The 576,716-nt window shown below is 43.3% G+C and overlaps 7 protein-coding genes across 11 annotated transcripts; 4 read left to right on the forward strand and 3 right to left on the reverse strand.

The window, feature by feature from the left end:
- The first annotated feature begins 5,191 nt into the window (after positions 1 to 5,191).
- Positions 5,192 to 29,125, forward strand: TRAM2 (translocation associated membrane protein 2). Its single transcript, XM_074895481.1, has 11 exons — positions 5,192 to 5,326; positions 14,932 to 14,995; positions 17,413 to 17,522; positions 18,459 to 18,575; positions 20,281 to 20,339; positions 20,900 to 20,984; positions 21,122 to 21,192; positions 22,468 to 22,572; positions 22,706 to 22,864; positions 24,153 to 24,322; positions 24,569 to 29,125. The coding sequence occupies exons 1-11, from the start codon at positions 5,207 to 5,209 to the stop codon at positions 24,640 to 24,642; spliced, it is 1,134 nt and encodes a 377-aa protein (XP_074751582.1). The 5' UTR covers positions 5,192 to 5,206; the 3' UTR covers positions 24,643 to 29,125.
- A 1,201-nt stretch (positions 29,126 to 30,326) lies between these two features.
- EFHC1 (EF-hand domain containing 1) lies at positions 30,327 to 50,545 on the reverse strand. Of its 2 annotated transcripts, XM_074921497.1 has the most exons (11): positions 50,432 to 50,545; positions 44,969 to 45,190; positions 42,581 to 42,868; positions 40,619 to 40,768; positions 39,027 to 39,219; positions 38,500 to 38,720; positions 37,564 to 37,704; positions 35,451 to 35,664; positions 34,718 to 34,838; positions 32,856 to 33,069; positions 30,327 to 30,950 (listed from the first exon to the last, which is right to left on the reverse strand). In XM_074921497.1, exons 1-11 carry the CDS (start codon positions 50,492 to 50,494, stop codon positions 30,879 to 30,881), a joined length of 1,899 nt encoding a protein of 632 aa, XP_074777598.1. In that variant the 5' UTR covers positions 50,495 to 50,545; the 3' UTR covers positions 30,327 to 30,878. The 2 variants fall into 2 exon arrangements, with proteins under 2 accessions (XP_074777598.1, XP_074777606.1); XM_074921505.1 differs by lacking the exon at positions 40,619 to 40,768.
- A 6,577-nt stretch (positions 50,546 to 57,122) lies between these two features.
- On the reverse strand, positions 57,123 to 72,365 carry PAQR8 (progestin and adipoQ receptor family member 8). 2 transcript variants are annotated; one of them, XM_074895482.1, is made up of 2 exons: positions 72,305 to 72,365; positions 57,123 to 62,630 (listed from the first exon to the last, which is right to left on the reverse strand). In XM_074895482.1, the coding sequence occupies exon 2, from the start codon at positions 62,574 to 62,576 to the stop codon at positions 61,518 to 61,520; it is 1,059 nt and encodes a 352-aa protein (XP_074751583.1). In that variant the 5' UTR covers positions 62,577 to 62,630; positions 72,305 to 72,365; the 3' UTR covers positions 57,123 to 61,517. The 2 variants fall into 2 exon arrangements, 1 of the variants encoding a protein (XP_074751583.1); XR_012632792.1 differs by lacking the exon at positions 57,123 to 62,630 and adding an exon at positions 67,763 to 68,107 and having other exon boundaries at positions 72,305 to 72,349.
- Positions 72,366 to 81,017: 8,652 nt separating this feature from the next.
- MCM3 (minichromosome maintenance complex component 3) lies at positions 81,018 to 93,938 on the forward strand. 3 transcript variants are annotated; one of them, XM_074921518.1, is made up of 17 exons: positions 81,018 to 81,288; positions 82,028 to 82,140; positions 83,876 to 84,084; positions 84,380 to 84,510; positions 85,415 to 85,653; positions 86,863 to 86,971; positions 87,669 to 87,822; positions 88,339 to 88,470; positions 88,920 to 89,128; positions 89,646 to 89,820; positions 89,980 to 90,106; positions 90,437 to 90,587; positions 90,755 to 90,895; positions 91,119 to 91,225; positions 91,687 to 91,769; positions 92,938 to 93,013; positions 93,253 to 93,938. In XM_074921518.1, the coding sequence occupies exons 1-17, from the start codon at positions 81,211 to 81,213 to the stop codon at positions 93,449 to 93,451; spliced, it is 2,433 nt and encodes an 810-aa protein (XP_074777619.1). In that variant the 5' UTR covers positions 81,018 to 81,210; the 3' UTR covers positions 93,452 to 93,938. The 3 variants fall into 3 exon arrangements, with proteins under 3 accessions (XP_074777619.1, XP_074777625.1, XP_074777635.1); XM_074921524.1 differs by having other exon boundaries at positions 85,466 to 85,653; XM_074921534.1 differs by lacking the exons at positions 85,415 to 85,653; positions 86,863 to 86,971; positions 87,669 to 87,822; positions 88,339 to 88,470; positions 88,920 to 89,128.
- Positions 93,939 to 104,525: 10,587 nt separating this feature from the next.
- LOC141967588 (interleukin-17F-like) lies at positions 104,526 to 107,208 on the forward strand. Its single transcript, XM_074921546.1, has 3 exons — positions 104,526 to 104,552; positions 105,407 to 105,651; positions 106,971 to 107,208. The coding sequence occupies exons 1-3, from the start codon at positions 104,526 to 104,528 to the stop codon at positions 107,206 to 107,208; spliced, it is 510 nt and encodes a 169-aa protein (XP_074777647.1).
- Positions 107,209 to 114,611: 7,403 nt separating this feature from the next.
- LOC141967598 (interleukin-17F-like) lies at positions 114,612 to 116,433 on the reverse strand. The gene is made up of 3 exons (XM_074921558.1): positions 116,407 to 116,433; positions 115,586 to 115,830; positions 114,612 to 114,849 (listed from the first exon to the last, which is right to left on the reverse strand). The coding sequence occupies exons 1-3, from the start codon at positions 116,431 to 116,433 to the stop codon at positions 114,612 to 114,614; spliced, it is 510 nt and encodes a 169-aa protein (XP_074777659.1).
- Positions 116,434 to 165,757: 49,324 nt separating this feature from the next.
- On the forward strand, positions 165,758 to 435,183 carry PKHD1 (PKHD1 ciliary IPT domain containing fibrocystin/polyductin). The gene is made up of 65 exons (XM_074921569.1): positions 165,758 to 165,809; positions 166,673 to 166,750; positions 168,114 to 168,258; positions 169,216 to 169,315; positions 172,472 to 172,529; positions 173,938 to 174,016; positions 176,232 to 176,306; positions 177,576 to 177,640; positions 178,652 to 178,691; positions 179,270 to 179,340; positions 181,251 to 181,352; positions 181,645 to 181,740; positions 182,850 to 182,985; positions 183,795 to 183,909; positions 184,753 to 185,028; positions 185,805 to 185,894; positions 186,654 to 186,747; positions 188,847 to 188,989; positions 189,875 to 190,005; positions 190,981 to 191,165; positions 191,531 to 191,669; positions 193,797 to 193,951; positions 195,431 to 195,615; positions 196,634 to 196,756; positions 199,192 to 199,297; positions 199,773 to 200,051; positions 204,074 to 204,204; positions 204,990 to 205,125; positions 208,648 to 208,843; positions 210,283 to 210,350; positions 212,937 to 214,550; positions 214,706 to 214,849; positions 223,532 to 223,745; positions 228,131 to 228,281; positions 252,901 to 253,051; positions 265,814 to 266,026; positions 283,455 to 283,662; positions 284,639 to 284,796; positions 286,408 to 286,602; positions 287,658 to 287,783; positions 290,451 to 290,584; positions 295,295 to 295,407; positions 297,401 to 297,500; positions 298,850 to 298,984; positions 302,154 to 302,289; positions 304,740 to 304,986; positions 316,477 to 316,654; positions 317,172 to 317,367; positions 325,416 to 325,481; positions 327,235 to 327,354; positions 335,881 to 336,018; positions 346,918 to 347,031; positions 349,019 to 349,106; positions 352,560 to 352,714; positions 354,637 to 354,789; positions 355,156 to 356,034; positions 357,186 to 357,348; positions 361,319 to 361,479; positions 404,820 to 405,825; positions 419,030 to 419,165; positions 420,955 to 421,042; positions 424,687 to 424,794; positions 428,970 to 429,125; positions 430,267 to 430,401; positions 434,428 to 435,183. The coding sequence occupies exons 1-65, from the start codon at positions 165,758 to 165,760 to the stop codon at positions 434,781 to 434,783; spliced, it is 12,084 nt and encodes a 4,027-aa protein (XP_074777670.1). The 3' UTR covers positions 434,784 to 435,183.
- Positions 435,184 to 576,716: the final 141,533 nt, after the last annotated feature.

The raw sequence follows: 576,716 nt of genomic DNA on the forward strand, positions 1-576,716 counted from the left end.
AGTTACCAACCCAAGGACCACAGTGCACAGCGTTGTGCTTGGTGGGAATCTCTCCTTGGATGCTCTACTCAAGCCACATCCGTGTTGCCTTTGTCTCTACACTCTACAGTTGCAGTCCTACGTGCTGTAATCATCTGCACTGACTGCAAAAATCAAATGCTTAGTAGATCAAGTGATGGCTACCTAAATTATGGGCTGCCCTCAAACCTGTGGTGGTTATCACGAGGCAAGATCAGGCAGGAAAAGCAAATGTATTCAGGGTTTGCTGTTCTTTCCTGGTCCAGGGCCTTGGGACACGGAAGGATTTACACCATCCTTGCTGTTTTTGTGGGTGATTTACAAGTTTTTCACCCAATAAATACAGGGCTGCTGCTATTAACAGCGGACCACGGGCTTACCAGGGACTGTCGTGAACAGCCATGGGTCTGTTTTACCTGTAACTAAAAATTGCAAAAATTGCTAAGGGCCATGACAATGGTCGGGAGGGCTGTATCCTACAGCTTAAGGGTAGCTCTGTGGTGGCATGGGCTACCAGGAGATGGTAAAGGTCTGACAGCACCGAGCAGCCGTCGGGAAACTATCCCATGGGCCAGTTAGAAAAGAAAATATGGCCAAACAGACAGTTTTAAGAAAGTAGAGAATACTTCTGGGCACAGGAGTCAGGAGTACCTGAGGGTTTCCCAGAGCACATCCACAACGCACAGAGGAACCTGGAGAGGCCCCGTGAGCTGACACCTCTGACCCCAGAGGAGGTGGTTGTTGAAATCCTGGAAGGGTTGAGGAGAGGGGGGAGCCCCGGAGACAGCACCGGAGGGGGCATGATGGCTGGGGCATGGGTGGGGGTGTAGGTGTGGGGGTTCTGTTCCCATGGCTTTGCTCCCTGATGACAGGAGATGGTCACTGGTGAGATCCCGCCGTGCTCCCCCTCTTCTTCTCCACGGCAGCGATGTGAAAGCAAGTGAAATAATGTGGATTATCTGTCTTTAAAGACTTCCAGCCTGTGTGAGAGCCCTGTTGCATCCAGGATCCAAGTCCTGCGTGCTGGCTGCAAACCCAGCACAGAACCCACCTACAGAAATGACTTTGGTTTAGTTAAGCCTAAAGCCCTGTTTGGAGAAAGAGGACTGTCCAGCTGCAAATCGCAGCTCCAGACACCCCTCCTCATCCTCTCCATCCCGGGGGTGGGGTGGGGAGACTCAAGATGCCCCAGTGACCTGGTGCACGTCCAGATTTTTCCCAACGCTGCCAGACTGAAGAAGCCACTCTGGGGAGGTGTTTCTCCCCATAGCTCCTTGTTCCTCAGCCACCAGAGGGAGATGCTGCTCAAGGCCACAAAAGCAGACGCCTTGTTCTAGAAGCTGAGTGCCCGGGTTCTGGGAGGAGAAGGATGCTCAGGAGTGATGCTGCTGTGGCATCGCAGATGGGAGGCAGTGGGAGCAAAATGGGGGGCTCTGGAATACCGGAGGTGGCCGATACGATGCAGAAAAAGTGCCTGGAGGAATGTGACCACAGCTGTAGGAGTCTCCTTCCACCTCCCCAAGCATCACCGGCCATGGGAAAAGTTTAGAAACCCCTGACAGAATCTTGCCAAGGCAGTATTCAGGGCTAGGAAGAGTCATATCCATCTGCAAATATCCCATGGTGATTCCAGGTCCAAAGGTGCACGGGGAGCTGCTACTGACCGCGTTGGACGTGGCATGGGAACCCGCTGGTTTGGTAGAACCAGCTCCAGCTGTCACCACCAGGGTGCTGAGTCCTGATGTTCACCCGTGGGCCTGTGCATGTGCACCCAGGCGGGTGACACAGTCACTCCCTGCCCTGATCTGTCTTCACATCAACCCACGGGGCACAGAGGTCCCACAAAGCCCAGGTCACTCCTCTTTGGGGAGCAACATGTCCAAACGCAGAGCATGAAGCTGAACGAGAAAGCGCAGCTGGGGAAAAGTGAAGCATAAGGGGAAGGAACTAACTGCTCAGAGGAGCCAGCTGATACTTCCTCCAAGTGTCCTAAATGCTTGAGGAGACCCAGCCAGATCACAGAGTCATGTAGGTTGGAAAGGACGTTGGAAGATCATCCAGTCCAACCATGAACCTCACCCTGACCGTTCCCAACTCCCCCAGATCCCTCAGCACTGGCTCAGCCCGACTCTTCAACCCCTCCAGGGATCCCGGGGACTCCCCCCTGCCCTGGGCAGCCCATTTCAACGCCCAACAGCCCCTTCTGCACAGAAATCCTTCCTCAGAGCCAGCCTGACCCTGCCCTGGTGCAGCTTGAGGCCATTCCCTCTTGTCCTAAATCAGATGCTCTGCTCCTTCTTCAGCATTTTCCATCTTCTTTTTGGATGAGATATGTTATCCTGAGCTAGACCTTAGGGTCTGCCCAGCCTTGGGGGATGCTCATCACCAACGTCTGGACTTCAGCCACCCGCAGAAGGTGTGGAGGGGGGGATACCTCCATCCCACTGCACTCAGACAGATTGTCCTGTGCTCTCGCCTGCTCATTTGCTTCCTGTGAACCTTTTTTGTTCATTTTGTTTTTTAAGGAAACCCTCTGTGGTGCTTTAGAGGGGCAAAGGCTCGTGCCCCAGAGCAGGAGAGCTCAGTGCCACTGATGAGAGGAGCTCTCGGAGGCTGCAAAAGGGCAGCACAGGAGCGTAGAGCAGGAATCGACAGAATTTTGACAATGCAGGGAGTCACCCGCGGGTTCCAGAGGAGAACTGGCTGTGCCACTCACCGGGGATCTGGATAAAGGAGTGAGCAGGCAGGAACGGAGGCTACGTCCCTAGTAAATTAAACAACACCCGGGCAAGCTCCTGGGCTTGGGCACGTGGCTGTCCAGCCTGCTGGCACCGTCCCCTTGGCTGATCATTTTTAATGGGTTACTCTCATCCCTTTTTCAAGGTGAAACAAAGCGGGTTGGGAAGGCACTGACAGGGCACGAGCGTTGGCAGCATCCCTGCCCCAGCCCTGCGGGGAGCTTGCCTGCCTTCCAGCAGCACCATTTTCCACCTCCCTCTGCAGCCCAATTTCTAAGTGCTGCCCAGGGGTGACAGGTTTCGGGGTCAGCTTTGCTCCGTGAAAATCATTCTCTCCAGCTCCGAGGTGATGTAACTAACCCCCCCCCCCCGAACTAACCCGGGAAAGATTTACTCAGAAAGCCATTTTTTGGCTTCCAAAAATATTGGAACACAATACTTGGACGTTACAGGAAAAAAAAAAAAAGTTTGCCGTGGGGTTGTTATTTGCTTGGTTTTTCCAAGCTGAAACTTTGGACTTTTTTGCTCCCCCCTAATTAAACAGTTTTGGTTTGTTGTAAAGCCCTTTTTGATGTCTTTATTATTCCCGTAAATGGCTTGGCCCAGGCTGCATCTCCGTGCCCATCGCTCTAAGGCTAAACAATAACACGGAGGGGGGGGGGGGGAGTTTCGCCGAGGGTAAACACGGCTAATCAGGACTTGCCTAATGCGAGCGACTGCTTAATGAGAACCCAGGGACTGTGCTTCCTGTGCTGGATTTGGCTGGAGGAAAACTCTTTGTGCTCTCCACACCAGGTTTGAGACGGCTCAGTTCCCTCCAACGGGCTGGAGCAGCGTTGCCTCCCTCCCGTGAATCCTCCCCTACGGTGACGGGATGGGATCTCCGGCTGTGAGGGATCCCCGGGGATCTGGGGGTGATAAAGGATCCTGCAAGCTCAAGGATCCAGTGCTTGTTTTGCTTGAAGGGAGATCTTAAAACACAAAAATCCGTCTTCGTGCTTTGCTTTCTCTAAGCAAAGCCACCGCAGGGCCCTGCCCTTCATGTCCTTCAGGCTCCCTGGGGAGTTTTGTGGGGCATTTTTAGGGACTGGCTTTGATAAATAGCAGCCCCCGTGCCACTGCTCGGCCCCAGAGACTCGGCTGAATCATTTTTCCATCAAAAAGTGAAGCGTCTGGTGGCGGCTCCTCCGCAGCCCCGGCCGGGATGCGGGTTTGGGAAGGGGGTGGGATGAGGAGGGCACCCCACACCTCTGGCCTCGCCCTGGTTATTGGGGAGGGAGGGAAGGAGATCTGGGGGATGTGGGCTGGGGGTTTGGGGGGGCCTGCAGGGGCAGGTGGGTGTCCGGGTGTGAACGGGGCGGTGGGTGCTGGGGCACAGGTGGGTGATGGGTGCAGTCGTGGCTGGGGGTGTGTGGAGAGAGGGGTGCGGATGTGGGTGGGCACCCAGATGTGCATGGTAGGTGGGTGCAGGTGTGGACAGGTGTCCAGATGTGCACGGTATGTGGGTGGGTGTCCAGATGTGCACATCGAGTGGGTGCAGACGCAGGCGGGCATCCAGATATAGATGGTAGGTGGGTGCAGATGTGGGTGCCCAGGTGTGCACAGTAGGTGGGCTCAGACATGGGTGGGTGTCCAGATGTGCACATCGAGTGGGTGCAGACGCAGGCGGGCATCAAGATATAGACGGTAGGTGGGTGCAGATGTGGGTGCCCAGATGTGCACAGTAGGTGGGCTCAGACATGGGTGGGTGTCCAGATGTGCACATCAGGTGGGTGCAGACGCAGGTGGGCATCCAGATGTGCGCGGTAGGTGGGTGCAGATGTGGGTTCCCAGATGTGCACGGTAGGTGGGTGCAGACACGGGTGGGTGTCCAGATGTGCACATCGGGTGGGTGCAGACGCAGGCGGGCATCCAGATATAGACGGTAGGTGGGCGCAGATGTGGGTGCCCAGATGTGCAGATCGGGTGGGTGCAGACAGGGTGGGGGTCCAGATGTGCACATCGGGTGGGTGCAGACGCAGGTGGGCATCCAGATATAGACGGTAAGGTGGGCGCAGATGTGGGTGCCCAGGTGTGCACGGTAGGTAGGTGCAGACACGGGTGGGTGCCCAGATGTGCAGATCGGGTGGGTGCAGACAGGGTGGGTGTCCAGATGTGCGCGGTAGGTGGGCGCAGACCCGGGCGGGCCCCCAGACACGCACACCGGGCGGGAGGTGGGCGCGGAGCCCGGGGGGACCCTCCTCCCCCCGCGGGGAGCCGGGGGCGGGCGGCGGGGAGGGGTCAGGCGGCGGCGCCTGCGCGGGGCCGTGTCGGAGCTCCGCGAAGTTGCGCGGGGCCCCGGGAAGTTTTGCGGCGCTGCGCGGCGGCGGGGCGGCGGGTGGCGGCTCCCGCTCCGCTCCCCCCCCCCCCGCCCCCCCCCCGCCCCTTCCCCTTCCCTCCCCGGTGCGGCCATGGCCTTCCGCCGGCGGGCCAAGAGCCACCCGCTCTTCAGCCAGGAATTCCTCATCCACAACCACGCCGACATCGGCTTCTGCCTGGTGCTCATCGTCCTCATCGCCCTCATGTTCGAGGTGAGACACCCCCCCGGCACCCCCCACCCTGCCCTCCGCCTTTGGGGGGGGGGTGTGTCTGTGTGTGTCCTGCGGGGAGACACCCCCCCCTTACCGCCCCAGAACCCCACCAGGGTCAACCCTACCCCTGTGTCCCCCCCTCAACACCCCTGTGGCCCCCCCTTGCGGACGGGGAATCCCGGGTGCCCCCCGTTTGCTTCACGGGGTGCCCCCACCCTCCCCCCCCCCGGCTCTGCTTCTGCTCAGGGGGTGTCCAGGGCTCCACACCCCGCTGAAGTGACCCCCATCCCTCTTAGGGAGGGGGCTCTGGGGTGTGGGACCCCTCCGTCTGGGGGTGCAGAGCGCCGCCCCATTCATTCCCCATCTCCCACCAGCACAGAGGTGTTCCCCCCCGCCTCTCAAATTCCCCATGAGGACCCAACCAGGCGCTGGCTTTTGGGGTAGCCCATCCTTCAGCCCCCCCCCTAGCCCTGCCCGGGGTCCCCAGCTGCAGAAGGGGGAGCATAGGGGGGTGGTGACCCCCCTTCTCCCTGCAAACCTGCTGCTGGGGACGGTCCCTGCCCTCACCCCTTCGCACGCACAGAGGGGTACAGCGGCCGCCCGGTCACACGCAGGGAGCAGTCAAGCCCTCACTGATAGTTCCAGCTATTAGAAATGGGGAGAAGACGATTTTTTTCCCTGTTTTGGGTTTTTGTTTTTTTTTTTTTTTGTAACGTTAGCCCTTTTCCAGGTGTTTTTCTCCACAGCCCGCTGACCCCGCATCGTGGGACGAGCACCGGGGGGGGGGCTCCTGGGCCTCGTGTAGATGCCAGTGGCTCCCCCGGCCTTTCCCCATCCCGCTCCACGAGAAGCCATCCCCAGCTCCTCCACGCGAAACCTTCTCCCCTTTGGGGTGACCGGAGCCCCCCAAGAAGTCCATTGCCCTGCCACCGCCCCATCGCCCTGCGGAGCCATGCCGGGAACGCCGCGCTCCGTCTCCTTCCCTCCCAGCTGGCTTTTTCCTCTCCTCTTTCGGGGAGGAGACGAGGGAGAGGGCTGGAGGCCACCACCGTGCAGCTTCGCATTGGCTCTGGGTACCCCAACGTAGAGGCACCCCGGGGGTGCTGCGAGCAACAGCTCCGCCGGATCGGGCCCCCCCCGCCCGCTTCCCCCGCACAAACCCTCCCCTTCAGCTCAGTGCCACGTTTCAAAGCAAATCCGGACGGGAAAGGGGTGGCCGGGGGGCCTGGCGGAGGAGGAAAGGCTCCTTCTGCAGCAAATCACAGGAGGAGGAAATCTATTTCCTTAATACCCTCCCGGTGGCAGCCCCCTTCTTTTTTTCTTCTCCCCCCCCCCATTCTTTTTTTTTTTTTTTTCTGCAAATGAATTGAATGAGCGAGTCTGCTCCCAGTGTACAAACCCCTTTCGATGTGCTTGTGCATATATGTATTTATTTAAAGGTCGGAAGGGTTTCAAAACTAACCCGAGAGGGCCAGCTGTATTCCAAACCCACATGCAAATGCTGCGAAGTTGGGCTGCAAGTTTCGTGCTTAAAAAAAAAAAAAAAAAAAAAAAGTCACGCGGAGATTGCATCTCTACCAGGGTTTCTCCTCACAGCTGGTTTTTTTTGGGGGTGCTGGCGCCTGTGGTTGTATGCTGGGACCCCCATCCCGGAGAGGTGGTACCCGGGGGTCGCTGCCGCGAGGGATTTTCTTTGACGTGATGCTCCGAGGGCAGTTTTGAAATGCGACGTGATGAAACCCCCCGTGGAGGTGGTGGCTGGGGAGGGTTTTGCGGCGTTTCTGATTTTTTTTTTTTTTTTTAATGTCTTTTAATTAAATCTCCCCTGGTTGTTGAGAGGCAGCAGTTTCCTGGTGCTGGTGCCGCCGCTCTCCTGGCAGAGCTCGGGGAGATGGCGCTCACCGTGCCGGGGTGGCTTTTGGTGCTTCTCCCTCTCCACTGCCCGGCTGCATCCCTGCCCAGCAGCATCTTCCCTCATCCTCTCGGCATAGGGTTAGGGACAACTCTTTTGGTCCTTGTAAGATTTTATTTTTTATTATTTTATTTTTTATTATTTTATTTTTTATTATTTTATTTTTTATTATTTTATTTTTTATTATTTTATTTTTTATTATTTTATTTTTTATTATTTTATTTTTTATTATTTTATTTTTTATTATTTTATTTTTTATTATTTTATTTTTTATTATTTTATTTTTTATTATTTTATTTTTTATTATTTTATTTTTTATTATTTTATTTTTTATTATTTTATTTTTTATTATTTTATTTTTTATTATTTTATTTTTTATTATTTTATTTTTTATTATTTTATTTTTTAATTTTTGCTATTATTTTTATTTTAAGAAAGTTTTTTATTTCCTTTTATTTCTTTTTATTTCATTTTATTTTTTCCTTCTGCTTTCTTTTCCCCTGAAGGAGAAACCAGGCTCTGCTCTTCCCCAGCCCTCCAAACCAGCCATGCCCATTTGCACCACCTCTTCGGTGAGTTTTGGCAGCAGCTCAGATATTTCTGCCTTTTGACACCTTTTCAGCGCCTCTGCTGCCATGGTGTGTGGGGCCACGTTGCGGTCCCTCCTCCTCCTCACCACCCTGCTTCCCGCCCTGCCGCCCAGTTCCCACCTTCTCTAGTGCTGGTGGTGGTGACAGTGGAGCTTGGGCTCAGCGGAAATGGCCGAATCCTGCTCACAATAGGCTGTTTCCTGCAGGGGAGGTTTCTTTGGGGAGGCACAAATGAGATTTTTAACCTTTTCTGAGGCAGCCCCCAGGAGTTGAGAGCTTTCTTGCTCTGGCACCCTGCTTGCGGTGGTGCTCAAGGGCTGCCGTGGGTTTCCCCCTCCCCAAACGCAGCACGAGGTACTACCTTGAGCATCCTTTTGGCCGTGCAACCTCTTCCCCATCCAAACGGATCAATGGGCTCCCCCAGCCCAGTAATTTCTCCACAGCAGGGAGCAGGTACCAGTCGTGATAGAGATGCTGTTCACATCCCGCTTGATGCCTGGCTGCGCTGCCAGCACCGTCCCGGCTCCAGGGCAGGGATTTGGGGGCACAGAGCGTGGCACGAGGCCGTTCGCCGGTGTTATGGGTCTGTTGGACTTGGTTATTCGAGGATTGTGTGTGTTTTAGGTGATCGTAGCATCGCTCAGGGAGGGAAGCTTAGGGCATGGAGGGGCTCCCCTCAAAAAGAGGGGTCCGGAGCTGGGTGCTGTGGGGTTTTCTGCCTTCCCGGCCAGCCCTAAGCCTTCAGGGTGTGAAAACACACCCAGTGCACGTCTGTGTGGTGTCAGGGAGGGATTTTGCTGCATGTGCATGGCTGTTCCATCCACGAGCCAAGCTGGTGCCCGGAAAGAAAAATCTCCCCTTTTTTTTTTTGGTCAAAAACCATTTTAAGTGACTGCGTATAGAAACGCGAAACAGGTGCTTTCCATCCTCGCACAGGAATCGTTTTGCATATATTTTTCCATCCTGCTTTGCGGAAAAATTAAGCTAGGGCCAGGCTGGGTTTAACCTGCAGCTGCACGGTGACCTGTGTCCCGTCTGGGACGGCTCCTGTGCGTGGTGTCAAATCGATCACGTGCACGTTGAGTCTGGGGGAGACCTCGCTGGTTTTGGGGGTTTTTCAATATTAGACAGGGGCTGCTGTCGTAATCAGTGTGAGATGGGGAAACTGAGGCTCAGTCTTATTTCTCCTTTATGCCCAGAAACGGCTGCTACAAGCTCACAGGCAAAGCAGGGGACAGCTTCTGATGCTTATGCATGGGCTGATCGTAATGAAGTTATAAAACATTGTATTATGAGAGATGCCGTGCCCTTGCTGGGCTTTCCCTCGTGCGCAGAGCCGTGGCAGTGAGTCACGGTCTCCCAAACTCTGGGTTGTGACACTGTCAAACGAAGGCAGCTGACGAATGAGCTGCTATTTCCAGGCTTCCTGCTAAATATACTTTCCCCTCCCCGGTCCCCTCTGTAGTAGTCTGCAAAAATTAAGGCCTTCCCGTCATTAACGAGGAAAAACAAAACGTGTTTCTGCCTCCCCTGGTCTTTGCCAGATGTGGGAACTGTGAGGCATGCGGGGAGCTTAAGGGCTGAATAGGTGGGGGGGAGAGTGGAGTGGAGAAAAGGGGGGAAAAAAGCAGAATTTGGGTCTGCTTTTAAAAAGAGAATAAACGGGAGGGAGCACGAGGCAACGATAATCGTGTCGTGCTGGGGGAATGAGCAGAGCAGAGGGGCTGTGCTGCCCTTGGGGAGGGTTTTTTTTTTGTCAAAGCCAGCTGTTTACTTTTAAAGGCTTTGGTCCAAAGTTTGGTCTTTAGTTTGCATATAGGGCCTGTGTCAATCCATACGGTGGATCAACAAGTTTTTCTTTCAATAAACACTCTGGCTGGTGAGGGGGAAAAAAACCCAAACCCTAAGTTGTGAGAAAAGCCTTTAGACAGCATTTTATCTTTAATTAGTTTGAGTTGTTTTTCAAGCCCTGGAAATATTTTCCCAGCTCAGGCTGCAGAAACTCCCCCAGCCAGAGGTTTAGAGCTGCTTCCTTCCTCCAAAGCTGTTTTAACCCAGGCAGGACTGTGGGGGTGGCTGCGTGCCTGGGGGCTCCTGGCTAGGGTGAAGACAGCACGGACTCTGCACATCCCACCGGGATGAGGCTTTTGGGAAGGGAACCAGGTTTCCTAGAGTGACCTGGTACCTCTCTGCAAAGGATGCTCAAAAATTATCCCTGGCTCCTGAAAATATTAGGGTGTGAGAGTCGCAGCGGGGAGATTTTGGGAGAGGGGCTGAGCAGCCTGGATGCCCGTGCTTAGATAGCTTTATTAAAAACCTCTTGTATGCAAAAGTGGAATTAGGATTTTAGTTTGGAGTCTGAGAGCGTTTCATGGCAGGGAGGAACCAGCACCTTCTAAAAAGGGTGGGGGGAGCTTTGCCGCTTTGTATTAGGCAGCAAACTCCAGGCTGGCAGGGCTGTGAATTCTTCTGGTCACTGCATTATCAGGGAGTAGATGCACAGTGGTGGATAGTAGATGCATAGTAAATGCATAGTAGTGCTGGGATTGTTCGGCTTCATCCATCGCCCTGCCATCGAGGGCTGTGAGGTGGATGTGCTATTTTGATTTCTGGCTGTATTGCTCTGAGAAACATCCCAAGCCCTGTCCTGGCTGCTCTGAGCATCGAAGGAAACTCTGGTCTTGATTGGCATGTTGAGTTTTGCCTCTTCACCATCCGGCCGCCCTTTGATCCTCCAATTAGTGTCATTGACCACTGGAAACCCACTTGCTGCTGAAGATGCTGTTCCCTCTGCGTGGCTGTAGAGAGCCCCCAGCACCACTGTTTCCCCAATTTAGCTGTTTCAGGCACATCCTTCATGCAAGGCAGGATGAGGCCGGGATGAGGAGCATCTCCCTCACCCTGTGGGGCAGTGGTGGGTTGCACAGAGGTGCCCTTAACGCAGGGCAGGGAGCGAATGTGGGTACAGCCTTTCTTATGGTCCCTGCTCAGCTTGTCCCATGCAGACAAATGCTGCAGTGCTGTGTCCAGCTCTGGGGGCACCAGCATCAGAAGGACACAGACCTGCTCAAGTGGGTCCAGAAAAGGCCGTGAAGATGCTCAGGGGGCTGGAGCACCCCCCTGTGAGGACAGGCTGAGAGAATTGGGGGGTTCAGCGGGAGAGAAGGCTCCAGGGAGACCTTAGAGCGGCCTCCCAGGACTTAGAGAGGCTACAGGAAAGGTGAGGAGGGATTCTTGATCAGGGGGTGTAGGGATAGGATGAAGAGTTACAGATTTAAACTGAAAGAGGGGAGATTTAGATTAGACAGAAGAAAGAAGTTCTCCCCTGTGAGGGGGGTGAGGCCCTGGCACAGGCTGCCCAGAGAAGCTGTGGCTGCCCCCTCCCTGGAAGGGTTCAAGGCCAGGTTGGACGGGGCTTTGGGCAACCTGGGCTAGTGGAAGGTGGCCCTGCCCATGGCAGAGGGGTTGAACTGGATAATCTTTGAGGTCCCTTTGAACCCAAATCGTTCTATGATTCTGTGATAAATCCCTCTCCCACCCTGTAAAAATCTCTACCCAAGTCATGATGATGCTGTGTAGGGTTTGGACTTCAGGCTGCCTTGAGTAAAGGCTGAAGATAACCAAAGAAGCACGCTGAGAAGGTGGCCTCACAGCATGACCAAAAAAATATAATAATACCTGGAGAGACCCAGTTCTGCCCCTGCCTGCAGGAGCATGCCTGGCTCTTCCTTTCCCATACCAGCATCTTGTTTCAGAGCAAACAGACAGTGAGTGTCTTGTGCCTCTGAGTAATCCTCGTGTTGCTCTTCCTGTTACAAACTTCTCTTTTCTCTATCCGCCTGCAAAATGCTCAATGAGAGCTCTAAAGTTTTGCCATCCCTGGTGCTCATTGCTCCTTCACAAGCCAAGGAAACCCGGTTTCTGCCTGGCAGGGGAGCTGGAGGTGGCATTGCTGGAGGTCATGGTTTAAGTGTTCCCTATTTTCCCGGAGGCTTAAGCTGTCTCTGTAGGCTGCGCAGGGCTGTATAGCAATGGGTGCACCATGGATGCTTCCAATTGATGAGGTGGAGGAGATGCTGTGGGGGTTACGGCTACAAGCATGGGATTTTGGAGCCTGGTGTTCACTTGATGGAGCTCAGCTGTGACCTTGGTCAAGTCATCTATCCCTCCCTCCATGCCTGCTGGTAAGGGATGTGTTGTAACAATAGCAAAAAGATCCCTCCGTGGATGTGCAGGGTGTCCTTCACCTTCAGGGATGGAGGGATGTCACCAGTGTCTTGCCCAAGGTGGTTTGCCCTGTGGGTTTTGTGCTCCATCTGCCTCGGGTGCTGGAAACTGTGACTTTGCCTGTCTGAGCTGAGTTGTCTTCATGGTGGTAGCGGGGAGGTGGAGGTGAGCTGGCCAAGGGTGTGCTGGTGGTGACGCTGGTGGCCTGGCGGGTGGTGAGTCTCAGAGGGGAGAGCTGAGCTGGACAATAAGTACCTCAGTCTGGGTTTCTTACGCAGTTGCAGCGAGGAAAACATTGAGGTGCAGGTGCTCACAAAAGGAGATGCAGCCAGTCGTGTGAGCCCTTGGAATGCCCAAGGACCCACCTCTGAAAATGCTGCCTTGGTTGTTAAGGTCCTGTTGGTGCCCACAGGGGAGTGTGCGCGGGGACTGTGCCAGGATGAAGGGTGAAATCCTGCACGTGTTCAGACGTTTCCATGGTCCGTGTCAACTCTTCCCAGCCCGTCGCAGAGGCAAGGAAGGCCTTCAGTGTGCAAGTGGAGACCTTCCCTCCACAAAAGGTCTCTGAGATGCCTCAGAGGTGGGTGGGGAGGTGGAACACCCAGAAGTTCAAATTTGGCCCCCAGAGTTGCTGCTGTGGCCCTTGGCGAGTGACTGCGGGTGTGTGCCTGGGCTCCCCAACCATCAGCTGGAGGAGGGAGCAGTTCTCTGGAAATCGGTCTGTCAGGAGTCTGCCTACATCCAGGAGGTTGGATTTGTCTTAGGTTGTAAAACATTTTAGGCAGGCTTTAGAAAACAACCCACCATCTCTTGGTAATGAAGGGTGAAGAGGTGCAGAGGTGGCCCCTGAAGCTTCTGGTGGTCCTGAGGCCCGTGGGAAGCAAAGGCAGGTATGGAGATGGGACAAAGCATTGATTGATCCTCAAGTATCTATAGAGGAAACCTTCCTACCAGAAGATTAGGAGAGTCCTTGCAAATCATGTCAGGGCTGAGCACCGTGTGGGCATTGCTCCCTGCCCTGGAGATGCTCCGGGGTCATTTTTCCAGGCCCGTAAGTCTGGCTTATGGCCCCTCCAGCAGGTAGGAGACTTCATCTGGAGATGATGTCTCATTTCCAGCAGTTTACACCTCTGGATGTCAGCCAGGCACTTGGGTGGGATGTAAAACCTGCAGTGCCTGCTGCTGTGGGCACATCCGTGACAAGGCCGCCCGTCCCTGCAGCATCACAGATGTGATGTGTTGGTGTGTTTGTTTCATCCCCCTTGCCAGCTTGTCATGAGGTGAAGTCCAGGTCCTGGTTGTGCTGTACTGCTCCAGGATGAAGCAATTTTGCTTTCCTAGCCAGCAAGGTTTGCAAAAGCCAGAAGTGTCTCCTTAAGCCAGCTTGAGGCCAGGCGATGCACTTTTTCCATTACCCCCCCAAACTCTGCCCGTGGTCTCCATCTCCCTTGGCAGAGTGCTTCCTGCATTTTCTCCTCCACAAGCAGAGCACAACGTGTGGGATTCCTTTTTTCAAATGGGGGAAAAAAAATAATTTAAAAAATCCTCAGAGATCATGAAAACACGCCGTGGAGTTTTGCTATCCCCCAGCCAGGGCTGCAAGAGGATGGGCAGCGCTGCCGGAGGAGCGGAGCCACCGGCCGGTTGCTCAATGCTCCTGGGGGCGGGATGAGAACACTTGGCAAAGCCCCCACGTCCCCCCTGCAGCGACGTCCCACAAGATGTGAGGCAATATTTCCAGCCGGGTTTTTAATAGCCTGTGGCTCTGAAACAGTCGAAGCTACGTGTGTGTGAAATGCGGCTCGTCTCCATCGGTGTTTGACAGGCCTGGGATTTTTTGGGGCTGGCTGTGTAGGAGGCTGGGCACTTTCGAAGCTGGTTAGTTGGAGGGATGGCTGAGGAGCCATCAGAAGGATGAAAATCTCTGGTGATCCTCCTGCATGTGTGGGGTTGGATGAGGTGAAGGTATGTTTGGCATTGGACATCTGTGCACTGGATTTTTCTGTGGCCCTGGCTTGAGGGTGCATCGATCTTGGAGATGCTGCTTTGGGGTGTCCTGCAGATGCACTGGGACGGGATGCTCAGCTCTGCCCTGGCACCGTGAAGCCTCCAGCTTTGCTGCTGCAAGGATTTTCCTTGAATTAGGTCTGTAGGGGACCTCATGTCTCATCTCAGGCTTGTTTTTTCCCTTTACGGGCCAGCCTGTGATGCTGGACATGAAGCTGGGATCTTGTGTGTGGTTCAGGTCTTTTGCCAAAGCTGCTTTTCCCCTGCCCTGTAGAACCCTTGTGAGTGCCTGCACAGTCTCTAAAGGGGTCTGGCGTCCCGTGGCTGCTGTTATTAGAGGAGTCTCCACAAAGATGCAGGGGCTAAATGCTCATGGGGCTTTGCAGCCTCTGAGCTTGCTCAGGTGCTGGTTGCTGCCATCCCTACTCAGACCAGGCCCCTGCTGTGGCTGCCCAGAGTGGATGGGAATGAGGCATGGTTTTAATTAACACAAATGGCCTCCTGACTCGGGCTCCTAGTGTCCACCGAGCAGCAGGTCACATGTGATGATGGTCCATGCTCATCCTTGAGGGGAAGTGGGGAGCTTTCCTCGTCAGGCTGGCTGGTGACTTTTACAGCTGTGTTGCTTTTTCAGGTGTCTCTCTCCTTTATACATCCTTTTCATTTTCCCAAATCCCAAGTCCCTGTTGGCAAACCTCTTCCCTAGCAATCTCTTCGCTGAAATGCATTTCTGCAAGTGAAGTTGGTACCTGCACATCTCCCTGGATCATTTGCCTTTCCCAGCATGATCCGAAAGGGGACTATATGGTGGCAGGGGAATGGATACAACAACTGATTTGCTTTTTTTCCCTTCTGTGTGTCTTTGACAGGTTACAGCCAAGACTGCCTTCCTGTTTATCTTACCTCAGTATAATGTTAGTGTGCCTACAGCAGGTAAGAGATGCTTCTGCTGCTCATACCCCAAGGGGAGGATTGAGTCATGGTCTGCCCCAAACCCTTGCTGCCAGCTGGCCTGGGCTCACCCCCTGCTGATGCACTGTTCAGACCCTTATCTGGTAGTAAAGGAGATTTTAAAAATAAGATATGTGGGCGAAAATCAAAGTTTGAGTGGCTCGGAGTGCGCTGATCGTGTCTGCCAGCCCTGGTGCTGCTGGGGTTGGGAAGAAATGTGTTCCAGGTGGTTTTAGGGCCTCCTCCCTACCCTGTTTCTGCTATGGTCAGGCTGCTCTGTGTGCTCTGCAGGGTGAGAATCCTCCTCCAGGCCTAGTCAGGCAAGATCAAATTGCCTGACTGCATGCCTGGAGTAGCTGTGCCTGCCTAGGAGCAGGAGGGATTTAGCTCTTTGCTAAACAGCAGGGGCTGCGCAGATAATTGCCATCTTGCTTTATTTATTAGGGATGGCACAAGATGAGGGTGCAAAGATGCGCGTGGTGCACAGCATCCCTGCTCCAGGCAGCTTATGGTCCTGCTACACACAGAATGTAATTCAAGGAGGCTCTAAACTGGCACAGGTCCGAGCCCGATGGACCAGGGGATGTGCCCCAGCTCCCAGCCAGGAGGCAGCTGGAGGCTCAGTCCCTGTTTGTATTTTGGCAGCTAGTGGCTGTGTTCCTCACCGAGAGCCCCTCTGGGGCTGGCAGCGATCTGGGTACTGGCATGGGGGGAGCAGGAGGTGCTTTGGGTAAAGCTCTGGCCTCAGGACGGGCCAAACGCCTGGGGCACAGAGCCTGGCTTGGTGGCAGAAAACTGCAGTTAATTAAAAGTGTTTGAGTAATCATCCAAAGGAAGAGCGGGGCTGCTGGGATTAGTGAAACTAGGATGAGGCAGACACGCGGAAGATAAAAGGTCTGCCCTTAAAGTCTTTGTACATCATGGTTGAAGAAATTACCCAGCTTCCAGATTAAATTGTGGTCCGTGCTCCCCTATGGCACAGTCCAGACAACTTCCACTGCCTTTGTGCTAAGTGATTTATTCCTCACCGCTACCAGAAATCTCGGGGAGGGGGGCATGTAACCATCTCGCCAGAACCAGGTGTTGGGGTATCAGTGCAGGGCGTGAGCTAGCTGAGGCCGTGGGTTGGGAGACCTTGAGCAAGCTTGCTCAGAGGAAGGGTTATTGCTCACCTGAATTTTTCCAAGGCTGTTTCACATCCCTCACAACAAGGATGCTGTTGCCTGACAGTTGGCAGATCTTACTCTCGTCTCCTGTGATCAGCATACACACGGCTCCTGCTAAAGCAGCTTCTGAAATGCCCTAGAGAGAGGAGGCAGAGCAGTTGCACACATGCATAATGTTGTTTTCTTTAGGCTTGCAATTCTTTTATACTGGAGTTATGACCTCTGTGATACAGGCAATGTTTTTACCTCTGGGTTTACGCAGCACCCAGCCAGGGGCTCCTAAGGATGTGAAAACACCTGGTCCTTCCATCAGGTGTTTTCATAAATCCTACTCAAAACCTTATTCGTGTACCTCAAATCTTAGAAATCTAGACTGAAGCTTTGTTTGAGGGTAAACAGAGCTGGTGACAGACAAATCACTTCCCAGCATTGATATCAGGAGAGAACGGACAGGGTAAGGGACAGCAGCAGCAGGGGGTGGGCTGAGCTTCGCACTGCGATGCTTTCTGCAGCCTGCCACGAGGACAGCAGCTTTCCCAACTCTGCTTCTTCCCCATAAGCTGCAGGGCTGCAAATAGTCACCTAAATGCAGTTGTCTGGGGTATTTTGGATGCTGTTATGTCTGCTGTTGCTCTAGAAGAGCAGGGCCTCCCGTGGGTCCTGTTTCTCATCCACCAACCCCGTGCTGCTGTCTCGGATCTCTTAATAGCATGAGGCATCTGCATTTAGGTAGCTGAATCCTGCTCCAGCAGCTTTCAGGGGTGAGTGGGAGAGTCTGGGTGTTGGATGATAACTGAGGGGGTGGAAATACCATCCCGAGTCCTAATGCTGCCAGCGGGGTGTCCTGGAGGGCGAGAGAGCCAGCTCTGCCTGCCCATCACCTGCTTCAGTGCTGCCTCTGTGTCTTCATCCCTTCAGGATGATGAATTTATGTCTCCAGCCCCTCACCTCTGGCAGGAGAAGCTTGAAGTGTCCTGAGTGTCACCTCCCTTGAGGTGTGTAACTACTAGAGAGGAATCCATCCACCCTCTGCTGATAAACTGACTCAGGCTAGAGCCCTTTTTTCCAGCCCAACGGCCACTGGCACGGTCATGACCTCTCTCTGCCCCCACCTCTGTGGTGGCCCCATCCAAGCTGCATGCTGGGAATAGTCCCCACCACTAACCCTTAAGCCCTTACCTGGAAATCATTTTGGGCCATGGAGATTTGACCCACCGTTTGGCCTCTTTGTAGATGGGGAGCTGGTCCAGTATCACTATGGGCTGAAGGATCTGGTCACCATCCTCTTCTACATCTTCATCGCCATCATCCTGCATGCAGTGGTGCAGGAGTACGCCCTGGACGTGAGTGCCATTCAGCATCTCGAGACACCAAAATATCTCAAGTACCATGGGAATACGTGATCCTGTTGCAGTTAAATGCTGGTCTGCGAGTGGGTGCACTTGGGCCACAACAACCCCCTGTATGGCTGCAGGCTCGGGGAGGGGTGGCTGGAGCTGTCTGGAAGGATCTGGGGGTTCTCATTGACAAGCAGCTGAACAGGAGCCAGCAGTGTGCCCGGGTGGGCAAGAAAGCCAACGGCATCCTGGCTTGGATCAGCACTAGTGTGAGCAGCAGGAGCAGGGAGGTGACAGTCCCCCCGTGCTCGGCACTGGTGAGGCCACACCTGGAGGTTGTGTCCAGGTTTGGGCACCTCAATCCCAGAGAGATCTGGAGGGGCTGGAGCGAGGGCAGAGGAGGGCAACGAGGCTGGGGAAGGGCTGGAGAATCAATCCTGTGAGGAGGCAGGGCAGGAGCTGGGAGTGTTCAGTGTGAGGAGGAGGAGGCTGAGGGGAGCCCTCATCCCTCTCTGCAGCTCCTGACAGGACATTGCAGAGAGGCTGGGGCTGGGCTCTGCTCCCAGGGGATCAGGGACAGGACAAGAGGGAACGGCTGGAAACTGCCACAGGGGAGGCTCAGGCTGGGCAGGAGGAGAAAATGTTTCCCAGCAAGAGTGGTCCGAGAGTGGAACAGGCTGCCCAGGGAGGGGGGAGTCCCCATCCCTGGGGGGGTTTCAGGGCCGTTGGGATGAGCTGTGGGGGAGGTGGGGTAGGGGAGAACTTTGTAGAGCCGAGGTTGATGGTTGGACTCGATGATCCCGAGGGGCTTTTCCAGCCTGAATGATTCTGGGATTCATCTCTGGGGGCTGCTTGGGTTGGGGAGGAGGAGGAGAAGGGAAGGTTATTGACCTGGTGGCTCATGTTTTCTTGTTCTTTTTTTCTCCCTCTGCTCCTTCGCAGAAAATCAACAGGCGTCTCCATCTCTCCAAGGTCAAACACAGCAAGTTCAATGAATCGGGACAGCTGGTTGCCTTCCACCTCACCTCTGTGATTTGGTGCTTGTACGTCGTGGTGACGGTAAGGCACGGGGCTGGCCAGGCTTTGGGTTCCCTCTGTGGGATTTGTGGTTTCTGGAGCACAAAACCCTGATGTAGCGGGGTCCCCAGCCAGTCCCTGTGCCAAGATGGGCACATTTCAGCAAGTTTTCAAGTGAGGCGGGTCTTTCCAGTCACTGAGTGAGGGCTGTCTGGGGGGATCCTCCTCCTGTGCCATGCAAGGCACAAGAAAATGGGCTGTGAAGTATTTTTGGGGCTGAACCCTGGGAATCCTGTCTGACTCTGTCATCTCCATCTGTTGCACTGGGACCTGCCTTCTTTCTCAGCCTTATTGTCCTCCTTTTTCGAGTTCAGTGCTTTGGGGTTTTCAGATGCCCTTTACAGGGGTGTGAGGTGAATGGGCAGGTGGTTGTGCCCCTTGTCCTTGTGATTGCCCTCTCGGTGAGCTGATAGTGAGGGAATTGCTAAGAGCAGGAAACCCACACTGCACCTTGGGTTACATTGGAGATGTTTTAACACAAAACTGCTGGGAGAAAAATTTGGAGTGAAAATGTTCCATTTTGGGGAGGAAGGGGGAGGGAAGAATGGGTGTTGTTGGAGAGATCTGGCAGCATGAAGTGATGACAGTGCTTTTCTACTGGTGACCATTGGGGTCCAGCTGTGGTCCCTGCTGGCACTGGGGATGGATGTTCCGGGGCAGGTCCCCTCCCCACTGCTTGGGGGGTCCTGCCAGCCCCCCTTAGAGGACCACTACCTGCTTCCAAGCCAGCATTTCTGGGGATCTGCTGGCATTTCTCCTGCCCTGCAGGGATGTGGGGAGGGAAGCTTTGGCAAGACAGTCTATGCTGCTGGTTTTGGGCTGCCCTCACCCAGTGGCAGAGCCATCCCTCGCCAGCCACCGGGCTGTAGCCTCCTGTGCGGACCCACGTTGTTGTGCCGTGCTCCCCAGCTGCCCTGTCTGTGCAGAGCAGGTCACTTTTTGCAGCACCTGCACTTCCTCTGGCCTCCCCCAACTGAATAAAGGGCTTGAGGCAGACAGGGCATGGACGACGGTGACAGGTAGGTGCTGGGCAGGATGAATTTCCCATGCCAGCATCTCTTTGCAAAGCTCCATGCAGCACCCCTGGGGCAGGAGCTGTTCAAGTGTGGAGCGAGAAGGGAGCCCCATCCTGTAATCTGCCCTGCAAGCGTAAGGCAAGAGGCTGCAGGTGAATGCAGGCAGGTGGAAAACCAAACTATGCAATGCATATTAAATTATTTTTGTAGGTGTTTTCTGTTCCCCTTTTACTTCAGAAGTACTTCTTTTTGCTTAATTGATACTCAAGTTGGAAATGCCGGTGGGGAAGCCGCCATCTCAGACCATGCGCACAGTTGCTTGGAGCCAGGCTACAGGCATCTTACCCCCCCCACCTCCAGAGCATCCCTCTTGCATTACCAAACCCCAGAACCTGAAATTGGGACCCTCTGTTCAACCAAACAAGCAGCCTTTGAACCCCCAAACACGGGAGCATCGTGAAACTTGAACGGGGCGCTAGAGACCCATGAATGTGGCTGACCTTTGGAGAGCTCAGCCTTGGCTCTCGCAGGGGACACGGTTTTTACTGCAGGCTGAAAGGACTTGGGTGTCATCCCCAATTCCTAGTTTTGCTGTGGCATCAGCCTGCCCCATCGTAACCATGCGCTGCCTCTTTCTTTTGCTGAAGGCTTGCATCTTTTCTCTTTTTCAGGAAGGATACATATCAAACCCCCGGAGTTTGTGGGAAAACTACCCGCATGTTTATCTTCCGTAAGCACTTGCAAGGGCATTTTGTTCTCGGGCTGACCACTTCCTTCCTCTATACGGTTTTCCCTGCGGCTGGGAGGGGGGTGCTGACAACACAGTGCCCTTTGCATGCACCCTGCTGCAAGGGTGCTGCAGTGAGATCCTGGGGAACAGGGGATGTCTCATTTTTGGCCCCGGGGAGGGTGTTCACAGAGGGTTTCCTCTGAGGGGAAGGTCCTGTGGGCTCGCTTTTTTCATCCTGGGTGCTTCGTGCCTGCATCACCTTGGGCGAGTTTCTTTGCTGTTCGTTTTTCATACTAGAAACGAAGTGGGGGATAATCCTCCCCTCTTGGGTTTTTGTAAGAGTGATGTTTGCTGGCAGCATGGAGCCCGCAGCACAAGCATCTGGATAACCTCCAGGCACAGCTAGCTTGGCTCAACATATAATTTCAGCCCAGAAATGATGTATCCTAAATCCTCTGGCCTCAAAGCGGTGGAGGGATTGCCCAATGCTACGTGGCCCTGGGTCCTTGGGGTTCTGCCATGCCCCGGGCTGGCTCACATGGCTCATCCCTGCGTTTCAGGTTCCAGGTGAAGTTTTTCTACCTGTGCCAGCTGGCATACTGGCTGCACGCCCTGCCAGAGCTCTACTTCCAAAAAGTTCGCAAGGTGAGAGCCAGGCGGGTGCTCCTGCCCATCCTGGGGATGCTTGAGGTGGTTTGTCCATGGGCTTTGGGGCAAGCGAGCTCTGGGAGAGGGCGGGTGAAGAGGGGCAAGGGTTTAACGCTGCTTTCTGCCCCTGGCAGGAGGAGATCCCCCGCCAGCTGCGGTGCATCGCGCTCTACCTGGTGCACATCGCCGGCGCGTACCTCCTCAAGTGAGTCGGCTGTCTCGGCATCCCATCCCACACCGTGGATGGGGCTGAGCAGGTCCTTTTGCAGGGCAAGTCACCCGGGAAGCCTCAGCAGGGTTGAGGGGGGGGGGGCTTAAAGGGTATAAAGGCAAGTGTTTAAAAAGCAGGTGGTATGGAAGTTGACTTCCCGACTGCAGGCTGTTAGTCAAACAGTTTTCACAGGCCCACAGAGCTGATTCTGAAGGAGTTGAGTGATGTTATATGAGTGCACAGGCAGTTTCTGTTCACAGGGTGTTGCAAAGCAAATGTTAACCAGGGACCCAAAACACAGGCTGACAGGTGCATCTCCCCTGGGTGTGGGGAGCGCCCTGGGGTGCTCTCCCAGCATGGCATAGGCAGGGAAGCTCTTATCCTTCCTCTGAGTGTGTGCACAGAGCAGTGATGCCAGCAGTGAGGGCTTTTTGTCAAACCCATCCCAGCTCTGCTACTGGTTTGGGCTGTTTTGATGTTTTGGGGACAGGGATTTCCCCCATTGCAGTCCTACCCCAGCTGCTGCAGAGAGGTTCGGCTTTGGGCTGGTGCTTGCTGCAGCTCAGGGATGGCAGAGGAGATGCTGTTGCTGGATATGAAGGACCAGGCCGATGGTATCCTGGGTTGTATCAGCAACAGCGTGGCCAGCAGGGACAGGGAAGGGATCTGAGCCCTGGGCTCGGCACTGGTGAGGCCGCCCCTCGATTCCTGGGTTCAGTTTTGGGCCCCTCACCCCAAAAAGGCCATTGAATGACTCAAGCGTGGCCAGAGAAGGGCAACGGAGCTGGGGCAGGGTCTGGAGCACAGGTCTGCTGGGGAGCGGCTGGGGGAACTGGGGGGGTTCAGTCTGGAGAAGAGGAGGCTGAGGGGAGACCTCCTGGCCCTCTGCAACTCCCTGCCCCAGGAGGGTGCAGAGAGGGGGGATGAGTCTCTGGAGCCAAGGAGCCAGCGCCAGGCCCCGAGGGAATGGCCTCAAGCTGCCCAGGGCAGGGTCAGGCTGGCTCTGAGGAAGGATTTCTGTGCAGAAGGGGCTGTTGGGCGTTGGAATGGGCTGCCCAGGGCAGGGGGGGAGTCCCCGGCATCCCTGGAGGGGCTGTAGAGTCGGGCTGAGCCAGCGCTGAGGGATCTGGTGGAGTTGGGAACAGTCAGGGGGAGGGTCATGGTTGGAGGACTGGATGGTCTTCAAGGTCTTTTCCAACCTTGTTGATTCTGTGATTCTGTGAAGCTTGACCAGCCCAGTGATGTATTTTCCCTTCTCTTCCCTCCTAGCTTAACCCGCTTGGGGCTGATCCTCTTGCTGTTGCAGTACTTGGCCGAATTCTTCTTCCACATGGCCCGGCTGGTCTACTTCACGGATGAGAACAACGAGAAGCTGTAAGCAGGCAGGCTGGCCATGGCTTCCATCCTCTGGTACCTAGGAGAGCTGTCAGCGTGACAGGGGCCTTGCTCTCCTCTTCCAGCTCAGAGCTGGAGGCTACTCCTGCCAACACTTCTTGCCCTCTTGCAGGTTTAACGTCTGGGCTGTCGTGTTCGTGGTCACCAGGCTCTTCACCCTCACCTTGTACATCCTGGTCATGGGCTTCGGGCTGCCGCGGGTGGAGAACCAGGCCCTCGACCCTGAGAGAGGGAACTTCTTCAGCTTTCTCTTCAACAATATCCTCTTCAGGTAGGAATGTCCCCTACTGCATCTTCCCTTGTTGTGTTATCGCAAGGTGTTGAGTGTGGAAATGCCAGTGGGGATCTGATCTAAGTTTCCTTTAGGGAAGGTCCTAGTGAGCTGGGAGGGTGTGGAGGGACCAAGAGGCAGTTAAAGGCAGTGGAGCCACAACAGAGGTGAAAAGCCAGCAAATAAGTTGTTCGTCGAGTGAAGGAATTTATAAAGCACGAGCCTATCATAGAGAAAGGCTTGCAGGCTTTCCTTTCTGCACCTGTAATTGCACTTACGTGGATGTGGTCAATGAAAAGGCATTTTCCCTTCTGCTTGGACATGTTTTGATGTGGGATGCAGAGGATGGGATGGGTTACCCATGCCTTGCAGGCTGTCTGTCGAGACAGGGAGCCCTTCTCACTCATACAGCAGCTGTGGGTTCAGTTCAGAAGTTGCTAGGGCAGGTGCCTGGTCATTCCCAAGCCTTTTGACACCATGGACTGCAGGCATACCTGAGGATTTGGGGGACTTTCTTAGCTCCCTTCCAACCACATCCACTTTTCAGTTGTACAGAGTAGCTGGGGACCGTGCAGACTGTGGTTTGGCCAGTGCTGGTTGAGATCATCTTCTGAGGACCGGCTGAGGGAACTGGGTGGGTTTAGACTGGAGGAGGCTGAGGGGAGACCTCCTGGCCCTCTGCAACTCCCTGCCCCAGGAGGGTGCAGAGAGGGGGGATGAGTCTCTGGAGCCAAGGAGCCAGCGCCAGGCCCCGAGGGAATGGCCTCAAGCTGCCCAGGGCAGGGTCAGGCTGGCTCTGAGGAAGGATTTCTGTGCAGAAGGGGCTGCTGGGCGTTGGAATGGGCTGCCCAGGGCAGGGGGGAGTCCCTGGGATCCCTGGAGGGGTTGAAGAGTCGGGCTGAGCCAGCGCTGAGGGATCTGGGGGAGTTGGGAACGGTCAGAGTGAGGTTCATGGTGGGACTGGAGGAGCTTCAAGGGCTTTTCCAACCCACATGATTCTGGGATTCTGTGACCCTCTTCATCCATTCCTGCTCTAAAGTCTTAAGAGTCAGCAACGCCCTGAGAGCTTCAGAGCTTTATGGTGGGGAGGGAAAGGGAAATGGCTGCCCTGAGCTCAGGAGGTGGCAGAAAGCAGAGATGGTGGCTGGAGGGACAGCACCTGCCTCTGGTGCTCGGTGCAGCCACCCAGGGGGACCTCAGCCATCAGCCCCGGTGTGGGGGGAAAGCTGGGGGCTGGTGGTGGCCTCGCTCCTCTGTTCTCAGCCTGCCTCTTCTCCGCCCCTACCAGAATGAGTGTGCTGCTGTTGGTGTGCCTCTTCCAGGCCTCGGTGATGTGGCGCTTCATCCACTTCCAGCTGCGGCGCTGGCGGGAGTACTGGAACGAGCAGAGCAGTCGGAAGCGAGCCGCTGCCACCGCCGGCACCAAGCAGCAAGCCAAGCCTCTCAAGAGGGACTCGGGTGAGTGCTGGGACTGGTGTATCGTGGGGTGGCACTGTGGGAGGCGTCAGTGGTTCAGCATCCCCTCAGCAGGCCGCTGCCCATGCTGGCAGTGCTGCGGTGGTGCCTCCTGCTCTGTGCGGAGCCCAGGGGGTTCCCAGCAGGGTTGTGTCCTGCTGGCGGCTTTCCCCGTATCTATGGGCCAGCCCCATGAGGGTTAAGGTTTTGGCCTGTGCAAGGGACCAAGTTTTCACTCTCCATCCCCAGGTTATCATGAAAACGGAGTGGTGAAAGCAGAGAACGGCACCTCGCCGCGAACCAAGAAGCTGAAATCACCATAGAAGCAAAGGCTTGGCTCCTGGGGAGGAGGGTGAGATACCGGGACTAAGAAGCAGCCCCTCCTCCTGGTCCTCACAAGCATCGAGCATCGTCTTAAAAGGCTTGGAAACTGGTCATCTTCCCAAGGTGTCTCTCGCTCTCCTCCCTTCCTTTCTTGCTCTCTTGAACCATTTGCAATAAAACCAAAAAGGTCCCTTTCCCTGCTCCCTTGCCCCCATAGGAGCCTTTTCCAACCCTCCTGGTTTTGCCTTCCTCTGTTTCATCGTAAATCAGTGTGCAATTTTTTTCCTTTTCTATTTTAGTGTTTGGTTATTTTGGATTCTTGTTACAAATGCATCACAGATGGTTCAGAACAATCCTTTTTTCTTTTACAGCATATTTCTCCCCTCTCTCTGTGGTGCTTCCCTCAGCCCTGGGGTCAGGGCCACAGCAGCTTGAAGGCACCGTGTGTCTGTTGCAGGAACAGGCTCCTGGGCGAATGCACTGGGGCTCTGTGATCCTGAGGCTTAGGGGTGCTCTCAGGCAAGGGTTGCCTCTCCTGGGACACGTCTGGCCAGTGCTTGGCAAGTGCCACAGGATGGTGGTGCTGCAAATAGAGACCAGGGTCTGAGAGAGGAGTCTCAGCCGTGTCTTGTCTCATGGTGGACCTCTGGTTAAGTGGGGGGTTTCTGACACCTGGTTTTGAGCTAATTTTGGAGAACTGGGCAGCAGAGAAGGGAGAGAATTTCTCTCTTCATATAGGACCCACCTCCTAGCCTTTGCTTGCCCCAGCTCTTCTGGTACAGCTGGGTCCCTCACACCCTCCTGGCTGCAGGAGGTGAGCTAGCCCGTAGTTGTTCTGGACCTCCCAGCCCCAAGAGCTCAGTTCGGGGCTCTGCAGCTCACAGTGCCTTGTTTTGGGGCAGCAGCATCCTCAGGTCCGTGTGAAACCTTGGGTCCTGCCCCGCTCCGAGTGCTGGCCTGGTGCCTGTTAGCCCAGGTCTTTTGCCAGCTTGTGTGTGCCTCGTGGACCTGGTGTTCTCATGGCTCATGACCACATCTAGATGACAAACTGGCTGCTGCAAACAGTTTTTGCATCAGTGGGACTGTCCTTCTCATGCTGTCACCTTAGCCTTCCTTAACCCTACTGTACCAGTCCAGCTGTGCCATCGGCAGCCACCAGCTTCACTCTTTTGTTTCCAAAGGATACAGAGCTTGTATCCACCCAAGGTGCTATCAAATGCAGGGTTTCTTCCAAAAAACCTAGCCCCTTCATCCCTTTCTGAGCTGTGAATGAGATGACAGGGAAGGGGAAGGAAGCCAGGGCTGCAAGGAGCAGCTTGCATATTAGGAAAAGCCTGACCTGTGACGCGTAGCTGTTGGCAGATGGAGTTGTCTCAAATCTACCTCAGAGGCTATCTGTTGCTGCAGACCACTTTCCCTCTTGCTTCTGCCCGCTGCTGCCTGTATATGCTGGCAGGAGATTCGTGGGAACTCCAGATCCCACCGGCTCGATCCCCTGCTGCCTCTGCTGGGGAGCAGCATCTCCTGCCCAGGGTTTTGTGGGTCAGTGCCAGCTTGCTGAGCTCCTTCGGGCTGCTGTGCCCCAGTCTGGATTTGGTAGGCATTCAGTAGACGGGCACCTCTCAGCCCCCAGCTCTCTTCTGGGGCAGTTTCTGTAGCTGGGCTTTGCTGTTGGTGCCTCTTGTGCAGCAAAGCCAGCTGTAGCTTTAGTTCTGCTTCGCCGCAGCAGGAGCAGGCGGGCGGTGCACTCCCTCGGCAGGGGGAGAAGAGAGGGCACAGGCTTGGGGGAAGCTGCAGTGCTCTTCGATGTGCAAGCCAGGATCGAGGTCCACCTTCCTTGCGGGTGAGGGAGGCATGTGATCTGTAGCGTGCCCCTCGCGCAGCCCTTTGGGTAGCTGAACTCTGGCTCTCTCCGAGTGCAATTCTAGCTTGAGGCTGGCACAGTTGTCCTTCGCATCATTTGTGTTTTGGGGAACGAGTGACAGTTGATTTTCTGCCCCTCTTTGAGTTGGGTCGTGTTTTTATCCTCCTTCTGTAGGTGTCTTTTGACCTTTCCTCCTCCTTTCCTTGCTGAGCCCCAGCTGATGCTGGGCACCGGAGGGAGGAAATGTGCAGGGACATGAGGACAGTTGCTGAAATTCCATTTGTTCTCCATCCCCATGACCTCTGAGTGTCAAATGAGAGATACCGGCAGGAGAGGCATCCCCCCTTTTTCAGGGGAACTGAGGAAGGAAATTTCAGAGCAGAGCCCTTGGTGGTATCTTGCAATTGCTCCTCGTAGCCCTTCTCGGGTAGATAATACACATTTTGGCTCAGAGGCAGCAATAGTAACCGCAGTGCAACGTGACTAGAGCAGGAAAAGAACTTTATTTTAGGGAGGACGTGGAAAAGGTCTAGTGTGAGAGGTTTTTCCTTTCTGCTGCCTCTTCCCATCCCCGGCCATCCACTGCCACGTGCCAGAGCAACCGCTGGCCGGCATCTGCAGAGCCTCAGCCCGGACCTTTCTGCAAAGCCGGTGCCTCGCAGCAGCTGAGGCATTGACTCTGTTAACAGGTGACACATACAGTCCCCTCAAAAAACGGCTGCTGAATGATTCCTCCTCCTGCCTGCTTCGCTTCAGGCAGCATTTCCACTTGCACAATCCTGTGTTTCCATACAGTAGCTGTTCATGCTTTGTATCCCAAGTGCCTTACGTTGCCACGTAGTCTCTCGTACACTTGGTCTGTGTACTATATCAATAGCTGGACACCCTCCCTCTACAATGTACGTACAACATATGCTACATTTATGTGGGTTTTGTTTTTTCTTTTTTGATAGAGCTACCAGTAAAAGGGACAGTTTGTTTTGGAAGCATTTCCATGTGCGCTTTTTTTTTTTTTTTTAAACGTATAGATGATAGGGCTTTTTTTGCCCTCCCATGTATTTAGTCCTCAGAAATCCCCATCCTTCTCCTGTTATACCCAAACGTGGCAGGTTTTCTTTTTTTTTTTTTTTGAGCTGAGCCTTTGCTGTAAGGCAATATGCGCTGTTATCCCAGAGATTTCCAATCCACTCTCCATTGGAGGGGCTGCCACAGGCTGCTTCTGTCTCTATCTTCTAGTGCGAGCACCATCCCTTGGCTGCAAACCTGCAGTAATTGCTTCTATGTCTGTGCCATTTCTCAGCAGACCGAGCCTTCTCTTCAGCCCAAAGAGCTTTTTCTTTCCCAAACGGAGTATTTTCATTGCAAGCCCTTAGTGGTCAGTCTTTCCTTGACCACTCTGCGTACAAAGATGCTGAGAGCTCACTTTTCTTGAGTCGATGCTCTTCTCACGCCCCATCTTGTCAAGCCCCGTGACTTCTGCAAAAAAGGCCCAACCCCAGACAGTAGCTTTTGTCCGCTACAGTGCAGAAGGTATTAGAGACTATGCAAAACTCCAACTCTTTGCTTTCAGTGTAACGCTATTGCTTGCGCCCTTCCTGTGGGCTTGAGGCTGCTTTTGTAGTCTGTGTCCGTTATCCAACCTAAGAAGGTCAGGAATTGAGGAGTCTTGTGGGTTTTGGTGTGAAGTGTAGTGTTTTCCTGCCCTAGCCTACAAGAGCTGTGAAATACCAGCAGTAGTTCTCTCTTTTTTGTCTTAGACAGCTGGGGAATGGGCTTGGGAAGAGAAAGGGCTGGAAGAAGAACAGATGTAGCATTTCACATGTAATTTTTGAGTGACTCTTATGGGGCATTACAGTTGTGTTGTTGTTTTTTGTTTAGGATTCTTTCTTCTTGCTCATCATGTTTGGGTTAGTAGTAAAGAAGACAAGTTCCAGTTCCCCTGTAGGTCCCTTTACCCTTAACTCACCATTTTAAAATGTATTTTTGGTAGGCTTCCTGGCTGGAGGGAAGAACGATGCCTCCCCCTTGCCTCCAAGAGACTCTTGAAGCCTGTAGCTACCCTGACTTTGCTGCAGTGCACGGGGGTTTGTTTATGGCAGCCTCAGTCTCTTGCCTTAGATGAAATCTTGGTAGATGGACCCCGACTTGCGTCATCAGTAGATGGAGTTTATGGGGGTTGATTTACAGCCTTCCGGTGAACTTCGTGTGTGTGTAGTAGATGGTTTGTTTGGTAGGTTTTGTACTCACAGTGAAGCATGTCGCCTCGGGGCTGTCTGTGGGGTTTTGCTGGCAGCAGGGAAGAGTGGCTGTTGTAAAAGCCAGGTAGAGGCACATAGTTTTTCTTTGAATATGTTGAACTCAATGAACCAAACTTTAGCAAAGGAACTCGAGGAAAATTTCTGTTCTTCCATATTTAAGCTTTAGTGCAAATTGCCTAATTTTGGAGGGGGTAGGGGGAAGTAACAGTCTCTGATATTTTATCCTGTTTGTTTCATTCTTCCTGTCACTTAAATTTTTGTATGGATTTTGTTTGTTGTTGTTTGTTGTTAAATGACTTTTGTGATAAACTCAACAAAACTATTTTTCTGAAATAAATAAATAAAAGGCATAGATTCTTCCATTGCTGATGTCCGCTGATGCTTTATCACTCCACTGAGCTGTATGCGTTGCAAAAGCAGGCTGCCATGGGTTGTACATGTCTCTCCTGCCATGCCAGACTGGTCTGTTCCCTTTGGTGCAGCATCTTGTGTCCTCGTATCCCCCACAGCTGGGCTTCATCTTCTCACATTTCCCATGACTACAGCATGGGCAGCTGCTTCTGGGTTAGTTATCTCTGGCTGCCTTCATCCCTGGGCGTGGAGGATAAGGGCATTTGTAGGATATGATTTATCTGATGTGGTTGAGGTGCATACTTTATGGTGAGCTAAATTGTATACTTTCTGCAGCTGGCCCCGGGCATGCTACGCGATTTGGCTGAGTATTGGGTTACAGTTTCGTAGCATGTGCAGAAAACAGTTTCTGACTTTCTTTTCTACAGCCTACAGCTCCAGTAATTTCATCTGTAAGTTCTTGGTCTCTAGAAAAGCTGATTAGGGTGGCTGTTAGAAGTCAGCCTTTGTCAGCTTCTGCTTGAAAGGCACCTCATGCCACACCAAGCCATGCTTTGAAAGCCAAGGTGATTCTCGGTCAGAGGGAGCAGCAGCACAAAACAGGCCCAGAAGGGAAGAGCGATGACCTTTCTGAACAAGGGGAGACAGGAGGGAGCTGTCATGTGGAGACTCTCAGCTGTCTGAGGGGAAGTGGGAATCCACAGCACAAAAGCTGATTTAAATAAGCGTTTTGTTGCAGAGCTTTATTCTCTGTGTGCGTGGTAGCTGCCTTTCATCTGTGCTCAATGGCAATACCTGGCAGGTGTGATCTGGGGTGAGAAGGTCCCTGCCACGTTTACCGTCACGGAGAGATGACCAATGTGACTCTAAGTGGAGCACAACTGTCATAACTCTGTTGTTACGCCACCTGCTAGTTTTCCCTTTTCATTGGACCTGTCTGGTAAGAGGACAGGTTGCATAAGATGGGTTTAGATAGTATCTCACTCCTAAAAACATTCTCCCAACCTTTTGTTAAAAAATGCAAAGCTGCTGTCAGCAGACTTGTGTACAGACCCCTGCTATCTCTATAGATACGTGAGAGCTAAACTCACCACTCCATTTCAAATAAACCCAGAAACACACTTTGTGTTGGTTTTTCTTTCCCCCTCACTTTAATCCTTTGCTATTCCAGCCATTTGGATACTTCGATTTCAAGCAAATTTATTAACCCTGTTATAGCAGTCATGTGTACGTTAACATTGCTTATGTTCAGACTAGCAGGTGTGAGTTTATCATGGTCCATGGCAGGGCTCTTAGATCTTCTTGCAATGCAAATAACAATTTAAACCGGCAGTTTTCGCTGCTTGAAGGTGAAAGCCCCCTTTTGACTCTGTAAGAGAACTCTAGAGTGACTTATCACTCCAGGCTTTAGAGAGTTTTAGCCCTAGTGAGCCTTACTGTACTGCGTTAAAAAGTTGAGAGAGCAACAGGAGAACCTGGCTTTGGTTCTCCAAAGTTTTTTCTTCTGTGACTTTGATTTCAATATCCAGCAGTTGAGTTTGAATACCCAGTGAGGTTGAGTTTGGTGGTGACTAAAAGGGCAGGGAGAGGTTAGGAAGGGAAAGAAAATTAACAAAGTGAGGGTAAAGTTAGCTGGCTCTTGTGAGGACAGTGAGTGAAGCAGAGATGAAGACTAGAGCATCCTTTTTAAAGCACAATGTCTTAAAGTCAAGCCAGCTAAGAATTTTATTGCTGATCTTGGGCTTCAGCTTCTGGGCAACGATCATGAGGGGAAGGCTCGAAGGAAGTCGTGGTAGTTTATCTTATCTTCTCCACAAGAACATAGGTCAATCAGCTGGGGAAAACAAAACAAAACAAACAACAAACACCTAAAGAGCTGGAAGAAGCTGCAAATTTGTTTCTTTAGGAGAAAGTGTCCAGAGGTGCTCCTTGTGTGACAGAGCACAAGATCTTACTCCTCTGTGTGGAAAAGTCTACCACTTTAGTAATTCTGAATTACAGGTAACCTTGAATGCTTATAGATGACACTAATCTATGCAAGGAGAAGAGTTTAAAGTGTTTGAGTTTAATCCTGATTGCCTTCTGAGTATCCCCACAGTGGCAACAGATCCCCCCAAAAAAATAAAGCATGGCCACAGCTCGACATTTCAGAAACCCCATAGAAATCCGTGCCAAAAGTGAGATGGGGGCAGCATATCTAACCGTTAGTGTTCGCTGGTGTCGCTTTGGTGTGTGCACATGGCATAAAGTGGAGACACAAGATAATTCAGCTCAGCAACAGCCCTACTAATGAGCCAGTTCTGGAATCCGTGCCTGACCCTGCATTGTATTACAGAGCTATAGCCTTTGTGTGCTTAAGGAGAAGAAAGAGGGCTTTTGTTTCTTTAATTGCATAACTAATCTCCTTCTGACACCCAGGGAGATGGAAAAGGTCTAATATCACAGTTCCTTGAAAGGATTCTTCTTCCTTTTGTCGCCTGGAGACAGATTTACTGGGATTGCTGTTGTGTGACTGACAGCTGTGCTCCTCTCCAGTCCAGACAGTAGTTAACTGTCTGCCATATGTTTAATTTAGAGCACTGCCACACTTCTGAGGGCTCTGGGCACACCCAGATTAAGATTTCAAGAGAGAATCGGGATGCTTTTAGTGTATCCTAGATGGGGATTCAAACATGGGGGTTTAGCCTCAGTTGTCACAGGTTCTCCACATGCTTTTGAGCGTGACACTTCATCTCCCATTCTTGGAGTGGAAGCAGGAAGGACTGTCACCACATTGGAAATTCCTCAGGGCAGAGTGGTCTCTGATGAGCTCTAGTACAGCAAAGCCCTGGGTGCCAGTCAAAAGCCTTTATTCAGTGCACATTCGGAGACATAAATACCCTGCCCGTGCACCTTTCTAACCATCCTGTGATGCTCACAGTTGGTTTAGCAGATTTTTTTTTTTTTTTTTTTTTTTCAGTAAGGGAAATAATCCTTTTGGTTTCTAGATTCCTTTAAACTCTGAGTCTGCCTTTACCGGCCACCGATCTACTGCATATCACATTATGCTAAGAAAGCTAAGAAAGCATCCTTGCTAGTCATATTCCTGAAAGGATCCTCCATCCCCACGGCTTTAATTTTTCTCTTCAGTTTCCCCTCCCATTTTCTGCTGTGCAGACTGTGATCTCCATGAGCTGTTGCTCACAGTGCCCAGCAAGCCTCTGGTTTAGTTGTGTTAACCAAGTGGTTATGGTTTTAATTTCTTCTTTTTTTTTGTTGGTAAAATACTTAGTTCTCGTATCTTCAATTCAGTTGCTGTTAAATCCAGAATGCGTCTAAGCTTTCCTAAGGCTCATTCCCCAAGCACCTCTGTCATCTTTACTCAAGCCCAGGTGTTCTTAAGTCATGACAGACACTCAGTAGCTCTGCAGTAGCCTATGCCTGATCTCTATCATGATATACAACCTCTTCTGCTCATCTCAGATCTGAGGTAGTAAGCATTTTCAGGCTTCATATAACAGAGCAGCCAAACAGCTAATCTGGGGGGCAACCTGGGTAATATATCTTCCCTTTACTTAGAGGACAGCAATTATCTCCTCCTTTAGGACACAGGCTTACTCCAACAGCTCAGAGGCCTTTCCAAATTGGGACTCTCTTGCCCTTTTCTTGAAGCTGTTCCCCTTTGTAGGGTAGAGCAGGTGTTGATCTCACCTGGCTATAGGAGAGGAATTCAATACACACAGCACCCCTTCCTTCTGACCTTGTTAAGAAGAATGGTGTTGGTTGGTACACCCAAGCTGTCACAAAGGGCTAAGACTTCTGCTTTGTCCAGGATGCCAGAGCCATCCTTGTCGCACCGAAGAAACACCTCCTGAATGTTCTTCTTGTTCAAGTTCTTATGGTTCAGCTCTTCCTGAACCTGCACAATTAATTCATCCAGTTCCTGCTTGTTGGTCTGAAGCATGGGGATGTCACTGTAGAAGAAATGAAAAATGGGACTTCATGTAAGAGCTACTTGGGGCAGCCTTGCTGTGACATTTGTGTGCTGGATGTCCACCATGGCTGGCCAGACTATTACACAGAATCACAGAATCAACTAGGTTGGAAAGGACCTTGAAGATCCTCCAGTCCAACCGTTAACCTCACCCTGACCGTTCACAACTCCCCCAGATCCCTCAGCACTGGCTCAGCCTAACTCTTCAACCCCTCCAGGGATGGGGACTCCCCCCCTGCCCTGGGCAGCCCATCCCAACGCCCAACAGCCCCTTCTGGAAAGAAATGCTTCCTAATAGCCAGTCTAAACCTTCCCTGGCACAACTTGAGGCCATTCCCTCTTGTCCTATCACTTGTTACTTGGTTCAAGAGACTCATCCCCCCTCTCTGCCCCCTCCTGGCAGGGAGTTGCAGAGGGCAATGAGGTCTCCCCTCAGCCTCCTCTTCTCCAGACTGAACCCCCACAGTTCCCCCAGTCGCTCCCCAGCAGACCTGTGCTCCAGACCCTGCCCCAGCTCCGTTGCCCTTCTCTGGCCACGCTCGAGTCATTCAATGGCCTTTTTGGGGTGAGGGGCCCAAAACTGAACACAGGAATCGAGGGGCGGCCTCCCCAGTGCCGAGCCCAGGGCTCAGATCCCTTCCCTGTCCCTGCTGGCCATGCCAGTGCTGACACAAGCCAGGATGCCATTGCCCTCCTTGGCCCCCTGGGCACACTGCTGGCTCCTGTTCAGCCGGCTGTCAATCATTCACACCACACACGCACACACACGGTCCCTCTCTGACTGGCAGCTCTCCAGCCACTCCTCCCCAAACCTGTAGCCCTGCTGGGGGTTGCTTTGGCTGAAGTGAATTTCTGAATACACAGGAGGCTTCTGGGGCGCTTGATCTTTATGGCAAGCTCATCTCAGCTTGGACTTGGAGATGAAGCTCAGTCTCGATCTTGGAGCATTAAGTAAACTATTATCCCTTTGCAGGACATTTCCCCCATGCACCTTTTTTTGGTGCTCTGGGACAAGGAGCGTTTCCTTGTGTGCTCCATACAACCCCAGGAGGTGTATGCAGCTCTAGTTTCAAGCACAGCCCCTGAACTACCATGATACTAACAGACTCCAAAGTGTGTTGTGAGGTAATAGGGTTGTTATTGTGTCATATGGGTCCGGACAGATATAAAAGAGGATGTGGTCTACGCTCTGATGGGCTGATAAGCACAGCCCAAACAAATGAAAAAAAAAAAAAAAAAGACTCCACCAACCATCCACTGAGCCTGCAAGCATCTAGTGGCTCATACAGATACTGTTAGCAGCAGCTGTCACAGTTAACTGCTGTGTTTTGGGAAAAGATGACTGTGTCCATTTAGCTGAAAGTATCTCTGCTGCTGAGGCAGAGCTGTCCCACAAGGGTTTTTGGTCAGCAGCAGCTGTGACATTGTATTGTACACACCTGACCCCCTCTGTATGTGTGCAGACACAGGCTCTTGGAGCTGAACAGCCAGCTGGGCAGCCATCAGACAGCAAGCTGAAACCCATGGAGGCTGCTGGAAATCCCCTCAGTTGTCAACCCTGAGTCTCATTTAGCTCCACAACGCCATCCTTTGAAGCCTACCTGTTGGCAGTCTCCTTTACCACCTACCGTGGGCGAAAATGATCCCTCAGGGACTGCAGTGTTGCAGCAGGGAAACTCTTTGCATTGCTCTCCATGTAATTAAGCACATATTCATCAGCGTCAGTGATAACAAACCTGTGGCCAAACACTGGGGAAGAGGCATTAAAGAAAGCAGTGTTACTTGCCTTTCAGCATGGGTAAGTCACTTCATCATCCAGAAGAGAGCATGGTTCCTCTCTTGTGGCTGGGCCTGGGTTTGAGCAAGCTCTGCTGTTTGTTTCAGTCCTTGAAGTGAGAATAGTTTCACTGACTCAAAGGGAGTTTTGCTGCAAGAAAAGCAGCTGCTGAGAGCAAAGGCCCCATGCTTGGGCCTACAATGACTCCCCCATTAGCACTGGTGTGTTTCTAAATATTTCAGTATTACATTTATTTTCATTATAGGATAGATTTATGGCCTTTGCTGCTGGTAGTCATCTGGCATAGCTTTAACCCTGGGAATCCTCGCAGGTCCCAAAATGTAAACTGAACACACAGTATGGAGAACAGAGCTCTTTTCCGAATTATGTCAAAGGTCCAAACATTGACAGCAACAGATTCGTATCAGTGTACACCAGCTGGTGATCAAGAAACTCCAATGAGATGAGAATCAGAAGGAACAGATCTTTCAAGTGAAGGAAGGTATATGCACCGTCCATGCAATAAATGACGTATCAGAGCAGGCACTGAAAACCTACGCTCAGAAAGTATTATCAAATTTTACCTTCAATTGTAGAGCCGATGGTGAGGTCAGAGGGCTCATAGTATGTGGGATTCTCTGTAGTAGAGCCTGGTTTGGCAACTCTGGTCTTTCCTAAGTATTTGCCTCCAATGATGCCAGAGTTACGGACTGGGGGTTCATAGATGCTGATCATGTCATTGGAGAGGAAATAAGAGAGGATGAAACGACGCTTTCTGTCCTCAGGATTTGGTGATTCCTAGAGGAAAGGTAGTGGCTTTGGAAAAGAACATTTGAACCGGGTTTTTTTTTCCTGGGGTGCTTAGAGAGTAGCTAGTAACCCACTCATAAACACCCACAGCTCATAGCTTTTTTTTTTATAGCTGACTAAGCAAGGCACTTGATGTAGGCCAAAAGCTACACATATGCTGTCATAGCATAACAAAGCCCTAGAAAGCATTAAATATCTATATTTCAAAGGTTACTTGCTCTAGTCAGGCTAACAGAAGCAGAATCTGGGCTGCAGTGACATATTCAGTGTTTCCACAGACTGAGTCATCCAAGAGAAAGGAATATCCCATATGGAATGATTCATCACAGAGAGAGACTGGCTGTAAAATTCAGTATTAAAGTTCTATTTTTCACTAGAACCATAGAATCATAGAATGGTTCGGGTTGGAAAGGACCTGAAAGATCATCCAGTCCCACCCCCCTGCCATGGGCAGGGACACCTTCCACTAGCCCAGGTTGCCCAAAGCCCCGTCCAACCTGGCCTTGAACCCTTCCAGGGAGGGGGCAGCCACAGCTTCTCTGGGCAGCCTGTGCCAGGGCCTCACCCCCCTCACAGGGGTGAATTTCTTCCTTAGATCTAATCTAAATCTACCCTCTTTCAATTCAAAGCCATTACCCCTCATCCTATCCCTACACTCCCTCATAAAAAGTCTCTCTCCACCTTTCCTTGTAGCCCCTTTCAGCCCTGGGGGGCCGCTCTAAGGTCTCCCCGGAGCCTTCTCTTCTCCAGCTGAACCCCCCAACTCTCTCAGCCTGTCCTCACAGGGGGGGCTCCAACCCCTGATCATCTCCGTGGCCTCCTCTGGCCCTGCTCAAGCAGGTCCGTGTCCTTCTGCTGTCGGTGCTCCCAGAGCTGGACCCAGCCCTGCAGGGGGGTCTCACCAGAGCAGAGTGGGGGGGGACAATCCCCTCCCTTGACCTGCTGCCCACACTGCTCTGGATGCAGCCCAGGACATGGCTGGCTTTCTGGGCTGTGAGTGCACATTGCTGGCTCACAGTTTTCCATCCACTGATACCCCCAGGTCCTTCTCCACAGGGCTGCTCTCACTAATGAGTGCCTGAGAGAGGTTGGTGCTGCTTCCAGCTCTTAGTCACAGGAAGACACTCCCCTGACACACCGGTAGGTTTACTTGCTTAGTTTAAAATTAAGTGGCTCTGAACTCGTCAGCTGTGACCTTTAGGAGCTCCTGCACAATAGGGAAAAGAAATCAGCCCTTAGTCACCCTGAGTGTTTGGAGAAGGCAAGCACCAGGCAGCACAGGAAATGCCATTGCTACTGCTGGATGTGCCAGAGGCTCCTTGCATAAACCAGCTGTAAAGCTGGCACAAAGGCCAGGGCCCGAATGCTGCTGTGGTGGGTGGAAAGCACCGTCACTGCAGACTCCCCAGGTTCTGCGCTGGCTGCTCCGCTAGCACAGCCCCTTGCTGGCTGCTGTGGCCAGGACTGGCCTGGAGAAGGATGGGTGCTGGGACCCAGCAGCAGAGAGACAGAAGCTCACGCTTGTGGCAGCAGTTGAAGGCAGGCAGGGGCACGGTGCCCAGCTGCAGTGCTGTTTCAGTCAGGGCCATCTGTCACGTGCTGATGTCAGTGGGAGTTATTCCATAAATGGCTGTGGTTTTGTAGCATGTCTGTTTTGTACTTTCTGGCCTTGGTTTTTTCTACCTTTGCATGCCACTAATTGTCACGGCAAACACACAGGAACCCGATGGTATTCCCTAAGGGGGAACTAGTGTTGGCTTGGAGAAGCCTCTTTTCCCACCAGCACAGAGGAGAATTTGCTAACAGTCTTGTCCAAGCAGACTGTTCCTCCCATCCTTCTGACTTTACAACACAAGCTGGCCTTATACTGTCAGGGAAAGCACTTACCAGGGCCACCTGGTATCGCAGCACCTTGTGGTCATTCTCTAGCATCTTAATTATATCTTTCCGGGGAGGCTTTGGAAACAGAGAAAAGCAGTTCTGAAGAGAGTCTTCAAGGACACCAAAACCATTATAGGGAGGAATTACCTGCATCCAGAGGAGAAAACAGCTGAAACTAACAACAAGGCAACATTTGAAGGACAGCTTATCAGAAACCATCTGTTTGGAAAGAAATAAACTGTCACCAGGTAGCAATAGCTGTGACATCCTGCCCAGTAGAGATGCTACCAGCTTGGCCATGTGTTGGACCCCTTACTTACAGAAAATATTTAAGAGAATTAAGAAAATCTGATATCCAGAAAGCCAGGTAATCTCTCTGAATAAAGACACTATGATACTAATACTAATAACTAAACCTTCCTGTGCACAGGAACTCAATCATCTATATGGTTAGAGTGTTAACCTAACCCCCATCATGTTTCTGGTCTAGACCAGTTAGCACTCCAAACCACTCCTAGGCTCAGTCTGGGAGGTGACAAGGGCTGTGACTGTCCCTGGTAGGCAGTTTGGACTTGGCAATGCTGTTTTGGAGAGTGAGGGAGAGTTTAGTAGTATTGAGTGCAGCCAGACTGTGCCAGCTGGCTTCCCAGTCAAAACCAAACCTTGACACTGTTTGATTTTCTAGTATAGACATAACCAGAGTTCTTTCTATCACTATTAGCAAGTGCTTTGTCCTCTACATTATTAGAAATCAACAGTTTCAGAGGATTTTCATTTTTAAATCAATTATAACCCTTCTTGCTTTGTCTTTTTCAAATTCCTTGCTCTTTTCTTTAAGCTGAACTGGTATACTATACGTTCTTACTAAGCTGAGCCTAATCTTTACTATCTTACACCAATTGCTTCCTTCCCTCCCTTCCTTTGAGAAATTGTTTGCAGTACCTGTGGAACTTCCTCAAGTGATTTCTTCTTTATTTCCACTGGCTGGAAGTCTGTAATGCCAAATTTGTCACGATAGAAGTTTCGTGTGAACTCATCACAGTCATAGATGAAGAAGGTGCGTCCAAGGAGGGTGATAGTTTTGCCAACAGCAAAATCTTTAGCTGTGAACCACTCAAGTACCTCCTGATCAGAGATCTCCAGCACACAGCTTGGGAAGGTCTCTAAGGACAAGGGAATAAAAGGAAAAACAATTCAGTCTGGTAGATGTTAATATTTCCTAGTGAAAGGGATACAAAAGCAAGCTGTATAAATAGCTCCAGGGAGCTGTTGGTACTGCTGTCCTGCCACTGTTTCCTAAAAGATATAGAATTTAGTGAGTATTTAAAGAACTTTTCTTTGGCCAAAAACTGATGACACTTGGAGTATTCTCAGCAAAAATTCTCTAGACTCTCTCTGACACAGCTGCCACACATGTGTCTACCCACCAAGGCACTTTAGCACAGACGTGCTGTCCAATCTAAACTTACTTTTATTGTCCGCAAAGGTTTTGGGTAAGCGTTGGCGTTTTATCAGTATTGGGAATGGGTCTCTACCATCATTTTGCTTGTAGACTTCCCGAACCTCCACTGTGTCATCTGCCAAGTAGAAATGGATGACGTAAGGCCTGTTCTCACCAAAGATGCTGTTAGTGTCATCCCACGTGGCGTAGAAACGAAGGACCTGGGGTGGAGGAAAAAAAGGCAGAGAAGACAAACGTGGGTGGGAATTACTAATGCTTTGTCCAAATGAAGTGGGTTGAAATGGGTTGGGTGATTGGAGGCATCTCATCAATCTTCTCTGTCAGGTACAGAAGAACCAAGCCCTCATACTGTGGGTACTGGGATGAATGGGGCAGCAGTGGCAAGGGCAGCAGGGGCCTGGAGAGCTGGACAGGCCTGGCTTACCTTGATAGCAGCAAATGAGAGAACAGTTTATGCTAAGACAACAAATTTAGTTCAGGAAGCATGAGGAAAAATGGGGGGGAAGTGATTAAAAGGCAGAAGAAAATAATTGCCCAGAAATGGGTAGGGAAGTGGTATTAAGGGAGTGATTTTTATACTGAAACTTAATAGAGCAAGACAGAATCTTGTTTTGACTCTTACACCTCCTGGAGATTTCATGACCAATTCTTTACTACTCTCATGCTGAGGAAGACTGAGAGGAATACACTCGGCAGTCCTGAGGAGGCTGCATTCACTGCACACCCCATCATACGTCTGCCTAGAGGAAATATCATCTTTTAATGCCACAGAAATCAAACTCCTCAGTTTGTACCTTCCCAATGTACAGCTCCTGCCCAGTGGACATTGTAGGCAGAGTTGGCCCAGCGCAGACTTGAGTCACTAAAGTTAAACTGGCAGTAAAATGTCAGACATAGCCCAGCTTGCATCCACACAGCAAAGCACACAGCTCCCCGCAAAACAGGGTAACCATATCCAAAATGGCAACTGGGTAGGATCCTGGCCTCTGCTAACAAAGTTTCTGGCCAGGAACTATTTGATTTATAGCTGGCCAGGGACAATATGCAGAACTCAGGTGGTGTCCTGGCCCTGTTTTATTTTCCAGCATAGATGTAGTCTATAGGGTTTCTTACATTGTTGCTAGATGAAAAGAAGATCCAGAGGAGCAGGGAGGAGAGTGTTAGTCGAGTGTGTGCACAGGAGGAATTCAGTCAGAGCAAGTGGCATTTGTGTTTGTCTGAAATTGTCCACTCTGGCACCTGGCATCAGTGTTTCGGAAAGAGAGGAGTGGATGCAGCGAGTCTGTTCATAATAGAACTGCATCTGGCTGCTGACTTCTCGAGGCAGGTGGCTTATCTCATCCCCACAGAAAGCAAGAGAGAAATGGAGGATCTAGAGCGTAGGCTCTGCAATCCAAAGAGAAGGAGTTTACAAGGCAAAAAGCTCAGCAAAAACATAAAAGGTTTTGTTTCTCACCAAAGCCAAGAAAGGAGCAAATCTGGAGTCTGTTCAGCAGGCTGAGATTTTTTAGAATGAGTAAGGTTGCAGACACTCACAAGACTCGTGTTTCAATAACACGTCTAGTCTGCAATGTGGGTGATCACTACCAGCTCTCTCACCTGCTTGTCGTAAGTCAGAAACTGTTTCAGCTGGTCGAAGTCTGAGGGCGTGATGTACTTGCGCACAGGCATCCGACGCAGTTCTGTGTAAGGATCAAAAACCATTTTCTCTGGAGGGTTCAGTTCAAGTCCTTGGCTCTCCAGGAACACCTAGAAAGGTCATCTGAGGTATTAATGCTGCGTAAATTCTGAAGGTAAGAGGTAACTAGAGATGACAGATGGGCTGAGATAAGTGTTGTCAGAATACTGCAAGTTCTTCCCTCACAGACCACCAGGCTGCAGGAATATTAGTTCTATTGCAATAGAAAATACAATAGAAGATGATCAAGATGTTTCTGTTTAAGCTGCTTCTTAGCTTTGTTTGCTTTTTAATTAATCAGAGCAATCCTGTCCTCAACTTCCTAACTCAGATTTTAACTGAGCACAGTTTCCCTTGGCCGTAGGGTTTTAAATGGAGGATAACTGTCAGTTGCTCTCTTTTGTGGAAATGAAAAAGATTAAATTAGTGCATAACCACGGGTGTAGTCAGTCTGAATCTGGAAGAGATCTAGGGTTCCCCAATGTGTCAGACAGTGCTACCCACACTGGGCCCACCAAGGCCCTTCAAGACATGAGGATATATGCATGCCAGAGTGGCAGCTTCATTCCATCTTTCAGGAGGAGTACTTTTCCCACAGAAAGAGGGAGATCTACTCGTTTATAAAGGAATTTTTTTCTTCTCTCAGATGCATCAACAAACTCTAGGTTATTACTTGTGTACTCACATCAGTCACCCAAAACACTGAAGTCAATGGATTTCTTCCCTTTTTGGCCTTGGGAAATGGCCTGTGAAAACGTTCAGCCCAGGAAGCACCTATGCAAACATCTCCAACAGGCATGTGAGATCACCCTGAAGACTCACAAGGCAGGTTCACACTGTCACACTCACTATTTTCTGGTCTAGAGGATGCCAGTTAATGATAAACAGACTAGTGGCCTTGAGATGTTTGAGATGTAGACCCATGTAGTTCACTTCTTGTTTTCCATCAACAACCCACACTAACACGAGGACCAGCTCTTCATTTGATGTGAACTGACTTTAACAGTCATCCAGCTCCAGCAGAGCTGGCCCCACATGTTCTCAACAGCCACATATATACCAATATATCGGGAACATTCCTGGGAACTGAAGCCAGTTGGCAAGGCCTGCATCTAAACTCTCTCAGCCTCCAGGAGAGGTTGGCTGCACATAACTCACCTCTTGGGAATGGTTCCTGGAGCATTCTAACTCCTGGACTGCTCCTGAGATTTGCTTAGAAGAATAGTAGTTGACCAGGGCTGAGATTATAAAGGATACCAGTATACTGGTATTTGTTGTTACTTGTTATTGGATTGTTATTATCTTATTTACTGGTATAGAAATAGCCAGAAATAGAAAAGCAGGCAATGAGTAAGCTCTCATAGAAAGGTCAGTTCATACCACAATTCTCAACCCACAGATCATGACTGCTCTTCTGGCTTGGCTGTAGATGAGTGCAGTTACTGAGGGCATTCCCTTCTCCTACTCTTAACAGAGGAGTATTAAGTTAGAAAAGAGTCAGGATCAGTATTTCCCCTCTCACGTGGGCACAAAAGGTTTCATCTGGACTCTAAGCAGTTAAACTGGTGTACACATAGCAATGAGCTTAGACCAATTCTGTTCACACAGAAATAAGCTTAGAATTTGTGCTATAAGGAGCATTTCTGAGGACAAAGGATGGGGCAGCCATGGGGCAAAAACACTGAGCAGTTAACGTGCCCTCAGCAAATATACCTTGAACTTCCCATTGATCTGAAGAGAGAGTTCTCCACAAAAAGCAAAATGAAAGATTGCAAACAACCTTATTGTGAAAGCTACAGATGCAGACTATTGGATTCTAAGAGGTCTGTCCATCTGTAATTCCAAGATTCCCTGTGTCAGTGCCCTCTGGACAAGCAACACACCTGTGTGAAAGGGTCACAGTCGACTATGCGGTACGTCCTGCCATACATGGTGATGTTCATGCCCCGATTCAGATCCTTCCAGTGGTAATGTTTCCCATGGTCATTCTTGGGCACCCGGTGGCGTCTGATAAGTTTGCCTTGAGGAAGACCAGAGTTCTGCACAACGGGCTCTATGACAGACATGGTGTCATCTTCCAAGTAGTAATAGATACCCACTTGGCGGATCCGGTAATGCTCTTCTGCGGAGAGAGGAACATCTTCCTGGAAATAGGCATCAAACTTCAAAATCTGCCAAAGGGGCAATATAACAAAGGGAGAGAGAAAGAAACAGTCTGAACACCGTGATTAGTCTATCAATACCAATAATTTATTTGTAATTTGTTCTGGCAGTGCAGAATTACTGGACTGTAACCTATAAAATCATCAGCGCCAACTGCAGCCTAATTTGTGACTGGTGGCAGAGGCATCATGAGGGTTTTTATCAAGACCTGCCTTTCCAAGCTTGGTACACAAAACAGGTGTAAAAACTACAGCCTTTTCCCTACTCCTCCTTCATCACCTGCTATTTCACCTACTGCCAGATACTTGGTTACTGCCAGTAAACTTGTTTTCTGACATACATGGCTTTCTTTACTATTGTCAGCTTTGCAGACTCTGATTTGGGGAAGCTTTTAGGAGATTTTGGTAAAGAGTTCATCCACATCTGTGGATTTTAAAATCTGCATCTGAAGTCACATCTATTCAGCACACACAGAATCACATACAGAATCACACAGAATCATTCAGGTTGGAAAAGCCCCTCGGGATCATCGAGTCCAACCCTCAGCCCGACTACAAAGTTCTCCCCTACCCCACATCCCCCCACAGCTCATCCCAACGGCCCTGAAACCCCCCCAGGGATGGGGACTCCCCCCTCCCTGGGCAGCCTGTTCCACTCTCGGACCACTCTTGCTGGGAAACATTTTCTCCTCCTGCCCAGCCTGAGCCTCCCCTGTGGCAGTTTCCAGCCGTTCCCTCTTGTCCTGTCCCTGATCCCCTGGGAGCAGAGCCCAGCCCCAGCCTCTCTGCAATGTCCTGTCAGGAGCTGCAGAGAGGGATGAGGGCTCCCCTCAGCCTCCTCCTCCTCACACTCAACACTCCCAGCTCCTGCCCTGCCTCCTCACAGGATTGATTCTCCAGCCCTTCCCCAGCCTCGTTGCCCTCCTCTGCCCTCGCTCCAGCCCCTCGAGATCTCTCTGGGATTGAGGTGCCCAAACCTGGAGACGACCCTCCAGGTGTGATCAGCAAAAGCTAATCTGTGCTGGAGAAGCAAGGAGACAAATCAGCCAGTCAATCACACCTCCTGTGCTTGGCAGAAGTAGGAGGAATATTTCCTCCAAGATCATTCAGTGCCCCTAAGAGGATGTAGGTGGCCAATCAGGCCTTGCATACCCAGCCTACATCAGCCCAGAGGCCCAGGTAATTAAGTGATGATAAAGCCAGCAAGTTCCTACCAGACAGCAAAAGTGTTTCAAAAGGGACCATGACTTCCCCCAGCAGCGCTGGGGCCCCTGCTGCTACTCTGGCTTGAATGAAGGGGCAGAGAAGTGTCAAACAGATTAAACAGCAACATCTCCGTTACTCTGAAGGAATAGCCTCAGGAATTAACACAGCACATCTGTTCCCCAGCCTGTCTCACAGGCGGCCTGAGGCTTGGCTGCAGACTGGCCTTTCTAGGCCTGCCTGGCAGCGTGCAAACCCCTGCACAGGCTCAGGTCTCCCAAGCCTTGCACGCTCCGCAGCGACAGCTCTGTCCGTGGCTGCGGCTGCTCTCGCCAGCTTGCAAGTCTGTGCCACTGGCACTCTGAAAATCACGGGTCAGCTCAGGACTGCTCCAAGCAGACACACAGCCGCCTCCTGGTCGGATACGATCACCAAGATGTAGCGGAGGAAGTACCGATGGAGCAGTACAGGCTGTAACACGCTGTGGTGACAAGCATAAATAGATAGACCGCAGTTAAACAGTCTAACAGGGTCCCTGTTGCAGACTGTCTTTTGTACTTTAAGCTCAGTTACAATCTCAATATAGTTTTGGAAACACAGAAGGCCAAGTTGTGGTTTACAGGGTTTACGGGGTTATAAACTGAAGCTTTTCAGAGTTAATCAAACTTCTTTTCCAACGCCTGCTGGAAATGCTCTAGCATAACTTGTGGGGAATGTCTTACATCGTTTACGTATTATAATCCTCCTCCCAAGTAAAGAAAGCTTCTTTCAGTCTGGGGTTCAGCTGTCTCTGACTAAGGGCTATGGCATCTCAAAACTGCTGTACACTGTCCCATGAACCCTGGAGCTGACTGTTTATGTCTCCAAACTTGGCCAGCAATATTCCTGGAATAAGCTTCTTTATACCTTTTTGTCAAAAGCCACGTGTGCTGGAATGAAGCCTGAAGGTGGAGCCCGTTTGGCTGGCCCATAGGTCAGTGTGGGTCTCTGGTTGGATAAGTCATCTAATTCAGCCTGAGAAAGCTGATTCACATAGAGTCGCTCCCCGCCGATCCCCACTGTTGGCAGCCGAGAAAAGGCAAATCCATTTTTGTAGCCCAGTGTCTGGGACCGATGAAAAGATGTTTTCTGTGGAAGGAAATCCAGCTGTTAAAATACTACATGAGCCTAGTAGATACAGCTACCAGAAGCACAGAAAACCAGTGAAAGAGTGTAAAATCCAAAATTCCTCCCTCAGATAACCGACTGCAGCAGTTATTTACAATCAGATTTTACACTTAGATCAAGAAGGCTGAAAAAATAGTAAGTGGCTGAAGGAACAAAGCATCAGAGTGAACTCAAATCCTAGCACTGGCACAGACTCGCCAAGTGCTTAAATCACTTAATTTCCCTATTGCCCCCATTCTCAGTACCTAGAATGGGGTGACAGCACTTTATCTGCCCTAGATTTTCTCTCTTTGTTCCCTACTCTGTTATGACAGCACAGAGCACCACGGGACCTCACTCTGTTATTGCCTTACAGTGCTCCCTCGACTATTACACCTTGTGCACCCTCTGTGTTTTCCATCATTATCTGTTTTGTTAACTCTCTCCTGGGGATGATATTCACAGGATTTTCTTCGCTGGGCTAAATCAAGCTCATAGAGCTGCAATTATGAAACGTAGCAAAGCACATCAGCTGTTTCACCATCCCTCTCCACAGCCCATGCAAGGGTCACACATGAAATAACCACAACCACAGTGTAAGACGAGATGAATTCTATCTTTGTGAGCACTGTATAATGTTGGCTGTAGGATTCACCTTCAATTTCTTGCTTTATTGGTTTAATCTTGGTTTTGAGCTTCTCAGGGCCTTTCACCTGTCTCATGCCAGTTACTGAGCCCTTCTTCAAGCTAAATAATTATCCAGATGGCACAGGAAGGTCCCTGTCTTGCTTAAGACACGTAACAAAAAAATGTCAGAGCTGTGAATAGGGCTTGATCTCTGTCAGTCCAGTCCTGTTCTTCACTAGTGATGATTAGGATCAGACCTGAGTGACACCAGGCTCCTTGGCTTGCTGTACAGTCCACCACACCTGGTACCTCACCTGCAATCCTGAAAGCATTTGAAATAACACATGCCTGGCTGGTCCCACTGGGCTGTCACCACTTAATGCTCCAAAGAAAGCAGAAGAAATTGTGAGTCCCTGATAATAAACCCCCTGACTTTACCTTAACTTTTGCCAAGTAAAATGGAAATGTATGCATTTCCAGCATTGACGGAACAAACTTCAGCTCCTTTTCCAGACCCAGACTTGCAATCAGTCCAACCTCAGGCATGTGAACCACTTCTTCTCCACCCCCTCCCTCACTCCTCATGGGTAAACCTCTAATCTTATTTATACCTTCAAGGCCCCACTTGAATTTCACATAGTCGCCTGTTTTCTCTTTAAACTGGTTCTATGGAACTTGCTGTGGACAGAGCAGTCAGGAAAACAGGTTCAGGTAAAAACAAGAGTCTACTGAAGAAATGTTAACAGAACATCTTACAAACATTAGGCCTGCCACAGAACTGCCATTTTCTTCTGTTAAATAAATACCAAGAGAAAGCTGTGGGGAAAATATTCAGGGAAAATCAGGAAATTTGTCTTTAATTTGGGCAATATCAGTGTTTGAGAAGCGCACAGGCTTGTAAGGGCCCACAGTTGCCTAAAGAAAACACCTCTCAAATTCACGTCCCAGAGTCGACAGGCTCTCCCAAGTGAGCATGGATGCCAGATAACATCTCACAGTATCAAGTGACTAAAGTAAATTTAAAAGGGAAAACCCAGAATGTAAACTCCTAATCTCAGTTGCTGCCAGCCCGTATCTGAAGGAATTCCACTGAATGAAGTCCTTTTACTGAGTCTATAATCCTTCCTACAAATGCCATTCCCCCTCCCAGTGCCCGTTCCTCTGTCCCATGAGAACTAAGCAATAATATTATTTTCTTTGAACACAGAGGTTTTCTTCAGTACTTCTCAGCACTCATAAAGTGGGGATGCCCACTTTAGAGACTGGAAAATTGAGGCAAAGTGAGTTGATAGCACTCACTAGGGCTCACCCTGAGGAACAGTGCAAAGCCACATCTGGAGTCCAGATCTCCTTAAAACATTACCAATAGTTCAATACTTCAAGTTACTCTAAAATAATGATCTGCTCTGCTAAGTCCTGTGGGTGTTTCTTACATACACATAGCGCTGCTGAGGTCAGTGGAAGCAGTCACATGACTAAAGCAGGCAGGATTATACCGATAGAGGAAATAATATTTTGCTGGGGCAGAAATCTGCATTGTAGATTTCTAAGACGTTATAAATTATATTGAGGAAATAATATTATTAAGCTGAGAATAATTCTGAGATAGTCTTTATTACTGCATGATTGAAAGGATTCGTTATGAGTAAATGACTCCACTTATTATTGAAGAACTCAGTCGTCACTAATTTAGCAAATAGTTTGTTCACATTGGAAGGCACCATTAAGACTGGTACAGTGGCAATTTATCCTTGGGTAGCCCCAATCCACACATAAGCAGAATAAAGGAGAGGGTCCTGTTTAGGAAAACAGAGAAAAATAGGTTCCCACAAAAGCATCCAGAATGATCTGGATTGGGTTTACCAAAGCCCATCATGACACAGTCCTTCTCAAGAGCACATCATGTCAAGAGCACATCTATCAAACAGATAGTAGTGACAGTACCACCACTGGTCTAAGGAACATAGGACAACTTCCTACAGGAGCACTCGATCCCTTCAGTGTTGTTAAGATCCTTTAGAGGTTCCTCCCCACTCCATCTGAGGCACAATCAAGAGTTATAAAAATTTCTGTTTCAAGGATCCCTCGAAAATACCGTGGTGTCCTCTAGAATTATCAGGAGCATTGTGCTGGCAGGAGATGGAAGGGAAGCTTTCTTCCTTTGGGATAATTAGCATTCCCATTGGAAGATCAATGGGCATGAGGTCTGCGTCCCGTGAAGTAAAGAGGCTCTGTGAGGGACATGGGAAGAACAGACTGGCTGACCCGCAGTGGGGCTCACCATCACCTGAGGATTCACCTAAAGATATACTAGGTTGGTTAGGAGGTTCTCTCTTCTGTAGAGCACAGTCTAGGGAATGTATCAGGAAGACATGGAAGTGCTTATTCTGGAGGTGTCAGTTTTCAGTAGGAATATCAAGGACAAGGAGTACTGTCCCAAGATAAGTCTTTTTTTTTTTCAGTACAGCATGTTCCATAACAAACATTAACATAAAAGTACATGAGGTTCCTTATTCTGGAATACCAGAGCATACTGGGGTCCTGTTCTCCTGATGACCAGACAACTTGGATGTATTGTGAGAGAAGAAGTGGCCTCACTCAGAATAGGGAGCCTTATGGAAATGGAGGAGCCTGTTCTTAAGGATATTAAGCTCCCAAAAACTGTCAGGAGCTTAATGCGTAGGAACAATATACAATATTCCCTACAAAAGTCTGGGAGCATTGCTTCTGCGGGAAACAGTCAGGATATCGGTTTCTCAAACTGACATTCGTACCATTGAGCTGAAGTTGAGCAATGGTGTCAAGATTCAATTAGTTCCCCAGGGAGAAGGAAGGTCAGAGCAGTCAGCTGCCCTGAAACAATACTGGAAGGAACTCAGTATCACTTCTCATCCGTGGTACCGCTTCCTCAAGAGGATGTTGGGAGGATTTGGGGTTAGCAGATCCTTAGTGCGTGGGCCATTGGGAATGGGGAAAAGGAGAGGTTGCTTCCTCATTTAGGTGTCAATTCAAGTGAAGAGGATGAGGATGAAACTACTTCTTCCAAGGAACCTGGCAGCAGCTGAGAGGGTCTCACTTCCTTGGGATGGGCCTGGAGGCTGTGGTGGTATCAGTTCTGTGGAGAGATACCACTTCTCTGAAGATTATCAGGTTCTCACACTCCAGACTGTTAGTTCCCTGTGGACTATCAAGGATTCTTTTCTCCAGGCAATACTGGGTGAGCATTTGTGGAAGTATCAGAGCTTTGAAGAAGGGGGTACCAGGAGGGTGTTGATTGCCTGGGAGACTGGTGACTTTGGGGTGTATCTGTCCCTCTGAGGGTGGTGGGTGGGTCCAGGACATAACTGTACTGGGATGGTGTGGGGGATTAATTCCTGGTGGAGGACTGCTTGAGGTTTGGACAGTGTTGGTTCTCCTGAGTATAGCAAATCAGTTGAGGGGCTGTAAGGTGAGTTTATGGGTCCTGGTTCAGAGCATTATGAGAATGAGCAGTAGGTTCAGAACACATCCCTTTGGGAAAACTGAGATAGTTCAGAGAAATAGTAGTTTTTCCTGGGGGAATCAGGTTTCAAGGCTGTAAAGTGAGTTTGGGGATAATCCTTCCCTTGGGGTATCACATGAACTGGCAGGGGAACTATCGGATGGATTCAGGGGTGCTGGATGCCCATGGGGTGAGTTTGCAGATAGTAGTTCTGCAGTTATAAAGTTTTTGGGGTCTCAAATGAGGCTGGGAGAACCTACCTCTCCAAAGGTATCAGGACAATTTTGGGGTTATCAGATGGGTGCAAGATGCAATGGGTTCCCTGGGGACAAGCTTAAGAGTACCAAGTTCCCTGGAGGGTGGGCTCAGGGATAGCTGGTGCCCTGGTAACAGGCTTTCAGTGACATTGGGAGAATTTAGGGAGAACCATGTCAGCTGTGGGTGGGGTCAAGGGATACCAGGTGGGTTCAGAGAGCTCAAGTCTCCCAGAAGCGAGTTCAGCAGATATTTGTTGGCTTTGGGAAATACCAAGTCCCCTGGGGGAGAGGTCAGTGGGTGCTAGGTCTGCTGGGGAGCATCAGATGAATTTACAGGGCACCAGGTCCCTTGGGGATCATTTCATAGGGTACCAGGTCCCCTGAAGGGTGTCTGGTGAGTTTGAGGGGTACCAGGTTCCCAGGACATGGGTTCACAAGACACCAAGTCCCCTCAGGGATATTAGGTGAATTCGGGAGGTACCAGGCTTCACGAAGGAATGAGGGAGTGGTCTGAGGGAACAAGTGGTTCCCTTGGGGTGGTTTAGGGTGTAATATGTCCCTGTGAGGGAATATTAGGTGAGTTTAGGAGCAACAGGTCTCCTGAGGAGTTAGAGGAGGATCTGAGGGAGCACCAGGTTCCCAGGGGGTGTCTTCAGTGGCTACCAGGTCCCCCGGCAGAGCCAGACAGGGTACAAGTCACTGACGAGTCCCTGGAGCAGGGGTGGGGGTAGAGGCCTGGACCTCAGGGAGGCTTCTCTGGGCCCCGCCAGGCCGGGACAGACCGGGCTTGGGGGTGGCCCGGGGGAAGGGGGGCGGGGGATCCCCGGGAGGCAGGGTTCACCGGACGGCGGCGCTCACCATGGCGTCCCTGAAGGCGCAGCCCGGGAGGAAGGGCAGGCCCGGCTCCCGCCCCAGGCTCATGGCGGCGCAGCCGCTCCCTCCCCCGGCTCCGGTGACGCTGTCTCCATGGCAACCGCCGGCCCGCCCAGTGCGCAGGCTCGCCGGGAGGGGGACGCGCATGCGCACTGAGGCGGGCGGGCTCCCGCGCCTGCGCAGTGAGCGACGGGGAGGCGTTGCCGTGGCAACGGGAGGGCGGGAACGCGGCCGCGGGAGCCGGCCCGAGCCGCGGGGCCGGGGCCGGAGGGGCCCCCCCGGCACGCTGGAAAGGGGGTTCAGGGCGGCCTCGGCCCCGTAATGGGGAAAAGAATCAGTTTCGGGAGCTGTGGAAAGCGTTAATCCCGTTTTCTTACGGGTTTGAGTGCGGTTCGGCCTACTCCAACGCAGGCCGCCGCCATGTTCCTCCTCCCCCTCACAGCCAGCCGGGGCCTTTCAGCATCTCGCAGTGTAAACTCAGTATTGGCTCAGTCAGACCCTCACCCTCTTGGCACAGCTGGGCTATGTCCTTGCTATTAAAAAATTTTGGCCTCCAAAACGGATTTCTGACAGCCAGGCTGCTTTTTGGGAGATATCCCAGCCCTGTGCTTTGCTTAGGGGGAAGAAGAGCTGTAGAGGGCCGAAGGTGTATCAGGAGCGCTCAAAACATTTTAACAGGAAAAGTGATTGTGCTGGCTTATTGCATATATTGTATGTATATTAGCTGTGAAATAGTGCATTTTGTAATATGTAGCACTGACACGGTTCCTTTCTTTCAAGCATTTCTCACCTGTTCCTGAAGGAAGCAGCAAAAAGAAGCAGTAGGGGGGACATCTAGGAAAAGGTGGTTGTGCAAGTCACTCCCAAATGTATGAGAGAAGAGAGATTCAAGTTAAGCGCCGGAGAGAAGAGGTTTTTGTGTGCCTTTCCTTTGGTCTCTTTATCAACAGTACACAAGACAGGCCAGGCTGCGATTCAAGGGCAGGCAGCGGGATCTGAGAATTTTGTAAATAGAAGTCAAGCAGAGAGAAATGCAGCCAGACTGTCTGTCTAAGCATGGTGTGGGAGAGAGAAGAAAGCCAGCCAGTGGGAGATAAAAGAATGAGTCTGATGAGCTTAGAAAGGAAAATAATAGATTGAAGGCCAAGCAGGGCTAAAAGGCTGGATCTAAAAGACAGCAAGCTGCTAATGTGACTGCTGACTCAGATGCAGGTGCTGGCACCGAAGTGCTCTCTCTGATTTCTTCTGCTGTGATATCCAAGCACTGATTAGCGGGTTTCCTGAACTTAGCAAGAACCAGGGCCTTCCTCAGCGAAGGAAACTTATCTCTGTGGGCCATGGGTCATCCTCTAGGAGAGTGACAGCAACTTTTTAACAAGGCCGTGTGGCAGAGTGTCCCTGTGCACTGCTTGCCACGGGAAAGGAGTGCTGCTGTCTCACTTTTTGTATGAGTGGGGAAGTAAGGCCAGGGGATTTATCCAGGGTCATGAAGTAGAATCTTAAGCTCTGAATGTGAGCAGGGACAGGATCAGAAGACTGTGGTCCCAGTGCATTCCTCCTGGGTGTTTTAAGGGAGTTGGGAATGAAGAGGGGAAGATTAAGGAAAGTCATAACAGAAGCTGGGACTCTCTTAGGAATAGCGATCATAAACCAGGATAGTGGGGGAAATGGGAAATAAGGAATTAAAGTGGAACTCAGAACATCTGGATTCAGCATCACCTTTGACATCAACTTCTGTACAGGCAAGTCTGACTTGCCCAGGCTAAGACAAGCCTCTTTAGCCTCCTACATTCCTACTGTCTACTTGTAAAAGGGAAAAGGAAGTCGTTATCAAGATTTCCTATCTCTCATTTGTTTAAAGCTTATGTAATGTAGAGGAAAACCTGTGCTATTACGTGTATGTATGCTGCTGTAATACACGCCAATAAAAATGTCTGACCGGTGTATTCCCATGCAAGGAGAGTGGATGGTGTTTAATACACCCCATCTGTAGTCTGAGGGATCGAAGGATCACTAGTGGGTCTCTTAACACTCAGAAGGCTTGTTGGCTGTAGGCTGAAATTTGCCACCTGAGTATCCACACATTTGTGAAATATTCAGGAATTGAGATCAGACCGCTCTCCAACAGCACTTTCTACGCTGCTTGGTCATCGCATCCAGCGTTTGTTCTGCTGACTAACAGACACCCTGATGAAGCAATACCAGCTTGGATTTTTTCCTTTCTTCCACCCCATCTATTGGCTCTCAAGGGCCAAATATTTGATACAGGTATGCTAGAAAGGATACTGATAAGGAGCAAGTTTAGTGCTTATCACTTCATAGCTAGAGGAACTGTTTTGGATTGAGAGTAGGTTTTACCTTCAGCCAGAACAAACCAAAGAACTATAGGATGAAGGATAAGCCATCACTAGGAACAGCTGCAGAATTTAAGACACAGCAGGTAGCTTAATGCCTTAAACTTCGGGCATGTTCAGTTCTTTTTTTTTTTTTTTTTTTTTTTTTTTCCAGGGCTGTTAAGGCTCCACTTTTCTCTCTGAAGTCAACAGGAGCAGCAGACAGCACTGGGAAGTGTTCTTCCCCTGACCCTGTCCCTGACACTGTCTTCAACAGCTGCTTAACAGAACAAAGAAGGGAACATCTCAGAGCTGTTTGCTAATACTCTGCCTCTTAGCCCATGTTATCAGAGAGCTGCAAGGATAAAGGCCAGATAAAGATTGCCACTGGGTAAAAGAACATCTTCTGAGGCTGCAATATCTGGTGCTTGAAGTAAAAATTTTTACCTTCTCTCACATTCTCTCCTCTGTGGCTGGTGACATGCGAAACGACCGAAACAAAATGCCTCATTCTTCTGACTTGGAAGCTTTTACTTTTTGCATTTAGCTTCCCGTGCTTTGGATAGGCCAGTTCCCTCTTATAACCATCTCCAGCTTTTCACGCATCAAGGATGTGTGTGTAATATCGGATACCGACGGGCATGTAAATATGTTCCCTAAAACAGTATCACCAAGTAGTTTCTTCTCAGCATACCACAAGCCTCTATTTTTGTTCCCGGTTAAAAAAGTTAACAACAGCCCTCAGTTTCTGTTTTGGTATTTTCTCCCATTCCTCTCCAGTTTTTGCTTCATGGAAACTTAAAACTTTGGCATAACTCGTCGGGTGAAATCCCTGTCACTAATGGCGAGGGCGAGACGATCCCTCGCTCAGAAATGCATCTCTCTGCAGAGTTGGCTGCACGCCTGCTTGAACGGAGCATTTTTTCCTAAGCCTGTCTGGGGAGGTAGCGCGGAAGGCTCTGCTTTCGTGGCACCGGGAGCCTCTCTGCTGCCACAGATGAAGACATCTCGCCCTCTGGTGGGTAAAACCACAACAGCACGGAAGCCCTGGTCTGCATGTTGTGTCAAGAAATAATAATTAAAATGATTAGTGTGGTGGTAGTAGAAGGAAAAAGCTGATTTTTTAGAGGATTGACATTCACACCGAGTTTATATGCTGGGGTATGTACGTGATCGCACGTGATCCTCCTGATAAAGAGGGTTTAAACTAGTGATGTTTGGGGGAGAGTTACCAGCAGCCCTGTCATGGAGTGCTGGTCAAGGTCGATGAGCAGAGGGCCTGGAGTGGTGTAACAGAAAGAGATCACAAAATCGACAAAACAGGGCTTAAACGGGGTCACCTCCAGCGTTTGCATGCAAGCAAGGAAGTGCCTAGGAGGCACCAGTACGGAGAAATCCCCCAAAGCCCTTCTGGGAAATCTGTGTGCTGGGGGTGTTTCTCCGAAATGCCTGTAGAGTAACGCAGGCGTGTGGCGAGTTAGAGATCTGTGCGCAGCTGCAGGGCTACCATCCTGCTGGGATCAGGAGGACATGGCGGGATGGCTCCCATGGCTCAAGGGTTGCGACGGAGGGATAGAGGCTCTTTAAGGACAGGTTGAGAAGATGGGGAGTTGGCCTTTGTGTGAGAGAAAGCTGGAATGCATAGAGCTCTGCGTGGATGAGGAGCCAACTGAGAGCTTGTGAGTGAGGATTAAAGAGAAGAACAATATGGGTGATATTGTAGTGGGTGTCTGCTGTAGGCTGCCTAACCAGGAAGAACAAGGGGATGAGGTCTTCTACAAGCAGATGGAGCGGTCTCTTTGTAGGCCCTGGTCCTTATGGGGGACTTCAGCCACCCTGATATCTGCTGGAGGGACAACACAGCAGGGCATAAGCAATCCAGGAGGTTCCTGGAGTGCAGTGCTGATAACTTCCTCCTGTAAGTGATAGAGAAGCCAACAAGGAGAGGTGCTTCTCTGGACATCATACCAACAAGGGCTCAGTGGTGATGTGGAGGTCAAAGGCAGCCTTGGCTGCAGTGAGCAGGAGATGGTAGAGTTCAGGATCCTGAGGGGAGAGAAGAGGGTAAAAAGCAAGCTCAGAACCCTCGACTTCAGGAGAGCAGACTTTGGCCTCTTCAGAGACCTCTACCTGCTTGGTAGAGTCCCATGGGATAAGGCCTAGGGAGGAGTGGGGCCCAAAAAAGCTTCCTGATATTCAAGGATCTCCTCCTCCAAGCTGAAGAGTGGTCCATCCCAATGAGCAAGAAGTTGGGCAAAAATGCCAGCTGGCCTGCGTGATTAAACGAGGAGCTCCTGGCAAAACTCAAACACAAAAGAAACATACAGAGGGTGAAAGCAAGGACAAAGACAGGGAGGAATCCTAGAACCTTGTGCAGGGATAAGGTTAGGAAAGCCAGTTGAATCTGGCCAGGGATGTCAAAGACAACAAGAAGGGCTTCTACAGATAGACAGGTGACAAAATGAAGACTAGGGAAAATGTGGTCCCATTACTCAGCAAGATGTGGGAGCTGGTTACACAGAACAGGGTAAAGGTTGACATACTGAATGTCCACTTCTGTCTTTACTAGCAAGACCTTCAGGAATTCTAGGTCCCTGAGGCCAGGGGAAAAGGCTGGAGCAAGGAAGATGTACCTTGGTGGAAGAGGATCAGGTCAGGGAATATTTAAGCATGGGATGCACCCACGAGTGCTGAAGGAACGAGCTGATGTCACTGCAGGGCTGCTGTCAGTGATCATGGCAACTGGGAGAAGTGCCTGAGGACTGTGGGAAAGCAAATGCCACTGATGTCTTCAAGAAAGGCATGAAGACCCCTGGAACTACAGACAGGTCAGCCTCACCTTGATCCCTGGGATGGTGATGAAGCAGCAAATCGTGGGAACCATTTCCAGGCACAGAAAGGACAAGAAAGTCATCAGGAGTAGTCAGCATGGCTTCACCAAGGGGAAGACACGCTCGACTGACTTGATAACCTTCTGTAATAAAACTACTGGCTTGGCAGATGAGAGGACAGCAATAGCTATTGTCTACCTTGACTTCAGTAAGGCTTTTGACAGTCTCCTGTAAGATCCTCACAGACAAGCTGCTGATATATGGGCCAAATGAGCAGTGAGATAGATTAAAAACTGACTGGGGGCCACCGAGAAGAATCTTTGCAGAAGAAGAGCTGGATGTCCTGGTGAAAACCAGGCGTAACATGAGCCAGCAATGTTTCCTTGTGGCAATGAAGGGGAATGGTATCCTGGGCTGCATTAGACCAAGTATTGTCAGCAGATGAGGGAGGTTATCCTTCCCCTCGGCACTGGTGAGGCCACACCTGGAGTCCTGTGTGCAGTTCTGGGCTCCCCAGTCCAAAGGAGACATGGACATACTGGAGAAAGTCCACCGAAGAGCCACCAAGGTGGTGAAGGGATTGGAGCATCTCTCCTATGGGGAAAGGCTGAGGGAGGTGGGACTGTTTTGCCTGGAAAAGGCTCAGGGGGGATTTTATTAATGTATATAAATACCTGACGGAAGGGTGCAAAGAGGACGGAGCCAGGCTCTTTCCAGCAGTGCCCAGTGCCAGGACCAGAGGCCACAGGCACACACTGAAACACAGGAGGGTCCCTCTGAACATCAGGAAACACTTTTCTACTGTGAGGGTGCCCAAGCACTGGCACAGGTTGCCCAGGGAGGTGGCGGAGTCTCCATCCTTGGAGATCTTCAACAGCCATCTGGACACGGACCTGGGCAGGCGGCTCTGGGTGGCCCTGCTTTATCAGGAGGATTGGGCCAGATGACCTCCAGAGGTCCCTTCCAAACTCAACCAGTCTGTGATTCTGCACAGGTGTCAGCAAGAAGGACAGAAGCTCTAGCCTTGTTTCAGGTTGGCTCATGCCTAAGTGACTGATCTCCTTCTGCCCACCAGTGGTTGTGTCTCTGTACTTAATTTCAAGCATATGCTGAAATGTTTTGCTTGATCATGTACTTGTATTCACAACTTGGCCACTGAAGCTGCACTGCCTTGGTGCCAGGCCACTAAATCACTAGACACCTCTGACAGAAATTCAGGAAAACTGGACACCCAAGTACTTTCTGTGGATGATGAACTTAAACCCCTCTAATCAGTGTCAGGGCAGCCATTCTGCACCTCCCTTGTGAAAAGCAAATGAAAATCAGTTACGGTGAAACCTGCAAAGTGCTTGGAGATGCACAGATAAAACCACACCCGATTATTCATTACTGTTATTATTCACTCTAATATATCCACTGTATAATTATTAACCACCTTTCTTCCTAATGACTCATAACCTTCTGTACTTGTGCATTGGGGAATTTCACACCACACCAATCGTTTTGCTTTTACAGATTTTTTTTTTTCACTAAGGTTTTTAAATAATGATCAGTACAGTACAAAGCTTAAAATATTATCAATACAAAGTCAGCAGATGGGACCTGGGAAGGGGATAGTTAATACAGAACACTCATACCCTTCCCTGTTTCCCAGGGAAAAAAAGACAAATTCTTTTGTACTTCTGTTTAGTAACAAACAGTGCTTAAAAATAATCTTGTCAGTAAAAGATGTAAATTGCAAGGCACACGAGGAACCTGTCCTTGCCTTGTTACACAAATCACTAGGCATAAATATAAGTTTAAGGCACCTCTCTCCATCCTCCCCTTCTGCTCCGTACACCAAGCAAATCCTGTCAGTGGGTAGCAGCTGTTAAGAGCAACCATGGACCGGCAGACAGCGAAGAGGCTGCCTCTGAGCCTCAGGTTCCTTCAGGATGAATCCCAAAAAGGAATAGAATAAGGCACATTGGGATGAATTCTCAGTTGTTCTGTACAGATCCAGGTTGCAAGATCTGCAAAAATACTATCTCAGGACCAGAGATTCCTGGGGGAGGGAGTTAGGACGTCGGTCCCTCCAGGATCTCAGATGTGCTCAACCTTTGGTGCTCAGCTCTTCACCAAACCCTGCCGTGGGCACGTCCCTCCCAGCCGTGCCTCCTTAGCGGAACACTGGGATGGAAGGAGGCCTGCTCCAAGCAGTGAGCCCAAGGAGGAGGCCCTGCGAGGCTCTCAGACAAGCTGAGCAATTATCACAGCGGCATTTTTACTGTCTGGACGCAGCCCTGGTCTCCCTTAAATCAAGAGCAGGTCTTTCAGGAAGGCATCAGCAGCCACATCCTAGTCTTGGCCCGGTTGAGGTGCCGCAGACTGCACGGCACGTGGAGTCTGTCCAGGTAGGCAGCCAGGTGCGTAAGGCACAAGGATGAAGGAAAGAAATAAGCTGGGTGGAGGAAGAGGAGGAGGATGGAGACAGGGATGAAGAAAGCTCCAGTGTTGGTGAGACCCTTGTGACACAAGGGTGCATCATCACAGCAGCAGCGTTGTGTTGAAATTCCCTGCTTAATCAACCCATCATAGTAACCAGGAGGTCGGCTCCAGGTCTGAGTGCAGGGCCACACGGGGATGCGAGTGGCTTCACCTGAGGGGTAACATGAGAATATGGAAAAACACCATCACAGTTTCACTTCTGCCACACCAGGGAGAAGATATATGACCAGCAATACCTTGGAAGGGCCATGTGGGCACCTCCTCTCCCTGTCCCTGGACTAGACAGCGTTAACGTACTCATCCTCCTTTGACAAGGGCAGGACATGTTGTCTATTTTCAAACCCTTAAAGAAGGAAATGCTTGGGTGATCCCTTCCTCTGAGACCAGTATAACTCTAGGTAGCAGCAGAGCAGGGTTTGCCACTAGCAGCAGTGCCCACTCCCTCTCAGTTTTAGCCAGAAAGGAGCTCTGGACCAGCCTGGTTAACTCCCCTTCCTGCACAGGAGCCCAGATCCATCAGCCAGATCCACACTCAGTAGGTTATTCTGTTTTACCTACCACAAAACCAAGGCAGATTAACCTGTGAAAAAAAGCACTGCTCCCACTGGGCATCTTTCCCTGAACTTGGGAGGAGACCCACAAGCAAAGCCACGCAGACCATGGAGGGAGCAGTCCGTCAGTGCAGCTAAGCTACTTGAGCAACCAGCTGCTGTGCAAGGAGGAACTGCTGCTGGCCTCTGCTCCGGCCCTTCCCTGCAGGCAGCAGTGTTGTCCAAGTGAGCCAGCCGAAAATTAAAACCAGTAGAACATTACTGACGTTTTTTCAGTAGGATTGGTTTTTTGCTGGTCCATCTGGCACCAGCTCGCTCTGTGGTGAGATGAGCTTCTGTGGATGGGAAAAGGTACGATGAGGTGTAAGTGGGACCATCCCCACTTGCCACTCCCCTGAGGCAAATTTGTTGTTAGGTCATGGCATGGCTGTACTGTCAAAATACACCATAGGAAATGAAGTAGTTAATTTCTAAGCTGGACTGGATAAGAACCAGGCAGCCTAGAGTGATAAAAAAGGGTGGACTAGATGACCTCCCAAAGGTTTTCCTACAGTTTCTACTCCTGTACTCAAAACTTACTTCCCTCCTGCTTTGTTTATTTGTCAACAGGTCCATGAGTTTCAAATCTGTCCACAAAACATAGGACACAGCAAAGCACCTATTAATAGATCTGTTTTCAGAGACTTTTGTCTGGCCCACATTGCTCCTCCAGCAGCATAGCACTGTTTCCTTCAGGCTAATCTTCACCCAACTAGGAGGCTCTGCAGGCATAAAAGCCAAAAGCAAAACCTTTCTGGATAATAAATCGCGCGCGCGCACACATGCACAAACACACACACATCTCAATCGTTCAAAAACAGATCAAGTGCAGAAATCAGTGCTTGTCGTGACAAATCATATCCCCAACCCTACCCTCTGCCTGCTCAGAACCAGCAATCACAATTCATTTGCCCGCCCTTGGGTTCAGTGAGACAAATCTGTGGCTGGAATAAACCTATGGATTCCTTCGTTTCAGAAAAGATTTATACGTCCTAGGAATTTGCCAGATGTCAAGGCATTTGAGGCTGCAGGTCTTGCACTGTGTCTAGCCGGGAGGAGCCGTACCAGGGTTTACTACGGAAAGCAAGCGATGGGTTGAACAGTGGATATCGAGGCTGCACGGGACCGTATCTCTGCACTGGCTCTGAGCATCCTGTCCTGCAAGTGCTGCCAACTTCAGTGCAACAGCGTGGCTCCATACCTGATATTCCCCCCCGAGCAAGCACAGAGAGACTCATCTAGTGGGGGACACAGTAAACCAACCCTTGCTACACCCTGGACAGAAGTGACCCATGGACATTAAATGTCCCTGACTACTCTGTTACTCCACACAGGAATCACCAAGTCTCAAGGACAAACCCATCCCAAGGTTGCACAGGACCCCGATGCTGTCACCTTGCTCCTGCCTTTTGCTGTTCTGCCTTCACCTAGTGCTGGATTCACAACCTCATTGGTCAGAGAAAAGCAAGCCTGCAGCTTCAAGGCTTTCCCACGAGGCCCACCAAGGACTGCCTGGTGTCCTGAAAAGCACCATTATGATGGGAATAAAGACTACTTCACTTTCATACCCTTTTGGCCATGACCACCATAGGAATGTTGGAGGCCCAGGGCCCAGAGCCTTTCCTGTATCAGACGGGTCACACCTCAGTTACTCCACACTGCATGGACGGTGTTTAAGATCAGTCAGGCTCCCTAGACAGATAATACAGTCAGTCTATGCATGCAGGAATGCATGAACCTGTCTCACAAGCAGCCAAAATTGTGCATCCAGCATCAAAAGCATCTCCCCTCCTGGGGCCAGCGCCCTGAGTGCTGATGGCCTCAGGAGTGCTCAACCTCTGCCACTGCTACTGAGGAAAGCTCAAAACCATCTCCAGCCTGGCCCAGGCCCAGCTCCTCAAAGGCAACTTAGAATGGAAGTGAGGCGCTGCTGAAAACCGGTGTCGTAGGCTACCAAACAGCCATCAGCACTGCTGCTACCTTAGGTCAAATTCAAACTGCTGAGAAAGACCCCAGCTGCTGTTAGCAATCCTTGGGACAGCCTTACTCCTTGGTTTTGATGAGCAGCTCTGCTGCAGATGGTGCAGACACACACAGAAAAGATGGAGCTGACCTAACATCCCCACCTGTGCTGGACCCACGCCAGTCACTGGCAGACACAGGGCTCAGGTTCAAACCCAGTTCGTCCTAGAGGATCCCAGATCAGGCCTAAGTCTCCAAACATGCTTCGCCAAAGCCACCTCAGCAATCTGGTGTTGAGATATTTGACAAGGAGACCGCAGAGAGAACCTGGTTTAGCCCAGCTGGAGCAGGGAAAGGATTATACCAGCCACTGTGCCACACATGCCCTAGAAATGTAGAATCCTCCTGAAACCTTGTCTGCTGCCTTTGATAGTAACAGGTCTCCCACAGATAGCAGAGATGGCAAAACCCAGAGAGGTCATCCCATCCAGCTGTGGTCCTCACGGTGCGTTCTCCACTGTGTTGTGAGCCCTGGCAGACCCCTCTACAGTCCTACAGCCTTCAGGCTGCCCTCCCTGACCTTCAGCAAGATATCACCCACAGGTTTACCAGAACGAACAAGAAACCTCTGCCTATTCCAGCATCCTTGGTTAAATGACTTGTTCTGGCTTAAAACACTCCGTGTCCACCTGGATGGCAAAAGGCCATCCTGCTGTGAAAATGCATCCAGCCCTCCACCCGAGTCCAGGGTCCCGAAGGTTAGTCACAGCGTGTTAGGCAAATAAGACAGTTATGTCTCTAATATGTTATGCCCCTTTTCTTGATTTTCACCACCCCGGTGATGTCATGGCTGTCACATTCCTGACTCTCAGGAGTCCTTTGTAGCCAGGCTGTCCTTGATCCTGCATCGCAGGATGTAAGCTGTGATGGCACTACAAGCCACGAGGCCAAAAAAAGAGATGCAGGAGAGATAAACAGAGAAAGGCCCATGTCTCTTCAGGAAAATCTCCTGCCTGTTCTTGTAATCCAAAAGAATGGCCTCCAGCTGTGATAGGGTGCAGATTGCCAGGAAGGTGTGGAAGATCTGGTGGGCATGGCCGACGATATCGCAGGAGCCAGGGAAGTACTTCTCAGGGACCGGGCAGGAGAAGAAATAAGCACTGATAAGGAAGAACAGTATCTGGTACGTGTGGTACCAAGCAGCATCTTCCTCACAGCCCCCCAGGTGACACACAACCACCCGGTGAGCCACAGGACTGATATCCAAGATGAAGGCCAGGCCAGCTGGGATCACCTGGCACATCTTCCTCATGATGGGGTAAGGCCGTCGGTACCGATACTTGGCGTAGCAGCAGCCGGCACAAGACAGCCAGCCACAGAAAGCAGCTGCCGGCAGGAAGAAAAGCCAGAACTTGTCATACCAGGCTTGGTCGGAGCTGTAGTAGAAATGAGCTAGGGCACTACCATACTGGTAGATGCTGACTCCGACGTAGTCCACGAAGTAGAAGGTGTAGTGGTACAGCTCTGATTTGGACTGCAGAAGGTGGGCCAAGAGGCTGCAGGTCAGGTAGGTGACAGAGGAGAGGACAAAGATGAGCAAAGGCAAGGACCACGCGTCCACAGGTAACTGCTCAGCCTCCACAAACGTCTTGAATCTCAGCAGCACAGCCAGCGCTGCCAGGAGATGAGTCCATACATTGACCACTTCATTGTGCTTCTGGAAGAGGCTGAGGAAGTAGTACCGCCAGTCCTGGCCGGTGGGACGGTACCCGGTGTGGATGTACGGCTCACGGAAGAGCTGCGGCACCTCGCACTCTTTGACCGTGCAAGGCATCTTGGGGAAGCCATCCTCCAGCAGCCTGGGCAGTCGGCTGAGATGCTGCCCGCTGAGGGACAGCGTGCTGATCCGCTCCAGGATGGCTGTCATCTCGCTGCGTGCGGCGGCTTGGAGCCCAGATTTGGGGTACGCCGTCTTCGTGCCCTGCAAGGACGGGAGAAAGAAGAAATGTTAATGGTGATGTATTGGGGGGGAAGAGTGTGCTGCCATTTCTGGGTGGGATTACCATGGTGCTATCGGGACACTGCCTTTCTCTTAGGAGAAGGGTTTTTTTCTTGACTTGGCAGACCTAAAGTCATCGTGGAGAAGGATGGCACAGCCCCGTCCCTGTAGTTCAGCCTAGGTCAGATGGGCACAGCAGTGCCACAAGCCTGCCTTTCCTCCCCAGTTCCTTGGGTGCTCATCTTGGAGCACGTTCAGAAGTCAGTAAGGGGGTGCAAGAAGCAGTTAACATCAAGAAAGCACTTGATGATTTGCGCAGTGGATTTTTCACCCCTTTCCCCAAAACAAACCACTTAGGGACAAAACCGGGGTGTAATTACTCATCAAAGGGATAACCTGCCTTTCTGTACCTGAGTGAAGAGGGTTCCAGGTGAACTGTGGAGGTTGCAAATAAGCTCGGCTTCCCTGCCACACAACTTGCACATGGGCTGCACGCCTGGGGCTGCTGCAGTGCGTGGGACAGAGGGAGAAGGGGAGAAGTCCATGGTCCCAAACCTGCAGCCCTCCTCCCTCCATGTGTAAGAAGCAGCAGGAGTGGGAGATGATGGAGAAATGAGGGGCTCCACAGCAGAGCTGGCTGTGATTTGGGTATAGCATCAAGGCCTTGGGAACATCCACGGAGTCATGCTGAGGGGCTGCCTGGATGCTCAGAGCAGCCAAACCCCAGTGCTGGGCACTCCTCTGCCTCCTCTGCTCTAGTCCTTGGCAACCTCCAGCATGGCTAAGCTCTGGCTGGAAAGATTCAGATTCAGGGCACAGCAGGATCCTAATGTCTGGAGACTACTTCACAGCACTGAATTAATTCCCAGTACCCTCTGTTTCCCTATCACCCTAGATATTTCTCTTCCCTGATGGAGTTACGCCACACAAAATACAGAACTTGTCACACAGATGACCATGCTTGAACTGAAATTGATGCTGATGGAGCCCCACCAGACTCTGCACTCCTGTGCAGCCAAGGCATACATGTTGCAGGAGTGAGGCCTGACTCCTGAACTTATATGAGCCCAGCCAGAGCTGCAGCCAAAAATAAGTAAATACAAATAAGTATTTTGCCCGAGTGTAGGAAATGATGTATTTTTCTTCTGTTGCATCGAAGACTAGCTGCTGCCAGAGGTGAGGCGGAGGAATAGTTTGCATGGGAACATGATGGGAGACCCATCCCGGGGTGGCGACAGAGGATACGACAGTGTTAAACACCAAGAGAGTGAAAGCAGGAGGTGGGACCTGTCAAACAGTCCCAGGGAGAGACACCACAAAGAGCAAAGTCAGAGCAAACTCTGAACTAGGTTGCAAATCCCACTTCCTCTAGCAACCCAAAGCCTCTGATAACAGACAATATTTTCACGTTGCTTCCGTATTCTAGCAGATGGGAGTTGCCATAATTAAGTTACATTTTCTAGCCAATTCTGTCTCTCCCTGCACTTTCCAGGTTTTCTGCCTTAGCATCTCTCAGGGCTGTTTTGTTTTGTTTTTTTTTCCCTTGTTTGCCACAGGGCAATCTGGCTGATGAGTTTGATGGAGCTGCATTAGCAACAGAGGGCAAAATGGTCCCTGCAAATGGTATTTTCGTTTTACAGATGCATAACACAATAGAGCAACCCTTGCTGGGAGGTTTGATGCTGTGCACGTTCACAAAGACTTTGTTTCTCTCCTAAGTGTCCGCAGGGTCCAGATCTGTGGTGGGACATGCAGTTCATTGAGCACCTTGTGTATCCCTGTAGGGATACATGCCAAAATTTAGAGAGGCAAGGCAAATTTTGACCCTGGGGTACTCCTATGAGGGGATGGTGTTCTAACGTACAGCCAGGCTGTTCTGGCTCCTTGTAGCTGGTGGAAAAAGAAAGGCTCATTCATCCAACTTACTCTAGGCCTCACCTTCAGGGTAAGGCAAAGCCCAAGCAAGGAGACCATCCCCGGCTATGCAGCACTGTAGTACTCACCCTCGATTGCCCTATATCTCCTTTGGATGATCTGGCCAGAAATTGGCTGGAAACTGCGCACGTCAGGATGGGAAGGACAGGGAAATTTTATGGATGTGTCTGCACTAAGACAGTGTTTGATTTCCTGGTCTAGATGCACAGACAAGAGCTGCCTTCCCACTGCATCTCCTTCACCCAGACATCTGCTCTCTCCAGCTGATGATCTCCAGGCCTTATGCACAGGTTTGGCCCGTGCAGAGGTGTGAGTACAGACTCTGAAGTGCTTTGTGTGTCCTACTCTCCTCTGCCCTGTGCGTTAACCTGTGTTTTACACCTCTCCCAGCAGTTGCTCAATATAACACAAGCAAGAGGGCTTGGACCCCTGCTCACCATTTCCCAGCTTCCCTTTAGCTAAACATCGTTCAAGGATTTGGGCCCACTAAAGGGGGCTCAGAGCTGAATCCTTATCCCAGTTCATCCCAGCAGGATACTGGAAAACCCTCCAGAAAGATCTTTCGGTCCTGATGTTGGAGATGGGGATGATGGTGGCAAGGCACAAGGAGAAAGGGCATACTGAAGCTCCCCACCTCTTGGAGGACACAGACTAATGCTAGCATGGACCCCAGGACATCAGGAACAGAAATCCAGCTCAGATATGGCACAGACTGGGCAGGTGAGCTGCACGGGAGCAGGATTGGAGCGCTCATCTCCTGCAGAGAGGCGGCAATACGCTGAAACCTGCCTGTAAAGAGCAAAGGCAAGCAGAAGACAGGCGGGCAGACAGCAATCAAGCCTGGGTGTACGGCCGCATGCCAATGCGAGGGGCACATCGCCCCTTCCACCATCCCCAGCCCGCCTGCTCTGCATGCTGACAAGGACACGGGGGAGACAGGCAGCTTCTGTACCGGGCACAGGCTGGCTCCAGCTTGTGTGGTGTGTGCTGGCGCCAGGATTTTGCCATGGTCCCTCATCCTGACAGCTCAGTGTATAGAGCGAGCATCGCCTTTGAGTAGAGGCAGGGAGAAGTTAGATGCTGCAGATCTCCCTGACAGCAGCAGACAAGAGAGATTCTTCCAGGAAGACTTTCATAGCTGGAAAATGCCAGTTTTTAACAGGTCAAGGGAGGGTCAGAGATTTTCAAAATAATAGTCCAAAATCACAAGAAACACATCTGATACTCAGATAAACAGCACTAAATCAGGAACCTGGTAGACTGCTTATTTTAAACCGAACTTGTGACATTAACGAGTGAGAACAAGTTGGCAATTTCCAGCGATCATGTGATGGACAAAGCGACAAGCAATTAACGTTAGAAAAGAGAGAGAAAGAAAAAAAAAAAAACAAAAAAAACCACCAACCCAGAAACCCAAGGTCAGCACTGCCTGTTTCACTTTCACAGAGCCCCTATTCTTTCCCCTTCATGGGGGCGTAGGAGCGGCTGAAAGCCACATTCATCAGCAGGGCGTCTTGTTGAGATTCTGTCCTCACCCCTCATCTCCGGGGGATTCAGTTATTTTGGCTGCTCCCAATTAACGGCAACCAAGTATCGTTTGTTCGGGGAGGGAGCTGCAAGGCGAGAAGGAGGGAGTGGATGATGGCCAGGCTGTATCATTACAGCCACAATAAGAACCGCGGCACAGGAGGAGAACGATCCCGTTCCAATTTTTCTCTCCCTTTTGAAGAGAGTAATTGGAAACCTGAGCTTTTCCCAGCTCCTTTGCTTTTTGGTCACAGTCTCATGGAGAGGTTTGAATGAGAAAATTTCCTACAGAGTGCAGCTGATTTTCCCACCGGTCTGGCCTCAGCGTTAACTGTCTGGGACTGAGGCTGTACCAATATGATATATTTGCTTGTAGAATAGTATCCAGGCATCAGAGGTCAACACAGGCTTCCAGAAAGGCAGTAATTCCTGGTAAACAAAGCAGAGGACTGGAGGACTCAACTGTGGGGAAGTCTTTAATAAATGCATTGCATTTAACATAGAAAAAAAAAAAAGTGGCGGGGGACAGCGTGAAAATAACAGCAGTGATCGTGTAGCAGTGGGCAACATGCCAGTTTTGAAAACTGCAGGTGATTAATTCCTGAATTCCTCTCTTCTGGGAGTTGAGCAAAAGTCCCTGGAGGGAGTCCAGGTCATTTTGAAGCCTGGGGTTTTATTCTGACCCTTTCCTACATGGGGTTAACTTCAGCGTCGCAGCTCCTACAGCACCAGGAATGCAGAGAGTGGCTCAACTCACCTCTCCAGGGCTGGGAGAGGCTGCACCAAGGCTGCACCCAGCGCAGATGCAGTGGGTAAGCCCCATCCCAAAGCCTGCTGCCTGCGGGCTGGTCCTCCCTGAGCTCAAACGTCTCTTCCTAAAACTAAACCACTTACAGAGAGGGCTCAGGGCAAACTCTGAAAGACCAGTTTGGGAGCAGAGTGCCAGCTCCCCCATCCCATTCTGCCTGGTGTTTTGGCAAGGCTACCGGAGAGATGAGAAACTAAGAGAGCACAGACCGGCTCAAGCAGCAGTTCCTGTGTAGTCTTGGTATTACTTGCTCCCTTCTCCTGCCGTACGTTCAGATGCTAATCTTCCTCCTAACTGCAACACAATGCTCAGATCCCCTCTGCAGGGACTTAATGGGATATCGGAGAGATCAGAAACTGGAAGAGGTGGCATTTGATGGTTTGTGCGAGGGATGAGCCCTGCCCGAGCAGGCAGCAGGGTACGAGGGTATGATCTACACTCCAGCATCACAGAAGTGGAAAACCCCACAACCAGAGAGGGCCCCGATGTCTGGGACTTCTGTAACTTGGGCTTGCACTTCCCCATCAATTAAATGGGGATACCAATCCTCATCTGCCTAATGAGATATTGGGCTCTTAATGCACCACAGTAATGCACCAGGCAGTGCTGGCACTACTCAGTGCATTGCACAGAATGTTTTATTTCCCTTGATATGCTTGCACAACCCATTACAGCTACATCAGCCCAATGGGTGTGTTACAAGCGCTCATCCAACAGAGACCTTCACAGGTTAGTATGCTCTGGAAGGTAAAGGTGATGTGATTTACTGGAGACGTTGAAGGGCAAGCCTTAAAATAACCTTATCTGTTTAAGAAAAAGGGTCAGAGTAACCTTGTGGAAAATTTCAAATAAAAGAAACTGGCTCAAATTCTACCCTTCTGTATACACATATACACACACAGAGCACATTGCTGAGGCAGGGTTTGTCCAAGCATGTATTAATCAGGAAACGAACGTCTCGTGATGCTGGCAGATGAGCCATTAGAGCCGGTGGGAGATGGCAGGATCCTCCACGGAAGCCATGGCAGCGTCAGCTCCCCCACAATTTCTGGCCTGGAAGCAAGCTGGGCCAGCAGCCAGCTCAGCCGTGCTGAGCAGCAAGTGCCTCTTGACATGGGTTCGGCGTTGCCTGCACGCTGGGACGGGTCCAGGGGATGAGAGCAGCGGAGCCGGGGCGGTGAATGCTGTGCTTGGAGGGGACAGAGCAAAACAAAGCTGCTGGCAAACACCGTGTCCCTGCAGTCAAGCTGAGGAGGTCCACAGCATCCCACCAAGAAAGGGGAGCCCCCGAGGTCACAGAATCCCAGAATCATTCAGGTTGGAAAAGCCCCTCGGGATCATCGAGTCCAACCCTCAGCCCGACTCTACAAAGTTCTCCCCTACCCCACATCCCCCCACAGCTCATCCCAACGGCCCTGAAACCCCCCCAGGGATGGGGACTCCCCCCTCCCTGGGCAGCCTGTTCCACTCTCGGACCACTCTTGCTGTGGAAAATGTTTTCCTCATGTCCAGTCTGACCCTCCCCTGTTGGAGTTTAAAGCCATTTAAAGGTCCTGCAGTTTTGGGGGGAGCGAAGTGGGGCAGTGGAAATCCAAAGTTAGGAAACTGAAGACAAAGCTGCTGGCTTTCCTGTGAGAGCCCAAACCTTGAGCTAGACATCACCCAGCCCTTGGTTCTGAGGGCAGCTGGGATGGCTTTGATGCTCCCATGCTGCAACACCCTGGCAGTGGGTATCCAGACACAAACTGTCTGCCAGCAACAACTCCTGTTGCTAACTCCCAAACCACGCCAGGGAACGATGTGGGTCACCATGGCACATTTCTGATTTGCTGTTTTAAACACAGCTGCAGTTTCTTCATGTGTAACCACGGTTAAAACTTGGTGATGCTACTGATAACACAGCCAATACACTCAATGTGTGAAAAAAGAAACCCATCTGCAGCACTAGGCAGATGCAAAAACGTTAATATTTGTTGTTTTTACCCACAGACCCTTCCTGAGAACTATCTCCTCTAGCAAATCCATCCCTTCCTTATCAAAAATTGCGCAAGATCGAAGTAATACTCCACAGCTTTTCTTCCTGATCTCACTAAACCTTTGCTGTTTGCTCTTTCCAGATCTGCTCACCGCTTTCTTTTCCTACACAAAATAACACAGCTGCATCAGTTTGGGGCTCAATTTTGGGTGGCTACGAGATCCTCATGGGGAAGCACCCACTCTTACAAGCTTTGAGTACACCAGTAATCGCACAAGACCAGGACACAGTCCCACCCCATGACCTGTTAGCATCAGGTTGCTGAGGTGTTAGCGCACTCCCAGGCACGGTTTTGGTCCAGCCACCCACACTGGTCACTGCCTGCTGTATTCAGTCGTGCAGGGACCACCGATGGGTGGGACGACTCATGCCAAAGCTGGAATTGTGCCAGAGAACTGCCTGGGTTTCCCCCCCCTCGAATTGACTTAAAAAGCTGCCCGGATTTGTTGCAGCTCCATCTCGCTTTCGCCTTCCTGAATTTCCTCCTTCCTTAAATTTTTCCTTCCTTACCGTGGGATATGGTATCCTTCCCTTTCATCCCCAAGTAGCTGTGTGCACGCCCTGCGAGCACAGCATTTCTAAGAGAACCAGTTTGCCTAAGAGGTCACTGCCATAAGCTTTTCCTAAAGCCGCAGGACCAGCACTGGCCGATGGGACAAATCTTTCAGCGTGGAGACGGGAACTCCTACTAGCACAGGGAAACCTCAACGAGGCAGCAGATCCCTCCCTGCTCAGATCTATCTGCTGATGGGACAGCCCAGGAACCCGCTGCCCGCAGGCAGAGCAACCAAACAAACTGGCCACGCACTGTTTGGGGATCCGGGCCTTTGCCAAAAGATCTCCGGGAGCCTACGGGCTGAGGCTGCTCAGCTTTGCTGTCGTCCACAAAAGCTTCTTGCACAAAAACATTTTTTTTTTTTTAAGGTTGTGGATTTTAGAGCTTCGGTCATTAGAAAAAAATGTATATAAATCATGCACACCACCAGTGCTGCGGGCAGAGAGCAGGCTGCTGGGAGCTCTGTGCCAACCCCCTGGAGCTGCGAGCTCTCCTCTTCCCTGCACTAAAAGTCTTTGTCCTCATCTGGGACCTCCTATTTAACCCCGTGGCCTCTCCCAGCGAGGTTCTAGGTTTGCAATGACAGCAGTGCCGCCCTTCCAGGGGCTACGAAGCCCCGAGCAAGGGCCAGCAAGAGCCAGATGGCAGATTCCGCCCCCCCCGCCCCAAACAAGGGACACGGGCTATGCTGCGACCACTTACTTAGAGCCCTACCGGATCCCAAGGATTTCCTGGGGGGGGGGGGGGGTGGGAAAAAGCAACTGGGAGCAAACTTCCACTTGCTACTGCCTGTGCCTGAAGGACGGAGGACATAAGGTATGGCCACATATGTACAGCTGCAGACCGAACAGGCAGCCTCCAAAAGCCTTCCTGGGAATTTATTCCCCTGGAGAAATTTCCTTAGCATAAATGGATACTGCAATTAAAGGGCCATGGGCCTGACCTCCGGAGCGGGGTTTATCACGTACGCTGGCAGCTAAAAATTAAGCTGGTGCATGACTCAAGACGTGCAAGTAGCTGCAGAGCGCACGCACGTGACCGACGATGGCAGGTCCCGGGTCCTCAGCCTCTGCCTGCGCCACTGGCACGTCGCTGCCACCAGCTCATCCCTCCTTCCCTGCCTCCGGAGGGACACAACCCTCAGCCAGGGGCTCCGGCTGCAGCTTCAGCATAAATAAATAAAAGCAATAACGCCCAGAAAACAGAAAATCCTGCAGCGAGCAGGACTGTTAACCCACACCTGTATCGGCTGAGCGGGAGGAAATGTGTAACAGCTTGTGGTTTGGCCTGATGAGCCCGTGGGTTTCTAGGAATTGTTTGCAACACCTATCACCCCCTCTGCACCCTGATGCAAAGGCAGGAGCATGGTCTGCGGGTGTAATTCTGGGCTGCCCAACCCCTCCTGGCTCCGGCAGAGAGAAAAACCAGACTTCAGACCCACTGGATGTCCCTTTTGCACACTGCATACGTGCTTCATCCTTTTTCATCCCCTTTTCACAACTTCACTCTTTTCCAACAATCGCTGCCAGGGTGGCATCACACCCCTCCTCATCCTAACCCCCCACCCGGCAATCCCCCCCCAGCTAACCGCACCTAAAGCACAGCGGGGCATTCCCAACCCCAAAACGATGCTCCCGCAGCATCCGACAACACCCATCTCCATCCCGCGGCGCAGGGAAGAGCCATGTGCTCCAGCCGAAGCAGCCTGGGGATGAACCTCTGGAGCTGCACAGTTATTCACCCAGCAGCGGGTGCAGGACCACTGGTCCTACGTGCGCAGCACCAGTTGATCTGCGGCACTTCCCATCCCGGCACAGCTGCCGGGAGGCTCCGAACCCAACGCTGTTCATGCTGGAGATACAATGCTGAGCGAACGGCTGTTACATGTTTACCCAAACTTAAACTTTTATCTATATATATATATATATATTTTTTTTTTTTGTCAATGAAAACCAGAACAGTTCAAGACCGACTGCAATTTTTTTTTTTTCCCCAAAAGAAGGTGAGATGCTCATGGTGTTTCGAAGAAAAAAAACCCAGATGGGAAGTTGAGGGAATGTGACCAACAAACCCCAAAGTGTCGCGGAGAAGACGAGCAGGGGTGAACCCTTCCTCGACCCTCTCGAGACGCGAGCTGGGGCGCGTCAAGCGACAGGTCGCGACTCCAAAGCGACCCACGGGCGCTGGTTCTTCACCCAGCTCCTGGCTCCGCTGTGCTCGGCTCCTGGCCCTGGCCTCCAGAAACGCCTCGAGGGTCAAAGTCACGCAAGGACAATCCCACCCGCGGCTATTCAAAACAAACACGGAGGAAAACCACTGCCCACCTCGCTCCTTCAGGAAGCCCCTGTGAGGTCCCAGGGGCTGGGGGGGGGGTGTAATTTATGGCAGAAGTCCAATTGTCCCACGCACCCCTCCCCACGCTCCCCCCCACCCGGCCGCTGGACCGACCGTGGCTCGAGAGACCTCGGGTGTGGGGGGGGGTGTGTGGGGGGATAACCACGCATCCCCCTGCACCTCGAGGACCACGCGTGTTTCACCCGCACCCTGCAGGGTGGCCGCAGACGTTGGGGTGTTCCCCTTGCCCCGACTCCTGCGTGACCCACCCCCCCGCGGGGAAGGATGCTCCTGCCGCGGCGGGTGGGGTGCGGGGAGCTGCGGTACCCACGGAAGGGGAGGGCGGAGGGGGGGGTACGGGGATAGACACCCCCGTGCCGGGGCCCCTCGGCGGGGTGTCCCCGCGGGGTACGGAGCTGCCCGCGGGGAGGGGCCCGGCGGCTGCTCCCGCGTTCACTCACCCACCGCCCGCGATCTCCCGCCGCCACCGACTCCCGCGGCCGCCGCCTCCGGCAGCGCCGCCGCCACCGGGCGCCCCCCCCACCCCGCTCCTCCTCCTCCTCCTCCTCCTCCTCCTCCTCCTCCCCTCCCTCCGCGCATGCGCGGCCCGAGCCGAGCCGAGCTGAGCCGAGCTTAGCCGAGCTCGGCCTAAACAGCGTGAGAGAAAGCGGGGTTTAAACTCGTGGGAGAGCCCATGGCCGGTCACCAGCCCGGCGGTGGCTGGACAAGGGGGAACTCGAAGGGAGGCACCGGGAGAGGGACGTAAAGGCACCGCAGGGCGCTGGGAAGGGACCTCCGGAGGTGACCCAGGGACAACCCAGAGCTGGTTGCCCAGGACCGTGTCCGGATGGGTTTTGAAGATCTCCAAGGATGGAGATCCCATGGATGGAGATTCATGGATGGAGATTCAACCAAAAAAGTAGAAAAGACAGGACCAGAGGCCACGGGCAGACACTGAAACACAGGAGGGTCCCTCCGAACATCAGGAAACACTTTTCTACTGTGAGGGTGCCCGAGCACTGGCACAGGTTGCCCAGGGAGGTGGTGGAGTCTCCATCCTTGGAGATCTTCAACATCTGGGTGGCTCTGCTTGAGCTGGGCGTTGGACTGATGAACTCCTGAGGTCCCATCCCAACCATCCCGTGATTCCGAGCTCAGGAGCTGCACAACGCAGCAGAGCAGCCCAGTGTGTAGTCCTTGCTGGAGGTCGTGGTTTCCAGCTGTGACTGTTAGGACAGTGGTGTCAAATAAAAAAAAAAATCCTATTCCTGAGAGCTGTTTTTATGTAGACCCCAAGATGATGCTGGTGGAGGCCAACATGAGGAAAACAGGAGGAAAAATAAAAAGTGCTGCTGCCGACTGCCCAGTTCCTGGGCTCACATCTGGGCCAAACCCCCTGATTTTGCTGCTGTGGACATGCAAGCATGGAGGAGAGGATGATTTTTCCCAGGATTTGCAACCTAAAGACAGTACAGCCTTGAGCCAACCACTAGGTTTATGCCATAAAAACAGCACGGAAATCTGTGGGCTCCAGAAAAGAGGGATTTGCACCTGAATGGCCTTTCAGGAGTGGTCTCTGGGCTCTTGAACTGTGCCTGGGAAATGTCTGGGAGAGGCTTATGCAGCCTGGACCGTACTGTGCCAAAACCATCACGATCGGTTCAGCTGTACAGTCACCACAATCCCCTAAGTGGGTTAATTTACGAATGCAGGGTACCTGTTTCCCCTCCTCTGTATCTGTGTTAGCTTGTTTATGCGGGTTTTGCTTCTCCAGTCTGTCAGGACTGTTCTTTTCTGATGAGTTTACAAGGGGAACAGAAGGATCACTTGTTCTGCAGGGCGAGGATGGCAGGATAGGCAGGCAAGGAGCAAGACTTTCTGGCTCCGATAAGATCACTCCAGCCTGGGTGAAGGTTCAGCACATCCCAGCACCCATTGCCAGCAGGCAGAAGAGCGAGCGCTCCCAAAGAGAGGAGAGGAAACCTCCAGGGTGAAGAAGGTGGGCAGGGGACTGCCATTTTTCCCTGTCACCTCACTCAAGGCTGTGGATGGGGTACGATTGGCAGCTCAGTGACACCTTGCACTCATTTGCCACCCCTCTAAAATATCTCCTCCATAATACTGTATGGAGTAGTCCATAATACTACTTTGTCACCGTCCTTCATTCCTTAAATTGGGAGGGGATTCTCTCCCTCTGCTCTGCTCTTGTGAGACCCCCCCTGCAGGGCTGGGTCCAGCTCTGGGGGCACCAACATCAGAAGGACACGGACCTGCTCGAGCGGGTCCAGAGGAGGCCACCAAGATGCTCGGGGGGCTGGAGCCCCCCCTGTGAGGACAGGCTGAGAGAGTTGGGGGGTTCAGCTGGAGAAGAGAAGGCTCCGGGGAGAACTTAGAGCGGCCTCCCAGGGCTGAAAGGGGCAGGAAGATGAGGAGAGACTCTTGATCAGGGGGGTAGGGATAGGATGAGGGGTAATGGCTTTGAATTGAACGAGGGGAGATTTAGATGAGATCTAAGGAAGAAATTCTTCCCTGTGAGGGGGGTGAGGCCCTGGCACAGGTTGCCCAGAGAAGCTGTGGCTGCCCCCTCCCTGGAAGGGTTCAAGGCCAGGTTGGACGGGGCTTTGGGCAACCTGGGCTAGTGGAAGGTGGCCCTGCCTGTGGCAGGGGGGCAGAACTAGATGATCTTTTATGTCCCTTCCCACCCAAACCATTCTATTATTCTGTGATTCTGTGCTTCTGTGGTGTGTATTTGGGTGGGGAATTGAGGTGTGCAGGATATGTTTGAGGGCACAAAGCCTGCTTGGATCATATCAGATGACTGTGAAGGGTAGGGAGAGCACAGCCTGGTACAACCTAGTCTTAACTGCCTGCTGGGAGCAACCTCCTGGGCAAACACAACCACACCTGGGTTTTGCCTTGAAGGGAACGGAGTGATTCATTTCAGGGTGTAAAATGTCAAAGATAGGGAGTAACAGGGACTGCAGCATGGCAGGATGAGTCTGAGATGAATGACAGAGCACAGCTTGGCAGGTACCGCTAACCTGAGAGCAGGTCATGGAGTCAGCAGTCAAAAAGGTCTCTCTGTGCAGCATCCACCAAGCTTGGTGTGCAAACCAACCTGTTGGCACTGACCCAGGAGAGGAGTAATCTCTGCACAGAGCTGCCCTTTGCCTTCCTCAAGTCTTCCTCAGGGCATGCCATGAGCATAAATAGGAGAAAAACCTTTCATCAGAACAGAAAACAAGGGTGGGTGACCCTGCATCATTGCAATGTGCATGTTGCAGCAGGGATGTCCCACCCCACCATCCTCTTCTGCTTGGGTTGTATTTTTCTTCCCACTTTGTCTCTAGCCTTGCTGTGGCCATCACCAGCACTCAGCTGAGTGTTCCCACTTCTCTCACATGAGCAGTGATAGAAGGATGAGTGGAAGAGGAAAAGCCATGCCGTGACCTCCATCTCACAGCCATGGAGCAACCCTGGAGATTTCACAGAATCACAGAATGGTTTGCGTTGGAAGGGACCTTAAAGATCATCTAGTTCCACCTCCCTGCCATGGGCAGGGCCACCTTCCACTAGCCCAGGTTGCCCAAAGCCCCGTCCAACCTGGCCTTGAACCCTTCCAGGGAGGGGGCAGCCACAGCTTCTCTGGGTAACCTGTGCCAGGGCCTCACCCCCCTCACAGGGGAGAATTTCTTCCTTAGATCTAATCTAAATCTACCCTCTGTCAGTTTAAAACCATTACCCGTTGTCCTGTCACTGCACTCCCTGATCAAGAGTCCCTCTCCACTTTCCTGTAGTCCCTTTAAGTCATTGCAGGCTGCTCTAAGGTCTCCCCGGAGCCTTCTCTTCTCCAGCTGAACCCCCCAACTCTCAGCCCGACCTCCTCTGCTCGAGCAGGTCCATGTCCTTCTGCTGTTGGTGCCCCCAGAGCTGGACACAGCACAGCAGGGGGGTCTCATGAGAGTGGAGTAGAGGGCGAGAATCCCCTCCCTTGACCTGCTGGCCACATGCACCCACCCTGTCATGCAACACAAACCCTACTCTTGCAGGCTGCAAATCACTGGCCCCATTATATTGGGCACTTTGAATTAACACCCAAAAAGAGGAGCTTGTTTTGGGGACAGGGGCCACTGTTCACCAAGATGCATCCAAACACACCATGTGCTGCTCAGGAGGAATTTAGCAGCTTTTCACCAAAGACAACTGAGATATTCACCCAATGGGATACAGAAAGCAGAACGAGTCACCTTTTCCCTGTATTTGCTTGTAATAAAAAATATTGACCTGTTGTTGTCATCACTGGGTAAAAAAAGGCTTTTTCTGCACCCTGCACTCCTGTCTGTTGAACTCCTTTCCACTGGGCAAGAATTGAAGCTCATGGTTTGGTAAGTTTTAGAAAAGATTGTGCAGATGTGTGATACTAACCATGGCAAAATCGACAGTTTTGAAGAGGATATAAACCTTCCTACTTTAAAACAAAATCTCCGGCTAACAGGGCTCAGGAGGGAAAATTTTTTGTGATCCATGACTTTTATGCAGGTGGGTTTTTTTTTTTAATCTTCCTCAGTAATAACACACACTGGCAAGTTTCAGGATGCTGGGTTACATGCATCCTTTGCAATTGCTTTGAATTTTTATATGCTTTTTTAAACTAATAATTCAGAAAAAAAAACACAACAAAACAAACAGCCCTAAAAGCCCTCGCTTATTAAGTCCAGCCCCTTCAATCAGAGAGAAGCACTTGATACAGTTCCGTTTGCCACCTTCAGCTGCTCCCCCCACGTTGCACAAGGGGTATGTGACAATTTGAGGTCAGGACTTTCCTGCCTCTTCATGGCTTTTTACGGAGGAGAGAGCCCATCATGACAGTCAGATGATGATCGCTGATGTGGCTGACACGAATTGCTGCAGCTTCCCATCTTTCCAAAGCTGGACATCGCTTGCTGAATTGACCAGTGGATCCTGCCCTGTTGCAAGTGTGACCTGGAGATCCCGATGCAGAAGTGATGATGCTTTGCGTAGAGATGGGTCATTTCCAGGCTTGGGGGTGGAGAAAATGAGGGGGCAAAAAAAAAAAAAGAGGAACCAGCTGTCACTGTCTTTAGTAACAGCCAGAACTCATGAGAGCAGATGAGCAGACCAAAATAGCAGCACCAAACCTCAGGCGATCTGTATCTGGGCCCTCCGGACCTCCCTGGAAATGTGGTCGGGTTGGCACATTACACAGACACGCTCCCGGTCACACTTTCCAGGGCTTTGTTGATTCAGCCACTCCTCTGGTTTCATTTGCCGGGGGAATTCATTTTTCATTGTGCTTGGAGGCACGGCCTGTGTGGGTTTGTTTTGTTTTTTTTATTAATTGCTGTATTTTCTTCTGTACAGTAGGAGAAGAGAATGAATCACCTGCAGGGTCAGGGGTAGCTGTGCATCAGAACCGGGACTGCAACAAGATTTTATGCTCCCATTGCCGTGCTAAGACCTCATCTGAGAGGAAAAGCAGACCCGTATATGCCAGGCTCCTGCTCTGGAAAGCAAGAAGGTGGCTACGATCCATCCTAACGTGCTGAAGGTCAGAGTCTTAACTTCTTACCCACTTACTGTGCTCTCCTGGTGAGATACCAGCAGCTCCCTGTGCATTTAAGTAAAGAAATTCACAGAATCACAGAATCATCTAGGTTGGAAAGGACCTTGAAGATCATCCAGTCCAACCATTAACCTCACACTGACCGTTCCCAACTACACCAGATCTCTCAGCGCTGTGTCGACCCAACTCTTCAACCCCTCCAGGGATGGGGACTCCCCCCCTGCTCTGGGCAGCCCATTCCAACGCCCGACAACCCCTCCTGGAAAGAAATGCTTCCTAATATCGAGTCTAAACCTTCCCTGGCACAGCTTGAGGCCATTCCGTCTTGTCCTATCACTTACTACCCGGTTAAAGAGACTCATCCCCCCACTCTGCACCCTCCTGGCAGGGAGTTGTAGAGGGCCAGGAGGTCTCCCCTCAGTCTCCTCAGCTGAGAAATTTCATTCATATGCACCAGTAGTTGTTTTCCATGTTTTTCTTCTCTGGAACTAGAAAAAAAAAAGAGCTAGATCAGTTTAAAGATTTACCAGAGTGCATGGGAATAGCAAATACTTCAAGAAAACTATGTCAGAAATGCCTGAGCTGGGTGCAGATGTGATTGGGTGAAATTCTCCAGCTTGTGTTAAGGAAAATGTCAGATTAGAGGATTAAGAAGGGTTCCTTCAGCATTAAATTATATGTCATCCATATGTGGTCCTGAATGGTGAGTCAGGATGACTCTCCTCTCGAGAGAGCAAATTCCCTGGTTGGGGTTCAGCTACTGCAACTGCAGCTGCAGGAGACACCAGCAAGGACAAACGCCTTTTCCCCCTTGGAAAACTTAAAATTTACTAATATAAAATCTCATAGCTGGTCTCGCTTCTCCACATTGTTTCGCTTATAAAAAGGGATCTTTTTCAATCAAAACATTTCATTCCATGTTATTATCCTTCCATTTTATTACAAATATATTTGAAACCTCAACTCCGGTGTGTTGCTTGCTGATATGGTGACACTCCATTGAACTGGGGGTACTGTCCCCCCATTTGTGGAGCTGTGAATGAGCCACAAGCCTCTCCTCTGCCCTCCATGGGTGAGACAAGGTTGCTCAGCATACAGGAAAGTTAATAGATGACAACTTGCAAATTGAGTTGCGGCTTGAAAATTGACTTTTAGTTGTAATTAGGGGGAATAAAAACCAGAGTCTGGGTGGGATCACCCATAAAGGGATCTCAGAAACCAAGTTGCACATGCGGATGCTGACACACAGAGACAGTGAGGAAGGGAGGAGAAGATGCCCTCTAGTGTTCTGGCCAGCACCCCTCATATGTGCAATTCACCCATGAAGTTACCCCTGCACCCACTCGTGATTCTTCTATTTCTCTGCGAGCTCTGCGGCGCTGACCCTCTGTGTATTTAGGTGCTTAATTCCTGTTTTTTTTCCAGTGGATAGGAGGTGCTGAATGTCTCCATGAGCTTGTGCTGCACTCTCCACCCTGCTGGGATGTGGCAGGGAGGTGAATCCCTGGAGATCTTAGGCAGCATCCTAAGGAATCCCAAAAGGCCAGGAAAGCATCCACCTGGCCTGTTATCCCAGCGTTCTCCATCTCTCTTCACCTCTTTGCCCTCCCTGGCCTAACCTGCTCCAATTAATTATTCAGGCGAGGGCCACAGCGTGGCAGCAGTTGCTATCGGGCGCTGTCATGAATAACAACAGGTAGCTATTTTTATCCCTAACTCTTGTTACCTTACCGTCAGGAGCGATGGGTCCCTGCCAACTCTCTTCACACAGAGCTTGCCGTCCTTGGCAGGAGGAGCACCGCAGCGATTTATGACATCTTTATGGGCTGGGATTCATTTTGATCCCCCAAATGTAGGTGAGATCTATGTGCGATCGAGATACAGGTCTCTGTGCACTGCCCGCTGTACTCATAGACTGCTTTGCACCTGTATTTTATTTTTTCCATCCATTTTTTATCTGTGATAAAGCATGCAGATGGTGTTCATTGTTGGATTTAATAGTCTGTCTACTGCAGAGAGAGAAAAACTGGCTCAGAGGTGAAATCGCATGTCAGGTTCTGACAACATACATAGGATAAATTATATTTCCTTTGAGGACTTAGACTGATTCCTCCAGCCAGTTTATATCCTCACAGCTGAGGTGCCCACTTAAATATCTTGCTATGACCCAGTGAGTGTGGTGGGGGCACACCAAAGGCTTTTCACCACTCCTCGTGCTGTCCCCGCTCATACCAGCTGCAACGAAAATGAGGAATCTCCAGAAAATCAGGGGAAGGGGTGGATTTGAGGAGCACGGGAAGGGAAATGTGTGTTGCTGAGTTTGGAGAGGCAGGGAGGCTGTTCTGGCTGTGGAGAGCAGGACAGCCTGGAAGATTAAAAAGAAAAAAAAAAAAGAAATTTTTTTTTTTTAAAAAAAGGAGGAAAAATAAAAAAAAAAAAAGAAGGAAAGAGAAAGGAAGAAAGGAAAGAAAACAGATCATTTTTGCTGACCCACCAAATTTAATATTCTGTCAAACTATTACAGAGGAGGGCCCAAACACCTGAGGAGGAAAATCTGAACTTTGACACAGAACGACGTGAGAAAATCTCGCAGAAGCACGACAAATACCCACGACTTGGGCCACCTTATTTATCCTAAACCAACCACAGCAGTTACCAGCGACATTTCCAGCGATTTGAGAGGGATCTGGCCCAGGCGCACAAACAGAAAAGGGGAACCAGGGCAGGGGCAGTTTCCAGCTGCTCTTCCGAGCAGGTTGTGGTGAGACCCGAGCAGCGACACCGGTTGTGCCTCAGCGTTTTGCACAGCCCAGCAGGCCCCGGGGTGAATATTTACTACCAACCCTGGGAAAACTGCTTTTAGCTGTAATATTATGCAGGGGACACAAAGCCAAGTTTGGGCGCCTGCTACGCCTTGCTGATCAAAATAGCTTTGTCTAGTTCTTTTATTATTTTTCTCTATTTTTATACAGTTTAGATAAAGATTTTTAAGGGATGCTAAAAATAGTATTTAACGGGAAGTGGCCGGTTTCCCCGTACGGAGGGGATCTGCTCTCTCCATTTTCCTGTGATTTCTGCCCGCAGCACCCCTCAGGGGACACATCCCAAATGGATCCTTTTCACTGCAAACGCCACGGGACCTGGTTTTGTGTCTTTAGCCCCTGGACTGGCGCTGGGTCACGTACAAAGGGAAAAGCGACGCTCAGCCCGTATGCTTTGTGGCAAAACCACCCAGAAACGGAGCTCCCCAAAGCGCAATAGAAAAATAAAAAGCTGGGTTGCGGGGTTTTTTGTTTGGTTTTTCCTTTTTTTTAATTAATAAATCGGTGTTTTCAGCCGGTCGGTGACCCCCCAGTACCGCACTGGGACCCCCGGGGCGGGACCCCCCGACCGGCCGCCGCAGCCCACGCGAGATCCGGGGAAGGCGGGACCCTCCCGCCCTCTCCGCGCGCTGATTGGCTGTCCCTGCCACGCATCCCTCCCGCGAACTCTATCGCTGCTCCTCCATTGGCTGGCGCGGGGCGGTGCTGACCAATGAGAGGCGCCGCGGGGAGGGAGAGAGGCGGAACTCGCGGTCGGTGGCGGGAAAGGCTCCGGTTTTGGCGCCAAGCGGGGGTGCCGCGGCTGCCGGGGCCGGACGGCGGGTGCTGCCAGGGCCGGGCCGGGGCGATCCCGATCCCCTCCCCTGGGCTCATCCCCTCCCCTGGGCTCCCACCCCTTTCCCCCTCGGGCGGCGGCGGGATCTGCGCGACCCCCGCCACCCCCGTCCGGCTCCCCGACAACATGGCGGCGGCGGGCGGGCTGGAGGACGCGGAGCTGCGGGAGGCGCAGCGCGATTACCTGGATTTCCTGGACGATGAGGTGAGGCCGGGAGCGTGGATGCGCTGGGGGACGCGGATTCCGCATACCTTTCCCCCCCCGCCCCAGCCCTCCCCCCGTGCCGCCGGCGGTTGGGCCCCTCACCCCAAAAAGGCCACTGAATGACTCGAGCGTGGCCAGAGAAGGGCAACGGAGCTGGGGCAGGGTCTGGAGCACAGGTCTGCTGGGGAGCGGCTGGGGGAACTGGGGGGGTTCAGTCTGGAGAAGAGGAGGCTGAGGGGAGACCTCCTGGCCCTCTGCAACTCCCTGCCAGGAGGGGGCAGAGAGGGGGGATGAGTCTCTGGAGCCAAGGCCCCAGCGCCAGGCCCCGAGGGAATGGCCTCAAGCTGCCCAGGGCAGGGTCAGGCTGGCTCTGAGGAAGGATTTCTGTGCAGAAGGGGCTGTTGGGCGTTGGAATGGGCTGCCCAGGGCAGGGGGGGAGTCCCCGGGATCCCTGGAGGGGTTGAAGAGTCGGGCTGAGCCAGCGCTGAGGGATCTGGGGGAGTTGGGAACGGTCAGGGTGAGGTTCATGGTGGGACTGGAGGAGCTTCAAGGGCTTTTCCAGCCGAGATGGTTCTGTGATTCTGGGTTTGGGCAGCACCCAGTCCCTGTGTGTGTCCTATCACCCTCCCCACCACAGTCTTGGTTGAGTCAAGCTCTGCAGGGTGGGGGATGTCTCAGAGAGTTGGTTGTGCAAAGCGAGCTGTTTTTTTGGGTGTTTTACCCCCACCCTTTCTTGCAGGAAGACCAAGGGATTTATCACAGCAAAGTCCGGGACATGATCAGCGACAACCAGTATCGCCTCCTTGTCAGCATCAACGACCTGCGGCGGAAGAATGAGAAAAGGGCCAGCCGGTGGGTGTGGGGAGGTGGGGTTTGCCACTGGCACCCTGCCCTGGGTGGGCTTTTGGAGGTCCAGCCTTGGTTTTGCATGTTCTTTGTGGCATAGAAGGGCCAAACCTTGTCCTGTGCACCGGGTCCCATGTAAAAGGCTGACCTGCTCTTTTTTCCCCATGACACCAACCCCATCCAGTCATGGAATCACAGACTGGTTTGGATTGGAAGGGATCTCAAAGATCATCCAGTTCCAACCCCCCTGGCCCGGGCAGGGCCACCTTCCACTAGCCCAGGTTGCCCAAAGCCCCGTCCAACCTGGCCTTGAACCCTTCCAGGGAGGGGGCAGCCACAGCTTCTCTGGGCAGCCTGTGCCAGGGCCTCACCCCCCTCACAGGGAAAAATTTCTTCCTTAGATCTAATCTAAATCTACTCTCTGTCAGTTTAAAGCCATTACCCTTTGTCCTATCACTGCACTCCCTGATAACAAGTCCCTCCCCATCTTTCCTGCAGCCCCTTTCAGCCCTGGGGGGCCGCTCTAAGGTCTCCCCGGAGCCTTCTCTTCTCCAGCTGAACCCCCCCAACTCTCTCAGCCTGTCCTCACAGGGGGGGCTCCAGCCCCCTGAGCATCTTCGTGGCCTCTTCTGGCCCCACTCAAGCAGCTCCGTGTCCTTCTGCTGTCGGTGCTCCCAGAGCTGGACCCAGCCCTGCAGGGGGGTCTCACCAGAGCAGAGTAGGGGGGGAGAATCCCCTCCCTCGCCCTGCTGCCCACCCTGCTCTGGGTGCAGCCCAGCACACGGGTGGCTCTCTGGGCTGTGAGTGCACATTGCTGGCTCACAGTCAGTTTTCCATCCACTAACACCCCCAAGTCCTTCTCCTTGGGGCTGCTCTCAGGCCACTCATCCCCCAGCCTGTGTTTGTGCTTGGGATTGCCCCAACCCATGGGCAGGACCTTGCATTTGGCTTGAAAACCCTTGATTTGGCAAAAACGTTTTTCAGCAAGGTGGGATTAAATGTGCGATATAAATCATCTCCTTTTTTAGGATGTTGGGGATATTTTGGACCAGGCTTGCCGATCTGCTCAGGGACATGTGAGGTTTTCAGTTGTGGTTGAGTTTATTCAGCTCCTGGCTGTTGCTGGCAGTGGACCTGACAGAGACCTGTGATGGGCTTTGGGGTTTTTTTGCCTCTTGCTCCTAGTAAACTTGTGGAGCACACGGAGGCATGGGAAAAGTGTTGAGAAGGAAGGCAGGAGGGTCTGTGCTACAGAGGCTCTCATATAAACAACGAACCACCAAAAATTAAAAATTTATTATTAACACAGTTAACTAGCTCTCCATAAATTACAGGTTCCAATGTCTGTGAGAGGAGAACAGAACAACTTCCTAGGGTTTAATGACAGCCCAAAATGCTCTATCACTCACCTGACAAGTGAGGGCTCTCAACCTTGAGGACCTGCTCGGGGCAGTGTCCCAACCCAAGTCACCTCGAGGAGTTTCCTTGGGCAGCGTCCTGACCCAAGGAGAGAGTCACGAGCTCCAAGTGGCTGCCCCAGAGGACTCCGTTTATACCCAGGCTGAATCTGACCTGTAGTCAGTAGTGGCTCCCATTGGCCAAAGACCCCAACTACTGTGAAGCCCTGAGAGCAAAGGCAATCAGGAGCTGCTACACTTCAGCAGCCAAAAAGCCCTATTTTCATTGGGTGGGTGCACCTGTCAGTCTAATGGGTCCACATCATCACCTCCCTCTGTTGCAGGCTCTTGAGCAACGCCTTTGAGGAGCTGATTGCCTTCCAGCGTGCCCTGAAGGATTTCGTTGCCTCGGTCGATGCCACCTACGCCAAGCAGTACGAGGACTTCTACATCGGGCTGGAGGGCAGCTTTGGCTCCAAGCATGTGTCACCGCGGACCCTGACTGCCTGTTTCCTCAGCTGCATTGTCTGTGTGGAGGGCATCGTGACAAAATGTAAGACTGGGGGCAGACCCAGGGGCTTTTTAGGGGTGGTGGGTCCAGGTGTTTGCTGCGGGGGTGCTGGAGTCCCACCAAGAGCTGTGGTACATCCCAGCAACCTGGTCAGAAGGAACAGGGGGCTTGGCAGTTCTTGAGTGTTGGGATGGTCTTTGAGACCTTAGCAGATCCTGGCCATGGTTGACAGTGTGTTGTGTCCCAAGTGTATTTTAGCATTGGAGACCCAGCTGGGGCTGTCCTGACAGAGGAATGGGACATCCCTACCCCTGACTCCTCTCTCTTCCAACCTCAGGCTCTCTGGTTCGTCCGAAGATTGTCCGGAGTGTCCATTATTGCCCAGCTACCAAGAAGACCATTGAACGCCGATACACAGACATGACCTCCCTGGATGCTTTCCCATCCAGCTCTGTCTACCCTACAAAGGTGAGGTGAAGTTGCCTTGTGGGAAGCATCAGCAGGTTCCTCTGGGGAGAATGTGCGAGCTCAGAGCCCAGGGCTCAAATCCCTATGCATCCTTTCTCCCTCTGCCAACATAGCCCATGAAGTAGAAAGAAGACACATCGCACATGTGAAAGTCCCAGAGGGCTGCTGGGAACATGTGAAGAAAGTCACTGTTGGACACAAGGCCACCAGACCTGCTAGTTCAGATGTTGGTTATGATCTTGGTTCTGCTGTAACATGGTTTCTTAGAGGCTTGTCAGCCAGTCTTGTTGCTCTTGGGACTCAGCGTGGGCATGCCTGTGCTGTCCTGGAAGGTGTACACACCCTTAGAGGGTTTGTCCCGTGTTTGGGAACAGAGGAAGGTGGATCTGAGCTTTGTTTCCATTGTGCTCACAGCCTGCTGCATGGGTGATGTGTTACCCCTGCCTGCAGTATGGACAGGGCTTGGGCAGACCTAAAATACCAGCACTGGTGGGTGTTGGCAGCTTGACACTGGGGGGGTGTGTCTGTGTGTGTCTGTGTGTGTCTGTGTGTGTCTGTGTGTGTCTGTGTGTGTCTGTGTGTGTCTGTGTGTGTCTGTGTGTGTCTGTGTGTGTCTGTGTGTGTCTGTGTGTGTCTGTGTGTGTCTGTGTGTGTCTGTGTGTGTCTGTGTGTGTCTGTGTGTGTCTGTGTGTGTCTGTGTGTGTCTGTGTGTGTCTGTGTGTGTCTGTGTGTGTCTGTGATGCTGGGGAACCCTGGCCTCTGGCAGTGCTGATAAAGCAGCTCTTTCCATCAGTCTTGTGTATGGTGGGTGATGCAGCCTGTCTTCCCACTGCTCAGCTGACCCACCTCTTCTCCCTGTTCTGAAAAATGGTGCTAGTTTTTTTTATTGGGGTTCCTCCTCTAGGATGAAGAGAATAACCCCCTGGAGACAGAGTTTGGGCTTTCGGTCTACAAGGACCATCAGACCATCACCATTCAGGAGATGCCCGAGAAGGCACCAGCAGGGCAGCTGCCACGCTCAGTGGATGTTGTTCTGGATGATGACCTGGTGGACAAAGTGAAGCCTGGGGACCGCATCCAGGTGGTGGGGACGTACCGCTGCCTGCCAGGAAAGAAGGGGGGTTACACTTCAGGGACTTTCAGGTGAGCCGTCTTTTGTCTTCACTTTGGCCCTCCCACCCTTTTTAGTTGGGTCATATCTCTGGAAGATGAGGTGTAGGGCAGATAGGTGGCCATCACTGTGCTGGGTCAAACATTGGCTTAAATCTACAGAGAGACCTGGCCAGGCTGGAGCGATGGGCTGAGGCCAACTGGACGAGTTTTAGTAAGGCCAAATGCTGGGGGCTGCACTTGGGCCACAACAACCCCCAGCAGGGCTACAGGATTGGGGAGGAGTGGCTGGAGAGCTGCCAGTCAGAGAGGGACTGGGGGGAGTTGATAATGAGCCAGCGGTGTGCCCAGGGGGCCAAGGAGGGCAATGGCATCCTGGCTTGTGTCAGCACTGGCGTGGCCAGCAGGGACAGGGAAGGGATCTTACCCCTGTACTCGGCACTGGGGAGGCCGCCCCTCGATTCCTGTGTTCAGTTTTGGGCCCCTCACCCCAAAAAGGCCATTGAATGACTCGAGCGTGGCCAGAGAAGGGCGACGGAGCTGGTGCAGGGTCTGGAGCACAGGTCTGCTGGGGAGCGGCTGGGGGAACTGGGGGGGGGTTCAGTCTGGAGAAGACTGGAAGAGGAGGCTGAGGGGAGACCTCCTGGCCCTCTGCAACTCCCTGCCAGGAGGGGGCAGAGAGGGGGGATGAGTCTCTGGAGCCAAGGCCCCAGCGCCAGGCCCCGAGGGAATGGCCTCAAGCTGCCCAGGGCAGGGTCAGGCTGGCTCTGAGGAAGGATTTCTGTGCAGAAGGGGCTGTTGGGCGTTGGAATGGGCTGCCCAGGGCAGGGGGGGAGTCCCCGGGATCCCTGGAGGGGTTGAAGAGTCGGGCTGAGCCAGCGCTGAGGGATCTGGGGGAGTTGAGAACGGTCAGGGTGAGGTTCATGGTTGGACTGGAGGAGCTTCAAGGTATTTTCCAACTGAGATGTTTCTGTGATTCTGTGAAATCACTTGGAAGTGATTTGCACCTTGCTTAACACTGTGCAGCTGTGAGCTCCAGCTGTGCGCAGAGGGTGTTGGATGCTCTTAAAGGTGCTCCATTGATGTCTCAGTGCAGTCAGATAGAGGGGACTACAGCTTTTGAACCTTTCCAGCTCCCTCCAGGACTTCCTAGAGCAAATGATGACTCTCTGGCAGTTGTTGCTGTGACCTGTAGACTCTGTGGGCTTTGCAGACCTGATTATGGCTGTGTCCCTTCTCCAGGACTGTCCTCATTGCCTGCCATGTGAAGCAGATGAGTAAAGACATCCGGCCTCTCTACTCTGCTGCTGACGTGGCCAAGATCAAGAGATACAGCAAGAGTCACTCCAAGGTATTTAAGTCTTACATCCAGAAGACAGGCTTGTGTCAGAGCATGAGGTTTCAGCTAGAGCAGCTTTAAGGCTTGGCATGTGGCTAAGGAGGTGTCTTCTTGCATTGCAAGTAACTCTTCAACCCTCTTAGCACTGTTGCTAGATTTTCCCCTCATTTTCTTCGTGTTTTGTGCTTAGGTTTTGATGAGGTCCTGGTTTTGTTTGGGTTTTTTTGTGGCTGCTTCTGTACTGCTAGCAGAGTATCCTTCCTGCCTGCTGGCAGCTTAGCTGTGCATGGCTGTTGAGACAGAGATTTGTCTGTGTTATGTGTGTCCTGACCCTGCCAGCTGGTTGCTAGAGGATTTCCTCTGCAGGAGAAACACCTCTCTCTTCTCCAAACGCAAAACCAGGTCTGCCCCAGCCTGGTGTTATGCTCAGAACCTGTGCTTCACAGTGTGGAGAGGAGAAAGCCTTGCTCTCACAGGGCTTGCTGCTTCCAGTGACTGGGTGACTGACAGGATGGTCTAGTACTTCAGAGCCCCACTGAAAGAAAACTCTGGCAAATGGTCTTTTCCTTTCTAAATAACCTTCATCCGTGGGATTCTGTGATTGGAATAAGCTCCTTTTTAGTGTTGAAATGGATCTGTGGAGCTTTGCTCCTTGCTTTTATTTGCTACAGTCCATCTGATAGGCCGTGCTTTGCCTCTTCTCCCTTAGGATATCTTTGACCAGCTGGCAAGATCCCTGGCTCCCAGCATCCATGGACATGAGTACATCAAGAAGGCCATTCTCTGCATGCTGCTTGGAGGGGTGGAGAAGGTCCTGGAGAATGGGAGCCGCATCCGAGGAGACATCAACATCTTGCTGATAGGTCTGGAAAAGCTAGGCAGTCACCCTCAGTTGGTGTTGTTGGGGGGTGAGATAAAGGAGCATTTTTCTGGGCTTAGTTTATAGAGTAATCGAGGTTAGATGGGACCTCTGGAGGCCTCTGGTCCAAGCATGTGCGTGGGGCAGAGCCAATGTCACTAATAGACCAGGTTGCTTTGGGACTTGTCCTGTTGCTTTTGAACATCTCCAGGGATGGAATCCCATGACCTCCTGTGGGCCACTATCCCAGTGTTTGACCACCCTTAAGGAGATTTCTACCATCCAGTTGAGATTTCCTGTACTCCCAAGTTGTCCCCATTGCCTCCGTTCCCATCACTGTGCACCTCTCAGCTCTAGCTCCATCTGTATTTCCTCCCATCACGTCACTGAGGAGGGCGAGAAGATCTTCTGATCACCATATTTTCTGTCCCCTTCCTCACACCCCTGCACCGAGGAGCCTCAAACTGGACACAGTATCCAGGCCATGTGTGGTAATTGAACGTGCTCTTCTCCATTTCAGGAGACCCTTCTGTGGCCAAGTCTCAGCTGCTGCGGTACGTGCTCAGCACCGCGCCCCGTGCCATCCCCACCACCGGCAGAGGCTCCTCCGGCGTTGGCTTGACTGCTGCTGTCACCACGGACCAAGAAACCGGTGAGAAGCAGGCTGATTCCTGGTGGGAGCTCTCAGAGGGATGCTTCTTAATACCTGAGAGAGACTCGCCAAGATCCAGGGCTGCCGTTTGTTCTGCAGTGATGCTCGCAGGACTTGTTCCATCCAGAAGCTTTATGGCAATAATAAGGGTGTTTAGGGGTATTTTCTTCACCTCTGTTAGGTGGTGGTCTCCTCTACTCCTCCTCTGCTTGGTGAGGGCTAGCAGCAGCCTGGATCTTGTTGTCTTCCTCATGGGCTTGCTCCTCATCCTAAATGTCCTCCTTCTGTCCAGTTGGGTAGGAGATGGGCAACCCTGAAAGGTGTTGGTGTTCTTTGAGGCTTAGCCTGGACACAGGGGTTGGTGCTGTGGTGGAGAGGCAAGGCAGATGTAGGGGGCTATTGAATGGTGGTCAACCCTCTTTAATTTCTTTTCTTCCACCCCATCGCAGGCGAACGGCGCCTGGAAGCAGGGGCCATGGTGTTGGCTGATCGGGGAGTGGTGTGCATTGATGAGTTTGATAAGATGTCTGACATCGACCGCACGGCCATCCACGAGGTGATGGAGCAGGGCCGTGTCACCATCGCCAAGGCTGGCATCCACGCCCGCCTCAACTCCCGCTGCAGCGTCCTGGCAGCAGCCAACCCCGTCTATGGCCGGGTGAGTGCTGGTGTTCACTGGGCCCCTCCATGGGGAAGGGTGCTGGGAGCTGTCTTGGTGGAGGAGGCAGCTGGTAAAACCCAAAAGATCCCTGAAATCAATGACTTGGTTCTTGCTGGGACTGGAATCCATGGGGCAGTGAAGACCTGGTTAGTTCGGTTTCTGTTTCTGCTTGTATCCCTCCTGGAGGAGAGCAGGGCTCGGGTTTCTCACCCTGTTTCGGTTCTGCCTGGGTGGCTCAGGGCAGCCCAGTGCATCCTTATCCTGGTCAACAACCTCAGTCTTGGTATCTAATATGGGATCACAGAAAATACATGTTTTCCTTACAAATGAGAGCTACACCCATCTTTCAGGGAAAAGAAACCTTACTACTGCAGTAGGCTGGGTTTAGTGTGGTGTCCAGCTGCCTGGGTATCCATCCTTTAAGGCCTGGCCTGAGGAGGTCCTCCCAGCCTTCCTGGCAGCTGAGACTGGCCCGTGAGCGTTTCCTATAACCCCTTATATCGTCCTCTTGCAGTATGACCAGTACAAGACACCCATGGAGAACATTGGCCTGCAGGACTCCTTGCTCTCCCGTTTTGACCTGCTCTTCATCGTGCTGGACCAGATGGACCCCGAGCAGGACAGGGAGATCTCGGACCACGTCCTGCGGATGCACCGCTACCGCAACCCCAACGAGCAGGATGGGGATGGTGAGTTGCTTTTAGCTGCAACCTCCTGCTGCTCAGTTCTGTCCTCCCTTGTCACCCCTTAGTGGCAGCTCTTTGGGTTCAGCATCCCTGGCTTTGTTGAGGACTGCTTTTGAAGGTTGCTCCAAAGGCTAAAAGCCTGTTCTCTGTGACCCTCTCCAGCCATGCCCCTGGGCAGCGCCGTGGAGATCCTGGCTACGGAGGACCCTGATTTCGTGCAGGAGGAGGAACAGGAGCTCCAAGTGTATGAGAAACATGATGACCTTCTGCATGGGCCCAACCGCCGCAAGTGAGTCCTTTATCCCACATCCCCTGGAGCTCTCTGGGGGTTTCCAGCACTATGAGTTGATGGGTTTGGCTTGGGTCTCCAGGCAGTGGCTGATGGCAGGTGCCAGTGATGCTCCAGATGGTCCACGGGGAGGTATGTGGGCAGGATGCCAAGGGAGCCCTGCTCTGGGCTTGATTTCTCATACCAGACAAGTGGGGGAACATCTCCAGGAGCTGAATTCCCCTCATGCCTGGATGCCCACGAAGGGTAAAAAGTGGGAAGCCCACTTCTGCAAACACCCTTTGCCTGTCCCCACCTTGGAGGACCCAGGTGTGCATGGATTCCCCGCAGGGAGAAGATCGTCAGCATGGAGTTCATGAGGAAATACATCCATGTGGCAAAGATGATTAAGCCCGTCTTGACCCAGGAGTCTGCGAGCTACATCGCGGAGGAGTACTCCCGCCTGCGCAGCCAGAGCCAGATGAACTCTGACATCGCCAGGGTGAGCCCCGGGAGCAGCTCCCTCTTGGGCCAGGAGGAGGGAAACTGAGGCACAGGCTCCCCTCTCCCCTTATGGGTGTTTTTTACCCTGCATGTGACACCTCTTGGGGAGGTGGGATGCTGTGGTGGGGGTCAGCCTCACAGAGATGCCTCTCTCTGTCCCCCCAGACCTCCCCTGTCACAGCCCGTACCCTGGAGACCCTGATCCGCCTCTCCACGGCCCACGCCAAGGCCAGGATGAACAAGACTGTTGATCTGCAGGATGCTGAGGCAGCTGTGGAGCTGGTGCAGTTCGCCTACTTCAAAAAGGTGGGGAGAAGGTGTCTCTTGGTTCCTGGCGAGTCCTAAAATTGTCGTGGGAAGGGCTGGGTTTGGTGCAGGCTGAGCACCCCGGGCTACTGGTGGGGTTCTTTCCTGGTGATAAGTGTGGAATGAAGCCACCACGATGGGACCTTGGGCCTCTTGGGACTGGTCCCCTAAAAGCAGCTTGAGTGGAGAAGCGGGCAGAGTCCACCCTCTCTTGGCCCTGCAGGTGCTGGAGAAGGAGAAGAAGCGCAGAAAGCAGGCGGAGGATGACTCGGAGACTGAGAAGGAGGAGGAGGAGGAGTCGCAGCCCAAGGAGGAGGGCAGGACAAGGAGGTAGGAGCTGGAGCAAGGAGCAGGGTGAGATGTCATGCAAGGGGCACCAGCCTCTTCTGAGCTCACAGCAGGCAGCGCTGGCCTTGGGGAAATAAATTATGAGGGTGATGAGACCCTGGCACAGGCTGCCCAGAGAAGCTGTGGCTGCCCCCTCCCTGGAAGGGTTCAAGGCCAGGTTGGACGGGGCTTTGGGCAACCTGGGCTGGTGGAAGGTGGCCCTGTCCATGGCAGGGGGGTTGGACTAGATGACCCAGCCCAAACCCTTCTGTGATCCTCTGACTGTCCATCACCCTTGGGGCTGGTGCTGGCTTGGGTCCCGGGCCAGGGGCAGGGCTGTGTGGCTCTACCACAGGTACTCTGCATGGTCTTGGCCAGATGCCTCCAGCAGCTCAGGGTTTGGGGGTGGTCCTGAGGTCTGTGGTTTGGCTGGAGCGGGGGTGACCCCTTCTTCCTCCACCCAGGAGAAAGAAGGCACGCACAGGAGGCGAGGGGGACTCTTATGACCCGTATGACTTCAGTGATGCTGAGGAGGAGATGCCGGAGGGTGAGTCCCTGGGGTTTTGGTGGCATTTGGCTCCCAAGGGTGCTACTGTCTTCTGCCCTGATAGTTCTGCACACGCTGGGGGGCAGTGATACCTTGGGGGGGTCACTCAAGGTCCCTGGCATGGTGTGGCACCATTCAGCACCACAAGATGGTTTGTTTTTTTTTTGTTTTTTTTTTTTGAAACCTTCATGGCTCTGTGGGACAGGAGGGTTAGTACTTCTGTTGAGTTTGGTTTTTGGTTTTTTTTTTTTTTTGGTCCACTTACAGAATCATAGAATCTATAGAATCATTCAGGTTGGAAAGATCCTCGGGATCATCGAGTCCAACCATCAACCTCGGCTCTAGAAAGTTCTCCCCTACCCCACATCCCCCACAGCTCATCCCAACGGCCCTGAAACCCCCCCAGGGATGGGGACTCCCCCCTCCCTGGGCAGCCTGTTCCACTCTCGGACCACTCTTGCTGGGAAACATTTTCTCCTCCTGCCCAGCCTGAGCCTCCCCTGTGGCAGTTTCCAGCCGTTCCCTCTTGTCCTGTCCCTGATCCCCTGGGAGCAGAGCCCAGCCCCAGCCTCTCTGCAATGTCCTGTCAGGAGCTGCAGAGAGGGATGAGGGCTCCCCTCAGCCTCCTCCTCCTCACACTGAACACTCCCAGCTCCTGCCCTGCCTCCTCACAGGATTGATTCTCCAGCCCTTCCCCAGCCCCGTTGCCCTCCTCTGCCCTCGCTCCAGCCCCTCCAGATCTCTGGGATTGAGGTGCCCAAACCTGGACACAACCTCCAGGTGTGGCCTCACCAGTGCCGAGCACGGGGGGACTGTCACCTCCCTGCTCCTGCTGCCCACACTAGTGCTGATCCAAGCCAGGAGGCCGTTGGCTTTCTTGGCCACCCGGGCACACTGCTGGCTCCTGTTCAGCTGCTTGTCAGTGAGAACCCCCAGATCCTTCCAGACAGCTCCAGCCACCCCTCCCCGAGCCTGTAGCCATACGTTGTTGTGGCCCAAGTGCAGGACCTGGCTCTTGACCTTGTTGAAGCTCACATCCAAACTGCTGCAGAAGTAACAACATTGGGAGTGAGTTTTGGCATCACCCACTGCATCCTAAGGCCAAGTGCTTTTGCTCTGGGTGATTAGACACCAGGCAGGGTGAAGGTAACTCTTCCTTCTGCTCCAGTCCAGGCACACGCTCCAAAGACAGGCGAAGCCTCGGCCACTGGCGAAGCAAAGAAGCTGGAGCTGCCTGAGCCGAGGTGAGTGGGAGCTGGAGGAGTCATCTGTCCCTGCGTGTCCCACCTCACCCTGGCGTGTCCAGGCTGTTGTCTGATGCTGGAGATGCATCTGTGGCAGGTGATCCCAGCTTTGGTGTCTGCTTTCCTGCTGGATGCTGCTTCTCTAATGGGGAAGGGCTGAGGGATCATGGGCTGGGACGGATGGTTTTGTGTGTGTGGTCAGTCTCCAGAGCTGATTACTTCTTGCCTTCCCTGTCCAGGCTGAAAGCGTTCAAAGCTGCTCTCCTGGAGGTCTTCAAAGCTTCCCATGCCCAGTCTGTGGGTCTGAAGAAGGTGATGGAGTCCATCAACCGTGACAACCCTGAGCCCTTCTCGGTGGCTGAAGTGAAGGTGGCGCTGGCCCACATGCAAGATGACAACCAGATCATGGTGTCCGATGACATTGTCTTCTTAATCTGAGTCTCTGGGCAGAATAACCCAAATTCTTGTGGACTCTCAGCTTGGAGACTCTGTTTGCATTCAACTCTTTCCTGAACGCTTCACGTGGCTGAGCTGAACTTGTGGGAGCTCAAGTCTGTGCACTTTACAGTCCTTCCTCGCTGTGCATTGCTGGCACCAAAAAAGCCAGGAGCTCTGGAAGCTCTCTTACTGTTGCTGCCTTCAAACTGGAGTAGTCAGGAAGATGTTTCTGCGAGGAGCTGAAAGAAAATTTTAGGTGCAAACTATCAATGTTCTTAATGTATTGTTTTTAAAGTTTTAGTGGTGATAGTTCCAGCCTTTGAATAAAATCTGGATTTAGAAGTCCAACATTCAATAGCAGGGGTGGTTAAGTAGTGATATGGTGGGTCTACTGTTAATTGAAGCTTTTATTTTTCCCCTTTTTCCTTTTTCCCCAATTATATAGCTTGGGTTTGCTTGTCTCACAAGTAAAGATGCCTAAAGCCTGTCCTGTTGACTCTGACCAGCTTTTTTTTTTTTTCCCTCCTTACCCACCTTGTGGAAGACAATTTCTAGCAATGCATGTGGGGACAAATGTAGTCCTGACCTGCTCCATCACCCATGGCTTGACTTGATTTCTAGATTTCACAGCTCTGCTGGGAGTTTTGGCCCCAAGCAGGTGGGAAGGACCTGGGATGTTCAGAGCTGCCCAGGGACACGTCCCCACCACAGGTAGGTTTGGTCTTCAGCTGCTGCCTTCAGCCTGGGGTTGTGCTTACGTGAATGTAATGGGACCACCACAGACGGGAGGAAACTTGTAGCAAAGAAAGGTCAAAGCTACAAGGACCTGCTGCAAATCTTCCTGCATCCTGTGGAAAGTAACCACAAGCTACAGTCACCATAAATGCCTTCCCTTGATTTTTTTTGGGATTTGTTGGACTGTCTTGCTCTCTGGGAACACCTAAGTAACTCCTTGGAGAAAGGCTGATCCTAGAAACTAGCAAGTTGCTGTCAGACTGCTCTTGGCTGCCTGTGATATCAGAGCTGCTGAAGGTTTTTGGATTCTTTTTAACTTTTTTTTTTTTTGTGTGTGTGTGTCCTGTTGAGTTTGAGGTTAAGCTTAGGAGAACACCCTGAAAAGCACAGGTTCTTTGCTGTCGTTCTTCCCCATCTCTGGGCACCTACACAGTTCAGTGTCCTTGTTTCTGGATGCAATAAATATTTTGAGTAATAAAAATATCTAGGTACTGTTTTCCCCAGGGCTTGCTGCTTGGATTTAAACTGTTCGCCCTTCTGGGGATGCAACCCTGTGCTGCTACAGGAAGCCTTTGGGCAGCTGCCTGCCCCTTCGGGCTCAGGGCCCGTGCTGGGCATCTCCTTCCCCACCACGGCGCCTTTGCCTTGGCGGACCAGGCGCTTGCAGACATCCCCTGGGGGTGGGTGGGTAATCAATGTGGGCAGCTCCTGCCTCTCCTGCTGCAGTTATGTGGCCTCTGCCCACCTGGAGCTACACACCCCAGTGATGTAAGAGGATTTTGTAGTATCTCATTGCCCAGGGAGAGGGGAAACCCCCATTTTTTTTTTCTGCAGGGCAGACCAGTTGAATTATAAAAGCCTGATTACTGAGCTTCCCTCATCCAATACAGTTGTGACAGCAGATTTTTCAGGTTTGGAGGGGATTTTTGCACGTTTGCAACCTCCTAAAGGTCTCTGGCTGGATGTATAGCACTTCTGCAGAGTGACTTCAGACCTATGGCCAGCCTCTGGCTTGTAAAACTGCGAAGTTCGGTGAAGGTGAGTTAAACACACAGATGGTCAGAGCTGTTCTGTCTCTGATTTTATTACACATCTTCGGTCCTGAGCTTTGTGGGATGGGGAGGGAAGCTGAGCCAGCACGCTCTACTCCTGCGTGGCCACCACTGTGGTGGCTCCACACCGCAAAGCCCCTGGGTGGGAGTGATGGGCCAAACCCACCCAGGTGCCTTTTCCAGGGTGGAGGTGGTGTTTTCTTACCAATTCATTCATGGACAAAGCAACCAATTTTTTTCTTCTGGAAAGGTGCCCGGGTGTTTATAAAAAGTTCCCCAATAAGTTCTACTGCTCTGATATTGCCTTGTAGGACTGCGGATACTGGCATCACCTTCCCCTCTCCCCACTTTGACTTTTGGAGGCTGTTCCTCTTCCCAGGTCACAGCAGGGAGCAGTGAAGGCACTTGGCAAGGGTGACTTTCTGGAGCCATCTCTTTTTCTCTTTGCTGAGGCTTTCAGTTTTCCCTGTTGTTACAGCAGGGGAACTGCTAATATTGTATTTCCCATGACAAGACACCAGGAGGAGCTCCAGGGTAGGTCAAGCTCTAGTTTATTTTACTATCCTATAGCCTAGGATGGTAGGATGTAGCTATCTACCTCCCTGGTGTGCTGGTGGCCACCTCGGTATATCCTTTGCAATTGCTCAGGCCCTTGGGAGAGGGGTCTTTGCTGACAAGGGAAAAGCAAATCCTTCATCCTTGAAGAGGAGCTGTCTTGGTGGGGCTGTAGATGGTCCATAGCTTGTGGGACGGTTGGTTTTGGAACCGTGGCTGGTGAGCGGAGCAGCTGGCTGGCAGCCACCAGGTCCTCCAGCATCCCTGGTCCTCAGTGCAAGCGCAGATCCCTGTTGTACGAGGGGCAGGGACAGGACTACACAAGAAGCTTGTAATTCGGGAGCTTAGGAAAGGGGAGGCAGCAGACAGATGGTTGTGAGGATGTACCACCAATGCAGAAGCATCACAAGGGTTGTGAATGCTTAGGAAGACGGCTTCTTCATTTGGCTGCTCACTGGCCCACCTGGGCTGTGTTCAGACCAAGAAAAGTTGCCCCTGAGTGCTTTCCCTAGGGCTCTGCTTTGGATAAACAAGTGTGGCTTCCTTGTCCCTGCCAAAGGCAGGCAGGCAAGAGGTGCCATGTGAGGGTCAGTGAATCGTGGTGGGGGTAAGTAGAAAGATAACTGTTTGCTAATATTTGTATAATATTGCTTGCTATTATATTTCATTTCCAGGCTTCATTACTGGTGATGGAAAAAAAACTGTTTGAAACTTTCAGAATAGATAAAAATGGAGGTTATGATACTTTCTTACTTTTTTTTTTTTTTTTAAAAAAAGGAAGGAGACTATAGAATAAAAATTGCAATTCTCAAGAAACCTGTCTTGAGTAATACTAGGGGTTCAATAGGGAAGATCCCATAGAAAGACCTGGAAAAAGGTTTTCTGTATCTTGAAAAAATAATCTTATATGCAAACTGGGTGAAACAAATTTTGGATTCCTTTAGGTTATAATTCATCCAGTACAGAAGGGACTAAGTCTAAAAAACATCTGCAGGCATTCAGGTTAATTGGGGTTAAAATTAATAAGGATTAATTGTGTTCATCTTTAAATGTGCCTGTTGCTCTCCACTATGTCTAAAACAAGCTTAAAATGCTAAGCTCAGCTCTAAGGTGTCTTGATTTTGAATGACTGAGAACAGTTGAACTAAAGCAGTATATTGGATTCCTTCTGGGAAATCTTGGAGGATGGGCGCAGAAAACTGGAAAGAGGAAAAAAAAAAAAGTGAGAGAGAGAAAAGGAGAAACTAGGGAAAGCCATAGTTCCCAGAAAGCAGTGGGGACACATGATCAAGAGAAAGTCGTGTCACCGCAAAGCAACAGCGAAACTGCAAGGCACAACATGCCAAGGCAAACTAACGCTGCTCCTTGACAGGTTTTGTGGTTGGGAGATGAACCGTAGGTGTGTTTTATCTTGATATTATTAGGCCTTTTGATACAGTTGCCCCTAAGTCTCTCATAAGCAATGCTAAAAAAGTGGTTTCTAAATGAAAAGATGAGGTGGTGGGCAAATCCTTGCTTGGAAAAGCCCTACTTAGAGTGTAGTTGTGATGTGGGAAGGATGAAGAGAGCTGGTGTTTGTCCTTAGTACTGGCCACCCCTTTGGTTAGCAGGTTGGGTAGGGGAGCAGAGTATCTTCCTACTAATATTGGCAGGCTGATGACCAGTTGGGAGAGGCCTTGAACGTTCAAAAAAGTTAGAATGGTGGAAATAATATGAAATATATAATATATATAATATAGAATTCCCAGTTCAATCAAGATGTGTATAAGCCTTTGAATTGAAGTAGGGGAAATCACCTGCCTTAGACAGAGACTGGAGGCTGATGGGGAGATAATAGTCCTTTGGGAAGAGACTTTTTGTGAGTCAAGTGGATCACAAGCTGAACATGAGCCAGTAAATGCCATGTTGGTGTCAAGACCCTGTTTTATTGGGCTGTATAAAATGTTATAGAGTTTCAAAGAAGAAATGAGCTTTTTTTCCTTTAGCCACAGAAGAGAATAATGAGCTTAAATGTAACATGCAGATCTTCAGGAACAGGTTAGACAATCCCCGATCAGGAATGATTCCAGCAGAGGTGCTGCTATGCTGAGGCTGAGTAGGAGGCCACAGATGCACTAAGCTCCGTTCCAAGATCCCTTTCTCCCCGATTTGCTATAACGCACGGGGGGATATAGTGCACAAGGTACAAAAGTATGTGATGTTTCTGCAGCTCTCTAGTCTGTCTACATGATGCCATTCCAAAACACCATGTGCTAAGAAGGGTTTGGACCCAGGCTCTCCAGAGGATCTGAAAGAAAAGGAGGCCAGCTACCTCCATGTCTTTGCGGCCTGACGTATGGAAGACCTACCAGGCAGAAGTTTATAGCATGCACATGCAACCTACACTGCCTAAGGAAGAGCCTGTATGTGAGGGAGAGGTAGCTGGGCTTTCCCCAGAATGGCGCTGATAACGTGCTGACTAAAATTTATCTTGGTGGGGAAAGAATCAGATAGCAAAGCTGATCGTGTCAGTGTGACTAAGACCAGCGGCTGAGTTTTCAGATGAACCCTACAAAATAGGTGAGAGCATAAACTTCAGATCCCACTGGGAAATGGTGAGCGTGCAACCTCTCTTGAGGGACATCGTGCTCCTTTAGAGATTAAAGACCACACGTAATTAAAAAAAAAATTATTTAGGGAATCAAACTTGAGCAAGAAAGCGTTTGGTCTAGTACATTCCCTGTTGCCTTCTCTCAAGTTATGTCCTTAATAATTTACCTGGTCTCATCCCTGCTGCATGGGAGTGAGAACACGAGCCCCAGTTCTGGCCCTGACCCTTGTTTTGGGTTGAGAGGCTCGATACAGAGTCTGCCCACTGGTGCCCTTGTGTATCACCCGTGACCCAGCTCCTCTGTACTTCCAGGGCCGGGTCACGCATCAGCGGTGTGACCGCAGTGTCGAGTTCTGCACCAGGCCTTTTTCTGGTGCCTTATTCATGCATTACACCTTAGTATTATATTTCTTAAACCCTTAGTCCCCTCACTCTTGTCAGGGCTATTGATGGTAGAAATTAAACGCCCTATTTATCTGCCTGTTGCAGGATAGGTGAGCACCTAGGGGTAAAATCCTCATGTCAGCACCATCAGCGTCAACTAATCCCTGCCTCCCACTCAACCCACAGCTCTGGCCAAAGTGTGAAGCCGAGCCAGGAGTGGCAGCCAAAACTGAGGTTTGCCCATTACCCGTAGAGGGAGACCGGAGGTGTCTCTGGTCCCTCCGAGGGTCACCAGCAGTGACACAGCGCTGCGGTTGCTGTCGTGCCGGAGCAGTGCGTGCTGGCAGCCCCATGCAGAGCTTTCTGCAGCTGGTATCTGTGGCAGCCACGTTTTCCCCTCAAAATTTGGTCTTTCCAGTTCACGTCTCTCGGCTGTGGTCTGCAACTTGGTCATGAGTCTTGTCGGTGTGATAAAGCTCTGTCAGCAAACCCTGCCGTGGGTAAGCACGGATGTGTACAGTCAGCCCTCTAAATCAGAAGGTAGGTGACGTTGTGGTGTCACACATCACGAAGGGAAAAACCTGGGGTGGCCACTGAGGCAGGAGTAGGGTGCTGTAGGTAGAGGCCCCTCCTTGTGCTTGTGCTTCATCTGACCTGCTGAGCTCAGCTCTGAAATATTCATTTGACTGACAGCTGGAGCTTTCAGGGCTTGAGATTTCAATCCCAATATCTCCTTTTCTGCTGCAGGCTGTGGAAGGTCCTCTGATGTGCTCCAGCCGAGCTGGCTGAGACACCTGACCCCAAATGCTGACTGTTTTCTTAGCAGAAGTCACGCTGGCTTGCTGGGATGCAGACACTGACACTGGGTCCGATGGACCCCCATCCGTGTGTTGCTGTGCTGGTGGGGCAAAGGGTGCTAGAGAAACACTTCTTCCAGACAAGTCTTGTTAATTTATTACGATTTCACCTGTATCTAGTCTCCCTAGTCCTTCTCTCATGGCAGGCCACGGGCTTCCAGATCAGAAAACGATCATGTCATCAAAGTGTGACTACCAGCTAAGGATATCTGCAGGATACAGCCGAGAAACGGCACTTGCTTTGCCCAGTAGCGAAGTCAGTGAAATGCAGGTCATGCTTCAGTGCCTGATGTTTGTTCCTCCACGTTCAAAGGTACTTGAGTAGTTTTGGTTTCTGTCTGCTCCGTAGTTGTAATTCTGTGTATGTTGGGAGGTGGTACAGGTGCCTCCTGTGATGTGAAAGCTCAAAGAGCAACTTAGGCACACGTGGCATCCAAGACCAACTTGAAATCAGGCGTCTCTTATACCTGAAGCCTCTACAGTGTTACAAAAACCTTAACCTAAGTCTGTAATGAATCCTGCTGCACAAACAGTGATTTTTCTTTATAGTAACTCAAGTGTAGAAGAGTTCTTAGTGAAATTACAACTTCACTTTGATTTCTAAGTCTCCATCCCTGCTCCAAGTTCTTGTAACATGGGAGTGAAAGCTTTTTCCATCAAGAGAAGTGTGGCCAGCAGGTTGAAGGAGGAGATTCTCCCCTGTCTACTCTGCTCTCATGAGACCCCATCTACAGTGCTGTGTCCAGCTCTGGGGCACTAACATAAGAAACACATTGACCTGTTGGAGCAGGGCCAGAGGCCACGAGGATGCTCGGGGGGCTGGAGCGCCCCCACTGTGGGGACAGGCTGAGAGAGTTGGGGGGTTCAGCTGGAGGAGAGAAGGCTCCGGGGAGACCTTAGAGCGGCCCCCCAGGGCTGAAAGGGGCTGCAGGAAAGGGGGGAGGGACTCTGGATCAGGGGGTGTAGGGATAGGATGAAGGGTAATGGCTTTGAATTGAAAGAGGGGAGATTTAGATGAGACCTAAGGCAGAAATTCTCCCCTGTGAGGGGGGTGAGGCCCTGGCACAGGTTGCCCAGAGAAGCTGTGGCTGCCCCCTCCCTGGAAGGGTTCAAGGCCAGGTTGGACGGGGTTTTGGGCAACCTGGGCTGGTGGAAGGTGGCCCTGCCTGTGGCAGCGGGGGTGGAACGAGATGATCTTTGATGTCCCTTTCAACCCAAACCATTCTGTGATAACAAGTTGGGGTTTTTTCTCCCTTATAATGATTCATATTAGGTGACCTCTTTTAGATCAGATTTTCAGAGAACTTCAACTCAAGACCAGTTCAGTTGCAGGAAATTCTAGGTCAAAGAGGGAATCCTTGCTGAAGACAGCAAACGTGAATGGAAAGTGGTTGTCAGGGCTAATACCCCAGTGTTTGACATGACAACGTCATTGCTTCATCTCACGTAAATATTTCCGCTTAGCCCTATACCTGCCAAATCCAACCCATTTTCATGGCACTGCCCTCTCCCTTTCACTGCAAGCACTCGGGGGGGAAAAAAAGGCATTATTTTCTGGGCTGTAAAAGTGGATTTCTGGTAATTCTACCCTCTCTTGTTCTTCCACATTCCGTGTCTCAGTAGATGCATTTGTGGATATATAGACATGAGCAGTCAGAATAGAAACATGTCACAAAATTTATATCATCTTAGGTGAACTTAGTAACCAGAAATATGAAAAATTTAGATGAGATGGGTTGCTGATCTCTGAACTGTTGGTTGAATCAGACCACAAAATGATAACAGCATCCTGCAGTGACAGAAAGCATCAGTCGATAGAGATTTCTGCTGTTATTATTCAAGAGAGGTGTTAGAGGAGGGACCAGATTAGTCCATTCTCATTTGAAAAGGGCATGAATCTGTGAGAGGATCCTAATTTTCTGGAGGCCCCAAAATGCCATGAATCTGTTGATTTTTCTGTAGGACTGAAGATGAATTTGTACGAAGGGTCCTGCACTTCATTCCTCCCGTTCCAGCTTGGCTACCTGGTTTTGAGAGAGGATTCTCTTGGGGCTTTTCTCCACAGAGAAGCTGATCAAACTGGTTACATGATCGTCTTCTGCAATAAAAATAGTTTTTGCTCTCAAAGAGAGCTGCTGGTGCTTTGGGGGAAACAGCACATGCACTGGTCTTTCCCCTCCAGTTTGTGGCTGATTCTTGCTGGATCACAGACACCAGAGTCCTTGCTCCTGCCTCCCCTTTCATTTTCTCACCTCCCTCCCCTGATTACAACATGGCTCCTAATCACGCAAGCTAACAATCCTCATTATTTTTCGTGAACAGAAAGGAACAGAGGCACGGTACCAAGTGGAGGAAGCCAAATAACGTAGTGCCAGCAGAGGCCCTGACCCAGCTCTTTCGGGGCTGTCCAAGGAGGATGGTCAACCCAAGGCCAACTGTAGGACCCACCAGTCAAGCCAATGGGGGACGCTTTCCTACATCACCTTGGGGTGTGGGACACATCATGGTGTGCTGGGAAGAGCATTTAGGGGCTGTGCAAGGCTTAATTAGGGGGTGTTTAGGAGAAGGGGCAAAGTTGGGGAAAAGAAAGGATCGGGGCGGGTCAGTGAGGAACAAACAGGGAAATGAGAGGAGGGATGACAGGGGCTGATCACACGTGAGTGGGACGGTGGTCAGTGTACTTGTCTGCCTGAGTTCTGTGCCGTGTCTTCTTATTAAATCCTTTTCTTAGCTTCTTTTTTTTTTATTGTAATTTCACTCTCTACCCTAAATGCAAGTAAGTGCTGCAAGGTCTAAGGACCAGAAACCAGGGGGTTCAGGGTATGTGCATGTTGTGTGAGTGTGTATGTCAGTGTGGAAACGCTAAAGACATCAAGCCAGATTAACTTCAGGTATTGGAGCAGCAATAAGTCTGAGCAGGATGCTGGAGAGACCAGAGGGTCTGCAAATTGGCTTCTGGGGATACTGGGAGGTCTAGACCAGCTACTGGAGAGATTGTGGGTACCTGGGAGTTGGCTACTGGTGAGGTCATAAGACAGGGAGACCCACTGGTGTGTGTGTGTCTCTGCATGGAGCAGTGGGGAGTTCCAGGGGCAGCTACTGGAGAGATCCATCTTGTATATACGTGTGTGTGTGTACATATATACACCTATTTCCCCCTTACAGGTTTTCATCCTAATCAGCCAGAGAAGGGGACAAGATGAGGTCACTGGTCCTGTTTGTGTTTGCCTGAGTGATGATTTTTGCCTGTGTTGATCCATGTGGCTGGACATCTGCATACATATATAAGTTATTGCATACGTGTGTGTGTATGTGCCTACTGGGAATTTGTGCTTGGCTTTGCTACTGGGGGGGACATGGGGGCATAGAGCTGTAGCAGATTTGCCTCTACTGGTTTTGAATTCAGGGCCACTGGATTTGGCAACCCCAAACAAGGACAGCATTACCTTCTCATCGTTCCAAGGGCTTAAACATATATTTTATTGGTGAGATGCACTGACAGTGCAGAAGAAAAAGCACATTGGGAAAATCCTTAAGGAGCAATTAATCCCATCTAGGCTTTAGCTGATAAATTCTGCCAAGCCCTTACATTGTGTGTGCTGAAGCTTTACAAACATTTGTGATTTGATCGAATTTGGTGGGATTTTCACAGGATCATCAAAAGATACTCGCCGTTGCTCGCCAGGGTACTGACTCCATGTGAGTTTGCTCCAGTGGGAAGCATAGGACCCCCTGTGGTAACCACTGGAGCAACCCACACGCTGTTGTGCCGTCACCATCTACAGCCACTGCGCTTGTGGAAATACAGCTCTTTCAGGCACTTTAAAAATAAGAAATAAAACGGTTTAAAAATACATTATATTTTCTCCAGACCCCTGGCACTCAGAGGAGACCTAGGCAAAATGCAGTACAGTATGGCCATGGTGATGGTCTACCATGTACGTCCAAGGAGTCCATCCAGGAGAAACACTACTCCAAGGACGGTCCAGTAGACAAAGCCAGAGAAGAGGCAGGAAACCAGCACTCCTACGGCATACCTCAAGCAGGGCCTGGCGCCCCAAAGCTGAACTGAAATGGGGCTCCTGGTGATGGGCTGTGGAGGCAAACCCATAGTGGTGCTGGTCAAGTTCAGCATGGACGTTTAGTGCCCTCAGGGCCCTTACAGGGCATGCATGAGTTTTTCAAAGAGCTTTCCAGAAAACGTCCAGATGGGATCTCAGCAATGAATGGGGAAGACATCCCAGCTCCTGGCACTCTGAGGTCCCCCAGGAGGACTTCCCCTGGGCATCTACTCTTCCCCTGCCAGGTCACTGCAGCATGGAGGAATCCCCGAGATGAGGTGGGGGTGGATTGCTCAGCTGAAGCAAAGGGAGGTTAAGCCACGAAGCTCCATGTCCTGTCCTCGTTTTGAAACCCTTGTTCGGTGCTTGACTTTGCAGCATGTTGATCTCTGCCGTATGGTTTGTGTGAGTCACATGGAAGTGCATCCACAGATGTGTTTGTGGTGAGAGAGCTTTAATATTAGAAAGAGTGGGTGGGAAGGGAAGAAAAAAAAAACCTACCTGAACATTTTTTTTTCTCCTTTTCTTCTCTTATCTCTTGATCTGCCTGAATAAAGTGTGTTGGTTGATTTAGGATTCTGAAGATATAAGTATCTGCCCTCCCCTTTCTGGAGGTAGGCGGAAGGAAGTGGGCTAGAAAATGAAATATCAGCTCCTAACCTCGGGTCAGGTAAGCCAGCTAAATGCTGCAATGGAAAGGATGGTAGAGGTTGACATTGACTATAAAAAGGAGATCACAACTGGCTTTGAGACACACGCAGAGTGGAAGAGGTCTCGGAGAAGGAGAACTCTTGTGCTCTACCTCCACGTGCATCTGGCTAAAGCAGCAGAGGGGTTGCTATGGCTTTTGCCAGCTATGCTGCAGTGGTGAGTACTTACATTTGGTGTAACTGTTAAGATATATTTGCTGCAAAAGAAAAAGCAGAATGCAGATCCCACGATGCTGTTATCTGCAAACAGCCCTTTTGGTCTTAGTGGGAGCTGAGTGGGACGCTAAGTCTGTCTGACACAGGTTTCTCTCCTGAGCTTTTGAAAATGGGTTTGGTGCCTGAGTGGCAAGGAGACAAAGGACTATCCGTTATTTATCTGTGAGGGCAGCACTGCTGATGTGGGATTGGGAGAGACAGTCAACATCAGGCAGTATGTTATCAAAAGTGCTGAAATTTCACTGTGAAGTGAATCTCTGCGCATTTAAGTTTCGATATGGGGAGTATCTGCAGTACTGTCAATTCCTGTGATTTTCTTAAAATTTATCTGTCTTCTTTTCCTAAAATCCTAGTTCCTGGAATGGCCCAAGAATCTCAGGTTTCATTGAGAAAAAGGGTTATGCCCAGCAGATGGCTGCTAGGTGGCTAACCTGTCCTGTCCTGAGAATGCATATGGCTTACTACATTTCTAAGCTTAGGCATGGGGTCAGTCAAGTCCTTACCCCACCTTGCAGATCCTAAGGCTTCTGTTTGACTGTGGAGGAGGACCTCTCATAGCTTGTTGGAGAGATGCTTTTCTTGGTGCAGAGCCAACTATGAATCAGAGTTCGAATCAGAGTTTAGCATCTGTTGTGATGAGTATTATTAACATTGTTGGGTTATCTGCTCATGCTGACCTGTCTCAACAAAAGTATGAAGATGATCCATTGATGGCACAGTTTAGTCAGGGCTTGGCTCTTTGTGTTCTCCCTTTCTTGACTGAACTGAGCTAATGACACCTTTTCTCTCTCCCAGTTCAGAGCACTGGTTTTGGTGCTGGTTCTAGCACTCACCGTAAAGAGCTCACCCCGTGGGAGGGTCGGTCATCCTCCACCCAACAAGGACAGTGGCTCTGGAAGGGTTAGTGGAGGTTGCCTGAACCAAAAGGATCTCAAATTCCCTTCAACACTGAAAGTTGATGTTCGTATCAGCAATTCAGATCAAGCCTTTAGGACAGTCCATGATGTCAGAAACAGATCGCTCGCTCCTTGGGATTACAGGTAACTGTTTAGTTGTTGTCTAAATGGTTGGGCTATGGTTGAGCTACACAGATGGTATTTTTGTGGTGGATGGATGTTGGTTCTCAGCATATGCTTGGAGTCCTGTGAATATTGCAAACACTTCTTGAAACGCACATTTTGATGCTGGGTGAGATTTCTTCAAGAGAAACTGCAGCACAGAGGGACATCATTAGAATGGTTTCTAATCATTTTATCAATCTTTGTCAACCATAGAATCATTTAGGTTGGAAAAAACTTTTAAGATCATCAAGTCCAACCGTTAACCTAACACTGCCAAGTCCACACTAAGCCATGGCCCTGAGCAACACATCTACATGCCTTTTAAATACCTCCAGGGAGGGTCACTCACCCACTTCCCTGGACAGCCTGTTCCAATGCTTGACAAACCTTTTGATGAAGAATTTTTTCCTAATATCCAGTCTAAACCTCCCCTGGTGCAACTTGAGGCCATTTCCTCTTGTTCTATCACTTGTTAATTGGGAGAAGAGACCAGCTCCCAGCTCTCTGCACCCTCCTGTCAGGGAGCTGTAGAGGGCGATGAGGTCTCCTCTGAGCCTCCTCTTCTCCAGGCTAAACAACCCCAGATTTCTCATACTTGTGCTCCAGACACTTCACCAGCTTCATTGCTCTTCTTTGGACATGCTCCAGCCCCTCAATGTCAATGTCTTTCTTGTAGTGAGGGGCCCAAAACTGAACACAGTCATCGAGGGGTGGCCTCACCAGTGCCGAGCCCAGGGCTCAGATCCCTTCCCTGTCCCTGCTGGCCACGCCAGTGCTGACACAAGCCAGGATGCCATTGCCCTCCTTGGCCACCTGGGCACATTGCTGGCTCATAATCAGCTGGCTGTCGACAAACTCCCCCAGATCCTTTTCTGCCAAGCAGCTTTTCAGCCACTCTGCCCCAAGCCTGTAGTGTTGCATGGGGTTGAAATGATGATGAATTATTCCTCTAGGAAAATAAGATGTCAGTACACTGTAATTTTACATTTTCTTAACTTAAAGAAATTTTTGAATGCTGAAATAAAAACAAAACCAAACAAAAATCAGTTCTGTATTTCACCCAGCTCCACTCCATTCATCAACTGCTAAAGAGTGATATGGTGGTATTAACCTCCCCCAACTGATTCAGTTTCTAGGAAATAATGCTAAAAATGTTTAAGATAGGGAAACTCTTTGGATGTGACTCATAGTGAGGATACACAGGTAAATAGCATGCTCCTTTCATGGAGATAAACAAGAAGATCCTGCCCAACCACGTTATCCAAGTGTATAAAACCCTTTTGTGTCCCCATCCCCAGGCTTGACGAGGACCCCAACCGCTTCCCCCAGGTGATTGCTGATGCCAAGTGCCGCCTCTCTGGCTGCGTAAACTCACTGGGGCAGGAGGACCATAGCTTCAACTCCGTCCCCATCCAACAGGAGATCCTCGTCCTCCGGCGGGAGCAGGGGGGCTGCCTGCCCACCTACCGCCTGGAGAAGAAAGTCATCACCGTGGGCTGCACGTGTGCTGCTCCAGTCATCCGCCACCAGTCCTAGGAGGGATTAGTATGAGAGACAACATCAGGAAGAAGAAATGTCTCCTATGAACACCTCTTAGGGGAGACGCCCAACTTGCATTCCTGAAATTCAATATAACATTTCCTTTCCAAATCTGAGCAAATTACCTCCTGAAAGTATTGATTCTTGCTGGTTTTTATTTCTGGGAGCTGGTGATGGAAGGGAAAGAGAAGGATGAAGAAAAAGTTTTGTGCGTGACTCCAAGCAGGGAGAGGGTAAAGCAGTGTTTGGGGGGGGGGGGGGGGGGGGTGCGGTGTTTGTTGTTTTCTTTTTTTTTTTTCTTGTCATTGTGGCTTGTATCAGTTTGGTGAATCAAATGAGTTAGAGTTTCAAAAGTTGTCCTTGGCAGTAAATTTCCCTGATATATACATACCAGCCAGCACTGACACAAAAAATACGTCCTCCTGCACCTTCTCCTTCCCTTCCTCATCCTCTAGCTCCTTTTTGTCCTTCCACCATGCCTGCTCACTAGTGTATTACAGTGTAAATGTGACACAAATGCCCCTAGGCCTGGCTCTTATTGCACTCTAGGGGGGATGCTCCCCTGGGGAGCAGTGGCTGACTTATTTCGGAGCATTTGGGGACAGAATTGAGTCCACTTGCATTGAGTGTTAAACCAGCAGAGAACTAACGAGTGTTTATATTTCTATTTATATCTTCTATTTATGACTGTATTTATGGCTTTGTACGTGCTCAGAGTATAAAAAAAATGGTTGATGTTTATCTGTATTTATTCAATAACTTATCTGCTGAATAAAAAGTGTATTTTATTTAAAAGAATGTTGTTTTATGATAGCTCAGAATGAAAGTAGACACAGAGAATGGGTTTGTGCTGCTGTAGCACTGAGAGATTTCAGCAAAGATCAGGCTTTTTCCGGTGCGGGGATATGAGTAAGAGGGGACACAAGAGAACTTGCAGGCTAAATAGATGAAAAGATGCCAAAAAGGTCTGGAAGTGGTGAAGCGAGGTCATACAGGCAGCACTGGGGGAGTTGGCAATATGGAGCCATGTCCTCTAGATCTTGAGGATGGTCTTTAGGTATGGTGGGAAAAGCAGTGGGAGACATCACATCGCAGGGCTGCAGCTGAGATTTGGGACGGGGGTCTAGCCTTGCTCATGTGAGCTGGAAAAGGCCTGTCCTATCCTCTTCCAGACAAGATGTCATCCTTTATAAGCAACCTTCTCCTCCACTAGCTGAATGGTTGGTTGGCTGAGCAGGAATGCAGGGACATGTGCAAAGATGGTTCCGTCTCACCTCTCTTTAGCCAGCCAAATATTAGGTGTTGGGCTTGAAGTGGTGGATAAGGATCCTTCTGCATCAAGGGAACAAGGAATAAACACCTCCAGGGCAGGACAGCCTGCTGAGCTGAGGTGGCCTAACTTAGGGAAGGAAGAATTGCTCTTTCTCTCCCTTAGTTATACAAGGAGCACAGCCTAGCAAGTCCCACTGCTTATTATTTTATCAGATTGCTGCAGTGTTGCCTTTTTTTTTTTTGACATTATTCATCTTTCATCCAGAGCTGAGCCAGGTTCTCAGATGTCTGACTTTGGTTTCTGCTGGTGGAGGTTTTAAGCCCGTATTTCCTTGTTCACCTGCATTTAAACCAGGGTAAACCCGTGTGCAAGCATTGTTGTATTTCGTTTCAGCCACTTTAAATGGGATCCACCTGGTGCAGGTAAACCCTGGGTTTCCTCCCCTGAGTAGGTCAGACAAGTCGTTGGCTCTCAATGACTCCCTTAGTGCTTGTTTGTTGAGTCAGGTGTATTCCCTGCCCCGCGGGTCACTGGGAGCCAGTTCAACAAGCCCTGGGTAACCAGGCAGGGAAACTGTCTCATTCAGTTACGAGTGTATGTACTCATTTGCGGCAGCAGCTGTTTCGTTATGACCACCAAGCTCTTCATGTGGTGGAGTGCAAACCCATGAAGGCATCATCTGCATGCTCTTGCGTAACACCAGCTCTCCTCTTACAGTAACCGCTGACCAGGAAATCGCACGTTGCACACCCTGGTTCTTACTCCTGACCTATTTCTCTTCCTCTTGATAAACTGACCTTGTGGGGTTGTCCTCACTTGTTTTGCGGGGAGAAAACTAGCCTGTATTTCTCCCTCCAGACATAATTATTTTAGTATTGGGTTCGTGGCAGCTAAACAGATGTAAGCTCCTGTGCTGATGCTGTTAAACACCCATCAGCTTAGCTTAAGAGTTGTTCTAACTGGATGAATTATGAAGTAGCTAATTAAAAAAAATGCAAAAGTAGCTGATTAAGGAAGTCTCACCCACAGGTCATGAGGTTTTGGAGCCAGTGCTATTAAATGCAAACCACACACCTCCCAGCGAGGCATGCGTTTGTATGTGGGGATCGTTTCTAAATAAAACAAGTAACGAGGGTTATTTCCTTCTAATGGCATCATTCTTAGAGTGCAGTTGGTTGTAAACACGAGTCTGATTATTTCTTAGGCTGGCTTTTGCAGTGAGGTAGGTGGTTGGCTTTCCCAGCAGTCTAAGAATATGGCAAACAAATCTATGCTTCTTGTAAAGAGCACAGTCATATCACCACCAAAAGTAAGTACAGCTCACAGCTGAGGACCAGCCTTTGATAAAGGCTTTGCTTGGTTTTCTTCCCCTTGCAGCAATGGATCCAGCCCCTGGATGCCCAGCTGGGCATCTCTGGCTCTCAAATGTAGCTTAGAGCAGTCTTCAGGGACTCAGGTTTTTTACCAGGAGAAGAAGACACAGCTGTAGGTGTAGCAGAAGTCCTTCAACGTCTTCTTGTAACCTGCTGGGCTAAGTAACCTGCAGTCACAGGTTGGTGTCTGAGCCTTGTGGCCTTTCCTATTCCTTTCCTCTTCTGCTTGCCTCTCACTGACCTCCTTGCCCACTCCTCCCCTTGGCTGTGCCTGTTCTGGCAGTTCAAGCGGCGATCCTGTTGTGTAGCAGCTCTCAGGGGATGTCGGAGGCAGCACACTGCAGAGACCCTGCATCAGCGTGGGCTGGGAGGCACAGCAGTGCTGTGAACCCGGGTAGATGCCTCCTCCCAGACCTGTGCTTTTACCTTGGATGTGTTGGCCTGCAGGTGTGAGCCAAGCTTCTTCGGACCCTTGACAACAGGCAGATGCTCCTGGGGGTGTTTAAAGGGTCTACAGACCAGGTCAACCCATTCCACAAAATCATTGCTTTTAAAAGTGCACAGAAATGAAATAAATAAAGGATGCAAAGGTTGCAAACTAAAAGGTTGAAACAACCCAATAACTGTTTGTGTTTGCTAAGCTAGAGGAACAACGTCTTGAAAATCCAGAAGTTGACACAGCTTGTTGAGAGTTAGACCTAACAGACAAAATTTTAAGGGAATGAGGGATTTGCTGGTCAGTCCTGTGGGGTTCTGTGGTTCAGTGCCAACATGATGGGTACAGATGATGGGGTGAGTTTCCATATCGGCTGTGAGTTCTGGTTGTGCTGGGAGATGGCCTGACAGATCAGACCAGAAACCTGTTCCCATGTCCCGTCGCAGGGTAGAACGTGAGACTTGCCTCAATCTTCTCTTTTTGCCTCCTTCCCCTTCTTCCTCTTATTTCTTTGCTCTTTGATACTATTTTTAACCTTGTGCTTAAAAAAAAAATCTAGGTGAGTGGGCCAAATATGCATCTTCTACAGCACTGTTTCAAGGTAGTGACAAAAAAAACCTCCAAATGCATAAAATGTCTGTGATTGCCTGATAACTGCTTGGCAAACTCGGAGCTGTTGGTGGGGATGGGACTGTGTGCTGGTGCTGGCTTTCAGGAACTTAGAAGATGCCAACCAGGCTCAGCACCAGAAACAAACCACGGTTTCCATCTTTGCTACTCACACAACCATTTTCTGTCTTTGCTAATTATTCTCCATACTTCCAGGGCTGGATAGTTGCAGCAGCTTCTTGTCCTCAGCTCTACAGATAAATCCATTTCTGCTTTCTGTGTAACCTTTCTGTTTGTTCATTTATTTTTTCCATCAGAAAACTAGCTCAGTTTTTCCACCTATTTCTGTAACTTCAACAAGAGATTAAATATACGTTTAATGCTCTTTGGGGGGTCATGAACTGAGTAGGCTCTACGCAAAATACTGTTTTCTGGGCATAGCTTTCTATGGGTGAGTTTTAGTGGTTTTACCAGTACAAAGTGTCGTATTTCTGCTTTATCGGCAATCTTAGTAAGCACTATGTGTTTGTATCATGATCAAGGTTCCCTGTTCCAGTAAGCGAACAGAGATGGTTTATCTTCTCTCTAACTTGCCCCTATAATTTTTCGGGTTTACTTTTTATTTCAGACTTCTGAAATCTGTACTCCTGGCCTCTTTCATGTTGTAAGGCTTCCCAGACAGTTGAACCTATATCACCTTTTAAAAGCATCTGGTATCTGTCCAGCTTGCTTTGGTAGCTGGCAATGATGAGCATGGTTATCTGATCATTTGATACACAAATCCAATCTCAAACTTCCCTTTCTGGTGCGTCTTACAGCGTGCCAAGCAATCTGGCTGCTGCTGCTCAGATTTTACGAACTGACATGAAACTGAGATAGGGAGCAGTGCTGGACTGGAAACCTTTGTGTTGAAGATTTTGCAGCAACTCCCAGTCCTCCCCCCTGCAATAATATCGTTAAAGGACATCAAATAAGTGGGGAATTGCATTGAAACTCTCCAAAACAAAAAAGGGCAAAGCTTTACCTGTTGAACCTCAAAGAGCTGTGCAAGAGTGAAAGAAGGATTTGGTCTCCTGGTGTGATCATTGTTGACCTGTAGTCATGAACATTTACCCAGAGAAACAAAGGCACTGATTCAGTGACCTCATGGCAGGGTGCATTGATTTGGAATTATTTTGCTCCTTTCCAGCTGAACACAACAATGCGAAAGAAGACCTCTTAGCTCATGATGCCAGGAGTTACAAGAGAACTTGGGGTAGGAAAGAAAATAGTCCTCAGGCCAAATGAATCTGGGTGATCGCTTCTGCAGGAGCGTGTCCAAGCAGCTGGCAGGGGTGAGCATGAAGTTGCCACGAGGCCAAGTAAAAAAAAAAAATGTTTGTGTCCTAAGGCATGGTTTTAACTGGGTTGGTAAATGGTCCAAGGGAGAATGGTGTTGCTGGAAGCAGGACTGGAGGATCTTTGCAGCCCAACAGCAGAAAACTGTCATCATTTTGGTACTCCAGCTGCATCATCTCTTGCTGACCTGGTTCTGACTTTTTCCACATGGTAGCTCTCTCGCAGCATTGCTAACTACTCTCCATTACTCATGTGACAGCTCCAGCTAACGGCACTACCAGGTAATAAAGGGTGGGACTTACCGTAATTTTAACTGTTAGAAGTTACTTGAGCTGCTGCAGAGAATTTGCCAAAGCTCCTCCTATAGCAGGTGTTAGGACGTTGAGAGATTATCTAATGGACAAGGCAATCATCTCTATTTCAATACTCCTGGACTGATATTTATGTAACTCCTTGAAAATATCAAAGAATGAGTGTTCCTCCATTTTTTATTTTTATTTTTTTTTCAGTCTGTTCCCATGCTTAATATTCTTGGAACAGTCATCTGAGTGAACTTCAGGACCTGCAAAAGACCTTAAGGAAAAATAGCTGTAGACAAGGTAGGGAACAAGCTACATTAAGATCACAAATACTACTAGATACTTATATATGGGTAAAATTATATCAGTGTTTGAAGGTAAATAAAGGTGTGGTCAGGAGCTCACTGTTGTCACTGCAGGTACTGTGATCACTCAGTTAGTTAAGGTTTCCTTGGACCAGCGCATATCTGCTAGGTCAAAGGGTGGTGTGAAACCTATGGCCGTGCTGGGAGTTTAGGTTGCAAGCTGACCCATCTAACTCTTCCTGGAGTAGATTAGGGAGGGTTTAGGCTCACTGGCACAGCTGGAGGGAATAACCCCCAGGAGCCAAAGTTGGGATGATCACATCTCCAGTTGGCATGATCACATCTCCAGTTGGCACAGCTGGATCTGCGGGAGATGCTTTCACCTGAGAGGACTTTGACTCTCATTAGGGACTTGTATCCCTGACGTCTGCATCTCTCTAAATTCTGTATTTGCTGTTGCATTTGCCGATGGCATTTTGCCAGTACCCGAGAAGGGTCACACCTCCTTGAGACCGCAGCACACAGCAAAAAAAATCCGCATCTTTGCAAAGCAGCCTGCCTTTTGAAACATGGAACATTTTCATCTGAGCACTTTTAACCCAAGTATGCTTTAAATAAACCCACCTGCTGTGCTAGACATCCACCTACGCAAGTCCCATCATAACCGTGGCAGAAGTGCTGTGTCAGGGTGCTCTACATTTGAAGCACTAACTGCTGGCGGTGAACGTATTGGAAGGACACGAGCATGGAGAAAATTACGACTGCAGTTAGCGATACGCCGTTAATTGCTTCAATGATCCACCTGATTCACTCATGTACTTTTCCTCATGTGCTCAGGTAGCGACCCTGAACCACAGAAAATGTGTTAAAACGGGTTGGAGTGAAATTCTAGACAATGTCAGACCGAAGTTAAAACTTAGCAGTGGAAACGTACTCGCCATTTTAGGGGAGGGAGTTTATTTCTCCACAGAGAAGCATTCAGAATGTTGTACTGAACCTACCTTTACAAATTCCTTTCCAATCGGATAATCAGGTGGATCACTGGGTAGTTACCCACTGCTTATTTTGTCTGTCTTGAAAGTGAATCTATTGGGTGTCACTTGGTAAATCGTTTTCCTCTGAGTATCTTATTTTCTCTATCGGTAAAATGGTGTTAATGATACAAGCCCTAACTTTTCTATGGGCTTTATGTTCTGCTGCGGCAGAGCTAAATGTTATTAAAAGATTTTTAGGGTTTAGCATCATCTCTTATAGAGTCATAATTGAATTGAGTGATTTCTTGACTTATCAAAAAGGCTTCTTTAGAAAGAAGAATACCACAGAGTTTTTTTGTTTTTTTTTTTTTTTTTTTTTTAATGACAGAAGGATAAATAGATACATTATTACTAAATTTTCCACCAGCATAAATAGAATTATATTAATATAATTCGAATATTAATTATAATAATTATATTATATTAATTATATTAATTTTATTAGACATTTCAAAGTGTAAACTAAAGATGTGTAAACAGTTCCCATTGCTTTTTCAGCCCGGCACATGAAGTTCTCTGGATTCTGAATTGATGGAGTTCAAGATTTTCGGGGAAAGCTTTTTTTTTTTTTTAACTGAGAACTACAAAATTTCTAATATATTCTGCTAGATTTTAGCTAATCTCTATGGCTTGTTTCAGTTTTGCAGAGAGTGAATCAGGCCCCTTCACTTCAGTGTTGTTAGGCAATGCAGTTCTCCTCCGTGGCTCCCTGCTCTTACACTACTGGCTTCCCTTAAGCCTGGTGTCGGATCAAGGGGGTGACACATGTGCAGCCCACAGTGATTTCTTTCTTCTCCAGCCGGTAGGACTGGTGGCAACCTTTCCTCTCCCTCCGGAGGACGAGGATCTCCTGTTTGATGGGGACGGAGTTGAGGCTGTGGTCCAGCTTCCCATCCAAATTCACACACCTGGAGTGGCGGCACTTGGCATCGGCAATCATCTCGGGGAAACGGTTGTGGTCCTCATCGATCCTGTAAGTTGACATGAAAGGAAGTCTTTGAAATGGAAATGCTGCTGCATCTCTGGAGACATGATAGTCTGGATCACTATGGGCTCCCTGCTCCGGAACATGTACCCGCTGTGAGAGTGGCTATGAAGGGACGGTAGGCCCTGGTTTTTAAGAACTAAAGTGTAATAAAGTAAATACTGTGGGTTTTTAATATAAGACAAACACGCTAGGATTGCATGCAACTGCCTTTGCAAAGAACTTGCTTCAGATAGACACTAACTTTGAAAGACGGGTTAGAAATTATTTGAGCTTCCTCACTTATCAGACTGACTGACAGACCTAAGGACCTTCAGCTCCCTCCCAAAATATGAAACGTTCTTAGAGCCTGATGCTGATGTTATTAAACCACCATTGAATATGATGCAAGCCCTCTGAGTTATTTTTGATGAGCCGTTAGGTAAATGATGCTTTTGAAGAGAAAGCTTGCCGAGGTACACAAATAAATTAAACTACAAAAATAATTTGCTTTGCCTTCTGTATGTTGACCTAGACCTTTTTTTTTTTTTTTTTTTTTTTTCCTGTGCTCCATTCTGTATTGGTTATCATTCAAAGAGAATTATATGGACTGTGGATACCCTCATATTTCCAAAAATCTCTCAACAGTGAAGCAATGAAAATAAAGATGTGGGCACAGCCTCGGCAGTATTCTTGACCAGGGCAGCATGAGTATTTCTAGACAATAGGGACAGAGATCATACCTGTAATCCCACGGAGCCAGAGAGCGTCTGCTGACATCAGGACTCACAATGGCATCCTGGTTTGAGTTGCCGATGCTTATGTTGACTCTCACAGTCTGAGGGAATGTTGAGTCTTTTTGGGTCAGACATCCAGCATATGCTTGCTTGAAGAGGCTCCCCGGCTTGAGTCCGGGCTGTATCACCTTCCCGGAGGCAGAACTGCTGGCTGACAGCACGGCCAACAGCATTAAGAGCAGGGATCTGAACTGCAGAGAGTTGGTACATTTAGGATAGGATGCAGGTACAGCTGCTGTAACACAGCATGCCTGACGACTCCTCTGTGCAGCTGGGAAATTCACCCACAGCCAGTTTAGCTGGTAGTTAAAGCCTATACTGCAGGTTGGAGTATTTATGGGAAAATGTGTCATATAACACATCCACTCCTGCCTTCATTAACTAATTCTGACAGTGCTGACCGGTAGGGTACACACTCAGTTGTAATTTGGTGATTAGAAAATGTGAATGCTAGAAAATAATTGAATACAGGAGATAACAGAAAGGATATAATAACAAAAAAAAACACCCCAACACCCTAAGATTGAATTTTCAATGTATTTCTTGACTCGCAGTATGTTGCAGTAGCCTTGTTCACTAATATACCCGTACAATCTCATTGCTGCCCCATGTTGGTGCTATTCAGTAATTTCTTCTTTACTTATTTTCAGTTATTAATGGTTTAAACAAGCATTTATAAGGTGCATCTCCATTCCTGACAGTCATCTATTAGCATTAAATATGCATCTGTCTAACTGGGGGAAAAAAAACAGAAAGCAAGTTCTTACCAGAGAAGCACAAAGGATTGGAGACATTTTCCTCCGTTCTCTTGCTGCAGCTGATGCTTATACTGGGCTCTGTTGAATTGAAGGTGTCTGGGCACATTTGCTGCTGGACTTTTTATAAGGGTTTCTGTGCTGTCCTAGTTAATTTGGAGTAGGTGTTTTTTTTCCCAACCTTAACTGTGGTTTCTGACCATAGCTTAAATTAAAAAGTGTATGTATATATATTCCATTAACGCTGGTGGAAGACAGGATATGGGCTCATCCTTTCTTAGATCTGTAGATGATGTCATTCTTTTAGCCATGTCACTCCAGCAGTAACAAAACTCAATGATGATATTAGAAAACCACCAAAAAAATTGACACGCACTGCAGTAAGCGGGTGCAAAGTACACGATTTTAAAATCGGGACTAGAGCTGCCATCTGGTCAAACCTAAGTCGATGTGCTTCGTGGTCTTGACTTGGGATGCTGTAGGTATCAAACCCATTAATGTCACCGGCACTGCCAGATTGGATCCATTTGCTCCTAGGTCAGTCTGATATCTTTTCATCCTGAACTGGGCAGATGTTGCACAGCTGGCCCCCATCCAATTGCTCTCCAATACTTGCCATGTGCTGCCATTTGTCTTCATGTCGGAAGAGCTAGATCCCTTCTGAAGCTCCTGTTTTTTTCCTGAATCTCCTAGTCTGGATCACACTATTTTTACCTCAGGTGTGATACGTCAGTTTTGATCAGAATGCTTTGTGATAGTGCGTTTCCAAATTCAGCCATTCTCCATCTGGGAAAAAAAACAACCCTGTGAACATTGGTTTTGAGCTTGCCACCTTTCTTTTCACTTCAGGCTCTTGTCTGTGAGACAGGGCTCTGATCCTAGGGAAAAGGGTCTAGGAAGTGTGATGTTTGTAGTAAAATCTTCACTTCCTAAGTTAGGAAGAGGACAGAGGCGTTCAAGAGAAACCTTGAGAAGGCTGTGAGATGGAAAATAACTTCTCTTGTAATCAGGAAAACTGGAAGGAACTGCAGACACCTCCTGCATGGGATATAGGTGATAGCGTGTTGCACTTGAAAATATTTGGAGCTAAAATACCTCGTGTTGTAAAATACCAAAGCATTACAACTCCTTGTGTCCCAGCCCTGTGTCCTGGCTGACAGTGATCAATGATCCCACGTAGCTCCTAATCCCACCCTGCTCTCTCCATCCTTGTAAGACCAATGTACTGCAGCTCTGATGTATCCTGCCATGTTGGTATTTAAACATGCAATATTTAAATCCACGTGTTCAAGTGGACCAACTCAACTTGACACGGTGACAGTCAGGATCCCTTTCCCCCATTCAGGGCTGTTTTTCTAGATTTTTCACTAAGATATGGTAAGGGGCTTGCTGACCTGGAGAGGTTGGACTGCTTCAAGGCTGTGCCCCCTCGTGACTTCGGGTCATTGTTGTTGCTCCGGCTGATAGCAACTGCCTTGAGTTTTGTTTGTTCTTAGGCAGATGTCTTGATGAGCCCTGAAGGCTCATTAAAAGCCCTGGGCTTGACCCTGAAAGAAACCTTGCCTGCAAGGTTTGCACTCACTCCCCTCATCTGCTTTCAGGGATTTAAATCAATAGCTCACTGGTAAATATTTTGGTCATGGGGATTTACGGAATGCTCTGGAACAGGGTGCTTCTGTGGCATCATTCCATATCCTTTGCTGAGAGCTCCGAGCTCTACAGTTACGCCAGTCAGCAGCAAAGCAGGGATGTGAAAGTTTTGGATAAAGCAGATACTGGATTAGGAACTAGAAGCTTAAGGTCTCCTCCCAAGCAAATATCCCAACTGCTAGCTGATGTAGTCTTCTTACTTGTTATCTCCAGCAAATACTTCATGGCATAGCTAATTACACCAACTACATCTCCCAGGGAGACTCTCCACCCAGAGTGCTACAAAACCCAGCACACAGAGGGAGGGTTAGGCTCAAATCTGTCAGGCTGCAGCTTCTCAGGTAATGATGCTGATCCTAATCAACGATGTGATAGAGAATAAACCAGCTACTGCCGTCTTCTCTGGTGGAGTTCTTGAAGAGGAGGTGGGCAATGGACAGACACAAGGGTGTTGATGTTGCTTGTAGGCTGGATTTCAGAGACATTTTTGACAAAGCAGCTTATGTTTTAGAGAGGAGGGGGTGAATGTTGAGTCTACCCTTATCTAACATCTCTTTCTTAGGCAATGACTCTCATCACTTCACTCTGACAATGGGGTTACCAGTAGCTAGAATGTGCACCATAAAGTAATACTCAGTGTAACAGCCTTCATCTACTGATCCATACCTTTTCCCATGTTTAATTTTGGTGATTTTTTTAGATGAAAATGATGCAGATAAGGTGTGTTTTTTACATTTGCTTAGCATTTACTTTTAAGTCCAAATTTTACTCAACTTGTGCCATCAAAAGGAGGATATAAATAAGTGCAGCATTTAATTTGCTGTTTCTGGGCTAGCCATGACCTATATCAGCTTATTTAAAAGGTGCTGATGCCTGAAAATTTAAATGTATAACTCAGTTTCCCTCTTAGAGTTAGAGATGTACAGGTTAAAGGAAATGGTTCCCTCAGAAGGGGTTTTCTCTAATGCCGTTTACTGAAATATCCATTCAAAGTGGGTCAATTAAATTTCCAATTTTAGAAGAAAAAATATTTCAAAAGCCTGCAAGGTAGTGGAAGGTCAGGTTCAAGCAGCCTGACCCTAAATCTAGGCTGGTCTACTCTAAATGTGTCAGTGGTTTGGGTTACCTCAGTACTTGAAGGGTGAATATTTAAGCATTCAAACACAGCTAACGTAGTGCAATATTGCAGTGGTGAAAAAAAACTTTCCATGGTTTATTCTGAGCCATGAACGCATTCGTTTGCAGTTGTCATAGGCAAGATGAGAGGGTCTCAGGAGAAAATATACCTCTTGAAATGCATTCACCGGGTCTGAATTACACAAATGAAACTCTCACATTTCTGGTTCCAAGATTTTTTCCAAGTTCCAAATACTTATCTTCCAATTATTCTTGGTCTGAAGTGAAAACAAAAATTGAAGATGATTTTTCCCGTGAGATGAGAACTTACCCTATAGGATTTGTGTTATTCTGACACTCAGCACTCTCTTAGCTAGAGATCTGAAAACTGGGACGCTGACAAAAGCTTATTGAAACAACAAAAAGATGCAGATTATCTAAAGCCTTTTGAAATCAAACCTAGCCATTCTCTTGGCTCTGGTGAATGCTTTCTAGAGTTTAAGTTGCTACTTAAGTACTTTACCCAGCTGAGATCCTTCAGGCACCCCAATCTGAGTGTGTTTCTTCCCTCAAAGTCACAGTGTGAGTCAGTGTCAGAGCTCTGGGTTCCTGACAGAACTTGTTGTAAATTAAAAGAGAAATGGCCTATATCTCAAAATACATTATTTTTTTCTCCATTATTTTTTAAAATTTTTTTCCCCAATAATTATCAGTTAAATTTTGCTACTTCTGGAAAATAAGGAGCTTTTATATTTACATGTAGGAAGATATTTACTTATTTTTTCTTGTTAAAGAGAATGCACTTTCTTCCTCTTGAGTATAAAGCCCTATAAATAAGGCAACACTCTTCCTCTTACTCACATGCATTGCATGACCCACTGTGTGTTGCGGAGGCAATTTCTAGGAGATTAATGATTAGACTGAGCCTGAGGCCAGTAGTTATCTGAGAGAAATTCAGAGCTTGATGGGGGCAAGGCTCAGAGCACCCTGTTAAAACACAGAAGTTTAACTTTAGTTTAGTTTAATTTAATCCTGCTCATCCAGAGGTCTCCCCCTTCAAACTGGTTAAATCGCTGCGTCGACCTCCTACCCCTTGATCTTTGTACAGAAGACATGACAGAAAATGTGAAGGAACCTTTTTCTCTATTAAACACCTCTGCTTTTCCTCCCCAACAGCTGCAGTAGAAATTATCATCTCCTAGTGCATGCCTAAATTTTCCGAACATGGCTAAATTGATATCACAGTTTTCATCAGCTGTGGTTGCTGCCAGTGGTTGACATGTCTGTCACATGATTAATGTCTAATAGATAGTAACTGGGGAGTCAACGTAAAGGAAGTAGACCGCTCAATTAATCTTTTTGATTGCTGGTTGGAGGGACAGGGGAAAAAAGAGAGCTTCTAGATAGGTGAGTTGGACTTAGCAAGAAGCAGGAATTTTATGCCTGCTCTGTGGTAATTAATAGATGATTAATGTGTAACTGTGATGTAGTCTGGGTAAGTGGAGAGGGGCTTTAGGACGCCGGGAGGTGGGTGCAGGATATGGCTGCTCAGATTACAGCCAGATCAGGACCAGCAGCAGTATTGCTACTCGTGTTATTGTAGTGCCCAAGGGTTCGTTGTAAAGCTGGGCCAAGTCAGCACCTGACACCTAATGGAAAGGACAATATCTCCTGCCCAACACAAGGTACTTGTGGTACAATGGTCTGCATGTTAAGTTTGAGAAATGCAGAGTGTCTAATGAGAGATCTACCTGAAATCAGATCATCAGAAGTGGTAAAGATCTCCCGTGAGCACCAATGATTTAATGTTTCTCCTAATTTATTTCTTTTTCTGGTTATCAATGATGTTAATAACCAAATCATCAATTAAAGATCTCTGTCAATCCTTTATTTTCATGTCTTCAGAGACATCCTGTGGCAATACATTTCACAGCCAGTTATAAACTGCACAAGAAGAAACTCTTTATGCATAAAACTGGCTCATATTCAAGCTGGTAGAATGCTTTATACAAACAATTAACTAATTCTGAAATTCTCTGTTTGCTGTGTGACCTGCTCGCATCCTGTGTCTCGCCCACACCTTGGCCCCAGCAAATAGCAGGAAGCAGGGGGAGAAGGACTTGGGGTCCCATCTGCTGCCCCACACCCTGCAGCTCCGGCCTGCAGAACTTTTCAAATGTCCATCTGAAGTTTCACTTGTTGCAGTTTCAGACATTTATTTCCCATCCCCGGTGGGTATAGGGACAAGTTGTTCCAGTCGACCTTCCTTCTTGGGTCATGCTTTCAAGATCTTTTCCCATTTTATTTTTTATCTTGCTCTGCTTGGGAGGATCTCCACTTGACCCATCCATCCCTTGCGGAGTGGTGCTCCAAGCTCAAGGCAAATTGTCTGCATAGTGCTTCGATGTCCTCATGCTCACAGACCCTCTGAGTGTCAGGGAACAGGTACATGGCACCTCTTCACAATCGCAGCACTGAGCAACTCTCCTATTTGCACAGAATGGGTGTCAGATGTCCAGTCAGTTTGTGTCCTACCCTTTGGAAAATATTTATTCTTCCCTTTTGGGACCACTGTAATTAAAATTTAGCTGAAATTAAGTAAATTCTGAATGTTTCCAGGAAGTACTTGGTGTATTTGTCCTTATCTCAAAAGTAATTGCTAGCTGCAAATTTGTCAGCCTGTTCACCTCCAATGACACATCTTCTGCAGTAAATTAGGAGTAGCTACACTGGAGCGTTTGGAGTTTCCAAAACTGAAAATCTGCGGCAAACAGGGAGAAAAACATGTTGCAGGCTTGTCTGGAGAACATCTGGGATTCAGTTCTTTGCACTGTCCATTGGGGGAAAAAAGAGATAAATTCTCCTTGTATAGTTTTATCAGTTCCAGCTGTTTAAATTTGCAAATAAAATTTTCTCATACACAGACATACCTTGTGATTTTAAATTTGTCTTCATCCCTGACTTCAACGGGACAACAAAATGAGGAATGCAGCAGTGCGCGAGGTTATCTGTCCAGTTGTGTATACTGTCCTGGGTGATGCAAGAGAGGAGAGATACCAGAATATGGGATGCTGAAATTGGTCACTTCATGCTCTCAAATGCCTCATGAGGATGAAATTTAGCCCTGTAGCTTGGTCCCCAGTGGGATAAAGCTTACTTCTTTGGGAAGGCTTACAGAAAGAATGGTGCCAATGAGAATCTGACCCTGAAATTTCCAACTGTCTCTGGACGGGGACCGAAGGAGAAGGAAGATGGAGGCAGCGTGGTTAAATAGGAGAAGTCTCCCCAAAGCCTCAGTTCTCATCTGCAAGAGGCACTCTTTGCAGCCCTGGGCTGTGATGATGCCCACGAGGTTTGGAATCTGCCCTCTTGAGCTGCTCGGTGGAGGGGAAGGAGTCTTCATCGTGCAGAGCATCACGCAGTACCCATGAAACCAGCTCGTGGTTTCAGTGGTGGTGCAAGGTGACGCTGTAGGAAAGGGGCTCACGTGGAGCACCGAGAGGTGGGCACTATGTGCTGAAACACCAGTGCTTAGCTGGTGGCTGCTGCGCCACTGCTTTCAAACTAAATTAGGTTCAGAAAAGTAGTTTTATTACAAATGCACTCACTGTAGTTATATCCCACGTCTCATACTCAGAGCTGACAGGCAGGTTTGATAAGGCAGGCTGCAGAAATAAAGTCGTTTCCATTTGCCTGCTGAAGGTTAAAATCTGCAAAACTCGGTCATTCGTCACTTTGTTTTAAGAAGTTCTTCTTCTTTTTTTTTTTTTTTTTCAGAGAAATGGCTCCTGGCCACAACATTTTGTGTGCAAGAAAGTGTCAGAATTCAAAAGTATTAGAGAATAAGTGACTCAGAGTGGTTTTGATGGTTGCAAACATGCAATGGGGATCCTACTTTTCAAGCCCTTTCACCTAGCTGGGGTTTGAGTTGACTTTTTTAAAATAAGAAAAGGAAATTCATCATTTTTCCAAACATATGCAAATTCTGACCAAAGTGTAATGCCGTTTCCAGTATTATCCCAGGCAGAGGTTTCAGAGAATAACCGCTATGGAAGGTTTCCTCCTCTGAGAGCATGGCCTTGTAGCGGTGGGGTGGGGGCAATGGGTGGGTGACAGAAACCTGCTGTCCTATTTTCACCTGAATGATGCCTCTTAACTAGACCTGGTCTAGTATCCTGGTTTGCATCAGAAATAGGGTGGCCAGCAGGGAAGGGATCTTACCTCTGTACTCAGCACTGGTGAGGCCGCCCCTCGATGAGTGGGTTCAGTTTTGGGCCCCTCACCCCAAAAAGGCCATTGAATGACTCGAGCGTGGCCAGAGAAGGGCAACGGAGCTGGGGCAGGGTCTGGAGCACAGGTCTGCTGGGGAGCGGCTGGGGGAACTGGGGGGGTTCAGTCTGGAGGAGAGGAGGCTGAGGGGAGACCTCCTGGCCCTCTGCAACTCCCTGCCAGGAGGGTGCAGAGAGGGGGGATGAGTCTCTGGAGCCAAGGCCCCAGCGCCAGGCCCCGAGGGAATGGCCTCAAGCTGCCCAGGGCAGGGTCAGGCTGGCTCTGAGGAAGGATTTCTGTGCAGAAGGGGCTGTTGGGCTTTGGAATGGGCTGCCCAGGGCAGGGGGGAGTCCCCGGGATCCCTGGAGGGGTTGAAGAGTCGGGCTGAGCCAGCGCTGAGGGATCTGGGGGAGTTGGGAACAGTCAGGGGGAGGGTCATGGTTGGGCTGGAGGAGCTGCAAGGGCTTTTCCAACCCAGATGGTTCTGGTCCTTTCTGTGCTGATGCCATGGCTACAAGGGCAAAGCAAATAGGTGTATGCCAGGCAGAGCTCTTGAGTAATTTCTCTGTTGAAGTGGACCATCGCTGCTGCTTTTAACAGCTCTTTAATCTGGGTGAACTGACTGTGCTGAACCCACCTAGGACTATAAGAAGGAATTGTGGTCCTGCCTGTATTTCAACCAATGTGAAAACCTGCATGATCATTTTTTCCTTCTATAACAGCCTCTCCATCAGTGCTGGAGGCCATCGTCCAGTGCTTGTTTGCAGGCCTCGCTCTCTTAATTTTCCACTGCAAAGAGTAAGCAACAGATGACAGCCAACGAGTTAGCTCCAAAATGGGTACAGGGATGAGAAGGGCCAGTATCAAAGCTCAGCAAACCATATGGGTCAGGGGCTCTTCTTTCCTCAGTCTCTCTTGAGCTCAAAGTAGATGGGACCACAAAAACATTCATTGTCCCACATCAGGAGAAAGAAGCAAAGGTCTGTGGGAATGAAGAGTCTGCAGTTCCCAGGATATAACCAATAGTCAGTTCACTGAATCCTGGTTGAGAGAGAGGATGGTTCTGTGAAGATAAAAGTACTGCATTTTGCTCTCTGACTCAGGGAGCCTGAGATTATATGAGCAACCTTTCAGTCCCTTAAAGGACACCATTCCCTGAGCATCTGTGCCTCATGCTCCCACCCACTGCAGGACATGTACACGTCACAGAGTCCCATAGTGACGGTAGCACACAGCATGCGAAAGAGGCAGGTCTTTGAAACTTGTGATTCTTGTAATATTTCTGTGGCCAAACACTCACGCATCCATAAGGGAGCCGTGGGCTTTAAGCAAACAGTATCTCTACCATGCCAACATGAGGAGATATGGACAAAACTTTAACTGACGGTAGTTCATCCAAGCCATATCCACGGCAGATAATCACAAAGAACAGATTAGGTTGTAAATTATTTGCTTGCAAAAAACTTGATCAGATAACTTACTTGTTTCATCAGATAATATCTTCACAAAACATAATTCAAGTAGCTCTGCCAGAGTGGGGTTTTATTTGTAGCTGCAGCTCATAAGGCTCCCAGCCAAGGAGCTGTGTGGCCACAGTTCTCAAGAATATTGTTTACAAACCCTCCTCGTTGCTAATGGCCCAGTCTAATTTGGTAGAAGTTATGAAGCAGTGTACAGACAGAAGTCTCACACGGATGATGGTGGGATTTCAATAACCATATTTTGGTCTTTGCTTCCCTGTTGCTTCTCTGGGAATTAAGAAATGTCTGTTTTCTTCACCACAGAAGCTTTGGGAAGTGATGATAGATTATAGGCAATGGTGGAAATGTTTGGGCAGGACGGTGCATGAGGTCCTCTCACAGGGCACCCTGAACTGACGGTGTAGTACCTGCTCCTTTTTGATTCCAGATGAAAGACAATAGTACCCAAAATATAAAGGCATTTGTTCGTATTTTCACTCCAGCGTTTCTAATAAATTTTTTCCCTCGTGTGCCCAGATTCTAGACATTCACACAGGATTCTGTTCTCCATCCAAAATCAATAAAAGCAGTTTGGTTTGAAACCAATTTTCAAGACAATTACTTGCATCATTTTCAGTTTTGAACTGCTGTCCTTTTTAAAATGGGTTGAATTCTTCTCGTTAAAAATACGTAAGACCTTAAGAGAAATTGGATTCAATATTTAATAAAATACATTTGCAATCAACCTAGTGAGAGTTTTTGATTTAGTCTATGGAGAGAAATAAATAATAAGGACCACAAACTGAAGTAAATAAACCAATATATAGGAAGTCTGAGTGACTAATACCAAACTAGAATCTAAACACACTTTTCAGTTTCATGAACATCATAAGATGAATCTGTGTATTATTTTTCACAGAATCACAGAATGGTTTGGATTGGAAGGGACCTCAAAGACTTCCAACCCCCTGCCACAGGCAGGAACAGCTTCCACTAGCCCAGGTTGTCCAAAGCCCCGTCCAACCTGGCCTTGAACCCTTCCAGGGAGGGGGCAGCCACAGCTTCTCTGGGTAACCTGTGCCAGGGCCTCACCCCCCTCACAGGGAACAATTTCTTCCTTACATCTAATCTAAATTTACCCTTTTTCATTTAAAACTGTTAACCCTTGTCCTGTCACTACACTCCCTGATCCAAGAGTCTCTCCCCATCTTTCCCGCAGCCCCTTTCAGCCCTGGGAGGCCGCTCTAAGATCTCCCCAGAGCCTTCTCTTCTCCAGCTGAACCCCCCAACTCTCTCAGCCTGTCCTCGTAAGGGAGGTGCTCCAGCAACCTGATCATCTTTGTGGCCTCCCCTGGAACCACCCAAGCAGGTCCGTGTCCTTATATTGCTGCCCCCAGAGCTGAAGCACAGCACTGTAGGGGATGTCTCATGTACTTTTACTTTGCATTTGTAAGCTGCAAAAGCAGGTTTGATAGTTCAGGCTGGTTGTGTATTTATTTGGACACAGTTCCATGACACAAAATTACAACATCAGTTTTATTAATCTGTAACTACTCCACAAGTAAGAAAAATTGTGAAATTATCATCTAAGGACTAAACGGGTTATTCACATACCCGTGACCACAATTATCATGATAATAACAGTCCATAAACTATCATCTTTGTGTCCAATCTTCACTTCAGAATATCTACACCCTTTTAAAAGTGGCAATATTTGAAATTAAGTCTCTCCAGGTACACCAAACCAAACCTTGACAGAAGTTAAACATAGGAACAGAGGAAGCTGTTGCATTATTCGGCCTCTTCAGGGATCTGCTTGGTAGAGTACCATGTGAAAAAGCCCTGGGGGGAAGAGGAGCCCAAGAAAACCGATTAATATTTAAGGATCACCTCCTCCAAGCTCAGGAACGATGCATCCTAAGAAACAGGATATCAGGTAAAAATGCCAAGAGGCCTGCATGGATGAACAAGAAACTCTTGGAGAAACTCATACATGAAAGGGAAGCCTACAGAGGCTAGAAGAACAGATAGCCTTGAAGAAATGCAGAGTTGTCCAAGCAGACAGGGATCAGGTTAGGAAGGCCAAAGCCCTGACAGAGCTAAATCTGTCCAGGGACATCAAGGGCAACAAGAAAAGCTTCTACAGGTATGTTGGTGATAAAAGGAAGACTAGGGAAAATGTGGGTTCTCTCTGGAAGGAAACAGGAGACCTGATTACCCTTGACATGGAGGACACTGGAGTACTCAATTATTTCTTTGTCTCAGTCTCCACTGGCAAGTGCTCCAGCCACACCATCCAAGTTGCAGAAGACAAAGGCAGGGACTGGGAGAATGAAGAACCACCCACTGTAGGAGAAGATCAAGTCTGAGACCATTTAAGGAACCTGAAGCTGCACAAGTCCATAGGACCTGATGAGATGCATCTGAAGGTCCTGAGGGAGCTGGCAGATGAAGTGACTAAGCCATTATCCATCATATTTGAGAAGCTGTGGCAGTCCAGTGAAGTTCCCACTGACTGGAAAAGGGGAAATATTACCCCTGTTTTTAAAAAGGGAAAAAAAAGAAGACCTAGGGAACTAGAGGCTAGTCAGTCTCACCCCTGTGCCTGGAAAGATCATGGAGTGGATCCTCCTGGAAACCATGCTAAGGCACGTGGATTATAAGGTGACTGGTAACAACCAACATGGCTTCAGTGAGAGCAAATCATGCCTGATGAATTTTGTGACCTTCTACAATGGGGTTACAGCATTGGTAGATAAGGGAAGAGCAACCGAAGTCATCTACCTCGATTTGAGCAAAGCATTTGACAGTGTCCTGCACAACATTCTTGTTTTTAAGTTGGAGATACATGGATTTGACAGATGGACCACTTGGTGGATGAGGAATTGGCTGGATAGTCACACACAAAGAGTTGCAGTCAACAGCTCCATGTCCAAGTGGAGAGCAGTGATGGGTGCCATTCCTCAGGGGTGTTGGGACCAGCACTGTTTAATATCTTTGTTGGTGACATGGACAGTGGGGTTGAGTGCACTCTCAAAAAGTTTGTTGATGACCCCCAGCTGTGTGGTGTGTTTGACACTCTGCAGGGAAGGGCTGTGCCATCCAGAGGGACCTGGACAGGCTGCAGAGTGGGACTGTGAACCTCATGGAGTTCAAAAAGGCCAAGGGCAAGGTCCTGCCCATGGGTCGGGGCAATCCCAAGCACAAACACAGGCTGGGGGATGAGTGGACTGAGAGCAGCCCCAAGGAGAAGGACTTGGGGGCTTGCTGATGAGAAGCTCAACATGACCTGACAGTGTGTGCTCACAGCCCAGAAAGCCAGCCGTGTGCTGGGCTGCATCCAGAGCAGTGTGGGCAGCAGGGCGAGGGAGGGGATTCTCCCCTTCTACTCTGCTCTTATGAGAACCCATCTGGAGTACTGTGTTCAGCTCTGGGGTCCACAGTATAAGAAAGAGAGAGACTTGTTGGAGTGAGTCCAGAGGAGGCCACGGAGATGCTGGGGGGGCTGGAGCACCCCCTGTGAGGACAGGCTGAGAGAGTTGGGGGGTTCAGCTGGAGAAGAGAAGGCTCCGGGGAGACCTTAGAGCAGCCTCCCAGGGCTGAAAGGGGCTGCGGGAAAGGGGGGAGGGACTCTGGATCAGGGGGTGTAGGGATAGGATGAGGGGTTACAGATGTAAACTGAAAGAGGGGAGATTTAGATTAGATGTAAGGAAGAAGTTCTCCCCTGTGAGGGGGGTGAGGCCCTGGCACAGGCTGCCCAGAGAAGCTGTGGCTGCCCCCTCCCTGGAAGGGTTCAAGGCCAGGTTGGACGGGGCGTTGGGCAACCTGGGCTAGTGGAAGGTGGCCTCGCCCATGGCAGGGGGTGGAACTGGGTGATCTTTAAAGGTTCCTTCCAACACAAACCATTCTGTGGTTCTGTTTCTGTGATTCTATGATTAGAGGAAACAAGCCAAATGAGGTATGAGCAATGAGCTTTTGGAGAAGAGAAAATAAAAGTTATGGATGTTTAGAAGTTGATTTTCTGAGTGCTCTTCACATTACCTGGATAAGCCACACTGTGCTGGGCAACAGGAAGGTTGTATAAATATACAGGATTAGCATGCACAACTATAAGAAAACTTTGACTTTCCTGAAGTAATCAGTTAAGGATTTGCTAAAAGCTCTTCCAAAATAGTAACTGAATTTACTCTCCCTTTTTTAATATCTTTTTTTTTTTTTTTTTTTTTTGGTGACTGTGAAGATGGAAACATTAAAATGAAATGTGCCTACACTTCCACCCAAGGAGAGAAGTCCTCTTGCCTGCAAGCCTGTAAAGAGTCTTTGGCAGTTCCCACCAGCTTGCAAAGCCTGTAAAAAACCTTTGGCACATCCCCGCAAAGATACATCCCCACTGCTTTCACCTCTGCTGCCTGCCCTGATGCTCAAGCAGTCCCTCTGGGCTGGCTCAGGAGATAGGATTTAGCTCTTAGAGCAGCAGAGCAGGAGATGCCAGATATCAGAAGACTTCTGTGGTGCACAAGTGCTGATGACCGATAAGAAACTTATGAGACAAGCGGAAGGAGGCAAGCAGGCAAAGTACCCAAATGTCTCATCATCCCAGTCTGAAGTTTGTTTGCAAAGGATTCAAGCAGGGTTTTACCATATAAAGTTGCATCAGGCAAAGTGAAATATTAGTCAGATGGTGGGGTGATTGCTTGTCTGTCTTATTTTCTTTCATTATTTTACTAAAGGAGGGATTAGCAGAGGCTTTCTGCATGTGCACAGACGACCTTTGTTCCATCAGGGGCGAGAAAGGATGTTTTACACTGGATTAAAAGATCTCATGCCCTGGCAGAAGTTGGACATGGCTGGTGGAAGAGCAAATAAATGGTAATTGGTCAAGAGGTGGGTCTTGGTCCTTCCTTGGTCCTAACTGAGAGAATTATGAGGAGAAGGGGAGAATGTGATACTCTTCCTCCAGGAAAGCAAGCACCAACAGTGGTCCTCCTTGACAATGATACTCAAAAACTTTTAGGTGATAACTATCTGGTTTTGAAAGGCGATTACATCAAGCTTACAAAAGGTTGGACCAAATGATCCTTGAGATCCCTTCCAACCTGGTATTTTATGATTCTATATCTTCTATTTTGAATTTTTCAATGTGAATACATAAATACATATTTATTTCCTCTGAAAAATGGCATTTGGGGATGACTGCAATAATTCCTGAAAACTGACAGCTGTGATAGTTAATGCCCAATAAAAATTATATTTTATTTTATATTCATAAATATTTTTCAAAATATTCTCAAGGTGGATTTGCGCCATGTTTTCATTTATTCTGAACAGGGAGTTTGCCTAATGCACAATTGCTGAAGGCTGTTTCTAAAGTGGTTTGGACTTTAAAGGGTCTTCAGTAAACAAAAATTGGGTCACTTCTGTACTTTCTGAAGACAAAGGAACTTGGTAATTTCTAAGAACTATTTATTTCTTGAATTTACTCATTGTTGCTCCTTGTTATCTCATAATTGTTTGGCTAATAATGTACGATGGAAGAGTGTCTTTTCCCTTATATCAGTGGAAAAAATCCCATTAGCAGTGATGAAGTGAAATGAGACGTGGTGACAGTCAAATCATGTGTATGGCATATATGTGAAAGTGTTGCTGTCTACGGTCCCCTTCATTTCATCTGTGCCAGGACTAAGTATGATGGATGCTCTTGTCTTACAGAGCTCAGCAGAGAAAGAACTGAGATATTGTCACAGAATCACAAAATCGTCTAGGTTGGAAAAGACCTTGAAGATCATCCGGTCCCACCGTTAACCTCACACTGACCGTTCCCAACTCCACCAGATCCCTCAGCACTAAGTCAACCTTACTCTTAAACCCCTCCAGGGATGGGGACTCCCCCCCTGTCCTGGGCAGCCCATTCCAATGCCCAACAGCCCCTTCTGGAAAGAAATGCTTCCTAATATCCAGTCTAAACCTTCCCTGGTCCAATTTGAGGCCATTCCCTCTTGTCCTATCGCGTTTTACTTGGTTAGACTCATCCCCCCTCTCTGCACCCTACAGTCAGAGAGTTGCAGAGGGCCAGGAGGTCTCCCCTCAGCCTCCTCTTCTCCAGACTGAACCCCCCCAGTTCCCCCAGCCGCTCCCCAGCAGACCTGTGCTCCAGACCCTGCCCCAGCTCCGTTGCCCTTCTCTGGCCACGCTCGAGTCATTCAATGGCCTTTTTGGGGTGAGGGGCCCAAAACTGAACCCACTCATCGAGGGGCGGCCTCACCAGTGCCGAGCACAGGGGTAAGATTTTTCCTGCCATGCTTACTCCATGTCAGAGAAAGCCGAACCCCACTCACTTCAATGCTCAATATTATTTATTACTTCCCAAAACTTTTCTTGGGGGTCCAAAATGACTCACAAATTCACTGGAAAGCAAAGCAAAACAAACCAAACTATTTTTCTTTCTTTTTATAAGATAATTTAGCATAGAAAGGAACTGGATGTTTGCTCCTTAGTGAAGCAAGATATTTTGTTCCAGATCATCATAAACCAAAATTATGAACTCTGAGTATTCAGAAAGACCTTTCTTTTTTAATAGTTGTTGCTACTTTTTATTAGTTTTGATTTATGACAGTGGTGGAAGCTCTGGTTTTGCTAACTGCTGAAATGCAGGAGGAACAAGTCGCGTTGGCCCAAGCATGGGCAGGTGCAATGCAGGGATGTGCTGGGACGTGTCATGCCATACCCTGAGGTAGCACTGGGCTGGAAATGGCATTGTGGGGGATGTCTTCAAATCCATGCTATGGCACATGAGAGTCTCAGCTAAGGGAAATTCAGTTAATTTATTATCAAAAAATACCCCCACCCCCCCACCCCCCAACACATTTTTAATTACTGACTTGGGCATTGAGAAACAAAGGAAAACTTAGTAGACCCTTATGGGAAAACCTCCCCTTCCCGCAGGCTCAGCTTCAGCCCAACCCTTCTCCTCCCCCTTCCTCATCTACAGTGTCCTTATTGTCACCACACATTGTGTTCAGTTCTCCCAGTCCCTTTGGCGAGTCCTTCAGGGTTCTGTAGCCCAGTGTGGGTAAACCACGCTGGCAGTCCCACATAGGTACCTGCTCTGCCACAGAGTGTTTCTGAATCAAGATGGATTGACCAAGCTCCTACACATTATCTTGGTTACTCCGGTCAGATGTTTGTAGAGCCCTTGTTGGCTCTATTTGCCCTCAGCTACAGTGGACAGGGTGGCCATGGGGAGCCCCAAAGCATCCTGCCCTTGTTTCTTTCCGTGAGGATTTTCTCCCCTGCTGGTGTTTTCCCTGTTGAAGCTTGAGTTGCTGCTGAGCACTTGACTCCAGTCTGTTGTGTTTCCTTCCCCATTCAACACAGCTCTGCCCCAAAGATGGGTCTGCAGCCTCCACAGATTGGTGCTGGCCCTGAGAGCTGAACGCCAAGGGTTTGCAGATAAAGACAAACTCCTGGAGAACCCCAAAAGGCAGCTCCTTGCACGGCAAGAGGACTTTAGGGTGCAATGGGTGCTGGTTGAACGTGAGTTATCACATGCCTGACATGTCCCTGCTTTGCAGTAGGGTAGGACTCACTCCTCATTGGTGCCTAGGGGATGTCCTGTGTCTCCCATCAAGGGCTTGGTCCATGACTAATGTGAGCTGGAAGGGTCAGAGCAGGGAAGAGCCAACCATCACTGCTGCCTGCCCACCACTGCTGCCACATCATGGCTGGCTCAGCAAGAGGCTGGGAGGCCCATCACCTCCTCTCCATCAGCCATCACAAATGGGTTAGTACCTGCCCTCTTCCTGGGAAGCAGTTCGAATGCAGAGATGCTGTGGTGGTGGATGTGTGTGGACATGGCCAGGTGGGTCCAGCAGGTCTCAGGGGCAGAGAATGGGCCCTGCCATGAGTTAAATTTCTCTGTCTTCTATGTACCGTGCTGGAACTGTTGGATCTTATATTAGGGCTGTTTTTCATTTCAGATGAGACCATATTTCCAGACAACATTTCCTGCCTTGCAAATTACAACTTGAGAAGTTGAAGATTGCATGTCCTAATGCCTGCTTTGCCCACTAGTGTTAGGAGGCTCTGGATATCCACCGCATAACCCAGTGTACCCTACACAACCCAGTGCTGTACCCTGCAGGTGTACCTTGCACAGAGGTGGTCTTACTGCAGGTCAGTGCTGAGGCTGAACAAACCCATGTTGTGTAGAGTAGAGATGCAGGGATATCTGAGATGTTAAAAAAAAAAAAATAAAAAAAATTCCCTTTTGACTCATCTCTGGGAGATGTTTCAAACCAGGAGCAGTTTGCCTGAAGTGCTAAGAAACCTCCAGGGATTTAGGGCTGTGAAATGTGGTATCTCTGCCCGTGCGGTGGTTAAGACCCATGAGCTGTCATTGATGTCCTTGTTCATAATGAATTGTGTATCTGGCATGAGAAGGAAACTTGGGTATCTTGGAACGATTTGTCTTTTGACCTGAATTTACTAAATCTTTTAGATTCAGTAGTGCCAGCAAACCCATGCAGTGTGGACACCCTTTCTTGTCTCTCAGAACCCACCCCCCTAACATGCGACGGGGACTTAAAAGCTGTCATCCTTCACTCTGTCACACACCTATGATCCTGGCAAGACTGTCCCCACGCACTCTCATCCCTTTGGGTCTGAATTTTCCAAACATCATTGGCCATGGAGACATGGCAGAAATTAAGTTGTGCTCCAGTGCATCCCCATGGAGAAAATGCAGGAAGATGTGACACTCCATGGAGCATCACTGCCCTGTAGCAGAGACCCAAGCTGCTTGGACAGACTGATGCCAGTCCTTATTCTGTACAGGCTGCATCCATGCTCTCTCGTCCCCATCCATCCAGCAAAAAATGAGGGCATCATGGAAAATGAACATAATGAACTTAAGTTGCTAGGTATTTGTTCATTTATTTATTGATATATTTGCTTTTTTTTTTTTTTTTTTTTTGGTGGGATGAAGATAGGGAACAACTTGCTGAGGTGGGTGTCTAAATGTTAGACACCTAAATTCATTGCCTGGCTGAGAACGGGTCAGGTCCTGTCAGCAAAGGCTTTTAGAAGTTATTTAGCTGTTTTTCTTCATTTACTGCAGTATGGTGTGGATGGGAAGATTCAGAAGATACCTTGCATGAAGATGTGTGAGATGATGTGTGTGTTGTGGGTTAAGCGGCTATGGGATAACTGATGTGTTGTTTCCTGTAGGTCACAAACCATTACCCTCTACATTATGGTTATTTACATCTCCTTTTTGTATTAAATAAATAATAAAAGACACGTGGACACAGTGTGCTTTCAAAGTTATGTTACCTTTGTTCTTTTTGATTTTTTTTTTTTTTTTTTTTTAATTTTTAAATACGAATTACTTGGACTGGCAGTGCTCAGCAAAAGGGGGTGTGTGGATGCATGTTTGGTAGGGAAGGGAAAAAAAGAACATTGTACGTTAGGGCCCTGTGGACCCACATTGACTTAGAAACCTGCTGAAGGTAGCAGAGCCATCAAGACTTATGTGTGTGACATTTTGGTCCCGTGGCAGTGCTGGAGCAGGCCCGTGCACGTGCCCTTTCAGGGGCAAGCACCCTTGCAGTGTTGTTTGTTAAATAATGGAAACCTATCCCAAACCTTTTCAGGTGGCTCATCCCCTGATGCACCTCTGGAGATGTTCAGAAGGGTAACAGATCCATCCAGGACGAGGGGCTGTTGGGGTTGAGCTGAGGTGCAGGGAGGTACATCTTCCCGGCTTGATGTTTTCAACACTGCTATAGCTGGTTGAAGGGGACCAAACCTCCGAGGAAGATGGGCTTGGTTCCGTTTGACCAGCCAGAGCAGAGCATAGCTCCTGGCCACGTAACTCGCTTGGTTTCACTGCGCCTTACCTGCAAGGGGAATTAGATAGATTAGACAGAGGGAGAGAAGGGTGGTGCAGCACTTAGGACACCAGTTTAGGAGACCTCAACACTTTCCATCTTAGATGACATCTGGTACATCCATTTTGTCTGAGAACTGGTCTGTGCACAGGGTCCGTGTGATGCCTCAGTTCCCGGGTGGCTGTCTGGACTAGGGTGAATTTCTTACTAATGCAGAAGTCAACAGTATTTAAGGATGGGAACAAATCTCAGGAGCCAAATTCTGGGTTCCTGTCTAAATGTTTCATAGAGTCTGGTCTTGTTTTGGATTCTGGTCCCAGCTCATGAGTTGGGAGATTATGAAAGTCTTTTGAAGCTTGGAGGATTGGCATTTGCCCATCCTGAGCCCCAGCAGCCTGTGTCTGAAGAGTTCTCTTCAAACAGCTCCTTTCTTCCTGCTTCTTTCTCTCTTCCTATTTTCCTCTTTTTTTTTTTTTTTTTTTTTTTTTTAAATTTTTAAATAATTAAAAAAAAGCGTGAGGGAGGAAGGAAGGAGAGATGCCTCCTTTGTCAATTGAAGGGAAGTCACCTGCCAGTTGTCAGTCAGGCATCACTTTTCAGAGCTGCCCCGAGCCCCCCAGCTGTACCTGGGAGCCTCAGCAAGGAGACAGCTGCCAGGGACCATGAGCAGCGGGGCATGGGGCAGCTTCCAAAGAAGACAAAAGCAGCATTTTTCCAACCCCATGCATAGGCCCCTTTCCATGAGCATGTGCTTTTTCAGGGACACGATACATTTTTCTCTGAAAAACGTTTCAATTAGGAGGGGAAATTTTCCTCTTCATTTTATTCTCCCTTTGCCCTCTCAGTGCTCAGTGTTGGGAGGAATATTAACTCAAGTAACCTCAGGACTCCTCTACTTGCTTCACACTTACTCTTTGCTTCATCAGGGCTATTCATTAGCAAGAAAAGCATCAACAATATAAACTCTGTATTTCCTCTGGAGACTTCTACCTTGCTGCCAAAAGAACTGCCCAAGCAAGCCTTCGGGTACAACATTCACTTCATGCACTCTCCCATCAGCACTAGGCTGTTGTAAACTTGGTGGAAGTGAGGAAGAATTAGTCCTGTCCTTAAGCTGTTCGATAATTTTCAGTAGTACCTGCCTAGGTGCAGGTACCCAACCAGAGGGTGGAGGGAGGAGCAGAGTTAAAACAGTGGCCTTGACCCCCAGCCAGGCTATAAGTTTTCCTAAACCTTACCCTTATGTCTGCATGAGTAGTCTGCGTTATTTCTTCTCATGTGTCTTTGCAAGTGTGTGCCTGTAACTTAATCCTGGCCCATGCTGTGCAGCAAGAGTTAATGCTGATTGCAGGCTCCCGTGGAACAGGCATATGCCGGCTGGAGACAGCTGCGGAAAGTAAAGGAGGGATGGGATTCCATCCCAGATTTAAAACCCGAATTCATACAGTCAATACCAGGGATAGGTTCAGCTGACCAGTCAGAAGGGTTGGCTTCATTTGCCAGCACATAAGCATCTGGCACCATCTGAGGAGTCATAGGGTGCCTGACACACCCACATCCGACGTGCAGGTATAGCATAGGGCATACCTGAAGAAGAGCTAGAAGCCAGCGGATTATTCTTAGGGTGTCTCCAAAGTTACTAGGAGCATCTTTTTTAGGCAACTATAAATAAAGTCCAGATATCCACAGACTACAGCATGTCTTCAACACCTTAGGGATGAAGAGACCACCAGGTGCGGAAAGGAATTAGTGTGTTTGAGACACAGGCAACAGGTTGATCAGCAAGCCAGTGAGAGAACAGAGGACAAGATTCACATTCCTCCCGGATCTTTCCATTGCGTGCCCTTTTATCTTGCACAGTTATTACAATTAAAGTAAAAAGAATAATTTTCCTCTATTCTGTTTCTCTTCTGAATTAGTTTTCATAACCTTAGAGTTAGATCTGTAGAAGAAGGACAGGATGAAATAATGTTAGACAAGCACCTTCCTGAATTACATCTAGGAGACCACAGGGCTTGGGTCAGATGCAGAAGTCTTGTTTTTGATTCAGACTGAAATTTTGCAAAGCATCTTGGTGACTGGGGAACATAAATGTCATTGGTTTCAAGGTCTATATTGGTATATGAAATAGTGCTGAGGTACAAGCACAGGAACTCAGTGGTTTCTGCTGTGTTTAGCACAGTTGCTGGCACAGTTTTGACCTGTGTCTGCTAGCACTGACCTTAACAGTTCCCAAGCTCATCTTGGGAATTAAGGCAGGGCAAAGACCATTCCCAGAAGGGAGTTTAAAGATGGCAGTGAATTTAAGAGGGTGATGGAGCTGAATAGTCATCTTTTGCCCATTGGTTTGTGGGCAAGAACACAAGACCTGGAACTATTTAGTGAACTAGTAGTGCAGACAGTGAAACTTGGGCTCCTAGATGCTAAAGCCTCTTTGGATTATGAGGCCATGGAATATAAGCTACAGTGATCAAAACTAGCTGGCTCCAGCACTGTCTACAGCAGAGCGTGGCCAGCCTGAACTACACAACTGACTTGGAGGTTGGACAATTGCATGGGCATGAAATTTGCCGAATTCTGAGGTCTATCTGCTGTTAGAACCTTTCATAGCCAGGTTAAAATTAGGTTATGAACATTAATCACTACAGCACAGATATATCCTTAAGCTTCTAACTACTAAGTCAGGTTTGTTGAGGGTATTTTGTGGTGGAATTCCTACAATTTCCCATGAGAAATAAAGGTCTGAAAACCATTCAAAACTTAGACCATAATGCTAACAACAGTCCCCATCACCGCAGAGCTTCAAAAGATTTCCTAAATGCTTTTTTAAAAACACATTAAGACTGATTAAAAACTGCCTAAAGTTTTGAATATTTGACCTACAGTGGAAGAAGGTGATGTATGAGAAAAGATTAGAGCTCTTCAGCTCTGTGGAACAGGGTACTCAGGATATCCTGGAAATATCTAGTCTGTCCTAGATGGGTAAAAACTGTCTTGCAGCTTGAAGAAAAATATGCTGAACTTATTGCTGTGTGGTGTCATTAGAGCAAAGAGTAAAGCAGTGCTCAGAAGAGGAAGGGGTGTTTGTGTATATGGCAAGGCTATCCTAAATTATGATAATACAGATTTAAGGAAAAAAGCTCATCATTTTTCAAAAGGCTGTGTGCCTGCTTTGCTCCATAGCGCCACATTAAATAGGAGGCAACATTCTGCAGCCTGTTCCATCTATTACTGTATTGAGACAGTGTGTTGAATTCATCTTGATCAATCTCCTACAGCAGTTCCTATATCTGCAGCATTCATTTTAATCCCACTAAAGGAGATCTTGTGATGAATTTCTGCGAGTAAAGAGGAGAGTTTCGTGACTGATGGGAGATCTAGATCATAGTCAGTCTTGCCGCCTGCAAGTCGCTCCTACCCAGCGCTGTTTAACTCTTTCTCCACGTCACTAAATCCAAAGCATTTTCTACCAGCTGAGAATGGATGATGATTATTGAGGCTGTCTGGGACGTGGTGATTTTCAGAATGCCGCTGTAAAGCACTTTCAGGACAGCGTAAACCTTACTGTGTTTAGGTGGACCCTGTAGTCTGATAGGTGATTTTTCCAAAGAAAGATACGCAGAATTAATCTTTGTTATCAAATTTGCATGAATTCAGGAGTTTGCAACCTTTTTTAGATTTCCATGGGCACCAAGGGCACTGTAGAGTGACTATAAGTTGCCTGACCATATTTGACAAAGTCAAATTCAAACAAAATGCATTTACAGAAAAGCATTTCACCCCCTGCGGTAGCTGGAAGCAGAGGACAGTGGCGATGTCTCCCTGAAACCACACACTTCCTTACATTCCATAGCAGCCTAATCCATATGGGGATATAAAGAAGCATGTCATCTCATAAGAGAAGTCTGGATCGTGACCTCCGGGCAGCAGGACAGCTGTCCATCCTCCACTCCTGAAGAGGTAGTGTTGCTCCTCAGATTTGTTTCAAGAGCTGGTAGTCTGCTTCCTCCTCGGAAAAGCAGTGGCAGCACAAAAAACCCCTGTAATTTTGCTGGTGCCCTTGGTCAGTTTGGGATGGTTTAGAGATATTTTCATGTGGTTCACGTTTTCCAGTGCTTGCCAGTTACGAGCATTCCTCTGTGTGTCACGGGACAGTTGCTGAAGGCTGGAATGCCATGTGGGTGCATGAAGGTGCATGTTGGGGTATGCCTTGGGCTTGTTTTATAGCCCTGAAATCCTGAAAAACTGGTTTTCTGTAAAAAACAAGTCGCATGAATGAGAGATTATAGATAGAGTTCTTTCCTTCTGCTTTATTATTATTATTATTGGCATGAAGGCAGGTCTTGAGGACCTGGCTGAGAAGAGATGCTGCTCATACATGCACAGGGAGATAGTCCCTGCCCTGGAGAGCTGCCTGGCCAAGTAGACAATGCATTCAAAACCAGATAGCAGCTCGCTGGAGCTTGGTCTGGTTGTTCAGAAAGAAGCTTTTAAGTTGTAGGCTTAGGTCAGAAGGGACATCTGGAGGCCTCTTGCGTATCTCCTGGGTCAAAGCAGGGCCAGCATAGGTCAGGGTGCTCAGCCTTACGTCTAGCTGAGTTTGAATCTCTCCAAGGATGGAGGTGCCTTAGACTCTTTGGTCTCTGCCCCAGAATTTGACCACTCTTTATGGCAAAAACCTGATTGCTCTTGGAATTTCCCGTGATCCAGCTTGTGTTGTGTCCTGGTGCACCTTTGAGAGAAGTCTGTCATGACAGAGAGCTCAGGACACATGAACAGATTTCTGTATTTGATGAAGGAAATGACCAGCAGAAGTGAAACGCAGGGTACCCTGGTGTCCATTCCTATGCTAAGCTCTCGATCTGGGGCTATTGTTCTCTCTCGTCCTTGGTGGGATGGGCATGCTCAGGGATGCTGGACATGTTCAAAGGGAGTTATGACCATGTTTGGGAAACAGCTGGTTGAAAACAATTTGTTCACGAACCAGATTCACAAAACTGATTTATTTCTAAGTGGAAGCATCTCTGAGGATGGGAAAGGGGAGAGTAGCAGCCAGGCTAGTGATATACAAGTAGGCCACACAGGTATGTAGGACAGGAAAAGAAAATAAGCTTATCTCACATGTCTTCTCTTCCAAAAGAGTCAGAAGGCTAAGGGACTATCTTAGCTGATGAAAAGAACTAAAATCAAGGTGGGAATAACCCCAAGCTTTCAAGGAAACACAAAGGCTCTTTGAAGGCAGTCCCTAGTGAGAGGTTGCTGGCAGGTACAGGCTCCAGACTGCAGAGCAGCACTACAGATGCTCCTCAGAGGCTGCAGGTCTCCCTGGAGCACAGACTCTCCCCAGCTTTGCTGTCACTCTCCAGGCATTTTATTGTGTGCCCAAGAAGTTGGGTCAGAGTTTTTGTCCATGCCTACAGGGTTCTCCATGCTTCCTGTGGCAGAGGTGTTCCCCTGCATGATGCTATTCAGAAAATACCTCTTTTACAACTTCCCCCAACGTCTGACATTACTGTTTTTTTCACATCTCCCATGCAAGCACCTTGGTTTTTCTGGCCCTACTTTTTCTCCCTGTCATTTAATCAGCAGATCTCTGTCATCGCATGATGTCTATCTCCAAAAGAGTTTGGGATAGAAGTCCGTGCAATGGCAGTGCGCATCGTAACTCTCACTTTGGGCTGAACGGGTCAGTAACCTACGTTTTTACTTACAACCAGACTCAAAGGACTAGTTTGTGGCTATGACAAGGCAGGGAAGGGGATTCATATGGTCTGTATGTGTCAGTAGAAATAGTGATGTTGACACACACACGGTTGTCCCGTGGTGCATGGGAAGCTCACAGCAGAAGAGTCCTACTTCTGTGCTGAGCCTCAGCTCAGACCCTCCTTCTCTACCTGCCAACAATGGAGAATAACTACAGATATTTGTAACAGAAATTATTTTGCTGGCACTTTGATCAAGCAGTATTTCAAGCCTTGGCTGTCACTACAATTGACAGGAAACACCCTGGGACAGATAATAGCTTTAACCCTTTAAGTAGCAGCAATCCATCAGATTTCTGCAAGCAGAACTGGGAAAATTTGTGGTAATTACAAATACAAACTCATAGTTCATACAACATAAGTAGCTTTTCATTTCCATGGGTTTAGAGGCTGCTGAGTCTAGGAATGGCTCAGATTTATTTCACTTAAAAGCTTTGCGATTCTGATATTATACATGCTGCTCTCAGTAGTGTCGCTCACACAAAAAGACTTATTGCCTGCAGCGAAGAGATGAGTCGCTTTTGGGGGGAGTTGCTTGTTGGTTTTAATGCAAGAAAAAGGCCTTCCTTTGTGATTTCTAGAACAATTCATGTCAGGGATTTTCACATACTCAGTCATTACTTCATTAACGTCAGTAAGATAAAACAAATGAATGTGAATTTTAGAGAAAGATGAGTCATGCCATGACTCAGTAAATGATATTGCTTAAAGGTTCACAGGATCAGGAGCGGTGTCTGCATGTTCATTGTATAGAGATTTTTACACCAAGTGCAATGCAGGTGTTAAAAAGACCCCCAGCAAAACATTCTTGTTTGTTATTTTTTTTTTTTTAAACGTAAGACAGACCAGTATTGTAGGAGTATTTACTACATTTTGAATTGAGATTAAGAACTCAATGTCATATTTACTTCCCAGTTACATGAAAGCTTTCAACTCAGAAGAGATGAGGAAGCTGAGTCTTGCTGATGTCAGGGTAAAACTCCCAGTAGAGCCATGACTCAGCCTGTGGGTCCCACTCTTTTAAGAGCATAAATCTGTTTACATGAATTATCCACAATAATGAATGAATATATGTTTCTTCTTAACCCAGTTAGCCCTCATGTGGATCTCCATGATTTTTATTATTTATGATTATAAGCACTCAGTCAGGTAGAGAGGACCAACCCTACTTCATCTCTGTGCTACATTTGGGGCCACGAACTGGGATAGGGGCTACAGCAACAGATGTGTATTTTAAGGGATTTTCTCCCTTAAGGAAAAAGGGTGCCTTGGCCAATGATACTCAATTTAGGGTTTCAAAATTACTCCCCAGGTCTTTGACCCCAGATTTCTTGCTTCTCATTCCAGTTGCACAAAAGTTTTTGATTACAAACCTGTGTCAGGCAGAGAAACTGAGGCGCAGCAGAGGGAAGTGGACAGATGAAACCAGAATCAGGTCTCCGGAACCCCCACCCATTTTCTATCAGGTACATTGTTGTACCTTCACACACATGGCTATTAAGAGCGACAGAGGAGCACCAAGAGGTGAGATTCACCTCATTTGGTGTTGGACACCCAGAAATTGTGTGTTTAAGCTCACTAGGGGCTGGACTGTTGGCAGCTTTGGCAGGGACATGTACCACCACAGACCGGCAGTGGGAGGCCAGAAGCTTGACCTAGAGGAGACTGAGGGCAGCAGAGAGGAATCTCATTCCTCCAGTAGGAAAAAAATGGAAATTTGCTATCTAGAAAATAGGGAAGGAAATAACAGCATCAACAAAATTTGTGGGTTAATAAAAAGTTCTGCCTAAAGGTGGGGGGACTAAAAAAAAGGATTTTAAAAAAGGATTGAAGAAAAGGGAGGAAAATTCTCAGACAGGAGTAGTAGTCCTTTAGCAAACCTTTTATTTTGGTTCCTGACTTTTGCTAAGCCATCTAAACCCCTGTGTCCTTATAGGAAAGTCTAGCATGCCTCATGCAAGACTAATACTTTCTGAAGGTTTTCCTTGGTTTTCTGAAATGAACTGAAGAGTTCTAGAGGAAAGAAATTTTGCATAGATGCGTTTTCTAGACTTGTTTAATATATATGGAAAAAATATTGTCCTTCAACAAATTGTACGGGATGTTTATAGCCGTTTATTGGCAGCATGTTCTTAAATTTTTCATAGGCCTGTATCAAAGTATCATACAAATTTTGGGACCAGATAGTGGGTTCAGAGTGGTTTGTGTCGAAACAGACTTAGTCACTTGGAAGATCCTTGTTCCCAACCATGTAGGTAGGCAAATATTCCTTATTTATGAACATTATTCTGGTACAGTTTGTGGACTGTGGTTTTAAAATCTTATGCATGTATAAATGGGAATTTATTGATGATGTTAAAAACTAACGTGAGCAAGATTTGTATTAAGTTTAATGATGTTAATGAAGTGAGACCATTGCAGTAAAGGCTCACTAGGTTGGCTTTCCAGATCACACTGTTCAAAGATTTAGAAAACCCAAACCAGGCAGAATGAATAAACATAAATTGGGAAATTATAGCTAAATTACTAGAAGTTAAGGAGTTGAATAGGACAAATTCTTGAGTATAAAAAAAAGATCAACAAGAATGACAATAAAAGCCTGCAATGGAGGAAGCCAATAGGGTATAAACGCATCCATTTAGAGCCAGTATCATTCTTTTTGACTACCCAAGAATATTATATTCATTGGGAACAGCAGATATGCAAACTAAGAGCCAACAGAGCATGCCTTTTGAGCCACTGAGAGTAACCCAATCATCTGAGGCATATCCAGAGCCACATCTGTCCCTGCCTGGCGTGAGGAAAAGAAGGAAAGAATGGGGCAGCTGTCTTCCAAGGGTCACTGAGATTGGGATGGTTTGCCACTGAGGACGAGATGGGAGGTGATACTCCCGAAATGGTCTCTCTAATACGCCTGGCATTCAGGCACTCATTCATCTGGGCTCTTTGTCAAGTTTCTTTTTCCACCCTGGATTGCAAGATGAATGTTTTCCTGGGAGCAGTTGTTACTGGATGGAGGGAGGCTGCTCAGCCTTTCATTTCTCTGTATACACACACTTGCATAGTGAGGTGCATTGATGTGACGGTAGTTCGAAGAAGGGAATGGGTAAATAAGAGTCATCCTGTTGATTTAAAAGGGACACCCCCCCACACTCCCCAAAGGTGCCGTGATTTCTCTCCCTAATCCTTCCAAATGCTCTCCGCAGGAGGGATTTGAGCCCAAATCTTTGCATGGTTGGAATTTACCACTTTATTGTTCCCTTACCTACATCAAAATGTACTTTGCATGAGGCAAAAACTCATGCAGAGCCTTTTCCTGCCTATCGTGAAAATATTCTGTGTGACCTTGGGCAAATCAGTTAGGTTAACATTTTAGCCTTGAGAGGCAAATTAGTTGTCTGAGGGTGTATTTGTGCAACTGGGCTAATTAGTTTCATCAAAACACTGTCCTAACCACAGCCTCCAGGAAGCTAAAAACTCAGCAAAGCAAGTTTGCATCTGTCTGCAAAATACTGTCTATGTCTAGCCAGAGACTATATTTAGGCACTCAGGTTTTGCAGGTGTTTCATAGGCCTGGGTTTTTCAAACTCTGGTGGGGTTCATGAAAGTGTCTTCAGAGCTTGTTGAGTTTGTTCCATACTCTGTGGTAATGAGCTCTCTGCCTGAAGTCAGTGGGAATACGGCCTCAAAGAGCACTTCTGAAACACCCGGTCCTAGTGTGCTGATATTTAATGCCTTGAAAAAGGAAGGCACTAAGCAGAGTATAAAGCTGGAGAAAATAAGAGAGTTGCCCAAGATTATTTGGAAAGGCTGTGTCGGAATAACCAGCAGCCCTGGCAATACGCCTGCCCATCCTACTAGTCTCCTCGCTTAATTTTCTACCACTTTTAACTCAATATTAAAAAATATTCACATTACAGAGCTTTGAGTTATATTTTCTGCTTATCTGGCCTAATATATGATGCTTTTAAACTGACATCTTGTCTCTGGTTTAGTCCCATCGTATTTTATTTAGCCAGTCTAATCCTTTGCACCAGAACAGAATAACTGCCCTAGAGCAAAGCTTGCTCACCAGTATTCCCAGCTTATGGATGGGGAAACTGAGGCACGGAGAATAAATTGTTTGCCTGGGACAAACTGTAGAGCCTATAGTAATGCCCATACAGGTTCAGCATGGCCTTCCTTGCCCTTGTTTCCCATAACATAAATTCAACTGAAGTTAGAGAATTGTGTAATTTAAGATAACTGTCCCTTAAGAAACTGGTAGGATTTTTGCCACTGGCTTGAAAAAGTGGGGAGTGTCCTTTGTCTTCTTTCTGTGTCTAAGACTGTTTAGCTAGAGATTTTTGGGTCACCTTATATCATGAACCCTTCCCTAGCTTGGAGCTCTCTGCTGGAGGCCAGGAGGCCTAATGGGATGCTCTGGGAGTAGGGTGTGAAGGGTACAACCTTGGGGAAGAGGACAGTGCCCTTTTCCTCTCTTTTCTTTTCTAGTTTGTTCTTTCCCATGTGCTCCAAGTGTAGGGAGCTGAGGGGGATGTGCTGAGCCAGGAGGAGGATCAACCCACGCTGGGCTCTTGACAGCTTCCTTCAGTCATGCATTCCCAGTTAAAATAATCAATACTGCTAACAGGCTGGAAATACAAGGAACAGACACCCATGGAGGGCAAGGACCCACAGAGAGGGCTCAGGAGTTTGTCAAGAGGGTCATTGTTGACTTCAGAAGGAGCCAGGGTTGACTCTGCTCTTCACTTAGACTCCTCACTTAAGGGTCTAATGGTAAGGGAGATGAATTTGGACCTATGCCTGTCTGTACCTCTGCTTTCCATCTGTGAAATGGAGGAAACACTTCATTGTCTAATAAGGATTCTGGAGTGGTAAATATATCAACATCAGTGTGTAGATGACACAGTCTAACAGCTGGCTTTGGTAGACAGGGAGGCACTAGTGGAAACGTGCTGGTGACCACTTATTTCAAGGGAAGAATTAAACTCTGAAGGTCACTTCCCCTGGAAGGTGTTAGTCTCACCGGGGCACCCTTTTCAGTCAAAGGAGGCTCCTTGGGAGCGATCTGAGCCTGCAGAGCTTCCCAGGAGATGACACTGTCCCTCCAGCCTATGCTGACTGGCTGAGGTCCTACAGACACTCCTCAGCAGTCCCTGTACCCCCTGTGTCATTGAACGTTTGCCCTGTGAACTGAGAGATGAGGCCAACAGGGCACCAAACACCAAATCTTCCACCAAACCCTTTTTTTGAAGACGTTCCTGAAAATCAAACACGTCCCTTGGTTTTGTCTGTCCGTAGCTATGAGCCTGAACACATGCACTTTGAAGGGATGTTTCAAAGCCATAGCCACGGGCCACATCCAGGCAGTGTGGTCTGGTCCCTGGGAACTTGGTAGTGAGTCTGGGGGCCTGTCTGGACCATGAGAGCACCCACCTCACCACCATTCCCTTTTCCATCCTCAGCATCTCTTGCCCTGCCCAGAGTTCCTTACGTTTCCTTAAGGTGCTTCACACAACCCCGGACGCATGACACTGGCTCTTGCCTGTGCTCTCTAGGCTTGGCCATAAATATCAGCAAGAGCTATTGCATTAAAAAAAAGTAAATCTCAGACATTACCTTCATCAACGAAGCAGCTGGTCTCTTCTTCCTCCTCTCCTGGATCCTCTGTCTCTTCATATCACCCCGGGGGTGTTGTCTGGGCCAGGATCTTCAGTGAGGGGTGTTTTCCTCCTCGTCAAGGTTTCCCCAAGGAAGCAGGAGCTGGTGTGGTCAGAAATGCTGTCCAGCAAGCAGCCTGACTCTGGGGGTGCCAAAGGCTCTCTTAGCAAAGGCTGAGGCTGAAAAAGCACTTGGAGCAGCTTATACTACTGACCCCTCTGTGTGCATTTGTGTATGGGGCAGTGGGCATTTCTCCCTCTTCCTCTATACCACTGCCTCTGTTTTTTCCTTCTCCCTAGTGACAAACATGTTAAATTCCCCTCCCCTCATTCAGTTTTTTACCGTCTGGGCTCATTTCCCCCACCTTGCATTAGCATCCTCTGAACTCCCTTGCTAGGCCTATGGCTAACGGCTTTCCACTGTTCCTCCTGTCTCACCCCACTCAGGACAGACCAGCCTCCTGCAACCCTGGCATCGGGTTGCCCGTTGGCTCTTCACACACATCCTCCCCTCCCTGCCTTGCTCTACCCCTGAGATGCTCCCTTGCCATCCCTGCGTGGTCCCTGCCCTGGCAGGCTGTCACGGTCCCTTTTGTATCGCCTGCCCCCTGGGCCAGCCCACCCCATCACCCCGTCCTCCCAGCTGCCCGTGTCCTTTACAGCCTGCGGCCGTCCCCGTCCCTCCTGTCCACCTCAATCACCCCACTGACAGCGGCACGTTGAGTGACACCACTTCAGCTGTCCTCTGACGGGAGGGCATGGCTTCATTTTATCCCTTTTTCCGATGCCGCAGCTTGGTCCTGTCATAAAAAAACCCAACAAAACCCAAACAACCCACTGAAGATTTCTGAGAATTGAGGCATTTATTGCAGGTACATCAGTTTGATATTTTAACATCCAGAGAGCTGCTGCATGAGGAGGAGGAGGAGGAGCAGGGAGCTGGATCTGGAGCTGGCCTGAAATCCTGACGGGTGTCTTGAGTTAGCAGAGGTGGTCGGCAGGACGGGAGGAGCTGGGATTTTGCAAGCGTTGGGGTCAGACAACAGGAGCTGAGCTCAACCAGCTTCACAGGTCACACTGGTACAGCCAGGAATGCGAATCATGCCCTGGGTCCTCCCCACCCGGATGTCTTTAGAAGTGTGCCATTAACTATAAATGTCTTTTTTTTTTTTTTTTTTTTCTTCTTCATCAGAGCTGTTTGAAAAACAGCATCCCTGGAAGACTGGGAATGAATCCACTTGTATGGGTGGATGTTTGCAGAGAGATTTTTGACCAATCTCTTTTCTGGCAGATAATATTAACGGAGTGTCTGAGTGACTCAGACCTCTTAGGTCCTCATCCCACCCTGGGAGAGGGAAGTGCTCTCAAAATGTTGTTTATGGTTGGGAAACTGAGGCACGGGATGACACGCTCAAGTTCTTGGAAGGAGTTTATGACACAGCAAGTACATAAAAATATCACACCCTTTACGTCCGAGCTAGTTAAGTAAACACGATTGGCACAGTTCCTTGGCGCTGATGCTAAATGGCGCACACTGATGTTATTAAGGTCTTTTAACCTCCAAAACAGGGTCGTGGAACCAGCTGCCTGTCAGGATGTGCCTTACCCCGTTCAAACTCCTGAACCATGCCTGGAAAATGATGGGAGAGATTAAGCGTTTCATCCAAAACCATGCTGAGGATGTTCCTGCAGTGAGGATGATGGAGCTCCTGTACCCAGCAGCACTCTCTGGTCCTGTTTCATTTACTTGTGGGCGTTGCTCTCTCAGTCAGTCTCATTACAGGCTGATTACACCACAGAGACTGCTCCCTGTTTTTTTTTCCCCATCTGACTATTTCTTTTATCTTAGGTGAGTGTTCAAACCTCTGGAAGTGACTGCAGGGTTATATGGTTGCTCTGCTTTTGACATGAAAAAGTTTCTCTGCTAAAAATCCTGAGTGTGTTTCAAAAGTATTTCTTTCCCCACAGAAGAAAAATGACACTAAACATTGATGTTTTGGTAGAAAAGGCGGGGGGGGGGGGGGGAAATGATATGTACTTTTAAAATATATTTTTACTTAGGTCTCATAGGAGTCCAGTAAGGAGCAGAGTGATGGGTTAACTTTTTAGTTTTCTTCTTTAACTCTGAGAAAGTTGAGGGTGTTTCCAAATTCCAACATAAGGTGCGAAAATTAAAAAAAAAAGAAAAAGGAGAAAAAAGTCTGAAGCTAAGATAAGTCACTTAGGGAGACGTATTGTAACTGGCCCTGTCATGTCTGGTACAATCCTGGCCCCTTGCTCCATGGCAAAAACCAATAATATAAATTTTAAAAAAGGATGTAAGCTGTTTTTTTGACTGAATTCACAAACCATATAACTATGCAAATTTGAAAAAAATAATTTTTTCATTAAACATTTTTGTAGCACTCAGAATTTTTTAGGTAGTAGGGAGGAAATGCTTATTTGATGAGCTTGTGGAAGATATTAGTTTGTGAAGGAACATTCTCCCCCCCTTAAGAAATATGAATAAATTACCTAAAGCAGAAAAGATCCTGCCATTCAGGATGGTGCAGAACCTGCAACGTGTTTGTGGTGCTGCTTGTCCGTGATACCGCATGGGTGGCTCTCAGAGTGCTCCCCTATGGGCTTTTGCTCCTCTGAAGCAGAGTTCAAACCTGGGAGGGTGCAGCACACAAACTGGGGGTTATATAACCTCCCTGAACAGCCTTCATAGCTGGCAGGAATTGCAAAACAGGTGGGTGCCCCCCACGCTGTGAGCCAGACCAGCGAGGGTGCTGCGCACACGGTGTCACCCTTGGAGCTTCTGCAAAAGGCATCTGTGGTCAAAGGGGGAAGAAGTAGCATGAAAAGAAATGGGATAATAAATCTGAGCACCTCGTGTTTGCAGCGTAGCTCAGCCCCTGGTGTTGGCTTTCGCATGGACTCGGTACCCTGGGCTGCATAAAAAGCAGCATGACCCAGCAGGTCCAGGTTGGTGATTCCCCCCCTCTACTCCACTCCCGTGAGACACCTCTGCAGTGCTGTGTCCAGCTCTGGGGCCCCCAGCATCAGAAGGACACGGACCTTATGGCCAAGGACTGCTCAAGTGGGTCCAGAGGAGGCCACAAAGATGCTTGGGGGGCTGGAGCACCCCCTGTGAGGACAGGCTGAGAGAGTTGGGGGGTTCAGCTGGAGAAGAGAAGGCTCCGGAGAGACTTCCAGTACTTAAAGGGGGCTACAGGAAAGATGGGGAGGGATTTTTTATAAGGGAGTGCAGTGACAGGACAAGGGGTAATGGTTTTAAGCTGAAAGAGGGGAGATTCAAACTAGATACAAGGAAGAAATTCTCTACAATGCAGGTGGTGAGACACTGGCACAGGTTGCCCAGAGAGGAGGTGGATGCCCCATCCCTGGAAACATTCAAGGCCAGGTTGGACGGGGCTCTGAGCAGCCTGCTGTAGGTGAAGATGTCCCTGCTCACTGCAGGGGGGTTGGACTAGATGGCCTTTAAAGGTTCTTCCAACCCAAACCATTCTGTGATTCTGTGATTCTGCGATTCTATGATCTTTCTGTTTGACTGTAGCTGAAATGTAGCCGTAGTGGTGTTAGTGCTAGGATGTACACAACTTGTTCCCAGGAAGCACAGCTGGAAAAGCAAGATGATCTTAGTAGGGTGCTGGAGACAACGCCACCCTGTCCTCCCTCTCTCCTCAAGTGGTTGGAATGGATGATCTTCAAGGTCTTTTCCAACCTCGACGATTCTGTGATTCTGTGAAGTTGTAGCTGAGTCAGGTTGATGGGAGCATGGGTGCAAGGTCACCATGGAAAGGAAGAAAAAAGGGTGAAAGCAACAACTTATCTTGTGCATGGCAGCAATACAAGGTTGCAAGGAAGAGGGCATGGCAGGGAGAGGAAACCCTCATGCCTCAGTTTACCCACCTGCAAAAGAGGGAGAAAGATACAGTTGACTTGCCATTATCTTCTTGTAGCTTATCCAGGTTCTACATTAATCTTGCCATGGAACGATTACGTTTGTGTGGTTGGAGCTGATGCTCTCCTGTAACAGCCTGGGTAGATGTCTGGCAGATTTTGGATGCAGCCAGCTGAGGCTGAGGGAGGGTTTGGTGTCACTGGAGCATGCCGGTGCTTGCAGGCAGTGCCGGGTTTCACGAGGATGCAGGGATGGCAGCTGAGCGTAAGCTCGGCATGTGACTTCTGTGGCCATGTGGAAGCTGTAAAAAGTGGATGTTTCCTATTTAGAGCTACTGATACACCTTGTAGCAGTATGGGGAGCAGCAGTTTAGCTCAGGGATCCCACATAGCCCCATGGGATTAACCCTATCTGGCCTGGATTTCCTGTAAGGTATCAGCCCCTTCCTTATGTAAGGTGGTTGTCCCTCTAAACCTTGGTGCATTGCACCAGTTGCGGTTGCAAAAAGTGGAAACTTTTAGAGCAAAATGGATGCTCTTCCTTTTTTTTCTTTTTTTTTTTTTTTTTTATTTTTTCCCCTAAAATCCCACTTATTTGAAAGAAACAAGTTGAATACACTGATTTTTTTTTTTTTTTTTTTTTTTTTTTTGTGTCCTAGATAATAACCTATAGGGCATAAACTGCCCAAACAACGTTAACTTAATTTTTATTTTATTTTGTTTCAACACTTAAAGATTCATTGGACTCTGGGTAAAATCAGTCCTCCACAGTGTTCCAGGTTGATTACCATTCATATAATAATAGAGATGATGGATAACTCTAAACCTGCCAGGCAACTGTACTTCTTGTAGCGTTTGAACCACTGTAATATTAACCAATATACTAATTTCTGTGTAAGGTGACCGACCTCAACAGGAATGTGAAAAGCTTAACCATCACTATAGAAAATCGGTTTGTGTAATTAATGCAAAAGAGCTACTAAAACCTCTATGGGAATTGCACCTATTTGTTTCTTTAATGGCCAAACACCTCTTCTGTAGAGTTGTCAGTAGGTAGTTAAATGAACAGACGCTTAGATCCCGAGTGAAAATGTTCTGCCATGTGGTTGTGTTTGACCTGATAAACTGAGCAGAGTCTCACTGAGCTTTCTCCTGCACAGGAGGGGACAGCAGCATCCCTGCTGCCAGTGACTGGATGAGGAGATTGAGGAGGGGGCTCAGCTCCCCTCTGAGCTGTTGCTAGACAGCTAAAACCTGAATCTCCTGGCAATTTAGTATGGTAGTTCTGGTATTCCTGGCTGATACCAACAGGGTAATTCTGCTTTGCCGCTTTGTTTTCTTTGCCATTGTAAACCTGTAATACCTACCATCACTTTATAGCTTGGCTGGTTGGAGGAAAGCAACCAGCAGTGGTTGTTTCCACATGAGCAGTGAAAAAATTGGTTTTTTTCCATCCTGGTCTTCACTAGAAACTGTCATTCTTCAGAATCCCTTCACTGAAGGTCCTTAAAGTGTGAGGTTAATACAGATGCCATTTGTTTTGTACTGACCTAAGTAGCACATGCTCCAGATACCCCTTTGTAACTGGGTGCTGCAGTGCGCCAAAAACCATTGACTTTTCTCATTTTCATCATTGGTGTAAAGTCCTTGCTAGAGTGAGGTAGAGGGAAATTATATTCAGCCACATAAGATTAATTTTTCTGGGTTTGCTTCAATGGTGGAGGTTGATTTTTGTCTCTGTACGTTTCCTGGAGGGATGCTAAGAGGTTGGAGGGGAACAGATCATCTGCCCTTCTGGCTGTGCCTTCATTCACACTGCCTGGGTAAAAGTGGCTAGGAACAAGGAAAGTTGTGGTGCCTCACACCTGCTTGCATATTTGCGGGGGTGGAAAAGAGCAGATGTCCAGAGCTGCCAATTCTGGGAGTCCTGCGGGAATGCAGGGCCTGTGACAGCTGATTGAGCTGGAGAGGGTTTGGGTGGGGGAGCATGCCTGCATGCTGCCTGGGACAGTAGGTGATGGGGCAGGGAGGTGGAAAGTTGGCGCAGACTCCAGAATGAAAAAGGCTGTTTGAACCTGGAATGCTTATGTCCTGGACGTAGAAACTAAGTCCTCTCCCCTTGGGAGACTCCCAGTCTTAGAGTCTCTGCTTGATTTTGAGTGGACTTTCTGGGTTAATTGATGGGAATTGCTGATCTCTTTAGGTGGCCTGATACGGCGACTGCCAACAGGTATCATCAGCCCAGTTCCAGCAATCAGAGCTTCAACTCCAACCGTTCCTTGCACAATTACTAAGAGACAGCAAGCATGGGAGGAGATGGTAATCTGCAGAAAAAGGCCAAGAAGTAGCCTGGTTTGTACCCAATATTCAAAGAATGTCCTAAACAAAGTCTCCTGGACATGTTTGGGTTGGAGGCATCTGAGTAGGGCTCCACTGAATGCAGAGCCCCTAACTCCTCCCAGCAATGCCAGTAACTCATGTAGCAGGCGGTCTCCTGGTTCCTGTATTAGGGGTTTCCCAGTCTAAGGGATCTGGAGTATTATTTCTTGTTTCATCAGGTTGACGTTCCATCATGATGCCTTTTGGCCCACTTAGTTCTTGTGAAATCAAGGTTCAAACGTATGAAGACTACAATGAGCTATGCAAACAGTGTGGTGTTGCCCAGCTGTGGGCACAGATGTGGTAAAGGAACATGACAAAATTCATAATAATGTAGAACATAACGAAGATGTTACCTGCTTTTGGTGTTGGACTAATGAGAGGAAAATTGCTAATGAGACATTCATTGACTTCACAGACTCATTGTCTTAGAATTCAAGTTGTCACTAATCTCCTATTATTTCTGCTGCTATCCTTATCGCTAGATAAGCCCTGAAGACCTTAAGTGAATTACCGAGAGTCCCCTGTCGGTCTGGGACGGATCTACCTGGCCTCCAGGTGGATCCACCTTTTAGGCCACCCAGTCTGAATTAGTGGAATTACCGCTTTTGGTCTCCAGATACTTTCTGAACACTAGGAAGAGAGAAGAGAAATTGCTCAGACCACACAGTAGTAAAGGTGGGTCAGGTAAGACTGCTGGGAAGGCAACAGTCTTCAATTCTTTGCTCGTCTTACCTGATGGAGGTCAGGAGCACCAGGGAGGCTGCCCTGATGCATGGCCAAGGGCTCATTGATGCATCACGACTGCTAGCCTTTGCCCAAGGTAAAAAGACACTGTTCCACTGACCTGCTGAGTTGGACAGCTTGTGACTGTCTTAATTTATTACTTAGAATAGAAGCAGTGGATTCCTGATGACTTCTCCTCTGTACAGGGATATCTTTCTATGCTGGACAACTCCATCTGCCTTCAAGGCAAGAAAAAGGATCCTGGAGGAGCATTGTTGAGTTCTGGCACATTTTTAGATGGAATAAAAGCAGGAATGCCTCAATGTGGTGTTTTGATCTCATCCCACTGTGGTTTTTTACAGCTAAGCACATTAAGGAGGATCTCATCAAGGCCCAATTCTGCGTCAGGCTTTTGGAAAACAGCCTGAAGACCGCCAGGCACACACATGGGTTGCGTCAGCCTGTGCATCTTTGTCTTTCTGAAGCCAGGGTGTGAAATTTAATGCCCTTGAGTGCCAGAGGATGGGAAAATCTACCCAGGTAATTTCAGGGCTTCATCCAGCAGTGAAGAGTTCACCTCACCCTTTTCTCCCTTCCCCATCTTTGCATCTGTGGAAAGCAAGTGGCCAGGGTTCCTCTGGAGACCCTTGGGGCTGCAGATCCCAAACCCAAAACCCCAACCCAGAGTCCCTTGGGGTAGGCAATTAGCAGATTAACAATGTGTGGTGAAAACTCGTCTTGAGATCTAATTGAGATCTAATTTATGAGCTCGGGGTTTAAATGGGGGTAACACCAAACTTTGTGCAGCTTAAATAACTAGAGTCCCCGCCATCAGGGCAGTGATTTGGAGCCCTCGCAGATGCCCTTTGTTGTACCTCCACCCGGGAGCTGGATGCATCGTCCCTGGCCCCCAGCTGTTGCCCTTGAGGTTTACACAGCTGCCGTGGGGAGTGGGGGAGCGAGGGGTGGGGGGCACAGCCTTGCAAGCGCCTTAGTCCCGCAGCGGGGTCAGAGGTGGACACGTTTGGGCTAAAAGAGGAACAGGTGGGTAAAGGGCTGACAGCGGGAACACTGGTACTTTTATTTTTAATGGCCCTCCCCCCTATACACGCATGTATAGTGCTGGAAAACGCATGACATGACTGTCTGAAATGCATCTGACCGGACTGAATTAGCCCCCCTCCCTAAAAATAAGGAGCTTGTCTTGCTTTTGGGGGTTGAATATTCATTCAATTTGCATTTTAATCCACGCAAAACTTCTAAATTAAAGCTTAACTCATCCACTTAAGCGAGCAGGCTGTGATCAATGCTTCCTTCTTCAGTCCACCTGTGTGTTTTTGTCCTCTCTTTTTCTTTTTTTTTTTTTTTTTTTCTTTGTTGTTGGGTCAATGGGTCTGTGCAGCAAAAGGCACAAGGATATCTTGATTAGAGTTGTGTGAATAATCAGTTATTCAGATCTATGGCAGTACTGAAAAGCTGAGGGAAATAATCTTGCTGTGGTTTAACAGAAGTGCTTTTTTTAAAGACTGGGTATGAAATGGTTTCTTGCCGGTTTCAGGAAGTTTATGAAGACCCTGTGAACGTAAGGAGAGAACCAGAAGGAAACGTGAATGAATTTGGTTTGAGTGGGAAAACAAATTAGGAATCATAGCACTAATAATAGCAGGTGTGCTGGGCAATGACCAACCCATCAGGGGGTCAGAACTGAACCCTGAAACATTACTGACGCCTTCATTTAAGAGAAAAGCAATATGCAGTTACCACATCTGTCCCAGAGCCATACTTTTGCCAACAGTCAGGGCAATTTTTTCTTTAGTGTCCCATCCACATAGGCATGTCCCAGTCTGGTGGAACTGAATTTTCCCCTCTGCTTTCAGGGACTTGAATTTCTGCCTGAAGATGGTTATGGGAATGGCCAAGCTGATAGATAAGCAGAGTTTGTTGTGTGGGCAAGCACCTGAAATACATGAGAAAAAGGCTTTGCTCTTGCTGGGTGGAGTGTAAAACTGTTTGCTCACTGTGCAACCGCTGTTGTTGAGCTAATGTGGGGGGCTCTGTGGCTTCCAGTAACTAGAGATAGCTAAGAGCAGTGGAAATACCGCTCCTACCTGCTCATATTAGAGCAGCCAATTAGTGTGTCCCTAAAAACCAAGGTTGATCAAACCTGTGGTGAAACCTATTCTTTGACCTAGGTGATAGAGAGCAGAATTAAGGTTATTTAGGTACCTGCACTGCTTTCTCATAGTCTAACAAGTTTGTTGTTCATCTATGTGACTTCCATGAGTTTGTGATGGTGATGTTTATTCCTGAGAGAAGGACAATATCCCCGAGAAGTGTCTCACTGACTGGTATGCAAACACGAGTCCACCTTAGTAGGGGTCCATCCTGGAGTATGCTGTGTTTGACATCGGATTCATAGATTTAGGACTGAGAGAGAGCCTTAGTGCTCTGCTCAAACCCACTGTGTGATGACAGGCTGTGGAGCTTCACGCAAGGTGAAAGAATGAGACCAAATCCCATCCCAAAGATCTGATGACAGAAAAAGATCTCATTTTCTTTTAAGTGGCTGGCTTTACACATTTTCCTGCATAACTGGGATCACTGGGGTTTTTTCTTCCTTTTTTTTTTTTTTTTTTTTTTTTCCTAAAATCAGGACTGTGGCAGATCTTACATAGAAGCCAATTTGTGCAAATAATAAAAGAAAAAAAAAAAAAAAGAAAAGTGTCACTTGATTCCAGCCCTGAGGAATACAGTGGCAAGCCACCCCCTCGCCTGGAGGTGAAGCAAAGCCCGGGAGCAGCCTGCTGCAGGCTCTTTTCTTTCATGTGACTAATACACACAAATCCCCGGTCCCTGGGGACTCGGGGATCACTGACAGCAGTGGCAGTCTGAGAGAAAGGGGTGAAGGGAGTGAAACTGTGCTCTCCTTTCATTCACCAGTGTCAGCTGTCCCACCTGTTCCCCCTGCTTAGACATGGCTAGCAGGGACGGAGGGGATGGGGCAGTGGCAGCCTTTAAAATGAAAACTCATTGAACAGAAGGAATTTCGTATTAAAATATGAAAAAATGGGCATTCTCCTTGCCTCAAGGGTAGGGATGAGCAGAAGAAAAGACACTGCTGGACACAGCGAGGGGGTTGGTATTTGCCTGAATCACTCCTCTGAGAATTGGGGCCCAGGCCAAGAGCAAGTTTCCTAATGAAAGACTAATGATGGATGAAGCTCAGTAGGTGCAGGGTTGCAGTTTGATTCAGAAACCCAATCCTCTACCAGCTGTTTATTTAAGCAAATGCCATGGCTTCAGTCTGCAGCAGTGCCTGCCTAGACTTCCCTGGGAGATTTCTTCCATCCAAGTGATGACCCCCCTTGATTTGCACGGGCAGTGCTGCCTCTGGGGTCTGCAGTCCAACCTGTGCAGTTCTCTTGTGGGGATGTTATTCTGGAGTTTGCAGAGTCTGTAGTATGAATCTTTTCCCACAGCCATGCGGGATTGTATTTCTTTGCCCCTATTTAGATCGAAATTTTTTTTAGGCTAGACACTATCTGGTATTCTGTGGTTACAGAACATGTAACACAATGGAGCTGTAGGCTTTCTTGGGTGCTATTGTTGGCATGATAAAAAGCCTGGTAACACAGAGACTGAAGGAGTGATGGTCTGTCACACCGAAACAGAGCTCTGCTTGATGGGAAGCCTGAATGAGATGGTGTCTATGAGCAGCCCAGCAGAGGAAAATCTCTGGGAAGACCTCAATACCAGGACGTTTTTTCACAGTACAGATGCAGCTAGTGCTTTATTCGAAGTTGCTTTTTTTTTTTTTTTTTTTTTTTTTTTTTCCCTTTTCCCCTTCTGGCTGTGTTTTTTGATTTATTTGAGGATTTCCATGCCACGATGGGTCTGGGAGCCAGCCTTGACCTTTGTTTTCTCTGACCATCCCAAGTGCAGATCCCACAAGAGCAGGGGAGCATCCAGTACATGCCGGCAAGAAAACCAAAGTTGCAGCAGGCAAATCCCATGCAAGGTGCTGGTTTGTCCTTACCCAGTTGCCCTTTGCATCCCTAGGCTCCAGCATCTGCCACGGGCAGGCGACTGGGTGACTCGCATCCCCTCCGACCACAGGGGACATGAGCTGAAACACACTTAACCTTGAAAACAAAGAAGCCTCAAACCTGTCATTAAAGCAGCTGCACTGGCAATAAATTTAATATTTAAAGAAGTCCATCGCCTGTTTAAAATGCAGTGAGAGTAGCTATGGGAACAACTTCAACAGAGTTTTATCATGCTGAAAAGTGACCCTGTAAAGACACACAGAAAGTCTCCTGGAAGCACCAACATTTTTCCTTTCGAAGGAAAGAGTTGAATTTGTAAATCAGCAAGTCAGGCAGCTCACTTACAGGCTGAAAATATAAGTAGAAGTAGTGGTAACAAAAGGTTTTAACAACTGAAAAAATTAATAATATGAATGTTAAGATTTTGAGGAAACAAAATGCTTTTTTTAGTGCAAAGGAGCAGGAATAAGGGGAAATTTGAAGGTATTGAGGGTACTGCCCGATAAGTACAAAGGATACTTTTTACTTTTCCACTTCTTAGTTGACTTTCAATCCCCTTTTGGAAAATTTTTATGATGTTCCCTAGATCAGCTCACGCAGTATTCATGCTAATATTCTTTGCCTTTATCATGTAAATAATGACAGGCAAGGGAGCAGCTCAGCTGGGGAGATTATGGCCTGGTGCCTAAAACACCCGTTAGAGATAAGGAGATCTGAGTGCTATTCCTGACCTACCATGGGCTCTTTCTCCTCCTGATTTGGGAAATATTCATGAACTAGCTGTATTGGTTTTCTCATACTCAGATTTCTGCGCCAAGGTGTTTAATGAGGAATTGAATGTGGCAAAACCAGACACCGCTTCTGAAATCCCTCTGCTCATCCCTGGCTGACTATTCTTCTTGCCCTACCTGTGAGCATCTAGACATAAGTGATTCATGATTTCACTACACTGAAACTCAGAAGGAAAGATGGGTTTTTTCTGCGTGTTATTTTACAATACAAGATACACCTAAAATCTCAAGCCATCTTATCTCAGGCCTACTCCTGTGGCTAGGACCGTGATGGAAAGTCATGGTTCTCACTATGGTGGGTAGCTCAGCCTGTTCCAACAAACCCAGGACTAAACACAGTGGCTTGGCAAGGGCAGAGATTTAAGGCTGTGATGCTGGTATCATTTGAAGGATGCTCAGGGCTGTAGAAAGTGGGGAGGAAGTAGGTACAGTCCACCGTGCATGGCGGGACTTGATAGCAGCGAGAGGTTTAGCTGGTCTATTGGATCCTGATGACAACTAAAGAAACCCAACCCCTGCGGGCCCCTAGGGGACAACTTTCAGCATGGCTGATAGATGCCAGATCCCCATTTAGCATTGCTGCACTGTCTCAACTCACCTTCCCATGGGTAGCTTCACCCAACTGGATGCTGAGGGCCAAAAGGAGGAAGGCTGGGAAATTATATCAGAGCAGGGTTTCCAAACCCCCTGAGGTTCCCTTGGAAATCCCAGCTCAGCACCCTGCCTGCTGGTCTCTAACAAGCCTCTCAAGAAAAAAAGACATCAAACTCCAGGATTTATTATTAATCAGTCCAGCTTCTTAACACCTTCTCTTGTGACCTTGGTTGCTAGGAAGTTTGTGTCAATACACAAGAAATGAAGTATTAATAGAAAGAAAGAGCAGCTGTAAGAGCTCTGCACAGAGCAGCATGGCCAGTGCAGTGGCTGCCCTTGCAGGACATGCTAGCCTGTAAAGTCTTCCAGGCTACATGTCTACTAGCAAGCCAACCTTGTAGGGCCTCTTTCCTGCTTCTGCAGCCATGTCCGTGCTATTAAACTCAAAAACATCCTCAGAAACTTGGTCACTGATCAGGAGCAGCCTGAGCTGTGCTGGCTGTGCTGAGTCCTGAACCATGGCTGGGAATTATTTGGTCTAACGTAAGCTGCTCTGGGTCAAAATCATGCAGGGGATCGTGTTTGCAAGTTGTTATCCATGGAGGTGCAATGCCCAAGCCCTTGGTCCCTTTATTTCATTCACAGATGAATCCACAAAGTTTGACACACAGGTTGGCCTGTGGGCAGTGATGAAATCGTCTTCAGAGACTTTCCAAGTATTTGCAGAAGCTGTGATTTCATTTCGGCAGGAAGCTGATGGTGTGAGGGGATAACCCATCTCTTGGGCACACATGGTTTGCAGATTGCTTGGGGAGATGACAAATGTGATCGGTGAGGGCTGGAAGAGGACACTTAACTCCTGACAACGCCAAGCTGGAAAGCACAGAGTTTTCTCCAAGACTCGTGTCTGGACTGAGTCCCTAAGTTCAAACAGTTTCATGTTGTTTTTCCCCACTGTGTGTCCAGCATGGCACACCTGGAGGAGAACCTGCTTATCAACAGACATGTCCAAGAGAAATGTGATGCTGCTGTTCCAAACATGAGCCCCATTAGACTTGTTTCCTCTGGGGTGTTTTATGCTGTATTTACAGGTGTTAGGTGCAGGAATTGTGAGTGCAGGCCTCATCCCCGCGTCGTTCCCTCATAATGATGCCTGACTGCGGTGAGGAGCAGGCAGGAAAGGCTGGTGCCCTCGACTTGGGGTGGTGCGTGCACCATCAGGGCTGGGAGGGAGGAGGGGAGCTCCCGAGCAGTTGCAGACAATATTGCTAAACCTCACCTCATCCCACATTATCCTCCCCTCAGCTGTTCAGCTGGGAGATGCCATGTGGTGTTCAACAACTGCCACATTCTTCTCGCGAGGTGGCTGCCGTGTAACAGCTTGGGGGAGCATGAGAGGAGCCCTTGCTTGGCTCCTGCAAAACTCCTCCATCCCAGAAATGCAACAAATCCTGGGGACGCTTAGTGTTTCCCATGCTGGTACCCTTTCAAAGCACCTGCCCTGAAAAAGGCCTCATGGGCACTGCACTGCCACCCCCGTTTTACACGCACATGACTTGAAGATGAAGCTCTTTGGACCAAACCATGCGTTAGTGAGTGAAAGGACTTGGGAATAGGTCCCACATCTCCTTTTCCTCTGCTTTGCCTGTTGATCGTGGCCTTTCCCTCCAGCACAGAGCGTTAACAGAAAGTGGTCCTGGACCTGTGTCAGACAGAGCAGTGACAGCTTGGCCAGTCTTCAGTTGTGTTTCAAGTGGCAGACAAGTCTTCAACGGCTCCATACTTCCACCTAGTGACGAAGAGCTACTTGCTCACACCTCCCGCTTTTCTCTGTGCCCTTTATGGTTGCAACGCAGGAAAGTTTCTCAGATTCTTGATGCTGAGCCTGTCTGTGAGGCTGTTTCTATTCATACGGCTAAAATCTGCAACCTCCAAATGAATAACTGCAGACAAAGAAAAACCAGATGGCCTGGGGTGATATTTTTGAGCAGAACTTTCAGCAGGAAAAAAAATTGCTTGTACACACGTACAAACATGCACTTTATCATCTGCTTTCCTCTCTGGTGGGTAATCATACCGAAACATGGTCATCAGCTAGTAGTGGGAGAGTATTTACACTTCATATAACAAGACTCCTGTGTGACTCAGCCATTCCTCTCCTGATCTGAGTTATAGGCTTGTGTTTCTGGTTATTAAGGACAATGGTCTTCACCAGCTTTTCTCCTTCTTTTCACATTTCAACTCCTCCAAAGGGTTGGTTGCCTATGCAATGTCTTACCTAATCTGCAACTTTTTGCAAAGAACAAACTCCTTGTCCCAGTCAAATCCTTTGGATCTGCACGCCTAGAACATTTTATTGAGAATTTTGTATGTAAAGCACTTCCTTAGGATTCTATCATAAAATGTTATACAGAATGACTAATGGTCTCTGTGATCTAGAGGGTTTGAGTGAGTATGTTAGGAGCAGAAGTGTCAGGACCCTGAGGGCAGCAATAAAACTTAATAGCCCTGATCAGCCTCACCTGGGACCCCCAACCACACCCTGCTCATGGGTCAGGAGCCCTATTTAACCCATTTGGGTTAGGAGTCCTGAGTTATGTTGTAGGAGTACTGGTCTTCAGTCCCATCTTTAGGCCTGCCTTCTAGCTGGATCATGGGCCCATGTTGTAGTTGAGCGTCCAGCCCTGGTTCCTCTTACTCCTGAGTGGGCTCCCCCTGGATCTGGTCCATCTCCTCATTTAGAGTTGTCGGTGGACTCTGTTATCAGCACCTGGCTCTGTTTGCTCTTCCTTCAAGTTATCATCTTTGAACTGTCTTTCCTTGGGCAATACTTTTTTTTTTTTTTTAAATTCCTTTAAGTCTGCTCTTCCTTCTGGCCATGTTTCAAGTGTAATTCCAGCTAATAAGTAAACTGAGTGTAGACTAGTGAGCAGGATAGGGTTAACTTTCATTGGGTTCCTGTAATCATTTGCTATATGTAGCTGAGACACTGAGGCTTAACCTAAGAATGAACCAAACACGATTGGTTCCACTGCTGGGCAGAGCTCCAGAACTTCCACGGAGGTTGATAACCCATGACTTTGTGCTACTGCGTCTCTGAATTGAGGTTGAGGAAGAACAAGCAAGCCTGTTTCACCTCCCTCTGGGGCTGAGGTAAGAGCATGCATACATGCTACTCCTGTTTGACTGGTGTGTGTGGTAACTCATTAAACTGTAGTTGTGCTATGGTGTCTGAGAGGTTCCTCTGAATTTCAGTGGAAACTTCCATGAAGGCATCCACACCAGTGCAGGGCCTCAGTAACCAATCGCGTTTCTGGTGGCTCCATCAAAAACCATCTGGGCTTCAGATAGATGGGTGCAGAGGTGAGAATAGGGGTGATGTTCACGTAGTTGTTCAGCATCCTATACACACTGAGGTGGGTCTTCCATACAGCTGGTGAAGGCACCTGGCTCTCCACGGGGTAAACGATAACTCTGTGTAAGGCCACGGCACTCTTTTCCACCACTGACTGTATAAAGACCTGCAGGGGTATAAGTACTTGAGATGCGGTAGGGGGGTCTGAACACCCTTTGTGCAGAGTTCCTGCCAAATGCAGACGCTCTTGGGAATGCCAGGAAAAAATTGAATTAAGAGTATGCAAGGAAAACCTGACTTTCACTTGCTGTGAAAGTCACTCCTAGATTGGATATTAACGTATTAAGAAACCATTCCGTTGTTTTTTCTGCCAGGTTGTGGGAGAAAAAGAACATAAAATGGATTCACTGTTCTCCTGTTGGAGGATCTAGTCATATACGAATGGAAGAACAATCCCAGGTTATTCTCTTACAGTCATTAAAGACTTGGAACAAAACAGTTAATAGCAACAAGTTGCTTAGGTTAATAATTAAGCGTGCCCAGTGGACAACTCCGAGCTGTCTGTGACAGGCATTGGGACTTTTAAGAAACTAGTCTGGTGGGTTTTAGCACACTGTGACTGTTACCCACACAGGGACTGAGCTGAGTGCCAAATACAACCTCAGACAGAAGTAGAGCTGGCATCAAAGGGGTGGAGCGTTTATGCTGGTGCCAGAGCTTCTGCACTTCGCTCATCGGAGGACTGGAAGAATAAAAAATTGAGTAAGGTAAGTAATACCATAAAAAGTCCTAATAGGAATAATAAAAGTAAATCTAAATGATCCTTTATGTACCTGTTTTAAAATGCAAGGTTCACATGTATCAGGGGTCTAGACTCTGACCCCTATAAACTGCAGTTATATTAAAATGTGCAAGAAATATATGGAGAGTAGTCACAGTAGGTCTTGTGGTACAATAAACAATAGAAACTTAGAAGCTGGCTTTATGGGGACAGTGTGTTTACCATAGTTACCTGGTAACTAAAGCCTCTGCCCAGCTCTCACCTCTAAGAATGTCACTCCTCCGTGACATCTTTTCTAGGGTGCTAACCCCCCACTTCTTCCACCATACAGCCCTGTGTATCTGTCTTTTGTATCCCAGCAGCTCTGAGGAAGCTTTTTGCTTGAGAATTCATGACCATGACATATATATAGTATTTAGATGATCCTAAAATCATGTTTATGGTAATAGCAATAGGGAAGGAAGCACGTGAAAAATAATCCGTTTTGTTATAAGGTTTGCTGTTGCTGGAGAACCAATCAGCAGACTTTGTTTGTGAACACCCGCTATGGATGCATTGCGTTTCACTCTAATTTTGCAAAAATAGTCTCCACTCCTAAGGGAGGCGGAGGTGCTTTAGAGGCTGCACAGTATCTCCTTTAGTGTCTGTGTTAGGCCAGAAGGCGCATCGTCTGGAGATGAGAAGACTTGCTTCCAGAGTGACTTGTTGCACATCACAGAACTGTCTCAGTGAACAGATGTCAATCCTGCTGGATAGATTCAAAGATAAGCACCAAATAACGCCCCAGGCATCAAGGGCTGTTCAGTCCATGGGACCAGCGTAGAGCTAGTGCTGTGTGTAACACCCCTGAATGCTTGCGGTGGGATGTTGGGTCTGCAGAGCTGGTTGCTTTGCTCTGTGGATCTGCTGCTGTTGGGTTGTGCAACACAGGTGGATGTGGCTTTATTCTGGATTTTGTCCTTTTCTGTCGTTATCACCAAATGCTTTGCTGCCTAGTTCTGAGCAGTTATTTCGGTTCTCTATTGGTTCCCTCCCTTTCCCATGAGGTCGGTATATTCCTATCAAAAATAACCCAATTACTAGATCAGTATGGGGAGTCCCTAAGTGCTTGGAGAATACTTCTTCTCCAACTTTTCACCAGCTGCCTTGAAACTCCTTACTGTGTTATCTGGCAAAGGTCTGACAGAAAGAAGCTGGACCAGAGAAGCAAGTTCCCTTTCCTTCCTTTTCCTCCTAAGTAACAAATGTGTGGTTCCCCAACAATATCCAACACCCTTGGACACAAGTTGACCTCATCTTCTAACCAGTGTTCAAGAGCACTTTGTGTCTATAGACCACAGATCCTTTCTCTGCATGTGTCAGCCCTTTTAAAAATGTCTTAAAGCATCAGGTATTCCAAACCACTGTAGCACTAGCGCAGAAAGAACCAGCCCTTTTTGGTTTTTCTTTTTTTTTTTTTTTTTTGTCTCTGAGTAGTGTTGTTTTCTTTAATGTAGCTGTTAATCAATTTAATTGGCTTCATTTTGATGGGTCTTATGGACATTTACAGAAGCTAGCAAAGCAGACAGTGCTATGGACAGTTGATAAGGTTTTTCCAGGTGATCTGACAGGCACTCACCAACATGCAGGAGGGCTGGAGTCGGTGCAGTGTATATAATGAACGAAGGAAGAACACGTAAGGTTTTGCTTTGCCACAGGACGATGGTACCTAGGCCTTAAGAGAGTTGAGGTCTGTTCTTGTCCTTTTTTCAATAACTGACCAATGGAGCAGGAATGTGGAAGGCTGTCTGCCTTCGCATCTTTTATCTCTTCTGAATGAGGAAGATGGATTCTCCCTTTAAGAATTACTGATTATACAGTGCCTCTTATAGTGATTGTGAATTTTGCCCTTTAGGTCTTACCATAAGAACAATCTGAAATCCTAAATTAGCTTCTTGCCATATGATTTTTATCTTTGGGGCTTTTGTCATCTGAGCTGAGTTTTAACAACCAAGAGATGTTCTGGGGGAGGGGAACAGTCCCCTGTGAAAAAGAGGTGTTCCAGTCTCTGTGCTCACCGGTGAGACTTTGAGGTTCTGGCTCATTTAAAAATGTGGTTAAATAAATTGACCCATGGTTATTTCCATACTAGTACAAAGCTCAGGGTGAAGGCAGTAGATGTTGATGGTTTATATTTTTAAATGTTATAACAGTTCCTGGCACGGACTTTACAAAAGCAATGTGTGATCTGCCTGGCTATGATAGCAAGTAAGACCAAGGAACTTTCTAATCTACAAGGACTCAAATGTTTATTTTCTTAAATTATTAGAACAGTTGTTCTTAGATCACAGCTGTTGTGATTAAGTCTACCAATGCTCTTCCAAACCATTTCTAGGCACACCTGAGGAGCCAGCATGAGCCATTCCCAGTTTGGGGCTAGCTGTGTAAGGCTAGAGAGATTAACAGCGTAGTCAGGACCTGCCATTTGGCTTTGGAGCTGGCGAATGACCATGGCGTGATTTAGTTTAATGTAATAAATGCAACAATTTCACACAAAGCAGCACAGAGCTAGGACAGTATAACACCATAGGCTCTAAATCCTGTAACTGCTTTCACCAATTCACCTGTGCTTAAAGATTAATCAGTCAGACTCCTGAAGCACGGCCCCGGTGGGGGAGAGCTCATCCTGAGCTTGGCTGGGAAGTGGTCTGCTCAGAGGGGCATATGTTCTATCTAGGTCTGTTGAGTGGGAGGAGAAAGAGTATGGTTTGCAATATATTGCTCCTTTACCCTGTGTGAGAGGTGAAGCAGTGTTTTCTCTATGGTTCCATGTTGCAGTCTGTCTCATCTGCTATAACACAGACCGTTGCTCCCACAGATTTGCAGTGTGAAGAAAGAACACAGATGGGGGCTGTTTTAGTGTTACAGGGAAGGTCTGAAGGCTCCAAGTCATGATCCTGGAGCCACTCTCCTGAAATCCCCATCTAAAGTTCAAGATGAACCTGTGGAGATCATCCTTTCTGAGTGCTGAGCTGCTGCTCTTTGCAGGTGGGTGACAGAGAGGTGTGGACTCCGACCACACTGGTCATACAATGCCAGCAAAATCCAGTGCCACTGGGTTGGATTCAGACTGACTGAGACATGGAAAAGCATCTCCCAAAGATGTTGAATATTGTAGGGTATTGACTGCAGCATACTGGACATTGTCCATCCTTGTCAGTGGTTTTCATGGCATTATTTCCATACCCAGTGGAGATTTCTGGATTCATTGTTAATTTTCCCTTTTCTACCTGGGTTCATCTCACGCTCGTTGTTTTTCATTCACTTGATGAGAGTCCTATCACCGTATGTTAATATTAATGGTTCATAATGCAAGCGTGTTCGATATTTGGGTGGTCAGTACTGGTGTTCAGTGAGATTGCATTCACGCTCAGCTAATAAGTTGGAAATCTCCTGAAATGCTGAACAGGAAACTGGATATCACTGTAAAAGGACTTCTGGAAAATGCAGATCATTGGCTACCGAAAAAAAAAAATCCATATTGGCTCAAAAAAAAAAAGTAGTCAGCCAGTGGTTCATTTCTATTAGCTTCTGAGGATGAGGGTCTCTAAAATAAATCCTAAATTACCTTAATAATTTGATGCCTTCATGAAAGGCATTGTATAGCAAGCTACAGGTGACAATTTCATGAAGCAAGGTTTCCTTTGCAGGCCTGTTTCTTTCTGAAGGACATTAAGAAAGAGCTGAACAGGCTGTCTTGGAGCCAGAAGAGGATATATTTTGTGGGCAACCCTAAGTTTGGGAGAGTGTACAGAAGTTATCAAACACATTTGTTTGAGAGCTGGAGGAATAAACATGAGGCTTATTGTCTTTGTTTTAATTCTTGAGGAGATTTAAAATTGTTTTTGCAGTGACAGCCACAGGATTGCTCATTAAGCCCCGAGAGGGCAGTGTCGCTGGAGGAACGTGGATTACTATTACCCTGGATGGTGAGTTTTTTATAAAGCACATGTCAAAGTGACAGAGAATCAGCTCCATTGAGATTTGTGACAAACCCCAAGCAACAAATACCTTCCAGGGACCAGGAGGAAATGTGAAATTTAATGCAAATTGAGAAACCACTGATGTCATTTAAAGTGAGCCTGTGGGCAGGGAACCACCTGTGAAGATTGTGAGCGAAGAGAAGGTTGGCTATAAACCTTCTTCATTTGTAGTTGTGTTTGATTATGCTATGAAAGTCAAGCTCGCTAGTTTATGTTCAGGTAAAGCTTGACTTTCTGAAGATTAAAAGTCTTTGATCCTTTGGACAACTTCTTCTAAAGAAATGGGCTAAGCAGATCCAGCTTACAGCACAGGCCAACTTGAGTTCCTGTGAGCAAAACTATGCAAGACATCAGAAACTGTTAAGACCATGTCAAACTACTAATTTTGCAGAGGCATTAAGTATCTGTGGGCATGTGTTTTTTCCAGCGTAGATGGTTAAGGCCATTCAAACTCCCAATAACTGCCAATCTCTGCAGTAGAATATACGTGGGAGAGATAAAATACTGTATTGGAGGAAGAAAAACACCCTACAGTTGCATGGTGGGATGAACTCGATCTTAATACGTGTACTGGTTTGGGCTGGGAGAGAGTTATGTTTCTCTGTAGCAGCTTGTACGGTGTGATGTTTTGCATTTGTGCTGAAATAAGTGTTGGTAACACACAGATGGTTTAGTTCTGAGCAGTGCTTCCATAGAGTCAGGGTCTTTTCTGCTCCTCACACCACCCCACCAGAGAGTGAGTTGGAGGTGCACAAAAGTTTGGGAGGGGACACAGCTGGGACAGCTGACCCTAACTGGCCAAAGGGATGTTCCATACCATATAGTGTCATGCTCAGCAATAAAATTAAGGGAGAAGTTGACGGGGTGGGGCTGCTGCTCAGGGACTAGCTGGGCATTGGTTGGTTGATGATGACCAATTGTTTTAATTTGAATCACTTGTCTTTCTTGGGTTTTATTTGCTTCTCTGTTGGTTTTTTTTTTCCCTCTTTTCCTTAAAGTTGTTGTTGTTTTAATTATTAAACTTTTTATTTCAGCCTATGATTTTCTCACTTTTACACTTCTGATTCTCTCCCCTCATCCCACGGAGTGGGGAGTGAGTGAGCAGCTGTGTGGTGCTTTGTCACCAGCTGGAGTTAAACCATGACAATATGAAATCACACAAACACGGTTTTAAAAAGTCTGATGGAGGGCTCTAAGCATTGCTCCTAAAGAGAAGCTGGGTTGTACATTCAAAAATGTTGGTCATGCGTGACTGCATGTGAGTGATCCTGTCCTCACAGAGCTCTTTTGATTGACTCTGATTACTTAGGCTCAGCATCCCACCAGCTGGAAAGTGTCTCCTCAGCCAGTGCATCCCAGTTGGAGGTGTCCCTGGTGAATCCAGGCCTGCCCAGGTTGCCATGTGATGTCTCTCCTCCGTATTTTGACTTAGCCACTGTAAGATGCAGAACAAGGTATGGTCCATGACTATAGTGTGGGGAGAGACCTTGCCTTTTGTCTGTTAGGATCCTCATTTTCTCTCAGTGTCTGTAAAGGCAGTTTGGGAGTTGGAGGAACTCCTGTGGCTGCTACTGTGGTTGCCCCTGAGCATCTCCTAAGCTGTGTTGCATTTATTCTTGTTTCAACCTAATGAAGCACTAGGCTACTCAGCGTGAGAGTCAGAGTGAGGCTTCCTGGAGAGGCTAGACTCAGATCTTTAAAGATTTGTAGACATTTAATTCTTAGATGCAAAACTCACAAGCAAATCCTGACAGGGATTTTGCCAGCTTTTGGTGTCCTTTACCTGTCCAAGATCATGAGCAGAGCAGAAAACCAGTATGGTTTTAAGCAACAGATGGGCAATCTAAGTTCCCTGTTTTCTATCCTGCCTTAACTTTAAAGAAGGTTGTTTGGCTGGAAGACTAAGGGTGTCTCAGGAGGCTCTAAGAGTGACCCTAATGGGGCTCTTTCATCTCTTGCTGTTATGATTTGGCTGGGAGTTAATTCTGCTGAATGCTCTGTTGAGAAACTGTGTGCATTAAGGATGCAGCATTAATTTAAAAACTAGGATCAAGATGCCCTGTAGATCCAGGCAGCCCTGGGTTATTTTAGTACTAATGAATAACAATTACTGTCTGAGCATGTCTAATGAGCATTTCTGTGTTTTGCATTAACGTACAATTTGGATAGAGTTCTGATGTAGTCCTATCACCTTCTGCACTTAACTGTAATTTCTTGCTGTGTCTCCACATCTCTTTTAAATTGTTTTACGGTTTTTGTTCATACATGTGACGTTTAGGTTCACAGTGTAAATTTGCTTTGCCTGGTTGAAGTCTCAGTAGACCTGCTAAGAATGGAGACCACGTGAAGGACCTGGCATTTCCTAAAAAATAAATTCAATCTGTATAAAAATAATATATTTCTTTCACTAGGCCTTCCCCCCAGGAGGGTTTGTACTATGTGGAGGTGATCTTTAAAGGACATGTGATTAACAACCTGACTAAGGTGGAGAAAGAAAACTCTACTTTCAAGGTAACAACCAAACAACTATAGAAGTGATGTTAAAGAACTCAAGGTATTGAAAGGAGTCAAACTTCAGACAGTATCACAGGAAATATGTTGAAATATAATCTGTAATGTTCTGTACATCTGATGGCATGTCAGAGCAAGAAGTTAGGATGCTCTTTCTGTTCCTTAAGACTAGGTGCATCGAGGTACTTATCAGTTTGGCACTGGATAGATTAGGTGACCCAAAAGGTCCTTCTGAATCAAAAATCTGGATCTAAATTTACCTGTCTCCACACTTAAGCCACACAGTCAGAAGACCATATTTTTAACAGACCCTATGCTCTCTTCTGGTGTTACCCACCAAGCTGCAGGGTGGCAGCTAACAGTCTGCATTGAGATGTAACCATGGTCAAGAACGCTCCCATGGGCAGAGCTGGTTCCAGGAAGGGATGTCCCTTCAGCTCTAGGACAACTCTCCACACCTGTGATGAGCAGGATTTGGAAAGCTCAAACCTCAGTTGTGATTTTTATATCTGTTGCTCAGCTATTGGGAGAGCTTGCTGCCAGTGTTTTCCCTTTGGCTCTCAGTATCAGAGCACGTTGTCTCAGGAGGTTTGGGGCATGGTGGTAATAGACCAGTTCATGGTGATGGTGTCAATATCTCTTGCAGAGCAGAATCCTTACCCATGGCTGTGTGCTTCAGGATGAGGCCTGGTGTGTTTGACAGTCATGTCCCACCTCTGTGCTAACTTTAAGTATCAAGCAAGAAAGCCCAGGCTTTTCAGTAAATTGCACATTAAAGCCGAAGAGTCATTGGGTGGTTCAGCTAGCTTAGAGAGCTGATGAAAAATCACCAGGGGATGCTGTTAATGAGGCACATTCCAAGCTAAATAAAACACAATGTGTCTCTTTGTTTTGGGACTGGGACCTGGGAGCTATGCGTATTAAAAATTAATTTTGCCTCCACATTACATTGAAAAAGCCTGCTGCAGGCAGCAACAAGTCTGAACAGCTCAGAAGACTTGTGTCAGCTAGTGGCCCTAGATTTCATGCTGGCTTTGGCTTCTTTCTGTGCATCAACTCCAGCCCAGGTTATGATGTGATGTTGCCTTTTCTTCTTAGACGTGGCCATCCCTGAAGGGATTTTGTGGCTACTCATTCATATTCAACATGACCATAAGGAGGATGGAAGGAAAAGACTGAGCTTTAAAGGTGAATGGGGTTCAAGGAAAGCTCAGAAAAAACCCCAACATATGCAGTGGTGTCTGATTTGATTCAGCAAATGAGTTGTTTATGCTGTTTATTGGGGTGACAGCAGCATCTGTAAATGCAAGTGAGGACAGGAGAGGGCTCAAAGAGAAGGTGGGGAAGATGAGTGTGTCCAAAACAGGGCAACAAAGCTGGTGAAAGGTCTACAGCTTAAGTCTTACCACTCGCAGCTGAGGGAACTGGGGTCTAGTCTGGAGGAAAGGAGGCTGAGGGAGATCTCATCGCCCTCTACAACTACCTGAAAAGTGGTTGTAGAGATGTAGGGTTTGGTCTCTTCTCCCAAGTAACAAGTGGTAGGATGAAAGGAAATGGCCTCAAGTTGCACCAGGGGAGATTTAGATTGGATATTAGGAAAAATTTCTTCACTGAATGTGTTGTCAAATATTAGAACAGGCTGCTCCGGGGAGTGGTGGAGTCACCATCCTTGGAGGTATTGAAAAGTTGTGTAGATGTGCAGGTTAGGGACATGCTTTAGTGGTGGGTTTGGCAGTGTGAGGTTAATGGTTGGACTCGATCTTTACGGTCTTTTTCAACATAAACAATTCTATGATTCTAAATAGAAGGTTTCAAGTTATTTTATTTACTCATATACTTGTAGTACAGGAGCCTGCCTTCCCTTTTCGTAACTCTCCTTGTGACTTTCCCAACATATCCTGCTCTTATTGCCTGTATGTTCCCACTCACACCAGACCACAGTCTCAGCTACCTCAGCTTGTTCCAAGATGATATGCAGCTAACCCAGCACTGGAAAATATCCAGGGAGACAACTCTTATCCACAGCAAAAATCTTTGGAACACTTCCAAAGGGTTTCCACTGCCTTTTTTATTTCCTTTGGTCCTGGGATCCAGATGCTTGATTTGGGCACACTTTAGCTGCTGAAGCCATCCATTTATTTGTCCTGTTTGGTTTGCCATCTTCCAGGGAGGGACAGGGATATTTGCAGAAAATATTAGTTCCATGTGATTTAATGGCATGTGCAGGACCATGTGTGCCTCTGGCCATTTGACAGATGAGTAGTTCTCCCACACACAGTGCCATTCGAATAGGATTGGTGTCAACCTAGGCAAGAAATATCTAGAGTAATTTTGGTTAAAATAAAAGTCTCACAGATTTGAGTCAGCTGGAGAAAAGGGGTGAAAGGGCTCCTCTACCTGTTAAAAATACAGCCCAAACATGTGCCGGGTCAGGCATCCATGTGTCTCATCTACTTTGGGAGGCTGATGATGACCTTCCTCTACTTGGAAAGAGTCCCTGTGTATTCCCCATCTTCTGAGAGGCTTGCTTCAAAGCACAGCCTCTCTGATCCTTCTTTGACTGTGTTTAAGTCAAAAATACTACCCCATAGTAGATTTCCAGTATTTCCTTGATTTTTCTCTCAGAGGCCAAGGTGGGTTCTTTCCCAAAGATGCCTCTGATGTATTACGCTGCATTAAGGTGGACCAATATAAGCATTTTCTTTGCTACGCTGCTTTAGGATACCCAGAAAGCTTGCTAAAGGCTAGCTGAAGTATTTCACTTCAGTGATACAGAAATAGTTAAGAGTACGCTATTAGGAAGAAAAAATGAAGCCATAATACGAGATAAAACGGAGGTCCTAACTTCAGATAAAGCACGGCTTAGAAATTTTGTGGTATGTTAAACTGTATCTTCTGGAATTGACTCAAGCCAGAGTGGTTGATTTGGGCCCAAAAGGATGTAAAAAGAGCAGTAAGCCATGCTCTGAATGCAGAGAGTGCAAGAAGGGGTTATTTGTACTTACACCCTTCTCAGAGCAGGACCGTACTTCAAACACCAAATCTGAAGTGTGCGTCTCTGAAACGCAGTTGCCAACTGTGTTCTGAGCAACGCGTAATCAGATCTTGGACTGCTGCGAAAACGACTGCCATTTAACTACAAATTTCTCTTTGCAGTTCTCTGCTGCGCAGACACCTGTGGTTTACCAAATTAGTCCTCCATCTGGCATCCCAGGTACGGGACCTTTCTTTAAGCTGGAGCCCTCTTTATTATTTGATGTTCCATACTGTCTTTCTCCTTATGAGGGATTTGTCTTGCTGGGGATTAAAATGGGCACCTCCAGAACTTAATGTACAAGCACATGTTGAACAGGAAAATGGGTCTGCACAAGGGGAGAGAGTCTGGAGCACTGGCTGCAAGAGAAGTGGGTAACGCACAGTGACGAGATTATTTGGTACTTAGCTTCTGCAGCCCAACTCTGCCTGAGTAGACAAATGTTGTTCAGGGGATGGATAGGTCTGATCAGTCCCAACTCTTGAGTAATCCGACCCTATTTAGTAATAGTTTTAAGAAGAATTAGCTATTAGGTGATGGTAGGTTGGACTAGATGATCTTCAAGGTCTTTTCCAACCTTGACTATTCTGTGAGGATTCTCTTTCAGAGAAGAGTGTCACTGTTTTCGGTCTGAACAGTTAACTGGTGTATGGAAGACTCCCCCCCCATTTTGTTCTATTTGGTTTGTATTTGCAGGCTTCTCTAGAGCCTATTTGGTTTGTATTTGCAGGCTTCTTTAGCGAAAATTGAAATACTGATTTCCAAAGTTAAGATTAATCAAAACATTTTGGTCTCTCAAGTGTGCAGAGAGGTACCTGGATGATTAGAGCACATAGATGTTCCTAAACTTAAGTCCATCCATCATTTCCAGTTCGCCTCTAGATTTTCAAGCCTTGTTTTAGGGTGTCTGTATGGAGGTTTCTACTGTTAGCTGGATATTTGACCTCCCAGTGAAGTCGGTGAAGAACATGAGTAACACTAAGTGTCTAGTGCTATTTGAGATATCCTGGAGCATGAAGGACCTGCATGGAGCTGGTAGATGAGACACAGGACCAGGAAAATTCATTCCCTTCTGGAGCCACAATGGGAAGATAGGGTGCCTCAAATTATTTAAGATGCCTTTGTGCGGGCAACTGAACCAAGCTGTGACCCAGTGTGGTCAACAGAGTGCTGGGAGTGATTCAGCTGGCCACATTTATGCTGAGGTCCTTCATTAGACCTTGACCCTGGCTAGTGTACCAATAATGTAATTTTAGTTACCTCATGAGGTTCTACAGTGGAATTTGGTTAGAATGTGGTGTTAACATCAGAGGAGCAAACTGTAATCTTAGTAAAAATGTTAGAGATCTGCTAAAAAATTCAGGAATTAACTGTTTTGTGGCAAACAAAGACGTGTTTTGGGAAAAGTGAATTAAGTGCAAAGTCATCTTCAACTACGGTAGAAGCTGAGAGCAGCCATCAGTGCAGCCAGTTAGGCACATCTCTGCAACATTTGCAAAGACCAAGAATTGCTTTTGTTTGGCTCACAAAATCTGCAAATTCTCTCCTTTTAAAAGACTCCCTTCAATTTCCATTTCCTTTTAAACAGGAAATTTAATAGACATTTATGGGAAGACAATTGCTGGAAGATACGAGACCCTGGACTTCAATGTGGATTATATTGATGGGTAATTATATATAGGCTGCTATCTGACCCAGTCCCTGTAAATTGGCATTTCTTCCATCAGCCTTTGTGACAGCAATAAATTGCAACCAGTTGGCCCAGAATTGCCATTTACTTCCTTTGTGGTTTATTGCAGCTCATGAGTTGGGCTCCAGCAAACTTTGTTAATCTAATTGCAACTGGTCCATTAAGCTAGTTGGTTTGTTTACTGGCAGCACAGTCAATCACAGCTCAGTGTGAATTGTACTGTAATTGCGTCTGGTTGCTGTAGATTTTATTTTGGCTAGCAAATTAAAATTTAACTAATTAAAATAATGTCAGAATCTAAAAGTTAAATAAATTTTCCCTTCCATTTGCATTTTTAGAAAAACGATTAGTTTGAAGCAGATGCTCTGGTGAGTCAGAAGAAAAAAAACAGAAGTGTTTTGAGACAAAAGGCTTTGTTGTTCACTGCTTTAAACCCTCTGGTCACTTCCTTGTTCTTAAAGGTTTAATTTTTATTTTCTGTTGCTCCTATGGTTACATGCAACAGAACAAAGCAGGTAGATTCTACAAATTTACTCCAGGCCAGCAGCACTTTAAGCACAGTGAATCCAATATAAGCATGAATGCTGACCTGCCCTCTGCCATGTATATCCGTATGTGTGGAAGTGTTCTCAGATACTACTGAGTTACGATTTCCTGGCCCTTGTGTTAATGGCCATGAAGAACTAGGTCCAGGTGAGTATTTTAAAGATAAACTATTAACCTATAGTTACTATGCTGGCATTTTAAAGATCATTTCAGGAGCCAGGGAAGGTGTGTCTTCTCGGTAGTTAGAAATTTTAATTGCAGCAACAGATATTTGACCGCGAGATGCTTTATTTCTCAGTCTGAATGGAAATGGCCCTTGATAAGTTATTAAATTCTCTGCTATTGTGAATGAAAGTCCAGTGCAGGTTCCTGCCATACCAGCTGCACCCATTTATCAGCCCGATACTTTTGCTCGCTGGATGCACATTAACAACCTTTGTTGGATATTAATTATTTTACCTGCCTCTAGTGGAACAGTGAAACCTTTGGTCAGTGGGAAGAAAGGTTGGTCTGTCTGACTGCAGGTTGGACGTGCCTGCATGCTCCGTTGCTAAATTACTCATTTACAGCTTAACCTCATTATTACCAAAAAGGAAGTGGCCTCAAAATCTCAGCATACCAGGCAGGCTCACAATGTAGCTTCACATGAAGAGTTTGCCCATTTTTTGTGTGTTACACACCAGGTGGGGACTTAGACTTGACCAGAGCAGTCTTGTCACTGTCACATTGATTCAGGATTTGGAGCAAAAAGAGAATGCTTTTTATACTTTCAAGTGTGTTCTGCACCCTTTTTTTCCCCCATGCTTTGTATGGGATGAAATGGTCAAGTGATGCTGAACCAAACATTTTGCAACACTGAATTTTTCTCTATCCATCCTTAAAAGGAAAGGCATCTCAATATCAGCAAGCTGTATTGATAAAACTCTGTTATTAAAACCACATAAAACCACACTCTGAAGCATGGGTCATAGCAAAGTGTTTGCATTACAGGTTTTAATTACATATTCCTCTTAATTTCCTGTTAATTCTCAAAGACTCATTGCTAACTTTTGCTTATTATGCTACTTAATGTGAATTTATTGCTTTCACCTGATTCTTCCTCTCCAGTGGAAGTTGCCTCTTGCCATATTGGTTCTCTAAGGTGGAGATACTTGAGTATGTTATTAGGAGCTTGGATGATTTCTAGCAGAGATTGTTTGTGATGTTTTTCCTCAGTGAAATAATGAAATAACTGAGCTGCACCTTGAAGCAATATGGCTGGGCAAGCATGATGCTGTACTTGTGCTGCCTGCTGTTTCTTGAAGGTAAAGGTGGGTACAGTCCTCTTGGAGCTCAGACTACCAACCCTTCTCTACAGGCAGGACGTATTGGGTCATTCAGAGCTGGCATGGGTGTCTCAAAGATGGTCCTGCCACAATCTTTACAGAGGTGTGGTTCACACAGTATTTGGGAGTACACTTTGTAGGTGAAGAGATAAGAGATAGAGCTTGTCCAGTTTCCTAGAAGGTTAATAAATGTTACATACAAGTAAGGGGAAATTCCTGACACATTTGAAAATATTGGCTGCTGATTTTAACAGGATCAGGTTTTCATCTGCGAAGCTCTGTCACATCGTATCTCATCTTTCTTGTTTATTTTTTGCCTAGGCCAGCTATCCTTATGGCGGAAGGAGATGGATGGGCCAGTCTCTGCTCTTTTGCTGACAGGACAGCTGGAAGCATGTCAGTTCTTGACTTACCTTTGGTTTGTGTTGGTGCAAGGGCTCAGCACAGCTTGTGCACAAAAAGTTTTCTTGGCTTTTGCAGCTCTTGTGCTTTGACTTAAGATGGAGAGCGATGACGGGGAGTTGACGTATGGTCTGTGACAGGGGTGGGTGAGGGTTGCTGGCTCTTGGTACCTCTAGCCACAACCAGTCAGGGCCAGGGGCTGTTCTCTGCCCCTGTGATGATACGCTATGCCCTGGCCACATCTGTTCTGGTCAACTCTTTAGACTCCAAAACTGAGTAAACATTTTCAAGCTGCCTATTGACCCTGGTCAATGCATTGTTTTCAGTCAAATATAGACACTAATTTGAAATGTGGAAGTTTTAGCTGAACTGAGCCCCGACTGGGCAAGTAGAGATCTAAAAATTTAATAGCACAGGCAGACAGGCTCTGGTGCCTGGGCCCTGGCACTCTTTGTTTATTGGTATTAATGAATCCTTGCCTACTGTAAGTTGCAGGTGACCCTTTAGGTTGCTGGCTCTTGCACCCTGTTGAATTTCAGGAAAAAAAGTCATGGGCTCTGCAGTAGTGTTTCTTTTCAGGAACTGTGCACTTTTCACAGTGCCTGTGAGCCTTGGCAAAGAGGGATGCTGCTTTTAGAGGGAACTGGGGGAAAAAAACCCTGCTTCTGCAGAAGTCAGTGCTAAGGCTCCTGGGATCCTCTGTGGACCCTCTTATTACACTGAAAAATTCCTGCTGGCTCCCAGGAGAGGGACTTAAATGCAAATATGAGTTGCTGGTGGGACTTGTCATTCCATAGCTCCGGAAGATTGACGTAATGCCAGCATACCTGGTTTAATTGCTACATGTTCCTTCTTACAGACTGGGGACACGCAGAGGAGCAAGTAGAGGGGAAACAGTTTTGTCCTCCTATTCACCTTCACCCTGTGCCCAGACTCGCCTCTGCTCAGCTTTTATGTCAAACAGGGATTCTGAAGGTCACCAACAGGATCAACATCTGGGAACAAGGGACAAGGGGTCAAGCTGGAGCACTGTGTGTTGCTGGGGGGCATGCTCCTAAACTGCCGAACTCCTGATCATCAGCGGGAGATGGGTTGTTCCTCTCCATCTTATCTGTTTCTTTCCCTTGTTTCTGAAGGAAGCCAAGCATTACTAGCCCACATGTTTTAGCCCACACCTTTCCTTGGTTAGATGATTCTCACTGTATTTTGTGCTCTTGCCCTTTTTGCTCCCAAGGTTCAGCAAAGTCCTTTGTCTCTCCACAGCTACCCTATTCAGGCAGAAGATGGACTGGGGACCCTGCAGTGCCAGGTGGAAGGGAACCACATAGGTTGGTGAAAAGGGAGAAGAATCATGGGTTTGTGTTATTCCTGCAGCTCCAGCGGATAGAGGGAGGGTGTCAATCACGAGTTCCTGCTCTGTCTTCAAAAGTAGGAATGTGGCTCAGGGCTGAATCCACAAAACCTGCTACAGATCGAGGTTTACCAGTCTTCAACACAGCCACTGCTGTGATTTACATCCTCTGCGCAGCCTTGGAGAAAACAAAGTGTAGTGCTCCAGTGAAACAATGACACGATGTGGACATTGTTGACAGCAACAGTGTGATTTGGTGTCTTTGGTCAGTTTTACTTTAATCCTTCTTGTATGTGATGGACCTTCCCTTTACTGCTTTATTAGAGGAATAAGTTAGGTTGTCCCTTCTATTCATGGTCTCTCTGGTAGCAGGTTGGATCCCTTTAGTTTTTCCTTGCTTCCGAGCATTCTGAAGAAGCTTCTAATTTCTTTTGGAGACTTTGAGCAGCAAGCTTCCTGCTTGGGGAAGATCATCTGTGTTAAATATATAAAATAGAAATTGGTATCTAGCTCTCATATAGACACTGATGGTGCAGTAGAATATCCTGACCTTTTGAGATACCTTGGGGTATCTAGAAGCTCTCCAGTGGGGTGTCAGAGATAATGGAGGTCTTGAAGAAGGTCTGCAACTTCCTAGCATGGCAAGTGAGGCCAGATAGGACCCACAGGGTCTAAGATGACATGAAGCATTTATGTTTAGGCAACCAAATCCTGCTTCTAAGATTCAGCTTGCAGGTTCATGTGTAGCTCTACGTACCTACAGTGTAGTGTCTACTCACGATCTAAGGCTCTGAGTTCCCTGAGCTGATATTTGGCTCAGTTCCTGCACGCACACTCTGCTGAAATCAACACAGTTATACTGTTGTAAAGAAAATCTAAGGAAGAGGAGAATCAGGCCCAGGACACCTGGACAAGGTTTGGTAGGATGCACTCTTCATGGAGCCCTCCACGCTTCTGCTATAAAGCATATTACTTTTCTCTCCTCCAGGGTCCCACAATGTCAGCTTCTCAGTGTTTAACAAAGGAAAGTGAGTAAAAAGAATTTTTTTTTCTCTCTTTTTCCGTGGTTTTGCATGGGGACACAGCTGCATTTGTGTTCAGGATATGTGCATGACTTTTGTACTGAATCCTGTGTTTCGTTGTTTAGAAATAAGGTTTTTCTATTTTGAGATGATGATCATCAGATTTCAGATGAAAAGGGAGAATGTTCTTCCCTCAAAGCATCTTTTTTTTTGGGGGGGTTTCAATACTCTAGCTTCAGTGCCCAAATCATAACTCATCTGTAAAACCTAACTGAATAAAATCCTTTCACCTTGTTTTTGACTCCTCATCCAAATGGGAAAGAATTTAGCCATAAAAGGAGGTGAAAATGGGTTTTTACAGTGCCAAACCCATACTTTATAATAGGACAGTACTTCTAATAGAGAGTTTCAGCCGCATAATGGAGTTTCTTGAATCAGTGCCTCAATGCGCTGGTGGAAGGTGTTGTTGGTCCTTGTAGAAATGTTCCACAATTCCTCTGGAGACCGAGTGCTCCGCTCTACCAAAAGAAGGTCTAATTTAATTTAAATGACCAAGGGTTAATCAGGTGTTTTCTCTCTTGCAGGTCAGCAGTACACAAAAGTGCTTGGCTCATCAGTGCCAAACAGGAGCTTTTCTTGTATCAAACACATTCAGGTATTGCACTGATCCACCTCACTGGCCGCACGGTCCTAGTGTGGTCTTAGAAAAGGTCTCTCACTGTTGTCTTTTCCAAGGACTTAATTTTGTCGTGTTGTCATTTTGGGTGTGCCGTTCCCCTGGTGTGGGCTTGACTGCACGAAAAGCTGCAGATCAAAAATTTCAAGAAGACTTGGTTTATGTGCTAAGGGTGGGAGTCCTGCCATGGGCTATATCCTACAGTGAGTTAGTGTTCCTCTCAGATTTGTTTGAACTTTGTTTAGGATAGCCTAACCTGAGGCAATCAGCCAGAGGACAGCAGTATGGGATGGATTTGGGATGATACTGCTTTTATCATTGTTCCTTTTCCTGTCAGATCATATATAGACTTGAGATGTTGCATCTAGATAAACATTTCCCCCTTAAATCACACTGTATTTGGTAAGGTTGAGATTTTAGAAATGTAGACCTTAGGATGAGATAGATCCCACATCAGCTACAAAGAGGATGTGATGTTCAGTTGCTCCAAGAATTGAGTTCTGGATAAATGGTGAATGGCAGATTACTGCACCATTACTTTAAAAAAAAAAAAAAAAAAATTAAGGTACATTAACATTAATCACTTCCATGTGACATTTCAAGCTATATTGTGGACAGCAGACAATGGGATCCTGAGCATCTGCTCAAGATTATAGTCGTGGGCAAATGTGTCCAAGATTCAGCAAGGCTGGATGCCCAACAACCAAAGCAGAAGTAGGGGACTTGGAACTGCAGAGCACTGGGCAGCACTTGACCTTAGTTGGAGGTTGGGTAAAGCTGAAGGACCACTTGGTTCACCTACACAGATCCCCAGCAAGATTCCATCAAGTTTTTGCCATTAAGTTGGTTGAACTGAATGTATCGAATGCACTAGTTCTTTATGGGCTGTGAGAAGCTTGATTCAAGAGGTAACAAAAGCTTTTTTTTAAAAATAAAAACCCATAGCCAATAAATGTTTTGTATGTTGTTTATAGTATACGGCTTGTTTCACCTATAAATTCAAAACACTGTAAAGGAGGGTAATTTTATGTCCTTATTTACAAGTTGAGGCACAGTAAAATGAAATAACCCTGCATGAAAGTGTCTATTGGCAGAACACCAGCAGAAACAAGATCTGCCAGACTGATCCAGTAGACTGTACTGTGGTAGCCAGCAGTCAATACTGGAAAAGTAAAGTTTAAATACGAGATGTATTAACAACAACAAAAAAATGCAGATAAAGACCAATATCCCTCATCTTTTTTTATCAGTCTTTTTTTTTTTTTTTTTAGAACTGTACAAATACATTTGGGTGGTTAAACTAGGATATCTGATTGCAAAATGAGTAAATGTCATCAAAGAAATAGGTTTCCAGCGTGGAAAGGCATGACTAGAACAGATAAAATACTGAAAGATTCTTGTGGACATGATGTGGACACAGATGTCAGATGTTAGGTTCCCTTCGTTTCTCCCTGAAGCCTAAGAGATGACTGGAAAGTGTGGTAACATCTAAGCCTATAGGCTAAATTGAGAAGAAAGTCAGAGAAGGTCAAAAGGATTAAACCAGTTTTAATTCCAACTTTTTTTTTTCTTTTTTGCAGAGCCCCTCAATAGCAGAGAATATACTGGTTTGCAACCTGAGCATGGCAGATGCAGCCACTGCTAAGTAACAGCCCAAGCATTACAGTGTTTCTCCTGTCACGCGGCCAAATTACCCATGTTGTTCATTCCTGGTGTAATCTCAGCGGCTGCCAAAAACCCTGTGAAGGATCAGTGAGATGCCTGTTTCATTCACAGGAGCCTGCTCTGGCTGGAAACTGTACAAGTGCATTGCTGGCTCTGACAGAAATAGGGTTGGGATTAACCTTTGCAACGCTTGTTTTCAGATCCCCCTTTTCCTTCCTCTGTAGAGATAGTCTCTGTGTTCCCAACTGGTGGGAGTCTTGGAGGAGGCACTGACCTCACCGTCACGGGGGATTTCTTTGAGGAGCCCGTACAGGTCACTGCTGCAGGTAAGTGGAGAAATGTCTGAAATATGCTTTTTTTTTTTTTTTTCAAAACTGGTTATGACCACAAAACCCAACAGATGCTCATGGATACCACTGCAGGAGTTGTAAGACTCACCATCAGGAAGGTCCAGTTATTCTGACTGTGGGTTTGAACTGTTTGGCTTGCTTGATAGCACAAGCCCAGGCTTTTAGCAAAGTGTTGACCCCTTTTGGGAAAAAAAGATGGGTTCATGCTGCAGCTGAGCTGTGTTTACAAGTCTCACACAGAGCATTTGTCTCCTTTTCCTGCTGCCAGGTGTCCCCTGTAAAGTCAAGTATGTCTCTCCCCAAGGAATCAGATGCACCACAGAGCCTGTTGGCAAGGGCAGGAGGCTCGGTGCCCCCCAGCCAGGTACAGTATTTAAATAACGGAAGGTCCAAACAAGAAAACACACGTGGGAATGGAGGGCAGAAATTGTTTGGTGATTAATGCGGTCAAAAAGCAGGGCTTTCCAAAACTGTCTGCTTCAACACCAAGCCAGTTTCTCCTAGGTTTGACAGGGAGGGGGGCGACAAAAATGATCAGAGGGATGGAGTCACCTGCCCTAAGAGGGCAGGCTGAGAGAGTTGGGGGTGTTCAGCTGGAGAAGGCTCCAGGGAGACCTTAGAGCGGCCTCCCAGGACTTACAGGGGGCTTAAAGAAAGACAGGGACAGACTTCTTAGCAGGGCTTGTTGCAATAGGACAGGACATAATGGTTTTAAACTAAAAGAGGATGGATTCAGACTAGATACAAGGAAGAAATATTTTTACAACGAGAGGGTGAGGCTCTGGAACAGGTTACACAGAGTAGTTGCAGCTGCCCCCTCCCTGGAAGGGCTCAAGGCCAGGTTGGACGGGGCTTTGGGCAACCTGGGCTAGTGGAAGGTGTCCCTGCCCATGGCAGGGAGTTGGACTAGATGACCTTTAAAGGTCCCTTCCAACCCAAACCAGTCTGTGATTCTATAGCAAGGAAAGGCAAGGTGGAGAGATCAGGCCACCACTTGCAGCTGGGCAATGATGGTAGGAAGGTCAACCTGGTGTACAGGGCTGTGGAAAATGAGGGGGGGGAAAAGGTATGGGTAATAATTAGAGGAAGAATAGCTGAACTAGAGCTATTGCAGAGGTTACTGCTTAAGTGGAGCATTGCAGTAGGAAATTATTGTGCATAAAATGAGGCCTAGTTTATTTTGACTGTGGGTCATCTAGGCACCGTTTCCTGCAAGAGCAGACGTGTGAGCTTGGTTGGATGCTCTGCTCTCTGCAGACTTTTTGTTCTTTCTGGTGGTGAGTTTCAAGGTAGAACAAATTCCCGGAAGTGAGATCTGTGTTCTGCCTTGGGCTGAAAAAAAGTCCTCCAGACAGATCCAATTTATTCTTAAAATTTTCTGTTCTGGCCTGCCTCCTTACACCCCTGATTCTAGCATGTGCTCTTGGATTTTTCTTGGCTGCTACTGAGAATGCTTTTGTTTTAACTTTCTAGGAAACAGAGGGCTTCTATTTGAAGTCTGGGATGATGCCTCTGATCTGACAGAAGCAGGTCCTGGATATAGATGGCAGTTTGTACCTAATGCCAGTTCCCCAGCAAGATTTCTGTCCAGGACAAAGAAGTCCTTCAGGTACTTAGTGATCTTAAAGAGATGAAGCCATGGCAATCACCTTTAGCAGTGGAAGGTGTAGCAATAATCCCTGACAGCTCTCTATAGCAGAGCCTTACTGCATAGCTCCTGTAAATCAAAGCAACCCTCTGCTCCGAGGTCCTTTTGAAGCTCAAAATATGCAGTGAAGTGTTTTATTTTTCCTCCTTTTCCTTTCACTCAGTATTTCTGCTCTACCTGGCCTAGATGTGCCTGACATACCACAAAAAAATTGCTGTGGAGGTAGAAGGAGCTCCAATTAGAGGCTGTCTTGAGCTGGAGCTCCAGCCAGATGTGGAGGGCCAGACCCTCAGCTGATGTTGGCAGCTGTAGCACTGGTGGAGTTAATAGAAATAAACTGACTTGCCCCAAGCTGCAAAAATCTCTGAACTGTGTTGGTGCCCATTGTCTCATCAGATACACCCTTGAAAAGCTGTTTAAGATGCATGAATGTTTTCATTTTTCTATCACTTCTCTGTTTTTCTGTTGATCTTGTGTGTGGTTTTGAACCTTTTCCTCCCTGTTCAGGGTTATGGCTTTGCTTGAAAAGAAATCAAGAAAAACGTGACCAACAAAACCACACTTATTTTCGGAGCTGATTTTTTTTTCCTTTTTAAAAATGTCTGTAAAGCTTAAATGACATTTAATGTGAAAATGGGTCATTTTGAGGTTCCTTCAGTTTTAAAATCTCTGGTTTGTTATAACTTTTGTACATGTGAAGGTGGGGTGTGGGTCTGGGACTTTTTTGCAGTAACTCTTTTGTATATTACAGATGTTCTGTTTTTACTTAGCTCCAGGCTTCGTGGATTTTTTGTGGCTCCTCAGACCAACAATTACACCTTCTGGATTCAGGCAGATGGTCAGGCAACTCTCTACTTAAGTTTGTCTCAAGATCCAGAACGTAAGGTATTACTCTTGGCAGAGGAAAAATGAGATCAGGATAGGAAAGGGTTTTAACTGAGGACATAACAAGTGGGAATTTCCCTAGTGTGAATTGATTTATTGGCCCTTACTATGAATCTGTTGGAGAGTGAGATCTGTATGACTATATTTGACATTTTACATTGGCCCTATCGGCTGCTCAGCTCAGGAAAATCTCACTCTTGCAACCAGAGTCTTTGAATGCCCATTCCAGATGACCTTTTTGTTAGCTCAGCACATCACCATCACTAACAATCTGTGCAAGGGGACCTGGAGACTTGTTGTCTGACTTCCTCAGTTTACCTCCTTTTTTGCCTGTTGAAATTTTGCCCTCTGAAAGCATTAGTACTTCCTTTTGTAAAGCTGAAAGCGTCTTAGAAATCAAGGTGACCTATTTCTCTGGGCTATTAGCTAGTAACCAAACAGGGCTAGAATATAAAGGATTTCTTACCTATAAAACAAAAGTAGCATTGCTGGTCTTACTAATGATAACATAATACATCTCAGAAGGCTGTAGATATAGTTCTTTCTTTTGTATTTGGCGGATGAGAGATGTAGAACTGAAATTATCCATGAAAAGTCACATGAGGAACTGGTATTAGGGCTAGGGTCAGCCATAAGAATAATCTTTATGGTATTGAACCCAAAACTAAAGCTTTTTAAGATGATCCTTTTTCCTGTATGGTAGGAAGGAATGTGTCAACCATCAACTCACTGCTATCAGTTGCAAGCACAAGTCTGTATTTTTGGAGCTGTGGTATTGGACAAAGTGTCTTTTGGGGCTGGAGAAATGTCTCTAACTGCTTGGTTTGGTTGTTCTGGACACAGGTGAGAGTAGCTTCTCTCCCTGCTGGCAATTTGGAGTGGTCTGAAAACTGGGTGAAGAGCTGGAGTGAGCACTGGCAGCCAAAATCCCAGAAATTTGAACTAATTGCTGGTTCAAGGTACTACCTGGAAGCAGTGCATCATGGAAAGGCACCCAGCAATGGGATGAGAGTTGGAGTCCAGATACATAACACGTGGTTAAATCCCCATGTGGTGAACAACTACTACATTGAGAGACATGAAATTCGGGCTCACGCCTTGCATCTTCCAGAGGTGCAGGTCAGTGCTGTGTGCTTAACCCTGGGAGCTGGATTGATCCTGGTTCACTGGATATAGATGGCAGAAAATCTTAATCATAAAGGCCCTGCCGTGTTAGACGGGAAGGTCTATTCCCACCTCATTTTTAACCTGAGATAGTTGATGAGAATAGCATCAGGGGCTGAAGGCGTTTGTGTTTCTTCCACAGATTGGTAGTCGTATGTAAATCCTGTGGTTGCATTATAACTTGTGTTAAAGTGTAAGCAATGCTGACTCCCTTCAGATGTTATCTCATGAAGGCCTCACCTTGTTAATTAATGTTAATTGATCCAAGTTTGGGATAGTTGGTTTGTTTTTTTTTTTTCCCTCCCCTTAGTGACAGCACACTCAGTGTGTGCTATCTGATCAACCCTACACTGCAAACAGATGATAGAAACTTGCAGCTTGATGAAGGTTGCTCAGGAATAAGGGAACGTTTTCCTGGTGGTTAAACCCCATGGCTGCAGGTCAGGAGCTTTAGGAACCATTTGTGGCTGTCAGTGTCTGCACAGGTCATGCATCCCTTGTGCTGCCTTTAATCATTAGAACAGGAGCCCGAGGCTTGTGTCAGGAGAGACCATGGAGGGCAAGAGCAGTTTAAGAGTAGCTGAAGGGACTCTTGATTGTTACAGAGTCTTCAAAAGGCAAAATGCTGGCTGTAAAATCCTTCTCAGTAGAAGATAATCAGGTTTGAAGTCTGTGTGTCTCATGCAGTTCGTATCTGTGTTCATTTATTTATTCTCTTCTTTGCTTGCCAGATGTTGACTGTGTCTGGTACAGGGTGTTTCAGTATCTCCTGGAGTAACGCGCTGAGCAGGATGATCCCCACAAATGCTACAGCACGCCAGGTAGGCATCATTAAACTCACACACCCAGTCCTCTGCTGAGGTGTAAGCGATGGAGATCTGACAGTTGACAGCAGTTAAACATTTGGCCCAGAAGCTGAGATAAATTTTTACATGATGTAGGAGTGATTTTTTTTGTTACCGGGAGTGTTCCGCAGTGGGATTATTTGGGGGGCTGACTCCCAGGTGTATTCTAAGCCTATCACAGCATCTGATCTTGGCCTGTCTTGTCCGCAGTGAAGTATGTGGTATCCTCAGCTACCAGACCCTTGGACTTCTCCTCTAAGAACAGATGTGTAGTGTCTGGCTCTTTCTTCAGACAGAAGCTCCATTCTGGCTTCTTTAAAATCCCATAGTCTCTTGGTGTGGTAGTTGGTCACTGTTTAAACTACTCTGGGTCGTAACTCCATGATATCACTAGACATTGAGTCAACACAGCTGGTGGAGCCTGGAGGGACATGAAGATGCCCAGGCTGTGATATAGATATAGCTCACGTAAGAAATCTGCACCTTTCTGAGGAGATTGCTGAACACCTAAAGGATGTTTCACACCCCTGAAGGGTATCAGACACGGAATTTTACATTCTGTGTTGAGCTGAATTTTATTCTCTACCATTTGGCCACCTGCTTGTTCAGAGCTGCCTTGCCACCACTCCCTAGCTGATGAAAAATGTAGTGATGTGTGTGTTGAAGCTCTCTGCTGAAATGTTCCAGACACAATTGCACTGTGACTGCTTTTCACTTTCTTAATTTTTTTTAAAGGTGCAAACAGCAATCGAAGAACTTCTGTCAATAGAATGTGACACCGAGCCAACTTCTGCTAAAATCCTTTTACGTGATGGCTTTGAGAAAGAAGGTAGGGGTCTTCTGTCACAAATTAGCAGTATTCACTGTGAGAGTTGATTTCCTTTTATGAAATAAATGTACTTTAAACCTTCAATTACAGTAAATTTACACTTCTAATGGGTTTAGGTACATACATTTCTGTTTCTCAGCTATTCATTATTTTTATGTATTGTGATGGGGGAGTTCATAGAATGAATATTAAACCCAACATGATTAATATAATGAGAGATTCTTTCTGTAATACATTGTATAATTCAGTTGTATTGCAACACTTACCAAAGCAGGTGATATGTTTTGCTTGTTAGAAACGTTAAGAGACGAAAAATGCAAGTCCTAGGGCATGTGAAATTATTCATGTTTCACTATGCCTGCTGGGGAAGCAAATCTGGCATAGCTCATAGCTACAGCTCAGGCTGTGGAAACAGCTGATTCTGACTCTGGAGATCTTCACTTTCAGTGTTTCTTGATGACTGAAAGTGAAACAGTGCAAATTTCTGTGGTATGCTTGACTGGTCAGGGAAGGTGTGAAACATCAGTCACTTTTGTAAAAAAAAATAAATAAATAATTAACGATAATAGTTTTGTAACATTGAAGGTATGGCACACATAAGAAAGCTACTCTAGTAGAAAATAACTCCAGTAACACTGGCCCAAGCTGCCCAGAGAGGAGGTGGATGCCCCATCCCTGGAAACATTCAAGGCCAGGTTGGACGGGGCTCTGAGCAACCTGATGTAGGTGAAGATGTCCCTGCTCACTGCAGGGGGTTGGACTAGATGGACTTTAAAGGTCCCTTCCAACCCAAACCATTCTACAATTCTTTATCCGACAGCAATTATAGTATACTTATTCTATACCAAAAAGTAGGTGATTGTCTAGACACCTCGTATCACGTTCTTGTATTCAGTATGGAGAGCGAGAGAACAGGTCCCAGCCAGTGATATGTCTGGTAAATGATTCCTCCAAGTGCAGGAAAGAAATCAATTAATTGGGGAGGAAGGGAAGCTTCATGCAGAAAAACAAAAATAACAACAGAATATTCTTAACGTGGTCCCAAATCTACAATTCTGCCAACAAAAAAAGAGAAAAACCTGAGCTAAAAGCCAGTGATAATTCAATGCTACAGTGGGAATAAAAATGAATGTGCAACAAATAGTTTTCACTGATGATTGTAAAATGTAGGTAATGTTAAAAGACAGCAGAACAGTGGTGAAATTGTGGTGAAGGGATGCCAGGAAAATAAAAGATCAGCCGCACACATTCAGACCCAGGGTCCATGTAGTCTAGTGTCCTGTCTTCAGCAGAAACCAAAATAGATGCCTAGGGAAGGGTAAAAAATGGATGATTATGTATAAGCATTAATTCTCTCCAAATATGAAGTATTTTCAGTTCAATTTAATTTCCTGAGTGTAATATGTTTTAAAATTTAATTACATTCAGTGTTTCTCCCTTCCCTGTATTTACATAATCGTCCCTTGAACATAGCTAAACTACTACGTTCATAATTTTGTTCTACTGAAGGTTTCAGCAGGTCCAACACTCATGCAAAGAACCACAGCTTCTTCCTTTTGATTTTTTTTTTTTAAATTATTTTAAACTCTGCTATTAATTTCATTTTGCAAGTTTTATTTCTCTTACTGGAAGAAAAAGTGAATTGTCAGTACGTAGTGACAGAAGAAAGTCTTTTTTGTACTAGGAAGAAATCCTAGCAGTTTTTCAGCAGCATGGCTGGTAGACCAATGGAACAAAGATCCCAAAGCAGAAAGTGGATTCACTGTTGCTTTATACATCAAGTTCCAGCTTTGCCTGAGTGTTTTCTGGAAAGGGATTTGGTCAGACATACTCTATATGGCTAAAAGCAGTGTTATTTGCCGTAAGGTTTTATGGTCAGAACAATAATGGTCCCTCCTTCTGTCTCTCAGCAACCTTAAGCTGGGGAACAGTTGTCCTACAGATGTTTATTACTTATGTGGGCAGCAGAATACTTCAGAGTAGGACTGCTTGACAAATTCTGGACACCTGCTTCCTATATTTTCATTAATCTCTTGACCATACTGGTTTCTTCTGATTTATTTTTAAGCCTCTCATCCCCTCTTGTTTTTTTCTTTCAGATATGAAATACATCATTACCACAGGACACGTCGTCAGTAGAATGGAGCCTTTCTGTGGGAGATTCAGTGTTCACAGACCAAGCCAGCTGGTGAAAACTTCCCCATCAACTCTACCAAGATATGATCTTACTGAATACACGCATGTAAGTGGCTGCTCTCGATGAGCAGGTTACACTGGGGACTCAATACTCGGAGCCCAATCAGCAACATAAAATCATCTGGTCTGCTTAGACTTCCTCCAGATCCACAGAGGATCATATCTTTGGACTGTGCTTGTGAACAGAGCAGAGGGTCTTCTGTTGACTGGGTGGATAGTTTGAGATCCCTGAGATGCAGATACTGCTTAGCACATCTGGCTGCTATCTGCTTCTGGGGGTGCAAGACTTGCTGAGGGAAAGGAAAAAGTGGGATAATGTTGGGAAAAGATGGGAGGTGCGGGGATGATTGCTTCTTGATAAAAGAAAAAAAACCCTTGTTAACCAGGGGTCCACTCACTCACTCTTCTGCTCTACACCTATTTTTAATAAGAATAAGGTCTTGATTTCTGTCACCCTTTCCTTGCCACATGGAAGAAGGCAAATAGTTGGGGATTGAAAGGAAGGAGACAGAAGGGAAAGACTCATACCCAAAGCCTCCTGCAGTTCTCCTGGACAACTTCAGTTCCCCTTTACAGACCTGTTCGAGTCTTGTTTCCCCACCTGACACCCATCCCAAAGCTTCTACCTCGCAAATCAGCTCCTCCAGTCGTCTTTTCCTCCCTCCCATATCCTTGAAATCCCCACTGGTACTTCCCAGCTATGTTTTGCCCCCAGATCTCGCTGAAACCTACGGGCTCAGTTTCAGGCTATGTGGTGGCTAGTGCACCATCTCCTCTAGGTATTATTCAAGGCAATTTGGCTTCAATGGGTGGGCTTTATTGCTGACCTTGAGCAAAATATTTCCCTATTAATGTTAAACAAATATCTTCTACAGACATGACTCATAAATTACCTGTTTTGATTTGTGATTTTTTTCCCCATTTTTTGCAGGTATGTTTTGCACATAAAGGCCATATGAGCAATATCTTTCAAATCTTGGTGTCTTATACCAATGTCTCTTTATGTTCAGTGAAGAGGAACCTCACCTGCCTATGGGATTTCAATAAAACTGACTCTAAAAGGTATCCAGACACTTGTAGTTTCCAGAAATTACACTTTCCATTGTAAGAATGTATACTAGGAAATTCTAATTCGTATAGGAACAAATTGTCAGTTGGGGTAAGCTGACACCTGCTCTGTCCCTGCAGAAGCATTCCCAGAGGTGTTTCCATACTTTTTGAGGATTTACTGAGTAAGTTTACATGTTTCTTGTTATATACACTATCTCACCTTAGTAATATACAGATGGAGAGTTTATTCTGTCTCTGGTAAGCATGCCAAAAGGTTTCTGAGGACATTTCCCAGGTTCTTTGGCAAGAGTCAGCAGATTTTCTGCAGTGAGTCAGAGATGAATTATTATTATTATTTTTTTTTAATCCCCAGGAACCTCATGAAATCATCGATACAAAAAGTTTTCAAATTGGTGTAGACTTTAATTTTCTTTATTCACTTAGATTTACATAGGTAGAAAACATTTGGTGTTAGGTGTAAAGCTTGGGGCAAGCAGACTTAAAAAATCAGGAGTCTCTGAAGAGCTTTGGGAGGTAAAGCAGCTTGGGTGTCTGTAAGGCTGTGTGAGGGGTGGGTGCCTGCCTGGAATAAGGGTTTGGGATTAAATTACTACATGGCGGAGAGAGCTGGGAGCCTTCAGCAATCATCTGGTATTCCCAAGGCGTCTGACCTGGGCTGATCCCTGTTGAGGTCACTGATGCTATCGTAGTGTTTTTGCCAAAAAAAGAACAGCAGTAGTCATTCCCGCATCTCACTATTGTGACACAGAGGAGGATACCTAAACAGAGATCTAAAGCTTTATTTCTCACCATGGGGAATGCAACAGAGACAGGTAGAGAGTGATCACAAACCACTGAGCAAGCCTCTTGTGTGTGAGTGATAGCAGCAGTACCTGATGTTACCTGGAAGCTTCAAGCACCTCAAAAGTCAGTTACTGCAACTACCTCGCAGCAAAAGAGAGCTTGCACAACCCTGGTGTCTTCCAGCTGGACATTTACCTGCACTGACCTCTGGAAGGGGTGTGTGAATCGCTCCATGCTTCTCCAGGACCTCCCTGCCCATTCCCCAGTGTTTGTGCATCAGATAGACTTGCTGCGCCCTGTGCTGCAAAAGGAAACCTCTGGGTCATTTTACCTTGATGAAGTTGTCATCGCAGACAGAGCTGTGACTGGTAAAGGAATCTGTTTTTTTCTTTTTATTATTATTATTATTATTATTTTTTTAATAGTACCATCTTTCTAGGATACTCTATTAAAATCTTTAATGATGGGGTTGGTTGAAACTTTTTCAAAGGGGAATGGTATTTCACAACAGGCACAAAAATAATTTGTTTTCTTGAACATTTTTTTTTTGTGAAAGAAATCAGGAAGGAATTGCCGAAATATCAAACATAACTCTCGAACCGTCTTGCCCAGAGAAAAACCAAACAGAACACCCCCAAGCAGATATGTTTCCAGCTGTGAAATGAAAACAACCTAGGCATAGTGATAGCTGTTCTCCTTGCTCTAATGAATGCTTGTGCTCTTGTTCTTTCAGTTTTTCAGAGGGATCCCAAACCACCTTGGCTAGGTGGGAGGATAGTTGAAGCAGTATCTGTGGTGGGGTCTTCTCCCACTTACAACGTGTCCTGGATGGTGTCTGATTGTGGTGCAAGTCTGCCACTTCTCTCTCTAAGGTAGGGACAGTGCGTATATTATCTCAATACCCTGTAAAACCTCTTGCAGTTCTCCCTGACATGTCTGGAGCTCGTTGTCATCTAAGACAGGACACGGGAAGTAGTGAAGAATAAGACTGCAGCTTGGCGATCCCTGTGCTTTCATTGGAGTCTTGTCCTCCAGGCATTTCAAACAGCCTGTGTTCTGACTCTTTAGACTACTGAATCCTGCAAAAGTGTCTGTACTCTGTAGATGGGCTGAAGTTCTAAATTTAAGATATTTAATTTCACTCTTGGCACATGAGTGTTTTGAGCTTTGCTCACCATACAGGATCTTGAACATACACTGTAGACATCTTAGTGAAAGTATCTGATTCTAGTATTGAAGTTCTATTGTATGAGTGGGATTCAGTTGCCAAAGCAGAGGTGCTTAAGATGTTTCAGCTAACCTGGGGTGTGTAAGACATGGGCCACCAAGATCTGGTGTAGGACTAGATAGAGATCTAAGCCCTTCTGGAACAGTGGATGGAGATCTGCCAGAGATGCTCCCAAACACCTTTAATGACACCAATTGCCATGTGTCCATATGTACTGAGATGGTTTCTATTCTGGAAGTCCCAACAATGAAAGAGCCATAGGCTAACCAGATCAGAGAGCGCAAGGGCTATGCTGGCAGAGAGCAAGTCCTTTGAAAGCTGGATTGTATCCAGTTGAGTCAGCAAGGATCTGGTGGGAATAGAGCCAGGCAAGGGAGAAGCTGGAATGATGCATCATCTCCTCTGCGGCAGACAGGTGTTACTTTGGCTCAGTTATTTCACCCAAAGCGATTTGCTCAGGTGTCCACAGGAAACCTCCTTTCAGAAGAAGGTGAACCTCAGTCTGCTGTATCTTAATTTGGTTTCTTACCTTGTGGTCTTTTCTCTTTCAAGCTGAAGTAAAGCAATGTGTCATTAGTTGTGAGTGCTCTAAAGACAGCTAGATTCTCCTTTCAGAGGTGGCTAACAGCTGAAGAAAATTAGGCTGTTTGGTCTGGTTCCCAGAGCAGCCAAGTCCTTGCATTTCCTTGTGAAAACCAAGGTTTGGGTGAATTAATCACATGTTGGGGTTCAGAGACAGAGTCTAAGTCAGCATAAAGGAAAAGACTGATGCAAAAAATGCCTCAGAGAAAGATTTAAGAAGCTCAATCTGTTTAGTTTAATTAAAAAGAAGATTGAGGCAGATTGATCCCAGTACCTCTCACCAGGAAAAAAATAATAAAAAAGTGCTTGGCACTGGTGGGCTTCTGCATCTCACAGAGGAAGATGTAAGAAAACCAGCGTGTGATGCTGAATTCAGGAAGACTGAAAACAGAAATCAGCACACACTTTAAAAATGAGTAGGCTGATCACTGTCTTTGGATATCTTCAAAACAAACCTGGCTCTTTCTCTTAACTGAGCACAAGCTGGGCTGCATTCCGGTACAACTTGCTGCGATCGGGGCAGGGGTCTGAGCTAAAATCTGAGGGACCGGCTGTAGGTCAGACAAGAAGGCTCAGGGATCCTTTTGGTTTTGTGTTCCTGAAATTTGCTCTGCAGAAGGCAGGGGCTGAGGTGTGAGACTTTAGCTGTTACCCACACGCTTAACCGCGTGGTGGCATCATTGTACCACGGAGAGTCTCTTTTCCCTTTGAAAAAAGATAATTTAGAGGCAAGTGAGAAAATACTTTTAAGTTTTAGAAATCGGGCTTTGGGTGAAGTCTAATGTGAAATATCGCTGTAATTCAGAGGAGTTGAGATTTTGATAGACTGGAGTTGACTAAAGGAAAGCTTTTTGTCTTGGTGCTGTAGCTGCTGCCCTGGCTGTCTTTAGTTGGTCCTTTAAAAACACCAGTACTGGGGCAGGACTTGCTTGTGCTTGGTGCTGTATTAACAATTTCTTCTGACATAATTAAAACAAAGACTCCATCATTTTCTGTTGTGTGCCTTGCCCTACATCGTGCAGGTGTAAGTTGGGAGTACTGAATTCTCTTTGAGCTGTGAATACGTTCCCACTAGGTCTTTTCGAGGGTTTTGTTCCCACAGGCATCCCTCTGCTGCTGGTGATGTGGGGGTGTCACGAGTGGGGGCCTGACTGCTAATGCCTTCATGTGAACCCTCTCTGTCACACAGAGGTGCTTTGCTTGGGGAGGGCTCTAAGGAGTATGGCTACCTCTATGTCTCCACGGAGGATGTGAGAGTCAGCCTCACCATTCAGAGACTGCAAAAGTCATCCCCACCTATTGGAGGGACCTTCAGCATCCACTTGGCCAATACAGTGATATCAGGTAAGAGACGGTTCAGGTGCAGGTCCTGGATTTCCTTTGCAGGAAACAAAGTGAAGAAGAGAGAATATTACACCCTGGAAATGCTGAGGGTACAGACTGGCAGGTTAAACAATCTGTTGAGATAGCTGCTAGATCTTTGCATCTGATGTACTTCCAGACATGATTTAAGGATTATAGTCTGGCCAGTGTTTGTTGATGTTGGGAACGGGGTTGTTCCAAAATGCATACAGCCACTGTGAAATATTTGCCTTAATGTTAAAGATCCTCAACCGGGATTTTGCATCCCATGGTTTCATTATGCTGCCATTTCTCCAGCATCTGTCCTTCTGGTCTTGTACGACAAGACTTGTGCGTGTTACCAGGAAATTTGTTCTCTTCTAGGATTACCAGGATTGGTAATAGGCTTGTAGATATCACAAAAGATTTTGTGCGTAGAATTGCTTGCCTTGAATTTAATTACCCTTTATGCGTGCTAGGTTTTCTTGTCTTTGGTTTGAATAATCAGAGAGGCTTAGAATGAAAGTGAGCAGGTTAATCTGAGCAAGACCAATGATAAAGTTCTTAACTGAGGAACCAGTGGCTCAGTTACAAAGTCAAATAACAAAACGAGAAAGCACAGCCTTAGAATATTTCTGAAACAACTCTTTCCTCCGTGTTGTCACTTAAGATTTTTCTACAACAGCTGAAGGCTGTCTCCGTAGTACTTCATTTTGAGCATCATCTTTTAAAAATGTCCTCCATTCCTCTTGCTGTGTTCACAGGTCTTGTGCTTTGCCCTCTTTCTCATTAATTCATTTAGAGAGATTTATTGTATCTGTAGCTTTGAATGGCCATGGGTATTTATGTCAAAAGAAATAAAACATTATTTGCATTTTATCTGGATTGGACTCCACAAAATCTTGATAGGCTGACTCTCTCCACACCTGTCTCACCTAGGACATTTCCAACCTTTGTATTTTGAAGGAAAATGACTTGCACACTGAAATTTCATGTGTGCATATTGTATAAAAGTATTACTTAAACAAAATTTCTGATGGTCCCGATTGCAGGGAAGTTTCTATTTTTTTTTTTTTTTTTAGCAGAAGATCTTCAAAATACATAGAAGGAAGAAATGTTTTATGATGAGGGTGGTGAGGCACTGGCACAGGTTGCCCTGAGAGGAGGTGGATGCCCCATCCTTGGAAACATTTGAGGTCAGGTTGGACGGGGCTCTGAGCAACCTGATGTAGGTGAAGATGTCCCTGCCCCCATGGCAGGAGGATTGGACTAGACAACCTTTAAAAGGTCTCTTCCAACCCAATCTATTCTATGATTCTGTGGTGATTTGGCATTTGGGGTCCTGTAAATTTCCCTCTGCTGCTTTTTGGCAGTTGCAGAGGTTTGAACCACCACAGACTTGCACTAGTAATGAAACGTCTTTCTTTTCTATGTGCTCTCCTAGGGATGATGGTATCCACCGCTTTCTAATGTTTTTTGCAGGTGTTTCAGTGCACATCTCCTCCCACCATCTCCGCAAGCTTTTGCAAGACAACACAGATAACTCTACAGCCCCATACTTCAACACTAGCGACTTCATTGTGACCAAAGACTCAAACTCGTGCTATGAAAGCATCTGGACACTGACTTGGAAAACAAAAACTGGGGACTTGCCCAATGTTATCAATGTACAGTAATTTGCTACTAACATTTACTTTGAACCCTATTCAATGTCTTTGGCCTTGGATGATTCATTCTCCCAGTATTTGTTTTTACAGACATCCATGGGACCTTAAGCTAAATGTCTTCCTATTAGGAATAGCAGTTTAAGCAAATTCCAGATTAGTTCATTAAAAAAGCAATTACAGTTACAGGAGGAGAAATTACATCTTCAGAGTCTGTGCCCCAAAATGAGGAGGCTAGGATGTTATTTCTGGGTTTTGTTGCAGTTCTGCGGAATAAAGGGATTATAATAGCTATGTGAAAGATATTATTATCACATATTTTAGTACCATAACTGAAGCTCAGTACAGGTTTGTGGCATCATTTATGGGCCAAGAAGATCTTTTTCTGACAACTATTCTGTGTGGGTCCATATCTGGTTCTCACAAGTCTCAGATGAAGGTTCAGTTCAAACTCTCCCACCCCAAGATTTAACATTTAAGTTTTGCCTCAAGTAAAAGTGTCTTTTTTTGAATAAGGATTAAGACAGAGCTGCTTCCTTCCCCCAACATATTTCTTTGTATATCCACCTTCTGAAAGTGTAAAATTATCTTCAACAAAGCAATGAGTTCTCATGCTGAAGACATTGTCCTGGATGGTAAAAAAAGCTTGAGCTGAATCTTCAGCTGTAGCACAGGTCCTTGTTCCATGCAAAGTTGTGTTTTTGAGAAGATGTTCAAAGCTGTTTCCATACTTAATTCCAGATGATATTACTATTAGAAGTTTATCTGCAGATCTGGCTCCTGAAACTTTGTCTGTTTCTTGCCTGCAAGGCTGAAGATGGAAATAGGGAGGTCTTGTAAAGTCTTGGGTAATGAAGATTTAGACCCGGAGATAGAAGTCATGGAAGAAACTTGAGAAGAGTTTTCCAGGAGTTATTTGATGCCTTGTAAAGACTTTGTATGAACTCTGGGGGGAACGGTTTTAATTTAAACTCACAGGATGGAAAAGGACAAGGAACTTAAATCCTTTGTTCTTTGCCAGGTCTCTGCTGAAAACCTCACTGGTCTGAAGCCAACAGTTTCTAGTCGTGTGGTTTATGATGGAGGCGTGTTTATTGGGCCGATATTTGGGGACATGCTTGCTACCTTCAACAACAAAACACAGGTGAGAGGTGCTGTCATGCTTTCTATTGATTCACCTGGTTTGTGTAGATCCAGGAGTCTCACAGGTATTCAGGTACTTCTGCCACTAAATCCTTTCAGAAATCTACTGTTCTGTCATTTGTCATAAATCATTCAGATTCTGCTCCCTGGCTTGTGGAGTAGGACTCTTCTCCAAGAGCTAATGCAGGTGGGGAGTGTCATGACCCAGGCTGGAAGCCCAGAGAATCACAATGGCTCTGTGATCCCCTTAGGTTAAATTAAGGTGAAATGACACCAAACAACCAGCTATAATGTTTTACTTGCAGTAGAAAACAATTTAAACTTGGAAAAAGATAATAAGCAATGTGGTCTCCTATAAATTTATAAGAAAGAAAAGAAAGGAAAGGAAAAAAAGAGAAAAAGAGAGTCAAAGAAATCTGGATTCAGTGTTGTCTCAGGTCGGGTAATTTGGGTGGTGGGTGCACCCACAGAAAAATTTTCGGTCACCTTTTAAGTTCATCTTATCAGCTGATTAGCATACTAGAAGAGGAGGGGCAGGTATTCCACAAACTCATTTCCATGAGAGACAAGGAAAAACGTGGAGCATTGGGTTCCAGTTGAGTCGGTGGTTGAACTCACCCTGCCCACCTTTGGTTTTTCCTCGGTTCCCAGTGATTTTTGCTGACTTCATGCTTGCTATAAGTCATCCCAGAAATGATCACCTCTTACAAGTTCGTGTTACCACTTCAATGGCGAAGGAGCAAAGTCATTAACAAGGCAAGCATGGTGTCTGGCTTGCACAATAGAGTCAGTGATCAGTGGCACTTGTGCCTGGGGGGAAACATTTGGTTTCACTCAGTCCAGTTTCCCCCCTTTGAGGCTTATCTAGGGAGTTTGTCAAAGTAACTGCAAGGGAGTGGGAGCTGCACCCTTCCATAGGCTCCCGCTTCCTTGGGTGACATTCCTTAGCCTAATCCAAAGGCCGCAGCTGGTCCTTGAGGCTTTCTGTGTTGACCAATATTTGAGGCATTTCTTCCTTCAGTTCCTCACAGGGAGAATGATCATCATGTGTGATAGAAGACCATTTATTTCTTTTGAGGCTGTGGCTAAGGGCTGACATCATCTCTGGATTCCCACCTTTGTTGGGTCTTATGGTGCTGTCCACCAAACTTGGGACACTCTTCATCTGCAGCATTCCAGCTGTTACCCTGACGAGCAAAATAAATGAGATGGTACCTGTGGCACTAGTCTGTGAATTAGGCAAGTCCCTCAGCCTCTCTGGATCTCAATTCTTCATGTGTGAAAAGGGACCAAGGAGGGTTTCCTGGGTGAATGAGTCTACTGGGTGGACAAATGCACTGCAAACTCTGCTCTCAGATGTTGCAGAGCAGTGTGTGTCGCTGGCTTTGCTTCCAGGGAAGACTGCTGGGTACTGTAGTGATAACAGGATGATGCTGGATGTGCTCAAAGTGCAGCTGTGCAGCACGTGGAGCTAGGTCAGCCTGCTTTTTCAGTCAACCTGTTCTCCAGTTACAAAGACATCGCTGCTTCCAGTGGCTCAACCACCTGTGTTGTCTCTCTCATCCATGGGGCAGACATAAGTTCAAATAGACTAAATGAAATAAGAACAGCAGCAGCAATCGGATTTCCTCTTTGTTTTTGAAGCTTTCTTCTGACTTGCTGCTAGCAACAAGTATAAAAATGTCCCTCTAATTATTGCGTCTCTATTCAAGCAGAGTACCTCTCACCTCTGTGCTCCTTGCATTTCTTGGAGACAGTCTGCTCTTGATTTTTGCAGGCATGGGTATAGCCTCCTGACACACCCTTACTACCTGAGACAGATGAAGAGGACTCTCCTATGTCTTATGCTATGTCAGTTGACTCTTTCAAGATATCAAGATCTCAGATGAGATATCTGTTGATATCTCTTGCTAGATATCAAGGTCACAGCCCAGCTTTCTTGTTTCTGCATGAACAACAAGGGGAAAAAAATAAAACTGAGTGCTGCATGCCAAAAAGACAGATTCTGGCATTCGTTCTATTTAGTCTTACAGGGCAGGGTACTTTCAACATAATAAACTTGTTCCCAAGGCAGGACGGGAATAACTGGGGGTGTATGGCAAGCAGGGTCTTCCATGGATGACTAGAAGAACAGGAGGTGGGAGGAGCTGTGGGTCCCAGCAAGATGGGAGATAGGATTCTGCAGACACAGCTTCCAAAGATGTGCTCTGCTTTGTCTATGACTGAGCCCTAGCAAGCCTTGTGATTAAATTTATAATGAGACTGCAGCAGGCTAAGCAGCTGTCTGACTGTGCTCTGTGCTGGCACAGTCAGAGTGCTCTCAGTAGCTCAGTGTGGCTACTGGCATTGCTCTGCAAGTCTACCAGATAGATGTGACTTTAGAAAACATCTCTGTTACCTTCCCAGCTTCAGGTTAACCTTATTCTCTGTCTCCAGGTGGTGGTGGTGGTGAATGACATCCTTGCAAACTGTTCTGGGTCGTGCTCTTTCCAGTTCAGCCAGGAATTGACACCTGTAGTCAGCTATGTGGAGTATTCATCAGGTAACGGGGCTTTGTGTCTGAACAAAAAGGCAAAAACGCTCTTCAGTGAAAAAAGATCTGCCAGATGCTGACGACTTTGTGTGTGTGTGTATTCTTTTGGAAATTTCTGATTTTGTGGAAACTGCATTTTTTTAGTGGGATACTTCTGATCAGCTCCAGTCTTAAAATAAGTAGCACAGACATGTTTTTACATTGGCAAGAAGATGGTAGAGGCATAAAGGGGAGATAAATGGTGATAAGCTTCATGCTTAAAGTAGAAGGTGGCTCTTGGCTCAAGTTATTTTTAATAAAAATTTAATTTAAAAAGTAATAGCTGAGCAGGAACAGGCAGGAATAGGCATTATGAGGGACAATGAAAGATCATCAGTGGTGTACTTTTTAGGCTGTCCCGATGAAGAAGGTAAAACTGTTGTTTGGAAGTAAATCCTGAGCATTGCTACACCAAAGTTAATGAATCATCTTGTTATTCCTTCAGATGATGGGTCCCAGGCCACAGTAGTTATCAGGGGATCAGGCTTCACTGAGGAGAAGCCAGCCCTGCAGGTAGAGGTGAACAACATGACCTGCTACGTCATAACACTGAATAAAACTGAAGTGGTCTGTGAGATGGAGAGGTTGCCAGCTGGAGTCTACCGGGTGACACTACTGGTGAGACCTTATGGCTTCGCACTCAATGGCAGCACAGGAGAAGGCATCTTCCTAAGAGTTGAGCCAAAGCTGGTAGCTATCGAACCTCCCACGGCTTCAGAGATCGGTAGGTCTGAACAGAAGACCAGCTCTAAGGGGATATCTACTTTCTGCTTCTTGTTTTTCATGGTATGTTTCATTTCTTCTGTACTTTGACTACCAAGGTCTTCATCTGAAACAAATGGCTGGACACACTGTGTGCATCCCAAAGCACTGGGGCAAGTTTCTTACAAAGAGTGACAGTCTTTCCTTGGTTCTTTGTGGAGACAATCAGTTTTCCAACAAGTTTTGTTTGAGAATTGTAAATTGAAGTGCGTGTATATTTATTCCAACAACCCAGAAGGCTATTAGTGTTTCATGGCTCGTCTTCCCATATCCATTTTGACACATAGCTTTGTAGTATTTGGAGCCATCTGGCCTAACTGTGAAATGGCTAAACTTTGATTCATCTCAGTTGAAGTGAATTCATATTGTGAGAGAGAAAATGCAAAACTCGCCTGTGTTTAGATACAAAATTGATAAACCTAGAGAAGCTCAAACTAAATTGAAGCTTCTTCCATTTCTATTACCCATCCTGTCCTTGAAATAGAAGAAGAAATAAAGGGTAATATATTCCATCCTTGAAGACAGGAGCTTGGAAGATTTTCCACAGTACTCTGGGGTCAAAGGACCATTATGACTCTCATCTGTCCTGAGTGTGACACAGATGAGAGGACTTCACCTAGATGTTCCATCAAGGTGCCTAGCCAACTGTAGCTAAGCCAAACCAAAGGGTGTAAAAAGCCACCCTTTCTTTTTTGGGAGAGGGAAGAGTCTCCCCAGCCCAATGAGAAAAGTGGAGAGCACTCCTGACACCCCTGGGTTGTGCAGTAAGGACCAACGGTCTCAGCATACGACTTGTTTTCAAACAAGTATCTAGAAACAACATGATCCAGGTCGACTCTGACAGTAAAAGTCCTACAGATATTGTCTGGAAACCTCCTAGTTTCATTACTGAGGTGCTCTGAGTTCGTGCTGACAAGCGTCACTGAGAGCAGGAGTACTGGCCTGGATTCAGCCACGTGACTTGGAAAAATGCTTGTGCCATGCTTGGTCACCTTGGAGCAGGCAGAAGAAGGGAAGGATGGTCTGTGAACTTCTGTGTGGATAGCCTTGGTATGGTCTTGGGAGAAAGTAGGGTTCCTAAGCTGAAACGCAGGAAGTTATGGCCACCTCTTCACGTTATGTTGGAGTGTATGGCAAGAAAAGTATTCTAAGTCTTTTATCTTTTTTTTTTTTTTTCCCTCCTCTCCAGTGGGAGGGTTATATAGTACATAAGGTTGATACTCACTGCTTTAATTGATAAAAAAAAAAAAACCACAACAAAAAAACCCTAAAAGAAAATAGCCAACAGTGGCAAGGTTTAGTTCTTGGACCTTGTTTCTCATTTCCTTTGCTGACAATCCAGTTCTCCCAATTACAGTAATCTGTCACTCATTAAAAAGAAAGCAAGTATAATGGTATCTTACATTACATATGCTTTGAACATTTATAACTGGAAAGAATTACAGCTTCCATCTGTGTTTTTAATTTCTTCCATTTAAAATACCTCTCTTCAATCTTACCGTAAAGTGCACATATGCAGTATTTCATTGCATATGGATATAAGTGTAGATATCAAAACTTAAAGAGTATCAGTCCTTACACAACACACATGGATTTTGTACTCTAAATCTGAGGCTCCTTATCTGACAACTATCACATTAGACAATTGCCTTCAGTTTTGAGTTCTTGCTGTTTCTGGCTCTCTAACCTTAATATGAGAGGAGAGGAAGCTGGGAAGCATTGTGTATTTTGTTGCATCAGGTCCCTCTTGTCAAAATATCACTGGTCTCAGTGGTGCTGTGCTGGGAGTTCCCTGTCACCTAACTCTATAAGTGTGAGTGCCTTTATACTACCATGCTCCAGGGGATGGAAGGAGCTTGTTGTTAATGCATCTGATTTCTGTTCTTTGTCTGGTTTTGCAGCCAGCCAGAGAAAATCTAGAAGATTAAAATTCTAGACTTCTCTGTTGCTTTAAAGAATTAGCAAGAAATGATGCTTTGAGGAAAATGTACAAGGGACACTCATTGATATATACTGATGGGGTTAAGCCATTGGTGGATAAGGGAAGAGCCGCTGACATCATCTACTTGGACTTGCATAAAGCATTTGACAGTGTTCTGCATGACATTCTTGTCTCTGAATTGGTGGGACATGGATTTCTTTGATAGATCACTTGATATATAAGGAATTGGCTGGAAGGTCGCACTCAAAGTGTTGCGGTCAATAACTCAATGTCCAAGTGGAGAGCAGTGATGAGTGGTGTTCCTCAGGGATCAGCGTTGTGACTGATGCTGTTTAACATCTTTATTGGTGACATGGACAGTGGGATCAAGGCACCCTCAGCAGGTTTGTGGGTGACCCCAAGCTGTGTGGTGTGGTGACAAGCTGGAGGGAAGGGATGTGCCACCCAGAGGGACCTGGACAGGCTGGAGAGGTGGGACTGTGTGAACCCCGTGAAGTTCAACAAGGCCAAGGGCAAGGTCCTGCCCATGGGTCGGGGCAGTCCCAAGCACAAACACAGGCTGTGGATTGGGAGTAGCCCTGTGGAGAAGGACTTTGGGATATTAGTGGATGGAAAACTGACTGTGAGCCAGCAATGTGCACTCACAGCCCAGAGAGCCACCCGTGTGCTGGGCTGCACCCAGAGCAGGGTGGGCAGCAGGGCGAGGGAGGGGATTCTCCTTCTCTACTCTGCTCCCATGAGATCCCACCTTAGAGCGGCCTCCCAGGACTTAAAGGGGCTACAGGAAAGAAGGGGAGAGACCATCAGTGACAGAACAAGGCGTAATGGTTTTAAACTGACAGAGGGTAGATTTAGATTAGATGTAAGGAAGAAATTCTCCCCTGTGAGGGGGGTGAGGCCCTGGCACAGGCTGCCCAGAGAAGCTGTGGCTGCCCCCTCCCTGGAAGGGTTCAAGGCCAGGTTGGACGGGGCTTTGAGAAAGGTGATGTAGTGGAAGGTGTCCCTGGCACTCCTGTGGCAGGGGTGTTGGAACTAGATGATCTTTAAGTTCTCTTCCAACCCAAACCATTCTATGACTTTGCCATAGAAGTTTACTTACATCACACATGAAAAGCATCATGAAACCTCAGTTGGTTTGTGATATAGTTATACTACCATGTACACACAAACACTTCACTAGTAAAGTTCCTATCTGAGCAGTCTGTCTGCCCATTGTCCTAAAACTCTGCAATACTGATAACTACAGTAAATGCCTGTCAGTTTCAAGTAAAATTTCTTTTTAAAAAAATTTGTCTCCGAACCTCATCAAAAAACATTCAGGTTAGAATTGCCACTAATGTCCGTTCCTGTTCTGTTCCATTTCTCTTTGAAATGTCCCTGAATCTTCTAGTCACTTGAAAAAGCAGAGGGGCACTTGACTATTTGCATTGGAACGGGGTGTTACAGAAAGATCACATGCAAGTCTGATTGTGTTGGGTATGATCCTGCATGTGATTGAAGAGGCTCAGCTCAAAGGAGAGCTGAGGTTGCTCAGTGCTTTGCAAAATCAAACCCTCTGTGACTTTCTTCACAACTCAAGCCCTGCCAAGTCCCCTTTCTAACCTAAGTTTCCTAAACACATGCTACAGGCTTTTTTGACAGCAGGGTTCTTGGCAGCTATTTGAACTGTGAAAGCACCTGCTGTGTTAAGCTCATTTTCCATTCTTAGTGCTTCTTCCTTCCTTCCTTATTTTATTCTTGGGCTGGGGATCTTTCTAAGGTTGACATCACAGGCCAGACCTTGCCAGCCTAAATAAGTATGTCATTAAAAAATAAACTGAGAAACAAACCCACTTCTCTTGTATCATGGACAAGAATTCAAATAATAGGCAAGAAAGATCTCTGGTGAAAGAGAGGAAGCTAGGCACAGCAGGGTAGAAGCAGATCATCATCAGATCAACTGGGAGACAGTGTTCCCCTTTATAGTCATCAATTAATAAAGAATCTTTTGCGCATAAAAATATAATTCCACGTCTTGAACCGAACAATAATTGGTTTTGTAGGAGGACTGAGAGTGGCTCTCAGGGGGACCAATCTGGAAGGGGTAAGCTTGGTGTTGTTTGGATCTCAGCCCTGCCCAATTTTGGAGGATGACAGAAATTCAACACGAATTGAATGTAAACTTCCCCCTCGGGTAAGAAACCACATTTGGGGGGGGTGGGGGGGGGGAAGGGAACAGTCAGCAGCCCTTAGCCCCTTATGTTTTCCTGGCCTGAGCTACACTGGCGAAGGGAAACAGTAGCCCATCAGCCAAGTCTTGGCTGTGAGACAATTTTCCATGGACTCCAACTACAGTTTAGACCAACTTAACTGATACGCAGTTTATGAAAAACCAGTGAAACCGTCAGCAGAATATTCAGGTTGCATTAGCTAAGCATCGCATAAACAAAATGGGGCTTTGAATTCCATCAAAATTTCATGTCTCTACTTTCAGTTGTCTGCTAGTCTGTTAAACGTGCCTGGGACAATTGCTCTAGCTCACATTGTTAAATCCTCTTCAGCTCCAAATCTTACACCTAGGCCTCCTCTGGACATTATCTGTGCGTTGTGGAAAAACATGCCTAGGGATTGTTAGCAGCAGTGCTCTTTGCTGTGTGTCAAAATTATACCTAAAATTACGTTAATAGTTTAAGTGTAGGTCTAACTGTCTATGCCTATGAGTTACCACTGTTTAACTTACTAGTATGGATATAGCAAATGAAAATCTATATAGCCTAGCATCATTTTGAGGCTTCTATCTCTCCATAGATGTCCCTCGAAAGTCAACATAACTGTACACATTTAAGTAGAGTTTGGTGTATATACAAATTTTGTCAGTGCCATGTGCCTGACTTAAGTATGGGAGATGCAGGAATATAGGGAATGACTTCTTTATTGGTGCATTCCTATTTCTGACATTTCCTTCATTTCTGTTTTTAGGGCACAGAAGATGCTGCTGTCCATGTGACACTGATTTCTGGGTATCAGTCCACAACAGTAAACAACTTGTTCCAGTATGATCCTTCCTTAAACCCTGCTGTTGTATCACTGAGCAGGAACAGAAGTGGAGTAGCAGGTGAAAAGGCTGCAGACATGTGTTGGGCATCATCTGTAGAAATGCTGTTATTGCTGATGGTGGTGGGGCAGAGAGAACTTAGATTTATGGAGTTTGGTGACCGGATGCTGTTTTTCTGTTGATTTCTTTTAACCTGCATTCCCCATATTTCCTTTTAGTCCCGATCAGACCTCGTTGTTCTATGTTGGTTTTACTTTATCGTATATGAGATAATGAGTTGCTTGCCCTAGGCCAGTATGGATGATGTCCACAGGATGTCATGTGAGGTATAGTGCTCCTTTTGTGTCACATCTCTCTAACTTTGCTCTGAAATGACCTCAACCATTCATTCTTGGTAACAGGTTCAGCCATGACAAGAGGAATGAGCTCTAGAGAGCGTCCTTTCTGTGATCCCAAAGGGCTGATTATAAAATGCATCATGTGCATTATGGCTTCCTGAAAGTGGAAGAGAGGCAACACTTGTCTTGCTAATTCCCATTTCCAAGCCAAACTGTTTCCTCCAGTTTGACCTGGTGATCAGTTACATTAGAATATGAGTGTAGACTTCATGGAATTTGTGGGGACAAAATTCCAAGTATTAAATCTCGTGGGGTGTTGAGCATTCCTGCCTTTTGAAAGTTTTTTTTGGCGTTGTTTATTTTTCCTCATTTCCCTCTCTTTTTTTTTTTTTTTTTTTCTGCACAAGGTTTTGGCTGGTCATTGAGAATAGAAGACATTAATGGTGAACCGTGTCCACTTACAGACAAGTCTTTTAGGAAGAAGGTTTACTACAGTTTTGTATGTTAATTCCAGATTCCTAGTATCTGAGAGAGAGGAAGGAAGATAGGAGGAAGACAAATATTCTTACTTTCCTACACAGATACCCCACTCCCATTTCTCCAAGGATGCAATCATCCGATTTATTTTTTTTCCTTTTTTTTGCAATCTCTCCAGCGCACACCTTAATAAAGCTCCCCCCCAGCTCAGCAGTTTGGCTGGACTTGGCAGGGGTGCAGGGAGTTAGGTGACTGCCAGTGATGAAATGCACTTCTTGCTGCATGCCCGGCGTTTTGGTTCCTCTCCCCAAATGCCCTTGTCATTTTCTATTACTCCAGAATGCATAAATAAGAGAAAACGTCCTTTATCATCTGAATATTATTCAGATACCATAGCACCAAGGGGAGGTTTTTCTAGCTGCGGGCAGTCCAGGTGCAAGGAATTCCTTAATGTTATAACGTCTTGCGAATTGTGGTGTGGCTGAGTTCAATCTCCTGTTCAGAACCTCCACGGCTTTGTATTTTAATATAATTTTCCTCCTATATAATAAAAAGAATAAATAAATTACACTAATGCCTTCCAGGCATCTAGGATTAAGCTGACAATTGACCGAGAGTCCAAAGAGTTCAAGCTATTAATATATTCAACTTTGTAGGCTTTCAAACTTTATTTGACTCTTTGCGCATGCAGAATTGAAAAGTACTGGCTTCAAAATCTACTTGGAGGAACTGGTAGATGAGGGGGAGCTTTGTGCGGATTCATGGAAGGCAGAGACTTCTCCAAAGCTGAGGCTGTGGAGCTGGATGGTTGTGGTGACCACGCCTGCTGTGGAGGAAACACTAAAGCCAAGTGACCCTGGCCTCTGCTTGGAACACAAAATTGCTACTCAGGTCTGAACCTCTAATAAAGATGCATCAACCTATACAAGTTAATTTTCATTAAGACAAGGTGAGAGAGTAAGGCAGGTGAGAGATGCTCCTGCCTACCCCCCTGTGTGGCTGGGATTAACAGTGCCACGTGCTCAACGGAGAAGAGGAATGAGCAAAAGTGCTGTTCTGTGGCAGCTGATCTTTACCAGCCATTCTGAAGCAACTCCGTGGGTAGAAAAATGTTTTGGGCTGTCTGGCTCAGCGGGATGGTAAAGAGATATTAACACCTTTTGCCTAATTAATTTAGGAAAGGGATAGTGGTCTATGGCAGCAGGGAGTTAGACTTGAAGACCCCTTCTCAGCCTGTTTATTCCTGCTTCCGTGCAATTGAAGCCACACCCTTCAGGGGAGACAGGAGAATGAGATTCACCTCCTAAACACATCTCTGACTGTGCTTGCTGTTTAGATGGCTTGCACAGTCGGTGAAGAGAAATAGATGGTTCTGTGTTGGGATTCACCGTAGCTCTTTTGTATGTCGTCCTTACAATAAGATGAATCACGCCGTAAAGGTTCTGTTTCTCCTCACCGAGTACAGATAATAGCTATCTCAGGGAAAATGCCTTTATTTGGACTGATGCATACCACCCCAGTTTTCTAAGCTATTTCAGGAGGAATTTAGGTTATGAAATTCCCTTCTCTACTGCATCGTCCTTTTCTGTTACTGCAGTATGCACAAATAAAGGGAAGTATGCTCTATCATCAGAATATAATTTGGTTGACAACAGATCTTAAACTGGAGAGAGCACTGTGTTTCCTGAAAACAAGGTGTTTTGGAGCTGGGCTGCTTTAGTGTTAATTTTCTACATTAACTAGTACAGGGCTGTGTTTTTGCTTTGTGGTGGAAACAGTGTTAATAATTTGGGGATTTTTTAGTTAATTTTTTCAGCAGTGCTTACACAGAGTCAAGGCCTTTCTGCTTCTCACCCCACCAGCAAGTAGGCTGGGGGAGGTACACAAGAAGTTGGGAGGGGACACAGCCAGGACAGCTGACCCCAGCTGACCAAAGGGATATTGCATACCGTGGGATGTCATGATCAGCACGTAAAGCTGGGGGAAGGGGGGAACATTTAGGGATTTAGGCTTATGGAGTTTGTCTTCCCAAGTAACTGGGACGCATGATGCAGCCCTGCTTTCCTGGAGATGGCTGAACAGCTGCCTGCTGATGGGAAGTGGTAAATGAATTCCTTGTTTTGCTTTGCTTGTGTGCGCAGATTTTAATTATTAAACTGTCTTTATCTCAACCCACAAGTTTTCTCACTTTTACCCCACCCATTCTTTCCCCCATCCCACTGGGAAGGAAAGAGTGAGAGGCTGTGTGGGGCTTGATTGCCAGCTGGAGCATCTGATTTTAGGTACCCAAGGAAATTCTCATATAAGAGTGGGAGGCTCCTGTTAGCTCCGTAGTGCTGAAAAGTGTGGTCTGGATCATTCATCGGGGATTTTTGAAAAATCCCAGAACTCTTCAGCTTCAGTTTGTGAGCCTTAGAAAGACTGGATGTAGTATCTATAGGATAGATGTTTACAGTAAAGGAGCATGGATCCTATCCTGAGTGTGTGCCAGCAGGCTGGGAGGGGCTGTAGATGGCCAGAGCCAAGTTCGCTGTGCTAACGTTTCAAGACAACCTTAGGGGCTGGTGACCTTACCAGGCATGCCAAGGGATGAGTGGGATGGATACAGAACCACTGTGATCTTCTCGTTTTTGTTTTAGGCTGATGGACATGACTGGACCTGTTCTGGCATGATGGCACACCATGCTCTTCCTCAGGCAATGGTTACATGTACTAAAATAACTTGCCAGAAACAATGAAATAGTGTCACTCATTCTCCTCTTTGCAGGGGGTCAGGAGCTTCAGATTGGAATATCCCAGTTTGCCAGCTACCGGGGGTCAGACATCGAGGTCCAAATCGGGGGCCTATGGGCAGGGATCCAGGCGCAGACGGACCGTGGTGTTAATGTGACGCTTCCAGCCTTGGCTGCGGGATGGTACAATGTTTGTGTCACCATCAGTGGCATTCCAGTTGCTTCAAACAGGTGTGTGAATGTGTACTTTCCTTAAGATATAAATTTAATTCTACATCCTATTTGGTATTTTAGGGTTAATCTGAAAAGAAAGGTAAGAGTTTTCACAAATTCTGTACCTAACGGTGAAATCTGCAGTGTGGTATAAAACTATGAATAATTATCAAGGCATTTATTGATCTGTGGAACCCAAGTCAGCAAACTGCTAATGCTAGTCAATTAACTCCCCTTGGATCAGTAGGAGGCAGGAGAGAAACATTTTAGAAAAAACAGTTGATTTGATGAAAAATGCATATTCAGGCAATCAAAGGCATTCAGAGATTCAGGTCAAATGCAGATAAATCCTGCTGTAGGAAAACAGCAGAAGAAAAACACTTTTCATGAGAAAAACAAAAGCTAGTTTGAAAAATAATAAAAAAAAAATGCTTTGTTTGGAGAATTTTTAAATGATGCTATTTCCATCTTTTAAGGTGACACTTCAAGTTCATGCCTAGATAAATGTAGTATACATGAATTAAAATGTGGGGGAAAACCAGCCTGAAAGTGGGATGTAACGATGCGTTCACAAACAACACAGTTTTGGTCCTCAGCCACGCAGCTCTGTTCCATGGCAGCTGCTAGAAATGATCCTGAAACAATGGTGTTGGTGAGACGAGGGCTGCTTTTATTGCTCACGCACCGCCATAAGCTGCTTGTCACATTAATGAGCTTCAGAAGGAGAAAGCCTGCAGTCGGTGGGATGACACACAGGGATTCATCCCATCTGATACAGGAGTCTGTTAGCAGCACTATTGCTTTGTCTCCGGGGATAGAGAGTAGACGGAGATGGATCATCCCAGGAGACAACTCTGATCTCTGGTGGGCTGTATTGCAGGCTTGGAAAGGTCTGCTTCTCTAACGTGTCTTTTTATGGCAGAAGGTGGTTTTGATACTTTCTGCCAATAAAAAGGGGGTGATGATGAAGAAAAAGAAGTGTAGGTGGGACGGAAAAAAGGCTGCACCCTTATCTGAGTGGGCTTCAGGAGGTTATGTCTGGGTTTCCTCTTGCTGCATTTGCCTCTGCTCTCTGGTGGGAGGATGTAAGGGGGGAGGGCAGCTGGCATGTCTCTTCCATGCATGTCCATCTCCGAGCATAGCTATGGTGACATCCGTTCGGCAAAAAAAATGCTCATTCTTGCTTCTTTTGATTGGTAATTCAGTTGCATGTCATGGACTAAATGTGGCCCACCTGATAAGTGTTCTTAACAGATGTAGCTCAAATCATCTGGGGGAAAAAAAAAAATAATGGGGTGGGGATGGTCTTGTCACTGTGTCATTGAACAAAGTGGATGTGCCAGGCAGGTTTTTGTCTTTCCATCCTAGAAGGAGTTGCAAGAACGGCGCCACAGCAGGAGAGAAAAATATATATAAAAATCCCCCAAACCCTTTTCTATGTTGCTTGTGTTTTGCAGGGTTGAGCCGTTAATCCAGTACATCTCGGAGATCTTCAGCGTAGAGCCGTGTTGTGGCTCCTTTCTGGGTAAACAGCTTCGGTACATCTGCAGCCACTTATGGAGGTTAAAGGGATCAAGGGCACAGTTTTCCTGCAGGAATGGAAAGGGCATCCCATTTCACATCAGTTTAAATGAGGGTGTTTTAAATCTATGACCCTTTATTATGCAGGCATCAACTGGCAGACAGCAGCAATCTGGAAATGTGGGATTGTAGTGAGCATCCCTCAATCTGTTTGGCTGGCTCAGGGCTCCCTATGATTGGAATTTGATTTCCCCAAGTGTTTGCTCATGTATCCTTGCATGATCCCATTGGGAAAACAAAGCACGCCCACACCTGACTCATCTGTGCTGTTTCTTTCAGTCATTATGCCTCCATCTTTCAAGGCTTTCTGTGCGAAAGTTAGGTGGAAAGCAGCGTACAACTGTGGTTTGAAGCAAACAATAATTTTAAGTGATCCCAAAGGGGATGTTCATTTTTGTTAAGCTGAAAAGACAAAAAAACCACCCCACCCTTTTTGAATGTTAATTTTAATCAAAAGTGAAATATTTATAAATCCCATTCCAAGCTTTTAAACATTGGAAATAATTTAAGTGTGTTTCAGAGAACAACATCACTGAATTAAAAAGAAAAGTTTTACTTTAAATCTTAAAAAGTGTATTTGGGGTGGTTGATTTATTTTGTCATTTGTCTGGGGGTGGGGGAGTGTTGGATCCCTGTAGTGAATTTTATATGAGCCCTTAGAAATGCTTTTATAGAAGACAGAGAAAGGCTTGTGATGCAACCTCAGCTCCTCCACAGATTTCTCTCCCAGGCTTACAACACATTTAAAGATACAAAACTCAGAGGCTTTGTGGTACGTGATTGGTTCAATAGTTTGTGAAGTGCCCAAACCTTGAAAGATGAATGTATATAAAGTTGGGAGAGCAAAGCCTATCAATTTTGAACATTAAACTACACTAAAAAATAAATAATTACTGCACACTTTGAGGGTAAATTGAAATTTAAATAAGAACGGATTAACTCTTTGGCTGCAGTTTTATGAATGGCCTAAGTTGACTAAGAATCTCATCGCTGCAAAAAGCACTGGTCTTTCCCTACCTTATATCTAGTCTTTTGTTATTTCGAACATTTGTGTGGCCATCTGGATTAAGGATTTGAGCTCACTCAGAAGGAACCCCATTATAAAACAACTTGGTTTTCAGCCAGATCATGGGAAAAGAAAGGCTTAATGGATAAAGAGGTTGAAGCAAGGTAGGGCACTGGGAGTACCAGTACTGTAAATTAAAGGAAGATGGAGAGAGGCTCCAGCTGAGCTCTGGGTTTGGAAGCATGGGATTAGGCTGGGAATGCTGGAGGATTTGCATTTTTATAATTAACACTTCCTAAAATCCAGACTGCTCCTACTTCAGTGCTGCGCTGATTCTCAGCTCCCCGTGAGGCAGTGCAGGTACCACTGCTTTGCAATATTATGTAAATCTAGACATCAGATTCGTGCTTATTCCTGATAATTAGCACTCTTATTGGTAAGGGCAGTAGCAGAAACTCCGAAGGCTCCTTCTTGTGTTGATGTGGAGAGGAAGACTCCGCTGCTGTGTTGCAGAACAAATGCCCGGGATCAGATCAAAGATAGCCCGTCTCCTAGTGTGACCCAAATATAGGAAGATTGTATGAGTGAAGCAGTGTACAATGGTACTTCTCTACAACAGTCTTCCAGCTTCCAACAGTAGACACAAAGACAGCCTCATCTGGAGCTCAGAACTGTGTCTAACTCTTCCTGAATTGTTTTTCTGTATAAATGACCCTATCAGTTCACACCAAGAGTCTGTTTACCCATTTGCTGTCTACTTCTGTGGTCTTAAGTAGATACCCAGGGAATAAAAACTTCCAGGCAACCACAGGGGAAAGCAGACAGCCTGTCTTCCTCTAGCCCGTGCACGGGAAGCCCTGGTCAGAGTTGTCTTTGGCAGTGAAGGGGAAACAACTCTTCTCTTTTTGTTCTACCCATCTTAAATGGTGCGAACTGGGAGCGTATAAGTAGGGGAGAGCTTGAAGCTGGAAGTATTGGATGTATCAGCTTTTCTGGTCAGTGAACTCCTCAAGGGCAAGTGACCATCAGTGCATGGCCAATCTGGCACACTGCCTGAGTGGCCAGGCAGAACTGAAGACTGAAGGACAGTTTGTGGTTCTGTTTTTTTTGTTTGAAAATAGTCCTACCTCGTTCTGCTTCCCTGTATGCAGCAGGACCAAACCATCTCTACCATCTCCGCACCTGCCTGTACAGTCAGTCCCATTCCTTGAGGAGTTCAGTCTCAGGAGGCCTCTCACAGCAGCTTCCTCCAGTTCTGTGGTGGCTTTCCACTGTCATCTACTGCCACAAAGATCCCTGGTTATCTAATACCTTAGCCTCTTGTCCACATAGGATTATCATGATACATGACTGCTATTATCTCTAGCTGTCTCTTTCAAAAAAACCGACTTAATTTCTTCTTCTATTCGGCCTGGCTCAGACTGCCTGCCATACTTATCAGCTTCAGCATGGTTTGTGATTGTTCACAGTCATTAATTCCTTTCCTGTATAATGTGATTCTTCCTTATTTTGTTTTGCTCCTAGGCGGGACACTGCTCACAATCTCTGGCGTGGGCTTTAGCCAAAATCCTGCCCTGGTTTCTGTTTCAATGAACATGCAAACTTGTATGGTTACTCACTCGACAGAAGAGACAGTTTGGTGCCTGACCCCGCCGGCTGCTAATTTGTCTAACGAAGATTCACAAGACGTCTCTGTCAGAGTAAATGTAGTCATCAGCAGCAGGTCACTTCAACATGCTGTCTTTGCAAAAAAGACCACCATCTTTAATTACCAAAGAGATTTGACTCCTCTGGTTACTGTTGTTGAAATGGAAATCACAGATAGCAGCCTGCTCCTGAGCCTGCAGGGGATAAAAATCACTGGATCCGTGGCTAAGCTTGGACAGAGTGAATGTGAACTTGAATTTCAACGTGGCAACAGGTCTGCAATGTTTTATCAGTGCTCTTTTCCACTGAACAGCCTGGAACCTGGGACTTTCCCCATCCAGGTTATCCAGAGACGGCTAGGATATGCTCGTGTGACAGCAAGGCTGCAGGCCCTTACAATAACTCCACGGATAACCTCCATATTCCCATCACGAGGATCAATCTGTGGTGGGATGTTACTCACGGTATCTGGTATTGCTTTAAAATCCAGGAAGAATTTGGTGCAGGTCAGCCTGGAGAGTAATTATTCCTGTGAGATCCAGAACTCTGATAATGATGCCATTAGTTGCATTGTCCTTCCAGGGGCCCATCTTTTGCATCAGCAGTGGTTGGCTGAGGCATCTTGGGCTCTTAATGTCACAGCGACTGTCAATGGGATCAACAGTGTCTGCCTTGGAGACTGTACACTCCACCTTCATGAGCAGTGGACCCCTCTTGTAGATTTGGTGACCTGGGAGATCAATGGGACATTCACCTCTGTGATGATCAAAGGACAGAGGTTGGCAGGGCCAAGTCATAGCCCCGTGGTACACATGGATAACCAGACTGTCTGTAAGGTAACTTTCTGGAACGAGACCAGCATCCAGTGTCAGACAGAGTGCATTGCCCCAGGGGAGCACAACATTTCCATATCCAACAGGAAAAGTGGGCAAGCTTGCTTCAGAGAGGCGTCCAGTGTTCTCACCATCCTGCCCCAGGTGTACCAGTTTTACCCACAGAACTTCAGTACCAATGGTGGAGGCCTGCTCACCTTATCAGGCTCGGCACTGCAAGGAAAGAGAATGACTTCTGTTCTCATTGATCACCACCCTTGCCTCATTCTCAGTGTCACCTGTGTAGCTATCCAGTGCACGGTGCCTCCGGGTGATGGGACTAGGGCTTTGAGCCTAAAAGTAGATGGCGTCTCCTATTATCTTGGAAATATAAGTTATAGTGAGGAGTTTACCCCAGCTTTCCTTTCGCTTGTTGCAACTGGTCTTCTTTTAACGATGACAGTATCACAGGTTGCAGAGTCGGACACCATCTATCTATTTGTTGGAGACTTTGCTTGTAGCGGTGTCGCCATCACTCATTCTACTTTGCAGTGCTCAGCTCCTCAGCTCCCTGCTGGCGAGTACCGTGTGCTGGCCCTGGATGTCCCCAGGGGCTGGGCTTCCTCCAACCTGACCTTCACCTCTCCGCTGATGGTGACAGCTGTGCAGAACAACTGGGGTAAGTCATCAAGGTTGCAGCTCATCCACGGGGTGCACTGTGGTGAGTGGGGTTTTCTGGCATGAAATAAAAAATTATGAATTAAAAAAAAATACCCTTGTTGACAGCTGGTTGTTGGGCTCTGTTTTAAATACCATTTTCTGTCCTTTTCCAAGGTGGCTTGAATGGAGGAGCAGTTTACCTGCGTGGAATTGGGTTTTCCCCAGGGAAGACTTTGGTCACAGTCTGTGGAATCAATTGTGAACTGTTGGGCAACACAACGATGACCGACCTGAGCTGCCTTGCCCCACGCTTACACGGTCAGCTAAGACACAAAACATGGCACTGGGCTAAAAATATCCCCTAAAACCATATCTTGACCCAAAAGTGGGGTAACCCAGGGGAACAGCACAGTAACAACTCTGGAGAAAGGAGAGGAGCCAACATAGCATTGACTTCTGCTTTTTGTGCTCAGTCCAAAGGCAGTTGCTGTAAGGGAGAGTTTTTTTCCATGGGCTTTGGACTAGATCCACCATGCCCCTTTGGTCACACATGCTCTGTGGATCCACATGAGATGTGTAAAATGTCAGCAGCTCCTTGTGGCAGTTGTTCCTTGGGAAAAATGTCTCACATAAATGTGCATGAGGGCTGTAGGGTTGGGTATCCAAGCGCCTCTTGGACATCATGACCAACACTCGGTGTTGGGACCATTTCTGTTCAACATCTTTATTGACGATCTTGATAAGGACATGGAGTGTATTATCAGTAACTTTGCAGATGACACCAAATTAAGCAGGAGTGTTGACCTACTTTGAAGATAGGGAGGCTCTACAGAGAGACTTGGATAGATTGGATTGGTGGGCCAACATTAACGGGATGAGCTTCCACAAGACCAAGAGCCAGGTCCTGCACTTGGGCCACAACAACCCCCTGTATGGCTACAGGCTCGGGGAGGGGTGGCTGGAGCTGTCTGGAAGGATCTGGGGGTTCTCACTGACAAGCAGCTGAACAGGAGCCAGCAGTGTGCCCAGGTGGCCAAGAAAGCCAACGGCCTCCTGGCTTGGATCAGCACTAGTGTGAGCAGCAGGAGCAGGGAGGTGACAGTCCCCCCGTGCTCGGCACTGGTGAGGCCACACCTGGAGGTTGTGTCCAGGTTTGGGCACCTCAATCCCAGAGAGATCTGGAGGGGCTGGAGCGAGGGCAGAGGAGGGCAACGGGGCTGGGGAAGGGCTGGAGAATCAATCCTGTGAGGAGGCAAGGCAGTAGCTGGGAGTGTTCAGTGTGAGGAGGAGGAGGCTGAGGGGAGCCCTCATCCCTCTCTGCAGCTCCTGACAGGACATTGCAGAGAGGCTGGGGCTGGGCTCTGCTCCCAGGGGATCAGGGACAGGACAAGAGGGAACGGCTGGAAACTGCCACAGGGGAGGCTCAGGCTGGGCAGGAGGAGAAAATGTTTCCCAGCAAGAGTGGTCCGAGAGTGGAACAGGCTGCCCAGGGAGGGGGGAGTCCCCATCCCTGGGGGGGTTTCAGGGCCGTTGGGATGAGCTGTGGGGGATGTGGGGTAGGGGAGAACTTTGTAGAGTCGGGCTGAGGGTTGGACTCGATGATCCTGAGAGGCTTTTCCAACCTGAATGATTCTTTGATTCTAACTTAGTGAGTTGAGCTCCCTTAAATGCCTTTTTTTCTGTGCTCCCATACGTTTTGTGTTTTGGCTGCATGGTGGGACAGCTTCAGTGGGGTAAGGAGGTGGGAGGAAAAAGTTGAATGACTGGGAGGGTGAACAAATGATGTACTATGTTCAGTTCATACCTTTGGGAACCTGGAGATAAGGATTTGAATTCACTGAGAGGAAGAGGGGATCACCCCACAGCCAGAGCACCCTCTATAACTGATGAGAGGCAGCAGGGAATGATGGACCTCCAGCTCGATCAAAAAGAGAAATAACCCTGCCTCAATCTTGGAGGAAACTCTTCAAAATAGGCATTTCCTGAGAGAAGGCGTATTTTCTCTCTCCTACTGGCAGCACAGACTCCTAAGATTTACAAAAGGCAGGATTTAAGATTTTTAAATCTCACCCTGAGATATATGCCATTCCCCCAACACTAAGCACAGAGCACCTTCTTCCTTGGTGCTGCAGCATTGCCACACTTGGTAGTGTAACCCTTCAGCCCCTTCATAACTCTGATGCTAGGAAAACATCCTGAGATCTACAGAAATATTTGCTGTCCTGTGGCCATCCAAAAATCCGTTATCCAGGTGACCAAAGACCCATGGCCTCTTATCCTTTGTGAACCTGGAGTAAAGGTGGCAGTGAGAGAGTCCGTCAGGATAAATTGCCAGGGGTTTGCTCAAAGGTGTGTGGAATCTTCATCCTTCAAGACAGTCAGAATTTGATTAGATAAGTTGTGAAAGTTACCTTTTTTTTTTTTTTTGAGAAAAGGTTGGGACAAGAGGCATCCAGGGATCCTCTCCAGCCTCACTTATTCCAAAAGTCTAGATTTGCTCTTGTCATTTTGAATGGTTTCTTTCCTCATCCATGAATAATGCTAAGAGAAATGGAGGGGGGATGGGGGGGGAAAGGGCTTTAAAATCCAACCACAAGCACTCAAAAGGGCACCAACAAGTTGTAAGGGCTCAATTATCTTTGTTTTAAACAAGATCCAGGCAAAACTCACAAAACTGCTTATTTTTTTTTAAACGATAAAAAAGACATCGTGCTGGAGTGCTGAAAAAAAAAATAAAAATCAGAGCACAAAACAGGGAAGTGTGGTTATTGCAGGAATAGTAGCAGAATAAAATGTAATCAAATTGATCCAAACTGTGAAAACATTAATAACTGTGTTCAAAATTCACTGAGCGGTAGGCAGCAGAGGGAGCCTGGGGAAAACCATTTCACAGGCAGGACCAAAATGCTTATTGCTGACACTAGATGTCAGCAAGTGAATGCTGATGGCTGCTCGTTTGCTGGTTGCGTTTCTGGAGAGAAGATGCAAAGGATGTGCTGCTTCACTAACCAAAGGGACACAGGCACTATTGCTTCGAGGCCAGTTACAAGACAATCCCTCTCTCCCCTGCCATGGATTTTGCAGTGTGCAGCCTTGCAAATCTCACCAGTCGAGTTACAAAAATGTTCGTCTGTCAATGGAGTATTTACAAGATTTTTTTTTTTTCATTAAAAAAAAAAAGCACATTCTTTGCAGGCTGCTTAAATTTGTGAGTGTTTGCCAGGCTATTTATAGTGCCTGAGACAAATGTGCTCAGCCTGTGCATATCTACATGCAGCATCAGTGAATCTGTATATAGAGCAAGATGCTTTCTGATAGCATTCCTCCTAATATTAAAGTGATTACACCCCCCCCCCCCACCATTTAGGGCATAAGTGGCTTTATGAAGTGCCGTTAGTCCAGTCTCACCTCGTGCTTTACGTGATGCTGTTTGCCCGGGGAAGCTTGCCACTTGGCACACACACATCCAGTGCTCAGACCTTTCTTTCACAGCCTCATCCATGTGGGAGAGGTGGTGAAGCAACTTCAGGGACGTGGGACCCCAAGCCGTGAAGGAGATGGGAGGGATAGATCGGTGGTGCCCCAGGGCCCCTTCGGTGCAGAGGCTGGTGCAGCCGGGTTGGACGCTTGTCTGACACTTCCCAGCGCTGCTTGTGGACCGGGTGATGAGAAGTGAAGAGTTCAAGCTGCATTTCTACTGTTACAGCATGCTGTGAAGCAGAAACGCCTCCCCGCTGGCACTGCGGGATGTCAGGTGGCAGCTCGCTGCCCTGGGGTTTCAGTGCTAGGTCATGTTGTGTCTGGCCTGTTTAAGATTAGAGGTGTTCACGTGGGAATCCCCAACCGGCCCATCTAGCTTACTCATGTGATCAAATCCACAGGGCAAGGCTCTGCAGGTAGGAAATGTGACTACTTTCCCATTTAACAGGCAGTTTTTGAAGACACGAGGAAACCCCCCCCTCTCAGCAGGATCCATCCATAAGCCTGCCCCATGGGATCTTCCTTCGGAACGGGAGCTGAACGGGGTTGTAGCAAGGTTTTGGTTTGATCTTTGCCAAGAGCTGACCATGTTAAGTATTGAAACATGCTCAATCCAGAGCACAAGGAATAGGAATGTAAGACTCTCTTATGAAAACTGTTGCCTTTTGCAAGCTGCAGAGAAACCAAATCAGAACAGAGCTAAAATTTGAGATTCACCCTTAAAGCTTAAGAAAATTAAGAAAATTAAATTAACAAAACTACAGTCCCTTCAAGAAAAAACAAAACTGAAGCAAAAAACCCCAAACCTCGAAGTCTTTAAAGGTCTGGTGAAGAGATAACTGGCTTGATCCCCAGAACTTTCCCCTTCTCTTGTTCTTGCTTTGTTACTCGTGTCACAGCACTGTTGATGAGTGCAAATACAGCTGTGGACTCTGTACAGCTCAGCTTAAATTTACAGAACCCGTGTTTAATGTCTATGGGATTAAATTGTGCTCCTGTGAAAGGTGGGAAGACTGGCAGGAAGCTTGAGGCAGGTAAAAAAATAACTGAACGTTCCTATTAGATGATATTAGGGTAGGAATCATATGTAAGTTTTGCAGTTAGCCAGTACCTGAGATTGTATGTTTGACATTGGGGTGAGGGTGAAGAAGGGGCTTTCAAAAGGAGGTGAACTGATAAGAAGATCCATCTGGGAAAAATCTGAGTCTGATTTGCCTGGTTGCATCCGTGTGCTTGGAATAACAGGTCTGGCTGTAGGGCTTTGATGTAACAGCTCTTGGGATCTTTGTTAGTGAGTCCTGGACCTACCGTTAGCCAAATTATATTGGTAAAAGTGGATATTTAGGGAAGAGAATTTAGATTAAGGCTAGAAATTAAGTGAGACTGGTTTAAAAGGAGGAGAAACATGGCTTGATGGAGCTCTTGGTATGGGGCCAGATGAGAGAGAGGAATGAAGTTTTGGTTGCAGCAGTGCAGATGAACCAAGGAGAGGCACTGAGCTGGGACCAAGGGAGACTATAGCCAGGGAAATGGGGTGATTTGTATGAGTAAATGCAGAAGATAACGCAGAGGATGTGTTGTGGCAATCGAGACCTTAGCAGAAGCCAGGGCCGCTGCTGTTTATTGTGGAGATCAAACCAAAGGATCCGAATGGTCCCTTCTGTCTTTCAAATCTGGAAGTGAAATTAAGAAAAAGGAAAAAGAAATGCATATTGATTGCACCTCAGGAACGTTCTGTCAGTGAGATCTATCAGGCAGTGAAATAGATGCTTGCAAAGTCACCTCTTGGGACTTCTAAAACTCAGCTGTGCAAAACGATTGTTTCCTAGGGAACAGTTCTTCATTGGTAGAGGTTGGACCTGGTGACGTTAACAGGTCTCTTTTTCCCTCTCACTTTTTTTTTTCTTTTTTAACTTTTGTCTTTTCTGATAAGCACGTTACTGTTATGCTCTGCAGTCCGTTTTGTGAGCAGAGGATAACGGAGGATGTGGGGTTTGGCACCGGGACTCCTTGGGCAGTTGTTCAATCAATCTGCAGCTGCCCATGGAACTCCTGGAGGTTTTAGCCTCATCACATGTCCAACAGTTGTTATTAAACAGTGACCCAGAACAAAGCCCTTGTGCTGAGCATCCCAGGATCCTGGCTTAAGCCAGAGTATCCCTCAAAGACAGGGTTGGGGGCAATCAGTCCCTAACCCATTACCAACATGCAGAGATTTGGCTGCCGTTGTGTCTGATCCCAAAAGAGAAGCCGTAATGGGATGAATGCATTCATCTCGGTGAAGGGATTGTATTACGTGTGATTAGTGGGTTTTATCTTTATAGGAAACATAAAGCATAAAGAAGCTTCATTTTGAGGTTTGAACACTAGCCAATTAAGCAGGGAAAAGAATTCTGTCCCAGACAAGCAGACTATACTTTTAGGACATACTAAGCGTGTTGAAGTCTTTAGTTGGTATTTTCTATTATGTTGTGGTAGGAGATAATGACACTAATAATGCCGAGAGATATTTGCATTTAATGGTCAGGGGAAGGGGGATGAAAGGCCAAGACTTCCTCCTAACTGAGAAAAGTATTAAATCCTTTGGGAAGAGGGAAGAAATCAGAATTCCTCAGAGAAGGAATGAGAATTAGATATCTCCTGGAAGAGTGATATTTCCATCAGACAGACAGGAATTGTAGGGTATGGAGATGAGATGCCTACCTCCTTTCACCTTAGAGGGAGAGAGCAGTCCTAGGTTTGGTTCTGGAGTGTGTACATTAAGCAGCGTTTTCTTGGATTTTGCTTCCATCAGTCTATAACCCTTTGTATCCATGTTCTTTAGCTTAGATTTTATAAATTAACACCTTCGTTTGCCTGGTTTGATTTAAAAATTATTTCAGAATTTGGAAGGATAAAAGGCCTTGTGTTCCTGCAGTCATAATAATATTGAGATGAGGGCAGTGGAGCACGTCGGAAATGCCCAATTTCCACATAACGTTCTGGGGGTATCCCAAAGGTGACGGGCTGTTCTGCTGAGCTCTAAGGGCTGTGCAGGAAATACCTCCCAGCGATCTACTTTAAGAGGCAAGTTATTTGACAGCAGCAAGGTATTGAGGAAAATATTTCACATCCTGAGATTCTGTGGGTCATTTCTAACATTCATCCTAAAATAGGATTCAGCTGTTTTCCACCTAGAAAAACTCTGCCATGTTCTCTTCAAGACCACAAAAGGAAACCAAAGCCTCTTTTAATTAGCTCAGCAACCTGTTGTGTTTTCTTAAACTGTGGAATGTAAATTTAATCTTCCCTTGACCACCCACCTTCAGAGAGTGGCCAAACACTGGAACAGGCTTCCTAGAGAGGTGGTCGATGCCCCAAGACTGTCAGTGTTTAAGAGGCTTTGGACAATGCCTTTGATAAAATAATATACTTCAAGTTTTGGTCAGCCCTGAAGTGGTCAGGCAGTTGGATTAGATGATCTGGGGAGGTCCCTTTCAAGTGAAAATGTTCTAGTGTAGTCTGGTGTCGTCTGACTGTCCACTAGTATTGCTCTGGTTGGTTATTCGTCTAAGGTAGCTCTATGTTCTCCATTACCACATCTGAGCTTATCGCAGCCTTTCGTGTCACTAGTAGAATAAAAGAGTAAAGCAGAAGATGTTATATCCTGTTATAAAAGGGGACTAAATCCTCTTGTCCACAGAAAGTTGTGGGTTTGTGGAAAGGGCAGTGCCATCGCTGCTTGATGTCCTTCATCTTTGCTAGTTTTGAGAAGTCCTCACACTTGACTGGCTAAAAAAAAAAAAGCATACATTAATTTCTTTTGGATACATTCCTGTAATGAATTGGTTCTGCTGCAGGTTGTTGCAAAGGCAAGTTCTTTGTAGTATTTAGTCCTCTTGAATGGTATTAATTGGCCAAAACATATATCTAGTGCCACTTAAAATGCCCTTGGTATGGCAGCCTGGCTTCAAAGAAGACACAAGGCTTCTGTGGGCACTATAGAACAGCAGAGGTGGCTCTGGACATAATTTCTGGACAATAAAAGCAAAATACAGGCATGGTGCCATCATTCCTCTAGTTTTCTCTGTCTGTTACTTGTGTCTCTCACGCTTATATGAAGGTCTTTGAGGCAGGGATTGTGTTTGGCTGTGTTTGAATGGATACTGAGCAAGAGAATTGTCACTGGATTTGGAGAAAGAAAGAGATTAAGCACATTGCAAACTGTGTGAAGTAATGATGTGGGTAACCTTTTTCTTATTCTAAATCCAGAGAAGAAAAATACAGAAAAATTGTGAACTCTCTCTCTGAAGTTCAAAGCATATGAAATGCTAGGTTTTAATATTTCAAAACCACCTTAAACATTAAACAGTTATAAACTTTTCAAAAATGCTCCATATGAAATAATAATTTTTAGCAAAAAGCGTTAAATCTTTTAACACAGGAAATACAGCATTTTTATATTTTTACCATCTCAAAACCCATTTACAGAATTGGTTAGTAGCTAAGACATTCATTGACAATGACACTTTTCCAGCAAACAAGATACCTATTGAACAAACTGGAACTTAAAAAAGCAAACAAACAAAAAAATCCTTTCTTGATAAATTCCCATCGATTGCTTTTCTGATATTTGAGGACCACTCTTGGATACCGCACTGTGGACTGTAATACTCTCCACAGATATTTTCAGGAGCTCATCATCAACTTAATCAAACAACTGCTTGATTAATTCAGGATTAATGACAATTCTCCAAAAGTCTTGACATGTTCAGGGTTTTGAAAGAAACAGTTTTGATCTCCAGCATGGTTTAATGCTTAAAGGAATCCTTTTTTAAATTATTAAACCCAAACATTTCAACTGATCTGAACTTCAGTGACAGTTCATCTTTTTTTTTTTTTTTTTTTAGCATTTTTGTCTGGGTCTAGAATAAGAAAACCTAATTTCCGTTCACACCACTTATTCCTTAAATATGCCTCAAAGCAAAGCAGCTGCTCCCATTACACTTCCTACCACATTCATGGAGTCAAACTTGGACCAAGTCTTTAGTCACACTCAGGTACAAAGCAAGGTGAGAGAACCCACTTCACACAAGTTCCCCAGAAACCCTCCAAGCTGCGACAATGCTTTCACAAAACCTGTTTCTGGATTTTGAAGTTGTGATAGATGTTAAATTGTCACATCTCCCTAGTAAGAGATTTGTGCCTTATGCCTGATCTGTAAACCGTGGTCTATCTTCCCCAGAAGAAATGGTCATGGTCGTATCTTATCACTAATGTCACCTGGGCAGAGCGATTTGATCCCAAAGACCATCCTGATGCTCAGCACACAAAGGAGGTTATATTCTTGCTTACAGAAGCCAAAAGGGGCTGAAGGAGTTGCATGAGGACATACTCATCCTCAAAAAGGATGCACCGAAAGAGAGGTTGAGACATGCGCATCAGGAATCCAGACTGACAACAGTTGGTAGCTAAAATATGCTTAATATCAGTGGTGTGTAAGCTGCTTTGGGTTATCATTTTCCTTTCTTGTCTTTGCAGCTCCTTTGTCCATTCTCTGCGGCCTGACTCATTCTTCTGTTGACTGCCAAGAAGAGAGAGCCACCTTCATTGAATGTGATATCCAAGTCACGGTGGGTTCCCATCACCAGACAGGAGCTGTGTCTTACCTGTATGTCTGTGAGGACAGGCCACCTCAGTGGCACCGGAGGGACATCAACCCACCCCAGAGGCATTTTGCTGGACTCTTTGCCAGGTTAGTGCTGTGTTTCTGTAACAGCTGGGTGGGCCCATCCATGAGTAAGGTTCCCCAGAAGGTATTCCACCTGTTGCAGAATCAGCCCCTGCCAAATGATGGGCTGAAGGAGCAAATTTCTAATTCTTAGGCTGATACCAATGGAGCAATTTAGCCTTGAGACCACTAGAGAGCTCTGCTGGGTTGTGAAATTAATTCCTTGTGTCTATCAAAGCATCTCTAGTCCCCCCTCCTTCCCTCCCATCTTTTTAAAGTGTTTGAGAGACATCAGAAAATCCATCTCGTAAACAGCCTGCTTTGTTCCTTCTTAGGTTTTAATATTTATCTTCTGATCCAAAGCAACATCTGGTGGATGCCAATGGGGAAAAAGATTAGGCATTATGAAAAGCAGAAGTCTTTTTTTTTTTTTTTTTTTTTTTCCCCCTTCCTCTCTCCAAGCAGTTTCATGAGTAAAAACTCACAGAGAAAATTCAGCAGGCTGCGCAATATTTACTCAGCAAGGGTGCTCAGGCACTTACTCAAGGCTCAGGCTTTGCAAATCCAAGGCCAAGTTGCCCAGGAGTATAAATTGGTACCACTGCCTTTAATGGAGCGGTGGGGATTTATACCTGCAGAGCATTTACTTCTAGGAGTAAGAGGGAGGTCTGAATTAAGGAATAAACAGATGAACAAAACTTTCCAGAAGACACTAAACAAATGGAGAATTAGAATATCACTGCAATGTGTTGCTCATGATTCGCTGTACATAGTGAACCCGTTCCCAGGTGATGCACGATGCGACAGTCCAGCTCCTTCAGTAGAGTTGCAGAGATTTGGTCCTCAACTTTATCTGGTCCTTATGTCACAGCTGGTGTTGGGAGTTACCAAAGGGAGTTCTGAATGCTCTGTGTTGAGGGAAGCAAACCAGCTGGCATTTACTGAACAAAGACAGCAAGATACGATTGCACAATTTTTTTTAACGTCTTTTTTTTTGTTTTTGTTTTAAGTTTAATACGGTTACGGTATCTGCCTGTCAGTCTGTCATTTTTCAATTTGACCTGGGTTTCGTAAGGGATGGATGTCTTAAGAATTATTAAATTCTTGTCAGTTTTGAGAAAATCTGTGTTAGGCAGAAAGAAATTATTTTCCTGTTGAGAGGAAGGAAGAATTCTGCCCTGATCTGCTGTTTGCCAGCAAACTGCAGGCCAGAGAGCAGATATGTATGGCTGGACAGCTGATGTGTCCAAAGTCACACTGCGCATCGGTAATGTCCTATAACATCCTAGGAGGTGGGGGGGACAGCTGGGGGAGATGAGAGTAGGGAGACTTAGAAGGTGAAAAAAAAAAAAAAATCTGAAGTGAAACTAATTTAATCAGTTCTATTGCTCCCAGAATGATTTGTTTCAAAACAAGAAACCCTTGTCTTAGCTGAACTTTGCTTTCCTTTTGCCCACACCAGTGTAACCCCAAACCAGGTAACCTACAAACCTGAGAGCAACAGGGCAACCCAACATCTGGCTCTTTGGTTCTTTGTTCCCTGGGTATCAAAACTGTGCTCAGCTTTTTACTGATAAAAAAAAATATGCAGCTGCCATGAGTCTATTCCTATGATTATTTTTCTTCTTGCTCCTTTTCTTGGTTTAGGCTGTTATGGTGAAGGGAAAAGTCATGGAGTCCATTTGCTGATTGCTTCCTTATTGTTTTTCACCGTGGTCTTGTCCAATTTAATTGTGAATGTTCCAGACATAGTGTTTATTATCCTGCAGGGAATCCTATCAGGGAGATATTTCTGACTCAAACCAATCAACCTTTTCTTACCTACAATTTTCCCATACTTCCATCTTCTTCAACCTTTTTTGTTATTGTCATTGTCTTTTCCACCTACTGTGCGCTTAGTTAGAAATGAAAACTTGGGCTGCTGAGGAATTTTCCAGAGTACTGATGGGTTTTTTTTTGGTGAACCTATTTCCAAACTGGTTCTTGCTGAAGGGGAGCAGAGGCAAAGAAGATTGATTGATTTCCAATGAGTTTCCTAATGGGAAAAATCTGGGGAGAAGTAAAGGAAGAGAGTTTAAAGTCATCCAAATTACCTACTTTAGAACTTTTGAAAATATTTTTTCAAATTTCACTTCAGAGAAATGTCTAATTTCAAAATATCGATGGAATTTTTAGCAAAGTGTTAGGAAATTGAAATCTTCAAACTAGAAAATAACTATTTTGGGAATTCTTGAAATAAAGCACATTTATTGCTGCAGTTAATAATAGTAACTAATAATGACAATAATAATAAATATACAGATTTGAGTTCTGTGCAAATGTTCAAGAGTTAAGACACTTGTCCCAGGATGGGGACAAAACTACTGAAATAATTCCTGGCATAACTGCACATTAAATCTCTTGTTTTTTCCTACAAGTGGGCTGAATAGTTTCTCCTAATCTAGGTTGTACTATAGCCTACGCTTTATGAACACATTATGGCGAAAGCATATTCCTTAGAAAAGGTGCAAGTCTTGCCGTTTACAACACTGGTACCAAGATATGTCCCTGAATTCTCTTCTTTTCTTGCATTTCCCTTAAAGACTTCAAATTGCTTTCCAGCATCAAGGTTTTGGGATGCAGTTACTAAAGGACAGGGAGGAGTTGGATCTACCTACAAGCAAAGCTTGTTAACTTTTTGTATAAAGACACAAACGACCACTCAGAAGTCCTTGTATTGACTTCAGTGCCTGGCAAATTGGGCCCATGCCCTGCATCTAACCAACAACAACCCCCTCTTGCCTTTAGAAGAGTTGGTTATTTAAAAGATGCAGCTTTTTCTTGTAGCACAAAAAAGAAGTACTAGGCAGTCTTAAAAGTTAGCCCAGTCCATTGAATTATTTTACAGGACAAGATCAGTTATCGAAGTGTTGCTATCAAAAGCATGTGTCATTCCCTATGGCTGGCTTTTGATTATTGATACAGCGGAGGGAAAGGTTCATTTTAATAGAGAAATAAAAATTCACTGATTCACTGTTAAAAAGGTTCAGCTACTTGCAGAAGATTGGGGATTTTTTTTTTTTTTTTGTAGTTTCTAACGTGGCTGCTTCTTCTAACACGCTAACCCCGAAAAAGGGCAACAAAACAAATACCCCCTGAATGCGCTGTCAGAGCAGCAATTTGTAAAGTAAGCTGCCACATGCAGCATGGTTTGAAAACTTCAGGTTCATCAAATCATCCTGACTGTCACCCTCTCAGCAAAGCTCTGAGCGTTGACTTTCCAATTGGGTCTAGTTTGGTAGAACTTAGGCTCCTAACTTTTGGCAATTCAGCACATCCTATTAGATGGGGCTTTTAGGAACATGAAGGCCTTCTGAAAATCCTGCATCTACCTATCTGATCCTCTTTTTTGTGAACTCTGTCCTTTCTTAGCTACTCAGAAAAGTGATATAATTTCTGAGCTATGTTGATGTTGCTATAACCTATCTCCTTTCTGCTCTCCTTCCTAAAGTACTGATGGCGGGGTGGGGAGAGGAGGAAGAAGGAGCAATGGCTGAGGGAAGAATGAAAAGTGACATTGGCTTATCCTGGCCTGCAGAAGTAAATTGGGAAGTTTTCCCCCTCATTTTGAGGGATGTTGGGTCCTGTAGCTCCCCGTAATGAAATGCTACCAAAATCAGCAGCTGTCGGCCGCAAGACGAAGGAAAAAAATGTTTCTTCCCCACCACCTTTTCTATTACTTTTTCCCCCCTGTGCAAGGGGAGGCTTTAGAGCAAATGTCTGTTAGTATAACTGGCACATATATCGAATCTGCTTAGTCTGGGCTGTTAAGTAAGTTTAATTAATTTACTAAGTTAATGTTCCAATGCTAGCAACAAAGCATCATTGCAATCAGCTGGGTAGCAGGAATTGGAACCCCTAAATGAGCTCATTTTTTCACAGTTGGAATTAGGGACCAGTTAGCCAGTTGTGTGGTTTTTCCAATTTCTCCACTTGCCCTAGGGGAGTTGCAAGTTATTCATTCCCTATTGCTAAGTGTGAGTAAGATGGGGAGGGGGGAGACAGGGACAAACCCTACTCCGTGTAGGAGTCCATCTTTGATCCTAACACTGCTGATTCCCTAGCTGTTGTCTGCAGTTATCTTCCTGCCTTGGTCCTAGAATGGCATTTGTAATAGTTTGGAGAAGCAGAAAGGCATCACTGAGAGATATTTACCGCATGTATTTTCATCCTGAGTGTGTGCAGATAAAGGGGGGAAAAACAAATAAACAATAAAAGAATGGCAACAAAATTACAGAAATTTGCAAAGTTTGACAAATGGTGGCCAGGAGTTGCCACAAGCTAATGGCTTGCAATGATTAATAAGAGTAAAAATAATTGCATTTCATTAAGATTGATGACACCCCATTTAACCTCCCTTCTCGTTTCAGCCCTAAAGTGGAAAGAGATGAAGTTCTCATCTATAATAGCTCCTGTAACATTACCATGGAAACTGAGGCAGAGATGGAGTGTGAGGGAGCTAATCAGCCAATTACCGCCAAGATTACTGAGATATGGAAAAACTGGGGCCAGAACACTCAGGTATAATCAAATCTTTTTTACAGACTGATTCAAACAGCTTAAAATTAAATTTGTAATATTGTGTACATTTAAAGGGGGCAAGAAAAAAAAAAAAAACAATTTAAGCTGAGCAGCAGCAATATATAATATTAAATGCTTTCCAACTTTGAATAGCAGTTCTAATACAGAGCAGCTGAATTAATGGTTAACTATGGTTAATCATGTATTTTATGAGACATAAATGAGCTTTACCTTATTTTCTGGGCAAGGTATATCTTTTTTAACACTTTCTTTTTTATATATATAAATTCAGTCTGTTCTAAAAGTGTTATTTTCTGTTACTTGAGCAGAAATCTTAGCCATGAGCTGCAGAGTTTCAGCTCTTTAGCAGAGACTTAGCATTCAGCATTTGTGCAGTTCTGGTTATACTTGGTTTTTGCTCCTCTTCAGTATCTGAAGTAAAACGGGACAGTCTTCCCAGTGCTATGAGTACAGCAAGGAGACAGACATGTGCAAAGATTTCCTTACAAAATATATGACTCTAACTAACATCATTGTAAGGCTTGATATCTAAAAATGTACATTGCAAACTTAAACCGTCCTTTTGGAGTCCTTCTGGTGTTGCAGAGTTTTTGGGGGTGTTGAACTGAAGACTGGGTTGTGCCACCTGTGAGAAGAAATTCAGAGGGGCTGGATATTTTGGTGAACATCAAATATCCCTTCGTCACCATCCTTTCCTAAGTGAGCAGCTCATGAGAAACGGCAGAGAGGTACCACATACAGGGCAGTACAAGTGGGAAGAGTTACACATCTGACACATGATAAAAAGCAGATCTTGTTTTTAATCTGTTAAAGCAAATTATCGTGCAGTCTTCTTAGTATGGTTGAAACCTAGGAAACGGAAGTTCTTTTGTTCAGGGCTGATGTTAAAGCCAGCATAGTAATTTTTATCTCTGCAATGACATTTCCCCACTCTGCCACCCCACCCCAGAAGTAGCTGCAGTGTCCTGGCAGAGTAATTTTGGTGTGTTTCTAGCATCAGATTCTAGACCTTTTACTAAAAGTCTCTGAATATTTCCCCTGCAAATCTATCTTACACGTGTGTTACTATTGCAGCTGAATATCCCAAAATACGGCTGCTTTCCTTCATTCTGTTAAGGCTGTCTTTGGTCTGTGAAGGAATGTCACATGTAGCCTTTTACCTATTAGCATTTGTTTCCTAGTTAGCCTTGCTAGTTATGCTACCAGAATCATGCTCAGCTAAGGAGAAAACCAAACAAAAAAACCCACACGCTCAAAAAAAAAAAAAAATCAACTTGTCAGCTGCAGGATGCCAGCAAAGGGAAGTGCTTAGGCAAATACCAGATTATATTTTCCTTCCCAAATGTGATAAGGGCATCTCTATCACCTTAAACCTCAGGTTGCAGTGCACTAGAGCTGTTACCTACTGTTGGCTGTGATCGGAAAGCTCAGCTGTGTTACGGGTCCTGTGGTCTCAGTAATGAGACAATGAGAGGTTGTCTTCTGACTCAGGTGGGAGCAAAAATAGGAGGAAGTAGTGAGGTTTGTCCCTGCTATGGTATTTCTGCTCAGCGTGAGGAAAATTGACGAAGTCCTAAGTGTTCTGAATGAATTCGTTCATTCAGGGAGAGCAGGACGCAACCAGAAGGCACTTTTAGATCTGGGATTTGCTGCTGCTTAATGAACCCAGCGGGCATTTGGAATCATTTTATCCCTCTTCCCAAAACTGGCCTGGGTGAGCAGAGGTGGATGGGTGGGGAGTTCAGATAAATGGTTTCAATTTTGGTCCCTTTCTAGCTGACAGCATCCCGTTAAGATTTATGACCTTGTGCAGCATATGCATGCTTCACTGTAGAGGTTTAAATCATGTCATGGGAACTGGCCTTACCTTTCCAGTGGAAATAATGGTCCCCAGGTTCAGTACCAAGCAGTGAAATGCATTAATAGCACCACGTGCCTTAGGATAATGGTGTTATTAACAGGCAGCACAACTCTGTGTACAAGTAATGGGATTGCATCTCTTTATAATGACATCTGGCACTTCTATTGCGCTCTTGTGCAAGGATCTCAAAGCACTTCCTAAAAAACGGGCCTGATCTGTAGCTGTTCTCCACACAGGAACACTGCTCAGTCTTTTGTGTTTTGCCTACTCTTCTGCCAGCAGAGTGATGGCCAGGCAGGCTGATAACTCAGCAGTGTCTTAACACAGCTGGGCTTTGTGGGAGGGTTGGGGCAGTGATGGTTAGATGATGATGGAGGAGGATTAGCTCCAGGATGGTGTTGGAAGTTAAAAGAGGCATTTCAAAAAGGCTGAAAGAGGCTTATATCATCAAGAGCATGGAGTGGGCATTGGCAAGAAGAGGGAACAACCTCTGTTCAGAGCAGAAAATAAACCCTTAAAAGGTTGGGTCTAGGAACTTGAGTCTAAGGGATACAAGCTTTAGACTGAAGTCACTTTTCTTCAGTCTTTATAAGTCACCTAATAGGACCTGTCCGTAATTCTTAAAATAATATGGAAGATATTAATGGAATAGTTGTGATTTGGTTGGTTGGAAATGAGGCGAACGTAGACTGAATGTGACGAGGTTTTGCAGCCCGGGTGGGAGAATGCTGGGCAGAAGGCTCCAGAGATGCCTGGGAAGGAGCGTGGTGGGTGTATGGGAGATGCCAGGTGACACGATATCCCCAATAGCAGGGAACAGAACTCCAGTGAGATGGTGATCTCTTCCAGATCTGTGTTTCTATGACACTTTTAACAGCCCTGTTACTGATAGCTCACAGACATGACCTGGCAACACTGAAGAGAAATCCATGCCTAAGGATCCGGGTGTAGAGCGAGTGGCAGAGGCATGTCCATCAGCTTGATCTACCTTCTTTGACAAGCAGGAGCCTTGCACTGGAAATAGTCCATTTTTCTCCTGCCTGACTCTACAGAAAGGTATCCAGACAATGAATTCACCCTGGATCTGTGTGTCAGCTTTAGTAAAAATTGCATCAAATGGCTATTGTAACTTATCCAGGAATCAGACCTTAGCCATGCTAGTTGAGTTTTAATTAATGATATGTTACCAGACCAAATTCTCAATTTTTCTGGTCACATCCAGAACGTATTATATACTTTACCATGACTTTTCCTCACTGTCTGTTTGAATTGCAAGTGCATGTGTAAACCAAGGACACCAAAATTATCTGAAGAGATTAGCAAACACCACAAATGTTCTTTTTCAATGAGTTAATGAAGTAGTTGTCCTTTGAACTTCTTTTATTGTCTTAGATACACAGAAACTCCAAGTACCAGAAGATCTTTCTACAAACTCCTCACAGGTGCATTCCCCCGCCCGCCTTAATTCCTTTTCCCCCTGATTAATGCTTATGAAGATCTATTTTAATGGAAATTAAAAGCTTAATTCTAGATACCTTAATTTTTGGATGATCTTCGTGTGATGGCTAAGCTTAATTCTGCAAGGAAGATAACTCTTCCACCTCTGATTTCAACATAAGTTTTCTTGAAAATTGGGCTGTAGCTATCATCAAAAATTAGAAGGTTATTTTTTGAAAATGCTGTCTGTCCTATTCATGTTGTGCATGCTTCTCCCTTGAGTCAGTCACTTGGATGTGCCGTTCACCTTGAACCCCTTTTGGGCAGGTTCTTCAGTCAGGGAAAACAGCTGTATTATCTGGAAGGTGACACAATATCCATCACTCAAGTTTTGTCCCTTCAAATCCGGTCTCCAAGTTGTTGCTTGCACGGTTATAGTCTGAGCTGGGCTCAACTCTGAATTTAGAGGACCTCCAAAATTTCTAGGAGTTTCAGGTTGCTGGCTGGAGATCTCTGAAGCTAAATGGCAGACTTAATGAAATTTGAGTTCACCAGCTTGGCCTTTTCCTGGGGTCTGGTCTGTGCCCAACCATCCCTCAGAGAATAGCTTTTATGGATTTCTTTAGAAAATGATATAGACCCTTGCCTAACTTTCTGTTCGAAGTACTTGCCCCTGTATGACTTAATTAGGTCACATGAAGTAAGCGTCAGGCTCTGCTCCACTGTTGCATTTGGCATCATTAGTGTTTGTAACCTGCTCCATTATTATCCAAGGAAGAGTTGCAGAATTATTTTTATATCGGTATATAACGCAATTTAGCCTACTAAAAGGAGGGGGTGTGTGTGTGGAAATAAAAAGAAAAAAAAAAATACAGCACTGATTGTATATCCCACAGGACTTAATTAGTTCACAGTTTCATGATACACTGGATAATGGGAAGATATGAATTAAATAATAAAAGGGAAAAGAAAAGTTCTAATGCTCACTCAGTACCTGTCCACTTCCACCTTGGCTGCATAATGAGATGTCAGCTACCGTGACACTGATGAGACATGCAAAACACACTGATAACACACGGAAAGGATGCTCCTGGGAAGGTTTGACCAGGCTCGGGTGTCTCCCGAACCCATTATGCTTAGTGAGCCTTCAGATTATTATTCCGGATCACTGGACCAGACCTAATCATCATGCAAGCATGCTGTTTGAGCAGCGTTTCCCTGCCCCGACTCCCCCTCCTCCTCCGGCCCAGATGGGTGATATAATGTTCGTCAGAGGGCAGATGCCATGTATATTAAGTCAGTCGTAGGGAAGCTGAACTGGTATACTAGTGAATTCTCTACAACCCAACCCTCGAGGGGTCCCTATTAAGAAATAGAAGGCTAATAAAAAATAACTTGCTAGATAAAAATGCCATCCTGGATTATGACTCTGCCTGAGTATGCTGTGCTGCTTTTAGTTTGTTTTTAAATAGGGCATTAAGGGAAGGTCTTGAGATTTAAGAAGTAGCTCAGAGTATTGAGGAACTGTGAATTTTTAGCTTGCTGACTGATGCTGGGATAACTGCTTTGTTCACTTCTCAAGACAAAGAAAAGAAAAGAACCCACAAAGCCTATGTCTGAGATATGTAGAGTCACCTAAGAGATCCTTGCTCTTCAATTTCCACTTAATGTAATGAGTACTAGCTCTGCAAATCCCTTGGATTCTTCTGCATATTTTAGTATCACTTCTTTCTTTCTTTCCTTTTTTTTTTTTTTTTTTTTTTTTCCCCCCTCCCCTTATTTTCCCCATTTACCACCACTCTGGATGCCACAGGATTTAAACGTGAGGAAGGAGATGAGCTAATTTTGCCTGTTAGAGATGTTTGGTACTTTTTAAAGGTGGCAACTCCTAGGCAGTTTTCTGGGGAGCATAAAAGGCTCTCAGGAAGCACAGAGCACTCTTGACACAAAAGGCTGTTAGTTTATTTTTTACAGCAGCACGGGTGCTGAATTTCTTGAGCGTGTTGTCCCTCTGTGAGGGTTACAAGTGATGGAGGTGACTCTGCCTTGCAGGGCCAGCAGGCTCTTTGTGGTCTGCACGGTAGGTGTGAGATGATTTTTCACTCTCATTTTAGCACCATCCTCACATTGCACGGACCTTAGATGGGTGCATTTTTGAGGGTGAAGGGCTCATAGTTGGTTGCCTCTTATAAACGTGTGTAGGCTTCCAGTTTGTGGTCAGATATAAGTATCTTTTGTTTAAAAAAAAGAAAAAAAAATCCAGTAACTTCAGTAAAGCACCAGTGCCTAAGGGTGGAGGTGGAATATTGTCTTTCAGACTTTTTTTTTTTTTTTTTTTCTTTGCCTTCTGAGATTGGTACAGCCCTGGCATGCCTTTATTCCTATGCTCTGTCCCTTTGGTGTCCTTTGGCTGTCCACATCCACATCCACCTGCTCCCCTTCTTCTATACTGTCCTTTTTTTTCCTGGAACATCAAAAAGTGCCAGAAAGGGTAAATAACACTCTCTCTGCCTTCTCCAGTGCTCTTCTTTCCCACGAGGAAAACCACTACACCAATTTGAGACTGGTTAAGCAGGATATGGGTGAAACACGTTGCCTGCAAGGATGGATGTATCCTGGTCCGAGTGGGAGCCCACAGATGAGCTCTGGCACCGTAGAGCTGGAGCCATCAGGTTTGTGCTTGCTCCCCCTTGGTGCAAGGGAAGGAGTGCTGCCCACCCTGCGTTTCTGTTCTGTGGAGACAGATGCTGAAAGGTGGCATTTCCTCCTCATCTTTCTTACCTTGGGGCAGAACAGCTTACAGGGGAAGCAAACAGAGCAGGTTCCAGCTTGATACACGTTTTTTTTGTAAGGGTTAATGAAACAGTTCCCCACTTCTCAACCTGAGGGAGAATCATAGTAAAATAGGATATTTCATTCCTGTGTATCCCTTTAGACCCTGTAACCCCCCAGATCCCTTTATTTGGCCTTAGTGATCACATCTCGCAGGGGCTGGGGAATAGTTTTCTCTGTCTACAGGTGATTAGGGGGTGTCCTGACAGAACGTGATGTTATGGTGTCTTTGGCCCTGAGCAGGGCCGCTGGGTGCTCTGGCACTGAAAATAGCCAAAAATAACCATGTCGGACAGGACGGGATGTCAGGAGCAGGACTAGATGAAACTCTCTTAAAATATTGTGTGCATATTTTTCATAAATATTATGAAATTTAATTTAGCAGACCAGCAAGCCCATCCTTGCATCTCCATGCTCCCTATTTCTTAACCTGATAGCTTGGTCACCGGGTTATTTTCAGAAGGGGGTGGGGAATGCAGCAAAATGAACCAAGATTTGCAAGCCTCACAGAAAGGAAATGGAGGAGTCCATAATAATCTAATAAAAATAAAACCACGAGGCCAGTCTTGGGGTGCGGATGCTATCAGAGCAGAGAGAGGTACCATCTGCAAGGTTGTTAAGATGTAGAGAACCAAGATGGCCTCCACAGTAACCACAGGCAATGTGAAGAGATAAATGGTTGACCCGAGCCCGTGTCAGGCTAGGATTGATGCCACTATCAGCCCTAGTGCCTTTGCAATGATTTTTTAAAAAATCTCTGATAGAGTGTGTTATCTAGTTACTGGCACGAGGGCAATGGCCTGGAGGCAGCAAGGAGGAGGGGGGAGGAAGAAGGAGAGGAGGAGAGAGAGAAAGAAAAAAAGGTCATTCCAGGAGGACAATCTCTGTTGGACTAAATGAGAAAATAAGGGCCTTGCTCTGTAAGGGGGAGGTAAATAAATAAATAATTAAAAAAGTGGCTGCTAGGTGTGTGAGAAAAGGATAAGCAAAATTGCTTCCTTTTCTCCACTTTATTTTTTTCTTTCTCCTCTCTCTCTTTTTTTTTTTTTTTTTTTTTTTTCTTTTTTTTTAATGGGCTCGGCCTTCGGCTGCAATGGGAAATTTAGGAGATGTGCTTGTGGTGTGCTTTTTTTCCTTTAACTTTTTGCTTCCTGATTTGACGTTTAACTCTTTCCTCTCCTGCTGTCAGATCAAAAATGAAGGACTGAACTGAAGCGTTTTTTATTTTCCCCAATTTGAACATTTGAACAGCCTCTTGGTTTGTTTTATTTGTTTTGTTTTGCCTTTTTTTGTTTCTTTTTTTGTTTTTTTTCCCCAATCCCACCATCTTTCTAGTGTCTCTGATAATATCGCTTCCTAAATTGCACATGTCTTTTCAGGACGCCCTCTTCTTCCTATCATCACTCATATTGCTGCACTAGAGGTGTGTTGGAAGTTACCCCCAGGATGGGATGCCACTATCCCCAGGATGAGATGCCAGCCCCCTGTAACATACAGCACATCAAAGATTTTCTGCTCACATTTAAACACACCCATGTGAAATCAGAACTGAGCGTGGCTCATTTTAATGAGAACTGTGCTCTTTCTCCCCCCTTCATTTATTCGTTCTCCCCACCCTTAAAGAGAAACACAGATTCAGAGTGAAAAGTGTCATTTTGGAGGCGCTCCTCCAGGGAACAGAAAGCAAATCTTGCCCTTCCCGCACTAAGGGAAGGCTCAAATTAAGGTCAGGAGGGTGCAGGGAAGCCTTCCTGAGGGACTGTGGGCACATTTTCTCTCCACTTGCTCCCAGGCTCTTGCACAGTCTTGCTGCCTCTTTCCTATTTAATTATGACAGAGAATTTAATTGACTCCTTCAGTGTTTAAGGCAGTTTTGGAGGGGGAAGGATCATCTGTGATTGAAGGCATGGTTCTGGTTCTGCGGGACTCACTCTCGATTTGGGGGAAGGGGGTGGGAGTGTTTGATGCTTGGGTCCGTGCTGGGGTGCACATCCTTGGGCTCTGGGTGAAGTCAGAGGGAAGCCTTCTCCATCTCCTCATCTGGAATTCAACTGGAAAAGGGCTGAGCTCCTTGAACACACACATAACCCAGATTTGTTCTTCTGCACTGGAGAGTGGCTTAATGCATCTGAAAATCTTTCCCCTCCTTAGCTGTGATGTGGGCTGAAGATGCTTTCACACTTGTATCACTAACATAGGGCTCCGTGTTACCATCTGACTTTGTGTTGTCCCCCCAATCCCAAACAGAGCAATATTGTGGACTTGATGATCCGCGCAAGAGTTTTCTGTGTGACGGAGACATTGGCTGACTTACAACCACTTCCCAAATATTTCTGGGGCCTGGTTTGGCACCCAGCAAGGACTGGGCATGTGTTCACCCTGTTTTGAAAGCTGGGAGATTTTAGTAGCATGGACTTGGCCAGAGTGGGATCATTGGAGCGGCTTTTGATGTGGTTGGACCATGCATAGAGATGCTGTCTTCGTGCTATTCAAGCACCACCAAAAATATGTGTCCAAGACTGAAGAACTGGGTTTGACCGTGGCGTTGGAGACTGCTCCTGGTCTGAAGCACTGAAATGCCAGATCTGGAGGTAGAGTGTGTTTCCCTTTAGACTCAAGAAATAAGAAGAGCTTATTTTTATTTTATATTATATTTTTTATTTATTTTTATTTTTATTTTTTATTTATTTAATATAATTTTAAAAATTTTATTTTCTATTTTCTACTTTATTTTATATTTATTGTTTATTTTTATGTTTTCTTGGTGCTTTATTTTAGGCACCTAAATCCACGCTAAGGCTCTGATTGACACGTGAATACACAGTTCTGAACAAATTTTAAACCTTCCTTTTGATGACCTCGTTCCCTCATCCACATCAAAATCAATTGGATTTAATCATCCAAAATGCTGAGCCTAACACGTGTGTTGGCGTGTGTAAGGTGTCGTGGTGGCTCCATGTTCCTGCAATTTGCTCCTAATGACTGGTGGTTTATTCACAGACGTTTATGCAGCAGAAAAACTTGCTGCTTTTCTACAAAGCCACAGAGTTCTCAGAGATATTTACTCAGTTGGATAAGCACTGGCAGGATATGGGCCAGTAACTCAGGTGAGCTGGTTATTAACCACGGGTTACAGAGGAGTAGGACCTTCTCTTTCTATCTCGACAATGTTTCTGCTAGTTGTAGGCTATGCCTGCACTCAGCGCAATGCCTCTGTCATTTATGGCATTCGGTGCTGGATTACAGCATTTCTATAGGGATGTAGCTCTAACTAAAGAGCTGAGTTTGGTATGTGGCCTATCCTCCAGCCATGTGTGCAGGATCCGGCTTCCCGTTTAATCCACAGAAGTGAGAAGGAGCCTCGGACAGAGTGTTTGTGTGGGACACTCAGTTGGGTTTTGCTTCATTGAGGAACAAAGTGGGTAATTCCTGAGGATAATAGAAACCTGAAAGGTTTGATCTTGTAGTAAGCTACTGGTAGTGATGGAAAGGCAATAATCTATCTTGATTTCTTCTTTGTGCAACCTTTAGAGTGAGGCTGAGTAGCATTTGTTGTGTTTTTTTTTTTTTAAAAAAAGTTGGTTTTTTTCCTGGTTTTGTTGCTGTTGGTGCTATTGGAAGGTTTTTCATAGACTAGGCAGTGTCAGGTGTACTGTTAAAGGACAAATGAATTGTACTATTTCAGTTCAGAGAGTGTTTATTAAAAAATGTAGAAAATAATTGCTACAGCAGGAGGAAAAACCAGAGTGTTCAAGCACTGTGCCACAATTAATCTACTAGAGCTTTCCTTCTGTCTTTAAGGAAAGGGTTAATTTTATGTGATTGCCAGTAAAAACAAGCTGTTTTCATGATGAGTCTGTAACAGCCGGGTGATAGACTGACTTAACAACTGTTTGCTAAATGCTGGGTATGTTCCCCTGATTGGCAGCTCCGTAAGTGGAAGCCCCTCGTGTCCAATCTGTCCTTGTGAATAGCTGCAGAGCAAAGGACTTCATTAAGGGATCGTAAGGCTACCTCGTAAAAACCAGCAAATAATCACGACAGCGATGGGAAGGAGCAGAGGGGACCGAGCGTTCTGTGGTTCCCATGAAGAAAAGCAGACGTCCCAGGGCAGGGAAGCACCAGGTGATGTGGACGTTATAAACACTTGCCTGTGAACGCTGTGTCTTCTCAATAAAGCGTCAGTTTAGCCTGTCTACAGCTTTAACAAAATATTCCCAGTTAACTTCATGGGTGGTGCGGGGCTGGGAGCTGTTAGCTCATATTCAGTTAAATTTCAAATGTCAGAGCTCATTAGCGGTGATTTTAGCCAAAGACAGTTTGTGAGGAACTCAGTAAATTTTAGTTCCTCAAATAAAATTGAGGAAAGAGATTGCTGTTTTGCTTATTGATTTATTTTCCTGCTTTCACACATCTTCTGTGGGTCTGTGATTCTGACCAAGGGTCAGGCTCAGCTTCACCCACTTAGAGATTAGAGTTCTCCCCCTTTTACACACTCGCTCTTTCAATCTGTAATTCTATTTTATTTGCTTTTTTTTTTTTCTTTCTGCCTTAACTTGGGTTTGGTGAGTGGAAGATTTTTGTTTTCAGCGTTGAGGAGAGCTTTGCCCTGAGCTCACCAGCAAGCCCATGTGGATGTGCACAACGAGGCAGTATGGCTTTAGATGTTCAGACTGACCTATGCAAAGCTGGGTAGAGAGGTTTGTAACAATTCTGGATTAATTGTAGGAATGACTCAGCCAAGGTCTTTCTGTCTATGTTTTCCTGTTCCTGAGACTCAGCTCCTTGTCTTGACTCCCCTTTATGCCGAATGATTTGGTGCAGAAGAAGTCATTGGGCAGTCGGTGTTGGTCTGCAGCATTCTTGGGAGCCCTACTTGGGTCAACACAGGGGTGAGTCAAGGGATGGAGCCACTGGAGATTAAAAAAAATGGTTTTAAAGCTGAGACGGCCCAGGCAACATTCCAGAAATTGAGATTTCCCATGCAGGAAGGACTGCAGTTGCTGGTCACTGGCATGGCTGCAAGCCAAAGTTCATTTTCAGCTCTGGGGGAGGCAGTTGATGGATTGTCAGGTACCTGAGGGATTTGAAGGCAGGTACCATGGACTAACAATTCTGAATAAGTTTCACCAGACGGTGACAGCAAGCAGTGAATAGGGCTTTTTGGGTTTGGACTGAGGCGCTTTCATCCCCTGTGTGTACATCCTCATTTGGGTATGGAGCCCAGTACGGTGCCCATCTCTCCCCAAAATCAAATCTGCCTTTGAAAAATGCTACTAGGGACACATCTGCTTCCTTAAGAATTAAAATACTGGGGCAAGGATGTGCCAGCAATGGTCCTTGGGAAAGGGACCCTGGATTTTATGTCCTGCCAAAAGATTAACAGGAAGACAAGTGTGTGTGTGGGAGGGCAGATAGCGAAAGCCACGGAGAGTACATTATTTCAGGGGATCTGCATTCCCGACAAAGATGAGCTGTTACAGTCCTGCAAGACAGAGGAATGGCTTTATAGTTCAAACAGCAGCAGTTTGTGCTTTCAATCTCAAAGGCCTCTCAGTTCAGAGGGCAGTGTGTTGGTTGAGAGGTTCTCTCTCACGCTAGTCTCTCATCTTGTCGTCTGATTTAAATGAAGTTTGGGCTACAATCTCTTGAAATGACAAGAGTGGTTACTGTCCCATAACATGTGTGATGCGGCTCTTTAGCGGAGGCGTAGTCATTCACGGCATAGCCATTCAGTACAAAGTGCACTAAATTAACTTCAGCTGCCTTCTGGCTTATGTTGCGGTGCTGTCTGCACCCCTGCTGAAATTGCCCCTAGCGTGTGCCACTGTGAGCTCAAACTACCAAAAAAAAAAAAAAAAAAAAAAAATTAAATAGATGGAAGCACTGTTCTACTGAGAATCAGTTCTAATTTTAGCTATATAAAATAAATGTATTAAAGTGTACATATCTGCTGTAGACGTGACTTCACCTGGAAGGCGTCTTGCATCAGGAATGTTCTATGTTTGTGCAGCTCCTTGCACAGTAGGGTCTGAGGCTTTACCTGGATATATTGCAGTTAAAATCGACACCTTTGACTGCAGGGAAATAGCATGGATGTTCCCAGTCTTTTAAATGCTACTTAATGCTCAGGTTCCAATTAGGACTTGGCAAATTCAGCTCAAAGTGACAGTGCAAAGGTAGCCTTTGCTAAGGCGTGACCATCGTAAGCCATCATAACCCAGTGTTACCCTATTGCTTATGTGACCTTTGCTGTAAGAGTCCCATCTTCACCTTTTTACCTTTCTGGCAGATAAGTGTTTTTGATGATGACAATAAAGATACCGCAAAGCACTTTTATTCTTGGTTGCCCCATCTGGGCTGTGCGTTTGATCTGAACGGCCGGCGTTCCAGTCAGATTGCACTATCAGATGGAGCTGGCTCTATTTCCTGCATTATTCTTCCTGGCTGTACCACATTATGCAATTATGTTTGCATTTAAACCTGAGCACTTACCTGTAATGATGCTGTAGTTCAGTACATGATACATTACAGCAGTAGATAATGCATACAGATAGGCTAAGAAAGCATGTTGTTGATGTGCTAAAACTAAACAGGACATTGCGTTTGAAAGCGGACTCTGAAAGCTCGCAGATTCGGCTGAGACGTTTAAAAAGCTTGCATTACTGAAATAACAGCTGTGCAGGGTGAAACCCTCTCCCTGCTGGGCAGGTACAGGATGGAAAAGGCAGTGCAGGCTTCTCCAGTACTGCCCTTCAGTCTCCATCGCCACTTCTGCAGGAGCAGGAGGGTCTCAGCAGCTCCTTGGAGCCCCAAATCCTGCACCCCTGCAGAGCAATGTAAGTGAGGTGCAGTGATGCAGCTTAGAGATCCAACTGTGCCTCTGCTGCTGGCTAAGCCCCTTACTCCTGCGCTACGCCTGCTCTTATCCTCGAGTTACACCCGCTCTCATACCTGCCACGCAGAGGCAGCCTTGGGGACTGATTCTGACCAGCTGGTTGGCATTTCTGTGCTGTTCTGAACACACACTACTGTTTAAGTGAAGTTAGTTGGGTTGTTGTAGGTGGTGCTCACCTTCTCTAACCTCTTTTAGGACTTCACTTCTGACAGATAGAGTGAAGATTCTAGTGACTTCCCTGCCTTTACGCAGGCCATTGCACTGGAGCAAGGGTGCAGATTTCAGAGAGTAATAACTCGACTGTGCTGGTCTACATCAGATCCTACCAGGGAGGCTGAAAAACTGTATGGCCCAAAGAAATTTCTTTGTGTCAGTCCAGTTCCTCTCTGTCAAGGGTGGAATTTACTTCAAAAATACATTTTAAACAGGTGAAAATGATCAGGCAAAATGTTTTGATGAAGCTGCTGCAGTGATTCAGCAGAAACCAAACGCGGTGCAGGCAGCCGTGAGTTTTCCATGCGGGAAAAAGAAGAAATGCGCCTCCTGCTACACAAGGTATCAGCAAGCACATCCGTTTTCCCTTCAATTAAACAAGGATTGCAACCTGTAGTTTTCCTGGAAGGTCCTTCCTTCCATTGTGTAACGGGGATCTGTGGATAGAAGGAGCTATGACTGGATGAGCATCATCCTATTTGTTTGAGAGGACATGCAGGTGATAAGACAACAGTAGCACTTACAAAACCACTTAACTTCCAGTTGGGAGCTGCTTAAAATGTTCTCAGTGGTAATAGATGTTTTAGTGGAGCAGTAGAGTGATGTCAATCAAGTGTTGCTCAAGATATGCCTGACTTAATGAAATAGTGAAAAAAAAAAAAATGCAATAGAAGAATAGAAGAAATGTGTCCAGTTACAGTCACTTAAATGGCCCTGCAGCTTTGGCTGAGGAGATGTGGATGCATACATGGCAGTATCAGTGTTTGTCCTTGGACTGTGTGATTTTGCTGCCTGTAGGCTTTATTTAGGGTCGTTTATTTAGGGTCATTTAGATGCGATGTTGGGGGATGTGGGGTAGGGGAGAACTTTGTAGAGTCGGGCTGAGGGTTGGACTCGATGATCCCGAGGGGCTTTGCCAACCTGAATGATTCTATGATTTTATGTATAGGACATACCAAGTTGTAGCCTACATGCAGCACTTTCCCTCTTCAAAGGAATTTTCAGTCTTTGCCTGGTACTTCAGGTGTGCAGCAGAGATGGTTTGTGCATCACCTCACTTGTATTCCCTACGTCCTCACTGGAGCTGTGTGAAAGTCAGGGGCTGGATCCCACATCAGCGCTCTGACCTCCAGCCCACCCTCGCAGCTGATGTGGGACTCTCACAGGATTTTTTTTTTTTTTTTTCCCTGCCTTATCCAAAAACCCCACCATCATCTGATCTCCACCATCACTGCTGGGGTGGAGCAGCCTCATTCCTCCCGCTCCATTTACTGTAGTGGTCATTCAGAAATCCTTCTTGCTGACACGTAGGCACATAATCTGATTTATTTTCTTGCAGATGGTTGGAAAATAGTTAAGCTAATCTTTGCATTTGCAGTATTTGCTCTCGGATTAAAGTCAATCAAGATTATTCAATTGTGAGACAATATTTGCACAATGCATACTGCAAAGGCCAGCACAGTCATCAGACTTGGTTAGTCTGCTCTGGTAAACAACTTGATGTTACAATTTTCTCATTACCATTAAATTGCCATTTTTAATTTGTCTCAGAAGCCTTCATTCTTTGAGAAATCTCTGGTTTGGAGAGATGTGTAAAATGTGTGTGCCCTTTAACTGCTCTGGAAAGGGAAAACCAGTCGTGTTGTATCTTAACCGGAAGATTGCACTGAATTCCCCAATGTGTTTACAGGCACAGGATTTTCATGGAAGTTGGGCTTGTGATTAAAACTGCACTGCTATAGTTTTCACTGACATAAACTGTTGTTGAATATCAGGCCATAAATGAACATTAGGAAGATTTTTGTGAATTAGCAACAAGATACTACAGAGAAAAATTTCGTTTTGTGAAACACGACTCTTCATGTGCTCCAAGACATTTCCTCTTGCTTCCAGGGTGTTTTCCTTAATATTTGAAGTGGAGAGTTCTGATTCTAGGATCAACCTCCTACCATAACCCTCAAAAGACCCTGAGAGACCCAAGAACAGCACGCTGGGACTCACATGAATGTGGTAAATAGACTTGGACCTTCCCCATGGGTCTCATGGTTTGTTTAATTGTGGAGTGGCTTAATACTGCTCATATCTCCCCGTTACTTGGTATTTTACCTTCGGGTGAGCTTTGTTGCCTATGTATAGGAAGCTGACGTGCTATATCTGGGACATGCACCCCCCGACAACAGCGATGTCTTTTCAGTGCCCTCCCTATGAAAGCACCATTAGATCTAACTAATACTCCATGTCCTTAATTAAATACCTCTGGTGCAAAGAGCCTTACCTTCTGTGCTTGGAAATTGCAGTGATTACTCCCCTGCTGGAAAAGCCTTTTTTTGGCAGTTGCTTTTTGAGTAGTTTTGCTGGTGTAGTTGTTTGGGATTTTTTTTTTTTTTTTTTTTTTTTAACCAGGAATTAAGTTGTTTCTCATGCCATTGTCCAGTTGCAAATTGGCCTGAGACTGACTTGTGCTATGGGCTCTGACCTCCGAAACTGCCCACTCATTTTTTTTCTGGACTAATCATCTAGATGAACTATTTACAGTTGGCTTTTGGGTCTTCTCACTGCTTTTGCGGCTGCCCCTGTCTGAGTAATTAATGACAGCGTGGCTTGTTTATGGTCTTGAGTTACTAATGCTGTTGGCTGCAAATGCATTTTTACCTCTGGGACGTGCCAGTTTCCTGGTTCTAGTCCCACCTCACCAGCCCAGGTCAATTTTTTGTGTGTAAACAGATTTATCCTGTAATAGCTGGAGAGAGACTAGGGTCATTCATCAGTCCCATAGAGAACATGCCCAGCCAGATTCTTTCCTTCTTGTGCCTGCGCAACTCAGCAGAAGTTGGAAGGATTCCTGCAGGACAGCTAAAATAAAATAAATTAAAAAATTTTTAAAAAAGTAACATAAATCCTTTCTCTTTAACACAGGGTACAGGCAATCTCAGAACTAAAGGTGTTCAACAGTTCACCACGTGTCCAGCCACATGCCCAGCCCTGACCCTTGTATTAATGCTTCTGGAGTCATTAATGAAGGAATTGTTGTGTAGCTCTGTTAGGATAATACCATTGCATTTTAAAGCTGGAGTAAAAGAGAAGTTACCTAGTAGCAGATAGTCATAAAAATATCATCTTGGATAGTGTTTCTTGGGTCGTGTTCCAGGCCTGCTCTGTCACAGGCAGTCATGCCAAAGTGTGCCAATTCATAAGGGAGAACCCAGTTTGGTCTTTTACTCCCTCTGGAAAACTGTTACAGACTCAATGCCTCTATAGTCAGAAGCATTCTGCTCATTTCCATCCTTGTTTTTTCCATAGCTACAGTTACTTCCAGTCTTCCTAGGGATAATGCTGCCTTTTGGCATAAATGATTAATTCTTTTCCCATTGTATAGTTCTCTAGATATCTTTCCTTCCTTCTATTTTTTAATGTATATAAGGCTACTTCCTTAGTGATTTGTGACTCGGCCACAACCATTCCTGCCATTTCTTGTATTATTTCTTTCAGAAACTGGAAGAAGGTGGTCCCCTTATCTATCTACCTTTGCTGCCCAGTTTGGTTGCCAGTGTCTGCTCAGTTGGGTTAACCATGGGCGGTCTTTGCCATGACATGAGTTTGAGGGGAACTTCCTTTCATGCCTCTGGATTGTTAATAAAATTCTTCACTGTTTTGGCAAAGCAGTTTGTATCAGCAACTAAAAACTACCACCCTATTGCTCATTGCTAAAGTGGCATCAGGGACTGTCTTAACACTGGCACGCAGAGAAGGAGGGCTTCAGTGGTCAGGTCATGTTATTTTCAGGATCATTATCGCATGGAATTGAACTGGGTGGGAAATGTCTCAAGGTTTGAAGCTGGTGAACTCCTAGGAGTCAAAAAGCTGTCTTTTCTTTGAGGGGAAGGCTGGGAGAAGTAGTTGAAATATGCTCCCCGTTTTGCTATGCTCTCGTTTCGAAGGACTTTCCAAATAAAACCAGATTAAATAGAAATCATAGGGGTGAATGTGGTGCTTTTAGTAAGAGGATGGAAGCAGACTGTCCATCACAAACTTCTCCAGAGGTTCTCCTTTTGTCCCTTTCTACTCCCTCACATCCAACTTAGAAAGCTCCTTGGAAATGCCTCAATCAATGGCAAAGTTAGACTACTGTAATGAAGTACATGTGAATCAAAGGCCTTTAAAGGGTTGCTGATCACATTGTAAGATCTACTAGACTGCTTTAATATTCTGATTTCCAATACAGGCTACTTTAATAGTTGAAGGCAACTTCTTTGAAAATGCAGCATGGGCAAGATAAACCCTGCAAAAACTGGTGACTCTCAGTCTCTGTCTTGTTTGCTTTTCCGTAGTGAAAATTGGCTTTTTTTGGAACAGGAGGGAAATTGCCTAGACTAGAGAATGGTTCACAGCATGCTGGTTTGCAGCTCTTCCCTGCCAGTTGGTGTTTGTTTGCTGTGCCTCTGGAATGAGCATTAGATGGTACCCTCTGTCCTGAGACTGCTTGGGGAAGCCTGGGGAACTTCAGCATTCACTGTTAGCCTTGACCAGCTTCAGTGTGGCCATTCTTTGATTTCATAGCACAGCCAGCTAAAAACCACTCATTTCTGTGTGGAAGTCTAAATCCACATATTTGCCTACAGAATAAGGTGTTGCACTGTACTGTTGGGAGAGAGAATATTTTTTTCTTGCTGTGTATACTTGTTTTGCACGATGTATTTTCTGTCCTCTTCGGGACGATCCTATTCCGTCTTCCTTATGAAGCTGTATATATGCCTTCATTCTCTCTGTTAGCAAAACCCCTTATTGACTGCTGGGAATGAAAAGACAATTGCAAAAGTCCTCTTTTAGTTTTGGTTCATATAGAAAAAAAGGACATTTTTTTTTCTACCCTGAGCGATGAAGTGCATGCAGAAGACTGTTCTTATAACAGCAGGATGAAAGAGTGTCCTATCGTGCTTGTCTCAGGGATGCTGGTTATACAGAGGAAGATCTATCCATGTCAATTACAATTTCTATGACTTTACAGTTGTGGTGAGGATTTTTCTGTTAATTTGGCCAAGGGATAGAGATCCTACAAGCGGGGGAGTCAGGGAATAATGCCAAGAGACAGGTTCAGCTTCTTTGGGCACTGGGCAGCGTTTTCCATGCTAACTTCACCAACTTTAGCACATAACATGCGTTTGCATCCCTTTCAAGTATGTGTAGGAGGGAGGAGCCTGCACCAATTTGTCTGTTTTAATTATAGATGTGCTACCCACCTTCCTAATTGCTCCTTCATTAAGAAGTAGCTTGTTGTTTCTTTTTTCCCTAGGAGCTAAATATAATCAACTTTTGTTTGTTTCTGTAAATATTTTTTTTTTTTTCCCTTGAGGAGATAATTATTTCTATTGTTGCATGAAGATGGTGGCCAATACAGGAGGAATAATTAGAGCAGATGGCTGAAAATACTTCCCTTGTAAAAGACATCTAGTGTAATAAAATACCTCCCCTCCTCTTTTGTCTCCTCCAAATATACATTTTTCTTTCCTTCAGGTGGATGGGGGTTGGGCAAGGGGTGTAAATCTTTTGCTGATGTATTAAACTGAGGAGCTGTCAAGAGTTCGAAGCCTGGAAAGTGAGCTCCCTGTATCCATCACTGAAATTAAAGTGTTTTCAAATGTGGCGTGGAGTCCTGGGTCTACAGCATGGGGAAATATATACTGTACTCCATCACTTAAAATGTTAACCTTGTCTCTCCGTGGTGACTGAGGACAGGAACACTTGCTCTCTGTACTTGCTGGTTAAATGGCAATCTGTCAGCACCGAGGAAAAGGCTACCTTGTGGGTGTCAATCTGCAGCATTTGAAACCTTTGCTTGTTCATGGCTGTGCTCGCCAGGCATCCTTCCTGCTAGAGATCATAGGAAGCAGCTAGGAGAGTTTCTTACACGTGCGAGCAGGTTGTTGTTGGGCAGGAGCAGTAATGGGCTCCGTGTCTTGTCGGATGTGTCTGGGGGAAAGGATAAAACTGGCTGCTGGGGCTGGAGCTGGTGGGAAAAACCCTTCTGACTTCAGGTTTCTCTCTGTGGCCACATCACAGATAACCCTCAGCTGAACCCCGCAGCTCAGGAGAGAGCCTTGGGCACAGCAACAAGCAGAGGCTGTGTTTAACTACACTGCTGGGTCTTGGCTTGGTTTTAAAATTTCTTTTTCTGATCAGAGGATGAGGGCTCTTTGTGTCTGTAAAGATTGTTGCAGTCCTCTTTTTCAGGACTATAAAAAACCCCTCACCTAACCAAACAGATTGTAAAGTTACCAAGAAAGTGAGATCAAACGATCTAGATGTTGTCTAAGCAGGAGTTTTCTTCACCCTCTTTAAAGCCAAAGACTACATCGCATTTTGGGGAAGGGGGAGTAACAAATCACCAGTTCAACATGTGTTGTGTTGGCAGAATGATTGTTATTTACAGAAATTTAGATGAAACATTGAAGGAGTGGTCACTTACAGTCCCTTCCCTTTGTGACTTGTTTGACAGCCTGTGTGGGAATGCAAGTGTATCCCTGTTGCTTATTCATTTGTTGCAGTTGCTGCTGCTGTTTCTGAGCCCTGGTAGTCACAGGCACAAGCTGAGAGCCTGGTACAGAGAGAGCGTGTCCCCAGAGGCTGACATAAAGGCAACCTGAGGCTGGCTGACAACAGCTAAAAACATAAAATGGAAAGAAATCTGTCTGAAAATGGAAAAAGAAGGTACAGCAGAGAGGAAGGGAGTAATGTGCTGAATGACAAGGAGCTTGTGCATCTTTTATTGTATGCTATTAAAACGTTTTATCTTTACATCATTCATTCATTGTTTTGGAGCTCTAATGGGGGAGGAGTTGATACCCCTGCCAGAATTAACCTGTGTTTTACATCAGCTGTGGTGTTGGTACATAAGGTGTGGGCTTGAAATGAGTTGTGCATGACACACACCAAGTGGGTGTCACAGGTGGGAAGATATCACAGGACTCTGCTTGTGTAATTTTCATGTCAGATCCCCTCCCTGGTCCCCGTGCTCTTTGGTACCCCAGGAAGAGCTACTGGCTCCTTAGGGATTCCCAGTGCTTGTGATTTCCCACCCACCTGGGGTTTCTGCACATATTTTTCAGGTTTGGTTCCCTACTGAGTAAGTATCATCTCTTGTACTGGATTCAAAATGTAAAATGTTGCCAGTTTCCTATGGATATGTGATGTGAGGGGACATCCTGCAAAAGTTTGGGTGAGCATTTTAAATGTTCAGTTCACGCTATACTTGTGTCCCTGGGGAAAAATCCAGAAGAGTCTCTTGCCTCAATCTAGCTACTGATTTTCATGCACCTTGCAGGAATACAGCATCTTTGTGGTCCCTCTCCTCCTGTCAAACCAAGTTGAAGCTGGCAGCATCCAAGTGTGAGCACTGACAGTGACACAGATGGATGCAGAGATGTTACGGTCTCATAAGCTCTGTTTCCTCCAAATCATCTTTCTGACTATGTGGTATATGCCGAAGCCAGAGTGGGAAGTTACCACCTCACTGCAGCAGCTGCAGCCAACCAGCTCCAGCTTCACCACTCAGGGCTTGTTTCATGCCAACTCCTCTTTCCCCCATCCTGACTTTCAAGCTCCCTGACATGTGTTGTCCCCTGTGCTGAAGCTGGAAAAAGCACAGGAGGAAAATGCCCGTCGCCAGCCCCTGACATGCAGCTTTCCTTGGCTCTGTGGGTTCCTCCTGGTTCATTCAACAAGCACGCATGGGCTGGGCGCTTAGCCATGACCCTGGTGCTTGCAGCTGCTGTCTCTTCGGTCATACTGAGAAGTGTTTAAATTAAACACCATAGGTCAAATGCTGGATGCCAAGCAGGGAAAAAAATGGAAAAGAGTTTTCCTGTATGAAAAAACAGCGAGGAAGATGTTCTTATCCTGCTCAGCTGCAGGCAGAGGGAAAGGAGCTGGATGATGAAGTTGTTTAGGGTATGGCCAAATAGCCATTTGAAAGATAAGATGGCTGTCTCACTGTCTTTTCTTTGTGTTCTCAAGTGAGTCAGTCCATCCCAGTGGTCATAAGAGCATGCTCAGCCTGCAGGGTGGCAAATTCCCCTTGCTACCATTAGCATGCAGAGAAGGTGATATTTGGTGTCTGTAGGGTCAGTGTGGGCTACAACCCGTCCCATATGGATAACAGGTCAGCTCCTGATGAGGGATCTGCAATTTGTTTATGTGTGTATTAGTCCATGTTGTTTTACTATGGGCTGCTTAATAGGAACGGGACATCGCCATCATCGTTCAGCAAAAGAACTTAAAAAGTCCATTACAGTGCAGATTTCTTCCAGAAAACAGGAATAGGTTAATCATATGAAATTCTCAAGATCCAGGCAAACTGTACTTGTGATTCAAGGCAGTGGGCACCTTCTTTCAGAGATCTTACGGAAGTGCTCTTTCATCTTAGCCAAGGGTGTAGGACTGCAAAAGAAGGTTCACTAAAGAAAATCACCTGCTATCTCATTTCCCTCCATCAGTTCAATATCTTTCTTCAGTTCATACAGAGTTTCTTTCCCTCTAACACCCCTGTACATTATTCTGCGCTGTGGTAATTTAAAGTACTTTCCTCAAGCAAACTCTCTTTTCTTTCTTCAGACAATTTAGATTTATCCTCTCCCTGATAACACAAGGATGCTACAAGTCATTATAAAGAGGTCTTGGTCCTGTGATATTAGTTAGATATTAGTAGGTGTTCATCTGTTTACTTTTTTTTTTTTTTTAAAGAAGGAAAAAAAATATACAAATCAGAAATCACTTGAAAGATGGACATGCAGCTGGTGCACATGGCAGCAGCATAAGCCAGGTATCTTCTCACTGGAAACCTTTAGGTACAGACTGTGTGGAGCAACTGAGAATTTTATAACCTTGGCCAACTCATTTTCTGCCTTTATGCAATCATTCTTGGGCAGTAAACTTTTGAGCAACAAAGTCTTTGTTTAGGTTGATGGTGTAGGAACTGCCTCTTACTGCGGGCACGTCATCTGAATAACAGGGCACTTGGTTTCAGAATATTTGTATCTTTTCTGAGTTAGATTCTCAAGATGGTTAATAGTTCTTAGTTTCCCAGATGGTTTCAACCATTTCTTGTGCCTTATTACCCTTATTGAGCTACTAGCTTTTATGCCAGAGAATATTGGTAGAACTGAATGGGTATGGAGTCTTCTAAGAGGTGACAGCAGAAAGCCGGCAAAAATAAACACTGGTGTTATATAAAGAGAACCTTAAATGAAGAACTAGGATGTTTCCTACTTAGAAAGGGGAACCACCTTAAAAACCACAAAAGTAAAGTTCAGAAGAGGAATTTATCCTTCTTAACTCTTGCAAGACTTCTATCAACGTCTTACTAAGTTTTTGCTGCTAGCAAGAACAACCTGATATATTCCTTATGGCCTTGCTTTCCCATTAAAGTTAATTGGAAGCTTTTAAGTGACTTCGGAGGTTTAGAGTGATGTCAGAGTGACTTTAAGCCATTTAACAAACCTTCTCGACAAAATGTTCTGATGGAACCCCCCATTTCACAACTGCATCATGCAGTGTTTTGCTGGCAGCGTTGGTTGAGTTTGCGCCAGACAGGAATTTATGGAATTTGTAATTTTGTGCTACAGTTGGCTTGATAAACAGTGTATCTGGGAAATGTGTGCCTTTCCATGGACTGTACCCTCCTCTGTCCCCTGCTCTGAGATAAAAAACAAGTTTAATTAGCTCCTTTTTCAGTGGATCTATTGTATAACCTTGTATATTATATAAAATCTGCTTCAAAGTACTATCAGTGAAGAGTAATTCACAGCCTCTCTGGAAAGACTGGATGAAGATATCAATCCTTTCAGCTGGAATTTTGTCCTAAATCTCTGAAATATATATATGTTTGCAAATAATGAAGATTAAATTTATCCTGTTACACTTATCGACCACGGAGAAATTGTACTGTCTGTAACTTGTGTACAGATGTGAAGGCTTTTCTGTAATTCTGTAGTGAAGAAGTGGTTCGCTCCCTCTGACACCAGAGATTTAGCTCCCCAGATGTTTTCACTGTGTGTGTGTTAATGCAATCCCAGGCTTCAGTCTAAATTGAACCAAGTAATTCCCGTTGTGGGGAAATCATAGAACAGGTCAGAGGGTAGAAAACACCAGCATCTGTACCCTACAGACAGGGTGGACATAAACCAGTTGTAACACTTAGCCTGGGAAACAGCACCCATTCCCCGGTGTGAATAATTAGGACAGTAGTGTCCATACAGTTGCTATCTGACTAAGTTCTGTGGGAAATGTATAAAACATCAGGCACATAAAGCTAAAATTGACAGTAGCACAGTTAAAAGAGTAACTGTCATTAACACCAGCAGCATTGACTCACCTAAACCGCAACTCTGGAACAAAAGCTTTAATGCATATGATGTGCTCTGATTAAAAATGGAGGAACTATATTTTGCTTTTGTATTGAGGTTATTCTTTCCACTGATGTTTCGGATTAGCACAACCCAGTGAGAACCACAAATATTTCCATGTCTGGTTTCCCCCACACCCCCACACCCCTCAACTCGGATCATTTCTTGGTAGTTGATGTGCAAGCCTGAAAGAATATGTTACGAATCCCTGCGTCCACACTTGTGCACACATGTCCATGAAAAAATACGCACATATTCCTCAAAAAAACAGTCAAACCTTCACTACAAAGCAAATGCTTAAAGTTTAGAGGTGAGGAGGAACCATGACTCGAAACAGGCAGGCGTCATTTCACCATTGCTCATCATGAGTCAGCCTGTTTGCTGTTTTTAAGTTAGTGCTTTATTTGGAACTGATGTGCAAGCCATCAAAGGAGAGGCAATAATAATAATAATAATAATACTACTGGATAAGCTGAGAAAGCTAAAAAAGGTATTTGAAAGGAGGAATATCTCTCTAAATGCGAATGATTGGCAGTAGAGCTTTTGAAATGCAACGTATAGAGCCTGTAAAGTGAAATATTGCCCTGCTAGCAGGATGTTTTAATTCTAAACTCTTCAGGCTCTTTTTATGACATTTCCAGGATTTAATGTGCAGTTCTGCTTTTTTGGAGGCAGAGAGAGACACACACCAGGAAACCTGCGGATTTTTGTGCAGCCACACCCGCAGCAAGCCCCTGGTTACCCAGACCGGAATGAGACAAGGGGTAACCACTAAATTGTGACAGATATTTCTGAAGGCTGAGAACCTTTCTAACCCCAGCATCCCTCCATCCCCTCGCCCTCCGCAGAGTCCTGCCGGGAAAGCAGCCGGCGTGGCGTTGGCATCTCGGCAAGCTGGCTTCTCGAAGGATGGGAAGGGGCGAGCTTTGAATTTCTCTGGGTCTTATTTTCTTATTCCAGCTTGCCCTGCAGTTCTGTGGCCGGTGGGACGAGGATTCCAACTGGCCTGCTGGCCACCAGCCGCGAGATGGCGATAACGTCACGATAGAAAGCGGCCGGACCCTGCTGCTGGGGACCACCACCGCCACCCTCAACCTGCTGCATCTCAAAGGTCTGCACAAGGCGGGTTCAGTGCTCTTGTTCCTCCAGGGCTGGAGTTTTTCATGGCCGTGCTGTCCCCTTGCCTTGCCCTGCTCCTACATCGAAGGAGACACTCGGTCAGGCAGGAGGAGTCTGCTCTGGGTAGATACAACAGGACGGTGGTGGGGGACGGGGGAAGCGTTTAATTATTATGTATGCAGAAGGCATCGTTTATGCTGTTTGAGGCATAATGACAATATGAGTAGGAAGGCTTTTTTTTTTTTTTTCCCCTCTTTTTCTTTCCTCCAGCTACTGAAAGCGCTGCTATCCTGAGTGGCGTTCAGCGATAATGGCAGAGCTGATAACAATAATCAGCTCTGTTTTGTTTGGCATCTTTGAGGCGAGCGTGTTGCAAAAGCCTTTACAAAATTAATGATGTTACAGAATTACAGGCTACAGCTACCAAATGTAATAAATAATCCAGGATCCTAGAGCACGGCTGGTGGAGAGTAAATAACCAACCAAAATGATGGGGGGAAAACACTGGGTTTGCAGGGCTGATGTACCCTGGGGTAGACTCAGCCTAAGTGTCAGGAGGTATATCTCTGTGGGTGTCCAAGTAAGAATTAAAATTACTTGTAATTCAGTGCCAAAAATATGCCTCCCTGGAAATTAAGCTCTGGTTGTGAAAACTGTTGTGCACATGCTTGGTATTAAGTGAATGAGTTGTGCTGGTGAAATTGCTTGCTCAAAGTTAAGCTTATGTGTAAGCCTGTGCTGAAATGAAGAAAAAAAAAAAATGGAAAGAGAAATTTTTATATGTTTAAGGACCTGGATCATCTTTGCTGAAAAAAATGAATTTATACTAAGAGGATGTTAAAGGTACTAGTTTTTCATGGAAATAATGATGAAAAACATGCACTTGGCAATTACATTTTAATCTAACTTTGAATGATCATTCTAGAAGAAAAACTTTGCAAGTTTATCCCTATTGTGAGAACATTTCCCCAAAAGATGGAACCTTCTCAGTCTAAGTTCAGAGATTTTCAAGTATTGCTACACCAGGCATCATTCCTGTTTAAAAAAAAAAAAAAAAAAATTAATAAAAATTAAGAAAATCAAATAAGAATTTGAGATTTTAAAAATGTAAAATGTTTTAGTACAATTTTCTTCCCTCTTTTCCCCAGTGAAAATCCTAAATCGATGTGATGAAAGATTCTTCTTAACCTCATTGTGATTATGACATACAGTGGAGGAGCTAGGTCAGAACCCCAGATTCCTGAAACTTTTGGCTGCAAATCTGGATGAGGATTTTGAGGCTCAGTTTCTGACTTTGTGAGGAATTGGGTCACAATATTGCAACAGAAACCCTTTGAACTTTGGGTCTACTCAAAGGCACATTTGATCTATGAGTCAGCACTCGTGAAGCAAACGGAGGTTTGATTGAATTTAATGAAGTCTGGAGCTGTATCTTTATGGCTTCGGCTCATCTGACATTCAAATAATTTCTCCCCTTTATCATGTTTTCCAAGAAACTTTGTTTATAATGTAGATTCAGTTAGGAAAGCAGCATTAAAGTATTCTAGGTGCTATTATTTTCTGCATTGCTACATGCCAAACATGGGGAGTAAACCTTTTAGTAGCAGAAACCTACACGGTAATTGTTTATCTGAGCTTCATCTTTGCTGAAGTTTCCTTGTCGCATCCACCCCCACTTACATAGGTGCTGTTAGCTGTTTAGCCTTGGTTAGATTTGGAGTCAAGACATGCTGAGATCTACTCTGATATGAAACTGGGATTTATCTTTCCTAACCTTACTTTTCTTTAAGTTGTCCAGCTCAGGGGAGTTGTTTAGGCTCCTGTATTGATAGAGAGAAACATCACCAAGGACTTGTGTGTCTTAGGTATTACAGCTACGCAGCTTAAGGTGAATCACAGTTTGGTGATCCCCTTAGAGAAGCAACTACTGAGTCTGTGAGCTTGTCAAATAATTGACAACTTTCCCCAGCTGCAAGATGGGCATGACAATAAGCCCCCCCTAACCTGTAGGCAGGTGTAGATCCGTGCTTCAATTGCAGCTTCCTATTCCAGCTGGAGATTTTTTCTTAGTCGAAGCTTGGATCAAACTGTAGTTCTGCTTCCTTTGGCTTTCATGACTCAGCATCAAGCTGTCTGTGCACTCACAAGCTGAAAATATAAGAGACTTTATGGATGAAAAAAATCTGTAATGCTGCTGAGTCTACTCCTCCGTGGATGCTGTACTGCCCATTTTCTGGTGTTGTAGCCAGCAAAGCTGGCACATCCTTATAGGCCCATTTCTTGAAATACCCCTTTTTAGGACACCATGAGGATTTTGAATACTGCCCCCGTGTTGTCTCCTTTTGATGATTTCAACATTGTAGAACTTGTTTAAAAAGTATTATAACAAGGATATCAGCTTCACGTGCAGCTTTAAAGTGACCTTGCTTTGGCTGTATTAACGTATAGCTAAACGGGCATAGTGGTTCTGGTAGTGACCAGACTGTTGGGGCAAAAGATCTGGAGGCTAAAGCAATAGAGAAATAGGATTAGGCAGCCGGGTCCTGCTCACTGCCGTGAGGGCTCAGCACTTTCTGCCTCCTCCTCAACAAGCAGTGGAACATGAACACGTGGATATCGGCAGTGGAAAGTTTAATAGCCAGACTGTGAAACTGCTCAGACAATACTGATTGGGGAAGAGATACAAGATAGGCAGATTGTAGATAACTCTGTATATTCAGGCGATTGCAGTTATTTCTGTAATCCCGACATCACAAGTATGGAAATATTTATGATAACCCAGGACAGATGGAAATTTCCTTTGCACAGAGCTGACACTGGAGTAACTCCTTTGTGTTGGATGGGTTGATACCGCAGACATTTGTTATTGCCTTTGTCTGTATTTTAGTGCTCTAGGGAGGTCTGGAGACCAAAAAGCTGTCTAGTCTTTCAGGAGTACCTCAGGGATGAGTTTTGGGACAATGCTACCACTATACCCTGGTGGAGTTGAAGATCCCCAACTGACCAGTTGCCTTTGCAATGGCAATCTTGAGATGGCCATCCTTGCAAGCTTAAGGGAGAAGATTGCTTTGGTCTAGAAAAGCCTCAAAGTCTCTTGCTACAGCTTTCTGTCCCCTATCATTTGTATCATTGCTGCAGCTTAGCAGTCCCACTGCAACCAGCATGCCAGGTCCCTTTTCCACAGTCAGACTCCAAGTTGAGGGTTTCCAAAAGGTCTGACCTACCTCATCTGTGGTTTCTGCCTCTTAAAAACTGTGCATTCGGTTTCCAAAATATCATGGCTAATCTGGACTTTTCTTTTTTTTTCCAAACCATGAGATCCCAGAAATAAATAAATAAATAAAAGAACGAACAAGCCCTGAGATACTCATGACATCACTTATTGTCTGATTTTGAACCCACATCACAAGAGCAATGATTATCTGTCAAATTTTTGAATTTCTAATGATCCATGCTCAGAACAGACCATGGCTAGAATGGGTCCTGTGAGTAGATCTGTGGAGGAGGGAAATCCAGATACGGATTTTACTTGACTTTTTTCCCTAGGCTTTGAGGCTATTAGCAAAGAGCATCAAATATTAGCTGATACACCTGCATTAGTAGTTGTCAAATAACTAGTACTTCAGTCACTGATGATCAAGACCGGGTCTGAATTTGCTGAAAGAAGGAGAAAGCTTTTTCCTCTGTTTTCCCATCCATGACATCAACTAGTCCTTAAACACATTCTAAAATCCCTTGTCAGTAGGCACGGTTGGAAACTGCTTGTGTTGCGGTGTTTTCCGTGCCATTTTGCTCAACCCATTTGGGATGTGCATTGTGATACTTTTTGCAGGCAGTTTCTAGTTCATATTTTCTTTTTTTAATCAGGCAGAGACATTACAATTAAAATACCGTAAAAGCGATTCTGGCAGTATTGCAATAAGCATGTTTTTTAATTAAAGAAAGAACATGGGATGTACAAATAGTACCAGCTAATGGGAAATTTCATCCAATGTATTTTTTAATTGAGATTTAAAAGGAAGAAAAGTCAGCCCTATTTCTCCCTGTCGCTGTGTGATATTTTCCTACATTGTTACAGTGAGGTGTACCAAGTCTGCAATAATTACAGACTCAGAGCCTTAAAGTCCCAGCTGTTTTCACGGAAAAAAAAAAATGTAAGGCATCAGTATTTTAATTTGTTAGCATACTTTTTTGCAGGAATTCAGTGTTATTCAGTAGGGTGCAACTTGCAGAGCTGGACATTCCTGGAGGAAGGGTTTTAAGGCCTTGAATCTGTAGCAATTTGATTTTTTTCCCAGTTCTTTCCCCAGCTATAAACCCTGGTCCATGTTTGAATATGGGCTGCAGGTTTCTCTTTCCCATCATGTTTCAGATGGGCTTACAGCATGTACATTAGGCTTCCAAGGCTCTCGCTTGCCAATGAAATTGATTTTCTGCAATTTCAGTAGCTCTTGAGACTTCTCTGGGGTGTCTCAGGGTAAGCAGATCAGTGGAAGCTAATCCTGGCTGAGGAACTGCTCACAGCTTCTGCAGAGACCCGACTGAAACCCGAGGCAGCACCATCCCCTTCCTCTGCTCGCTGGCATGGAAGGAGGAGGTATGCCCCTTTCAGGAAAGCAGATTCCACCTCTAAACAAGGCATGTAAAGATCTTCTGAATCGGTCTCAACCCATCCTGGACACTAATAAGGCCCTCATTACCAGCAGCAGCTTTGTACTGTTAGTAGATCTCTCCTCACACGCTTTTATGTGGTACAGTTGTCGTGACCTGTGCAGGCTGGGAACGGAGGTCCAGATCTTAAGATGGATTTTCAATGTAAATAAATACCTTCAAAGACAACAGTCTGTATCATGAGCCCAGAACAACAGAAGAAGTGTACCATGTAACAGGTTTGCACGCAGGTTTCTTAAATTTTGAAGTATCCCCTACTCCTTGTAGGCTCGACAGAGCATGCATTAGAGAGTTTTGCTGTAGAAACAGCCTGTCAGTAACACCAAGGTCCAACCCACTGTGCTAGACACAAGGTGATAAACCCTATCTGTAATATCTTTAAATTCAAATGGCAGAAATCGGCTTGAAATGACCTAACTGCGGGTGGAGGAGCATAGCAAATAGAAACTCTGGTCTAATGGTCACCCAGGCAGGCTCTAGGTGAGCAGAAACATAATCCTGTCCCCCAAAACAGTGCTCCTGTGCCTTCCCCTGTGCACCCCTCCTTGCCAAGGATGGAGCACTTAATGCATGTTTGTCACACGGGGACTTGAAATAACAGCCCAAGGACCTGTTTCTTCATCAGACTTCTATGTGTGGTGTTTACCGTGATGCCTTCACAAGGTTCACCTAGAAGCTTCCTTCGTTAGATCCTAGATGATGTGAAGCCATCTAGGAGTGCCCACACCTCTTCCCCACCAGGTTAGCTCTCCTCTTGCAAATGCGTCAGAGGTATTGCTAAGTATCTCGGAGGCTACCGAAGGAGCTGAAAAAGTAGAAAGACTTCTTCAAAGGAGATATACCTATGGCAGCATCTTCTGGGCTGCCGGTCTGAATTGCCTTTGCTTGTCTAAGGGAAGCGCCCGACCGGCTTACAAGGGAACACGTGCCATCTGAACAGATGGCTGTGAGTGCAGCAAGCCAGAAAACACAGGCTTGTCAGGCTTGGGAGATGATTTCTGTCTGAGAGTACTCAAGCAGCTGCCAGTTCCTCGCCCAGGGACAGATTAAGGCCTCAGTCCAACAAAATGCTGGAATACAAGCTTAACTTTTTAGCATGTTAGTGATGTCCTGGTGGAAATACACAAGCATTTGAATTCACAGCCAGTTTGAGATCTGTACCTGTACGCTGTGAACATGGAGGAACGTACTCAGGGAGGTGGGGAATGCATTTTGGATTCTTGGTTCAGGCAGTCTTTAAGATGGAGCCAATATAACAAACCACTTCACTCCTCTGCATCTTGCTCAGCAGTGGTCCAGCCTACAATCAGTTTTTATGGCTCATCCTAATGTCATGTGAACATGTCAACTGGGTGCAAGTGACAGGTCCATGAAAAAATTGATTGTTCTTAATTAAGGCTCAAAAATTCTATATTCCTCTTCCTGTACACAGGAGGATCTTTGTTTTGTTCGGGTTTGGGTTTTTTTCCTCCTTGGAGGCCCCATCAGGCACACCCTTGGAGCCAGAGGATGAGCAATCAGTGGGCTGCCAACACACTGCAGCCTTGTTGTACAGGATCAGTTGTTTCAGCAAAAATATTCCATCTCTGGCAGTTGCCTCCTCCTGTTTGCCACTCAGGAATGCTTGCCAGGAATACAATTTCTGAGCTTAAGCCTGTCTCATGGGGGATTCTGTGGCTTTGTCATGTGAAACACCGAGTGAGAGGAACTAGTAAGAGCAAGTTGAAGACTGTGGGAATATGAGTTATACATGGCCATGGCATGTCCACAGCACAACCAGAGCAGATCTTCCCTGCATGGTGATGAGACGTTGTTGTCCAGCTGAGGAGATGACCTTTCAATCTGCAAATCCTTTTCCATGCAGAAGAGGATTTTTGTTAGTTGAGGGGCGTGACAGAGTAGTGATATATAAGACAATTCTGCTGATACCTTCCTAACATCTTCTGTTATTGATTATATTTATATATATATATATATAAAATTATCTCTTAAGACCGTCCAGCACCTTTCTTGCAGTTTGCTTGCATTAACGCTTCATTCAGCTTCACATAAAGAAGTAGAATTAAATCTGGCAACAGTCAATTTTATCCCAGCTTCCTAATGAGCTGCTCATTAGAAAAATGAGTATCTTACATTGACAGGGAATGCAAAGTGTGACCTCAAAAGATGATAATAAAAAAACCTCCACGTAAAAGATGCACTTTGGAATGGGGACTTTGCTTCCCTCTGAGTTCAAGGGAAGCTCTCTAGAGTGCTCTAAATCACAACCTAAATGAGAAATATCAACATCCCTTTTATGCATTATGAGAACATCTATGTTAGAAGGATTTTTTTTTTTTTTTAAATTAGGTTTATGAGAAGGGATATAAGCTGCTGTGCCTGAAAGCATGAATCTTCATGACAGAGACAAGGAGAAACTTTCCCCAGCAATCCTCACAGTCCTCTACTCCATCGTTATTTGTTCCTTTTGTTTCAGAAGCGCATGATGTAGCCTCCTTCCTTAGTAACTGTTCTGGATCCCTGGGCTGTGGCATTGCATGAGCTAGTCTGGGACTCCCAACAAGGTCAAGTGCTAATAAATTATCCTTCCAATTCCTTTCCTTTTGAGTGTCCCCTCCACCATTTCCCAAGGACGTCAGAAGACAAACCTTTTTTCACAAAACCAGTTCTGTTGATGGCATGATGGTGCTGTAGTTATTCACACAGCAGATTACAACCCTCATCTTATTATCAGGTTTGTTTTACTTAATATTCCCTTTTTTTTTTCCTTTATTTGGTCTGGCTCTTTCTCCCTTCCTGTGGGACAGATGGAGTTGCCTAGTTTTTCTCTCTCTCTCTCTTTTTTTTTTTTTTGTAAAGACAGATAAAGAAAGATTTCTTTTCTGGGCAGAGAGGTGGAGGCTAATTGCTGGGTTAATTGAGAAGAATGGTGCTTCTGATGTCCTCACAAAGTATCAAATAGCCTCAACATATTTCTCCCCTCTCTCCCTCACTCCACCTAAAGAGACCCATTGAATTTGCACATTACTGTACAGAAGTGGTTATCGGTTTAATTGTATTTATTTTGCTTGGTGGGGAGGCCATCATAACAGTAGTTGATTGATTTTTATAAAATCACCCTCAAGGTCATATGTAGGACTTTGCTTTCCTGTGCAGCCATAACAAACAATTTGAGGGTCACAGCCAAAGGTTCAGTTGAGCAATATTCTTGCTTTCTGCTTTCAGAGGAAAGGTCAAGTGCAATAAAAGAAGGAAGCATAACTTTTATTTTCTTTTTAAAAGAGGGGGAAGACAATCTTGTAAAACAGCAGCTGTATATTTATTCTGACCCAGTGAAAGACACAGAGATACAGAGAGATGAGGATTAGGAGGGACAATATGCAATTTTTGGACATAAGTCTTTGTAAGTTTGGTGAGAGTTTGTTTTACACTTAGACTCGGTAAATAGTTAAATGAATCCCTGCTAATGTTTTCTTTACTTTCCTGTGATGCTGCTCCCCTTTTATTTTCAGCAGTTAAACTTTTCTTTTTACACTTTCTTTTCTCCCAATGACGGAGTGATTTTTGGCTTTGTTCTGGGAGGAGTTCAGAAGCTTTGCAAATAGCCAGGGGACAACGACTGTGGTGTGACCGTGAGTGTAGCTGATATATCTGTTTCCTACAATTACATGTTGGGTCTGACTGCTGCTTCTAAGGGAAAGCCAAAGCATCACGTAAAGCAAATACCTTCTGGTGGTCTTGACCTTGAAAATCTTTGCACCATTGCCAAGTGTGCTTGGGCTGCCGTTACATCTAGGGACAGAGAAACCCAACAACCAGGCAACAACCCCCATCTTGAAGCCCAATTATTATTATCTCTTCACATCCAAATCTTCACCCAGACTGGAGAAACTTTGCTTCTATGCAGGATTTTCCCCAGGAAGGGTCAAACTTTGCAGGCCAGGTGTGGCACAGCCTGCTGCTACCGAAAAGGGCTGGGACTGTTGCTCGTACTTGTACCCACTTCAGAGCAGTCACCAGCATCCAAGTTTATCAGACACCCAGAAATCCACAAAAGATAGGGAAAATCTTTGAATCAACAGAGGAGAAAATCACTCAGGACAACTGACATGGAGTTAGCCTGTTACTGAGTAATGGATTTTAAGAAGAAGAGAGGAAATAAAAGGGAGATGGAGGTCTGGGAGATGGAGGACTTGTCACAGAAGACCGGTCATAGGTAAGGAGGCAGACAGTTATTTTTAGGAGCTATATGAGGGTGAGCTACTCCTGACATGGTAAAGCCACTTTGTGCAGAAAAGTGCACAAGAGACAATGCAGAACGCGTTAGCACCCATCCCCAAAGTATTAAGCTGGTCAAGCTGCCTCTGTTTTTGCAGGAAGAGGGACCCCATTTGAAGTGAAAGCTCTCTTCTTCTCACTTCTTGCTCGTTTTCCAGAGGCAGGTGTCTGTAGTACTGGTAGCAATGTACGACTCCGTTATGTGTTCCATTGTGTCCCAGTACTGCCCATGAAGGGAGGAGGAATGATTATGTGTTACTGTTTTACAAGAGACCCTCTGGGGGCAGGGCAGGAGGAGACAAATCCCAGAGTCTTATGGGAAATAAGTGTCTTTCCATGGCTACCTTGAGATGCATTGGGATGTCTGCAAAAAGAAAACACTTAGGCACCCCATCCCACAGAATCACAGAATCAGCTAGGTTGGAAAGGACCTTGAAGATCATCCAGTCCAACCATTTACCTCACACTGAAGTTCCCAACTACACCAGATCCCTCAGCGCTGGGTCAGCCCGACTCTTCAACCCCTCCAGGGATGGGGACTCCACCACCTCCCTGGGCAGCCCATTCCAACGCCCAACAACCCCTTCTGGAAAGAAATGCTTCCTAATATCTAGTCTAAACCTTCCCTGGCACAACTTAAGGCCATTTCCTCTTGTCCTGTTGCTTACTACTAGGTTAAAGAGACCCATCCCATCCCTGTCGTTCCATGGGGAGGGGAGAAAAGGATTTGTGCAAGGAATTTAGTATTTCTAACGTGTCTTGCAGACAGCTTGAAAATTTTGGATGGACAAAATGTGGCTGAAACTTGGGAAAACTTTTGGGGACATTGTCTGAGGCAGAACTATGATTTTACAATCAAAAAAATAGGACAACTCTGGCTGTCAGCCTTCCTGCTTCAGTGGTACAACGTGGCAGCAATTAGAACACTCATTAAAAATTGTACGGAGAGAAATGGAAACAGAAATGACTATATTTCAGTGGGAACAGAGCATAGGAAGTCAATAAAGACCTTGGGGAAGATGTCTTTTTTTATGTTAGGAATAAAATAAATCTCAGTGATTTATAGTTCCATTTCTAGATTGCGGTGATAAAATTATTAACACTGATGCTATAAGGCAAATGTATTTAATAAATATTTCTGTTCTCAGTGCGGAAAAGAACAGGATGGTAAATTATATTACAAGAGGGATATGGACCAGGAGTCCATTTATTACTGAAGAATGTTAATATATACTGAAGATGTTAAATAAGGAACACACATTCTTACATCAACAGGTCCAGTTTCATTCAAGAGCTTTAAAACTGCTGGTAGAGGCATTCTGTGGTCCACAAATATTAATTTCAGAGTACATGGGAAATTACAGAGGGCTGTAGAAGCACCGCTTCATGAATTGGAGATGATTCCTTGCAGGGAGAGTCTTAAAAACCTTCTCAACCAGTCTGAATGAGGGCTGAGATTTGATTTTACCTGTAAGTACTTTCACGGAAAATGCTGTTTTCTACACCTCTCTGCAGTGCAGTGCGGGAGGATCCAAAGAGAACCACTGTCTGAAAGCTCATTCTTGACAAGTTATGACTGGAAATAAAGCAGAAATTATGAACAGTAAGAGGAATTAGCTGTCAGAAAAGATGATCATAGAAAATGGTAGAGTGGTGTCCCCAAGTCACTTAATTGATTGTTTGCCTTTCCGGAGGGCATGCAGCAGTCAAACACGGATGACTTGACTTCCTCCAGTTTTTCAATAGCATGATGTGCACAGGCCATCAGGCGATGTGATCTAAAGGTCTCTTCAGTCTGCAGATGAAAACCATTTCAAGTATTATCCCGATTTCAGCCTGGCACGTTTTGTATTAAGAACGTTTCACTTTTCTGGAAGTTTGCATCTCAGAATAGAAGTCAGATATATTCTGTTGTTTTGCATGAAACGAGCTGAAATTTGTGCTGTTTTATATTCAGTATAATTTGTAACACTCTATAGCAAGCTTAACAGAAATACTTTTGTATATAGAAGAGTATGTCTAGGGAAAGAGACAATTTACACATAGGGGAGTTGGTGTTTGTGGGAGCACTCCCATGGTTCCCAGTGCTTATAAGCAAGAAAATGTGAGATTTATCTTTTTTGTCTATTAAGCATATTCTGTAAAAACTTAAGTGGAATCCACTCAAATCCTGAAAGAAAATATTTAATGGCTAGTCCTTATTCAAATACTAGCTTTGTTATAAGACTGAGAAACTGCAACTAAGTTATAAGACTTTGTTATAAGACTAAGAAATCAATGAAACAGTGAAAGCCCCTCAATGCAAGAATAAATAAGGAGATCAGGATATGCAGAATGCATTCAGCAGGAGTAGATACAACTGGTTGGGAAAGGCACACGAGTGTTATGCATCTCCCTTATCACGGGGAGCAGCAAGACCTGATCAAAGGTGAGCAATGATGAACGTAGTTTTTAATCTGATTTTTTTATTAAAAAAAACTTCTTCCCTGCTTTTTTGTCTCAATACTGAAACTAAAGCAGAGGTCTGATCTCCCTTATCCTGCTTGCTAAGGATTGGTAGTATCTTGTGGGGAACAAAAGTCAACAGGTGGGTATAAAGGTCACCATTAAAAACTGCTAACACCAGTAGAAAGCTGGCCATGGTATGAGATGGCAAAGTTATTAGATAATTTGCATAAAGCAAAAGTTTGGGAGGGTGACAGATGCTTTGTAAAGACGTCTGGGGTTGCCAGGCTTTGAGGTATCCCCTACTAGCTCTGGGGAAGTGTGGCTTGACCCAGGAAGACCTGTCCTGTGTGCAGAATGGTTAGATATGTGAGAGTCCACTCTGTCCAAATACATTGTAAAGACAGTAACGGTGTCCTTCATAGGGAAGAAAATATAAAAGGAGGTAAAAGAGTGAACCATCCTGAAATGCCAGACTGGGATCGCCAGCTCCCACAAGGCAAGAACAAAGGAGTCTTTTGACAGAACTGAAGAGACTGAGTGGAAACCAAAGGATGGAAATGCCTTTTCGTACTTAGACCAGAGAATTCATTGCTTCAAGGAGTCACTGAGACTATTAGAAAGACTTGAAGGATCAGATCTATATTACTGACAAATCTTATCCAGTTATACTAGTAGATGGTAAAAGGAAAACATTGGCAAGGAGGTGAAACCTTATGCTTTGAGGAGAAGCTAACCTCTAATTAGGGATTAAAATGAGGCTTTCATGGGATGGGGAGATCATCTCACATCCAGCTAAGAAGGAGAAATTTCTTATACTGTATTTGAAAGCATCTGCTTTTGAACAGCAGCTGGAAGAGTATCCAGGATTAAATGAACCGCTGATCTAAATAAGTTGCTGGTTCTTATGTTCCAAAGCTGTTTTGCCCTCACGTCTCCTTGTCACAAGTAGTTTGTAATCTGAAAAGTAACGTACAAATTGAGTCGTAGAAACCCTTTTTAACATTTAGAGAGTGAGTAGGTTAAAACTGGAATTTTTCAAACACAGCTGCCTTGCACTGGAATTAAAGAGATTTCGAGGTGTGCCCAGGCTGAGTGGCCTTGCTCAAGTCTAGAAAGGCAGCCTGTGGTAGAATCAAAAAATGGACTGAATTAATAAAATCTGTAAAGAGCTGGTAAATCCATAGGGAGAAGTACAGGGTAAGGTAGTCATTTTGCAGGACGCAGTAATATATTACCCTTAATCTCATAACTTTATTGCAAGACCATTTGTTTACCTACCTCTTACAATTCCCCTGACTATGAGATAATGGCTGGCTATCAGATCTATGGTTCCATTTTGCTCTTCTGTTGTCTTCAGGTGGCAAACTCTTGTTCATTGGTCCAGGACCTGTAGAACTGCATGCTCATTACATTCTGATATCTGATGGAGGAGAGCTCCAGGTGGGATCCCCTGAGGCCCCTTTCCGTCACAAAGCACACATCTATCTCTATGGAAGCCTCCATTCTCCACCGTTATTTCCATATGGGGTCAAGTTCCTGGCAGTGAGGAACGGGACCCTTTCCATTCATGGTGAGTACATTTTTTCTTCTCTTCAGAAGCAAAGTGCAAATGAATAAAAGAAAACAAAACAAAGCAAAAATTTTTTGGAAAAAACTGGACAACAAAACAACTAAGTACACGGTCAAGTGTAATTACAGTTAAGTATATGTTGAAATCGGGTTTTTGGGTCAGAACTTCATACCTTTGCATTCTCCATCAGACTCTTATTTCTGCAGTATCTTCTGCATGAAAGTTCAGTGTTGTATCTCCATAAAAGCTCCCATAGTGGGAGCTGAGGCATTTTGAAAATCCGGACACCAAGAAGAAGACAGATGGTATCAAATAGTTATGAAACACTGTCAGTCATTTGGGTGCCTAGAAGGAGTTTGAATTTGTGCACGTCTGTCCACAAATGAAAGTCTCTGTTTCTTGGAAATGACCTCAGATCTCTGTGGTGAATCATATGGATTTGCTCTGCTCCTAGAATAGGGTGTCCTCCTCCCCTCATCTCTCTCCATAACAACTGCGTAGTTTCCTACCCAAAGAGGGCGATGGCTCTTGGGCTTTCCAAGAGAGGGAAGTCTGGCGGGTGCATCCCATGGTGAGGCCAACGCAAAGCATGATGCAGTCAGTAACCTGTGCCAGCTGGGGTAGGGATGATACCTCTCAAAACACCAGAAAAGTGCTTCTGGCAGTGTATTTTCCCTTTTTCTCCATCTTTCTATGCTGTGGTGGTATCCCAATGCCAGTGGTCTGTCTCTAACATTAGGAGCACAGCTGGCATCTCTTTGTTTTCCTGGTGGTCCACAGAGCATCACCTGCTCAGCATAAGTTGTTGTCATAAATGACAAGTTCAGGGCTATGCAAAAAAACTGTGGCAGTGCCAAGAATCTCAGTGCTAGACGCCCAGTCCTCTGCTCTAAGCACTGGACCTTTCTCTCAAAGGAAGCTCTGCAGGGCCAGAGCTCGATGTTCATACAAAGTGGGCGAGGGACCTAAAGGACAGAAAGTGGCTGTGGATTTGTAGATGTTGTGGCATAGAAGAATTTAAATACAGAGCTTTCTTTGGAAGGCTATGAAGCATGAAACGGTTGTTTCTTGTGCAGTAGATTGGATATGGAATTCAGGTCCAAACAGCATGAATCAGAATATTAGTGCAATGTATGCATGTCAAGGTCTTAATTAATGGGTTGTTTTTAAAGGCAGTATGTGTCATAGAGGAGAAAAAAAAAAAAAAAAAAAGCCAATATATCTGAATGCCTCATATCCCTCCCTTATGTTCTTGTGTGTCAACCTTCATATTGGTAGGCGTTCATACATTCATATCCTCTAGCAGGGCTTGAACTTACACCCCTCTGGCCTACAGGCAGGAATGTTGCTACCTGAGCATCACTGACAAGTAGGGCTCTCGGTCAAAAATTATGTCAGACGCTGAGGGGTACAGTCTGAGCACAGACAGGGAGGGAGCTGTACGGCTGGGAGGTAATCCTGGCAGTCCACAGGAGCCGAGCAAGGTCAGGAAGGGTCAGTTGCTGGAGTGGAGCCAGTGACCAGATGTTTTTCTGAATCAGGAGAGATCAGCAGAGGCTGGGGAAGGTGCTTCTGGCAGTGAAAAGGGAGGTGGGCTGTACCACTCCCTAACGCCCCGTGCTCTTGATCACTTCATCAAGGCACAGCGAGGCTAATTTAGTGCTTGCAAAAGGTTTTAATAATTTCAGTAAACTGGATTTGCAGAAGGGCAGAGCATTTCTACCCCATTTCCTAGAGGAGCTCTGTGAAGAATCGCTATTAGATCATCCAGGCTGAACTGAGTGTCCGTCACTCACCATTGAGTTTCACACAGTTATCCCAGCCTTGAGTTCAGTAGCTTGCATTAGATTAAAGCATGCCTTCCAGAAAGGCTTGGTCTTTGAGGACATCAAGGGAAATGGAAGCCAGCATTTTCTGTAGAAGCTTGTTCCAGGGGATTAATTTGGTTAATCATCCATTTTTTTTTCTTTTATAAGAAAAGTATTAAAATATCTGATTTGAATTTGCCAGATAACGGCTTTTGCTGCTTTGCTTTCTGTGTCTTCTCATGCTACTTTAAAGTATTCTTCCGTTCTTGGTTTGACCCCTATAAGTCTGGACTTTATCCTTAAATTGTCAGCACTTTATAACAAGAGCTTTGTCTTCTTCATGCTATTTTGTTTTCTAGCAGTGTAGGAAGAGTCAGTAGCATCTCCTTGCAGCTGTGCCTCCTGTGCTGCTTCTCCTTTCCATTCTGAGCCTGTATCATCACCGCCTTGTTGACTCCATCCTCATGGCCAACCCATGAAATTGTAGAGACAAATAGGGCAGAAGTATCTTTTAGTGTTACCTTGGCAATATGATGGAAGGAAGTAAACCAGGGTGTCCATGTCAGCACCCTCAAGGCATTTCTCACTGACATTTCATATGATTTACCCAGCGCTGTAATTCCCAGCAGATTCTTCTTTCCTGAGGGGAAACCAAAAAGGTGATGTCTGCAACTCAAGCATTGGATGGAGATATGTGGAGCGACCCATTAGTGGAAACATCTCTTGGTTTCAATTTTTTATTAATTCTTAGTCAAGAATTCTTATCAATTCAAGAAAACTAGACTAGCTATGAAATCACTTTTAAGCTCTGCACTACGCACAGTCCCAGCGCATGGGATCAAGGTCCATTCAAACCATGTAATCTGCAATTTAACATTGAAGCAGTAGACGCCCACTAGAAAACAAGACCAAAAGGAGTGTGTTCTTTTGCTGGGTTCGTATTGCTTGCATGAAGCAGAAACATGTTGTTCTGTCTCCAATTTAGTACCAGTCTGGCCTGTGGTATAGAACAAATTGCTGAGCATGACAGCCTCTTTCATATATGTATGAAAGAGGCTGACATGCTCAGCAATAGACGTTTGTGAGATGCATATATATATATCTATATATCTATACATGCATATATATGTTATCTCAGATCAAAATCATTAAATAAGCAGACTTCCAAACTCCCAGTTGTCTTGGTGAAGACAGGATGGAGCACAATTTAATTTCTCTTTCAGACTGGGAAGTTTGGGGGATGCTCTGCAGCCATGGTTGAGTTCAGATTGTTTAGTAAGCGCTGTCAGCTCCTCACTTTGATATGTTAATATGACTAAGGGTTTCCCACAATTCCCTTGTGAGTGGCAGTCCTTTGCTCCGGTAGTTGTAGCAGACTGGGAAATTTCACTGTTGCCTTTGGCTTTAGCCAACTCCCCTGCCAGTCAGAGCGTGCCACCCATAAACTGCCTGTCAATCACATGTCAGTTTTAAAGGGGGTTTCAGTCAGCCAGGGCAACTCGACTTTTTGACAATGTAATTATGGCCCTTGCATCCGCAGTAGGGGCCTGAGCGGGGCTGAGAGAATTTTATTGATTGTTCAGAAGGGAAATTTATCACTGTCTCCAGCTCCATTCGTACTTTATTCCCTGAGAAACTCTCCTGACAAGCTTCAGGAGAGAAGTTTAGCATGGTGGCCTTGGCTGTTCTTGCGCCTTTGTCCTTCCCAGGGAAATTGGACCAGAGACACCAGCAGATGCTGAGTGGAGGGTGGGGATGGGGTGCGGGGGCAGCGTAAGTGGAGATGTTGCATCAGTAGCCAGGGACACCTACCCTTTCTTTGTGACAGCCTGGTTTTGTGGTCACAACACTTATTATTGTGGATGGAAAAATTTTAAAGGCCTTTCCCATTGTGTTCCATTTTTAGCTGGCTTGTGTAGATGAGCTCATTATTCCATTGTACCCCTTTGAAACAGGCTGTGCCTCTTCCCAGAAGAAAACCAGGGCTTCTGCTGTGTCACGAGCTGAAACTTTGTCAGTGCCAACACTGCAATGATGTGGGACATGAACATATGATCCTGCTCTCTGCATTTTAACTAATAATGTACACCTCTCCAACTGGAAGGAAGATGCAGTGCTTCAGATTTAATAACATGCTACATTCACTTTGTCCAGACTGTGAAAGGGGTGTGATAAAATTAAAAAAAAAAAATGTCCAGAGAGTTTTGGTTTAATACCATACCTATTTATAATCAGCATAATTAAAACAGAGCTGTCAGTGGTCATTTCAGCCTCCTAAAGTCATGGGTGGTCCTGCTGCAAAGAATGTCCCTGCACTTGCAGTGGGTGCTGACTGTGGAAGATGACACTACAGAGGCAATTCTGCACTTCTTCTATCCCAGACTTCTCTGCAACCAGAACAATCTTATATATTTTCAGGGTTAGTTCAGGAAGAAAGTACTTTTTATCAGTTGAACGAATTATTAATTTTAATAACTTTTAATCAATAATAAAACACAAAATATTTGTGAGTGGTGCATCACGCTCTACAGCGTCTGTGCGTTCCTCAAGAGATCAAACGTTTAATCAAATGCTTCTTGCTTTTCCTCTATTAAGCAGTGTTATGTATTTGTGCTGAGTTTGAGATTAAGAGATCATAGACAACATGAGAGAGTTTGTTCTGCTTTACTTACATATTAAAAACAAAATCTTCCCAGGAGAAAAAAAAAAAAAAAAAAATCTGTAGCAAGGGGATTCAAGATAGGGTGCAGAGATCTGCTAGAGAGAAGATTGTACTTTTTTACCTTACTGAAATCTTCATTTTTCAATACATGTTATTTTCCAATAACTGAAACCATTGATTTGCACACCCCTGTTCCACAGTGATCCTTCTTCCCGTTCTGGGGTCGCTTCCATGGGTTGCTTTTCCTTAGATGCCAGTCATTCTGTGTGGTGCTTGCAGGAGGCTTTTTGCCTTCTGTGACAGCATTTTTCCTTTCAAGACCTTGACTTTAACATGATGCATTAAAGCAGATGGCTCTTGAACAGAAGGCTAAGCTGCCTTGAATCCCCTTGTGTTCACTGGGGGTAAGAAACTGCACTTAGGCACTTCCCATGGAGTAACTAATGTACAATGACTTGTTCCTTCACTTTCTTATTCACAAATATAAGATGACCATTAGATTTTAAAGACCGAGCAGATGGGGGGGAAAAAAAAACAGAAAGCTGGGTTCAGGGAAAGCTGCCGTGTCTTTCACAGCTTTACTTTCTTCCTAACAGAAATGAATCTATCATCATATTTGATTTAAACTTAAATCAGTCGCTCTGGTTTTTGGTGCTGATCTTAATGAGGAAAACATGTGATGTAAAGTTGACTGAAAGATGGGCAATATTATATATAATATATATAGACTATAGCTAATATATTAGTTTGTGTTTCTTGACAGTGGGGAGGTCTGTGGGTTGCTACAAATGTGGAGGCTTTCCGTGGGATGAAATAGTCACCTCTTTTAAACTTTTGAATATTATATTGAAATATCCCTTCCATTTCTGGCCCCAGCTACAACCGGGAGATTGGCTGGAGGAAAAGAAGCAACCACCAACAATATCAGAGTGAATTTCCACCCCAGATGGGAGAAAGCCTGCAAAGTTTGCCAAGCTGAGAAGCCTGGACCCAGATTTGGGTTTTCTTAGGGCTTCAGGCTGAGCCAGGCGGGGACCCTCCATTTGGGCTCATCTTCGCTTTTCCAGCATGTCTAATGCTCTTTCATCGCGTGGCGGGGATGTAGTGAACTGATCTTAGCATTTAAATGGCCGTGCCGCCCTGTGTACCCGCTCCTGCGGGCAGACATTCCCCGTCTCGTTCGGCAGCAGCGCGGGAGATTAACTGGCAATAATGCAAAATGTTAACAGCTGTGTGCAGCTCGCGATGGGATCCCGCGGTAGTTGGCTGCTGCATTTGAAGCTGTTTGTTCCTGGTGTCAGTTAAAAGAGGTTTTCCTGCTTGGCACCTTTGGTTGTGAGCTATTTTCAGGTGCGGAATGTGGGGTTTGTGTCAGGCTCACTGGTTTATGCAAAGGCATTGTAGGAGCTGGGAAAATCTTTCCCCTTCCTGTGCGGACTGATGTGACTTAACGAAGTGACAGGGTAACCTCTGATTAAAGGAAATGTTTGGAAATGTTTGGATTTATGGGACAGGACACAAGGAAGGTACTTCTTCTGTGTTGTAATGTGTCAGAAAAGAGCAACAATGAGAGTTTTCCTAGACCCGTTTAATCACATAGCCCTTCCCACCCTCTATAACACTTGATTTCTTGAAGGTACTGTTTAAAAATACTTTGGTGGAAATGCTTTAAGGTGAAAACTGTAGTTTCACGAAACATTCAGCAGGACTAGGTCACTTTCAAGGATATTTCCTACTGGAGAAAATAAAAATTATTCACTTTGTCTTCTTGTTTGAATGATGTCAGATTCTTTTTCCCCACACAGAGAAGGAGAGGGAGTTTAATTCTATCGTTTTACTTTCATCTGAACTTTCATAGAATTATTTTTAATATTATATGTTTCATATGTTAATATTATATGTTTCATATCAACATTTCTACACTAGTGAAATGCAATGCTTTTACAAAATAAAAATCAAACCCCCTAAACTCCTAAAGTAATTGTTCCAAAAGTAATATTTTTGTGGAATTTTTATTCTGTGGAAGATGTTGAAAGTTTAGCCTCATTTGAATTTGGAGAGAAATCATTACTGGCTAGTTGTAGACTTGGATTTCATCCTCCAGGACGCTCTTATAATGGGGAAGCCTCACCCCTATTTTACATGAGAGGTGGAAGAAGTCAGAGAGATACTGAAGCTGTGTCTACATTGGGCCTTGGGTGAGTGGGCCACCAAGAAGGTTAAAAGCTGATCTTAAAAAGCTGAGCTGCGACTCAGCTTGGTGCATTCACAGTGCTTGGACAAAAAGTAACTGCTAGAAAATTTTGCGTGTCCCCATGTTTCAGTGGCAACCTCAGCCTTGAGCAGTACCCCAATCTCCTTCCCTGGTGGTATGCAGCATCAGAATCTCTCCACAAAGGACCTCTGCCCAGAGCCAAGCTCATGATGAGATGATGGCACAGGATGGCTCTGTGCATAGGGACCCATGTGAGGGGACTGATTAGGTCCAAATTTCCCGTCCTAGTCTGCCCATTGCTTGTGTAAAGCTTGTGCCTGATGCTGTGTTTGATCCCACACAGTGGGGATGTCAGACAAGCCATGGTTTGAGCCCATGCTCAGATTCAATCTAAAATACCCAGTGTGAACCTGAACGCCCAGCACTGAGGCTGCTGCAGCTTGCCAGTGCACCAGTCAAAAAGCTGAAAAGCTCTTGGGTGTCCTAAGGGTTAATAAGCAGTTATAAATTGGAAAGGACCTCTTATTTCACCTCAAGGCACAAATGAAAAGCTTTCTGGCTGGCTGTGGTGGGAAGTAGCAGGAAAGCTGTCTGCATCTCCGCAGGAGCTGCCCACACACAGCAGTCTGTCCTGCAGGATTGTATGGGGGTGGAAAGATCTCCCAGTCTTTCGGAGATGTCCCAGAGACATTCCTGTCTTTCAGAGATGCATAGCAGGAAAAAATCCTGACTCCTCTCCTTGCAAAACGAGCTAAAAACATTGCGCAACTGCTTAGGGAATATACCTAGGGCTGGAATTAACAGAGCGCAAAAATAAACTGGAAAAATTCAAGTCCAGAGGGCTGAGGGCTCACGGTTCAGGTGGATGTTTTTAAATATGTGAAAATGGAGGAAAGCAGCTCTTATTCTTCCTTTTCTGAGTCCCTACGCTTAATAGCCAGTGACTGGACTAGACACTGCAAGAGTGAGGTAGCTGTGACAGATTTTTAAGAAGTCTTCATCAAATCCAAGGTTCATGAGAGAATTTTTCCAGGTCCTTAATTAACGACTATAAGGTCCATTTGACCATGGAGAGCTGTAGCAGCACAGCTCTGTGCTAGCCTGACTGAGGAGGCTTTCTGGAAAATATTTACTATTCCTTTTATTTTAAGGAATTTTATGCATTATAATTTTTATGGTTTCTCTTATTAATTGAAACAGCAGCAGCAGCAAAAAGTATCTGTCCTGGATCTGAAAGTACATTTTAAAAATATCTCTTTTCTAAAGCACCCATTTCCAATGCCTGTATTGCCATTTATCACGTTGACATTTGGAAATTTTAGGAATGGCCAAGCTAGGATTGAGAAGGCAGTGCAATTTGGATAGGGAAAAGGGAATAATAAGGGATTATGACAGTGGAGAGGAAGCTGGATTCCTCAGGCAGTCCGACACCTGAAATGCTGCAGTAAATTGTGTTGTATTATATTACCAGAGACTATATGGTGGTGTGCTTTTTTTTTTTTTTTCCCCCTTTCTTTTATTTTCTTTTATCATAGATATAATCCATTGAATTACATTTTTAACTCTGTCTCTTGCAAAATTATTTTCTTTTTGGGGAATGCTTGTTTCTTTTCGCTTTGTTTGTGGCAATTGAAAGATCTTATTCTAATTTACACTGAAGATTTACAGTGTTGCTGCAACAGATTGACAGACTATCTGCAGTATAATTTGTATAGTCACCTTAAATAGATTGTGTGTCTGAGCCCTGCAGTTCTTGTAAATTCCTTTTGTGGTATAAAGGGATCTCATTACCTCAACTTTAAAGTGCCAATGAACTGTCAAAAAGTGTAAAAGAGCTTTATAGTTTGTCAACACTACAAACAAAGTGTGTGTTCATAACCCAGGTTAATTAATTTGTGGTAAATACCAGCTGAGACGAGATGCAGCAGGATCCTGGCCCTGTGTAGTCAGAGGAGAAAGGTTCAAATCCTGCTGTCCCATGCCAGAAAAGGCAGATTGTTTAAAACACCTAAATAATTTCTGGGAGAAAAGACCATCAGTCCCATAGCATGCTTAGGGCTGGAACCCATCCTCCTAAAACCTATTTAAGGAGTCTAGTTTCTATCAACACTCCCATGCATAAGGCAGACTCTCCAGTTCTGCCTATCTCTGGATGTGCTTCACGCTGGTTGCTGCCAGGCTTAGTTAAGAGGTTCTCTGGTTATCTAAAGTTAGGTGAAAACATATACTTGAAAAAGTCTTGTTTTCAGGTCGGGAGCATCTGTCTTCCATCTGAGCAACGTGTCATCTAGTCACATGAATTCTTAGATCTGGACCATCCCATAGATTTAAGGTGGAGTCCATCTAAATAAATAGAAAAGTGTGAAAGGCAAAAGTTCTCTTCAGAGCAAGCTGGTGGCTAGGGAAATCATTAGGCAGAGAGATCTGGGATTTCAAATGCCTTCTGATTCCCCTGGAGTAAGAGCACAAATATGTCTGTGGATGCAGAGTGCAAGAGAATCAATCAGACACAGAAGAGTGACTGTGCTTAGTATACTCCAGGGAAGGACTGTTGTACCTTGAAGCAGCATGTTCTGGAAACAAACAAACAAAGCTAGAAGATTGTGGCCAGTAACTGAAAATGCTGGGAAAAAAAAAACCCAAAGCACCACAGGACAGCCTTATGGAAGAAGCTGAGTTGGAGAATGAGAAGACCTCAAGACTCTAAGTGTGTCACCATTGGACTGATGTGTTATAAATGTGTGAAAAACTGCTGACCACAAATGATTAGGAGAGGCAAGCACACATTTTGTTTGAATACAGACTGACCCCAAAGTAGCCTGTGGGTTGGGAAGAGAGTTGGAGACGAAGAGGAGAAGCAGAGGTGGAAATTGAGACACTCATGGGGAGAAATATGAATGTGTATATAACTGATGATGTTCAGATGACACAGCACCCAAAATACAGCTTGGCTGGAAGAAAGAAGAGGTATCAGTGGCCTGATCTGAAGTGAAAGAGAAGAAGTCAGGAGTCCAAAGGAGCATTCTCCACAAGGAAAACAGTAGACAGAAAAAGTACAGATTGAGGAAAGACAGGAAAAGGTAGACCATGAGGTGGAACCTGTGCAGCAGAACCTGACAGGAAGAACCCGGGAGCATAAAATGAGACACGGAGGCTGAATCTGTGGATGGAATAAATGAGAGCTTGGGCAAAGCAGGCTGAAGAAAATCACTCTGCCTAAGGTCGCCTGCTGAAGCCACATACCTTCACAAATCAACTGGAGAAGCAGTTGAGCAGTTTCCCCTGCTCATGCCCCATACGTTCCTGAAGCTGTGTGAGGAAGAGATGTAATGGTCTGGGAGATGTGACATCAGACTGAGACACGGAAAGGATGAAGGGAACAGGTTTGAAGGGTTTACAGAAGAAAAGGCAAGGCTGTGAGATTTATGTGTTGACTGGAATCACCCTCTGGGAGAGATTGGAAGAGGTGAAGGACAGGAGATGTAAGAAGCTGAAGAGAAAGAAGCAGTGGATCAGCAGGAATAGAAGTGTGCGGGCAGTGGCTGTTGGAGACTGGAAAAAAGTCTGCAGTTTAATGGATCACTCTCAGTTCAAAGTAGAGTTGTCTGGAAAGTTGTTTCCTGGAGGATGAGAGATTGGTAACACAAAGTAACTGCAATATCAGCATCTCAAGGTCTTCTGACAGAGTTGACTCAGGGGGCTCTGACCTCTTTTGGTTTTGATCTGCTTCTTGGGCCAAGGCAAACTAGTCACTTTTTGGTTTATCTCTTTGACCTGACTCAGTTTCCCCTTTTTGTGAAATGGTACCAGGCCTTCATGTAGATGCAATTCACCCACCTGCCTCTGCAGCTAATATCCGAACAGTGAGCAGTAACTGGAAATGCTAATGAGAGTCTAACTTTTGTTTTTCAGATGTGCTAGATTATTATTCCCAGCTGGAATAAGAGAAATTTTGAGAAACTGGGCTGGCTCAGAGGAAACTTACGTCCCAGTTTTATGCCAGCTACTTGTGTAAACCTAAACAAACCACTTAACCCTTCATCTCCTCTGCACCTTCCTTTGTGTAGAATGAAATTAATAACTTTATTTGTGGAGGCCTCACCCATGTTTGCGTGGAGTGATAGTCCTAGGCTCCTGGGGTCAACGAGTGCTGTGGAAGGACTTGTCTATAACCAGTGGAGATACTTCCATTAGGTCTGGCCCTAGCTATCTGCATGTGTGGAGTATCTAGCATGGTAGACCTTACTTCAATACAAAAAATAGATTGCAAACCATGCACCTCCTTTGGTGACCAGTGTCGATCCAAGTTTCTTTTCTGGTAGAAGCTGGGAGACATTTTAAGGTAGTGGGCAAGAAGTGATTTCTTTTCATAAATGTACAAGGAGTGAGTAAAATGAACACCTGAACACTTCATAACTGTCCAACAGAGACAGTCAGCTGTCAACTCTGACAAACACTTGGAAGAAGTTGTTTTGTCTGAAGCAAAATTTCCCACTGGGATGGGGAATGGGATCTGGAGTGGCCTTTCTCAACTGAGATCGATACCACTGCTTTTTTTCTCTCTGCCCCTCTCCCTTTCTGCTCTGCAGTGCTGGCAGAGAGACTGGACATGTGCTCAGCGTTATAAATGAGGGGGGAGAATCAGTGGTCAGGGGAGCACAGGTCTGTGCATCCGTTCAGACCCAAGGAAACTCATAGCTTTGTGGAGGCAGCCACTAGTCAGAGCAGCTGGAGTTTCCAAGGCTCCTTGGCCACTGAAGTGCTCCTGAGTCACTTTGGGGCAATCTCCTTGCCTGAATTAGGAGACAACTCTCCTGTGCCTGTAGTGGGACAGAGAAACTTCTCCAGAAGGTGATTCAGAGTGTATAGGCTCCCCAAGAGCCTATTTTCCCCATTGACTATAGGACGCATCTCCTAATTAATTAGGTTACAATTGCCTCTCTCTATCCTGTAGTAATTTTTTTTCACCCCCCCCCCCCCCCCCCTATTTCAATATTTCCAATTGTAGCAGTTTCTGCTTTCAAAACCAGGTGATCAAAGATAGCTCTTCAACACCCAGTTTAAATTTTCAACACCCCTTGAGACACCCAAAATACATCTGGAAGAGAAAATATTGTTCCTGTCTTTTGTAATGGGAGGAATGCAAATAATGACCTAATTTATCTAAACATACAACACCCGGTACAATCTACAGGTGTAAGAGCAACAGATTCATCAGATTATTTTGGAGTAATAGTAATTTAATGTGTATGGCTATGCCAAATTAAAGCAAGTCAGTTAAACAACTCACTCACTTGGACTGCTCAGATGTTAAGTGTGTCCTTAAGCACTTTGCCTGATGTAGACAGACTTTACTGTAACCCTGGAGATAAGTATACCCTGACATACCTTGCTGAGTTTGCTGACTTTTGACGTGATTCTGAGACATTTCTGTAAAAGTCAAATTGTCATCGCTGGTCGAACCGCTTAGGACTAGGCAAAATCAGTTGCCTAGTGAAGCCATTATATTTATTTATAGATTTATAAAATGTTTTGTGGTAGGAACTGTGAGAAATTCAATTTATACTATTTTTCTTCTTCTCTACTTGACATAGAAAAAAGCATGGCATTGTATACATCAGAACTGCCTCGTTCTTAATAATTTTGCCAGCTCTATCCAAGACTACATCTTCACATCGTGCTTCAAAAAGGAAGGATAAATCAGGGTCCTGGTGCCAAAATGTTCCCTATGCTATGATTTGTGATTAATTCACTTTGGAATTTGTTTTCACCTCCCTTGAATTGCTGGGTTGCTATTTGACAACATGGTTCTGCGCTGCTCTGTATGTAACGGTGTTTCTGTCAAGTCATTTAGCAAAATGTTCAGTTCTTACTTTGCCCACAATAGCATTTAGAGTCTAAAGGCTCTGTCCTGTCCCTTTAACATGAAGGCACTTCTGCTTTAGATCTCAAGATGTGGTTTTTTCCCAATCTGAGCTTAGTTAATTATTAAAAATGAGTTCAATAATTAAGGAGTTACACAGATTCATCTATTTTTCAGTACTTTTGAGTGTTTCTGCTGGCAGTACTTTTTTGGGCGAAGTAATAATTTAAATATATTGCAGCTGTTGGTCTTTTATATCTTCTACTCTCAAACAAGTCATTTATTTACCTGTTGCACAGTCCAGTCCCACTCACTGAAGGTTATTTTATGAACTCTGCATGTTTCATCTGAAATAGAGTTTGTTTTCAAGGGAAAACAAGAAAGAGGGCTCTGGGCTTCCAAAGGGTGCTCCTGCAGACACACTGCGGAGGCAGAGGTCTTCATTCCAGGGAACCCCCTTTAGGTATTCATGATCTTTGTAGAGAGCACGTTGGTTCTTTGAAGGAGAGAGGCTGGAAAAGACCTCTAGGAGATGAAGGTTGTCTCCTAGCTGGAGATCATTCTCTCCTGAGATGTTCATCAGCATATTTCACCTCCCCATTCAAAAGTTGGGAGTAAGGGTGCCTCTGAAAAGTGGTTTACCCTATCCAAGCAGCCAACCCCAGGTAGGCGAGCAGAGCCCTTGAAACTTCTTAAAAGAGCAGTAGCAATTTGATTTGGCTGTCTGCCGTCTGTTTGGCGGCTCATTTAGCTGAGTGTCAATATAAAGGACCATTTCAGGCATTCTATAGCATCCAAGGTGTCTATGTTGGTCTGGCAGATAGGACACACATATGTTTTTCTGGAACAGCAGCTAGAAGCCAATTGTACATCAAAACCAACATGTTTAGGAACCTGAAACCAACCCACAGTCTCCTAAATAAGTCAAGACCATTGCAGGCACCACTGGTGATAGTGACTATGGGGCTTGGTGAGTGCTGTGCTTTTTTTTCAAGCTATCTTTATTGGATACTGAAGTTGGAGAACACGGGAGTTGCACTTTTTTCTATAGTTGGAACTATGTGAGATAGAGGTCGCAATGTTATACTTACTTTCAAAAAAGTAGCCAGCTGTAAATTTTTTTCTAGAAAGGGGAATGGGTGATTTTAAACACGGATGGGTGATGACTGCTCAAGGAAGAGTGTAGTACATTGGTGTGTGAGTGTATGAGGGGCTTCCACCAAAATCATGGGGTTAGGAATATGTTATAGTTAAGACAAAGAAGCCTCATTTATGGTCCTTCTTTTGTGAACTGACATTATTGCTGACCAAATCCTGTGTGTCACTCGTGCTGCTTAGAGTAGAGAAGAACCTGACTTACAGGTGTTGCTGTATGTGGGAATATAAATGGGAAGCAAGGAAAAAGGAATCTGCTCGAATTTTTTATTTTTTTCCTAACAAAAATATACTAAAAGTATTGGAAATTGGAAGTAGATCTTATACATATAAAGAAATACCCCACCCCACCTAAATCATCAGGAAAAAGGTAAAACAAACTGTAGAATGGAAGACAGAGAGAGTCTGGGAGGACACAGTAAGAAGTCAAAGAATAAAAAGGAGACAAAAACAAGGGCTGTCTGGGTACCTTGACTGCTGCTCTTTTAGAAGAAAAACCAACTTGAGAAGATTTTCCTTAAAATTTTTTTTTTCAGTGCTTGAAAGTGAAAAAAAAAAAAAAAAAGCCTGAAACAAGCCTTTTCCATTAGAGAATATTTGGAATGCAGAACAGTGGTTTGCACCTCTTAATGACAAAAGTCATTGCCCAGCAGTGATTTTATAATGGTTGCTGTAGTGTGAGTGTGACAGATGTACACAATGGGAGTCAGTGGTGTGTCTGGCCACAGATGCACTCAGACACTCACACACTAACACATGGACACAAATCAGTACTATAAACAAAAAAGTCCAGAGCTGGAGAAAAACTGTATGCTGCTCAACATGCAGATGGCTGCTGTCAGTCGTTCTCTTTTATGTGAGTCCTAAAAATTCATGAGATTCACTCAATGAAAGGAGGTAAATCAATAAAGATGATGAGACTGCTGCTAGTGAAAAAATGCACATAGAATGATATCAAGATAGGGTTTTTTTGAGCGGGCTAAAGCTGTGTTGAGCATGAGTCTCACCAGGAAAATCTCTGATGATGTGCTCACGAATGGTGCAAGGTGGGCTTTGGCTATGTCTACGCTAGTAAACAGTACGGGCCAGTAGAAGTAGATCTATAGAGCGAATGATGTAGGGGCTGGGGATGCAGGGTCAACACTCTATGTGTTTTAGGGGCTACTATAGAGTCATTCTAGTCTGGTTCCATTAGTGTCTAAAGAGTATTCTATGTTCTACTGGATTACAGCTTCTGCATTAGTTCCACCTGAAGGAAATCCGTTTGATGCATTTCAATGATATGAACTGAGGCACGGTAAGTGAAGGATGTCTTGGGAGATTTGCTTATCTGTAAGTTGAGAAATTTCAAGCCTGACTGAAGTAAAAATAATCCAGAAGTATCTCAGACAGGTTTAGATGCCCATCATTGACAAACAGAGCAGGAGCTCAAGTTGACAGAGTATAAAGACTTGATTCTTTCTTCTCTGGTTCTTCTGTGAATCCACTGAATTGGAGGTGCTACTTTTTATTTCCATCTTCATTAAGGAAAGAATTGGGACACTGGAGTATAAACAACGAGAAAGTGAAACAAGGTACGGAAAGAGAAAAACTTGCTTAAAATAATTTGAAAATGATTTATTGAATGCAGCCTCTACTCTCAGTGATTTCTGGTGTTATTACTTTTCTATAGCACAACCAGGGAGGACAGTAACTTGCTGTGGGCTACAGGTAAATTATGATCTATTCCAAAGGAAGGAAGGAAAAACATACTAAATGTGGGTGTGTGAGGCACATAGTCTCCCCTGATGGTGTTCGATGTGTTGCATCTCACCGGACCAATTTGTTCCAAAGCCTGCTAGGGAAAACGAAATGTCAAGAATTAAAGCAAACTTCATGAAGTGAAGAAGGAAGGGTGAAATGGCAAGATGTTGCATTGCCAGAGCTGTTGTACACAGACTTGGTAGTATGTCCACTGAAGAGGAGGGAATTTGGGAAACTGCAGTTGTCACCTTGCTATTGCCTTCCAGTGGTGACCTAAGGTTGCTGATGCAGTGGGTTTTTCCTCATCTTGCAGCTGTTCTGACCCATATATTCACACTGCTCCCCACACCTACACCCCATTCCCAGCCCCAGGGATGTTACGTGACCTTCACATCAGCTGTACCTTAAAGTTAAAAATATATTTTCAGGTCTATCCAGATTAAGGTCTCACCAAGGATATTTCAGCAGCGTATTCTGAGATTCAAATTTTATGCAAAAAAAAAAATATCCCCAAAGCTGCATCAATAAAATAGTATGGGATGTTATTTCTGCTTTTGGATTAAAAAAAAAAAAAAAAAAAAAAGAACAAATTATGAAATGTTTAAGCCACTGAACCCAAGATTTCAAAAAAATTACCCCTTATTTCGGATCCTCCACTGGAGACAGTTTTGAGATGACCTCATGTTGCTAGCTGAGCAATCTGTACTCACTCTTAAAAGTTTTTGAAACGGGTGATATTTGTCTTTTCTTATCTCACAGAAATGTTATTAATAGAAGCTTGTATTTTTGTGAATGTAAGTTACTTGTGGGCCTAGATTTGCTGGATGTTCTTTTGGACACTAGACTGGGGAATCTGATAATTCAAAGTACTTTTTTGAACTCAGAGAAGGATGATGGTCCTTGCAGAGAGTGTTCTTCGTTGGTTATAAAGGGTGTTTAAGAACACGCTATTTCTCACGTAAGGATGGCAGTCCTGGGGGAAAGAACCTGAACCTCAGCTCCCACTGCCTGTTGAGCAAACTTCTTTCCAGCAGGTTTTTTTCAGCTTTTTGGGACCAATAAAGACAAAAGATATGAAAGGAAGATGTTGTTTAGAAAGGGCTGCATATCTGATCCAGAGTAGTCTGATTTGCCAGTCAGAGAGGGACCTGGGGGGGTGATTGACAGCCGGCTGAACAGGAGCCAGCAGTGTGCCCAGGGGGCCAAGAAGGCCAATGGCATCCTGGCTTGTGTCAGCACTGGCGTGGCCAGCAGGGACAGGGAAGGGATCTGAGCCCTGGGCTCGGCACTGGGGAGGCCGCCCCTCGATTCCTGGGTTCAGTTTTGGGCCCCTCACTCCAAAAAGGCCATTGAATGACTCGAGCGTGGCCAGAGAAGGGCAACGGAGCTGGGGCAGGGTCTGGAGCACAGGTCTGCTGGGGAGCGGCTGGGGGAACTGGGGGGGTTCAGTCTGGAGAGGAGGAGGCTGAGGGGAGACCTCCTGGCCCTCTGCAACTCCCTGCCAGGAGGGTGCAGAGAGGGGGGATGAGTCTCTTGAACCAAGTGACAAATGGTAGGACAAGAGGGAATGGCCTCAAACTGTACCAGGGAAGGTTTAGACTGGCTATTAGGAAGCATTTCTTTCCAGAAGGGGCTGTTGGGCGTTGGAATGGGCTGCCCAGGGAGGTGGTGGAGTCCCCGTCCCTGGATGTGTTTAAGAGTCGGGTTGACACAGAGCTGAGTGATCTGGTGTCATTGGGAATGGTCAGTGTGAGGTTATTGGTTGGACTGGAAGATCTTCTCCAACCTAGTCAATTCTGTGATTCTGTGATCCAAGAAGATGTGCACAAATAGTCTTTTGTAACATTAATCCCATCTCTCCTACACAGCATCAAGAAGGAATGAATGACTGTAGGATGATCCAAGTGAGGCAGTGTTTTCTAAGCATGCTGCTCCTGGGTTTTTTATGTTGATTGACTTGGTTTTTAAATTTATTTTTTCAGGCTGGATGCCCAAAGTATCTTTAACACGCTTGAAATCATCAGCTCACGTTAATGACACACGATTAGTGCTCCAGGAACCTGTTGATTGGCAACCTGGTGACAAAATTGTGGTGGGGCAGACAGGCCTTGGAGATGGACAGCAGCAAGAAGAAATGGCTGTTATTGAGTCTGTGAACAACACGGAGCTGTACCTTAGATCACCGCTCAGGTATCCTTTCAAGGGCCAAGGGGATTTCTATAGCAGAGAACTAAACCAGAGGAAAATTTGGTCAAAGTGAGGATTTGCTGTTTCCTGTGGGACATAATAACTATATAAATCCCTTTAACAAAGGTGGCCAGAGGTATTTCAGTTCCTCTTAAGCTAGTGGACGTTCCATCCTGAAAGTTTCTGACTATGCTTAAATTCCATATCATAACCATGAACTCAGAAAACCTTTGAAGCAGAAAGCACTGATGGCCAGCACAGTCCAGTGGCATCAGCATAGAGTTGGCAAAGAAATTTACTCCATAGTTAATTTATTGAGAATGTGAATATTTATTTTTTTCACAAAAAGTGGCTGACTTCATTACAAAAAACCCCAAAAAACTTCCCTTCTTGGATGATTTGCTTAAGGTGATTAACACACTCAAAGTGAATTATTTCACTTTGGAAATAATGCTTCCATGTTTCCAGTGAGTAATAGTTTCATTGCCTTATGGTCTCTTTGTCTTCTGTGAGTGGAGATCTTGAACAAACTGTACTTCTTATCATCATCACGTGGAGCGCCAGTGTTGAAATGTGTTATCTATTTGGGAGGCAACCCAACTCCAGTGCCTAGGAAGATTAATGGTATCATTTTGGGAAATATTTGGGGCTTGAGGAAGAAATTACTGATATTTTTCACCAAAATATGTTTTGGGAAGATGGTGGATATTCAATGACTCAAATGTTTAGGTGTAATTATACATAATCTAAGGAAAATTTATGAGCTTGAGAGACAAAAAGATGACAGAAAACATCAGCCAAAGAAAAATATGTCTAGCCCACATATGCAGACACATTGGATATGCCACTGTTCACGATGAGAAGAAAACTGAACCCAGATCTGAATTCGAACAGTTGGAGTCATAAGCTTAGTGTAAACATCATTCTTGCCATCTGGCAGGTGTAGACGCTTTTGTGTCGTTTTTGTGTCTTTCCCTAGGTACTCCCACAGTGTTGGAGATGGATGGGTGAACGGCCAAAGCCTGCCTTTGGGTGCTGTGGTGGCAGTGATTAGCAGAAGGGTGGTTGTTCAAGGAAATGTCACAATGGAGAGGATGTCACACCTTCGACAGTGTGCAAAAGCAGCTGTTACAAGGGGTGAGGAGGGTTTTTCTTATAGAAACATTCTGAGGAGGAAAGTTACTCCATTAAAATCACATTGTGGTATCACTGTGCATTAGTAATCTTTCTTAATAGGATAACTTTGAGACATACCAGTGCCAGGAAAGAGAGTTTATCTTTCCAAATATTGTTTGACATTGAAGTGTGAAGTCTTGGGAGTTGAACTGCATTTCATGGTAATATCTCCAACGTATTATTTTCAAATTGTTGTTTCAAGCCATCTTGGGAAAGACCCTTTAGTTCTGCCTGAGCCTAAGGGTGTAGAAAAGAAAGTATCTTCTGAAAACATGTTTCAGTGTACATAATATATTAAATTTTTAATTGTGTTTACTATTTAGTCAGTTTGAGAAGAAGGAAAAACAAAACAGCCCAATGCAGTTTGTACTCTTTAGTGTAAAATACTGAGATGGTTTTTAGTGTTTAAAGGATACCGAGAAAAAATAATGGGTGATGGTTTCTTGTAGCATATAATAACACTGGCAAAACAATGTTAAGTACCTCAGTTCTCCTTTAGTTTTACCTGTGTGAAACACCATGAAGGTTGACAGGTGGCTTCCTGATTTACACCAGCTGATGAGGAAGCAGAATCAGACACAGTGATTATAATTTGAGGAGAGTTAGGTTATCTGGCAACCCAGGTGTAAGATTTTCTTTAAAAATAAAATGCCTTGGGCTTTCAGACTGTGACACAAGACTTCATTTGATATCCAGCAGCCAACTGCTTCTATTACTCATGGATTTATGGTCCATTTTCTGTGGAACTCATAAATATAGGCTCTGAAATGTTCTAACCATTTGAGGTTTTTATTTGAGTTAAAAGATAGGAGGATTTCACAGAGGAGGCACCAGAAGATGAGTAGGCAGTGGGGTTTTTTGTGGTTAATTTACCTTCTTTAAATGAAAAATGAGCATTACTGAGCATAAGCAGGCAGTGCTGGAATTTGAGATCCCCTCTGCTTGTCCACTGAACAAGCTCAAGTTGCCCATTAGTAGTCTGAATCCCTTCATACCAAAATATCATAAGCACAGACCCATGGAAGGATGTCTTTCATGAACATCAATGCCTTCCCCAACCCTATGGTTTACTTTCCTTGTCTTCAGACTGTGGGTAGTAACAGTTCCCCATCCATCTGCAGGGAGAGTCAGGAGAGCAAGAATTTTAAAGACATTTCAAAATGTTCTCATTTCAGTTTAGTTCAGTACATCCATGCCCAATCCTCTTTTCAAGAACCTCACCCAAGGTAAATCAATGTCTAATCCATCTTTCCTGTGCATAAGACTATTTAAAATTGAACACAGGGAACTTTCCAAGGCATAAAACTACCACAGCTTCCTGCTGGTTTTAATATATGTTCGTCTAAAAGTGTCCAGACTCTTAGGGAAGGAACCATGGGAGTATTTAGAGGGAGGATCAAATATGCTTGCCTGTGGCTATTTGTCTCTGGGCCCATGTTTAAGATTGCTGCTGGAGATGGGGTGTCACTGAGTCAATGTGGTGGGTCTCCTGATGTTGCTCGGGGCACTCTGCGTGTCCCACGGTCACCACGGAGAACTAACACTGACAGCTCCCACCCGGTTGTATTCCAGGTGGCTCCAGGTGTCTGTACAAGCGGAGCGAGAGACAGCTGGGCTCTCGGGACCTGGGGGCCATCGTGGTTGTGGAGGCCTTCCAGGGAGAGGCGAGTTGGCTCCGGGTGGAGGGGGTTGAATTCCACCACATGGGCCAAGCGTTTCGGCAGCACTGCAGCGCCCTGACTGTCACTGGCAATGCATGGATGGAAGGTGAGACAACTGCACTGGAGGTCGGCCCGAACGATGTCAAATGTCCACCTATTCCTCCCCAAAGCTGGGGCATATGTCCTCAAAACCTGCTCAGGTCTTGGGTCGGTTGATAAATTGGATTGGTAAATGTGAGTAAACCTCACTTGTAGTCCAAGCCCAAATGAAACTTGATGGAGTGCTTTAAGCTGCTTTAGTTCCTTTGCATCTCTGGACAGCTTCTCCTAAAATAATATTTTATTTTTATGCCACACGTCTGAGTTGGCATGCTATTCTAGCTCTGGAAATAAATACACTAATATACTGTGAGGTGGCTCAGGGCTGTGCGGTTGCATAGACCAAAATTTAATTCTATCACCTGAAGGTTAAGGAACATATTAAGTTCCTTTGACTTTTTCACTGGTAAGTGCAAAATTCCTCTCTGTGGAAGTGGCAGTGAGGGCTCTGAAAACCGGTGGTGATAGGCACAATTTGGCTGTTTTCAAATAATGTTTTAAGGGTACTGGATGGGACTTTCCCCTCCAGCTAACCCACATTTATGCCTTTCCTATGCCACCTGCATCACTGAGTGATAATCTAGGCTTCCTGGTGGCAAGAGGCAAGCACTGGCCATGATCCTGGAGTACAGTGGGCAGGTCACCATACCTGGGTAAGACAAGTTGTAAAAGATACCTGCCCTGTCCTCACTGTTCTTCTGAAACATTCCTCCTCCCCTTCAGTCCCACTTCAATCACTTAACTGCCTGGGCTCATAACATACTTCACTCTTGGAATCTTACCCCATCCTTTCGCCAGATGTCTTCCTCCTTCCTCACAGTAGAGGACCGCCTCCAGTAACCCATTTCTGCCCTCAGGGCCCCTCTTCCCTCCTGTGCCCGTCTCAGCAATGCCAGCCCGTTGGCCAAGATCTGCCGGGTGAGTGGGCAGCTGCAACCAGGCAGGGTCATGGAAGCCGAAAGGATTAATTGCACAGCATCAAAGGATGAGGAGCTAATACAAGTTTCTCCCAGCCTTCAAGCTGCAGTGTGCTTTTTGCTCACAGCACTCATTTCTTTCCAGACTCTTACATACGCGGCTGTTGTGTTATGGACTCCTTTGGCCGAGGACTCCATCTGACCGGGATCTCAAACCTTAGTGTGGACAACAATGTTTTCTATAACATTTCAGGCCATGGGCTTCTGCTGGGTAAGTGAAGCAAGAAAATAACTATCTTATATGTAATAGCAACGTGTGCCGATTGCCATTTACATGAAAATGCCGTTGGAGGAAAGAATGGCAGATCCTCAACTACACCCTGAGAATCACATCTTCCACATTTTCTGGTATCGGTGAATCTGGAATAAAGCTCCCATGCAACTCCTAGCAGCTGTTTCCATTTGACCATACACTCACTCTATCTTCAGGTCAGTCTCCATTTGATCTGGATCCTTTTTTTTTTTTTTTTTTTTTTTCAGTCTACAAATAGACGGAGTTTTTTTTTTTTTTAGGGGATTGATTTATCTGTCTTCGTAAGAGCACCATTATGCAATATTTAAGACCCCAGTTCAGTGAGGCATTTAAGAGCACACTTACCTTTAACTTCAGTCATTTGACATCGACAATAATGGAGTGAAAGCATATGTTAAAAGTTAAGCAGAGGATTTAGCACCTAAATAAATCGGAGCTTGGAGCAACAAAAATGTTAAACAACAAAATATTTCTCCTAACTAACCATCAGGAGACTGACTTGCAGCATCTTCTGCTGGGATCTCATGTTGCCTGAATACCTAAAGATATAGCTCAATTTTTGTTTTCTGTCAGAGATGGGATAAAAATGACCAATTTTAAGATAAACAGAGGGGAAAAAATAAAAGCCTTCAGTCCCAATCCTGCAGTTCCACACACAGAGCGAGTCCCTGTGATAGGTCCTGTATATAAACATAATGAGGAGTGATAGATTACAATTTAAACAGAGGAGACTGTAAAGTGGGAGTGATTGTGCACAACTTGTACATGGAGAGAGCTGGCTCAGAGAGATGCAACGACTTGCCCGAGGTTTTGCGCAGAGCCCCTGTGGCCGTGGGGAAACAGAACAAGATCTCCAACCTGTCAACATGCCTTGGCTCACTCGTGCTAGGACATGTGTCTGAGTTAAAGGGCTCTGGGCTGCGCTGAATCTTTCCACTGAAGTTTCAGCCTGAATACACCTTATCCCCAAGATGTCTTTAATGGCTTCACTGTCAGCAGCTCCAGAGGGTCTGATGGATGAATTTATATATCATTTTGTTGCCTGTGAAGGAATATTTATTATAGCTGGCTATTTGCAGCTCCAGAATTGGACTCCTTCAGTGATTTCATCTAAAACCCTTATTTTCTGGGGGTTTGCAAGACAGTCATAAAAAGTCGCTCAGGGCTTAAAATTAATTGACACACCAGGTCTCAGCTTGGAAGCCAAGATCTTTTATGCCACCTCGAAAACCTATATGGCTGTCAAAAGGACTGCTTTAGGATCCTGTTCATGCTCTGGTAGTGGCATTGTTTGTAGTAAATACAGCCTGGAAAGGAAATATTTCCTAAATGGATCTTGTTCCGCAAATGGAGGAAGCATCAAGAGCCTGAGAGGAAAGCTAAAAATAATTACTGCCATTCCCAAAACCAAAGCACATCAGTTTTCCTGTGAAGTGGCTTACGTTTGGTGTAGTAATGATTGGGGAAGGGATTTGTATTTGGAACAGAACTTGAGCAGGTATAGTTGAAAATAAGCGTTTGATAAACAAAGCTAAACAGATTTAATTGGCTCCTGGTGTGGGCCAGAGATGTTCCACTTTGTAATCTGCTTCCAAAACACCAGAGCGGTGGGACATATGTTGATGTGTCCTTAGGACTTGACTTGTATGACACCGTCCACTTTTTTCCCTTTGGGTGGCACATTTCTTCATGGTGTAGTTTAAAAGATTTTTTTTTTTTTTTTTTTTCTTCCTACTTCGATACTGTTACCTGATCTGGGGCATCCCATGACTTTGTGTGATCAATTGGTTGATTGATTTTTCCTTTTTCTTCTCATGCTTCATTCCTTAGGGGGGGGCAAAACCACCACTTTTTGCAGAGTTGCACCAGGTGCTTTTATTTAGAAATTGTCTTACCTTTAAGTAGGGCAGTGGGTGGAGACATGGGAGATAAGTAGGACTTTGAATTCTAATACTGCCAGAATCATGCCTGTGTGTGCATAGGTAAGCCGCTTCCCCACTCTGAATCTCTCTTTTTCCAACTGTAAATGTCCTTTATAATATACTTTTTTATTCATTTGTTCCATAAACTTGCAGTACAGCATGGCTGGTGTTATATATAACACCTAGTGCATATTGCATTGAGACTCAAAGTTTTCATTGCCTCTTTGTATAATAGAATATGTATCATAGTATTTCTTTCCCTGTTTGTTTTTATCTCATTAAAGTTTAAGCTCTCAGTGACAGAAACTGGGTTTTATCACATTTACAATGTTGATCAGATCTTGCTTGTGGCCTCCTGACATTTCTGAAGCACACAGTCTTTCCCTTTCCATGCTGTGTGCTGTGTTGAGCAGTCATGGCAGTCTTTGACCGTCTCACAGCCATCTTCTACTGTGTGTTAAACACAGGTTTCTAAGTGTTTTTTAAACAGTGATTTACCCAGAGACAATTAGCAGAAAAAACGAATTCCCAGGTGGGCCATGCCAACAAAGAAGACAGGGCAAACCCCAGCAAGTTCTGTGACTTGCATAATAGAGTTTTCCATCTATATTTACATTTCTGTTATTTATTTTCTTTTTTTTTTTTTCTTTTTATCTTTTTTTCTCTTTATCTCCTTTTTTTTTTTTTAAATTTTATTTTAAAGGAGAAGGACCGGAAGAGGGGAACAGAGTCAGTAACAACATAGTGATTGGCCTTTCTGGAACAGACGGTTTATCAAACATTGAGACACTGTCACCAGCAGGGATCTACATCAGGGCTCCTGTCAACCACATCAAGGTAAGAAGTTCAGGTATAAAATGTAACATTTCCTCTCTAATCAAAGATATCAGAAAGTTATGGAGCTTCATTTGTCTGGGAGATCATATACACAACATCTGCTTCTTGGCTGAGCTGTCAGAAACTGTGGATATTACAAATGTCTATTACAAAATAAATTCTATTAATGGGCAAATTTATTACTGAAAATTTTACTGCACTAGAGTGGAATGAAATATTGCAGTGAGGTCCTTCATCCTGATATACTTTTGAAAATGGTTTTATTTTCTAATACTCATGGATTTAAAAAATGAAAAAAAAGTTTAAGCTCAGTTTCTCTAGAATATTTTCCTACTTCTGCCTTTATAACAAAAATAGTCTTTATTTTAATGGACGGATGACAAACACACTAAAATTCAGCAATATCAAATTCACCTCTGTCTGACAACTTACGTACAGTCCAAGATTTGCATTCCAGGGTGAGAAGGAGAATGTGTTCCCCGTCCTATGAAAATGACATAGATTTTAAAAGAAACGAAGCTTCTCTATTCTAAATTGTGATAAACCATCAAACTCTTAAAAAGCTAACAGGCTAACAACCTTCACATCAAAAAGTTGAGCTCAGTAAAAGTCTCTTTTATTCACTAATTCTCTGATGCTTTCTTTTAGTTCATACTTTTAGTTCATACTTTTTTTTTTTTTTGTCTTATTCAAGTCACATTTGAGAATAAAGAGTCACTTTTAAGTATTTCATGGAAAAAAAAAATATTTTCACCAATTTCAAACATTTTTCCTTCCCAACTATTTTAAGTCTGGAATTTCATTGAAACTGACCTTACCACAGTTTCAGTTGTGACAAATGCACACTTTCATTAAAAAAAAAAAAAAAAAAAATCCTAACCTGTTCTATTGCTAACCCACAGAAACCAAAGCAATTATTAACTGTATGTGAAGACCTAATCGCCTCCCGGGCTTCTGTTCCAAGAGGGAAGAATTGCACAAAAATTTGAAGGTGAAAAAAGGACCAACACATTTCCTACGTTAGTATAAAAGCAATAGTACTTAGGAAGAAGGAGAGGACTTTTCTGCAGTTCCCTCAAGGGCATATTTATCATTTTTAAGACCATCAAATATGGTTAAAAAATACAACAACTAGGCAGAATCACATGAATTTCAGCTCCACTAAACACAGAGTTTTGTACTATCATGCACTGACTTACCCTGGAGCTGTCTCCTCAATCGCCAGTGGCTCAGCTTTTGAAAAGGTTTGCTGCAATTATCTCTACGGGTAACATGTGAACTGACTGTGGTCGGTTTTCAGCACATTTGTTTAGCTCTCTTGGTTCACACGTCTTCATAGATATGCCCAAAACTCCATCAGTGGCTGTGTACCCGAACACAAGGGTTAAGTCTGCTCTCCGGAGGTGTGTTACTCAAGGCAGAATAGCAGATGGCCCTTGAAGGGTTGCTGGTAAACCTCATTGTCAGCAGCCTCTCGGAGTGGGGTATTTGAGGCGTTGCAGCAGAAAAAGGAAAATACAAAGTTGCCTGCCTTAAAATTGTTATTAGCTGCACTTACTGTTCTACTGCACCAGGCAGTGTTCAGTAGAAGCCATGAAAGGACATGGATATTAAGAGAAAAAGTCGCACTTCTTCCAAGCAAAACACCTGTGTCGTGGCTTTTTCTTTGTACAACAATAATCACTAAATGCAAGGGATGTTGGACCTGCACTGGCATCATGATGTTACAGAGTTTCAGCATATTTGATCATATCCTGATCAAATGGCTCAGGAACTAGATATTGTTTTTTAGGTATTTACAATCTTAATTTAATAGGGAAGTCTGAAGAATGTAATGGGAAAGACTCATCTTCCCACTGCCTGGTTCCCAGGCAGTGACGTAAAATAGAAAATTCCCCCTCTAGATTTTATTGTTAGGACAGTGTTGGGTTTTGTGTTTGGTTGATTTTTGCTTTCAGATTGCCATCTTTCAATTACTGGTTTTAAACTTACGGGCTGCAATCTTTAAGGCAAAGATTACAACTGAGATAGACAGAGAACTCTAGGTCTAGACTGTGCATGATGGGTTAAGCTTTCCAGTGAGTCCTGCAATAGTATTTTCATAGCTGCTCAATTTACTGGGAAGCCTAAATTAGCATCGGTGACTGAAGAGCTTAAACTTCCTTGAAAATCAGTGGTCTCCTAAATGGTGTTGAAGTTGAGACACAGCAGTCACTCAGACCTGAGACTACAAAGACTTTCGGAGACTCATTTCGAACTGGTTTCCATTTGATTTAAGTTCTTAAGAGCATTTGTGAATCAGGGTGTTAGATAAAGTTTTATACAGCAAAATTATTATTATTATTATTAGGTTTGGAGGGTTTTTTTAAATAAAGCATGGAAGCAGTGGTTATGACTTTTTAGTGTCGTAAGACATGTTCGTTAGCAGGCTGGGTTCTTGCCTTTTAAATGTTATCAGCATGAGAAACTGAAGATGCATCTCTTTGATATCAGCCCTTTTGTCACTGAAGTGCATGACTTATGTCCCTGGTTTTATTTTTGTGTGCAGGAAAAAAAAAAAAAAAAAAAAAATAACCTTCTTCTCTTGGGTCCGGTGGGTCTTGGGCCTTTTCTAGTAACTTACTATTCATAAACATTCAATGCCCATTAATCCCAGAACCAACACGCAGTGCTCATGCATAGCAACGTACAGATTGGATTTAAGAAATTCAGCAGGGATCCTCCCTTTCCTTTCTTCACCTGGTGTTGAGGGCTGGGGAACAGCTTGAATGAATGAATAGATGGGGTGGATATCAGCTCATGTTTCCATGTCAGAGGAGTCACTGATGGTTTCGCTGTTGATAAATGGGTTTATTTCTCAGTATCACCCAATCCAGCATTCTCTGCAGTACCAAAGAGGTGAGGCTGTATCTGTTTGGCATCAATTGTTTCTCATTATTTCATCCCTACCGAGATCCTCACCTTCTACAAGGTGAGGGCACGGTGAAGTGAGCCCTTTGGGGCTGCTCCTTCCACCCTGCCAGGTTCTGAAACAGGGGGAGTGGTGCTGGGCACACTCTCTCCAGAGCTTTAATGTCATCTTTATGGTCAACAGTTTGAGCCCTGGTTATCTAAAAGAAATTCATGAAATATTTACATTAGCAGTGTTGTACAGTTAAGAGACACTTAAAACGTCAGCCACGTTATTTTACTGACTCGCAGCGCATACCTCCAGGTATTTGGCGTGCTCAGGGAGGTAATTTCTCTCTGGAATTTTGGTTGCATGGACATTCGTAATATACTGACTTCCACAAAGAATTGATTTCCACACAAAATTCCCTGCTTGCCTAAAACCCCTGCCCTCCAGCCACTAGCTGGCTGAATAAATATGCAGTTTTTTTGCCTTATGAATCATCTGTAGAACGCACGATTGGAGTCGCAAGTAAAAGATCCTGGGAATAATGTGACTGGACTGCAGAAGTGTTTTGTTAAAGGAAAAGGGTCTGCGGCTACACTTTCAGAAAAAGCAGCAGTTTTACCAGGGGACAGAGAAAGCAGTGCTTTGGGTATTGATACCTCTTTGTCGCTTGACAGATGTCAGAGATCATAACTACAGGGAACACACTTGGATGGGTCAGAAGAAAGTAATTGGTATGTGGAAGCTTTCACCTCTAGGCCACCAGGCTTAGCTTTGGTTTGGACCATCAGGGACCAAAAAATCTTTAGTGTTTTAACACTGTCCAGTGACCTATGAATGGTAGTGGTGGGTGTCAAACCCAATCTTAGAGAACAAGGTCTGCTTTCTGCAAGAAATTTCATCTTAGACTCCCTTTGGAGAACTAGATACCTCCAGAGGGCAATTAAACTTATCTAAGAATAGACTGGAAAGGGACAGGTTTACTGGCTTGGACTTCAGCATCAAATTTTTACACATCTAAGGTAGTTGAGAGGGATCATGCCCAGATGTACACAAGAAAACTTTGCTATGTGGACACCATCCAACACTAGGCTTGGCCGCTGTTGAAATGAAGAAGGTAAAACCAGGTTTTTCTCCCAGAGAAGAAAAGCTCCTAACCCACTGTATATAACCCACAAAAGCCACTTGCTACAGAGTCTCTAAGTACCAAACTCCTAATTTAAAGCCAGGCAGACTTTATGACCACTTATTTTTCACCTCCTGCAATAATACAAAGAATTAAACTCCGTAATTTCTTCATTAAGAGATATTAAATGACAATAACTTACAGCACATCTTCCCATGGTTATTCACTTACCCTGTGAAAAATAATCCAAACCAAGTCATTTACTAAAGGTCTGAGTAAGTTTAGTTGTTTGTTTTAGTTCCTTCTTTCATGACATCATCTTCCTACTTAGAGAGGGTTTTATAGGGGTAAGAAATTTTCCACACACTTTTTTCTTATCTATACTTTAAGAATTATGGCAATATCACTTTTCTATCATTTCTTTCTTATTGCTTGGCCAACCCTTGTTGTGTGGCTTGAGAATAGGGGTTTTTTTTAAGACTGGCCTAAGGACAGAGCAAAACCAGGACAAGATTGAGGACACAGAAACAAGGTACCAGCTTCTGTCAGCCACACTTACCAGAATTTGAATGGAGTTCAGCTGGGAGTTTAATCTGGGTTTTTCTTAAATATATTTTAATTTTCAGAAATCTGTGGTAATCTTATTTATTATTTTTTTTTTTTCACAGTCACATTTGCTTCTTTGCAGGGTAACACAGTGTGTGCTGCTGGGTATGGCTATTTCTTTCATCTCTCCCCTGAGGGACCATCCAAAATGCCTCTCCTGTCCTTCAGTGAGAACATAGCTCATTCCTGCACAAGGTACTCGGGGATTTTTGGTTAAAGAGATTTTCCTTTTATACATGGTAGTGCTAACTGTAATTGCAGGGATGAGCAGAAAGGCTTTACCTCTCCGTTCAGGTTGGGGTTTTTTTTTGGTGTGGTGTGTGTGTGTGTGTTGGTTTGTTTTGTTTGGTTTTGGTTTTGTTTGTGTGTTTGTTTGGGGTTTTTTTTGTGTGTGTTTTTGTGGGTTTTTTTGTTTGGTTTGGTTTTTGTTTTTGTTTTACATTTTGCACCTTTTTAAGGTCCTTCCTGTAAGCAGAGTTCTCCACAGAAGAGCAGAATCAGTGTTTGGCAGCACTGTGGTTGGGGCTGTTTTGCAGGGCCTGGCTGTGAATGGTTTCCTTAGTAGTTTCAATACAGTCCTTTCTTCTTCATTCACAAACCCAATCTGTTAACTTGCAGCATTTCCCTGTGCTGGTAACAAGCTCCTCCACTTTAGCCCCTCGTTTAAATGATCCTGATGCAGTTTAAGGTGCCACATTTAACATGTTTCCTCATCAACCATTTAACAGCACAGCACTGAAGTATGCGCTCATGTGTTGAACTGAAAGCTCATTTTTAATTATACCAGATGTTTTGAGCAGAAAAGGGTGGCATGCAGGAGAACAGATATAGGATTTCTTTCTTACACTCCTTTAACATCATCGTTAGGTCACCATTAGAGACAGTATACTGGCTTAGACAACCTGATGTGGCATTTCTTACCCACAAATACTTTATATCATAGCAGCATGACTACTTAACCCTTAGAGATGGCCTTTGATTAAGTAGACTGAAATGGAAGACCAAGCACTTTGCAGTCCAATGGGATAAAAGGTGCTGTGTGAATGTCAGACATTACATATCACAGTTATTCCCAGAGCTCCTTCCTGTACTTCCCTAAACCAGAAATGACAGTAAAAAATGACATTGTGCTAAAAGTCAGCGGATGGTGTCACCTGAATTTTGAGGAAATCTGGGTATAAATCTGGATTTAAAATCTTTGAGAAGGTCAAAGTAAGGACTGCAGTCAGGAACACTTATGCTGGGAGCGTACTACAAGTTAGCTGAGTCCAAGAGCTAGCAAAGCCTTATCTGTCCAGATTCATGTCGGGCTCAGCTGAAGCCAACACTGGTTGGAAGCTCATGAGCATGGTGGGGGTGTTTTGCAGAGAGCACCTGACAGTGGTCCCAGGCACTGGTTGTTAGCCTTCTCATGGCTAAATATGAAAATACTTGAAAAGAAATTGTAAGTATGCTCTCCCTCATGATCAGATGCCTAAAACAAACATTGCTATCCACCACTTTTGGATTTTGGATTAAATGATAAAGTCTCATGCAGAGAACTGTTACAGATTTAAAATGTTGGATATCAAAATGATGAATAGGAACTCGGCACTGGTGAGGCCGCCCCTCGATTCCTGGGTTCAGTTTTGGGCCCCTCACTCCAAAAAGGCCATTGAATGACTCGAACGTGGCCAGAGAAGGGCAACGGAGCTGGGGCAGGGTCTGGAGCACAGGTCTGCTGGGGAGCGGCTGGGGGAACTGGGGGGGTTCAGTCTGGAGAAGAGGAGGCTGAGGGGAGACCTCCTGGCCCTCTGCAACTCCCTGCCAGGAGGGTGCAGAGAGGGGGGATGAGTCTCTGGAGCCAAGGCGCCAGCGCCAGGCCCCGAGGGAATGGCCTCAAGCTGCCCAGGGCAGGGTCAGGCTGGCTCTGAGGAAGGATTTCTGTGCAGAAGGGGCTGTTGGGCGTTGGAATGGGCTGCCCAGGGCAGGGGGGAGTCCCCGGGATCCCTGGAGGGGTTGAAGAGTCGGGCTGAGCCAGCGCTGAGGGATCTGGGGGAGTTGGGAATGGTCAGTGTGAGGTTCATGGTTGGACTGGAGGAGCTTCAAGGTCTTTTCCAACCTAGACGATTCTGTGATTCTGTGAAAATCTGCTCATGAATTCAGGCACTGCAAAGAAACCATGTCCTTTGCTTTCTTTCTTAAACAGATATGGGTTGCTGGTGTACCCAGAATATTTGCCTGATAGCCCAAACAGACCTGTTCAGTTCAGCAACTTCACAGCTTGGAGCAGCCAAGGCGGAGCACAGGTATGCATTGACTGTCCTCTGTGATGCTGAGGAACTTTACAAGTATATCACCTCTACACGGACTTCATCTTGTAAGACTTCAAATAGGCCACAGTTACGGTCAAAGCTCTTGTACCTTTATGTCCATGTCCCTCAGATGGAGGCTTCTATTTTGGTGATGAAGCCAGAAACACAATTTGTGCGAGCTCTTCTTACTGCTCTAGTGCAGATTCAGTATTCCTTTCATCAACAGCTGGTGTCCTCTGTAATCGTCTAGCATACGTCTGCCACTATAACCATAGAGTCATAGAATGGGTTGGGTTGGAAGGGCCCCTGAAGATCATCCAGTTCCAACCCCCCTGCCATGCACATGGACACCTTCCACTAGATCATGCAGCCAAAAAAATCCTCCTGCTGGATCTGAGCTTTCTGTAAAGATTGCTGTTGGTAGAGGATCTGTTACCTTCATAGAGTTACTGGTTTCCATGGGATTTTTTCCATCCTTGTTAAAAATGTGCACTGTTTTTTCTTTCAATTTATCCAGCTTCACTTTCCAGCTCTTGTGGCTCACTGTTACTTGATCTGACTAAAAAAAACCCACATCGCCCTTTAATAGCTGATACTTTCTTCCCCATACTGGTGCTTAGTGGCTGTGATCCTCTTATCTCCCCCATGTGATGACCTGAGCAGATTGTATGTCTTCCTCTGCATGTTTTCTGGTCTAACACATCCTACGGCTCTTCCTTTGAAGGTGTCCAATTTTCCAGTGTGTTTTTTTCAGACCAGTGCATTCTCTTTCTGGAAAAGCTTATCTGTACAAAACCAAACACAACAGAAGGATGTTTTGCAGTTTTGTTTTTGTGGGTTTCTCTGCTGCACTTGTAATTTCTCTGTATGTTACTGACTTAATGTACATTAATAACTAAGTTTATTGAGCTTCTTTCCATGGGCTGTCTCTAGGAACAGTCTTGCTGTTAGGTGACTGTAAGCAGTATCTCTGGTTATATTCAAGGCATCTTTCTGCCACAAACATTAACTGCTTTACTCTATTTATTTTTTTTTTCCCCAGTAATAAACCCCAGAAAATTTAGAGCAGTTTTACCTTATTTCTGACTCTCAATTCTGATTTCTTTCATAGTGTTCTTTTTTCTTTTAACGTGAAAATAAGTTAATAGAATGTAAATATTTTTGTATTACTAATTGAAAGCAGAAACTAGACATTAAGGGAGACTCTCTATTACTAAATGCAGGTTCAACACTTCTGTGTGGTTATACACTTCCACTTTTTGCATTGTATTATATTGTAAGGAAAGCAGTTATAAACCAAAATATTTTTATGTATTTATTATTATTCTTATGCTTTTATATAGATTTTTAAAAGCAGCAACCTTGATCTCCAGCATTTCTGGATTTATGCTTGCAAAGACTTTGGCATCGACATCGTAGAAAGCCTGGGAAACACTTCTGTAGCTAATAGTGTTTTAATTGGACACATTGGGCAAAAGGTAAGTACTGCAGGAACTATTTCAACCTCTCTTGAATTACACAGCAACCCTTCAGATAGGAACTTAAAAGAAATAAGAAAGCAACCGGAAGAACAGCCCCTGCTCCAAGGTAAAACTTGGATTTTAAATAGATTGTATGTAAAGATAATTGCAGCTTCAGGATGAGGTTTGGGCACTGATCTGTTTGCTTAGTCCTCTAACTGTCTTCCACTCCTTGGAAAGATGATGCCTGTAGCAGCAGCACCTGCTAAAGGGACCCTGATTTGATGATAGAGCAGAGAAACTTGGGGCATCAGTACCGATCTCCCAGCCTGCTGGAACCAAGGATTTTGATACCTCTGCTGGCAGCAGCAGAAGAGAAATAACATTTGATCATCTGCATCACATAAAATTTTTCACATCTTCTATTCACACCGGCTGAGGAGAAACCAGAGATTGCATTCCGCAGGAAAATTCAGCATTTTTTCCAAATATCTTTTTATTTCAGTATGGAAGTTTTGAAGGTTTTTTTAAAGAAAATTGAAACAAGGACTCTGATTTTTTTCTATTTAAATATGGAATTATTAAAATATTTTATATTATAATGCATATTCATGAATATTCTTTATAAAACAAAGTTCAAAAGTAAAAACAAAATCACAGTTCTGCTCGATTTATGAGCTGAAGGATTTTAGAACAATAAGTGTTAATTTTTTCCATATTCATCTTTGTTTTTTTTTTTTTCCAAGAATCACATCATCTCAGAAATTCACAGAACCTGAATTTTTGAGAGTAATAATAACTGTTGTTTAAATAAGCTTTTCTAACATAAATTCCTACATACTTTTTACTGTAATAAAGAGACACCATTTAACCATACACAACTGGGTTTAGTTTAGTGATTTGAGAATAATGAGGGGGTACAACAGATTTGATTTCTATCCTAGGTAACATTTTGGTTTCCTCCGCTCTCTCATAGTATCATCGGTCCACCTGGAACACAGCATGCTGCTTATTTACTTGAGAAGGAAAAATGTTGCCAAGATATAACATTTATGCAGTAAATATGATCTTCCATTACTTCTTTAGGCAGCTGGACAAAGTCCTTTGGGTGCTACCAGGTTGTTAACAGATTAATAACATGGATAACAATGGAATTTTACTTACAACTGGCCACAGTTACTTGTTCATGCTTTTGAGGGCTTTTTTTTTTGCCCTGCTCAGTTTTCTGTTGTTTATGAAATTAATTTTCTCTCTGAGTGGCAGAAAAAGAGTTTTAAATGAGTTTTCTTTAGAAGCTCGCGGAAAGAAACCTCTGTAGCAGATCTATTGAAAATATGTATCTCAGATTTAATCCTTGCCTCACCAGTCCAACCTTGCAGCATCCCAATGACACAATTAATTTCTCTTGGACAGCGAAGGGTGGATATCTTTGTTTTTGCTTTGCAGGATCCATGGAAGGACTCCGATGTTGTACTTGTTAAGAGATTTAGAGGCACTCAGCTGTGCCTTGTTTCTTGCAGTACCCCAGGGGGGTGATTATCTTTGATTATCTCATGATAAGAGCCTCCTTGTCATAATTTACATCTTAATTTATGTAATCCTCCCTTTAATAATGATGTCTCTTTAATATCAATTAAAACTTTATGACAGTAATTTAATGGGAACCTTGGATGTTCCTCTCTGCTAGACCTTCCAGTTTTTGAAAGACGTGCTTTAAAACAAGATTGTTTTCTGGAAATATCAGCATTTAAAAATTTGGGCTTTGATCAATTAAAAATCTTAGTGGCAAGGCTAGATCTAGGGCCTGTAAAAGCCAAAAGACTTTCACTAGTTTCCTAGACGTTCAGAAAGCCTCTTCCATACTTTCATAAAGAAATTCATTGCCTTTGTGAAGCCAGTTGAGGAAAAGAATTTCTTCTTGAAAAAGCAGGAGGTCTGAGAGAGATGACACACACTGGGGAGGAATCATTGTCTCACACTCTTCTTCTATTTAATATTTATTTAAATAAATAATTAAAAAAAAATATAGAAATGGGAGTGGTATGGAGGAACAGGCAAGTGTAAATAAAAAAACCATAAAGTCTTTCTGGCTGATACGTTACCAGAAGCCAGGGATTTCTGTTTAGCAGTGACTTGGAAGGAGTCAGCCCAAGAACCAAGACCATCACTGCAGGTGTTTTGGCCTTGGAGTAAAAAAGGTGATGGAGCTTCTCTTGAGACTGAAGATAGCACCATGTCTTTGAAGTGATGAACTATTTATAAAAGTCCATTTAATTCTACATGTTCAGTTAAAGAGGATATTTTCACAGAGGGTGGGTTTCTCAATTGATTCTCTACTATGGCTTTTGAGAGTTGTCCTGCAAAAGTGTTTATTGGCCTCAGAAATAACACCACGAATTTTTGACAACCCTTTCCCCTCCGGGCTACCCACTAGCTCTGAGTACATCCTTCTTCCCAGCCTGTCTCCAAGATAAAATGTCAGAGAGACGTACACATCCCATGTGTCATGGCCTACAATCACCACAGAATCGAGTTTTTCCATTGTGTTTTCCATCACTTGTGGGTTTTTGCTCTTTCTTTTCATGTCTTATGTTTTCTCCTGTTTCTCACTGATATACTTAACTTCTTGTTGTTCTGATGGACCCTGAAGTTAACCAGAGCTTTGAAGACACCCTAGTTTAAATGCTTCCCCCCCATCCACACAGAAGAGCTTTGAATCTCAGCAGTCAGGTTTTTCTTAGAACATAAATTAGGCTGATCAGCTTTGTAGAGTAGGGAAATTTCCTGTCTGTTGGACAAGACAGGGCAAAGTAAAAGGCACCATAAACAAATCTGCTCATTGTGCCTTCCGGGTGGATTCTTTCTGCCCAGGGAATGTGCAATTTCCTTTCCCTTCAAATGTCCAACTTTAACTAATACGCAACAACCCGGACAAAGCAAACAAGGAAATCACTACCCTGAATGTCATACTATTACGTACTGCAAATGGTGAATTAGACAGATGTTACTTGTCAGAATTTGCCAAGCAATAGCTTAGATCTGCCCTTCAAACAGCACACATTGCCCCACAACCATGGGCTTGAGTGCAATCACATCCTTGCGTCCTAGCTGCTGCATCCTGGACTCATTAAATTTGGAGATTCACATGGTGATATGTTTCCCAGCGCTCTTCATTTCTTCATTGCAGGATAGGACCTGTATGTCAGCAGGACTGAAGTCTCCCCAAAGATACCAGCTATTCATCTCCAACACAGCTTTCAGGAACTTTGATGTGAACACTTGCACAGCGATCAGGGCTTGTTCTGGCTGTTACCGAGGGCAAGGTGGGTATTTATTTAGCAGGGGTTCCACGGTGCCTGACTTCCTCCCATTTCAGATTCAGATGTTTAAAAGTACATAGTTTCCACAGACAACCATTGCTGGATATTTCAGCTGAATCCTGTAAAAGCACCGTATTCTGATGAAGAGTACTGGCCCCAGATTTGCATCTGTAATTTTATCACCATGTTTGCTGTAGGTGGAAACCAGCTAGGATTGGAGGTATTTGCATACCTACTTTCCTTAGGTTTCACGGCACTAAATAGTTTTCAAAAATGTCACTCAATACTTCACTTCCCCAACTGGGACACAAGGATAATAGCTCTTCCCCATTTTCAGGGAGGTGGGGCATAAGATGACAATATGTAGATGCAAGATAAATACTCCGTGTGATGTGCAGCTCAGATGAGCTGAGAAAATCCCTGAGCTAGGATTGTAGAAATATGCATAACAATCAGACCTCAGCAATACTCCACCTCTTTGGTGTGCATTTTGCTGACATTGCTGGAGGGCTGAACCAGACCCTTTGGCTGCTCTGCTCTGCACAGGCTGAGGTTAGGTTGTAGGTTCTCTCCAATCTCCCTTGCAAATAGCTTCATCACCTAGTTGAAGCCACATACCACACATATTTTTAAGACAAAGATAGCCTTATTTTTTTGCACTGATTTCATTTTCTCAGTGGAAGGGGTCTCTATACACTGACTTGTTACTGCTTTTTCATTTTGGGAGGTAAAATTTCAAGAGGGATGATTTCTTTAATAGCTATGACACAACCTTGCAGAATTTCCTACCTCAGGCCAGCCTAAACCATAGGTGAATTTGCCTAAGATAACATATAAACTAAGCATCCTTTTGAACTTTGAAGAGGTACCCAAAGGCTCTTTGAAGAATATCCTAACTGCATTTATCTCTTAAATATATTTATATATAAACTTATACTGCCCTACAATAACATAACAGAGAAAAAGACTTCAGGAGGTGAGATCAAAGGACAAGGGGAATAGTAAAGTCTGACTCAGAGAGTCTACAACTGACAATATCATAGTCAAATAGTAACCAAATGTGGTGCATGAATGCTCATGCCAAAGCTGACTTGTTATGCTTCATGGGACAATGATTTTCACAGAATCACAGGATGGTTTGGGTTGAAGGGACCTTTAAAGGCCATCTAGTCCAACCCCCTGCAGTGAGCAGGGACATCTTCACCTACATCAGGTTGCTCAGAGTCCCATCCAACCTGACCTTGAATGTTTCCAGGGATGGGGCATCTACCACCTCTCTGGGCAACCTGTGCCAGTGACTCACCACCCTCATAAAGAATTTCTTCCTTATATCTAGTCTGAGTTTACCCTCTTTTAGTTTAAAACCATTACCCCTTGTCCTGCCACTACAGAACCTACTAAAAAGTCTGTCCCCACCTTTCTTATAAGCCCTCTTTAAGTACTGGAAGGCCACTATGTAGTGTCTCTAGAGCTTTCTCTTCTCCCGGCTGAACCACCCCAACTCTCTTAGCCTGTCTTCACAGGAGAGGTGTTCATCCAACATGATCATTTTTGTGCCCTCCGCTGGACCTACCCCAACAGGTCCATAGCTTTCCTGTGCTGAGTGCTCCAGAGCTGGACACAGCACTGCAGGGGGGGTCTCACCAGAGCGGAGTAGAGGGGGACAACCACATCCCTTGGCCTGTTGGCCTTGCTGCTTTCAATGCAGCCCAGGACACTGCTGGCTTAGTGGGCTGTGAGAGCACGTTGCTGGCTGATGTCCAGCTTCTCTCAATCCCATCACTGCCCAGCCTATACTGGAGGTTACCCCGGCCCAGATGCAGAACCTTTTCTGACACTTCTGGAAATATTAATGGGTTTAAAAATCTTCCTGTGCTTTAGCTGGCATGAGTATTCCTTCTTTTTTTTCTTTTTTTTTTTTTTTTTTTTTTTTGTATACCTCCTTTTTGTAGCTATCTGCATTACAGTAATGAAAAGATCCTCCAGCCACACTTTTCAGCCAAGGTTTTATTGTGCCAAGTGTTGTACACAAGTATATTTACACGCACACATCAACAGTCCTTATCACTGAAAATTTTATCTTATACACAAGGCAGAAAGGATCTATAAGAATCACTGTTTTGGAGACTGTAAGTTTTTGGCAATAGAAGTTGTGAATAAACATTTGGAGTCACTGAGGAGATGACGATCAGGAGCAACACCTGGATCAGAGGAGCCTGTAACCACAAATCCTGTCACAACAGGATTCTGGACAGATGGGACCTGGCCAGATCACATCAATGGCAATTACTACAACCATCTTTCTTTATTTTCCTGAGTGCCCTTCTCTTGTTGACTTAGTGGGCATTCTTCAAAAGCAAAGGTGTGTTAGTTAATCTCCTTTTCTCCAGAGATGCCTTTAAGCCTATTACTTGGTCAGTCTCTGTTTCTGAACTACTGCTTGTTCCTCCCAGGTGGGTTCACAGTGAGAGCTGAACGTTTGACCTTCATCAACTCACCTTTCCAAGTGTCCTTCCCTTTTCCTCACTCTGCCATCCTTGAGGATCTCGACGGCTCTATCACAGGGCAGAAAGGAAGCCGTCTCCTTCCTTCCACAGATATCCTTGTGGTATCTTGTACAGCCAGTGCCAACTTCAGTCAAGCTTCTGGTGGCAGCGTTTGTGGCAGTGACCTTGTTTTCCACCGTATGTCTCTTCATTTGTAAGTAACCATTTAACTTCCAAAAAATCAGAATGGACGTCGCTTACTGTGTTGTGTATTGAGAGAGATGCTGGGTCTGAACACATGTCCAAGACTCCTGCCTCTCTGCTGGTTTTTAAATTAGGCCATACTGGTTTTGAACAGGAGAACTTAGCTGTATGGACAACACAGGACAGTCTTTGGTTTATATTTTATTTACTTGTGCCTGCCCAAGTTCATTTTTTTCTGAGGTTCTCAGCAAGATGCTTATCTTTCTTATCTTGGTTTCCTTGGTTTCTTGCCTTGATTCCGGTCCTAAGACGATTCTGACAGTGTTAAGTGAGCCTTTAGGTGGAGGTGTACTGCTATTTTGTCACTCTTCAAATACCATTTCTTTGTAGAAATGAGAATCCAGCTCAAGTTGGACACTGACGTTCAGCTGTTCCAAGTGAGATCAGTGGTCAAGTCCCAGACACAATTTAGTGGCCAAATTATGAACTTTGCCAAGATTTTCTGAGTGCTAATCTACAAAATACTTCCAGATCATGAGAGAAACACATCCATTGATAATAAAATGCAGTTTAAAACTAGAAAAAGTTTGAATTTAATTATACTTCCCAAGAATAAGTGATTACGAATGCGGTGGCTTTTCATGTCTTAAGCAGAAAATCTTTGTAAACTGATTTCATTACTATGTTAGTTTCATAAACTATCAGATTCATGTATTATGTTTTCTACTAAAACAGGATTCAGCATTTTATGTCTTCATGGGCCCATCTCTCATGCAATGAACAGCTATATTGTATAGAAGATATAATAATTTCAAGATATATTTAATTAAAAGAAAACTTTTCAGTAGACACATTTCTGCCATTCTGCTGGAGCCTTTCCTTTCTTAGCCACTTCATCAGGACTTTCTGGTCTTTCATTTTGCTGTTCTTTGCTAGCTCTGAGGTGAATTTAGTCAATTCAGATCATGAAACCTTATTAAGACTGACCCAGGCTCACAGCCTAAGCAATCTGTTTCAGTCTATACAGTTAAGGATTCTCATCAACATGATGGGATCAGACAATGACCAAAGAATTAAGTTTTGTTATTTTGAGAGACAGAAGTTTTTTGGCAAATAGGTAACTGCTTTCCAAAGTAGTTAAGATGCCAGTTTCTGCTTGATTTCAATGGGCAGTTGTGATAATACCTCTGTTTATAAACGGCAATGAAAAGCCATTTATTTGTTTTAATCTTGATAGAGGAACTCAATGCATAAATGAACAGATTACTTTATGGGTGAAAGGGACAACAATCAGCCTGTGATGTAGCTCTCAGAGCTTATTCAGCCATGAAAAATTCCTGGAAAGATTTTGTGAGTGAGCGAGAAACTGAATATTAGTGAATTCAACTTAGGTTGAAGACATATAAACTTTGATACTATCTTGAAGAACCTGTGTGATCACCACATAGATACTGACTATGTGTTCCATTACTGCTGGTGGAAACCTGGGTCCTTGACTTGGTTGCCCATGGAGAGATGTTTAGTGCCATTTAAATGCCCTGTGATATATCTGTGGCTTGTCACTCCATGGCAGAAGGGCAAGGATCTCCTGGAGATGTTGTGTCAGATCTGACATCTCGCACCAACCTTTTTGATTGCTTGGGACTAGCAGGACTGGATGCTTCTGCTTCTCTGATCTTTCTCTTAGGGGTTGGTCAGCTGAATTGCCCTTTGGGCTTCTACGGACTGTGCTTTTTCTAGTGACTGTAAAGGGCACTTAGTCACCTCATGCATATTTAAACAGCAGTAAGCCTTTAGGTGTCCCTGTATTAAATTGAATGACTAGATTTTCCTCTACCTGTCTTCTGCACAAGTTTTTGGGGAAATACATCTGATGCAAGCACAAGGACTGTTTGTGCATGTATATACAAACAGACATATATATATGTAAGTGCAGTCTGTCTCTCTTTTTGACTTACTTTTGAACCCATTCCAGTTCCAGCTGTTTGCACTGTAAAGGCTCATAATGGTCCCTGGCATAGTTTTGACCCAGGACAGCTATCCCACACCCAAGGAATTTGTGGGGTACAATTCAGAGGTCAATGCAACCCAAGGAACCACTTCCAATAGGGCAATTCAAATGTCCCATGCTGTTTTGGAAGCCTGGCCACATCCATACGATAAAATTCCTTCTGCCGCGATTGTATGGATGTGGCCAGGCCATGCTAGCAGCCTCAAGGCCAGGCCATGGCATGGGTTATCAGAGGAGGTGTAGCCACAGGTCTGTGAGTGCTTACACACTCTATGAGTGGATGACACACAGTTTTGTTGGAGAAGATCTACCTGTCTGTGTGAGTATAACCATATCTTATGATGTAGAGTACATGTCCTTCTTGGTATCTCTTCACACTCCCAGCAAATCATACCTACTATAAATTCACGACAAAATGCCCCTTTTGACAATTTTTTTTTCATTTCCAGGGGGATAAAAGATAGTTTTGAAGAGTTCAGCCTCCTCTTGGCACTGCCTCATATTGCGCCTTTGTAATAACCCAGTCCTCGTATATAGACAGCTCTTTCCCATCATCTTTGATGGCTGTAGAGCTCCCAAGTGTTGTCCCAGCTCGCTTCTGTTGCTACACTTGCCTACCCAAGCTGGACTTGTTCCTGTCTTTGGGCAGCTAAAGCGATCCAGGGGAGAAATACTCTTCGGCCAGGTACTGCCACCACTTCTCTTACCCAGGGAGGACACCTGAAAATTCCTGGCATAAATGAAAAGGGTTCAAAAAAGGCTTTTTGTGATCTAATCACCACTCCTGCTTTTCTTCCCATGCTCATCTTCCCTTCCCAGTGCCCTGCTCAATATTTCACTTTCTTTTGATGTACAGGTTTGAACTATTATCTATTTTTGCTGTTTCAGGTTAGTAGTACACAGGCAGAAATCCTGAAGTGCCCTGTCAGAGGGCTGTTAATAATTCATGTCTGTCTTATAATTTATGTTTTAGAAAAGGAGGGGAAAAAAAACCCAACAACCTTCCCAAATAAGAAAAAAATTAAAAAATCACATGTTCCATTGAAGGGGAGAACTATAAGACTTTCAGCTACCTGCAGGCTTTGCATGTGGTTACTGTTTCTCATAATGAAAACAAAAGTCTGCAATAAATTAAGAGCTGGGAATCATTCTGATTTAACAAAAAAGGTATAGGAGACAATATATAACTGTGCTAGATGTCTTTCTGGACCAGCTAACTATGATGTCCTAGACAAATCCATTCACTTCCTGGTGTGTATTTCCCTTGTTTATATGGACCACATCTATGGGTCAGCACTGTGTGGATGGATGGAGCTTCTCACAACATTTCCTGTGGTGTGATTTGAGTTCTTTTGGATACCGCCACAATGTAAATGTTAATAATTCATGATAGCTAATGTGTTCAATACACCTTGTTCCTCCTCACATCAAAAGGTGGTGAAGGAACAAGTACAAACCGTTCATCTTCACCATTGTTGTTAACTCTGGAAATGTTTGAGCTCTGATCTAAATTTTGTCTTCTCAGTAAATGGCTTAAGAATTTTAGATTAGTCGTATCAATGACTTCTCACTCAACCTTTTATTTCAAGCAAGTACCCTTGCTTTCCCTTCTTTATTATTCATTTGCATGTGCTGGGAGTCAACTTACATCAAAGATACTTGGCAGTCTGGGTAGCAGAAGCCAGCTGTTAGCCTGTCCTCTTGAGGACTATGTACTTAACAGAGTAACCTGAGAGACCGTGAGCATCCTCTCTGTGCTGCTTCCAGATCCTCTCTCCTGAGTAGCTCCTACTAGCCAAATCACCATCATGTTAAGTTGAAAGACTGTCAGTATGCAGCCAAGTAAATGAGATGAGCCGGAGTCTTTGGTCACACGGACAGAACTCCAAAAGGGACCCGGTAGAGGTACAGGGTGGGGAATGAAAGGAGCTGGAGGAGGTGAAGAATGAAAGTCAATTAATAAAACATCCACAGCATGACCAGATGATGAGAGGGTGAGGGAAGAGGAAGAAAGGTTAATTTTGTCCAGATGTATTTGAAAAGCATTCGCAATAAAAAGGGAATAGTTTAGGATTAATACAACAAAATATGACTGGAAGCAACTGGCAGAGTTTGAGCAGAGAGAATAAAGATAGGTGGGTGACAGGAAAAAATTCCCAACAGTGCAGCGTTTGGATTCATCTAATCTCAGTAAAAAGATTAAAGTACTGTTGTTTGGCTTTCTTTAGTTTCTGATGAGCAAAGAAATAAAAATCGCTCTTGAAGAAATCTTTCTGTTATCCCTTACCAGGCCCTGGAGTATGTAGCCTGCCAGATCTCCGACTTGCTAGTTGTGCTTACCACTTTACCTTGGGAAAGCAGGGGTGCTGTCAAAACCAGGGTGAAAACCAGATTACAAACCTCTGAGCCCAGACCTTAAGCACTGAACCCACATTTGCTGATCATCAGGCCAGAGTGACAGCACAAGAGCGTCCTCACTGTGGTGTGAAGTCACATCGTACAAGGAGAATTTTTCAGGCAAAGGCAGTAAACCAGTCCCATCTCCTGTGCTCTCCTTCGGTCCTCAGTGCTGCATTTTCTGTGCTCCTCAATAAAAAATGTGAGGGGCTTGAGACGGTGGGTTTTTTGTTTCCCCTGAGTTTCAGGGGTAGACTCCAACTCTGAAACTCTTATAGACTGAGGCAAATGAATTTTGGGAGGGGAGTCCTAGTATGTCAACCTCTTTCCCAGCAACCTCAGGTTCATTCCCCGACCCTGAGGAGAACTGTCAAGGCTTGGCCATGGCCATGTTATTAACCTTAGCTTCCACAATATCAGGGAAGTTGCATCAGCGCTACATTTTAGGAAAGATCCCTTGACTGGGAGCTGCCTGAGATGAAGCTGGTTGGTGCAAGCTAAAAACATGTCTGGGACCATTTTAATCAAGTTACAATGTGGGTAATTGACTCTTTATCTTTGTGCTGTTTAATTTACCAGAATGTATGTAGTGTATTGGCACTTTCTCCCCCCTAAAATGTAGATAAAAACCCTTTGAAGACTTTTTTTTTTTTTTTTTTTTTTTTTTTTTCAAACAGAAAACAACTACTTGAGTATTGCTTGGCTCTGTCCTGAACTGCTTCACCCAGCAGCTTCCAGGAAAACAGGGACCTACTTCCAAGCTTTCTTTGCTGTAACCAAAGCCTTCTTCACGAAGTCCAGTTGAAAGTTAAACTAATGTGTCACTTAAGCACCCTTTAAAAGGCTTTTTATGTCTTTTAAAAATGTAATTGAAGCTTATAAAAGTCTTTATAAATTTATATGTGAGAAAGTTATTGAGTAGTCTGAAGAACAGCTTATGCCATGGCACAGCACAGCATGGCTGCAGGCTAGATACGGCTGCTCCAAATGCCACCGCTACCCATATTATCATGAAAATATGAATCTCTATTAATATTAAAACAAATTTTCATTAAAAAATTGTCATAACGTGATTAAGTGACTTTAGAAGTTTCTTCACATTATGCATAATTTTTACAAGAGGAGAGCATTAGAATAATCGGCAGCCAGGCAGCACCTTGCGGCAAAGGGGACTCCAAACCCTTTGCGGCTGCGCACACCAGAAGGAAGTTTGCCTCTTGTTCCCTTTCATCTGCTTTCTCCTTCTCGCTGCGGAAACCTGGGACTTGCTCAGCACCAGTCTTGTAGTTCAAGCCTTTTATTGCTTCCCTCTTCTCTAGTCTGCTGCAGAGGAAAAGATTAACTTTCTTCTTTATAGCCTTAATTCTTAAACCTGGTCTAATATCCTCTCCCGTAGTGCACGCATTCAGTTGCTGCAAACCCAGCCGCTGCTGATGGGTTAGTGTGAAAAGAATAGCATACCCCCTACCTCCGTGTCTTTGAGTCTTGAAGAGAGTTCAAATGGTTACTCTAGTTTTGCTTTTCCTTTGATATTGACTTACTGTGGTGCCTTCAGATGAACATCCACCTGCTGTGAAACACCCTTACAATCACACTTCTTCTTTCAATGTGTACATGCTCAGTTGCTCTCCGGTCGTGTGTCCTCCCTGTGTACATGATTGTATTCACACATAGGGCAGCTTACACACTCATAACTCAGCCCTCTCAGAGCTCCCATGGCGTAACGTGGAAGGCAAATATTAAATAATTGGCTGTTGACTGTTGTTAACCAGCACATCAGCTAAACTTCAGAGGTTCAACTCTTACTGCTCAGTATTTCTGGCATCAGAGACATCCTTCCAAAGCAGCCAAGCTAAATCTGGTTCCTAGTATAGGACTCCTTTCCATTTACTCTGGAACAGTGTAGGATCCCTTTTCATTTACCCATTTACCCTGGGACTCATTGTCATAATGTATTATTAGCCCTAAAATCGTGTTATTTTGTAGAAGATTTCAAAGTGGATTAAAACCATGCCTAGAGTACCTGTGTCCGGATCTTCAGACCCTCTTTGGATGCCTTAGAGCTCTGCCTGACATGGAATAAGTGGAGTGACAAAGTGGCCCTCTGCAGATGTTTGCTGTGCTTACACTGCACAGATGTTTGAACTGCTTGCTTACCAGCCACTTTCCAGCTCAAAATTTGTATCTGATTTTAGTTTTCCTTAAAATATCAGCCTGTAAACTATAGGAGCTGTGGAAATGATTTAAGAATGGGGTGGAGTTAGGAAGCCTGAGGTAGTAAACTCAAAAGCTACTTTAAATGAAGCCATCTCAGCTTGTCAGTCACAACCCTCTCTGCTCCTGGGAGATGGTTTCAGCTCTTCTTTTACTTCAAATTCAGAAGGCCTATTGCATAGTGGCTACTCAGGATCAGGGACAAAGATCTAGTTCTTTTCAAAAAGACCCATTCATGCAAAAACTCGCTGATGGTAAGAGTTCATAATACAAGGCAGATTTGAATGATGTCCTTGGTTTCTTGACAGAGATACACACGTTTACGTAAAACAACTGAAAATTCTTAATTCTTGGTAATTAAAATAAAATGAACTTGGTTTTGGCACAGCATCAAATCTGTAAAGTGTTTGGTATGGTCATAATTCAGAATTAGCCTCCATTTGGGTAACAGTAAATTGGACTGTGGATATTTGGTGTCCCATTTGAAGTTCAGTCCTATATTGTATTCGAGAGGGATAATCATAATGGATTATTACACAAATGTATCAAACAGAAAGCATTTAGAGCTAAACACAGCGTCTGCCTTCATACACAGAGATATGGACCCTTAGGATAAGTAAGTTAATGGTAAACATAAACAGGAGAGTTAATATTTGTTCTACTTGATGTTGTTGATTGGTTTAACAAATCCTTTGTGGCCCATCTACGTTGAGCAGTTCTGCACAATGCACTTGAGCTAAATTACATAACAGCTTATACAATCACAATTGGTAAATTGTGGCTCAGACTGTAAAGTCCTATCCAGTAATCCTGCCATATTTCTAAAGCAAATTGCTCCTTAATTGAAACCTGCTTCAATATAAAAATACAGCCTTTTCAATGAGTCATCCTTTTTTTTTTTTTTTTTTTTTTTTTTTTTCCTCTCTCCTTACACTTTGTAAAGGCTTCCAGCAGTTTAAAGTGAGGGTTAATTTTGCATTAAGACCATTGCCTCCTAGTTTCTTTCAAATAAAGCCAGGGGAAGTTCAGGGGAAGGCTCTTTCCTCTGATAATGAAGCTCTCCATGTTAATGATGCGTGCAGGCTCCCTCGGATCCTTTGAATTAGAAATACTTGTGTGCGTGCGTGCTACTCTGCTTCATTAACATTAAGGAGAGGTAGATTGGTGGCTATTTAGGGCACAGTGAAATCGCTGGCTATTTAGGGCAAATGGAAATGGTGCTAATTGTGGCTGGTAATTCCATTAGTAGGGTACTTCCATTTTGGTGTCTGTTTGGCATATAGGTATAAAAAACAAGCACACTGACATTCTTTCAAGGGGAACGTAGACTCAGGCTCATTGTTGTCTTGTGCCCGTTAACTTCCATGTAGAGATGCAGTTTCTCATGCTCCCCAAATTTTTGGTTTGGTGTGCTGGCACTCAGGAGTAAGATTTGTTTGTGGGTGGCAACATCTCGAGCAAAGTATGTAAAAGGCAACGTCACAGCATTCCAGGTGAAGGAAAACCCAGAGATTTCAGGCTATAAGAAATCTGTTCACTTTCCTTCCTGGCTCATGAATAAACTTCCAGGTGAAGGTCAGGGAGTCCAGACTATCATGGTGTAAAACCACGCTAAGCCTTCTTTCTCTTAAAGGCTCTCTGACATTTAAAAAATGGCTTTTTCAAACAAAAGATTCTCCAGTGAAGGCTCCCTGTCTCTCAATCCCGAAGTCTGAGAACAATTAACTGAAAAAGAAAGTGTCTGAAGCAGCGAAAAGTCTCTCCTCGCTTTGAAGTCTAGGACTTGTCTGTTATAAGGAGGTATAACTGGGAAAGATGTATTTCATTTAACTGTAGCCATCTGGAAGTTAGCTGTCTAGTTTAAGCTGTTTATTTGGGGTGCTATTTATAACCTTTTGTCAAGATTGGTGTCCAACAGAGTTGGATTCACACAATTCACATTCACTAGCTAGTGAATCTACATGGTTAACGTGGAGTTGCCACCTAACTCTCTGACAGATCAGTCTGGTGACAAGTATCCCTCCCTGTATCCCAGCAGAATTGCCCCTTCCAGCTTCTCTTCTTTGTTTTTAAAGCTTCTTGAAAGTAATGGGGAGAAATCTCTGAGAAAAGGGATTCAAACTGTCTCATCAGACTTCTGCAGTGATGAAGAGTAAAATGAGTAAAGAACAAAACCACGTGGATTTGTCTTGCACAGAGGATGGGTCTGAGTCTCCATCACTTGCTGTAACTCAATAAAGCAATTTCTGATGTGCAGGAGAGTTTAATGTTGCACCACATTACGTGTGGTGTGCTTCTGCTGCTAGAAATGTTTTCCTGAATACCTGTGCAGGTCCTGATAACTGTGGTGATAATGTGCTTGTTGTCATTTACTTGCTTAATTAGCAGCCTAATATCCTGGTCCAGTTAATGCCTTATAAGAGGAGGTTTATTAGTAGTACGAAAGCTGTTTAAGCCTTATAAACTCCTTCCAGTCGGTTTCATTGGTCTGCCAATATCTTCCGGTTGAGTGATTCTCTGCTGATTCACACTTCTGTTTCTCACTGTTGTTTCTCAGCTGAATGTTTCTGGGTGTGCAGAAAGTCCTTTGCCAAAGTGACAGCCACCAGAATAACAAAAAAAACCAAACAAACAAAAAAATCCAAAACCAGAACAGCTTTTAAAAGAGGAAAAAATAATCTGCAGGCAATCCTCCTTCAAGATGACTGCTATTGTAATTATGTATTGTCTCCAAAGCAGCAAAGGGAAAAAACAACCAAAAATTATAAATACAAACAGAAAAATTGCTGCATGACATGAGTTTTAGCACTGTCTGTCTTGGGTAAGTAAGCCATATCCAATCTGGAGGAGCGGGTAACATGCTGAGATGTCTAATTGTAGAGTAATACTCCAATATTTAGAAATACGATCTTAGATATGCTCAAAAGAGGTTCTTTTTTTTTTTTTTTTTTTTTAAGCTTAGTGTCAGTTCAAATACCAAAACTGACTAAGTGGACTAAAGGTGAAACTGCCAACTTGCCTAGATCTTGCAGAAACATTTGATTCATGTGTAAATCTGCTGCATCCATCTTTATGGCAGAATCATGGCCCCAGGGTACCTTGGCAAGACAAAAAGGCTTCTCCACAGCTGAGAATTAGATTTGCAGTCCTGGGATGTGGATCCTGAGCAATTCCCCATCTCTAAGGTGAAGAATGAAAGAATCAGGAAAAGACTTGTGGGTTGCAGTTGTGCAGCTGACACCCCAATATTCTTCCAAGCGTATCTAGTGTTGGCAGGCCCAGGGATGGGAGGTGTTGGTGATGATGGGTAAGACCCTTGCTAGAATTTTGGTCTCTTCCATCAGAACTCCTCCTGTACCTTTGGTGGCATAAACAACCCTGCACCAATCCTTTTGCAAGCCAACTGGGATCACCCTCAGGGTGAGGAATAATCTTTGCCAGTTGCTACTGAGAAGAATGCCACAATGAGATGGATTAAATTCTCGGACAAATTTAAGCAGTCTGTGCATGTGTGTGCGGTAAGGGGACAGGGAGAAGGTGCTTAGGCTAGGATTTATTCTTCTTGGGTTTTGATATCAAGATGCAATTTCTAATATGCAAGTCTTGTCGCCCAAATTCATTCAGGCCATGGAGAAACACCAGCTCCAGAGGACATTTTAGCCCGCCTCACATCTGACATCCTCTGGAGGAGCATGATGCTTCTTGTTGCCTCTAGAAAGAGAAGAGACCTTTCCAGTGTCATTCCAGATGTAAAGTGGTAACACAGTGTAGCTAAACAGAGAATAGTTTCAACCATGGTTTCCATCAGTTTCAAGAGGTGTTGCAGGAATGCAGGATGCTGAGGACTGGAGGTAACATCTTTGTTTTGAAGAAGCAGCTCATGATCAGGTGTCCCTGATCAATCAAACATGAAAAGACAGTGGATGTTCAATGTTTGAACATCGGAAGGATTAGCTGCAGTTCAGCTTTATCTTTTCCTTCATGTAGTTTGTTGCCTTCAACAAAGCAGTTCCTGAAGCATTCCGTATCTCCAGACCCAAATAATCAAGCTCAGTTTAGCATAATTTGAAAAAAAATTGTGCAGGAAAAAGACAGAGCCTGCCTCTGGAAAGGAAGTCAAGGTGGTTTGTTATACCCATCCCAGCTACACCGTGTTATTTCCTACTTTTAGTAGAGAAAGGACTCCAGAGGCCTCAAATCTAAAAGGCTTATGCCCACTCATGATATCATTATTACTGTTGAACTGTTCAGTGAGTTTTCTCTAAGTTGGGCAGAAATTAGGAGTGCAAAGTTCTAGTGAAAAAGGGCTTTGAGTTCTCATTTGGATGCTCAGAAGAGCTGCTGTACTAAAAGTTCACCCATTTTGTGACAGAATTCACCAGTCTGCAGCAGCCCCAGCTTTGTACCCTGGGTGCAGAGCAACTTTTTAAATTACACAGGATTTTTACACCTTCAGCCTTGATGAAACTTTTGACCACTCAAATGTGAGAGAATAATCAGAAAACTATCAATTTTCACCAAGATGAAGATCCTAAAAGTTGAACGTGAGGGTCATGAGTCTGATGGATGGAGAGATACTCTGACAGTGAAGGAGTTGGTACCCTGGCTCTGGCCATTGCTCTGCTTTGGCACAAGCTTTGCTCCTCTGTGCCTTTATTCCTCCACCCTTTGTCTCTCTTTCCCTCTTTCTCTTTTTATGGCACTTCAGGCAGAGATCGCTTCTTACTGTATTTGTAAAGATCTACACAAATGAAGTCACATTCTGAGAGAGAGACAGCTTGTACTACTGTAATTCAAATAAAAACAGAACTGTAAATGTTGAAAAATTACAGAGTTCAGTGAAAAAATGTGATTATATATTTTTTTTTTTTCCTCCAGAAAAGACGCTCCAGACATTCCCTATAATTTAACTGTGACCGACAGTAGGAATAAGACAACCACAGTCAATTACGTCCCTGATACTTTATCAAACCTGTATGGCTGGATGGTTCTCCTTTTGGATAAAGAGACTTATGCATTGACATTTGACAACCCTTTGGTCAGCAAACAGCTCCAGGTAATATGGGAATTTTTTATAATTTCAAAATTATATTTGGAAGAGATAATTATACTCTCATCTTTCTGGGCGAACAGAGAGAGAGGAAAATAAGTGTTAAGTGCACTCAGGAAATCTCTGTATATTTATATGTAGGGCTTAGATATGATGACCTGGTCCCTGAAGCTCTCAACAGTAACTTGGAGCAGGAAGATGATTTTGGATGTCTTAGATGAAAGTTCGGTGTGGTGCTTAGGAATCAAAAAAGTTATTACTACCTTAAGACGAACTGAAACATGGTTTTCAGAAGACACTGTTCCTCTGCACCTTTTCCAAGGTGATGAGGGGAGCTGATTTTGTCTGCACACACCATCACCTTCTGCTGAATTTTACGTCTCTCTTCCATGTTTCCAATGCGCATTTTGCAAAAGAATATGTTGCCTGTGAGGAGCACCATCCTCTTTACCCCTTTATACCACACTCCGTGGAGCTCTAATCACAGACAGAGACATGTTTATTTTGGTTCCCTCTTCTCTAGTATTCAGTGACATTTAGCAACTTCACAACTGGGAATTACTTGCTGGTGGAACACAAGGATCTTCCTGCCCATCCTGAGGTTGTGGTGTCCTGTGGGACACGGATTGGACAGCCACTCCAATCGCTGCCTTCGTACGAGCATCACCGGAGCTGTGACTGGTACCTTGACAGCAGACTGAGGAAGATAACCTATTTGGGTAAGTACAGTACGAGGGTTGCAATATGCCTTTTTGTTCAAGAACAGTGACAGATCTGATGTCTTTTTAATTTAAACCTCCAAACTACACAAGATCTCAGGCACAAGGCCATCGTTCAGTGGCTTTTCAATAAGTAAGAGGTCCTTCAAAAAGATGAATCAAATAGGTAAATGCGTGCACATCAGGTCCATCTCTATCTGATCTATCTGATGCCTGAGCTATCAACAAAAGGAATGGATCATAAATAGTGGGTGATGTGACATCAGTTGAATTTGAACTGGTGTTTTGGAGGGGAAAAAGCATTAAATTCCACTAATGATCTCTGTTGTCAGCTGGTCCCACATCACATGTGTCATTAATAAATCATGTGCAATCTCTCTAGGCTGAGCCCACTGAAGGCAATAGGATTACTGTGTGAGAATTTTTCCTGTGACTCTAAACTTCGAAAGACACCTTTACATCTGAGTTTGTTGTCTTTGTACACTAGATCCTGAAGCGTGATGGTATTTTTTTTTTTTTTTTTTTTTTTTTGCGATTCAGATATTTGCGATACTCAAATGTCATTTATTCTTTTAAATTTTGGACATTTTCTGCAATTCCCGTTCTCATGCTAATGATTTTATAAGGGTCTAAGTTCTATATGTAATAGGTAAGGTAATGGTTGTTGCCATTATTAATAACAGTAGAACCAGGAATCACAAAAACATTTCAGTGCCCTTGAGAAGTACAGTTTCTCTTTCATGACTTCTACAGGGAAGCTAAACTATAAAGATACTGACTTTCACAGTAACAGAAAATTTTGTCACTGATCTAATCCATTAGTTTTAATTAATTTCTCTTGATTTACACTGATGAGATAACATTCAAATGGCTTTCTCGTGTAGGATCTGTTTAGGAATGAGCAACCAGAACAGTCGGTGGGACAGTGTAGGGGAAAACACATCTGGAATGAGGGTAGGCAATCCACTGAGCTTAGTCTGACAGCAATGAAAATCATCCAGTGTACCTTTGAGGAGAAATGGTGACACCCATACCTTAACCTCAGTCTGAGGGTCACACTTGCTACATCCATCTCTGGTCCTGTGGCTAACTGGTATTGCACAGCTTGTGTCCATACAGCTTAACATTTTATCTCTCAAAACAGGCTGGATGCACCTAGGCTTCAAATTAGGAAAGATCCCCGTCCCGTTCTAACTCCCAAACTGTAATGATCACCATCTAGGAGAGTGCATTGGTCTGGGCCAAAGCTGTGCCAGCAACTCGGCCAGCAATATAGTCATGTAGATTATTGGCGTCCAGCTCTTAGTTCCATGTCCTGGCCCTATTTAGATATAGCATAGAGATTGGCTAGTGTAAGTGTAGCCTTGCCCAAGATCACGCCAGGTATCTACAGGAAGAAGAAATGTGTTTTTGTTATTTCAGTTTACTAAACAGTGTAAATTCGCTCTTTCATATACAAACTTCAACTGTTTTATAGTTTGTATATCCTGAATTACACTTTCATAAATAGGGCAGCATAGGAAAGCTCAGAAGATGACACCTATATCTTGGCCTCTTATACTGTTGAAAAAAAAGGAAATGACAGTCTTGGGAAGACTGGGACAAAGTGGTCTGGCGGGCATATGTCACTCTTGTATCATAGATATTTTCATGTCCCTCTTTTGCCTTCATTTCATCTTGATTTTTACTATATGATGAGCTCGTTGTTTCTCGTTTTAATACAGAGAGGAACAATCATCCAAAGTACACGAGGGGAAATTTATGAAAACACCTAACATGTATAATTCATGCTGTGAACATTTTCAGCAAGGACATTTATAGCAATGAGATCAATAATTCAGCGTCAGGTACCTAATGTCTAATGCGGTTGGTAAGGTAAAAGTCTGAAACAAAGCAAGCAGATTTCCTAGCCCTGGTGTGCCGTTTAATTTCTCTCTTAATCTCCGCTGTGCAGTCTGAGAGGGTGAGGATAATTAGCCATCAGAGCAGACTCATGGCATGTGGTGGACTTTCCATCATTCAGGGTCCTTAGATGATGCTTGGCCGTCTTTTCAGAGAAATATGCTCCAGCTCTACGAGAAGCTCTTAGAAACCTCATGAGGCGAGATTCATGCTCTGTAGGAGGTCAGAGAAGGCTGCCACAATAGTCCCTTCTGGCCCTGAAAACCCACCAGTCCATCCACTGACCCGGAGAGGACAATGTTTAAAGGTCTGGCCTTCAGAACATGTTCCCGCCTAAGTCTGCAAGCTGTTTTTTTTTTTATTATTTTTTATTTACATTTAACTATATGAAATAATTAGCCAACTAATTAATCCCGTTTACAAGCTTTGTCGGATTCTTCAGCTGTCAGTCATGCCTGAGCCCGGGGCCGGCATTGAGTCTCAGCTCCCTCCTTCATCTGACTTGGTCTCCATGGCTACAGGCTGCATCTGCTGACACCCCACTCTCTATTTACTGCTTAATTAAGAATTTCACGCTCAGCCCTTATCTGCTGCTAAGAACAAGAACACACTGTTAAGAAACTCCAAATTTAGGCTGCTGCACAAGGAAAGCCTTTCTTGTTGTCCTGACTGCGTGGAGCCTCTTTAACTACCCTCTTGGCAACTGCGCTGCCATCCTTCAATCAAAAATCATTAAATGGGGCAGAGATAATGAGCATGTAGCATATCAAAAGGAGGATGTTTGCTCGGGCTAAGGAGGAAAAGCTGTAAGGGCCTATAAGCAGCCGCCACTTCAAAGGGAGAAGGGGCTGATAAAGAGTCATTTGTTCCTGTTTGACTTATGTAAAAGGTCTGGTATGTCGGAGTCCCGTCTCGCAGACGCGGGTCCCCCCTCTCCACGCTCGTGTGTCAGCAGTCAGGCAGCTGGGCGCAAACAGCATCAGCCCAAGCATATAATCACTTGACTCCGCGCCGACAATGCGCACTTGTAGGGGGTGGCGGAGGGAGGGCTGGGGGACAATGGGAAGACAATTATTGCAGCTGCTCGGGAGGGCCATAATTCTTCCTGCAGAAAGTAGCCGGCTCTCGCAGGGCGGAGGGGAGAGCTCGGGCGTATTAGTCATCCTCTGACTTTTGGAAGCACTTTGCCGCACCGGTGGGGTTTCGACAGCTGCTGGTGTACCGCCTCTTTCCAATAATTGTACATTCTGGCAGGGGTCAACTTACTTTTGACCCTCTGCTTTTGTGCCCATCAGAAAGCCTTTTAGGGCTAACTGTGGGGAAGTGGCAGGGGTGCATTACATCCAAAATTAACGTCAGTAAATACATATCAGATGCCAGCTCATTCACAAGCAGGCTCTTGAATTCACACAGCCTTTTGCTCAGACCTGCATGGGGGAGAAAAGGGGGGGAGAAGGGGAGGGAAAACCCCATGACTGAGAAGATATTGTTATTCAAACGAAGCGGCCAGCTGAATGAAGCCACCTTTGCCAGCACTTTGCATCGGGCTCAGGCTTTCTCCATGCCCCCTTCCATCCAAAATTGCCTGGCGTCATGCAAGTGTTTGTTTATCTTTGGGGGAGAAAAAAGGTCTGTCTAACACAAAAGGCAATAAAATATACCGTATGGAGGGGATTAAAGGAGTTAACTTCCCCTGATGCTTTGCATGCTTGCAGTTTTGTCAATTAGGCTTGGGCATGGGACAATGCAGGGGATGCTGAATGGAGAGAAATAATTGTAATGGAGAATTTTTCTGCTCTGTGGGCTACCTATGCAACGATCCTCTTAACAAAGGTATTCACTGCTACCTGCATATATGAAACCCTGTTAATCAACTCACGAGTACCTTTGAAAAGAATTTCTTCAGTCAGTTTTCAAGGAATTGGACAGATAACCCCACATCCCTGCTGAATGCTGGGTGAAGAGGAGATGAGGAAGCTTGAGGCATCCCGTACCAGTCATTTCTAGATCATCAACTTTGCTTTGACATTATTCAGTCTTTGTAGCATCATCCTGATTTTCTCTGGGGCACCCTGTGTCTTGAGAGAAGCGTTCATCAAAGGTCACTGATGGGCACTGAAATTGCTGTGCGGCGCTCTGAAACACTAATGGGTTGTGGCTCAACCATGTTTCAGGAGATTGGTCCTAACATGACATGACCATGCTGGATTAAAAGAACCTTCCTGTAACAAGGGAGGTGGAAAGAAACATCACATGGGACATCTGGGATATTTTTAGGAGAAATATCCTGTGTAAATTATGATAATAACTTTATGAGCCTTTTAAGTCTGTTACAAATACGAGCATATGGTGCCACAGCGTGGTACTGCTCCTTGGTTAAGGTCTCTGGGCTATACTGGAGTTGGCTAAAAACCAGAGAGATGTTGCTTCATTTTTGGTCACTTTTGAAACGTTTAAACCATTTTCTTTTGGAATGAAAGAAAGTGTTGGCTTGCTTCACCTCCAGATTTCTCTCGGCTTTTTTTTTCTAAAATTGAAGTGCTGGACACAGACATTATTGAAAACATCACTGAAAGGATTATCAAACTTTTTATTTACCACCAAATACATTTTTCAGTAGACACAACTTTTATGGAGATGGGTCATCCTGCTGACTTTGCTCAAGCTGCTCATGTGTGAGTTGTTAAGAGGGCCTGAGGCTCAACCTCATATTACTGCTGTGTCAGAAGCAGGTTTGCAGTTTCCATAGTTCTTAAAAAAAAAAAAAAAAATTGATTACACTTACTGTCTTTTCTAAATTCCTATAGAATGATCTCACTTCCATTACATTCTGTGGGTTTCTGTAATTGCTTTGTACAGAACAAAAACCAGACCCTTAAGAATGTTTGTTTCTAATATTAAAATACAGAAAATAAATAAGCAAAGATATTTTCTACAGCCTTATTGCTGAGGGGTAAAGGAGAATCCTAGGTGAAAGACCTAAAGAATGGAGTTAATTTGTTACAGAGGACTGGTTGTAGAGGCATGTGTCTTTTCTTCCAGCTAGATAGAACTCATCCTAAGGATATCAGTTGTTTCAGAAGGTCAGTTGACCAGATGTGGGCTGCTCAGGCGCCTTCATGAAATGAAATGTCAGTTCTTAGCAAAGAGGTGCCCTGTGTAACAGACCCAAAGATAAAAATCAACCTTCTCCTGGCAGATGAGCTCCTGTCCTTCTGGTGTGGTAGCAGGGAGACCAGAGAATGGAGCAGTTACAGAAATAAGATGATGAAATGCCCTTTTTATAATCCTGTCTGGGCTGGTTTTTGACTATGTGATCTCTGCGGGAGGAATTTCATACCTTTGCCCGTGCAAATACTAATCTACTGTAAGCAACAATCTGTGTCCTCACTGTAGTGTCCCCGCGATACCATATAACTGGGTACCTCTTGTCACAGATCCTTGTAGAGGATGACGAAATATCCTATCCCAGGTTCTCCAGTTTCTAGAGGTGTGTCTCACTGTAGTGTTGATTGTGCTGTCTAAAAGTTTTGATTTCACCTGTGATGTATGTTAGCCCAATTGATGTTAAATAGCACGCAGTTGCTTGTTATTTGTAAGTCAGGCTATTGGAGCCATTTATCCTAGTTTCAGCCCTTCCTAATATCCGCAGGCAAAATTCCCCGTCACTGCAAAGCTGATAAAAGACTGAGGTGCTCCTCCTTCACATTCACTCAAGGAGCCTTGAACCAGAAGAAAGTTACCAGGAGTATCGTCAAGAAGGCCTGTATTTATGATTCACAGCCCAAACATCCAGGAAGAACTGCAATAAGACAGAAAATTGATGAGCCTTATAAAGGTTTTATACAACTAAACCCTGGAGCCTTATAACTGCATTTTGCGAAGAGTCACCTTAATTCAATGTTTACTAATGACGTCCTTTGTCTGTATTGCCTGTATCTCTTCCTGTCCTGTCCAGAAACAATGATAACGTACTCAGCAGCAAAACAAAACAACCAGAAGGACTATGTCACTGTAGTCTTGATTATTCCCAAAGCCTGTATTTCGACCTGTTTTGATCTTTTTTTTTTTTTTTTTAGAATATTTGTGGAAATGGCAACATTACTGATGCACAACTGGTGCACTTTACACCCCACTGATGTAAATAATTGTGCACGTTGCAGGGCTGTGGAGAATTGAGCCCCCGATTTCCTGCACTATCATGGAGGGTATAAATGACTTCTAATGGTTTGAACTGTCATTCTCTGTGGTGGGATGACACTTTGAACATGATAAACCTTTATCCTTGCCCTGACTCTGGACATGACTGTACTGAGTTAATTCTTAACGGTTTCTTTCTTCACTGTGTAAGGGGACTGAACCCCTTTATGAGATCTATATAACATATTGATCAAGTTTTATGTGCCCTCAGGATTTAATTAGAACATCTTTTCTCTGAACAATACAATCATCCTTAATTAGATACTTGCATTGTAGTGCCTGCAAAACTAAGCAAAAAAAACCCAAAAAAACAACAAATCTGAAAAAAACCATATTTATCCAAAAAAGGATAGTGCCAGGGCGTGGTTTTCTCACTTTTCCTAAAACTCATGTAACACCTTTGACTCCTGATTTGTCCTGCTCTAAGTGAGAAGAGAAGGAAGACCACCATAGCTATAAAAGTACCCACAGAAGAGTATTGTCTAAAAGCCACAGGAACTCTGTGTGGAAGACTTTAAATTAGCATCTTCATGTCATTCCTTCTCCTCAAAGCTTCACCTTGTGACCACCCAAAGACATGATGCTGTTTAGTTTGAGCTCTGTGTGATGATTTGGGGCAGATTGACTTGACTGATGTATGGATGAGATCACAGCTACCATTGGGAGAGACGGTGTCACTGAAGAACAGGGCTGAGGCACCTGATTACTAATTAATCAGACATAAGAAAAACCTCATGGAATCAGTTTCTATTTAATTATGGAAGCCTCATTTGGCATAGGAGCATATGCTGCCAACTCAATCGAGTGCTTTCAACTGACATCAAATAGTAATTATCAGAAAGAATCAAGTTTTTTGATTATTCATACTAATTTATTGAACACTTAAAATTAATGAACCTCAGTTATTTTAAATTTGCTCAGTTGCACTGGGAGAAAAGGAGGGAGGTAGGGAAGGATGGTTCTCACAATTTAAGAGTACAGAGACTTGTTTAAAGATAAAATAAGTAAATTACAATATGGCATGAAATCCCATCGGTGGATTGATACGCATGTAGGGAAGTCCCTGGCGTGTTCTGGAATTGAGGAAAGTTCTGACAATGGCTTCATTTATACAATTCTTCTACCCCCAAAAAAATCTTCTGATGACATTTTAGGGTCACTGTAAGGGGTTGGACAGTGGACAGGAGATTTATGTTGGTCAGAGTGTTTCTATTTTAACCTACAATTGTTCCAGTCTGGTGACTGAAAGGAAGTGCCTTTACATCCCACTGGAGATGAAGAGGAGGTAACCTTTTAGCTGGGTCTGAAGCAGTTTTCTCCTGCTTCTCTTAGTTTGATTTGCATTATCCTGGCCCTTCTCCTGCTGACAATATACTGGCACAAAGGTTACAACTGTGATAATTGCTTCTGACCTCTTTTCACAGTAGAGAACACAGGGTCCCTGTCTTCAGTCTATAAAGTCTGACTAATTAAAGCATCTCTTTCAGATACCAGATTTTTTTGGAAAAAAAAAAAATCAAAACCAAACTACAAAACAAAAGCTGTAATTCGCTGTTTGAGCCGGTTAATACATTATGCATTCAATGGTGTAATATCGCTTGTGTTAGTGGAACTGCTGTGGATTTATAGTGGGATAAATGAGATTCATGTTCCAGCCTAGAATTTCTGATTGTTGAATTTTTCTTTTAGCTGTTTCTAATGAGTTGTCTTGAGACCCTCCATATCTGCGAATTAAAATGTGTTTGCTTAATCCTTTCACAAAGTTCAAAAAAGAAAAATGCTTAGAGAACACATATAGTTCCTAATTTCTTTCTTTTTTTTTTTTCCTTTTTGTTAGAAATGTAAAATGTCAGAAAATCGCATGTAGCAATTGATTTAGTACGATATTTTTGTTGTTGTTAATTTGTAAGGCCTTGCTGTAACTCCCTGTAATTCTCTGTGTTCAGTCACAGGAGCTGAATTAATTAAGGTCACACTGAAAGAGAAGGAAAGAGTGGCTTCACCTACCCCAGGTGCGTGACAGTCTGTGTCTGAAAGGCTTGGTCTGGGAGTCACACCATTTCTTTTCTCCTACTTCTCTTTCAGAAATAGATTGCGATTTTTCACTTCAATATTTTGTGCATCTATCAACCCAACAGGGTTTCTTGGCATTCAGTTAAGCATTTCATTGAGCCATATCTACCATTGCTCGTGATAAATGTGTGATTCCACAGCATAAAAGACTATAAACTTTGGTTAAGAAATAACATAGCAGATCAGAAAGGTCGTGGAGAATGTAGGACTACAGTCGATTTTAGTGCTCCATAGTTATTGTAATAGTGTGACGTTACTGCACAGTTACATGTCAAATCAGACGGAAAAATACACCAGGCAAGGGAGACCTCCAGATTTCGGTCTTAGTTGCGTAGCTGCCTTGCTGCATGTGAACAACAATAATTTACATGGCAATAGGGTTTAGAGATCTTTTTGCAGAGGTTTTTTCCCCAGACAAACAAACAAACAAACAACAGAAAGACAGACCCAGTTTCACCTGGGTTTAATTTCTCTGTGTTTCCCTGTGCTGGCAACAGAGGGTTTTTTTACTCCACATTTTTAATGACCCAGGTCTAGCCCCCCGCGCCCCCAATTTAGGCATGAGCTTGCCCCTATGTTTTCAATACCTAACGGTCTGCTCAAGAAAAAAAAATGCCAGGATTTCCTTTACAGTGGCAGGACAGAGGTAGGTGCTTGCAGAGGCCTCCAGAGGGAGGCCCTGCCTGCATTAGTTTAGAGCTTACTAAACTTAGTGTGCAGGATTTCCCCTTGAAGGCTTTTCTTCCTCTCTTGATGGCAGAACAAACTTAGGCAATTAATTTACGACGGCTGGCTCATTAGCTGTCTAAAATACAAGTGCAAGTTAAGCACCTACATTTTGTGATCTGAATTTCTCCCAATATTTTCCTGGCTTAAAAGTTTCCTTTTGGATTAAGCTGGAAAATAATTCTTTGGGGAAGGAGCAGGAGTTGCCTCGTGTCACGGTCAAACTGCTTTTCCAAGGCAGGTCTTAATTACCCCTTGCAAGGGGAAGACTCCTGCTTTTCTGAGGGCTAACAAGCTTGTGAGGGTTGATCACTCATTTTTAAAACTGTTTCCCTTTGGGGAAGTATGGAAATTCCCATGCCCTGGGAATTCAATCTGTGTTCTAGAGCACTGGGGGAGAAAAAAAAATGCATGAGAAAAGTTGTCACTTCTTGATAGAGTTAGTTACCATTTTCATCATCTGGTTTTGCCACCAAGCACGGGTGACTGGCTTTTATTTTCATTTGTTCATCCTAATTTTGTGTTCAGAGTGCTCAGAGATTTGGATGGCACAAATAAAAATAATGAAACAGTTGCTTGTGAAGCAAATTCACAAGACATAACATAAGCTAAGTATGACAAAGCTCAAGATTTCCTTTGTTTTTGATGGGTCCCAAAGATTTTGAACCTGGTTTTGTTTTTTGTGGGTTTTTTTTGTTTTTTTGGGGGGTTTGGGTTTGTTTTTTTTTTTTCTTTTTTCAATTATCTCCCTGCCCTTTAACTCTGAAAACATGGTCCTGGGAGAGATCTTTTTTTTCCCATCAGGCAGCTTCCTTTAAGCATGAAACATAACAAAGAGCAGTTAGTGTTGCTTCATCAGTGACAAAAGGAGGATGTTAATGCCACAGATGCTCGACTATCAAAGAAATGGTAATTCTTCCAGCTACTGAAAATGATAATTCTGTCTTTGTATGTCCTGTTTTGTAGTTCCTTCTGATGCAGTCTTGAAATGGTCACACCCAGAGACATGGAATGATGTGGAAAAAGGCTGGGGTGGATTCAACTGCAGCATCCCAGGCCCTGGGGAAGATGTCATCATCTTACCTAGTAAGGAAGGAAAGGTGTTAAATTTCTGTCGGGGTGTTGGGCTCTGTCTACGTTAGGATACGTATTTGTGTTTCAACGTGGGCTCCTTGGCACTAGTGGCCATTCTAGTGTGTGCAGGACACCACATTTGCTCCTTGTCACATTGAAATCTCGGCTACAGTACAAAAGTGTGATTTTTGGAAGAGAATAATAATTGTTTTCCATTTACACATAAACACACACTTACTCATGCTGATATTCAAAGTGAGGACTTTATTTCAGGAGCAGAGGATTTGCAAGACCCAGAATCACAGCTCACAATCTCTTGACCCACCTCTCTGTGTTTTGTGCAGGGAGCATCTTTTACATTTCCACAATTGTATCAGCTTCCATTTTATTTTCCTGGTGCAATTCCCACTATCAATGATAATCTCTCAAGCCAGTTGCCGTGGATGCCTCCTAGACATTTTAGCCTGTATTTCAACCTCAGACTTCAGTTATATTTAAATCCCGGCTCAGCTTACAACCTTATTGCATGAACAACCTTCTGAATTCTAGCAAATGTATATTAGGCAGCTTGCAATGAAATCTGGAGCATAAAACTTGTGATAACCATTTTACATGATAGCCGACCCGTCTTTGATCAGGAAGTTGAGCTAGATGAGATCCCGAGGTCCCTTCCAGACATAGTTATTTTATGTTCATATGAATATTGTGTGGTATGTACCCGACATACTCTAGGACCTGGTGCTGTCTCCTCCTCATTTGTTTGAAACCAGGTAAGTGTCTCTACCTACCACAGCTCCACTTCTGGAAATGGGGAAAACACTGTTCCATCTCTCTTCCTCTTCCACCTGGTTTTGGCTTATGATGTTTTTGTGGGAGGAAGTTTCTGTTGCTTTGTGTTGGCATTTGGGCATGGAGTCCTAGTCATGGTTAGGGTTTCTCTGTCCCGTGTCATTAAAAGTAATATATACACATATAATTTCAAGTTAAATTAAGAATTATGTTCAACCTTCAATAAGTATTTAGTTTAATCTTCAGTACTCTGTTAAATGTGAAAAAAAATCCTATACTATTTGAAACAATGCTTTTCTTTTTTCTTTTTTCTTTTTTTTTTTTTTTGAATTTACATTGAATTGGAGTAGATAATCTCCATTTGCTGATTCGATCCCCCTTTCCTGTCAAACAAGCACAATGTGGGTTTGTTTGGTTTTTTTTTTTTTTTTTCCCAATTCTGCCATCTCCCTAGCTGTAATACATAAATGTGTTTAAGTGTTTGTAAGTTCAAAGGCCAGAAAAGGAACAGAAATGTCCCTCCAGGGGTTTGCTTATTTCCTGTAGGTCCTGTGTCCTATGTGCATCTAAGGTAATAGTAAGCACATATGTTCAAGCATCTTAATCTGTTCCTCATCGTTACAGTTAACAGAGCTGGAAGAGTTATGGAGCTGACCAAATGTGGGTACCTAATGGGAATTCAGTTGCTCTCCACTGATGGTAGAGCTCCAGGGCTCAAGTCTATTGCTTATATGAAGATAACTAGTGTTGTCTGAAGCACTCCAGGAGCATCCTGCCTAGCTAGGGGAAACTCTAGGTGGTCAAAGGTGACCCCTGTGTCATATTTGCCAGTCCCATGTGAGGTCTCAAATATCCAAGGTCATTTCAGATAGTACCAAATGCATAAATTAATTTACCATGTTGGGAGGTTAGGCACCTAGCTCACATCTGACAGCTCAGTTCAGGCAACATAAATTAAGGCCTGAGCCTCATTTCTCCAGAGCATGTTCAGCAGCACCTGAGATACGAACCTGGCTTGCAGTTAATGTATGTCCTCTGAACCATATACTGTCAAGGGATGCAGAGGTAGACCAGTGTCCCTTGACAACATAAGCAGCAGTAACATCCATGTAAAGGTCTTACCAGTGGGAAGCTGTACAAGAACAGGGGATTGTCCCTCAATCTCCAAAGTCCAAATGCAGCATCCAAAATGCTGGACTTGCTTTCCTCTTCCAACAACATTACTCCAGCTGCACCACCAGTACTTCATGCTGAACGTGTGCCTGCTTGCCATTCAGAAACACAGAAAGTGTCTTTTCTGTCCTGCCCTCTGCTCCCTGGCTCCTACTCCATTATCATCTCTGTTATATCTGACCCTTTATGCAGGCATTAAAGAGTGGGGCATTTCCCATGTGCTTTTCTCTCTTTTGGATCCTCTTGGCATCGCTGAATTTTGCACGTCATTGCGTATTTATCCTTCATAGCTCTCCAAGAACAAGGCCAGGGATAAAAGTTTCAACTTCTTGTGTATCGCATTATAACCAGTTCACCAATATCAGCCCATGATTGTCAAAAGACCCAATCATTTCAGTCTTCAAAGTCACGTGTCAGATGCAGATATGGAGAGACACAGAAGTGCCACTGGTAGCCAAGGCCTCTTCAGTCACAGTGAGTTAATTATGTGGAGTGTGACTAGAGGGTCATAGGAGGTAAATAATTTACGGAGAAGCAGAAATTTAATGATAAATAAATGAAAATGTTTGGCTAAGGATTTGGATTTCTGCTGTTTAGATGAGATGAAGAGAGTGGAAGCCGGATGTTGAGGTTGCGATGGTTCTTTCTTGCCTTGCAAACTTGCCTATAAATAAAACTGTGCTTCCTGCAAAGGTGAGTGTAATCCTCTCAATAAAATAACTCATTTAAGCTGCCAGATGAGATACTGACTGTGGCCTTTGTCACATACCACCGGGCCCTTCATGACTAGGCTGTGCCTGAATCATTGCTCGTTGCTGCCCACAGCCCAACCCAACTGATCTAGTTCCAGGACTGGAAACAGTACCGCTGCATCAGCATGCTGGTATACCAGAACTAATTAGCTCTCCTGAGAGGCAAAGCTCATTAGCTCAGGCCTGGCACTGTGCAGCATGACCGCACAGCCTTTGGGGTCAGAACTAATGTCTCGCGAATTTAGAGCAGTGCTGGTTTGGTCAGTTTAACTGGGGAATGTCTGCACTCTGCTGCGGGGTCTGGTATGCTCTCTGCATACTGGTGCCTACTGGTTGGGAGGTAGCAGGGTAAGGATTGGACTATTAGACACAGCCTGTGTTTACTGTGAACAGGAATATTCTCTGCCTATGAGGAATTGAGGGACCAGGACAATAAAGGTTGCCCAAACCCAGAATGCAAGTTGGTGCCTGAGCAGCAGGATGAGACCCTGAGAGTTCCCAGTTCTGATCCCAGTGTTCAGCAGCGTAGAGCAGGGTGCTCCACGGTGTACAGTAAAACTGTCTCTGCTCTTGAGAGGAGCTTTGCTGAACTGCAAAGCCACAAGAAAATACTTAATGCATGAAAAGGAAAGAAGGAAATTATAAGTGAAAATGCACTGCCTGCTACGAACAGCGGAGAGCCATACCCTGCAACTATCTTCTTTCTACCAGTGATAAAAATCTCTTAGCTCCCATCACTAGAGTAGACATGTGTGTTTAGTTGGTGTGCAGGAACTGTTCTCCTCTCCCGTGCCTTTCTGGAATTCTCCTTCAATTTTAGCCCAAGAACATGAGCAGAAACATGAACACAAGCTGTCACCCAAACTATTTTGAGACAACTGCTCTGTTGCATGCCTGCCTTTTCTGATCAACTTCCCTCTACTTTCTTTTTACTCTCCCTCGTCATTCTTGCTAGCTTGAAGGTGTTGAAACACTGACTGTGTGAGTCAACAGAGTGCAGGGTCTTAAACTGGAGTTGTAGTAAGTATTGGTGTGATAAGGGCACTGGGTTCATTGCTCAAATGAAGACACCTAAAATGTAGTTAGGCTTGGATCCGAAATCTAAAATTAAATTGACAATTTTAAAATTTATGTTTAATTGTAAACATTTTATGGATTTTTCCCTTCCCATCTCCACTGGCTTATGCATATCCTGCTAAAATCAGAAAGACTCCAGATGGCTACAGAAAAATGAGTTTGCTCTCATAAGAACAAGTGTTCTGCAAACTACCCAAACTTTGGGCTGCTGTACGCACCAAAATAAGTTTTCGCGTGTCTCGCTCTTCACTGTCTTTTAGTAACTTATATTCCTCTTCTGGGAGCCATCCATAATGATTTTCAGGTTGAAAGCCAAGCCTTGTGCCTACATCTGATATGCTGTGCATTATTGAGCAAGTCCTTTCAGCCCCCCAAGAACAGCGTTAGAGTCTTATAAAAACAAATAATAGATGTTTAGTGCTCATTTCTAGTGTGGAGAAGTGCAGGGGAAGGCTTTGGTCTGGGCCTGAAACTGTTGCAATCTCTGAACAAATGTGGAATCCCAGAGTTCACTGAAGAACCAGGGCACTGCTTAGACTGAGCTGATGAAGGTTTCATTTTGCTTATTTAACAAAATAAACAAAATTGCACCTTTAGGGCTGCGTCATGGGCTGTACTCAGGTAAGACTGAAAAACTAGAAAACACTTCTATTAGCAAAATATTCATGTTAAAAACTGGGGTATTTTTGTGTCACTGCTTGATGTCTGCTTGACATCTAGAGGGTGCTTTTTAGAGGGCTTGGAAATGGGGTTGTGTACTAAGTTATTCCATTTTTTGCCCCGTTTTGAAAGCACTGGTGAGTCTTCAGGAGTTCATAGACTCTGTACAAGGATAAGTGTCTCTTACAATGGAGGTGGGTCCTTCATGTTAAACTGTCTTTTAATGTTGGTGTGTTACAAGTCCCTTCAGTGTCTGGCTCCCTAACAGATAGAAGTCTCTTCCAGTCCCAGCTGGAATTTTTTAGCTCAAGCTGCAACAACTTGTGCTTTTATCTCTGGAGGTTCATCCTCCAGAGCCACAGACATCCCACAAAGACCTCTCATACATGCATCAGGCTTCAGCAGTCACATCACCTTGAAAAACAAGCTGGATGAGTTTAGTCATGCCATTCTGGCCGCCAGCAGTGGCATTAGCTTCCCAAGCCCTTGGATTTTTCAGGGCTTTGGTTTATGGTTTTCAGTGTGACACACTCCTGAAGCAGCGTGCTCTGGGTGGAAGGAGAATGTGTTATAATTCCAGGCAATGGAATGCTGTTTTGAAGAGTATTGATATGATATCATGTAGCCTCTGGCAATTTCTCTCTTCTTTTTTTTTTTTTTTTTTTTTCCAGTGGTGGAATTCACTCTGTTATTCATTTTCTGATTTTGATTTTCTTTGAACCTTTTCTGTTTGAAGAGATGAATGCTGGAGTACTGTATCTCATATAATAGCTCTTCTGTTGTGCCTGATTTCCATTCAATGGCATGCTATGGTTTTTTATATAGCAATGCAGTTGATCAAAGGCATTTTGTGTCATTGCTGGAGTCATTAGTGACTTCTCAGTATTGTACGTCTGAACATTAAGACTGTGGCATACCTGTGAGCTTTTGTCTGAAGAAAGTATAATGAAATGTAGCCCTGTTTTCAGGCTCAAACTATGGTTTGCTGAACGTGGTTCCTTGCCATTATATGAACGTCTTCATGGGAGAAAAACAACTCCGTTTTGTCTTTCTCTGAAGGTAAATCCCTTGAGCTCGGTGACCTAAAGTTTATGATTTTAACTGCTTAGTCATCATCTCCCTCTGCTGTATAAATGAGCGTATTCTGTAAGGACAGGGTAAGGAAGTCTCCTTTGAATCTATTTGCTTTTCTCCTCAAGTGTGGGATGACTTTTTTTTTATTCTCAAAGGAGTGTTCTGTTGTTTCTACAGAGCAACATTTCACCCTCTGAGGACTTCACATCGCAAGCATCACACCCCAGAGTGTTGTTCTTTTAAACGGAGGAAACTATAGTTCTGCAGATATCTCTGAATAGGGGAATTTCTCACTCCTGTGTTTCAAGGCTCACATACATGATGCTACTGTTACAGATCAGTCAGCATTTCTTTTATAAATCCTTTTTTAGAAAGATGTGCAACTCAGCAAAAATATCTGTTCTAGACTGAAACTTGACATATAAATGGTATGCCTAGGAGCACTTCTTCTTTTCCTTGTAAAAATGTTTCAGTCTGTGTTTGATGAATATACTTATGGCCTTTGTCAACTGCAGCTTTTTGCCACATTCTTGAGCTGTGATTTCACAAACTAGATTCCCCTTCTGTCTGAGAGATATCATTTTAACACCATCGTTCCTCTTATTCTCTTCTCTGTTTCATATCCTCACATACTGTGCCTTCACTTCTCACCTCTGCAGGGCATAGGACTATACCTGTCCTGTAAAGAGATTATAGACAGGACTTTCTTCGTGCCTGTAAAAATGTATTGCGTACTAACAGCATGCAATTTAGGGGAAAAAAAAAAAAAAAAAAAAAGATTGCCCTTGCTCTGTAGAGACTTACTGCATCTGAATGCTGTGAAAATTTTACAGGCTTGAAAGATATTTTGGCCCAAGGATGTAGGGAATATCTTTTGAGATGAGGTGTTCAGAATAACCATGGGTTGATGCAGTGCTTGATGTATTCCTTGAGAACAGAGGTCCTGGGTTTTCAGGATGTCCTTTGCTGATGTCCAGAGAGAAAGAAATAAAGAAAAAAAAAAAAGGGAAAGGAAGAGGTGGGATGATTGAGTTACAGGGGTAGAGTGAGAACATGTATGTAGAAGAGACAAACAAATCTGCAAGCAGATGGAGGACCCCAGACTACGCAGACATTTTCTCTCCCCTGAAGCTGTGAAACTTCAGAGATGCAAAGCCAAAGAATCAAAAATTAGGAAACGCTATTATTAAAGACAGCCTACTCATAATTTTTTTCAGTCTGCTTCTGAGTGTACTTTGTGTAGGTTTTCATTATGTTTCCTGCAAACAGGGCTTGAAAAAATTCTTAAACCTTTGTGCTAAACAGTTTGAGTCAGCCCCTAATTACATGTTTTTGCGAGAGGATTTTCTTTGTGCTACCTATTGCATGGTCATTTGTGTTTTCATCCAAAGCAGTTCCTAATGGATATCGGCAGAAGCAAAACTGTGAAGTAGCTGATCCACTTCCCAAGGCATTTTATGGCTCTTCCTATGTTCCACACCAAAACAGTTTCAAGTAGCCTATTCCCACTGCTCTGTCGAAATCCACTGGAAAATATGTGTGTTCCTTAATCTCTCCTGTTTTGTATATCTGTGCCTCACAATAAATGCATATGAGATCAATGAAAATCACAACTAATCTCTGGGTAGGATTTGGCAGCTGTCATTATGTTGTAGATTCTTGTTTCCTACAAGCTATTTCTATGAAAATCACAATTAGATCATGTCATTAAACTCTGTTAAGGTGTCACCTTAATGTTAAGGAAATACCTTAATGTTAAGGAAATACCTTTATGTTAAAGAAATACCTTTATGTTAAGAAAATACCTTTATGTTAAGGAAATACCTTGCTTTTCCTTCTTCCAGGGAAATCCAGTGACTCAGAGATGCACCATACCTGGAAACTATTACTCTTGTCAATAATGAAAGGAGATGGAAACCACAATTTAAGGGTCTGAACTGTTTTCCAGTGCAATCAACTGAAAAGCTCCCAGTGACATCAAAGTATTACATGGGCCCTGAGGGTGGAATTCACCTCTGAGCAGTGGGCTACCTCTCAACGATACACCATTCACATCCTTCCTCATGTCCCAGTTGGGAAGCTTAAGTGTCGTTTAAAAGATTCACAGGCTGTAGACTTGCAGCTTTAGGAGGCAACAGTGATGCTGCCGTTGTGTGCAATCAACCACAGTCCCCGCACTGTTCTGCAACCTGAAAATATGTTCCTTGTTTTGTCCTTATGGATCTGAGGGAATGGTGCTTCTCCTGGTCACTGTTAACTGGTTTATTAGTAGGGAATGAGTAGTCATCTGAATACAGAATTGAAGAAGTCTGGCTTCCTGCAGGTGGTGTTGGAGTAAGCAAAGCTTTCCTCTTGGCTGGCAAGGAAGAGATGGGCTTTTATACACAAAACCTGGGAGAGCAAAGCCAAACTGCAGAGGGGGAAAAGCAGTGACAGGGTGTCATGGGAGGTAGGTTATGGTGTGTGGCTTCAGCTTGTCACCCTGACCACTGCTGGTTACAAGGTGGGGACTTGCAGGCTCTTTGTGCCATGAAACACCTATTTGACACTTCATTTTTTTCCACTTACATCAGTTTTGTTCTCTTCAATGCCATGAGGGAAAATTGCTGCCTGAACACAATTTAACTTCGTCCTGGTTCATTGCATGGGATGATCAAGATTTACTTTCATAAATGGAGCCAGATTCATCTAGTGAGACTAACATATCTCTTGCTGCCCTTCACGTGCATTCTCAAAGGTTCAAGCAATGATGAGACTTAAGCATGTAAAAATACGATATTATTATTCATTTACCAGATTACAGCCACGCCACGGAGCCTCAGCTATAGATGAAGGTCTGGTTGTGGATGCTGCACAAGCATACAAGCCCTACCTCAGTAGCTCTAAGCAAACCCAATCTAAATAAAGCAAAACACAGGCAAAGCTAATATTGTTCACCTCCCTGCCACACTTCTGGGTATGTAGTGTTGGTAGGCTGCCGCTGTTCTAAACAACCCTTTGCTTTGTTTTGCAGACAGGACCATCCTGGTGGATATGGCTCTTCCCCCTCTGAGAGGTCTCTACATCCTGGGGACCCTTGAGTTCCCCAGCAACTCCAGCAATGTCCTGAGTGCAGCCTGTATTGTGGTGGTGGGGGGCATGCTGAAAGTGGGTAAGTGAGCAGCCTGCTTCTGGATGCCTGGGGTTTATTTCTGCTCCCGATAGACAGAGAAAGTGGGAAGACTGTGTAGTGTTACTATAAACATGCTGGCCATGCTAATGCCCCGTAGCTATCTGGATATCTGCAATGTGGACACTTAGAATCTGTGCTAAACGCAATGATTATCCACTAGAGCTAATTACCTGTTCATTTAATAGCAACATATTATAAATACTGCTGTCTTCACCCCACTGAAGCTAATGGCAATACTCTTCATTTCATCATGAAATTTTATCTAGGATGTGTAAAAGTCCTGCCTACTTCGCGTGGGGTTGCTTTATGAGACAGTAATTCCTCAGGGCAGGATCTACCTTAGTGTTCAGGCAGTGCCTGGTGTCTGTGGGCATTAGTAAGATGCTTTCTAGGTGACGCAGAACTATTTAAAGCCAACATAAACAGAGTCATGGAGAATCCCCAGAGTGCCTGGAAATCCTGCTGTGGCATGAAACTGGCACTGCTGAATTCAGCACATTCGTTCCTCTCATCCCTCTGTACAGATGAGCACCAGGACTTCAGGGAGGTACCATCTTGCCCCTAATTTCAGTGGTTTCAGAGTCCCCGATGACACTGGAGCTGTTTCACATTATTTGCAGTGGACAGGATTGGTGTTTTTTCACACAGAAGTAATTACTCACATAACTCCCTTTAAATATCAAGGTTCCTAAAGCCAGGCATTGTATTTACTTGCAGGAATCCTTAGGACGCTGGGATCACATTGTTGATCACTGTTTGACCTTTCTCAAGATTGGTTTCATGAACTTTAAAAAGAGAATTTGTTTGTGTAATCACCTCCTGAGGAAGTCTGCTCCAATATTTGTTTGTTGTTAATCTCGAGGGACTGTTTAGTTAATACAGTACTGGCCAAAAGAGTTATTTTGCTGTCTAGTGTGTTCCTTTGGAAAAAGACGTTTGAAAGTCTAATCTGGGAGGTTAATATATATATATATATATATATATATATATATACTTAAAAGAGTCTCAGTCATTTCTTACTTGCACTCTTTTGTAGTTTAAATATGGTTTCATATTGGCTTTAAGAAAAAGCATGTGTTCATTGCTAAAAACACTTATTAAAAAAGACGTTGAGGCATTTCTTTGCTGCACAAATTCCCCTCCAGCACATCTGTGAGTAGTAATGATATTAAAAGCCAAACAGGTATTTGCAGCTGTTGAATCGTAGTCCAGCATCTTCTGGAGAGCTATCCTTGCTCTTGTTTCAGCTGTGAGATGATAGGTGGGTAGAGACTCTGCAAGTTTCCCACATCTTATACTGGCTTCTATGCTTGCTTATAAAACTGGGAGTGCATGCCTTTTTTCCCTTCCTCTTTCTCTTCCCATGTGTTCAAGGCCTAAAGGTAACTTCTTGGAGCCCATCTGTCTGATCCTGACTGTTCCTTGCCTGAAGGAAGGTTTTGAAGCCCATCTGTCCAATTCTACCACACCCTAAAGAAATCCTGACACAAAATGGATAATGAGACAGTTTAGTAAACACATTTAATAGATGTGGACATCAGCGTTCAGCATTGCTTGAACAGGATCTGAGGTTGACATCATGTGAGCTAAATCCCCAGGTCTTCCCTGTTGTGTAAGTTCTCCATGCCCTGTTTTCAGTATAGCGATCTTTGGTTACATGATGTTGCTTCGAATTCAGCGGCCTGGGCCAAAGACTTTCTGGTAGAGCCTGAGTATTTTGTTCACTTAAACAATTATAAGTTCTAGAAACAAATCTTACAGGGATTTTGGTGTCCTTCAGAACTCTTGGCATCTTATCTGTAGGGAGAAAAGCAAAGTTAGATGATTAAAGCAAGATTATAAGTATACAGGATCTGAGTGATGATGAGAAATATATAACAAAGGAAAAAAAATCACTGTAAAATTGTTGTTTCTGAAACATCAACAAGAATTTAATTAATTGTATTGAAACAATCATTTACAGGGAGACTGGGATGAGAAAATACAGTGATAGATGTGAGATCAGAATTTTTGGGACACCTTTGATCCTGCAGGGTCTGACATCGCTTTCTTCATCAATGTATGATCACAATCCAGTGTGAATGATGGCCAACAGAGTCACTGGGAGATGTGAGGTGACTGAAGATCTGTAAAGGGTTGCAAGGACTCTGTCAGAGCCCTTGGACAACCCAGAAGTGAAATGTGTGGCTCTATTCCTACAGTAATTTCTCCAGGTGCTTCTAGCCCTTCAGTGTTGTTGGACCCCGAGAGACTTTTTGATTACTTCTGCTCTAGTAGTCCTAGCTCCCAGATAAGGAGCTTGTCTTTTTCATGTAAAATTTCAAAGTCTCCTCTTTGATGGTAATATTTGCATTATCATTTTAGGAACACCATTTATTTCTACCTCCCTGTGTTGCCATGTTGTTAAAAAAAAAAAAAAAAAAAAAAAAGAAGAAGCTGTTTTTCCAGTTTATAGAGGAGAATTTGTGGTTCCAAGAGATTAAGCAATTTGCTGTTTATCATTAGCACACCTGTGTCAGTATAAGAAAAGAAATGTTGAGCTCAACATCTCAGAGGTTTTTTTTGGTTCTTGGCTAGGATGTTTCCATTCATTTTAACTCATAAGTCAGCATTAAAACACAGATGGTATGCGCAGAAAGTGCCCTGTTCCACTGCTGAACAAAGCCCTCAGCTCCTGATAAGGCTGCAGAAAATGCTGAAGTTCGTTTTGCACAAATTGATCCGTTGGATTCACCCTGAACTCCACTGTACTGAGCTGCTCTTTGCTGGCAGGCTATTTTTGCTTTTTAGAGTAGAACTTGCCAAGTAATTATCCGATAGGATTTCTCTTTTTAGTCTCAGCTTGTCACATTCTTTTTTTTTTTTGCATATCTCATGATGGCTGCTTGTCAGTCATGTCACTCATCTGAGGCAAGATGCCTAAGGTCATCATTAGCTCATGGCTTGATTGTCTGGAGATGAAACTCCAGACATTTCTTATGTCTCTTATCGTGCTGGTGGTAAGAGCTCTAATACATTCACTCTCCTTCTTTTCAGGACTAGTAAGAACCCCCATATTGACATTCCAGGGGGTAAATCACTGTACTTCATGAAATGGACATGTGTTAGTGGTGATAATTTCTCAGCCTTATAACAACAATTAGGGCACAAGTGAGTTTCACCAATTGACCATCTTTTCCAACTTCTCCAGTACCTCTATTTGTAGCTCCCATCTTCTTTAGCTATGAGCTGAGCCCCATCTTGCAGTAACATAACATTCCTGCACAACTATTCAAATTGCATGAAAATAGAATGCTGTTGATGTATGGAGAGCAATTTTTCATCCTTGATCACAGAAAAAGTGGTTTGAAAAGTTCATTGCACCATCTGCATCCCCTTCAATTAATCTCTCAGCTCTGCTGTTTGGCTTTTACCCTTTCCAAGCCTCTTAGTTTCCTTTAACTGATCATAGAATCATAGAATGGTTTGGGTTGAAAGGGACCTCAAAAATCATTTAGTCCCACCCCCCTGCCACAGGCAGGGCCACCTTCCACTAGCCCAGGTTGCCCAAAGCCCCGTCCAACCTGGCCTTGAACCCTTCCAGGGAGGGGGCAGCCACAGCTTCTCTGGGCAACCTGTGCCAGGGCCTCACCCCCCTCACAGGGGAGAATTTCTTCCTTACATCTAATGTAAATCTGCCCTCTGTCAGTTTAAAACCCTTACCCCCTGTCCTATCACTACATGCCCATGTAAAAGTCCCTCCCCAGCTTTCTTGTAGGCCCCCTTAGGTGCTGGGAGGCCACTCTAAGGTCTTCCTGGAGCCTTCTCTTCTCCAGACTGAACACCCCCAGCTCTCTCAGCCTGTCCTCACAGGGAAGGTTCTCTGGCCCCCTGACCATATTTGTGGCCTCCTTTGAACCTGCTCGAGCAGATCCATGTCCTTCTTATGATGGGGGCCCCAGAGCTGGACACAGCACTGCAGGGAGGTATCATGAGAGTAAAGTAGAGGGGGACAATCCTCTCCCTCGACCTGCTGCCCACACTGCTCTTGATGCAACCCAGGACATGGTTGGCTTTCTGGGCTGCAAGTGCACATTGCTGGCTCATAGTCTGTTTTCCATCCACTAAAACTCCCAAATCCTTCTCCGCAGGGCTTCTCTCAATCCACTCATCACCCAGCCTGGATTTGTGCTTGGGATTGCCTCGAACAATTTGCAGGACCTTGTACTTGACCGTGTTGAACTTCATGAGGTTCACACAGTCCCACCTCTCCAGCCTGTCCATGTCCCTCTGGATGACACATCCCTTCCCTCCAGCATCTTGACCACACTACACAGCTTGGTGTCGCCAGAAAACTTTCTGAGGGTGCATTCAGTCCTCCTGTCCATGTCTCCAGCAGCACCGTGTTAAACAGTGTCGGTCCCAACACAGACCCCTGAGGAACGCTGCTCATCACTGCTCTCTGCTTGGACATCAAGCTGTTGACCACAACTCTTTGAGTGTGACCACCCAGCCAATTCCTTATCCACCGAGTGATTGTAGCATCTAGGGAAGGGATTCGGTTCACATAAGCATATTTAGGCATAACATGTGGACATCAGCATGTGAGCTGGCTCTTTCATTAGAGAGCTAGTCAATACAGTCAGCAGAGCCACTGCAGTCAGCGGGACTGGCTGACAGAGGTTATCTAGTGCAGTTACAATCTGTGCTGTGTTTGATCTTTGCTAGCTCAGCCAGACGAGATAGAAACATCTGCATTAAGAAACCTAAATGTAGGTAAATGAATCTCCCTGGAAACATGGTTCAGTTGTCTAACTGTGTTTGTATCTCACTGGGCACCCTCAGGTTTCCTATCTGGCCTCCAGCTTCTGCTTAAAAAAACACTGTTCTGTCATTGATCCCTGTCTTGTATCTGTCAACCTCACATAGCGGATTTGGAGGGCACGAGGACACTCAGGATGGCATTAAACATCTAAATTTAGGCAACTGAATCCCATCCTATGTGTCTCACTTCTTATTCCTTGAACATTCATCTCCATTCTGGCTGCTGGTTCTTACTCCGCAGCTGTCCGTCTCATCTCTTCTGTTTCTTTGGCAGCACCACTTGTAGGAGGCAACCTATGTGACATCTCCTTGTTTACAGGCTGCTTTTACAGGCTTCTTTGCAGAGTGCAGTCTGAACACCTGAAGGAACAGCTCAGGAAGGAGAACCAACACTAGATGAGTATCCAGCTGTGTATTGACCATGAATAAAAACTCTTCAGACTTTCTGGTGACAATATACTCAAAATAGCTGGGTAACTAGAGTCTGGGAAGTTTTAGATTCAGGAAACACAGAACTAATACTGGAGATGGTCACAGCAAGATGCTCAGCAAAATCTATTTGCCAATGGAAGAGAGGGGATCTTATCTCAGAGATTTCCTTTTTCTTATATACAACAGCTGTTACAAAGTGTGATGCTGTAAAGAAAGGAAAGGCTAGAAGGGAGGAAACACCCACCATTCTAGGAAAGAATTGAATGGGTTTTGGTATGGAAAAAAGAAAAAAACATAACAGAAAACTGTCAGGAAGAACATCTGGAATAAAACTGAAATATGAAAACAATGGAAAATGCCTTTGAAACTCAACAGCAAACTAGATACAGGTTGCAGTCCAGAATAAGTGAAAATCTGGATAGAAAAAACACACCTCTCTCTCTCTCTGTTCCCTCCCCCCTTTTTTTTTTTTTTTTTTTTCCCTATTTTCACATAGTATTGTTTTATCATCCCCAGAGATTAGACCTGATAAAGATTTATGAACCAGCTGCAACTATTGCGCTAACAGATCTGTCCTGCGATCCGGGCAGCTGGACCTCACACTTTTTCAGGGAAGTATGTGATCGGTGGTGATGTTATTAGAAACATAAGTTGTTTCTTATACATAGGATTATCAGATACGGGGCTTTTCTGCACCGTGCAGTGCACGCATTGTGGTGCCAGCACTACTTGGAAGTTTAGGTTTAGATACCCCTTGTGGAAGGTCACACATCTTGCAGTGAGGCCATTTGATGTAACATCTATCATCAGACAGACGGGGAAGGCACAAACCCACCGTGCAGTGCCTGTGCAAAAAGCCCGGCTCGTGGGATGTTGCACGGTTGCTGTGTACACGCCAACAGTTTGACTCGTGTCTGCACTGGAGAAATAACTGAGATATCCAGAGTGGAGAAAAGTGCTCAGGAGCACTCAAGGCTAGCAGGTATGTGTTGTATCTGGACAGATAGCCAAACCCTTCAAATTCCTAATAAACTTGCCAGTTGGAAGAAAATATGTTTGAGGAAACCTTGCCTATTTTCTGCGTACACTATCTTTAATCCCTCACCACCTTTCCTGCACATCTCATCAGACGCTTCTGCCAGGTTTTGGTTGCAATTGCCTTTTTTCTGTTTCTCTGCCAGCAGTGCCTTATTATCTCACCTTATGAACAACCAGGTTGTTCATCCAATCGGTAAGCCTTCCAGTGAAGTGGGATCCATTTCTGCATATGGTCAGAATGGGTAATTTTGACAGTTTGATGTGTTCTTATGTAGGACTGGTTCACCACAATAAAGTGGGACAAGTAACCTGAAGTTTTCACATCCAGAGTTCAAAGACAGGCACTTAAAGCCCAGATCCTTCACATATGTGTCTCAGAGGTTATGATTCCAGAACTACAGCTTGGTAGTTTTAACAAAACTACTTATGACAAGAGCTGTGATTTCATACGCCAGTTACTTCTTAAGGTGATGAAACTTATCCAGCCCCAGGGACTTATGTGCATTAACTACTTTGGATTGCCCTATGAGTAAGCTGAGGTAGCTGCTGTTTCCATATCTTCATTTTCATGAGCCGTTGTGTAGGGCTGCATTTAGAAGAATCCAAAGTGCATGTCAGACCTTACTCATCTTTTCCACTTGTTTTCCTTCATTCTTCATCCATTCACAGAGAGAGCATTACCTTTTCAAGACCTGTTGTCTTATATTTTGAACATTCTTTCCTAATTCTTCACTTGCAAATTACTAGTGACTTTGCTGGCCCGTGTCTTTTTCTCTTTTCTTTTCTTTTCTTTTCTTTTCTTTTCTTTTCTTTTCTTTTCTTTTCTTTTCTTTTCTTTTCTTTTCTTTTCTTTTCTTTTCTTTTCTTTTCTTTTCTTTTCTTTTCTTTTCTTTTCTTTTCTTTTCTTTTCTTTTCTTTTCTTTTCTTTTCTTTTCTTTTCTTTTCTTTTCTTTTCTTTTCTTTTTTTTCTTTTCTTTTTTTCTTTTTTTTCTTTTCTTTTTTTCTTTTCTTTCTTTTCTTTTTTTCTTTTCTTTCTTTCTTTCTTTCTTTCTTTCTTTCTTTCTTTCTTTCTTTCTTTCTTTCTTTCTTTCTTTCTTTCTTTCTTTCTTTCTTTCTTTCTTTCTTTCTTTCTTTCTTTCTTTCTTTCTTTCTTTCTTTCTTTCTTTCTTTCTTTCTTTCTTTCTTTCTTTCTTTCTTTCTTTCTTTCTTTCTTTCTTCCTTTCTTTCTTCCTTTCTTTCTTCCTTTCTTTCTTCCTTTCTTTCTTCCTTTCTTTCTTTCTTCCTTTCTTCCTTCCTTCCTTCCTTCCTTCCTTCCTTCCTTCCTTCCTTCCTTCCTTCCTTCCTTCCTTCCTTCCTTCCTTCCTTCCTTCCTTCCTTCCTTCCTTCCTTCCTTCCTTCCTTCCTTCCTTCCTTCCTTCCTTCCTTCCTTCCTTCCTTCCTTCCTTCCTTCCTTCCTTCCTTCCTTCCTTCCTTCCTTCCTTCCTTCCTTCCTTCCTTCCTTCCTTCCTTCCTTCCTTCCTTCCTTCCTTCCTTCCTTCCTTCCTTCCTTCCTTCCTTCCTTCCTTTCCTCTCCTCTCCTCTCCTCTCCTCTCCTCTCCTCTCCTCTCCTCTCCTCTCCTCTCCTCTCCTCTCCTCTCCTCTCCTCTCCTCTCCTCTCCTCTCCTCTCCTCTCCTCTCCTCTCCTCTCCTCTCCTCTCCTCTCCTCTCCTCTCCTCTCCTCTCCTCTCCTCTCCTCTCCTCTCCTCTCCTCTCCTCTCCTCTCCTCTCCTCTCCTCTCCTCTCCTCTCCTCTTCCCTTCCCTTCCCTTCCCTTCCCTTCCCTTCCCTTCCCTTCCCTTCCCTTCCCTTCCCTTCCCTTCCCTTCCCTTCCCTTCCCTTCCCTTCCCTTCCCTTCCCTTCCCTTCCCTTCCCTCCCCTCCCCTCCCCTCCCCTCCCCTCCCCTCCCCTCCCTTCCCCTTCCCCTTCCCCTTCCCCTTCCCCTTCCCCTTCCTTTCCCTTCCTTTCCTTTTCTTCTTTTCCCCATTTGTGTCATCTTTTCTGCTTACTTTCGGTACCTTCACAGTACTTTGGGTCACTGATGAAATGTAGCACACCACAGGACCTGCAAGACCAGACCTGTTTTCATCAGTGACCCTGTTCTAGTCAGTCAGCCTGTAAATTAACATGTGACATGTTCATGTGGTACCAGCATAGTTTATTAATCAGAAAGTTTTGTGCTACTAAGTCAAGTGCCTTGGAGAAGCCAATTATATTATATCAAAGCTATTATCTTTATCAACTAAACCTGTAATCTCATTAGAAGATGATAACAAGGAAGTTTAACATGACTTTTTTTCTATAAAACAGGTTGATTGGCATTAATTATATCATCCACCTTTAATGATTTATTAATTGTGTTCAGAGTTGGACATTCCATTTTTATTTATTTTTCCCCTAGAATCAGTGTCAAGTTGATGGGCCTCTAATTACCTGGGGGTCTTACTTTTATCTTTGTTTGAAATATTGGCACAATATTAGCTTTCTTCAAGCATTCTGAGACATCTTGAGTGATCCCAAAATTACTGAAAATTCTGCCGGAATAGCTCAATGAGTTTCTGGGCCAGCTCATCTCCAGCACTTGCATTCAGATTACTGAAATCCATTGATTTAAAACCATGGAACTATTAATGGAAATAAGCTATCATTAAGATTATTTTTGTTCTAAATAGACTTAAAACAAATCTAATTTTTCTACTCAAAGATATATCCTGTGTTCTTTTGTGTCCTATACTATTTACAGTTTCCAACCACTGAAGAATTTCTGTGAACATTATCTTCCCATTTCTTGATTTATTTTCTGAGGATTTAATATGGTGATGTTATTATGAATAATTTTATCATAGCTTCTTTGTTTCTCAGTCTGATTATATTTTTATTTCGTGTGTTTGGTTTTTTTTTTCTTGAACAAGGGTAATATTCTTCAACCTATTGTCATGCTCTTTAAGATTAAAAAGCACAAATTTTAGCTAAATGTAGATGTAATTTTTTTGAAGGAGTGATACCTTCCAATTCAAGCCTTTAAAATCCCTATTTCCAAGCATTTGTCTATGATTTTTAAGCCTAGAAGCCTACTTAAAAATGGTTTTACAATTGAGCTGAGAATTGGATATATCACATAGCTATTTGTAACTGGCTAAACTAGAAGAATTAGGAGATGCTTTTTGAACAGGAGTAAAATAGTAACACCAATAATAACACCAACAGTAATTCATAATGATAATTAATAATAATCCCCTACTTTAAGGGGACATAATCATGATTAGGTCATGGTAATTGTGAATAACATTGTAAGATCAATATAAAGACCTCTAAATATTTTTGTTGAGTCTCTCTTTGGTCTTCAGTGTAATAACTTTATCCCAGGGGGTAAGGTTGACCTGAGGACTGGGAAAGGTATATTCAGGCTGAGTAGTTTAAATCACAACTTGCTGTGAAGGTGAAGCAGGAAAACAATCACTCTGTGTACAAAAATACACAAACGTCGACTTAACTCTTCTGCTGCTGTAGGTGGGTATGTTTAACCTTGTGCAAACATCAGTGGCAAAAGGGCTTATCACTAGTTTTCCTTTGTGAAAGTAGCATTTGGTTACAGGCCTAGTCCTGGTTTTCTTCTGTTCAAACAACAGTTATTGGGTTTAAACAAGTTAAAGATGGTTTGGATGGACGATGGACACTGTAAAATCAAACTCCCTCCACGTCCCCAGAGAAGATACGAGCTCACTGGTGTGATGTATATTAGATGGGGAGCATGCAAGTCTTGTACTGTTTGTCTTTTACCCAGTTAAAAGCTGTACAAATAATTTAAATATCCACAGATACCAGTCAGACACTGGTGGGGGACAATGAATTTATTCATTTCACTTAATTAAAAAAATGCACTCAAAGAGGAATGTTTCTTTAGGATGTAAAATCAACTCTCTTTTCCAAACTAGTAATTTTTAAGTATAAAAAGAACATGACAGGCCAGCTAATTTTGTACAGATATGTATATATTTTTTAGTTCTACATCTGCTGCATTTTTCTGTTGCATAATTGATTTAATCTCTAATTTTAAAGGAACGCCGAACTCTTTACTGGACTCCTCATACATTTCTTCAGGGCAAAAACTGTCCTACTTTTTCCTCCTTAGTATCTGTTTAGTGCTGGGCCATTTTCTTCTGAAACTATAAACTACCCTTGGTGAAATAAATGAAGTCACAGTTGGAATACAGTTTACTGTACAGACTTATTACCACAAGATAAGAGGACCATCACACACACCAAAACTTCTTGGCCATTTTCTTTTCCACTAGTCTTGTCCCTCAATCTTTCCATTGATCTGAACATCTATTTTACCCATCCTGGCTACAGAACTCATGCTTACCTGGAAAATGGTAATTTTGGAAAATGGAAAATGGAAAATTACAAAGGAGCAAAAAGGCAAAAATAGGCTAATAAGGGAAACACTGGTTCAGCCATTTAGACTTTAAAATCTGGATTCACCCAGCCCAGTTCCTTCTCAATTTCAGCATTACAAAAGCCACTGATACCTCTGTGGTGGGTTGTTGTTGTTTTATTTTTATTGCAGGTTCTTTCCAACATCCCCTAGAAAGGGATTTAAAACTGCTGGTCCTTCTTCGGGCATCTGAAGGGATTTACTGTGATCGTCTGGAGGAAATAAATGTCCACCCAGGGAGTATTGGTATGAAAAATGAGTTCACTTTTGCATAGGAAACAATGTTGTTGAGGCTGTTATTATAATGTCATACAGGAAAACATCTAACAAAAGTACATATATATTCTGAGCTAAAATTTTTAACGTTCACCAGGTCAATTCATGGATTTTTTTGTGGAGATATTGTTTAGGCAAAATTTGACAGAAGTGAGCAACTAATCAGATCAAATCCTGAAGTCTTTATATGAGAAACCAGAGAGAACTTAGAAGGACTTATACACATACACAAGGGTTTTTCTTGGTTTTAGACTTGAGATTTGTAAAAGGTATTTTGTCAAAGTTGAAGGTATTAAAACTAAGATGAGCTTGTTGAGTGGAGAGCAATGCACATTGCCACAGGGTATTTGGTCTCAGTTATTTTTGGTCTCTCCTAGGATGAAACAAATTGCCCTCAAGTTTCCAGGCTAAGATGATGAGCTTAAATGCATATCACTATTTTTAAATGCCTGACTTAAGTGAGATGAATTTCTAGATGGATCCAAATACACATATTAAATATTTCCAGGCATTTGGACCCATAGAAAGATGGACAAAAGAAGGTTTATGTTAACTTTTACACGTCCTCATATAATTAAGGTTAAAGCAATGTTAACTTTTCAGTTTTCTGTTTGTAAAATGTTTTCTATTTTTTTATGTTTTAAAATATGTTTTATCTAATACTTGAGTATTACAAGACTTTGTTTATTGCTGAACTTTTGTAAAGACAACAGAAATTCAAACTGCTCTCGAGAAATTGCCTGGATCAGTGTTTGTAGAATATTAAAGAAATTCAGAGAAAAAACACATGAACAAACAAAGAAAAAAAACCCAATTTGTTTCTGATTGATAGTGACATTGAGAAACTATTGCACACATTGACCAAATAATTACAAACTTCTAGCAAATAGCTAAGTGGAATGTTTGGAAGGCAAGACAGAAACCTAATTGTCAGAGGAAATGGATTCTGAGGGGTTTTTAAAGTCTAAATTACTTAGGAGTTGAAGTATAGCAAGAGCTAGCAATTCGACTTCCTGTGATTTTAGGGGCTAGAAAAGAAGACAGATGCATTGCTGCAGTTTAGCACTCTATCACAGATCAAATGAGACTTCACAACTGTTCATCCTATCCTCTTAAACCACAGAAAATGCAAGATCATGGAAGGGTTTTTTTTGAATGCCTGTCTTGGTGGGATAATCAGGGTTGCTTTACCAACACTTGCTTCAGTCTGCTTTTGGACTATAGTGGCACAATATGTCATGGAAAAAGTTGTCCATGGAGGAGATTAACCCAAGCAGTAAAATGGATTCACTAAATACTTGAAGGACAACTTCTCTGAAACAATCTGTCACTATAAGTGATTCAGAACAAATGTTGAACTGACTCCAACTGAAAGATTTCAGATCAGGTCAGCAAATTGAAACAAAGCATTTCAGTGCAGGAATTCAGAATTTTTTTCATGCTTCAAATGTAATCTTCTTGGAACATGTCATCTATATGAATAGTTCCTATATTTTGGCTTTTTTTCCCTGCTTTTGGATCCCCTTTCTGGAAAGAAACAGTGATTTTTTTTTTTCTCAGATAAGAAAAATAATAGCTGATTCTTCTTCTTCTTTTTTTTTTTTTTTTTTTTTTTTCATTGTTCACTCCTAGAGTTTTTATTTAATTTGTTTATTTGGGTAGATTTATTTTTTAAGGTAGATACCTTTGTCTGCAATTCAACTTTTAGTTCATGAGACATCTATGGTACAAGCCCTTTCTTGTATTTATATATGATGGTCATTTTACTTTATTAATTATTTATTCCTAGTTCCCTTTGTATTGCAAGTGGAGGCTATGTGTTGTTCTTACACTTTTCATAAAATATAGACACATTCTTTAATAAATATAAGGATTTCCATGCATTTAGTTAGTGGTTCAGTTCTTCTCAAGTCTCTCTTTCCCCTAACATTTGAACACCTGCTTCTGTTTTTTCCAGGGGTTTATGGACAAGTGCATATTTATAGTGCTTATCCTAAGACATCTTGGACACATCTGGGAACTAACGTTGATCCTGGCAATGAAAGGTGGTATTTTGCCCAAATATGCCTCCAAATATTAAATTTGGGCTCCTGTTCCTATGACTTGTATTAATGTTCCTATGAGCTGCATTATTCATTTTCTTTGTGACAGGATCTGTTTAAAATATGTCTAGGTAGAAAAAGAACAAATATGTTACATCTTGCAAGGAAGTGATACTATTTTTAGATTAATTTTAATTCTGAAGAACAAAGCTGAGCCTTGCCTTGCCTTGCCTTGCCTTGCCTTGCCTTGCCTTGCCTTGCCTTGCCTTGCCTTGCCTTGCCTTGCCTTGCCTTGCCTTCCCTTCCTTTCCCTTCCCTTCCCTTCCCTTCCCTTCCCTTCCCTTCCCTTCCCTTCCCTTCCCTTCCCTTCCCTTCCCTTCCCTTCCCTTCCCTTCCCTTCCCTTCCCTTCCCTTCCCTTCCCTTCCCTTCCCTTCCCTTCCCTTCCCTTCCCTTCCCTTCCCTTCCCTTCCCTTCCCTTCCCTTCCCTTCCCTTCCCTTCCCTTCCCTTCCCTTCCCTTCCCTTCCCTTCCCCTGTCTTTCTCTTCATTTTTAGAAGGAAGATATGTACACAAAAGTAGCTGATGTCTTGGTGATTAGAATATTCAATCTGGTTTAAGAGACCTACATTAAAATCTCTTCTCTGACTTAAGCAAAACTGGGATACAAACCATGTTCTTCAACATCTTAGATCAGTCCTTTATGAAGAGTTTTCTGGAGTGAACAACTTAATTTATCCTATTGGAGTTAATCTTTCTGGTATATGTAATTAATGTCAATTAGCTCAAAGAATATAAGGCTGCCTGTATAGCCTGAAGAGTAAGTTTTCTGTCTGGGATGTGAGCCTTCCGAGGTATAGACACATTTTCACTTACCCTTGGCAAAAAAAGCTTTGAAATGCTACTTTTTCTCTTCCCTGATGCTGTCCATCCATAAGCTTGTCCCTGCAGCAGATTCATCTTCATCATCACTTACCCATGAATTCAGTCTGAAGGCTTAGCCAAAACCATCACCCAAGGCGGGTTAAGTAGAGTTGCCATAGATGTTAAGTAATCATCCTTGATTCTGTTACACAAAATTTGTTGTGCCTTTTGATCTAATTCTTTCAAGTGCTTCTTTTTAAACTGAAATACGTGTATTAAAAAAAAAAAAATAAATAAAAATTCTATCAGTCAGGCCTAACAAAAACTCATCTGGATAGAGGTGAACTCCCAGCATTTAGGGAATTATTTGGAAAGTCATTGTAAAGATGGCGATGGAAGTACAAGTAGGATTTGTCTGGTTTTAGCTCTCACACAGCTGAGTGTCTAGTGTAGATTAATTGTTTAGGATTGCTGTACAGTCAATGGAGAGACAGATACTTCCAGATGCGGATTCAAATCATGCAACATTAGAATCACCCTCTGGAAATTCTTCTCTTCCCCTGATTAAGATGGGAGTCCAGAGTAAAGAGATTCTTGACTGAGGCATGCCAGTGAAATACTTGGATGAAAGGGATCCAGGCTAGTATTGGTCTGCTGCCCAGATGTTTAATGTGAAATATCAGGAAGTGTTAAGATACAAGTATTTGGAGTTTATTCATCCACCTTAAATATCTCACAAAAAAAAATGTTTCCATTGTTAAAAGAAAGAAAAAGAAAAAAAAAAAGCTATTTATCATGAAAGGTCTACTAAGAGCAAGCTAAGAGTTAATGTGGTTAGATACAGGAAATAAGCAAGTCAGTGCTAGAATATGAAAGCTGAAGGAAGTGGCTTTTTTATTGACTGAGAGAAGCTGCTCCATATATTTTCCAGCATGAATCAGCACATGAGTTAGGGAAGGACTTACGCCTTGAAAAAGAAGGAGAAGAAAAAAAAAAGTACTTACATAGAAAACCTTAATTAGTATTTCAGTGGATTAGTATCTTAGATGGTGTATCTTACAAACCATGTTTTCATTTGCTTACTGATTCCTCTTATTAGACTTCTTTGAAATACAAGAGTCAAAAAAGTTATATTTGGGTCTGCAAGATGTAAATTGTTATTGGAGTGTATGCCTGGGACCGGGCTTAATATTCAACTTCTTGTATGGGTTGCGTGTGAACTGTCAAAAATCCCAAATATATGTCACAATTACTCTTCCTGCGTGTGGTTTAGCTTCCTCTTTGCCAGTGCATTTAACCTTGAACAATACAGAGTTTTCAGTCGTACTAGCACTCTCTTGCCATTTCAGAAAATATTCAGTGCTTCATCTAAGAAAAAAAAAAAAAAAAAAAAATCAAAATTTTGGTAGACTTCTCTACTGAATGTTCACAGGTGCTGAAAACTGAAAGCACTCATCCTGAGCCTAACTCATCTTTGAAAAAAATCTGAGAAGAGACACTAGGAAAACCTGGCGACATAACTCACTAGTTCCATCCCTTTGGGACTTTCCTTCCTCTCTGCACTTCCATCACTCTTGACTGCACGATGAGGCATTCTCTGAATTCATTCAGTGGTCTGTTTTCTCAACAATTACACTAGGAATATAGATCATCTACTGGCCAGCACCAGTCACACTTGCAAAGGTGTTCATCAAATATATATAAACACTGATCATTATCCATTTTACTTTCACTAAATGCTTTTATTTTCTCTACGTGGAGCTGAAAAAAATCCTGAGCTACAAATATGACTTTGAATGCAAAGGGGGACCTTCTGTTCAAGATTAAATGATAAATGTAGGTGTCTTTAATGTTTAAAAAGGTACCTAAGCTTCAGGAGAGCAGAGTTCTAGGTGCTGGAGCCTAGAGGGCTATTCAGGTACCAAGGGCAGGATTTACGTATCTAAACACAGGTTTTAGACTCATCTGAGGTGCTTTGGGCTCAGATGAGAAGCCTTCGAGTCCCATCCATAGCTTCCACCTGTGTCTCCAGGAATGCTCCATGAACAAGTCCCGTCAGATCCACCAGCTGATGTCTTAGATATCCTGGAACATCTCAGATAGCAAGAGGTGCTCTTGTTTAAGGAATCAAATCCTGCTCTACGTGCCAATTCAGAGAGCTGAATTGCCTTCTGCCCGCTACTGACCGTACCCATCAACTATAGCGGAAGTTTAAATGCCAAGTGCACACACCCCCCTACACATGGACACCTACATATTGTTGTCTAAGTCCAAAGCTGACTATATAAGGTATTTGTGGCACCAAAAATGGTCTGACATGCCTTTGGTAGGCAACTTGAGCCCTGCAACTCTGTACTGGAACTGTATTACCTTATTAATCAGTGGTGTGAAAGAGATGTTTCAGGATTAATTTCCTCCCACATATTTTAGACATCTGTTTTTGCAGAAAGCCTTGAAGGAGTTTTTCATAGAGCGTAGCCTGTGGGTTCTTTCTGAGCTCTGCCTAGGCAAAACTGTTGTTAATTTTTTTTAGGAAATCTGTAAGAGTAACTCTCATAAACGAAATGAAATCGATTTAATATCTTGGCATTACAGGATTTTTGTGAGGGACGAAGTAGATTGGAATCCTGATGGAGATATTGTGATCAGCTCTTCCTCCTATGAAGCCCACCAAGCTGAAGTAGTTACACTGAGAGAAGTCAATGGCCATAGCATGAGGATTCATGAGCGCCTTCTGCACAGGCATATTGGTAAAGAATCTGTTTTTCCATTTGAGAGAGGTTTTTTTTTTTTTCCGAAGCATTGACCTTCCATTTCGTATCTCACCAAGATCAGTTCTACATTATTGACATAACTTCATTCCTTTCTCCCTATGCTTTTTTCCTGCTGTTTTGATACTGAAGACTTCATGCTCAAAATTGCGTAGAATAACTGATTCTGATATGAATTTCTGGGAGTAGAATTAGTTCAGTGCTGAATACTTTCAGAAAACTTCTGTATGTTTCATGTTTTAAGTAGAACTGGTTAACAGAGAGAGAAAGTAACTCAAATTCTAAAGGAAAAATAAAAGAGCAGATTTTTTTTTAGGCCATTACCACAATTTCTGTGATGTGTCAAAAACTGAATTTTTGTTTTTTTCAAATGTCAAAGTAATTAGATTAATGTAGTTTAAAGTGCAAACTTCTATTAATTCTGTGGCATGAAACTAATGTATTTATTTGTAATCTTATCTGTAAATAAACATAAAATCTATATATAGCTCTATTTCCTGTGTAGATTACACCAGATCTGTATTTAAATGGAAAAAGTGATGTATTGTTGATAGTTTCTTTAAATTTATTTCAGAGTGTAAGGTAAATTTATTACCATCTATTAAAAAAAAAAATATATATTTTTAATAACAAGTCAAATTCTGAAGCTCCAAACCCAGGATTTTTCCTGTGCATAGCAATATTATTTTAATTTGGTCTTTATTCAGATCAGTAGGCACAGAAGTTGGTATGATTAATAAAAAGGTCCAGAAATATTGTGTTTTAAATGGCTATACTTGTGTTAGTAAACAAAGCTTTACTTGGAACTGAACCCTGTTCTGTGATTGTCCGTAGCGATAATAAATAGTAGCCTCCATGGTATAGTTTTGTATGAAAACTATGTTTAAAAAAAAAAAAAAAAAAGCAGTTCAAAAGATAGACCCCATTTCCAGGAGTTTATGCATAGTCTTTTTATTTTGTAGGGAAGGAAGAAACCTTCCAGTCAGTCTTGGGGCCAGAGAATGGTTCTTAACCTATTTTTTTAGCTAATATAGATATGAAAAAAGTACCTTGAAATGAATTGTTTGCATACACATTGAGTACTGCAGCAGTTGTTAGACAGGTGGAAAAAAAATGACTTATGGGAGAATTAAGAGCTATGTAAATACTGGGATTCACTTGGGCAAATGTAAATATCTGCAGTAAATGTTCACATGTGAGCTAGTCACTCAGATCCCTTGATAATCAAAGCAGAAAAAATACATACTGCTCACCTGTATCTCATCGCCCCCTAAAGCAGACGTATAAAATAGATAACGAATTGCACTTGAGAATTGCCTATTGCTCTCCATTGTACACAAAACCAGTTTGGATAACTAAATCGTATCCGTAGACATCTAAAATCACCTGAGATTAATTCCACGCTAGACATCTGCATAAACTCTCTCGAAAGCCTCATTTAGAAAGACTTTCTTTAGAAAACACACACAACCAAAACTCCTTAGCAAATTGGGTTTTAGCATTGCCATTGGTCTGATCCTAACAACGATTCGTGCAGATCAACTCTGCAGTGTACTGAAGAATAACTAACTCCAGCACATACAGCTCAGAAAAAAAAGAATCGTGAATCTGTTCATTGATTCGGCAGCTGCACACCGCAGGGAAAAGATTTAGCACCTCCTTATTCTAAAGATGAAATATGTTGGTAAAATATAAGTGCATGGTGAATAAGTTGATGGGCAGGTGGCCTTTCTGGGTTTGTGTTGATGCATGTAGGTTGTGCTGGAGGAAAAACACACCTGAATGTCAGTGCAGATTCTACAGAGAAGCTGTGCATAAGCTGTCAGGTTTTATGTCCCTCAAAGCGCTGGTTTATAGGTATGATAGACACTTATCACATTTTGTTTCTTGAAACTCTCCAGGGCATTTCCACGCCACAGAAGATGGTGGACGCATCCCCTTGGCTGCAGAGGTTGGACTCCTCACACGGAACATACAGATCAAGTCTGATGCGACTTGTGCTGGGAGGATGCTCGTGGGACGATTTACAGACTCCAGTGGGACAGTGTTTGAAGGTAGTTGAGATTCACCTCTCCTCATCCATCAGAGCAGTTCTGCCCAAGAAAGCACAGTCTAACACCAGGTGTATCCGCTCCCATGTACTATGCAGTTCTACGCAAACTGACTGCCCGACATGTGTGAAACATGAGTATTAATAATATTTCATAAATAATGCAATGTATTTCAGGAGGGGCTGTTTTGTGGTTAGTTGGTATGTATATAACTGTAATTTTATATATATTTATGAACAAATACCCCTTACTGCCAATACACTGACAAAGATTCTATTATATGCCTGAGTGTTGTTTAAATGGGTGTCATACATACCCGTTTTAGGTAATTTTGTAAGCTTTTATCTCACTGTATTTATCTCATTGCAGGTGTCCTTCAACTCTTAAATGTTGAGTTTTTGAACTTTGGACCTCCTCAGCTTTCTGCTGTTGAATTCAGGAATATATCCCAAGGGTCCTCGGTGGTGTCATCCAGCATTAACGGTAGCTGCGGAGCTGGCATTAAAGCAGTCATGAGCAACTGGGTCTTGTTGCACGATAACATGGTGTTCAACACGGTTGGACCTGGCATCGATTTGGAAGGGCAAAATCATTCTCTCGCCAGGAACCTTGTTATTCTGAGCAGGCAGCCAGAAGACTTATTAAACTGGGTTGCTGGCATCAAGGTGAACCTTGCCGTTGGTGTCTCCCTCTGTGGCAATGCTGTGGCAGGATCTGAGCGAATTGGCTTTCATATCAGGGGCCAAGAGTGTTTGCTAGACGGAGAGTACTGCAGCAAAAACATCGCCCATTCAAGTCTCCATGGTATTCATCTGTACCAGGGAGATGGATTTCAGACCTGCACTAGGATCACAGGTTTTCTGTCTTATAAGAATTATGACTATGGTGTCATGTTCCACCTTGGAAGCAGCGTCATCGTGGACAATGTGGTGCTGGTGGACAACACTGTGGGTCTCATGCCAGTAGTGTACTGTCTCTATGCCAAGCAATGCCACACAGGGGAAAGATTCATAGAACTTAGAAATTCCGTCATTGTCGCAACAAGCTCAACTTTTGACTGCATCAGAGACAGGATCAAACCTCACTCAGCTGATCTAACCGCCAAGGATCGACCACCACGTTACCCTCTAGGAGGCCGTGTTGGGATTTTATGGCCTACATTTACCACTGTTCCCAGCCAAAGGCCACATGACCCATGGCACAAAAGTGAACATTGTCCAAAAGTCTTGGGACTCATGAAGTTGAAAGGTTGGTCTTCCACATCCAGTAGCCAGACTATTCTGTCACTGTTTTTCTCAACTAATAGCATTTTTCCAGTTGAAGTTGCAGCCTTCCACACCCACAAATGGATGTGGCGAGGAAATCACATCAGTAGAATTAATAACAGAATTCTTCTTCAGTTCAATGCGATTAAAGTAAAAAAAAATATTATTTGGTATTTTTCACTTTCTGAATCTACTGCAGTATAATTATGTCATGTGCTATGTATATATTTTACTTCAAACATGCCTGCCTTCTCTGCTATTTTTCCACTTGATTCATCTCTCTGATCTACAGTTACCTCTAGTTAAATAAAGATACTAAGTTTGAGAAGTGAATAGCACAGTTTGTATAGAATTTGCGTAGAACATAATGACTACAGCTGCACAGAAACAGTTATAGCTTTTATTGTTATAAAGGATTACACGAGAGGGATAAAAGTCAGTTATATATCCCGCATCTTTGGTTCAAATGACTTTTACTGTCCCCAGAGTAATATTTGTATATAGCAGAACCTAGATGGCTGGTTGCCGTGGTGGGATCTAAATACCTCACATTTTTTCATGACTTTATCCCTCACTGCTACCTACTTGTGTAAGAAAACACATTATCGTCTTTTTACTGAAGAATAAGAGACAGAAAAAGACAAATAGACTTGCTCAGGGTCTCGTAGAAAATTTCTAGCAAAACATGGATTTTGTAGCTGCACAAGAGTTCAGTGCCAGAGCCAAGCACATGTCACCAGACCCAACTTATCTTATATTAATATCTGGCAAGTGAATAAAAGATCCAAGGCAGGTTGTCAACAAACTGGTTCTTACTGATTAAGTTGAAAACTTATTAATCACTTTTGGTTTTGTTTCTTTTTTCATTTCCTATTTCCTTTGCTTTCATTTCCTATGGGTATGAGTTGGTTTTTGTCAATTTAGGATATAACTTGGCCATGGAATATTCCAAAGCCAACTGAAGCTCTATGATCAGTGCAATTAGTCTGATTTAAAAATTATTTGTGTGTGTATATATTTATATATAGGAACTATTTAACATGGAAAATATCATAGAACAGAGCCTTTCTCTCCCTAGTTCTGGCACTCCTCTAACGACTTTTCCTTACTTGATCTTCTCTTAATCCCTGGCAGAAGTCACCTTTACTGGTTTTACAAAGAGCTGCTACAGTGAAGACAGGGATGTCTGCATCATGTCAAATGCTGACCATTTAGACATCATGCCTCTTATCACAGCGGAGACATCAAGGATGTTACATGTCAATGAGAAGGACAAGTTTTACTTTCATCCAGCAAGGTAATATGCTTCATTTTGAACTATCCTTTTCAGTGGTTTGTGAGAAAAAAAAAACAACACCTACAGTTTTGGGACTATCCTCACCTCTGTATCAGTTGTCTTTTTGTATTGTCTTGCAAAGAGTTCAAGCAGTTAGTTTTGACTGGATGTCTACCTGCAGAGCAGTCCCATTCTTTGTCTCTGTTCCTGTCTGGTAAAAATAAGCAAGCTCAGACATCAAACAAACACGCACAGAAAAACTCAAATCCAGAAAAAAAAAGAAAATTTAAAAAATCCCAAACTTAGTTTAGGGCATTTAAAAAAAAAAAAAAAAAAAAAAAAAAAAAAAAGAGGTTCAGAATCCATCCAGGTGCATTTCCAGAGCAATCCTCTTGGATTTCCCCTGTTACTGACACTTGTGTAGCAAAACAAACCTCACATATCCCATTTCTTAAAACTCCATCTTAAGCATCTCTGTCTTCTTAGCCTCGGGTTTCAGAAAATGTCAGGACCTCCAGCCAAAAACCCTGAGATGGAAAATGTCCTTCTGGTCAGGGAAGCGGAGCTTGATTTTTGCCTGCAAGATCACATCAGAAATGTTGATCAGTACCAGGCATGCTGTGAGATGTCAAATGATTGCCAGAACTGCTCTTGCCCAGGGAGAATATCATCTGCGTGTAGAGGATACATGGAGGAGGGAAGGGAGAGCTTCATTTGTGACCTTAAGTCACTTCTGGTTGCAGCGGTTTAAACATACCACATCCAATGGAAACCACATGCCTATTTATTTATTACAACCAATGAACACAATACAGAGGCTATATCAGGAAAGCCTTGAAGTGGCAAAAAAACCCAGCACGGATTCTACTTGCCAGTCAAAAATAATTGGAGGTGTCCCACACTGCTATGTTTAGAGACCCTCCAGCCTTCTGCCAGAATTTTTATTTTATACTATATTTTTGCTTTTTGCTCTGGGCATTCGTTTGCGTGTAGATTTCTGAGACCTGTCCAGCTTGTCAGCTCCCATTACGTTTCACTCTTGTATCCATCCCACAGTACCATGCTTTTAGCGAGCTGCTGATACAGTCCACTGCAAGAGCTGTTGATTTTCAAACATGATGAATGCACATGGATTACTGAATGCTTTCTTAGTAGTCTGGCACACCTCGGAGGGTGATTACATCTCTCAGTGCTCCTCATGCATTATCTGCATGCGTTTATTTTATCCACCTTTATAACTGTTGAGCTTGGTCCAGGCTGTGGCTGCATTGTTCTACTTCAGCATCCTGAAGGGGTGTCTTGATGGATATGTCCTCTCAAAGAGAAGGTGAGCATTGCCTTCGAGCAAGAGAGGAAATAGAAACATTAGGGAATAAGGGAAGACCATGAAGTACTTTCCTTGTCCCACTGGTAGATGTAACCAGCTGAAATACTGGATCTTCTGAAAGATGTTCAAGAATTGAACTAGCTGTCAGGATCAGAGGAGCTATCTTTGTTCTCCACCTCTTTTGAGATGTATTGATTTGGGAATTGGCCCATTTGTTTCTCTGCCCTTACTGTAAATCTCTGCCTGCATCTGTTGGCCACGTTCAAAATATCAATAGTTGGTTTTGGTTTTTTTCCAACCTGAACTCAAGAAATTCCAAGTTTTCTTCAAGACTTAATGTGAATCCATGTAGCAATCTGAAGATGTTTCCATGGACTTTGCTGATTACAAGTCATTGTATCTCATTGTATTTTGTAATAAGAGTGGTATGGCCAGTTGGCTAGTTCCTTTAAGCTGTTTTAAACCTTTATTCAAATTGCAGTTAAAAGCACTTAAGATTCTCAACATGTGATTCAGTTCACTACACTTTAGTGATCAAAAAATCAGGCATGTAATCTAAAGAAGACACTAAACTCATTCTGTAGTCAATAGAGACTCTTGTCTAGGAAATTCTTAATCTCACTTGTACTATATATGTCTCGGGTGAGATGAGTTCCCCTCCAACAAATCTGTCCTGTTTCAGATACCTCCCTCTGTAAAACCAGTCTTTAATGATCTTAGTAAAAATTTATAAGCTTTTCTGTCTGTTTCAAGTGTTTAAACTTACAATTTCCTCCTCAGAGTATATTGATGATAGAATTGGATAAATTTATTCAAAAATTAGATGCGGTTTGCTGAGATATATTGTCATACTGTCCAAAATTAGTTTTGTTCTAGTTTGGACTAATGCTCTGAAACTCTCTAACCTTATTAGTCTTATTTTCAAAGTATGGTTTCATTCAATTCTTAGGATCTGAACCTGTCATTAGAAAGAGAGAAATTGTCTGGGAGACAGAAATTGTCTGGGAGACAGTATTGGTTGAGTAATCACTTAGTACTAGATATGTGTGACTGGGTTATGAAACCCTGAACCAAGCTTAGCTTTGAGGTGAGATCCATGTACACTTCACTTTAAGCCCAGCAAAATGACATTGAACCTCCAAACCTATTTTTTTTATTAGAACATAAATTAGGACAGTAATATTTTCAGACACAGTTCCAAATACCTGGGTACGAAAGAAAAACAACAACCAACAAAATAGGTTTATAAATACATTAATCTTTATGCAGTATTAAAATAAAAATTCTCTTTCAAGTGTGCTTCTGCTCTAGAAATGTTAAGTGGCTCCTTGACCCGCAACAAACTTCTCTGAATTCCTAGAAGTCTCTTTATTTTGTTTCTTCAGGTTATGTTCATACTAACAAATTAAGTAGAGCCAAGGACCTGGCCATCAGAACTTGAGTTATAGCACTCTTCAATGCTTAGCATGGTCATTGGCTTGGCTTTGGCATGAGCCAGCTAACATTGACCCAATCAATGCCATAGTTTGAGAGATGGTCAAGGAATTTTCAAAACCAACCGTCCTGTTTTGAATGCTAAGGGAATTTAACTTTACAGACAAACTGATAGTTTCCCAGACATCAACTATCAGTCGATATGGGAAAAGTATGGGGTCTGAAACTGGCTAACTTGGATAGATGGACCCTCTGTGGCCTGACTGTGAATCTTCTTGCTTGTTCTAGGAGTCTCCAAGCCTTTATTTAAGATGCGTGTCCCATGCTGGGTCCCTCTCATACTTTCTGTCATTTCACCTTGCTTCATACTTTCTTCTGCATAAGCTTAGTTGCACATGGGAAGGTGCAAATTTCGGACCTGTCAGGGGGCTTCCCCATTCCCAAGTGAAGACGTAAGAACAAGGCAAACAGGTACTTTCTGGGCAGTCAGTGCTTTTTAACAAAATATTATGTACAACACAGACCAATCTGTGAGCAAAACTAAACAATCCATCCCCTGCTGGATGTGAAGAGCTTGTGCCACATCAGCACTGCAAACTGAAGCAGAGATATTTCTGGTCACTTAGTGTGATAGAAGCCAATACACATGCTTCACTCAGCACCTACAGATTTCATCTGCCATAGGTCAAAAATTAATGGCATATGGATAGTGATGGTTCCATCACTGTAGTTTCTCTAATCAGGAGAACCAAGAGGGAAGCAAAGGTACCCAAACTGCAACTGTACAACCGGCTCTAAGGACCATGATGTTCCACACTAGCTAAAACAAACCCCAGGGAAGAGATTTGGGGATAGAAGTTATACGGGAAAAAAGATTTTCTCTGTCCAAAACCAGCCAACATTTGGAGAGAGAAGATGTTGGTTTGGGGTTGTGGGTTGTTTTTTGTGTTTGGTTTTTTTTTTTTTTTTTTTTTTCCCCATTTCTATGCAAGCATGCCAAAATATAAATATTGCTGCAGAATTTCTTTGCACGGTATGTCAGATCTCAGCTGATCCGCTTGGGTTTCGTTCATTTTCACTTATTTTCCATTTTTTTCTTTTCTTGGGCATGTGAGTTCACCTAGCAAATATCAAGGTATTGCATGTATATGCAGAACTGTTTGTTGCCAGTGTAAATATATTACAAACAACAGCACTCTTCATAATAACGTTACCTCTCCTACCTGTCAGTGTACAGACCTCTGAAGACACCATGTTCCCTGAAAAGAGATGCAAAGGCTCCAGGAAGGCCCTTTTCAAGGATTTGGATGGAGGTGTCCTGAACCTAGAACCGCCTGTTTCTGTTTTCCCGAAGTCAGAATTTGAATGGACGCAGTTCTACTTGCAAGCTGGTAAGTGCCTGGAGTGTTTGCAAAGTCATGCATACATTTGATCCATGAGGTGTTATTTTACCCCAGGCTTTCACTGAGACCTACAAACTGAGGTTGTGATGGTGGTGGTCCTAGACTGTGATGCCTTCCCAGGATGGAATGCAGTGAATTAGAGTGTATAAATCTGGGAGGCCTCACTGCACAGTTCTGTGTCCATCAGCGCCTCTCTGCCTTCTTGCATAATCATGTCAGCCGGCATCCTTAACCCCTTTAGGGTTTAATTCATTCGTTTTAATACCAGAACAGAACTTACCTGCCCCTTGCGAAGTCCTATGACAGCATTAAGTGAGACATGCCATGTAAATACTATGCAAGTGCAAAATAATAACAAATTGGCCCAGTGAGTATTTTCACCCATATCCCACTGAGGAGATAATCAAGATGAAAACCCACTCCAGAAGTTTAAAGACCCCTCTCTCTGGTTTAAAAAGGCCCATTCTGCTCACTAACCACTTTCTGAAGGTTCACACAGCAAGGCTCCGTTCTCCTCCTGATTAAAGCTCTGCTCTCTGATTCCAAATAAACTCCTTAATTACAATTAGCGTTTCCTGCGCCTGCTGCTGATGGCGGCCCTTTTGCTGAAAAAGCGCATCATTTGTGACTCCAGCGGTATGGGAGGCTGATGGAAGGAACTGTAATTAATCCTGTTTTCCACCCCGCTCCAAAACTGATTAAACATAAGAACTTTAATTTTTAAACAAAATGTCTAATGTGTACCCAGGACGGGCTTTTCCTCTAAGGATCCCACTCTAACTGGCTACTTACAGGGCTGATTAATGTGTTGTCTAGATGCAAACACACTGTTTTTTACTCTACTTTTTCTGCCCCGATTAGGAATCCCATGAAGTGCTAATACCCCAGCAGTAGTGCCGCTGGGCACCAGCATATTTATGCATGTATACAGAACCTGGATTTTATTTAGACTCACACCATTTTTAGGACACCCTGGCACACAGTCATAGGGATGCCAGGAATCCCTACTATCTACAGTGCACTGACTGCAACCTGCACTCCACGGGGTTTATCTCCTTGTGTAATGAAGACGACAGCATATGGTAAATGCTGCCTGCCTCTGAGGCTCTAACGAAAACGTCGTGTTTTCTTCTTGTTGCCCAAATATTTTTCCACCTCCCTTCAAAACTCTGTGTTAAATTCTTCTGTATTTCTCATTCTGACCTGCAGTTCCTTTCCTCTTCAGGTTGACATTTGGAAAGACACAGCCTGATGTTAAGGTGAATTCATAGTCATCTTCCATTCCCTATTCCCTACTTCTTGAACGTTTAGTGCTGAGTATTTTGCACAGTGCAATGCAGGCTCCCACACTAGAAAAATAATAGAAAATGCTCGCCTCTCCTGCTCCCACAAATCTTCTGGGGGCCAGATTCCCCCTTGGCATGACAGTGCTTCAAGGCCAGTGAAGACGGTGGTGTTATGATAGTGTTGATCAGAATTTGGCCCTCAGAGTTCTGCCTTTCCTGAATTCAGATGAGCATTTGGTACTCACGTTATCTGGGTGGTCAAAATCTGCCTGCTGCATATCCACGTGGTACGCTGTTAAACCTGAATATTCTGACCACCTCCAGCACCTTCAGCAGAGAACTGCAATGTGGTGGTTAGTGCTTTGCTAGCCTAACTAACCACAGAAACAGCAGACAGTTTTTTTAGATACACAACATCCTTGTCACTTCCACAGTTCAGGGACACAAATTTTTTTGAGACTCAAAAGCTCTGGCTTTCCACATCCTCTTAATTACATCTTTATACAGACGCATAGATATATATATTCCTTTTAACCTTCTAGTTTGGACAATCAGCTTGAAATTATTGGCCCTCAGCCATTTCTAGATATTCTGATTATTCCAGGGGGAACAAACCAAAACACTCAGTATACTTCAGGGATACAAAATCCAGAAATATGTTCTCTCAGAAGAATACGATAGGGAAGAGATTGTGAGAGCCATAACTGGGGCACAGGGGATCATTCAGTATGATACTAATGCTCCTGAATTCACATGATGTATTTTACTGAAGACACAATCAATATAGAATATACGTAATATACTATTTGTGTATATATATATACATACATGTGTGCGTGTGTGCCAAAGGGAAGGATGGACTACTTGGCTTCCTGAGTTCCGCCCACTGCAGATGGGCAGCAGCAAGCCATGCAAGGTATAGTTCGTGATCTACTCTTTTTTCTTTTGTCTTAACTGTGTGCCTGATCTTTTACCTGCTGTGTTAGCTATCTGGGTCGTAGATCAGGTCTTTTTATTGTGTCTTTCTGTAGAAACAGAGTTTTTCACGTTAAACCTGAAGTTTTTGTTTTCTGGATAAACCACAGAATTCAGAAAAAAAAAAAAAAAAACAAAAACAAAACATGAGGGAACAGATCCAAGATTTTTGTTATTATTATTTCTACTAAAAGAAAAAAGAGCAACAACAAAAGTGGTTTTGAGTCAAACAAAGCATAATTGTTTTTTAATCTAAGGGTACTTTTTGATCTTTTTTTTTTTTTTCTTTTAAATATAATGTTGTACAAGTTTAGAATGAAATGTTTTCTAACCCCCCTACTCCCTAAATAATTTATGAGGAACTTCCATAGTAACATTTTTCAAATTATCCAAAATAATTTAATGAGTTTAACATGAATTCGTAATTATTTTAATCTCTTTGAGCTGCCATTTTTGGATGACAAAATGTTTTTCTCCCCAAACTCATCTTTATACCAAACCTCTTACAAAAGAGCTTGGGGCCAGGCCTGGAGCATGAAATGGTACCACGATACAGGAAATACAAGAATCACAAGCTGTAGAGCAGAATTAGCTATAGACATAAGTGTGTCTAACTGAGGGATGAAGGATAAGTGAAGAGTTTGTGTACTCAACTGCTTTCTGTGTCCAGGTTAAAACCCCTACTTCACAGAGGAGAGCTGATACAACCATCATTCTGTAGTTAAAGTTTCAACCATTTGCTGTCTATCTGCAACATTTATAGGACTCTGTTATCATATTGCCACACATCTGTAATCTGACAACTATAGGCTCCCAGAGACATTGAAGTTCATTGTTTTCCCTGAGGAAATGTAGCTGAGGACCAGAGGCGGGTAGAAGATTCATCTGACCCCACTTCCACTGCCTCCAGTGTCCTCTCTAGTGAACAAAGAGAGATTGACACCTTAAGGAAAGAAGTTAGGTGGATGTCTGAGAGATGAAACCGAGTCTTAGACTAGAGCCTGCAGACACACATGTTTTCTTCCTGCTGGCAGATACATTCTAGGCATTTTTAAAAGAAATTTGGGCTGAATAATCGTAGAATCATAGAACAGCGCAGATTGGAAGGGACCTCAGAAGATCATCTGGTCTAACTCTCTATGGGGAAAGGATCCTAGGTAAAGTTATATAGCACCCTGTCCAATTGCATCTTGAAAACCTTCAGTGATGGAGACTCTACCACATTCCTGCAGAGGTTGTTCCAGTGAATTATTGTTCTCACTGTATAAAATTTATTTCTTATACTGAGATGAGTCCTCTCCTGGTGCAAATAGTATTTGTTGCTCCTTGTCTTCTCCATATGTCTCCTTGTGAAGAAAGAGCCTTTATCCTCTTTGTTGCTTTCCTTTAAGTACTGGAATACTGTGATGGGATCCCCCCTGACCCTTCTCTTTTCCAGGGAGAAAAGACCTAACTCCTTCAGCCTTTCCCCATAGGACAGGTTCTCCAGCACTGATCACCCTTTGGCCTTCCTTTCGATCCTCTCCAGTCCATCTGCATCTTTTTTGAACTGTGGGGACCAGAACTGGACACTGTACTCCAGGTGTAGCTTGACAAGCTCTGAGTAGAGTGAGATAATCAAGTCTCTATGTCTACTACCAATACCTCTGTGGTTACAGCCCAGGATCTGATTTGCCGTTCAGCAGCACACTGCTAACTGATGTTTAACTTGTTGATCCCTTTCAGCATAGCTGCTCCCCAGCCACATAGATCCTAGCCTGTACTGGGCTGTTTGGTTAGAGGTGCAGGACTTTGCACTTGTCTTTTTTAAACTTCATACAGTTCTTGCTAACCCACTCTTCCAGCCTGTCCAGGTCTCTCTATAAGATGGCTCTCCCTTCTGATGTGTACACTTCAACAACCACTTCAGTGTCATCAAGCAAATTTAGTGAGGGTGCTTTCAACCCCATCATCCAGCTCATTGATGAAGATATTGAATAGCGTGGGACGCATTATCGATCCTTGGGGCATAAAGAAACTAACGTGAATATTAAATTGTCGCCCATGTCAGTGACTTAATTTAGTGATGAAGTGACTAAGAAAAGCAGAAATCAGTATTTGGTAATAGGTATTTGCTTGGCTCCGTGCAGCCAGATACTGAGCATCAGTAACTTAACAACCTGTTTGTCTTCTTTTATCCTGATTTGTAGGAGAAATATTACGATGGGACTATAGCTGGAGAAAAGGGAATTTGGGGAGGGCAACAAAGAAAGGAAATGGCTATCAAAAAATCCGTCTGCCAGTATCTATACTTGCAGGATTGTTTTTCCCCCTTGTTAGAGGGGACAATATGACTCTCGCTTTCCAAATGAACCCAAAAGATTGCAACTCGCTATGTTGGTCTTTAATCTTGGCTAATATTTACAGTCAAACAATAGACTATGAGGATTCCAGATGTCAGAGCTTTACAGCACGAAAGCAGGTTGGCATCCCAGACACTACTGAATTCTTCAGGATAGGTACCTCTGAGTGTTCATATTCATGCAGGCAGAGATCCAGCCCCCAGTGATCTTGTCCACATCCAAAAGTGAGTCCTTCTGATTCTTATTCCTCCCCTTTATCATGGCTTCAGATTTGGCCACTGTTTCATTATAATTCAGAGATTCCAAGAGGACTCCCATGCTAGATTCTAAAGAGGTGCAGAAAGATCCTTAGGTTTGCATGAGAGAAATTTGATGGGTAAACGATGGAGTCTCTGTTCTACTTACTTTTACTCTTCAGAGTAATTCTGATGTACTGAAGGATTATGAAATACTGGGCTATAAGTTTTACCTATTGTGCAATTTATTCTTCCTGTTGTTAAAATGGGCTCCTTGCATTTCCTGTGAATAACTGGGTTTTTCTTCTACCTTATGTTAGTAAAACCTGGCACCTCCTTGTAAATTCTTTGGATACAGAATCATAGAATGACAGAACCATCTAGGTTGGAAAAGACCTTGAAGATCATCCAGTCCAACCATTAACCTCACACTGACAGTTCCCAGCTCCACCAGATCCCTCAGCGCTGTGTCGACTCTACTCTTAAACCCCTCCAGGGATGGGGACTCCACCACCTCCCTGGGCAGCCCATTCCAACGCCCAACAACCCCTTCTGCAAAGAAATGCTTCCTAATAGCCAGTCTAAACCTTCTCTGGTGCAGCTTGAGGCCATTCCCTCTTGTTCTCTTGCTTATTACTTGGTTCAAGAGACTCACTCCCCCTCTCTGCACCCTCCTGTCAGGGAGCTGTAGAGGGCCAGGAGGTCTCCCCTCAGCCTCCTCTTCTCCAGACTGAACCCCCCCAGTTCCCCCAGCCACTCCCCAGCAGACCTGTGCTCCAGACCCTGCCCCAGCTCCGTTGCCCTTCTCTGGCCACGCTCGAGTCATTCAACGGCCTTTTTGGGGTGAGGGGCCCTAAACTGAACCCAGTAATTGAGGTGCACCCTCACCAGTGCCGAGCACAGGGGTAAGATCCCTTCCTTGTCCCAGTACGGTACAGTAGATACAGTAGAAGTATCAGTGAAATTTAGGTCTGCAATACCCCTGTGGGATAGGCATGTATTTTGACACTAGTTTCCCAAGCAGAGGACAGAATTTTTGACTTGCCCAAGGTCAGTCACTGAATTAATGCACATCCTTCCAAAACCTGACAGCCAGACTCTTAATCTAAAAGCACCCCACTCTGCTTAAGCAAGTTGAACAGTATGGTTTTATTAACTAGAATCAGCCCAAAATGTATTTTGCATATGACTTTTTTATTAAAAAAAATGCCTGAAGCAATTTTTTTGAACTTCACCAAACATTTGAATTCTGACTATAGTTTTAAACAAAAAAAAATTTCCCAAACTTATTATTTAATTATTTATTATTTTTACTGCCACTACTAGTACTATTCCTACTACTACTCCTATTATTATTATTTTTAAAACTGAAGAAGTATTTTATTTTTCAAAAATTGAGTCAGATTTAGTGGGAACCTATTGATGAGAGGATTAGCATGTTGTGGACAATTATCTTTTTATCTGACCAACAGAAAACTGAGACTACATTTTCCTATGTTGTTTTCAGTCTAGACAAATCTGAACCTTGCTTGCTCTCTAGGGGTAATCAGTACATTTTCTAGATCATAAAAAGGTAGATGTTTCATATGTAAATGGTTGTCTGAAGCAACTTGCACAGACATTTAAACACTTGATTTAGTCAACAGCTATTGTAAAAACTGTTTGAAAGATTATGTATCATCGAAGTCAAATGTCTTAAATGAATATTCAGAAGTCTACTTGTTTCATCAGAAATAAGATAAAATGTCAGATCTAAATATAAACAATCCAAAATTCCCAGGGATGTGGATCTAGGATCTTTCTACAATCCTCTTTATTCTGGTAATTTTTATTATTAAATAAAATTCTCAAGTAATAGTTAAGGAAGAGCATATTTTTGATACACAGGCTGCCAATATAATTTAGGGCTAAAGCTGTGTGAAAATGTTGCACCATGTATATTTAATATTACCAGGACTATGATTAGGCACACCTGCTATGCATAATCATGTGTAGTAATTAAAAGATGTTTGAGAAGAGAATGCAGGTTTGGTAGATTTCAAGGAATGAAACAGATGCAATATTGGCCTGAAACTTTTTGTTTTTTTTCTCTGAAGTTTTTGTTGTTGTTGTTCACAGATAGAAATTTCCTTTTTCTTCAATAAATGGCCCATGCGAAATGGGTTGAAAGTGGCAGTGGAGGACATTAAAAGAACTTATACCAAGTTATTGTTTTATAAAACCAAAATCTAATATAATCAGAAAATCCCTGTGACTTTTGCTTATTTTTTTCTGAAAACACATCCCTGGTAAAGATTTCAGCAGAAATCTTAACTAATAAGAGACCAAAGTCAACAACAAGGTTGGGAGGATTTTTTTTTTTATGCTCGTGGGAGAACAAGGTCTAAAGTAAACCAAAGGGAAAATAAGTTATTTTTGTTTCTTTGGTACCTGTGTGGTGTCTCATCAGGTGTGAGATGGCTGACCCTGCTGAACTAAAGACTCAGCTCTGTGACCTGGGGGCAGTGTGACAGAGCGAGGGACATCTCCGGGTGGTGAATCCACCAGTTGGGAAAGAAGGCCCGCAGTTCATCTGGGGGCCACTGTGAGATTGTGATTTAGTGGACAGCTCTGCCAAGGCAAAATACTCCTCTGCGTAATTTGTTTTGTTAAATCATGGAGGAATAGACCGGAGTTGAGATCTGGTAAACTAGGTCAGGATTGGAGCTGATGGGGCCATATGACATTACCACTTTGAAATCATATAAATGACTTTCCCTCAAACTCATCCGTATCTCAACCTCTAATAAATAGCTATTTTCCTTTTTCAGGGATGCTATTTCCTTAATTCTGAAGCTAGAATATAGGATGAATGACATTGTTCATTTTCCGTGCAATCAGTACAGAGAAATGCACATATATAATATATACACACATATATATACAAAGGTATAAGCCTATCAGACTTTATCTTCTTGTTCCCATGGAGATCATCAAATGCTTTTCTCGTGATGAATCCAAAAAACCTTCATCAAAGCCATTCATTTGAACGTTTAATGGGGTTTATCTTTTTGTACCACCCTTTCTACTTTTTTTTCTAAACTTCTCAGGTACTTTTAAACAGGCATGCACCGGTGTTCAGCTGCACAAAATGGAAAATATGTGTATGTATCTATTAGGAATAATGAAATTTGGAAAAAGTGATTACAAAGTCAGGTCTCTGACTATGAGAGATAACCTTGGCCCTTAGGATAGCAATTCTTATTGAAGACGTGCCAGCAAATAGTTCACACCTACAGTTGCTATCAGAAATTCTTGGCTTCTCCTTTTAACCTTAATCCCTGAGGATAAACCAACTGAACTCCTGTATTTAAGAAGCTATTTAGAAAAACGACACCATTTTTAGAGTTTGTGAAATCTCAGAGAGCCCATTTGTTTCCCTTTGAGCTAAAAAATAGCTCAGTGCCCCCAAAACACCACATCACCTTCATTTAGGAGTCTAGTTACGGATTTGATATCCACCTCTCTATCTTTCTGTATATAAATGTTGTTTGCGACCCAAGCATAAGCTTTTTTATCATCACTGATGTGATGAGGCTACTATTTCAGGGTAGTGGTTCTCCGTTGTGATTTATAAAGCGTTGGTGGTCCATGAAACCTGAGTAATGGATGCACACATCACTCATAGATTAATTAGAAGCCTGACAGTTAAAGGTGAAAAGAATCATTAGGCATCTGGAAAACAGAAGCTATGGAGAACGGCTGGCAAAGTTGGGTGGTTCAGGATTGAAGAGATGGATGTGAGATTTAAGAACTGCCTCCAAAAATATGGAAGACTGCTGTGGAGTAGAGAGAAATAAATTGCTCTCCAAGTCTGTAGAATCAGAAATAAGGGGCTCAAATTTTGCCAAGATAATTTTAGATGTAGGGGAGGAGATGTTAGAATAAAGACAGCACAACACTGGAGTAGCTTGCCTGGTTGGGATGCAGAGTCCCCGTCAGTGGAAGTTGTACAAACATCCTTAGATTGTCCAGATAGAGCTGATCTTTTCCTGAGGAGGGAGGATCAAATAACTCCAGAAGGTCCTTTCTGGACCGATTTCACTACTCTGTAAGGATGTTCAGTGGTCTGCAGGAACCTTTGAGGTCTGACAGTGACTTATATGTCCAAAAGCCAGGGTGATATAGTAGGAAGGTCTGGTAATTAGGACTTTCTAAATACTTTTGATGAAGACAAAGAGTGACGACTAGGGAGGTAATTAGTGCAGAGAGATTCTTTCCCAACCCATGCACTTGGTCCCTCTCAGCCAGTCTGCCTGTTCTTGTGGAATGCTAATGGGCTTGGGAGGCTGTGCAATATCTAAGTGTGGAGGTTAGTCCTGATTTGAGGAAAAAAGACTCTACAACTCGAATAGAGTTATAAAGTAGGTATATTTACTCTGGCCAGGGTGCAAGGGGATTTCTCCACAAAGCTTGCAGACCCACCACACATTTTACCAAAACTTACAGAGTGCGGATATCCATATTCCTTGGGTTACATAACACAAACATACATATGCATGAGTAGGGCGGGGTTAGTTCGAAAGGCTGATGTCAGCAGTTGATGTTCTCTTTGCACCTGCCCATTGACTCCTGGTGGGCGTCTTCGGGGGTCTTTGGGAGGAAGGCTCGTAGTCTTTCTCACCCTGTTTTTTTCCCCGGAGCATGCACAGATTCTCTTGGCCAATTTCTTGAATAACAAGAGTGGTTTTCAGGCGGTTTACTCATTCTATCTTATCTAAGAGAACCAATAGAACTTCTACCATCCATACATGGCTATATTTACTCATTACCAACACTCCAACTAGTTAGAGCCAACTGTTCCTCAAGGACAAAATCATAATATTTTGCTGAACATTGTAGTCCTTGGTAGATTTTCACAGTGAACTGCTTTGTTTTGATGAACACAGCAGTCCTTGGTAAAATTCCACAGAACAGTCCGGGCAAGCAGGATTTTTAGCAATATTAAAAAAAATACTATAAGTAATACTATAACTTGCTATAAGTAAGTAAATAAGTTACTAAGCAGTTTTCTATAAGTAAATAAATCTCAAAACGAGTAATCATTTCTCTGTAGCCGTCCCACGGAAAATGTTGTACAGAGTCTGAACCAAAGTGAGGCAGGTTCTTTACCTTGGACCCTTCTCAAAGCTCAGTACCTCAGACATGCCTTTTTTCCCTGACGTAGTTTCACTCTTATTTATCATCCCTACTTCAGTGATGCCCACGGATCTGAGTCAGTAAATGGGTTTTGTTACTACTAGATACCATCCACCAACTTTTTTAGTACCTTCTGGAAGAAGATGCTGATATTAATAGTCAACCCAGAAGGCTTCAGGAGAAACAGAGGAAAGTGGAGAAGTGAGCTGCTCCAGAGTGAGTCAGGGAGAGCTGAGGACAGCAGCCTACATGGTACAGCCTCTCTAGGTTTGATGGCTGTTACCTTTAAGGAGACAAGATGGCTGTGTTTACGCAATTAAAAAAAAAAAAAAAAAAAAAAAAAGTGAATTGCATCCTGCAAGTATAACTATATTATTTTCCTTAGATCTTAGAGGCATATCTATAATCCAGCCAAACTGCTGAGTGTTAGTTTGCAGAGCTTTACAGGGAAGCCTTGCATTTTGCAACAATTAATTCTGCAGAGGAAGCAGCCTGTTTAAAGACGCCTGCAGCAGGTCACTAAAATATGTGTTGTTTTTCAAGGCCACCAGACACACAGTTGGCTAGGTTGGCTAATAACAAACAACAATGCAAAAACCCGGCCTCATGGGGTTTGCAGGAAGAAAGGATGAGAAATAAAATGAATAATGCTTACCTGCTAGGGGTGGGTGAAGACTATAATTGTTTAGCCCCCAGCAGATCCCTGCAAGGGTTAAAAATGACAAAGATATTAGTTGGTGACTGCTAAGATTGTTGGTTTGAAGCTCTGGGCAAAACAGAGACTGTTATTTACCGGACTTGGTCGATTTACTTCTTAATGCAATAATGACCTGTGAAATGAAACGTGAGCTAGACAATTGTTCCTCATTGTTTCCAGTAAAACATCCTTTCATACCCCATTAAACCACCATTAATTCCATTTGAAAGAGAAGCAGGCACAAACACCAAGGGATCTCTCTCTCTTTTTCCTCTTTTCCTCTCTTTGTGGGACTGATCAAGGCCTGTGGATAGCGAAGCATCTTTCTTACCCATTTTAGAGGGTGTTGGGCTGCCTGTGGGGTCACATTTCTGAATGAGCACCAGAGGGATCTATTGGATTGGCACCCAGTGGATCACATCCCTGAGTTTAGCAGAAGAACATATCAGCTGACCTGGCAAACACAGTTTATTGATGTTAATGCATCATGTTTCTCTCATTTTTTAGGATGGCTTGCTTTAAGCACAAGATTCAGGTAATCATGCAGTGTATGTACATCCATATGTATGTGCCATTTCCCACACAGTAATTTTTAACCCCTTTTTCAATTTCAATCAAGAGTAGTAGATGGATAAGTTCTTCAAAACAATAGACTCCTACAGGTTTAAAAAAAAAAAAAAAAAAAAAAAAAAGGGGTTCTAGGAAGAAAAACGCTATGAGTAAACCCCTCTGTCCCCTCAAAGGGAGATATTCCTTGGTATCAATTTCTTGGCTACTAGGAAATGTTCTCTGGAGAGAAACTCCAGTTTTGTGTGCCAACTAAAGGCAAAACTTTTTGTACATGCCAGGGAACCCGTCCACAGCTCTGTAATAAAGCACTGGTTTCACTTTGTATGAAACTGGTTTCTTTAAGTCCAGTTTCTCCTGCGCTGCAGCATTAAAAGACGTGTAAATGTGGCACTTAGGGACATGGTTTAGTGGGACTTGGCAGTGTTAGGTTTATGGTTGGACTCAATGATCTTAAAGATCTTTTTCAACCTAAATGATTCTGTGATCTATGATTCTATATTATTGGGTACCTAGAAAAACATAAAAAAGTATAAAACTGTAACATTGAAGATGTTCAGATTTTATCTGATGATACCAGATAAAAAAAAAAAAAAAAAACCACAAACCAAAACAAAAAAACACAAGGTTGTTTTTTTTTCTCTTAATCACAACTCTAACATGAGAGAGAAAACTAACAAAGAAGCCATCTGCATGATAAGATATAAATATTTATTTTCTTCTGGAAAACATAGGTGAATAAAACCAGATAGAAACTGTGTTCCTACTAGAGTTTCTGAGAATATTTTTGTTTTCCATTAAAAAACCAGAAGTGTTAAATGCTGAAAATATTTCAGGCAAAATAAATTTTGTTTTCTTTCTTCTTTTTTTTTTTTTGGGGGGGGGGACCTGACATGATGCAATTTTAATTAAAACACAGTTTTCTTTCAATAACAACATAGAAACACAACTTCCAGAATAAATTTTCAGTTAGCTTTAATCACTGTAATTCAGAAACATTTAGGGCAAATTGTCCTTCAGCTATACTGACATGAATCTGGCAGTCCCCCATTCTATCTGAGGTTATAAAACTGGGATTATAATGTTTTCCATTCACGCATGAGGTGGTGTTACTGGGCAGACAATATTTCTGAAGGCGAGGGATTGATTGATTTGTGATCTCCAGTATAAGGAGAAGAGAAGACACTTGGGTGGGATGTTGTGTTGGAGATGTCTGTTGCTGAGAGGGCTTTGGTAATGCTTGTTTCACACAACACACTGATGAAGTCTCCCTGAATCCAGCACATTTGCGTGTCGGGCGGTGTGTTCCGTGCTGTACAAAAGCAAGAGAGATCTGGAGGGGGTAGAAGTGGGGACAGTTCCGATGAGGCCTAAGGTCTACCACAAAAAAGTCAAAAACTCCTGACACTAATTTAGCCTTCACATCTTCAATGGCCCCCAGGACCCCCAGCTTCAACTCCCTTCCTGTTCCACTTTTTCATTCTCTCTGACCTGCCCAAGATCCCCAGCCCCCCCCCCCCCATTTCTACCTCTACCAGCCAGGACTCCTTGCCTCCTCTGTCTCCCAGGACCCCGAAGATCCTCCTGTCTCCAAACCAAAACTATGACTCTGTGTCACTTCTTTCTTCCTTTCTGATACAATTTACCGCATTCTCCATAAATGAGGGGTCTAACGGCAAACTCCTTACCTCCACAGCCTTCCCAATCAGCAACAAAACTCTCCTCGCTGCCTTATAGCCTTGAAACCTAGTCCATGGCATTTAATAAGTTCCTTGGCAGGTGTTGTACAACTCCAAGGAGGTTACCATGGATCAACAGTTTGACAGCCCGTACTGTAACATGTTCAATCATCTTCTCTGTTTTTCAGTTACTTCTACTATTATTTTATTTTATTTTATTTTATTTTATTTTATTTTATTTTATTTTATTTTATTTTATTTTATTTTTTAAATTTTATTAATAATGTATCCTTTTATGTTATTTGCTACACTTGATGCCTTTCTTTTCCCATGCTAGATTTATGCCTGAGGTAAGATTTTGCCTGCAAGTTCGCTCAGAAATGGTTCAGCTGCAAAAACCAAAATGACTCTTTTTTTGTGTATGTGTGTGTGTGTGTGTTAGAAAACAAATCTCTAAACTCTAGAACCTATGGGCTTGCAGTAAAGAACTGAAGGTTATCAGGGAAACAACTTGGAGGCCAGTAAAATGTTTTCTATCCACAGTTCCTGTGAACAACCATGTCTAGGACTATATATGAAAATAAACTGCAGAGATTCATTATCTTCTGATGTGCTGTGAAAGATCTAAACTTTGGCTATAGCTTGTGAAAATTTCAGTTCCTGCTCCGCTGCGCTGTTTGAAGCACAGACATCAAATGCTCTCCTTCTTTCAGCTGTCTTCAAAATACCTGAGTATTTGGAGCCTTAAATCCCATGTTCTGGTTCCCTTGTGTTGCATTTGCTAATTAACAAAAGAATTCTGGGCACTTCATGACCCTTGTTGCTGCCCAAGGAGCTGTAGTCCCTAGGAGGCAAACATGTGCTGTTTCCTAACATTACGGACTAGGTCAGTTAGGAGCCAAGGGATTACGCAGAGTCATCTGTGGTGGAACGGAGAAGAGACCTCAAATTTTAACCATCAACAAGTATGCCATCAACTGGGAACATGCTGGTTAGATTTTGATTAACCAGCCTTAATATTACGGCACCTAGCACATTTTTGTTTGTGTAGGAGTGAGATTTTTTAAATACATGCTTATATATGTCTCAATGACTCATAAGATCAAGCCTCATTTGCAAGAAAATAGATCCTCGTGGAAGGATTCAATTGCAATTCTGAGAAGAGATGAAGAATGAGAAGTGCAAAAATCCTTGCCATGCATATGAAGACCAATGGCCTGGGAGGATAAGACCTTTTTTTAACTTTCCCTGTAATTCTTCATATATAGCAGTATTCTGAATCAGAGAATCACAACTGCATGTTTGTGTGTATGCAAGCATGTGTGTTTATACACACACATGCAGGCACTGTCCTCACAACTGCGCTTGGAAGCATTTCATCATTTTTTCCCTCTTATCTTCCAAATATTAGCATTTAATGAAATACACATTTCCTTCATTTATTTTGAACCTACTCCAAGGCCAGCAAATACCAGAACCTCAAATGTTATGACAGGATAGATTCTTTATTGGTTTGTTTTCTTTTCATTCTTTCTGTTTTCACTGTGATTTTTTTTTATTTTTTTTTTTTTTAGAAAAAAAGATTATAGACCCTTATGTTCTAACTCAAGGAGCCTGGCTTCCAACTGAGGTAGACAAATATGTCCAAAAAAATGTCCCTGAGACCCATCCAATGCAGACAGCTGTGCAGCAAACAGGAAATTGAGGAAGTCAGGTTCATCAGAGACACAGGATTTCCTTCGTGGATGTTTCAGATAAAGCATCTTTAATTTTTCCACGTTGGTTCAGTGCCGTAGAAGAACCATGAGAAAAGCATGGAAAATCGCCTTCTGGCTTGAAGATAGTGATGTGAAAGTGCAACTGAAAGACAAGTTCTCGTGGGGCCATCACACTTTGGTTGTATTGACATGACTGGCTAGGATGGGCACATTGCCATACCAATGTGTTTACACTTCAGGTTGGGCACGGTCCTTCTAGTGTGGGCAGAGCAATCTTGGGTCTATCTGAATAGGGCAATTTAAGTCTCCTAGTTTACAACATGCCAGGCTAGAGGCTTCACTGCTGATAGGCTTGCATCACAGAGTGGTTCAACCATCAGCACGTGAGGAGGGATTTGTTGTGGGAGTGACAGGGGAACACAGGCTGCTGCTGCAGAGTCATTCAGAAGGTCTGATCTCATTGCAGAACTCTGCTAAAAACCTTCTCCTGTGACTGAAGAAGTCGCTTGATTATCCCGTGAAATGAGGTTAATTAATTTTTCTCCTCCACTCACTGCTTTGTGATAGCTCTTGACATTTCAGTGTTGTGACTCGAGACGTATCTATGTAGCATCTGATATGATGTGATCCCAAACTAGTCTGAGGGTCCTATGAAACACTGAAAAATTACATACCAGTAATTAGCAGTGTCCATGTGGCATTACTAAAGCAGGCAAACACTTAGATGTCTGCCTGTATGACCTTAGTTTGCCTTGTTCTATTTGCGCTTTTAGGTTTTGACACTCTTACATTATGATCACAGTAACAAGCAAGCAGTTTTGACTCATTTGGTCCAAAATGGGATTGTTCTGGAGATGGCTCAGGGCTGTGTAGTACCACATGTTTGTATAAAAGAGCTCCGCCTTATCTCTTGGAGAAACAGAAACATGTGGGATGAATAAGGACTGGAGGGGAAGAAAGGAAGGTCTTGCAGCTCAGGTGGTTACTCAAACCCATCTGAGTAACAGAGCAAGTCTAAACAAGTCTTTTAAACTAAACCATTTGCCCATGACCTTGTTCATGTCCTCAAAGTATTTCCCTTCTTGGCTGGACCCAGCCGTGCCTGAGCATGGTGTTGGACAATGCCAGTTGCAGGTACGAAAACTTCTCTGGGAGATGTAGTAATGGTTAAAGTGTATGGGTGATCACGAGCCAATGCATGAGATCTCATGCTCAGACTATTTGGTTTGCTGGTTTAGAGGTGGTCTGGGTGATACGGACGCCAAAAAAAAGCACTAAGAGCAGAAATCATCCATCTCAGTTTCAGCTGTAGTGCACTCAGGACAGGGTCTTAACAGGGCGTTTTAGTTATTGAAACTGCAAATGTTGACTAAGCTTGGACCAAGAAGTTGGTGCACACAAAAGCAACTTTTCGCACGATAATTACTGAGCAAAACCGTGCAAGTTCTTCATTTGCAAAACATAACTTTAATATGTATGTCATCACTCTACTAAATTCAAAGCCTGTGTGGCTGACTCAACGAGCATCTCGGAGTTCTCCTGATACATAGCATGAGTATTAACATAATTATTAGTTAAAATAATTAGTTGAAAAAAACCATATTAATTTCCTAATGTATTTTTTGAGAAACAGACCAGTGCTTTGGAAAAAAAAAAAAAAAAAAAAAAAAAAAGGTCAACTCACTGGCATTGCGTTTAAACTGGAAAAAGAATATTTGCATCTGGGGTAGTTACATTGAATATTCAGTCTAAGATCATGCCAAGAACATAGTTATTAACTTGCCATATAAAAGTTTATGTTCACTTTAATACACAAATATATATGATTATAAAATCATCCTGCATTCTCCAGTTGTTGGGAAAAAAGACACACAGCTAACGAGGCAGCTGTCACACTGAAACATCATAAGCTGTTCTGGAACAACTTTTCAAAGAAAAGCTGGTTGATTTTTTTCCTTCTTTGCTACAGGCACGTTGAATTAGCAACAATACCACAACCTGTCTTAGAAAACAGGTTGTCAAGATGGGGTAAGCTTGCAACTGTAATCTACCCCAGAATGGGAGTCATGGACCTGAGTCAGACATTGGTCCCACTCAGGACTTTTGCGTCCTTGTTTTTTTCCTTTGTCTTTTCTTTTTTACAGTTCTGGGTGACCGCCCACTAAGTTCAGTTTCAAGAGGCCCTATTTTCTGGTTGCTTGGATAAAGCAAGCTGAATTAAAACTTTGGCATAGACCTTACTTGAGAGACCAATAGAGAATTTAACTTCTGTGTTTGACAAGCTAATTGGCCAAGGTTTAAAAACATCAGTTATGCAATAAAACTGTATGCAATTAATTAAAGGGAGCTGATTATTTGCAGTCGGGCTCTGTTCCTGAAACATCCTCCTACTCACTAATAAACTTTGTTCCTGTGGTCGTTTTTCTGAAATTAATAAACACATTGCAAAACTAGAGTAAATCTGCCACATTGTTTTCTTCCCATGCTCACTAGGATACAACAGTTACTGGACTGAAAATGGAGTTTCATCCGTATAAGGTTCATATTGCAAGAACACTATTTTTTTCCCCTGTGGGATGGGTAGGAGGTTATAGCATTAGCTGATCAAAGGCACCAACTGGGTTCAAGGTTGTACCAAAAATAAATATGAAAGAAGTAAAAGGTACAGCTCTACTGGATAAATATCCAGTTGAAGAAGATACTTGGAAAAATAATTTCACTAATAGCTGAGCATAGCCCTTGGCTCTTCTTGAACCTCTGTTACTGATTTGGTGCATCTTGTGACAAATTACTTCAGCTTTCTGTCCATGTCTCACTCAAAGGAGTCGCCACAGTAAAAGCAGACTTCACATTGGAGCAGGGCTGGGCTGTAATATTTCTGGTCTCTGTGCCTTAGGAGATGGGCACAACTGCCTTCTTTCCATCTCTGGAGAGAGAGCTGGGAAATAAAGCTATAGCAGGACCTGTCAGGAATGAAACCTGGTAGAACACAGCTTGCTGTAGGGCAGAGGAATAGGCTGTGTCACTTGTCGAGGACTTTTCCGTCCCTCTAACTGTTACATGTTGTTATTATAAATTCTTAGAGGTGTAAGTAGAACAAATAAAATTCTTTTTCACTGCAGGAAAATCTTATGATGTCTCCCTTACTGTTTGAAACTACAGTGTAAGACTTCTAAGCCTGCTTTATAGAAACTATTTTGTCCAGCTCCCCGTGCAGTCTGCTTCAGGTGCCTGGTTTGGATCACTGTGTAGTGAGGGAAACCTGCTTCCCCCTTTGTCTCTCTAGGGACCAAGGAGACAAACTTCCTCAGTCACCCAAATTTGTGTCTGAAGTAAGAAGGAAGCCCAATGGAAGTCAGTGACCGCACATAACTAAAAACATCCCTTGATCTTGGAAAGCCTGAGGCTCTCTGGAGAAAAGATCTGGCTCTGTGTATGCCTGTATAGCACTCCAGAGAAAAGAACCCCAAAACCAGCCAGAGCTCGAGTACAAATGCAGTGCTGCCCACAGCAGTGTCACACAAACAGGAGTCCTCCAGAACTCCAAGACTGGCTTAAAAATCAGGGTCAAGGTTTAGCACGTTTCTAGTGTCTTGTTGAAGGCTGCGGTTGCTTTGGGAAGAACGTTAAGCCTCTATAGACTGACTTTTTTTCTCATATTCATGTCTTCCAAACGAACCATTCAAGGCTCTACCTGAAAGTAAATCCAATTCCTGTGTTATTCGTTGATATATCTTGTCTCATCCACCCTTTTAGCCAGTCTAACCTCCAGTGACAAAGTGTCCCAGAATTTGTGTGACTAACAACTTCTGTCATCCCTGGAAATTAATAGTGAACAATACCTCCATGTATGGCAGGCTAAGCAAGTCGCTTGTGTTCTCTAACATATTCATGTATCAATTTTGGATGTTTACAGGTTTTTTGACTGTTCTCTCTGCAAAATGAGTGTGGGGTCTGATTCAGTAGAAGGCAGTATAGAAGCTAACTTGTTTAGTTTGACTAATTTTTACTTGTAGATTGTTTCCAAAGAAGCCCTTTGTAACTAATAACTCTTCACTGCAACCCTGGAGGGCCCGCAAGTTACGGGATGGTGGATTATGGAAGAGGGTGGGTGGGAAAAAGTCAATAATAATACCAATAAAAAAGCCATCTTTCTGATCAAAGCAGAAAATGCTTGAATAAAGATTATATTAAAAAAGAAAAATGTAGAGGTCTTGTTAAAACCTTTGGGTTACTGTCCAGTTATGTGGATTTTCCCTCTAGTGCTTATTCTGGCATTCATTAAACCCTGATAAGTTACATAGAAACACTTGAAAGAATGATTAGAAATGCTATGTGTGAATAATAGAATTGCTTAAAGGGAAATGGAAATTCTTAAAGGGAAATGCATACTGACATGGAAAGTGAACTTGTGTAATTTTCTCATTGTCCAGGATTATTATCTTATTCCTCTTTTTTGTGGGTGTTGAATTTATATGCTTTTATATTCACAGTTTGGGGGCTGCTTAGGAAAATAATATTGCCTTTTGCTTAGCTCCAGTGGGAGGCAGATGTGCTTAAGGTCTTTTGAAAAGCAAAGTTTCTTTTTTCAGGTGCTTTTCTTTGAGAGAGTTAGACTAGAGCTTGGAAGGGAAGGAAAAAAAAAAAAAAAAATCCAAACCAACCCAACAGACCTAACCCAAAGCCAACTCAGATCCTTCCTCAAAGTTGTCTGTGTGACCCTTTGCAAGGAGCACGTGGTGGCTTTGCCTGTGCTCCCAGTGTGCAGTGAGCATGAGGCCACATCTCCTTGGCTGTTTCATGTCTTTACCTCAGTGTGACCTATTCACTAGGACTTAGTGCCAGGCTGAGCTTAGCTGCTTCAGTTGTGATCATCTAGGAAAGAGAGTGACCTTGGGTCTGTTGGTGAAAGGCTATATGAGTGTTCCCTGGGTCTAAATGTTAAATAACTTCGTTAGGAGTTGGACATCAGGTGCCCGATTCCTTGTGTCACTTTGGAAAACTCAGTCTGTGACTTGGAGTGTCTGGGGAAGGTGTCTGGGACCTGCAAAGGAGAAAGATGAGGCATAAGATCAAAGGGCAATAAATACTTCTGATTTAGTCCCTGAGGTTTCTGCAGTTCGTGCCTCAGTGCTTGCTCTGTAAAGCTAATTCTTGCCACCAGTTAGGTGTGTCCAAGAGCTTGAACATATTAGCAGAGGTGCAATGGAGGGTCTAGGAGAAAAGTAAGTTTTGAAGTGAGAAATAAAAGTGGATTGTGCCAGCAGCTGAGCAACCTTAATGCTGGATTTCTTGAACTGCAGGAGCAAACGACTAACATGCAACTCCTCTTTGTCCTCTTATACCCAGCAGTACCTCAGTCTCTGTGTATTTGGAGTTAAAAGCTACCATACTATAGCAAATGGGACTGGAGACCCTAGGCACCAGTATACAGTCAAAGATTATCTTGTGGTGAGGAATTTACAGTCCTAAATGGGTAAAAGAAAGGGTAGGAGGTGAATCTGAGGCACAGCCTCGTCTGTGGATTTTGGACAAGTCCATGGCAGACACAGAAGTCTTACGGTGGCTGATCTGGTCTTGGGCACAAGGGTTTTCCTCTCTGTTCTCCAGTTTTCTCAGGGTGAAAATCCTCATAGTTCAGCTTCAGTCCCCTTTCCACAGGTTAACTGTATCATGGTTAACAGGTCCAGTAGGGTCCATCTTGGCATGGAAAGGGCATAACCCTATTTTGCTGACAGGACTGACAAGGGAACGCTTTGTGTTGCAGGAAACAATGCAGCCAGAATCTTCGTGAGGCTTTTTGCTTGAGTAAGGGTTTACTGCTTGCTTACTTGGTGTTCCTCTTTAAACAACCAAAGTGTTAGGGCCTGCCATGTCAAGGACCGGAAGGTTAAATCAAAATTAACTTGTTACCACAAGAACATGTTATATTCCTTTTCTTTGCTCTTCATGTTACAGAAATAATATATTAGCACCGCAAAGGCTCGGGCAGAGGGGAATAGAGCTGATCCTGTGGTTGAATTCTGAAGTCAAGCTATAAAAGCTCTAATCTAAACTGTGGGATAATGAGATGTGAGAGGATTTTCTGAGGTCCACTGCTGATCACATTGTGTTTGTTTAGTAAAATGGGAGTGTTTTCACTGAGATAAAAGCATAGATTTCATTGAGAGAAGTTTTAAAAACGATCTTCAATACTTTAAACCACAGTGATTTAATGGGACATGGACAAACATTTTTTTAAGCCATTCTGAGGTTTTTTACTCTACCTAAGCTATGTGTAGGTATAACATTGACATGTCTTTCTTTGCAAGTGTTATCCAAGGGAATCTGAGAAGTGTTTTTTCCTTGTATTTTCTTTTTCAACAGTGCAGTCAAAAAAATCTCTAATTCAGAGGATGAAACCCTGCACCTCTGAACTCAATGTCTGTGTTGACACAACTCTCAAAGAAAGATCTATGGAGAAACTCAGGGCTTGGTGAGCTCCCAGGTCCATCCACCTTTCACCCCCACAAAGACCACACAGGCAGATGATGGCAGTGTATAGAAATACCTACAGTCACCCACGGAGAACCAGTTCAGGTATGCCTCACCATCTGTGAAGCTTTCAGGCAGATGGAGGCTCACCTCATGTAGTAGGTTGACCCTGGTTGGATGCCGGGTGTCCACCAACTCCCCCTTCTCAACCGGACAGAGGAGAGAAAATATAATGAAAGGCTTGTGGGTTGAGATAAGGATAGTTTAATAAAGCAAAAGCAAAGGTCACGCATGAAAAGCAAAGGAAAACAAAAGATTTTATTCTCTATTTCCCATCAGCAGGTGATGTTCAGGATGTTTCCGGGAAGCAGAGCTTCAGGACATGTAGTGGTTGTTCTGGAAGACAAATGTCATAAATAACAAAAACCACCGCTTCCTTCTCCTTTCTCTTAGCTTCTATTTTTGAGCAGAAGTCACACGGTATCGAATATCCCTTTGGTTAATTTGGGTCAGCTGTCCTGGCTGTGTCCCCTCCCAGCCTACTGGGAGGTGGGGGAATGTTGGAGAGGCGGCCTTGATGCTGGGTGAGCACTGCTCAGCGATAGCCAGAACACTGGTGCGTTATCAACACCTTCCTCGCTACCAATGCAGACCACAGCACTGTGAGGGCTGCTATGGGGAAAATTGACTCCACCTCAGCCAGACCCAATACACTGCATCACATGTGCTCTGAAAGTTGGTTTTCTCTTGTTCCTGGGGCCTCTAATTGCCAGTTTATTGTTGCTGTGGATTGCGGGTCAGATCTTGTGGAAAAAAACCTTGTGGTGTGTTAGGAAGGCATAGATGTACCCTGAGTGTCATGGTTAGGGTTAGATTAGCTTGCTTTTTTAAAGAGGGATTCAAGTTATACTCAAAAGATTCATCTTGCCTAACCGAAATACTTTATCTCACCCTAAAATTGCTGTCTAAGATACACAAACCTTTGCAAGGTGTTGATTTGTCTCAGCTAAAGGAGCCAAGCTCAGACTTAGCTGCTCATATCTAAACATATAAACGTGTAAGCTAGGTAAGAAGCCAGACAGGAGACTTTGAGAAAGAAAAAAAAAATTGCATAGAGACTGTTTCCCATGTGGTCAATGGAGATTTTTCTGAAATGGTTTTGTAAGACTCCATTGTAGTTTGGCTGATGAAAATATAGTAAAGCAAAACCATGGCCTTCTAAGGATGGCGCTAGGCAACAAGGCTGGGTCTACCAGTGAGATCTAGAAGAGAAATTCACCCCTCTTTGGCTGAAAATTCATGACAGCAGGTAGCTATCACTGCAACTTTGCCAGACTCACTGTTAGATCTCATGACGGGTGGATGATGTGAAAGAAAAAAATATATGGACAATATAGCAATGGTTCTGATTCTTTGCCTCAATCGTTATCTGACCTCTGTGCTTTGTGTAGTATGTTAATACCTAGAGTTGTTTAATTTTAGATTAGTTTTGTTTTTTAAAATCTCTTTCAAGTCTCTGAGATAAAATGTAAATTTTCCCAGTTTTATCTAGAAAAAAACAATCTATTTTCCTTTCACATGCAAACTTGAGTTTTCATTTTTCTGTTTAAAGGAATTTAATTTTTCTGTTTCCTTTGTCATTCTTTTTTTTTTTTTCATATTATTAACAAAAAGAATACAAAGATAACAGTCCCATAAATATTATTTGATATTAGATACAACTGATGATTTAAAACTACTTATTCTGTTTAAAAAAATCAGAAAATTTAATATTGATGTGAATTTTTTTAGTTTTCTAAAGTAAGAGAGGGTCTTATGAGCATGAATAATTTGGAGCTGTTACTTCCCATGGTTTTGTCTTTTGTGACTGATTGACGTTGAAGAAACTGAATGCTCTGAAAGAAACCTTTCCTTCAGCTTAAGGACTTGAGGATGGAAGGGGGTTTGCTATCAAAAGACATTTCTAAGACAGCTCCTCTAACCCCTTTAAGTGAAGATGGTGAGTGAACTAAAAAATGCTAGGGTATGTGAAGGCAGGGGTAGAGGAACACATCCATGGTACCACTGCATTAGTCTTGCCTCAACTAGAAACGCAGTTAAAAGCCCGATTTTCAACTAAAAAGAAAATTTAAAAATCTGTTAAATATACCCTCAGCTTCTAGCTACTAATTTTAAAATAACAGAGCTCATCATACACTAAAATAAGAATGTGTCTGTGGTTTTGAAGGACTGATATGTCATTCCTGATGCATGTGCTCCTGACCCCAGAACTATGCCTCTTCCTCTTTGACAAAGCTGAAATTACATGTGCTAGAATCCAGGTGTGACTATACCCCAAAAGGAGGTGACATTTCCTCTGAAGAAACCTCAGGAGAGGTTTTTCAGCTGTTCCCATCCCCAGATTGACTGGCAGACCTAGTATGTCTGTCTTGACCACAGGGGTATCAGAGGGAAACCTCACAGTGGGTTAGAGACATGCAGGTTCTCTTACGCCTTCCTAAATCTTCACGACTCCCAAACAGAAATCATCTAGATCAGGGAGTGTGTATATGTACTGCAGCCTTGCTGCAAGACTTTATTTTATTCACCCAATCTCTCGTTACTCTCATCAGCCTGCACTGAGGCTGTTAACTACAGCTTCCCCCCCATCACTGAGGTAGCCTCAATCAATGACAAATTTTAAGTAGATTGGGCTATTGCAGCATCGATTGGAACCTGCAGAACGCTCCTTCTGTTGCCATCACATTTGTGCAAAAGTTGAGCAGCATTGAACAATTCTATTCTCCATTTTGTAAACTGATACCGTTCTTAGCTTTTCTGTGAAATATGGCCAAAGCTGCCTTAAGTGTGTGTATTAACTGAATGTACACATGATGTGTCGTGTGTTTGTAATACCTGAAATAAAGTATGCATACATATATATATATATATTTTCTACATTACAAGTTAATAGATGGTAGATACATAATTGGATTCTTTGAAGCCACGTCATTTTTCCCTCCTGATGCCCCAATCCCTTTGGCCACCATCACTCCCCTGCAGTCCAATGATCTAAAAAACAAGGACTGGCAGTGACAAAGCATCAGAGGGAGGCTAAAATCCGTGTGGCATGTGACATAGAGAAAAGGTCACATTGCCCTGCATCAGCCCTCTCTTAAGTCAAGTTAATTAATGGTTCTTTTTTTTTTCTAATTCAACTGGATGGGCCTCCAGGCAAAGTGCTCTTTGTAATGGCACTGTATTCTGGAGTCACCCAGCCTGATGCTGGATCTGCCCCTGCGTTCTCATGCCTTCAGGCACGTAGGCATCAGCTCAGCCCTCCACTCACTTCTCAGGTGTGTGTATCCATCCCAAGTCACCTGGCAAAGGGTGATAGCGAGCCTGAGCTAGGTGACTTTCCACTGAAAATTCAAACTCCAGCATGAGTACCAGCAAGCAAAGCATTCAGGACATGCAAAGAAAGTCTCAAATGAGAGGCCACAATGATTTCAGTCTTCTCTGCTGCGGATGCACAGCGGACTCCTGTTCATAGAAGGAAAAAAGCCACTGGTGGACCATTTAAAGAGAGAGATTAAAACACAGGGCCAAGATGTGTCCCCAGTCCTTGTGAGGGCTGTGTCAGCCTCTTTCATCAGCTCTGCCTCCCCCTTGGCTGGGAGATGTGCTCCTGCCCTCTCCCTTGCGTGCTTGTGGACAGACATATGTTGACTGAGGTGGTGTTCATGGCACTGGACCTGCCTAGGATCCTACAGCACAAGGGCTGACCTCCTGCTCCTGTTGTTCTTGCTCCCTGTGGGTGCATTTACACACAGCCCCAGCCTGGGCTTGTGACTCCTACTGGCATTGACGTCTGCTGTGGATCAGTCCTGTCTGTCTCCGAGCCTGTTCTCAGAGCAGATGTTTCCGTGCACACCACAAAGGTAGTCAGAAGGTTGGAGCTCTCTGCAGCCACGTTGTGCAGAGCAGTACCGCCAGAGTCCCCGCTGTCCTTGTGAGAGATATCTCACTTCAGGCAGCTCAGGAGCGTGGCAGGCACTGGTAGGGTTGAAAATAACCATACCTTCTGTATGGTTAAAAGAAACAGCAAGAGGTTTTACTGAGGTTCGTGGTTCTCTGCAAAGGCAGACAACAGACTGTTCTCTCCAAAACCCGCTGGTGGTGTAGCCACTCCTTACCTCATCCCACTCTTGCTCCTCTATTTGCCTAGCATGTCTGTGAGAAGGATTTCCACAGCTAGTTTGTTTTTTTGAGGCTTTATGCAAACACTTTTAGACTGCTGTTTCTCAGAGCATCTTGGCTAGAGGGATGCCCATGCATCAGACTATTTCCCACAGTCACACAAGGCCTCACTGAACTCAAAGATTACAACTGACTGTTGAAGACCAGAGTTGGGTCAAGCTGCATCAACCCAGAGAGACACTAGCTGAGTAGAGACAGGAAATTATTCCCAGGTTTGCTCCTGTGGTGACTCCAATCCTCCTAAAACCATCCTCCCTGTATTAATTAATGTGCAGTGGGTAGGCATGTCTCTCTTCAGCTGCTGTCAATCTATTGCTCATTTCCAGCAGGGAGATAACAACTGGGAGGTGACTAGATGGTCCCTCCCTTCTCTTCCACTCAAGTTTGAGTTTTTCTTCACATAAAATATTTTTCTAGTGCAAGAAAACCTCAGCTCCAGCCTTGTAAACTAAGTGAACAGTAATAGTTTGTTTGCAACAAGTACGCAAAAAATTAAAAAGATCTAAGTGTGAAAAAATTCAGCAACCTCCAACAGTGCTGGGAGAAGGCAAAATATTTCAAACAATGTCTGATTGATCTTTACCTCTGGGTGTGAACCCTTCTCTTGAAGGGGCCCAGAATTAATACTGGCCGCAGGTTTGCCTGTTCATTTCCTTAGGCTCACTATACCCCTTTAACTGACGTGGCCTGTGCCCTCTGTTAAATTTTGCAGGTAAATTTGTGGTCACAGCAGCACTCTCCAGGGACAGATGTTAACATGGATAGGGTCTATGCCCATGCTAAAATAAATAAAGTGGTGCCAGGCCACAGATACGGAAACACAATCCTCTGCTCTGCAAAAACAGTTGTAACAGCCCCTGGCATGCTTTTGTCCTGGGCCAATTAATGTTCTCCCAAACAATTCTCGGGTGCAGTTTGGGAGTTAACGTGTGCCAAGGAACATTCCCAGCTGGTCTGTTGGATGAATCCATTCTTTTTTGAAAGCTGAGATAGTTTAATAGATGAACACAGCCAGACCATGTCAGTTGGCCTTGGTGTCTGGGAATACTCCTGGGCACGTTTAATTTACTAGTGAAGATGTAGCCAGAATGTCTCTTCAGGACCATCCATTACTTAGATATCTGTGTTGAAGTTGATGTTTTTTGCAATAGCCTGACTGTATCCCACTGCCTCTGGTTTTAAAGCTCTTATTTTTTCTTTTGGCTGCTGTAGCTGATTTGGGACGTGATCTGCCGTCTTCATAAATCTGCGCTGTGTTGGTTTGTTCAGTCTTAAAAGATGCTCAGATTCCAAGAGCTACTGGCTGTTTCTTTTTTTCCACTATGAGGTGACTAAGCAACCCTGATCGTAGTAAGTTAAAAGGCCTCCTTTCTCTTTTGCAGTCTACGTGTTAAATTTTTTGAACAGTTATTTTTGTTCTTTCCTACCTTTTCAGCTTCTCTGTTCCGTGTTTAGACAGTCAGCACAGTCATTGCTGAGTCCAGAGGAGTATGGATAATTGGTTAGGAAAAACCTGCTGATGCCTACCTCATTTTCAACCCTACCAGTGCCTCCCATGCTCCTGAGCTGCCTGAAGTGAGATATCTCTCATAAGGACGGTGGGGAGCGTGGTGGTACTGTTCCGCACGACCTAACTGTAAAGTTGTCAAACTTTCTGACTACCTTTGTGCTGGTAAACGCCAAAGCACTAGACCCAGTTTTATGGCCCTGGGGCCAACTTTTAGTGTGGCCACATGCATAATTATTCAAATCCCTTATCCTCCAGACCAGATTGGGTGCATCCATATGGGGATGATCCCGAATCACGCTAACCCTCAGACAACTCCTAGACACAGTTTTGGTCAGTGTTAGTTGACCTAGACAAAAAAACATGCCAAGCATTGTTCTAGGAATGTAAAATATGTGTGACTGAGTACTAGGGCTAAGGCATAAGCCTGCACAAGTGTAGACATAGCCTCAGTGTACCTCTTTTTTAGGCTGATGGAAGACGTCTGTGTCCCACTGTGTCCCAGAAGGTAGAGCTGAGCCTGAAAAATGTATTGTTAAACTTTTGAGAGTTTTCATCATGGGCAACATGCTTAACACGCCATCCCTATCCCAACACCAGATGAAGAAATGTCTCTGTGGCAGTTCAGACAGCTATTCTGTTTGTATTTTTCTGTACTCTGTGAAAGACAGAAATCCAACCCACCAAAAATCTCAGACATTGTTTTTTCTGGCTGCAGTGTTCATAGCTAGATTCTGAGATATTATGTCCCTCTTCACCATCCATTGGAACAACTAATGTTGAGAGTGATTCCCTGTTCCTATGGGACACGTTTGGTTTCTGGGAGTAGAAGGACTCTGAAAGGTTACAGTTCCCCTCAAATCCTTCCTACTGATCTCTCAGATATGGAATAAAAGCAAGAGTATTAACAAAGAAAAGAAACCAAAAAAGCCTGAGGAAGAAAAGAGAAAGGCTAAGTGATGCTGTCCTGTTCTACAGTGATTTCTTTTGGTTAGGGCAGGAAGGAGACAGATCTGGGGAGTACAAGAGATGCTTGGACAGCCTTCAAAATAGTAGTTCTCGTTAATGCTATTGGCTCAAATTGTATGTAAACGTAGAACCATAACTCTTCTGGTTCATAACATACTCTATGCAGAGTTCTTGCATAAAGTAGAGTGTCTTTACACTTCTTATAAACTTCTTTTTACAAGATATTAAGTGGACAGAATCGATATCGCAGTTTTGGTGTTTATTCCCAAACTTACTGGGTATGGTTTGGGATTTCCTGGGAAAATATTTACCATCTGGCTTGTATTATATGAAGAATCTGATTATTAAAGCAGACTGTAGCTGCCAGGTCCTTGGAAAGTTTTCTTTCAGCAGCAGGGGAAGGTGAAGTGTCGTGCTGGATTTGAAGGCTGGATCTGGTGTAGGTACACCCTCATCTCCCTATAGGGCCAGGGCTCAGTTCCTAAATGGTAAATCTCCCTTTCTCTTCCTGCTCTAAGCCATCTGAGGAGTATCTCACTGTCAGCCTTTTTGGAGCATAGCAAAGGGGAGGCCTATCTCCATAGACCCCTGGCCATAAGATTTTCCAGGCAGATAATCTTAAACCATTCTTGCTCCAGACTAGCACTGTCACTTCGAACAGATCAGCACAATGACCATTAAATGGTCACGTAAACACTGTTTTGTTTAAAGACGGGGTATTGATCCGCCCTGGTCATCCCATTCGGTACCAAGGTATCTGGTAACACCTGGAGTTAAAATGTGGTTGTGGTGTCTCAGAGATGTGGTGCAGGGTTTGATGATACAGGTCTAATCAACATCCATATGTCCCTTAGATGCCTGCTGGATGCTTGTGCAAAGGTCAGGCATCTTTAGTGCTTTCCCGGAAGGTTTTTAATGGAGTGAGCTGCTAGCTTTTATCCTTTCTTATAATTTTATGAGGCAGAATCCCCCCTCCCCCAGGCAAATAGCCAGCCTGCCACTAGCTGTTCACTTTAAAATTATGATGAAGCTTGAAATAAAACACAGCCATGGACTGAACCTACTAACCCTCAGTCTAAAGGTATTAAGGCTGCTGGTTGGTAGAGACAATATCTAGTTCTTGGAAATGTTTTTTGCTTCTAGCACCCTGGATGATTAGGAAGAGAGGACTAGGCAGAAAAGATAATGATTCTGTATTTGCTGTGGAAATGGCAAGTGCAATTAGAATTGCCAACTGAGTTGTGATCAAAATTCTGATTAATTACTTACTGCTATTTCACAGAGAAGAAATTAGTGCGTATCTAATTGGTGTTACTGAAATGTATTCTCCCCACTTGCATAAATTAAATGTAAAGAACAAATCTACTCGCGTATGTATCAGAGAGAGAGAAAGGGAGGGAGTGAAAGAGAATGTATGATACTGGGAAAGATCCTCAGGTGATGTAAATCAGGACTGGTCTGGTGAAGTCGAAGGATGGTGAGACTTGGTCCCAGGGTGCTAAAAGAGTTTCTTTGATTTGGGTGCTTACTGAGGGTCTGTACTCTATAAAAAGAGGAGGTCAGACTAGAGGATCACAGCAGCCTTTCTTCTAGTCTTATCGAATCTCACTCCATCAAAACCAGTCACAGCAGTATCAAATCCTATTTTCAGCTCATGATGCCATGGCACCAACCCCCACCATACCATCAGAGACTTCCTATCGCATGATTTTTGTTTGCTTATTTATTTCAATTTCAGCTCTGCACATGCTCTAGGCGCTTGCACAATAATGGCAATTACACATTGTACAAAGCACATCAATAATTTTAGTATGAAAGAGAAGGAAAATGCAGAGCCACGATTCCAGTGCTTTAATCGGCAGGACCACATTATGTCAATGAAGCAGGGACACGGAGAACTGATTAGATAAATTCCCCCTTGCAGTTCCAGCACCCGGCACTAAAGTGCCCACCATGTTCTGAAAATTAAATGTATGCATTAAAAATGTATCTGCATTTATTTTCCCTCTGGTGTCTTTTTGGTTTTCTAACAAACAGAATCTTACGGAAAAGAAAAAAAACATCCCTAGATGGGAACTTTGGCAGTGCTTTTGCTCTCTGTATAGAAGTCGGCTTGGTACCTTGGTGGAGAGAGCTGTCGATGTCAGTGGGGATTAGATGAACTTCCTCCTCCCTACTGCCCCTCAATTAACTTTTAATTCTCTGAGAGAAATGGAAGAAAGTTTACTGAAGTGGTGAAACAAACAGATCCTCACATTTTGCTATCTGTGGAATTTATTGTTACCTTGAAAGACGTTATTTTCCCAAGCAGGGACCTAATTTTTCTTGCATACTGTGGGTGTAGCTGCTCTGAATTTAAAGGCTCACTCCAATAAACCCCCCACAAATTGCAAAAATTTAGCAGCTATATTAATTGCCCTGCAGCACCTTGCCATTATCCTTGCCTTTCCTTGCCTTTTGCCTATCCTCCTTACAGTGGCATGGAAGTATATGTTCTAACTATAAAATACTCTTTTTTCTTTCTTATTCTTTTCATAATGAACTGGTGTCCCACCTCTTAAACTGGAGTTCCACCTCTTAAACAAATATTTCACTGCTGCCCACTTGAGTCTGAAAGGGCACAGCCATTACCAGTCAGCTGTAATGTTCTTTCTTTTCATTTCTTCCTATTTCTGCCTCTCTTATCTCCATGATCTTCTTTTCTCTGTCTCCCTCCCCCTCCAGACAGCTTTATTAAATTCAGATCTCTACTTCTGAAGCCTCTGTGTCTGAGCTCCCGTTCCATGTGAGCCACCGAGAGCAAAAGAAAAAGAAAAAGGCAAGATTCCCTTATGTTCCTCCTCCCCTCAGTGTCTTTGGCAGCACAGGGATCCTTTCCACAGCACATCATTTTGGTTGGGTATTCAGATTACAGACCACAGTGCTGCCAGAATCATTAATATACTGAGAATATAATGTGCAAGAAAATACTAATTCGTTTTTGACACCCGACAACATGTGCTTGACAAAACGTACCACCCTTTTGGGCAGGATTTGGGTTGGAAAGTGGGATTTATGATGAAAGTTATTCCCCATGGAAATTATACATAAACAGAATTCCTGTGGCTTTCATGGAGACTGGTTATAGCCCAGATGTCTTGATAAGGCAAAGCAAATTTAGAACTGTGTTGGACCATTTTCCACCTGCTGGATGAGACTTAGTATGTAGTACTTAGTGTAGCCTGGCTCTGGAATGAGCCTTTCCACGTTAATGGAATACAAACGTGACCTCCAAGGCTTCAGCCCGGTGTCCCCTACAACTGCTAGGAGAGCACGTGAAAATTTGCAGACCCTGCCAGACGGGCTCTTTGTAGGCTCTTCAAACTGGCTGGGCTGTTCATTGCACTCTGGGAGCCAAGAGATGCTTTCTGATGACTCAAAGCAGCAGAAAGGCCCATGCAGGTTCCTGCCGAGAGCCTGCCAGCTGAGCTTTTCAACTGTTATGCCTGGAAAATGAAATACTATTCTGTTATTGTTGATACCAAAGAAATAAACAAGTGAAAATCATGCTTGTGCTCTTCTTATGTATCTGTTTGGCAATGCTGGTGTTATACCAAAAAAAAAACAGACCAGAAATTGTCCATGCTGGCAATTCTTTTCATAAAAGTTAGATAATATAGAGTATTATGCGTGAAGAGCATCCTTTAAATACCTGCAGGATGCCTGAGCTAAGCTGCCTTTGGGAATACTATATTGCTCTGCCTATCTTAACCGTGTTTCAGTGCGCTTTTTTTTTTTTTTTTTTTTTTTTTCTCCCCAGTGCTAAAGCACTAAAAAGTCTCAAGGAAACATATCTGCTTAATGCACCTGACTGGTTTCCTGTGCAGAGCTAGTGTATTCCCACATGATAGCTTTGAATGCAATTTTGTAGCAATTGAGTATTTGTATGCTTAACCACATATTCAGGGCAATGATAAATAAATATAGTATACCCCAACACTAAGAGTCTCAAAAACGTTATTGACTGTCATGTTTTAGGGTTTGAGCACGAGGTCAGCACCCTCAATAATATTTTTTTGTTTTTTTCACAACAGTCTGGAGGATGATATCATTGTCCCATGTAGGAATGCAGCTTTATAATTTTATACTCAGATAGGGTCAAAAAATCAGATGGTTTATATTGGCCTAAGCATCAAGCTGTCATCAAATAGACCACCTGAGGAAGTGGCCTGCTGGGAATGCATTTTAACCATCCAAACACAGACATCCCAACTTCTGCGAGCTCAACCACTAGAAATTACAGGGGAAAGCAGAGAACAAATGGGCTTTGGTTTTAGGCCCTTCAAGCACTGTACGATGGGCTGTTACTTCTCTTTTCTGTTTCCCATTGCAGGCTGGGATGTTTTCAGACTAAACAAGTCCCTGTAACCTGAAACTCGGCCATCATTTATGGAAGTACCCTGTGCAGCATGGTTAATAAATAAAAAGTTAAGAAAAATAAAAAGACAACCTTTCCACTATTAACAAAAGGCTCTTCAAAGCTATTCTTTTGCTCTGGGCTTTTACAATAATAAGCTGAAAAAATACATTAGAGAGCAGACTCCTTTCTAGCCACTTCATATTTCATTTTGCCTCTCACTTGTCTATTTATTTTCATGTCTTTCCTGATTACTTCTCAATTGTAGAAAGACAACATTAGGCACAATGAGTTTTAAATATACTCCCTGGCCAAAATAACTCCAAGGGCTGTCTGAAATTTCAAACAGCTCACTAGTAAGTCTGGAAAAAATGTGCAAAGGAAGTGATGCCTACTAGTTAGAGCAGGACAGTCAGGACTGGGTGGGCGTTTGTGGTGCTCCACCAAGGTGGTTATTGATTTCTTCGTGGGCACCGTATCACTCAACCAGGATCCGTGTGACTCTGCGCTCATTCACGTTTATATGAAGATGAAGAACATTATCTGGTAAAGTACGAGAGATGCTCCAGCTCCAAACCTACTCTTTCCCTGTTGGAGCTGTCCAGAAGAGTTTAATGGGACAAGGACAGGACTTGGACTACCCAAAACTAGCACACAGGAGTATAACAACTACTTGCAAAAGTAAGCTTCGAAGCTTCTTCAAACTGTTTTGCAAGTGTGTGAAGTTATGTATGAATGTGCCATTAGGATCAGAGACCATTTCCAAGTCATTTTCAACCCAGCAACTTCTCTGAACATACTCTAAACTGGGAGCTTTGTCCTTGTAAACATATAAAAGCCTAAAACAGAGATAAAGTATGATTTGTGATAAAGCCTTCAGAAGCCTGATATAACTGTAGTTAGCCTTGCTCTGAGCAAGAGGTATGATATCCAGAAATCTCTTCTGACCTATTTTTGCCTAAGATTCAATGTAGGAATGGTATTTTAAGGCTATGCCTACAAACATATTTGATTTTCTTGCAAGTGGTGTTTGAAACCAGTCTCCTTCCACCCATGCACCCATGTTGGTTCCAGAGGTTAAAAATTAGGTTTTTAGGCTCTTGTGTTTGCTCAGATGTGCCTTTGCAATAAATTCTCTATTTCTGTGCTTTCCAAGGTACGCTTCTCTCTGCCCCTTCTGTCTTCTATGTGAGCTGTACTGCTCAGGAGCAGAGTAAGCCGTGGTCTGCAGAATGTCTGCACTAGGCACAGGTGGGAATATCTGGATCCAGTGGCTTAGCCATCGTAGCTGCAAAAGCCAGATGCAGAGTTTGATTTTTTGCAAGGACTTTCTCAAAAACTTGTTTGCAGACTTGTTTAGATCTCTGTCAGGAATGGGGGAACTTCCTTATTTTCTAGATTAACGTGGTAGTGGCTTCGTCTCCCTTCTTTCTGTCTTTCCCCTTGTTCATAACTGGAGAAGACGGTTACTTCAAAGGTGTGTACAGAGCTATAATTTCTCACTTATTTCAGAATAGGAACACCTATTACCCTAGCTGTTCTGCAGGCCTCATTAGCTACATCATTAGGAGTCAGGCTCATTCCACCTAACTTCATCTGTCCAAACACAGGCCTTCAGTCCAAACTAGCTGTCTAGGTTTCCCATATAGCCAGTAGAGACAGATACCTCCAGAAGTGATACAATCCATCCAAGGTAAAGCAAGAATAAATGACCCTCTAAAAGTCTCTCTCCTCTCTCTCTCTAATGATTATTGTCTAGATGAACAGCTTAGACTAGACAATTAGCTTAGACTAGATGCTTAACATTTAGGCAGCTGAAATTAATGTGATGAGTCCCATTCTATATGCTCAGATAATGACTCTAGCCTTTGTATCTCAAATTTTAGCTCTTCAATATGTTTTCATAGGTGTTCAGATTCTGTGCTACACTTTCAGATTAATTTCGACTTCTAAGGCTTAAAATACTTGCCTCCCATTACTGTTCATTGTCATAAATATGTCATGGCATAATATAGCTGTCTGTACCTGTAATGAAATCCTTCTGCTTTAAGATTCAACTCCATAGCCCATACAGGACTAATATTGCTGAAAATCACCCTAATAATGTCACCAGGATTCTTCTGCTTACGAACATTTCTGTCATGAGCACAGGCTCTAGGACTGTGCCTTCAGCCAAGGCAGGTACAAATAAGATTTTAACCTCTTTTATAACTTACGTGGGTAAGGAAAGAAAAGAAAGAAAAGAAAGAAAAAGAAAAGAAAGAAAAGAAAGGGAAGAAAGGAAGGAAGGAAGGAAGGAAGGAAGGAAGAAAGAAAGAAAGAAAGAAAGAAAGAAAGAAAGAAAGAAAGAAAGAAAGAAAGAAAGAAAGAAAGAAAGAAGAAAGAAAGAAAGAAAGAAAGAAAGAAAGAAAGAAAGAAAGAAAGAAAGAAAGAAAGAAAGAAAGAAAGAAGAAAAGGCTGCTGATAAAAAGATGTCTTCGGCATTGGGCAGGATGGGCAGAGAGGTCAAGAAGTCACCTCACCCATCCATTTACTCCAAAGATATATCTATAATTACAATACTCCCCCCCCCAAATTAATACGACCTGCTAAAAAACCTCTTCAGTTGTATTACTTCCACCAGGTCCGCAGTCAGCTAGTTTCAAGGCCTTGTTATTTTATTAGAAAGATTTTTTTCTAATTTCTAACATAATCTTCCCGGTTAAAATATTAATACCTCTTTTTGTTCTCTCTGCATTGAATATGGGAAACCAACCTTCCTTCCTTCCTAATCATTTTCATGAAGCTTCTATAAACTATTTATACCCTTTAACATACTAATTGAAATGTCTGCAGTCTTTCTGGGATATTTGAACCTGGGATATTTTAAATATTTTTGTTTAAATGATGTACCTGGGGAAAAAAAAATAATCTTTTCAATAAAATAGTTTTACAGAAAAGCTTTACACAGTCTAAAAATATTATATTTTCTCAGGTAAAGCTGAAAACTTAGTAAAGTCTTGTTATTGAGTCAAAATGTTTGATTTGTTAATGAACAAAAAAAAAAAAAGAAAAAAAGGAAAGCAATTTCAGGGCAAATTCTGAGTTCTGTTCTGTCCTCTCCTTCCCCTATGTCTTATAAAAATAATTATCATTTATAAGCTTAATTCTAACCTGAACACTTTCAAAATCTGCAGGTATTTGGCATTTTCCTTCTGTCCCACTTCTAATGGAAAATCATTTGGTCTCTTTGTGAGTTTGTTCCCAGGACCAAAGAACTGTTCTCATTGGGAAGAAGTTACAATAATAATAGTAAAGTGAATTTTCCTGCAAATTTTATTTTGAGGCAGTTCATTTTTATCCCCTAACTTTATTTTTGCAGAAGAAAAGCATGATTTGTCTTTGCAGTGACTGCAGGCCAAAGAGGGAAAAGAGAAGCTGAGAACCTTCCTGTCCATAACAAAACCTGGCAGCGACGGTCTTAATAGGGTTCATGTTTATTTGACTAATTCTTTCACCACTTGTCAGAGAACATACTTTTGTTTGCCGTAACAAACCGAGCTCTTTTCTCCAGTGAGTAGCACAAGCACTTGTGTGGAGCACACATTACCGCTAACCGTTATGATGTTTGCTGTCAAACTCATTTATTTATGCAACCGCTGTGGAAAAGCCTGGGGCCCATAAGCAACCCTGAAAGATTTCAGAGCCCTGGTGTGGGGTCATGAAAGGGAAAGTGAGGGGGAGGGCAAAGCCTCCACTGGTTATGAGAAAGGAACTGACACAGGAAATGGTCACATATGGCACAGATTTATTGTGTCCGGGACTTCCCATTCAAAACTCATTATATCCACGGCTCAGAGCAACGCATGGCACGGCCACATTCATTTTTAGGTCTGGCATCCGATGAAATTGCTGTTTTGCTTTTGGGTGGTGGTAGTAGTTTTATCATTCCTTGGCCAGAGAGACGGTTACTAGACCCACATCGACAAAGGTGCTACCGTTTGCTGCCCCTTGCCTTTATGTTGAGCCTCTGTTATCAGTTTGACTAAAGCTTCAGTAAATGGGAGAGAGGGGTCAGGGAGAAAGAAAAATCCTTCTGGGCTTTAAATACACCTAAGGGAAACCAGGATTATCTTGAAGGAAAACATAATGGGAAAAGCTTTAGCAGTGAGATGAGAAACAAATTGATACTTGCAGAACAGCTTCTTTTTTTTTTTTTTTTTTTTTTTTTTTCCGAATGTGAAATAATTTGGACCAAAAGATGTTTCTCTTTGCATTTTTCTCTTTTAACCATCTTCCATAGGAGGCAGGATCCCTCTCACACATTCTTTGAACGGTGGTTAATGACTTCAGCAGGTTTGTGGGAATAGTTTCTATTATCTGCTTCATGCGAGCATCTGAAATCTCTAACCAGGGCCCTATTTTGCTAGCTGCTGTACAAAAAGCCATCATTTCCACCCCTTAGCTGTGTACTGATAGCCCTCAGGAAGGCTATGAAGACCCAAATTATCTTTCCCATGCTGTCCTATGAGGGTTCACTCTGTCCTGTTCACCCCTGTCCCATGCCACAGCTCTGACTGCATTGCAGTAGGGTTTAAGGCAATGGCTCCTGCATTCTCCTTCCTTCAGGGTGACAGGGTACTTAGTTTACCGTGGTTTTGAGGACTTTCTGGAAATGCACAGAATCATGACAATTGCACTGTTTAATCCTTTTTGTCCACACACAATATAATGCCAGGTAATGCTGCTTTTGTCACCATACTGGATTTATTCCCTAAATAAACATTATGGGGAACTTTGTGTGGTCAGGATGGCTAAAATGACTTAGGTTCCCTAATCATTAATGATAACGCAGACAAAAATCCTCCTTAATTGTGTCTTTCTGATTAAGTTTAATGAAACGATGGACAAGTTGCTCTGGGCTGGTGCTGACAATAGCAGGTATGGGCCTGATGTCTACCTTTACTGTGTCAAGCAGCATGAGGGTATGGACCTTTGAGCTTCCCAGTCACTCTTGCTACACCAGCAGAACAGCTCCAAGCCCAGTTTGGTCCCAGGGAACCCAGCAGCTTCCAGAACTATTCCTGGGCACTTTCCAGAAATTAGCACAAGTCAGGAGCTATTTCAAAGAGCACTTTGGAGGTTGCCACCAGCTTTTGGAGGGTCAGTGACTTTAATACTAGGGAGTGCCATACCGCCTGGCCCTGGGGGCAAGGAACTTGCCTTGGCACTGTTTATTTTATTACTTTTGATGCGTGTAATGCCATAGCAGCTCAGTTCCAGGCTAGTCTTCTGGGCACAGACAGACAAGGTATGTCCAGGTGTAGTCACATTGCAGGGGCAGAAGGGCATTTGAGAAATTCTGTGGCACTATGACACAAGGCCTGGGCTGGGCAACCTCACTAAAGGGCACTTCAGATTTACCAACCCGCCTCCTTTGGGATGGCTCAAGATATATTCTCCTGGCTAGGTTATTCTCCTTCCCAACTTTTTGCAGTTTTGTGAGACAGGTTTGATATTTTCTCTCAAATGCAAAGACCAAAGATGATCTCTCTCTGACTCAAGAGGCTCCTGACCTGTAAATCACTGAAAGCTGGAGGAGCACTCTAGGTGAATATTGCTATAGATGTGCTTTGTTCCAAAACTCTGTCTAGATGGCTCTTTTTGATCCCTATTGGAGAACATCCTGGCCTCATTGGGCTTCTGGTTAAGACTTTACTTGTGCATGTATGCTTTAAGGTCAATAATGAGTTATTGCGGTAGTCTCTGGGAACTGGAAAACGGCAATTTTTTTTTGTTCATAACTTGGAAAGATATACTATCATCTGTAACATATGTGCTTTACCTCTTAGGCGTGGGGGACATCTGAAGGATTGGAGCTAGCGTAAAAATATACAACCGTATGAAAGATGCAAATAATGTTTGATTTCACAGTGAATAAACAGTAGCAACATGCGTGGCTATATCAATACATGCAAACAATGAATGCAAGAACAAATATTTCATGCACTATACCTGTTTTTCTATGGATTTGTGTGTGCAAGGGAAGGGTCAATGCAGATCCTCTGATACGTGGTAAGAGTGAACTGATACTACAGACTTCAGTGGAAGCACTGAAAACTGTCTTTTCTCTGCTTGGGCACCTACTTTTACAAAACTTGTAAGAACATCGTATCCTTGAGTCCACAAATATGACTGAAATTGGCCAGGGGGTTCAAAGCTTTTTATGGAGGAACGATAAACAGGGAGCATAAAAACCCACACAGTGTGATGTTATGAGACTCATTTCCTTCTAAAATAATTTTCTTTAAAAGAAAGAATTAAGAGCCTAGAGCAACCGCTTCATTTTTGTTTACATGGTCCCTGCTATGAGTGTATATTTGCGTGGATCTCACACACATACATACACAAAAACACAAACAAGCACACATGCCATCACGCATTCCTGTGTGTGTGTGTGTTCTCAACACACACCTTGCCAGAAACCCGCCACAAATAAGTTACTTGACATTGTGTATCTGGGTGCTTACCCGCCATGGGAACACAGCTAAACTCAATTGAGTGATGTCCCTAATTTACAGTCACTGGGATTTCTAAAAATGCTGGGGGATGCCTTGTCTCAGCATCTGCTGAAGTTGATGGGCTTGTTTTCACTTACCTACATAAAGATTTAGAAGAGCAGTGTCTGCAGAGCCATTACTTTCAAAGGATGAGTGCATGGGCACGAGGACTCTGTGTCAGGGATTAGACAGGAGAATCAGGGTCAAAATTATGTATGGGGAACATCTGAACTCAAGAAATGTAGAAAACCTTTTGTATAGAAAAAAATTACTGACCTCAGAATAATTTACCTTTGCGAGATTTTTAAGGTCCTATTGCTGGGCCGTTTTTTTTCAATTTTTTAAAATTTTTTTATTTCACATTTGAATGTCAGCAGGTCAAAAAGAACAGTTAATGCTGATGAATATTTCCCCCTCAGCAAAGATATGTGCTGGCCAGCCCAAGGCCAATGAATTGCAATTTCTAAACAGTGTCCCATTTATCTCTCCCTTTCCCCCTTCCTCCCCTACTCATTTTTGTATTTTTGTAACTATAATTGTAGTTAAATTAGAAATAACTGACGGGCAAATCCAGTCAGATGGAAAGAAAATTGTGGGAGATTTATTTTATTTTGATGAAAAAATGACATTGCCTTTTGTTTTTGTCAAAAAAAGAGAGACTATATTCTTCCTTGTACCATGAATTGTGAAATCTATCACGAAATGGGTAAAAATTATTGAAGGAAATGGTGGTGTTAACCTGAAGGGGAAAATCATTAATGCTGATGTATTTCATTCAATTTTAAATGTAGAATTTATTTTATTTTATTTTATTTATTTGGCACTGGGGAACTAAGAAAAAAACAGGAGACCTGCAAAGGCTTCTATGTGCCTTTAAGTCAAAACATCTATTTTAAAAATACTCTTCCCTTCTTCCCTCCTGCTCCATTTTTCTAAATAAAGGATATGAGATGTTGCTGTTGTTGGTGGTTTTTTTCCTAAGCAAAGAGGACCCCCTCGGCGCATTTTTCTTTTCAAATGTGAAATGAGGTGGAAAATCCTCATTTCACGACAGGAAGGACAAATATTGACACAAAGTTAATATTTGTCAGGAGCCCTAGAAGCAACCTGAGTGCTAAAATCTCATATAGATATATATGTTTGTGTGTCTATGTGTGTGTGTGCATGTATATAATTAAATAATAAACTTGACTTGATGATAGGGCAATCCTCAGAAAGCAAAGTCTGCTCTCTGGGGCTGAGGAAGTAGCTGCAGAGGATGAACACACACACGCTCTCCGTGTATTATTTCTCTTTCTTGCACGGAGCAGCACACACACACACACACACACACGTGCCCGTGCATGCACACACGTGCACTCTTCCTCTGCCCGGGTGCTCACAGCTCCTGGTGGGACGTTCAGCCTCACCTGTGCACACATCGCTACAGATATGAACATCTTCTCCATCTTTCCCACCATCCGAAGGGTCTCCAGTTGACTCACACATGCAAGCTTTCTCTTTCTCTTTTGTTCCCCCCCTTTTATTTTTATTTTTTTATTTTTTTTCACACGCATGTGTGTGCAAACGCACGTGCACATACAAGTAACTTATTTAATCTAATTTCACCTATTGTCGGGGGATGCTCCTGGAATTTATCACTGTTATTGTTCATCGTCAATGTAAATAGCACATGTCAGCTCAATATTCAGTGGTCACTCAGTATTTATTAAGTCCTGTCCACTCTGGCCTTTTTTAGAGGAAAGCCCCGGGGCAGATTAGCTGCTGGCCCTGACACGCCACGTCACTTATCTATTCGCATTGATTATGAGAGTCAGCTGTGGCCAGGACTCACTTTTTCCTTCTCCTCTCAGACCCCTCTTACAAGCACCCCTGCTTGGATTTTCATGAGGAAATAATCAGATTAGGGCTTCAGCGGCGAGTTCATATGGAGTTCTCTTTCTCCAATGTGCTACTAACTGAATAAACGTGTTTTGTGGTAAATTGTAAATGACATTATGATTACTAAGGCCAGCATGGGTTTCATTTAAAAGTGATCGAAATTGCAGACTGCAGAAATTGTGACTGGCAGATAAGGCCATTTGGAAGGAGACAAGCAACGATGTGTGTGCGTGCATGGGCGTGCTTGTGTGTGTGTGCAGGAAACCAAGCAAGCCCCATGTTGCAAGGCAGGCAGGGCAAAGGAAAGTCCTGGGAAATCACAAAATATCAGCAAATCCCATTTGTAGACAAGAGAAATGTCACCGGGGGGAGATGGGGGGTTTCCGGGAGTGCAGACGACGGGATCTGTCAGCCTTTGTGGGCTGGCTGCCTGCTGCAGGGTGCATCCTCCCAGCGCTCCAGGACAATACCAAATGTCTCAGAGAGCAGCATTTCCACTTCTGCTTCTGAATGGAGTTGCCTCTTTCTCTCCCTTTCCCCCCTACGCATGCCGATAGCAAAATACTTACACTGACAAAGCAAAAAAAAAAAAAAAAAAGGAAAAGCAAGAAAAAGGGAAATAAATCGGTAAACTGGTGTCTAAAAATAGGGGTTTTTGCAAAGATCCTGTCTCACTTGGATGTCCTCCCTGAACAGAGCTTGACGTTTATGTAATTTCATTGCTTTCCTTGGTGATGTGCAGAGCAAGAACTCGTTCTGGGAAATGCTCACAGACCACAGTCTGCACATGAGGATTCCCCTTGAAATAAATAGTAGGTAAATGTCCACAGGATCCAGGCATCAAGGTGTAACTATAAGCAGAGTCCCTAATGATTTCTCAGTTTGTTTCTTTTTCAGGAGTCTGTTATTTTCTTCTAACAATGAGTTTCACATAAAGTTCCCTTGATGAAGGGAATGCCCTTTTATTCATCCACAAGTCTGTGACTCTCCAGGATTTTGCTATCTCTTTCTTTTTATCATTAGCACCAGACGCTGCTGATCAGCATGTACGTCCCCAAAGCCACTGAATGAGGAGCACAGAGTTAGTTTAGACATTGGCCATGCTTTGCTGAACACGTTCGTGAGCACATCTAACTAGGGAAGAAGCAGGCTTGGGGAGGGAAGGAGTATTATAGCTGGCTGCAGCAGCAAATTCCTCCTTTGATTTTTATTTTGAAGAGAAGAAGGAAAAACAAAAACACATATCTTTTCCTAAGATGCTTCAGGCAGAAATGTTTATGGTTTTGGTGCCCGTATCTGAACTCATTTACTTTTATTCTCTCTTTATAATCAGTGATGATCTCATCATTATAGCCTGAGGCAAGATTTCTCTCATCTTAAAGCGGAGACCTATATTTGGTCAGATGGAGCATACCCTAACTCAGAAGACTCTGTGGTTTACATCTCTTCTGTATAGAGCCTTCCGTGAAAGGATCCGCTTGACTTCTCTCCACTTGGGACACCTGAGATGGGATTTGGTGGCAAATTCTGACAAACATGGAAGCATCTTAGCTCCTGTTATATACAGGGAAAGAATACCTAAAGTGGCTTTTGCATTCTCATGGATCATGTGTTATATATGTTGGAAAGACCCAAAGAAGCCCAGGTGACATTATATACCCATGTTTAAGTGACAGGATCCTACTTCTTGTCATAGAGGATAATAAAGGGTGATCCAGCTGACAAAACAGCGGTATTTTAGGGTGAACTTAAATTGCTTTCTAAACTGCTTTGTCTATATTCATGGCTGGGGAATTGAGAGTGTTTCACTTACCATGAATGTGTGTCTAGGTGTAATTTCAGGTGCTGTGGGGTGTCCCAGCAGGCCCCCAGCTGCCACCCTTGAAGGGGATAAGTCTTCTGTAACCCCTGTGCCACATGTCTCAGGTACCTCAGAGTATCACATGTGATACTAGATGCCCTCCTGTGGGCAAATGATTTAAACTCCAGATCTCCACTGACTGCAATGCGAGCTTGAGCACTTGGAGCACGTGTAAGGGTCTCCCCTATTTGTAGGTGTCTGAACATTGTGCTTTCTTCTCACTCTAAAACTCGGTGAGGCAGTTCACCGCTGGAGTAGATTAATGAAGTTCTGGACCTTTAGTATTTTTGTTCAAGATAAAATCGTGAGTAGGATGAGATGGCTTTGTGTAAATTTTCTTTCCAAGGAATTGCAGTCATGCCCTGATTTGATACCTTGCTACAGGCTTAGAACCAGGAGAATGTAGAAGACACAAGGACATAGGGACACAGTGCTGAGTCAGACCAAAGGTTCATCTAGTGTAACTTCTCTTTCAACAATGGCCATAGTTTGTTATCTAGAAAGACAAGGTAGGTGTATGTGATGCTTCTCTGTCATTCATCAGCAGTCTTCAATCACTTTCAGCTCAAGGACATCTGGAGGTAGATGTGGTTTCTACCTATTTAATATTCCTTAGTGTCCAGGCTTCTCTTAAAACTATATAAAATTTCAGCAACAACAAAAGTGACTTTGAGCACTGAATGGAAAAATAAACAGCTACACCACAAAATGTTGAGATGATATTTGAAACAATTTTTTTTTTTTTTTTCTTTTTTTCCCCTCATCTCCCTTTACTCTCTTCCAGGAATTTACAGAGATGACAGCAAGTGCATCTTCCAGCCTGAGGTACAAGGCTACTTCTGCAAGAAATCAGATCACGCACTTGTCATCCTAGAAAACTTGGACCCCAGTATGACCAACCAGAGACTGTTTCCAGTGGTAGCAATGACTGGCAGCTTTATGGATACCTTCAGTGATGCGACTTCACATACGTTATGTTATCCTGCAGAGCATTGTTCTACTTTCTTTTCTGTGTTGCCATCCAGCAAACTCACTACGGTTTGCTTCCCAGACCTAGCCCCTCTGACATTCAGACTCTACCTCCTCAGTGGCCAAAATGCAACCAGACTGCCCCTAGCTATATTCTACAATGAACCACTCAGCCTTCGTGTTTTCATTCAAGGGAAATATGTCTCTCCAACCCCATCTTATTTTTCTCTGAATGAAGGGGCAGGAGCCAATTACTTTAGCTTTGAAGAAAATCTTCTCTATGTTCTCCTCCATGAGAAGGAACCTGTAGAAATAGTTGCTGGTGTTTCCCTTCTTGTGGCTTTCACTATAAATGAGGCTGTTGGGGAAGAGGATGAGGCAAGTATAATACATCGATTAGCTGATTTCTTGAAGGTTGGTCATGACCAAGTCAGAGTAGTCCATCATGTGCTGGGTGGTGAAAGCATGTTGAAGTTAATCTTGTCCAATGCTGGTAAAAGGAAATACCACTGCCCTAACATGGCATTTTGTACAGCCTTTCATAGTGGATATGGCTCACAGAAAGTGAGGAGAGGACCAGTGAGCACCCGAGCTCTGCAGCCATCTGATGCAGCTGGTCCATCAAGAGTGCTCATTATTGAACTGGGTGATCCACCAGGCCATCCAAGAAACGAGCTGACAAGTGACAACTTAAAGAGTTTGGCCAGAACCATTATCAACACTCATCAGACTGGAGACCTCCAGAGAGGCCTTGGCTTGCCAGTTGATACCTTAATGGTGACTCAGTCTGCCTTACTGTTCCCAGCAGAAGCTAACAGCAGGTAAGCGTCAGATTCAGTATCAGCAGATATTGATTTAAGTGTAATGAGGCAACTTAGCTGCTTGATCTGCTTATTCAGATGGGGAGTAAGTTCTGAAGTATGACTAACCCTGCTGAAATATGTTCTAAAGTATTCCATGCCAGAGTTATGCCCAAGTATAGCTGAACTCCTGAGTGTGAATTGCCATGTTATTCTTTTGGTGCTCATGAATCTCCAGTGCAGAGATCTTCCTGATGCTTTAAACCTGGAACAGAGTTCCTAGAAGTCTGCCCTGAAACTATGTTATTGGGTAAAGTCAATGTTTCTAAAGAAGGTCAGACTATAATCGCTCTTAAATTTTAAACAATTAAATCTGTGAATGTTTATAAATGGATGGCACACCGGAGATGCATTTTTAAAGATGGGTTGTTGCCTTAACTAACGTGTAGATCTAAACCTTGATTCGCATACTTTTAGAATTTAAGGCCAGAAAACACTGTTTAATTATACTTCAGTCTGTTTCCTGCATGACACAGGCCACTGCTGTTGGCTTTGATACCTCAGCACTGACCTTTCTTTTTGGCTAAAATTCTACAAAACCATCTGGTCTTGAAGGTACAAGAGCTGGACACAACCAACACTGCCTGAACATGTGCCTATATGTCGGATGCTGCCCCTGTTTTTGCTGTCACAAGTATTTTCTCATTTTCTCTTGTCAGCCTCTCTCTCCACCTTCCCATCAGAGTTTCTTGTTCTTTCCTTCACTGTTACATCAGCGAGTTTCTGGGCATTGACTCTTCCTCCTCCTCCAGATACCTCTAGAGTAATCAAATCATTTAGCTCTCTGCTTCTTAATAAGTTGAAAGGTTTCAGTTCTGGTGACTGTTTCTGCCCTTCTCTGTCACAGTTTGCTGAATCCTGTTTGTGGTGTGCAGGTCTTAAAGGCCATTGGTTTTCCTTCATGGTGGATTCCCCAACACCGGACACTTTAAAGCTTCAGCTGGACAGAGGGCCAGGCCATCTTGTCTAGACCATGCTTTTGCCAGGAAAAGTTGGACCAGATGGTCCTTGAGGTCTCTTCCAACCTGTGATTCTATGATATCAGTGCCATACGCAAAAGTGATATGAAATCCCATTTTCTACTGCCAGAATTCAATGATCCCATTAGTCCATTTTTCCACAGAAATAGGAGAGCTCATGCTCACCTGTTTTCTCCCTGTATTCTTTAATTCCTTTTCAGTTCTAGCTTTCCAGAACCCAATTCACTCAGTTTATTTTCACAGATCCTAAACACCACATGATCTAGGCTCCCATGTTTGACTATTCCTTCCATAATCTATCAGCCCACCAATCCTTCCATGTATTTTATCACAGTGGCTTTATATTTGTTTCTCAATGCACATACAGCACCAGGCCTGCAGCTGATTTTGACAGAACACAGAACACTCCTTTACTTTAGAATCATTTCCCAATGGGAGCTACCTTTGAGCTCAGTCGGTTATCTAGTCCTTGGTCAGTTTTGTACCTACTAATTTTTTGATATTCTGTACCAAGTCTCACTTTTCGAAGGTCATTGTTCTTCCTCTCCTCCACAGCAACAAACAACCCTTTCTGTTCCTCCTTCCTCTGCCCCTGTCTTGCTCTTTTCAGCCTCTTGCAGCCACTATTTGCATGGCCCAGATGGCAGCCCTTATCTGCAGAGAAGGCTGTGAGGAACAAGGCTGGGAAGGGAGCAGACAGCAGTGTATTTCAGCCTCAGATCCAGAATCTGTATTAAAAGCATATGGGAAATATGAAAAAGGTAATAACCCATCTGTTTTTAATACGGGACATGGGATTTGATGTTTGGCAACCTTACGGTGTACTCTCTTGATATTGCATAATGTTGTTATTTTTTTATGTTGTGCACTACTGAGCCTTACCCAAGTATAAGCATATTCCATCTATACAAGAAAGAAATTGGATTTGTCTAAGACTTACTTTCTCTAATTAATACCATATCCTCTAACATTTACCGCTGACCCTATACCATCGTGATGTCTGTTGGCTGCTAGTGATACAAACTACTATTCACATGCTTAACTTTTCTACTAGGCACTGTGTGGCTCTCAGTAGTGACGCACTGAGAGTAAGGACACTGGTCTGTGGCTGTAGGAGTCTTGTGTTTTGTTGTCTGGTTTTGGTTTGTTGGACTTGTTTGGTTGGTTGTTTTTTTTTTTGTTTTTTTGTTTTTTTTTAACTGGTGTTATATTAAGCACAGTGTGAAGTTATCATTTGCAATATCAAAACTTAAACATGGCCAAACAGAAGATATACTATATTTTTATCAGCAGAACTAACATCACTACTGTCAGTGGGGATATTTGTGTTATGATGCAGGATACTACAAAATGGGACAGAAAAATAATGTTGTAGGAAGTTTTACAGGGTGTGATAGGAAATGTTATCCTGTCTTTATGCCATTCCAAGACATGCCGTAACCTGTAGAGTGTGATGGGTACAAGGGCCCTCGTTCAGTGTGTTTATTATTGATGATCAGAACAAGAGAAGCAACAATAGCTACACTGTGAAAGGATCAAGACATAAGGTTGTTAGAGGAAGTTCACCAGAACTCTGTTAAATGCCTATAGGTTCCTGAATGCATTAGTGTTACGTCACAGAGGCAGGAAAGAAATCACCTAAAGGAGAGGACCATCCGCTTCTGTGTGCCAGGGAAGAAACCTTGTGGCTGCCTTTTTTTCAGGCATAAATGACATCTTCTCCACACTGGGGACTGCTGGGGTTTGCCTTCCCATCTGTGCATGCTCTGTGAAAGGAAGGATCAGGAGAGGTCTGCTTTATCACAGAGACAAGAGCAGTGTTAACTTAAAGCCATAGATTCCCCACATCAGCAGGGGAAGACCTGGGATGTTTACTGAAGAGAATACTAACATCACCAGATCACAGGACCAGCTCAGAGCTCATCTACCCTGAGCTGCTTGGGCTCCTCTGCAGTGTTATTTATTGCTCCCCATCAGTCATAGCTTTTCTGGAATTACTCATGGCTGACACTTCTGATGCAATAAGGCCACAGATAACTTGTGAAATGAAATCAGGGTTTTCCTGTTGGGACATGTAGTATGCCCATTGTCTATCTGTCTCCCTTTGGACAGTACATGCGAGCACAGGCAAGGATAATGGGGCTGGGATTACAAGTCAGGCTAAGTATTCCAGTGTATTTTTCTGTGGAAGGAAAAAAGAAATATTACCCCTGAGTTGTGCAAAATCCAATCAGGTTGTCAGATATACGCAGAACCTGCACTCCTGCCGGGCCAGTCTCCTGCAGTTTCAGACTAGTGGCTCCTCTTGCATCACGACAACAACAAAATCTTTGATCAGCAGAGACTGGGTGTTTGTCTTTGCAGCCCAGGACAGTGAGGCTGAAGGGAGCCCTGGAAACCTTGCCGTGGCTGGGTAGCTAGGCACTAAGTCTGTACATCATACTGCCAAGCCGTTAAAAAAATGACTTGTCTGTTATGATGTGAAATGCTGTTTTACATGATTTTAATTTAACTCATTTGTTAGGGTCACTCCAAGCACGGCTCATTGGTTTGTCAAGGAAAGATAGAGGTGATTGCTATGACTGCTACAGCCTTGCACAGCTGGAGAATCAGAGATGACTACCACATAGTTTTATCTCCTCGTGAGTGTTTGTGTATTAATATATATTGCAATGTGTTTCCAGATAGAAATCTCTGTTTTGCAGAGTTTGCCTAATACGAATGTAAATATAAAAGTGAAAGAACAAGAGAACGCAACAATGAATATATTGTGTATGTTTGTGTGGGGTGTCTTTATACAAAATCAGAAATATAAAGTTAGGTAGTCATCCAGAAGCCATTTAGTCCATATCTGCACACGAGAGCAGGATACTTTGCTACTTCTTGATGGGCCTTTAACCTGCTACAAACTGAAGTTTGCAAGCGTTAATCTCTCTTTATTAAGAGCTAGGTTTGGGGTAGCATGTGAAAAAAAAGCGTGTGTGCCGGAAATAATGGTGTTTGAGATGCACAGCAAGCAATAAAAGTGAAGCTAATCATCAAAGAACTGCTCATTCAGACAGCAATACCCATGCAGAGGACTAAATGAGAAATTACTGCTAATTCGCTATGTCACACGGCATACACACAGGCAGGCACAGTCAGAAGTCCAAATGACATTAATTCTGACACATCCTAACCCCAAAGTGCTTGGGTTTGGAGACCTTCATGCAGATTTCAAGCAAGCTGCTGTATGGAATCGCACATGGTTTTAAAAAAGGGAAGGGACAGCTTTTTTCTCGGTAGGGATGCAGCTTTCTCTCCAGTGGGTAGGCAAAGGCAGGATAGTAAAACCCCTGACCTCAGAGCTAAAGTTGTTGCCGCACGTTGAGGGTCTATCAAGATTTTATCTGCCATACGCCCCTGAAGTGAAAATGTGGAAAACGTGATACTCAGGAACTTAAACTTTAAACTTAAAATTAAGCTTACAGAATTTTAAGTCAGAGGGACACTATAGAGGGCATATGCTTGAGTAGCACATGCCACTCTGCTTGTTGATGTACAAAAAAAGACAAAGTCAGTTCAAGTAGATACTAGGAATGACACCTGAGATGATCATGGAAATGGAGTTTATTTTAAAATGTAAAGAATAGAATCATAGAATCATTTCAATAGAATCATTTAGTAAAGGGTTTGGTTTGCTTAACTTGGCAAAGCAAGGCTGAGGGAAGAGATATCATCCTATCTGTGAAAATATGTTGGAAGAGCAAACACCAGAGAGGAAGCTCTAGACACTAATGGACAATGACAGTGCAGGGAGAAACGGGTATAAAATATCAAGAGGTAAATATTCATGTAAAAAACAAGAAGGTTCCTCCTTGGAGAATAAAATAGAAGAATCATGCAATAGAACTGGAAGGAGACCATTTCCCATTCAACACCACTCTATTTTCCTGATCTGTTTTCCCGCATGGACAAAGCTATATTCTGACCTTTTTTTTTTTTTTTTTTTTTATTTCAAATAATTTGGGAATAGCTGAGGCCCATTTTTGGCCAACATCTCATTTAGCAGCCTGGTAAGAATGTGGAAAAGTACACATGAATAACCTAGAAGGTTTCTAATCAGAGGAATGGGATTCTGTAATGGGCTACTTATAGGAGTGATGGGATAAGAAGCTTCATGGGAATAAAGTGCAGACTCATACATGTATAAACGGTGTTATGTCATATCAAACCATACGATCATATTGCACTCTAGGAATCAAGACAAATTTCACTATTTTGTTCTCAGTTCATAATTCTTTTCAAACCGGGGAACTGAGTAGTTGTGGGATCTGTCAACAAGAGGTGGGTGGTCCTAATGAACTCGCTCAGACACATCTTTCTGCACTGAAGATGGTGGCAATGGAGGCTTGTATGTGAAAAGAGTTTGTGTGAGGTCATCCTGGGTGTCAGGTGAAGTATATTTTTAACACAAATCCTTTTGCTAATTTTTTTGCCTCTGGTGACATTTTTAGCAGAAAATCCAGGAACTGAAATTTGGCATCAAAACTGGTGGTGTCAGAAAGGAACGGGCATACCAGGGATGTTGGTACTAACAAGGTCTTTAACTATGTAGATGATAGGCTGCGGGTCTGCTATTTTAGCATTTTTCTTCAAATTGAATTCCGAGTGGGGAAACCGAGGAGATATCTTGTGGATCCTGTTCGTGGTCAGTAGAAGAATTAAACTGCAGCTGAAGCAGAAACACTTTTCATTCAAGGACTGTTCCAAATAAGTAGAAAGTATAACTTGCGGGGTAGGTATGTGAATCATTCATGCAGGTTGAATGTAGTGCCACAGCATAGATTACTGCTAATTACAATGATGTCTGTCTATAAAATTGAGTGTCTGGTTTTGAGAGGGAAAGAACCAAAACCAAAGTAGTCTGCCCTTTTGTATATGATCCTTGTGTGAAGCCAGTATTTCCCTTTGTAAGTTTTCAAACAAATCTCAGAAATACCCTTTTAGACAACAGACATGGAGCTTCACATTACCCCCCAAATCAGATAGTAATAGTTTTTCACTTCAATCCTGCACTGCAATCCTTCTGGCAGTGTAGGGGTTAAAGGGTCTATCGCCAACTATGAATTCCCCAGGTTATGTTTCACCTCTGAGCTTTTAAATTTCTCTTAGTGTCTACTGTACACGGTAAATCTACCGTAAAACTTGCCAATCCCACTCAAAAGTGACACCCCTGAATTACAAGATTCAGGCAATTAGAAGTCTTACCCACACTGTAACCATGGTAGAAACCACAGATTGCCCTGACAACGGGACTTTGCAGGTCTCTATGAGGGGAAGGAAGGAGGGATATATTGCCATATAATCTCCACAACAGTGTGGGTCTTTGAAAATGAAGGGTTTGTATTATTAAATCTCAGTTAAAAATGAAGAGGATCAGCTCGAGAAGAGCTTTTCCCAATTGCCCTGGCATTTCCCCAGAAGTTATGTCTGTTTGGACACATGCAGGAGAACCAGGAGTGTCCTCATAGTCTTTCTCAGTCACTGGAAAGAGATCTGGTCCTTGTGCTGGTACCCCAGTGCTATCAAACAAAACCTGCTTTGCTCATGTCACATTTAGATCCCTTTTCCCCCTCTTAACTATTAATGGGACCTGAAGTAAAAGCAATGCTTTACACGACGTGTGCACACAGCAGAGAGGAGCTGCCAGTCATGTCTCCAAGGGACCGATCCTTTCCCCACTCCGCCTTATTTAACACGTGAGATGCGTCGCCTCTATCAGCAGAGCTCGTCTAGGGTGACATTCAAGTGAGTGACAGCCGTGTCAGCTCCTGGGCCAGCTCGCTTTGCTCTCACATCACGCTCTTGACCGCTGCTGTGTGTTGGATGGGAAATGGAGAAAAATTCTTCCACATGCTTTGTTAGCAGAATTCTGGCAAGCAAAGGGTTAAATGGCTTGGGGTGCTGGGTCTTTATGGGGATGCGTGCACGTATATGTATGTATACGTGTGTGTGTGTGTGTATATATATATACACACACCTTGGTTTGGCTGCAGGACCTCGTGCCCGCAGGCCACAGTCACATTATCATCTGGAAATTGGATAACGACAGCACAATGACAAATCCAGGTTGCTTGCAATAAGGTGCTAATCCCTTTGCTTTAATATCGGAGCAGCGTGTAATGATGTTTGGACATCACTCCAGTTTACTGACGACCCCACTGGGGCCAGCAATAGAAGCGTACAACTGTCTAACAAGCCATCAGGTGACCGCCGTCGTCAAAGCAACGGAGGATGCAATCTAATCTTCCCTCCATCCCTTCCAGCTCCCAATAAGGACCAGATTATAGAAGTGGCCCATCAATGCTTGGTAACTCGAATCAATTAACGTTAATTCGCACAATGCTATGATGTATTGTGATCACTTTCATTTCAGAGAAGGGGGAAGAAATTGCTATAATTCACCTAAAATGAGGTTGTCTATGGTGCTGAGGTATTAATTGGGTGTCCATATTAAATGGAAAAGGAGCACGGTAGTGAAGGAAAAGTGGATGAGTGACTCTCTTGGCTGCTATTGACCTATCAGAAGAAGACAGTGCCCTTTTCCTTTGCTTTTATCTATTACAGTTTTCCCTATTGCGTGTCAAGTTGATGTATTATAAAAAATTCATTTGGTGACCTTTCACCCCCTTAGCAGATTAAACAATTTCACTGGGATGGCATCATTAACAGGGCCTTGCATTTAATGATGATTTCTCTAAAAGGCCACGGAGATTCGATTTTAAGCTAACAGATTTATTGCACTATTATAACATATCGTAAAAAACTGTACCACCTACGGTCTGGTTTTAGGATAGAAACTGTTTAAGAGTTTATGTGGAGCTTAAAGTGGTATTACCTTGGGATACACAGCAGCGGCAAGGCTCTGACCTCCGGCGGGATGCTGTTTACATTTAATAAAGACGTTTCTCCGACAGTAAACTTCAGGAGTGTGTTATGGCAGAGGCCTGGCTTAGCTCCTCACCTCTAGCAGGCGGCTTTGTAAGTAAGGGTAGTTCACTTGTCTACAGCAATTAATGGGAATCACTAAGGAATTTAGAGAATGTTTCTGTCCTATGTGATGGACCTGCTCTGTCCTTCTCATTGTAAAGGTTCCTGGTGGTCCCACCTCACCTTTGAGTGGATCCACTACGCTCCTCCAATCTCCCTTTTTTTTTCTTTTTTTAAGATGTTTTATCACTCTAGACCTCAAGAATCTGGACTCCACCAGCTGCATCCACCAGGCGCCTTCAGCTTTTGGTGCCGCTGGGATTGAAAAGTGCTAAACAAAGGTTGTCTGAGCAGGGGGGGAAGACTGTCCTCATGGGGGAAACATATCTCTGTGTTCCTGGGAAGCTGTGTTTGTGCTCTGTGACTATATTTACTGATCTGTAAAAGGGGAAAAAAATTCTTGAAAGCTAAATTTGGAGCCATTCTTAGCTTGGAAAGTCTCTAGCAAATGGAGAAATGGAGATCTGATGGTGGTAGTGTCCCAAAAAGCTAATGTCAGAAGAAGTTGGTCAAAAAGACTGGGTATTTTAATTAAGGTATACTCCAAGAGTGTATGCATTGGACCTCTTTTTTGGAACTTTTTCAGTCTAACCAATTTACCTGATGCTTCCAACAGCAGCAAACTATCCAGCTTCTAATTAAAGAATATTTGCTTTATGAAAGGAAATCCCCACAATGATTAGATAAAGAAGCATACTCCTCTTGTCCAGCCTTGCCCACAGAGGTATTCAGTTACTTGTTTCTTATCCCAGTTCACCATGAAACTAGGCCCCCTTGCTACTTCTTTGCACTACTGGATCTTCCTTTGTTAGCTTCCTGCCATCACAGCATCTGGTATCTAGGACAGTGGACAACATGGCTTCGTTCAAAGCTCCCTGCTGATGCTAGCTAGAGTATGCATTTAGGTGCTTATGGTTTTGAATTTTGGTCTTGTTGACTCAACCTACATGAAAGAAGGGGGACATCAGTAATGTCCAATAACATGAGTCTTGCTCAGTCCATTAGTCTTCACAAAGAGATATGATCAGTATTACAGATTTATTGTTCTTCTGTTGTCAAGGAATGTTGCAGCCTGCTTTCCACTGAAGTTTATTTCCCCTATCTTTGATTTTTATTTATTTTTTTTTTATAATATAGGGGAAAAAAGGGCATCGGTGGAAATAAAATTCATCCTTCAGATAGCTTTTTTCTTAAAGTAGGAATGACCTAAGACTGCTCACCATCTTTTGGATGCTCATGTCTCTTTCCCTGTCTCTATTACTTAATGTTAAGATCTGCAGGGGGAGACAAAGCTCTAAGACAAAGTGCAGCTGAGAGGGCACAGGTACCCGATTTCTGACTAACTTCATCACCACATGACATGAGAACACACTTCTTACCCAAAGATGTTAAATTCCTCTCAGCCCTTCCAGTGAATCTGTACCTACTTTGCCTTTACACAAGTCTTCAGCTTACCTATCTCTAGTCTTAACAAAAGCATCTTCTTTCTTGTAACCTGTCTTCCCTTCACCCAAAATCACCACCTTTTCAAAAAAAAAATCTCTTTGGCTTGACCATGATGCATTTTGACATTATTTATTCCACAAATTCTTCCCAATCTCTTCCTCCTACCAAGGATATACTGATGCCACAACACCAGCATTGCAGACATACCCAGACAACTGCTCCGTTAGTTTCCTTGTCTATGTTTATTAGGAAATTAAATATGTTAGGGACTGTTCTCTGGCACCAAGGGCAGCTGATATGGATCAGCCTGTGTCCATAAAATTAAATTCTCTCACCCATCATTTATGGGTGGCCTCATCCAAACTGCCGGGTGAGAATATTCTCTGACTGTATTAGCTCCAAGATCATTTGGGAATTGTACTGGACTTTGCTCTTGGGTCTGTACCACAGCTTGTGATGGACTGACAGCTTAACACTAGAGGTGATCAAGTGTCAGTGCCAAGGCTTGTCCTTTGGTATTATTTAGTTTTCTAATACAGACATATCTATCAGCTTTAATGAACCCTTGACTCAATCTCTCGGTCTGATTTTTTTTCATTTTGAAGTCAACTGATAATAATAGCTATTGCTATTACTGTTGTTGTTGTCGTCGTCATTGTTATAGTTATTATTGTAATTACAACTAAAATGACAAGCTCTCATTGACTTCAGGGAGAATTCCTTCTCTCTGCCCCAAATCTCTCCACCTAGTTTCTTAATCATGCCTTAATACTTGCAGTAGACCCTCAACTTTCCTTGTTACTAAAGAGCAGACACTCGCTCTTCCGCAGAGCCTCGGCATGTTCCGTAGACGTGTGTTGGCACTGACAGGGAAAGGATCTGGGATCCTGACCCTGCTGACTCAGGTATCAGGAGCGGCGCCTGCTTTGCCCGCTGTGCCCACATTTAAAAGAACTGCAAGGCACTGAGCAACTGAGCTGCTCCCCGTTGAGTGCTGTCGGCAGGGAACTGCAAACCAGCTTGTTTCTTCCCAGCAAGGGACTTCAGGGCAGTGACAAAGCAGCACGCTCTCCGTGCCATCAGGAGGAAGGCAGGTCTCCCCTCTCCGGTTCTTGCTAGGCTTACAGGCATGCTTGTCGATCCCTACCTCTCAGTGACAAAGCTATGCCAGGAAAGCCTATTTTCCTTCCAGCACAAATCACCAAGGGAGCAGCAGGCTGCTCTTCTCTCCTCCTGCTCCTCCACACTAACACTCACTCACAGGAATGTAACTGGCTGTGTGCAGGGTTGCACCCTAAAGCAGGGGCTCCCTTCAGGGTCCCAAGTCAGATTGGACCGAGTGGGATAGACACACCATGTTCTGCCCTGTGTTAGCTGGATTCAGATCACCTGCAAAGAGATATCACCTTTTAAGCATGCATGTGTATTTTTATTTTGTTTTCTTTTCTTTGCCGCTACTCACCCTAGGGAGTAGAGACGTCTGCTTCCTACAATCACATTTAAGTGTGAGGTGAGCACAGTTTTACTCTGTAGGTATTGGGGTTGGCAATTTCATGCCAACATTTTTCCTGCTTGTTGACAGTTTTAAAGAAGTTGCAGACAGAAAAAATAAAAATAAAAATTGGGGGCTTACAGGAACCATGCCAAGACACACCTAAACTTGCCTGGACTCAGCTGGAGCCAGGGTGCTCACAGAAAGCGCAAATCCCTGCCATGAAAACAGGGATGACTTGGTGTATTGTTTCTGCAGTCAGTTTCAATTATAGTGCTGAATGCATATTTATGGAAGAAGGTGGGTAAGAGCACTGATGAATGCACTGGTGACTTTAACATGAATTTCAAACATAAATCTGCCTTTCATACTTTCCCACTCACAAAAAAAAAAAAAAAAAAAAAAAAAAAAGGAAAAGAACCGAGATAAGAGCTGAAACTTAAATCCTTGAGCTAGGTCTCGTTACTGCAGGTATCCTTAAGCCCTTAGCTGATCTTCCCAGTGTCTGTGGTTTGGACCAGTATTTCTCATCAGACACAGTATAAACCGTTTCTGGTTTGTAAGGAATAGTAGCACCCCAAAAAATAAACCCCAGAGAAACCAAAACTCAAACAAAAAAACTGAGCAAAACCAAAGGAAATTTATGCTCCACGTATTTTCTGTTTGCAAATACCTTTAAGCAAACAATAGAGATGGATGAATAGCTTTTCTACCTTCATTTCAAGACAATACCAAGCCCCCAGCCACTTCACTACATTTGTAGATTAGAGGATTTTATATATATATAAATTACATAAATATACAAGATACTAAATGACACAAAGCTCTGGGAGAGAGAATGAAATGACAGAGGCTCAGAATAAAGTGTTGATTCTTTATTCAACTGCAAAAACCCTCTCCTGGGATGCTCTAATTTAAATTTCAGAATTGGAAAAACCAACGTCTTTCAATGGGGTGTCTGTATACCGCTATATTTTGGTGTTCAGAGTTGGCAGATAATGAAGAATAAGAACACAGGTATATCAGGATAAAGAAATGTCGTGAAGTCCTGTAAGTGCTGTGCTTGTGTAGATGAACCAAAAACTTTGTTCCTAGAGGAGCTCAGAGGTGTTTATTTGGAATCTTTCTGCTGGACAGGAAGCATCTGCTGCCTCCGCTGTTATCAGTGAACTGCAATGAAGACTTTGTTGTTAAGGCATGGGGTTTCTGAATCCATAAAATCCCAGTCTCTGCCACATACATTCAGGAAAATAATTTATTTTGTTAATTTCTCAGTTTTCCATCTGTAAATTTGGGATTGAAACAAAAGGACTTTTTATTACTTTGGTGCCGCTATCTGCTTGGAAGTGATATCTGTTCCATATTTCCATACATGCAGCTCTCATCCAAGGAAACAAAGTGCCATGATGAGTTAAATTAGTCATCATTTGGTATAGCACTCCTTCCTATTCTTAATAGACACTAAGTATTTGTTTTGCCAATTATCAGGCCTAGCATAAAGGACACAGCCAGAATAAAGATGAACCAATGACCAAATCGTATTTGATACAAAAGGGTCAGTACAGGGGTGAGCGCTCGGGGTACAAACAAGTCAGATCATACATAATCAACATCAATCCCACTGACCCCAACAACGACACCACACGACCAGCAATGGGTGGGATAACCAGTGAAATGCAGTCTCCCATAGAAGGGACGGGAGACAACCAGGTCAACAAGCCAAACACATGAGACCGAGGAAGCCACACACTGAATCTCTACACAGCCCACGTTTACAAAAGCCAGACCTGAGTGGAGCCCAGTCCCAGGGAGGCGGGAGGTCCTTCCCCAACAGGGAACTCTGCACAGGGCACCCACCTCACACACAGACACTGCCCCTCCTGCCAGGGGTCCCAGCTGTTATCCCTCAGTGGGACACCTGACCTTGGGTTACTCACTGCGGGACCCCTGGGGCTCACTGACCCAATGGCTCTGTCTGCCAGGCCGGCCCACCCTGGGGGGGAGCCTAAAGGGAACCTCAACCCCCTTTGGGAAGGGCTGTGGGAATCACCCAGATGTCAACCTTAACTCGGGGTTGAAACCCCAGCATTTCAAAAGTAATGTCATTTCTAGGTAAGTTGCAATTTATTTCTGGGACTAGCGTTGGGTGTTTTCATAGCATTAATTTTCTGTTTGGTTTATTTTTTTTCTTTTTACATTCTTTTGCATGTGAAAGAAATGGAAGCACACAACATCCAGAAACAGGCTTGTATGTGAGACCTTATAACATCTCTGTTCAGGTGCAGCCTTCAAATGGAGAAACTGAGAAACAGCTTCCTGTACAGCCAAAAATCATTTTTCTGGACAGGAAGGTAGGATTTTTCCCTCTGTGGATGGATGCTTCTATTAATTCTGTGCAATTTTGACATTTCCAAGCAATCCAAAAGCTATGAGATGGACCTAAATATGGCATAGGACAGCTCTATTAATGAATATGGGAAAGGATAGCTCTAGAAGTAAGCACTCATTGGCATTCTGGGAACATATTCCAGGATGGACTGTGTTCACATTTTTCAGCTTTTTCCTGTGAGTCTTAGACTCATCCTGTACAAATGATTGCGTGCAATTTTGTGATTTCTGTTCCTAAAACTTAAAGGATATCGTTGAGGAATGTGGGAACAACAATGGAATCATGAAGGCTGGTATATCAGGTATAATGAGGTATCATGGTCTGCCCGAGCAAGCCCCCACCATACAGAGCAGTGCTGTGTAGAGATCATCACGTTTAAAACAAGCTTGGACTTCTATGTGATGTGATTTAGCACTGCCTGAGGTATTAAGACAAGTCTCGGAAATGGCAGATTAGGTCCAATGAGTCTTTAGAAGCTGGTAGGTTGTTGGACTAAATTCAGTCCCAAAGTCAGGTGAAATCTGCATCGCATGGCTTTGTGCTGTGCTTCTGTTTCCTTCATATTTTCATGTCCTCTTTGCTGTTTTACAGCTGTTTCCTATGATGGAATCTTTCCCGTTTTGTTGGACAGGTGAAAGTATAGCCACAGAATAGCTAGCCCCAGGTACAACATTTTTACAGTGGTGACCCTGAAGCATAGTGTCAAATCCAAGCTTGGATAGCTTTGTGGACATTATTTCTGGATGCAAAGTTGCTTTCCAATAAAACCAGCTCTGTATATCTATTACTCATGAGTCTGGATTTACAACTTTAAGGCACAAAACTTTCAGCTTCTTTCTATTTCCCTCAGTTCTCTACACATAGGGATCTTGTTGCATTGTAGGCTGTGGAATATATTATTCTGCCTCCAGCTCCTGTAGAAAAGTAAGTCCTTTCCACAAGTCAACTCTGCTGGATGTCAAACATTGCTGGCTACCTGAAATGACACACAAAACTTAGATCTAGGCAAGTGAATCTTCCCTTGAGTTTCATACCCTTCTTCAGACATGTTTCAGGTTTTCTACTAGTCTTGAGACCAGTAACTCTCTCAAAAAATAATATTAAAAAAAAAAAAAAACAAGACACCAAACCTGAAAGCCAATAGTTTTATATACACATAGACTATTATGGCTGGCTAATTTACATATCAAAATTAGTTTCTTTCACTGTCTGTATGAGGAACTTAAATCTCCACCCTGACTCAGTAGACAGACGGAATCTACTCTGTTTCCTTGAATCTGTGGAGTCACCATCCTTGGAGATATTCAAAAGCTGTCTGGACATAGTCCTGGGCAACCCCTTCTACCTGGTCCTACTTCAGCAGAGGGCTGGACCAACTGACCTCCAGAGGTGTCTTCCAACTTCAGCCATGCTGTGATTCTGTGAACTTAGATGCCACAGAGGCCACGGTGTCAAAATCAGCTACTTCTCATAGGTGATGTAAGTGGGACCCTAGATACTTCAAGTGAAGCAGCAAACCTTGCCAGACTTTACTGAAACTGTCCTGAAGTTGCCAGAACCGGTATGTCTGAGCTTAAGCTCATCTTAAAGAGATATGCTGAGCTTTGTGACATTTATAACATGTGACATGTAGATGCAAACTGCCCTCCTGCTGGCCATTAAATAATTATTACAATTGTTAAAAACCTCAGAACTCCTCTTGTTGAGGAGACCAGACCTTTATTCTTCTTTTTTTTTTTTCTTCCTCCCAGGGTCAAAGAGTTGACAAACTGGGGCCTCCCTCAGAACCCTGGGTTGTATCAGCTCACCTAAAGGGCTCCTCTGAGGCTGTGCTAAAAGGTTTGTATGTGTTTTATTACAGCAAGGGTGATGGCAAAGCACCTATGCAGAATGACAGTGATAAATCTAGGAGTTCTCCCTGAGAAATACTGGATTTGAAAACTAGTCTTTGGGCTGAAAAAAGGTTTGGAGTAGGAGTTTGGTAAACTGCCCAGTCATATGCTAGAGAAAGAGAAGCTTATAGAAAGTATTTTCATGCTCTGGTAGCTTAAAGAGAGTATATCAGGTAGTTTATCTGAAAAAGACATATCTTAGATCAAAAAAATAAAAGAATGAAGAATTAGAAGTCCTAATATTTGATTTTCAGCTGATGTTAATAGGGGCAATTTCCTTAGTCAATGACAACCTGTTTGTCTCAGCAAAGGATCTGGCCAAGTACAGACAGACAACAACTGCCTATTGTTTGTAATTAGCATACTTCAACGTGGAAATATTTTTCACGAGGGATCTAAATGTTTCCCTTCTGGTCCTCATTTATTGAAAGACCTGAACTCATGATTAACTCCAAGCATGTGAGTATTTCCCTTGAGGTTATTGAGGCTATGAAGATACCTAAATATAGAAACTGGTTTAACTACAGTGCTGAACCAAAACCTGTGAATGATCGTATTCTTGGAAATTAGAAAGTGGAAATTATATTGATTATAAAGCATCCTAATTTTTATTGCTAAAATCTTTAAATATAAGCAAACAGATCACACATTGAAAAGTGAGTATTTCCTATTATAAAGTATTCTGTTTGCAGTAAAGCCTTCTGTGTGTTAGCTTTGACTTGAAAAGTTCACTTTTAGTGAAGATAAGTGGCACTTGTGTTGTAGATCAGAGCTTCTCACCCTTTCGGTCTGTTTCTGTTAATTAGAAATTTTTCCTACCTTGTCATAGTTCCAGGTTTACAGATTAGAAAAATCCTTTGGTCTTTTCTCCTGTTTTTCATGCCTTTTCAGGGTGGTACGCCTCATAGGTTTAGGAACATGCGTTTAGATGAACCACAGGTTATTGGAACAGTTAGTGACTAACAGTGGGAGAAAGGAAGGGAGGAAAGGAAAAAAAGAGGAGAGGAAGAAGGAAGAAAGGAGTCAGGGAAGGGAAAAGAAAGAGAAGACAACAAAAAGACAGCAAAGAAAGAGAAGAAAGGGAAAAAAAGGATAGAAAGAGAGGGAGAAGGAGAAAAAGGGGAAAAAAAAAAAAGTCACTGAAGAGAAATGCACTTCCCATTCTTTAAAAGATACATGCATCAAATTAATAGTCAATAAACTCCAGCAAAGAAAGAACTGCGTACTGCAGATGTTCTGCATGTAATAGTTTGCTGCAGTTTTTCCTTTGACAAACGTCCTTATTGCACTCGTCTTTTGCAGCATATGAAAGCAGCATTTAATCGAAATGGGTCCCGTCTAGCACACTGAGGCTGCTTCATCTGACAGCAGCCAAACTGCCTCATGGAAAGTAGTTTAGCTCCAAATTAGCTTGCTTCTACGTTAAATACCAGCTTGCCTGAAAGATCTTTCTGAAGACTCCCATATATATCTGTAATATTCTGAGCTTTGAAGCATATGTGCCCGAAAGCTGAGACAGTCTCTGTTGGGAAGTACAGTACAGTACTCCAGGCTTCATCATAGACTAGAAATGGCAATTATAAAGTATTTGAACGCAGCTGACAAGACCCTCTATAAAAGCAGTGCTACAGTGAGTATCAGAGCCAAGAAAAGTCTTGGTAGTCTGAGCAGATACTGTCATGAGGAGTATCATATACGTAGTAGATAAATAGATGAGCCAGGATCAGGCTGCAGCAATTACAGAAATCTAGATTCCCACATATCCATCAAGTCTATTCACAGTATAAATTACAGCTTACTTATACATCACAGCTGATCCTGGAGATTCACAATGAAATGGGGGGGGTTGGGGTGCTAGATGCTGTACAAAAATAGAAAAACACACACACACACATATATATATATATATACCTATGTAGTCAAAGCTAACTGGGATATTAGTAAATTAAGTAGTACCTGATCATGGAGATGGAAAACTTTACCATTTCTATTGCTAAGTCGTTAAAATGCAACATGCTTTTGCCCAGGACCTTGTCTCAGGCCATTTCTGGCTATGATTCAGAAGTCAACACATCGAAGATGTAATCTCAGCAGGCAGTTTGCATTGCAGCATCTCTGTTTGGAGTCTCTAAGAGTTTAAGAGGTTTGACCGGAGTGCCCCTGTTCTTCAGTGCCAAAGAGCAGACCCTGGCACTGTTTAGTTGGTATCATATATGTGTAGGCATGAAAAATGGGTTAAAAACAGAGGGAAATTTTCCTGCAGTCTGACCTACCATCAAAAGCCTTGTCCCCACCTGCTGAACACTCCTACGTATCTGTGACTGCAAAATGTCTCACTAAGATGCTTGCTACCTCGCCACTTTGTTCAATACCCTGGGCAGAGTAGAAACGTCCTCCTTGCAATCAGACTTTATGTACCTTCACCTGTGCCGCTTAACTGCAATAAAATGTCAAACCACCTGCTTCATAAAGCAAATAGTTATTACGTGTTGTCTCTGTGCAGGCAAAAGCCAGAGTTTGTGATCACTGGAGCAAGTCCAGCATCCTAAGGAAGTTCTGACTGCTCACCCCCACCTGAACCAACATTTTTAAAATTGTCAGTCTTTAGGATTTTACCCCTCTCACCCCAAGAGCCTGAACGAAGCCCAGACCTCGTCAGCATTGCTCAAAGGCCAGGACTTGGCTGGCGCTCAAAGATACACACAATAAAATGGAGATCCAGTTACAAAGTAAATTATAACTTTTAAAAAGACCCTCAAAAATAACAACCATAGCAAGTGTAAATGTTGGGTCAGAATGCATTCCCTGATAGCTTAGAACAAGAGGTAAAGTGATGGAGAAACTGCTCTCCTGGGTTTCATTTTAATGTTCCCCATGGAGCTTTCCCGTGCCAGGTTTCTAGCTGAAGGTGTCTCCTGTATGATCACAAGGCAGTCACCACAGACATTTTTCATGGCCAGATCCCTTTCAAAGCATCTGACAGGGTTGGAGAAAAGTTCAAAATGATTTAACAGTAGGACAGGAGGGGAATATGTCCAAATGATGAGGTGAAACATCTACAAATCACAAAAGGGTTAAAACAGTCAGCTCTTTCCCCTTAGCTGCAGTGTCTGGCTCTCTGAGAACATCCCTTTAGGACAGAAAACATTCCACCTCTCATTAATACTCTCCTAACCTTGGTGATGTACTTAGTCATACAAGATATGAGTTAAATCAAAAAGAAGATCATCTGGAACTTTCTGTTGCATCTGTGTAACTCCTATTACCTTTGCCTGGTGCCCTTAACATCTGTATTCATGTTACACCCCCATGAGATGGTTATGTGCAGTGAATTCCATTTCACAATGAGTTCAAAGAACCAAGATTCAGAAGCTAAAGTCCTCCAGCCCATCAGAAATTTGATGTCCAATTACCTCTGAAGACCTGACCCTATGTGAAATTTCTGGGGTTAGACAAAATATTTACAATTAGGAAGGACAGAGTATTTAGTCTTTCCGAAGTCCCCTTAAAGTCACAAGGACTCTCTGAGGGGCTTAGGTGGTACTTATTTGGATGCTGTTAATTGCAGTATAATTTTTTATTGCTCTGCAGGGCTCACCCAAGTGCAGGTCATAGATGGATGTGCGAGCTTTTCCAATCTGTCTGTCTCCAGCTTGGGTACAAACTGGAAACTTGTGTTCACGGTCACATCACCTCCAGGTAAGCTCCATTTTCTGCATGTTTTATGATTTGGTAACTGAACTCAAAACCCTACAGGTTTGATTTTATAAAAAGGGAGTTAAGCTTCGTTTGAATGGGTGGAGCAATGCCAAACCTCCGAATAACCTGACTTCTGTTACACATTCAAATTGACGTTACCCAGGCAGCTAGAGAGCTGGGTGATTCCTGTGCTATTCATGCAAGATCCCCAAAATCAAGGTGAGTTATTACAGGGAAGTATTGTCAGAGAAAGGTGGTCTTTCTCCCTGGATTCCCCCACTATGTATCCCATGTGTATACCAATCAGGTACTTGAGGTCAGCTAAGCTGACAGAGCAACACTTTTCCTATACATTGAGTCCTCTCATTCCCTCTTTTTTTTTCCTGTTTGTATTCAGAAATTTTCCACCTGTGCTCCCAGTTATTTTCACGGTGCCTTTCACCAACTATTTGTCTGCACCTGATCGTCTTTATAGGTGCAACAGGTTATGCACATTCAGAGCACCAGGACTTGGATCTGCTAGGGGTATCCTGGCAGTTTGCAGGGATGATGCTGGGACCTCCAGGATCGTGCAGCTTGCACAAGGCCTCTGAGCAACCCAGTCATGGTGAAGAGGCAGGTGTGCTTATGCCTCCTTAGAAATAGCAGCTGAGGGGGACATTGGCACCTTGGGGATAAGGCACCAGTTTAACTCTGGCTTGCAAAAGCCTCAGGGAGTCTGCACAAGAGATGCACCCATCCAACTGATTGGAGGCCTGAATTTGTCTACAAATCTGACTCTGAAGGCATATAGGGGTCAAAGTGCTGGTTTCTTGTCTCCAAATGACTGCTGAGGCAAGTCAGAAGCAGGAACATGCTGTCTGGCATGTAGTCCAAAGGTATATTAGGTGTTGTAAGACCATGTGTATTCTCTATTGTGGTATTGCATACATACATACATATATGGAGATATAAGTATGGATATATATCTAGAGAGATAGTTTAGATATAGATATAGATAGATATATAGATGATGATATAGATAGATATAGATAGATATAGATGATATAGAATCACAGAGTCATCTAGGTTGGAAAGGACCTTGAAGATCATCCAGTCCAACCATTGACCTCACACTGACAGTTCCCAACTACACCAGATACCTCAGCACTAAGTCAACCTTATTCTTCAACCCCTCCAGGGATGGGGACTCCCCCCCTGCCCTGGGCAGCCCATTCCAACGCCCAACAGCCCTTTCTGCAAAGAAATGCTTCCTGACATCTAGTCTAAACCTTCCCTGGCGCAGCTTGAGGCCGTTCCCTCTTGTCCTATTGCTTGTTACTTGGTTAAAGAGACTCATCCCCAGCTCTCTGCAATAGATATAGATGATATAGATAGATATAAATTAGATATAGATATAGATCTGTCCCTACATATAAATAAACTGAGACCCTTCAGGTGGAAAGAATCCTAGGAAGGACAGATAGAAGTGTTTCCAGGAGAGATAAAGCAATGTGTGTGTGTGCCACTGCATGAAGCCCTGTCCTTGAAGTACTGAACGTAGTTTTGTTTATGCATGTTCAGAGATGATCTCAAAATGAAGTAGGTACAGGCTGAGCATTTTTAATGAGGAAACTCCAAGATAGTGTAGGCTTGTTTCAGCCAGAAAAAACGGAGAGGGCAAAACTATCAGACAGGTTAGTGGCCAAATGGAGATGGCTAATGAAAAAACTCTGAGCTAAAAATTTAGAACGTGGTTACTAACATTTAGACTGTATTTTTCTAAACAGCCTGTCTTAATATATAGGAATAGTGAGAGCAGATCAAACTGCTTTTGGATGGAGGTCGATACTCTTACGGATGATATTGTAAAACACAGTACACACAATAACATGGGATAGGATTTATAACCTAAGAAATCCCTTCCTATCCTGGGATTAAATGAAGATCCAGATCTTTAAAAAATTTTTTTAACATTTGCTGCTCCTAGTCACAAGTGGCTAATGAACACCAAGCATTGCTAATGGCTTTGCAAAGGGAGACCTGGGATACTTGAAGATGGGCCTTTAAAGGGGGGAAATATGTTTATTTTCAGGGTGTGTGCTGCCAAACACCCGCAGCTCCCATTGCCTTCACTTCAGTGAGAGCAGATGGAAAGTCAGCACCTCACAGGATCCGACTCTTCAGTGGGAAGTACAGCTTAATGAAATGTGTTTTGAAAGCTATTTCAGGGATGTCACAAAATCTTTCCTCCGAACACAGGTCAAATGGAGATCCCTTTTACGGAACATTTAGCCTGTCAGTGTTGCAGAGAGATGTTTACAGCTAGCAATGCTGATGGCTTATGCATCTGTGGAGGCATCACCTGTGCAAATCAGAGTACAGTACAATTTTAATATGCATTGCAAAAGTATGCACCAAAGAATCAATCCCCTTTGCTCGCTTGTAATTGGGAACCACACTGGAAACAGTATAAAGGCCTTTGTATAAAAGCCAGACCCTTTACTGAAGATATTTGCTTATTGTTTGAGATAAACAAACAAAAAATTAAACCATTAAACAGTCGGTGCTTGGGATACATTTTCATGACCAGGTTTCTGTGTGTACCCTGGCATAGTCTGCTGTCTGGAAGCAGCTCAGAAGATGCAGCTGGTGTTGAATGCAATAATCCCAAATGTTTTAGTGGTAGTTCCTGGGGAGAGTAGACTATTCATAGCACTACTGAATAGTCTTACTCCTTGTTTTACAGTAATATTCACTTAACTCCTATGGATCCCAGTAGGCCTGATCCATCCACTTTCCATTTAAACCAACAGCAGTCTACTCACAAACTATTAGAGTAGTGCAAAGCACCTCTAAGCACCTGTCAGTGTAGAGTCCTTGATATCTGTGAGATTACTTCTCTCAACTGAAGTTCATATGTGTTTGTACCTGCAGGCAAATTTTTCCCAATTGGAACATGCTTCCACATTGTTCTGATGAAGCCCTGCTTTGTTCAAATGGACAATATTGACACAAATCTAATTAGTTTCAGATAAAAGTACTTACAGCTACTTACCCTAGTCTCCAAGCCTCTATCTGACAGTGTTTCTGATTTTTTTTTTTAATGAATTGATGAAAAAAAGGCTTTTAGATTTTTATTAAAAGTGGAACTCAAACAAGTAAAAGAAATATCCATCCGTCAAAATTATTAGAACTGTGGGGTTAGGACTGATAATGAGTCAGGTAGTAAGACAGGTAATGAGTTGATGTGTGAATCCACATCCTTCAAATTGGTCTATAGAGAATGCCAGGGCCAGTTTTGTTAAACTCCTGTCCTTCCCAGGCACATTTCCATTCAAAATGGATTCTGGAAGTGATTCAGGGAACCAAAACCTCTCAATAATTCTGATTTTTAAAGGGCAGTATTAGGCATCGTCCAATCCTTGAAGCTCAGATGTTGAGATCCAGTGAACTCTTGACCACAGAAACTATGAATAGTGGTTGGCTTGATTCTGATTTAATTTACAGAAAACTTTAGGATCTCTGGGTGAAGAGCATTACCCAAAGCCTGTGTGTGTCAAGAGACTAAATATTTCCCATGCTAACACCAAGGACACTGTTATTTTTTATTTATAATGCTCATTACCAACATGGTGGAAAATATTAACAAGTTCACTGGGAATTTTCTGCATCATGGACTTAAGCTTAATGCTAGTGAATGTTTCTAGGTTCTTCATAACTCACATTGATATGAATCAGGTATAGCCTGTAAAAACTGTATGACTGAGCATCTTTCTTGTCGCAATCAGTTTCTCTGTCTTGTTAGGCAGAATGTGCATGTTTTCTGTCTGGGCCTGATCAGTTTGACTTCAGAAATAGATGCTTATGAATGTATTTTTGAGGTTTGATAGTCAGCTAGACAAATTCATGAAAGAAATATTAGGATTATTAAATACAAAGAGGCTGTCTCTGCTTCAGGAAGAACTCAAAGCTTGAAAGTTACGTTGAAGAATACTGTACGGATTTAGTTTGTCATGGTACTCGGTCCTGAATATTGTTGGTTAATGTTTGATCTGGAGATAGACAAACTTATGGGTTATTCCTGCGTGCATTTTTAACAGCAGTATCACGTTGAAAGGCTATAACCTGGTGGTTTAGCTATGAAACCAGTGTTGTTACTTTTGTAGTAAACTCTGACTGCTTTAAATTCTCAGGGGCTAAATTTACTGTGACGTCTCAGCCATTTACCATCTTCCCCGTCCCCGTGGGAGCAAAGGCCAGCATGATCCTTGTTGTCATACTGAGTTCAGCAGCATCTGCATTCATCCTCACTCTTGCGTTCTGCTGGTTCAGGAAGAGCAAAAGCAACAGTAAGTTGGAAATGCCCACTCAAATTTATACTTGCAGACTCCCTATTTTGTTTAACAAATCTCCAGAGTGGCCACCACAGGATTCAGACAACGGCACTCAGAGAAAGCTCGGGGAAGTTCAGTAATTAGCAGTACAGTTCGTAGTTCATGGTTATACAGTTTTGTGCCTATAAGAGACACCTGAGTCCTTGCTGGAAAAAGTTTTAACTGTATGTGAAACCTAATGAAAATCAGATTTCTATAGTGCAAAGAATTGAGAAATGAAGGAAATATTTACTATGATTTCAAGGATCTATTCAGCCACTGCATTTTCCGGATGAAGGATGACAGCTTGATGCTGCCCAAGGACCAGACACAGCTGCAGTGTGAATGTCACTGAGACAGCAACACGACCATGCTCATATCACACTATCAGCATCGTACGGGGAAAAGTGGTAATGGGGGGGCTACAGCTTCTCTGGAGTTCTCCTCCAAGCAAATCCACACCTCTGCTAACTTATCTTAAGGTTGCTTTCTTTTTAGCATTGATCTTGAATCAAATATAGCTACCTCAAGGAGGATTTCCCACAGCAGAAGGCGTAAGGCTATTTCTGTAAGAGAAGAACTGAAGATAAAATGATGTGATGGTAACTGTTGGTGGCTTGATTGCCAAACAGCCACCTCAAACTGTGGGATATGTTGAAAGTTACCAATAACTTGGCCTTTGACATATGCAAGCTGAAGTCGGGACCTAGCTAAATGTACAGGTAACCTGTAGCGGAGGAGTAAATGCACATCCTGGTTAACTAGTTTCAAGACCTTTTCAGTAGTTTCTCCAAAATTTTGATTTCAAGTAACTTTGTAAATTCAGGTTAAAGGGTCTTTCTCCTAAACTGCACCATGGGCACTAACTGCAGCAAGGTCCGGATTTCTAGCATTATTGAACATGGTTACAAGATAAGGAAGGCTTCTACTGAAGAGAAGCGTTGAGAACCCTAATGGCAAAGAAGAAGATGATATGAGCATAAAAATCTGTCTCTGTTTGGGCAGAAAAAACACTTCTAGATTACCTGTTAATTCACCAGCAATATATTGTCACTTGAATTAATAATTGCTGCTAAAATGAGGATGGATTGAGAGTGATGTGACTGTTTCATTACAGAAACAAGGACTGAACGGGCCGATCTACCACCGGCCAGTACCAACGGACCCTGTAAAGAAGCACAGCCTCAAGCAGTTCACATCCAGCCGTGCTGCAATCAAGGAGAAAATAAAAGTGGCACGCCTGTAGCAGGAGGTGAGACTGCAGTTGGACCATGATTCAAATTTATAAACAGTTGAACATCAAAAGAGTGGGTTTAGGTCTCTTAAAAAACTATAGGTTTGTATAGGACCAGCGGCACAGTTCTTCGTTACTTTATTATCTCCTCCTCCTTCCTGGTATTTCTCTATTTGTCACTTTTGTATAAATTGTGTGTGAATTGCTGTGAAGGCAGCAGCATAATCCCCCTTATGCTCGATGCATCCATGATTTCACTTAGTGTTTTTAGACTAGGGCAGGGGCCAACATTCCCGCAGTGTCCCCGGCATGCCTGGAGCAGCAGGGTTCCTCCCTATCCAGGTCTCCAAGTTGCTGAGGCAATAACTACGCAGGGCTCGGAAAGCTCTGGTGGTGTTTGGAGGCTGTAGAGGACTGCAGTGAGGTACACTGGAGGTAGGGAAAAGTACTCGGGGCTCATTTGCACGGTCTCCGTTACCTCCACCACTCCCTCGTCCTTCATGCTGTGCTTTCTGAGCAGCGAGTCCAGGCCAGCACCCCCAAAGCAGCTCCGCTCCCTCCCACCCCCACTGTGTGTCCCCCGGACTCCCCAGGGTCCCTGCCACAAACACCCCTCTTCCACACACCTCCTCAAGACTTGTCTTTTCATCATCTGCTGATCAAACACGACTTCTTCTGAGGTCACGGAAAAGCAGACAGCCTCGGGGGCATGTGGCTGGCAGCAGAAAGCACTGGCTTCCCTCTCTGCAAGTGAGAAATGGTCTTACAGAAGTTGGGGGTTTTTTTTGTTGGGTTTTTTTGTTTTTTGTCTCACCTGCCAATAGCACAGATCTAAGGGCGTTCGGATAACCCTGCTGAACCACCCATTTACTCTGTTTTGGGAATTTCTCCTTCCTCCTTCTTCCCAAAGCCTGTCGATTATATAAGAGACAGGAAGAGGCGAGCCAGAGTTTTATCTCCTTTTAATTAGCATCTATCACAAAAGCAGAGGGAGAGAGAGAAGGAGAGAGGAAATTCTGCAGTTTATGTGTTTTGATATTTGCTGTATTCCTCCAAAACACAGCATTCAGCTGTGTGCCTTAGGATACATATCTGCTATAAATTCATTTTTTATCTAATTTGTCTGAGATCTAAGCTTCCTGTGGAGGTCTGAGATCAAAGGATCTGATTCTGTCTGATGTCGGCTCTGACACATAATGCGTGCTGACTTAGTTCTGTCTATAAACTCGCAGTGGGAGGCTGCCATTCTCCCTTGGCACCTTTACATAGTGAACTTTCATTTTGGCTAGGGAGGCTGACAGGTATAGCGTTGATTGGAGCCATCGTGTAAATAATTCATGGAAAGATTTTTTTTTTTTTTTTTTGTCAGAAAATGGCAATACAGCCACTTAAAGTCTTTTAGGAATAGTTTCAAGACAAAGATTCCCCGATATGTTCAAATCTAAACAAGAATAATAATATCTTAAGTGAATTTAATACATATGACTTGGAAATGTCTGATGTTTGATTTCCCCTTATTTAAAGTGTTGTTGGTTTTGGAGAGAGAGGGAGAGAGGAAATCAAAGCAACAGTCTTTTTGTTTAGTTTCTGCTTTACAGCTCTTCCCCCCATAAGAAATCCCACCCTTCTAATACAATTAAGTGTTCGGAGCCTTTATTATTAATCACCACAGTAAGTCTTTCGAGGCAGAGTGTTTCTGTTTGGTAGGTGCTTATACAGTCCAAAGGAGGTGGGGGTCCTGGCTGCTGCTCCAGAACAAGCGGCTGAGGCTGGAGGTGAAGAAGAAAGCTGTATGCATAGATATGTAGTTCTGTAGGGGAGAAGGGATCAAGATATTACCTTGTCTGAACTTGGTGTAACAAAAAATCTCTTCGGCTTCAGATAATTATCTCTCTCTTGAATTAAATAACTTTTGATTGACTAACACATCGTTAACAAAACCAGCAGCTGGAGGTGGAGGAACATACCGGGGTTATTTGTTTTGCAAATTTTGCACTTATTCTGGTGGTTCACCACCGAAAAGTTGTGTCTGATAACAGCTTATGTTTCCAAGCTTCAATTTCCAGTCTTTTCAGGTATTGTGCCTTATTGACCCTTATCCTGAAGACCTTGGTCTCCATCGCCCAGAAATCACTGTTGTATTCCCGATGAGATGGTCCCACTCCACAAACAGGGTTTACCTCTCTTGTTCCTAGTTTGCTCAGAACAACTCCCTCTTCCTTTCTACCAGTTTGCCATTTTTCCCACCTTTGACAACATTTCATCAGAATTAATTTCAGTTTTAATTCCACATCACTGGTGGAAACACTGAATATCATCTATTTCAGCAGTAGTGTCTGGTACTACCACACATCCCCAACTCTGAGAATTATTTCCCATATATAATTACTGCCTGAGCTCTGCCTATTAGTTGGTACTTAATCCAGTTAATCGTGTGCTCTATTCATATTGAATAGTTCGTATTTATTTTTTAAAAAATCAGAATATTTTAGATTACTATGTCGTATAAATCTCAAGGCAGTATTTAATCCTTGAAACTGCTCATATCCAGAAAACTTTTAGCCTCCTCCATTAACACAAACTCGTTTGAAAAGTCCTATTTTCACAGTTGAAAATGGCACTTTTGAAGATGAAGAAGGCATCAATACATATCAAGAAATAAGAGGAGCTTTGGCATAGAGGATCATGACCTGATCATCTTGTTTATGTGTGCAAAGAAAATTGAACCTAGTGACTTAGGTAGTTCGTACTTCAAAACAGCCAACTACCGTTACCAACTACTAACGTTAAAGCAATTTTGGGAAGGAAAACTGTTACACAGAAAAATGTGTGACTACAGAAAATTTACTGATACATTTCCAGTGGGTTTCCAAAGGTACAAACCTGAAATTGAAAGTTGTGAGTGTATGAGTTAAAAAAAATAAAAAAAATAAAAAAAAAAAGTAGCTCTTCTTAACAGGAAAAGGAAGTATAATCATGAAGAAATATAGAAATTTTAGAAAATAAGATAGGGGAATATTATTCCAGCAAATAGAATGCTGATTAATGAAGTCTAGAAAAGGGAAAGGAGAATGCATTAAGCAGTAGGTCAGAGAAAATATGGGGCTGAGTGTCTCACAGTGTTGAGGCTTAAACTTCAAGGACAAACCTGAAAAATAAGAGATTGTAACAGCAGGTTTTCTGGGATTATTTGTGGTAAAAACCTATAATATATGCTGATGAACAGACTGCAAAAGCTGGCGTTGCCCACTAACACATGAGGTATGTGGACTAGGACTGGTTCTGAATTTGGAATGAGTATAAAAGATTTGGGTCTGGGCTGGTTTCATTTTCATGGGGGAAGGGAGAGGATTGCAAAAATTTTACAAATGTTTTTAGCATCCAAATGAAGCAGTCTGCCAATCTTGCACTGAAGTGATAGCACACCCTGTCAACTCAGAAACCATCTGCTATAACACTACAAGTGATTCTGCCTCTGTGGCTGATAACCGTTTGGTTTATTAAGATGTAAACATTTTTCATTTCCACATGAAAAATGTATGGTATATATTTTGCTTTTTCTGCATTTTTTTTTCAGAGGCATTTTTTTAAACAGCATTGCAGGTTACAGGCTCTACCCTGAGTAGGATTCAAATGTTGGAAATAAAAAGTTCTACCTTATATTATATCCTGATTCACAGAGGGCTGATGTATTTTATAGATGTGTAGTGTTAAAATTATTATCAGTCTTAACAATACATAGCTTATTAACCAGCTATATTCTATATAATTCATTATTAAGCATTTATTAAAATATTTGAAGACCACTGGAGGATGCTCTAGGAGCTGTTACCGTCTCAAACCAGCTGGTTTGGTTGATGTATATGTATTTGTGGAATCAGCTTACTTCTGTCAAACTAAAATTTGTGGCCAGTTAAAATTATTTTCCCAACAATATCTCCTTTTTCATTAATGTTTTTAAGACATAGTAAAGTCGTAGAAGGGTAAGGAACATGAAGGTAGGGTCTTGCAATTGTTGAAAAACACAAACTGATGCTTTCACAGGTATGGAAGCAACTGGAGCAGTGGCACATGCTACAGGACAACTGGAGGAGCTGAACTTTCAGCCCTGTGAAGCCGAGCCAGTGAGAAAGTTGACCACTGCCCGATGTAATCCAGGTAACAGAGACGCCTTTTCTTCAGCTAGGAAGAGCGACAGTCACCAACAGCTACATGGAGGAACATCCTCTGGTGACTCTCTGGAACTTCAGCAGCCAACTGTCCTCCTGGGGTGCTCCAGCCAGGAGGATGCCCCCCAGCTTTCAACTGGTTACAACGAGGAAAGAGAGAAGTCCAAAAGGATTTCCAAACCTCGGAATGATGTCAGAGAGCGTGTTGCTGTGGTAGCAGCAGAGGTGTAAGAGGCGTGATGTGAGGTGGTGGGTCACTGACAAAGAAAGCTTGGCCTGGCTTACAGTCAATGTAAGGCTGAATCTTTTGTCTCTGTGGTCAGACAAAACCATACACATATTAGCATGAGGAACCGGACTGCCACACTGCACAGGTACAAATGAACCTGTCACCTGGGTCTGCAGCCAGCTGGGAGACTCTGGCCATGTCTGTGTTGTTAAACTTTCTTAGCTTCCAAAACAGGGTGGGTGTATCCAAACTGCCTGGTGAGAATAGTCCTTCTGACACCTCTAAAACTCAGTTTAAGAGCTGTTTGGAAGCATGTTACCTGGCTAGCTAGGTCAGCTTTCAGATTACTTTCAAAAGCATTCAGGGATAAGCCTAACAATTCAGAGGTGCCAGATTATTTGAGTTCTGACATTTTAATATACTAGCACTGATGTAGTCTTAGTGTCTAGAGCAATGTTGTTTGGTATGTATTCATATATAGAATTATATGGGAATTTTCCCATTCCTTCCAATCATGCCTTTAGTTTCCTTCGAAGAACCTCAGTATGTGCATAAATCTTTTCCTTTTCTGAGGAAAAACACACATGTATTCAACGTCCATTTAATTGTGACTTGAGTAAGTGCTTCCATTCCTCCTGGTTAGATCTGTGTTTTCTTTCTTTTTTTTTTTTTTTTTTTTCAATTAAAGTATTTTGTTGAGTTAAATCTTCACCATGTCCTTGTTTTCCAATACCTTTAAATCACTGGCTTGTTATGAACACTACTCTTTATGAATGATAATAATAATGCTGATGTCCTTCGGTTGCTCAGATTATACCTCTGTGCTTTGCTTTACTGAGCTGGAAGATGAGGGACTTTATTATGCCCTCTCAGTACCATAAAATTCTTGGTTGCAAGGTGGCCTGGTGGCATAAGATAAAATTTATACTCCTCTGCAGAAAAAATACTAAAGCAGAAATATGAGGTTTCTGCCCAGACCAGCAATGGAAGAGAAGATAAGAAATCTTGATTTGAAAAAAACAAACAAACAACCAAACAAAAAACAACCACAATCATTTCATTTCAAGCTGAAGGAGTTAAGGTGCAGATGCTGGTCAGTGAGATCTGGTTCGAAGCATCATTTTCTGGTGAAAGCAAACGGATTCCATGGTGAGCCAGGCTTCTGGCTGACTGCACAGGAGCTTTTCTGGCATTTGAGGATGAGGGGCTTATATTCTTAAGTGCAATAGATCAGTTATGAAAAAGCAATTTCTTACAGTATTTTCTGCAGAGGCCAAATATTTCTTTTATGTGAATCAACATGGTACATCCCTAAGCCTCACGATTCTGGGACCTTGCAGAGACATCCAGGTTTGGTGAAATGATTTGGAGACCTTTCTTTTCCTCCACAGCTGATACCTAACTTCAGATGCTTTCACGTGGTAAGTGATCCTTTCCTCTCTGCAGAAATACATCTTCTCCATCCCCTGAACTCCACTCCCCTTAAGTAGTTCTGCTGCTAGTAAGACTCTATCACAGCCAAGCAGCGTGAAAGCTAATAATATATAATTACAAATGGCAGGATGTATGCAAATAATATTGAATTATATGCAAAATTTAGACAATAAAGCCTTCTTTTGGGGGAAAAAAAAAAATCAGACATACTGGAAACAGTTAAGAGTTTTAATTAATCCTTTAATTCATAATCCTTGCATTTATCCATACTTTGTTTACAGAATAAATAATGTCTTGCATGTCTAGATCTTTAATGGAACAAGCAGAGCTAAAAAATCTTTAACTGCATCATTCTTGATCTTGATTTCCCACAGTGCTGTGCATTAACTGAGTGAGTGGCGGAGCATGGGAAACAACTGGGGAGAAAGTGCAATAAAACAGGATGAAAAATTAGTGCAAGCATTAAGTGAATTTGAATAAGTAAGAGATTTAAGGGATCTTGTGCTGTGTACTACAAAAAAAAATACTGTAGCGATCAGAGAGAAAGAAGATGTGACTAAGTGGTTGAAGAACATGGTTAAACATGAGGTGATTTCTAAAAATAATTGGGTTTAGACCAGCTGCAACAGCACTTGAGTGAAATGGGATCCTACTGCTTTGTGGCTGATAGAAATCCAGATTTATTTTGAAAACATTTACATCTAGACAGCAAAGAAAAAACAGCCTCTCATTCTTACAGGGAATGTATGGTTAAATGAACTGACATAGCCAAGCTGCCCCAGGATGTCCTGGGCAAGGCAAAGAGACAACACACATCTCCATTTTACAAGAGTTTAAATACCAGCTTGGCCTGTGGGATGTCTGCGTCTCATTAGTCTTTGCATCAGTACTTTTTGTGATCCTGCTTCTGTTGGGTTTGTATGGCAAGGTTTTGGTAATGGGACTGCTGCAAGGGTGGCTTCCGTGAGAAGCTGCCAGAAGCTTCCCCCATGTCCATCAAAGCCAGTGCCAGAGGGATCCACCACTGGCCAAGGCCAAGCTCATTAGCGACAGTGGGGGACCCTCTGTGACAACATATTTAAAGGGAAAGAAACCTGTGCAACAACATCTGGAAGAGAGGAGTGAGAATATGTGAAAGAAGCAACTCTGCAGCCACCAAGGTCAGTGAAGAAGGAAGGGGAGGAGGTGTTCCAGGTGCCAGAGCTGAGATTCCCCTGCAGCCCATGGTAGCTGTGCCCTGCACCTGTGGACTTCCACGGTGGAGCAGATACCCACGCAGAGCCTGTAGGGAATCCCATGCTGGTGCAGGGGGAATCCCAAAGGAGGTTGTCACCCTGTGGGAAGCCTGTGCTGGAGCAGGCTTCTGGTAGGACTTCTGGCCCCATGGGAGACCCAAGCTGGAGTAGTACATTCCTGAAGGACTGCACCCCATGGAAGGGACCCATGCTGGAGAAGTTTGGGAAGAACTGTAGCCCATAGGAAGGACTCAACGTTGGAGAAGTTTGTGGAGGACTGTCTCCTGTGGGAGGGAGCCCACACGGGAACAGGGGAAGAGTGTGAGGAGTCCTCCTCTTGAGAAGGAAGGAGTGACACAGACATGTGATGGACTGACTGCAACCCCCATTCCCTGTCCCCCTGCAGCACTCAGCAGGGAGGAGGTAGAGAAAATCAAGAGTAAAGCTGAGCCTGAGAAGAAGGGAGGGATGAGGAAAGGTGTTTAAAGATTTAGGTTTTATTTCACATTACCCTGCTCTGATTTGATTGGCAATAGATTAAACTAATTTCTCGAAGTCGAATCTGTTCTGCCCATAATGGTAATTGTTGAGTGATCTCTCCCTGTCCTTATCTTGACCCATGAGCCTCTCATTATATTTTCTCTCCCTTGTCTAGCTGAGGAGGGGAGTGATAAAGCAGCTTTGGTGGGCACTAACCACACCACTCAAGACCCTTAGTCTTTGTTTTCTTGATTTCTCATTAATCTGTATGCTGTAATTAGGACAACAGGGGTTTCCACCTTTGCATGGTTGTTTTGTGATTAAATTTTTGTGTTGAAATACTCCTTGACAGGACGACATTATACATGCCAAAAGCCAGGGTGAGGGCAGAGCAGGGTAGGGATGGAGTAGAAGGAGCCAGAGGGAAGAACCCACAGTGTGACGTGAGGGTTACTCATGAGGGATGGGGTGCCTTGATAAACTTGAGGTTATTAAAGACTTCTTGCTCAGTTGCAGGGGGTTCAGCTGAAAAGAGTTTGCTGTTTTATACTGTCATAGTCCAGCTTCTGGAAGGACATAAAAAGACAGGAGTAGGATTTCAGGTCAGATTTTCAAAGAGGCATATAGCCATATCATGGCGAAGACTCATGCTCTAGTGCAGCCCAAGCTCAGGCCAGCTTTGCGAGGGACATTAAGCCCTTTCAGCAAATCTCTTTAGGCTTAGCAAAGTGCTGACTTCCCCACGCTGAACACCACAGAACCCTTCAAAATTCAGGCAGAATGAATGCAAAAGTCTCTGCATCTGCCTGTGCAGATCCATCCTGTGAGACCCAAAGTCTTTCTTGACGGTCATGTCAGTGAAATTTGACAAGTTTAGCTCCACTGCAGCCAATGGCAAAAATTTCATTAAGTTTGTTGGATTTGGGGTTTTCACCTGCTAACCTTTTTCTGTAGTCCCATCTCCAATAGCATTTGAGTTCCTTTATTGATATAAGGATGTACCTGAAAGGATGCTTCATTTTTAGCCAAGCTCTTCAGGCTTGTCTGAATTCCTAGAAAATATAGGGCCAAAATTATTCTTCTTCCTTTTTTTTTTTTTTTTTTTTCTTTCCCTATTTTGTGAAAGTGGTATTTTTCCTCTTATGTCTGAAGTAGAGGGGTGCGTTACAGACAAATTTGCCTTAGGCTTTGGGCCAGAGTTGATGAGACTTCACGAAGATACAGGAACAGGCACATGGATAGAAAAAAAGAAAGCCTGTGAAAAATTAAAATGACAAGCCTGGTTAGGGAGCAGAGATAACTGGTGATGTAGTAAAATTAATTATAGTCTGGGTTGAAGGAACTGTGTGCCTAAGACAAAATTAAAAAAAAAAAAAAAAAGGAAAAAAGAAAAAACAAAACCAAATAACAGCAATGAGATTATGAACCCTTTCATCATTTCTATATGGTATAACACCAAATCCCTATTTATTATGACATTTATTATGGCATTTATTTCTATAGGATGAGAGGTATAGGTGGCAAATAAAGGAGGCAAGTGTCCAGTCAGAAGGCTTTTCTCTGAGCTTCTGATTCTGCATTGAGTATCCATACTAAGAGAGAAATTACACCAAAACCCACTGCCAAACTTCGGTGGACTAGGAACTGTGAAAGAAAACCTTCACTGAATCAGGAAAGTTGCGTGATGCAGCACTCCAAGGGTGATTATGAGTACTTACTGGTTATGCAGTTTCACAGGTTTTTTTTAGATTTAATTTTTTTGCAATCGTTATGCATTTGCCAGGACTTGAATTTATTCCAGTTTTGTACCTACTGAAATGTGGGAAATGTTGAGTGATCATTCGCTGATCAACATTATAAAGATGATGGCAACAGCAAAAGCCAGATACATCACAAGATTGTTCAAAGATTTCGGAACACACCAGTGAAGAGTGTTTGCAAGGGATTTCTTTAATATATATAAAAGAAGTGTGCTTTAGGGGGATGGGGACAGGAGGTATGTGCTACCTGACATACGAGATTTCACTTATTAAGTGACATAATAGAAGACAACCAGGGTCTGAGGCTGCAGTGGGGGACAGTGAGGTTCCTGGGAGCATGAGGTCAACCTAGGAAGCACCTTTGGTAGATATCACAGCTGCTTTTCACTGGCTCAAACCTCCGTGTGTATGCAGGTCTGGAGATGCCAATCTGCTACTCTGTCATCAAAGCAATTCTAAATTTTCAATTTTCAAAGAAGAAAAGGCAACTAGAGTAACCATTTCATTAGCAAATATTCCAAAAAGAAAAAAAAAAGAAAGACTGAGAATGTTTTATTTTTGAAAAGGGAAGCTGAAATCCTTTTCAAGGGAAGGTAATTTGGAGAGATATTTATCATATCCTATTTTTGTTCTTTATTCTTTTTTTCTTGCCCCATCTTTTTTTTTCTTTCACATTCTGACCAGAGAAGAGGTGAAAAGGAGTAGGGAAGAAGGAAATTTTTAAAAGACACAACACTTTCAAATTACTTAAAAATTAAAATATTATATATTGTTCAATTTGACCTTAGCTTTATTCACAAGGTGAACATTTTGGCCAAAGATATCAAACAAAACTGTAAGATACTCTGAAAGAAAAACCTGACTCTGTCTGAGCTGCTGTTTCTCTCTCTTGGTCTTCAGCTCAGTGAATCTTTTTATCTTAAAATACTCCCAGCATACTGTCAACTTTGCCTCAGATGGTTCAATTCAAAGCTTTTCCCTCATGCTAAAAGCTAAATGACAAATAGTCCCTATTACTGATGAGCCTGGCTCAATCTGCAGTTATGAATGGAGGCCATGGCAGAAGATTGAGCGTTGCTTCCATATTGTTTTAGACCAGACTTTTGTACTGTAGGCTGCTGTGTTGGATACTTGGGGAAGAATGTAAGAAAAAGGCAAATATGACATGAGCTTTCCCTGGATTCAATCTTAAAAAAGAAGAGATTTCTGGGAATGCTAGTTGCTTCCAGTCCCCATTGGATGGACCTATTCTTCCTGAGCATTTTCTGAAAACGTAGTGTAAGTGTCATGTTACACCAAATTATCTATATCCCAGGTGAAAAAAATAAGTTATTTCTGCTTTTATTTTAAGTGTCCTACCTGATATTTTCTAGGTTATGTTGCCTGATAAATAGGGAGTAATGCTTTTCTAGATGTCTTGCACATTCTTCATCACACTTAGCTCTTTTACAAGAGGGGGAGTCCTGTGGGATGCAAGGGTGTGACTTAAAATTTGGCTGAAAAGATAAGGGGTAAGACCCAACAGGAACAGAAGAGGAGAATATATACTCAGTCCTCCTGAGTAGATCTCCTTCTCTCTGGATTTGTGCAGTTAAACCTTATGCACATAGGTGCACCCGTTAAGAGCATAGTCACCCTGGGATCACTCTGTACTCAGCACTGGGAGGTAACGCCGGTATTTCCAGAAGGGGATTCAGTTTCCTCTTGGAAAAATAATTTTTTTGAGGCACTAAGAGAAGAGTGAGACTAGGTTGATTAGGACCCTGATCTTGCGTCCTCTATTCGAAACCTAAATTCAGGTGGAAAAATTCAGGAAAAAAATTTTTTAGTACTGCAACCAGCCACTTTAATTTGGGATCAGTAGGGAAAGAAGAAGAACAGAAACAGGTGACACGGCCAAGACAATGGTGTGAAAAAGGATCTCTGCAGCAGCACTGTGGACGATGGACTCAAGCCAGATGACACTGCATCTGCCAGAGATAGGAGCCACGAGGAAGCTGAGCATGGAGCATGCGCTGAAATGCTCCGCTCCTTGGGGTGTAGGTCATCTATTCACTTCCCAGTAGGTCATTTGTTCATCCCCAGGGACAGGTTAGGTGTGGTTGGATTAATTTATGCTTTCCCTCTTGGTACACCTCTCCCTTACAAAGTGCATTATGGATGAAGCCTGTGTCCAAGACACGCCAAGTCTCACAGCCGTCAAAGGGAATGATGCTAAAAATATCCCACCCTTGCTCTCCCTCCCCCCCCTCAACCGTCTCTCCATGTCTAGGTGCTGACAAAAGTTATTTGTCGTATTCCCTCCATTCGGTGAGTGACAGGAGACTGGTGTCAAGTGAGAAAATGAAATGTAAATTTTATTAAACACCTTCTCATCTCTGTGTATCAATCCAGATTCCAGCCTAACACAGCAAATCAAATCCTGTCTTCACCAGGCCTGAGGGCACACAAAGAATCATTTCTCCTTAATACCATTCCCTCCTAGTAAAATATTTTTCTGTTTAGTAAATGAAAATTTAAAATGCAAACCCTATTTTAATCCCAGAGAAAAGATGTGCATTGCAGGGAGAGGGCTGCTACATTTCATTCTGTTATGCCTCATGCTTTCTTCTTGTTTTCAGACACAGCAATGATGATTAGCTGAAGCATAAATTGCAACTCCCTTTTAAGACTTGCCCATCGGGACTTTTTATCTTCATGTCCACCACTGGGCTTAGTAGCTTACTAGTCCAAAGATGATTCAGTATCCACTTGTTTAATCTAAAATTGCATGGTAAATTATATGATGTACTGAAGTCTGAAACACTATTCCCAAGTGAATGGCATTAGAAGTTCTTTGCTGTGGGTCCTAATACCTCTCTTTCTCTAAGGATGAGAGTCTTAGTCCACTCTGAGAGGTTGAATTGTCAGAAAAGGCTTCTTGTTGCTGAGTAAAATCATGGCTGATTTGCCTTTCTTAACATTCACAGACAGAGCATAAAATAATTTGTTTCTTTTGTCAACAGTGTGAAGACATTTATATATGTTTATCCAGGCTGTGTAGAGGCCAAAATTAGGACAGAGACAATACATATATGAGATCCCTTACTCCCAATAGGTGACACTGGAGAATATTTTTTATTATAGTCACTGACTAATCAAATCTCTGTCTGCATGTGTGATGCTGGAAGCACTGGACCATTGACCGCTGAGACACTCAGTGAAGGAGCAAAACCGAGATCTCCTACCTTTCATCATGGGCCTGCTTGAGCAAGTCCAGAAGGGGCCATGAAGATGCCCGGGGGGGTGGAGCACCTCCCCTGTGAGGACAGGCTGAGAGTGTTGGGGTTGTTCAGCCTGGAGAAGAGAAGGCTCTGGGAAGACTTTAGAGTGGCCTTCCAGTACTCAAAGGGCCTACAGGAAAGCTGGGGAGGGACTCTTGATCAGGGGGTGTAGGGATAGGATGAGGGGTAACAGTTTCAAACTGAAAGAGGGCAGATTTAGATTAGATACAGGGAAGAAATTCTTCACTGTGTCATGAGGCCCTGGCACAGGCTGCCCAGAGAGCTTGTAGATGCCCCTTCCCTGGAAGGGTTCAAGGCCAGGTTGGACGGGGCTTTGAGTCACCTGGGCTAGTGGAAGGTGGCCCTGTCCTGGCAGGAGGTTGGAGCTGGATGGTCTTTGAGGTCCCTCCAAATCAAATCATTCTACAATTTTATGAAATTTATTTTTTTAAAAAATAATATTGAAAAGAAATAATCAATTAATAAATAATACAGAAAATAAGTTGTTTGTAAGTGTCACCCCATATGCTCTATTCACTCTCACACCATCTTTAAGGTCCCTTCCAACCCAAATCATTATACGGTTCTGTGATCTACACTCATTACACTCAATTATTAAAAGTTAGGTGTCTGGTTGTCATGGTTCAACCCCAAATTGCAACTAAGCCCCACACAACCTCTTGCTCATTCCTCCCCAGTGGGATCGGGGGAGAGAATTGGAGGGGTAAAAGTGAGAAAACTCATGGGTTGAGATAAAGACAGTTTAATAAGTAAAGCAAAAGCTGCACATGCAAACAAAAAACAAGGAATTCATTCACCACTTCCAATCAGCAGGCAGGTACTCAGCCATCCCCCAAAAAGCAGGGCTCCATCACACGTAGCAGTTACTTGTGAAGACATAGCTCCAAATGTTCCCCCTTCCTTCTTTGCCCAGCTTTATATGCTGAACATGACATTGTATGATATATGATATCCCTCTGGTCAGCTGGGGTCAGCTCTCCAGCTGTGAACCCTCCCGACTTCTTGTGCACGCCAGTGAGGAGGTGTGAGGAGCAGAAAAAGCCTTGGTGCTGTGTAAGCACTGTTCAGCCGTAATGTGTGCTTAATATAGACAGGGATCCACTCAGGAGGGTGCTTCACTTCACTTTTCATACACAGCTGTTGCAGGATGGGCCAAAACACCCCAAGGAAGCGCTTCTGTCTCTGTAGGTGTTAGCTGAATAGCTTAGATGGGATGGCTGACTTCTACCCTGGTCAGGCCAGTATTTCAGTGTAATCTGTCAATACACCTCCTACTTCCAGTGGAGTCCTTCACTGATCAGCTCCCAACACATCATGAGTTGTTTTCGGATGGGAAAAGTACAGTGGAGTGCACCAATACCACACAAGTAGATGTCTTGTGGCAATTTTTCCTTCTGAAAATAGTTCTCTGCTCTGTAATTGCCCCTCTTAGCAGTCATACAGTATCAACTTACCTTGGAGGTCTGGATCCTGGGATTCCCCGGTTCGCCCACCTGAGGTAGCCTTTAAGAGGTTAAAGGGATTCAGAGCTTTGGCCATCTCATGATCCTGGGAGTTAAGCACAAGTTCAGTCAAGGTTCTCATTTGCAGGTCCTGCAAGAATTGTCTAAAACGCTTTATTCCAACAAACCTGAGGCTCTATGAAGTCCCTGGAAACTCTGGAAAAATTTGTAATAATTCTAAAGAAAATGTATTTGTAATTTTTTTTAAAAAAAATCAACATTTCTTGTATTCTTTTTTAAATTCATATTTTCCCTTCTAAGAGAAATAGCAGACCCCTGCCAACACTAATTGCCGATTTTTCCCAACCCCTTTTGAAGGAAAAGCGACACCATTGTCTGTGAATCAGGGATAGATGAAACAAAGCAGGGAAGAGTTAAGGAACTAACTAAAGCTTGCACTAGGAATAAGTGGAAAAGAAATCAGAAAAAGCACCTGTTTCCCTTGGTTATCTATCCTCAGACAAATTCACTACATAATTTTTGTTATCTAAGCCTGTTTCAGAGAGGAAAATGGAGACAGGCAACACTGAAAAAGTAATGCAGGGCGAGACTTGCAGCTTATGCATTAGGTTGGATATCAGCTGTTCTCAGTTCAAGTCTGCAGCCTGCCACCAATTCCCCTCTCCGACCTTAGGCCACTCATTTAATGTCTCTGCCCCTCAGCTCCTCACGTGCAAAATGAGAATGCTAATACAGCTTTTCTCCATACCTCGGTCCACTTTGCCCACTCAGGCTTCAGGGTCCTCAGCACTGAGGCTATTTCTAATTAATTATTTTCCAAGTGAAATTCAATCCTGGCATCCCAGTTGCCGTTGAAACCACCCTTGAAACAAAAGAGTAAGAGCGATAATAGTAATAGCAATAGCAACGGCAATAGCAATAGAAATAAAAATAACAGAAATAGAAATAGAAACAGAAATAATAAGTGCACCTAAACTGGTTTCACTTGCAAGGTGCTGAGGGTTAAAGAAAAAAAGGAAAAGTGCCATCCATGCAGAAGAGCTGTCATGTCACACAAATTGTCAGCTTCCCTAATATCACCAATCCCTCCTCCGCCTCACCAACTTAAATTCTCCCATGCCTTAAGGTAGACGGCTGTTGGGACTCAGTGCTCTAGATACATCCACACCGGAGATCAGTCATTTCACACTGCCAGTGGGCTTCTTTACTATTCTAATACAGAACCGATTGCACACTATGACTAATAATGTTGGCTGTATGAAAGAATTATTTATATAGAGACTGAGAAAGGCCTCCTTGGATTTCTAGACAGGACAGTCTTGATTTGGAGAGAGCAAAGCATAAAATAACTTCAGGGCCATTTCAGACTGCGGTAGTCTTCAGGAGACAAGCCGACAATTGGTGCTTGAATTTGAAACTGCAGATGTATGTGCTGCGGCAAACCCTCTTTCCTCGTACCCTAGAGTCCCCCCATCCTCAGAAATAAAGAAGGGACATCTTGTGAATGCCAGTCAACACAGGCTTATGGAAAATAGGTCCTGTCAAACAAAATTGATAGCTCTTTTTTTGATGAGATTACAAGTTCAGTTGATAAAGATAGCAGTATTCAAGCAATAGGCATCTGTGAGGCATTTGACTTGGTACACAGTGACATTTTGATTACAAAACTAGAAAAAAAAATTAAATTAATTAATGTGGTGCACCTTAAGTGGATTAAAAATAGGCTGACAGCCTCAAAATATGTTTACTGAAGTTAGTGCTGAGCAAGTCAGTTTCTTGTCTGGTCACAGAGAGATCAGATTTTGTCCTGATGCTAGTCTAGCAATGTTTTATCTATAAACATAATCTAAAAGTTGGTATTCAGCCAACTGGCTAATGAGATGGTGATTCCGGGGATGATAAATAAAATAAGAAGATAGATCCCTTATGTTGTGTGATCAGTGGATCAACCATGTTCAGAGGAATGAGGTACGTTTTATTACGAAAGAAAAATTATACTGAAGGATATAGCTGTATTTGCTAGGCAGAGTTTCTCTTCTGACAGCTGGTGACTGAAAACAGCTTGTTGTCATGATAGCTAATAGCTAAAGAAGATTTCTGTCAGGATAAAGGTCTTACAAATGAGCGGATGTTATTTTGCTGCATAGGCACAAAGATAAATAAGAAGAGGGTGCATCTATTCCAGGACTGATACTGCTTCTAGTTTTGATGTCTGCAGTTCAAGAAATTGTTTATAGTTTTGTAAAGGGTTCACAAAGGAAACACAAATGGGGAAAACACTTTGCATAGCAATAAAAAAAAAAAAAAAAAGGGACTTTAAACCAGTTGAAAATTATGTGCCCTGTGTAAACTGGTCATTTAGGCTTTCTCTGTAGTCAGCAATGGGTATCTGCAGAACATGCCTCACCTTGCATCTCCTACACTTAGTTTTACAGTGGAATAAAACCTCTGAAAGTGCTGATCTTATGAAATAGTCACAAATACCTGTAAGTGAAACAGAATTTTGAAAATAAAGAACTGTTCTATTGCATAGACAAAACACTGTAAACCAGGTAAATTCCAAGTGGAACTACTGGGATGTTAAGAGTGGGGATATCAGCAAATAGTTTAGTAAGGGAGGGGGTGATTGTGGAAGATCTTTGCCACAGTTTTGACTAGAAAACTAAACATTTTTGTTTGAATGCTTCCTTCCCCCCAGTCTGAGCATACTCACCAAAGGTCTCTACAGTCATTTTTGCACTCACCATCACCCTGGACAACAGACAGAAAGAAAAGAACAACGTTATCCCTGCGGATTTCCTATGGCTCCTGGACTGGCCCAGCAATCTCCTTTTGTCTTTCAGAAAATGGCCCATCCCACCTCTTTTTCCCATCCTTCTTCATTTTCCCATAATTTCTCCTGGAAAGCCCAGGAGAGCGGAAAATGTTGCTGGACAAAAGGAAGGTACTTCTTGTAATATGGATGGTGGGGGGCGTAAGAAGAAGAAAGAGGGAAAAGAGGCTGTGTGGAATCTCATCCCTCATCCTTGGAGTGGTGTGCTGAGGGCGGTAATGCCGTACCCCATGGCAGCAAGGGCGACAACAGGAGAGAGCCTGGATAAGGTGGCAGGGCAGCAAGGAGCCCCTCTGACACCCCTTTCTAGTCCTCTTCATCCATCAGAGATGTTTCAACCCTCTAACATTAAGAAAAATGCCATACAATTAAGTCTTTCTTGCCTGAGTATGTAATCTCACAAAGCTTTGGTAAGCAAACTTTGAAAGCTCTGACTGAATTAGGAAGCTGAGGCATGTTTTTCCTATGGACTTGCTCCTCACAAGGTTCAACTCACTGAGAGATGTTTCCAATGAAGTGCTAGATACTGTCTCTGAAGAAAGGATAAGTAATGGGTGCAGAAACACCTGTGTCTCTTTTGGGCTGACTCCAAAGCCCATCCAAGTCCACGAGGTCGATTCTCTGGACACGCAGGTTAAGTCTAAAAGGTAAATGTAGTTAATTTGCTGCTTGTGCTTATACAAGCCCTCTTTCAAAGCCATCCATTAGAATAATTTCTTCCCAGATCTATAGAGTACCAACAGCTGTGAAAAACAAACTGTGAGGCCAAACACAGTTTAGCGACTCCAAAAATGTAGCTTCAAATAACCTTCCACTTTTGTAAAGTTTATAAGAACTATGTATTCTGCATTGTGCATTCTGCATAATGGGCAGACTGAAAAGCGTGAGCTCAGCCATAAACTTGCTTTTCAGATGAGCTCTGGCCCTATTCTGTTCAAATGGACAAAAATTGGAAAGAATTACTTTCATTAAGCCATCAAATTCCTCCTCAGCTCTACCGATATATGACATACATAAGGCTTATTAATATTGCTTAATAAAATAGGCATATTACAAGGATGATTACAGATTAGAATCATATTCTTGTATTAAGACTGCTGCAGAGGCTAAGCCGGTACTGCTCTGATCTTAATCACCATGGATATTTCAGAAATAAAAAAACGCCAAGAATATCCTTTAAAGCAACTGCACATGCACTCCCCACACTTCTCAGGGTGTTTGGTTCAGTGAGGCAAATACCCTTCATCTCAAGGTTTATTTATTGGTTTATAATATTCCTGGGTTGCATAATAGAGAGATGTCTACTAATACTCTAGAGAAAGCAGGATTTCTCATGAATTTTATACACATAATTTCCTTTGGGAAGTGCCAAGTATGATACCTCCTGAAGGACTCTGTAGAAAATTCATGTAAATAAGGCAAAATGGATTCATGACTCCAGCCTGCAGTTATCTTGTGAACACTGTTTTGTGAAACGAAAGCACCGAGGGCTTAAAACATGGACATTTTCTTTACACACAATGGTCCATGGTAGATTAAAAGGACTTGCTGGTGCCTGCTTAGAAGGTGACTGATCAAGGTATTCACAGAAAACAAATTTTTGCCTTTTTGGCACCACATGGAAGAGACCTCTGCACTTTGCAATGGTGTAGGCAGATTCAGTTTGGACTAAGAGTCCCTTGACGTGATCCACAAAGGATCTTCCAATAGCACCGTCATCTTGATCCCTGCGTGCTGTATATACCCTCTGCTCATACCTCCTGATCAGCGGTCTGTGCCATTTGGTGAATAATCGTATTGACCTCCACAGAAACGCTTCCTGAAATTCCATGTTCATGAACTCACAGCTTGAAAAGTTCTTCAGGAACAAGCCCCATTCACCCCATACAGCCAAAATCTCTGCTGCCTGTACCAAGCTTTGCTGGTCAAGGACAACTTTAATGCTGCCCTATGCAGCCTCTCAGCACTGACAATGCAAATCTGCTTTTCTAATGTGTTTTTCAAACAAGAATATCCACATTATCTCACCTGTACAAATGAAATCATCCACATGGTTTGATGTGAGTAATGCAAGTAGAGGTGAATAGCATCGGTTTGCTCATAGGCACACAGAAGAAGGTTCAGAAAAATCCAGCAGTTATAGGTTTCAGAGCATCAACCAGAATTTCAGTCTTTCTGCTTAGCATCCACATTATTTAAATCTCCCTGTAGTAGAAAGGTTTATAGAGTTATATGTCCATCTATATAGCTGGTAAAGGGTCTAGAGAACAAATCTCATGAGGAGCAACTGAGGGAACTGGGGGTGTTTAGTCTGGAGAAGAGAAAGCTCAGGGGAGACCTAATTGCTTTCTACAACTACCTGAAAGGAGGTTGTAGCGAGGTGGGTGTCAGTCTCTTCTCCCAAAAGACAAGCGATAGGACAAGAGGAAATGGTCTCAGGTTGTGCCAGGGGGGGTTTAGATTAGATATTGGGAAGAATTGCTTCACTAAACTGTTGTCAAATATTGGAACAGGCTGCCCAGGGCAGTGGTGGAGTCTCCATCGCTAGAGGTATTTAAAAGACGTGTAGATGTGGCACTTAGGGACATGGTTTAGTGGTGGACTTGGCAGTGTTAGGTTAACGGTTGGACTAAATGATCTTAAAGGCCTTTTCCAACCTAAATGCTTCTATTGTTCTATGATCCTTCCTTTCTGCCTTTGCTCTGATAACTAGAATTATTATGGAAGATACTGATGTTCCACGCAAGATACTTAAATGAGAATGAACAAAATTTTGAACTTTTTTTTTTTTTTTTTTTTTAGTGGAAAATTAAATATTCAGCTAAATTTTAACAGTTTCACAGGGAGTATCTGTCCTCCTCAGACATCTTTGTCTTATAATTTTCTTAGGAAAATTAAATGACCCAAGCTTTCAATGATCCTATGAATACCAATATTTTTTGAAGACACTGGCCAAAGGCATCTGTTTTCCAGCACTTCACAGACAAAAATTATTCCTCTGTGTTAGATAGCTTGTCACTCAAATGGCTGAGCAGGGGAAACCATAGACTATGCAGTGTCTTGGTCATGCACTTTTGGCTTGACAGGGAAGGATGGGGACATCTCCTCTTATGAAAGGAGTTAGAAGATTTCTGTTATTGATAGGACTCTTCCCACTGACATCTTGTCTGCTGAATGTAGGTGCAATTGCTTTTATTACTTAGTCTAAAGTCTGTGTGCATGAAAAGAAGGGGTTTGTCTTTCTTCCTCATTCCATCTGTTGATACACCTCCATCAATAGAAATGGATGAATTTTTGGACATATATTGTTAGGCAGGATGTCTTAAATGGTTGCTTATTTCTCCCCATCTTCCCTAAATGAAAAAAAAACAAAACAACCAACCAAACAAAAAAAACCCCAAACAAAAACAAACAACAAAAAAAACCCCAAAAAACAACCGAATGGTATAGATTCAAAAGGAAGGGAAACATTGTGAATAGTACAGAAGTATCAAAGGAGACTTTCTGTCAGGAGGAACCATATTTCAACTTTTTACTAAAGATTCTTCCACTTTAAAAACAGTAAAAGTACAGACAGGTCTTGAATTTCTGGAAGAGAGCAATACTTCCATATCTTTTGGAAAAATAGTTAAAAAGATAAAAATGAAGAAAAAATTTCCAACTCTTTTTTATTTTATTTAAAGAAATATTTAAGAGAGACCACAAAATTTGTAAATGACAATTCCTATTGAATTTCACACAGTTATTTGATATTTCTGTATGGACAAAAATCCACAGTTGATACATTTTCAACAATTATTTTGAATGAAAGGAGATGGAATTTGAGGGTTTAGACTGTGTAAAGCTCATGTATCCCTACATTTCATTTACGGGTGGTCAAGCTGAAATAAACTCAAGATTTTGTCTCTAATAAGACTTCAAGACAACAGATAGACACTGACTTTTGTTCCATCTAATGAAATATCTTCTCACAGCTTAAACTCCTATTCTCAAAATGCTGCCTGGAGACCAGTGCAGTGGAGAAAAATAAAATAGAATAATGTAGAAATCCATATTCAGGACAAATAAGTGAATCCTCAGAGGGAGTAAGCAGGCACAGAGGAGCTCTTCTGATTTACACCAGCTGAGCATCTGATGCCAAATATCACTAATGAAGTCACCAAGCCAAATAATGCACCCATCCTATTCCCTTATAATCATTCCAATGCCCCTTACAGCTGTTTCCAACTGTGTCTCTGATCTCCTTGCTAAGACATTTAAATCTCCTGTTTCATTTGCATGGTTATCCAGTGAAATAGCTCCTAGTGTTTCTCTTCTTGTTTGCAAAACTGAAGAGAGAGGAGTGGAGGAAGAGGGGGGGGGGGGGATGTAGAAATGTGAGGATTTATCTACATGCAGGGAAATTATTCAAATCTGACAACTTACTTTTGTTCCACGAGAGACTAGCTTGGAGGCTTGTGCTCTCATGGGGGCAGATAGCCTTTTTTGTAAAGTCTTACCGTAATTAGTATTTCATCCAACCTCGTCTGGCATCCAAGTGTTGCACTATATTTCCTTACGATGGAGCTGGCTGCGCTGGAAGGACCATGGCTTTGGTTTGTTGAGAGTGTGTTGGTTTTTGTTTGTGTGTTTGTTTGTTTTTTTTTTCCTAACCCATGAATAGGTTCTCAGGTCAGCAGATCAAGAACTCTGCAGGAAAACTATCTGCAGGACACTTGAGCTGTGGAACAAAGAGTAAGACCCAGGAGAGAACCAGAAAGAGATATCGTGTGACGGGGACATAAAAATAACTTGTCTGGTCCACATCAAAGATTCATTTAACCATTGACTAATAGTGGTCAAAGTGCCAAGGGAACAACAGAAGAGGCGGGACAGCAATGATGATATTTCCCTGGTGTATTCCCCTACTCTCCTGTGACTTGCAGCTCAGAGGAAGCCCATTTCTATTTTAACATTCCTTGATGATTTCTTGCCATTTACGTGTCCTAATGTTTTTTTAACCCAAGTAAGTTTTAAGTGCCATCTTGTCATCATACAGCAATGAATACCTCAGTTTACTGATGTATTCTTTGAAGAAATAGTCCTTTTGAATGTTTCAAACCTGTCTCTTGAGCTATTTATTTTATATTTCCTAGTCTTTTTCCTGGAGGAGAGAGTGAATGATCATTCCCCATCTGCCTTGTTCCGTCTTTGCCCTCTGAGTGTCTTTTCTCAGGCTAAGCTGATCTACTCAATTTGTAGTTCTGTACTGAAGAAAAGGGGACTATGCACTAGAAGCAGGATATTTTGTAGGACTTAGGAGTCAAACAGTTCAGTGCCTGCAAGGAATTTGTATATGTTGTTTAATATTAAGCCTTAAATCCTGAATTGGTATATTACCTTCTATCTGTTGCACTTCATTACACATATTTTCCACTCTGCCTTTTTCTCTTACTTTTGATTCCTTGGTCTCCTTCACCTCCCACAGCTCTCAGCACTCTTTAGTCCTGGAAAAATTATCTAGCTTCCCTGTTTCTTGTTTTCCTCCTGCAGCACCCACTGAATTACCACTTGGAGAAGTCTCCAGTGCTCTCCATCCAGTGATGGCTGCATCTGACAATGTAAAATGAGCCCCTCTGTGCCTGGCTAAGGCACATAGAAAATTAGGAGGTAATTGGTGACGGCCAACATGACATCAACAAGGACAACTCATGCCTGATGAAATTGGTGGCCTTCTACAACAGGGTTACAGCATTGGTGGATAAGGGAAAAGCAACTTATTTAATCTACCTGGACTTGTGCAAAACTTCTGACATTGTCCGGCATGATGTCTTTGTCTCTAAATTGGAGAAACATGGGTTTGATGGATGGACCACTCATTGGATAAGGAATTGGCTGGATGGTCATGCTCAAAGTGTTGCAATCAACAACTCCATGTCCAAGTGGAGAGCAGTGATGGGTGCCATCCCTCAGGAGTCGGTGTTGGGACCAGCGCTGTTTAACATCTTTGTTGGTCACATGGGCAGTGGGATCAAGTGCACCCTCAACAAGTTTGCTAATTACACCAAGCTGTGTGGTGCGGTGACACGCTGGAGGGAAGGGATGTGCCATCCAGAGGGACCTGGACAGGCTGGAGAAGTGGACCTGTGCAAACCTCGTGAAGTTCAAAAGGCCAAGTGCGAGGTTCTGTGCATGAGTCGGGGCAATCCCAAGCACAAACACAGGCTGGGGGATGAATGAATGGAGAGCAGCCCCAAGGAGAAAGACCTGGGGGTGTTAGTGGATGGAAAACTGACCGTGAGTCAGCAGTGTGCGCTCACAGCCCAGAGAGCCAACCGTGTCCTGGGCTGCGTCCAGAGCAGTGTGGGCAGCAGGTCGAGGGAGGTGATTTCCCCCCTCTACTCCACTCCCATGAGACCCCCCCTGCAGTGCTGTGCCCAGCTCTGGGGCCTCAACATAAGAAGGACATGGGCTTGCTGGAGTGAGTCCAGAAGAGGGACACAAAGATGATCAGGGAGCTGGAGCACCTCCCCTGTGAGGACAGGCTGAGAGAGTTGAGGTTGTTCAGCCTGGAGAAGAGAAGGATCTGGGGAGACCTTAGAGCAGCCCCCCAGTACTTAAAGAGGGCCTAGAGGAAAGATGGGGAGAGACTCTTTATCAGGGGGGTGTAGTGATTGGATGAGGTGTAACAGTTTTAAACTGAAAGAGGGTAGATTTAGATTGGATCTAAGGAAGAAATTCTTCCCTGTGAGGGGGGTGAGGCCCTGGCACAGGCTGCCCAGAGAAGCTGTGGCTGCCCCCTCCCTGGAAGGGTTCAAGGCCAGGTTGGACGGGGCTTTGGGCAACCTGGGCTAGTGGAAGGTGGCCCTGCCCATGGCAGGGGGGTTGAACCTGGATGACCTTTGAGGTCTCTTCCAAACCAAACCATTCTATGATTTTATGAAATTTTTTTTAAAAGCACAAATAAATAATCAGTTGATAAATAATGTAGAAAATAAGTTGTTTATAAGTGTTACTCCATATGCTCTATTCACTCTCACACCGTCTTCCAAATTTTTGCATTTGTGGTGATTCTGACCTTCTATTTTATTCAGTCAGAAAGTGGAAATCCCAGTTTTTCAAGCCAATTGTGTCTCACAGAGCTCTGATTTCTATAAGCAGTAAGAAGTCCAGTCCATGTGGTTCCCAAATCCCTTTTTCAGATATATCATAAGATGGCTGGGGTATAATTATGGCCATATAACATCTAACAGTATCCTTAACAGAATTTATACTCTGCCACATCCTAAATTCCTTTCACACTGCACCCGAAGGCATGCAACATATATTCTCAGTGTGATGCAATAAAAACATCACTGTGGCCATAAGGCAGACCTCACATTAAAAAAAAAAACCCAACACCCAAACCCAAACCAAAACAAAAAACCAACAGAAAATAATATTCATGTTTTAGGGCCATGTAGGCATCTCATGGGATCCTGAGAAGCTGTAAGTGTGATGTAGTGTGGATTCGATAGTTTCATTTCAAGGAGATTTGTCCTAAACTGTGTAAACACAAGCCATTTCTGGGCTGCCTGATCTCAAAACCAGGAATCACTACTTCACTTTTTCGTATTTAGCACTGTAAACATATTTCAGATGGCTAAGTCTGGAATGAGCCTTTACGCTTACACCAGTGGTAGTGGATAGCGTTTTTGGAGAGGGGGGAAAGAAATCAGTTTTCCTTATGGGTGTGCTGAATGGTTGCAGTGGCGAAATTGCAGCCAGCCTTAGGCTGATGAGTTTCTTCTCTTTTGATTTTGAAAGGAGGAAACAGCATTGAGGGTTTTTGTTGGGGTTTGGGTTTTGGGTTTGGTTTTGGTTTTTTGTTGGTTTTTGGTTGGTTTTTTTTTCTGTAAATAAGCAGCAGCATGTCTCCAGCACACAAGAGAGGTGCTGTTGATACACACGCCACAGCACATTGCTAATGGGACTCTGGAAAGTTCGTTCTCTTCTCTTGCTTTTGTCTTCAGTGGCATTTCCTATTTAAGAAGGAAATACTAATCAGACAAACAATGATTACAAAAGGAAGTACTCCTACAAGAAAAAGAACCGGGAAAAAAAAAAAAAAAGAGAAAGAGATGTACACTATTTGCTTCTTCAGATACGTATCTGCATTGAATTGGAGTCTAAGAAGTGTGTATTAACATTCAGCTGGCTGTTACTGCGAGCCATAATAGACATGAGCATTGACTAGACCCAATATTAGTGATGGTACTGGGAAACCATCCTTGCTTTTGGCTGCCTGAAGGCAGTAGTGATCCCCTGCTTGTCCTATCTGTCAGTCTATTTGATCTCCAAATGAATTGCTTTTGATAACAGCTATATAAATGCAGAACTGTTCCGCTGGGCCTTCTTAAATGAGACTCCTCTCTTTCATCTCCCAGTCATTTCAAAAAGCAGATAGACTTGTTAGAGGTTTTTAATGCAATGATTTATGTTTTATCTTGCCTGGTTTGAGGCAGCATTTATTTAGCACTAAATTCTTCCCAAGCCTATATGTGAGGGAGAAATGCTTCTGCACGATATTTGGGACGTAAAATAGTCTGTCTATGTGCATATGTGTACATGTGTGTGCATGTGTGTACTCTGCTTCATCAGAGAGAAATAAGGGATGTACTTTCTTTTTAGGAACTCAATGCTTCAATTCACTTGGATCATTGCACCTCCAAATTAAGAGAAACAGGAAGGAAACAATGTTTGAGAATCATCTAACTAGTAGCGTTCAGTCTAGGGCAAATAACGAACACTTCGGCGAGGAAAATTGTGAGAGAAATGATGTATCATTATTAGGCTCAATAAAAAGAAAAAAATCTGACGCTCTAAGTTATTAACATTCCTCAAAATTAGCAAAAGTCTTCTATAGGAGTGGGTTGTCTCTCTTTTGCATCTTTAATTTTCTTCTTGTTGCTGTTATTTGGATCTAAAGATCAGGTGAAAAGTTGATTTTTTTTAAGACTCCTGTGTTCATTCATAGAGAAATAAGCATTACTCCTGCTGATGTACGTGCAATGGAAAGAATTGAGGTCCTCTGGAGTAATTCAGGAACATCCATCTAGACTCCATGTGAAAAGATGAGATAAAATTTCAGGCCTGGGCATTATTTTTTTCCTTTGTTTTACTGTAATAACAGTTGCATTAGAGGTACAACTCAACCTATTTATTCCAATTATAAAAGCTTGGGTTATGATGAAACATGCACAGAGGCTGGAAGAGAAAGTTCTTTAAAGAAAATTGGCCTAAATATCTTTGGGATAAGGAACCTATGTTCTAAAGAGCCTAATTTTTGAAAATAGTGAAGCTGGCTGGCCTGTCACAGTGTTATGTAGAATATCATTCTCTCTAATGAGAAAAAACTGATACATTCAAAAACCTTCTTTCTGCCATGGAAATAAATAATACAATAAAAGGAGCTAAATGAAAAAAAAGGAAAATATATGTAATTTAAATCATCTGTTTAAAATAAGATTATATCTTTGATGCAACTAGGAACTGAGCAGTAATAGGAAAATTAGCCTATTTTTCTTTGAAATGACAAAGCTCATTTTTTTGTCGTGAAAGGAAAAAGGAGATTTGGGTTAGCATGAGGCAGAGGAGAGATTACCTTCTTCCACATCTCAAGTTGGGGCTGAAGCATGAAGATGCTGTTGCAGGAGGCCTCCAAGAGATCCCTTATCCCACCAAGCATTGACACGTATTTTACTCTGGAGCTCAAGTGACACCTATTTCTCTCCCTTAGATACAGAGTCAATTTCAGGATGTTAGACTTCTTAATAGGACTTCATCTTTTCTGCTCTATTCCTGGTGCTGCTTCAGTTAGTTAAAAAAAGCTAAGTATTGTCTGGAACAAGAAAAGAGAAATCCTGAATACCCTAATGATTTAGAGACTGTCCTGACAGCTGCTGGCTCCAGCTCAATTAACTCCTGTTCATTGAGATCTTCTATCCCACCGGTTGGAGCTTTTTTTCAGGTTATGTGGATCCTTCCCCAGCTTTGTGTCACAACCGCAGTTCTGTCCTACTGAATTCTGGCTGAATGGTCTGCTAGCGGCATGTAGAAAAACAAGAAATTCACTTCCTCCTTTTGCTTTTGTTTATGATTTCTAAATCTCTAAATCTATTCTGGAAAAAAAAGAAAAAATCACTGTGGAAACTGGTTTCCTCTTTTTAAGTGTTGTGAAAATTTGCCACGTTTAATGCACGTCCTCAGATAGTTTCTACAGTCTTGGATTTGCACTTTCTAGAAAATAAAATTCAATGAAGCCCAGCTCTACTCTGTTCATTTTGTTAGCAGAAAAAAAAAAAAATAAAAAAAAAATGGGTGCCATTCTACAGCTTCATGATTTAGCATATATTATATATAGTTCTCCAGATGTTTGGAGGTACGTCACTTAGCCTATCCCAAGAGTCCAAAACCAACACTTGTGCTGGTGTTACCTGTCAGGTGGCCAGTGATTGGCTTCCTCGATGTTGCAAACCAGGACCCCTTATCTCAAGTCGTTAGAAGAAAGACACACACTTCTGGCAGCTGCAGCCTGATGGATCAAATGCGCAATACATACTCATCTTCCTAGTCTAAAATGCTTCCAAACATGTAAAACAAATATGTAAAGAAACAGCAAATTGTGTTTCTTTGGATATCATAAATCTAGTGATTTATCATTAATATTAAAAAGTAATTTCCTGCCAAAGGATACTTGAAAATGCTGTCAAAGCTTTACATGCCTAGACTGTATTTGTATTTATATTTGTATTTACATATGTAGATGTTATTAAAAAAAAAAAAAAACAAACAAACAGAAAATTCAGAAGGCTTTCTTTTTTTTTTTTTTTTTTTTTTTTCCTACATTCCATTATGAATGGTAAGAATTGCCAAAACACAAAAGCAATATTGGATGAAGGACCTTAAACATGTATGCTTGTTCTCAGACATCTCCTCCTTCCAGAATGATGTAAAGGACATTGATGAAAAAAACCCAAACCAAACTACTTTCATTAAGTTTAAGTGACCTGATTCTGCCGTTTCCAAAGTCAGGATAACATTTGTATTGACTTCAGAAGGAATAGCATTGATGGAGTCCATCTAATTAATTTTAATCTAGCTTTTTATATATATATATATATGAATATTTTTCTGAGCTAAGAATTCTATAGGACAATCTAATTAGCTGACATTTGTTTCATGAATGCAGAAATACCTCCATGTCAAATGCAACTACTGGAAGGAATATTTGTTCAGAGGTCGGCAGAATACTTTGTCCTTCTCTTTTGACCTTAAAGAAGCTACGTTATTTTTATTTGGAAATGTTTGCAAAAAATAATTTCTCTAAACGTTTTTGTTCTTAAAGAATAAAACTGAATTGATGATCATGCTTTAAAAAAAAAAAAAAAAAAAAAAGCTTTAAAATAAAGTGTATATTTTTATAGAAAATTGTCCTGCTTGGAGTGCCCAGGTTTCCATTGGAAGAGATTTAAAATGTGTGTGGAAGAAATATAGAAAGCCTGTAGAGAAAAATATCCAATAAGGAAAAAAAATGCCATTTATTTCAGTCCCTGTAAAAAATGTTCTCATTGCTATTTCTTATTTATTTGCCATTTACAGTGGTTTAAGGACAGTTAGGGATAAAAATATTTTGTCTCCTGAATGTACCAGTGCTGTCCCAGTTAGCAGCAAGATCAGATTTTTTAGCAGATACTGTGGCTCCATTAATAGGATGTAAATAGGATGTGAACCACTATACTGTGGTTAATTCCAGTGCTAGTTTTGGTGTCTCTTCTTTGTGGCACATTGTACAAACTAGACTCGCTCCTAGATGGAGGAAACTATTTAGCAGCAATTGGATCTGTCAGGGTCTCTAGTCCAGGCAATTGTAGTGCATTGGTAGTGGTGCCAGAATCAAGAGGCAGCTAAACAGGAAAGCTGGGATAGTGGGGGTGAAATCCTGGCCTGGGAGGTTAAGGAAAATCTCTCCTGGACATCACCTGGTTTAGGCATTTAGCCCAGGTGTTCTGTGGTTTTCTAGTCTGTTTAGATCAGTGTTAAATCTGCAACATAGACGAAGCGTAAAAATACACTTCAATGAATGGAAGAAAAAGCCAAGGTCTTGAATTCTAGTTAAGGTCAATATACAAATGGGATTTACAGAAGTTGAGTCAAAATCTGCCCTCGGTGTCATTGATCTGAGTAACTCTTCTGGTTTCCACTTTGGCTTGCAGTGCCATGACTGAAGGCTATCAAAGCCTATTCCCTCCGTCAGAACCTGATCCAAATATAGTTGAAACCAGAAAAAATGCCCTCATCACTTCTGCTCATCTTTGGATCAGAGAAAACCAAAAAGCATAGGCTATGCGTATGCATGGAACAGTTTTATGAACAGTTTATGAACATAAAATTAAACAGTTTTAGAAAACATTCCTGGGCTTTGAAACTCTACCGATGATAATGGTAAATTGTTACGACTGGCTGTGGCTCAGGAGAGATAGCAACAATACCTGGATCAGGAATCTTTTCCAACATGCGTTTTGCGTGGGGCCACACGGGTGTTTTAGGGTTCGAGAACTCTTGTAATGGAAGTGACCAAACATCATGAATTGGCTTCAGGGACAGTGAATGGTCAGGACATATTTAATTGACCAGTAGGAATATCACCAAGATGTGTCCAGAAGGAGGGAATGAGCGATCTGGATGCTCCCATTGGTCTTGTATGATTTCAAAGGATGAAGTTTAAAATCTCTATATAAAGAACCACAAAATATGGGGAAGGTGATTATCAGGGTAAAACTTCTGCTGTTCAAGAAGTTTAGAAAACAAGACAAAGACTTTCAGAAAAGTTTCAAAATTATTTAAAAGTAATGAAGTGCAAACGTTATTAATCACTCTTGACAGATGAGATACAACTACGCAGAGATACTAAATCCAGGATTTTATATTTTATTTATGTATAGAGATATGTATATATATATATACACACATATAAATTTATATATGGGAGCTCCTGCTGCTATAGAAGATTCAGTGTAACTGGGCAAGTTTCTAAAGAGCATAGTATGCTGAAAACATGGCCTTAAGCATCACAATAAAAGCTGAGTGCTGTTGATGGCAGTAGAAAAACATGAAAATGCTCCATTTGAAATGTCTTCTTGTTGAAAAATGTTTCTTAAATTGGAGTTTTCTATAGGAAATGTTTCTTATGAGAAAAATGGTTTGCATTTTTGGCAACTGAAAATTGGCCAGTATTCAATTTTTTTTTAATTTTTTTTTATTTTTTTTTCCCAACTACTGGCTTTCTGACAAAATTTTAAATACTTTCCAAGGCAAGACTATCTGAAAATGCAGAATTTCAAGTTTTTTCTCTAAATGTTATTCTAGAATAAAACACCTTTTCCTTCTTCTGTATATTTGGCTTTTAGGAAAGGCACCAAGGAAGTCAGTGAGTTTGTTTCCTTTTAAAGCCTTAGTGAAAAGGTGATGGGCACTTCAAGACCTGTCCTTAAATAATATGCTCAAGGTATCAGAGGAAATAGTGGCAAAACCATGAATCATGCTCAGCTCTTCCAAACAGAAGGTCAACACCTTTCTTTTGGTAGGTACCATCCACCTGGCCCTTAACATAATTTCCCACTGATACTATGGAGTAGAAAAAACGGAATAACGATTCATGTTCTTCTGTTGCCCACTGCAATAGCTCAGAGCACCTTCGCAGGGGAATTTCCATACGTGCCATCTGTGAATGCCCTTTTTTGCCAACCAAGAGAGCAGGCCCTGTTCTGGCAGTAATTTTTTGATTTTACTTTCAGTCTAGAAGGGGGTCAGCAAGCTAATTTTGGGTGGGAGCAGGGAAAGAGCTGAAAGAAGAAGAGATGCAGCACTCCAATATTTTCCCCTGTATAGCATCACTTATTAAAATCCTGTTGTCCTGACCATTGTTGTTGCCATTGAAGTCTGGTTTATTTACTTGAAAATCTGATTTGTTTCATTTTATTACTGTGTTTGCGAAGTAACTGATATCAGATTCTGCAGGAAAGAGCTGCCATTTACCAGCAGGCTGTGATGGCTCTGACGCGGTCTGCAGGACGGGCTCCGAGGCTTGCTCTGCCCCGGGGGCTCTCGCAGAAATAAGATTACTGGCAATAACTGCTTCAACTGCTTTGAATAACAGACACAACTCAGAGAGCATAAAATTAGCATAAACACAGCATCAGTGTGTTCCCTCGGCGGATCCGAGACAGGCAGGATATGGAAAATTGACTGAAATGGGGTCAGGCACTGCTGAAATCGGAAAGGCAGGAAGCGCTGTCGAGCGGAGAGGTGGTGCTGCTGCTAATAAATAAATAAATAAAATGATAGCCATGAAGTTTTAATGGTAACGCATTTAGAGGGGTGGGTATTAAAAATGCAGCATGGGTGTCAGAACGCCCTAAATGTTGTCTTTCCAGGCAAATTACTCTTCACCATCCTTTGGCTTTGTACTCTTGATTGGGTGGAGGGAGAGGAAAGAAATAACAACAATAATAACAGCAATAACAACAATCTCCTGTAAAATTTTCCTGTTTTTCTGCGCTTTTTTTTGTTGTTGGTGGGTTGTTTGGTTTTGGGTTTTTTTTTAGGGGGTGGAAAGGGAAAAGGTAGAGGGAGGACAGGCTGTGATAATTTGAGGAGGATGCCCTAGATTTGTTAATATGTGGTAGTAACTATTTTGCAGTGCTCCTATCTCTTCATATATTGAACAAATATTAGAATGGGAGATGCTCACTGACACGTTCAATAAAGAAGTGCATTAAGAGGGAAACGCAAAGCAGCTCTGATTTTACAGATTTAATAATGAGATGTTGCAGATACCTCTTGCAGCACATTTACCCGTGGAGCTCTGGGTATCCAAACCCTCAGACCTGTTCATACAGAGAGCTGGAACTAGCACATGCTTAAAATCAGAAGTTCCTCAGAAACCCAAACTACTGAAAAAGACCCATAGCAAGTGTGTTTATCTCATAACCAGCATGAGATTTGGGTTATTGTTTTCAAAGCAGCCTCCCCTCCTTTGAAGAAGAGATGCCAGAGGAGGATAATCCACACTGGTGGAGCATTAGGTTGTTTTTGTTCAAGAATAACGTTTATGACTCTGCTCCTGCTTCTCACTGTTGGGAGTTTGTCCTTCAGATAAAATGGGGACTCTCTCAAAGTCTCTGGATCAAAGCCCTTTATCAAAGCAACATACAAAGCAGAGCCTGGGACCCACTTTCAGAAAAGTGCTTCAACCCATAGGTACTTCAGACTAATACAATTTCCATGTTTCAGCCATCGTTAGCCAAAGATAAAGAAAACAACAAAAATATTTTTTTCCTAAAATTCATCAGAGATGGTTTGGGAAGTTCTTTCTTTTCTTTCTTTCTTTCTTTCTTTCTTTCTTTCTTTCTTTCTTTCTTTCTTTCTTTCTTTCTTTCTTTCTTTCTTTCTTTCTTTCTTTCTTTCTTTCTTTCTTTCTTTCTTTCTTTCTTTCTTTCTTTCTTTCTTTCTTTCTTTCTTTCTTTCTTTCTTTCTTTCTTTCTTTCTTTCTTTCTTTCTTTCTTTCTTTCTTTCTTTCTTTCTTTCTTTCTTTCTTTCTTTCTTTCTTTCTTTCTTTCTTTCTTTCTTTCTTCCTTTCTTCCTTTCTTCCTTTCTTCCTTCTTTCTCTCTCTTTCTTTCTTTCTTTCTTTCTTTCTTTCTTTCTTTCTTTCTTTCTTTCTTTCTTCTTTCTTTTGTTTTCTCTCTTTCTGCACTCTTGATCTCTCACTCCCTCTCTCATGCAGAAACTTTTTCAAGTCCTTGGTAGGGAAAGACAGAGTGTCATCAAATATTACTCTTTGCTTGAAAAATGGTCTGCTGAAAGTCAGGAAAGTTACATGAGGTTTTGACTGGCACAAGTGATAGAGAGGATGAAGAGAAACACCCAGAAGTGGGTAACTTTAGCTAACTACCTTCAAGACAGTTCAGTGTGTAGAAAAATAAAGGAGAAGAAAGAGTCTGGATAAGAGCAAAGGCATATGATAATTTTTTTGACTGGGATCTGCAGTCAGTTGTATGAGGAAGTGAGATCTAGAGAGAATGGTGGAGTGAGTTTTAACATTCTTGCCGTTAATATTTTATCATTTTTTAATTATTATTTTCATGACCTTAATAATTTCCTGAATTGAAATAGCATCAGAAAAGACTGAGAGAAACAGTACTGCTGGCTTAACCAGCAGTTGCCTTAAAAAAAAAAAAAAAAAAGCCTGCTATTGTGAGATTTCAAGGCCAAGAAAATTTATGAGCAAGCTTTGGATGTGATATGAAACTCTTGACAGTGTGCCCTTGTCTATAAAAATAAGCGCTAATGACCCTCTGTCCCTTGTTGGTAGATCCAGAGGAAAGGGCAAGTTTAAAAAGGCCCGGGAAACTAAACTTTTTCACCCTTAAAGGTGGTCCTTTCAGGTCAGAGGAAAGACACGTGGTTGTGGACCATGGGTATAACGTGCCTGGGGACAAATAAAAGACTCTGTTCTCCCCGAGGCATCAATCCAGCATCTCTCACCAGCACCACATTCGTTAAACAAATAAGCAGATGAATGTACCAGAAGAACATGCAAGGAAAAACAAATCAGACTTATAAAACGTCTTGGAGTCCAGCCATGATTTTCCTATGGAAAAAAACTTAATTCATGCCTCCTTCTCACAAAGGACCTTTTTCTCTCTTTCTGTTGGGGTTAACCAGCATTTAATTGATTTATTCAGGAATATAATTGATTCTGATGACAGTGGCAGGACTAAGCCCTCAAAGACTGCAGCTTACTGGCATGCAGGCTATCATGGTCCTCATTCATTTAGCTTAGCTGCGGCTCCTGCGTTAGATGCACAGTTGCCCTAGGCTCCTTCTGTAATCCGTGGAAAGAGATAGGCTTCTCCGGAGAATGGTGCACATCTAGCCTGGGCTAAATTTCTATCTGACAATACTTTTCTCAGTGACTATAACTGGAATCTAGGATGACTATGGAGGATACCAGTCAAGCACCTAAAGTTTAGTTTACTAGAAGAAACACAGACTTATTGACCAAAACTGTCTCATCGTCTCTTGCAACTTCCCTGTCTCCACTTGATACTCTTTTATACCACACATGAATCAAAAAATTTGCAAATCAGACTCTCTTTTTTGTTTGAGGTTTTTTGGTTTTGTTTTTTTTTTTTTTTTTTTCATGACTCATGGCTTCACATAGCAGAATCCTGGTCAAAAACAAAGGATTGCAAGTTTTACAATCATCCTCATCTTTGTTTATGTAAATGTATTTATACACATGTATAAATCCAGATTTGAATTATTAATCTGAAAAATTAGACCTCAAATGAGATGATTAAAAAGACTTTGAATGTGGAACCACCTGTTTTCAAAAATTAATGTTCTAAATGTGGAAGTTCACCTCTCTGTGCTTCCTTTTCCCCGTCTTCCACCCATGTTGGTCATTTTTACATATACTCTTTCCTTATTCTTAAAGACAATAAACACATAGCTTTTCATTTTTCACCAAAAGATATATTTTAATGGAAATATCACATAAAGACTTCAGTTTTCTGCTACCAAGCAGTTTTCAGTAAAGGCAACACTTGCTAGTCTCTAATCCTCTAAATATGATCTAATTTTGATTTGGGACTTTACAAATACGGTTAAGAAACAAGATGAAATTTACTTTAAAAAATCACTGAGAATATACATTTACTGAAGCATCATGAGACTTCCGTAAATATTTTTAGAAGCTGTTAATGTCACTATCTGAAATCCATTAGATATGAGTAAGAAAACAACTCCAATTCAGATAAGACTGCCTAACCATTCTTAGTTTTGAATGATTAATTCATACACTAAGGTGTCAGTGTAGAGACACTTATTTACATGTCTTTTCAGCTCTCTTGACCCAAAACAGATACTGTTCATAGCATTAAGACCATACGCAATTTTTGTCCAAGGCTAGAAAAGCCAATTTTCATTTTTTCCAGCACCCACATTTCTAGGTGTTGAAATGAACAGAGATTTGCAGGACTGGTTAAAAACTTGTAACTTAAACTGTGCTTCTGAAAAAAAGAAAAAAAAAAAAATTAAACTTATAATTGGATGAATACTGTGGGAAAAAGAAATAAATCAGCCTATCAGTCTTCTCAATGCTGCCCTGGATATGAATGGAGAAAATAATATTTTCCTAGTTCACAGGAATGCTGGGATGCTAAATATGGCCATTAAAAAACCCAAAAAACGTTGACATCCTTACAAGCAAGTTCTGTAAAGCAAACTTTCATTACCGTGTCTCAGTTCCATTTAATGCCTAGTTCCAATAATCTGGTTAACTCCCTCAAATGTCTGCTAATGTTCCTTTATATAATTTTTCCTTCGGAAAACATCAACCAGTTCTTGGTAAGCAGCTTGGTACTAACTCATTTAGTAAACCACAGGCTTGTAATCAGATGGCACTTGGCCAAGATGCCCAAATCATCATCCTCCTTATTATTCTTAGTCCTGATGCTTTTATGATGGTAGGGTCAAGCCCTTAGTTACACCTATGTTTGGGAAAGATCAACAGCTTTGGGTATATGCTGGCATAATGCCTACTCAGATCAGATTTATGGCTTGTATCAGGTAGGCAATGAATCAGGAGCCATCACAACCATTCAATTTTTAATTTAGCCTCTAGAACCAGTCTATGGCAATATAAGCTACCTATTCCATGTTTAAAAATCAAGTGTAAGCGAGGAGGAGCATAAGATTCTGCTAAGAGAACTATAGCACAGACACAAATAGAAGAGTTACTTGCATTATTTAAGCAACGATGAACGTCCATCAAAACGAGAACAGCAACAAAAACAACAGATACTGAATGTAGCCCAACATCATAAAATTTAAAAAAAAAAAAAAAAGTAACGTTAGTTTATCCATTATTTACTGAACCTTTGCTTAATTGCATTTTGTCCCAAATACGGGACAAAATGTCCATTAAACATAGATTAAGCTTCTTTTCCACACATCAAATGATAAATATGTCCCAGTGCAAATTTCCCAAAGTTCTCATTTATGACACTTTCTATAACACCATCGCTAACTTTTCCAGAAACTTCAATAGCCAGCATTTGCCTGAATTTATTCCATTGCCTATTCATTACAGATTTCTAGAAATGCTGGAGCAGGGATGAAAACAATGAGACATTGTGCTATGAGGTTTACCAGACAAGCTCAGTTCTTATGACAGTATCTTTGAAGCTACTGTAATGACGCCAAGAGCATCTTATTTAATGGCATTTCCGATACAGGTCAAATAGGGTAGCTTTTAAAGAAGAAAAAAAAAAAAAAAAAAAAAAGCAGTTCAGATAATGTTTTACCAGCAAGAAGGAACAGCAGAAGGAATCTTTTGACTTCTCAAGGTGTTTTTTCTGTTTGAATCATATTTTTGTGGGTGCATTATAGTCAGCGATCAAGATTCCTTCCCAACTGTGGGGAACAGAAGACTGAACATGAATTCATCCTGAATTCACGCTCAAGAAATAGTGAAGTCATAAATAGTGCCATCAGGTGGGATTCATCTGCCCACAGGTATGTTTCTATGGATTGGCCATCTGTACCTATATCCCAACTGCTCTGAGAGTCAATGGAGAGCATGAAGAGCTTGCATTTCCTTCTGTACTGAAGTACTTCTAAAATACATCAGTAAAGATGAACGACTTTTTTTTTTTTTTTTTTTTTACACTGAGTCTGAGGAGAGATTTGGCTGCCCTGCTCAGCATAGCTGCCTGCAGGACAGAGTGACAGGAGGTGAATCCCACTGTTGTCTCAGATGCTAATGGGCGTCAGGCTTGAACCAATCCCTCAAGTATTAAAATCTTACTTCAAAACATTTCCCTCCTTAAATTCTGGACACACAGATTTTATTTTTTTTTTAACCTAATTTAAAAACAGATAATTGCAGTATTTAAATTAGAACTTTAATATCCGGGGTTTCTTCTAAAATCAATAATGAGAAGTAAAGGTACTTGGAGAGGATGTCTGATCCCCTTTTAAAATATGTATCAAAGACAGCTTAGACAAATTGCTCTCAAAGTGCCTGTTTCTTTTCACTGACTACAGAGGGGTGCTGGAGGAGAAATTTGGTCTGATATCCTAATTTTAAACACAGACTAAAACTAGACAAGTTTGATGCCATTGCTCACCTCAGTGGGGATAATTTAGGTCTGAATAGTTTTTCTACCATCACAGTGATGTTTTACCACTTGTGGAAAAACAAGAAATAAAGCCCAACTTGGCACACAAACCATTACCTTGTGTGCATTGGAATTGAAGGTGGTAACTGTCAGGCTATCCAGACAAGGATCAAGTGTATAAAAATGGAAAAAAGTTAGGTGCTTTTTTGTTGTTCTTGCTTTTAACATTATTGCTACGTTTCCTGGCTCTGTGGCAAGATCTCTGAGATCTGAACCGGTTCTTTCTGTATGCAAAGAGATTCACTCCTGCTGAGGCTCTTACATATTTTATTATTTATTTTCTAGTAATTAGTCTGAACCACTGACTCAAACAGAACTAGCCAAGTGAAAAAGAAAATATAACAAAGTCCCCCAATATGTTGTCTTTGCCTGGGGCAATAAGCAGCTGACGGCTAATGGGACAGATGATGCTCCTCTTCTCAGTTCATCCATTTAGCTGCTTGTTTAAGACACAAGAATGCTTATGTGCCTTGACCCACACTTTGGCATTTGAAACTTTCATATGTGTTCTTGGTGAAGCTGGACAGATATTTTCCCTGACCTTTGTAAAACACCAATTTTTCAGCAAAACTTGAAGACTGAAATATTTTGCTTTTCAAATACAGAAATGCTGCATTTCAAAATTAACTTAGATGTCCTTTTCCTCTCTTTTTCTGACAACTACAGGGCTAGTTCCATCTCTGAATGCACTGAAAACTCCTCTCCTGGAAAAGCAAAGAAGTGGTAAATGTTAGTCCATCTTCACCAAATGTTGCCGGAGACGAAGCACGAAGTAAAAGAGACAGCAATCTGAATTCTGTAAGGGAGGATGACATGTATTAATAATATACAAAGTGAAATAGCTGGGGGGCTGAGGGCAGAAGAATAGCACCCTGAAAACAGATAACAGCTAGATAACAGTAACAGAAGTTGCTTCTGGTATCAAGTTTCGTCTCCTGAGACAGATGTCAATCACAGGTGACATAAATTGCCTACCAGAGATGCCTCTGTCCTCTTCTGGAACTAGCCTAGAGCGGATGCCTGAGTTTAAGTTAAGTGAGTTAAGACAGAAAAAAGTTTGATGACATTAATCTGTTAGTTATATCAAAGTTGGGTAATGATCTGCAACATGGGGCCATAGATGTCTAGTAATCTAACAGGGTGTATTTAAAGTTACTGAGTGAAAAAGCATGGCTGCTCCCTTAAGCTCTTGGTTTACCAAAAGCTTTACACACTGGAAGAAATTCCACTATTTTTGCTTATCTAAATAGTAGCTAAATATAACTACTAGAAGGTGGTTTATATTAACAACTTCAAGGCAGAGTGCTTCTCAAAAACACATCAGTTATCCCCGCTGCACGTGTGACGTGTTCTACCTTATTTTTCCTACTTCCTGCCCTCTGGTACATGTCAGTGCTGTTCCTGAGGTTAAACGGAGTGAGAATCTGATGGCAGGAATCAACACTGATTTCCACATTGACTGTGTTTATTTCTATTCATTCCCTTGAGGACTTTGAGGTTTGTCTGTTTTGTTTTCTTCTCTTCTCATTTTCTTCCAAGAAACTTTACTGCTGCCTGTAAGGGAGACAATACAGCTTTGCTAGCTGGCAATGGGAGCTCGGGAGCTCCCTGAAAATGTTGAAAACTCTTTGCTTTCGTGAATGTTTGCTTAAGAAAAGTGAGTTTACACAGCTTGCACTGAGTGCTTACTACGCAAAAGGATTTGCAACTTGCAAGTACAAAGTACCTTCCCATTCTCTCTTCCAGAGCTCCAGTACTGTTCTCAGCATACAAACCCTTATCCTGCCAAGGCAGAAAGTAGCATTAGAAATCCTTTTAAAGATCTACAGGAAGTTTTCTCAGCAGTGCAATAAAGCATCAGGATCCACTCCTAATCCATAAAATGTTGTAGAGCATCTCATAATTATGCCTGCAGCACAAGATTCTGTTTGTTCCTCCAAACTCTCTCTTTATCCATACTCCTTCCAGTCTCTCCATTGGATAGGAAAGTCCCAGGTGTCAGAGAACTGATGCTGATGAAAGATCCCTTTATGCCAGAAAAATTTGTAACTGGACTACTGGTCTCCTTTTAAAATGATTCAGGCCAATATCAGGCCGATAAATCAAAAGGAAATGGTGAAATGTCTGACTCTGAATTAGTAGGAGGGTCACACAGTGACTAACTACTTCCTTTAATTCAGATTCTGTTATGTCTAGATTATAGATCATAGAATTACAGAATGGTTTGCGTTGGAGAAGGACCTTTAAAGATCATCTAGTTCCAACCCCCTGCCATGGGCAGGGCCACCTTCCACTAGCCCAGGTTGCCCAAAGCCCCGTCCAACCTGGCCTTGAACACTGCCAGGAAAAGGGCATCCGCAACTTCTCTGGGCAACCTGTGCCAGTGTCTCACCACTCTCATCAGAATTTCGTCTTTATGTCCAATCTAAATCTCCCCTCTTTCAGTTTAAAGCCTTTACCCCTTGTCCTGTCACTACAGGCCCTGGTAAAATGCTTCCCTCCATCTATCCATCAATTTCAGGAACTTCCCCAGCTTCAATAACAGTATGTCCATCTAACTGAAAGGTGCGTTTCAAAGGTGGGTGCCCACAACAAATCCTGAAAAAGGCAGGCACCCTTGAGAGTGAGCCCAGCTGGGCAGCTAAAACCAGAACTATCTGAAATCGGCAACAAAGTATGAAAAAATCTGCCTCTAGACTACACCTACAATAAAATCTGATCTGTCAGGATAAATGGGAAAGAGGAAAGGAGGTTTTACTTCTGCTCTATGAGTTCTTTATTTCTGCTTGAAAGTGAGATAAAAGAAGGGGATTTAATGATTTGGTTCTGACTGGAAAACTCTGCCGCTCCTCCTCAGATGTTCCTGTCCTCCTCCAATCTGATTTCTCTGTTCTCTTCCTCTTCATCCTCATGAGGCGTATGACAAGCAAATGACTTAGAAAACAGTGAGCTTTCAGCTCTCCTCCTCAATGACTAAACTCAGTGATCCCTGTCCCCATTCCTGCCTCCCTCCCTTTCTCCCTCTGCATTTTCACCGCTCATCACTTCCCCCAGACTAGACCAAGCTCTCAACTTTATCTTTTATTTGCACAGCTTTGCCAGTTCTTGCTCTCACACACAGTTTTATCTTGCAGGGCTCTTGGGACACAGTTTTTAGTTGTTGCTTTTTCTTTTTCTTTTTTTTTTTTTTTTTTTTCCCCCCAGTTCTTTCCTTATTTTTCTGTGTAAGATGAGCTGCTGAAGCCACAGCAAAATCATCAGCTTTTGGGAGATTGTCACCTAAAATCACCTCTCTGCCCGTAAATGGCATGTCGGATCTACCTGGCCAGAACAAGCTCTTACTTTTGCTGATGTATTAAATGTACTGTAACTGCTGCCACCAACAGGACGTTCAACAAAAATGAGACATTTTTTTCCACCAACTGCTTTAACAGCTAGGTCTCAAAAAGAGAACAAATAGATTAGAAGAATTTGCATTCTAATATCAGTTTATTTGCTGTAACAAGCTCCCTTCTGTACAGTCTCTCTCACAACTGTCCCTCCAGATGATCTAAGTAGAACATGCTGCTTTTTCTCATCCAGATTGCAAGAGGCATCTGAAACTTGAATATTTTAAATATGACTATTTTATACAATGCAAAAAGAAAAATAAAGATGCTAAGAGAAAGGGGTAATGAAGAAAATAAAAGAAATGCTTTCACCTGATTCATTGATGAGTATGACCTAGAGTTGCTATTTTTAGCGATGTTGTTCAGCAGTAAAATCTGTTTCCCAGTGGCAAAAAAAAAGTCTGGTTTGTGCCTTCAAGTCCTTCTGCAAGAGCTACTGCATGATTATTGATTTTCTGAAACTGTCTGCCTCAAAGTGAGAATGCTATCATGAATTCACGAGTTGCAGTACTGTGTTACTACAAAACGCTGAACACTGTTTTTCACATGCTCTAGGATTTTTATAGGCCATTGTCTAAATTGATCCCAACAAACTTTGTTTAAATAAGTTTAAATAGTTTAGTTTTCTCCAAAAGTATCCATTTTTTTTATATCCTTAGAAAAATAAAGCCAAACCCTTTTTCTGTTATAAAAATGCGATGCAAAAAAAAAAGGCACAGAAGTTTTCAAAGTTTCTATTATGTTGGAAAAAAAAAAAAAAAGAAAGAAATCAGGAATAAATACAATTGAAACAAAACTATAGATTTAATTCCAACTTCATACTCAAAGAAAATTATATTGTTAGAGTACTACTTCTTTGGAGAGTATATCCAAACTCTGTCCTGCACTAATAAAAAGCGGTATTGCAACTTTTAAAAGTCAGTTTGATTTTTTTTTTTTTTTCTTTACACATATTTGTCTCACTGCATTTAGTTCAATGTAAGCTAAACTGAAGACTTTCAGTTTGACTCTGTCTGGTTTGCAGGGTTCCAATTAGCCCCAGATACACTGAAATTCAAAGCCCTTGAGAGCAGGGTGAAGGCATGTTTATTTTCATTTTGGAAGGAATGCTTCCCATAAAAATAACTAGAACCTAAATTGCTATTCCATGTTGTCATTTAATTTTGTGGATGAGAATTTAGTATGGGGTTTAGATATCCCATGGTTCATTTCTCATGTCGTTGGGATTAAGGAAATTATTGTGAAGGAAGGCAGGATGAGGGCATAGAGCACAACAGATAATCTGAAATGATTCTCTCTTTAATTCTGGAACAACAGTGCTCACACAAGGCACTATTGTGAAGTTGCCATTGGACTGGAGCCTATTTCGTTCAATTTCCATATATAGGGAAATTGCTCCCAACTCCCTCAGGCAGCTTTGCAGATCTGCTCAGGGATACTGAGGAAAATTAATCTGAATTAATTTTTGAAGTGGTTTAGTTCAACTAAATTAAAACACTGTGTGGACTCTCATTCAGAATTAAAGTGGCTTTAATTCAGTTTTGTTTCATTCAGTTGCAGTTTAGGATCCTTAAGAATTATGTCCAACTGGATGCAATTTAAATTGCCACCTTCAATAAATTTGGAGTTATTTTGCTGACTGTTCCTGCATAAACAATAATGTAATATCCATGAAGGACAGAACATGGAATACAAAGATTTCTGCTGATGGGACATGGGCAGCGTGGTGGATTCCTTTCCCACTCCGGTTTCTCTCAGTCTCTGTTCAGGAGAAACCCAAAGAAGGGACATCTCAGCCCTGTTGGTCATTCAGTCCTAGGCTCTCTTCTAGGCCTGGATAATGCAAGGGTTTGTAAAATGTAAAAGTGTGTAATGGACTAATTTTTTTTTATTATTCAAAGGATAGTTACAGCTTCCAAGTCACTAGCGATGTGCACTGTATTTGTAGTCTTGGCTTTCTATCCCATTACAACTCTCCAGAGCCTTCTGCTGTTCTCACCTCATCAAATGAATCATTATATTAAAAAAAAAAAAAAAAAAAAAAAAAAAAAGAACAAACTATTTTAAGCATAGAAGGCAGATACTCACCAGGAGTGGGAGGAGCAAAAGAGAAAACCAAGGCCTTATTCAAATGCCTTGGGAACATAAACAGACCTATTTTCTGATGGGCAAATTCCCCCTTCCTTAGATGTGAGAGACCATGTTCATGTTGACAGTGGGGTATTTCTGATACACGTCAACAAGAAAATAGGGCATATCAAGTAAAAAAACCCTGACTCACATTAAATCAATTAAAGGTATTCTCCATCTGGTTCTACCCAAGGGGTTTGTACTGATTTAACTAAATTGGTTTCTAAACTGATTTAGTTAAATTGGTGCATAAACTATGTGTAGAACAGCCAGAAGTACAAAAGAGTCTAAGTAAGTCAAACAAATCCAAGTGAGTATAAGAAGCACAGTGAAAGAGTTAGGGAAGAGATAATGTAGCAGCATAACCTTTAGGGGTTATGTGGAGTTATTCTGAACAGGGATCTAGATCTGACAAAGATGTGAACATCTGCGTCTGCCCACAGTAACTGTCGGACTCGGAGTACTGGGAGATGCAGAAGTGAGGCTGGAAATCTGAGGAACATGCTCAGAAAGGTCCAAAGTGCTGGTGTGTAAACTGGCTGCTGTACTTGGAGCTTAATCCAGCCAGTGCTGGCCTACAGAAAGCAAACCAGGAGAGTGCAGAAGTGTATAATTGGGTGTATTTAGGAAGGGTGATTAACAGATGCAGAGTTGCAGACGTCAAGTGCAACAGAGAAGAGGTCAAGAGCTATGAAGGGAGGAACGTTGGTACAAGGATGTTGTCTCATGGCTAAAACTATTCCTAAACAGTCAAAGTTCAGGTCCTAGGACTGCTGTTGATTCTTCTTATCTGGCAGTGAAGAAATCATCTCATGCACCTGACTGTATTTGCAGTGGTCATCACCATGGTGGTACCGGAACTGCTCTCAGTGTAGATTAGACAAGTTAACTGAGCTGCTTCCTAGAAAAATTCCTGGATGCAATTTAGGAGTTCACACGAGCTGTGGACCCTTCCCAGTGAGTAGTTTGGGTGTGATCACCTTTTGTGAGAGTGAGTTTAATTGCAGAGTCACAACCAGACAATGCCAGATGGCTTCAGGGCAGCATGTGTCCTGGAAATGTTTACTTTACTAGTACATATATGGCCCTTGTGCCTCAGTTCTTCTACTCTAAAATGGAGTATTATTTTGTATATATATTTTTTGTACTTGTGTACAATTCAGGGAGTAGGAGATGGGATACTGAGTTATAGATATTAGGGACGTCAAAGACCTATTACATTATTTTTGGCTCGTTTTCCTCTCTCGCATCAAGAGAAGAACCAGTCACAGATCACGTTCCTATGAATAAGTTTTTATAGGGTGTTATTCAGCTCTCTTGAGTTAAGCAAAAGATGAAATTATTAACGGCATCATGTATCATTAACTCCCAGAACTGCTTCACCAAATCACCCTTGTTTTTTGAATTGGTATTACACTTGCAATAAGTGCCAGCATTCTCTCTTTATTTTCATGACTTTTCTAATTATAGTCTCCCTGGGCACATGCCCAGTTTTCATACAATTTTTGGACAACACTGAGGACATTATCAGTGTTTGTGATAATGGGAAAGAGAGGAATTATGCACAGCATGAAACTTCCTGATGCTTCCTGATGTTTTGACGTTGCATTCACATGAGCAATACTGTTTCTTTTCTGTTCAGCTCCCATCAGTCCTCTGGCTGGCACATTGCAAATGACCATGAACATATTTGGGACTTTCTGCTTCCCGTGCAAGTCAGATTCCTTCCATCTACTTCTGTACTGGATACACACAGTGCTAAGTCCATTCAGAAATGACCACAGATGAAAGCACTCACTGTTTGGATATTCAGCTTCTTCCCGCAGCTGGCAGGTAACCAAAGCTTCTCAGATGGCTTAATATGTGTCTGAGAGATGCTCGGATATGAAGTGATTTTGTCACTTTTACCCATCCTACTGAGGAGAAGTGAGAGAGTGGCTGTGTGGGGCTTAGCTGGCTACCAGGGTTAAACCAAAACATTCAGTCAAGCTGTTCAACTCCTCCTCTTAGCCATGCTGGATCCCAGCTGAACCCTCAGGCCATGAAGGCTTCACTAAGGTTCTACCACTCTATGAGTTACTGGGGAATCTTCTTCAGCCTTCCTTTTTTCCCTCTGCAACATGGATAAAATATATGAACAGCTAAACTAACAATTTCTGGAGGGTCCGTGGGCCTAGTGTTCTCCTTGTCTTGCTTGTCTTCTCCCTCAGGAGTAACAACCCTGAGTAACCTTGAACATCTGATAGTAACTGACAGCTCTAGCCAGCTGCTGAAAAGCATACCTAAGAGACGTGCCAATCACCCTGCAAATGCCTCTTCCAATTTTCTTTTTTTTTGTGTGTTTTAGTACTAAAATTTCAGCAAAATTATTAAGCTGTGCAGTTAGAGATCTCTATAATAACCATTAAAGCACACAGATCCTGACACATATTACATGCTAACCTGCACATGTTCTGGTACATGGGTCCTCACATGTCCCTGAATGTGACTGTGTACATATATAAATTGTCTCCAGATGCAGTTTCAGCAACATATGATCAAAACTTTCAGACTTACTAGGTTTAGCTTAAATAAAGATTTCCTGCTTATTATATTTCCACCCTGAATTAAAGTAAGTACAATCAACTCAGGAAGCTCAAGAACAGAGAATATTGGCAACCAGCTTCCTAAGAGAACAAAGTTTAACCCTAATTCGGTTAGAGTTCATGGCTGGGAGTCAGGTCATCTTGTTTTGTATCTCAGTTCCAATACAGATTTTTTAGTCATAGTTCAGATCCAGGTACACAAATTTAAGTGAAGGTATCTGAAATGAAATAGGAGAAGTGATGGACCCAGTTGCCCAGATCTAGACATCTGGTGCCACTTGAGACTGCCCAGCATATTCAAGATACCCACAGGAGAATGAAATTATAAGAGCTGTCAATTCTTTGGGACTGTCAGCTAGGGGCTAGCTGGAGTACCCTGAGCTATCACAAATGGCCTAATAAAGGGAAAACTGACATATCGATGCACTCATCACAGACAACGGGGATCCAAACTATGAAGACAAGAGGACACTTCAGCTTATCCCAAAATAGACATCTACTTTTGGGAAGTTGAATAACCCTCTGGTCTCTGTTATTTAAGAGTTCGGGGTTGTCCTTCCAGGCTTCCAGTTGTCTTATCAGAAGGGTGTAAGTGTTCCTTAAGTCCTGTGTTATGTCTGCCAGGCTCATGGAGATATCTCTTGCACATTGTAAATGGCACTAAGTATATATATAAGTAACTACATAAGCAGCTGAAGCCCACTGTGATTTCCATTGACTAGAATGTGGGCTTCAACATAGTTCATATCCGTACACGTATGCAAGTGTAGAGATATTGGACCTGCAGCTGAATCCCACTTCTGTGTGATATTTGGAAAATCAATTAATCCGTCTGAATTTCTGTGGCCCAGTAATAACATGGAGATGATATCTCCACAAATACACATCTAAACACTTTGTCAGGCACCAGATCTGTCTCCTCAGAGCGCTGCCCAGCAAAGCCTTAGGCAACATGTCTGTTATTCAGAAGTACATTTTTTCACATTTTACTGTGAAAAAAAACACTGGCCCGATCCTAGAGCCATGGCTCCGTCAAAGCCTGAGTCACCCGTACAAAGGGTAAGACAGGCCTAGGGTCAGAGAAATAGGGGGCAGATATCACTGAGGGGTGACCATAACACACATAGCCACTGTCAAGCCTCTTCAAGAGATCTGAATGGGAATAATGCTTGGGAAAAACTTGCATTCTGTTCCACCACTGGTTTGTATCACTGCTGTTTCTCCTGGGTAGGTTGTATAGTATATAAAGGTGGTGATACGCATCACCTATAGGCCAGTGCACTAAAGCCTTGTCCCAGCAACAGACCCCCACCAGCAGGAACTCCTTCCAGCCTCCCTATCTTTGGCACTGACAGAGGACTCTGTTTTCTGTCAGTGTATTTGTGCAGTGACACATATTCTCTAGTGATTAGATTAACGTTGGCAAAGGCAATATGAAAAACCCACACAGATTACCACTGTCACCCGCAGTAATTACATTTATTCATTTCCATTTAGCCAAGTTTTTACAAGCTGAGCAAGGGGCCAAATAAGCAATAAACACAGAGGCAAGAAATTAAAATGCTGATCCGTTCACTGTGAAAACAATCAAACCATCATCTTTCTTTAGGCAGCTCATTCATCATCCAAGAGGGCCACAGTGTGCTGATATGGAGGGCTGGAAATCTAATGTTATTACATGTAAATTCACTAACATGAAATTACTGCCCCTGATGTGATTTTACTAATAAATTAGTTCTTTTCTACCTTTTCGCAAGAGACTTTAGGGACCGTGGAGAATTGTACATGAGTCTCGTAATCTTGCCTGCTTTATTTCAAGTGAAGAGGCAGTTTAGTTCCTCCCTCCACCACCATCCCCTGCTTCTCCCTGTGGCTCTTGCCTTGGATCTGCTTCATTAGGAGATAAATAGACAGTCAAATTTTTACTGTCTTGGAGACAGTTTTATTGCCTTGGGTCCAGGACAAGTGTAAGAGGATGGAGGTTCCTTGGCTTTACGTTTTACTGTTGTGGCACTGATTGGGAGAAGCAAGTACCTAGACCTTACCACCAAGATTTTTGAGCTTTAAAGTCTGTGCAAGTTGAGTTTTAGGAGCCTAAATTTCTTTTTTACACCAAAACTGTTAGGGCTGGAACACCCAGTTCCTAAGCTGATAGCAGAGTCACAGGGCTGTGGTAAGTAGGGTCAGACAAAGAAACAGTTTCTGTAAGGAAATAATGAGAGAACTCCATTTTCATATATTTCAAATTTTGCACTACGTATCTCCTTTAGGCCAAAGCACGAGATTTCAAGGTACATAGCTTCACTGATACATGGGGAGTGTAAATGACTTGAGGTCAGTGACCATTCCTCTATCTGCACATCATGGAGAATATGGTCCACCAACTTCAGCGGGCTTCAGAGTTATGAGGAGAGTTGTAACAGCCTCAAAGTCTTTAGCAGAGTTTCTCCTGACTTGCAAATGTGTAAGAGGAGAATGATGTTAGGATTAATTTCCCATTTTTGCCCTGTTCAATTGGCTTCTTATAAATTCTCAGTGAGGGGATCCCGACAATCTGCAGAAGGAACTGCGCTTTATTCTTCCAGACATATAGAAAGATCTTCAGTCTAACTCAGCAACAACATTTTTTCTCAGTCTACATCCATTGTTCCACTTGAAGCCAATTGCAAGATACAAGTCACTCAACGCTGAATTTTGTCCCTTTCACTCCTCAGCTGTAAGAGAGCAAATTTGGCTGGTTCTCCTTCTGTCACTGGCGATGACATCAGGTCTGCTTTCCCTGCCACCATGGCTTTGCACTGGTATAGAGAGTCAGCAGTGAAAACTCATCTGCTGGTACCTATGAGATTCACCCGGAGAAAATTCATATATCAAAGTTCCAGTTTTTCACCAAGAAACTTTCAGGAGCAGTGCCTGGATTCTTGTGTATCAGTCTCTTAGATTCATTGGAGCTGTATCAATTTATAACATCGGGGGATAAAAAAGCATGTTTCAAAAGCAGCTGTCAGTTCGGAAGTCTCACTATTTATTCACTACATTTTCATGCATATTGAGTGATTATTTCATTACCCCCTTCCTCACCTGTTCCAGCTCTGCCTTGCATGTTTAGCATCAAGGGTGAATCTATATCTCACTACATATATTTTATGGTGTTTTGGCCAATAAGACCCCGCAGAGGATTTGGGTCCATCATTGCTACCAGATAAATAAGAATATTTATTTCCTATAATATAGGTGTCAAAGAACTACATGCCTAAACCTGATCCAGTTATCTAAGCGCTTCCTATAGTCAATAGGAAGAAATAGACCTTTCTAAGAGGGTTATTTTGAAGCAGATAACTATATTGCAGTGCCTAAAATAATAATATATATCAGTATAATTTTTTTTCTGGGAATTTGGAGAGTCTTTTTGCTGTGATTCTTGATCACCTCCACTTAATGCATGTCAGTTCATCACAATTCATTGGTTCATTTGGTCTCAGAATGCACAAACAGGAGTACTTTCAAATGGAATTAAACTAGAATTGTACTTGGTATTTTCTAACTATGAATGCGAATGGGAATAAACTAGACCAAAGAGAAATCCCTCCAAAATGGCTACAGCATGGATGTTAGGACCGCAGCATGGATTTTTTCAATCTACAAATACAGTCCTGTTTATCCAGACTATATAATAACAATGATTAAAAAAAAAAAAAAAAAAAAAGTTGTCTAGACCTTACTCTTAATTTTGAGATACCTGAGTAATGTAAGATGAGCCTCAATTTAGGAGACAAACTTTATTTCTGGCTGAACACTTTGAGCTAATACAACATTAACTTGTGCAAGGTAATCACAGGACAAACAGTATCATAGTATTTCACCTCTATTGCTAGGAGTATGACCACTGTAAATAAATTCTGACTGAAGAGCTGTTATTTCATTAAGGAAACAACTAAAATTCCCAATAGTCTTTCTACCCAATAAGCTGATTATCTTTAAATCAGCCAAACTTGCTGTCAATATGGAAGAACTGTTGACAAGTTTAGTAGTTTGTCTTATCTTGATTGTTTTAAAAATGAAATTATACAGTCAGAAGGACCTCAATACATCAGGAGTTAGTATCTGGATCATTAAGATTTACCTACCACTCATGTCTGAATGAGCTTGGGATGACAGAAGGCGGGAGCAGTGATCAGGGTAAGGGCTGTGTTGAAGCAAGGGAGCCTGTTTCTGTCCTCACCTACTCTGAAGTAAATTAAAGGGTTGTTCCAATCTGGCCTTTAGACTTTCATCAGAATTGAACTATCATGAAAAGAGATTTCAGGCTTAAAAAAACCTACTGCATCCAATTAGCACCAAAGTGGGACATAAAGTCAACCAGCGGGTCACAAGAGCAATCCACTGCTGGTGGAGCGCCTCTGCAATCATCATATCCAGGGTGACTGCAGCACATTGATTTCATGTTTCAAAGACTAGTAGGTATCAGGGACATCTAAATTATCATCAGAACAGTCTTCAGACTAGTCTTGGATTCAAAGTGAAATCCAGCACTGGTCTTTGACTGAGTTGAGCAGCACTGACACGTTTTCCCCTTCTCTTGCAAAACTTCAGCTCCAGCTGACTCAAATGCTAGGATACCTGCTAGTGCACCGCTGGCTTTCCACATGGAGACTGTTATAGATGAGCTGATGGTCATGCTGAAAACACGACCAACTTCATCCCACCTAACCTTAGGTACCCGAGGGCCCTGCCAGACTTGTAGTTGCAGATTAAAAGTGGATAGCAGAAGCTGCCAGCTGCCCCCAGCTGTCTGTCCCATTCATCAGTTGTCCATTCCTAGTCTGTAACCAGAGACCACGAGAGCATTCAGTGACTCACCTAAGCGAGCAATGTATTTGCAATAGACATCCTAGACGGTCTGTGGGAAGGTATCTTCTGCAAGTCACCCAGATCTTAGTTATTACAGGACTTGATATATTGCCTCTTATCCCACCTGTCTTATCCCTTCTGCCCCATGCTTTTTTTCAGCCCTAGTTATGTATATTACAACAAGGTCTAGAGGCATGACCGAGGTTGAAATTTGTCTGTACTAATCACAGAATGAGACAGCCTTGCTCCCAAATGCCTACCCCTCAATCTAGGTAGCTGAGAGCAAGGTTGCAAAAAGGTATGGGAGATGAAGTCACTTGTTCAGTGTCCTCAGCCTAGTCAGCAGTGAAGTCAAAGCCTTCTGACAACCTGTTCTTTGCTGTATTCATTAGATCACAGTGCCTTGCTGGGAAAAAAATCTCAACATCCACATCAGCCTTGCTTTGGCCCAAAGTGATCAAACATCACTCAATGCCAATCAAGCCTTGTGAGGAATTAAGAGGAAGCAATGTAAAAGTATCAAGAGATATTATGTTTGCTTTTCTTTATCCCTGGGATAAATCCAGGAGCCTCTCCTTTGCTGATTTTGTATTATGCATTTGAAAGTGCTGTTGGAGCAGATCAAAACCTGAGGAAGAGAGAGGGGTATTGTTTTGTGTGAGGGTGTTTTGAGGCCTGGGGTTGCTTATACAGCAAAATAAAGCAGTGCTGCCTTCTTTCTTTTCTTGAAAAGATCCTTTAGGAATTAGTCTGGCAATTCCAGCACCTGAGAAGGGCTCTTCCGTTGCTAATCACCTGGCTTTATTCAGCTCTGAAACTCACTCAGAAGCTCCCTGTGTGTGCATTAACCAAAGGTACAGGATTATGTTTGTTTAATAATATAGTGGTGTCTTGCTAAACAACTGTAATTTCCATGTACTTATTGATCTTAATTTATAATGCCATTAGCTTTCTAAACTGCCATTAACTAATGATGGGCTCTGTAGGCTTAACAGCTCTTTCAAATCAGTTGCTGACAAGTGGGCCCCAGAAGCATTTGTCAAAAGGGTAATGGATCCCTATCAGAGTGGCAATAAATTAGGTTATAGTCTTATCAAATTAAACAATGGATGAAGGAAAATTAGCTATCAATAAAAATCTATAAAGCTGCCCTGATTATTCCCAGTCAATTATATCAATTAGAGATCAAACAGTGAACCCCCTGCAGTACGTTAAATAGAACTAACCGGGGCCAAAGGCGGCCAAATTGTGTTACAAAATGCAACACCACGGGCAGCTGTAGGAGATAATCATTACTGTCATTGACAAAGGAGCTGCTTTATTAGAAAGCTGGATGTTGCCTCCAGGCAGGCTTCTGGCAAGAGGACAAAGGCTGTGCAGTGAGAAAGGGGAAAGAGGTTTGAACCTGGCTGCTAGTGTGAGGAGGGTGTTTCTGGCTGATAGGTTCCCCCAACTTTTGTTATTTAAAGCAGGCTGGGCTTCTTCAGATTCTGCAGAGTCCTCTAAAAGTGACTTTGTCAGGAGACTCCTTTCTTTCTTTTCCTTTGTTTATGAAAAGCTATCCTGCTGAATTTCTTTTTGCTAATGATATATGATGCTTTTAAAAATGTAAACTTGTACTGCTGTTGTGATTCAGGTTGTAGCTTTAGGCATGGGCTAAAAGGTAGTGCTGAGGGGGGATATCCAGCACCTACCATATGAAGCAAAAAATGCTAGAAATCACCTCAAAGACCTGAGTGGGTCTTCCTTTCTCTGTCAGACAGCCTTTCCATCTATGGTGGGAAAAGCCATCATCTGCCTCTTGCTTATTGGGGTACAGATGCTAGGACAACAGTGCTTCATTAGTTCACTCTCCCAGCACTATCCTAGGCTGCAGTGGCTGGCTTGTGTCCATGCAGTTTTCTCCAGCAGCTCATGACACACAAGGATTTGAGCCCTTGTCCCCATTGCAAACTGACCATAGGGTACCAGGAGCCACGCTTAGATATTGGAGAGATTCAAAAGTTCACCCGGATTATTTCCAGAAGGCCCCAAATTTCCCATCTGTTGTTCAAATGTCAGCAGCACACTCCGCAGCGGCATGTGTGAATTTTGTCCTTAAGCATCAAATTCCAGCAAACTGCAGTAGAACTGCATGTCTTAAACCTTCACGGGACGATCATGTTGAAGGGAAGTTTGGTTCCAGCTCTTCATCAGCCATGGCTTGTCTCCTGCTTTTCTTTCTGTAGAAAGCTAGAGTTTCTTACAGGCTTTCTGCACAGTGCTTTATGTCTGCTGAGTGGGAAGAACAATTTGTGGCTTGTTTTGTTTCCCATGCTCCCTTTGTAGCTTTCTGTAGCTTCACAGGAGTAAATTCAGTGACTTAGTCACTGAGTCCTCAATTTCCTCCATGTGTTAAACCTTCCTCTGACCTTAGTCTTGAGACAGCTCTGGCTGCCCAGTACATAGACTCTGACATTACACTTTAGGCTGCTGCTTGACCCAGGACAGAATTTAGCCATTATCCATCTCCTGGACCAAGACCTGAGTAGCAATATGCTTTGTGTTTGTCATTATTGCCAGTAGGAGCAGCTCTGTAGAGACATTTTTGATTCTTCCTGCAGAAAATGTGGGATCAGACTCAGGAGAAAACAGGTTTCTTTTTAAAATTAAATACCATTTTGCTCCTTTTCTAAATAGACGGAGACAGACAATTGCATTGTTACTGGATGCCAACCCCTCTTCAGTTAAGAGAACACAAAGAAATGTAAGACATCACAATTACAGGCTGCAAAATGAGGTATCCAAGCTAGGAAATATTAAAATTAAGGTCACCAAAGTATCTCTAAAACAGCCCATTTGTGATAATATTGCACAGAGCAATCCTTGATACTGAGGTGGTGGTTTACAAAAATCTTCAGTGAGTCTCCTTACTATTCCCTCCTCTGAGCGAAGTGATGGTCCAGCAGCATAAAAACGGTGTAGCAGTTGTGGGTTATGCTTTGAACCTACCAACTGAATTCCTTCTACTATCACATCAGCTAGTCTTTCCTTTGTTCCTGTCTTAAATTTTATTTTTATTTTAGTGGAAGGTGAGCTTTAAGTGTACAGCCCTCAAACTCGGGACTAAACTCCCAAAGATACCCAAAGCCACCCTAAACTTCACTTTCTTCCATTTAAATCAGCAGTGTAGATCTCTGCTTTATGTTCTTTATCCAAAACTGTAGGTATGTGCCTGTGTGTAGCACTTCTGAAAAACTGCAAAACAAAACACACCCTACACTCACGCTTCTTCCAGTTGAGAAGTGTTGAGAGAACAAATGTTGATTGATGTTATTCATATTGCACTAAGAAGTACTGGAAGGCTTTCAAATACATTGTGATGAAACGAGACTTGACTAGAATACCTGTATTATTTCTTGCTGAGCAAAGCATTTAGTAAATGGAAGTGAAGATGATGAAATTTGGTCCTTAAAGGGATGCCAGGATGTAACTGCTCAGGTTTTTTGATCCTGCTCAGACTTCTGAATGTGTTTTATTGTGTGCCTGAGAGTCACCCCTTTCAAGACACAAGATCTCCATCCTTTTTAAAACCAGGCATATGTGTCAGTACTTGCAGGGCTGGGGTGTGACTGTACATCGGTTTGTAGTAAAGCCAGCAAGAAAAGAGGAATGGGTTTCTCTTGGAATATCCCCCTTTGAAATTTCCACTTCAGAAATCTTGGGTTGGTTTGTTTTTTGTTTTTTGGTTGTGGGTTTTTTGTTTTTTTTCCTGTGGGCAAATGTGGGTATATAAACAAGTATAGGAGTCTCTTTTTCCATTTTCCAACTGTCATTAAAACAACAAAGATGAGGAAATTTAAAAAAAAAAATAAATGTACTTTTCATTCAGATTGGCAGGGTGGAAACATTCTGAAATGGAGTAACACCAAGAAAATGTCCATGTGCTTATTTCAAATATATAGATTTTATATATAAAATATTTTTTAACAGCTCTGTAATTTTTAAAGAGCAACTTGGCTAATTCCATATCCCATGGGAAAGATATTATTCACTAAAACATTTCCAAGGAGATTGAAGTTAAGTAGTGACCCCTCTTTGTCCCAGAAATTAACTCAAAGTCTGTCTGAATGTAAGGACTATGAAACACTAGAAAGGAGTCCTTGGGAAAGCTGTGGAATATCCATCACTGAAAATATGGCAGAACAGGTGGGAAGATATAACGAAGAAATTGGAGAAAGAGAGAGGACACCTTGCTTTTGGGAGTGCCTAGTTAGGATTTTGGAGTCTTTTCTAAATCTGTTTTGATGACTCTGTTCTGTAGATGGTTAAATAGATGCTCAGGATTGTTGACAGTAACTATGTCAAGAATTACTACAAGAATCTTGACCCCTATGAATTGATGGCCCCTGATGTTATCCACCTGAGGGTGTGAAGACAGTTCTCTGACATTGGCCACTATCCATGACTTTTGAGAAGTCGTGAAGACTGGGGGACATCTCAGAAGAGTGGAAGAAGGCTAATGTCACCTCCATCTACAGGAAGGGCTTCAAGGAGAATCCAGGAAATTGTAGGCCTATCAGTTTTACTTCAGTCCCTGAGAAAGTTATGGAACACATTCTCCTGGGGCTTATCACAAGTCAAATGGAGCACAGGATTGGGAAAAGCCAGCATGGATTCACCAAGGGCAAATTGTGCTGACAAACCTGATCGTCTTCTATGACAAAGTAACCTGCAAGTGGTGGACACTCTCTACCTGGATTTCTCCAAGGCTTTTGATATGTTTTCCCACAGCCTCCTCCTGGAAAACTGATGTGTAACGGTCTAGACAAGGGATCTGTGCGGTGGGTGGGGAATGGGCTGACAGACCAACCCAGAGTGATGGGAAACAGCTCCTTTTCAAATTGGCAACCTGTCACAAGTGGGGTCCCCAGGAATCAATGTTGGGCCCAACACAGTTTAATACCTTCATAAGTGATCTGGGGGATGGGATCAAGTGCACCCTGATGAGGTTTGCTGATGATACCAAACTGAGTGGGGAGTGGACACTCTGGGAGGGAGAGTCACCCTGCAGGGAGACCTGGATAGGCTGGAAGAGTGGGCTAACAAGGACCTTATGAAGTTCAACAAGGACGAGTGTCAGGTCTTGCACCTGGGAAAACATAATCCAGGGGTGCAGCACAGGCTGGGGTCTACCCGGCTGGGGAGCAGCTCTGTGGAAAGGGACCTGGGGATCCTGGTGGACAAGCAGCTCAGTATGAGTGAACAGTTTGCTGCTACAGCAAAGAAAGATAACAGTTACATCAACAAGGGCATCACCAGCAGAGATAAAGAAGTCATTATCCCTCTTTACTCAGCGCTTGTCAGGCCACGCCTGGAATCCTGTGTCACGTTTTGGTCCCTGCTGTACAAAAAAGATGTGGACAGTCTGGAGAGGGGCCAGAGAAGGGCCACAAAGATGATCAAAGGACTGGGAAGCCTGCCATGTGAGGAAAGGCTGAGAAGAGGGTTTGTTCAGCCTTGAGAAGCGAAGGCTTAGGGGAGATCTTATCACTGTGGTCCGGTATTTAAAGTGTGGCTACAAAGCAGATGGAGACTCCCATTCTACAAAGAGTCAAATGGAGAAGACGAGGGGTAATGGGTGCAAGTTATTCCTGGGGAGATTCTGACTGGACACAAGAGGAAAATTTTTCACAATGAGAACAATCAGCCACTGGAATAATCTCCCCAGGGAAGTGATGGATTCCCCAATATTGGACATTTTTAAGATTCAGCTGGACAGTGCTGGGCTGTCTTGTCTGGACCGTGCTTTTGCCAAGAAAGGTTGGACCAGATGATCCTTGAGGTCCCTTCCAACTTGGTATTCTGTGATTCTATGATTAATCAATAATAAATATTAACTGATAATATTCAGAGACACAGCAATTCCAGTCCTGAGCATCTGAAATGAAATAAATAACTTTTTCTTAAGAGGGCTTATGTAGGTCTTGAAAAATTCAGTCGTAGTGGTGAACAGTAAAGCAAGACATCCAAATCTGGACAGTATTAGAAGATGGAAAATATAAGCTTTATGTATTGTTCTTGTCATTATTAAGTCTAACCAACAGTTTGGTTCTTGCTTCTAATGCAACAGAGCCACACAGAGAAGGATCAGTGGGGTTTAGATATGACTTGGGTTTTTCCTTTCACCTAAAATCCTCTTTGCTGGATGTGCTTGACAGTCTTTCGGGCGAACTATCATTCCTGAGATTTTGCTGTAGATATCTGAGCTTGTGTTAGCTTCCCCTATGCAGTCAGTAAGGAACCACATTGTAAAAGCTTTAATTTCATATGCAGTAACATTTTAGAGAGCTTGAAGTGGTGGAAGGTGACCATTATCAAACCGCCTTCTGGGAATGGTCCCAGGTTTGTGATAAACCCCAAGTTGTGACTGAGCATTTGGGGGTCACAGCTAGTTGGAGGAAGCGTAACAATTTAGTAATATAACTGACCAAGGTCTAGTGTACGGGAAGATGTTCAGGAACCATTTAGCATAACTGTAGCCAGAATATTCTCCATGGTAAACCAGTGTTTAAAAACCAGGAATGCCCTGTAACAAGGTGGGAGTCAGACATCTCATGATATTCAACCTCTAAGGTCACTCACACAGCCTGTGGCAGAGCAGGGAGCCAGCGCCTCCTTCCCCAAATTTCCTTAACACCAACACTTCTGATTTCTAGGCATCTGACCAACTCAGGAGCAGTGCACAGTGTGTCAGAATAGCATATGCATAAAGGCAGATGCTGGATTGAGAAAAGTCCATAGTTCAGAGGCACAGATCATTGCTCTGTGCACAGTAAGAAGGACGTTACTTCTTTCCAATCCTTTCCATAGTCTAACTTCAGTCCTAGGAGCCAGCTTCCGATATATATTCCTGAGTAATCTATTTGACTGCCCTGAAAAAGTTTAGTCTCTCAAATTCTTCCTTTCCATTTTAGAGATTTGCTCAGCCTCATTTCCTGCTCTGACAGTATTAGCCAGAAGACTGATGGGAGGCCAGAAAGCGGCTAATGATGCAAAGTTTCCTGGAAAAAAAAAAAACAAAAAAAAACCCCAAAAAAACAACCCACAACCCAAAACTTTCTAAAACAGCCCAAGGACTGAGAAATTTGGATTCACGTAGGCACGCTCTATTGCAGAAGCCTGGGTCACTAATCTTCCCTTTTCACGGAGTACCTCTGCAATTTGATTCAAGGACTCCTTTCCAAGCAATGAGACGCAGCATTAGACAGACACCAGACGCAGAGAAAGTGGGGTGGGTGCATGGAGGGGGGAAGGGAAAGAAAGTAATTTAGCATCTGGTGAAATGGATTGTGAGCATACAGAAGATGTTATACTGTTAAGACTTCTCTCTGTCTCCCTTTCCCTCTCTCTCCTTCTTTTATTAAAGGCCTACGCAATTTAAAAATGGAGACAGTGTATCCCACTTAATAGCGTCGCTGTTAATCTTCTCACCAGTCAGCTCTCAGCTCTAAGTATCAAATGCACAAAAAACCCTCCTCCTGTCGCCAGCTGTGGTTAGGGAGTGACTGTCCTCAGGGGCTCCAAGCCTTAAAAAAAATAAATAAAAAAAAAATTCACCGCTGAGAAAAGGCAATAACAGGAGTCTGCTGTTGTCTAACCTGCCATATAAATGAAACAATCAAAGAAGACAACAAAGGAAACTCCACTAACATCCAGAGGCAAAAGCGGTTTGCTGTAATATATCCTGGCTTGGGGAACTATTTTTAGCCAAACCCCTCTTTTTTTTTTTTTTTTTTTTTTTTTTTTTTAACAGACACACACAATCTCTTTCTAATTTTGATTAAGAGAGGAAAAGAAAAAAAAAAACAAACAAACCAACTCAAAGACAGGTAGGGAAGAACGTGAAGAGGCAGCCACATACAAGGGAAAGCTGAATTAAAGCAAATCCTTGTGCGTGTATAAAGGACAAAACCAAAAAAAAATACTTTGAATGTTTAAATAAAAGCAGGTTCTGAAATTAGCGTTGTTCAGCGCTCTGAAAGACTCGGTCATTACTAGTGTTTAATATTTGTGCTGTGATCACATGTAGGTGCTAACAGCCTGAAACCCTGTTGTGCTTGGAGCTATATCGGCATAAATGAAAAAGATGGTTCTGACCTCAAACGTACATATATATTTATATAAATTAATTTTATGTATTTAATGTATATGGATGCACACCTGCGCATGTGAGCAAGCACACACATACATAGTAAGTGGCATGTGTTATGTATGTAAAGCACACATTTAAATAATAATAATGGAATCTCATTAAAAAATTTTTCTGAGATTTGGGGTGAAGGTTAATTTTGAGATTTTTGGTTCTAAGCTCGGTTCCTGAGACATGAATTTCTCCTGTAGTTATGTATCTCCCAGAGCTGAAAAATACCCAGATATTCCCCAATCGCTGTCAAACCCTGAATTAGCAGCACTAGAGAAATGAACCTGTGTAGTAGCTTAAGGCCACGTGAGTGATTTATTGCTGGCACCCACAATCAACACCAGAATATCAGGCCACAGAGCATTCAGCTGATAGGGATGATCCTTTAGTTCTGCCCCACAAATTATTTTCAATCTCAGGACTATCTAACACAACATGTATGAGCATCATCACAACCAACTGCGTTTCTGTGTAAAGGTCATCACTTCTAACTGTGGAGAAGATATCTGTGTTTGAGCTAGTTGTCTAGACTGCCTTTGTAAACAAGTGGCTACTTCTCAGGTGCAGGTCTTTCTTCTTCAGATGACCCTTTCTTCTTCAGACGACTGTACCCCAGAAGTATTACACCTCTCCAAAGATGATACGTAAAGGTCTGTCTGCAACGAGCTCAGCTGTAGAGAGATGAATTTCATCCATGTTGCTCTGTGTTTTGGCTTATCCTTTGGTCCAGCTTTAATTTTGAGGGCTGCACCCCTAAAGCTCAGCTTCCACTAAAATAAAAATAAAAATTTAAGGCAGGAACAAAGGAAAGTTTTATTTTAGAGTAGCTGATGTGATAGTAGAAGGAATTCAGTCGGTAGGTTCAACCCAAAACCCACAACTGTGCTACACCGTTTTTATGCTGTTGGACCATCACTTCACTCAGAGGCGGGAATAGTAAGGAGCCTCACTGATGATTTTGTAAACCACCACCTCAGTATCAAGGATTGCTCTGTGCAATATTATCACAAATGGGCTGTTTTGGAGATACTTTGGTGACCTTAATTTTAATATTTCCTAGCTTGGATACCTCATTTTGCAGCCTGTAATTGCGATGTCTTACATTTCTTTGTGTTCTCTTAACTGAAGAGGGGTTGGCATCCAGTTACCAATGTGATTGTAGAAAAGAAAGGAAGAGAGCAAAACAGTATTTAATGCGTTGACCAGAGTAGTCCCCTTACCAAAAGTCAAACCCAAGCTTTACTCATTATTGTCTCTACCGAGTACAAATTTCCTGGATCAGAAAGGTTGGTGATAGCTAGCATGCATCCCTGAACTGCCTTCTAATCTCTAGAGTAGGACACACCTCCACCTGCTGTTGGCATCTCCCATGCTGAGCATATGTGCTTTCTGGATTGCCATGTGGAGGTATCTGACCATCTCCACTGAATGTACGGGGAATATACAACCCTAAAATCGGTACTCTTGGTCATCCCTTTGGAATCAAAACATGAAGTTTTATCCATTTATGCCCTTAAGTGTAGAGGTTGGAGGCGCGATACCATGTAATGGCCGTGTGCATAGTGATTATATAACAAACCTTCAGTATAAATTCCTGTTAATTGGATAGCAGCCCTGGGCAAAACACTAGTTATTAAGGAACTTTAAAAGTAAGTTGGCAGCTTGGAGCTATCAGCCACTTAAAATCTACCAGTCATCTCCTGGAAAGTTATTTAACAAAAATATAGGGTTTTTTTTAAAAAAAAAAAAAAAAAAATCCTGTTGTTGCTGACAGTCTTGGCTGAGAGCCAGAGCACTACAATGGCTTTCTTCCTGCTGGAAATAAAAATTGTTATTGTGTCAGTACTTGGGAGAAATATCCCCTTGTTTTGTGAGAGAGTTCTGGAAAGTAACTGCACAGATTTCCATAGAAATACCTTCATGTCAAAGACACATCCTTTGTAAAGGGTCACTGCTTAATTAATAGATTACCTTTATTAAAGATGAACCCATTTTTGCCATGCCCAGTGGGTAAATAATGGATGTACCATCCTTCCTGATATCCCCTATTTGTGCGCTTATAGCCATTTATAATTCAGAAATCTTACACCCAGAGCACAGGTTTTCCTGCTGTTAACCATTCATTGGCATTTGATAAAATCTTGAGTAACCTATCCTTTTAAATAAAGAGTGACCAACAGATGGACATATCAGGTGTGGTGACTGGAAAGGCAAGTTAGTGTTATTTTTATCTGTCCCTTTTCAAACTTTTAAAACCATACGTATTATGACTTCATTCTGGTAATGAATATACTGTGATTAAACTGTAAAAATGATAAAAATTAAGGTTTTTGAGAATTCTGTATGGAAGGCCAGCAAGCAAACACAGAGAATGTGGAGAGGAGGGCAAGAAGTATTTTGTTATTGCAAGCTTGATGTGAATGGATATAAATAATTATGAGTGACCAAAACCGCATTCAGGCTGTTTTTCAAGCAGGGCTGTCAGGAAATTTGAAGCTGTGGTGGAGCCTTCAGAAGTGGCCACCTCCCATCCTTCTGTTTTGGATCTGGCAAGAGGGTTTGGGTGTTGTGGTAGCACTAAGGAGGTGGTATGTAACGGAGTCAGGAGCAGGAGTTCACACGTCGCTGGTTGTTACCAGATGATCGAGGTATAAAAGTTGACTTTGACAAATGAGTTCGCAAGTCAAAGATGGATGGAGAAGGCGCATCCTTTCACTGGTTTATTGCTGCCTAAAGAAACAGACGTTTCTGAGCTGTGATGGTCCAACAGGCTACCTCACCCAACCTGATCATTGAGGACTTAGAAAGTCAGCAAGCGTTTACCGAATCCTACACCCTTTTTTCTCCCTTTATCTCCTAGCTGCCTTGAGATTTAAACATAATTTTTGTGAGACACTCAACTTCTTGCTGTTAATTTCAAGCCCAGCTGACAGAGCTCAGCTTGGATCTCGTACCCGTCGGGAGCCGATAAGCAGTTTCCACTCACAGATCACACATAGCTGAGTGATGTTCAGAGACCCCCTTGGTCCCCCAGCCCTGCGCCCTGCGAAGTGACATTAGCGCTGGGTAATGAGCTGTAAATGTGTCAGAACTGTGCCACCTAGTGACACCGCTGCCTGGTTCCTTTGGTGGAGTCACACTGATCGCACAACAGCAAGCCGTAATATAATTAGCGTTAATTTGGTTTTCTTGGTAGCTGGCTGCTGCACAGCTCCCTGCTCAGCCACTCTCTGCTTCTCCAGAAGACGTTTCTCAACGTAATAAGAGCTTCATTAGGGATTTGTTTCCTCCATTTTTGATTGTATAAGACAATTTATTTTCTTTTAGGTATTTTTTGAAAATGGATTTTCTGCACATCAAAACGAATCTAAACTGCGTGAAGAATTTAGTAGGGAGCAAACGGTTAATGAAGTATGCTGGATTTTTTTTATACTTAACAACTAGAGCTGGCTGGCAAATTCTGGACAGGTTTGGTTTGTTTTGTTTTTTCCAATTATATAGTACAAATTCCTTAATATAAGAACATTTTGTTTTCAGCAAAACTTCCACTTCCAAAAATTGTTGGTTCTACTTTTCTGATTGCTAGTACCTCCTGTTTCAGAGTCCTTCAAAGCAATGTTCCAGGTTTCATTTGGAAATATTCATTAAAACTGTGGTGCCTACTGTAAAAAAAAAAAGTCAAATTGAAGTAAACTACTCTGGTTGATTCAAACCAGTTTTGGAGAATTATTTTTTCTCATCTTGCTGTTATTGTTCTTGCTATTGTTGATATTTTGTCATTTTCTGTGAATGAAGTGCAAGAAAAGTTTGGAAAGTTAAACATTTTTCTCGGTTAAGATTCCGGGTTAATTCCCAATTAACTTTCCTTGTAACAGTCAATACTAGCAACACTCATGTCTACTGTATAACCTACCTCATTTTTGACATGGAGCAATAGAGATCTCAGAGAGCAGGAGTCCAATGAAATGATCAGAGAGCAGATTTAAAACAAACTGAAGGTTGCACTGCTTTTGTTTATTTATTGATTTTTATTTTTGCTTTTCATAAAATCTAACTGCATTGCACAAGTCATTGCATTGAGATATTGTGGAAGCTTGAAGTATAAATAATTTATTAAAAAAAACCCCACCCAAACCGAATTAACGATGGCTAATCACAGAATCAAGGAATAATGAATAATCTAGACTGGAAAAGACCTCTGGAAGTCATCTGATCCAATTCTTTGCTCAAAGTAAGGTTAACATGGCTGTCCTAATATTCCCGTTTTCCTTCAGCATGTGGAGTGGATGGTGGATGGTGATTATCTGAGGCATCTCAGTGGCTGCATGCTTTAACGCTTTTAGAACAAAACAATGTCCAGTTTTCAGAGGGTCACAGTGCAAATGTCAGGAATCATATCCCATAAAACTCAACAACACTTTGCTGTATATAATAGACTAAATGAATATATATATTATTAATGAGTTAGAAAGTTTCTGTTTGAGTAAGACGTATGCAGCTAAATGCAGACTCCTCCATGGGAGCTGGTCACCCTTGAGTCCTTTTATAGTCATTGTAAAGCAGTTGGCACTAGTAGAAGTGATTCATCTCAGCTCAGAGTAGATGCCTAACATAGTTCAGATGAATCACACCCTAACAGAATCTTTTTTTTACTGACTGTAAAGGAAATCTAAGATTGACCTCTTTAAAATTGCTCTTATTTTGGAATTTTGGACAAACTTCCTATTTAAAATTTACTGGGGTTGAAATTGTCAAAAATTGCCAAAATAATCATGTTTCCCAGCCTTAACGTTTAAATTTTCAAGGTTCAGCCTGAAAAATTCTCATTAAAAATAGGGTTTATGGTGAAAAGGAAAAAGGTATATCTTGAATTAGAAGGTGGCACTGAGTTTAGCTATATTGATAGACGAGATTTTAATATTAGTGTCTTCCACTTACCCGCCTTTTCCCATTAGTAGCTATTGAACTATTTTCCGAAGAAGGTCAACAGCTTTATCACCATTTTAGAGACATGGAAATTGTGCCACAGAGGGATCCCAGAATCCTAGAGAGGATGATTGGAAGTGATGTCTGGCAGTCCAGCCTCTCACCTGAAGCAGACTACCACAAACTCTATAGACCAGGTTCAGCCAGGGCTTTGTCTAACCAGGTCTTGACATATTCCAAGGATGGAGCTTCTGTGACCTCTACAGACCCCAGTTCCGCTGCTGCACAACTGAAAATGTTTTTCCTACTGAAAACGTTTTCCTGACATCCAGTCTGAACCTTCCAAGCTACAACCCATGGCCCTGGCTGTTCTATCTGTAAGACAATTGAGAAATGTTTTGGTCTATTGTGTTTGTAGCCACATGTCAAGTCCTTATGGGTTGTTATTAGATTTCCCCTCAGATTCCTTTTTAGCATACTATGAAAGACCTGCTCCTACAAAGTCTTCTTGTGGGTCACTTGCTCTAAACCGCTTATGATTTAGTAGCTGCCTGCTGGACCCTCCAGTTTCTCTGTGTCCCTCTTGAACTGGGGACCCAAACCGGACGCATTATTCCACATGTGGCTCTAAGCAGAATGGGATAAGGTCCCTCAGTCTGCTGGATACACTCCTGCGCTGGATACACTCCTCTGGAGTGTCAAGACCAGAATATAGCTTGTTGTATTCAAGATGACAGGACACTGTCAGCTCGTATGTAACCTGGTGACTGCTGTGATCTTCACATCATTTTAATTGGAGGCACTACTCAGCCAATCCGTTTCCATGGGGTTATTCTACCCCAGGTGCATCACTTTGCACTTCTTACTGAACTCCACAAAATTTCTTTTGTCCCAGTCCTTAAATTTCCCATGTTTCCACTGAATTAAAGTGCTGTCATTAGCTGTGTCAGTCTCTCTCTAGCTTAATAACAATTTCAATATTATCAAGGGTGCACTTTGGCCAAGTTATGGATAGAGTAGAGTAGAGTAGAGTAGAGTAGAGTAGAGTAGAATAGAATAGAATAGAATAGAATAGAATAGAATAGAATAGAATAGAATAGAATAATGGAAGAATAGAAGAGTAGAATATTTAACTTGGAAGAGACCTACAACAATCATCTAGTCCAACTGACCAATTCAGGGCTGACCAAATGTTAAAGCATAAAGGGCATTGTCCAAATGCCCTTAAGCACTGACAGGCTTGGGGCATCGACCACCTCTCTAGGAAGCCTGTTGCAGTGTTTGAGCACCCTCTTGGTAAAGAAACGCTTCCTCATGTCCAGTCTAAACCTCCACTGGTTCAGCTTTGAATCATTCCCTTGAGTTCTATTACTGGATCACAGGGAGAAGAGCTCAGCACGTCCCTCTCCACTTCCCCTCCTCAGGAAGCTGTAAAGAGCAATGTAAGTCCTAGTATTGACCCCCAGGTTACTCCAATTCATATCATCTTGCAACCGCGTGTTAAGATATTGATTACTAAACCTTTGAACCTGCTGTCTCAGTCATATTTCAACCCATTCAATTGTCTGTTTTTTTCAGCCTACAATTCCTCAACTTCCAAATGAGGATGTTGTGGGAGAATGTGACAAAATCCTTACTAGAACATCTTATATCCTCTGTTCTTTCCTACTCCGTATAACCTGTCATTTCATTAAAGAAGGAAATTGAACTGTTCTTGTATGTGCCTCTGGTAAATCCATGTTGACTATTCTGAATGCCTTCTTTATGTGTTTGGAAATAGAAATGCTGCATGACCATCTCAGAAGCTACAGGCTTGACTGGCTCACAGTTTTTCAGCTTCTCCTCTGTGTTCTTCTTGAGGATGGGAAAACATTATCCTTCTTCAGCCACCAACACCTCATCTTGACCACCACCATTTTTCACAAATGATAGACAGAGGACTCACCCACCCGTATCAGCTAACACTTTTAGCATCCCTAAGTGTATCCTATATAGTCTAGTTGATCTGGTAACATCAAGGTCCTCTAGTAGTGCCTTGACTGCCCCTCTCCCTGCTAAGCTATGTCAATACACACAGAGGTCTGGAGCAGCCTTTGCTTGTGAATACTGGTACAGAGAAGGCACTGTGCACTTCAGCCTTTTCCAACTGATGATGATGAGGTTGTCTCCTGCATCCAGCAGTGGACTTACATTTTCCCTGAACTTCCTTCTGCCGCTGGCACACCTGTGGATTCCCTTCTTGCTGCTATTATTCTTTGGTTTAGTGCCAGCTGGACTTTGGTGTTTTTCTTTCATCCCTAAGAGCCCAAGCAAAGCTTTTATGCTCCTCCTTGTTTTTTCTTTTTTTTTTTTTTTTTTTTTTCTCTTCCTTATTTTCACGGTGTGTCAGCATTTCAGTTCATTATTAATTTCCTTGATTCGCCAAGCAGACCTGGTGAAGTTGTTTCTGCACAGAGTGTTTATTCCAGAGGTCTTTGGCAAGTTTTCTTTAAAAGTATGTCAACTCTCCACAACACCTTCTCCTTTTCTGGCCACTTTCAGGGGAGTCTGCATAGCAGTTTCCACTGACCTAATCTTCTCTCCAGAAGTTCACTTTTCTGACTCTGTAATCACCTTCCCAAGCCTTCCTCCAGATCCTGCAGCCTTGCTGCGTCACTGCTGCCCAAACCACCATCTAAGGCCATATTCAACACCAGTTCCCTGCTGATGAGCAGCAGGGTTAGCAGAGTACTGACTGACCCTGGTTGTCCTTTCCAGTATTTATATCATAAAATCTCTTACCCAAGGCCACCCAGAGCCAAGAATAGAATCTATTTTTCTTTTTTTTTTGTATTTTGTGCTTTCTTAAGTTAAAATATTCTATAAATATGTGCAAGCAACGAAGAGATAGGAAGTCTCTGAAGACATGTTCCCATCTTTGTGCCTTATTTACTAGAGAAGATGGTTAAAAAGCATCTTATCTTACTTGGGAAAAATAGCTGTATGTTTGCCAAGGTCAGCAAGATGCAAAGAGATTTGCTGATGGCTATATTCTCCTCTCTGATCCATTCTGCCAATTTCCACTTCATATTCAGCAATCTGTCCACACATGGGCCTCCTAAGGATGTCAGCAAGAATTTCACAACCACAAGAGAAGAGCTGGGCCCTTCAAAAGTTAGTTGCTCAAGTTAAAACTGCCTCAGGGCAACTTTGACTTATGCATTTGGTTCTTTTGACCTAAGCACTCAGTTCCTTTTGATAAAATTATGTGTATTCACAAGCTGCTATTGTGTCTGTCAGGACAGAAAAAGTGTAAATAAAAAGAACACAGAGTTGGAATGCATTGCTCAGGTCCCTGAGTCTAGATCACCCTTAACGTAGACAAGCATATCATATAATGCCTTTTATAACTTTATCAAGTCCCCTCTTTAAATTAGCTGGATTTGTTGTGTCCTAGTGGTCTTACTGAAATGCTGCTCCAGAGTTTCATTTCTTTGGTGGTTGGAAACTGAATTTCCAGTCTAAAATTATTGTTTTATTCTTTATAAGCAGTTGTTCTTTGCCAGTTTTGTCCATTGTCTAAAAAGCTTTTCTCCCTTCTTCCTTCTTATTCTCTTGTCTACTTATTCCTTCAAAGCCTTTTATATAAAACTGATGCAGCCCTGCTCTTGTCTATTCACGTGTGTCAGAGTTTCCATTCTCCTTATTAGCTAGAGTGGCCTTTCCATCTCTTCCTAGATTAAATTTTTTAACTTGGGTGAGTATGAGTGACCTGTGTGAGGCCCATTGCCGTGTGCAGAAAAATGATGAAACCTTGTCCTTCTTAAAACATCTTAAAAGTCTTACTGAACAATCCACCCCTTTCTAAACCCTTTAAAACATTTATTTCTATTGCCAACTAGGTGCTATTATTACCCCTTTGCCTTCCTCCGATTAACATTTCTGATATCACATGCTTTGCCAACCCTCCTTCTTTGCCTTCTCTGGGCACACTCGTCCTGCATATTTATTTTTTTTTCTTTGTTGATCTATATTAAACAAAATAAATCACCTATTTACTTATTTTTAAAGAAAAAATGTACAATATGATCAATAATGTCATCACATGGAGAGGAGAGGAGAGGAGAGGAGAGGAGAGGAGAGGAGAGGAGAGGAGAGGAGAGGAGAGGAGAGAAGAGAAGAGAAGAGAAGAGAAGAGAAGAGAAGAGAAGAGAAGAGAAGAGAAGAGAAGAGAAGAGAAGAGAAGAGAAGAGAAGAGAAGAGAAGAGAAGAGAAGAGAAGAGAAGAGAAGAGAAGAGAAGAGAAGAGAAGAGAGAAGAATGGTTCAGTTGGAAGGGACCTACAAAAATCATCTAGTCCAACCATAGTTGGACTTGATTTTAGGTACTGCAGTCTTGCTTCCCCCTGAGATTCTTCTTTGTTCATTGCCATCCTTACCACCCCATTTGAATTAGATGAGAAGCTCTTTGAATATGACTTTGCTTGAAGATACAGCTATGATTCTGCAAAGTTTATAATTACGATTACTGGACAAAGCTAAAGTCTATAATTATAATTAATGGACAATTCTAAAGTCTGCCTTCTCTGTATCTGTTATCCAACTGTGGCCTAAATTGGACCTTCTTAGAAGGAGAGAGAAGAAACTGTGGTCAGCCAGCATGAGGAGTCCCACCTTTCCCAAAGGAAGCCTCACTGCTGCTATCTCTATGGCCTCTTCTTCCTTGTCTTTCATGAAGCATTCCTCCTCCTCAGATCTTGCTGCTTTCGCCACACCTGCACCTATCCCTCTGCATTCCCCAACTGCACCTTCACTTACCTTTCCCCATCCTTTACTCCCATGTCCCTGCCTCAATACCTTATCACTCACTGCTGCTGCTTTTTCTGCCCAGTATAATTTCCTTCCTTGAGCTACTGCTGTTTTCTCCTCATCCTCAGCTGCTCAGTTGTCAGCTGCTCATTTGCTCATCTCTCCAGACCTTATTTTCTGCCTTTTCAAGCCTTGTCTTTGCATCTTTGCTTCCCCCTTCAACATCCATATTTTGCTTTCTCCTGCATCTCTCCTCAAAACTATCCCTTCTTCTACCACCAGCTTACTGGTTTAGAGCCCATGTTAGCATTTATTCTGATTCTATATATTTCATATATATATATATATATATATATATAAAAATATATAGTGCTATGTGAACAGTGCTTTCCATATATATCCTTTTTCACTGCTGTGCCTCAGTGGGTGAAAACTAGTGAACCAGAAATTATTTTATACCCTGAAAAAGTTTTCAGGTCTTCCAAATTATTTTTTTTTTTTTTTGTGAACTACCTCTCATTTGCTACTGAACTGCTGACATGAGAGCCCAGGGGGATTTCTCTTAAGGGCTTGGCTAGGAAACACAGAACCCAAGACAGTGATAAAAATGGCAACTCTCCCATCTCAGAGGGTGGAAGGATGTTTATATGAGTGGCTGTAATTTGGTTAGGATTCTGGTGTTCTACTTCTCACGCTGCCTGTCAGAAATGCCAAGGATCTCAACTCACGCTGGTTTTTGTTCTTTGGCAGAGTTTGAAGCCCAAAGGTTGGGATCGATTACACCAAATACCGTTTGAGCAACCTACAGTCAAAGTGAGGCCTTGCCATGAGCAGCTTACACTCATTTAAACATATTAAGTCCTTTGCCAGCATAATACTGCCTATATGAAGGAGTGCCTCCTTCCCAAACGAGGAGGCAGGAAACTGTCTGAAATCTTTTCATGTCCTTTCTCATGGCTTTTCCACATATCGGCGTTGGATCGGTGGGTATGACAACTCAGCAGCCCCAGATGGAATGGCTGTGGGTCACACAGGGAGTGAAGAGGAACAGGAGGTGCTATTTACATGTCAAAATAACTGATGTGAACATTCCTGTGACAACTTCAAAGGAAGTCCTCATTATCTTTGTTATTAAATGCTTCTGTGTTGTGAAGGAGGAGGGCAGGTTAATTGGAAAAATTATGTTTAAACTTTATAAACAGTGCAAGCATGAGACCCATCATTTTAATAAATGTTATTGTGTCTTCTGGATCTAATAGATCTTAACTGATGTATGTTATCATTAAGTTTAATTTAAGAAACTACCCCTAGAGACATTTTTCAAATCAATGGGAGACATATTCTCAAATAATGTTGGAAATATTTGATTTACCTACATCCTCATCACTGAACTGGTTTCCTGAGTAAAAGAGCAGAGAATACACCACTCACCACCTCATCTTTCATGCTAAAAAAAGAGGAAAAAATAAAAGCTTTTTTACCCAATATATTAAAATATCAAGTCATCCATCAGTGCAATTCAGTCACCTCTGAAGCAGCTGTTTAATAGTGCAGTGCAATGCTTCAAACAGGGACATGCTAACTAGATCCAAATAAATTATTGCATGGAATTAACCCTTTTCTCTTTCTGAAAACGAGTAACAAAGTTGGGTTTCCCTTGCATGCTTCTGTTTCATACAGATTTAATTAATAGCATAGCCAGATCTTATGCTTTTCCCTATAATAATTCATTAACCATTTAGGAAATAAGATTGTTCATCTAAGCTGCAAGCACATGACTGGTACCAGGAAGAGAATAGTCTTTGTGTGCCGCAACTGCAGTACATGGAGCTGGCAATAGTATCAGCAAACTCCATCAGAACACGCTGATCACTCCCTGTGATCATTTTTTTATCCATATTTGGGGAAAAAAACCCAGCATTTACCTGTCTAAACTTCAATCCCAACATGACCTGCATAAACAGAAAATCTGGTTTTCCTCTAATTCAATTTTCTGATGGTTCTTTAGAAGGAAGAATAGCTGTTCTTTGGTTAATTTATACAGAAAGGAAAACAAAATCTAGCTAGTGTTTTACTTGCTTGACTAAAAGTATCCAAAAATGACAGTCATGTGTTAGTTAGTAAGAGAGGAAAGAAAAATGTCTCAGCTAATATTTTGATATATACTTTATTCTCTGCGAATAGAAGGACATTGCTGTTCCCAGTGAGACCTACATTTATTCTTAACTCCTAGACATTAAAAAAGGAAAGATGAAGAAGTCAAAGTTGCTGTCCATATCAATTCCTCTGAGCCATGTGCACTAGGGCAAAGTACCACGTACGCAGCTGCTGTTACTTGTATAAAGAGATGCAACTCAAAATCAAAGATCATCCTTCTTGAAATAAAGCCTTGAGGATGGCAGGTAGACTGCAATATCTTGAAGTTCAAGAATTCTTATGAGTCAGGCCTCAAAAAGCATGAGATTATTTTAGCAAACATGATCCTTAATAAAGGACTACATTCTGGGTTCATTTTATTTGCCTTCTGGTTTTTGAGCCTTTAGGGTTGCCCATATAAAGATTATGTCCTCAATCTTTTATCTGCAAATAAAAAAGCCAGACAATTTATTCTTATACAATATGACTGAGCTTCCATGATGCTTTAGACAGGAGGATTTTGAAAGGCACAAAAACTGAAAAGGATCCAGAGCTGCTAAATCTAATTGTCATTTGAGATTACTCTCAGGTTCTCGTATACAGATACATATTAGGTAATGATTAAATAAAAATTTTAAAATAAAAAACCCCCACTGCCTTAAATTCTTTGATAAGGGACTATTGTAGAAGAGCATCTGAATGCTCGGATTTAGAGTTTTGGGTGATCGTTTCCAAAAGTTCAGAGGACCCATTCACAGCTTTCCCTGTTGATGATGAAATATGGATTTAGACTGCTCTGAAAGTCAAAACTGACCTATGTAAAATCAGAAACAAGGCATGAAGGTGCCTTAATTGTCAGTGTTGAAATTTCAGTCTTGACAATGGACGTACCCAACTCTTTGTGTGGATACAAGAACATTAGCTCTAACTGCTTTTAAACTCTAGAAAACAATCCCTCAGTGAGCTTCTTTATTCAATATGTATGTAGTCAAGGAATAAATGAGAACAAAAATTTGGGGTCAGATTTTCAGATGCCTGTTCACATTTAATATTATCTTTACTCCACAGCATTTATCCTATTAATGTAACTATTACTTGAGCAATACTGCTGCTGCTCTTACAAGCAGATAAAGTAACTCTGCCATTGCATAAAAGAAGGAGAACTCTAATCTGGTCAGTTTTGGCATCTGTGCTGAAATCTGTTTGAGATGACTTTTATTGCTCACTGTGACCTTGCTGTGTGTGAAAATATCACCCATCTGAATTCATCCTGAACCAACCTTCCACCACATGTCATGCCCTGGAAACATGATGCACCAGAACCCTCTGCATAATACATGGGCAAAGGCTGAGCTGGTTCAGTGGCAAGGATTGACATTTAAAACATAACAGAAAGGAAAACAAACTAGTGGACATAAGCCAAAAAAATACCACCTCTTCAGCTTTGGTCTATTGTTTTTGTTGGTTTGAATTCTTCAGCAAAGGTCGGAGTTCTCACTGTAGGACACTGTATGAATAGTTGGGCTGAGCCCTAGAGAGCTCAGTGTAAACAGGGAAGGGGACAGCTGTCCAGGGTTGCTTCATCAACTGATTAAGGTGCTTCTGATAACCAGAGAAAGCAATTTTCATACAGGTTTATTTCCATTCCAGAAATGCCATTATGCCACAAGGGGGTAGGGGTGTTCTGTTTAAAACCTTGCAACGTATTCCTATAGACCCAGCATTTCAATGAAAACAGTGTTGAGTATTATAAAAAGCAACACAGATTGAATCTGCACAGACATTTTCTATACCATCTGCATTTCAACTATTGCTTTCCTTATAATTAACATCTGTTCATAGATATCAATCTGAGCAGCAAGGATGAAATTATTTAAGAACCGTCTATCTTTCAGTCTAGTGAGTTCCTGGGGATGGTTCTGGAGGTGGAGAATGGGTTACCCCCAGGAAAGAGGATTTGGTTACAAGGAGCACCTTTCATTAATCTGAACAGATTGCCAAAGGCTTGGCAGCACCAAAATGGACACAACTGGATCTCATCAGAGAAAGTGCCCCTCAAGCATATAAAAATTAAATAACATTGGTGGGGTTGGTGATGTGTGTGCGCTCACTGCTTCATTGGTAAAAAACAACCAAGAAAATACATGCAGATAAAAGGCCATAGGTGATCCCTGAAGATGTATATTCCAGAAGACAATGCAAGCCTGGTTGCTCTTAAGTTACCTGTTAAAAGAAGAATTTAAATTCATGATTTAATTTTTTGTGTCACTCCAATATGAGCGTGCCAGAGACCTGGCAATTTAGTGGTAGAAGAAGATGTGGTACGTGAATATAAAGAGAATGTCTCTCCTCAGCTGCTTACATTATCCAGGAGATACAGCCACAGCACACATATTCAGTACAAAATGGGAAAATGCAGCTGAGACACTGGGTAAATCTTTTCAAAACTCTCAGAATTGTTGCTTGTTGACATGTGTCATTACAGGGTTAATAGGATCCACCTGCAGCCAGCTTTCTGTTCCCATGTTTCTTCTGGTGAAGAAATAGTTGAAAGTCTTCAGCCTTCTTTCAGTGAGGCACAGAGCAATACCCCTCCAGTCTTTTCAGCCAACAGTGCCAAAAACATTTTGCTAGCCCTGCACGTATCCTAAGAATGGGATAAATTTGTCTTTTTACATATCTTTTATTAGAAAAAGATTCATCACCCTCCAAATTGACTTATTTTACTACACTTTCCATAGCCAATTCTTTCACTAATAAAGAAGCAAATTTATGACATGCTTAAGTGAAACAGTTGAGTTATTTACATTTCAAAATGTCCTTTGCTGCTACTTAAAAAAAAAAAAAAAAAAAGCAAAAGCACAATGAAAATGTGCCGTCAATACTAATGTGGTCAGAGCCTTCTCCTGGTTTCTTTCTTTTCAATTTTACATAACCATTGAAATAAAAAAAGTTTTCATCCTTCAGAGGGAATGGCATATATTTTTGTTTTCCACAAGTTGTCCATAAACATGCACAACCTCACCTGCTTTGGCTAGGAGAGAGATTAATCTTGTCCTATTGCAATGAGTGTAGATCTGGGCAAAGAAAGGATGAGAGTGTCTTTAGCAGGAGTAGGAAACGAGACGTGCTCAGACCAGCCTGCTTTTGTTGGTCATAATTTTTCTCTGTCTGAGCTGGCATCGTTACTCAGAGCCATCCCCACTCCTTAGTCTGCCCAGTATGCAGGGTACCCGTGCGGCATAAGCACACCAGGATGGGTCAGACTGGGTTTTGTATTCTTGAAATCTTCATACCATGAAATCCGCATCACCTAATCCGTATCACCTGCAGAGTTTAGAGCCTGCTTCCCCAAAAACTGTCTGGGAGTGAGTAGTGGCATGGGAAGCCTGGGACAACTCCTGCTGCCTGAACCCCTTCATCTTTCTCCTGCTGGGCTATGGGAGAGATCAGACTATGGGATATGGATCTTTCACTGAAGAGATGCTTGGGAGATGGATTTGGTCCCAAAAAAGTTCTGCATGACACTGAGAGGGAATAAAACAACCTTAAGGGTTCATAAATAAATTAATCTTTTCTAGAAATTATTTTAGAAACTACCCTTTATTTCATCTTTCTCAGATTATAACCATTCAGAAAGGACAATCACAGGAAAGGAAAAACTTCCATTTGGAAGTGGAAGCTTTTTGTACATTTTGTATATTTGTTTCAGAGAGAATAATTAGCTTTTAAAAGTATCCCTGGTAATTACTTAATACACTACACAGAAATTTTTGGTGTTTGCCATCTTTTTTTTTGTTTTGTTTTTCCTCCATAAATTTGAGACCAAATTAGAAAAATATCATTTTTAGTGAAAACATCTCCTCCTGCGTGAGAAATTGGGTTGTTTTGTCACCATAACATTGCCCAGATGCAATGACTGAGCTAAGAAATTCAAACTGGAGGTAAATCTGAGGAATAAGCATGAAAACCAGGTAATCCAAAGTGTTAAACAGAAACTGGTGAGGATAATTTTTTAATGGAATTTAGTAAAGACCCAAAAGTTTGAAAATACCTCTTCAGCAAAAGTAAAAAAAATATTTTTGCAAATTTTTGTGGCATTTTCTGGAGGGAAAATGGGAGGGTGAAGAATAAAACAGCATTGTCCATTTCCCTCATAAAATTTGTATCGTAAGCACTCTTCTCTCAGAGCGAGCACAGTTTTGTCCTGAAAAGTAAAAGATAAAAAATAATAATAATAAAAAAGACTGGGGCAGGAGGGGAGAGAAAAGGAGAAAGGAAAAGAAAAATAAAAAGAGAAAGGAAAAGAAAATGAAAATTAAAAAAAAAAAAAAAAAAAAGACCAACAACTTCCAGCTATGCTCCAGGAGGAATTTCATATGGAGCTAACTAAGGAAAATCGGCATCTCAAAGCTCCTTTGGTCCCGTAAGTGAGAGGGGTAATAAGTGGCAGATCCCGCGGGGTGCAGCGAGGGCAGCGAGGGAGCAGGACGGGTGCTCGGGGAAGGCAGGTGCTGCAGTCAGTCTCCTCTCTGCCAGGAAACGCAGGAAGAATGCATGACCAATTCGGTTTCAGAGCAGAATACTCTCTTTAATGGACAGAAAACACTAACCTTTTATTTTTTCTCTTCCTCTCCATCTCCCTCTCTTCCCCCACCCCCCCTCCCCAAGTTTTAACCCTTTGAAAGGACAAAGGACAAAGCTCACATCTCTGTTACAAACCTATTTTTACCCCGCCAACAGCTTCCGTGTTACCTAGAATCCTGGACAAATGCACTGTTGTGTGAAAACAAAATAAACATCCTGAGAGAGTCGGATTATCTGAGAGAGATGAAATCAGGGTAAAACATACAAAATACTCTCCTGTTATCTAACCACCTGGCTTTTTTGCTGGCTGCAAAACCAACAGGAATTTTATGGTTCTGACAAGTGCCACTGGTATTTAATGTTTTGACTAGGGGGGGATCTCAGATTAGGACAATCCTCTGCAAAGGATGGGAATTCTGGAGTGGCCCAACACTGTGGAAAAAACTGGCTTAAGGAAGCAGATTTTGATATAACACTTAACTTAGGCTCCGCTGAAAGCAGGGGCCAAAGCTGCTTTGTGCAGGATCAAACCTTGAAGTGGTTCAGATGAACTAAACCATTCGGTTGTCATCAGCTACAGCCATCACCAGTGAGTTTTCTTCCTCAGGATTTTGTGTTTCAGTGCTTGTGCCTGTGAATTCCTGTACTCTTTCCAACAGGTATATAGGTTAAAGCTTACTTGTAGATAACATGAAGGAGATGCCACCACAATGCAAAAGCACGGTGACAACAGCCCCCTAATACACATCCTTACACACGTGCTATAGGCAAGGAACACTAACCACACACCAGCAGAATACACAGAGCCATGCACAAATTAAAGGATTTATTTCCAAGCTTGACTATTTGTTCCCAAACACAGTTCAGGTTTAAGGGTTCTGAATATGAAAATGGTACAATACCGTTATACACAGATTTTTTTTTTTCCTGTGATAAACCTGGTGTTAATGGGGATGAAATATGTGCTCTTAAATAAAGAGTCTCCCCCTTACAACCCACAGATGCACACTGAAAGTTATTCTCCTACCTCCAGCTTGCTCAGAGTTTTCCAGCAGCTGAAGTAAAGCAGCATTAAAAAAAAAAAAAATATCACTGCAAAAAAGATTAATATAACAACTCGGTAGTTTGAATTATAGCCTGTGTCAAAACTAAGCTATTTCAAACACAGGACAGAAGTATTCCTTTACTGACATTTATTTTTTGAAAAGTCTTCATTCACACGGACTGCTGGTTTTTGAGTTTTGGATGCTGCAGTGATAAGAAAGAAAAAAAAAAACTATTTTCCTGTTTGTGTGTGCACATGTGCACATGCACGTGTCTGATATAAATTATACACTTTTGGTTTATGTGTGTGTGTGTGTGTGTGTATGCATATGCATAAGCATATGTATATGTGGAGAGTAATGTACAGTCTTTAGGATTTTTAAAGAATCAGTTGTTCATATCCATGCCTTAAAATAAACTGTTCTGATTTCCCATATTAAAAAAAAAAAAAAAAAAAAAAAAGAGAGAGAGACTAATGAAATTAAAGGTTGTTTAAATCAGGGGCAATTAAAAAGCACACATTTCTTTTCCTAGGGTATGCAATTGTATTCAATGTTTGCAGCACAAGGCCTGCCTGTAGGATAAATAATGTAATGGGTTTTGTGATTTGATACTAAAAGCATAACAAAATCCTACAGCTGTAGCCTCATTTTTCTCCACACTCAAACTGCTCACTTTTTTAAATTGCATATTTTGTACAGTTAAGAAAAAAAAAAAATCAGATTCTTTGTCTAAGAGAACCAATTTCCAACATAATAGGTAATTGCATATAATTACAGGAATTTTAAAAGTGAAACAAAGAAACAAAAGAACAGTGATTGTGTTGTTGTTTTGTGATTGAGATTAAATTGACAGCTGATATCTTTCAACTTTCTCATTTTTTTATCCTTTCAGTGCAAAAAAAATGAGTGTAACTTTTGCATATTTTGTGGAACAGAGCCTAATATGTAAAAGATCCAATTCTCACTGGCACCGGGGACAACATTTTTAAAGGTAATGAGATGCCTAAAGATACAAATCAGAGATCTAACGGGATTTTCAAAAGTACTTCAGTGCCTAACTTCCAATTTTGGATGCCTGAATAGCTTGCAAAAAAAATCTGACCAGAACTCCCAAATAATTTTAGCTACATGTAGCCACTGTACAACCACTCTTTAGAAAACTGAATAGTGGAAAGTTATCATCAAGCAAACACCTTCATAATTCGTTGTTTCCCCCATGAGTTTAGCAATCATTTTAGGAAAATCAGGGCAACTTCCTCTAAGTCATGTAGAAAATGTCTTAGATCTCTTAAAACTATTCAGCCTCGTGTTGACACAGGTTTTTGACATATGACCAGGCCTGCTGTGGCCAAATAAATTCCCCTTTTTGAGCTAAATGGCAGGACCTGAAAACATGCGTGCCACTCCATTGCAGTCTAACCATGCTTTGCCTTGCATCCATCACAGGTTGGGTCACACCCCGATGTTCATCTGGGACACACGTAGCTGACAAGCTCCTGCTGTGTCTAAGGAGGAAGGTACATCCTTCCTCCTGCCCTAGGTTTGGACATAAAACTTAATTTTGGGCATCTTAGCGGGACACATTAGAGGAAAAAATTAGCAACTCAACGGATAGTAAATGGAGAGAAATGAGACACCAGTATGGGCTCTGTGGTGAAGGTTGCTTTTGTTCAATACCAAAAGAAATATGGGATGTATCCGGACATGCCTTCCTCTGCATCCTCCACAACAAACTTCAAAAGAGAGTTATGAGAGCAAATCTGCTTGTTTTCCAGATGAAGAGAAAACCTAAGCACCACCAAGCTCAAACATTTTGTCATAAGGTCAAAAAACTTCCCACCAAATTTGGAAGCAAGTTAAAGTAATCCCAATGAGAGGAAGCTGGAATTATTGAGGAAATGTTTTTCATTTTTATTATTATTGTAAAATGCCAGTGACTCAAACTGGAGCTATTCCTGGGAAGATTGTTTCCAACATGCTCACCTCTCCTGATGCAATTCGCAAAACCCAAAAAATGTTTTAAACGTCCAGTTCTGAGGCTTCCAAAATGGGGGTGGGGAAGAATATATCTCTTTGAAGTTATTTTTCTGGCTTGGAATTTCAGTTGGATTCTAATTTTAACAAAAGACAGAATTAAAAATAGAAGGAAAGAAGAAAAGAAAGGGAGGGAGGGAAGAAGGAAGGAAGGAAGGAAGGAAGGAAGGAAGGAAGGAAGGAAGGAAGGAAGGAAGGAAGGAAGGAAGGAAGGAAGGAAGGAAGGGAGGAAGGGAGGAAGGGAGGAAGAGAGAGTGAAAGAGAGAAAAAGAGAGAAAGAGAGAAAGAGAGAAAGAGAAAGAAAGAGAGAAAGAGAGAAAGAGAGGAAGAAAGAAAGAAAGAAAGAAAGAAAGAAAGAAAGAAAGAAAGAAAGAAAGAAAGAAAGAAAGAAAGAAAGAGAAAGAAGAAAGGAAGAAAGGAAGAAAGGAAGAAAGGAAGAAAGGAAGAAAGGAAGAAAGGAAGAAAGGAAGGAAGAAAGAAAGAAAGAAAGAAAGAAAGAAAGAAAGAAAGAAAGAAAGAAAGAAAGAAAGAAAGAAAGAAAGAAAGAAAGAAAGAAAGAAAGAAAGAAAGAAAGAAAGAAAGAAAGAAAGAAAGAAAGATTTTTCAAATGATTCAGTTGTCCAGGGCTTGTGCCAGGACAGAGGTGGACCTCTGAGAGGAGCAGGTCTGTGCTTGCTGCAAGAGCAGATGCCTCAGCCTGGGAAAGCAAGGCGGGTAATTTAAGAAACAAAAGGAACTGCAACTTCCTCTCCTAATGCCCCAGGAGTGAGTGCCACGGCCTAAGGGATCACCTTTTCCCCAAGACATGTTAAAATATTCCTGAAGTTGGCAAAAAATTCATCTTAAGTCCCTCTTTCTCATCAAACCTCTTCTTTCATATGAGGGGACTTCTGGGGTATCCCAAACAGTGTCATCTGGTGATCCACCTACAGCCCTAGAGGTGAATTTTCATTGCCCAGAGCTCTGGCATTTGTCTTAGTATGGCTTCTGCTCCCTCCTCCAGCGCTGCTCAACACACTAATCCCATCCAGAGATCTAACTAGAGGGGTGCCCTTCATGATCCAAAGCCCACTTGCAATATCAATGATTAAAATGACTTTATCTTGCCTTAAATAATCTCATATGGGTTCTCACAATTCGGCTCTGTTTTCATTGTTCAAATCCGTAATATCAGGCTGGAGCAACTCCTCAACAAAGCTGCTCTTTCCTGACCCCTTGACTTCTTGGGCAAGGAATATAATGACCTCCATTGATTCAGCTGCTGGTAGCAAGAGTGAAGGGGAAGAGGTTTCCCGTTTCCTCCCCAGTGAGGCTTCTAGGTTGGTGGAATTGTTAAAGGATTTTATTTTCTGTCCAAGAGAGTCTTATGCTGGTGCCAGGGTTGTGTGCGGGAATAAAAACAAGGAACAGAGACAAGAGGGAGACAAGTAATTGAGATGAGGGAAAGATTTGCTCCGTGCAGGATGTCCGTCTATTTTGAGACAGATGTAGCTAGAATGAATCTCAGTTTGTAGAATGGCTGTAACAAACACAGCGTAGAGGGGGAGAGTGCAGCACAGGCAGAATAAAAACCTCCACTGCCTTTGCAGTTCTGTCTAACTCAAGGTTTATGCTGGGGATTAAAGACAAGTGGAAATTGCATCTGAGACTTTTAATGGCAGAGCTCAAAGAACAGGCACCTACCCTTCAGATTATTCTATATTCTTCAGGGGGCTTGGTTATTGCCCTTCATGGAGCCCTTGACAGAAAGGGCCCTGCATTGAGCGAAGAACCTCTCTAGAAGATATAGAAACTGTTCAGACCCACCTGTGCTGTTACCCTCTAGGTTACAACACCAGCAGTGAACATACACGGCATCCATCAGCATTTGCACCTTAACAACACCCCTTGTAAGCACAACCCACATTCAAGTAATAAAATGTATTTGGTAAAAACATAGAAAGGAAGAAAGATTAATAAAACATGACTACTGGAGGAGATGGGTACAGTCTCACTTTACATGCTTTTGCAGTTAAAAATAAAAACACATTAAAGCTGGTGATGTATTTTTACAGCCTTTTCAAAGAACTCTCATGCAGACTGAATCAAATAAAGAAGTCTTGCTATAAATACAAAGCAGGACCACACTTTTGCTTTTCAGTTGTCATTTTTTTTCCCCCTATTGTTTAGTTGTTATAGCACTACTTTTTAGGAATACTTAAGAATACCTGAGAAGATCAAAAAGCTTCTATAGCCTCTTCAAATATTTAACAAACAAAGTGTAACTGGGAAGGATTTCCTTTTGCTTTACTATTTTTTTCATTAATTCCCTGTTGAGCAGTGATAGGTGTTCACACGTTCCATAGTGTAGTTTTGCAAGGATATCTTTCATGGGACTCACTATCTCATGGTGTAACCCATACATGCCACTAACCTGCTCTCCCTCTTGTGCCCACATGTAAGGAACCACAGAACCCTGAGCTAGACTGTGATCCCCATTGAACTGGTGTAGATCCACACTGCTTTTCATTTAGATTTGCCCTGGTTTAGTGGATATCACATCATGTGTCCCCTGAAATTAGAGACAGAAAAGGCCTTTGAAAGGATCTGATCTGAAGACACCCCCTTCAACAGAGCATTACTGCTCACTAATGTTTAATTTCTAGGACCTCAGTCCAAGCGCACGTCTCATAAAACAAGGTCTCATTCTACATGTTGATCTTCAGCCTAAGAATTGTTCATTTAACTATTTCACTGCTCATCCATATATCTCGCCTTCTAGAAACATTTCACGTGATGATTAAACATGAGCTGAGCTGCCCTTCCCTTTGCTTTGTAAGGTTTTGCCTTCCAGGGGAAGCAGTGAACAACCAGAGTTTACAGGAAAAGCAAACTCACTTTCATTTGAGCGAAATCCATATATTTTGAAATGAGGTATTTAAAATGTTTGCAGCTGGGGAGGGTGGATAGCTAATCAGATTCTCAGTGTGTAGTGTAAAAATACAGCTAGAGAGGCATGCTGGAGGAAAAAAGGAGCAACCACATAGGTCAGGTATCTCTCTTTTGTGTGCACTGTACCAAATACACAAGAGAAAGATCCTTTGGGATCACACGAAGAAAACTGGACAAAGTTAGACCTGATGAGTATTTATTATTAGAGGTTTTTATTGGTTTCAGCTCCTGAGATACTTTGAGACATGTGAGTTTTCTTCCTGGTATGGGATAGGATTATTTTAAAAGTCTGGATATTTCTGCAGCTTGGAGAAGCTGTCTGTGCACAGCCCGCTAGTAATGCAATCAATACAAGTTAAAACCAGTGTGAAAATTATGTGGGTTTGAGTCAATTAGATTCATCCACCAGAGGTCATTAGATGATCAAATGACACTTTCCTACTGTCTTTATAAGTAAAGGTATCAGCATTCTGTGCTATAAAAAAATGTGTTCTCATTAATAATAAAAACCTTAAAGGAGAAATAAAAGTGTTATGAAGTAAATTATCACACAGTGAAGTTCATGATTTTAAATAGCTTTGATAAGAAAACAAAAATAGGTTCTGAATAATATTATCAAGAGAAATTACAATGCTCATGAATTCTTATTTCAAAATGATGGGAGATGCTTAAAAGGTAAGTTTGACTCTCCATTATTCAAATGACATATTTCTAATTGTACTGTATGAATGGCATAAACTCTGACTGGAATGGTCCATGACTATAGAAAATAGGAGGTAATATGAGAGAGGTATCTAATTGTGATTGGAATGAGATGGAATGAATCTCCTAGGCTTTGTTCTTGCATACCTTTACACCAATGGAAAGCAGAAGTCTCTATGTCTAATGAAAGAAGTGGATTTGAAAACAGAGAAAAGCTTTCTGATTTTTCCCTCTCCAGTTCCTCACCAACCTCAGTGTGACTTGCTTTTCTTTCCTTTAGTTTGTTTACTTGTGATAGCACTTTGTGCTTCTTTCTTCTCAAATACCCTCTTATATCACTTCACATATCATCAGCATGTAATTCCTTTCTCTTTTGTCTTATGCTCTTTAAGCTTCCATTTCTAGTTTTAGTTTTGCAATTTCATTAATTTGGGGCCTGATCTTGTCGTCGGTACTGAAGGCAATAATCCTCATGCAGGATTAGTAACGTAGCTGAAGATTTCAGGTCGCTATCTGTGCAAGCAGCTAGGATTCCTTCCCAAAAGTACAGTTGTCCTCTTTAGTGTATTAAAACGGATAGCAGATAATTAGTAGGAGAATTTTGTGACCGAGAAATTCATAATTGATCAGACCCCTTTTATCCAGGTTTTCCTCAACATGTTCTCCTTTCCTTCCCACCAATTTCTGGGTACATCGTCCACAAGGACATTGCTACTGGGGAAGCAATATTTTGATCAAAGGGTGAAGTCAAAGCTGCTCAGGGGGCTCTGGCAGCTGAAAGCTGGGTTTGTGTCCGATCTCAGGCAGCGGGACAAGGAATGAAGGCACAGTGAAAATGAGCTGGGATTCAGGTCAGGAACGATTTTAAGCTTTGCTCAATTGCTGAGATTCTGTCCCAAGAAAATAAATTATACAGGTCCTTGGGTCCAGCCATTACAGATACAAGATCTCCACTTTGCCTAAGGTATCATAATTCCTTCTGGGGTCTTGCTGTTTGGGCCTTTAGTTAGAAATGTTAAATTTTAGTCTCTTTAGCCTGGATCATTTCCCAGCTTTAATCTCTGTGTCATCTAATATCCTACATGGTTTGAACTACGTGAGTACTCTGTTCCACCTGTTGCTGGACAAAGGAGTGTCTGGTTCTGCGGATCAGGGAACAGAAAATCTGGGCAGAGGTGGGAGGCCAGGGCATGCTGATGCTAGGGACCTGAGAATGATCCTGTGATGTCAAAGGGTTAGGTGAAGAGCAGCTCTGGGATTAAAGAGTTGGCAGCTTCTGGTGGCAGATGATCTCCGGGAATAGGGTGGAGAAGTTACAGGGTCTGAGGTAGGAGGGGTGAAGGGTTGAAAGACTATTTTAGATCTGCCATTGGCAATGCTCACTTGGTGTTTAAATACAATGACCCAGAAGTGTATAAGAATTCACCAAGACAGAGGTAATATCAGAGAATATTCCATCGATAGACGATAATTTCATTTGTATTAATTTTTGAGACTGGTTATATTTCACACCAACTGGAATCTGTGCAACATGCCCTGAGAGAAGATCAGCACACAGAGCGAGCAGCGCTGCCAGGCAACTGTGGCTATGGTTATAGCAGTAAATTAGTTGGTACCAGATTATATATCTAAGTCCTGGTATTGTTTTGGCCCAAGTGAGCCGGTATTCTCTTAAGAAATTCCCAATATTATTTTGAGAGCTAGCTCAGGCCAGGGACCATTCCCAATAAGCAGCCTGGACATGGCTTCTTTCGGAGTCTAAGACTAATATTAAATATAATATTAGGTGGTCAAATTATGCCAGATGGCCTCAGGGTGAGTCAACAGGATCTCTCATGGGATAAACAACGGCTTGGTAGGGATTTTACCTGATCAACTTCAGTGATGCTGCAGTTCAGGTGTAAAACCCAAGATAACACCTTCAGGAGCAGGTCAATGATATTCCGGAGAAAAAGTATAAATTGCTTAAGAAGCCTGTACTCTTTTTTTTCTGTTTGCTTCCAAGCCACAAAAAACAAATGCCATGAGCACTTCATGACTCAGTTTCCCTTTCAAAAAAAAAAAAAAAAAAAGAGAATTGCATCTCTTCATACTTTCACCCACTTTTCTGCCTCTTAACCATAATCCTCCAATGACTTAAGACGTTTTCTTTTTCACTTCAAGGTCATGAGAAAGAACCGCTACCCAGGTGGGAAGATAAGAACGTTCATATACCATAACAGATCTGGGGACCATAATAAAGAGCAAGCAACTTGTGTTTCCATGAGGACAGATGAACTCTGCAACATCCATGGCTAAATGTGGATCCGAAGACAAGAATTTCAGTATTTCTGAGGTTGTGGGTTCCTGAAATTTCTGTGGTGGACATGCAATCCTTGCACAGTGAAAATAAGCTCGCTAACAGAAGGTGAAATCTTCTATGTTACCTTCACAAATCTTCCAGAATTAGTCCTTCATTCCCAAAGGCTTATAGATCGCCTGCTAGATACCACTAACAGAAGAGAAGCAGGTCTGCCCATAATATCACATTAAAATTATAAAACGGTGGGAAAAAAAGTCAAACATGGGGAAAAAAAAAAAAAAGTCTGAAGGCTGGAAAAATAACTGCTAGCAGGTGAGGGAAAAGTGACTCTGGATTTTGTAATTTCAACATTTATTCATTTGAATATATAAAAATATGGGGGGGGAAGTAGGTATCTTATTACTAGTTAGCCATGCCTGGGGCTTCTGGAAGATATGACCCTACCTGTTGATGAGAAGCTTAGTATCATGAACAGTCCCATTAGCTGCAGTAGATTGAATCAAATTAGCATCACCTATACCTAGTAAAAACGAGTTGATCTGAGCTTGGTCTGAGAAACGAAATAAATATACACATGTATGCATACATATGTACAAAGTTTTAAATTAGACAGCATCTTCTAAATATTTTTTCATTACCTACCCAAAATACTCACACACAGTTTGTTGTTGTTTTTTTTTTTTTTTTCCATTCATGAAGAGGCACTGTTCTTTCCCTACAAATCTGGCTGCAAACTGACAAATCTGGAAATGATCAATTCATATTTCTTCCCCTAGTAATCTCTTACCAGTGACTGCCTGCAGCAATGAGCCTTCCTCAGTGCATGTCCAGTCTGTCTGGACCGTTTTCTCTATTTTTGACCCACATTCCCTAATCTATGTGTCTTTATCTAGCTACTAGCTATACAGCTACCAGTGTTGGAGATGTGCTCTCTTATAGTCTTTATCAGTGTCTTGGGAAAAAAGTTTATAAAATATGTTCAGCTTTAAACTCCAAAGGGCACTTGTAACTAAATTCAGACAGCTCTTAACGGTGAGAGGCTCATTTCAGCCTTCTGCAGAGACTAAAACCACACAGTGAATACAATAAAGCATTTCTATTTTTGCCTTCGAAATGTGCAATTATAGTAGAACTTCACTAATTTTAATTTCCCCAGTCTGCCTAGTTTTTGGTGGACTCACACCCTCCTTCCACTTACTCTTCTACCTCCATGCTCAACTCCAGTTCTCCCCACATCCCCGTGGATGCTCAAAGATCAGCTCTGCTATTGGCACGAGTCCTTCTGTGGATAGTAACTACCGAGAAAATGATAGCCTGGCTTGGCTCCCTTGTAGTTTAACAGGTAGTTTAGACTAGAAACATACATTAGGTTTTCAGAATTGGATTTTGCCGAAATAGAGGATGTGCTCTTAAGTTGTAGAAGTAAAACTCCAATCTCAGAAACTTGTATATTGTTCAACCACATCAGGTTCATCTTCTCCAATGGCCAGACTCTAACTGGAGTCAGAGTAAGATGTTTAATTCCAATAAGTATGGGATATTTATTTGTGTGTTTCTCTCTCTTCGTTACATGTTACTTTTTGGTTGGTTTCTACACTGAAAAAAAAAAAAAAGCGGGTTAAAACACAATCTCACCTCACTCTAATGAGCTCTCCCGGGACCTCCATAAATGTGTGTTATATCAGTTGTATTCATTTTAATGGAGCACGGCAATTTGCTGTATCAGAATAATGCAACATAGATTCGTAAGGCTGGAAGGGACCTCAAAAGGTCATCTCTTCCATGCCCCAGCCCTAGGGCAGGATCAGCTTTACCTATGTTTTTTCTCAGAGATGATCCTCTAACCTGTTTGTAAGGTCCTTTAATGAAGGAGATGCCACTGAAGCCTGAACACCAACACACATCACTGTGCAGAGATTGTTTCATGCTGCACAACATATAGGTGACATTTCTAAAATAAAACATGCAATTCAAAACCAAAGAAGAGATGTGTACAATTTTAATATGGCAGGCATTTGGGGATGGGGGGAGGGGGGGAAGAGAAAAAAAAAAAAAAAAAAAAGGCAAATAGAATTGTGATATCCAGGTAAATATTAAGAACTCATCCTACTAATCTAATTACTGGTGAATAAAACTGATCACTGCTGTTGGGATTGTCATAAATACAAACTTGACATAAGCAGCGTTTATGTGAAGTTAGACTACATCTCAGTAGTTTTTGAATTTCTGTTTAACACAGAAAAGACCCATTTTATCTCTGCATATGTTAAGATACCGCTAGGTATTTCACTGCAGTCACAGACTGTGAAATCCAATGCCATGCGATTAATTACATATAAAATGTCTACTTTTGTTAATTAAACAGTTTTGCCTCTAAAATCCATTGGAAAGTCTCAGTTCAAATTTTTTCTTCAAAAGTAAAAGCTAAATATAAGCATCTGATTTACCTCCCTTATTTGTACACCATTTTTAATCCTTTTTTTTTTTTTTATTTGTAGCCATATTTGTTTGCTCTGTTTATACCCTTTCTGTTCTGCTCTATTTTCCCTGAGATGGGGATCAAAACTGAACATTCTGCTGAAGGTGAAGGAGTGCTGTGGACTCTTGTAGATGTCTAAAATTTGCAGGGTTATGCTCTCTCCCTGTCTCTATGTTTGTAGCAGTCACATTTTAGCAACTTCTTGATAGCAAAGGTTTTCATTGACTGCGTTATTTATTTTGTCCTCGATACGTTTAAATAATTGTCATTGTCTTTATTCCCACTCGCCATAGATACTGTATGGATACAAGCAATTTCCTCTCTGTTTGTTTGCCCCCCCTGCTAACAGTTTTCCCAGACTTCCATTTACTCTACCTTGTCTTCTGTCTTTAAATATTAAAGATAACCATTCTTCTCTTGCCTTCAAACAGGGTTCATTTATCATTTTTACCCGAACAAGCTGTATTTTGCAACCTTGAGAATTCTTAATTTTGTGGCCTGTTTAATAAACAACATTACAAGATGCCAGAAGGTCATTCCTTTCTAGGAGAGGTTACTTTTCTCTCTTGCCCTCAATATTTCTCCTGGTTGGTTTCAGCTTAGGGAAACCCATCTTTTTCCAAGCAGACAAGGCATGCAGTAGTAGATGGGAGTACATCCCACTTACAAATCACAAGCAGAATTGGGTCATGAGGCCATGTGCACCTAGGCAACCAGCAGTTTTAGTTCAACAACCAATTCAGCATCATCCACCCCTACTAGGTTTGTTAAAGCTTCATGGTAGTGCTGAAGGATAGAAATAGCAAACCGCAGGCTTCCGTGCAGAGAAATACAAACCGTTCCCTGAGAAGGCGAAAGCAAGAGCAAGAAGCAATGTGACTCATGAGTTTAGCAGTTAGAGCTCACGAGGTGGGTGTGGGCCCCGGTCCCTGTTCAAAGAATTCTTTATTTTGCATTAAACAGCTATTTCATTTAACAGAGAAACAATGCTGGAAGCAAGGGCTGGAGCTAAGACCTTCGTGCTGAAAATGTTCTAACCCCAGGGTCAAACCTTGTCTTCCCTATGCACTCCTGAGTTGGTAAAATAAAAGTAAGAATACACCTTTTCCTTGCTGTTTGAAGGAGGAAGCACTTACTGTAGCACAACTCTAAAAAAAAAAAAAAAAAAAAATACAGTTGAGCGATTGGCTACTGATGTAACTGGCAACTGCAAGTGGTTTGTTAGCAGTATATTTCCCTTCAAAGCATGAGGTGTGATTCACCTTTAGGGACTTTCTTGATACAGGTTATTGTGGCATTTCATGGGCCAGGGTCTATATAGTCAAGATGTATAATGCCCTCTTGTGGGGTCTTTTTGGGGGGAGGAGTGAGGTGGAGCAAGGGGGGAAGGGGTAAAAGCAGTTTGCATCAATGCAATCCAGCCATGTCAGGTAAAATGAGATCCTCAGTTATCTACTAGCATAGACATAGCCTTGATGTTTATCTCTTTAGAATATCAAAATCTGAGAAACAGCAAAAATCTGAGGATAAAATGTTTCATTTTAACCTATTATTCCAGTAAGTTTAGGGGTCATCCCATTTCACCCGGATGTGGGGTGGCTCTAGCTCTCATATTTTAGACACAATTTTTCTGCAATATCTGCAACGGGACACTGGACATTTCAGGGTCATGCCAAAATAAAGGGGCAAAATCTGAAGAGTTTGTGTTAAAGAAATGCATTTTTTTTTTTTCTCTCAGGCTTTCCAAAACCATCATATTGCAAAGGCAAGGTACAACATACTCAGTCACACCACCACTCCTTCATTTTACTCCTGTTGCAGAAAGTCCGTTCTGAATAGTAGTCTGACTGCTGGATTAAGCTCTGATCCAGGTGGATCTGTCTGCAGTTTTGGCAAACGGGGTAAAAATAATTCAAAAAAGAAGATAAAATTTCCTTGGTGCAAGGCTTCACTTGACTTCAGGCAGATAAGAAAGGAGAGTCCTAATGCTGACACCCAAAACCAGATCTCTTCCCTGTTAACTCAGAGGTATGGAGAGGCTTAAGGATATTTACACCTATTTGAACAGAAACAATATCCTATCACCATATGATCATTTATAGTAAATAATAGTAACAACACTATATGATAAAGAGAAGGATCCCTTCCCAACTATCTCAAATTTTACAAGTATATCTGTGTCTGCCTTCATGTGTATATGGATATATACACATCTATATACCTCTATATACCTATCCAACCACAAATATATATACACTATGGCAGTCACACATATGCAATTTAAATATTAATGACAGATTCTACTCTGTAAAACATCTGTGTAAACAGTGAGTTACTTACTGACCTCATTGGAAATTCAGAGAACAAACTCTGGCCAAATATATTCAACAGACACGAAAAGAAACTGAAATGACAGGTCTAAATTCAGTACCATTAAAATACAGAACCAGGGGGGTTAAAACAAGTCAGATGGTCTGCACCAGATCTGTATTATGTATTATGCATGTGTTTTATACAATTCTGTATGTTGGCGGATTGGTATCCAAAGAAATAAGTTAAAGTTGTGACCTGTCTGCTTTTGATTTACTAAGGTCAAAGAGAGCGGATACCTCTTCTTCACGGAGAGTTATATATGCAAATCACTGCACAGATAAGCCAAGTGTGGGCAGTACCTTCTTGTTACTTGGGGAAAAAAATGCCTGCTTGGCTCCCTTTTGCTGCATCTCTGATACAAAGACGGATTTGCTAGACTTTTTTTTTTTTTTTTTTTCTTCTCTCAGAGATTTGCTAAAGGTTTATTCATGGAAAGCCTGGATGGCCTGTGAATGTTTTATCCTCCTGAGCAGGGGCATTGCTAAAAGGGACAGAAAACGAGCTCCATGCAAGTGTCAGCTGAATATCCAGAACAGCTCTGAGGTAGTGAATGAGAGTCCTGGGAAGTGTTTGTAGCCTAACAAAAAAAAAAAAAAAAAAAAAGAGGTTGGTATCTGGGCCAGAGGGTGAGAGCTGTTACATGTGTCCCTGTCTCCTGCTGCTTGGGGCCACTGGAGTTCATGGAATAACAATAAAGAATTAGAGAGCAAGAGGCACGTGTGCTGCAGCTGATTCTGACTGCTCAAAAATGAGCCATTCGTTGTGCTCCGTGCAAATGAGTTATCGGGACCAAGCAGATGGGACTCTGTGTGTGCATGTGCATGTGAGACAAGGAGAGTTTGGTGTCACTTAACTTCTGCTTTATTGTCAGATCATCTCTGTTTATGGGATCTTCTCATTCATGATTTTTTTAATAAGTAAACCTTTCCCTGAAAATGTAGATCCAAAAGCTCTGCACTGCTCGTCAAAGTAGAAAACAAAACCACCACCACCACCAACAACAACAAAAAAAAAAACAACAAAAAAGCCCAAGCCCCAGCTATTTAGCAGACCCTGGTAATTACATTTACTGTGACACTTCTGGCATTTCCTTTTCTTATATGGGGAAAGCTGCATCTAAAGTGACAATGGCAAATAAAGAAGGGATTTAAATACTGATCTCTTGTTTTAATGGTGACAGTGGTGGAAAGATGTAAGGCTAAGCCTGTGGGTGTCAGTGGAAGAGTTCTGTTGGCATCTCCAAACTGGAGTTCAGGCTCAAACCAGAATAAAGAAGTAACGTGGAATTAATTCTTTCAGTGTTAGCTAGCCAGAAGTTCAGTATCTAATCTAGGGCAGTTCACTATAGTCACAGAAGAGACAGGATTATAAGGGAGCAGGTTGAGTGGCCCTCAGGAGGTAGGTCTCATTCTTACAGTTGGTCATTAAGGTAAGTGAAGCAGTGAGCTAAGGCTACTCACTTGGCACACACATCGCAAACTTTAAGGGAGAAGAACTCACATTTGATGTTGACTCTCATCTAAATTATTAGCAGAATTTTCCTTGTATATCAGTCAGAATAGTGCTGGGAACCGAGGCCAAGCAGTGGGCACTGTGGCACATGCCTGTGAACGGTCTTAGTGGGGTTAATGGTGCCACTTGCAGCTTAAAAGGCTGCAAGAACTCAAACACGTGCACATTCCCATGGGCTTTGTGTCTATACTGAGAAAAACTGAGCACTGACCTCATGTCATGATTACGGGGGAGTAAGACATTAACATAGGGGGGCAATGAGAAAACAGAAGGGCTTTGAGATTTTTCAGCAAAATATTTGGAAGGTGTTGGCTGGAAAAAAACAGTTTGTTGAACCCACAGGTTGTCTCAGGATGGAATTTATTTTAGCTAGTTTAGTGTTAAAGGAAAAGAAAGTGGAGCTGTCAGGAAGTACAAAAATAGCCCACTTGGACATTACTTAAAAAAAAGGTTTTTTGGTCAGCAGAGATTTTCAGTTTTGACTTTTGAAGTAATTTATGGTAAAAGCAAAGACCAAAAAGAAATAATTTAGTTATAATTAAAAAGCTCAACTAACTGATCCATGCCCATTCCTGGAACCATTAGAATTGTTATTTTTCCCAGTTAGTTTTAGAGGGGGTGAAGACTCAGGATTTTATTTAGCCTGCTGAATATACAGGCAAAGATTCAGCCTACATCTTGGTCAATAACCAGACAAGTCAGGAACTGGACTATATCTATGGATTAAATCAATTAAGCAGGCTGAATTATTATAACTTTTGTGTTAGTCAATATTTTTGATATCTTAAGAAATACATGCATTTACTTATACGTGTATATAGTCTGAAAAGGGAAAAAAGAAATAACCGTATTTTTAGACAAAATAAAATAAGGATGCTTTACATAATTCAATCAATTTTCCGGGGGAAAAAAAAAAAAAAAAAAAAAAAAAAAGGTAAACACTTATTGGGAAAATGTTCACTTACTGAATCTTCAGTCCAAAGGAGTTTCAAAACAAATTCTTCGATCAACCATAATTATTCATATTATCTCCCCTCTTTTCTCATCAACTTCTGCATGAAAAGTAAATGGCTATTTCTTTGTGATTAAACTGGCAAACATATCCTAATATAAAACTACTGGTTCTACCATCTCTGCTTTGGAAAATGAGTTTGGTTGGCATCTACTCTCAGGATCAGAGGAATCATCTAAATTTGAAGAAAGCACAGGGGTTTTTTTCACTTCTAGTTTTAATAAAAATTACCTTGAATATTATATTTACTTCTCTTATCTCCATCTCTTTAGCCCAGAGGAGGACTATCATCAGTTTGATTCTAATAATGCCTAGTGGGTCCACTGTAAAAACTCTTTGTAAAAATGATCTCTCTACCCAAAAGACAGCAGCTTAAAAGGGAAAAACAGATAAAGTGTGTTTAGAGCTGGTTCTCTTTTTTCCTGAAATATAAACAAACCTTAATATCAAAAGCTCCCTTCTTGAAATGCTGACTTGTAGTAGCAATCTTATTGAATTCCTCGTGGAAGCTATTATCAGAATATTTTATGGAATTTTTTGCTTATTGAAAAGCAACTTTAAGGGATTATTTTTTTTCTGCAGCTTTTGGAGAAAGTTACAGTGAACAATCAAAAGCTAGCAGTTGGATAACAGGGAACTGGAACACAGAGAAAAATAGAGAGACGTGCAAAATCCCTCTTGTGGAGCCTTGATATCCCCCACTGGAAGGACAACCATCAAAGGATTTGGAGGCAGTTTGAGAGAAACTTGATTTAGGAGCCAAAAAGTGTTAAGAGCAGGGTTAAGAGAAGTTGGGATAAAGTCTTAGAAAATGTGGGGGGTTTGTTCTAGCACATCTCACAGCTCTCCTGTGATTCTGGCCTCACTAGACGCTGGTCAAATGAGATACTGTCTGATGATGAACACTTCAGGAACTTGAGAAAGCCAAGAATAGAGCTGTGTTTCAAACCCAAACTCTAAGCTGTGACTTGCCTGAGATAACTGCAAGGCCATCCTTTTCTCCTACTATATGTCCAAAACTGTCATTGAATTCAGACTTTCAGAAATTTCATGGTTTGGTAAAATTTGAGTGGTATCTGGTATTGAACAAGGAATAACCTGGTGTCCATTCCTTCTGCCACTAGTAAAAGAATATGAGTCTAGACTTTTTAATAAGTATATTCTTTTCTGTTAACTTGGAAAAAATAGTTACTGCTCTAGCTTCCTACAGAAACAAGGCTAAATTAATTGCACTGTCTCTTCATCCATCTCTCTGTAAGTCCCTCCTCTTCTACTCTAAACCTTTTGACCCTCTGACAAGGGTCATTTCCAATGAGGATTTTGCATGTGGCGATCCATTTTTTGTGAGGGCAAGCTAACTTAGTTGTATCAACATGATCTATGTGGTGCCAGTACAACAGAGAACAATTCCCTGGTGGCTTTATTCAAGACCAAAGACAGAGTTGAAGGTGACTGAGTCTCTACAAGATTCACCAGAATCAGCAGCAGGGTAGGGAAGAGATGTTGGTGCCTTTGTTAAGAGGAAAACAAGCAGAATGAGATTCTAAAGAAATCAAACTTTGTTGGCTCCATTGCATAATTTGGTTTTGTTTGGTGGGGGGTTTTTTTTGTTTTGTTTTGGTTTGGTTTTCTTTTTGTCTAATGATATTGCATCTCTGAGTGCTGCTTCTACCTTTGTTAAAAGCAAACCAGAGACTTTCACTTGTGTGGGATAGACCTGGCTGTGTGTTTGAGGACTGATATATGAAGAAGACTGGAAGACAGTGAATTATAAGGCTGATAAAAGAACAAAACCAAAACATAAATTCATAAAGGTATGACTCAAGGTATTTTTGTTTGTTTTAAAACAGAATATTTGTCCTTTATTCACTAAGTGATGGTATTTCTTCGGGTGCTATGTTTTCACAGTTCGAACAATTGATGTCATTAACAATATGTTGTTTTCTGGGATTTGTTCTGGTCTGGACTGGAATGTGGATCAACCCCCAAACTGCTGAATCAACACTTGGACTGAGATGTTCCTAAATATTATATCTGTCCAGAAAAAAAATATATTTTTTTAATTTAGTAGGAGTCAGAAATTTTGCAGAACGGAGTAGTACACCATCACGCCAGATTAAAGTGTACGGGTTTCTTTTTTGTAACTTTTTTTTTTCAGTTCTTATTTCTCAGTCCCACGTCTTTGCACTTTCCAGACCAAATCCTTTAGGTAAGCAAAGTATCCAGGACAATGAAGCTACTACACCTTCTTAAAAGCCCACTTTTTGGTCTGATTTTCTGGTTTGAAGGAATAAAAAAAACTCTATGTGGTCAAGGTTGAAAAAACCTGACTTGTTTCCAAATCAAGTGAATGTATAGCATTTTGCATAGCTGAAATAAGGCCACTTAAGCAGGAACCTTGGCTCATGAACAGGCATCTAAATTTTCGTGGAAGCTCTGCAAATTGTGTCTCACCCTCAGTGAGATAATAAAAGTAATAAGAATATAAGGAAAATTGTCTTTGTATCCTTTCCCGTATCCTTGGGCAAGGAGGAAAGAAATGCTAACTTAATATGGGTAGTCAACGTATAGGACATCTTTATGGCTTTCCTTGCCCTTTACCTAAAGATCAGAAGCAGAATGTTGCCAGCGGTACTTGAGGGGTCATCGGATCAATCTGGTATGACAAATCCTCACTTTTATGCGTTCTGCATTAAACGGTCACGTTAAAGATGACCTGATGGCGCTGATACTCTGAGCTTCCCATGCACCTTTCCTTTCATTAACTCACAGCTTGCAGATGGGGACATTGTTGTGGTGTGGCTAGCTGTTCAGTAATTATTAGCACGAATAAATTCAAGGAAACTGCAGCACCATTTAACTGCGAAGAAATGCTTAACTCTGACAGCTCATTAAAGAAAGTACCATCTTTAAAGGAACTGATGCAAAAGAGAACATATGAAGCTTAACCCTGAGGTGGATTTGGCAAGGCAGAGCAGTGCCAAATGTCCTTTATGGATTGCACTGAGAATCTGTGGGCTGGAGTAAATGCCAGGTGTACGGAGTCTGTGGCCTGTGATGTTTTTGCAGTGGATGGCAATGAGATTATGCAGAAACATTGAATAAACTGGAATTTCCCTGAATAAGAACAAAGCTGCTGTGCAAGAGTATCAGGACACGGTAGGTCATACAAATGGTAGATTAAAGAAACTATAAAGCTACATGTACACAGGGGTCCTCCTAATATTTCACTGGTCTGTTGAGTAATTTTGGGCAAGACACTTTGATGGATAAAATCACATGACTCTACATGAGACTTCTGCTCCCAAGTCACACAGGTGCTTCTGAAAATCCCACCATCACATCTTTGTTCTTGATTTCCCCAATCATTTAAACTAATACATACAGAGGTATATTTTTATGTGTGATAGACTTCTAAAAGCATTTCAGAGAAAGGATTAGGGGCAGGGGATTTATCATTTTATAGGACAATCTTCCTCTTTTTTTTTTTTTTTTTTTTTCACTCAACACAACACAAAAGTCAGACCAGCAGTCAATCAAATAAAAAAAAAAAAAATAATCAGTTTTTCACAAATGCAAACAATTTCATATTTAAATTAGTGTCTGGTATTTTATATGAAATAAAGTCCACTTTAACATAAAAACTTGCTTAGAACAGTGAAATACAAATTTTGATCCAGTAAAGTTAAAATAGCATGTTATGACACTTTCAACTTTTTTTTTAATTTATTTATTTTCCTTTTTTTACAAAATGAGAATTTTTAACCATTATAATTCCATCTAAAAATACATTAAAATTTGTGTTACAAATAAAATTACTCTTTAGGACGAAACAACCAAGCAAATATCTGACCAGACGGAGAAGACTAGAGTTACACTGGTAAATTAAACACTTCATAATATGGTCGGTCAGTCACTACAACTAAGTTTTCTGTACTGTTATATCTTTAGAGTGGCTCCTGGACATCTAGAACTGTCCCCCCAAGTTTTTGAGCCTGGCTCAGGAGGTGGAACTCATCATGGACCCTTCCCATGGGAATTCTGATTGTGGTCACTCTCTTTCAGAGGCTCAGATCAAACATTTTTGGTGCAAGGTTTTACGTGACAACTGGCCTCAGTGCCAGACAACTGTCTGGAGTGTATCCAAGTATAGGCAGGACCAAAGATGAGTTAGGAACCTGTGTGTGCTCTCATAATTATCAATATCCACCTCGCATGTATTACGGTGTTGGACTGCTTTTCGTCTTGCAGTGCTCTCAACTCTCTGAGTATGTTCATCAACACGTGAAGAAATGCAGCTGTGCCCAGGCCTGGCAAATGGTCCTTGTCTAGTGATATTTAGAAACAGCCTCACTAGCCACAGGCAGCAAGAGTTAAAGTTTGATTTCAACTTAATTTTAGTGCATTGCCATAGGTTTTTCTTCCCTCTAACTTAATTTCTCTCTGTCCGCACAGGGAGAGAAAATCGGTTTTGACCTGCAAGCTGTTTCGAACTCCAGCACAGGCTTCCTCTCTCATTTTGGACAAATTAGCTAATCCTGTACAATAGTTCCTCCTTATCTACAAAAAACAAGTGGTGATCAGCAGCTGTCAAGTCTGCTTTTACGGATTTCTATCTTATGAGGGTAAATAAGAAATGCACAGACAGACAGGTAAGTACCTAGATAAAGTTTGAATTTTAATACACATTGGTAGAGGTTTCACAGGAGTTTTGTTTCTTAGGGAAACCATTCTGAATAAACCAATATAAAGGAAGAAAGGTGGTAATATCTTAACTTCTGGTGGTGTAATGACAAAGGTTACATTAGGGACGCATATCCCAGTACATCAAATATATTATTACAATTGCAGGAGTTATGTCACTCTAGAGGAATGTAGGGTTTCCATTGGTCTTGTGTGTACCAGTCCTATAAGAATGTCTTGGATACCCCAGGGAATTTCAGATGACAATATCTATAAACTTTCAGGCAATTAAATTGAGTCCTCCATGATGAGTTGGCCATGAGAGTCATGTATCCCTCTTATACACTCATTTTTACAGAGAGAATGTTTAAGCCCTGACTGGCATTTTTTTCTAACTTTGCAAAAGTCTGTTCATAATCAGTTTTACCTTTGAATACACAACATTGTAAGCAGACGCTATCTGTACTTTTCTAAATTAGTTAAGTTTTTAAGTTTAAGAGTTCTTTTGGATATAAAGTCCACGATCTAATTATACACCTTTTCACCAGTTTTGAATTTACCAACTTGATTTTTAAACTCCTTTTTGCACTGAATAAGTGAAGTTCTTTATACACTTTCTCTAGACAACTGGCTGTTGTACACCTGTACTTATTGTCCTACTCCGTAGGTACACAACTGTAGAGAGCTGATTAATATTACACATACATGCATAAGTTTATTTCCTAAAATGGAATATATATGGTATATGGAATATATATGAATATGTATACCATGGATGGATGGTAAGGTACAGAAAGATATTGGTGTGACCATAACATGTATTTTATTTATCAGTGTAGTATGTGTAATTGCAAAGTGTTAGACTCAAAATCTAGTTCAGCACATTAATTTACACTGGTTTGACTAATAACACTATTGCATGGACTGAAAATGTAATGAAAATCCACAGCAAGAAGTTAATGAAAACTAGAGCTTCTTTGAATAATGTAGAGGACTGTATAGCGCTCTCAGTGAGATCTCCTTGCTTATACCACATAGTAAAATAAAAGTTGGAAGTTCTCATTAATGCTCTGGAAGAAGGCTATTGTAAATAGCATGTAATAGTTGCATTTGAAAAATATATTCAATTGATATCCCTTTGAAATGAGGACACTTCATTAAAAACTGAGGGGCATAGTAAAAACCCATCTTAGTGAGAACATACCAGGAATGAAGAAGTCACCTTAGGGGAAAGAGAAATAATACAGAGGAACAGAAAGAGAATGCAGCAGCAAGAAACATGAAATAAAATTCAACCTGAAAATCTCAAAGTAAAATACCTCAAAAAACAAATCAACGCATAAAGATTGTGTGGAAAGTGAGACTCAGAAGGCAAAATTACTTGAAATAAAAGTGGCCTGCAAAATAGACAGGTGGTGCTCATGTCATGACATATAAATAAAATGTTTTTGCCGAGATAGCTACAGACCTGCTAACTCTTTTCCCCGTATCATTCACTAAAAGGGATTACACATATTATAAGTCCTGATCCAACATTCAGTGAAGTCAGTGGCAGCTTTTACGGACTTGGCAAGTTTGGGATTCTGCCTCCACTCTGTTTGGTCTAGATGGGTTAATGTGGGAAGAGAACTAAAGCTCCTCCAGTATATTAGTGAAAAGCAAGGCAAAGACATAATTAAGAGTCTGGGGAGGACTGACTTATAAGGACAGATCTGAAAGACTAATATCCATGTAGCTTGGCTAAGAAATGACTAAAAAGAAACAAGAAAATTGCCTACAGTCATTTGAAGCATTTAAATGCCAAGGAGGGTGAAGAATTATTTAGGGTGTGGACATTGCCATGAGCAGTGGAATTAAATTAACTGAAGGAACATATAGGCTGACTATCAGAAGGGAAAAAAGAGTCCTAAAGTAACTTTTAAACAACCTGTCACTGGTGGAAGCTCCATTAACAGGGTCATTTAAAGTTGAAAAAAAGAAAAAGGAAGAAATCCTGTGGGGGATAATTCTTCAATAGTCAAGGTATGGGACAATGTGATCTAAAGACTTTAAGGACAGAGGGGATCATAATAATCAACTTACTATGCAGGAGGTCAGGCAAGAGAATTGTACTGGTCCCTGATGGCCCCATACACTATGAATCTATGAAAATAGAGATGGACAAAAGCTTCAGGAGACATCTCAAAATTGTTCTTAAGGTAGAACTCCTATAGAGCCAGGGGCAGACCGCTGTTTTTATGTGGAACAGGCCTCCTCACTCTGTGTACTCATGGCCACATTTTGCTCTTTCAACCAAATGACTAAATTCTGCTACGGAAGATTTGTGTATTAAGAACCAGAAGATCATTACCGTTGAGTGAATCCAAGGGATTTCAACCTGGGTGACCTGGCTTGTGTAAACTGAAGTTGAACATGTTCTTTATTTTCCTAAGTTCATGATTGCATTGACTTAACTTCAGCCCACATATCTGCCCTCCTACCCTATACAGTCGATCACAACAAACAGAACAGGAGCCCTGAAGCTGGGAATATTGGACACAGGGAAGAAAATACTATAAACTGTAAATCAAAGATGATGTCTAGTTTATGAGAATTTTGCCTGAAGATATATTTTTTATTCCCAAAAGCCTCTTTGCTAAAGCATTTATTACTGATCCTAATTCCTCTTGCAAATTTAGTTAATACTCATAGATATCTTTTGCATACAGAATAGCACACATGCAGTTACACTAATGTATCTCAGTTGCTGATGTATGCCTGAATAGAGCAGACAACAAAGTGGCTGGGCAGATAGCTGAGAGGAATGTTCATCTTAAAATAAAAATGTTGTTACTTGTGGAAATAATGCTTCATTTAGTTAAATTTCTATTGTTCGAATTAAAAATCACAAAATCATCAAGGTTGGAAAAGACCTTGAAGATCATCCAGTCCAACCATTGACCTCACACTGACAGTTCCCAACTACACCAGCTCCCTCAAATGCTGGGTCAACCCGACTCTTCAACCCCTCCAGGGATGGGGACTCCACCACCTCCCTGGGCAGCCCATTCCAACGCCCAACAACCCCTTCTGGAAAGAAATGTTTCCTAATATCCAGTCTAAACCTTTCCTGGTGCAACTTGAGGCCATTTCCTCGGGGCCTGGCGCTGGCTCCTTGGCTCCAGACACTCATCCCCCCTCTCTGCCCCCTCCCGGCAGGGAGTTGCAGAGGGCCAGGAGGTCTCCCCTCAGCCTCCTCTTCTCCAGACTGAACCCCCCCAGTTCCCTCAGCCGCTCCCCAGCAGACCTGTGCTCCAGACCCTGCACCAGCTCCGTTGCCCTTCTCTGGCCACGCTCGAGTCATTCAATGGCCTTTTTGGGGTGAGGGGCCCAAAACTAAACACAGGAATCGAGGGGCGGCCTCACCAGTGCTGAGCCCAGGGCTCAGATCCCTTCCCTGTCCCTGATGGCCACGTCATTGCTGACACAAGCCAGGATGCCATTGGCCTTCTTGGCCCCCTGGGCACACTGCTGGCTCATTATCAACCCCCCCAGTCCCTCTCTGACCGGCAGCTCTCCAGCCACTCCTCCCCAAGCCTGTAGTGCTGCTGGGGGTTGTTGTGGCCCAAGGGCAGCCCCCAGCATTTGGCCTTATTGAAGCTCCTACAGCTGACAGGATGAATGTAGCACAGCCATACAGGAATCCTCTAAACATCATAGACCTAGCTGTAAAGTGGAAAGGTGTCCTGTTAATGTGCAAGGGATATTGTATAGTAGAAGAATAAGGCCAGTGACTTTCATTTCCTAGTTTTAGCTAATGTCTTAATACGAAGGGCATTTCTGCTGACAGCACCAGATTAATTATTTCCTCCATAAGCAGCTTTGCACTTTTTTTTTTTTCTTGCATTCCTTTTTGTTAAGTAAAGAAACTGCATTTTCAGAGTTCACACAGCTGCTATCTACATAGAGAATAACCCAACAGATAGGAAAACCAGCTGAATGATGGGGGGCTCAGGATTTGTCCATTTAGTCCCAGCTATGAGCAGTATGGTCTTACTTCAACTGCCTTGTGCAGAAGCACTTTGTTTTGCAAAGTAGTGTGGTACTGAGAAAGATAAGGGAATCTGATACAATTCTAAATTTTGCATTCAGGAACATGTTATATCACAGTTCAGAAAGGCAGTACCTCTAGATGAGTTCTGGTAGCTTCACTTGGGATAAGTTTTTACTCTTGACATCATCAAAATAAAAAGGTGCTGACAATATGCAAGAATTACTCCAAGAAGAAGAACAAAAAGATCAAAGCTGTGAAGAGTTGAATTATTAGGAATGAGTAGAAGGGTAGAATAAATATAGCTTTGCTCATAGATTGTTAACAAAAGCATAATAACGGTATGCAAATATTTGAAGACTGTAAATGTCAAGGCTTGAACAGTGAATATTTAGGAACTGACAAGAGGCTTTCTTGAGATGTACTAGGATAACAAGTGAAGCTGAAGTGTTGAAATAGTATTTAACTGGAGAACTATACAGCGGTGCAATAATTCCCAGTCAGAAGTGGTGGAATGCTCCGGTTAAGGGGAATTTTAAACCTCATGAATTTGAAAGTTTAGGTCAATCAAGTTACCCATGTTAAATCAGTGTATGGGAACAGTACCTTGTTTGGAGAAAAAAAAAGCTGGTTATCATAAAACCAGCTGAGAATCACTTCCCTGAAAGAAAGCCCTGCCTGTAGTCTCTGCATGGTTATGTACTGCACTTGTAATTGTTGCACTGGCAAAGGAAAAGTTTCAATAAACTGATGTTCCTTTTGCTGATTTATGTGATTTCCAGAATTTTGGCTCAGTTATGACATTATTATCTGAGTTCGATTTACCTGTGTGAAACGTATTATTGTTCAAAGTCTGTGGGCTAAGAGAGAACGGAAATATTACCACCCAGACATCTTGTTTTAACAAGGTTAAGGATAAAAGAAATCTTTTTGAGATGCTATCTGACTCTGGAAAAGTATCAAATTTGTGTGTGCAAACTGAAAGTAGATTATTTAGCCAGTGGGTAACATTGTGAGAGTCCCCACCCTACTCATTAAATCTCCAGGCTCGAAGTCCTCCAGGAGAAAGAGTTGATATGTACTTGGGCTTGTGCTTAGTGTGATGTTTCTCAAACACTTAGGTGTGTCCCGTAAGGGCAGGACACAAAATGTACTCATTGGAGGAGGAGGAAGTGGGAATAAAGTGTAAATTGGCTTCCAGTACTGAAATAATTTAATGCCTCAGACTGAGAATGGTCTTTGGTGATGAAAGAAGGGGCATGCGTATCACAGCTGGCTTAGGTGGAGAGCACAAGACAAGATGTCTTTATAAATTGGTATATACCGGGAACGCTGTTTAAAAGGTGTATTTGAACTCATCATACAGCATCCAGTGAAGAGCACCGACAGCACGTAATGGCTAGAACATTCTGTGGCAAACAAGAATCTGAAAAAGTTGTTTGCTGTTAAGTGAAGCAATTTATGAATACACCTGTAAGAGTAATTAGTGGAGGTACATTTTATTTTGATATTTCCAAAGCAACAAAAAATGTAGCTTTGGAGAGGTAATTTGGTTTTTAGACTTAGGGGGAAAAAAAAAAAAAACCCACAAAACACAAAAAAACCCAAATTTAAATATTTTTTTTAGAGCACAAACATTAACTAACCAAAAAAAAAAAAAAAAAAAAAAAAAAAGACTGGAATTAAATGCTCCTGTCTGGGTCAAAATAAATGCTAACAGCAGTCAATATGTTTCTCATTTCTTCTAAAAAACATTTTAAAAATTAATTTGGTGGATAATAGAGCGTCTTGAGAATAATCACCTGAAAAACAGCCAGACTGGAATCTATTCTGACGTTTTGTGGATGAGGGTGATTTAGTTCATGTACAGTAGACCTTGATCAGAGAGAACCAAAAGTTAAATAACAGATTTCACAAAATGTTAAAGTTAGAAGAAACAAGATATCACGCCAAGTTCTTCACCAGCCTGTCCATTATACAGGCTGCAGAATTTCTTTCAGTGATTTCTGCTGTATAAAGGACCAAGAACGTCCTTTCGCCTGTGTCATGCTCTCTGTAGCAGCATGGGGTGAAGCTTATTTTATGAAGCAGTCAAGGGTACTATAGGGTTAGAAAAAATATCCGAGCTCCACAGCCTGAGTCCCTTCTCTGACATAGACCTGACCTGTAACAGGACCCTTTTCTCCACCTTCTTTCTGTCAGATGTCCTTTCTCTCTGGACCATTAGAGAAAGAAATGAGCACCAGTTTGTTTGGAGAGACCTCTTTCATATCTAATTCAGAGAGAGGCTTAGCAGAAACAGGCTGCTAAAGACAAGTAAAGATGTGAAACTTTCACCAAAACTCAGTCTAGCAGGTGCTCCACCCATTGGCTTCATTTTCTTAATGTAGTCTTTGTAGGTAACAATCTCCCTTAGGTATAACTTTTATTTTGCTTTTCTCCCTGTTTGCAGATGAAACATGGCCCATTTCCCTTTGCATGAGCTCACAGATCCTTGTCAAATCATTTCTTTCTGATAAACAAAGGAGATCAGGTTTCTCCCTCTTACTTCAAGACATAATTCCAAATCCTCAGATTATGGGACATAGACCTGAGAAGAGTTTCCTGGCTGTCATGTTTAGACTGCTGCAGTAGAGATTAGCCATGTCAGATGACTCCTCCTGAAAACTTTTCAAATCCTGTCTTAAAACTTAGATTTTATTTGCTTTCCGTGCTATCAGTAGTAATCTCTTCCGGTACCTAACGCTTTTCACGGTTACACACTTTTTATTGTATTACGCCCTCAGGCCCTAACAGCAATGAAGCAACTGCTTCACCTTAGGTTGCGTATATGATGTATCCCTTTGCCAATAAGGTTATTTTTAGCGGTACCTTCTGTGAGATGATGTCTCTTAAGGCCCCCACAGCCTGGGGTATGCTGGATATGATAGTAACCCAAAGCTGGAATTCTGCCCGCTCGTTTTCATTGTCTGAATCTCACTTCTTTCAGAGAGTTAAAGTCATGTTTTAATATGACTCCTAACTGAATTATGATATTTAGGCTTGGATGTAGATGCTTCAGCACTTTGGAGCCAAGCTTTTCCAACAGGTTTCTAGACTCAGGTCTCTAGTACATCCTACATTACATCTTCTGTTCTTGTTTGGATGTTGCAGATACTCTACTGGACCGTTAACAGAACTAGTGGCCTAGATTTAGACACCTGTGTAACCCCCCTAATATCAAATCACACACACAAAAGTCAATGCAAATACAATCACATTAAATTTCTATCAGTGATCTGTTTATAAAAATATCCATCTAAAGGTATATATGCAACCATGTACTTTCTTCCATGCAATCTACCATAAATCACACTGCAGATCAATTTTCATGATACAAGTTATTTTTTTTTTTAGATAATGTTGGATTAATTTAACTTTGAGATGTAACAGTATATATAGCTGATCAGAGCTAATCACTGAAATTTTGCTGTATTTAATGGATAGGAATAACCACCTTCAAAAGATAATTCCCCTTCTAGTTTTAGACGTCTACTTCAGGATGAGAAAGTTCACAATTCTGGAGTATTTTTTTCCCCCTTTTGACTGTGGAGAGGGCTTTCTGTGGCTAGTCTTGGTACAGAAATTTAAATTGTAAAGATCTACCTTCAGTCAAATGAATTTCACTCCTAATGTCTGATAAAATAAGGTTGCCAAAATGAATGAAAGATTATGGGGGAAATCCAGAAGTTCTGCAACATCATGCAGAGACACCAAAGTGGCTGAATCCTGGAATCACAGAGGTACTAGGATGACTTTGGAGCATAGATTGGTGTAGTCATGTCTCAGTGGAAACACTCTTCTTCATATGTTGGTAATGAAGTCGGAGCTTAATATTTCTGATGGGTAGTTTTTAGGCAGACTCTGCAACCTTTTGGTTTAGAAAATGTCCACTACCCCTTCCTAGGATAGAAGAATCACTGCCAGATTTTAACAGATGTCAGTATACAGAACTAGCCTCAAATCATCACTGTCTTTTTACCAAGTGCCATCTTCTCTTTCTTCCCTAAAACTGCATGTTGTGGCCATGGCCTTTTAGCGGGTGGCTGATTTCTACCACTAGAGGTGGTTATACCTCACTGAAAACAGGAGTGATCTGTTTAGATTGTACTACCAAAACAAAATCATCTTGATCACCTTCTACTGGGAATGAAATACTTTTGTGCTGATCTGTTGAGAGAGGAAAACTTCATTCTCAGGTTAAACTCATATTCTAAGTGACCTGTGAGGCCAACATGTTAAAGGAAACCAAATACGATAGCAGATGACTAATAGGTGCGTTCACAGAATCACAGAATGGTTTGGTTGGAAGGGACCTTAAAGATCATCCAGTTCCAACCACCTTGCCAGGGTCAGGGACACCTTCCACTAGATTATGTTCTTCTCTGGGCACAACTTCTCTGGGAAACCTGTTCCAGTATCTCATCACCCTCACAGTTAAGAATTTATTCTTTATGTCCAATCTCAATCTCCCCTCTTTCAGTTTAAAACCATTGCCCCTTGTCCTATCCCTACACTCCCAGATCAAGAGTCCCTCCCCATCTTTCCCACAGCCCCTTTCAGCCCTGGGAGGCCGCTATAAGGTCTCCCCAGAACCTTCTCTTCTCCAGCTGAACCCTCCAACTCTCTCAGCCTGTCCTCACAGGGGGTGCTCCAGCCCCCTGAGCATCTTCATGGCCTCCTCTGGAACCACTCAAGCAGGTCCGTGTCCTTCTTATGTTGTCTAGGTTATTGAAACATTTTGTGTTTAAAAACAAGGGATGAAAATTCTAAATTATAGATTACTTTCCAATATTTAGATTAAAAAATCCCAATAGACAATCTATTTTAGTTCACTGGAAATTATGAAATGAAAATTGAAAATTAAATATGAAAAGCTTTAATGTTGATCATTTCAAAGCCGACTTGAGTACTTTTCTTATTTGAAAACCCAAATTTTTCAAATAAATAGATTCATTCTTATCAAACTTTTAGATTTCAGTAATTTCCTTTTTTCTTTTTTCTTTTTTTTTTTTTTTTTTTTAAGTGAATAACTTCTGAAACAGTCTTGTGTTTGCAAATCTGAAAAGCTGCATGCAGAACATGCAGATCTGAAAACACGGAAAGTATTCTGGTTTTGTGACTTTTTTTGCTTAAGGGTGAGAAATGTATCCATGGGCACTGAGCACCCAGTTCTGAGAATTTCCACGTAACGTTACACTGAATGCATCTAACAATGTTAAAAAAATAATTTGGGGGAGGGGGAAGGGCGTGGTTTTTGCCAGTCCTCACTCCATGTCGTTCTCACATTTCTCTAACAATGTGAAATAACATCATTGATCAAAGAACCAGAGTGACTCAACACAAAGAGTAGACTAGTTACGGGATCTTACAACATTTATCTGTTACAATATCTTCTGGGAAAGTTTAGTCCTGGAGTGAAATTTTTACTGCTTGTTACATGTAGTTAAGGGCAAAAAAACACTGCTGCAGCCTCAAAAACAACTTAGCCATATTCATTAGACAGCACAAGGGCGATCTAAGCACAGAATCGCTATTTCTCAAGAGAAAAGGCGGGATCTAACATAGCCTCCAGGAGACTTTTAATTCGGAGGCACAAACAGTTTGATGGCCATTAAACGTAACAGCTGGCAACACAAGGAGCCAAGAAGGAATGTGGAGCCAAGAAATAATATTTCTGTCTTCCCGGGATGAAGTGTGAGAGAGTTCACTGATACTCCACACTGGATGTCCAACAGATAGTAACAGCAACCAAGACACTAACATGAGTCACCCTCTGTCTTCAACGTAACAATGATGGAAAGTGAACTTTGTGCATTATCAGCTGTCAAAGGTAATGCCAACTGCAGAGCAGTGATGCTGGGAGCACCAGCAACGTTGGCAGAAGCAACAATAATTGGGTTTTACATCCTTAACCAGTTCCTGTTTAGGGAGAAGGAAAGAGGATCCTGCTGTAACCTGTGATGATTTGGACATTTTAAATGAAGATGTAGTTCTTGGGCATTAGGAAGTTATTCTACCAGAGGTTCTTTACAACTCCTGCATCTGTTTTTTTTAGTAATTGTCAATCACTATTTGGACCCCAAGTCTGGTATAATCCTTCACATATTATCCTGCTGGTTTAAGCAGAGTAAATAATGTGGAGTTTATAAAAAGAGAGAGAAGCTGGTGGTTTAGAAATGGCCCATGTTGGTGTCCCAGCATGGTCTTCACCTAGTGAGTTATAAATCAGTGTCTGCCTTGAGACTATATACAGGATTTCAGATTTCAATGCTGTCAATAAGAGAAATAATACAGGATTCCTGTTGGTTTGTAGTCTTGCCTATAACTTCACGAGATTCATTTCAGAGAAGGAGGATTTGGAAGCAAAGTTCAAAGCCCCTTCTGGGTCCATCCCTCACTTAGTCTGAGTCTGCTCCGCACCACTCAGGCAGTGCAAAGGGGAGTCTGAAATGGTATAAATTATGCTTTTGCTCACTCTAATGGCTTTTTTTTTGCACTACCAGAGAGGTGTCAAGAGGCCTTAGTATAAATGAGAATCAGTTTTAACTGCTTTTCTTCTTCCCTGGTCTGTGTACTCAAAATGCTGATGAGCACTGGGAAGCAAAATCGAAAGAGAAGCCCACACATGCATTGAAAGAACACCATCTTATGTTTGATCTTTTTTTTTCCTTTTTTTTTTTTTTTTTTTTCGTTAGATGCAACAATTAGGCCTGGGAAGGGAGAGGTGAAGATATGTGCTAGCGGGGAGCTCTGCAGCATTTGAAAACACTCTCTGCAGTAGAGTCTCAGAGTTTATCGCTTACAGTTAACCCCCAATGCAGGAGGAGTCCTGCTGCTCCTGAGGGAGAAAAAAATATCTCAGGAAGTTACCTCCAAGTATGAGCCTGGGCACATATACATGTGCTCATCGGACTGTGTGTGTGTGTGTGTGGTGGACGTGTTTTATGCTGAAACCTTCACATATAAAAAATGTAAAATGTGACATCTCATAATATTTTCATATTGGGTAACTACAGAGAATATTTTGGCAAGGGTGCTTAATCTAAAATGTTCAATTTTAATCAGCTTGAACTATGGTCTGTCTTTCTGTGAACTGAAAACCACCAATCAATTTTCCTTTATCTTTTTTTCTGTTTTTCTTACCCAAGGCAATGCCTTTTGTAAAAGGGTATTTATTTTTAATGGATTTTTTAATGAATTTTTCAGTCAAGCTATTAATAATGCCATTAATTATAGGCAGCTTGTATTAAAGTGCATGCTGGCCTCTTAATCCTGACCCCCAGCTATTGGCTTGCAGCTAATCCAGCCCGGTGCTTGGCAGCGGTGCCGGCCGCAGCCCGTGGCTGCTTGGGAACAGGGGGAAGATGGGACTAAAGGATAAGGAGGGCTGGGGAGGAGGCGGGGGAAGCAGCATTTTGAGTATATACTTTGCCAGAGGGGGTGAAGTTTAAAGCCAGATGATATGTTAGTGCAGTGGGGATAATCCTGGAGATGCGGTGCCAGCACTTGGGAGGACCTTCCCGGCGGAAGGCTTTGCTCTGCCTGAAAGCCCTGGCCGGTTTGATAACCCCCAGGAGCCCCGCGCCGGCTTACCTGGGGCGGTTGTGCGCGACGGCCGCCCCACTTCAATCTGCTTAAAAGATCGGGCAGACAGAAGGCCCTGGCCACATAATAGATTCCTTTCCCTTCCCCAGGCTGCTCATCTGACATGATTGTTACGAAAGTTGCTAATTATCCGCTGGTTGAAAGATAATGAAGGGGCCCCATCCTGAGCGGTCAGAGGAGAGAAACTCCTGTCATTAGGAGCGGGACCAGATCCAAAGAGTTTCCAGCCTTTGTGCATGAGTGCACATCTCTGCATTTTGTTTTCTGGGGCAATTGGAGGTGTTAGAGAGATCTTAGAATTCATCTTTTTGTGCCTGTGAAGTTTTAATCTTTTTTTTTTTTTTTTCAAATACACAAATGTTCTTTTTATTCCTATACTGAGGTTTGTGGGTTTTTTTTTTTACTTTGTTTTGTTTGCTTTATAACTTCTGTCTACACATCTTAGAAAAAAAAATAAGTAAATACATTATTCCCTTTTGAAATGTTTGTAGAACAAAGGAAGAAGCATTTGTCCCATTGCAGAGCTGTCTCAGGGCCACTCTTCACAGCTGTGGGATGCAAGTTTCATATTCGCGAGCTCAAGGAGAAAAAATCCTTTCTGTTGAAGATCACCCATAAAGATGTTAATAAGATATTTTATGGTAATTGATTTGAGCATTTAAATAAGTGGTTTGGCCACTTATTAATGGTTTTTAAAAGCCAACAATGCGGGGCATGAGGCAACAGAAGAAGAAAGATCTTGTCCAAAGAAACAGAAAATTTGGACCTGAAGGAAGCAGGGATGCTGTGGAGAGAAAATAAAATGAGGGTTTATGTTCTTCAGATTTTCAGGTTTCCCTCTTTTTTAACTTGTTTGTTCTTGCAGTTATTAAAGAAATGTGTCTTAGGGAGGTGATTGAACACTGGGATATATCTGGGTGTTCACTACTCAACACGGACTTTGAAAACGTATAAAGCAAGGCAGTCTGTGTGCTCTGAGCACACTTTCTCCCGTGCCCAGCACCAATATCCCCCTAGATCTTTCACGCTTTCCAATCACTGAGCAAGTTTTCCAACTGCAGCCCCAAACCTGGAGCTTTCTTAGGAAAAAGCAGTGCCAGGCTCGGGTATCTGTCCCCTCTGACATCGCATCCATCACTCTGTTGGTTCTATCCCAATTTACTTTCCAATGGAAGAGTTTTGTGTCCAATAATTGCCTCTGGAACCAGGTATCGGTACTTAATAGTGTGGGTACAGGTATGATTTCGGTGACAGCATAAGGACTTATGGCTCATAATTACTTGATTTTAACAGTATTTCTTTATTTTCTTTTCCTTTTTCTTTTTTTTTTTTTTTTTTCCTTCTTTTTTGGTCAACAGATTACCTTGGCTATAGTAGAACAACAGGAAAAATAAGGGCAGTATAAACTTTTTTTCCAACAAAACACTATCCGTGGATTTTGTAACTGATATTCCTCAGTTTCCTCGATGGTTTAAGGCTTCTGCAGGTTTGCTCTTATTGACCGGTGCTGCTGTTGCATTAGATACCAAACAACAGGTAAAAAAATGGAGGGTGGAGACCCATTATGAACAGGTGCTGACCCTCTTAAATCATGTTCCACTAATGTGGGGAAGCGAGGGATAGCACACACAATCCTAGTCGTTGTGCTATGTCTTAGCTTCTCTCCAGCTTTACTCCAGCTTCAACACTGACCATATCACAATAGTCTGTTGTAAAACACCAACAAATTAAGAATGGGCAAATGTGTCCTGGAGACACGGCATGCATTGGATGATTCACTCACGTTACCAAAGAGAAAAGAGTAATCCTATACAATTAAACTAAAATACCAAGAAGTTGTTGGACAGTTTTCTTAGTTAAAGTTTTAGTTTTAGGGTGATTTTTTTTTTTTTTTTTTTTTTTTTTTCACTTTGTGTGATGATACTCAAGATTTGCCTAGTGGAAGAAGAACTGAGACAAACATATGGTCTTTTTAAAGTCACTCCAAAGAAAATTACTTCAACAGCACTGCCTTCTTTGCTTATATTCTTAAATAAAATACAATACAAAGCAAGTGCAACTAATTTATTTTTGTTATTTTCATGTACTTTATGTTTTCATGCTTGTTTCTTGTTGAAATCAGAAAACCAGATACACAAGTACAACAGACTAGTGAGGACCTTGGGTCTTTTTATGACCTGATGGACCCATTTTCAAATCCAAGAGAACAGCGTGGATAGTTGGGATAACATCAGCCACGTCCCTCTTCCCACGGTTACTCCCTACACCGATAGATGTATTGACACTGTTGAACTCACCAGTGGGTTTGTACCTAATTTTTATAGGAATCGTGTATTTTTGAATATTTACCTAAAAGTTATGAAACTTTTGAGATTCACCTGTTGGTAGCATTCTCTCTGCTTGCCAGTTTTCAGAAAGATCAGGGGTTTTACAGTTCTGAATGAAAGGGGTATTAGCCTGTTATTTCGAAGGTCAGATTGAAACTGAGTTTGATCAGACAAGAACGAATGAATAACCATATGTTCTGGCAAGATAACTGTAAACTTATCTAAGAGAAATGAGTATGAAGGTCTCAGCAAGCTTGCCTGAGCAATGTGATTCTTGCCATCACAAGGTTGTAAATTACTCAGAAATTTGTTACGAGTTAAAAATGGCCCAGTTTGGTTTTAACATTTGCTATCTTTCACTAAATACACATATACACATACATCCTTCTTAATGAAAGTGAGGACTGTGCTGATTGTCAGTGGCTTTAAACTTCAGTTTGATTTTTTTGCCCACTACTAAAGGAGCAATTTTACGAATTTTTATAGAAGAATAAAAGGGATGGGAGAGGATAAAACTAATTCAAATTAATTTTGGGTACATTTCTGCATAATGTAACTAGAAAGTTTCTCCCACAGGATTCCTCTCATTTTCGGATATTTCTTAATTTTTTTTTTTTTTTTAATTCACTAATTTAGTGAGCTATATAAGTGAGTGTCTAGCTTTAAGGGTAAAAGAAGTTATGTGTGTGCTCAAGCTCTTGCTAAATTGGATCTTGATTAGTTTTTGTAAATCTATCTTATTTCTGGCATAGTTGAGGAAAGCTGTCAGTCCCTGCCTGGAATGGGAATCTGAAAAGCTTTCAGCACATTAGAGAGTTGTTCTTTTCAGGTCAAGGCTGAGATAGAGTGAAAGGGAGGGAGGATTGCATTGTGCTTGCTTGACCTATGCAATATTTTATTTTTGGGTAAACAGCACTGCAGTTTCCAGTTTTTTTCTGAACCGTCAGTCTTCACAAAGGCTGCATTCAGCAAATAGGGCACACTGTTTCAATATTCTCTTTCTATCCATCTCCTTTCTTTTTGTAAACCTCCTCGTGGACTATATATGTTTAATTTCAGATCTCATTTGATTCTTTTTTTTTTTTTTTTCCCCCCTTCCTGGTACATGAAATGAAAAAAAAAAAAAAACAAAAAAAAAGAAGAAAAGAAGAAAAGAATTATCGTTATTGATTTTTCTCTACTTGACTCAGTGTGGGTTAAGGATTTATACCCTCATACCAAAAATCACCTTCTGACAGGAGCCTTTTAACTGAAATCTAGCAGCTGGATCATGTAAATCTGTGTAACTCTATTAATTTAAACAGAGCTGCTCAGATTTATACCAGCTAAGGATCCAGCTTAAGAGGAAAAACTTCTAAGAAAAAGTGTCCTCTAGCTGGGATAAGCAGTTTGGCTCCTAACAACAAATTCATTTTCTTTTTAAAGTAAGAGGTAATATAGTGCAGTATCCTGAGTTGCTGGATACTTTTCCCCTGGCATTTCAATGGGAGCCAACGTCCAGAAGACTAGATTACACAAGGGAAATAGGACAAAGCAACAAACACTGTGGGTTTATTGCTGTTCACGCATCATTCACACACTGATCCTGGTTTCTCAAAAAAAAAAAAAAAAAAAAAGATAAAAATAAAACATTCAATATTTTCCAACCAGAAGGAATAAGTGTTTTTCTTCCTGTGAATCATCTGTAGCCTGCTTGCTCTCACTGGCATGAGTATTCATGTCATTCATAAAGAGTTTTTCTCCACCTTGGCTGACTGATCTTTTCAAGACCTGATCAAAAAACCCTCAGAAAAATAATTACTGGGGCTATAAATGGTGGGACATTTAAAGTATGGAATAATTTTCACCTGTACATGCCATGATGCCACATAATTTGCAAGTAACCCCTAATGGGACCTGTTTTCCTGGGGAAGTTCAATGCCTGAAATGCAAAGCCTCATAGACAGGGCAGACATGGACAGGAATGGGTCATAATAGCAACATCTCAGGGCTTTTTTTTTTTTTTTTTTTTTTTTTTATAGAGGTAAATGCAAATGTTGAATCTGGAGTTTCTGAGTTTCCATTTTAGCCACAGATCAGAATATGGGTGAGGTCCTTTCATTCATCAGGAGATGGAAATTTTAGTCTTTGTTTCCTGCTGTGTTACAGTTCTGCACATGCTCAAGAAGATACTGTCACACAAGGTTTCAAGACAGTGGACAAAACCCCCCAAATCTATTATTTCAGATATTTACTTCCACATGATGTATAGCTACAGTTTGCTTTTCTCCTTTAACTACAGTGGGAAACTGTTGTTTCACTCATATCTAAAAGATGCAGATCTACACTGGAGATACCTAAAAATAGATGAGCTGAGTCTGACCTTTATTTTCTAGTCTTGGCATCCTGTTGGCCTGTTCTGTGGCCTAATATTTTTTAGGATGTCATTTTTCTTTTTATAATATATGGATGTTTGTATGGTGCTGCACATTTTTGTTACATGACATACATTATGAACCTTTGATCTATAAACTATATAATATTATTGCTATTTGCAAGCCCATATTCAATGATTCCATTATGTAGTTAAAATAAATAATAAATAAATAATAAATAAACAAATAAATAGATAAGACTGCTGTAAAGTACCCTAAGAATGGAAGGAAAATGTCAAATACTGGCACATTAGCACATGACAGTCTCTGTGCCTGTACCAAGCCTGAAATAATTTGCAGGTTGAAAATCATTTTATTTTTACAGCAGCTGGTGAAAATTCCTGATTCTTCTCTACTGAATGAGCTGTTGAAAGACCAAAAAGCTGTTGAAGAGATTAAAAAGATCAGAATAATTTGTTAAGCATTTTGACATGTGCATGTCCAACCAAAGTCGTCTCCTTCTGGTGCAGAAGATAAATGGCAGTGAATCAAGATCTGATAGTGACTCAGTATTTGCTGTGCCTGTGACTGGAAATGACTTTCTGAGCTTAAATTATCATGTAAAGGGGCTCAACATAACAGAAATTTTTCTCTCTTCATTCTTTGTCCTTTACTCTTCTTCTTCTATTTTTCATTTTCTTTTTCTAACAAGGGCTTTAAAAAATTAGACCCAAATGACCAGTAGAGATCACAAAGCAACATTTTCTACCCTGAATTCACCACACTGTTAAACTCTTTTTTTTTTTTTTTTTTTTCTGCAAACCTGCACAATGTTCACATCTTCTTGTGAGCGTGGATGGTAAGCCTGAATTCCAATCTTCTTGTGGAAGATAACCAAGCTAGAACAATATGAGGGCCTGTTCAGGTCTTATAGCACCAGAAATTGTGAGGAATTGTGGAATTGTGTTTATTTTCAAGCTTTGCAAGGTCTCAGGAAGCAAGTGTTGTTTAGGTATATATTAAGAGACATTCCCTTTCCCAGAAAAATTACAGGCTTCTGCAGGACATGAGAAGCTCTTTATTGGAGATCGTCTAATGGCAGATTTTACTGTGGCTGCTTGTTTTCCGATGTCTTTCCTCTGCAAACAACATGAAATCCCTCTTATATAAGCAATGCTCTGACTCTGGAAGTAATCACATTTTTTTATAGCCAGAAAAAAACCATTTGATTGTTGAATCTAATTTTCTGTGTAAAACAGGTGATAAAGTTTTACCTATTAACATCTGTTTTGAGCTAATTATCCATTTCTGGCTAAACCATATCCCTTGGCAAGACAGTCTTTCTTTATATGAAAATAACAAAAATGGAGGCCTTCACGCCACCTTTTTGATGTTGGCTGTTGTGTCTTGGCTGTGCTAAACATTGTTGCTCTCTTTTTGTTTGTCCCTTGTCTAACTTCAACATCTTACTACCAGATTCCTCGAGCATTTTTCTCTGTTAAATAAAAGGTTTACTTAATACCTGAACCATGTTCAATTTGCAGCATCCCTCTAAGAGGCAGACAGTGTAAGTGGACCATGGTAGACTGATATTTGTCTTACCAATGCAGCACACAACGGCAAGACTAGTTCCTTGATTGTCCTCTCTATTCCTGTGACTTCTTGTCCGAAGTTTACTCAGCCTACTTGGTTCAGCACAATATTAGGCATTATTATCATGCTGCTTTTTCTTTTGGGATCCCTAGCTATTTTATAGCCTTTCTGTTTCGAACAGTACCAAACTACTCAGGGAATCCTTGACATATAGTGTCTGTTCCCTCCTCGTGGCACATTTACTCAGATCATCCTTATCAAAACAACCTGAAATGAGGAATTGTTGGTAATGTGTAAGTGTAGGGACTTGAAAGGTCCATGTACACTGGTACATACTCTTTCAGAGTGGTATTACTTTATCCACTTTCAGTTGTCTGTGTTAACTCATCAGTAAAAATCTGTTTCGCATTCTGCAGAAAAAGAATAAGTACAGGAGAAATGATTGATTTTTACAGATCACCTCTTCCAACCTCAGGAATGGTCCATCCAACTTGAAGGAAGCCAAGCACCCAACCTAGTGGATGAAGTGAAGGCAGTGTATGTAGTGTGTCTGGATTTTAGTAAGGCTTTTGATACTATCCCTCACAGCATCCTTCTGGACAAGTTTTCCAACTGTGGGATGAGTGGGTTCTCAGTGTGCTGGGTGAAGAACTGACTGAGGGCAGAGCTTGAAGGGTCGCAGTGAATGGGGCTACATCTGACTGGCAACGGGTCACCAGCAATGTTCCTCAGGGTTCCATTCTAGGGTCAGCTCTGTTCAACATATTTATCAACGATCTGGATGCAGGAGTTGAAGGCATCAGCAAGTTTGCTGAAGATACCAAACTGGGAGGTGCTATTGACTCTCTTGAGGGACGGGAGGTCTTGCAGAGGGATCTAGACAGATTGGAGCACTGGGAAGTGATTACTGGTATGAAATTTAACAAGTCAAAACGCTGGATTCTATACCTAGGACAGAGTAATGCCTGGCACAGTATAAACTGGGAGAGGAGCGGCTGGAGAGAGGCCCTGCAGAAAGGGATCTGGGAGTGCTGGTCACAGCAGGGTCAATAGGAGCCAGCAGTGTGCCCCAGCAGCCAAGAGGACAAACTGCATCCTGGGGCGCATCCAACGCGGCATAACCAGCCGGTCACAAGAGGTGATTATCTTCCTGTACACAGCCTTGGTGCCGCCTCACCTCGAGTACTGTGTGCAGTCCTGGGCCCCACAATTTAAGAGGGATGCAGAGGTCCTTGAATGCACCCAGAGGAGAGCAACAAAGCTGGTGAAAGGGCTGGAAGGAATGTCCTGTGAGGAGCGGCTGAGGACTTTGGGTTTGTCTAGTTTGGAGAAAAGGAGGCTGAGAGAGGACCTCATTGCTGACTACAGCTTCCTGAGGAGGTGTACTGGGTCAAACCACCACAGGAGGGGCAGTGCAGAGGGAGGTGCTGGGTCTCTCAGTCTATCCAGTGACAGGACACATGAGAACGGTTCAAAGTTGAACCAGGGGAGGTTTAGACTGGACATGAGGAAGCGTTTCTTTATCAAGAGGGTGCTCAAACACTGCAACAGGCTTCTGAGATGGGTGTTCGATACCCCAAGCATGTCAGTGTTTAAGAAGCATTTGGACAATGCCCTTAACAACATGCTTTCACTTTTGTTTAGCCCTAAATTTGTCAGGCAGTTGGACTAGGTGATTGTTGTAAGGCTCTTCCAAGTGGAATAGTTTAGTCTATTCTAAACATAGCAGGAGGCCTGCGTAGATGAATAAAACTCAAGCTCAAAAACGAAGCATGCAAGTGATGGAAGGAGAATAAGGTGACCCAGAAGAAATATAGACACACTAAATTCAGAGACAGGACTGGTAATGCCAAAACCTACCTGGAGTTGAACTTCACGGGTGATGTGAATTGCAACAAGAAAAACTTCTGCAAGCACATTAGCAGCAAAAGGAAGACCAGGGAGAGTGTTGGCTTGCCACTGAAGGGGGAAGGGGACGTGCTGATGAACACAGAAAAATATGAGGTACTCAGTGCTTTCTTCACATCTTTACTAGTAAGACTGGCCTTCATGAATCTCAGGTCCCCAAGACCAGAGGGCAGTTCCAGAACAAGGAAGACTCAGCTTTGGATGAGAAGGATCAGGTTAGGAAACATTTAAATAAACTGGACATACACATGTTCATAGGACCTGGTTGGATGCACCCATGAGTGCTGATGTAGCTGGACAAGTTCATTGGAAGGACACTCATTTGTCTTTGAGAGGTGACAGAGACTGGAAAAGGTTCCTGAGGACTCTTTGAAAGCTAATGTCATTCCTATCTTCCACAAAGACCAGAAGGAAGATCCTATGCACCTCCAAGGAAAAAAAATCAGTCTTAATTTCTTGAAAACTCCACCTTAGGTAGTTGAAAACAACAATTAGATACCTGTTTAGCTTTTTGTTCTCCCAACTAAATACCGTTCCCTCAGCATCTCTTCATACATCTCTGCATGTCCCAGCTCTGTAACTGTTAACAGTCTTTCTTGGACTTTTTCCGATTTTCAGTCTTTGTCTTCTACAAAGGAGCCCCACAATGGGCAGACTATTCAGCTGCAGCTCATGAGAGCCTAGTAGTGGGAAATAATCCCTTCTTTTGACCTACTGGCTGCTGTCTTTTTGCAGCTGCCTCTACATTTTTGATGGCTGCAAGTAGGTGAGCCATACTTGTACAGACCTGGGTATCGGTCAAATTCTATTTACTGTCATAGATAGAATAAACTTGGAATGGGTCCATTTGGCTGCAGGGTGAGATACAGGACATCAACTTATTGGTGTCAGCTGTCTGTAGACATGTTCTTCATCTGTGGCAATTGTGCAGGTAATTTGTGCCAGGTTATACTTATTACACTGGAAGGTAATGTGATTTTCATTAGCTCATGTATGTCACAGGCTAAGAATGTGCACAGAAACTCCTACTGTGGCTCAGCTGACTTACAACAACACTCTGTTCTGTGCCTGAGTCCTCAGTCCTGGTTTTGTATTTCTTAAGCCCTGGCAAAACAAAAGAGATGAAAGAGGATCTCTCTGATATGTCATGAACATTTCAGACACAAACCCTGAAAGGACTTCAGATGCAGATTTGGTTCTGAGCATCTTCGGTGGCCAGCTGCTTTGATGAAGTGATCCAAAATCCTGACCTCAGTCCCATTCGAAATGTGGATCCAGTTCTAAACTGGACTCTGCCTGTAATGTGTAAATTCACATCTGTCTCAGCTATTAATATTTCAGGGTCTGAATGAAGCTTGGCCAGATTTTCTCTGATCTCTGCTTCATTGATATCTACTGAAAAAGAGTTTCTTACTTCCAAAAGCAGCTTCTCTCTTTAAGACACAGCCTCTTTGCATGTATTACTTTATGTAGCTATAAGAAAGCTTTCTATGGAAATTCATACACTTTTTAACATGAAAATTTGGCTAACTTTTTTTAGTAAAAGAGGTGCAAAAAAAAAAAAAGATTTAATGGTTTTCCTCCTGACTGTCCTAAAAAGCAAATGTAATATGCAGAGGGAAAACCTGCTTGCATAGAGCAGACATATTTCTGGGCATCTCCGTAGTTAGCAGAGGGAGGATGTTCAATTAGTCTCTTTACCACAAGCTCCCCAGTTAGTCTCCCTCTGGAAAATAGGTGAGAAATTTTTATATTCCTCTCAATATGTTAATCAGACAACTGGTATCACAGTTCTCTAACTGTGTAATACCAGTCCCCCTTGGCAGATATATTTTATTTGGATAATGATGTGAAATTTAAGATCTACGTTTCAATTGTAGAGAGCCATAGGCAGTTGTCAATTTTAGTGACAGACATGAACCTGGAGCTAAATTCCTGTGCACAAGCAAAAATTCCAACAGGCGTAGCGCAATTCTGGTCCCTTAATAGAAATACATTTTCTCCCATTGAGGGGCAGTATTTTTAAACTGTGCATTGCTTCTCCTGGTGCTGGCAAATCATAAATGCTCTCAAATGCTTCCTTTTACTTGGACAGTTTGGTGACCTCAGCTATCAAGCAGTCTGCTGCAAAACCTAACGGTTATATGCTTTTCCTGCCCGAAGTGGCCATTACTTTGGTACCAAAGCATTATCGTACGAATCTCCTGCTTTTCTTTCCCGCTGTGGAATCTAATTCTGCCTCATCATGCTCTTTTGAAACCTTGGTCTTCCTGGGCAGATTTTACAATTTTTAATGCCCACTACACTCTGAATCTCTTTTTCACTTCAGAATGTCTAAGTTAGGTTCTCTATCCAGTACAAAGAAGGGTTTTCTTTAGCTCTAACTAAAATCTTGAAGAGTTGTTCAGGGTGGTTATTTAGACATCTCTTTCCTTTTCTTTTTACTAGCAATAGCCTAACAGAAAACATCCTTCTCCTGTAAATATCAAACTGTAGGTATAGCATTTTAAGTTTCTTTCTATTATCATTATCATTGTTATTATTATTATTTTGCATAATGTTTAGAGGGGAGATTTTCAGTTAGTGAGAGTGAAATTTTCTTTAAAACTTGCGGATGCATCAAAAGCCTCAGGAAAAGATGAGCTGCATTCTATTAGTTTTACTTTTTTTTTTTTTTTTTTTTTTTTCTTTCCCCAAAGTAGATCTAACACCGCTGAAAGCTGTCCCCAGAGCTGTCAATCAAAAGAGGAACAATATGAATAGCAGCAGCAATAGCACAAAATTCCTCCACATTATATCACAATAGACAAGGCACGAGGTTAGGACTCAGGAGTAGAGCTCTTTTAAATCTGATTTTTCAGATTTGTCATCTAAGAGGAAAGAAAAAAGAGAAAGACTTGTATCAAGTCAATTTAAATTTTAAAATATTTTTTTTCCAAATATCAAATTAAAAAACAAGTCTGGATTTATTTTTAAAAATTTTTCAGTAACACTTAGGAGTGTTTATTAAAAAATTAGAGATGAGCTGGATGTTGATCTGTTTCTTACAACACACATTTAGGATGCTGCGGTTCAAGGTCCACATCTCTCATGAAGTCAGAACAGAGATGCAAACAAAATCTCTTAGCTTTAACAAGGTGTCCTAGTGAATACACCATGGAGATGCTTGGACTGCAGCTTTCATCAAAACTGCTTTGTTTCCTTAAAAGCACTTAAGTACTCCTGAGTGCTGGGACTTGAGTTTTCTTTCAGGTACATCCCTCAAACACTGAGCTATAGAGTTGTTTGCACACTCTGCTTGGCCAAGACAGTATCGCCCGTGAAGCTGAACTGCTCCAGCTGTGACAGCAGAGGGAAGGCTGCCTCAGATGGCCCAAAATTAGAGTTAGAGGTGGGAAGGAATCTTTGGAGATCATCTAGGACAACTCCCCTGCTCAGGGCAGGATCAGCTAAAACCAGTTTTCCCAGCTGGCTTTTGAATATTTTCAAGGATGGAGGCTCTACAACCTCTCTGGGTACCCTGTTCCAGTGCTCAGTCACCCTGACAGTAAAAAGGGGGGTTTCTAATGTTTAAGCAGAATTTTCTGCATTTCACTTTGAGTCCATTGCCTCATGTCCTTTCACTGGATATCTCTGACATGAGTCTGGCACTGATTTATTCCCCCATATTTCATAGCTATACACACAGATAAAATCCCCCAGGGCCTCCTCTTCTCAAGGCTGAAATGAACTAATTTAAGTGCCCCTGTAGTCCTCACTGAGAAAAAAAAAAACTTCCTAGAACAAGCATTTCTGCAGGAGGGTGAGTTTTAATGTCTGGGCAAATTTCTTAGCTCCCACATAGACTCAAAGATCTGCTAGCTAGGGACAGATTTAGGCATCTGATCTCTGCCAAGAGACCAGTCCTAGAAGGTAGTTTGGAAGAAGCCACACTCTTTTGGAGATTAAGAGAATTTAATCATGTGATTAGAGCTAGATGGTGACCATTGGCTCAGGATCTAGCAGTGTTTAGTTTGCTAGTATAGCTGTAGCCTGTGACCACATGGGTCCTAGGTGGATGTCACCTGTCACCAGAGCAGGCATTTGCATCTGACCTAACTCTCTGAATTGCCTTCAGAGATGTAGGAGGGAAAAGGGACCTTCTAGGATTCAGTTCATCTCATCCTGAGGCATGTTTCTGAAGCAGGTCAGATGGGTCAAGCCCTGGAAATGTCTGCTTCTCTCTGTGACTGTAAAGTGATTAAAGCAGACACAGTTGTCTACGCTGTAGGCATCTGAAGTCAGAGGGAAGCAAGCACAGCCCAGGTAAGGACGGTTGCCTCCGTTTTTGCTGTTTAAAGTCCTCAGGCACCAGCTATTGAGACATGCCCAGAACAAACACAGCCTTTGTCACGATGGGTGAAACACTCAGTGCCCATGCCACAGGCAAATGCCAGCCCTGAGCACAACTCCCTGACTGGGTGCCATGCTCAAAGCAGACTTCTGCACTGGGTCAGGGATGAGCACGTGGAGGACTTGCATTCACAATCTCTTTTACTCCTACAAAACCTCAAATATTCTCTCCTTTCCCATATAGCAACTGCCTCAGAGGCGCCTGCAGAGCCAAGCACCTCATCTGGTGCAGGAGCACTTCAAAACCTTTGCAGACCAGCGTATTTGCCAAAATATTTAAATACTGAAGATACAGAGTTGATATTCTTTGGGGCCATATAGGGTTTTACAAGTCTAGCTGCCATAATCTACATTTCACAGTGAAGGTTTCTCATTATGGGCGCAATCTCGCCACGTTAACGTCTGCAGATGTTTTGACATAACCATGAAAGCTTCAGTGGGACACGTTACAATAACTCATATTTCTGGCACAGAAGCAGTTGTCCTCTGAGCTGCTTCCGCACAAAGAGCCCAGCACTTCAGAAGAATACAACGTGTGCTAGAAAGGTTTCCATTTTCCCAAAGAATCATGAAAACTGTGGGCTTTAATCATATTTATGATTCTTTTAAACTAGATTAGTTGTTCCTGTTGTTAACAAGACCATGGTGCTTTTTGTCACGTTGGAAGTGTGATGTGCTTTAGCATACCCGGATTTGAGAACAGAAGCTGACAGGTTTTTGTTCACAATTGTTTTGATAGTAGATTTTTTCCTTTTTTTTTTTTTTTTTTTTTAATTCTTTCTTCTTCAGATTCCATCTCTATTGATCTTTAATGGCTTCCAGATGGGATCACGTTTGGCCATTTTATAGGCTGAGCTCTGAAAGACTAAGAAAATACGGTGCACAAAAGCAGCCCATTAGCTAATAAAAAATAAAAAGGCACTGCAAATATACTAATAAAGTTTGTAATGTCGTAATATATTAAGGAGATGACAACTGCGCAGGAAATAGGCCTGGCCTGGCTGCATGGAATAACGAGGGAGTTTTAACAGCTTATGGTAGAGGTAACAGCTGTCGAGTAAGAGCAAAACATTGCTTACATTTTACATTTTAGCTGAAACAATACATTAACCGGCCTTCCTGCTAAGACCTCAACTGTCAGCTAATCCAGTAAATTCGTCTGTGGGAGAAAGCATCTTCTCACCCTTCTGGTTTATACAAGGTTGGGGATGCCAGCAGCAGAAATTAATTGTTGAACATCACGACGTTGTGCAGATTGTGCAGTACAGTTTATCTGAGCCACAGACTGTTGGAGAGGAGCCATTTTAGAATACCCTCTAATGCCTAACAGACTGATGAGAGTATCTTGGTCCTGCTTCCCATGTGTGACACACCTTGCGTAGCTATCGACACCAGTGTGAATGGAGTGTAAAACATTACTTAACACGACCATTTGTTTGCAGAAAGCAGAGATTTTACATGAACACGCTAGCATGCATGCACATATGCACACATATTTTGCCCTTGTGCATAATACGTATCATTAGGTGATGCTTTTCACTGATTAAAACCATTTGTACTGTTACTATAGATTCACAAAGTACAAGGTTTCTTCAGCTCTTATTTTTGATTCTATCAATATTGCTACAGAAACTGCTGGTAACCATTCATGCAAGGTCCTGTTTGTATGCCTATTACGTAGGCAGTCGCCATTTTGGAAAACTTGCCATTAGTGTGTAAGTTACCATGTTTTACAAAAGGGGCAAACGGAAGGTGTGTTTCAATGTAAAGTCATCTGAGAACAGCCATTCCTTCATAAAACCTGCATGTGAAGAATACAGTATCTTTGAAGGAGTTTCTTTCAGTCTGAGAAGAGCATAGGCACATCAAGATGCGTGTGCGTGTATGTCTGAATGTGCATGGGACGGAAGGATGTCACTTCCAGAGCTCCGGGTGTCCACTTTGATGTGGCGGTGTGGGATGTGTGTCACAGAGTTTGGGAGGAGTCTCTGCAGGTCCAAGTACGTGGTAGGATTAGGGTGGATTATAGGTTGCGATGGAAGGAGATAAAAGTAAAGAGAAAGAAACCTCCCGCAGCCCAGGATAGGTAGATACCGAGGAAGTGAGTGTTTCAGTCAGATCTTCCCTCAGTCTAAACCCCAAGGTTGGGATTGTCCACAGTCTCACAGACCGTGGCAGAACTGGGGCCAAAACTCATGTTTTACTCTTCCAATTCTTTACTCATAAATCTCAAATTTCTTTCCTTTAGAATAAGCGGTATTAAATTCCTGAGATATAGACTTAGATTACCTGCCATTGAGGTCTTCTGTGTCTTTACAGTGTCAACACTGGAGACCAATATTAGGAAATATTAAAGGTTTTGTGGCTGTATTCTGGTTTATTCCTTGAAAATAATAAGCCTTTGGTTTCCCAGTCACTTCTGGGCTCATAATTGCAGTCCTAATATGAATGCATACAACAGCACTGGGTTTCTATGTCTGTAAAGAAAATGACAATAAGATTAAGAACATGGGCTTGATTATAAAGGCACCATTAAACTTTGGCGTTATCCCCTTAGTGCACTCCACCCTTTCCCTTCAGAAACAAATGGTGTCGCCGTTTGTTTTCAGCTGCAGAAATCTTCATTAAAGTTGAGGAATTAAATATAGCACTTTAGCTAATTAATTATGGTTTGATCATTTTGACACCTCCAAATGACTCAGCCACATACCTGGAAGCTTTGTCAACTCAATTGCATCTTTATTTTTGTTGCCTTTAACCAACAATGAAGACTAATGCCACTCTTTCTAGTTTTCAATCACCTCTACAGAAGTGCTCCCCTGGCAATGTGCAGGGACAGACCTAATTAATCCCTCATCTGCCCTGCGCTGTGTCTATACATCACACTGGCAGTTGGAACTGCTGCTTGTTTTAAGGCTATTGCTGGAATGAAATGCTCATCTGTTTTTCAATAATTTTACCACAGGTGGTGATTTGTAATTAGAAAGGGCAGAATCTAAATTTTGATTTTTTTTTTTTCATTATCAGTATTATTATTATTTAGGAGAAGTGAGGGGAGGGTGGGAAAAGATGTGAGGAGGATTAGTAATAATAATAATAATAACAACAATAATAATAGCTACTGCACAGCAGGGAGAGAACATTAACTTCTGGCACCACGAATGATAGTAGATTTTGGGCTCATTTTGAGGAAAGAACAAAGATTTGCACTGATGTGGCTGCACACAGGTTAAAGATCAAAGACTTGCAGGAATTGTCAGATTTTTGCTGAACACAGAGGAGTTTTGACAGCTCAGAATCGTCACAGAGCACTAAGAAGGTCCCAGTATGAACAGTCCCTTTTCTACCTCTTTTCCACTACCTGTCTCATCTGTTACTGCTCTCTTAAATTAAAGCATCTCCTGGCTGGCTAGGTGTGAGTGCACAGGTTCCTGCTCTCTGACACCAAGTTTTGGAAGTGGGAGTTACTTAATGGCTGGACATGTGCCAAAATCGCTGGATAGATTTATCATCACATATAATGTCACTGGAAAGAGATCATGCCTATAAAAAAAGTCAGAAGTTTCGCAGTAGGCTGGGCATTTTTGGTTGATATCCATGTGGTTTTGTTTGATATTCATTGCCACTAAGGCCTAATCAACTTCATATTGACAGCTTATCACCTGAATATATTTTGGATCAGGTTCTCTGATGGTTTGACGGGTACACAAAGCAGTATCAGCGTTGTCACTTGGTTGTGATGAACAATCATCGGCGCTAAATGGTGGGGTACCATGGCCTTACGTAGCTTTCCATACTAACTTTTGTAATGGTTTCAAAGCACTACAGAGAAGGTATGCTATGGTAAATGCTATAAGTATGCTATGAATTAATTTAAAACCAAAGTGCCTAGGACATTAACCTACACATGATATTCTACTGCAATTTCATGAAGATTTCAAATATGGATTTATGCAAGCTGCTCAGAGTGAGATTTTGAGAGATATTGTTATGTTTGTAGATATGTGTTAGTATCTCATAGTGTTTTCAAGAGAACCTAGGTTCTAATGCTGTTTGATTTAAGCTCATAGGTACTAGAAAATCTTACTGAGAAAATATTTCTGTCTTTAGTAGCCTCACGAGCTCAGTACACTACCTCATGTTCCTCCGACTTTCTTGTTGACTCCGAGTTTCCCTTGATAGAGGTAAAAGATGAATGTTTAGATCCTACCACTTTCTGAATTGACACATGGTGTCTTGTAAGGATGACTTCCCTCCTCTTTCAGGGTGAGGCTGTTCAGCTTTTCATAAGGCAATGAAATATGAATTAATCTAAGGAATATAAGTCCATAGTTCTTACGTTAGCAAAGTCCTGTGAGAGATCTGGCTTGCAGGCCTTCCTTTTCTAACAGTTTTGTATGAACTGGAACAGCTTCAGAAGCAGAGGCCCATCTCGCACTACCTCGTTGTTCCAGGAACAGTGGAGTCTTCAAGGAAATAGAAAATCTGGGGGCAGTTCCAAGCTCCAAAACAGGCAGAGGGGAGACCTCTGTCTGCTTGTTATGAGTGATGTACCACCCCTCTGGGAGGTTTTACCCTCTCGGGGGATTAAAGGCCTGACTAAAACCCAGTTTAGAGTTTCCTATTCTTGTTTTACTGGTAAGTGAAGGAGAGGAGTAAGCTCATTTGCTGCTTCTGCTGCCAGTAAGGATGGGATGTGAGAGAGAAATTCATAAGTTTTCATCTAAGCAGACACTTCCTCCATCTCAGCAGCAATCAACCTGGTTTTCAAGGTTTGTGCCTTAAGCAAAGTATTCATCTGGTTGTTTTCCATGTCAGTAGCCTTGGCGCCTTCCTATTTTTCTCATGTCTGGACATGGCCTTGGCTGGCCTGTTGTGGCTACCTGGTGCTAGGAAGGGCTTCCCATCAGGTCGTCCAGGTGAGATGGGTTTCTTACCTGTATTCACAATCACATTTTAATGTTCTCAGGTCAACCCCATCTGTTCCCTTCATCTTGTGACTTGTGACCTCTAGTAGTTCTCCGCCTAAAACCCACCAAGGCTCATGTCCCTAGGACCTGAAGCACACAACTGCACTGTGCTACGTGACTCCTACATTTTAAATCAACATAAAAGTCTTGGTTTTGGATGTTTCGTTTGTTTGTTTTAATTTTGGCCTACTGAAAGAGAAATAGCTTGAATTGGAAAAAACGTCCAGGAGGCAGGGCATTGTACCTACTCTTCTTCCCAGCCCCCAAGCCTAACGCATGAACTGAGCACCCAGACAAGTCATAGGCTGCAGGAATTACCAGACAGACCCCATGCATTTTTTCTGGCTCAGCTATTCCAGAATATTACTTTGCTCTTTCACTTTTCCTCTCTTTCAGGGCATCTTGCCCATTTCCTGATGCCCTGAAATCTCTTTCTACGTGGCCAGGCATTTTGTTTTAATTTTTTTTAATGAATTCAGCTCAGCGCCCACACATCCCCTTAACCATGGATTTGTACGCTCAAGAGAAGACACGGTGAGATGTTGATGTTTTTGGCTAGTATTCATGCCCTCGGTACCCTTTTTTTTTTTTTTTTTATGAATATACATGTTTTCTTGGCTGCTTGCACTGGAGCCCATCTGTTAGAATGGCACGGTTCCTGCTCGCAAGTGGAATCAGACCCTCGCTGGAGGGGGTAGGTTTCAGGCAATGACGGGTTTTTAAGCAGAGCAGCAGGAGCCCTACAGAAAGGCGCTCCCCTGTGTCAGCACTGACACCACCTGCCTCCCTCCCCATCAACACACCGGTTGACACCATTGCACCAAAGACCAGCAAGGTCAAGCCGGTTAGGGGAGGAAGGCATAGGGTTCAGGGGCTCCCAGGAAAACTGCTGGTGTTGCAGTGGTGCCCTTGAAAGAGCATGGGATACTTTCAAAAAACACATGTATCGAATAACTGAAAAGGAAAATAACACTCATGTGAGACAGAGCAAGAGTCACCAATTCCTAGAGAGTTTAAGGCATTAGCTTAGCTATGAGGAACTAATTTCTCTGCTTTTGAACAGACAGCTCAGACAAATTGCTTAAGGTTGCATTGGAGTAAGCTATGTTTTCAGGCGTCTCACAGTAAGTAGCCCATGAGTCATCCTTAGTCACTGTAGGCAGAGAGACCAACAACTCTGCTGAGCTTGGTCATGCAGGGGAAGTCTGGAGTTGAATGATGTCTCCGGAGTATTTGGTTTTCATTTAAAACCAAACTTCTTTTCTTTTTCCACCCCCCCCCCCATTTCTTTGTAAAACTCTTTCCTGTCTAAAATGGGCTCCAAAAGATACAGATTCTAACATATGTTGTATTCTAACAGTTCTACCAATGACCCCAAGCTATGTGGTGCTGTTGACACGCTGGAGGGAAGGGTTGTGCCATCCACAGGGACCTGGACAGGCTGCAGATGGGCCTGTGTGAACCTTGTGAAGTTCAACAAGGCCAAGTGCAAGGTCCTGCACATGGGTCGGGGCAATCCCAAGCACAAATACAGGCTGGGTGAGGAGTGGATTGAGAGAAGCCCTGCAGAGAAGGACTTGGAGGTGTTAGTGGATGGAAAACTGACTGTGAGCCAGCAATGTGCACTCACAGCCCAGAGAGCCACCCGTGTCCTGGGCTGCATCAAGACAAATTTAACCAGCAGTTCGAGGGAGGGGATTCTTCTCCTCTATTCCATTCTCATGAGACCCCCCTGCAGTGCTGTGTCCAGATCTGGGGTCCCCAACATAAGAAAGACACGGTCCTGCTAAAGTGGGTCGAGAGGAGGCTACGAAGATGCACGGGGGGCTGGAGTACCTCCCCTGTGAGGACAGGCTGAGAGAGTTGGGGTTCAGCTGGAGAAGAGTAGGCTCTGGGGAGACCTTACAGCCGCCTCCCAGGACTTAAAAGGGCTACAGGAAAGATGGGGAGAGACTCGTTATCAGGGGGTGCAGAGATAGGATGAAGGGTGATGGCTTTAAACTGACAGAGGGGAGATTTAGATTAGATGTAAGGCAGAAATTCTCCCCTGTGAGGGGGGTGAGGCCCTGGCACAGGCTGCCCAGAGAAGCTGTGGCTGCCCCCTCCCTGGAAGGGTTCAAGGCCAGGTTGGACGGGGCTTTGGGCAACCTGGGTTAGTGGAAGGTGGCCCTGCCCGGGGCAGGGGGGTTGGAACTGGCTGATCTCTGAGGTCCTGTCCAACCCAAACCACTCTGTGATTCCATGATTCTATGAGAGTCTAACATTTGGTACCTTGCATTTACATGAGTGTAAGTTCAGATCAACTTTAGAAAATATGTGTGAGTCTGAAAGCATCAATAAACAGCAACTTAAAATTTAGTCCGTCTTCTTAGACTGCTTCATGGGAACAAAGCACAAGAGAGGGCCCAGGACACTTGGCTACTGGAGGAAATTCTTAACACTGATTCTGATATGATCTTTAGGTTTCCTTAGAAAGCTTCAACACCTTTATTTATCTGTTGTCTAAAACTTCCTTTTTTGTCTGATTTTTCACTTTTTTTTTTCTCCATAATTTTTTTCATTTATCACTCACACTGAAAATGGGGAAAGCATAGAAGGTGAAAGGAAAATGCATAAACCAGAAGTACTCACAGGATGATCCTTTCTTCATAATCCTGGAAAACAAATATAGAGTGAGTAAAAAAAAAGAAAGAAAAAATAGAAGTGGAAACCCCCTGATACAAAATGAGTCATACTTCTGTTTGATCAAAACAACAGAAAAAGTCAAAGATGGGACAGAAGGAAATTGTCTTTTTTTAAAAAAAAAAAAACCATAAGTGGACAAAAAAGCCTTTGGAAATTTTTTCCTGATTCCTCTAACTGAATAACAGGTGTGTCTTGTGATCGCTGTACAGGTGGGATTTCCTTTGACACCTGCATGGACCTTTACCAGGGAAAGGTGTAGAACTGGCCCACAGTCAGCTCTCAAAAGTCAATTAATTCCTACGAGACAGCCTGACTCATATATTGGCTAGGGCAACAGCTCAAATATTTTCTCACTGATATTAAAGATACTGCTTTGCTTTCTGTCCCCAATATTAATGAGTTTGAATTTCCAGACTCTTCAGCCATAAATACAAAACTTTACATTGTGTGAGAAGCAATTTGGAGCTACTTAGAGACTCATCCGGACTTCCCTTTTTTGGGATATTACTCAAAGTGTTTCAGGAGAGCAATGAAGGATCTGTCTAGGTGGCTGGAGTCAGTACTATCTTCTGAACAGCAGGAATGAGATTATAAATGCCAGGGAAAAAACACAAAAGAGTTAAGATCTAAACCCATAAATTCCTCAATTTAAGGGTTTTTTCAGGCTTTTGGAGTAATTTCTGGCTGTATTAATGAGAGAAGGAAAACCTCAAAAAGTAGTGAGTACAGAGCAATATTTCTACTGTTACATCAAAGATATATCTGCGGTCTTTATTCAGATAATTTGGGGCATTGTCCTTATTTTTAAATGTCATTTAATTTCAAGTAAAATAAAACAAAACAAAGATGACCTATAACCTTGTAAGGTGGTGACCGTGTTAAAAATAAAACCTATTGTTAATCAGCTGTCTCAGTGGCCAGCACACAAATAATTCAGGAAATCTGGAGACTAAATCACTCCCTGGTCTCCAGAGAACTGATGGTGGGATCCATCCTCATGGTGGCTCAAGGAAGCTTGTTTTTCAGCTGCTCAAGCTGTACGTATTTAAGCACCATCAATGAATTTATTGTCTGTCATTCTGACTCTTTTTGCTCACGAACTATGAATGTGAACATGGTCTTAAGGCTGAAAGGAATAAAAAATCCTAAGTTTCTAGGTAGTTCTGCTGCTCTGTCCCAATGTCACCTCCTATTAGAAAACAGGATCCTGATTTGCTTTTTGACTTGAAGCTCAGAAACTTCCCAGATGATTAAGTAGCAGACTTCTTTCTAGTTTAGCCTGGATTTAAGGTATAACTACACCTATTCCAAAAAAAACACTAAAGCCTCTTCTTACTGTAGCTTTTTGCTTCTCTAACCTTAAGGTTGATAAATATTAATCAAATATTTTGAGTTCAATGTATGCTTAATCATTCTCATCCTTAGAGTGGGAGACATCTGCTTAAGCGTTTTGTTCAGCTGGGTCCTTGGGAAGCAGAGAAGTCTATTTTCTTCCCTCAGTGGAGCAAGAGCGTGGTTCCTCCATTAATTCAGGACATTGGTGGGACAATGAAGGCATTGCATGTTGGCAACTCACATTTCCTCTAGCCTCTGGATAAAGGATTTGAGTTTTGTGCATGCTGCCAATCCTTTAACAATCTTACACACCCTATAATCACCCTAAAAATGTGGAATGAAAGGGGAAAAAAAGGACTGAAAAGGAAAAGAAAAATCCTGCGGGCTGCCTTAGCCAAATATCTTGGACTTGAGAGCTACTTGATCATTAGTTTAAGTATGGATAATCGGTGTAATGCTAAATAAAGAAATTATACACTGAAATGGAAAATTCACTTGGTAAAAGCCCAAAGAATTATTTCTTTTCTGGAAGCTAACATTCCCAGTGAAAGGCAAATGTTATTTCCTCCTTATTGTGCATTGCTTCTTGAGGTGTTTAACCGGTATGTGTGTCTGCGTTTTTATAATATTTCAATGCTAGGATTCCCCTATGAAGTGTGGCTTCACAGTCTGCCAAGCAATGTCAAGATGTACTGAAAAGTTATGTCTTCATTGTCCAGAGTTAACAGAGGTTAAACTCAAGCTTTTAACATTACCTTATTGCCCACATGTAACTGACTTTGCCTGACTTTTTTGTCTGTTTTAAACAAGGACACTAGAATAAAATTTGAAGTATACTTTCATTCAGGTTAGTATTGATAATCTTTGCACGGAGGATGCTGTAGTAGACTGAAGAGTGTTTGCAAAAGAAAGAGAACAATTCCCTGGAAGGCACTGGAAAAAGATATGTTAACTGCAGAATTACAAACACATGCATACATAGAAAAGAGAAGTCTTTGCAATTGGGGTAGAAGGATGCAATGACAAGTTTTGTCTGCTTCTATGCAGGAAGGGCATGGGGGTGTTCAGATTTCACACCACCTCTCCCAGTTACCTCTGCAATGAAGTTGTAAAGAAAGGAAAAATCTTTGCCCCAAATAATTGAACAGGAACAAAGAACAAAGTGAATACACAGAGGAGGTGCAGAGCAGATGGGAGGAGATAGATAAGGGGATGTGTCTGGGGACATGTGAGGAGAAATGGAGGAGACATACGGAAGAAGACACGAAGACTTTACTGGGAACACTGGAGAGGCACTCTTGGAGGATGGTGTTCCATGAAAGAGGAGGTGCAACTCTGAAGGGGACTGTGGCCCTTGGGTGTCCCATGCCAGGTCAGGAACAGATATCTGCCCATCACAGGTATTAAAAAGAAATTACTCCAAGGCATAAAACGTTTAAATCCTTTCATATTTAAATATGCTTGACTGGATCAAGGTCCTGTGATACAGGTATGTATGGAATGAGGACAGTGTGAGAGACGACTTGTAATTCTCCTTAGAGTTGCACTCCCAAGTGCATTTGCTTTCAATAAGAGCACAGTGGTGGTCATGCAGAATTATTAACCTTGACTCTAGAAATACAACAGCCACCCACCAGTGTGTATCTCTCATAGCCAGTTATTCTGGGTGCAGCTCTTGATATCAAGGCCATACTGTTACTGATTCTCGAAACAGACTACTCTGGGATCTTCTCATATTCATCCAAATGTGTTACCATACGTGATGTGATCATATTTCTAGTGATTTGTTTGACCTTAATGAAAGAGCTTATTACAGCCCCAGCAATGAAAGTTCACCTCCAATTTTCAGAAAAGTATCCTCAGCACAAAGCTAGTTTCCTCTGCTTCATATAGCCTATTGTGCCTTTGAGAGCCTTTTTTATCCTTGATGTGAGAAAGAGATAGACCTGTTGGAGAGGGTTCAGAGGAGACCTTGAAGATGATCAGGGGGCTGGAGCACCTCCCCTGTGAGGACAGGCTGAGAGTTGGGGTTGTTCAGCCTGGAGAAGTGAAGGCTCTGGGGAGACCTTATAGTGGCCTTCTAGTACTTAGAGGGGACTACAGGAAAGAAGGGGAGGGACGGTTTATCAGGGAGTATAGGGATAAGACAAGGAGTAACAGTTTTTAACTAAAGGAGGAGAGATTTAGATTCAATGTAAGGAAGATATTCTTTAGTGTGAGGGTGGTGAGCCACTGGAACAGGCTACCCAGAGAAATTGTGGTTCAAGGCCAGGTTGGACGGGGCTTTGGGCAACCTGGGCTAGTGGAAGGTGGCCCTGCCCGTGGCAGGGGGTTGGAACTAGATGATCTTTAAGGTCCCTTCCAACCCAAACCAGTCTGTGATTCTATGATTCTATGACCTGGACATCGAATATTTCCCACATTTAATAGGCTACCAGACCTTAAAGCACAACCCTTTATTACAAAAGCACTGGTGTCTATAAACTTCTAGAGACAACCCTATTTTTCTCACTAATTAACTGCAACTCGAAATCTTCAACCTGTCTCCATCTCCTTTTGCCCAAATTTAGATCACCTGAATTTGTTCTGTCAGAGAACACCAGAATTCTACTTTATCCCAGGAAAACCCATCTTAGAGTTGCAAATTCATTTGTGGAATTTAAACACTCTCCCTTCATTAAAGTTGGACAGATGTTAGGCTTTAATGCTAGGCATATAGATAAAATAGTCCCCAAAGTGTTTGGGTTTTTGTGTCCCTTATCTCACCTGAGAACACAGATAGCAAATACTGTAATTCTGTGCAAATTCATGGTGTATATGATTTTTTACCATGTACTCACCTGGGATGTCTGTGGTACAGAAGGAGTGATAGGCCACTTCAATTTTAATGAGGTACTTTGCAGATACAGTCCAAGTCTCTCTAAAATTCTGAAGACAGAAGCGAAAGAATGAGGTTGAAGTCTTTGAAAACTTGCATACCCACATATTCCTGGTTGCCTTCACACCTTATATGAAATTGTAATACCACAGTCATATTGTCTTCATGATCTCACGTGACTCTTACACTGAGCCATTAGCCAATATCTCTTGTATGATGGGAATAAAGCTGCAGGCTCCAACTTTGTTTCTAGGGATTCAGTTTTCTGAAGACAACTGCCAGTATACTGAACACAAAGGGCAGTAACTCTTCCATCCCATAAACTAAGATCATAGCATGCAAAAGCGATGTCCAACATCAGGGTTTATTGGGTCCTCTATGATCCCATTGAAGTTAGCTGTTTAGCAGTGAAAAGCTGAAATATGCATTTATTTGTGGTAAAATAAACAAGTTATAACTCCACAAAGGGTCAGTAATTAATAACTATGTGCTAGTCACAGTGCACGTCATACCAAAAGACAAACTCTTTGCTTTAATAAAATGGCTTTGCAGAGACAAAGATGGAAAGGCCACGTGGGTAATGGAAAGTCAGGCAGCAGAATGTGAGAACACACAAGTCCTGGATTTCAGGCCTCTTCCATCTCCTGTAATCTGTGTAGCTTCCTCTCGTCCAAGAACGTACCAAGACCTGTTGAGGGATAAAATAAAAAAATGGAGGTTGAATAATGTCAGAGACTTTCCGGGGGTGAGATCTATGGGAGTAACTGAAAGCCCGGTGGCATCCTACATGCAGTTAAATGTGAGTGGACAGAGGACCGGAGGACATACCCATTCAGTACCCAGAGAGAGCAATTCGGAGTTGTCAGGAGTGGACAGAGCAGATGACCTCAGAGGCTTTTGCCATCTCTAATTTTAATGATTCATTAAGCTGCATGGCTTAGAAATACAGGGACATGTATGTAAATGATTCATGAGCTTTGCACACCCAAGGAATGCTTTAGCTGTCATGACATCCTGTAATAGGTTTGGCGCAGACCAAGGCAGGAAAAACAAGCCATCATCTTGGCCTGACTTTGCCAGAAAAGTCTCTGGTTTCTCCCTGTTGATGAAAGTTGTAATTTCTGCTGTAGTTCCCAGTGTGTGTCGCTGGCGGAGAGGAAGCAGAGGAAAAGGGAAGAAAAAAAAAAAAAAAAAAAATTAAATAAAGAAAACCTCAAATCCTAAAAGTCATCATAACAAACTTAGTGCTGAGTGAAGTTGCTGTTTGGCTGAGCGTGGTGACTGCTGTGCTGTGACAGATCCTGTCAGAGAGGCACTGCCCCAGCTTGCAGGTGTAAGCATGACCTATCAAACTGAATGGGAGCTGACAGAAGGGATTTCTGCAGCGCGAAATGGAGAGCTGACATGAAAACAGTGACGTGTGAGGGACTGAATCACCGCAAGCACAACTGTCACAGATGATGTCCAGAGAAATGACAGGAGAATACTAACTTTACTTGATGTCAGTTTAGTTGTCCTTTGTGTTTGGAAGAGTAACTGCTAGGAAGGGGAAAATTTTAAAAGCGCACAGGAAAATAAAAAACCAACATCGCATGCGCAGCCATTTCATCTCAACATCCAAAGCAGTTTTTATGTCTTCTTGAAATATTATTAGTATAGGCAATTGGGGATTTTTGGCACACTTTCTTCTGGCTAGAAGTTGGTCAGCATAAACTATTTTAAGACTGAGATTTTATTTAGTCTACTGACAACACCAAAGACCTGCTATGAGCACTGCTGTCAGCTAATTACTCCTACTCCTACAAGGATGAACAACCAGTTACCTTTGCACAGTAAGGAGTGAATATTTTCAAGGCATACTTGTCCGAGGATTAAAAATAAAACTATGTACTAAGACATCTGAGATTTGTGTCGCATCGTGTTACAGACTTTCTGCATTGGACAATCACTTCATGTCTGTTACTCCTCCTGACATGCTTTTGTGTAGTTCAGCAGTAGCAATCTCTTCCTTGCATTTTTCCAAGTGCAATCAAATCTCATCTAAAACAGGCCCCTCCAGTCTGTGTTTTATGAAAATAGCCTAAGTGTAGAGAAATGTTTTATCATGTTGAGATTGCAATAAATATATAAAATTCTTCACATTTGTCATGAATTATTCAGCAGTAAGCACGACCAGGAGCGGTGATATTGAACAAATGCTGAAGACGCCATAGTTCAAGAGAGAGGAGACTAATCATGATCTTACTACCACCTCTGCCTGTACCAGGTTGGATGACAGGATTGACATGAAAGTCGTGAGATGTGAGGGGCATGACGGGCAGTCCTTGAGGCAGAAAATGGCTCCTACTTCTCCCATACTTCTGATTTTAACTACAGCACCAAACATGTGTCTCTAAGCTCTAAAGCAAAGTGGATTCCAAAATCTTTCCTTTCTCTGTGACCAGAGTGCCTTAAAGTAGATCCAATCCCATACTCTTCTTTCAGTTAAAGAATAGCTATTTATTGTTGCTTTTCTGAGCAAGCAGAGAACCCCTAGGACAAATTACAGTTGAGGAGAGAAACTATAGACTGGTGAGAGCCCTAAATGGCAAATCGCTTATTCTGTTGGCTTAGTTACGGTGTCTGATTTGATGTGGGTTTAAAATCAAACAAATAAACCCAAAAAACCTCAAAGAACTTGGGTTCTTAGAATAAAAGATCAAAGACTATCAGAATTGTTGTTTTCTAAAGAGGACAGAATTGGAATAGTAACCAGAAGCTGTTTTCTCTCAACTTGTGCACGTCTCTTCTTCTTCCTCCAGTTGCTCTCACTGTATATCAACTGCTTGAGGCAGAGATCCACTCTTCTTGTGAGTCAGATTCAAAGTCTACAGAAGTGTGTAGGGGTTTTGCCATCGATTGCTCAGGGCTCTGGATCAGCTCGTCAGCAATTGTGCAGTGCCCTGTTCAGTAGTGGCACAATTGCATTTGAAGCCTCCAAATGTTCCCACATTGTAAATAATAGTTAACAACTCATCAGATCAATTCAGTTGGCTATCAAATTAAACCGTTATATAGCTGATAAAACTTGGAATATTCATTTCTAAACACTGTTTCTTCATTTTCTTGTGTTCAATTGAAGGGAAAAAAAGGCAAGATTTCAGAAATGTCTTAGAAGATGTAATTACCAAAAAATTTCCTTTCATAAAAATTAAAACAACCTTATTAAAACTTCAGGTATACACGCCTGAAAAGCCTTCTTTTGAGTGAATGACATCGAAACATAGAATGGTTTGGTTGGAAGGGACCTTAAAGATCATCTAGTTCCACCTCCCTGCCATGGGCAGGGCCACCTTCCACTAGCCCAGGTTGCCCAAAGCCCCGTCCAACCTGGCCTTGAACGCTTCCAGGAAAGGGTCAGCCACAATTTCTCTGGGTAGCCTATTCCAGTGGCTCACCACCCTCACACTAAATAATTTTTTCCTTGAAGTAAACCAAAGAAAATTATAAACTTTGAAAGTAATCCAAATTATTCTTGGTGTGCTGAGTTTTGTTGAGTCACTGTTAATGAACAGCATGTTAGAATTCAGTGAAACCACCAATTTTCTGACAGAAAACTATTTTATCCAAAACAAATTCAGTCTTTCTAACACAAATGAATTTTGATCACAGGACAAATCACATAATAAGTGGTACATGTGATCAAAGGTCTAACAAATTGCTCAGAAGTGTTGAGATTATATGATAGATTTTCTTTCTTTAAGAATCATATGCATATATGACACCAGCCATGGTTATGATAAAAGACTTGAAAGAAACTAACTACATGTAAACATTTCTCATTCATTATCTTGGGTTTCTGCTACTGTGTGACAAATCATTAGTCGTAGTGTAAGGCAAGCTTTAAAAATGTAATTACTTAATCATGCAGTTAGTTTCCCATCAATCGTACCAGCACTTGTTCTTAACTAGCTTTAAAGAACAAAATTAGGAGTAATTTGTAAGCAAAAGTAATTGAGGAAAGGCTGATATTGCCAAGGTGTTGACAGCACGGCGCATGGTGTTGTTTCTTTTATTTCCCCAGCAAAACAGTGGTCTGCAAACTTTGCTGAACAGCACTGCTGGCTACTGGTTGAACCCGAAAACAAGTCTTGGTGGCCTAGCACTGAGGTCGGGAATGAGAATTTTCTTTAGTTTGTATCACATGTCTTCAAAGATGGCAGGAAGGAGATGTGGGGTCATTCAGTGGGATGGGGAGAGGATGGGTTGATGAGACCTGGATATTAGGCTTGCAGTTAAACCTGTTTCATTTTTAGAGATGTTAGCATCAGGAACAGCACTGACCCAGAAAAGGGAAAGGATATGTTGAGAGCAAGAAGAATCAGAGCTTGTTGTCAATGATTTTTATACTTTCTTAAAACTCTAGAGGATCTAAATTAGGGTAAAGCAGAAATGGGTGGTGAATGGGGATTTTTAAATGCAATCTGTTTCATTGGAGAGTGTAGATTCATCAAAGCTTAAACTGTCACAAGGAAAAGATTTTTTTAAACACTTTTCTCACCTGTGAAAATTCTGAAAAATGTTTTTAAATTATTCAAGCATCTGGCCTTGCCATTTCCCAGGATGAAAAAGTCTAATGTCCTGATGTAAATCAATTTGTGAACTGCAGTGTGTATATGTACTTTCTCTCTCTCTCTCTCTTTCTGCCTGCCTGCCTACCTACTACCCACCCATTCAACACAACTCCCAAATCGTCAAAGTGAAAAATAATTAGTTTCAAAATATTAAAATAAAATCCTTAAAAACTAGAAATTAGATTAATTTTGACATGATTGTTCTTGAAACAACAGTTAGTTGGTTAGTTAGCTGGTTGAAAATGAGTTTATCTGTTTGGAAAGCAAGTCAATTTTAAAAAAAAAAAAAAGAGAAGAAAATAGAGATTTTTTTGAAAAAAAAATCCAAACAGGTGGATTTGTTCCTAGGATTTCTTCTTGGGCTTATCAAGTTTCCATGAAGGATGCTGCACATGGAGTTAGACTGTTTAGGGAGCTTCCTCTACACCTGCCATGTATATTATTGAGAAGAAAAAGACTGAGAGTAGCCAAGTCAACTGGCAAGAAACCAAGGATTTTTTCAGTAGAAACTTACCAGGTTTTTATCAAATGTTTCATGAAAACTAATGTCAAAATGTGTTTCTTTTGAAAACTGACTATTTCTTTTAGAGAAAATTGGTCTTAATTCAGGAGGGGGAGATGCTGGGTCAGTTTTCACTCTTGCAGAAGCCAGCAAGGCATTATGAACTCTCAGGAAAGACAGAAATTTAAGAGTTTTCCTGATACTGTGAGCTATGTTCTTCCAGGTGCTTGCATACATACAGTTTAAGAGTGGTTTTCCAGAAAAGAGAGTCCTTCTGGTTGGGGTTGAGGGGTGGAGAGGAGTATTCAAAGGGAATGTGATCTGAAGAAGGAAGTGGAAGTGGTTTGTGAGGGTTAAAGTTCGTTGCAGGAGATTTTTCTATAGAGCCTTAACTGATACTAATTAAGTGTGATTGCAACACATTTCTTTTCAATAATGGTGCCTGTGGGTTTATTTAGGACATTCTGTTGAATGCACTCCAAAGACACAGTTCTTGTGGAATCTGATACAATTACAGCATCCTTGTGTTAGCCATCTCTTCTCTTTACCAAGGGATAAGAGATTTAATAAGAACCATGCACTCATCTCCTATTATCCTATTTAACTTCTAAATCACCTGAAACTCTTGCTATTGCAAATCCTGCCTTTATATCATGCACTTGTCTCAGCTCTGAGTTACAAATAGGGAGGGAACAGAAGGAAAGTTACTTTGATTGTATAAGAGTGATGCACGCTCACAGTTGTAACATGGTGTTTTGCATCATGGCAACTCAAAGGGATGGAGAAAATCACACCAAGCAATGAACCCATGTAATTTGACTTCTCCTTTTCCTTAGAGACGTTGCGCGGATAGATCATGATTTTCATTTGTTGTTTTAGCCAACAGGTATTTTAGCAACAGAAACAACAGAATTTGCCTCTAGGGTTTTGCACAAAAGATCAGGATGTGAATAGTGTTTTTCTTGTGATTAGCTGAATGAGGGAAGGCTTATGCTACTTTTTTGCAGACAAAAGCAAACATCTCTCGGTTCAGTCCTTGAGTTGGTGCGCTGTTACTCAGCATTGATCTAGGAGCTGTTACTGAAGCCCTGAATGAAAACTGAAAAAAATTCCATATGCTAAAAGTGTATTAAACAATGGCTCTGAATACTGCTGCAAAAGCCGTTGTTGGTGGCCTTTAGCACCCGGGGCTTCTGCAGGAATAGGACGTGAAGAAACTGAATTTTGATCAGTTTTCCAACCTGCTTAAAAGATCTCTTTGGGGGAATTAAGAGTGTGACAGATTAAAAACAAACAAACAAACAAGCAAACAAAACCAAGCCCAAAACACGCTGTGATATAACTCTTTATTGCTTGGTCCAGCTGACTCAGATTTGGATTGAAAATGGTAGAATTCATCTCCTTTTCATGTTAGACAGCTGAATATTGGATGCCTAGATCTAGTGTTTTCAGGTCTGACATTTTGGTACCAGCTGAGAGCTTTTTACATGTCTCACTGTGGAGAACTATTTTAGGAAGACACAAGTCCCTGTCTCAAAGGATCTCAAAGCACCCTTGAGTGCCTAGCTGAGCCTTAGACAAATAACATTTAGACACCTAAATGGGATGAGATGACACTTGAATGTTTTAACCCTGTCTCATGACAGAAAGGGAGACCCTAGGCTCCAATGGAACAGGTCATCTTTAATTTTGGAGCGATGTATATTTGTATGATAATTGAACATTTTTACAAATATTTTCAGTGGTTCATTGTGCAACACTGGAATTTAAAGGAAGATGAGCCCACTTTACACATCTGAAACTTAGGAAAACGTTAAAGAGAACAAACTAGATTAGCCAGGCAGAAATCATTTGCTCTCACCCTAGACTCTAGGCCTACTAACCTCCGTCTCTAAGGATGGGTCTTGTTTAAAAGCTGTGTAATGTGATGGTATCCAGTATTTAATAAAAGTACTGAAAGTGCTGCACAGTGCCACAGATTCACTTGCTGAACATGTCATGAGGCAAAATTTTATAGGCATTGTAAAATCTTTTTACCACACACAGCTGTATTACCCAAAATTACTCAAATCTGCAGGGCATCTGAAACACACACTACAATAATAGGCTTTGCTGCTTAAAAAGTGATTATGACTAATGCACAAAACCAATTATCACCAAGCTTAATTGCAAAGAATTAAACAGAGTGCATATATGTATATAAATATGCACACGCACACATATATATATGTGAATATACATGACATTCCAGATCTAGCTTCTTACTACAAAACAGGATCTAACTAAAGTAAAGATGAGGACAACATGGGTTGGGTTTTTTTGGTTTTGTGGTTGTTTTGGTTGGTTTTTTTGTTTTTTTGTTTTTTTGGTTTTTTTTTTTTTTTTTTTTTTTTTTTGGGGGGGGGGGGGCAGAAAAGAAAAGAAAAAAACCCAACAATCAAAAACCAGAAAGAGTTGGTTCAACTGAAGATATGGAAGCCAGACAGAAAGCACTGACAATTCTCTTAGTGTTAAGAGCAAAGACCACTTTACTAAGAATATTAATAATTGAGTTAGAGCTAAATGTCCATTGACAGCACATTCGTTTGGAAAGTCACCTACAGTGGATCCTCAGGTGAAGACTACAAAACAGGAAAAAGCTTAAATTCTATTTATTTCCTGAATATAGCTTTCCGTCTTCCAAGAACATGAGTTTTAAAGATTTTACAAGCCACGATTTCAACCCGTGACTTTATTTTTCAGAAGTCTGAATTAACTTTTATCAGTTTTTCTAGCTGCTTTTTGAAAATATTTATGGGTTTGGTCTCAATGGCCATGTTGTCGTGAACATCCATACATGAATTCTCTGCCTCGAGTACTGATACTCTTTCATGGTATCGAGATCAACTGGCTGAATGATCTGGAGAAAGCCAGTACTTCTACTATGCTAGCTAAATTCAGGACAGCATGTTGCATGCCTGCCTGCTACTCAGCCCTGCCAGATCTAGTTAATGCAGTGTCAGTATAAACTCATCTTATAAATCAGCAGAGCAGGTACCAACTATTTTATTACAATCACCGTTTGGAGAGGTTATTTTTACTTCTTGTACAGCTTCCAGCTGAGGTGGTCCTTAAAGAAGGATAAAGTTGTGATTAAAACAGAAATAATTAGGAAAAATGAGCTAAACCTTCAACTGTTGAGGGCTTCATTGACTTCAACAAAAGCAGGTCAACTGATGTCAACTGGGGGTCCCACCACTTGATTTAGCTGTTTCTTCTGCTTCAGGCTTTTGCTGTGACCTTCAGTAATTACACCATACAGCAGGCACACAAGTGGAGTGACTACATTGTTTAAAATAAGGTGGATAAACCAGCAGAAAAAATATGATGATTATTATTAGTACGAACAGCAGTAAGGCCCATAGGCTGGAAAAGGCAATATTTGTAGTGTGCAATCAAACACAGATAAGAAGATGCCTGGGAACACTCTGTTGCCCTGGCAAGGCTCTGTCAAGCAATCCTTTCACCCCTGGCTGTAGATCACTGAATTAATAACTGTGTCAAGGCCTCCTTGGTTTTACTGCTACAGATGAGTTGTTTGATGCTGCTTTAGACTCTGTGGCTGTCTTTGAACTAGTAAACCTAGAACAGCAGGTCAGTGTCACAGTTCCTACCATTAGGTTCCTACCATTAAATTGTTAGCACAGCCACTAGGTTGTACAAGAAAGCACATGAATGATTTGGGCCACAGCACTGGAGACCTTCCCAACTAGTTGTCTGGATTTGAGGGTGATAGAGCATGTCTGTACGGACACACACACTGCTGTCCCAGGTAGTGTGAGTCCCAGATTTGTTCCTGGCTCAGTTTAAACACATCTGTGAGGTTGAAGAAAGTCTAATGTACCTCTCTGGAATCTATTTACCCTTTACTCAGATATCTCTTGTTGAAAATTAAGATTCTTGAATTTATAACGAAGATAAAAACCACGAAGATCAGAAAAACATGGGCTTTCTGCTTGGTTGCTCTACAGGAATGGATCTTGGTGGGTTTTTTTGTGAGATTTCTTTCTTAAAAATATTTAGGAGATCAAAGTGATGCTGCAATATTGATATTGTGTTTAGGATTAGTTTCACTTAATCTAAAATTTAGATATATATAGTATTAACTCAATAGCTGCTACAGTGAAAAGGTAGAGGCAGATATCTTCAGTGGAAAACTTACCCTACATCCCTTAAATGTCTTTAAATGTCTTTCTTCAGATGGGACTAATTGCCTTCTGGAGACGCACATCCTCCTTTATCAGCTCTTAAAGGAGCGCAGATGACTTGCTTAGAACGTATTCCTGGAGTTTCGATGATCAAATTAAGACATGACTCACATCCACAGACTTGGGGTTTGCAAAAGGAGGTTAGAGCATCCAAAGCCTGTGACAGTCAATGGGAATTAATTGTCTAAAGCCAAACTTTGTGTAGATCAGTTCTCCTCACCAAATTACTTAGGTGCACTAAGCTCTGTATTGTAGGGGAATCCACAGCCTTCGTTTCCCTCCCTGGTGCTGGGTGATAGTTGAGCTGTAAACTTTGATGCCTGTCAGTCAGGACCTCATACGGAAAACTACTTAAATTTATTAATAAAGAGGAACAACATTTGTCTTGTTTTATACTCAGTGACCCAATTTTAGGAAGCATCAGAGGACTGCATTTTTTGAATAGGAACTACCCTCCAAAACAAACCCACTAGAAAGAATTAACTAGAATGCACAAACTATTTCTTTTCCTCTTCATTCTTTAATTTCTACCATATCACCTCTATTACAGCTCACAGAGATTACAGTGTTACTTCTGAGAACTCCATTAACATGTTAACAGTAGGAGAGCTTAATGTCTTCAGACATAAACCAGGACTCCACGTAACTAAGTGCTGTACACACACGCAGAAGAGAAAAACAGGCCCTACTCTTAAATGAAATTCTTGTTAGATAGAACTGTGTCTTAAACTTCTGAAGTAAATTCTAACTGCTCAAATTCATCTGTTTGAAAGCGGAAGAAAACGTTATGCAAAACTTTTAGAATTTAAAGTTGGTGTCTTTATTATTTTCACAGAAATTGGAATGCATTTGTATGAGCTTTTCCATCTTCATTTGTGTTATATCTGAAAAAATTATTTCTGTGTTTTTTACTGGTGATAAACGAGCTTTCTTGTTGCAAAGCTGGTATCTTAAAAATTCAAAGTTTGAGAAAATGTCAGCAGAAAAATCTGACATTTTACTCAAAGGCTGCTGTGTTTTGCATTTCTGATGGAAAAAAAAAATCAGAAAAAAAATTTATTAGCTCTCTAGAAGAACATCTGTTTGTGATTGACTGAAATCACTAGTCTGGTGTTTTGTTTTGGTTTGTTTTTTTTTCTCTTGAGAACCAATTTTCAAGCTTGTTTCTATCCTTTCTAATAAAAATCTAAGGTTTTCCTATACCGGTTTTGAACAGACCAAAACGCTCAATTTTCACAAGGGGGAGAAAATAGTGGTTGTGTTGAGCTCTGCACCTCCCAGTAGAAAATGGATATTTATTTTTTTTTTTAATGGAAAGCAGCCACAGCTGTACATAACAACATGCATTAGTGCATCTTGCAGGGAAATGAAATCGAACAGCAAGACACGATCATAAGCCTATCTTGGAGTGTAGTCAATTTGTCCAGTAAATATTGTGGCATTAACAGTTTTATTTGTTGATCATTTCTGATGTTAATGGTAATGGGCCCCTTTGGTATTGGGATATTTATGTCTGACAGTGCGGTGCAATTTGCATTAATAAGACTCATTAATTTCAGACGGTTTCTACTATAGAGGAAGGAAATATTAGAAGTGTTTTGTGCTTTTTTTGCAACATCAGTCTCTCTCTCCACACAGCACAGAGCCACTAAGCTACATTGCTGTACAACAATGAATGCTCCCTTGTTGTTGTTATTAATGATTTGCTTGCCTGCCAATGCTGAGGGTGGATATCTGCCTCCTGAAGGAATTATCTTGCTTCTACATTTTATTTAAGACTTTTTTTTTTTTTTTTTTGTCTGTGTGGAACTCATAAGTTCAACCAAAATGGGAAACATTTTTGTTTCCTTCTTCCATTTCCTACATCCTCTTCATTTCCATGATGATGACAATCCTGGCCATCAGTTAGAATCTGGATGCTAAAATTAAGCACAACTTTGTGGGAGGATCTATGGGAGAAATGACAATTCCTTCCTTGAAAATGATACAAATGACTCAGTTCTTTAATGTGTCCAATTTTTATAACAGGAAATAGAAAGCTAATTACTGGTTATTAAGGGCTTTCTAAATCTCTCTCTTTTATTAGTTGGACAATGAACAGTTACTTTGTATGAGATGGGAAAAGTCAAAGCAAATAATTTATTGGGACTGATTTCCATAATGGGTTTTCAGGCACAGACTCATAGCACTGGCAGCTCACATGACTGCCAGTGTCCTGCCTTAGCTTCAAAATTTTTTCATTCTTTGTAAAAAATGGAATATTCAGCCTTTTAACTCTTCAAAACTCAGTTATACTGGAAAAGATAGACAGCTTTGCAATGTCTAACTCCACAATGGAAAGATTCTGGGTTGGTTTTGTTTTGTTTTGTTTTGTTTTTTACATTATCTTCTCTTGCTTTGTTTTGCAGCCTCTGAATAAATAAATTTCAAAATGTGTATTTTTTTTCAAGGAACCCAGAAAATATGAGACTTTCTAAAGGAAAAGAATTTGAGAAGTCATTAATGGCACAAGTAAATCTGAAGAGTAGAGCTTTGGAATTAAAATGTGAAGTTTTAACCCTGGGAGAAAAAAGGAAACACTCAGGGTTTCACTCAGATCCCATTGAAAAGACTCTCATTCTTACTGACTTTAGTCCCTAAAAAGTCTTTATATTAAAACTGGGTGTTGTTCAGAAAGGTGCATACTTTATAGTAGTTCTGTTTTCCCTCTAGTGACTCAGCACTACAAGAAAAAAACCTCTCAGATTTCTCTTAAAATCTAGACATTAAATGAGAAGGAATGTGTTCAGAACTCATTAAAAACATGTTAACAAGGTTCAGTGAAAAAAATCACAGATGGAAAGCTCATCATCTAATTCAGATAACTATTGACTTTTAAAAAATCTTGTGTAGAGAGCACTCCTGTATACATTTATGCAGGTGTGTAGCTTTTGGGTCTTCCGTTACTTCTGCTAAAACCAGGATTAACAAAGAGGCATGCAGTAAAATATGTGCTGAGGTGTTAAAATAAGTATGTAATAAATGGAAAATTGAAAATATCTGCAGACTGGCAATTAGAAAAATACAGTAAATGACTTAAGGAGCTGAGTGAAGTTAAGGACAGTGAAAACCCAGGTTTAATAGATAAGGAATGAAAGACAAAGCCTAATATCCAAACTGAAATCTGGCTTACCTTGTACCCAAAAGTGTGAAAGAAATAGAAAAAGAGGTCAGCAAAAAATTCACAGAGGTTCACAATCAATTTTAGACCCAACTGGCAAATGACTGAAGAAATAGCTTTCTGTGCTAATATATTAAAATGATAAATGAAAGATCAAGAAATCTATGCTAGGGCTTCAATAAAAGTACGGAAAGGATTATTTAAGTTTTAATTATTAACAGAAAGTAACTAAAAATATATTAAGGTAATTGCCAAATGTAAGATAGGGGAAAACAGGTACTGCTGTCAAAGTTGATGTATTTTTTTGATGTAGTCACATGTTTGATTTCTAAAGACAGCATATATTGGTATATACCTTCATATTCTCAAAGTATACTCCTCTTTTTCTAATAGTTCATCCTTTACTGATAGGATAAAGAGTTTTGACGCGAACAAATAGCCCTGTTCAGAATTCCTCCATTTTCATTACTTGTTGACAGTTTGATTATTTGTGTTGAAATGAACCGGAAGCGTAAATTCATGCTCTTCCCTTTTGCCCGACCGCAGGCAGATACTTAATAGCAGTGGGAAAAATAACTGTCTCCTCATCTCCCTGAAGCAAACCAAAATTGTTACCCCTGGAGCTAAGTGAGATTTCAGGGCCAAGCTGAGAAATGTACATTTCTCATGATGATGCACCGATCAAACCTTCCAGTTTGTATGTGCAAGGTCTTTATTTGTATCTAAGACAAGAGTGGCTCTTTCTGTGATGCAAACTCCTCTTTGATGGGTGCTTTCTAAAGCTGCCAACAACAAAAAATTGCAATAAAACAATAAAGGGAGATATAAAATAAAAATAACAATGCAATGGAACAAGTTTACTGTGCAGAATTAATGTCCTTATGGCACTATCATATTAATTCCCCTTTTCCGTATTTACATGGTGACTGCAGAGAAATACAGAGAAGTTTAATTTACACCCAGAGTCCCACCTGCTTTGCAGCCGTACGGTTGTCTTGCAGATGAGCAGTTTGTGGATGACACCTACTAGTTCCCCAAGACTACAACTTTGCTAGTACACAAGACAATATCAGGGTCAGTCCCATGCTATGGAATTCAATTGTAGGGCTAAGCCTTGTCTGTCATAGATTACCTAGCACTCTTCCAAAGATTTCCACGTGCATTTTGACTTAACAAGGACCAAGAACTTTTCATTTCCAATAGGAAATTTTGATTCGTCATCTCTGCTTTGATAAATAACAATAATATGGACTGCTTATTCATATACCAAAATGCATTAAGAGGTACCTTAACTCTTAATGTCATTGAATTAATATTGTATTTAGACTGTCTACCATGACACCTGACAATTATTCAGACATTATTACTGTGCCTGCATTTGAGAGAGATTTAAAGATTTGGTTCATTTAAGGACTGAACCATCTGGGATTGCCATGAATCAATTTTCTATGAGTCAATGAACAGAAGCAGTTGTGATGTATACTGTGGATGCCTCATAAGCACTGTGACTCTTTCTGATTGTTTAGTATCCAGCTAGTAGTCTTGACTGTTCGTCCCTCTCTTCAACTTAAATGCTAGAATACTGATTAATGCCTATGAAAATACCATGTTTTAATATATCCATTAAGAGTTATTATCAAACATTGTAAAAACAAGCTTGGAGGATCAGCTGCAACCTATTTAACACAGATAGTAGCTATCGTAGCTGGATTACAGACACTTTCAGGGCTTCCTGTTCTGTGAATTATTCTTCACATTGACATTGTCTTTATTTTTCTGAATTAACTCTCACAGTTTTAACATCTGAGTTTTGCCTTTATTCATGGCTTTAAACTGTGCTGTTGTCAAGTTATAGAGTCATCATACAATTTGATGTCATCCATAAAAACAAGAA

Source organism: Athene noctua, chromosome 1 (assembly GCF_965140245.1).
Source record: "Athene noctua chromosome 1, bAthNoc1.hap1.1, whole genome shotgun sequence".
Classification (NCBI taxonomy): domain Eukaryota; kingdom Metazoa; phylum Chordata; class Aves; order Strigiformes; family Strigidae; genus Athene; species Athene noctua.

Excerpts from the sequence above, each read along its gene's own strand:
- LOC141967588 (XM_074921546.1), top strand. The coding sequence starts at position 104,526 with ATGGCTTTTGCCAGCTATGCTGCAGTG. Across the intron at positions 104,553-105,406 it reads TTGCCAGCTATGCTGCAGTG|TTCAGAGCACTGGTTTTGGT; the intron begins GTGAGTACTTAC and ends TCTCTCTCCCAG. Across the intron at positions 105,652-106,970 it reads CTCGCTCCTTGGGATTACAG|GCTTGACGAGGACCCCAACC; the intron begins GTAACTGTTTAG and ends CCCCATCCCCAG.
- PKHD1 (XM_074921569.1), top strand. The coding sequence starts at position 165,758 with ATGAACCTGTGGAGATCATCCTTTCTGAGTGCTGAGCTGCTGCTCTTT. Across the intron at positions 336,019-346,917 it reads GGGGGGCATGCTGAAAGTGG|GTTCTTTCCAACATCCCCTA; the intron begins GTAAGTGAGCAG and ends TTTTTATTGCAG. Across the intron at positions 430,402-434,427 it reads TGGCACGCCTGTAGCAGGAG|GTATGGAAGCAACTGGAGCA; the intron begins GTGAGACTGCAG and ends ATGCTTTCACAG.
- TRAM2 (XM_074895481.1), top strand. The coding sequence starts at position 5,207 with ATGGCCTTCCGCCGGCGGGCCAAGAGCCACCCGCTCTTCAGCCAGGAA. Across the intron at positions 20,985-21,121 it reads ACTTCCAAAAAGTTCGCAAG|GAGGAGATCCCCCGCCAGCT; the intron begins GTGAGAGCCAGG and ends TGCCCCTGGCAG. Across the intron at positions 22,865-24,152 it reads TTCAACAATATCCTCTTCAG|AATGAGTGTGCTGCTGTTGG; the intron begins GTAGGAATGTCC and ends CGCCCCTACCAG.
- LOC141967598 (XM_074921558.1), bottom strand. The coding sequence starts at position 116,433 with ATGTCTCCAATCCTTTGTGCTTCTCTG. Across the intron at positions 115,831-116,406 it reads CAATCCTTTGTGCTTCTCTG|TTCAGATCCCTGCTCTTAAT; the intron begins GTAAGAACTTGC and ends AACTCTCTGCAG. Across the intron at positions 114,850-115,585 it reads CTGGCTCCGTGGGATTACAG|GATCGATGAGGACCACAACC; the intron begins GTATGATCTCTG and ends GTCAACTTACAG.
- EFHC1 (XM_074921497.1), bottom strand. The coding sequence starts at position 50,494 with ATGAGCCTGGGGCGGGAGCCGGGCCTGCCCTTCCTCCCGGGCTGCGCC. Across the intron at positions 39,220-40,618 it reads TTCTGACTTACGACAAGCAG|GTCCTTCGTTTCTACGCCAC; the intron begins GTGAGAGAGCTG and ends CCTCCACCCCAG. Across the intron at positions 38,721-39,026 it reads AACCTTTGCGGACAATAAAA|AGACCTTCCCAAGCTGTGTG; the intron begins GTAAGTTTAGAT and ends CCTTGTCCTTAG.
- PAQR8 (XM_074895482.1), bottom strand. The coding sequence starts at position 62,576 with ATGACAGCCATCCTGGAGCGGATCAGCACGCTGTCCCTCAGCGGGCAG.
- MCM3 (XM_074921518.1), top strand. The coding sequence starts at position 81,211 with ATGGCGGCGGCGGGCGGGCTGGAGGACGCGGAGCTGCGGGAGGCGCAG. Across the intron at positions 84,511-85,414 it reads GCTCTGTCTACCCTACAAAG|GATGAAGAGAATAACCCCCT; the intron begins GTGAGGTGAAGT and ends TTCCTCCTCTAG. Across the intron at positions 89,129-89,645 it reads CCAACCCCGTCTATGGCCGG|TATGACCAGTACAAGACACC; the intron begins GTGAGTGCTGGT and ends GTCCTCTTGCAG.